The sequence below is a fragment of the Brachyistius frenatus genome, unplaced genomic scaffold, assembly GCF_029030835.1.
Source record: "Brachyistius frenatus isolate BFR_SWC_R1_liver_20210118 unplaced genomic scaffold, ASM2903083v1 Contig_51, whole genome shotgun sequence".
NCBI classification, from domain to species: domain Eukaryota; kingdom Metazoa; phylum Chordata; class Actinopteri; family Embiotocidae; genus Brachyistius; species Brachyistius frenatus.
In genome coordinates this window covers 835001-1360000 of record NW_027210650.1, presented here as the reverse complement: position 1 = coordinate 1360000, position 525000 = coordinate 835001, and the positions used below count along the sequence as shown (strand labels likewise).

Below are 525000 nucleotides of genomic sequence, written 5' to 3'. Positions count from 1 at the left end.
TCGATGCTGCTGGATGAAGCCCCGGTCTGCCTGTCAGGCCCCCGGTGTCCCGGCTCCTCCTAATGAGGCCACGGTGCCACAGTGACCACACATACTGCCTGTCTGCTGCCTAAATCTATTTCCCAGACCCCTGAAACACACACACACACACACACACACACACACACACACACACACACACACACGGACTAGACGCACTCAGCCAAGTTCCATCTTCAGACGGAGCTCCCACTGCAGCTCCGCAGACTTTTCCGACTCATCCTACACGCTTTGGCGATTTGCCGTTCTTTCAATCAGTCACGATGAAGCGGTGCATCTCGGAGACGGGGAGGACGCTCGGCGGGATGACGTGCAGAGGTCACACCAAACTTACCTCCAAACCACGAGCAGGTCGGACGACCGCAGAGATATATAGTCGAGACTTAAGTTTTGTGCAAAAAAAAAAAAAAAAAAAAAAAAAAAAAAAAACGACCCCGTGTCTTTTTACATGGTGGACGTCGGCACGAGGATAAAACAGGTTCTTTTTAATGAGGATAAATCATCCTTCTAATAACCTGCGTTTCTAAACCCTAGTTTGAAGCGAAGCAAAAAATACCTCAGAGCCACAACTGTTCCTTCACTGAAGTTTATTTGGCCTTCGTCCAACACACACAATCTCGGCCGTGAATTAATCCGCCGCTAAAAATGGTCTTTTAGCTTAAAACCTTCAGCGAACCAGACGTTTTTAGGGAACTGACGAAAATGAAACTACATATTAAATATTTCTGTCTTCAGGATACCACCTTCTCAAACAAACGTTCACCGTTGTTGTTGTTTTTTTTCTCTGTAATTTTCTGGAGTCTCAGAAAGCATGTGTGTGTGTTTTTTTTCTGCTATTTTTGGCCGGACACTTAAAACATGAGCTCATTCTCATTTTCAGAGCAGCGCCATGATACAGATGAGCACCGTCCTCACTGCGAGCGCAGTAAACTCACATCCTGTGTAGGCTGACTTCCTGAACAGTCGACCCCTTCTGACCCGGCCGTCCATCCGATACTCTCCGCCCGCGTTCGGAGGGATTTTTTTTGTATTTTTTTGAGCCCAAACTGAGCGCTTCGTACCGACGATTCATGCTCCTTGCGGAGGGCCAATTGCAGAATTTATATACTGTACCGGGAGATTTGTGGGGGATTATTTGTCCATTTTTTGTTTTTCTTTTGCTGACCGTGTTGTAAATTTTGCTAAAAATTGCAAAATGAAGAGAAAAACCACAGAGATCCTGTTACGAGTTCAAATATGGTGAAACATTCTGCACAGAGGTATCAAACACAGAATATGTACTTGTAGTATCACTTGTCCTGCACTGGTAGGACTAGATTTATTTTGTTTATTGATTCATTGGAAGGTTAATTTCTTAAATAATGGTCATATTCTCTAATTGTTTTCTGTCCAACCGGCTTCCCCCAAAACAAAAGATTGTCGGTTTATTATCAGAAAATGAGCAAAGCTTGACATGCGAGCGGCTGGAACCAGTGACGATGTGGCATTCTCGCTTAAAAACTCAATTTATGATCAACGGATATAATAATTAACAATTAATAAATACCTTTTCAATCAGTTCCTGAATCCTTTGATCAACTACATTGATCTTAAATTTACTGCCGCCTCGCTTATTTGTTCACATTCGTCAATGCGGATAACATTTCATAAATCTGCTCTCTTTATGAAAATCATAAATGCTAATCTAACGTTTCCTGTGTTTCTTCCCTGCAGGTCAAAGTTTGGTTTCAGAACAGGCGGATGAAGTGGAAGAGGGTGAAGGGAGGACAGTCGGCTTCGCCCAACGACCTGGAAAACGACGACATAGACTCAGCCGCCTCGCCCAGCTCTGAATAAAACCAGCGCTGTTTGAAAAAAAAAAAAAGAAAACACGTTGGGGTTTTTTACAGCCGGCCTCGGACAGCAGAAGAGGTCAGGGATCAACTGGACACAACCTTTCGCTTATTATTTTTGTGGAAAGTTGGCAACGGGAACCAAATAATTCCAGAGCCTCTTTTTTTTTTTTTTTTTTTTCCTTCTTCTTTATTTCTTTTGAATTCCCAGGAAGAAAACGCTGAGCATCCTTTCTGCTGTAAATAGTTGATTCATGTCCACAGTGAGCTGCATTTTGATAAATACTCCGCCCGAGAGAGGTCCGCTCTGTGTTTGAATATTAAAGATGATTCTCGTGGTCGTTGTAGACGAGCGACAAAGTCCATGCGAGTGATGACACATCGGCGATGTGATTTGGTTCCAGTATTGTAATCATGGACTTTGACGCTTGACTTCAACCACCTGGGAGAACTCAGCCTGCACAAGTGTTGCCAAGCCGTAAGTGCCTCCGAGTCACATGTTTGTTGTTGGTTGTTTTTCATTTTCATCTGTTTCTTTTTTTTCTCGAATATATATATATTTGTTTTCTGTCAAACATTTTTTTTTTTTTTTACTCTTCCTTTTTTTTATTATTTTTTTTATACTACTTGAATGTTATTGATTAAACACAGATGTTGACTGTTTCTGCAAATAGAATAAATCATCGTGTGCAAAATGTGGGAACGTATCTCGATAATTTCTTTCACCTGCAGCGGTCGAGTTACGACCGGACGGCAGGTGAAGTGCGTGCGTGTTATTGGCTGATGGTTTTATCACACGTGAACATTTAGGTGAGACATTATGGGAATGAAATTTCTAAAAACAAAACAATTACTGAGGAGTTTGTTGCTTGATGTTGGCAGGTAACATAATTAAATAAAAGTAATGAAGCCAGATTCCAGAGATATGCAGTATATCAGATTTTTATTATTATTATTATTATCTTATTTCAAGGGACTCAAAACAGGTCTTGGAGTTTGTGATCATTGATGGTTGTTTTCTCCAATTTGGAAAACAACTAACTAATAAGAGCATCTGTAAAGTGTGATTAAAAAAAAATTAAAAAATGGTGACATCATCAACCTGTACCAGATCCAGAGAAATCAACCTGCTCTCCTTACATGGACGACAAATACTCCACTTTTTTTTTTTTTTTTAAAGCTCGTTAGCGTCTCAAGAGATGCGGAAAAAAGGAACTTTTTAGTTTTGGCGCGCAAAACGAACTAGTTAGGTTTTGTAAGAAAACAACGCTATTCTTAGACCGCCGTCACAAACACACGCGCGTTGATCAGCTGACGGAAACCAGCTGGTGAACGTGGTGGGAAACACGGCAGCTCCACAGGCAGATATCAGCAGGTGCAACGAGTTTCCTGCCGGATGTGCCGACACGCGTTCATCGTGCGGGTGTCGTGTTTACGCGCTCCGTCAGCTGCTCCAAACAAACGCTTTCTGCTCCGACTAATCGTGACACCGGCAGGACCGGTCGCGTCGCTCGTTTCCGCTCGGCGAGAACGAGTTCAGAGAAAACTTCCTGTCGGGAGGATTTCTGCAAGAACACCGTCACCAGAGGGATTATGGGCTCCTAATCTCGGGGCCCTTCGAGAGCCCCCGCCGCGTACAAAATCCCGTCTCGTGATTATCTCCATTAACATCTCGCATGGAGGTCGGATATCCCCTCCCCTCTCTCCCTCCTCCCCCCCCCCCTTCTCCCCCCACCGAGGTCAGATCAGAATCAGCTCTCATCAACGCCCACACAGAATCCCGTCTGCAGCGCCGTAATCCTTCAGGATGTTTTCCTGGCGATCGCTCTTGATTGGTCCGAAGGTGACGTGAGGAGCGCTGACAGAACCAGACGGAGTAGACGTGAGTTGGGTTTTTTTGGGGGTTTTTTTTAAGCTCGCCTCGCGAAGAGCCGTCGACCTGGCGAGGTGGAGTCGGGGCTCCCAAAGCCCGAAGCATTTGGCCCCTCGCGCTGTGTTTTCGACGGAAGCATCTGGATGGGGCCAATTTGATCTCAACCTGAGTGGAACCGAGACAAACCCACGCCGCCCTCCCCCCTCTCTCCCCCCCTCCCCTCTCCCAGGACCAGAGAAAAAAAGAAAAAGCTTGCTGGCTGACCACTTGTGTATGATGGAAAAGGGAAATAATAGGTGGGTATGGGTGAAAAGACGGCTTCTCAAGTACAGGATGTTGTTGTAGCAGGTAGCCAGTCATCCAATTTCCTGCTTCCCAAAGAAAACAAGAGCCTGAGCAGAGTATAGGAGTACCCCCCACCACCCACCACCGCCCCCACCGACTTACAATGGTGGGCCTATGCTCAGAGTCCGGCCAACCAAACAAAGCCTTCAGAGGTTACTGCCCTTTCTGTGCTGGTCTGCAGGGACCGGGAGCTGCTGGCGGACACACACACACACACACACACACACACACACACACACACACACACACACACACACACACACACACACACACACACACACACGTAGTGGAGGTCAAGTGTTACTGTACGTCTGACCCCTCCGGGCCCCCGCTGCAGCTGCCGGTGGGTGGAGTGACTCCAAGTCGATCCTGTGCCCCCCACCACTCCCCACTCAGCCTCTATTAGGGCCTATTATTGTATTAGCGGTAATAGTAGTAAAAATAAACCATGTCCAATTGTAATGATAGTATTAATATCAGCAGTGTAAACTAATGAAACTGGAATGTTGTTCTTGCACCATAGAGGTTCTTTTTAAAAGCACCTCGGGTGGCCAAATTTATGGATTAGATTTGATTTGGCGGTGTTGTGATTGTGGGGACGTTCAACGTTGCCAAAACACCCGAGTCGGGCAAAAAATGTGGGTTTTCCTTTTCACTTATCAGTCGGAAAGTACTGTGTTGAACATTATTTTCCTACCTTTTGCCAGAAGTCTCGTACACCTTGTTCTACTTTTGTTTATATTAAAAAAAAAAAAACTGACTTTGTCATCGCCGCTCCGTCCAGTTGGCCGTCACGCCCAGATCGAAAGGCTGCGGCAGCCACCAGAAATAATAATGGACGCCGTCCCGGCAATATCTCCTCAGCGGTGATTATAAAAGCAGATTCAGGCTGCAGGGAAACATTCTTGAAATAACTCCCTCTTCTTTGAAATACGTCCTTCTCTGTGGGCAAAGACCAATAAGAAAACATTCGTCAGAGTTTCGAGGCAGTCGCTGACTTCAAACTGCAGCCCTCAACAGGAATATCCTTTAAAACAAGGCTTTTCACCGTATGGAAGGTATTGCCACTAAAAGCAAAGATTTACCAGAGAATTGCAGCCAAATGCTTGATTTTTTTTTTTTTGAAGCGATCCGCCTTCTTAAATTAGAGCACGTCACCGGCACAAAGAGCTAAAAATGTCGTATTTGTGTGGACGAATCCAGCCTGCGGTTGCACGAGCAGCTGCACGGCACCGTTTCCATTTCAGAACATTTCCAGTTGTGACTCATTCAGCTGGATTAAACGGTATTGACGAAAAGTGGGGCACGCACCTCAATGCCTTCAGAAAATATGAAGCCGTCCTCCAAAGAAATAAAGCCGAGACAGGTCTTTCAGGCCAGCAGCTTTTTTTGCGACACACGGTGAAGCTTTGAAGTTGAGCGACCTCTAGTGGTCGTAGAAATAACGATCTGGTACAGATGACGTCTGCACAACGTGTTTTTCCTTAATAGGAGGTTGGGTGGAAGTTTCAAGAAGACAATAGACTTGGTTGCAGGACACTATTCGTCAACACAATTTTTTTTTTTAAACCACATTTACTGTTGCCATGACAATAATGGTCGCAAAACTTTCGGGACGAACTAATTTTAACACCCAACGCAGTCCGAGTCATCCCTTTATAACCCGAGCAATTTTCTTTCTCGCAGCCGGACTCTGAGGTTTTTTTGTGCCTGAACCAAACTGCGGGCGCTAATTTAAGAAACACGACTGTTGACATGCTGTTCTTGGTTTTCCGTATTTGGCTAACGCTTCAGTAGCGGCTGAAAGCAGAAAGACGCAAGACGGTAAGATTGCTTCGTGGTGAACGCCAGCGCACGTGTTCAGAGAATATTACAGTGTTTTCATCGTGTTTAATGAACTTTAGCTGCCAATATTATGTGTTAAACTTTATGCACTGTGTACATGTGTTTCAGGTCTTTCACTCTTTGCGGAGTCTGTTTGAACCTCACAGTGTCCGAAGGAACGTTTTATCCACCCGCAGTACGAAGCGCGTCCAACGATGGAGAGACGGGTGCGGTGAGAAGAGACGACCTATGTGCTCATATTAGTTGGAGGACATGTTGAAAAGTGTAGATACTGGATTAAACCATAATTAATTGTACATCATGAAAATGCATCTTTAGCAAAAGCATGACTTGAAAATTTGTATTTTTGTCATTTGGTTACAACAAACATCGACTCTATTTTTGTGTGGTTTTATATCAGTAAATGGGCTGATTTGATCATTATGACACAGAGGAGACAAAATTATAAGTTACATTACAGCTACTGAAATTTACTTTCTCCAACTGTTTTTGTTTGTTTTCTTGTAAAAAAAAAACTCTAAATCTAATCTCTCTAAAATGTATTGATTACCAAAACAAAAGTTTGGTTAGATATCAAACACAGAACCATTTCAGAACTTATAATCGTGGTTTGAAATTGTAATTTACTTTTATAAGTTTACTCAACTATTGTGGAAATATAGAAGTCTTTTTTTTTTTTTTTTTGGTGCATCTCAAACTTCTTTTTTTTTTTAACCAGACAAATAGGTTATTAAAACTAAATATTGGACGACAGAACTTACTTTTATCATGACTCCAAACTTTAAAAGTTAAATTCTTTTGGTTTCAACATTGTAAGAAAGGAAAATTAAGTAGAAAAAGCAACTTTCAACTGATGTCATGAGCTCCACTTGATTGTCTGAAGTTGTGCTCCGTGCAGGAAAACGTTTTATTTTGAAAAACCCGGCACTGCGATTCGGCCTCTTGGAGGGGAAAGATCTTGATGGATCGCTGGAAGTGTGAAGGTCAGATCTACAAGAGGTGGCCTTAGAAATTAAAGCATGTCCTCCTCCTACCGGGTCCTGCGCTCCGCTCCATCTGCACGCTGTTATTGTGTCCTGAGACGGCAGCTCGCATCAAAGGGTCCTTCTGCTGAATCTGACAGGCTGATAGGAGACGAACGCTGCTGGGAAAACGTGAGGCGGTGAGAGTCAAGATAACATCATAATGGAATGATATTGCAGGGCGGCGTGTCTGAAGGAGGACCGAGACGGTTTGTGTGTGAACGTAACTTAGTAAGGGAATATTTTTGGTTTTATTTTGGACACGCCGCCTGACAGACGTATCCGACGTGACCTTGGGAACGCTCAACCGAAACGAGTCAGCTGTTTTTCTGCCTCTTGTTAATTCTCATCTTTTAAATCTGACAGTAAAGACTCCGTGCCAGACATGTCCGCCTCACCTTGCGCCGGCCCGCAAAAGACCGCAGTACGCTGGGTTTTGTCAAAAGAAAACGGACCCAGGAGAAGCTCCGTGTAACAAGGCTGTTCTCCTTTTTCTTTCCTGGCCTCTTTCTGCTGATCTCTGCGATCCCTCATCCACTTTTACGTTTCCTCTCTTTCTTTTCATCCTCATTGTTAGTTTTTGGCCACCTGCAAATCTATTCCTCCGTTTTCTCCAGCCTCTCCGTTTTGTGTGTGTGTGTGTGTGTGTGTGTGTGTGTGTGTGTGTGTGTGTGTGTGTGTGTGTGTGTGTGTGTGTGTGTGTGTGTGTGTGTGTGTGTGTGTGTGTGTGTGTGTGTGTGTGTGTGTGTGTGTGTGCGTGTCGTCCTCTCGGCATCTTGACACGTGTTGGACAAGAAACGGTAAGAAAAAGTGAGGAGGAAACGCAAAGTCTTCCGCACTTCCTCCCGAGACGGCTGTCGTGTTGAATGAAGCATCCAAGCAGCGTGCGTTTGTACCTTTGGGTAAAAGATGCTGGTTGGACATTAGTCGACGGTGGACACTGATGGTGGACCCCCACCGCCCTTAACCCCCCTCCTTTCCCGCCTGCCCCCCCCCTCCAAAAAAATAGCCTCTTGTCTCCGGTGATTAGCGACTCCTGCAGGAGTTATAAATCTTCCATTTCCATTGCACAATCAGTCAAGACGGGCCAAAGTTGAGGAGCTGCACAACATTAAATTATCTGAGACTTCCTGCGATGGCTCCTTTGGATGTTGCGTCTTGGACAGAGTGGATACCGGAGCCTCAGGCCATGGGACTCTTCTGCTTGGTACTTGTTGACCCGCTGCGTCCTGCCCGGTGTGCAACCAGGAAGTCCAGAAGCAGTTTAACTCTGAAAATCATCACACAGAGGAGCACTCAATCACAGTGTTTGCTGAGCAAAGTGAACATAGAAGGCCTTGTTCACGCAGTAAGGACACCCAGCGTGACGGTTGGAGAACGAGGCTTCGCTGTTTAGCGCCGAGACATCTGCAAAACCAGTGAAAACAAAACAAGACAAATTTCAGATGAACGTTTCTGACACTGTAGGACAGATTCAAGCCTTTTTAAAAATCTCCTTCAAGCCCTAATGCCTTATTAATTTGTTATCAAAAGCGTCTTCCGAACAAATCCATCACACCAAACTTTGCGTTTACTGATCTCACTTCCTGTGGTTGAGATATCTTATACGTTTAGGGAAAGTTCGCCTTCATTAGACCCAAACTAAAGTTTTCAGTTGTTGTCTGTAAATGTGTTCAGACCACAGACTGTTTATAAAAGTGTTGGTAGCTTCCGGGTCTGTAAAATGAGGCCGATGAGGAAGTGCCTTAAGATGTAATACCACCGAGTGCCACTAGAGGTCGGCTCCAAAAGACCTCCGGCTCCGTAGACTCCTATTAAACTTCACGAATGAAATACGAAATCAATGAATTTTTTTCCACAAGTTGTTATGGTGTTTTTAGCTAAAGTTGCTCCTTCTTATTAGTTTTCTGGCGATCCATCTGAAAATAATCCCGTTATTCATTAGAAAAGGAGATGCAAAAACAATATGTTTTTGTGTGTTTGATTGACAGGTCTGTGGTGCTGTCAGGTTTCCGCTATCGGTTGGCGGGGCATGGTGTCCGCGGGTCTCCATCCAGATGGAGTCAGATCCACCGCTCGCTCGTCACCAGCTCGTCCAAATACGGTCACTTCCTTCTCCAAACCGCTCCGAACCAGCAAGATGGCGACGGCCAAAATCCGAACTCGAGGCTTCACAACGGCCGTTCACAAACCAACGGGTGACGTTGCAAACTTATTTTTCAGGTGGCTGAATTACACATCTGGTCTTCTGGTGGACAAATTTCCCCTGAGTGTAGTTAACTGAATGAAACATGAGCAATATGTTTTAATTAAAGAAACCACTTCAAATGCCACTTTTTATGCCAACTTTTATGACTTTTTGTAAATGTTCAAAGACAAAATAAAAGGAAGGTTAACATTTCAAATCAGCTTCTTGGGACGTAGAAGCATCATAAACCTCATTTCCAATGTATCTTACTGGTGTCACAGTTTTGTCCTCACCTGAGTCTCCATGTCAGGAAAACTCACTGGAAAAACAGGAAAACATCATAAAACGCACACCAGCCCATAAAAGGACGGAGGTCCATAGAAAAACACGTCAATCACACACATCAACAGCTTCTCGCTCTCTCTGCGGAACAGTCGACGTTGTCTTCACTGTAAACCAATCTCGCATCTCGAAACCTCCGACGTCTCCATCGCACACAGGACCTCATTCAGCCATCGTGACCACGAGGTCGCCATTCATCCTCCGACCTCGCAGGTCCGCTGTCCGAACGGCCGGGACACGAGGCTCGCTGCAGCAGAGGAATCGTCCATCAACGCGAGAGCTCCCAGAGTGCACTGGGATCAGATCATAAAGGTGTCACGGCTGCCAGACAGCCCAAAACTGTACGACAACTGTGAGGATCCAGCGGGAACCTGGTTTCTGGAGTCTGGTCTCACATCTGAGGATGACGACCACAAGAAGTCCAAATATCTCTGTTAAGACTTGGTGGAGACGAAAAACAGAGCCAAGAATAAAAGGAAGTACGAGATGCAAATCGAAACGTTCCGAGATCGTAGTAACGTGCATGCAGCAGGGCGAAGCTGTGACTTCCTGTGAATAAGTGTTTCATTCAAGTCGCTTGATCGTCATCGTCTCCGTTACAAAGAGTGAGAAAAGTAACGGTAGAACCAAAAACGGTCCGTTGCTCAACCGTCACTTCACCGAACATTAAAGAAATTAAACACAGGAACCAGAAGCCACAAAACTCTTGAGCGCCATCTTGACCATCTTAACTATCGGAAATGATTAGATGAACCAAAGCTAATATCATATAAACTTGAATTTGAGTTTGTGACTGCTTTTTCAACAACAACAACAACAACATGTGAAGTGTGGACTAAACATTTGGATTTGTTTAATATTGGAAACTTTTTTACTATTTATCTGAAATAATGTGAAAAGGTTTTAATATATCTGCTCTAGTTTTACAATATATACTAAACACACATGCAATACAGATGATCAATAAGAAACTGAAGGACCTGCGTACTTATTTTAAGTTAAATTCGATCTTCATTACGTCAGAAGCAGGACTTTACTTCCAGAGAGCCTTCTGGGTTCGTCATGAAAAGTTAGAAATTTTTAACGCTCACTGGCTGATCAATAAATTGCGCCGTTATTGAGTATCAGCTGCACGTTTTACTGCCTCCTGTAAATTCCAGGGAGTTGGGTTTCCACACAAAGTCTCAGACGCACGACAGAGGAGGTTTTCAACTACAGGTGTTGTCGTAAAAAAAAAAAAAAAAAAGAGATGACCACGAATTTCGACGACGGGGAGCTCAGATGAGGTCACGCAGCCCGCGAGGGCGCGGTGGCGTTGGCACCACCACCAGACGGTCCCAGTTTGTGTTTAGTGTCGTTTCGAGGTGGAAGGCTTGTTTCTGGATAAATAACAGTGCTGTGAAATGTAAAAAAAAAAAAAAAAAAAGAGAAAGAAATGCTGAAGCTAAACCTGGTCTAAAGTTTCAGGAAACATCTGTTAGCATCAGTCACCACATGTTTATCCCACATAAATTTTCAAATTGTGTAAAATTTTCCCCCAAACATCTGCAGGATCTCTGCTAATATTTGCAAACAGTTTTTTTTTTTTTTCTTTCTTCATACGGGGGCTGCAGATGACATCAATAAATGTAAACGCAGCCGGCCAATGAGCGCGGCTCCGCTTGAAGATATACAGACCTCCCCCTTCGTCCCCCCTTTTCTGTCTTCTCTGTGCTCTAATGATCTGTGGAGGCACCGCGAGCCAAGAGTGTGACTGTGTTCACCTGTGCCAGCACACTCCGCCTGGCCGCCGGCCAAAACCGGCTCTGAGCAGAACCAGAATTCAGCTCGGACCGTCGTGAACCAGGATTTGTTAAACCTCCTCATCCATCCCGTCCACCACCAAACCATCCATCTCTGCTGCTGCCCATCTCTCCACTCACCCCCTCTGCCCCCCTCTCACTCCGGCTCCCATTGGCCCCCTTCAGTCTGGGCTGTATGAGCCTCTTGCGTGACAAAAGTGTGTATGTGTTTGTGCGTATGGATATCTGTGTGTGTGTGTGTGTGTGTGTGTGTGTGTGTGTGTGTGTGTGTGTGTGTGTGTGTGTGTGTGTGTGTGTGTGTGTGTGTGTGTGTGTGTGTGTGTGTGTGTGTCTGCAGGTATGTGTGTGTGGAGTGTACGGTGTCTAGGAGCCTGGCGTTTGTTATTCTCTCTGCAGTCACACTGTCTTTCATCAGGGCCCGTCCTGCGGCCCACAGACTCTCAGTATACGGTTTCACAGTCTTTGGGCCCCTGTCTGCTGCAGCACGTGGGTGGATGATTTCTAACACATGGGAACCTTGGGAGCCCACGCAACGCTGGAACAATAGAGGACCTGTCAGTATCGGGGCAGTGGAAGAGGACGAGACGGCGGGCGGTGATGATGTCAGAATCATTCGCACCCACCCACACTTCATCCGCCCCTCCTTGGCTCCCGGTCGCAGAGATGCACGCACGCATACAGGAGTGCAAAAAAAATAAAAGAAATATGATCGTGATGGTGCAGATAAAACTCCCTGAATATCATCCCGTGCTTGTACCGTACACGTGCACGCAAATATTCACAAAAATACCCACGAATACCCATGAATACTCGCTTGGTAAAAGGAAAATTCCAGTTTTATTACAAATTGGGTTTTATTTTTCTACTAGTGTGGTTTTAGGAATTTTAATGGCAGCATATATAACATATAACACTGCGGTCGGTGTATCATATTTTGGGGTCTATGAATTGCTGATTTTCTTTCAGGTGTTTTCTTTTCCTTTTGGCCAAAGAGGCACAAATTTTAAAGGGATAGTCCGAACTCTCCTTGTTATTCACGAGCAATAACACAACCTGCATCTCTGTTCAGGAAAAAAAAACAATGTGATTGGATGTGTGACTTGTGCCACCAGTGGGATTGTGCAACAAAAAGGCAGGTAGCAAACCAGGTGATACAGATGATTGCTTGATTACTGAATGATGTAATTATCCAATAGGAGACCTTGGTTGGTGCTTGAAAATGTATATAAGGTGATTTTCAACCCATTGTTCTTGTTTGGACCCGGATGAAGGCGTAACCTGAAACTTTAGGCTTTGAATCGGATGGATGAAGAAGTTTATGAAGTCTGTTTGGCTCTAAACACGCCAGGAGTTCAGCCTGATCATTTAGACCACTTTGTTTGAAGGAGTTCACCCAGAATATCAGTAATTATCTCCCGCTGCACAGGAGAACGGTGCGTGTGCACGACTACGGCGTTCACAGTCGGTCAAAGTCGAACGAGGAAGTCGTCTGTAAACCGTGATGAGTGTTTACTCCATCAAACTTCATTTTAATGTGTTCCTAGATGTCGGTAAATAACTCGCTGAGCGTTGATGCAACTGCTGGTGGAAATCAGATCCACGGTGTAAAAATACGATCCTGGTTGTATGATGCCAAATTTCCCCTTTAAATCGTATTTCCAGGGTCCTTCAGTCTCACTTGTGAGCATGTCTGTATAACGGCCTAAGTGTTTGCACTTGTATGTCTGGGTGTGTGTGTGTGTGTGTGTGTGTGTGTGTGTGTGTGTGTGTGTGTGTGTGTGTGTGTGTGTGTGTGTGTGTGTGTGTGTGTGTGTGTGTGTGTGTGTGTCCACCCTGTGTGTACAAAATCCCACTTAAATCCCGGAGGATTAGGCCTCTCAGGGCAGCCGTTCTCCAGCTGCAGACCTCTTGCACGCCCGGGTGGATTGCAATCTGACTTCCCGTGACACCCTCCGCCTTCCCTGAGGGCGAGAACCGACACTTCATCCCTTACGTGGGCAGCGGACCGTCTGGATGGCCGGCATGTTAGCGAGTTGGCAGAATAAGCATCTCGATAGCCTGGCAGATGTCCACGGGATTATGCGGGTTTCAATCTGAACATTATTTTGGCTGTGTGTTTGTGTGGCGTTCAGGTGCACGCGTACGATGTGTGTGCTGAAATTTAGAAAGCGGAACAAATAGCTAGTTATCGTCTCGCTTCACTTCTTGAACTGGAAACAAAAGGATCGACTCTCGGTCAATTTCTCTGGAAGTTGGTTCAGGCGCGAGAGCAGAATCCATCCTGCTTATCTGCAAGTAAAAAAAAAAAAAAAAAAAAAAAAAGCAACACGGTTCAAAAAAGAAAAGAAAAAAAGGGAGGGCTGAAGGTCGGGTAGCTCGGATAATGAGTCGAGTTGCTGACTGTTCGGTGGTTTGGAGTCAGGGAGAAGGAAAACAGGGCAGTTCCCAACGGCCGGCTGGAGTCCGGCGAGGCCGCAGCACACGCCAAGCAACCGAGAGTGAGGAAAGCAATCCATCACTGGAGGTGTGGTGGAGGAGGAGAAAGAGGGGAGGCGAGGGGAGGGAGGGGGAGAATGGGGACCCGACACTGGGCCCAAAACATAACAATATGTTGGTGCTCATTGTTAGCTAACCAGGGTCATTGTGTGTTGCTGTTAGCCTCCACACCCTCTGGTTTCAGACAGTCCCAGGAGGGGGGCAGTAAGGGGATCTGTGGGAATGTGCAGAGGAGAAACCTTTTTCCATTCACACACAAACATGCCCCGGCAATGGGAATGCCCTACTTTGAGCGTTTTATTTTAACAGTTGTGAATAATGAGCGTAATACTGATGCCGAACATTTCCTGTCTTTGTCTTTCAGAAGTAAGAGCTGCCTCTGAACCCCCGAAACGGTGAGCTGTCATCTTGAAAAGTGACCAAGCTCCTGTGTGTAAGTTCGCCCACTAATCGGTTTTCTTCTGCTCGTTCTGTCTGTTGATAGATGATCACAACTGTGTTTATATACAGTACCAATCTAAACAATAGGTTCTTTCCGAGCGGCAACCAACGGTGGTTTGTGAACGGCCGTTATGAAGCCTCGAGTTTGGATTTTGGTCGTCGCCATCTTACTAGTTCTGAGCGCCTCGTTGCCACCCGTCACCATATTTGGACGAGCTGGGGGGCGGAGCAAGCGGTGGATCTGACTCCGCTGCACCACGGGCCTGTCAATCAAACAGACATGCCCCCAAAAACTCGTCTTTTTGAGGTTTATTTTCGAATTAATGACGGGATTATATTTAGATGGAACGCCAGCAAACGAATAAGAAGGAGCGACTTTAGCTAACAACACCAAAATAACTGGTGGAAAACATTTATAGACTTAATATTTCATGAGAAGTTGAATGGAGCTGGAAGATTTTTGCAGCCAACCTCTACTGGCCTTCAGTGGTATTGCAGCTTAAGGCACTTCCAAATTGGCATTATTTTTTAGACCTGGAAGCTACGAACACTTTTACATACAGTCTATGGTTCTTTCACAGTTTCAGTGCTGTTTTAAAATGTGGAAAATAATAAACAATGAGTTTCATACTGTAGATGTAAATTTTGGAGTTCCTCAAGGCAGCGTCCTGGGCCCCTTTCTCTTTCCCCTCATACTTAAACTCGATTAATATTGACTGACACATTGATTACTGTTTTTCCAATCCAGTTGTTTTGCATTCAATCCTGCCCACAACATAGTCTTCATTTTATTGAGTTGTTTTGAAGATATATGGAGGTCATTAAAAGAACCAGATCGGTCAAGTAAAGCCACAGAAGGTGATTCGCAGCCTCGTCTCCGTGAACTGACAGCTTGTTATGGCGATCAGCGGGCTATCTGGGCCCAACCTAAACAACCGTGGGGTTACCCCTGTGTTTGTTTGACTGTTTACTCTGGGCCGGGTTAGCTCCCCTCCCCTCTGACAGCACCACCAGCCATTACTGCCGACCATCTGTGGACACGGGTCAACGTTGACTCACCGCTCTCTCCAAACACCGCGCAGCTTCACCCATGTGGGGATCAGTCGGACGTGCAGCGACGCAGATCAGGTCAACAAGGAAATACTGTATTTGTGTTAATTATTCAGGTTTAAAGTAAAGTTTTAAGAAGGGATAATACTACATTGCTAGTGTTTAATTGATAATTTAAACATCTAATGGTCTCATGATCTTTAAAAGGTGAAAGTTTGTTTTGTGTGTAATTATGAGACAATGAAATAAGTTTGAGTAACAGTTTTTTCAGTGTTTTTGTCTGTCTGAACGCAGCCAAAGATTCTGGTCTAGAAGAATAAATTCCTTCTTCGGACATGCCTGCACTTCAGCTCCTGATCCTTTTTTTTTTTTTTTTTAAAGAAATCCAGCACTACACAATCAGAACTTTGAAAAAAAAAAAAAATCTGTTGGTGATGTGAGAACTGTAAAATAAGAAATGTATCCGAGGAAGTCTTCGGAAAAGTATTTAGATTTTGTAGTTACGGCTTGAACGTAATCTCTTCAGGTCTCAACACTTCCTACTGTCAGACTGCCTCGATTGTTACGGCCATTTAACACCACATCAGAAACAGCGGTAAATAAACCAAATACATGCTCGAAATCTCAGGCACCAGCTGGTGTGAAAAACCGGCGGCCTGGATCCTATTTCTTAATCCCGTCCCACAGAGGACAGGAACTCTCACAGATGCCGAAGAAACGCCCTCTCGCCTTTTTCTGCAAAACACCTGGTGGAGCCGACGGGCCAAAAAAAATGAGAAAAAAAAAATGCCACCTCTGCGCTATTCATCATCATCACCAGCTTTCATAACCCTCGTATTCGGTCTTCATCACTCTGTCCTCCTCCATCATCTCGGTTTCCATCGCTCGACCCGCCGCAGGTCTCCACACACAAACATTCAGAGGCAGGAAAAGCTACCCTTACAGCGATTACATTTAAGTTCGCCTCCGTCTGAAGGGGAAGTCGAGCAGTGTCGACTGCCTTGGCCGTAAACCAATTCCTGCCAGGCTATCACCTTTCAGCCCCCCCGGTCCCTGAGTTATTACAGTGCGGCTGTTCACAGCAGCGCGTAGCCCAGCGTGGTCTGGTCTGGTCCGGTCCAGCGCTGAGCCTCTTCAGCCTCTCCCATCCCTCCCTCCTCCCTCCCCCCCCACCCCCTCCTCCCCCATCCCCTCCAACACGTCTCTAACCAAACAGCTTCCGCCACAGGTGTCTGAGACTTTCTTCTCCTCCTGCTGTCAATCCCTCTCCTCTTTGACGAGAGCTTTAATTCCCCCGTCCTCTCACTTTCTCTCCCCCCTGCTCCTCACCCAACGCTCCTTCTCTCCTTCTTTTCTGGGTTTCTCTCCCAGGGAGTCCAGATTGTTCTCATTTAGTCGACCCGAGTTCAGGGCCTCGCTATCTCGCTTGCTTCAGCGCTTGCTCGCTGTCCATCTCTCTGTCACACACTCGCACATAAACACACACACACACATGTTCCTTTCTTCATCAATCCTTCTCCGGGCTTTTACAAGTCGGAGCAGCTGGTTTGACCACTAAACCTCTGGGGATTTGGGATAGTTAAAAAAGATAAAGCCTGAGGAAGGTGACGGAGGGAAAGTTCAAGGCTCGACACCAAAGGCGCCTTCCAGAGGTTGGTTTTGGAGTATGTATGTGTTGTCGGTTAAAGGTTTATAGGAAAGTGGGACCTTTTCCCACCTCCTGCGCTCCGAGTGCCCCCCCCCTTTTCCTTCCTTTAAAACTCAGTCCATGCTGAAGTGGCTAATTTTGAAAAGCCGTCCGTCCACATAAAAAAATTTCAAACGCTATCTGGATACTGAAGCCGTGTTTGAACAACAAACTGTGAAGAACTGCACGCAGACGGCTCTGGCATTAAACCTCTACCTGGTCTTGCCGCAATGCAATGCAACATCCTCTGGCAAACGCAGAGGCTGCCAATCAAATGTGAGCTAGCGCATATTTTTTCTATTACTTTGCAATACGAATGGCGTAATTCCACATCTAATCTTGCAATCGGTGCTCTCATAGTTTTATGAACCACAGAAGCATCTGATAAACCTTAAAACTGAACAACTGGATCGCATTTCGTAATTTAACAGGTGGCTGGAGCAACATGCTTCTAACAACACGGGTCATTGCTTTTTATTTTTTAATGAAGTGCTGGTTTTAGTCTGAAAGGCTAGTCGTCCTCCGTCCTCCATGCTTTTTAATATGAACAAACTGAATTAGTTGTTCTTATTTTAAGAGATAAGATATAATAAGACTTTATTAATCCCACTGCGGGAAAATTCAGTCGTCACAGCAGCAGAAAAAAGGTGAGTAAAAAAGGATGCAAATGCAATATAACAGAATAAAAGAAATGTAAAAAATATAAGGCTCATAAATAAACACACACACAAGCAATATACACTGAATATACATGGATTTGTTGTATGAGTATATATGAGTAATAAAGTATATATTGTATAAATATATATATATTCATAGGATATATATACAGTATGCAATATAGTATAAAATGTATAAACAAATATAAGACATGAATCACAGCATATATGTGTAAGTAATACATGTGCTATTAAATATGATATATCATATAACGTGTATATAATGTCAATATAAGTACCTGAGATTAAAAAAACAACAAAAATTGTACAAAGAAGCTGTGATGTGATCTTTCAATGTGATATAAAACTACTTAAAAAGGATTAAATGGTGATTTGAAAGCAACTTATTCATGCTACATGTTAACCAGGTAAACAGTAAATCCTCTGCTGTTTGTCAATCAAACATCTGACAAAACAAAATACATATACGTTTTTCACTCCAATATCTGAAGCTGGTGTTTTTAGACTCATTCAGCCTGCAGACTTAAACTCAGGTAAGAAAAAAATCAGACTTATTATGAACCAAAATAAATGAGTTTATAAAATTCAGCTTGCTTTGTGCAGACGTACCAGCGCGGTGTCCGAGGAATTACATACATAGTTGATGATTTCACAGCACATGATTCACCTTCAGTGCAAATTGCAGGGAGTCCAGAGTGTCCTGATGTAAGAAGAAGGAAAGGAGGGGGGTGAAGCTCGGGGTGGTGGGTGAGGAGCATATTCTTCTTTCATGCGGGAGTCCAGTGTTTGCATCATGCAATGGACCCAACAATTAATATGCTCCTTTTTTCTTTTCTTTTTTTTTTTTACTTTAAATGCAATCATTTCCAAACCAAAGCAAGAATTTCAGTGTCCTGATCTTCACCAGGCTTTTTCAGAAAGAAATCAACACTATGGTTTCAAACCACAGACTGTATACGTGGACGTAGCTTTAAACGAGGCCGATGCAGATGTGCCTTAGGCTGCAATACCACCGAGGGCCACTAGAGGTCGGCTCCAAAAAGCTTCCGTCTGAACAGACTCCCATTCAACTTCTCAAGTTATTTCGGTGTTGTTAGCTAAAGTCACTCCTTATTCATTTTCTGGAGGTCCATCTGAAAATAATCCGTCATTAATTAGAAAATAAGCATCAAAATTACATCTTTTGGGGGGGTGTCTGTTTGATTGACAGGCCCGTGGTGCGATGCGGTTGCAGCTATCAGTTGGCAGGACGTAGTATCGTCAGGTTTCCAATCATATCGGTCAGATCCACTGCTGGCTCCTCCCCCCACCTCGTCCAAATATGGTCACTTCCTGCTCCAAGCCACTCCGAACTAGCGAGAAGCCGACGACCAAAATCCGAACTCGAGGTTTTAAAACGGCCGTTCACAAACGGACGGGTGACGTCACTGCTGGTTGCCGCTTTGGTTTGAAACCTTAAAGAACATTGGGTAGAGTCAGGTCATGCTCTCAGCTCGACAGCGAGGCTCTTGTCTTCGTCACAGTTAGGAACTTTCGGGGCACGCTGCTTTGAAAAACGCAAGACTAACAGACAAAGTTCATAAAATACCTAAAACTGTCAGATTTTTTTTTATTATTATTTCCTAAACACCAGCTGCGGCACCGCGAACGGCCATAAAGTCACTTAAGCTCTGTGTAATTGTCCCTCTGACACAATCGGCCGAAAGCGAGACAGCACGAAGCCGTCCAACACGGTAGCGCCACCCCCTTCCTCGCCTCCTCGGCCCCCCTGCTGAGTGGGAAGCCATGTTGTTTGTGTTGTGTTACTACCGCTGGTGAACCGAGAGCGCCGGCGGTAATAAAGTCCACACAGATCACAACCTCGGGTTGAATATTTACCTTCGACTAATCTGACCGTGGTTTATATCATCCGAGCTCTCTGTGAGTGGATGGAAACAGACATGACTGAGGAGGAGGAGGGGGGGCTGCAGTCGCCTCCCCACCCCGCAACCCCCCCACCCGGCACCTCATCATGACCCTTTGTAAAAACCAGTAGACACTTTTGAGGAAACCTGATCAGCAACGAAAACAAGTATGAAGTCAGGTCTTTATTTAAGGTAGTCAGCAGGAGCGCAGATCTGTGATATCCAGAGGAGAGGAGACAAGAGGCGAGTGGGAGGGGGGGGGAGGAGGGGGAGTGCTGCTACCCCCCCCACACCCCTTCCCCACACACTCCCCCACTCCCCCTCCTCCACTCCTCCATCTTTCTCTCTTCTGAGTTGTTTTCTGAATTCCTGCCAGGAAAGTTTAATGGCTATGGAATTTGGACAGGAAAAAAGCGGCGCTGGAAGTTTCAGAGGAAGTGGGGATTTGTGCCTCACGAAGGCAGCACCTCTGTTTGTGTTCTGCTCCCCCCCCCCACCACCACCACCACCACCACCACCTCGGCCTCGGCGAACGACAGACAGAGGAAGAGCGTCACAGAGAGCGTTTCCAACCAACGGCAGCAGGTCTCTCGGGGAGGCCGACCTCAGACAGACAGGCCGTGATCATTTAACCTCCCAGATACATGACACAGAACAATACACACACACACACACACACAAAACCAAGCTGCAAAATACATGCACATGCACACTGCAAACATCCACGTAACCACACACACATCACACCATCACACACCATTTACATCTCTTGAATTGAAACATGATCTTCGGCTCAGCACACTCAAGTCTGACTTCAGCCCAGCTGTTTCTCACTGCCACCTCACACACACATCACACACACACATCACACACACACACACACACACATCACAGATACTGAAAAGATATTTACAAAAAAACAACTGCACAATAGGAAGAATTGAAAGTTGTGTTGTTGAGGAAGTTTGTGTCCATGTTTTTGGGGAATGAATTTGATGTTTAAAGGGTCAGTTCCCCCAAATAACACTTACTTCACACAGTGGTACTGAAGTTTTAGTTGTTGAGGTACAATTTTTTGGGGGAGGCATTTTGACAATAAATTTGGAGGAAAAAGTTTAAATTAAATTTTATGAGTAAAGTCAAAATGTTGAGAACTAGAGGAAGCATGTTTGGACCTCTGTTGCTGTAATAACTGCACCTCAGACACACAGCGGCCGGCTGAGCTCCACACCTTCAGGATCGAACAACTCGATCAATTGTCCAATCGTGTCTTGCGTATCCTCTTTGTATTGCGAGCAGGTGTAACCATGGATACCCTTACATCTGTCCATTTCCAGCTATTCCGGTCCGCACGAACGCAGCCAGTTCCTCGAAGTTCGTGTTGTTTCTCCTTCTGAACAGACAAAAATCAAAATCGTAAATCAGACTTCAATCTTCAAATATAATTTTACTGTAGAAATATAGAATTTCAACTTTATTCTTGTCAATTTGACTTTCTTCTCGAGAGCAAATCTTTTAAAAGAAACCCTCCTTCTCTTATATATATATTTTTTTTTTGCGTAATGTGGCCCTTATATTCATCGGATATTTGAGATATCACTTGAGAGGCTTTCACCATATTTTCCCTTAATCTCTTGTCAGTTAGTTGGTGGTTGTTCGGTAGTTTTTAGATATCTGCTTCTCGCATTTCCCTCTGAAACCCAACACAGTGACGATGAGTGGAATTCTGCTTGTGCTGCAAATAAAAGTAAAAAATTCAACTCTTTCCAAAATCAACTTCCCGGCTGCTCTGGATGATCCACAACCCTTTTACTGTTGACAGTTTTCCCTGGAACTACTGACGAAAACTGAGTGTTATCTGGATTTGTATGATTTGACTGCAACCTTTGTTTTCAACAAATATAATATCCATAAATATTTCAACGTTGGTGTCCACCAGGTTTACTACCCCTCTGTAATCTGTGGCTCTCTCTTCCCACAGGCTCTCAGAACCACGACTCTCACCCATGTCACCACTTAATGGCCGTACATCTGCCCGGCTCCCCATCCTTCAGCCCACACCTCTCCGAGCCGAGCCCAGAGACAGATGGGTAGACATGGGGACAGACAGGCCGGGCGCCCCCCAGCCAGCCCGCCAAACAGCCAGCCAGTCCGTCATTCAGTCCTGGATAGAAGGCCCCGATACTGGAGACCATGGTATCCATTACACACACACACACACACACACACACACACACACACACACACACACACACACACACACACACACACACACACACACACACACACACACACACTGCCTTGATCCCACACCATGGTACCAGCTACCAGGGGATTCCTTAGCACTCACATGGATGCACAGATGCACACACAAACACATGCTCACACATGTGCATCACATCCTCCGAACACTCACAGAGCAGCAGAAGAGCTGATGGGGACGCATCCACCTCTCATCACTCAAGGACATCTTTCTAAAGCCAGTCAGCGAAAACCCATTATCAGCAAATAAACTGAAGCACATGAAAAGTTTTTTTTTTTTTTTTTTTTTTTAATGATGAGCCACATTCGTTCTATTCAATAAGAATCTGTATTTAATCATCTACGGTTCATAATATCATTCAAAGATTCAGAGAAACTGGAGAAATCTCTGTACGCAAGGTAAAAGGCCAAAACCAATACTGGATGGCCTCACTGCATTAAAAACAGACACAATTCTGTTGCGGAAATCACTGCACGGGCTCAGAAACACTTCTGAAAAACATTATCTGTGAACTCCGTTCATCGCTGCATTCGGTTTTTATTTACATTTAACACAGCGTCCCAAATGTTTTGGGAAACAGGATTGTAAATCCAGTTTAGTTGTAACTAATAGAGATAATGGTGGTTGCTCTTTTCCACAAGTTATGTGGTCTGTCTCTCTCTCTTTCAGTTAAGTAAAGATACAGACACAAAGGCAGTGGAGTACAATTATGGAATCAAGTGCTGTCAAAAGGTGTCATAAACTGCCATCAGATCGCCCTGCAGGGTGCCGGGTGTCACGTTCAACACTTCCAAAGACAAACACACCCTAAAAGAGGAAATGCCTGTTGACAAATGGCACCAAAAGTGAGGTGAGCGCTGCATACCGTGTGTGAACCGTCACATCACCTGTGAAGGAGGGGATGATGGCGGGCGTTAAAGAGCAGTTAAATCCAGCTCGGGACTGTTAGTGCAGAAAGCCCCCCTGCCGGGTCTGGAACATAACATTTGACACCGCAGCTTGACATGAGAAACAAACTTTTGGCACCGAGCTCGGCTCTAAAACAAACGTGGCTGGACGCGAGTAGCGGCAAATCTCGATGAGTAATAGAAGCAGTAAGACGAGTCGGTAGAAATTTGTCATGATCAGAGCTCATGGTTGACACACGGTATTCCTCGGCGTGGAAACTATTTTGTTTTCTTGTGTTCTGGTGGTTCTGGGAGCAGCTACGGCCCAAACAAAGCTGTTTTAAATTCCATATGCTGCTGGAAATTATGTTGTTTTCTGCCCACAAGTAATGCCTTTGTCGTCTAGGTATCTGTTTTGATTAGCCGTCCTGTCAGAGCGCGCAGATCAACAGATCAATCCCCAAACCTGCAGCCAAAAGAAAAACTTTTGTGAGAATCTGGCATTACTCACGGTGGATATATCTGCAAATAAGCAGACAGTATTCATCCCCCAAATATTCATATGGTTTATATAAACCTCCTCTAGAATTTTATGGGATTTAAAGAATATTTTTAAGAGAAAGTACCGGTTATTTATGGTCAGTGCTCATTACTTCTAATTACAAAATCCTTTTGTCTGAATAGGATATATTTTTATGATTGCACTAAAATGTGGGTTGAAACCAGGCATGTTTATATAATTAATTACTTCAAACTGCTATCATCGGACTGCATTTATCTGCTTTGTAATGATGTAACGTGCTCTCAGCAGGTCTCAGAAAGCCACAGACTCGTTTTGAAAGAACATGTAAGAAAGTCATAAATCTGCAGCCTCAGCGTGGGCTTTTTCCAAAGAAAAATGGAGTCTCTCATGAACTGCTCGACCAGAAGGAGCCAACATGTGTGTGCCACACATGTTCGGGGGAGAAACGACTTTTGAGGAGGTTTGTGCGTGAAGGCACACGGGGGGGATGTTTTTCCTCGCACCTTCACCCACTGACACCCTGATTGCTTTTTGCTGGATCTCGTGATGTATCTGGACTTTCAGTGATTCAGGCAGCGCCGCAAAATGTTTTTGACAGATCTCGTGAGTCGCTACCTGTAGCAGGGGGGTTCCCCGTCGTCCCACCTTCAGACCCGGGACCGCGGTAGCACAGTCGGAGCAGCGGCTGGGCCCCTGTTTACTCAGCTGTGGGGCTCCCCGGGTCCAGGGGAAAGAGAGGATGTGTTCAGGGCCTCATTAATCATGGCCACTTCGGAAGAGATAAACAGGCAAGGCCCAGCAGGGATGCTGCAGCTCCTGCCGCTGGTGAGGGGGGAGGAGGGGAGAGGTGGACAGCATGGAAGGAAAAAGGGAAGGGGGTGCGCTGGGGTAGGTGGAGGGCCAGAAGGCGTGTGTGGATGTGGGACGAGGAGAGGAGACGGTGGACTCTCACACTGGGGGATACACAATAACACTTGCACTTGGTTCCACATCTGCACGGCTGCGCAGGCTTGTAAATCTACATTCCTCGTCTGGCCGGATGCAAACACACAGCGGCCCGACGCAAGTGCATGAACCCGAGGCCGTTTCTTCACACAGAGTGGCTTTGTTTGTGCATTTTGCGTATGTTGCCAGGTTTGCGTATGTTGCCAGGTTTGCGTATGTTGCCAGGTTTGCGTGTGCACGCGTGAACATGGATCTCACGTTAAACTGTGTGTATACCAAGAAATGAAAGACACCAGCCAGGTATCGCGTCAAAGCCTGCAATACAGTGAACCCTGGTTTTTCGCGGGGGTTACGTTCCAAATAGAAACCGTGATAGGCGAAATCCGTGAAGTAGTAACCTTTATTTTACAATTGAAATAGATAGAACTGGACATTAAATATATCTACGTTACATATAGTCCAATGTGATTTCAATGCACGATGCAAATCCATGAAGCAGCGAGACCGTGAAAGGTGAACCGCGTTATAGCGAGGGTTCACTGTACACCCGTCCGTCCACTAGAGGACACCGTGTCAATGTTGTTCTCCTTCCAGCTGGTTTTGAGGAAGTTGTGAGCGATTGGATGGAACAAACACAAAACTTTCACCTGGAGTGTGTTTGAGTCGACCAGGAAGTAAAGGGCCACACGGATTTCTTTTAGGTAACGTAAGCAAACTACTTGTTAACGTCATGGTTTTTTTTACTTCTGTAAGGTACGTTAAGTAACATTAGTTATATAAAATGAGTTATTCTAACAGAAACCTTGATCTTTTTATAAATCTAACCGTGTGGTTTTTGATACATAAACCTGAGGCATTTTACTTATCACACTTAAATTCTTTTCAATTCACATACTTTTTCTGATTACTTTTAGTGCATACTGCAGTTACAGTTACAAAGTATGTACTGTTGCATGCAGTATGTATACAATTGGGACATACTACTTCATCGTAAAAATGTGTCTTGAACTTTTGACCCTCTCGGTCATATTTTAATGCTGCTTCTTCTTCTTCTTCTTCTACTTCTTCTTCTTCGACTTCTTCTTTTTCAACTTCTTCTTCTTCTTAAAAATAGTTTCTTTTTGTCACTTTTCTTACAATTTCTATTCTTTTTCAATTAACTTAAATCAGAAAAATTCCAAATTTGAACTATTTTATGGTAAGAAGTGAACAAAACCCTGAATCTAACCAGACATGTGATGCAGCTTTTAGTACCTGTCTATTTTCAAAACTTCTCTCTGTCCCACAGCCCTGTTGAGGTTTGGCTCCTGCCGCCCTACTGGGACCACAGATACTCAGATATGCTTTTGCATATTAATATGTTTACATGAATCAGTCTGCTATAGCAGTGACTGCTGTGATACAAACGCATGAGGTCTGTTTTATTTATTAATGGGAACATCTGGGCTCCAAAAGTCCAACCGCACAAATATCAGGCTTATTTGATATGAATAGAACGTTCTCTCCAGCGTTCCCAGTTAACTCGACTCCGCTGGCCTCGATCCGACCAGATCTCTCCTTGTCTGTATCCCTTTCAAACTTCTCCACTTTCTCATTAAGAGCAAAAAGGAATACTTGAGAGATTTGCATTCAGCTGTAAGGGAAAAAAAAAAAAAAAAAAAAAAAAGACAGAGAAATAGTGTTTCTGTCAATCTGTCACGAGGACGAGACACAGGGTCACGGCGCTGTGTTATTCTACACCCACGGACTTTGAGCAGGGGAAAAAGAGGACCTTGATGAAACCTGCTCCACAAAATAAAAAAACACTATTACCTGCTTCTCCTCTCGTTGGGCTGCACGCTTCCCTCCAGACCTCATTCTAACAACCTCTGTTTATCAGAGCAGGCAAGATTTCACTCATCTCCTGCACAATATTTCATCAGCCTGAAGGGGAAAAAAAATAAAAGGAAGTCTGAGAGAAGGAGAGAGAGAGACAGACCAATCAGTTTGAGACCTGACAAATGCAATAAGCCCAAGGTTTATTTCAGTGCTCCCTCTAAATGGGTTTTAAGATATTGTATTACTCTGTTTATGTAAGTCTATTTCTTAATTATAGCGTGTGTGTGCTCGTGTGTGCGCGCGCGCGTATTTGTGTGCGTCTGTCTGCGCCCGCGTGCACGCGTCCTTGTGCCGAACACTAATTGTTCTTGATAGGCTCGGAAAAGTGACATCATTACCAGATTGTCTGGATTCCCCCACCAGAGGTCAAACAAGTAGGCAAGTTTGAAATAGTGCTCCCGGATGAGTGAGGCAGATGTATGGAGCTCTGCACTGCCACCATCATAACTTCATCAGCTGTAAGTGGGTCAGACACAGAACATTTCAGCAGGTTTAATCTCGAGCTTTGACACAGTTTGATGGATCTTTTCAAGGTAATATCTTCCCCCTCAGAGCAGTCTAAAATAAAAATAAAAAATGTTATCTGAAACATCTGAAAGACAAGAAACAGAGAGAAAGAGAGAGAGAGAAAGAGAGAGAGAGGACTAATCTAGACGCTACGCAACCTCAGCTTCTGTTTCTGATCTGCTCCGAGCGAAATCTCAAGACATCATCTTGATATGGTATCATTAGAGGATATTATATGTCACATACAGTGATGGAAAGTGACTAAGTACATTTACTCAAGTACTGCACTCCTATAGTTTAGAGGTACTCTGACTTTACTTGAGTATTTCTCATTTATGCTTTTTTTTTTATTGTACTTTTCTGCTCTTCTACATTCATGTAGCAGCCTTAGTTTTGACACAGTGGATTCCTGTAGATGTTTTTCTTCTTTTATTTTGATTTAAAAAAAATACTGTAATGTAAAAAGCAAGCAAAGATACAAAGTACAGTTTTCATGGACATTTACTTTACTTGAGTATTTCGTAACTTAATAAAGTTACTTTATACTTTTACTCCAATTTCAGAACTAAATATTGTTCTTTCTACATTAACTTGACGGCTTCAGTTACTTTTCAGAGGAAGATTTGACACAATGGATAATTGAACAAGCTTTTAAAATCCAACATATTGGTAAATATCAAACTGGTGGTCTTCAACCTGTTTGACTACTGATGTCTTACCAAAAGCAGTGGGAGGTCAGGGTTACGTTTCAGATGTCTCTGAGTAAGTTAACAGCTCCACAAAAAGGGATTTTTACCTCTAAACTTTTCACATGATTTCATGAAATAACTGTTCAAGTTATCCAATATTTCACCAAAAATCAAAGATTAGAGAAAATAAATAAATAACTGAAAACAGATCAGTGAATCAGAACTTTGTTTTCTTCTTCTTCTTTTCTCTCCCAGTAATCATCTGACGACCCCTCACATTTATCGGCTGTCCCTGAATATAAAACTATATATAAAGTATTTCAAACAACCTCCACTTGCAGCAGCTACAACAGCAACATGACGTTTACACACTGACACCCCAGTATTAATAATCTGATGATGTCATATATAATAATAGATCAATCGGAAGGACCAAACTATGACAATAATATGTGTATCTTTTTTACTTTTAATGCAAACATCTAGTCCAACTATGAATTCAGTGGTGACAGTTTCAAGGTAAAACTGGAGTTTGTTGTGTCAGTTGTTTTGTTTACTCCTGGCTGTGAAATGTTTTAGCTTTACTGTAATATTCGTACCGAGTTATCCCAGTATACTCTCCTGCTTTCGGACTGCCTGAAAAATATAATAGTTCACTGCCGCCACCTAGTGCTCAGATACAGAACAGCCTCTGTTTATTTGCCTGGATTACACTGTCCCATGATGAAAAGAAAAAAAATACACTTTCCTTATATTTCTTTGTGTGATGGATTCAAATATATTCTAAGAATTTCTAATATATTTTTGTCCCAGTTACATGGACACGAAAAAGCGGTACCAAGGAAAGTGGAGCCCCTCAGTGTTGGTAAACTTCAGCTAAACGCTACAGAGGGATGTTCCTGAGGCCAAGAATTATAGACTTGCACATTAAAGAGTTTGGACATATTTTCAGATATCACAGCATCCCTATTTATTAAAATATGTCATTTTACATTCTGTCCCTTAAAAACCATGCTGAGAGAAAAAAAATTAATGAAAAGCAGATTTAAATTCAATGTGAAAAGTGCAATAATGTTTTTTGTGCCAGTTTGTGGGACAAAAAAGTTAAAAATTTTGTTGCCGTTATGTAAATCAGTAGTTTTACTTACTGAACTAATTTGTTGGTAATTTGAGTAAAAAACATGAAAAACGATTCTACACTTCTAAAACAGCACATAACATGAGTCACCATAAAATACTCACCAATCTGTTCATCACTGAGAAGGAACTTCTCATAGTTCTGCTTATATAATTACATGAAAATGTTCCCTAAAATGTTCATTCCTTTAGTCTGGACAGCTCTTTTTTTTTCCCCCGTTTTTGTTGTTGTTGTTTTTTTTTTAAACCGGCAGCGACAATAACACATGACATTTGTTTGTTTTTGCTGCTCAGTCACAGAAATACAAACAGAAAAACATACCAGCAAAGAGTAATACACAAACGGGCATCTTTATATCTGTGACTCACTTTTCTGCAGCCCCAAAGCAGCCTGAGTGACAGTTTTGTTCCCCACCTATGAGACTGTTGTCAAGCGCTTTCAAAGCCATGTTCCACATGAAACAAAAGTCTTTTGTTGTGTGTTAATTCCCCCGTCGTTTTGGATTTAATTACATGTAAAGTTTCCTGCCTTTTTCCTCGCGCAGCTGCAAACGGTTTGAACGTTACTCCGCACAAAAGAGTCATTCTCTTACTTTCGTTAAAGATGTTCTATTTCTGCTTCATTTCAACCTGTGAGCTGCTCACCGACTGATCTTTGAGACAAATATGTGCCAAATATTGCATCCATGCGGGCTTGCGGAGAAGCCCACGCTCTACCAGGAGTGAGCTCAAGGTGGCGTCTGTGTCTACAATATGACCAGTGTTGACTGAATCAGATTTCAGGTCATAAACCCCTGTTTCCTTTTGAGAGATTATTACTGGAAACAGGCAGCAAACAATAACCCGACTAACGCCGCACAGATACTGAATAAATAACTTTTTTTTTTTTTTTTTTTTTTTTTTTTCCTGGCCCTCCTCAATCATTAACAGTGGCGGCGAATATGACAGAGCTGTCACGCAGTTACCACCAACCATCCTCCAGAAATATTTACTCAAACCAAACACGACACCAGCAGTTTATCTCACACACACACCGTGTTGCCCGGGGACGTCGCCATAAACCTTATCGTCTTCTCTCACCTGATCACCTCTGCCATCTGCTCTCACTTACATTTTGCATTACCAGACACTCGCTCAGGTAGATTCATGGTGACAGAGTGGATTTAAGTAATCACAGTTGTTTTACTCCCATTTATTTCTTTTTCTCTCTCTCGATGAAGCCAGACTGATAAACAACTGAAGCTGTAGGCCGCATGTCCCCAGGATGTATTTTTATTATCCTGCTCATTTAAAAAAAAAAATATATATATTTTTGAGAACACTTGACATCGAGGAAAATATTTCTTACAAAATCTGGGAGTTTTATTATACATATTTGTAGGCTATATATATATATATTTTATCTTATTTGTATATATTTTATCTTATTTGTATTTATATATATATATATTATATATATTTATATTGCTGTCCCTTCTTCTTGTTGTTAGCACACAAAAAAACAATATGTGACATGTTTGGGCCACTAGGAGGCACATTTTAGGCTGATATGACGAACTTGTCAGAAAACAATCTTACCGCTATAATTAGTAAAACTTACTTTTGCATTTAGCCGTTTTTATCTTGGCAAACATAAGGCCAGTATTCAATCTCTTTTATCTCTGTTTTTGGCCTCCATGGAAAATCTCTGGCTCTTACGTTGCTATAAATGCTGAACGAGGTTTTTTTAACAGCTGGAGGCTAACTGTGTACGTCATCATGACCACTAGAGGTCGCAACAAATGTAAAAGTGGGTCATATTAAGCAGGTAACACAGGTGACGAAGTACAGTCTGCTTTTGATGCATCGTTATTATAAAACTATAGAATTTAACTACTTTTTAAATTTAGGTGGGTTTGCCATTTCAGCTTTTTATTTGTGAGAAAACGAACGTGTTCCTTTTTTTTTAAATTACGTTGTCGTACATTAATCCATTTCGAAATGCTGAATATTACAGGAGTTTGCTTTACAGTTCATAGAAGGTCGATTTTCTTTTTGAAGTGTTAACGTTCACGTTCAACATTATATACATTACACTCAAAATGATTTGCAACTTCTATCTAAATTAATTTAGATTAAAGATAACAAAATGGAGCTCCTCCTTCGATTTTCAGTACCAGTTTTATATAAAGAATAATGTCTAAAGTGCCATTAGTTCTCTGTGGTCGTCTGTTTAATACATTGCTTCCTGAAGTCAATCAGTCATTCTATCTTTATCACACAATCAATTCCCACGTGAAACTGGACTCCGAGCCAGATCAATCAGCGTGACTGTCAAAACAGGTCCTCCAAAGATCTTAAATAACAAGTGCCTGAATGACCCATTTAGAATCACTTGTGATTATGCAATAGTATGTGTAACAGAATAGCAAAGGGAAAATGTTTTCACTGAACCGGACCCACCCATATCAGATGTGCTCTGTGGCATTATTAGTTTCAGGGATATGAAGAGGTTTTTTTTGTTGTTTTTTTTTAACACATGCTGGTAGTTCAGCGAGGAAGGTCACTTCACAGCTGTAAAGATATCTGACCGGCCACATGGCTTTGATTGTTGTCATAGGCTTTCACATTGTGGAACAGGCTTCTGTGTGTTTAAGGGACAATGTCCAGCTCATGGTGGCCCTACAGGAAATCACCAAAGTCAATAGGATTCATCCTCTGGGGACTGTGAATATCAATACAAAATGTCAAGATGATAAATCCAATAGTTGAGTTATTTCATGTCTGGACCAAAGCAGTGGAAGGACATTACCATCCATGGAGCCACGCAGGCAGTATGGTTAAATATCAAATCAGAGTTCAGTGAAACTAAGAGTTGAGAATAATCGTTTGTCTTTCCTTTATCTCCTTCTACATATCAACCACATTTCCCATGAGAAAGTAACACGAAGGTCACACGATCCACCTGTTAGCAGCGCCGGGAAAAAAATGCTCTCGTATAATAATAAGTATATGACAGGAATGTGTGGGAAACATGTTAACAAAGCACACAGCAACCAAAGCTGCGAACAGTACAGCAATGAAATGTGTGGATCACCTGCCAAGAAAAGAACTGGTTTCGAAGAAGACAAATTGAATCAATAAATTCTGACTTACAAGCTTAAGAGATGGTGCATCTCCTCCGGCATAATTAAGCTACAGGTTCAATTAGGTTCTATTCTGCAACTATGTGTGAGATCCCTGTGCATTCCTTCCCCAGCGTTGCCAGTAAGGTGATTACGGAGTATCATTTCCTCTTGCTGTGGAAACCCATTTTCTGGGTCAGTGGACCCCACCAAAGGACTGATTGAGTCTTAAAAGGGGCTCCCTCAAGCATACGTTTGCTCTCCTTGTACCCGAGACAATGAGCCCAGCGCACCAGCAGCCGCAGCAACGCCCTCGTGACATTACTGGGAAATGGTGTAACATCAGAAGAACGGGGCACTTAAAGTCAACAACATGTCCATCGCAAACGGCGATTGGATTTCACGTCCAAACGTTTGAAGAATTACCGCAACGTTCGTTAAAGGAATAAATAAAATAAAGTAGATTAAAAAAACAAAACTATTTCATGCCTAGCTTTTGGTAACTTCTTGCTGAAACGATAACAAATGTTAGCCTTGCGGTGGCATTACAGGAGAGATGATTGCAAAGGCATAATGATATATCATCAGGGAACCATGAATATCAATATAAAGTTTGGAGTTCAATCTTAGATGAAAGTTGGAGCTGTTGGGGGCACTAGAGGAGAAATCAGGGGATCGCCGGAGTGAGTAGGGTTCATCCTCAGTGAACCTTGAATATCAGTACAAAATTTCATTGTAATCCATCCAATACTTATAGACAAAATGGGGGGACAGAAAACAAACCAATCTTGCCACTCCTGGTGTCAAGCAATCGTTAAAGGAAGGTGTCAAAGTAATTTACTGTCAACTTTATCTCTTATCCACCTTAAATCTAAACCGGAAGTAATCAGATTCACCACAGTCGTCTGGTGTTTATGTGTGTTTGTTTGCTTTTTAGATTTCCTTAATACTTGTTTTTCTTTTTATCTACCCATCATTTGGCCTCAGAATCACTCACGCATGGCATGAGCGGTGGAGGAGAGAGGAGGAGGAGGAGGAGGAAGAAGGAGGGAGGGAGGGATCCGTTGCTCCCTGTGTAACGAGATTCCCAGCTAATCAGTGACTTTCCTACCTTATCTCTGCTATCAGGACACTCGGGAGGCCGAGTAACCCAGGATGAGCTGATGTCATGCTGAGATGGGTAAACGGGGGGGAGGAGGAGAGAAGTGTGTGTGTGTGTGTGTGTGTGTGTGTGTGTGTGTGTGTGTGTGTGTGTGTGTGTGTGTGTGTGTGTGTGTGTGCGCGCGCGCACGTGCGTGTGTGTGATTGTGATTAGAGTGTGTTTTTTGTCTCTGTGTACGCATTATAATGTCCTTAGAGATGCAGAGATGAGGTTAAGTCATATGAGGATGTCTAACTGTGCCCATGGACCATATGATGTAACACAGACATGCCTGGTGAAATGTCTGTTTGTGTGTGTGTGTGTGTGTGTGTGTGTGTGTGTGTGTGTGTGTGTGTGTGTGTGTGTGTGTGTGTGTGTGTGTGTGTGTGTGTGTGTGTGTGTGTGTGTTTCAAACCACTATGGGGACATTGCTGCATTGTCAGGACACTTCGGTCGATCTGCACGACTTCAAAGGGTCTTTTAAGGTGAAGACCTGGTCTCAGGGTCCAGGTTAGAATCAGGTGAGAGACAATGGGCTGCATTATGTCCGTAAGTGTCCTCAGAAATATAGAGAAACCAGTGTGCGTGTGCGTGTGCGTGTGTGTGTGTGTGTGTGTGTGTGTGTGTGTAGTCCTGTGTGTTTGTGGGCATCTGTGTAAGTGTTTTGTTTCATGCTGTTTGTTACAGTGTACTCTCAGAGGTGCAAATGTGCCAACGAATAGGACCTGTGTGCTCCCATTAGCGTATGTCAGTAACAATATACAGTATGCGTGTGCATCACTACGAATGTGTGCGTGAGAAACAGAGAGACAAGAAAGACAATGAATGCACTCATCTGTGCGTAAAGAGGAGGAAGAGGAGGCAACCTCTGCAGTAGATGTCAGCACGACTGTAATATATCGCGATGTACACTTAAATCCACGGATTTCTTTAGTTGGAGGTTAAATGATAAAATATTCTTTTCTAACAGTTTGGAGATTTAAAGGGGCAAACACAAAGTTCCCAGAATGATCAACATCCGTAACTGAGTTGCACATGTTTCTGTGACACACATGTGTGTATGTGCACACTTGCAATTTCACCAATCGACTTGAGCAAAGAAACATCAAATTTGAATCAAACTTGAAATCATCAAATGAAGACCCTTGAAATGTTTCAGAAAGTCTACGGCGATGAAGCGACGAGCCGGGCGAGGTGCTCTGAGTGACGTTCAAGTTTCAAGAGTCAAGAAGTGAGTAGCTTAACTGAGCTTTGAACCAGCAGGAAAAAGCTTTCCTGGCATTTTTTGCTAGAGTTAAGAAATCGTAGGTAAGTTTTAGCATTTAACATGTTGTATCTGGTTTGTTTAACCTGTCGCCAGACAGAAATATTGTAAATATTTTTTTTAAATATTCACAAACTAGTTTTAGAAGCAGAAATAAACAAGTTATCTGAATGTTGATACCTGATTCTTTATTTATTTTTTGGAGGCCAAATGCTACGTTTGTGTGTGTATCAGTTATTTTTCTTTGTGGATTTGTCTATGTTACACATCCAGTGCATACTTGGATGTAAGTCTTACATTCATACCAATACAATGTCTTACATTGTACGACATTGTATTGGTATGAATTAGGTCTACACTGTATATGTTGAATGATACACCCATGAAGCCCAAACTGGAAAAAAAAAAAAAAGAAAAGAAAAGTAAACCAGGACCAGCCTCAGTTCTTTGTCTTTGGATGGCATGTAAGGAAGCTTCTATCAGACAGACAGCCAAGCACACAGAGAGACAGGCAGGTGAGCATAAGAGCAGGTAGACAGGCAGGTCGATAGAGAGACAAACAGGCGGAGCAGCATCATCTCCCTGATTGCCACGAGGTGTCCTTTACACTGCCCCACTCTGCAGCCCATGGAAAAATGATCTCACTCCTTCAAACACCACTGACTTCATACCCTGATGTTGCGCCGAGAGGAGGGCTGACATCAGTGCAGCTTCACCTGAGCAGAGTAAACACAGCATGACATGAGAAGGGAGTGGTCACTTTAATACGGGGCCCCGAGTTCTCTCCGTGGAGTTTTGTTTTTATTATGTCATGCTGCATGGCGCGATACCCTCCTTACATGGACGGAGAGAGAAGGAGAAAACAAGGCGGCATATTACATGAAAGTCCTCACGCCCTGTTTCTACTTTAACAGACAGGCAGAGCAAGGGTGTTATTTGGGTCTCATTTGCTTAGTTTTGGAGATAATTTATTATGTTTACATTGTAGTCACGAAGGAATTGCTGAAATTTTGGCAGGCAACAACATCGTGAGACAAGAAACATAAGTGCTCAGGTTATCAGAGAGGTTGTAAAGAAGCCAACAGCTGAACCATATTGAACCACTTTGTTTGGAGATAGAATTTTAAGTAAGTGCACCTGCAAAGCCAGTAAAATTAGTATTGTGTAAGAAACACAGTTTCAGGAAGTACAGCAGGTCAAAGCTGAACTAAGGATTTGGTCTGCATACTTTGATTTTAGATTTTAATTGACTTTTGATCAATAGTTTTACTATTTACTTGGCATTTGACTATGCAGCTATCATTTGGCAATGGTTATTATTTATTAGGCTATTTTCAGGGTAATTTCAACACCTTCACTTTTAAGCTCATAACTTCATTTTTAGGGGCGAGTTGTTCATGCTATATCTTGTTTTTTTTGCAGAACAGTCTAGGCTATCTAAATATCCCACAATTTGTTTTCATAACACTTACAGATTCTTTTTTTTTTTTTTATCAGTCTCTTTATCAAGGAAAAAAAAATCATTTTATGAAATTTTTATGTATTACATATATCTAATCTCACCATGAAATGCAAGCAGTAAAGATATCTCTGATCAATACAATCTGCGCAGGTCAACCAAGAAGAAGAAAGAAAAAGTGAGAATTTGGAGGCAATTTGCGTCTGTTCTGTTTCTAAGGGTTAACCGGTCTGACTACCTGTCTACTTGTACAATTCACAAGAGATACAAGTACAATGTTAGATATAGGAATTAAAAAGAGGGTTTGATCACATCAGTTCATACTGTATATGCTGATAGATGGCAAACCCTGAGCAAATGAGCACATGTGCGTAATGTCTCATCCAGCCAATCTTTGTAAATCTCTTTACAAGTAGGATGCATTTTTCCAGGCACAAACTGTTTAATTACTCTGAGGTTGTTGTATCGGGAAACCCAGTAAGTACACAGCACATGTTTATTGGTTAGATTAAGTGAGCACAGTATAATCTCAGTATTAGGTCAGAGTCCACCTGTCAATTTGTCAAAGGTTACCGTTCATTGGGGCAACAGCACAGAGTCCCACTGGCATTTCCCAAGGTCACAGCTTTGGGTACTGGCCCTTAAATAATGTCCTCACCGCTCCCATATTAAATTCATGCACCTCCATCAAGGGCAGTCATTTACATTCCTTCCCCGGTGAAGGCCCAGATGGTACAGGATGGCGCGAGTGCTGGTTCCACATACTCGGTTCGCTCACTTCAAAGGCAGCGTGGAGCCCCAGGCATTTTGAACATGTTGGGCATTAGCTGGTTCTTACAGGTGCAAAAGGTCACCTTGTATGCTTTGATTTAATGTGACAGTTATGAGTAGGGTGTTTGTGGTTGAATAGGAGCTTCTGTATTGTGGTGATAACATGATATGTAAGTATGTCAGTCTTGAATGATTTATGTTTTGCACAAGAATAACATCTGACATCTTTAAAACCATTTGATGTTTAATGGCAATGTGATCAAAGCAGGACTTCCCCTCTCATATGGGTGTTTCTAGGGATACCAACATCAGTTCATTAGGTGGGTCTACCAGCTTTATCCAGAGTGAAATATCTGAACTATGGCCAGGAAACTTTGTGCAGATATTCATGGTCCCCAGACAATAAATTGGGTCAGATTGGGTGAACACACTGATATTGAAATTTCTTTGCAACTACTTGATGGATTGGCATGAAATTTGGTAAAGCCATTCATGATGACCAAAGGATGAATCCCCTGACTCACTTTTTATTGGATAAGTTTTAAAAATATGTCCATACTTACTCGTATGATTGGCAAAAAGTTTGGCTTAACACTCGTGGTTTTAAGAGGATAAATTGTAATCAACAAAGTCATCCACAACATTTTACACCTTGTTCAGTTTCTTAGTTTATAACTTACCTGCAAAACCAACATCCCCAATGTTACTGACATTGTACTTTATAGTTAGTGCTTAACTGTTTGTCACCACAGTGAACTTTGTACATGCTAGCATACAGAATATTGCTACCATTATTCCATTTTCTTTTAATTGTATTTACAATAAACATGACAGCATCACAGAGTTGCTTCACAGGCTTTGGACTCCTTTTTTCTGTTGCTATTGGAGGATCACAAATATATCGAAAAAAAATTACTTCTCAACAGCACTAGATAAAAAGCAAACACTACAATAAAGCAGCACATACAGTAAAAGATTATAGAGAAATCTCCAGAAAATTCTTAAGGTTAGGTTTTCTAAACCCCTTCACATCCTATTAGATTGGCCATCACCCATGGTTGGACATCTGTGGTCAAGCTGAGTGACCTTGTGTTATCAGGTCTCCCAGTACCGGATAAACCCAAACTAAACACAACCGCCCACTTGTTTCAGGCCTCCAAACATGCTCGTGTGTTGTTTTGGTGGAAAGATCTGGAGGCATTGTTTACACCACAGAGTTTACAAGGATTGAGAGTCATTACAAGCAGGAATCCAACAAAATTAGAGAGGCTCCCTTGTGAAAACAGTACAATACAGGCTCGCAAAAACCATGAAACCCCAACAGAATATGTGGGGCAGAGCTCCGAAAAGCTCAAATAACTTGCTATTAATATGTTTTTCTGTTTTTTTTCCAACTCAATGCTGAGCATGCCTTTATGTTAAACTCATGAAAGACATCTTTAACGTCAGTATGCCAAACACTCCAGCTCCATGTCCTGCCTTTGATTCAAAAGAGGCAGTTTTGATGAAGAGGAGGCCATGCCCCAAGGCCAGCCCCATTGGTTTTCCCCTTGTGTGGATAGATAAACCAGCTGCATCACTATAAATGACATAACATGAGTTTTTTTGTTGTTTTTTTTGTCCCTCCCAAATTAGCATGGAAATGAAGCGGAAAATAGGATATAAATGGAAATGTGGGTGAAGAGGGGCCTGGTGGCAACAATAGGAGGGTTTACTCCAAACCAGCGCTATGTGAGCAGCGAGACAGTGAGGGAGACATTAACAAGGCTCCTCTGTGACTTCTTAAAGCCATCCTGCTTTTAGAAACAAAGCTGAGTCTCCCCCAACAGCCTTTGGTCTCCACAGTGTGCCCCTAGCCAGTAACAGAGGGCCGGTTTTATAGTGTGTGAATATGTGAACACAAATACATGCAAATTTAACTCACTTTAACAATGTTAACCACTTTAGAATATATAATTGGATGGAAGACCAAGAGTTCGAAATTCCTTCCAAAAAATAAGTAAAATTTTATTTTTTTATTTTTTTATTTTTTTTTAAAGGACAATGAGTAGCGATATTGTATGTTTGTTATTTTCTCGATATAGAATAATGATCATGTTGAAAAGACCAAAATCAATAAGCAATTGATCTCATTAAAAAATGTTCTGCTGTTGCGTTGTTGCATACACTTTAGTTCATTTTGACTTGATCCCACAGACACAATGCTACTTCTTAAAATACTTGCTTGAGCACCAAATGTGTATTAATATCCAGGTAAAAATAGTCCCCCAAATGCAATTATGAGAGGCAAATGGATGTATTGTTTGGTTTTGGTCATACCATGGTAATACTGATAAAAGTTAAAGGATATAACCCTTTAAAACGGTTTGTGGAGCTCTGTTAGCTTCTGTTGTGAAGAAATTTCCCCTCGGGGATTAATAAAGTGTATAAAATAAAAAAAAATCAAATAAAAAATGATTTAGTTATCACAATTTTAGGTGTATCCTGATGGAGTTCCTGTCAGTAGAAAGATCAACAGCAAATCAACTTACTGCATGTCAAAAATATGATAGTTTGATAAAGGGTTCAAATTGTGATAAAAGTCAAGGCAGTACATGTTAAAATTGCTGAAAAACATAAAAAACATAAACACAAGCAGTGCAAACCTCAACCAGAATGGATATGAATGGATTTTTATGATGGATTTTCTCCCATTTCAAACTCTTAAAATGGATATTTTGCTGTGTGTGTGTGTGTGTGTGTGTGTGTGTGTGTGTGTGTGTGTGTGTGTGTGTGTGTGTGTGTGTGTGTGTGTGTGTGTGTGTGTGTGTGTGTGTGTGTGTGTGTGTGTGTGTGTTTTCTGTGGGGGCGACTTTAGAGTCAGCTTTGTGTTTGTGTTTCTGGCAGCTCAGCTGGGCCGGTGCAGCTGCATGGCAGCCACTCCTCTACAGGGCTACCAGTCAAAAACACCCCTATAAATGCTATTGTGCTCACCTGATTGATCTTTCACAGGCCCAGGGCCGGCCAGACTGGCTGACTTTGGAGGGGAACGGCGAGGAATGGTCGGCGAACAAACAAGCGAGCCAGTGTCTGCAGCGGAGGAGGCCGGGCCGCAGGTGGCGAGGAGGCACGCTTGGGTTGGCGCACTAGCCCCCGTCAGATGCCAACAGTGACATTTCCTGAATATGGCTATACACAAGCAGGCATCCCAGCAACGGTGCCGCGTCGTGGGGGAATGAAGAAAAGGACCTTGGGTGGATTTTACAACACATGGTCGGAGGAAGGGGCTGGGAGACATTGGGTAGTACACATATATGAAACAGACACTTTCTCATAAACGCGCCAATAAAGATCTCTTTCTGCTTCGTCCCTTTTCTTTTCACGGGCAGACACACACCTCCGCTGAAGCTCATCTGTTCAGCTGAAGCTCGACTGAGGCGAGTGGAGCCCGTCTGGGGTTGGTGACTGAACGTCACTGCCAGGAATTCCACAGGGTGGTGCGCGGGTGGGAAATCACTCGACATGTGTCTGTGGTTGGAGGCAGTGATGGTCCCTCCCGCAGCAGCCTTAGCACATCGCCAGGAGGTGTATATAAAAAAATTTAAAAACCTGCAACCATCTCCAGGCTAACAAACCAATCAGAGGCGACTCGCAACTTTATAGCTTTCTTGTGTAGGCCCAGGTTGAAATACAGTATGTTCACTGTTTAGGTACTCTTTCATAATCACAGCAGTAACATGAGATGGAGCACTTTAACGCCCCTAAACAATGGGATCTTTTCAGGAAGGTTGCAAGTTCAAATAATCCAGCTTGACCTTCACAGGAAGGGCCCTTTGCGTTTATTAAGAATCAAGCTCCAAACATAGCTGGCTCTGTTTTGTCTTGAGTTATTTTCAGGTACGTATTGTTTGTTAAGGAAACGCTCTCCTGGATGTAAATCAGGCACCTTTTGGTTTCACACGGGCAGGACACGGGGCAGGCCCGCGGGGCTTCACATTTGGCAGCATGGCACAGTGAGGATGTGAGAGAGTTGGGAACTTGCGTGGAGTTCATATTATTTTTGGTCACCTTGGAAGAGACGCTGGAAAAGGGTTGTTTTCTGGTGCTCGGACACACTCGCGAGTTACGAGCGGCATGTGAAACACACACACACACACACACACACACACACACACACACACACACACACACACACACACACACACACACACACACACAGACTGCCCTGTGTTTCACACAATACGTGTTTGCATTAGCAATCATTTTCCAGTTGGCGTGGCACGTGAGAGAGGCTGCTCTTCCCCGCGAGCCTCATTCCCCACTCCAAACAAACCAGGCTCCCTGACGGCCTCTGGCCTGAGAGTAAGTCCTGTTTGTTTTGATGGTGCTGCGATGTCTAATGTCCACGATGAGAAAGCTGATGTGCACAGAATGTCATATGATAAAGGCAGTTTGATATGTGAAGAAAGTTTGAACTGTTCAGAATATCAGACTATCTAAGTCAACAGATAACGTATGAGCTGCCGTGCAAAGAAACAGTCAAAGTAAAACTGAAAGCATTGATTGGATTTTTAAATTATCGGCTTGATTTATATTGACAGTTGTAAAAATCTAGAAATACAATGTTTGAATTTCCAAGTCTGCTCTTGACATTGGAAAGAAAAGCCATGGAGGAGTTTTTCTGTCGGTTACTGTACTGATTGTTGGCTTTACTCAACTTTTACGCATAAAAAAAAAAAGTAAATGAAAACTTGCACATCAGCGTTTAATTAGTAAAGATTATGTGATACGATTGAAAAGTCCAGAACAACAACTGAGCTTGTTTTGTACATTTTTCGATCATTGTCAGTTTCCTCATTATTTCCTGTGTTTGAAACAGGGCGTGTGAAGTTTACATAAAAAGTATATACATTTGTTAGTACTTTTATACAGGTAATAAACCCCTGAAAAAAAAAAAACCTCTTTAGTTTGGGTGTATAATAGTTTTGATCACTGATCGTGTTTCCAGTAAATCCCTGTGATGTCCTTCTTTTATCGAAGATCTTCATTTGTTTATCAGTCACCATCAAGGCTTATCAGGAGCGAGGGAGGAGGAGGGAGGACGAGAGAGAGGAAGACTAAAAGCTCCAGAGAGGAAAGACAGAGAGGTGTTGTCGACGAGCCATCCACACAACACCCTCCCCCACAGATGCCTTGACCTCTTCTGTCTTTCTTCTGTCCACATCCTCTTTTTCTCTCTCTCTCTCTCTCTCTCTCTCACTCCTTACCTACATGCTGCTGGTTCCCCTCGTTGCATTCGTTCTTAAATTTTTCAATTTAATCTGTCATTTTCATCCTTTCTGGAATATTCTTCTCCATTTTTTTTTCTTTTTTTTCCCCCCTCCATTTCAACACACGTCGCAGTCACGTCTCTCCATATAACTACAACAGCTGAAGCTATAATAACATTTCATCCATCCATCCATCAAGCACAAGCCAGCTTTGATCAATAAGCACTTTGAGTCCACTCCACAGCACCACACTGGACTTAAAATGTCTCCCCTCTGTCTCTCTTAGTACTTATCTCCCTGCTGACAAAGCTATATTAGACTCAGGGGTGGATGACTATTACAATAGATTTCACAATGCTTTTCAGCACCGCGTTGTGTGTGTGCGCTCTGTAAATGAAATACACGGGAAGTGATCTACAGCTGCTGCCAGTGTTCTTCATTTTTTTCGATTCATCTTAAAGGATCTAAAGAAGTTGTAAATCTTGCCCTAAGCTGTAACAACATGACTGTATTAGTGCTGTGGTAGGCTAAATGTAGGTGTATCCCTGTGTAGGTATTAAACACTGCATCTTTCTGTGTTTTTTTTTTTTTTTTTTTCAATTTAGAGAATTCAACCACGTGAATTAAAAACACATGTTCTCGTCAAACACGTGCCACATTTCAAAGGTCAATGTTTTTTTTTTCCTCACCCCGTATCCGGTCTGAAGTCACACACATCTCACTTCAGATGTAAAAAAAAAAGAAAAAGAATGACAGTGAGCCAACGAGACGGACGTTTATTTGATTCGCTTGAAAGCCTTAACAGTATTTTTCACATCTGATAAGTCCATCTCACGCAGAGAGGGACGTTCTCAGATGCAAAGTTATTTTTTAAATGGAAAAATAGGGGATTTTATGTCCTAAAAGCTCACATGCCTTGATGTCACATGTAAACTTTTTTTTCCCCCTTGGACAGGAATTTGTCAGTTCTAGTGGTCACAACTCAATAATGTTGAGTCATGCTTTAATTTGTGGCGTAACATTAGGCTGTGAAATTAAATATAAGGCAATTTCACGATCAGCACAAACTAAACTTTTCCTCCAATTCGTGAAAGAGGGAGGCCTTTGTGTTGCAAACCCCAAACCTTGTTAGCCTGTGACCCATCTTAACATGTTATGTCTTTAATTAAAAAAAAAAAAGCAAGCAGTAAGATAGTTATTCCGTTTTAAACAAAAAATACAAGCTGAAAAGACAAGCTAAAAAAATGACACATTAATTCTAACAATATAGACACACAAAAAGTTGTGTCTATAAAACACTTGTCAAAATGTTGTAGGACAAATACCATATAGGCTAACTAACATTTTTCTTCTTCAAATATTAAAATATTTTAAACATATTAAATATTAAAAACATGAAAGACCAAATACAAAAAAAAACATTAAACCGATTTTTTTTTTTTAAATATATATATTTTAATTATGAGAACACCAGATTTTCAGTGAGGCAGGAGTACCAGACTTGGCGGTTTTTTTTAAATTTATTTATTTTTTTACGAAAACTATTTTAGCATAACTATTTAAAGGTACGAGATCTCACCGAAGCTCGCGAGATCAAACAAACGTGATTTCAGAGCAAAACAAATATGGAGGCGGGACCGTGGTCGCTGGTTGTTAGTTGTTAGCACTCGTGTGTGTTTGTGTGCAATGTTTGTTACAAGACAGGAGATAAAAAAACAACAACAACAACAACAACAACAACCTGTGGGACGAAGTAATGGCTTTAGAGGACAGAATCAGCACGGCTAAGCGAGCATGAGGTGAGTTGGTTTGTTAGTCTCTAACGATGCTAATGCTACGAGCTAACCCCAGGTGAAGAGAGTGAGTTTGATTACGTCAAAAATCAACCTATTAATCAATAAATAGATGAATAAACTCAAATTAAAAAAATTGTTTATTCATCTATCTCTAAAAAAAAGGGCAAATAACATAATGATTACTAAAAAAAATTAAAAAAAATCAACCTATTAATCAATAAATAGATGAATAAACTAAAAAAAATTGTTTATAAACTAAAAAAAATTGTTTATAAACTAAAAAAAATTGTTTATTCATCTATTTATTGATTAATAGGTTGATTTTTTTTTTAATTTTTTTTTTTAGTAATCATTCTGTTTTTGCCCTTTTTTTTTTTAACCCACTATTTCCACTGACTTTAGACTTTTTGTTGGTTGATGATTAAAGTGTCTGCCCAGCTGTCTAATATTAATACCACTGTACTCTGGACTGGTGGAGGTTGGGGGTCGCTGAGATGTGGTTTCTGCTTCACTGTTCACTTTCACAAGACGAGATTTCAAGTCTGTAACTTTTAACAACGTGTCTCTGAAGACCCTAAGAGATCACACAGAGGTTGTAAAAATATACACACAAAAGAAGAAGAAGAAGAAGAAGAAGAAACATCCTCGTGACCCCTCTTTGATTCATCTCCAGGCCCTTTGAGGATACCAAAACCCAAGCTTGAGCCCCAGCGTCTCAGCCTATGTGGTAAAATAGATGTTTATAGAGTGACCTCAATTTGTACAATTCGATAAAACAACTAGTAAACAACCATGATGTTTACTTTAATTTCCTTGAGCCTGTCCTGCTCCGCTGTGAAACCGGCTGCACCGGGCAGAGCCGATGTAATATTTATGGCCCGTTGTGTACATCTAAATGTGCATCTAGATATCATTAAGCAGGAAGTAACATGTGCAGTGTCCTCTGTTATGGAGACTGAGTATCAACAGAATGAGAAAGGAGGAGGAGGAGGAGGAGGAGGAGGGTGCACATGCAAGCTTGTAAAATGCTTATTGTTATATCTCTAAATCTCACTCACCACCGAGAAGAAACACACAAATCCCGTCTGAACTTTTGTTTCCTGCCAACTCTTCTTTAGTTTTGGCAAAATGGGTTTCAAGGAGCAGCGAGTTTCATCATTCTGTTGGTGTTGTGGACTAAAGCGTCTTGAAGAGCTTTAAGTCCTGTGGTTTTTCACGTGGCGTGGAGCCTGAAACCACAAGAATGCAAGTGTGCATATTCCTGGACAGATTTACGTCAGTTTTAATGCTCGTTTTGACGTACACGACTCCTGCAGGGCTCACTGCCACTTTTTTTTTTTTACATTTTTTTCTTCCTCCCTGGCTGCGAAGCGCTGTGGGTCATAAGTAGAAAGGGGGGGGGGGTAGAAGACATGAAGTGAAGTAAACAAAACTGTGAGGTTCTTTTGAGTTTCTTTGGAAGAAGAGAAAAACATGTCAGGACTTTTCGTGCCAGGGCAGGTTTTTATGAATGGAGGTTTTTTCCCTCTCGCTCTGTTTTTTTGTGAATGAAAAACAACTGGAAAATCCAGTATAAAAAGCCCGCAGTCTGCCGGGAGCGGATTGGCTGCTTGTGGCGCAAGCCCCGCCTACGGTTGCTAGGAGCCCGAGTACCGGGTCTCCGATTGGCTCGCGGAGGGAACCGAGACTTCATTCATAAGTCAGTGTATTCATGCGGACAAAGGCAAGAAATTCGAGCCCTTGAAAGAGGAAATGCGCCAATCACGAGCCTCTTCTGGTTCGAGCTAGAAAAGCAAGTCTCCATATTATTCCCCAAATCATGTCTGTAGCAGAAATGACAGCACAGCTGGCGTTCAAAAGTCACCACACTTTAATACGATCAAACTTAGCCCCAACTACACGTGTCAATCATTTTAGGGAGTTTGGTTTTGTTGCTGTGACTCGACAAAAAAAAAAAAAAAAAAAAAATCGGAACATCTGTTTCCCCCACTCACAGCTTTCATGAAGAAAGTGGTGAACTAAGCAGACGTGGCAAACAGCCCGAAGAAAGAGAAATACAACTCACAGGCTCTTTATGAACCGTCTGTCGTGTTTATTTTTTTTTTTTTTTTTTTTTTTTTAAATCACAAAACGCGACTTGTGACGCAAAAAAAAAAAAAAAAAAAAAAAAAGAGAGCAGCAAAACCGCATCATTCTCCAAAATAAAAGCGGAGAAGTGGGTTGTTTGCGCAGGAAAACTACTTTTACCTGAAACTTTGGAGGTAAAGTGACGAGCTGTCTGTCACACACGCACACACGCATTAAAAAAAAAAAAAGAGAGAGATTTGTAAAGCGGGCCGCAGCCCGCTGGGTAATCACTCGCCATCACTTCCCCTCGGCATTTTTTGTGAATGGAGCTCATTATGCATGCAGCCTCCACGCAGCTCCATTCACAAGCAGCGCTCCCTCCTCTCCCTGTAAGGCTGCGTGGATCGCACTCCACTCAGCCTAAATGACCACAAACGGTTAACGGATGGATTATAAGATGGATGGATATTTGGACCAGCAAGTGCCTTACACTTTAGCAAATGTACGTATGGATGAACTTTGCAGTTACTACTTTTTTTTTGTTTGTTCTCAATGCCTTAAACAGTGACTCGAGCTACCGGGCTTTTTTATTTCTCTCTCTCTCTCTCTCACACACACACTCTCTCTCTCTCTCTCTCCGCGTCGCGTCTGCACGAGTTTTGCCTGAAAGCAGCTGTGTGTGTGTGTGTGTGTGTGTGTGCGCGGTAGAAAAAAAAAAAAATGTTTGTCACCCCGCTTAAAACTACCAGAAGAAAAAAAAACGTCCGCAAAGTAAAGCGTAGCATGTAACGCATTTTGATAGATGTTTTGGCGGCGGGTTTCTTCTGAGCTACTTCGGTGGAGGAGCGTGTCAATGTGTGCCAAATGGGCACTTTGCTCGGACGCAAACAGCGCGTTTGTTTTTTCCTCAAGATTGCCTCCACAACTGAGAAATGTGATGTTTTTTTTCTTTGGGGCTTGCACTTCACCCAATGCAGTAGGCTTAAAATCATACTCCATTAAATATTATTGTTGTTTTTGTTACTACTGCTTGTTTTTGTTGGTGAAATGTGCATCACTTCATGTTTTTTGTTTTTGTTTCCTGCTCTTAGTAAAAGACTCCTCAACTATTCTGACACTGATGTGCTGGAAATGCCCTGTTGGACTCTGTCTAACACTTCTCCTCTGTTAACATCTATGGGTTTTGCAGAAGTCGCAAGGAAATGGGCCCCTTAATAGACTGTTGATGGCAGCGAAAAGGAAATACATGGACACAGAATTACCCCCTCAGGAATCCGAAGGTAAAGTAGTTCACAGTTTTGGCCTATCGTGTCTTTACATGACGTATGTTTACATCATGGTCTATCAATACCCGGGGCAATGCCTGTCAGTATCTTAGCCGTTGCATTTTGGGATATTATTGGGATTAGACTAATATCAGTGAGAAGTGGTCGAACTGGTGCTGACTTTTTCTCGTTCTATGTGTTTTGCTCAGACCTCTTCCAGGATTTAATCCAGCTCCAAGAGACGTGGCTCACAGAAGGTGAGACTTGCCTGAAGGCTGCTTTTCCTCTCTGTGCTTTTCTGTGCTGATTACAACAAGTTGATGCTGTGTCTGTCTAGACAAGAGTAGTGAACACAGGAAAAAAAATACCTGAATTAATCTGTCTTCCAAAAGTCAGAATAGTGTCACAAATGCTGATAATGTCTCATTAATTCACTTTTTTATTGGAGCACTTTCATAAAACTTTTGTAAAAAGAAGATTGAAAAAGATGAGCTCTTTAGTTTTGCTGCCTTGTTGTGGAGCCCACATTTTGTTCATGCAACACACATGCTCAAAACTATAAAACACCCCATCTTAAAAAAAAAAAGAAAAAAAAAAGTGGCCAGAGTGAACACAGACGGGACGTTATTAGCTTTGAGCATATCCTATTTTGGCCATGTTGGCATGTAGCGTGCGTGCCAGCCAGCCAGCGAGCAGCCAGTGCAAACAAACAGGCTATTTGGCTTGTGTCACTCAAAAACCACATAGCGATGAAATGAGGCCCAGTCAGAGGCAATTGTCAGCTAGTAGACTTAATAAGTGCACTGATGACGTGAGCCCTAATAGAGTAATTATACTGTATGTCAAGGGGGTGGGGGGGGCACAAGCAGTGAGTCATTGAGTGTTTTTTGATGGTAACCTGGAGCCCAGTGGTGGCAGGACAGTGGCTCTGTGTGCTCTGAAGCTGCCAGTAAAAATGGGAACTGCACCACGAGGTGTGAATTTTGTTATGTCAGTTGCTTTGATGTGCTTTGATGTGAAAGTTTAAAGGGAATTAGCACTTATTTTTGTACATTTACATTCTTATGTGACACATCAACACGATAGGTCCCGTTTAAAGTCCTTCTCTGACCCTCGTTTTCTTATTGTTGCTTGAATGGTTGAGTTTAAATGTGCAGAGTTTGACACTGGAAGGATTTTTTTTTTTAAACTGTTTCTTGGTGCTCACCTTAAATCTGAGTTTAAAGTACATGAACAGTGATTTTTTTTTTTTACCATTTTAAGGCTTCGGCGCAGCACCCACCACCCATTTTGGGCGCCAACTAAGCCAATTGAATGTAAAACCATTGTGAAGAGCATCAAAACTAACCGAATGACTTCGTAGCACGTTTTGTCTGTTTTTGTGTTGTCGGCTCTGGCTTTTCAACATTTTTGGAAGATTTCACCCACATCTGGTGAGAAGATCGGTTTAAAAACTAGAAGAAATAGCATATTTTTAATTGGAAAAACCTAAAGTTTTGGGGAGATGACAACCCCCAAACCACGTACACAAAATATGTGGGCCTAAGTCTTCCACAAACTTTGTGATGACACAATTAGTTTGGAAAGCGACAGTGTGCAACTTACACAAGTAAAAAAAAGTTGGAGCCTGTTGTGCATATATACTGTAAAAGTTGAAGACATGTTGTGTCCTATTGTTAAACTTTTGAAATGGCAAATAATTACACGTTCATAGTTTTTAAATGGTTAAAAAACAGTTTTTAACCAGGTTATTGAGCATTGAACTTTTTTTTTTCCTTTTTTTAATTTTTTATCAGACACAGCTTCTTGAGTGCTGATTTTATGTCTTTAAACATGTCTGGAGGGAATCTGAAATTTATGGCAGGAGTGTGTTTTCTTCATAAATGCTGTTCTCCTTCAGCTCGGTGTATCGTTGCTGTTTAGTGAAAGGCAAAGTGGAATTTAATGCTTCCAAGTATGAGAAGTTGCTTATGTCACCTCAAAACGGTGAATCAGGGAAGTGAAACAATTGCAGCCGGAGACACTTTGTAGACAGTTGCATGAAGAGAAGACAGACATTTAAGCCCGCTCTCTGCCCAGCTACTCTTTATGGCAAACAATGCCGCTTCCATGTTAGCTTTCGCACCTTCTCTCATGCAGCGTCAAAAACCAGCAAGTTCACTTCACACCTGCGTCTCCCGCGGACAAAGACGAAAGCCAGAACCAATAAAAACCCCAAAACAATGGGTGTCGCTTCAAAGTTGGAGTCTTATTTGTTTTCACAGATTTAGCCAGTAAAGACCACACTTAAAGGTTTAGTTCACTGAAAATTAGCTTTTCATCTCACCACTAGTTGTAGAGGGTTTTTTTGTTTTTTTTTTTTTCCCAGTTTGTTGTCACCCATGTTAAGATATCCTTGCCACCACCTCACTACAATGGCGGTGAGTTAAGATTAGTTTGTGTTGCTTAGAGCTTTGGGAAAAAAAACACATTTTAAAATAATCTAAAACGTGTTGTTCCTGGTTAGTTTGAATAGAAGTATTATTGGAAATACTTTCTACCAAACGAATAGATCCCTGATGTCAGCAAGCAAAACGTACTCATTAAGCTCACCAAAAATCTACATGGTGCACGAGACAAGATCAGTGATATTAAGATGAAATACTAATCTCTCGTTGAATATTATTTAATTTAATTTAAATGCTTTTTGTACTTCAAAATGAAGATATTCATCTTTCAATGCAAAAGCATGAATCTGGTTCTGTTGAATGAGGTCATTTAAACAGCCCTGTTTCAAATCAGCTCATAACAACACACTTTAGTAAAAATGATGGTTTATTAAAAAAAAAAAATAATAATATAATACTTAGAAATGATTGAAAAAAGTTTGATCTAAAAGCAAAAAGTCAATAAAAAAAATACCAAACAATTATAATCAGATCAACTCAATGTCATTCAGACTTATTGTGTCATGTAGCCTTTGGACTAGAAAGAGATTATGTTCTTAAATAATATAATTTATATTTTTCAAACTTTAAATTAACGTAAACTACATTCCATTCACCTCTCTTACCAGGAGGTAAATGAAGATGTAGTTATTTTCTATAGTTGGATAAACCAGCCTTTTAAAGGAGACTTTATATGATGTCCTTTTATAAACCGTGTGGTCGCTCATTGTTGAGTCACACAGACGGAACAAGGTAAAAATAAAGAAAAAAATAAGCAGGACAGAAAGATGGAAGTGTAACTTTATCAAAGCGTTATTTAACCTTAAGTACTGGCTTGTTTTCAGCTTCCCCGGCTAAGACCTCTCCTTTCCTGTTGCATTAATTAAAGACCTGATCATGACTGATTGCAGTTGTGAGGGATTCACCGAGGTTGTAAAAGCCGGTTAGCTGGAGGGAGTTTTTTTCTTCTTCTTCTTCTTCTTCTTCTTCTTCTTCTTGCAAAAGGAGAGCGGAAACAAGAGCGAGACAGAAAGGGTGAAGCAGTGAATGGCAAGAGTTCAGGAGCTTGTCACATCTTGTCTCATTTTGGCCTTTAGGTTTATATGACTGCGGCTGCTTAGCTCCGCCCAGGATCTCCCACTGGGAGAAAAAAAAAAGTCATTCAAGGTGCCTGGAAGCATCGGGGAGAACATACGTCTCCGCTCGTATAAACACACTTTCCTTCTTGTGCTGACTTGCATTGCAAAGCCCCTGACGAAGGTGTTCCTGGAAACAAATCAGATGCACAGGAAAGCATGCGTACACGCACACGCCAGGGTCGCGATAATGTCTGATGCTCATCGTTGGTGTTTCTTCTCTCCTTGTGTCTTTATGAGGTCGAGCATGTTCTGTTTTGGACAACCAGTGGACATGATTGATCGTTGGATCTACAGAACTAAATAGTCGCCCCTGCTCTGTCTCATGGAGCCAGCTTTACCCCCCCTCCTTTCCCCCCTCCCTCCCCCTCATCCCTCCCTCCCTCCCCCTCCCCGAGGGCAAAAGACAGAAAAGTTAAAAGGGGGTAATATTATTATGGTATAGTAAACCACAGGATGCGGCGTTATATAAGAAATCGATGTCATTTATCAGAACATGCTCCGAAACGGAGTCATCCGGTTTCCTCTGCACAGGAAGGAGGAGTGTGACGACAAGAAAGTGGATTTGAATTTCTTATTTCCTCTTTTTGTCCTCTGTCTCTGCTGCTCTGTCTCTCTCTCGCTCTCTCTGTGTGTCTGGAAACAGTCGATGAGGTGAGAGAGATGAGGCCGCGGAGGTCAGATTTTGGTTTCTTGGGTGAGGTTACAATCAAAGGTGGTGTTGCCGAGTCATGGTGCGCTCTGCAAATGTTTTTTTTTTTTTTTAATACAGGGATTCATTTACAAGGCAGCTCTTTATCCCTCCTGTAAGCGTGCTGCTCAAGTACCTGCGGTGTGTTTTTGGGTTCATGATATTTAACGATAGCCATCAAGTTTTCCTCACCGGTCCGGTTTAACAGTGACGCAAGTGTGAGTGAAAACACTTTTAAAGAAAAAAAAAAATACAAAAAACGTAGAAAGTCGTGCAGCTGGAGCGTTGCCAGAATAAAAAGGTTGCTAGCTCTCGGATCGGGGGTTAGGTCATTAATTCACGAGTGGGCAAACACAGTGCCAGTGGCTGAATTTGACCTCCTCACCCTCTGGCAGGGTGTTGGCAGTTAAATGATTTTGGCTTTTGCTCTAATGTGTTTGTGCGACTCTAAAGTCCAAAGCTTCAAAAGGACAATTGTGAATGGGTTTGGATTCCTAAAAAAAAAAAAGAAAAAGAAGAGAGACAGAGTGGTACAATGGCGTCTGTCTAGCCCGGCTGCACCTGGGCTCAGCCTCACCGGCTTCTGCTTATTCAGTTAAATGAGTTTCATCATGAGGGGCCGATGTAACTGTACACCGCTGCAAGTAATTACAGATCAGATGGAGATATCACACATACTAGACCCTCGCATTGACTTAGACACTTACATCTACGTGTCGCTGAGACGTAACTGAATATGACGTCGGTTGGAAGACGGTGATATCGAGTCTTAATGTTGCTTTAAAAACAAACAAACATTCATTCACAGCACAACAAATACATCTGCCTTCTCTCTTGCTTTTAGTCCCGTTTCCTTGTTTTCCATCCGCTGTGGCTCTAAGCGATTCCTCGTCCACTCGCAGCAGATGAAGTCCAGACTGCTGCTTTTAAGAGAGTCTCCAGACACTTTGGGGACGAAGACAAAAGTGGAATCCAGACAGATGGTTTGTCACCAGTGGCTGACAGATTCTCGTTCAGCAAGAACAGCCCGTTTCGTCTCTTCTCCGGGAAATACGCAGAAAAGCTGCAGGTCACACGACTGATGAGTTATTGTAGAAAATAAGAAGTTTAGTCATCCTGTCATACAGATTAAAGCAACAGTCGGCCACATGAGAGGATCTGCCCTGTTTGATTTGACTGACGGACAAAAGAAGTGGCATTTTGAAGTGGAAAAAAACATTTTAAAGTGAACAAACTAGTGGAATTAAATTAAAATGACCTTCAATAAACTTTTAAAGGCTGAAAAAACTTCGCCTTTATGTGGTTGTTTTCTGCTACGTGGTGAATTTTAAAATACAAATATTTTCCCTTCCACAAAGGTTTTGCTGTTATCTTTGTGTTTATGCTCGACGTACGTGCTGAGAAATGTTAAATTCATGAAAGCAGGTCGGCAGGTTACCGTCTATTCGGCGGCTCCGTGTTCTCGTGAATTGATCTCTGGGTGAGGAAAGTGCTGGCACGCTGCAAAAAATAAATAAATCACAAAGTGAAGGTCAACTGAACGAACCCTGCCTGGCTCTGACTCCGATTTCAAGGAAGACCGAACGAAGGGTGAAAGAAGAGACGGCGAAAGGTCTAAGTTTTGTTATAATAATAATAATACAAATCTGATTGCGTCTCTTTTTTTTTTTTTTTTTTTTTTTTTTGTCTTCTAATTTCAGCTCAGGTTCCCGACAGTGATGAGCAGTTTGTTCCTGATTTCCACTCCGAGAACTGTGAGTACTTTCATTTTCGGTCTTCCTGAATGTACGCGTGTAGATGTGCCCGGTGTGTGTTTGAGTCCCAAAAACATCCGATTTTTCTGACCAGATTGGATCTTTCCACTGTTTATTTAATCAGTTATTGATCCGTGCACGGACAGACTCGGTCCAGATGTCCCGTTCGCGTGATTCCAGTTAAAGCGTGAGTGTCATGAGGACGAGCGAGGACGAGAGCAGCGGTCAGGTCAGCCGCCGGAGGCTCAGACGGGGATACTGTAACTCGCTGATGTTACAGTAATCTCTTTGGCAGGCAAAGCTATGCAGAAACCGAAGGCCTAATGACCCCGGTCATCACGACGTGAATTTGGATGCCAGCATTGTGCGCCGCCGTTGCATTTGCATGCCTTTGAAAAGCTGAATAGGTGCAACGCAGGAAACCAGTAGAAAATGATTCAAGGGCTGCAGGTACAAAGATTTTTTTTTTTTCCTTTGTGCACGTCGGAAGGTGGAAAATAGAAAAGCAAATTCCTGGGCTGCACAACTGAGCGGCTATTTGAATAAGTTTCCCTTTTCTTGTTGTGTTGTCTTAACAATGGCGATTCAGGATCTAGGTGGGAGGACGTGTCGCTCGACAAACACTTTTTTTTTTTTTCTGTCCCATTCAAAACACTGCAGGCTTCTCCTTCTGTTGCAGTGACACTGAAATGGTTACCAAGCTAAAGACTTCAAGAATAGTCCCCCATCCCCAAAGTATAACTGGCAGCTTTCAGTCGCAGCTCAAAGGCACTTCCTCCGATTGAAAACCGTTGCTTCTTTTTGTCGGGCAGACATCGTGTGAGTTAACCAGTCACGACTGCTCAGCGCCCACCGGTGACCCCCACCCCCCACTCACCCCCCCCCCCCGGTGACACATCGGCCCCTGCGCGACATTGTCGCTGTCCGTCGGCCAACAATGCGGCGGAGGAAGTGCAGATGAACCCCGGGGCATGCAGAGGTCATGTCTACTTAACCCCCTTCGGCCTGTCAGCCAATCAGCTGTCAGGCCTCCGCTAACGGTTGACCTGGGTATGATTTGCAGGGTCAGGGGGGCTCGGGTTTGACGGGCAGCTCACTTATACGCGGCAGAGACTGTCCCGCGTTGACAGACGGTGTCCCCGCTGATCGCAGTCAATGGCCGCAGAGTGCAGTCGGAGCAGCTCTATTCAGCTTTGACTGATGGAAAATTGAAGCTGACAAGCGACTATAAATATATTCATCTTTTGTGTTTGTTCTCTGTCTTGTATGTGTCTATTAAAAGCCGCAACAACAACAACAAAGAAGGCGTATATCTTTTCCCATACTGAATGGCATTCTCAGTGTCTGGCATTAAAAAAACAAAACAGGTGAGTCACCTGTTTTGGAAACTCCAAAACATACAAAAAAAGAAAAGAGCAAATAGCAAAACCTTAATCCCAGGTGACCGGACTATAATTGAGGCTTTCATTGAAAGCGGCGCCCTGTTAAAATTAAACAATGTTGTTTACCGAGTCAAGTTGTTACCTGCTCGGGTGTGGTGTTGCCAGGGAGAGAGAGAGAGAGAGAGAGGGGGCTAGAGGGGGAGAGGAGGGAGCCAGCGAAAGAAAAGGGGCGAGAAAACAGTGCGAGATGTTGGGAATGCTTAGATTAGAGGGGGCGGAGGCTTGGAGGGGGGGGGGGGGGGAGATTGTGCAATACCTGCACATCTGGTAAATCTATCTCATCTGGCCCGTTCTCCCTCAGCTCGCAACTAACAAGCGTGCTCTGTCTGCAGGCTGCCACCGAGGGAAGGTTACGCAAACATGTAGCTTTTATGTACTTGCTGACCCGTGTGTGTGTGTGTGTGTGTGTGTGTGTGTGTGTGTGTGTGTGTGTGTGTGTGTGTGTGTTTAAATGGTATAATTGAGTTATCGGTGATAATCATATTTTTCCCATTGACCTAATGTGATTGGCTCTTAGGGAGATTTATGTGATTTTTTTTTAATTTTTTTTTTTTTTAATCTCATCAAGAGAAGAGAAGGATTCATGTTTGTTTTGCTTTAGAGGAGGAGGGGGGGGGGGTTACCCTCGCCTGACGCTCCGCTTCCTTTTGTCTGTTTACCGCCTGTGGGGAAGAAACACATGGAGGTGTCAGTCAAATTTATAGCGCACGTACTTAATTAAAAAAAAAAAAAATTGTTTGGACACGTTGATACTTTTCGTTTTTTGAGAGCCCATTTTTTTTTTTTTTTTTTAAATGGAGCGCCGAGAGCTTGTTCTTCTTTGTCCAAGTATGTTGTTTACACTCGGAGCAGCTCGAGAGATGTGACCCATTCATAAATTTTCTTCCCCGTGTGCGTAAAAGGAAGTGTGCCTCTCCCTCCCCCCCCCCCTCTCTCGCTTTCTCTCTCCTTCTCCCTCTCAGTCCTCTGCTGCTCTCTCCTTCAGTCTTCATTCATAAAAAAGCCCTACAGTACTAACCCCCCCTCCCCCCAGCCCCCCCACCTCAACCCCATCGCCCTCCCTCCCTGCTCTCCAAGTGGACACTCCAAACCCCTCCCTCCCTTCCTGTGTCTGTACAAACTAAGTCAAATTTAAAAATCTGGACCCCTCTGCCTCCCTCTTTGCCTCCCCTTTCCCTTTTCTCTCTGTCTCTCCTCTGAGCACACACACACACACACACACACACACACACACACACACACACACACACACACACACACACACACACACACACACACACACACACACACACACACATTGAGCGTTCCAAGATGTGAACTAATCCAGTGATTTTAGACTTGTGTGGGACGATTGTTTAGTTTTGTGCCTTGCAGTAATTATATAGGAAGTTGTGGCCGTTACAGTTGCTTCTCAGAGAGCGAGTTTACGGCGAGTGGAGAAAAGTCAAGTGAGAGCAGAGGAAGAAGAAGAAGAAGGAAGATATGAAACTGAATTGAACTCCTTCAAATCAATGTTGCATGCAACGACTATTAAAACAATTAACGATTTAAACGACATCTCGTATTTTATGGCTTTTGTTTGTTTTGTTCTTTTATGTTTTTCAAGAATTTTTTGCAAAATCTTCTTTTGTTTTAATATATCTGACTGCGTGATTAACTTCTTGATTGTCTGGTTTACAAAATGTCCAAAAAGTGTACAAAGTCCAACATGGCATTATCAGATTGCCTGAAAAACAGTCCAGAAAACCCAGTTATACAAGTTATAATTTCCTATCTGACAAAAAAAAAAAAAAAAAAAACCTGCAAATTCTCACAAATTAAAAACTGGATTTTGATTTATTTGACATATTTCCCTGAAAACTGACTGGCTCAAAACAGAAAGAAGAAGAAGAAAAATAAAAAAAAAGTGGTTCTAGTAACCCAGCTCCAACCAAATCCTCCCAGCAGTGTGTCTCTCTGGCTCTGTGTGTTCTGCTTTGTCATGAATTCACAGCCTTCCTCTTGTTTGCGCTGTTTTTCTGGATCAGAACTGGCCCAATCAGGCCCTGTTTTGGAGCGTGGGGCGATGGGGGGGGGGAGCGACCCTCCCCCCCACCTCCCCACCAACTCCCTCTCTTCCCCAAAAGAGAAACATGCAGCTCTGTGTTCTCCGCTTTCCAAAATACAGCTGCTATGCAACAAAGTGTGCAAAAAAAAAAAAAAAAGCAATAGCAGCCAGGTGCCTGCCAGACGTCTGCAGATCCTCTCGCTCCTCCGAGGAGGCGAGGCCTCTTCAACGGCCGCGTTTGTTGCGGCATTTCTGTTTTTGTTTATGAGTGAAATGGCTGATTTCTCTTACGTGAACAGATGATTTCCTTTGACAGCCCTCTCATCCACTTATACATACATATACACACACACGCACATAAACACACACATAAACACACTCGACCTGTTGCGCACACGCTCTTTTTTTTTTTTTTGTACACACAAACTTCAGCCCCACAGTTTTATGAATGGGCTGGTTGTGAGAGACTGGCTGAGGCAGCACTTTGAGTTAAGGGGAGTAAACCTTCATTCATGACATTGACATGAGTTATTCCACCACTAGCAACACCTCGGAGACGCGCAGGCCTATTTTACTGTCAGTCTTTCATTAAAATGTGCAGGATTTTTTTTTTTTTTTTCCACGATTTTGTTAATCCCACGCAACTCCTCTTGTATAGTGAAGAAAGGTGTTTTTGACTTGGTGCAGTTGTAAACACATCTTTGGTTGCCCCAAATATGAACTTTTAAAATAGATGCAGCAACTTTCTCTTTTACGACGTTATCTATCTAGTCGACCTTTAAGTCAATCAAATTCTCTGAAAATGCGTTGGTGGTGGTCAGGCGTGCAGCGTAACAGGCGTTTAACGGCTTCCAGAGGGGAAGTAAAAGCTGAACTTCTCCGTGTTGATTCAGAGCAGCTCTGTCAAAGCCGGGGTGGGATGGGGATGGGGATGGGGATGGGGGGTGAGCCGGGCAGCGCAGCCCGAGTGTCGGCAGCGGCGCTTTGTGAATGGACAGCAGTGTGTGTTTTATTACAGGAGAGGTGTGTGTGTGTGTGTGTGTGTGTGTGCGTGTGTGCGTGTGTGCGTGTGTGTGTGTGTGTGTGTGTGTGTGTGTGTGTGTGTGTGTGCGTGTGTGCACACGTGCATCGCTGTGATGCTCACGTCGCTGCGTTTTTCTCGGACGGCAATGCTTTCTGCAGCTGGAATGTTTTCTCTTTTAAAATTCGAGCGCAGCCATAAGACGGGAACAGATGCTGCACAAAGAGAAAAAAGGGCGAGGCCGTAAAAATAACAGTAGCTGAACTTGGAGTGATCTCCAATAGATACATGGGACTGTGTCAGCAGGACACACGCAGCAAGTCTTTTGTCCAGTTTTGACCTTTTTAGGATAATCGCAGTTTATTCCAGCTTTTGGTCTTGGTCAATTCCTCTTTTTTTGGGGGGAGGGGGGACCTTTTGCATCATTGTAAGAACAAAATCATATCCAGAAAGTTAATTTGCGAGATCCGAGAAGCCAGCGAGGGGTCATAAGAAACACATTTTCAAATCTCCAGAAGATCCAAACTTCTTTGGAAAATTATTTCCCAAACTGTAAACACCTACTATTCCAATTTTGACTTTCGTTGGATGTCGAGCTGATATATTATAATTATATCTTCGTCACTTAGATAATAGCCTACGTCTGAGGAAAATGTTGATCTTCATAACGGCCTCATCTTTTCCCTACGTGCCTTTTATTACGTTACCCCCGTGTTAGCTTGCTAAATTGTTAGCCTATTTGGCTCCTAGACGCTGTCCATGTTGCCGTTACCTAGCAACAGTTTTTTTGTTGTTGTTTTTTTTTTTTTTTTTTTTACAATTTAACCGCTTGAACAACAAGTTTGCTGCCAGAAACCAGTTTGATTCAAGAATTGAATTGTGTTGTGTTGCTTTTCCTCTCAAAGAAGAAGAAATGAAGGTATCGTTTCTTGGCCACCAGGACAGTTGAACACACACACACACACACACACACACACACACACACACACACACACACACACACACACACACACACACACACACACACACACACACACACACACACATTAAACACACTCTGCACGTGAGTGTAAGAGGTGGCTGCAGGGGTGAGCGTGCAGCAACCTGCTGACACAGACCAGGAGGTGTGCAGAGCGAGCTGAGAGCCAGCGCGTACGGCGATATCGATCCTCGCTCATGCAGGAGAGCAGCAGGAGGAGATGGAGAGGCTCGATAGATGACTTGATAAAGATAAAGCGCAGATAAATCAGCTCGGAGGCAGGGAGAGGGGTAAGAGCGGGTCAAACGCGCCGAGTAGCCCTTACGGTCGAGATCCCAATCGAGGAACTGGAGGAGGGAGGGGTGGGGTGGGGGGAGAAGGGGAGGGAGGAGGGGGTGCGAGAAGCCCAGGGAGAACTGTGGATGTGGCTCGTTCGCTGATAATTTCAGGTGTCCCGGACGTTTTTCTGTGCGTTATCTCTTCCCGATAAGAAAGATTTCACCTCGAAAACGCCGGCTAAAAAAAAAAACCACGTAGAGACACCGATGAAGAAGTCCACGTTACACACACACACACACACACACACACACACACACACCCATCCATCTCCCCTCACGTCCACGGTACCCCCCGGATGGGCGGCTCATTATATCATTTCAGTAACCGTGTGGAGGGGGATCGATCGCTACGTTAAGAGGGGACAGCTATATTGGGGGCCGAGGAATAGAGAGTGAGGAGTCAATATTGTGCCAGATTAATTACATCCACCCCTCGCCTGTGACGGGACGTCCCCCTCGCTGCACATGTCCCGAGACAGGGATGTATTGTATCGGATCCACTAAAGACGCTACTGGGCGGCCAGATTTATGACTGGTCAATGGCCATTTATAAAAGGCCAACGCTGCACAATTGAAAGTGAAGTGGACAGTAGGGAAAACATGTTGGGACGTTTCCAATTAGATTGAGATCCCTTGATGCTTCAGAGAAAGTATAAAATATGAAGTTTATCATTGTATGAATTTCTATTTTCCATCCATGTTCTCCACTTTGGGTATTTTTTTTTTTTTATGCAAGTCATTCATCGAGATTGATTTTTGGAAATTTATTTGGACAAATACCGTGATCTATTTCCAGTTTATTAAAAGGGAAGTGAAACTAGGATGTCTGCAAAATTCACTGCCTTTCCCATGATTGGAGTCGTTGAGATGCACTTCCTCTTTGGCAACACGACACGACGCACCGAAGTCGTTTTAACGGCCGACAAAAAAAAGAAAGAAAAAAAAAGAAAAGAGATTTGTGAGAAGGGGGCTGTGGAGCTGTCCGGGCCAATCATCTGTCTCGCTGATACCATTGTACTTTCCATCAATCTCGTTAGGCTTGTTTGGCAGGTATCTGACAACCGTTCTTTAAATATTCAAGGAGCCCTGAACCATTATCAGATGAGAGAGGACGACCTGTAAATCAGATAGAGCCGACACTAATGGATCCAACACTCCTGGGCTCCCCGAGCAGACAGATACTGAAGCCACTCTCGGGCCCGCTGGCGAGAGAGAGAGAGAGAGAGAGAGAGGACGAGTTTGAGCTGCTTCTCTCTCTCTCTGCATCTCTGTCTCTTCCTGATTGTGCAGTGACCTGAGAAGCATGCACACATGTCCAGCACATGTTTCCATGCACCAGTGGAATGACTGGATAGCCTCTCTGCAGTCGCAGCGGTCTGGATCGTATTGTATCGCCTCGCTTCCCTTCCCTCCCTCGCTCTCCGGTTCGCTCTGTGGCTCTGAATTTTTTTCCACTGAGCAACGAGGCCAAAAAAACGCTCTAAATACACGTTTGGTTTAAAACGGAGACATCACCAGATTGTCGCAGATTCTTTTGGCATTTGTTTTAACTTGTGAACCGTCCGTTGAAGCTGTGGACATTTATAAGCTGCACTGGGTGAAGACGAGGAGCTGTAGATTGTCTCCGGTGATTGAAGTGCCCACATTTTAATTGCATTTGTTAGATCTGTCTTTGTCCTCTTGACACTACATTTCCCTAATAAGGCCAAGCTTCAGCTCCCAGGAGCTACAGGTGCATGAATCCCACCGTACTCGCCTCATGCTGTGAAAGAATTCAAACCATAGACGATGTAATCTAAGAGATCTGCTCGGGTTTAATGCAGTTTTAGTTGAGGTTCAGCTTCTGAGTGATTGAATTTAACTTGCATGATGTGGCAACCTACATCTGAGTCTTTGTAGATTTACTTATTATATCAATCACATAGCTACTCCAGTATTAAAACGGACGCAAACTCAGAAACTAACACAAAAAGTTGGTCTGAGAAAGTAAGCCGTACGACCGTGTGCAGAACTTTTAAAAGTCACGTTGAACGCAGAATGCATGTACTGACAGTCAAGTTATTTTCAATTACACCGTTGCTCTTCCCTATGCTGCCTCCACCACAATGGAGCGATGTATCAGCTGAGCAAATACGGCCATTTAAATCAAATTGAGTGAGTTAAGAGCTTTTTCAACCTTTTAAAAACTATTGTCGGCCCAACTGGCCTCGTACGTCGGCAGCAGCGGAGGAACCAGGTGTGGCGCCTGCAGGTCCGGGTTTCTGTCGGCGTGCGTCCACGCGCCGTTCGCTCGCCGCTACATATCATGCGAGATGAGAACCAGATCTCCTGAATGTGCGACTCGAGTCCTATTTGTTAGATCGGACCCATTAAGTGCGTATTTACGTTAACGCTCGCGTGTTCTTCGCTCTGGCGAGATCCAGTCACCCTGTTTGACACTCGGGCCGATGTCCAGTGAGTTATTGTGAGCGAGGCGGTCGTGTGCTGCAGACTTCCAGAGGCTTAAGACTTGGCCAAGCCGCATATAAACATTCAACGTGTAAGACTCTCCAGATGCACTCCTGTCCTCGGATTGGATTTCCCTCCACCAGGGCCTTTAATGGTAGGAAATAATCTGTCCGAAATAAGATGGAGGAGTTCATAGCCGGGTCTCATCGACTGCACGAAGCGACTTGTTCAAAATATTTTTACAGATATAGTTCTTCCTATTTAGGGGCTATTTTGTGTGCAATCTGTTTCTCTATCAGTTCTTCTTGTGTTTTGTTTTTTTTACCTCCCGTAGGAATCCAATAACGTTTCCCAACACATTCACACCACCTCCGTATAGCTCGGCTGACGGGCCCATTGTGTGGAAAAGTGTGTGTGTGTGTGTGTGTGGGGGGGGGGGGGGGGTGCCATCCATGCGATTTGTTTGCGGTGGGTGTCTGTTGAATGGGCCCCTCCTCCCCCAATGTAATGATCCCCCTACTTCCTAAAGCACTCAACCATGACCATCACCTTTCACCCCCGCATCCTCCCCCTCTAAAGAGCCAACATTTACATATGTAAAAGTCCACCAGCACCCTGCCTTAAAGGCCGGGGGGGGGGGGGGTCATCCCTTTACAGAGCACTCCAAAAAAAAAAGGGTGCAAAGGGCGAAGAATACCACAAAATTACCGAGGAGGAGATAAGACGAGTTTTGAAGTGAGGAAAGAACCCTTTGACCCGGTCGGTTTTGGGAGGCGGTGGGAACCCGCCACGTTCCTCCGCCCGGTGTTGAAGGACAAAGTGCATACTCATCATCCACAGGAACATAAATACTCCCGTATATACATATACTTTAATGTACACACTCCTGCGTTATCTCAAGGCTTACATTGCGTACTTTATCTGTCCGCTCACTTCCAAACACCTTCCAGGTTCTTCACGCTTTAAGTTCACAAACTGAGATTTAAGTCCCGTACCCCACCCCCCCCCCCATCCCCACCCCCTCTTCCCCCTCGCTGTTGAAGAGAAACCCTGAAACACGAGGATCTCTGTGAACGGGTGATGTAACATTTAACAAAGCAGTTAAAGGAGGTCATATTGCCCCAAATAAAAGCAGGAAGAGACGGGAACCTGAAGAACATAACTCTCCCCGGATCCGTTTACAAGACCGCCAGCACCTTATAAATTTTAGCAGAAGAATTTGACATCATTTGGACAGCGAGATTTACTGTAATATGCCGAGAGAGTTTGTGATAGTTGGTGGAGGCCAGGGTTTTTTAAATCGAGGACTATTTTTGGATCCGGATGTTAGATTAATCCCCAAATTATGTTATTTTTTTTTTAGACGCGCAAAAGGAAGACGATGTCCTGATGTCCTGAGTGAAATATCTCACCACGATCTCCTGAAGAGAAATCAGAGCAGCTTTAGTGATCTCTGACTTTTCCCGTGGCGCCACCGTCAGACCAAACTTTAGCTTATCTCGACAACATGCATGTTGAAGTGCAGCTCCACGTCTTGGGGGAGTACGACTGCATACGTGGAAGAGAAGTTGTACGAAGCTTCTTCTGGCCTCAGAGAGAGCCGCGTGAAATCGGATGAATTTTTCTCCAGTGACGGCGATGAAAGATTTATTACCTGCTCCGAGCCAAAGCACACCTGAATCTAACAATTAGTGAAGTGCAAAGCGTCCCGAATCACTAAAAGCAGTTAAAAGATTAATCACCGAATGGTTTAGTTCTTGACCGGAGTTTCCGAGTGCGCGGCGCGATTCACCGAACCGAAAACACCAAACGGTGTACATCCCTCATGTTCTCCAGCTTCCAGACAAACACACCAAACTCTTGGTACTTTAGAAGTTCACTCGTTGAATCTCTGTTTCTTTTTCAATAATATTTTAAGTCTTGGAAAAAAAAAGAAAGAATCATTTGCAAACAGCGCAACAATAACCTAAATGTAGACACCGAGCTTTATTTTATTTATTTATTTTTTATTTATTTATTTTATACACTTTATTAATGAATCATTCTCAGCAAACACTAGCGCGGCGCCAGGTAACCTGACCTGATATGTTTTTGGATGATGGGAGGAAGCCTAGAATGTCCGCACAGAAAGGCCCAGGACCGGATTCGAACCCGGAACCTTTTTTTTTTGTTGCTGTGAGGTGACAGTGCTAAACACTGCACCAAAAGGAAGATATCCTCGGATTCTGATCGATTTCTTTTGCCTTCTAGTCCTAATTAGCATCGTTGGCATGTTGACGCGCAAAACAAAGAGGGGTAAACATTATACCGGCTAAACGTCAGCACACTAGTATCGTCGGTGTGGGTACGATAGCATGCTGCTTCTTAATATTTTGTGTAAATTACCACCGTACAAGTGTCAGAAACTGGTTTATCCACATGTTGGAGAGTTTGTTAAACAGAACATCAAACAGCTCCGTTTAATTGGAAAAAGGCTCGCAACAGCAATCTCCCGGTCACAGGCAAATAAACAAACACAAAAAGCTGATCTGATGCTCGTTCACCAGATTAATTAATATTCCAGAAAGGTCACACACCCACAAATAGCTTCAAACGCACACACAGCCAGACCCTCCTCTGAAGCGCAGCTGACGGCGTTCCCGGGCCGGAACATCCTCGTAAACCGAGAGCCACATCAAGAGCGGTGTTCCTGCCGGTCGCATTAGCGGCTCCACTTGGCCACGCCGTCGGGCGGACTTGTGCACACCCTCTGAGGATCGTTTGCAGTTCACGACCATGGCGGAGAAAAGAGGAGGAGGGGGGGGGGAATGGCAATAGACCAACACGCTTGTATTATTAGAGCGGCATGTCATGTGCCACCGTGCCGTGTACCAGCAGACGAGCTGTCGGAGACTTAGAGGAGGCTGGAATCCCATCGCGTCTGTCTGGGAAATCTGGGTAAATGCTCTCTAATCCCGTTGATCCTCCGCTAAAGCCAACACTTCCTCACCTGCCCGCCTGCCATGGGAGAGTGAGTACAGACTAAAAATAGGAAGGTTATGAGGATGAGGAGCGCCGTTTGATGATTGTCTGACTCAGTTTGTCGGTTTTTATTTTTTTGTTTTTTTTTATATATTCATGTTGGCAAGCTCAGTCCGAATGCAAACAGGTTTAAAGTGAGATGAACTTCTGAACGCCGGTCTTGAAGGAATTCCAACTTTTTTCAAAGCAAACCAAAAAAAAAAAAACCCTCTCAAAATGACTCATTGCACTATTAGAACTTAATCCATTCAGTCTGGTAATGTTTGGAAAGTCTTGAACTGCGGCACGGTGGTGCAGTGGTTAGCATTGTCGCCTCACAGCAAAAAGGTTCCGGGTTTGAATCCGGTCCTGGGCCTTTCTGTGCGGAGTTTGCATGTTCTCCCTGTGCTTGCGTGGGATCTCTCCGGGTTCTCCGGCTTCCTCCCATCACCCAAAAACATGCACCTCAGGTTAGTTGGCGCCGCGGTCGTGGCAGCCTGTTGCAGCAGCTCCCCCTCGGGATGCTGCTGTAGCGAAAGAATTTCCCCTCGGGGATTAATAGAGTACAATAAAATAAAAAAATTAAAAATTAAAACTGTTTCAAGTTAGCGTGGAGCTAAATCGGAGGTCAGCCGGTGGAAGTCTCCGGTGCTCGGCCATCGGCTACTCCATCGCTGCTGGAAAACGGTGGATAAATGAAATAAAAAAGCATCAGAACTCCTGCGAAATGACTCATTTTTTAACCATCAGAATTTGATCCAAATGGTCCCATATCTTTTGGAAAGAGTCTAAAAGACAAAGGCATTGTTGAACAGTTTTCGGTTAGCCGATCTCCGCCTTTGAATGTCCCACACTTTAGCTTTAATGTACAATGATGGCCTTTAAGTCCGAAAAAACAACAAATCCTCGTATTTGAAAAGCAAGAATCAGGTGAATGTTTGGTATTTGTAGCTATATGTAAAGATGTTTAGTGATGCTTGTTTTTGTTGTTGTTAATGATTGACTCATTGACTCATTGAGACATCATCTTTAATCTTGACTCTGTACTTACAGGCAATTTTGAGAGTTCAGGAAAAAGTGCCGGCCTAACAGCAGATCCTTGAGGCTCTTTGTGGTTTTATGTCACTATAATCTTTTCTCACTTTTCATTCACACCATTGTTGTTTTTTTTTCACTTTCTATCTCTTGCCTCGGTGGAAGAGTCATTTTGGGCTTTACTCAGTCTGCCAGACTTTTTTTTTTTCTCCTCTTTTTGTGAATGGACGACACTATGTAATTACCTGGGCTGAGCTTTCAGTGTGGCCTGCTCCGTCAGCTACACACGCGCACACACACGCACGCACACGCACACGTTTATGCACACACATTCATGAGCACACTTAGATAGACTAGCCTAGAGTACTAATACACAACACGCTCCTGCACACGTGCACACACATAAATACATGCCTTCCCAGCTGGAAGTGCACAGCTGCTGCTGTTTACCCTGCCGGGACCAGAAAAACATCCTGTACAGTTCTCCGGGTGAAAACCTCCCCTCACATAATAAACACGAGCCCTCAGCACAGTTTGAAGCTCCACTTTGGGTGGTTTCTGTGGCCATTAAGGCAAAGGTCCCCTCCAGCAGTCCAGCTTGATCGACAGTTAGAGATTGAGAGGATGCCGTTGGGGGAAACATCAAATGGAAGAACAAAAAAAAAAATTCCCATTTCTTTCGAAACATGTAGCATTATCAGGTTATCTCTTTTTCTTTTTCTTTTTTAAATCTTGGACTCTTTACGTCAAGAAAAAAAAATAACAAAGCGCACAAGCGATGGCAAACATCTGGATGCCGATAGGAAAGAATGCTGCGACAGAATCTGTGTATATGTCGTCGTAGCAGAGGTGTGACGTTCACTTTCATCAGTCCACAGACATCTCTCTGGCCCGTACGGTTGTTTAGCTTTAAGCCCTACTTTGACATGAGGAAGTTTTGGCTGCTGTTGTGTCTGGAACGGTGAAGAAAAAAAAAGAAAAGTGGGCGAGGACACTTCAGGCTTCCAAATAACTGCTGGAATGCAGTGTGTGTGTGTGTGTGTGTGTGTGTGTGTGTGTGTGTGTGTGTGTGTGTGTGTGTGTGTGTGTGTGTGTGTGTTCGCCTGTTCCTCTCTGGTGTTTATGTCCGTGTGTGTGTGTGTGTGTGTGTGTGTGTGTGTTTATACACGTCTGTCTGCTGCCCTTTGTTTTGCAGTTGACAGTCGCTTAAGCATTTTGGCTGGCATGTAAAACAAAAAGCGATTCCTGTGCAGATAGAAGAATTTGCTTTTGGCCTTTGAGCTCAAAGGCTGTAGTATCGGGGCAGGGCCAATTCACAAAGGAGCACACAAAGCCCTGCGGTGTGTGTCTGTGTGTGTGTGTGTGTGTGTGTGTGTGTGTGTGTGTGTGTGTGTGTGTGTGTGTGTGTGTGTGTGTGTGTGTGTGTCAGTGCGTGCCAATCCTCACCTGTTTTCTGTTTACTGTCTCTCCTAGCGGTGGCATTTCACAGCCCTCCTGTCACTATCAAGAAGGAACCACAGAGCCCGGGCTCCGACCCCAGCCAGTCCTGTAGCCACAAGCAGAGCTTCAGCTACCCCGGCGGAGAGCAGTGCCTTTATGCCAGGTACTTGATGAAACTGCAGTAGTAGGCTGTATGTCACCATGTAGTAGTGTTACATTCAAGGATCCCTTTCAACCAGAAACAAACAGATATTCTTGTTGTTGTTTTTTTTAAATCATCTCTGGGAGTAACTTCCTAGTTTCTCTGAATAATCAAGAAGAGACACATGCTTTGTTCCAGGTGGCTACTTACATACAAACACTCAACATTTTGAGTGCACACATTCTGACAAGTCTGCAAACATGCAGCACACTGAGTACCCGGAACGGCGTCTTAAGAAAGGTGCAGCTGTTGCACAACACAACACTAAAGTGTTTTTTGTTTTTGTTAGTACCACTAAACGACTGTTGGACAGAAGCCATCGGTGTATTTATTGTTAAACAGAGCGCAAAAACAGTAATTAAATCCAGCAGTAATGTTGGCAGGTGAGGCATTCAAATGTTACGGTTATTTCCAAATAGCGATACTAAAATGAAAGAGAACTATAGGTGAATGTATGAAGGGAAGTACGACATCAGGAACGACTTCTTCATTGGCAATCAACCATGTAGAAGTTACGAAGTCATCAATAATTACCCAGGATATTACGTCTGGAAAGAGATGATGCTGTTTTTATGCTTTGATCACTGATAATTGCAATTCCATTTACCTCCACTGCTTTTAAATGGGAGGCAGAAATCTCAAGGGACAGAAAAGGGATGATACACTCTTATTTACAGACGTCTTTTCTTACCTAAAATGAAACAATCCCTTTCAACAACAACAGTTATCTGCGCACAGCGACCCGGCACTGGTCAGCTGTCATGCAAAAGTCAACGCAGCTAAAACTCTGACCGAACAGTTATCGACTGAACCCCGATGAAAGAACTCCCATTAGCTCTGTTTGTTGTATTGACTGGAAGAAAAAAAAATAACACCTCTCTGCAGTTCGACCCTGTTCTGATGTGTGTATTCATGCATGATTGGATCCTCGTGTGTTCATGTATTGTTTTTGTTTTTTTGTTACAGTGCCTATGAGCAGAAAAGGGCTACAGGAGGAGCTAAGAGCTCCTGCCCAGGGACCCCCATGTCTCCCATGCAGCAGCACTACTCCCCAAAACCTGCCACGGCCGGACGGCCCGATGCGGGCTACATGAACCCAGCCGCCGCCTCTCAGCCGCTCCCCAGCAACAGTTACCCCATCAACACCAGGTGACACAGCATGGACGTCTCTCCAGCAGGGACTTTTGAGTTGCATTTTTAAAAAAATTTTTTATTGATGATTATATGAATGAGATCCTGAACTGAACTGAGCTTCTGCATCTCATGTCTCAGTTCCAGGTTTCAGGGCCCTTCAGGAGACCCCATGTGCCCCCAGTTCCCCCCACCAGGGCAGGCCTTCCAGCGCATGCCATCTGCCCCGGCTGGACATGGCAGCGGTATAGCTGGTGTAGGAGGAGGAGGAGGAGGAGGGGGCGGTGGAGGAGGACCAGGGGGTGGTGGTGGTGGTGGTGGTGGGGGGGTATCACCGGCAGCACTCTGACCCCTGCATGCCGTACCTGCAGCAAAGCTTTAAGCAAGAGTACCTGGACCCGCTGTACGAGCGGGCAGCTCACATGGCCGGCCCGGGGCACGGCAACGGGCAGGGACACGGGCACGGGCCTCACCCCCACCCGCACCCCCACCCGCACCCACACCCACATTCACACTCACACCGGTTCCCACCAGCCCACATGATGGTCAAACAGGAGCCCACAGACTACACCTACGAACCTGGTGAGTGATACAGACCGTTGTCACCGGATTTAAAAGAGGATGTCGTCAGTGTCAGCTTTTCTATGTCTGTAGTTTTAATTCAAGCAAACTGAATATGATTATGATTAATCAATTCTTCTTTGAGTCTCTGAAATATAAAAAATATCACATCAAAATCTCCCTGGCTGAAGGTGAATTGCTTATTTTGTCCAAACAATGGAGTGCTTATAGGATAATCAGTGATCTAAATCATTTTTCAGGGTCAAACTCGTAAACGTCTGGCATTGTTCCTTGTTAGCAAAGTTTTCTGTTGACTAAAAAGACAATTTAGTGACTTAATATTTTTAAGTAATAAATATCTCTCAAGGTTCCTGAAGGTCTTAAAAAAAAGTCAACCTCGTGGCAATTTTTATGTTTTGGGTTGTAATGGAAAAGCCTATAAATGTAGATGTATGGACAAAATATGGATTTGAACATCAGTTAAATCTGGTGAGCACACCTGTGAAGTGACTCCAAAACATCAGTTGGCCTCGTCTTTAAAAAAAGAAAAAAAAAAGTCCCTTTGTTGAAAAGAAACTTCCCCAGTGTGCACAGTTTACTCTAGAACAAAATGTCCAAAAGGCAAACAAACTTCTCCGCTGTATCTCGACTCCCTCTCCGCCTCCAAAACTCCTCCTTTCAACTCTCTGACACTTTGCAATGAAAAGAGGAAAAAAAAAAAACAACAGTATTTTTTTTTCTGCTGCTGCAACACTCCTCCCTCCTTCCTTCTCCCACTCCCTCCCTCCCTCCCTCCTCCTCCTTCCCTCCTTCCCTCCCTCCACTGCTCTCAGAGAGAGAGAGGCAGAGGAATTTCATTGAGAAAATGGAGGGCACTGGAAAGACTAGAGTCCCTGGTGGAGTGCTCCAGGGTTTCAGGTTGCACCAGCAGCTTCCTTTTTCTGCAGGCAGATGAACTCATAATGGAAAAATGAGCGTGGCCGCAGTAACTCGAACCTCTCACTGGCTGGGCTCTGGGAGAAAGGGTGAGGGGAGGGAGTCGAAAGGAGTGGAGGGTAATGGTGTGGGGAGGGTGCAGTGTGTGTGTGTGGGTGAGGGGGGGGGGGCTGAGTGCGGGGCGGGGTAGCCAGCTCGGGCGCTTTAACAACAAGCTTTACCAGCCGTGAGGTAGAAAGCAGCTCCTCTGCTCGCTCCTGTTTGAGGGAGAAATGTAACACTTCCAGCTCACCGTGTCCTCCTTCACCTGCTTTTTGTTGAGATTCCCACAGGTCACAGGCACACCAGCATTAGCGGACGGCTACTAAAGCACCGCCTCGCGGTGCAGAAACCAGCAGACCTAATGCAAATAATAAAAAAAAAAAACAAGGAAACATGACCGAATTCTTTTCACTCCTACTGTTTTTACAGCAACACTGTAAAAGGAACCTTTGAGAAAGAAGAACAAAAACAAGGGGCAGGGAAAGTACAAAAGGATGTTTTTTCTGTGGATAAGTGCTCGGAGAAGGAGAAATGTTGAACTTGGTGCGGTTTCCTCCGACGTGTCTCTGATACGAGTTCGACCGCCTGCGGAGGCCGACGTCGAGACAGAAGATCAGAGTTTATCATTCGGTTTGTTGGCAGTTAAAGCAACGATCTTCTGGGGACGAATACGTTGTGGCAGGAGCCTTCGATTTGGAGATCCTGTTGCCAAATTCAATCAATAAAATCAAATTTCATGATTGCTGGTAGATCTCCTTTAGCGCAGCTTCTCCATGTACAGTGTGGAAAGCCTAAAGTAAGAAGAACGCCTCAATGAAAACTCAAATTTGAAGAATTATTCATTGAATTCAAGGTCTAAAATTTCTGCAAGCCGTTATTCTGTTGTTGGCTAAAGTCGCTCCTTATTAGTTTTCTGGCGGTCCATCCGAAAATATTCCCGTCATTAATTAGATATTAGGCCTCAAAAAGTGGTATGATTGGGGGCGCTCAGGTTTCTGCTATAGGTGGGCGGGGCTTAGTGTCCTCGGGTTTCCCAATCAAATCGAGTGACTGATGTAAAATGACTTCTTTTCGCCGAAAAATCTTTTCCTGAACTTGAACCACCTGGTTTTTGTCAACCTAATTACGTGTTTTTGTTTGTGCCTGAGCTTTTTTACGCCTGGCCAAGACAAGACGAGACAACACCAGACTCTGACACGGTATCCTGTTGTGAACCGATGTCTTACAGGCTTTGGTGAAATGCCCGTGCATCATTACACTATGATGCACCCTGTAAATAAATCATCCGCATTAATATGGTTTCAAAAGACAGCTTGACTTCAGTAATTGTTGTTTATTGGCTGCTAGTTTACAGCGTCATCCATTTCTACGGTCATTGAACTGAAATAAATCACATCCCAACATCATAGGTGTGTCATGAGAATAATGATAATGGGGCAGATAAAAAAAACCACTTATTGAAGTAAATAGCATGTAAAGACAAAACGCTACCAGTGTTTTCCTTTTAATGCGAACAATGACGACCAAATGCCACAAAGTCTCCAGCTTTTAAAAGCCGGGTAGAGAAACGAGACTACCGAGTTTCACATACAAATTAGCGCTCCGTCGCTTAATCGCCGCTATTGTGTCGCATGAAAAGACCCAAAATGGTAACGCCACTCGGTATACAATTAACCCGGGTGCTCTCACACCCAATCTGCCCATCGCTCCCCGGTGGCAGCCTCGCCATCGCTGGCAGACATATTATTTACAGTATGATCGAGTGCTGCTGCCCCGTAATGGAGGGTTTGATTTTCCCCAGTGGCGTCTTTATCGCAGTCGCAGCGCTGCAGCTGCATTCCCCGGGAGTGAGTCACGGTCGGAGCCAGAGGCAACGAGCTGCACCTTTCAGGGGTTTTTACATTTTTATGCTGGCCTCATTGATACAGTTGACAGACGGATTAAAAACAGACAAACATAAAATAGTCGGTGACTCACTTTTTTTTATTATTATTATTATTATTATTACAAACGACCAAAAGAAAAGAGAGCACATACTCTCACCGACACACAAAGGTGAGCAGGGCAGTCGCAGGAAACCGAGCACAATAGTGTTGCCGAACGGCTGGCAACACGTTCAATGAGCGTTTCAAGTGTTCCAACTTGCAGAGAATTTAAGCCCGGAGGCTCGCTCGGACCGATATGAAATCTATATGAGCGAAAGCGGCTATTTGAGCCAGCCGGTGATGTGCCCAGACGAAGTGCAGACGCCGTGTACTGTACCACTTTTCAGGTCTGGTGAAGGTGCTTGCTCACGGCCTAAAAATACCAGCAGAGAGAGAGTGAGACAAGGGAAGCGATATGATGAATGCGGAGTTTGTCCTTGCGGGCGATCGCGCCAAATATCCGTATTGTGGGAAAGCATAAACTTTCACAAACTTGAGACCTGCGTGGCGCCCAGTCGACCCTTTGTGATCGGTGTCCATGACCTTTTCAGTGATGATACATCATTTATAAAAGAATATTTTGGCCTGTGCAAACTAGGCTTTTCTCTCTGAAACGGTGTTTAATTTTTTAATTTTTTTTTTAATCAATAAATACATATTTTAATGTGAAGCCGTTTGTGTTACAGATGTGCCTGGATGTCCCTCCATGTACCACCACAACGAGAGCTACCCGAACCCTCAGCACAGCAATGAAGGTAATACCAGTTTTTTGCTGTTGTATTTCACCCGTTTTTTTTTTTTTTTAAAGACATCTGCCAATTTATTGTTCTGGAGCGGAAGGTGTCGTAGTGATGTCGGTGTACTGCACCCGATGTACTCCACTCTCCTCCGTCTCCATGGTTTTATCTACGATGAGCCCTCTCTGGTGAGAGCTCTGCGGTCATTGGCTAACCGGCATAGTGTCCGTGTTTCCATTGGCAGAGGCCCTCTCGCCTCACCCCTGCCTCAAGAATCCCTGAATAAACACAACTCCCGGAGAAAGAAAAAAATAAATAAAGTGCCGTGTTTCCCCTGCAAAAAGGGGAAAAACAATCCCTGCCTTCACTCCTATTGTTTTTTAGACCATTTTCGGGTAATTCGGATTCTGATTTAATGATAATAAAGAGGCGGTCAAACGACTCGGAGGACGTGAAGGAAGACGCTCCACAAGTCCTGGGAGCAGATATTCACATGTCTCCACGATGAAACCCGTCTCCCTGTTGGCGGAGCGGAGCGTACGCCCGCCGGCCCGATGTTATTCATGTGTGAATGGATCCTTCTATGTTTGGTGGAACGGTATTCAAAGCTCTGGCGCCGTTCCCGAAGGAACAAACCTCGTTGTGCTCCAGATCAAGGCCACTTGAAACTCTTAACACAATCCCCCTCCTTGTCTCTCTCTCTCAGGCTATCTGTTTGAAAACGACTCCCGTGTGGTTCCAGAGAAGTTCGAAGGTGAACCTGCTGCCGGCCGACTCTGCGTTTTCACACACACACACACACACACACACACACACACACACACACACACACACACACACACACACACACACACACACACACACACACACACAGAGCTCATCGCTTGCCACACAATCACCCCGTCCAATCTGTACATCCCGGACTATCACCTTCTGCAGACGTCAGAGATCTTCGTGCGAGACGCTCCTCCAGAAGCTCTTGTCGTCGGAGGCTTCGGTTTCTTCGCGCCTCCTCTGTCACGCGGCGACGCGCCGCCGGTCGGTTTGTTGACGCTAAGTGAGACGGAAGGCGAAAGAGCCCGACGGGGGCGTCGGCACGGGTTGAACCCGGTGGAGCGCGCGACTTCTTCTACCGAGTTGCGACGGCGGTAACTTAGCCGCGCTTCTCGTGTTCCAGCACTTGTGTACGACGTATCCGGTGACCGGTAAACAACGAAGGAGCGAACACGAATCAGTGTCCGTTTACCCGCCGATTGCTGCACCCTGCGTCGTTTTCATTTCTAGCCTGATTAGTATGAAGCTCCCTGTTGATTTTTATCTACATGCAACTGCGCTACCTTCGATAATTAATCTCCCTTCAAGCGCCTTTATTTATTTATTTATTTTAAGCAGTGAACCGTCAATAATAAAGATTCGATTGAGCGCTCGTCGGTGTGCAAACATGGAGAGTAGACGAGCTGCGGATGTTCTGGTCCCACGAGAATTCGTTTTCAGCTGTCGCGGGTCAAACTTTTTCTTGTTTGTAATGTAAGAAGCACTTTAGAGCGTAATTTACTGATTGAATCTTAATGGTCTGATGCATTAATGTGCAGAAAACAGATCAAATATCAGTAAGTTGGCAGACGGAGGGTGAACCACGGCGAGGCAACCAAGATGTCCGACTCAGGAACTCGGAGGCCGTTTGTGATAACGCGCCCGTTCCCCGTTAACGGTGCTGACCGTCTCTCTGTGCCGCTCATCCAGGTGAGGTGAAGCAGGAAGGCGGCGGCGGCGGTGTTTTTCGTGAGGGGACACCGTACCAGCGCCGCGGCTCTTTGCAGCTCTGGCAGTTCCTGGTGGCCCTGCTGGACGACCCGGGCAACGCCCACTTCATCGCCTGGACCGGCCGCGGCATGGAGTTCAAGCTCATTGAACCCGAAGAGGTACGACTCCACTCTCAACCTCTGAATATTTCATTAAATAGGATGTTTCTTTTTCTTTCTTTCTTTTTGTCGGTCTTAAACCGGTTCTTTGCTTCATCGCCGAAGACTTTCTGAAGCATCTCAACCGTCTCTGTTGGGGATTTCCAGCTAAATTTAACGTCTGCTTTCTGCTGATGTTTCAGGTATAAATTGTAAACAACCACAAAATAAACAACCTGTTAACACATAATCAGATGTTGATCAAGCCACTAACACTAACATACTCACAAACATGTTCCCAACCGGTCGATGCAGTTGGTTTCTTCCTGTTAAAAGGGAGTTTTTCCTTCCATCTGTTGGAGGTTTTTTTTCCTCCTAGTTTACGTGGGAACTGCTGAATTGTCGGGTTCCTCTGTATAATGCAGTAAAGTCTTTTATTTGGCGCTATATCAATCAAAACTGAATTGAACATGTATGATGACTGTGTTGCTCAGTCCTGGTGAAGATCTCTGGGCCTTTATCTCTGTAGTGACGTCACTTTAAATGTTTGGATGAAGGATCCATAATTTAAAAGGCATTAGCATTGTTTTGAGCCTCCTTACAGTACGGCCTCGTCCTCTGACAGCGTTGATGGAGATTGTTGCGTTCATCTAAAACCTGACAAGAGCGGCGCCGGAGTTATTCTTGGACTGAATTTACGTTCGCCGGGTTTTGAAGGCGCTCCGTAGATTACAGCCACTCAAAGTGGGATTTGGCCACTTTGCTCACGCCTCTATTCTCTGATCCATCTACCATTAGTCGTAGACCCCCCTCCCCCCACCACCACCCTCCCATTCATTATTCAGCACGTGAAACGCTGGATTGATAAATGAAGGACGAGCGCCATCGCAGAAAACATCTCTCTCTCTCTCTCCTCACGTTTCCTCGGTCGAGACGTTTTCACGATGTTTAAGTCTGCAGAGTTTGATTGGCCGCATCAGACGGCGTCCATTTAGGTGCGTCCTAATACGGGAGAGGCCCCACATTGTGTTTTCCATTATCTTTTTTAATTTTTTTTTTTTACTATACATTAAAAATGAATGGGGTAAGAGTTTTACAGGAGCAATTAGGGGCTGAGAGCACACTCAGAGATCAAACAGGGCTGCTGCTGCTGCTGCGGGACACGACCCGTCTTCCTGAGTCATGAATCTCAGACACCCCCCCACCCTCACACACACACACACACACACACACACACACACACACACACACACACACACACACACACACACACATACACACGGACACACCGCCGAGATGTTTGTTAACATAAATTTCATCCACTCTTTTAAAATGATTTTTTTTGTGTGTGTGTGTTGGGGTTTTGTATAATTTTTCTATCGGAGGTGGCGGTTCCTTATGGAGAGTTGAGTTTTGGGCCGCGGCTGTATTTCACGGCCTGACGAGCAGCCGTGACTCCTATTTCACTGCAAACACAGTGGGACTCTGGTTGCATTCAAGTGGTAATGGGTTACATAAAAAGGAAGTGAATCCACATGTGGGGACTCGCCCTGCTCTTGGCTTGTTGACACAGTTGAATTTGAAAGCAGCGGGGGGAGTTTGCTTTGCCGCCGAGGACCCCTAGTGGTCACCGTGTGGCGTTACAGACACCTGTGTCTTGAGTTTGGGGAAAACATATATTTTAAGGAAGACATTGTTCTAACTAACCCGAAGCTTGATATATATATCTATGTCTATATATATATATATATATATATACCAGAGGAGTGACTACATCTTCCTCCTCAGGTTGCCAGGCTGTGGGGCATGCAGAAGAACCGTCCAGCCATGAACTACGACAAGCTCAGTCGCTCTCTGCGCTATTACTACGAGAAGGGAATCATGCAGAAGGTGAATAACGCACAACCCACTGACACGGAGAGCTCGGAGAGTTTATTGTTTAAAATGCCTTTTTTGTTTTTCTTTTCTTTTTTTAAGTCTGCAGATTTTGAAGGGAAAACAACTTTTCAACAATGCTTCACTTCTACCGTTTTGAATTGTTTTATTATTATTTAGGAAAGCTGCGATGCTGAAGGTAAATTTAGCAAACAGGAGGACAAATTTTAAACAAGACATTCTCCGAGCTTTATAAGTTACTTCTTATTGGAGAGGGCTTCTTATTTGATTTCATATTGTTGGGCCTCAAGTGTCTTCAGTTTGTTCAGCAGATCAAACCTCTTTCCCCCGAAAGTCGCCAAGTCTGACAGCGTAATATCTGTACTGCACACATATGTGTTTTATAGAAAAGAGTCCAATGTGTTTTTTCATCGTCCTCTCTCTCTCTCTCTCTCTGTTCAGGTGGCGGGGGAGCGCTATGTTTACAAGTTCGTGTGTGAGCCCGAGGCCCTCATCTCCCTGGCCTTCCCCGACAATCAGCGGCCCAGCCTGAAGGCCGAGTTCGAGCGCTACGTCAACGAGGAGGACACGGTGCCGCTGTCGCACCTGGACGAGGGCTTGCCCTACACCCCGGAGCAGGTGCCCCAAAACATGGGCCCTCAGCCCTACTCCAAAGGCTACATGTACTAAAGCCAGCCCACCCCACCCGCTCCGCCCCACCTTCTACCCCCCCCCCCTTACCTCCCTTCCCACCCCACCTCCCTTCAGAAATGTTCCTGTTGTTACCAACCCATCATCATACACATCCCCGAAACCCCCATGCACCTCTTGCACATGCCCACCCCATCCACTTGTATATAAGGCTATGGTGTTTTTTTGTTTTTAAATTAATCTCATTAGGGATTTTTGTTTTTGTTTTTTTTGTTCCGTTTTGTTTTTAAGAGCTGCATTCCTCTCAAATCTGAGGCCGATTCAATCCATAAACATGACTGTGGTTGAAAAGATTGCTTAATAAATACCCGTAATAATACCCAAACTGTCCAGACTGTTCTTTCATGGTTTTTTTTTTGTTATGAATCAAATTGTTCTTTCGCTCAATCTCAGTTTTTACAACAAAGAGGATTGCGATGGAAACGGAGAGCAGCTTGTCTGGCTCGCTGGACTAAACAAGAACAGTGACTCTAAATTAAATGAAGTATTACTGAGCTTTGGTAAGAAGGCTTAAATATGGTGCAGAGCATTTTTAACAAGACAACTAAGGTTGAATTTCCATTTTCCATAATCTGTCTGTATTTCTCAGAATATGGAGATTTAATGTTCTCATGCTGGCCACACGACTTTTTTGACATTTTGGACGACATACTATAGTATGACATTTTTATCATTTATGTCGTCCAAAATATGGAAATAATGTCATACTATAGCAAACTACGGCCCGCGGGCCACGTCCGGCCCGTTGGTCTTTTTAATCCGGCCCGCCGAAGATTGGTACAGAATTGCCCAAATCAAATCATATCATAATTATGACTGCATTCATTTGACCTTGTCCTGTAATACCTGGCGGTCCACCAGGTGGCGCACTAGGCGCAGTGACGCGTTGACTTGATTTTGCGGAGGCCGGGCTGCTCCCTGTCGTTACTCTGCTGCTGCTCTGAACACATCTGCAACAATGAACGGACCAAAGAAAAGAAAAGTCGACGGCGAGCGCCGAGTGTTGAATAAGGAACGGACGACTAAATCCTTTTCCACCGAAGTCCGGTCGAAGGCCGTGTGTCTGATTCACCAAGAAACCGTCGCGGTTTTAAAGCCGTCACTTTTCCACCAAGCACGCTCATGGCGCCAACAAGCAGTCAAGGCGGGAACGGACGGCGACCGCTCGGAGGTCGGCAGATCGTTTGCAGGCTCAGCAAAACACCTTCATCTGACAAACTGCCATCCAAGAATCAAGCACGAAGACAAGCCTGTCTCCGAAGGGGAGTTCCTCAAAGAGACAGCAGGTGTCTTGTGTCCTGAGAGAAGAACAAAGGACGGTGACTCGCCGTGTTGAGCTGATTGACGAAGACTAAACAAAGCAGGCTAAACAAAAGAATCCATGAGAGGGTGAAAGAGGACAACCCTGAGCAGGAGGACATTTTCTTACGCTGTGTAAATCCGTCCTGCAGCTCGACCACGTGGTGAAGCCGGTTGTAGAAGTGGTGAACTTTATTGGAGCGAGGGGACTTCACCGTCGTCAGGTTATTAAGTTCCTTGAAGAAACTGACTCTGATCACCAGGACTTGCTTCACCACTCCAACGTCCGCTGGTTGAGTTTGGGGAAAGTACGTCAACGAGTGTTGGAGCTCAAACGAGAGATTATCTCATTTTTGGAGCTACTTGAGAAAGCTGACGGTTTTCCTGAGCTGAGCGACACAGATCGTCTTTGTGATTTGTCTTTTGCTGAGGACGTACTGACACACATGAATGAGCTGAACGTGAAGCTACGAGGGAAAGACCAGTTTGTCCATGAAATGTACACAAACGTCAGAGCCTTCAAAACCAGGCTAGCTTTATTCTCAAAGCAAATGTCAAACAAGTCATTCGCTCATTTCCCCACGCTGGCTACGCTGAAAGACGCCCTGGACATGAAGACAGACAGGAAATCACTGGACGACCTGCACAGAGTTCTGCCATTGGTTCTCTGATTTTGGAAAAATTGACATGTCCCTTCAGCTGGTGTCCTGTCCCTTCAGCTCCCTCCTTCACGTCTCCTGGGCATCTCCTTCGCATCTCCCGGGCGTCTCCCGGGCGTCTCCTTCTTCTGTTCAATTAAGATGAACTGCCGAGATAATTAACGTCCAAACCAGATTTTTTTTTGTATCGAACGATGAGTCAGAGGTGGAAGGAACTGGTAGAAACCTGCAGGCTACAGATGACCGAGTCACCGTCTGTGTGCCAGTTAAAACAGGAAACCCTGATAACCATCTCCATCTGCAACATGCTCACAGTGGAGGAGGCCAGATACAAACATTTGATTAACCATCAGGGTTGCTGTGATTTTGGAGAAGTGAAGCTTTTTTAATGGACTCAATCATGAGCTCAATCATGAGCTCTGGACATCTTGAACAACTCCCGATCTTCTGTCTGTTTAACACTACGAGCATAACTTAAAATGCTTTAAAAGCTAACATTAATATCCACTTTTATATTATTGTACATATCTGGTGGAATTAAAAACGTTTAACACTGGTTGTTGTTCGCCTGCTTTTACTGTTAAATCTGTAGCAGCTGTTTATTTTCTTTGCTTATTAACGGTGACAACAATATTTTTTTTTATATATATAATAAAGTTTCAATCTGCACGTATAAACTTCTGTAGTTAATATATTTTCCCTCTGCAATAGATGACACAAATATTTAGTACAAAGCTTTTTAGAGTCAGTATTCACCTTCGTTATTTAAAATGTGTCATTTCTTTGCAAGCAGATGAATCTCTATTGTTTTTTATTATCTGTAGAGGGACTAGAGGGACAATCTTATCCTGCAGTGCAACTTCCATTTTGCTAAATATTGAGAATAAAATGGAAACAATTTTCCTTCATCTGCTTTTTTTTGATGGATTTCTGCCTCATCAGTTGTGGAAAGTTTTTTTCTTTAACTGCATTTTTCCAACACAAGATAAAAGTTGAAATGAAAAGGAAGATGACACCTACCTTTCCCAAGACCAGTGATCTTGTCCAGCTGTCTCCTGAAAGACATAAATGTGGGTTTAGAGATAAAACCCAAAGACACAACGAATAACCAGATGAGAAATGAAAGGCGTTTTGAGTTATTTACACTTACTGTAAAATCAGCTCCGTTTTCTGACAGAAAACTTTGTATTCTTCAAACGTCGGATGTTTTTCTTGATAAAACCGACAACAACTTCAGTCAGTTGTCGCCATCAGATTTCAAATTAACATAATATTATTCTTCCTCCACACTAGATTTTAAAGTTTCAGTCAGTTGAGTTCAGAGTCTCCATTGTTTGTTTGTACCTGAGATTTACTTCAAACAGGCTGGAGATGTGTTTATTATTATTATTATGAAAAGCATACAAAGTGATGCTTTCTTAATCCGTTGATGAATGACATTATTAAGCTACATTTCCACTGCCAGGATTGTTCATGTTTTTACAAGTGTCTGTATTTTCTTTTCTTTCAAATGTTTTTCCAGCGTTAGTTCCTTATTTTCTTCCTCTGTTGTTTCTCATGTGACTTCCCATCAAAAACCAAATCTAAGACTTAAGAAAACGTAGCATTTAATGAGGACACATTTCAGAGTTTCACTATAAGTCGGAGTTACACTGAAAAAGCCTTTCTGTACAAAATATATCGAAGACGTTGTTTCCATCCAACGACTGACAAAGCAGAACATAAAAGCCCCTTTAGGATTCAATCAGGTCCTTATTCAGGCGTAACACGGTGCGATTACAATTTACACATGAAATAAATAGTCCAAGGTGTTTATAGATTTTCCAAAATAACGCCACTAAAAAAAAACGCAGACAGATCTACGATGATTGAGGAACTGTTGGGGAAGAGGGGGGAGGGGAGGGGGGAACGGACCCTGCAGCTTGAAACTGAATTATAATGCAAACTTTTAAACCGGCGCTTGGTCTACGTCGGTCCGAACATCGGCGTGGTGCATCAGCGGCGTCTGAAGGCGCGGGAGATTCTCCAGGCGTTGGGCTCCTCGTAGCGGTTGTACAGCGGCTCCAGGCGCTGCTGCTTCTTCTGCTTGCTGAGGCGGGTCGGGTCGGACACCTTGAAGAAGGCCGGGGAGAACTCCACCAGCCAGCGGGGGTCGATGGTGGTCACCTCCCGCATGTATTCCTTGGTGGTCAGCACCAGCTCGTGGTACACGACCCTGCGGGGCCAAGAGAGGGAAGGTTTTAAGATACGGACCGCTTTAAGATGGACTTCCTCGTTTACCGCGGCGGGCGGAGTCTTACCACTCGGGCTGCCGGTTGAACAGAGCGCTGGACGGGTGGATGTACACCACCTGCTGGTCGATGAGGGTTCTGTAGCCCTCCTGAGGATCCTTTTTGGCTGCGTTCCTGAAGAAACCGCTGCAGATGGCTTTCTGGACTCGAACTGTGGCTTTACCACAAGATACCACATCCAGTTTATGTCTGGAAAAAACAAAACAAAGGAAGCACAGAAATATGGGTTCAGAAAAGACTTCCATGGGATTTCCCGTTGTGTTGGTAACATTTCGCCGCGGGTCGGTCGTACCTGTCCATGATACCCAGCATCTGCTTGCGGATGTCCTGGGCTCTGCGCAGGGAGCGAGCCTGGATGAAGTTCTCGTAGCACCAGGGGTTGGAGAACTTGTTGTTCTTCCAGGAGTTGTAGACGGCCAGCAGCGTCAGGTGATCGCCCTCCGGCTGGTGGAACTTGGCCTTCTTCTGGTCAGCGAGGGCCTGCTTGTCCTTTAAAACGGGAAGAAAGAAACATATTAAGAAATGAGAACCAAAAAGTAAAACCAAAGAAGTGTATGATCGGATCGTAAAGTCACAACATAATAAACAGTGAAGCAGAATTTTTAAAAGGAGAAAGAAAGAAATCCAAACTGCTGGGACGTTTTTTTTTTTTTGTTTTTACTTGGGAAGAAAAATGTAAACCGACAGATGAAATCTTAAAATGCGAGTTCTCATCGGGAGACAAATTGATTCTTCTTTGTCCAAAAATGTTGTCACTTCTATAAGAAGCTGTTGTTTTCCGTGCTCACCTTCGGCCTGTAGAAGACGTTCTGCACAGACAGCATGGACACGATGGTGAGCATCTCTTCGCTGCAGCCCAGATGGACGGACATGATCAACATCTTACACAGCATGGGCTCCAGAGGAAACTCCGCCATCTGCACGACAGCGTCACACAGAAAAGTCACGTGTTACTGGAAGTTAGAAAACTAACGGCAGCACATTTCATTTCATCTTCAAAGTGCACTGATGCGTATTTAAATCGATCCTCTTCGGTTTGGTAAAGCTGAAGGGGAAGCTGCTCACCCTTCGACCCAGTCGTGTGAGTAAGCCCTCGTCGTCCAGAGCTCCCAGAGTGTAGAGCTGCTCCATGGCGGTGATCAGAGTCTCCATGGGAGGAGCGTCCATGAAGTCGAACGACAGCAGGTCGTTGATGCCCATCGCCTGGAAGGAGCGAAGACAAACGTCAGAAGAAAGTCAGTCCCGATGTGTCGTGTTAGCGATCTGATTTCAGACCCGCCGTACCTTCAGAGAGAGCACGGTGCTCGCCAAGTTGGTTCTCTGGATCTCCGGCACGTTGGTGGTCAGCATCTCGTCTCTGTAGGCTCTCTCGGTGTACAGCCGGTAACACTTCCCGGGGCCCGTTCTGCCGGCGCGCCCCGCCCTCTGCTTGGCCTGAGCCTGACATCACAAGGGAGAAAAGACACGTGGAATATTTCAAACCAAGTCTTAAACAAAACCGCCGAGTGTGCTTTTGCTGTAATACAGACGGGCGTACCTGTGAGATGGGCGTCACCACCAGCTGATCGATGCCCGTCTTAGAGTTGTACACTTTCTGCTTGACAAAGCCGGGATCGACGACGTAGTAGATCCCATCGATGGTCAGAGAGGTCTCGGCGATGTTCGTAGCGATGACAACCTGAAGGAAAACAACAAAAGAAATGATATATTTAATCTGAAGCGTCACTGGATCAAAGAAAAAAAGTGTCCTGGATGATGCTGCTGAAATGATGTGATCATTAAAAACACACTAAAGTTGTGCAGAAAGTTAACAACAAAGATCCAGAATTGCTGCTTCAAACATGGATATAAATAATGTAGTGTGATGTTTAATTCAACCTTTCTGCTGCCGGGGGGCGCCGGGTCAAAGATCCTGGTCTGCATCTCGCTGGGCAGAGCAGAATAAACCGGCAGAATAATCAGCTCGGGAACGTCAGGTCCGAGTGACTTCATCCTCTCGTACAGGATCTCGCAGGCCGTGTCGATCTCCTCCTGACCCGTTAAAAACACCAGGATGTCACCTGAGCGGAGAGACGAGGCCGGAGGAGTCAGCTGGTGTAAAGAACAACCGTGCGTTATCTCAACGTTTTAAGAAACCAAATCAAATCAAATACCCGGCGGCTCTGTGAGATGGATCTGCATGACGGTGATGAGGCTGGCGTCCAGGTAGTCCGTCTCGGGTTCTTTGGTGTACAGAACCTCCACCGGATACGTTCGGCCCGGGATGGTGAAGATGGGCGCTTCGTAGAAGTACTGGGAGAACTTCACGGCGTCCAGCGTGGCCGACGTTACGATCAGCTTCATGTCCGTGCGCTTCTGCACGGTCTAGAGAAAAAAAATTATTTATAAATATATATACATATATATATATATATATATATATATATATATATATATATATATACACACACACACTCAGCATCTCTTTAAACTCTTCCTCTCTCGTTAGCGTGACAGGAAGCGATTTCCTCTTTCTTACCTTCTTGAGGAGACCGAACAGGACGTCGGTGTGGATGGTCCTCTCGTGGGCTTCGTCCAGCATGATGATGGCGTACTGGCCCAGTTCAGAGTCGATCAAACACTCTCTCAGCAGCATGCCGTCCGTCATGTACTTGATCACCGTCTCGGGGCTGGTGCAGTCCTCGAAACGGATGGTGTAACCCACCTGGAAACGCACGCAAGGCGAGTCCGCTTCAGACGATATACAGCGAGAACGATTCTCACACACACACACACACACACACACACACACACACGTCTAAATACTCCTGCTGTTAGTTTCTGTTGGGATCGCTCACCTCTTGTCCCAGACAACAACCGTACTCCTCAGACACTCTCTTGGCCACCGACATGGCGGCGACACGACGGGGCTGCGTGCAGCCGATCTTCCCTCTGGTGGTGTAACCGGCCTCCGCCAGGTACTGAGTGATCTGCGTGGTCTTACCCGACCCGGTCTCTCCGATGACGATCAGAATCTGGTTGTCGTGAACGGCCTGTGACGGGTTACCACGGAGACAACGAATGTTACATTTTATCCTCACTTGGATGAGAATATAGTTAAAATAAGTTTTAATTTAAAGAAGAAGAAGAAGAAGAAAAAAAAAAAGGGCCGACAGGAGAGAGATACGATAAACAGAACCGCCTGCATTTCTGCAGGGATTACTTGATATCACACTTGATTAACACCACAGGAAAGATAAAAAACAACAACAACAAAAAAAACAACAGGTGAAACCGAGTTGTTTATTTGACAGATGTTCCAAATCTGTAAATTAACTTAAGCAACGACACCTGCGCGTTAAAGAGATAATCACATTTTCAAAATCAGAAACTCCCACGAGAAACATGCAACTACATCCCAGAGAAGTCTCCCTGCCGCGGTGTGAAGCCGTGATCAACCTGAATGAGCTGCTCCTTCAGCTTGTAGATGGGCAGACTCTCCCTCTGCTCCAGGATGGACATCTGCGTCTTCTTTCCGTACGAGGCCTTGTTCCCTCCAAAAGCGTGCTTCTTCCACTCGGGGATGTCGTTGGGCATCATGCCAATGCCTCTCATGTTGGCTGCGATCTGCCTGCCGTCGACTGGAGAAACAAAAAGCAGAGTTGCATTTGATAATGAAGAAGAAAAAAAGACTTCTATCGTCACGGTCGGTTCTGCAGGGGGAGTGATGGCGGTTCATTTCCCACCCGTGGAAACGGTCTAGACCACCTCGGAGCCCGATGGAGAGCAACGCAGGCACACGGAAGCATGACAAGAGTCTTCCATCCGGCCAGATGGGGGGAAGCCAGATAACCATCACCAGCCCTGGCAGGCCGGACGGGTGCTGTCTGCCAGCAGGGAGGAAGTCGGACTCAAAGTGGGCTGTGTATTTTTTTTCCTTCTTTTTTTAAAGGCATGTCCAACACACAGACTACGCCGCGACATTAATTCTAACGTGAGCCAAAGGCAAAACTCAACTCTCTTCTCAGTTGAAGACGATCGATGTGCAAATTTCAAGACGGCAGATGTTTTTAATGGTTAAGTCGCAGATGTTGACTCCTCGTTCTTCGGCGGCGTCAACATCTGCGGCTCGACAACGACTTAATGAGCCGATGTACTAGATTTCTAACCGTCTGGCAGCGGGTCGACCCAGTGTTTGTTCAGCCCCATGGGGATGGAGTCCATCTCCGCCTCGCGCGCCGCCTGCTTCAGCTCTCGTCTCTCCTTGGCCAGAGCGCTCTGCATCATGGCGGCCTGCGACAGAGAGCCATCTGGGTTCTGTGGAAACAGCAGCGGACAGGTTATTAAATCAAATCCTAATAAAACGGCATGCCGCACTTGCTCTGAATACAAAGATCACAACCCATAATGCAACATTCTGAAGGAGATTGTGTTACACTGGTGGTCTCTGCGTTCAAATCAAATATCGGTTGCGAATACTTCTAATGTCTAATCTTGTAATATAATCTCTGGCTTTCTCAAATGTAATTACCAGTTTGGTCGTATACAGTCTGTTCTGTATCTACTTAAATAAAATATAACATACACAGAAATATATTTTACCTTGACAATCTTGACGGGGCTCATGTCCATGCTTTGCTTGGTGTGTCCCCTCAGGAACGGCGGTTCCTCTTCAACCAGCTCGATTTCCAAGTCTTCATCTGTGTGAACACAAACAGTTCAAACTCAGTCATGGTTCACACGAACAACGACAAACACGGTGCAGCTTCGATCTTGTTCAGCTACTTGGATAAACACGATATCTGGGAAGGTGTCAAATCAAACCAGCAGCATTGTGTGAAACTTCAGGATGGGAACGTAAAACAAGTTCTTACCCTCTTCATCGTCGACTTTAGGAAGGATCCCGGTCTCATCATCAAAATCAGGGAATTCTTCTTTGGACAGCACGTTGGCAGCGATCATCTGCAGGCAGACAAACGGGGAATACGAGTGTCGTGATGGTTTTAAAGAGGATTCGGTGTGAAAGACTCAACTGGAGCTGCAGCCACTCTGAACGCGTGCCCACCTGTTTGATTTCCCACTTCTCCGGGTCGGAGATCTTGGTGAGCCTCTTGCGCTCCAGGGTGTCGTCCTGCTCCAGCTCGGGGGCGTGGCCCAGGTTCAGGTTGCTCGGCCGGTCGGGGTTCCTCATGGTGATCTCCTCTCCTCCGTCCGGGCCCACGTTCCTCCTCCTGTTGGGGTTCAGGTCTTCTCCCGTCTCCTGGTCCACATCCTGGCAAAGCAACGGAGGAATAGATCCATTTACATCCTGGTAACTTGGAGCAGAACTTCCTACCCTGAGGTGAGATGCAGTGCTGATGAAATCTAGCTTTCCTGAATCTTTTTAATCGGAAAGTAATAAGTGGCTTAATCCCATTGAGTTAATCCTGATTTATATTAATAAAAGTTCTTCTCCACACAGTCAAACTTCAAATAATTGGGATTATGTATGTCTGCATGTGTTCGTACCTTCATACTGAGGCTGGTCTTGGATCCGGTGAACGACAGCACTTTGATCTTGACTCTTTGGCCTTTGCTGACGACATCAGCCACGTTGGCCACGCGGCCTTCTCTGCGCAGCTCGGAGATGTGGACCAAACCCTCCCATCGTTTCCTAAAAACCGGAGGAGGACATCGTGGTTGAGTTTATGAACTTAAATAACAGCCGGGAGAAAAAGAGCCGATACAGACGAGTCCATTTCATCAGGGACGTCACACTGACCTCAGTCCCTCCAGCTGAACGAAGCAACCGAACTGCATGATGCTGGTAACTTTCCCGTTGTAGATGTCGCCGACAGAAGGCTCCTCTGGTGGCGGGCGGTCCACGTGTTTGTCCTTCCAGCGGTCGGACTCTCTGTCTTGGTCTTTTTTGGGGCTCGGCGAGCGATCGGTCCAGCGGGACGACTTTTCTCTCCTCTTGCCACGATCTCCGTCTCGGTCTCTTTCTCTTTCTCGGTCTCTTTCTCGGTGCCGATCTCGGTTTCGGTCTCTGGAGTGAGACCTGGATCTGGAGTGCGATCGAGAGCGACGCCGTCTCTTCCGGTCTCGGTCTCGCTCCCTGTGTCGGTCCCTTTCTCTGCTTCTGCTGCGACTTCGGCTGTGACGTCTATTTTTTTCTGACCTGTAAGAACAAGTGAAAAAAAAAAACAACAACAACAACCATCGTTGACATCATCAAGATAAGTTGCTTTCACAGGAGTTTGCTAAAATGTTACAGTTTCCTTTTCAAGAACACAAATAAAATAAAGTTGACGGGATGAAATGTCGTCGTCTTACTTGCTCTTGCTTCCTTTGGTCTCAGACCCGCTGACGCTGGGCATAAACATTTCCAGCTCCTTCATGGCATCAGCTGCCACTTTCACATCATCCTCATCCAGCAGTTTCTACGAAGTTCAGCGAAGAAGAAGAAAAGACACACAGTCAAGTTTTAACTGGTCAACATATTCATTTGCAGATTCACAAAAGCAGAAAAACTGTCTTTATTATTATTATTATTATAACTGTTTCATAAACAAATATTTTCTATATCAGAGCTAATAAAAAATAAAAAGTAGTAATTATTCGTCTATCTGTCAGGATTTTGTTCCACAGTGATGAAGACGGTTAAAACCAGATAACAACTACAAACATACTGCACGTTGTACCTTCGGCACCGGATCATCTGCTCGACACAGTGCAGGAAACAGCTCCTTCAACTTTTCCTTTTCGGACTTCATCTTGGGAGGAAGCTCAGCGGCTTTAAAGGAAGGAAATAAATAAATAAATAAATAAAGGGGGGGGGGGGGGGTTCATTTATTGAGGGTCAAACACCAAATGATCAACACGTAGTTTCACCTTTACTCATCGACTCTTTGGACGGAGGTCGCATCGTCTGGATGAGCCGGAGCAGGTTACCGATGAGAGAGTCCTGGAAGACAAGAGAAAGCGGGTTACCGGAGCGAACCGGTCCCCCTCCGGTGTCTCCCTCCGGTGTCTCCCTCCGGTGTCTCACTTCACGTCCACACACGAACTTACTGTGAATTCGGCTCCATTTTGCAGCAGAAGAGCTTTGAACCCGTCGAAGCTCGGTTGTTTCTCAGCGAGGCTGATGACGAACTCGGCTGGAGGAGAGCAAACGGACAAAACAACAAAACAACACACGAGCGACACGGACACGTTATTTAGAGCTTAAAGTGACATTTTAGGGTTAAAAAGACTTTTAAATAAGACTCGGATCTGGAGGTAGCTAGCCACCTAGCTCGTTAGCACGAGCTAGGTGGCTAGCCGAAGAGTTCCCGTTGACTTTCCTGCGCCGCAGAATACACATACACACAGGTGTGTACCTAAATCTTTGTCGCTGAGTCCCAGATGGTTGTCGAGCTCCGTGCAGACTTTGGACACCAAAGATAAATACTCGAGCTGCGAGAGCTCGTCGACTCCGCCGTCCGCCATCCTCAACGCACGAGTCTTGTTTTTGTTCGACTTGCGCCCGGAAGTCAAATGGGGTTGTGGGATATACGCATGCGCAACCTCCGCTTCCGGTTCTTTGACGGAAATACGTGGATGGCGCCCGTCTTTATTATTATTATTTTGGTTACGCCCGCCGCGCGATGGCGCTAAAGCTCCTAACGGTGAATTGGAATGAGTTGCCCGCGTGTTTAGTTTACAGCTACTGTGACAGATCAATTAGTCATTTAGGATTTGGCAGCAGACAAAAGAAAGAAAAAAAAAAAAAGTATTTATGTCACAAAAGCGATCTATTAATTTAAAAGGCTTTCAGCCCACATGCTTTTTCTCCTTATTCGGCCTCAGGTTCTTGTTTTATGAAGTGAATATGGCTTGTGTGAATGTTTTAAAGCACATTTAAGCTGATTTTTTTTTTTTTTACCGAAGATATAAATATATGCACAACTGAGCTCATTTAAAAGTTCATGTTTTATTTTCTGTCTAAGGTACAGATTGAGCAACGGCCTTTGGACGCACGGCAAGAACTAGTACATCATGGTACCCTGCGAAGAATGAAGAATTTATCAACACTGACGGGTCTATGGTGCTTTAAATGTACAAAACAACAACAACAACATGCTGTTCCTTCCATTTTGCTCCGTACATCCCCGTACATATGGACAGACAGGCGTACACGCGGTCTCGACTTCTGGGGATTGAAGCTCCTGTAAGCAAAGGAGATGTTAACAAAAATGTTTAGGACAATTAACATGCTTCCATAAATATGTGGTGACATTTTGGTGACGGCGCTTTTCTGTTTCCAGGGAGGGACGATGTGCAGGAGATCAGAGAGGCAGAGTGAAAATACATAAACAGACAGGAGAGTGTGTGCTAGAGGAGTTTAAGTTGTGCAGGGAGGTATATGTAGGGTCATCCCAGGACGAGAGGGGGGGGGCGGGACGTCTCCTGCGGGCTGCATACCAGCATGTACTCCCAACATAAACACAGCACGCCTCGCCATGACCCTGACAGCGCACATAAAGTCATACAATATGCAGCCTTGATATACTTGGACCGCACTTCTCCCTTGGTAAAACGCTCAGTACGACGCCAAGAGAGATAAACCTGCTGGAGAGTGCAAAACCATGAATCACGGGGCTTTACACTGGGACGCTCAGTGTGTACCGGGCCAAGTTGAAAACAGGGGTAAAGTCGTCATGGGAACCAGAGCTAAGTGTTCACGATTGCACAAAGTGATTCATGACTAAATAGTTTATTTGTTGTGTTTAACTGACTCCTTCTTTACAGTCCGATATACACAACACGGCCTAAAGAATGTAAACATGACATAAGTGGATTTGTTGGTAATCCATTCATTTGCGTCCATAACAGCCTCCACCTTCCTCTCGCTTGAATGCTGAGACTCCCCACGGAGAACCGCTCCCACAAGCTCACAATTCATGCAAATGTGCTGGACGGGGTCGAGGTCGAGGGCTGCTGGCTTGTTAAGCAGCGAAACCCCGAATGGACTCGACTTTTGTGCGTGTTGAAACAGACTGTGGTGAAAAGTACTGTCCTGCTTGAGTATTCCCACTTTATGCAGCTTTATACTTCCACTCCACAACATGTAAGAGGCAAATATTGTACTTTTTACTCCACATTTGTCTGACAGCTTTAGTTACTTTTAACATTACCGTTTCTTACACCCATCGTGTCCAGTGAAAAGCACGAATCTCCAAATTTGGTGATTTTGAATTTGAATTTTTCTTGGTAAACTGAAGGAAAAGGAGGTAAAATGATTTAAAACCCACTTGGATTACATTATTTTTATGAGCTAGTTGACTTTTTTAAAGAGTCTTTTAGAACAGAAACAAGTATGATGATCTTATAGAACATATTCCATTACTTTAGATTAATCTAACCAACAGACAACCTTAAATGATTGCAGCTCTAAAAGGCACATTAATGCAGCAGTAATATTATTTTAAAAACATTGTGTTTAACAATAAATTACTGCATATTGTGTACTTTTACTTTTGAAACGTAAAGTGCATTTTTGCTGATAATACTTAAATACTTTTTAGGCTACTTAGATTCAATCCTCATTTGAGGACATTATGTCTGCATGTGTCCGACCTTGTTACACCGGCACTGAACTTCTGCAATGGTCGATAATTGCTCTTGCCTCACTTGGCATTTCAAAAATTTCTACTCTTGTCTTCCTTAAAAGCATGCATTTTTCATTTCCATGTCTCCCTACAGTATGTTGACTTAGGCAGTAATGGATTGTCGCGGAGAGCCTTGCATCCCACGAGGTCACCATCCTCAGAAATCCCACGTGATCTCGTCCGAATCAGCGTGCTTCTTTTCTTTTTTTCTTCTGTCTTTCCTCCAAGTATTTCTCCCCAACTCGCGCTGTTTGAAAACACAATCTGGAAGTTATTTCGGTGTTTGTCTTTTGGATCATTTCTCGGGGAAAGAAAATACAGTTCTGCTATCTATCTGCTGAAAAAGTTCAACGCACGTACGCCGCACGGCCAAAAGTGTGCGGACACCGGATCGTTACATCCACATGGGATTGTTGAACGTCTCCATCAACAAAAACTATGGGAACCAATCGGCTGCTGTCAGAGCCGCTGCGCTCGGGTGTGAAGACGTTCCCCTAGAAAATCTGGCTGCAGGGATCTGCTCTCATTCTGCTACGAGAGCGTTAGCGAGGCTCGATTTGGATGCTGGATGATGAAGCCTGGCTCGTTGTTGGTGCGCTGATTCATCCCAAGGGTGTTGGATGGGTTTGAGATCAGGAAATGTGAGCCAGGCTTCGCGTACTGGGGCTGTCGTGTTGGACATAAACTATCGACATAAAGTTGGAAGCTTGTCGAGTCCTTCTGAGAAAATAGGCTTGTCGAAAGTCCGTTGGTTAAGTATGAAATAGACCAAATGAGACAGTTAGTTTAGCTCATAAAAAACGGACGTCACCCGCAGGTTGACTCAAAGCAGCCTCACCCTTAATTATTCTTGACTTTAGGCCCTTACACAATTTAAACGGGTGAGTTATATAAAAATTCACCAACGCTACAGTTGTCATGAACGGGGAAATTAACCAATATGTTTTTTTTTTACAAGGCTGTAAACGTGTTTATTTCTGCTGTAAAGTTGGACATTTTAACAACGAGGTCAATGTCCATAGACTGTGTATAAGACCGGACGTAGCTTTCAAGTTCAAAATAAATGAGGCTGATGCAGAAGTGCCTTAAGGTGCAATACCACCGAGTGCCACTAGAGGTCGGCTCCAAAAAGCCTCCGGCTCCATAGACTCCCATTCAACTTCTCTCATCAAATTTAAAGTCAATTAATTTCTTTCACGAGTTATTTCAGTGTTGTTAGCTAAAGTCACTCCTTCTTATTAATTCTCTGGCGCACATCTGAAAACAAAGGCCTTAAAAAGTTGTGTTTTTGGGGGCGTGTCTGTTTGATTGACAAGCCTGTGGTGCAGTGGGCGGAGTTAAGTGTTGACAGACAGGTGCAGTGACTTCCTGAAGTCCCATTTTCACAGTAATAAAAAAAACAGGAATGAATAAATTGTAAGAAGTGTTGTCAGGAGATGGACTAGCTGTTCCCATCCTGTCCTCCTGCCCTTTGTCGAGGTGATCGCCTCCAGGCCTGGTATTTAACAAACACATGAGAGTGATATCAATCTTCTCATCTAAGTTTCAGAAAGACAGCAGCTTTTCCTTAAATGTCAAACTATTTCCCATGATGCCCTTCAGCTCGAGGATACGCTCGGTCAACGTATTATTCTTTAACTCAGATCGGGGCTTTTCAAGATTTATGGAAACGTTGATTTTTGTTTTTCTTACTCTGTCCGTTTACGCACATTACTTAGGAAGCACAGCCAATATTTATATTAACAAAAAAAAACATCTCATGTCTTCTCGAGGTCCCGGGAGATTATGTATATATTTATGTATATGTTTCCATTGACGGGGGCCGTTTGAGTTGACCTGACCTGATTTGAGAGGAAGCAGGGAAACGTATGGGCGACGACGTGGGGGATGAAGTGGGAGAAGTGGGTGGGCTCACTCACACTTACATAACATGGCCTCTAATGTATACATGCCGCATGCACAGTGGAGGCAGCTCTTATGAATGTTTTCTAACGGCGAGTGTTGATGACAACAAAGTGAGGAGGGAGAGACTGCGAGGATTAGACAGACTGAGAACCAGAGAGATGTTGGAGAAAAACAACAACAACAATAACAACAACAACAACAACAACAACAGAGCTACTGCTAGATCTGATCCATGAAAGAGAGGAGACGAGAGACAGGAAGGGAGACGTAGTAGTAGTAGGTCACCCCGTCTCCTGATATAGCTGCAGCTCTTTGCTCCGCTGTCCCACTAAACAATGAATATATATTCGTGCTTGCAGACATTTTTGCAGTCCTGCATGTTTGTGTGTGTGTGTGTGTGTGTGTGTAGCTACAGCTGTGTGCATGCCTGTGAGAGGAAAGCCAGGAAAAAAGAAAAAAAACAACATGAAAAAAGCAGGTTGGAACAAAAAGAGGGTCTGCAAACAGTCTGTGAGATCTGAGCATGGACTGCAATTGACAGCACAGCTGGCCTCAATGCTCTCTGGCTGCCGAGTGGAAAATTCCTGCTATGACGGAGCACGAAAGTGTGTATGTGAGAGGGAGGTAGAGAGAGAGTGTGTGTATGTGCAAGTGTATGAGAGAGAGGAGGGCGATCTAAAGGAGGCTGGGCTACCATCCAAACAGCTAGTGAGGGGATTGGTTGGCGGAAAAGCTGCCTTTGTGAGCTCACAGCCCCCACAACAGCTTCCACCCACACGTGGACTTCATGTGAAAAGAGCCAATTTAATTAGGGAGGGGGAAAAAAAAAAAGTAAGAAAGTGAAACCTTCAAGTCATTCACACTTTCCAGCTACACACTGAAAGACCCAATTACACTTTTTTTTTTTTTTTTTTTTTTTTTCTAGATAAAGCAGAATGTACTTTTCACCGGCAAACTGTGGGGCCGTTCCTAATGGAAAGTAGAGCAGCATGAAATACAGTCTGTTCCTTCATACACATGCAGTTATACCTCCCAAGTAAGTGTCAGAATCAAACTAATTTGAAGTCTATATACTGACCCCGTTGTTAAATACAGTCTTATCTTACAGGCTGCTGTCCCGAAAAGAGAGGAAAGGCTCAGGTTAGCTATTTACTATCTGCTCTAATCAATATTTGTATGGTATTAATAGATCAAATGTCTATATATATATATATATAACAGAACATAATCAGAAAACTCGGCTACAAATATTAACCATCTGCTCTATAAGGTGTTTGTGTTTGCAGCTATGATTTGTTGCATGTCTATATTTATGAGAAAAGGTGATAACTTTGGTTGGTAGATATTTAATGTTATATATTATATTTAATCTTGCATGCTCTAAAATTGGATATTCGTCAAGTTTAAAACAAACCCCCTTTTTTCTAATGTGATATTTACTTTTTCAAAGGTTGAAATGAATGCAATAACATGAAGTCTTTATACTGCTTCTCTTTGGTCTACTGTCGTCTGGTCAAACCAGAGATCCACAGATTCAAGAGGTTTCTATTTATAGGATCTATTTAATTTTTTTTTAACCCATTTAATGGCAATTCTTTTCTGCAAAACATGAATTTTCTCCTCAGATTTTCCAAACACACAAACTTTAAACTCTTTTTGAAGTTGTGTTGGTGAAATATTCAGTGTCATAACAATTGTGAAACACTTTGGCACTTCTTATACGTATGCTGGAGTATAATTCTCAACATAAAGCAGTAGTAAAACCTTTAAAGAATTTGTGGACAAAACAGGATCGTTCTATCTGTTAATTAAGGTCATTTACTAACATTATTTAGTAAGTTTGAGAAGGACGTCTTCCTCCAGGGGTTCGAGCAGGTTCCTATGGTCACATGACATTGATGGATTTTAGTCCATTTTTTTTTTATTTTAACAGTTGAATTTCTCACAAGAAGCCAACAACAACAACACTTTCAGAGCTTCAAGAAAACAAAGTCACAACTGTGACCGTTGGGATTAAACAGCTTTTTAATTAACCTCTCCAGAACATAAATGAATTGAAATAATCTTTTTATTTAGTCCTATTTCTCTCACCATTTAATATTTACTTCACCAGCATGTTATGGGTTTAGAAAAACCTGTTTTGCTGAAAAAGCAGGTTGACGTTTAGTTTTTCAGAAGACAGCATCAGCATGCTCTTTATAATTTGACCACCAGATGGTGATATATTGTCAGACTGCACATGTCACCGCTGAGTGACCTCACATGACCTGGCCCCTTCTCCGCAGACCTTTACCCCACATAACGTTTACATTTCCTTCGACCTGGATCCCTGTCTGTACAAGAAAAGCCACAAATCTTCCACCTTAAATCCCACGTCAGGTGGAAACTTCCTGACTCAAGGGATTTTTTTGGGAAAGTCATATTAGTCCACATTTACTGTGTGAGTTTAAGGTGTTAAGGAGACAGGCATTTTACAATTTGCTGAGCTGTTGGTCTGCCAACTCTAATCCTAATTGCCCCAAATTACAGTAAGGATGGATCATCAAGTCATGTCATCAGGATTAAGGTGGAGTACTGTTAATTTAATTCAGATTTACAGTAAAAAACAGAACAGACTGAAGCTCGCTGAGGGCCGACAACACTTCAGCCGAGATCCACTAAATTAACTTTTTAACAAATTTGCCGAGCGGCAGCGTTCCCATCTGTGACCACAAAGAGACTCCAAATTGGAGAATTAGCAGTCATAACCTTGCGACTTGCTGTCTTCTCAGCGGGGTGCAACCTCGCAGACACATCTGAGCCGATCTGTCAATACGTCAGACAGGATGCGCGGCGACATGATGAACTGAGCAGTGCTGCCAGCGCTCGTCTCTCAGCGCTGACACTGATTTGACCAGACAAATCTCGTTTACTCCTCATTTAGCCATCATTTCAGCCCACTGAGTTGCAGCAAAGAACATTGTTTTTTTAAATTATGCAAATATATTTCACCGAAAGGGAGGTGTGCACTCACTGCTGGCAAACACGGCCGTCCTTAATCTAAGTCGGATTAAGTGCTCATCTTGGATTATGGTACATGGGGACATTTACATTTTCATCTATTATTACTGAAGCCTGCATCAGAAATGCAGGGAATGCTGGAATGTGGATTCTGGCAGTATTTACATTTTGCTGGACAAATTTATACAGTAAATTTATTTGTCGGGATTATAGATAAATTCTTCAGTTTTACTAATCTAGAATATAAAAGTGGACGTATCTTCTGGGTCTGAATAATGACGCCAATGTGGAAGCGCCTTCGGCTGCGATACCACCGACCACCACTAGAGGATCATCTTGTTTCCAATTCGATCTAGTGAGGTCCATCGCTAGCTCCACCCCCAGCTCGTCCAAATATGGTCACTTCCCGCTCCGAACTATCGACACGGCGATGGACAAAATCCGTCGAGGCTTCATAACGGCCGTTCGCAAACCGACGGGTGACGTCACTGATTCATTGTGAGTAGATTGGTCAACAAAAACAACAAGAAAGAGACAATGAGGTGATAACAAGAACGTTTTTTTGTTGATGTTGTGGGTTTAATTTATTAGTCCATTAATTTAAACCTTCCAGCACATGACTTCACTGGCTGGAGAACTGAGAGCCAATAACAGACCAAAGAGCCAATGAGATGTAAATTTAGTCACATATTTATTACATAAATATATAGTAAAATAGACCAGCGACAATTACCATAAAAATATCTTCCTTTAAAACCCTGACCACAAACAAAGATTTGAAAATCACACATTGACATTTACAAACACGCTGATTGTCCAGACCTGTCAATAAGCAGCCCACCATATAAACCTGACATCACACCACCCACTGGACTGGAGGAGGAGGAGGAGGAGGAGGAGGTAAGAAGAGGGGTGGTGGGTGCCCAGGAACAGCAGGGGATTGGGTAGTTGCGGGGGAGGACAGGTCCAGGTGGTGAGGAGGAGGAGGAGAAGGAAGAGGAGGAGGAGGAGGGGGGGCGTGGTGTGATGAAGGTGTGGGTGGTGTGAGAGGAGATCACAGTAGATATTCGGAGGTTTTTCCTGCGTATGTGTGTGTTTATTAGAAAGACAAGACAGTGTGTACTTATTGAGCCCAGAGCGTCGCCTAAAGCTTGACGGTACGTCGTTGCATGTTCGTTTACAGCTGTGCTTCGTGGGAATGAATCCTGAATATTGTTCCTTTGCTTTTGCATGCCAGTGACTGTGACGTCAACTGAGAGGTAAAAGATAATAACAATTAAATTAAAAAAAAAATTAAAAAAAAAAAATGAAAAGAAGAAAACCTGGATTTAATCATATATATATTTTTTTGTTTGTTTTTTGAAGTTATTATTACGGTGTGGTTCAACCTGCAACAGATACCGGGAGGCCGGGGGGGGAAATGCTAAATGCTACTCTATGTATTACCCTGAAAATATGTACGGCTATGTGGCACCTGTGGATCGAGACTGAAGGATCTCTGCTGTTAGTACAGTGAATGGCCGTGTGTGTGTGTGTGTGTGTGTGTGTGTGTGTGTGTGTGTGTGTGTGTGTGTGTGTGTGTCCCTCCGTCGCCCCGGTTTGCAGCAGATTGAGGCCTCGGATGCTCCTGCAACTTATATATAACTCTCGTTATGTGCCGCGAGTGCTGCGTTTTCATTCGTTCTGCAGATTTCCATCCATATATGTTTGTTATCCTTTGGCTTCTTAATCTCTCTCTTCCCTTTTCAGCGTGCGGCGGTCGAGTCCTGATCCAGGAACAGCGATGCACACAAATATTTCAGTCAATCAGTGGCTCCCCAAAAAATCCAAACTCTTTCAAAAGGGAGGATACTGAATACTTTGATCTGCTTCTGACTTTGGAGACATTTTCTTGGTCATTATTTAAGTTCCTTAGCATCAATATCGCATCTTATCTGCCAACTTTATCACAAGTAATTTGCTGTTTTTGCTATTTCGTGCCAAAAGAAGCACAATGAATTTTATGAGCCGCTGAGTTGATGAAATCGAACATATTCACGCGTGGAACGACGTTCCTGGATCGAGGCGAGCGACCGCTCTGCTGCGATCTCCCGCTTGAGATAAAAGGACGACAGCAGTTTGACACAACGGCAACGCAACTAACACAAACCCTCCGGACATCCCGTCTTTGGCACCTTCCAACTATCCCTGACCCCCCACTCCCCCCGCCCCGACAGGTTGACCCCTGAGCGTTGCAGTTCTCCCAGCAGCCTATGCAAAGTCACAGTGAAGCAATGAACTCTTTGAAAGGTACAAAAGTAAGAAAAGTGGTTGGTTTTCCGTGTGTTGGTGGTTGGTGGTGACATTTAGCTCATTTTGCATGGTTCACTTTGTCGTGACGTTTTTGTTAAAATGTCTACTGCTGGTTTGAAGTCTTTTAAGTTAGAGCATGTATTATTATTATTATTTTTTTTTTTTCCAGAGTCACAAATACACTGAGCAGGCTGAACAGGGTCCTTGAGGAAAAATCAGAGGAAAACAACAACAAAAAAAAATCAACAAAAGAAAAGACAATAGAAAAAATAGAAAAGAAATCAAATCTTAACCCGGAGAGAGCTTCGACTCCTCCGACTGTGAGGTGAGTCTCGGGAGGCGTCTATTGGTTGGTGGTTAAATGCACCGTCTAGACATTGAAACTGTTATTTCCATGTTAAATCAAGAAAAAGTAAATGTATTTTTTTCAAACTCCTCTCATTCAGATCTTCATTTACTTTTTTCTTGATTTAGCACGCGGTCTCTCGTGCACCAGTCGTCTCCGTCTGTCTCGGTGCACAAAGATTCCTCAGCGGATGGTAAAATAGTGAATACAGACACGCAAAGTTCATAAGACATTTGTACAACATAAAAACCCCATCTAGAAATCTGACAATTAAAAAAAACATCGAACTCACTCGAAGTCACTGAGTCCACCACGAATCTGCTGAGTAGTGAAACAGTGGTCCTGCAGCTGAAGAGAAAACCGCCTCTTCGAAGCATAGCGTTGTTTTTAAGAACATCCTAGAAGCATGCTAAGCTTTTCTGTACATGCAACACCGAGACCTTGATCTGCTTTATAAACCACGTGAGCAAAAAACAACAAACAAAAAAAACAAAAAACAAAAGGGCGGTGGAGTGACGAAGTTCCCAGTGGACACGATGCCTTGAAAAGAAGAGGTTGTTGGTGATTCGCTGGTGCTGTAAAAAAATAAATAAATAAAAACAAACTAGAAGTGTCTCTGACCTCCTACGGAGTGGAAAAAACATAAACAACAGTTCGGATCCCTTTTCGTCAGGTTTTTAAAAAGTTAGCTGAGCGGAGAGTGTTTTTTGTTGTTGTTGTACTTTATGTGCCGAAGGGAGTCTATGGTTTAACAGCGAGGACAGAGGACAAGGGAGACATGTTGGACCGAGGGGGAGGGGGAGGGGGAAAGGGATGGGACGGAAAGCACCCTTTGAGGCCAGTTTTTTTTTTTTTTTTTAATCAAACCTGAGCAGTTCAATTCAAAACCTTTCGTTTTTTTTCAACCTGACAAACATTGCATATTTGATCTCATAAGCTCCTCCCACCACCTCCGACATATAATACACCACATATCACCTGTCTGATCTCCGCCGTACATCTCGGATCGATAAGACCATTACAGACGAGTTCATTTGTGTACATTCTTATCTGTCTAGGCATGCGATGTCCCACCCGTTTACAAAAATACCTCCGTGAATCTCCTCGTAGGTTCCGGCCTACGACACCGCCCGCACGCCTCCTTCGTGGAAAGCGCCCACGCTCGCCGGTGACCGTCGAGCGGCCGGACGGACGGACAGCCGGACGGGGGTTTTCTCACCGTCGACACGACTCTATTTACGCGACGTCTCCTCCTCAGCTGCGCGTTCAACGGTCGGTCACAAGTTGGATCAGTCGTTGCAGCGTTTGTAACAGTGCTGCGCCTCATAAATAACATTTTAGCGCGTTGATTAAATTGTGCAGCACGTGGGGCGCCGATATTCTCCGTTGACTTTCGTTTCTCGCTGCACTAATGTGGCCGCCGAGGGAGCGCCGGGCTTAGATTTAGTCATTTAATATAGTGTGCAGCGATAACCTAAAAAAAAATCCCTCTCGGGAGCGCTCAGTTCCTCCCACCCAGCCGCACTAATTCACTCTTTTCCCCGAGAAGCAGCTCTGCAGCCGGTGGGTTTTTTTTTTTTTCTAAGTGCAGGCCTTACTAATAAATCCTCCACTGCCCTCTGGAAACACGCAGGAGAACAATGCCACGGCGCAGCAGGGATACAAAAGCAATCAATAAGGCCATCATCTGAAAAGACAAACAAAACTGCAAAGTCTTGAAGTGCAGCCGAGGCAGTAATCAGCTCTACTCTGCTGCGACCATCCTTTTTGTTGTTGTTGTTGTTGAGTTGTTGCAGCTCTACTTTTGAAATATTACCCACTCTTGCAATTCAGTTATCACCCCCCCCCCCTCCGCCTCCTCCCTCGGCCACCCCCACCAACCCCTTGAGTAGAAACGGTTCCCCGAGTCGCGCCGCTGCTTCTTTGCTCTCCGTCGTCCTGCTGATCACAGCGTCAGTTACATTCTTCAAAGGAAATAATGAAAGTCTACGACAGGAGGGTTTTTTTGTTTTTTACAGACTTCTGTCAGCAAACCGCGGCCTGAAAAGGTGCTTTAAAAAAAATATATATAAATGCTATTTTGGGAGATGTGGAGGGGGGGGGGGGGGGGGGGGGGAACGAAAGCAGGTCGATCAGAAATGAGCGACACGGACGCCGACGCTCGCATGCACACACCTGCTGCAAGACGCATGCGCAGCCTCGGCTCGAGCCATGCCGGCTTCTCAGTGCATCACAAACTTAAACAGCACAGATACGGAAATAGAACAGGTGTGTGGATGGAGGAACAAAGCCAGTTCCTGTGACCCCCCTCCCCCACGCTGAGAGGGTGGGGGGGGGGTGCCCAGCTTGGATGGGAGCCACGTACACCTTTCGCCAACTGGGTGAGGGAGAGCTGGAGATCGCCGCCGGCGCTTTGACCGTGACTTTGAAAAGGAGAAAGTGCAAAGACTCGACTGTTTCTGCGCCAGCTGGCACGTCCACGACGGGAAAGTCAATTATTTTAGGATCAAAATGGTCAAGATGGAAATAAACTTGAATAAAATCGAAATTTGGTGGTTTTTTTTTACCGTGATGTGGCAACCCATTTCTGCCAGGAAAAAGAAAATAAATAACCGACGCAAAGTTAGGAACAGTAAAAGTAAAACGACTCATCGGGAGTCAAAATTTGGACTTAAGTTACAATTACGACTTTGTAATTTATGATTTTGAAATACATTTTTACAATTTGGAAAATATGACGCAACATTGTAATTTTGACCATTTTTAACACTGTAAATCCAAAATATGACCTTTAAAGTCAATTCGTAATTTTTTTTAAAAATATCACATCGTATTCTAACTTTGTCAATTTTAACACTGTAAATCTAAAATTTAACCTTTAAAATAAAAAAAATTATGTCATTCTAATTAATGATTTAGAAAAATGACAAAATGAGGGGATGATAAAAATAAATAAATGTGGTAAAATCTAAATTTTTAGTCTTTTGAAGTGAATGTGAGGTAACAAATAGCATTTTTAATTTAAACTTTCCTATGTATCTCAGCATTTGCTGCTTTTCCTTTTATTTCCGTCATTCCTAACATTTCAGCTATTTTATCTCTTTATTTCCTCGACAGGAAACGTCACGCCGCTCTCCCACCAAACACATGAACACATTTCTTTAGAAAGCAGTGAGGGTCTGATTATTTGTGGCTACGGTCCAAACACAGAACAGAAAAAAAAAATGAACATTTGGTGGTTGTGAATTGTGAAGACAAAAAAAAGATGAGCTAACAATGGGGGTCTTTTTTCATCTAAGATTCATCATCATTTATTAGAAAATGTTCTTTTACCTGAGAGAATCCTTCAACAGCTTCCTTTACCCAGTCACAAAAAGTGGTCTGTGTGTGTGTGTGTGTGTGTGTGTGTGTGTGTGTGTGTGTGTGTGTGTGTGTGTGTGTGTGTGTGTGTGTGTGTGTGTGTGTGTGTCTTGCCGATGCTCTCATGGAAAGGTGCTTCATCCCCATAAATTCTACAACAGGGATCTGATTGGACAACGAATCTCCCCCATTCACTCACTTTCTAAAAAACTAAGTAAAAATAAACTTTATCATTAAATGGCTTCGACTAAAGACCTCAGTTTGTTTTGGGGTTAAACTCATAAAAAAAACTAAAACATGAAATGGTGCAAAAAGCAATGTTTGGGCCGTTCAAAGTGCTTTTTAGTCAAGTGCTTTCATTAAATTGGTGGTCAGCAGGTTTTGTAAGTTCACCTCAAAGGGGGGGGGGGGCTATTTAATTTTTAAATTTTTGTGATATGCCTCACGTCAAAAAAGCTTGAGTTTGGGTTACGCAAACTCTCTCCAACGACCCTTTAACGTTTCTTTCATTGCTTTCTTTACATGAACTTCCTCACAGGATACAAAGATTAAAGCTTCACGCATATTTAGGAGGAACTGAATTTCGGGGGCTTTTTCTATTTCTTGGAATTTGAAGCTCAGCGGCTTTGAGACACCAAATAATGAGAGCATCGCATTATAATTAGTTCCCCAAACGACACACATATACACACCGACACACACACACACACACACAAACCACTTTCTGAGCAGTTTACAAAACAACAGCACATCTCGTAGAATCTTTGTTCTCCACAACCTCCCCGGCACCCCGCCGACTTCTCCGGGACCCGGACCACCGCGAGGACTCGCTTGAGCCTCGGGACGAAGGGTCAGCTCACCCGAGCGGTGCCGGCCCGCTCCCACGCGAAGTAGCAAGGGTCATTTGGGGGTCATGCAAAGAACCTCTGGAATTCAAGCCGGGGGCCGAATCGGCCTTTTCGGGAGGTTTTTTTTTTCGTTTTTGGAGGGAAATTGCATAGACGTCTTGCTACTTCTTGCATGTCTCGACAAACTCTACATTTGGCATAAGGAGGAGGGGAAGGAGGGGGGGTGTGATGGGGGGTTGTGGTGGTGGGGGGAGGGGGGGAGGACCCAACACAACCATGAAACAATAAAAAAAAAAAAAAGGCAAAAAAAAGACAATGTCCACCCTTGTCCAATGTGTCAACAAGTGAGAATAAAACCAGGGTCAGTGGAGGGAGGGGCTTAAAACCAGCCTGGTGGTGGTGGTGGGGGTGAGGGTGGGGGTAGTGGTGGTGGTCTGGGAAAATGTCATCTGTTGGAGTTGAGCTTTAAGCTTTCACCCGCCAATTACGGTACTCGGCCCGAGCTGTTGTCGTCATCTTTAAAAACCTCATTTACACAAAAAAAAAGCCAGATATCGAAAAGCACTATAAATACGTCCTCGTCTCCGGGACGCATACGTAACCCCCCCCTCCCCCTCCCACCACCACCCTCTCCCCCCGAGTGCAACCACGTCGGTAAATGACCCGCAGAAGTAGCTGCTTAATAAACATGTGAAGCAACTCGTGTAAATGAGGCCGCGAGTACTCGTCGTAAACACGTTTCCCAGACGACCTCGATGCAAGATTTGGGTTTTAGTCACATCTCCCACTTCCCACTTGACTCGGTAAAACAAGGGGACCCACTCACACACACACACACACACACACACACACACAGACACACACACACACACACACACACACACACACGAAACCGGTGATTCATGTGTAGGTGCCGCGTTGTCGTGACGATACGAGGGGGGGGGGGATGCATCTATCTCTTTGCAAACAAGAGGAGGCACAGGGTTTATGATTAATGTCATGGGGCACTTTTGAATATGTATCTGCATGCACGTGTGAGGGTGCACACATTAAAAAAAATAAAAAACTGAACAAGCATTACACATTTCTTTGCTTTTTTTTTTTCCACTTGCATGACAGTGGGATGGAGCGGTTCAATTTGCTTTCTTATTTTTTTTATTTTCCTTTTTTTTTTTTTACAATGAATCTTGTTGAGTGTTGTATGTTTTGTTTTTGTATTTACATCCTTGGTTATGGCCAAAAAATAAAACAACAAAAAAAGTAAATGAAAATAAAATCAAAACAGAAAAAAAAAAACATACAAAAATACACAACATAGTATTGCACCTTGCAGATGGGCAATATATATATATGTATATATATATATGTACATATATATATATATCTTCTCAGTTTTTGTTGGTTTGTTTTGTAACGTCTATGTGACACCACTATCCGTTCTGCTGGTGTGTGGAAGTTAGGTTGTGGGTGGCGGGCTCAGGTCCAGCCCCCCTCCTGTCAGCTACATTCAATTCCATAAAACACTCAGCCATTACAGAAGTCGACATCCCTCAGTCTCTGGGCCATTCACATTTTAAAGTTACTGTCTGCAGACTGTGGAAATTATTTCCGGTTATTTAAAAATAAATAACTCGTTAAGAGATCGTGGAGATCTCTTAACGAGTTATTTATTTTTTTTGTTTCTCATGCTCGCTTCGCATCTCTCGTCATCCGAGAACCAAATTGATAAGGTAGGAGGGCGCCAAAGCTTGAGGGAAGAATCCTTTTGTAACTTATACTGATTGCGTACACACAAGCACATATTTATCTTAACATGTACATTTCTATTTTTTTTTTATAATTTTTTTAAATCTATATATGCATCTCTGAACTTTCACATGTGCCTGCAAAATAGGACTCCTCCCAAGTTCCATTGAGTTTTGTGTTGTGTGAGGTATGACAAGATTGTGTTGGTTTTTTTTTTGTTGGTTTTTTTCAGTTTTATGTTGCATTATTTTTTTCTATTTGTGTTTTTTTTTTTCTCCAAAGTTGTATTTCATTAAAAAAGAAAAAAAAAAAAGAAAAAAAAAAGAAGGAAACAAAACATAAAAAAAAGAAATTCCTGTTTTGTTGGTTGTAAATTCCTCCTGATAAAAGGGGACGGACAACTGGACAGACAGACAAACAGATCAGTTGGCTTATAAACACAAAACTATAGATGTGAAAAAGAAGTGAAATATTTTCTATGTTACACTGCACGCATGGTCAAAAAGTGACTACAGCTGTTTTTTTTTTCTCTTTTACACAGAGCAGTTTAAGCGTCCAAAAAAAACAAAACAGAAATATAAGAAAAAAACAATGATAAAATGAAAACAAATCTCCAAGAATTTTTTTTTTGTTCAGGAGTCTTTTTAAAAGTCATCTCTTTTCATTTTAGTTTTATGGATTTATAATCATTTCATATATCTTTTTTTTTTTCTTCTTCTTTTCTTAATCTAAATCCGACTCAGGTAAAGCAGCATTATAACCCCTACTGTCACACACACATACCCGGTCAGCTCACGAGAACAAAGGACATCGATTATTTCTTTTTTTCTTTTTCAGTTCTTTGAACGAAGGTGTGTCGTCGGCGCTACGGACCATCTGGAATCTGGGGATCTCGTTTTCTGGGATCCTCAACATGTGAAAGTTGGAGGTCATCCTGTTTGAGTTTTTTTTTTTTTTGGAGGGAGCTGAGGTGTGTGTGTTTGTGTGGGAGGGGCGGGGGGGCGGGGAGGGGGGGGTTAACATTTTGAGGTTGTCAGCTAGCATGGGAGGAGGGAGGAGGGGTGGAGGGGGGAGCGGGGGGGTCCATGTGGGGCTGCCCGGGACCCGAAGGGGAGACCGTACATATCCCTGCGTCGCCGCCTCCCCTTCCTCCCTGCGTTTGTTAGCATAGTCTCTGCAACCGGGCCACATCAACCCCCCCACCACCCCCCCCCCCCCCAATCCCATGGCGGTGATGGCGGCGGTATAGGGGGGTTGAGGCCCCGCCGTCCCCCTCCCTCCCCCCCGTGCGCTTCGCTTCTCTCGCACTCAAGTCTCTCGTTTCCTGTCGCTGCTGCTTTGCCGTTCACATTCAATCGGTGGCGCCGCTCTAAAGGGCGGTTATGGCCAGCCTTGTCTCACAAGGGAGAGGCCTTCAATCCTGTTTGGTGGTGGAGGTGGAGGTGGTGGTGGTGGGGGGGGGGGGTAGCCCAGAGAAGAGGAGAGGGGAAGACTGTGGCGGTGAGAGCGAGGATGTTTGGAGGAGGACGATGACAGGGGGGAGGAGGAAGGGGGCGGGGGGGGGAGTAAGTGCTAGCAGGGATCTCTCTCCACCGACTAGGGTGAGGTGGGGAGGGGGGGTCGAATACTAACACCAGGACAGGTTTGGGACTGAGCCCACTGCGACTGCCAGCCTCTGTTACACAGAGAAGCTCGAGGGTATCCGTTCGGGGTGAGTTTTAGTCGGGGGAAACGAATCCAACGAGGGGCGGGGGGGGGGGGGGGGGTGAATAGGGAGGACTGCTGCAGTAGTGCAAAAGCTCCCACCAGCCTGGCTGAGTGGGGTCTGGTGTAATGGTGGTTGATGGGGGAGGTGGAGGGGGGAGGACGACTCAGTCTGAGCTAAGCTCCAGAAGAGGGGAGGGGGAGAGGGGAGGGGGGGGGCAGATGTCACGGGGCGAGAGGAGATCTCTGGAAGTGGTGATGTGCTTGATGAAGGGACTCTTCTGAGACCGGATGGCGTTCCAGCTCCTCTCTCCTCCCCGGCGCTGCTCCGACCTCCGGAGCTCGGCGAGGCTCCGCCCACCCGAGACGCTCCGCCCCCACGACGCTCCACCACGACGCCGCGCAGGCGAACCCGTCCCGTACGAAGCGCTCAGCGTCGACTACCGCTTGGCGTCGAAATGTGAAATAGATATACTTATTTTCTTGGTCTCTGATTTCGTTTCGTTCTCAGTTCGATTTTCTTTTTCTTTTTTTTTTTGTGGCTCCGCCCGACAGAATGGGAACGAACGGAGCGGGCTTTGATGATCGAATCGACATTCTTGAAGGGTCGTTTTGGCCGGCACACTAATGACATCTGCCGCGGAGACGTTACCGTTATAGTGGTGAGCACCAGGAAAGTGCACGAGTGTCGCCTGTGAAGAGGCTTCGTAGAAACATCTCAAATCCGCTGCACGTGAACGAGAACCAGCTTATTTCCAAGAACGTATCCGTCGAAGCTCCGGCGGCGGATACCTGACCCCCTTTTATCTGCGCACGCTAATTCAAAAAGGGGGCGTGGCCACACCGCGGGTGGGGTGGGGGTGGGGTGGGGTGGGGGGGGGTCTCCGGTTCCTTCCGTGTTTATCTGTCCTCTCGGGCTGAACATCCACACTTGTCCTTCGTCGCTTTCCGTGAGACGTTTTTTTTTTTTTTTTCTGTCTTTACAGAAACGCGTAAAATCCAAATTAAAAAAAAAGATGACACTTGGTCCCATGTAACGAAAAAAAAAAGAAGAAAAAAAAGAAGCGATAACCCGAACGTGATGGGTACCATCACCCGGAGCGGGTCGACGCTCGCGGGGCGGATGGTCGGCCCTCCTGTCTTCAGTGGTATTTCATTTGAACCAAGTGATAGCACTGAGGGTGTGTGTGTGTGTGTGTGTGTGTGTGTGTGTGTGTTCCTGCGAGTGTTGCCGTGACTACAAGTGTGCACCTGTTAAAAACGATGCACATTTGTGTGTTACTCTAGACATGCGCCAGCTCGAATGGTGTGTGTCTGTGTGTAGGCTGTGGGCAGCCGCCCTGTGTCCACAGAGGTGAGGTAGTACCTGACACCACGGGGGCCGTGTCGCCGCCCCCCCCAGCCTTGGGGTATATGTCCAACTTTGAGGTAAATGGTAGCCTTCTTGGCAATTTGCCTGCTCTCAGTGACGCCCATTGGTGTTAAAAAAAAAAATAAAAAAAATAATACAAATAAAAAGGCATGTGTGTGTGTGTGTATGGAAGCCTGTCGGGGCCACACTGAGCTGAGTCCGGTGAGGAGAGGACTCAGGTACAGACCCTGCAGGTCCGGGCTGTATGTCCACACTGCCGCGCAGTGCATACAATAAAAATGAGGCATTCACGTTACTCTGAGGTGATGTGTGTGTGTTTTCATGTCGATGTGTGTGTGTGTGTGTGTGTGTGTGTGTGTGTGTGTGTGTGTGTGTGTGTGTGTGTGTGTGTAAGAGGAGCTTTGCTGCCTTGCTGCTGCTTGCTGCTATTGGAAACCTCCTTGGAGACTGGGTGTGGGAGATTTACTTCTGACCCCCGGTCTTGAATCTACAGTCCAGCTATTACATGGTGCGTTTCCGCTCTCTATCTCTGCTCCACCTTTCTCTCCCCGCGCTAAGTGCACCCCTCCCTCCTCTCCCTCCTCTCTTTAATTTTCCTTTCCTTCCTTCGACGCAATAACTCCTCGGGGAGAGAAGGGCTTAGTTGTCATTCATTAGACGGTAGGCTGCTGGCGCAAAGCAGCGCCGGCAATGACAAGGCAAGTCTGCTCGTGTGTGTGTGTGTGTGTGTGTGTGTGTGTGTGTGTGTGTGTGTGTGTGTGTGTGTGTGTGTGTGTGTGTGTGTGTGCACTGTATGTCACAGGAGCCGGTCCAATGACAAAAAACAAAAAAAACTGAAGGTAGATATGGAGCCATGGTCTGCACGTTTCTCAAAAGGTAGACAACACAATTTCATAAAAGTGGAGTAGCCTTGTATAAATATAGCACCGGTGTTTCACTGGGATCTAAGAAGTAGCAGAAGAAGAAGTAGCAGCTCCACAAACAGTTACGACGGCTCAGATTGAGTTGAGTTAACTGATAACGAGGTCTGGTAGCTCTGCTTTACTACAGCCGCCGTCCACCAGGGTAAAAAAAACAACAAAAAAAACAAAAACAACCAAACATCTGCGGAAATATTTCACTGTGGAGCGTGTTCGCCGATTCGCCCGCACGACGTAGGAGCGGTAACGTGTCGCTATTGTCCATATTTTTTCAGAATTAACGCTCACTCGGAAATTAATACTGACAGGAAACACGGGCCTGAAAACACGCGTGTAAATCTGTGACCGCTACGAAGAACCAAAGGAGGAGGAAAAAAAAACCTCCTCCTCCTCCGAAGTGCTGCTCTGAAGAACTGAGGTGGAAACAGGCCGTGAGCGTGTGTGTGTGTGTGCGCGTGTGTGTGTGTGTGTGTGTGTGTGTGTGTGTGTGTGTGTGTGTGTGTGTGTGTGTTTACGTGTCTTGGCAAATGGCTACAACTCTTAACGAGATAAGACATCGTGCTCAGACAGAAGGGCCCCCACTCGGATTTTTAAAACAAGGGGTGAGCAGGAGGTGGAGGAGGTGGAGGAGGAGAAAGCGGTTGGAGAAGTTCACAAAGGACAAAAGGGAAAAAAAAAAAAAAAAAAAAAGAACTCCTGTGTTTGTTTCACTCTCCGGTTGCTGGTGTGTCGCTGTTGTTGTTGTTGTTGTTGTCGTCGTTTCCAGTTTTAGAACCGCAAACTGTGAGTGTGATGTCGGGGAGAAAAAAAAAAAAATGCAGACCCCCCTCCCTCCCTTCTCCCCCCCCACCTCACAAAAAGACGACGGCCTTAAAACCCATCTCCCGGGTTTCGCCCCTCCGACTTGCCTCTTTCCCTTTTTTTTTTTTTTTTTTTTTTTGCGCGGTGGCAACAAGACGTTTTTTTTTGTGTTTTTTTTTTAATTAATTTTTTTTTTGTAAATCACACCTCCTGGTCCTCGAAGACCTCCAGGAAGAGCGGCGGGAAGAGTTCGTTGGGACACTCCACCTTCATGTGAAGGAAGCGACTGGCGTGGCACGCCCCGATCATCCGCAGGTCCGTCACCTTCATCAGGAGCTTCGGCCAGAAGTGGGGAATGTTGTGCTTGCGGTAGTTGATGTAGTGCTCGAACGCCAGCAGGTACGTCTCCTGGCACTTCTCGATCTTGTCCACGCAGGTGAGGCCGGAGCGATCTGCGGGAGGAAGAGGAGGAGAGAGGTGAAGGTGACGGGAAGAGGCGGTCCGGCCTCCTTCTCCGCCTCCTTTCGCTCGGTTTCCGTATCGATCCGTTCTCTCGTCGGTAATCAAGTTTTATCTCCGACTTCATGAATTTAATTGACTTCCAAACTTTCTAATAATTTGTGGATACACGGACTTCCTCCGTGTTCTTGAGCGTATCATGCGACTCTTTCCTCCATCCGAGGGAGTCTCGGCCTCGTTTAATCACATTCGGGACGAGCTTCAGATTTCCTGCTTTCAACACTGAATATATAAGTGAACTTTTATCTTCAGACCGTAATTACATTTGGATTCACAAAAGGCTACAATATATACAGTGCATATGTCCAGCAGTGAGTAATGACGGAGAATATGTCTCCAAGGGCAACGACGACAAAATTTGCATTTAAATTACATCAAGCTAAAACTGATTTACTACCGATGTTACGTGCCGCCTGTAAGAGAGCGAAGATTTTAGTTTTATAAATGCCGCACGTATGAATCAAAGGTTTTATAAATCAACAACCACCTGAGCTCATGAGAAGCACGGCCTGCAGCAGCGCCACCTCCGTGTCGTCCAGGTGGAACTGCGCCAGGCTCCTGCCCAAATCGAAGATGGCGTCCGACACCACGCCCAGCCCGCCGTTCTTCAGCTGCTCGCACTTCACGGCCATCTCGCCGCTCAGCGTCAGCGTCTCGCTGTCCGGGTCGTAGCGTATGGCCGCCCGCAGCGACATGATCTCCATGCAGCAGCCCTTCAACAGGATGATCTGGTCTTCACAAGGCAGCTGGGGAACACCAGAGAGATGTTTTACTATTCCAATAATAAAGAAAAAAAAGGCAGTTAGGAAGTTAAGGTCAGAGATGGGAAAAAAAAAAAAAAAAAAAAAAAAAAACACACAAGAAAATGGGAGATTAGAAAACTTCACCGATAACCAAAAAGTTCAGAGACTCTTCCTGTGAAATGGACGGAGCAGCGGGAGCGATAACTGGTTTTGGAGAAAGTATTGCAAATCGCGTCTCTCGATCAACATCTGAGTTCAACGCGTTTCTTCTGTGACGCGAACATTTGTGATTTCACCGCGGAAGCTGAAACTTCAACCAGACAAACGTCAAGTTTGGCGTTAAACTGTGGAAATCAGCAACAGATGCTCTGGAAATGCTTCAGTGCAACCGTGAATTTGTCCCCCCGGGGTCAGACCGTCAACACAGAGTTCCACTGGGACCTTCTGAGGGAAAAAAATAAAAATATAAAAAAAAAATCGCTGAAAACTACCTGAACTGTGGCGCCATGGCAACAGGGTTCTCCAACATGTCAAACACGCCAGCTCGCAGCGTGTTCGACAACGTGTGAAATTCTGGCCGACAACAACACAACCGCCGTCATTTGTAAAAATGATGAGATATTTGAATTCCTTTTGGTCCATTTATGAATATATTTACATGTTTTTCCATCTCTTTTGAATGTTTGGTGACAAATTGTTTATTATGTTCTGGTCGTTTTTAAACATTTTAGTGTTACAACAGAAGGATTTGGCTTTCCCATTTAGTGAGGACAGTCTCCTCTTTTATTTAGTAAAACAAACATTAGCAGAGAGGAATCAGAAAAAGAAAAAAAAAAGAGAGATGAAGACAGATGTGTCAAAGACGAAGTGATGGGGGGAAGAAAAATACGAAGACGGGTTGAAAAGAGGCGGATATTTCTTTCCAGTGATGCACACAGATTATGACTAATTCACCCTGATTTACATGGATATTAAGACTCTCCGAGTTAAAACCGGTTTGAATAAATCTGCTGAATGAATCTCACCTTGATGTAAGCTTGTTTCTTACTTCAACGCTCTCGACTGCTGAGCAGATTAATTGGCACTCATTGGCTTGTAAATTTGTAACTGGGGGGCATGCTGAAAGTAAATGCTTAAAATGCATTTAAGGCTGCATCAATTTGTGGAAAAGCACCAGATTCATTTCTAGTGGCTAAATGAGTGCTGGCTTTGTTTCCGTGCATTCTTATCAGTAATCCGCTGCAGCGGCACGAACAGATCTCATGCAAGCTAAACAGGTTTGCCCCCCCCCCTTCTCCTGCCTCTTTCATCAGATTAAAAGGGCTTTTTTCATAATGCAATCTATTATATTGTGAATAAAAGATAACACATTAAACATTACTGATTATCTGCTCCAGTGTCTGGAATACTAAAACTCCTTATCTGCTACGGTTGAACTTCTACGTCTCTAAAATGAATAGAGCAGCACTGGGAGGTTTTTTTTAAATTTTTTTTATCCAAGTTTACGATTTGAATAGTAGTATCCATCATAATAGAAACATTTGTATAATAACGGCACGATCCGAATTAATTTCACTCTAAAGTATGCTGATTAAAAAAAAGAAAGAAAGAAAGAGAGACGACCTCTACTTTCAAAAGAATCTGTGATTTATGCTCACCAAAAAGTGTAATGGATTACAGTTACAACTCTTCCTCCTGTGTAATTCATTACGCCCGCAGACTCCCACTCACGCAGCTGTCTCGCTGCCGCTGCCCCACGAGAGAATAACTCAGCCACCCCGATGATTATCCAATCACACACCGTCTCATTACGAGCAGCGGAGACGAGAAACATGATTACATGCTGCTAATTGAAGCCGGCCAAACGGGAAACTGCTGCAGGAGTGCTGCTCTGATCGTCACCGGCAACAAAGGCGCCCTCTGGGTCCCCCCCCCCCCCGCCCCTCCACCGCATATATACTTGTATACTCACTCCTAGAGAAAAGAAAATGTAAACGATCAGCTGATTTATCTGAGTAGGACCTTTACTGGGATGCAGGAAGGATCTCGAAATCTTGGTCGTAACTCTGGTATCAAACTGCTAATTCTTCAAGACAACCCGACCTCCGAGGTCAGACATGTCTTGGATCTCTATGCTGATCTTTTCTCTCTCTGCTTGAAGAATAGACGGCCACCTGGTGAGCCTGGTTGTGTCGATTTCTTCCTGTTAAAAGGGAGTTTTTCCTTCCATCTGTCGGAGGTTTTTCTCCCTTAAAGAGGAGTTTTTTTTCTGCAAGAATTCAGGAAGCGTCTGCTTCCGTTGTCTCCTGAAGACGATGAAGTCCTACTCACCTCCGAGAACATGGGCAGTTTTTTGGCAAAGTCGACGACACGGGTGATGGCAGGAGTGATTATCTTGGTGAACTCGCTGAAGGCCTCCAGGTCCACCTTGTCTCCGTCTGACGTCGGGGCAACCGGAGACTGGCCGATTTTGTCTGGCTGCACGGGGAAAAAAACAAGACGTGGGACGGTGATTAGTCGGAGATGAAATTAGAGATGAGCCGCAGGAGCACAAAATCAAATCAAATCTTCAAATTCAAACCGGCATAAAAAGATCAAAACCATCAATGTTAAGTGTCGTTTAAAGCCGAATACATCCGTCACAGAGCTTCGATGTTCAGAAACATATTACTGCTGCAATGGTCACACGTTCCTTCATTGCCTCGAACTCCCACTGTAGTTTAATTTGACCCTTTGACTCAGTCCCACATACAGTACACAGACCTGCTGCTGTCTTTTCTTTGAAGTAATACACATAAAACTGGCAGCTTTATTGGTTAAATGAAACATAAGCAGGTCACGTACAGTGATAGCAGAGGAGAGGAGAGGACATTGGAGTTGAGGATTGAATAATAAACAATAAACAGTAGAACAAGCTGCGGTTGATAGTGCGGCTGTGTTGTTAGAGTTAAAGCACCGCCAACAGAAATAAAATCGATAAGTTTTGTGTGGGCGCTTCGAGTGAAATATAGTGGAAAAAAAACAAGCCGGTTTTAAATGGTTTTATGGCGTCTTTGCTTCCCTCCACAAAGTGCTCACAAATTAAAAAGCAATTTATCAGATAAGGACGGTAGATTTCGCCCCGTGAAAGCGAACGGGACGCATGGGCAGATGGATAGCGCTCGCTCAGAGGAGGGCCGCGGCGGGGAGCTGCAGCTCGGTAATACGCATGTTGACGGAGCTGCGCGAATCGAGGCCATGACGATGAAAAATATTGTTTCACGCTCGGCTGAATAAAGCATGTGTCGAGGCCGGAGTCATTTATTCAGGCTGGGCCTCGGCTATAAATGAGATGAGATGGAAATTAAAAAAAAAAAAATACAGGAATAATCACCTCGGGCAAAGATTCATCAATCACAATACAGAGAGGAGTGGGACTGCATAGAAATCTGTGCAAACTGAGTCAATCTTCTGCCGTCCGCCTGAGAGCTGAGTATTCATGGAAAATTTTAATTATTGGATTAATAACTTTGATGGACTGCAACTGTTGTCATGCAAGACCCAAAACAAAGCACGGGGCTTTCATTGGTGGAGTTCAGGGGCATTTCTCATCACAGTGGTGGGAAAATGACTGTCTGGAGGGAGACACTGGAGACACTTGGCAGCAGGTCACAGGTCTGGGTCACTTCAGCCATGTGTCATGATTGAGGCCTGACAGAGATGACAAGAAACATAATCTTTAACTCAGATTGAAACTCTTTGAAGGGTTTTGTTTGTCCGGATCTCTTCCGTGACCTCAATCAACCCCAAAGCCAAAGCCTGTAATACACCGATCAGTCCACTAGAGGAAAACGGGTCAGTGTCCCGCTTTGCTTGGAGGAGTCTTAAGTTTATGCACCAAAATCTACTTAGTTAAGGTTTGGAAAAGGATCAAATAAGTGTTGTACTTAAGTTACTTTATATACTTTACGTAAGTCAATACGTTACGTTATGTACAGAACCTATTTACGTTACTGTAAAGATATCGATTTTTGCTTTCTCTCGGACCCAACCTCCGGTCTCCCAGGTGAAAGTCCTGGGACTCTTTTTACAGAATAATGTTGCCCCAAAGAAATGGGGGACATTTCAAAAATAGCTTCTACGGCTTAAAGTGTTGCTTGTATCTTTAGCTTTGATTCTTCTACAGATTAGTCATACACAGTATCAATAGCCTGAGTGTCTGCTGAGCTTTTATCAGATGCATCGCGTGTCTGTTTGTGTTCGTAAACATCTTGAGGTCTGTGGAAGCTTCATTCGGGCTTTCTTGTGGACTAATGGGATTTTCCTGCACCTGTCTTGGTTTGCTCATTAACTAAATGACCATCTGGGTGACAGCGAGGAGGAAAAGCATCTGGTTAAACCCCGCAGATCTGGAGAAGGATTACATGTTTGCTGTTGAACAAAGAAGTTGGTTAAGATCTCCTCACAGAAAATATCGCATGTCGAAAAGAAAACGGCCCAAAAGAAGCACAAGACACTTGAACATGAACCAACGCAGGGAATTGGCAAAAAGAGAAAGGTGGAGGGGAAACGCTTCACTGCAGTCTCATCATTTATGTAGGAAGCTTCAACTGCTGACCTTTTATCAGATGCATTAGTTCTGGAAAGTTTGTTCCTGCAGAGCTGGAGAACATAAATTAGTTCCACACATTATTTTGTTTTTTAAAAGCTGAAAAAAAAAAGGATGCTTTCACCTACGTGCTACGAAATATACATTTGGCTCATTCTTAATGAGATTAAAATACATTTCAAACACATCTCGTTTGTTATTAAGGCGTTTTTGAAGAGTCGTGAGTTATTGATCGATTGCAGAGACTCAGAAGATGCTTTGCAAGGACATACTTGACTTTCCCAATGATATAGACACCTGACCATTATTCTGGTTTTTTTTTCAAATCTTTTGATGCGACTATGTTCAAGTACTCTGGAGTGTACGATGAGCTGCCCTACAAGATAATAAGGTCGCCTCGCGAGTGAAAAACTGCAGGTACGTAGTTCAAAAACAGCGTTCAACCAAAACCAGATGTCCACCGAGTCTGGATCGCTCCTTCACTGAGTTCCTGATAAGCCGAGGGGGAACATTTTAAGAAAGCCCTATTTGATCCATCCTGTTTGGCTGATGCTGCTGAGGCCCACAGCTTCAAGGTCGCGAGTTCAGGACCGATCGAAAAGAGGAGATTTGCGTGAGTTGGAGGGCTGCCAGTAGGATTTATGCATCACTCGCCCTGGAAAACGGAAAAAAAAACCAACAACCTGACCTTTACTCGCACGGTAGTAAGAAACTCTTGGATGGTTACTTTGGCATCCTGCGTATTAGTGAATACGAATGAGCAATTCTGCATTCATGCTTGACAGTTTGTATGATTGCGTGTATTGTAGTTCTGTCACAAAGAAACACATGTCTGACATATTTTACATACTTTCATGTCGACATGGATTGAACTGATTCTTCTTGCTAATGGACACCGTCTGTGTGCGGCACTTATATTCCGCGAAATGGATTCCAGACCGCGATCATTCAGACGTTATTACATTCACAGACACATGCAGACAAACCCGTCCGTGCATTTTATGAGCATTATGTTTCGCAATCCTGTTTGTGATTGCTTTTTTATTTATTTATTATTATTTCATACGAATGACACGCGGGACGCCATCTGCCACCAGGTTGTTGCGTCAAAAAGGGCAAGAATTTGTAATATATTTTCAATAGAAATGTCTGTCACTTCATTAGGACGCCTACGACCTCCTGACAGACGTACACGCACGCACGCACGCACGCACGCACGCACGCACGCACGCACACACACACACACACACACGCACACACACACACAACACAGCTGCTGCACACATCCGAACTGGATCTGCTCTGGTGAAAAGCTTGCTTCCAGATGCCCGACCTCCGACAGAGAGAGAAAGAACACGGTGTGACTGCTGGTCAGATCTCCGTGTTAACATGCAGGTCTGATAGCAGCCGGCGGGACGCATGAGTGAAGCGCGTTCAGTTGTTTGTTCGAGGTTGGTTTCCTCGCACTAATAAAAACATCTGGAACACAATAATTCAGGAATCAATATTATCCTTTAAATTGCTGCCGAGCAGGTGGTTTCCTTCACAGGTCGTTCTAACCTGAGTACTTCCAGAATATGTCACGAGACAAAAACAAACACGATTTTATTTCCCACTAAATAGTCCACTATATAGTGCATCAGTCATCTTGTGACATTCAATTTTATTCACTATATACAATTAGATCTGGTTCTGAATAGATCGAACAACATGCAGCAGAGGTTAAGCTCCGCCCCGCATGCGTGTGACGCGCAGAGATCAGAGGACGTAAACTGTGCAACCTGCAACGCGCCTGCAAAACGCTGCAGACTCTCAAGAAACGGGTGCTCATAAAGTAGGTCAATAACATAATCGATAGCTGATATCTAAATGCGTTTGGATCAAAGTGTCGGTAAAGATGCTCCTTACGTTTGAAGGACTGTATTCACATCTTCTCATGGAGTCCCAGTAGTTTTATTTGTTAATCACAAAGTGGTTCGCTCGTGAGTTTCTTTTCCGTTAGCAACCTTTATCTGTACGTATTTTATATTTACCGACATACACGTACAGCTGAATTTCTTTTTCCTCTCTGCAGCGTTCACTCTGACCTAAAAGGAGCTCATTCGGGTGCATTATTTATCCGAGCCGTCCTTCAGTGGGTAGGCATCGTTTGCGTGCCAAAGTACGGCGTATGAGAAGCCGTGTCACTGCTGCTGTTTTATAGCAGCAGTCCCCATCGGGCTGAAGAGGCTCACGCTGGTTGGCTTAGCATGCAAATTAAGATATTCAGGGTTGAGTGACTGCAGCCTCCAGAGCCCTGTTAGTGGTTGAAGCCTGTGTGAAATGAAACTGTTAATCCTCTCAGATGAACCGAGCTCAGGGCCGTACAGCGTGCTAATCACTCTTTAAAAATCGGTTTGTTGCGAGCTCTTTCCTACAGCGGGACCTGCTCCGATTAAACGTGTGGAGAAATTTCTTAACCCCTTCATTTAACCACAACCTTCCACCTACTCACCGGTCGCCTTGATCCTCAGAGAAGTCTTGATTCACGAGGAAGTGGAAAATAATTTCACTGCAACATCAATGATAAACACGCTTCGAATGTATCGTCCCCTTTAAGGAAATTCTCACACTTTTCCACCGCTGGAAGTTTTCTCAGCTATGTAATGCACATGTGGTACCCTTCCCTTCCCACCCGGCCATTTCCCTCCACAGTACATGAACCACAAATGCTTGCAAACTCTCTCCAGATGAACGGCCACCTATTCTCCATCAGACCGCTGCTCAAGAGCTGCAAACATGTCTGCTCGGACCACTCGGCGACCAGTGGGGGTGATTAAGTGCGATGCTGTTGACCTCAAAGGCGGCACCAATAGTTTCAAAACTCGAAGCCCATTTCGATGCAACAACATCCACACTATTCAGTATGCCAGAAAAAGATTCAGGATGACAAAAGTACCAGGATGTACCACTACATCCGGCTCGTATTTTGCAGTCTGCAGGCCAGCCTGCTACTCCGGCTGTTCTGACCCACAATCCCTTGTGTGGCGATCCCTCACACCTCCTTCTAACAGATGTTTTTTATTAAATTCAGTTCCTTGTTTTGGCCTCGATCTCCGGTATACATCTATTATAAAATTGTTAACAAGTGCTCAAAACCTGCGTCAGCATCTCAGATAATCCGGGGCCAAAACATGCGGTCTTGTGTGTGTGTGTGTGTGTGTGTGTGTGTGTGTGTGTGTGTGTGTGTGTGTGTGTGTGTGTGTGTGTGTGTGTGTGTGTGTGTGTGTGTGTGTGTGGCAGGGGAAGCTTGATACAAGACAGGGACACCCTGACAACCCCGTCCAGGATGAATCAGAGCACCAGCGCAGCAGGAGCACGCTGAGTGAGCAGCGGGTGGTCGGAGAAGGAGGGGGAGAGGAGGGGAGGGAGAGGGAGAGGAGGGGAGGGGGGGGGGGGGTGTCAGGAACTCTCCCTGCAAGATGCAGACGAGCGCTCGTGACGGAGGATTTGCCTCAGCTGAGATAAGGAGGGAGCTTACGGAGAGCAGATGGGCGAAATAGAAGGAGAAAGCAAGGTGAGACACCGCGGGACAGGGGGGACAGGAGACAACGAAACGAAGACGGGGGGGGACGATAACAGTGAAAATAGAGAGTTGAGGTGTAAATGAAAAACTATGAAGGGAATTAGGTCTGGTTTAAGAGCCCAGGAGGATTAGGAGAGAGAGGGAGAGAGCGAGCGGCGGAATAAAGACACAGGCTGAGAAAAAAAAAGACAGCAGGGAATACGGCCACGAGTGGAGGGACGGAGCTCACCCAGATAAAACGTCAGCGTGCATCTTCGTTTGAAACACTCGAGGGGCACGAGAGAATTTAAGAGCGTGAAATTACTCGAAACAAGGACACGCAGACGTAGATTTAATGTGCTTCACGTTGGACGCGACTTCGGTAGCTCGCTTCAATCTTATGCTAATTAAAGACTAATAATACTAAATTAGTACCAAAACACTAAAAATATTCGTCCTCTTACCAGGAATTTGCGCTTCTGTTTCCACAGTGCGCCCTGAGCGTTGGTGTGTCGATGGGCCTCCGTCACCATGCGGATCAGGTCCCACTCGGCCCCGTCGGGCTCTGGACGGGTCTGGAGGGTTTTCACCATCTCCTCCTTCTTGCGTCGCTCCCTGTTCTCCTCGATCAGACGGCGTTTAGCCACCCGCTTCGAGTCATCCAGCACCACTGGGAGGAGGGAGGGAGGAGGAGGAGGAGGAGGAGGAAAACGAAGAGAGGGCCGAAGAAAAGAAGACGAAAAAAAAAAGGAGGTTTACGATTAGTTTGAGTTTCTATGAAAACCTGTTTTATCTCCCCAGAATTGCTACTATTCCTTCAAAAGATAGTACAGATAGTTTATATTTTCTCGTTCCTCTGTGTGTGTGTGAGCTCGTTTGCCTTCGTGTTTCGGTATGTAAGTACATCACTCACAGTCCATGGCCATGCCCACTGCGATGCACTTCTTGAAGCGGCACAGCTGACACTGGTTGCGGGTGATCTTGTCGATGATGCAGCAGCCATCGTACTTACAGGAGTAGGCGGGGTGGAGGTTCTTTTGAATGGTCCTACGAAAGAAACCCTGCGAGCAGACGGGGAACGGGAGAGACGTGAGTGGACGTCACGGTCGGAGAGACGTTTGGAGACAAAAGAGGGAAATATGGAGGAAGACGAGGAGGCTAAAAGACAGCTGTTGTGTGCCTGACTTTCTACCAAAAGTGAGGAACTTTGAATAAACCTCAACAAAACGTATAATTGCTGGAAGGTAACAGGTGTATTATGACCGTGAGTATTATTAGATTAAAAGTATTATCTTATTAAGTGAAGATACCTGCAAATAACCATGAATCATTTCGCATAAATCAGATGTGTGCACATAAAAATGCACATTTTTGTATGGCCTTTGAATGTGTGCGGATGTACAGAGTGTGTGTGTGTGTGTGTGTGTGTGTGTGTGTGTGTGTGTGTGTGTGTGTGTGTGTGTGTGTGTGTGTGTGTGTGTGTGTGTGTGTGTGAGAGTGTGTGCACGACTGTGTGTGTCGAAGCGGTTGACCTCAGAGGCCTCATAAATTTTTGTGGCACATATCGTGGATTATGAACCTGGTGTGTGTGTGTGTGTGTGTGTGTGTGTGTGTGTGTGTGTGTGTGTGTGTGTGTGTGCGTGTGTGTGTGTACCTTGCAGCCCTCGCAGGTAATGCAGCGGTAGTGGTAACCTGTGGCCTTGTCGCCACACACCACACATGGCTCATCCTTTTCGAGGTAGCTGGGGATGTACCCTGGAGGAGGGACGAGCAGAGGAGGAAGGTCGTTAAGGACGCGGCAGACAAACCTTCACATAAGAGCGGTAAACAACAACAACAACAACAACAACAACGTGAAGATCATCCACCTCGTTGGCCAACACGGCACACTCCGATGAGTGTAAACCTCTAAAGTAAAGAGATAACAAAAAAAAAAAACATGAATAGGAACTCGGGGGCGAGTCGCTTGTCTTCAGCTCAGCTCATCCGAAGATAAATAAAGGAGAGCGACTTCCAGCTCCCCCTTAATTATGTCCTTCCAATTATTAGACCACCCATTTGTAATTACCTCCCTAATTGACAGGCCTGTTAATAGACCGGCGAACACCGGAGAGGTCTTGAAGAGGTTTATTACATAAGTTAGGTCGGTAAACTTTGGCAGAAGTCAAACATTTTTTGGCCCGTTGAGGACGATAAAGTAAAATCTTCACTTCTGCGGTGTTAACGTGCAGGAACCCAAATCTGTGAGGTCACACCGACACAAGCACCTTCAAACCAAACTGAATCTGGAACAGTTATCGTAAGGCAGGTAACTCGTATAAACCGCATCGCCGGCTGCTCTAACTTAACAACATTTGGATCGCGCTCCCTCCGTAACCTTTCTCTTCCTGCAGTGCTTCCTCTGCTGTAAAACTCAGGGAACAGAACAATTTGTTCTTTTTCCATTTTGCCTGCAAAGACTGGCGAGGCTGTGAGGGTGTGAGTGGCGAAACACAGGAAGTAGCAGATTTCCAGGCCTTTGGTGTGATGTATGGCAAAAGAAGCTGCGAGAGGAGAGAGGAGAGAGGAGAGAGGAGAGAGGAGAGAGGAGAGAGAGAGAGGAGAGGGAGGAGAAGGTGCGCCGCAAAGTCACAAATTGGGCATTTAAGTTCTCCGAAGATCGTTAGAAGAACTGACTGGGCGAGGGAAAAAAAAAAAAACCCAGTGTGAAAGAGAATTGTTGCTCTTTTAAATGGTGGTCACACTAAATACAGATTTGATTGCGTTGGCGGCGGCGGCAGCAGCAGGCGGCTCCCCGAGCCACTCTGCTGTGGATTTGTTGGGAAGCCGAGCCCAAAATCAATACCGCTGCAGCTCTTTGACTGCGGCTACCCGCCCCCTCCCATAACGAGCCCTGCAACACCTCCACAAACACAACCCACGGGCGGCCTCATCAAAATATATATATATATATTTTTTACAACTTTCCCAACATTACATCTGCCATCTGCTTTTATCGGAGCGTGCGGATTAGCGCGGTATGAACCGGGTCCCCGAAGGAGGCTCAGGGTTTGTCTCTCTGAGGTCGTTACATGACAACAGCTCAGCGAGGTGATATTCGAGACTGTAAACACAGAGGACGTTAGGGGACGACACGAACCACACACGGAAGCCGGAGTCGAAACGGAAGCAGCGGCACAAAATCGAGCACGACGACCGCTGCTTTGTTTTCACGTCTATAAAAAGGGTTAAATACATGTCGAGTCTGATGTGTTTAATGTTCATAAAGCTGGGAAGTGGGAAAGTTCTCCTTTCTGGGATATCCTCTGGGATAGTCCCAGTTCGACTGAGTTTATTTTCCCACTCGGAGGATGAATCTTTCATTTCACTCCTTCTTTAGTCTGATCTTCACAGTTAAATGGTTTCCCGGTTAAAGGTCGCTAACTCTATGAAAATAAAATAATAACCTTGTGGGGAAAGAAAACCAAAACAATAAACTAAACCACTGGTTTGTCGATACATCACATCTAATCATTTGCCGCGTTTAAACTTTATAAAGTTGTTCATTAACTTCCTGTTGCTCCACCGATCGACTCGCTGTATGAAATCAACGCATATGTTCGGACCTGAAAGCGCTCTTCGAATGACATCCACCGTCTGGGTGAGGGTCCACCCTCCCACAGGGAAAACGCAGACACATGACGGTGTATATAATTCAATCGCAGACAGCCGTGCCCCAGAGACAGAAAGCAGCGTCATACTTTCCCCGGCGCAAATGAACCGCGGCAGGTAGAATATGGAGACTCCGGCGGCGAGGCGGCCAAATAAACCTGCTGAGAGGACAAACATGTGGAAAGGATTTGGCTTTGGGAGATAATTCTATTAAATCAACTATCCTGTGGACTTCAATTTTCATGTCCATCTCCCCCAATCTCTCCGTCTTCCCTCCTTTAGCTTGCTCCTCTCAGCTCGGGGGATTTGGAGAAACCTTGAACCGCGTATCGCTCGGCGGCTCGCCTTTAGCAGACTGAGAGGCTTTCTTACAAAGAATCAAAAAATATATCAGACGTCCCTCGACTGAAAAGCCATTTTTAAAATAAACGGTTACCTACATTTGAAGAGTATTCAGTGTAGACGTGAGTTTCTGAGGAGCCTTCAAATTCACGCTTCAGATCATTTGTCTTCATTAAAACCTCGTTCATGAGACACTCACCAGTCATACTCTTCACCGAACATTGGCTGTTCTTCCTCTTCCTCTTCGGGCCATTGAGCCACCTGAGACGGAAAAAAGTGAGAGGAAAGAAAAAGAAAGAGAAATCAGTTTCCTGCAAATATACTGCACCTTTCTGTATATATGTGCAGAACTGGGAAAAATAAAAAACACATGTTAAGGGATACTAAACACACCACAATCTGGACTGGATCAGCCAGATCATATGTGGAGGAGGTCTGGCTCACAATCGTATGGCAGCAGCCTGGTCGTTTAAGAACTTGCAAGGTCACCTAATTCTGTGTCTTCCTGCCATCTCAAATTACACAGCAAAATGGCTACATGTGCTTTTTCTGCAAAGGGAACATAAACAGACCTCATAGAACAGGATTACCTGCCTCAACCTGGTGTACAAGTCTGTCCGCTTCAAAATCAAGTTAACTCTCAAACCCTTCTTCTCCGTTGAAATGCACAGACGAAGATCCCCCTCCTTTAATATAAAGGCTAATATTTAAAAAAAACTGAGTGTTATAAATTTTAATGATTGAGGACTGGGATAGTCTAGATTGTTCTGAAAAAAAAACCAAGATATAGCGTGAGTGGCTAGCACCGATAATAACAGATATGAGTGAAGCTGGTGAAATGAACCTGAAAATTGGCGAAGGTTCAAAGAGGAAGCTTCTTAATACAAAATGTCAGTAAAGGCTAGATTAAATACCGTTTCCCCAAAGTAAAGGCAGCATGTTACTGGCAGTGAGACCGTACGTAAACAAAAGATGGAGCAGTTATGTAATGCATCAGTGCAATTCAGACCACGCCATACAAGGATACGAAAAGCATACTTTTAGAAACTTTTCTGTATTTGTGTAAACCTTGCGCAGCCAAACATCTGCTACTCGGATCAGGTACAGGGATGATTCGCCTGCACACATTTTCATTTCCAACACAGCTCTTTGGACCAAAAGTGAAGTCATAAAGTATATGTCAGAGGAAGAAAAAAAGAAAAGGAAAAGGGGGGAACTTTTTCTTGCAACAAGTGATTGCATTTTGGCAGTAAAATAGCTTGACGGCGCTCCCAAACTCCAAAATCCAAACAGTGGGACACAAAAAAAAAAAAAAAAAAAAAAAAAATCACTTTGTGGGGAAATACAATTAAAACCTCCAAAAAAAAAAAAAAAAAACAGTCCAATTAGAAGAGTACACACGGGAAAACCTCAGAATAACAGAGGCAAGACAGAGACTGCAGCTCTGCATGTATCAAATATACCCGGAGCAACACGCATTCACAACAAGGACACAGCAGGAGACACACACACACACACACACACACACACACACACACACACACACACACACACACACACACACACACACACACACACACACACACACACACACACACACACACACCTGCAGCCACACTGACACAGTATGAAAGGCATGTAAAGTAGAGATGGGAAACTGGCTGCTCAGAGGGGGGAAATATGAAAGCATCAGTAGAGGAGGAGGGAGAGCGTCGGTGGAGGAGGAGGTGGGTGGGGGTGGTAGTAGTGGTGGTGGTGGTGGGGGGGGGAAAGTAGAGTATGGGACAGAGGCAGTGAGTGCTCCTCGTGAGTGTTGGATGAGGTTGGAGTCCCAGGAGCCCTGCTCTCTGCTCTCAGACAGCCTCCAGCCTCCCCCCCACCCACCCCTCCCACACCACCCGCCCTTCAACACTGGCTCCAGGAGAGGGAGCAGGACTCCATTAGCACCGTGCAATAAGACGCAGTGCACGGGGCCTTTAGGTTACATCTGTGTTCGTTGTCCTGCTCCTTCTGAACGTACGTACTGCACCTCTTTGTCCAGTCAAAGTTTTTTTTTATTTTTGGGAGATTTTGACCGTGATGCTTTGACAGTCAAGATTTTGGGTTATGTGCACGAATAAAGGCTGATATCACCGTCGCCATCTTTCTAGTTCGGAGCCAGATGTGACCATATTTGGACGAGCTGGGGAGGAGCGAGTGGTGGATCTGACAATGCCCCGCCCTTCGATACCGGACACCTGACAGGCCTGTCAATCAAACAGACAAGCACCCACAAATATAAAAAAATTTCAGAGCAGGAAGCTACGTCCCCTTTTTTCTATACAGTTATGGTCCCAACTAGGACCGGATATCATTAAATATTTTGTGATACCGGTAGTGGACCTCACCCTATCTTTGGACAGATCATTTTGATACACACAAAGAAAAAGATTTCCCTTATATATACTGTCCAAAGATGCAATAACATACACATATATTATATATATATATATATAATATTGCTACAGGCTACTTTATTTCCACTGAGCTCTGCGTAGCGGGACAACAGTGTCCTTCGACACAAATATTTTCCTTTTTTCAGCGTGACCTCACTACACACTTAAAAGCAAGAGTAGGTACAGTGAGTATTTAGTAAAGAGATGGAACACAGTAATGGATTTGTTCCTTTTTAGTGCTTGATTTCTTTCTTTAAATCATGAGATTTCAAAATAAAAGCACTTATTTTTGCTCCACTTATTACTTTCATATATCAGGATACTGTGTGGAGTATTTCTGGTTCACACAGAGACACAAGAGAAAAGACTTCTTCCAAAGTATGGGCTCCAGTCCAGCTACTCAGTGTGTGAAAACATATTCTCCTTCTGCAACTTTATAATACACAGATTATATGCAAAGTGACTACAAATGGTCAAAAGGTCAAATAAACAACATTCAACTTCTTCCGTCCCTCCTTCCAAATGAACCACAGTTTTGTATTCTTCTCCTCTCTGATGAGCCAGCATTTTTTTTTTATATTCCAGTCCGGTAACACTGTTTGCCCCCCTGGGAAACAGAACCATACACAGTATTTGCCTGTTAAATTGCTCTAATTGAGCATAAATGCTAACTCAAACTGCCCTTCACATTTTACCTTGGCTTTAATTATAGCAGCGCCTTGTTCTCAGCTATGGTTCCCTTTGCCCTTTTCAGAATACACCGGATGGATTAACAGAGCATTAAATTAAGCTCTTAAACAGCCTATTGAGTCAAAGCTTCATTTATCATGCTCTGCCGCGGTTCGTAGCGCCTCATTAAGACTCTTTTCTGTGGATATAATGTTGTCCTGTGATGGTGATGTAGGAGCAGACGGCAGGAGGAGTCGGGATGCTCACCTGTGAAGCAACACATGTTGTCTCGCGGCGGCAGCACATGTTGCAATGTGCATATTTCACAATGCAATAAGTTATTTCAGATAAATAAAACAAGCCGTGGTTGACAGATGTTTTTCATTTACTCTGTGGGCAGAACTGACAGTAAGAGTGTCAGTGAGCTGTCGGCGGGTAACAAAAAAAGAATTAGAGCTGGCACAGCTGGAGAAAGATGAAGTGGGGTTTTTCACTGTCTGCCACTCAAAGGTAAACATCTCTCTCTCTGCTGACTGCTCACTGCACATCACTCCGTAGAGCCGCTGCAGGCGACAAGCATCGGATTGTCAGCCGTGTGACAGCTCGGTCGTCAGTGCGGCTGCATGTTGGCGCAGATGGAAACACCGGCTCAACAGAAAAACAACAGATCGTCTCTAGTCAGGTGTCTGTCACTCCTGCAGCGACTGTGTCTTCTCCGCATCCCAACAACAGGTCTTAACCTGAAGAAGCCACAACTTTGGTTTTCCAGCATCTGAGCCAGCACACCTCATGTTGTTAATGCACACATTTCATACATGATGGCACGACAGCGCAGCGATGACACGGTTATGACACGATAATACGAAATCTCCTGCCCAGTGAGCTGCTCCGGCTCTAACCCTCTCTCAGAGACCTGATCGACTCCCAAAAATAGCACCCGTAAAACTATATCAGCAACCTTGCAGCTAAAAAAAAAAGAAAGAAGAGGCTTAGCAGTCTTGGCAGCGCTTTAGAAGTGTTTTGCATTGCTTCAAGAACTGTCATTGAGGAGGGTGGAGAGAAATAGGGACAAGTAGTTATGTAAAAACAAACTAAATTAAAATTTAACCACAGAACAATACCAATGAACTTCTTCTCAAACGTGCTGATTTGTAGCAGTGCTGAAAACAAAGCAGGAAGATCTGAAACTGTACCCAGCAGCAGGTGAGCCTGTGGCCACTTAGCACATACAAGTCCGACTGCTCCTGATTATAAACAATATGCATAATTGACTATTTTTGATGGAGTTTTGCAGGTCGAGGCACGACCCCGTTCGCCGCCGAGTTCTCGGCTGCGACGCGCTCGTCAAGAGACGCAGATCGCAGCACACCTCTGAATATGCAGCGTCCCTGCACAACGCGCCCCTCGGCAACCTGAGCCAACCGAGCACAAACATGCACACACTGTACTTTCTCCACAGCACGGACCGTATCAAACTTCTCGAGCGGCCCGGGGTGGGGGGGGGTAGGGGGGCACGTACGGCTCTTTTTTTTTTTTTTTTTTTTTTCTTTGCTCAAACGAGCTCCCGAAAAACAAAACCGCAACAGAGGAATCATCAACGAGACCAACGAACTTACAGCAACTGACCTGATGATGCAGTGGGACTGTAAAATATGCATGGCACCGGCGGTTCTGGTCAAAGTTGCAGCTGTAGCTGGTGCGTAGCCCTCATGTATCGACCCCCTGTCTATCTGTGTTTGTCACCCTCCTACACTCTGATGTCTCCACCGCTTGTGCTATGTTTAGTCTGCTGACCCAGTCACAAATACACTCTGCCTCTCCCTCCCTCCCTCCCTCCCTCTCTCTTTTTCCTTGACTCTGCTGCCGGTACCACCCAGCCGTCCCCGGCTTGGATCGCAGCCAGCTCCTCCGCCTGTGACTTTGACAGCAACTGGGAAGCGCCTCCAACAGGTAGTGCTGCTCTGTCAAGTAACCGAGCACTCTTCGGAGATCATATGGAGATACTGCAGGTTTCATTAAGGCTCCGAACACATGTCTGCAAAAACAGAGAACATGTCCTGACAGATACTCGAATTCCTTACAGTTGAAGGGTTATTTTGCATCCCAACCAACCACCTCGATATACTTTTAGCTTGGAGAATTAAAATTCAACTCATTTCGAGCGCCAAATCACAACACAGTAAAGTCCTTACAACAGACTTTACAGCATTAAACAGAGGAACCCAACAATTCTGCAATTCCCATGTAAGGTAGGAGGGAAAAAAAAAGTCCACTTTAAAGGAGAAAAAACTCTGACAGATGGAAGGAGAAACTCCTTTTTAACAGAAGACAGAAGCAGGCCCAGAGGTGGGCGCCTATACATTTAATTCTCTAGATTTGATGTCCATGGAAGGAACATGTCCCCCAGTACACCCAGTGTGGCGACATAATGTTGTTTGGACAACAACGAAGCCTTATGGCACGCAGGAATACTACCATACATGACATGAAGCCTCTTGGACAGATGGAGCAATGTAAAGAAACTTGGAGCAGTGCACAAAACTATATCCACAACAGCGCCTGAATGAGGCCCCTGTCCTATGTTTAGAGTACTACAGTCACCTATTGTTGTGCCCACATGATGCAGGCCTACAGCTGGGTCTGTGCTGTCCTACGCATCCAGCGCTAATGAACACTTTGTTCTCTCATGTGTCCCGCCGCTGTCTAAATTACAGGCTGAGCTGGAAGAAGCATGTCGAATGCCACAGAGTGAAATCAAGACAACTCCCTCTGTCTAAACACGTAAATATACACTAACCCCTCCAGAACCGATAATAAACAGGGCTCTAAATGCTCAAACATACACTGCAGGGTGCAGCGTGTACTCCAGTGCTACATTTAGCATGCTTTTGGCTGAGTTTGGTTTACATCTGTGTGCATATGGTGATTATGTTTCATGTAAAAAAAAAATCTTGTTCTGAGCAAATATAATAAACAACTTAAAAAAAAAAAAGTTACTGTGAAAAAGCTGCAGTTGAAATAACAACTTCTAGTCTGTAAAAATGAAAGTTCATTCAGCCAATTTCACACAAAAAAAAAAGAAAAAAAAGAGTCAAGCTTTGCAAATAAACTAAAAATACCTTCTTTGACAGCGTGTTCTGTCCTTTAAATTGCTGCATCTGAAGTTGCAGAACGAGATCTCAGGATTGTCCTCTTCTAAAATCGAATCATGACGCACTGATGAACGTGATGATTTTGCAGCTTTTTAAAAAAATTTTTTATTCTGGCTTGAAAATGTCACATTGCATGAGAACTCCTACTTTACAAAGCAAAGACCGATAATCAGACGATCAATTAGTGTGATCAACGCAGGCGGTGACCGACCGACCGATTCACCCCCGATTAACCCATCTCTGTGTCTGCAGACGGCTGCTTTCTTCTCACATTACTGGTAATTCTGAAATTCATTTTTTGGTTTCAGGGCTTTTAAACAGGGTAGATCGCCATGGTAACAAGCGTTGCAGTGGTCTCAGGCAGGTGAGGATGAGGTCAAAAAAGCATAAACGAATCCTCTCCAAGGAGGATTTAAACAGACACAACTGATTCAGAAATCACTGCCGAGCTCCATCAACACAACCCGGACACAGTTTATTGATTATTATTTTATTGCTCTCTCCCTCAGAAACTCCAAACTCTTACTTTTTATGATGTTAGTATTTTTCAAAAATATGTGTTTTTATTTTTAAGACAGACACAAAAGAAGGAATTCAAGAGTTACTTTAAAGTTAATTCACAGGTACATTTTTACTTGTCAATGTTCAGATCTTTAAATTTCTCACCTGCAGAGGTAGATTTTCGATAACGATATGTGGTACAAAATCATGGAATACATTTTGTGTCTATTTACATAGAGCAATTTTCTTGCCGAGAGGCAACAGGTCTAACCACTGCACCTCCAATCTTTCCAGGAGATGATCTGCATTGTGACAAATCTTTGGCTCACTGCAACCTATAACTCCACCGTCCACAAATATTCATTCGAATGCGACCAAAATTGCCGCAGACATTCTTTGGATCGTAGATATACGTGTTTTCAAGGGGGTCTGCAGTAATATTAAATATCTTCCTGTAATGTGTAGCGGATGCAAAACTTTTTCAATTTCTCCAAAAGTTTCAACTTCACTAAAAGTTGAATCACCATCAACAAATGGAATCTGAACCATTAATAGCAACCTTGGTGAAGTTGAATCTTTTACCTGTTGAGTTAACCAGACTGTCGGCTGAGTCACATATCACATATCATGTGCTTGCAGTTTTTAATTCTCATATTATTTCTATATGTAAAAATATGTGTTTTCTATAACTTTGTGAACTTTTAACATGATTAAATTTCGGGTTTATATTCTCAACATCTAAATCCTGAACCAAACAAAGGTCTGCTGAAGTTATAAGTTGCTAAATCCATACGGTTCAGATCCAGTAAGCTGCTCTCCAAGTGTGTAAAGATATAAATATTTCCCTTTCATGCGAAGACGGGTCTCACCTTATTTATCCTTACATGTGTAAATGAGAGTATGTCAGCTTAATGTTCCTCTCTCGGGATGCACAAATAAGGTTTGTGCGCGTTCCCCGGCGCGGATTCAAGCAGCACAACAGTTTATACTTGAAATTCAGACAGTGAAGCTGCTATTTAACCGAGAACTGAGATGTTCTGGAGGATCTGGAGGGACGACAAACCACACATAACGATGGTGCAAGCCTTCGCTGCTGTCAATGCAACACAGTGCAAGCAGTGTTGCATCAGCAGTGCTGACATGTAAGGAGAAGTGATGCAAAGCAGAAGATCCAACATGATGTGAAGCACATTATGCGTCTCGATGTGGCGGAGAGTCGGAGAGTCGGAGTGGCTCGAACGTTTGATTATCAGGCATATCAATGGATCTTCGGCACGTGGGAGCAGGGTGTACTGTTCCCTGTGTGCATGCTGGTAACCATAGCATCGCTTTAAAGAGCCCGGAGGAGGTTCAAAACAACAGGCTGACAGTATGCAGGAGGGGAGGTGGGGGAAGGAGGGGGGGGGAGTTAATAAAACCCGCTGTCATGCCGGACACATCGCTGATATCCACTCTATCTAGCAATCACTCCCGAAAGCCCGACAGATGAATCCTCTCGGTACAGAAACACAGAATTCCTGCAAACAAGCAGGTCAAATGAAGCCCAAAAAAACAACAACAACAAAAAAGTCTGGTGCCTTCACCCCCCTACTTCCCCCCTCCAGCAGCAGAGCTGTTAATCTCCTGACAGGTGTCCACATTAGTTGAGGACTCTATCTCGGCTTCACGATGCTGCGTTACAGGCGATGCAGCCCGACCCTCCACACGCCGGAGAAAAACACGACCTCATATTGTTATTTTTATCACATAAATCTAACGGTGAGGACGGGGGAAAACAAAAAATGGATTGAAGAGAAGAAAAAAGTTCAGGAGTTAAATTTACATGTTAATGAGTTTGTGTCCTCAGCAGTTCCAGGCATATATTAAATAGTATGTTCTGCTTTAAATGCACCTCCCTTATTCCCAGACAAAACTTAATAATGCACCTGTTTAATCTAAAAGACATAATTCAACCCAAAGTGATCACAGCGGTCTGTGAATGAAGAACTTCATTCTCACAGCGCCAAGCAGACCGATACGGAGCGATAACCCTTCCCTTCACCTAGAGGCCTCCTTCACCCAGAGGCCTCCTTCACCCGGAGTCCTCCTTCACCCAGAGGCCTCCTTCACCCAGAGGCCTCCTTCACCCAGAGGCCCACTTCCTCTGAACACGATGAGAACGGCTCCATTCCACTAATATTATGTTTTCATTAATGAGAAGGGGGCTTAAACAGTGCCGTGTTTGTTTGCGTTCAGGCCAGCCTGACTGGCTCTGTTTCTCAAGAACCGGGAGCGAGGGCAGGAATGTCGGGCTCAGAGGCAGCTATAAGCTACAAGCTCTCTGAAAACAATTCAAACGAGGGTGGTGTGTGTGTGTGTGAGAGGGGGGGGGGGGTAGTCATGTTATTTAGCTCATTTGGAGGGAAAAAAAAATGGCCTGCAGACGTAAAAACAGAAAGCGACCATGAGAAAGATGCAGGGCAATAAAAAACAGACTGAAAAATAAAGATTCCCCCTTTTTGGGTGTCCTCAGAAAACCTGAAACCAGAAACCATGACGCCGTTACTCAGTGACAGGAAGCCTTGCCCACTTCAGTTAACACCGGGAGAGACGGGGTAAGGGAGGACAGGATGAAAAGGAAGGAGGTTTGGTATGACTAATAACTCCATTAAAAAAAAAAAAAAAAAAAAAGGTTTTGAATACAAATCAGTGCCCAAGAAAGGACAACAATGTTTGAAATATTATAAAAAAAAGTGGGACTCACTGTTTCTCTTCTCCCTCTGATGGGTTAGAGTCCTGCTCCTTGGGCATGTGTTCCATTCACCTTAATTCCATCCAGCAGCCAATCATGAGAGACTGAGGCAAGCCCCACCCTCGGATGCACGCTTGTCATTCGCCGGTTGGAAGGGGGTCAGTCAGGCTAACATGACAGGGTCCCGCCCCTGGGGGTTCCTGGGAGCGGGAGGGGGGCGAGGGGAAGGGAGTGGGAAGGGGGCGGGAGGGGTCTCCGAAAAAAAAAAAAAAAGGAGTCGACCCCCCTTAGTGAGGTTGAGTGCGTTGTAGCTCGGCGTGAAGCTGCAGGACACGGAAGAGGTGGGAGGCTCGGCGGGGGTCAGATGAGCCGGCCCCGAGGCCAGGGCTGGAGGTAGATGTCGGTCTCAGGGATACGGAGGGAGGAGCGGGGTCCAGTCTGGAAGAGGACAGAGGACACAGTCGGGTTTATACGGTAACGAGAGCTGAAACAACACGCTTATCAGCAGATTTGTGAATTTTGTGTAGTCACTGGTCAACAATGTGTGTTTGCACGGTTTCTTCTTCTGGTTTGATGGACAGCTGAAAGTCTCGGAGTTTAAGTCTGTCAGACAAAACAAGCGGTGGATCTGACTCGATCTGATTGGAAACCTGACGGTACTACGTCCCGCCCATCGATAGCTGTAACCTGACGGCACCACGGGCCTGTCAATCAAACAGACACGCCCCCCAAAAACACGGCTTTTGGAAGCTTATTTTCTAATGAATGAGGGATTATTTTCAGATGGACCTCCAGAAAACTAATAAGAAGGAGTGACTTTAGCTAACAACACCGAGATAACTGATGCACACATTTTATTCACTTTATATTCAATGAGAGAAGTTGAATGGGAGTCTATGGAGCCGGAGGCTTTTTGAAGCCGACCTCTGGTGGCACTCGGTGGTATTGCAGCTTCAGGCGCTTCCCCATCGGCCTCCTTTTTCAGACCCGGAAGCTACGAACGCTTTTATATCCAGTCTGTGAATCAGACCTCAAAACCCGAGACCCAAAACTTCATCCAAGATGCGACATGTTGCTTTGAAGTGAAATGAACTTCTACCCAACGAGCTTTAAATTATCCCGTCATTCACCCCCTTCAAACACACACACACACACACACACACACACACACACACACACACACACACACACACACACACACACACACACACACACACACACACACACACACACACACACACAGTTAATACTGGATCCGGCGGTCCGAAGGTTAAAGACTCTCACCTTTGACCTCCACTGCTACAACCGACTAATTCCTGGAAAAAAACAAAAACAAAAAAAAAAACACTCGTCACCTTTCGCACGGGTTTAAGTAGTTTTTAAGACGAGGAGCTGAATCTGTGCGTGTTTGCATGCGTAAGTGCTCAGAGGGTCTTAATCCATTAGCCCCTGCCTCCCCCTCCTCCGATGTCCAGGGAAGGCTTTATTCTCTCCTCCGCTAATCCTCCGGTTCAATGCCTTTCTAATCTGGAACAGTGGGATACGGTGCTATGAGAATACCCTCCAACAGGATTGATATTACCATTGCTCTTGTTGCTAATAGAGAGATTATGCCGTGTTGTTTCAAAACAACCTCTCTTCAGAGGCAAATGAGCCGTTCATCACCAAATATGTTATTCTGCACAGACTCATTCTGAACCTTTAATCCGCCGCTGAAAAACATCACGCCACGTAATGAAGCAGATTAAACAAGACTGAACGGGTAATGTGAGATTATGACTTCGAATCTGGCGTTTAGTGTGAAATTAATGCCGAAGTAATAACTCAGTCAATCAATTAGTCGCGTACAGAAAAAAAAATTAAATCTCCTGGTTTTGGTTTGTAAGATTGGGGATTTTTTTTTTTTTTTTTTTTTTACTGTGTAATTTATTAAAAAATATTAACATTGGTCAAATATACTTTTTTAAAAGGCATCACCTTAATTTCATACAAATCTTTTAGTACAAATGAAAAGGAACAAAAAAAAAAGATCTATTACATTATCGATCATATATTTATGGTAAAAAATGACTTCGGACTGACTGAACGCATTTTTGTTTTCTTTAATTAAGTCTTTAATGACTGAACTTGTGAAGAAATGGCACAAAATTTGGTGCATTTGCAGAATAATTGCGGAAAAATATACACGCAAAGTTTAAAACATGGTGCAACTTTCGCTGAGTTAAAAACGTCTATCATGTATTTATGACTAATGACAGATATTAAGAGAAGAATTGTAGACACTATCTGAGGAAGGTGAGCGCACTCAAACCACTACCAGCCACTTGTTCCTTCATGATACAAAGAGCTGCATGCAGAGAAATAAAATTACAGATTTTCCTGAATGTTGCAACTTCAGTATCAGCTAATTACCATCTCAAGAACTGCATGAACCTCCACTTACGCAACTGCAAAACCATTCCCATTCACTATGTTTTCTATTGAAAAGAAAGTAACCACAACACACAGCAAACCCTGTTCCTCAAGTCTGCACTCGAACACTCGCAACAACCCGCTGACAGCGACCAACAAGAGTCCGAGCTGTCTGCCAGTCCGACGCTGGCAGGGCTGAATGGAGCCGTAACAACATAAACCCTGGAGGCCTATACCGACTAATGGAGTGTGCTTTATCAAAGCGCTTCTCTCTATCACCATCAACTGTCGCTACGAGTGCCACTAGCTCCAGTTTGTGTTTGTAGCACACACAATTAGTTGTTTATCGCGCTGGGACAATGAAGGAAGCGGAGAAAACGGGGCCCATTGTTTGATTAGCGACTGAAAATTGCACCCGAGCGGCAGGAAATAAGCGAACAAAATGGCCTCGATGCGTTTCGGAGGAACTGTAGGTAGCTGTAGGGAGGAAAAACAACAAACATCTGAGGGTTTCGGCTCTTCGAATTATTTTGTCCAAATCCAGAAAAGAGGCAGGCTGTAAGGAAACGTGAAGGACAGCGATACCGCAAGGTGTATTTTCACGGACGAGTTTCAAGCTGAGTGTTTCTACGGGAGCAGCTTACTGAACTCTGCACAATCAGCTATTGTTGTCCAGCACCATCTGGAGCACATCAAAGCCCCGCGTGGTTTCTACTTTTTTTTTTTTTTTTTTTTTTAGCTCGCAGTTCACATCAGGGCCGGTCGATACGAGACAGAATCAAATATCGCAATACGTTGGACCGAGCGCCCAGAATTTGATATTGCGTCAATACTGCCAATGACTACCGGGGGGCTTTCACCAAATATTTACACAATGAGATTTTTGATAAATAATCATCAGTAATACGTATATAATGACAAAGCGGGAAAAGAGAAATAACAGAACAGCTCGGGGAGTCTGATAAGTTCAGAAAAACAAGGTTTTTAACCCTTTAAACCTGAGGAGAACCTTCACTTTTAAAGCTAATATCGTGGTCATTACAGAGGCTAACCATTCATGCTGTATCTTCTTTTTTTCAGAACAATCTTGGCTATCCAGATCTTTCATCGTTTAATTTGATACTACCAAGAGATTGTGTATGTTAGCCTTTATATCTCGGAAAGAATCCTCCCGCTCCACAAGGTATATATATATCCTTCCCCTCTTTCATCTCAAGTAGCGTGTCCTTGTATGTTCTCGCGCCACCCCGGGACGTTATGCTTATACAGTATTAATATCCCATATATTCAAGGTCAGGGCATGAAAATGCAGTTCGTCATGCGGTGCGGGGGTCAGAAAGGAGTGCGTGGCGTACTTAAAAAGCCGAGGAGAGACGCAGCAGTGAAAGAGAGTGGGAGCGATAAGGAGGGAAAGGGATGAAAGAAGGAAAATAAGATTGGGATAATATATACATATAGAGAGCATTGTGGAGGCTCGGAGGTTAAGTTGATGAAAGGTGTGGGGGGAGGGGGGGGACTTGATTTAGATCTCTGTTGGTATGAAGACCAAGTAAATGCACTTTATCAGAGCTGGACGAGGATAAAAGGAAGATGTGGGGCGTGTCGGGAGGAAAATCCAGCTGCTTTAAAGCACCGATGTACATGAAAACATGCACAAATACCTCCGACTTTAAATGTAGAAATCAGATACAGATGTATAATAAAACTATCTGTGACCTATGTGCATCAACAGCAATAATATGTGATTTGTGAGTATCATTCCCCTCACTCCACAGAGGATGAACTTTTGCACTATGGACCTGTATTTGCACTACGTTGTACATGTACTGTATATATTGCAGTTAAGCGTCACTGTGGTTGTTGTCTGTTTTTATTGTCTGTTTACTTGCTTTATCTTTGTATTTTACACACCGTGGGACTGTGAGAAGCAATATTTCGATCTCTCCGTATGTCTTGCACATATGGTGGATTGACAATACAGTTGACTTTGATTCTGGGATTGCATTAGCGGGGATATTGTGTAATAAATGATAAATGATAAATAATAATTGTGTTATAAATGCTTTGAGTAGAAGGGGTTCTTAATTAATCTTTCAATGTCAGCCATATTTAAGTTTGTATTTTGCCTTTATCTTTATTTTGCCTATCCACCCTCCACCTGTAACACACTCTATAGCTTTCAAATGATGTTTATTGATTTACCAACAGAGATTTAAGCTTTGAAGCTCCGACGGTGGCAGAAGTGTCCGACTGAAGCAGCGTATTTAGCCGAGTTTCATTGTAGTGAAAGAAAACATTTATAACGTCCTCAGGAGTCGCAACAACAGACGCATTAAGATCACTGCACGCAATAAATTAGGAGTTCATAACCAAATATTGATGCGATGACATTTCATTTTCTGTGGGAATATTTTCACGCACACCGCAGCTCACGTGTCTCAGCCGCATGCATCCTCTTCCTTTCCTCAGAAATGTTTTAATTGGACCAGCAAAAAAAAAGAAGCTGCCATTTCCCCCTCAAACAGGCTTCACCTTTAATTGCATGCTTTAAAAAATGCATCAAAAGAATAACTTGTTGATGCCTGGAGAAGCAGAGAATAAATTAAACATGACCTGCTCTCTTTCTCCTGTTTCAGGCCAAAGAGCAACGAGATCAATGTGAGCGTTCTTCAAAACCAGCAGAGAGAACAAAAGGTGGGTGGTGTTGATGATGATGATGATGATGATGATGGAGCCGGGAGAAATTGTTAGGTTCAGGGATGTTTGGGTTTTAATAGAGAGAAATCAATCGAAAGGATTATGAAAGAAGCGGGGAAGTGAAATAATGATACTTCAGGTACGTTTCATCAGAAGAGAGTAAAGTACGTCTCTGATAGTCTGCGAGCTGCAGTCGGAGATCTGACGGAGGACTTTCACATGCCGACAACGTCTCCGCTCATCACCGTACCGAACGCTCCCGTTCCCGACATGTAAACCGTGTCGCCGTCAAATATAGCCGAAGGAAATCACAAATGAGAAACTTTACTGGAGCATGACGACGTGGACGTGTCATTTAAAAAAAAAGTCTTGGAGTGCATTCACATCTGCCCCATCAGAAAAGAGCCTCAAAGCCACAGTTTGGACCAAAGCACCAAAATTTAGTCCAATCAAAAGAGGTGGTCTCGGCTGGGACTCAAACTCAAGCAGAGTTCGGCCCGTTTGCAGTGAAAACATTTTTTTTTTGTGGACATTTTGGACTTTTAGACCAACTACAGGAAGTTGAAGGAGGCTAACGTCAGCCATTAAACAACAGAAGAAGAAATAGAGGTAGACGTCAGACGTACACTTGTGGAACAGCAACACGAACATCCAGACCTTCAGGTGCAAAGACGCCCGTAGCCTCTTTGACTAATGAACAGACTGGTGGACTTTAAGGATTAAGTCCACACGAGACCGTCGGCGGCGCTACACGCTTCAGGCTTTAATTTAAGAAAAAAATACAACAATAATTACGTTAAAATAACCCCCATAAATCCACGTTTCACTTCTTTTCCCCACAGATGCAGCAGGTAGAACGTAAACCTCAGTGTTTTGTGTGATGACCGATGATGATGATGATGATGATGATGATGATGATAGTGGACGCTCGACCGCAGAAAGCAAATTTCGGCTCCTCCTGAGAAGAACCCTTGGACCGGGAGGTCAGCGCTCCCCCCCCCCCAAGTCCCGGGGGTGGCCCGGGCAATTAGCGGTTAAGTAATGGAGGGTGGGAGAGGAGGATAAGGGGGGATGGGTGTGTGTGTGTGTGTGTGTGTGTGGGGGGGGGGGGTTGTTGTTGATGTGGCGCACGTAGGTCTGGACACAGAGGAAATGGCGGTGGGAGCAAGTTCAGGAGGGTGTTAGTACAAGACCAGCCAAAGGGGCGGAGGTCGTGTTTCAATCTCTTCGGGCTAATTACTGAATTACTGTCGGGGAATTATTAATAGGTGCTAATAGGTCATGGAAAAACTGTGCAGCCATATTTTTTTATTTTATTTTTTATTTTTTATTAACATGACCTTGTGGGATTTTTTTGCACAAACACAGACGTCTACATACATAGAAAAAACCTTTAATGTTTAACTTGTGTCTACACGAGCGAAGGAGGGAGGGGGAGATGGGGGGGGGGGGGTTGTCAGATAAATATGCAAACTACTCTGAAACTGCACACATTCCTGTATTTACCAGGCTGGAAGCGATAACGCTCGAATCGCCCGATGTGGGAAGCTCCCCGAGAAAAGAAAATGCCAAAGACGTTCATCTCCGGTTTCAAACTGTTTGAACTTTGACCTACTTTGACAGCGAGCTGCTATTATTATTATTATTATTATTATTAATATTATTATTAATATTATTATTATTATTATCTAAAATATCTCAAACTTAGATGTCAAACAGGCAAACAATGGATTCTTTACTATTTCACACGTTTCTTTCATAACACCGTGTGTGTGTGTGTGTGTGTGTGTGTGTGTGTGTGTGTGTGTGTGTGTGTGTGTGTGTGTGTGTGTGTGTGTGTGTGTGTGTGTGTGTGTGTATATCTGAATGCCTTCACATAACACACATGCCAAATCCCTCAGTTTGCCCGGCTGAAAATGGGAACACGGTGTCCTCTCCTGTCTCGGCCAGTTACAGTATGTTTCTTATTCTGTATATATGTGTGTGTATGTGTGTGTGTGTGTGTGTGTGTGTGTGTAGATCTGGTCTGCAGACCAAGGACAAGTAGCAGCAAAATTCCTGCATCATACCGCAGTTTTTTTTTGTTTTGTTTTTTTCTTTCTTCAGCTCCTCCATTTTTCTTTCAAACTTTATTTCCTTCATTTTTTTTTTTCCTGCAGATTTTGTCCAGTAGCGCTTTCTCCTTTACCTCACTCCTTTTGGCTCTAATCAACTCTTCGCGTGTCACTTTTCAAATCTAATAACGAGAACGACAACAGTAATGCTCGTATAACAGAACCTCCCCCCCACCCCCCTCCGCCCCCTTCCCCCGGGGGGGAGAAAGCAGAGCCCCTTGTTAGTTTTGCTCCCCGATTAACAATCTGCCAAAACTACTCATGCTACATCAAGAGTCCGGCTACGGATGGATTACCGAACACGCCTCAACGCCGGGCAGAGAGCCGCCGAAAGGATGAAGTTTGTAGAAAATCAAAGAAACAGTTATGAAAAAAAAAAAAAAAACCACAAAACACAAAACAGATCCACTACAAAAAGATGCAAAAATGACCGCAGAGATGTAAAATGACCCAGAAGAGGCTGTCGGACCGCAGCGTGTTCGAACCCCCCCCCCCAGAGGAGTTACGGGTCAGCTGCCTTGCTAAGTGGCACGTCAGCAGTAGCTGTTTAAGACGGAGCGGGCCCGGCGCCTGGCACCGAAACCCGACCAGCTTTCGAGGACTTGCGTCCTCGCGGAGGCCACGGAGAAACACCCCCCCCCCCCCACCCCACCAGCGATGCCGGCTCGTCTCCGCCAGCAGCACAAAGTCTGTCATTCTTAACATGTAACATGTCAGCGTCCCGTTATGGCCGACGACATGCACATGTTTACGACGGGCTGATGTCAACGCTCTGTGTGCGTGCGTCCTTTGTGTGTGTGTGGTTTTTTTTTTACTGCGTTTGTCTCGATGTCTTTTAAACAATATGACACATACGGACGATACAGAAAGCTTGTTTTTAGTGTCAATTAGTGCGTCAAGTTTAATAGGTGAATCAATTAGCCTTTTGAAATGTCAGGAACTGTTAAAAAAAAAAAAAAAGAAGCTCAAAGTCACAATCTTGAGGGGTTTTGTTCAACCGATCATCCAAAATCCCCCAAAATATTCAGCTTACAATAAATATAAAGCTGTGAAAAGCCTACGTAGAGGAAGATTAAACAACGTGTGGATTAGAGATGATGCGAGAGGCCAAAGAATTAAAGGAAGAAAGAAAAACAAAAAACAACAGGAATCTATATGCCGGCAGCGTCCGACTGTTGCTCACAGCTTCAGGTCTCTCAAGGGCAGCCAAATCTGCCACCACTGAAGGGGGGGAGGGGGATGGGGAGGGGATGGGGGTAACGTTGAAGTGGTTCCAACAAGGATTTGGTGCACAACATATGGTATACGGTGGTCAATGCCGATTGGTTGAATGCCGCTCCGATACGTTCACCGGAGGTCGGCACCCATCAGGACCCAACGACTGGAAACAATCCTCCACGGAGCGAGGCCAGAACCGGCAATACTCCCGCCGTCAATTTGAAATGGAGGAAAAAAAAACAGGAGTCCTGCAACAGACGGTCCGAAACCCCACAGAGCCCTGAACTCGGCGTCCGTTCAGACTGCAGGTAGATCGACAGGCTGTCTGCACCGTTGCACGCGAGTCAAAAAGGTCAGAATCTGGCGTGCCCCCTGTTCGCTTTGCATGGGTTGCCGCGGTAACGACGTACGTGCAGCCACGCCGGCGACGCGGCTTTTTAACAACGGAAGTGGAGGCTAACAGTTTATTCCCGGATTCTGTACGCGAAGTTGTTGTCGTGCCAAAATCTTTCTGATAGCTTCGATCTGCTGGCGGCAGCGTCGATGCTGTTTGTCGCCGAGTGTCTGGTTGCTAAGCGACGCAAGAAAGCCAATCTGAGTCCGGACGACTCTGTAAAAATTGTAGACGGGAGTCACATTTCAAACCACCTCCAAATGTGGTTTGGATCTGGATTTCATGTATGTTTTTTTTTTGTTTAACTGTCCAGACTTTCAAAAATCAATCTGGATACAATCTGGATTTGAAAATAAATCAGATCTGGCGGTCTGCACATGCTTTTGAAGCAATCTTGAGAATCTGTGTGTACGCATGCATCACAATAGAAGACGAGGACTAAAAACTGACCGCCACTTTGTTGTTGAAAGCATCCTCAATAAAGCACTACACATCTACAGATATAATGTTAACACGTTAACTTTTAATGCACTACAAAGTGAGAGGGGGGGGAAAAAAGCAGGGGGAGGGGGGAGGTGGGGGAGGGATGGGGGTAAGAAAAACAATCTGCTCTTTCTCTTTCTCTCTCCCACTTCCACTCTCTCTCTCTCACATCACTCCTCTTCCCACCCTCCTCTGGCAAGGACAAGTTAAGGTGCTGCCAAGAATGTGACTGCATTTGGAAAACAAATCCAGCTCACTTCTTTTTCCTTTTTTTTTTTTTTTTTTTTCACTTTTCCTCTACTTGCAGTTTTGCTTCTTTTTTCCTTTTTCTTCTTAAGGTGGACCGATGAGTTCTGCAGAGATCCAAAATGTCCTGTTTTTTTTGTTTTTTTTTTAAAGGGATGGAGCTCCCTGCAGGATCAGTGCTCAGTGTTTTGTTTTTTTTAAAATCTCTTTCCACCCAAACTCTCCCGAACACTCAGCTGTTTCCTCCTGCTTTGTTTCCTTCTACCCTCAGTCCACCTTAAGAGAAGCTGCCCTCTGTGTGAAACCCCCTCGGACGTGGTGTGCATGTGTATTCTCCTCAATACTTTTTTCCCGGACACGTCCACTTCCCCACACTTGTTCAATTTCCCTCACAGCTAATGAAGAGTCCAATTGTAACGAGACAACGTTGGGATGAAGGGGGGACGTTTTGAGATCGGCTGCCGAATGTTTAAGGGGAGGTTTAAGATTTAAAGGGAATTAAAGGGACAATTTCCATCAGCAGACAGCCGCTGCGTGTTTGTGTCTGTCTGCACATGAAGGAAGCCTTCGTTAAGGGAATCCAAGACAGGCCGTGTTGATTTAAAGGTCAGAGAAGAGTTTCCCTGCAAAGTTAACACAAGCAACACATGTAGGTATGGATGTTGTGTTGCCGTGGTGACGGACAGTCATGCAAAATGTCATCCTACAAAAGAGGGAAAGGTGAGTGTGTGTTGCATAAGTAGATGGCCTAGCAGAGTAGGAAATTCCATTTTCAATGTGCGCGAGTGTGTGTGTGTGTGTGTGTGTGTGTGTGTGTGTGTGTGTGTGTGTGTGTGTGTGTGTGTGTGTGTGTGTATGAGTTTACACTTGAGTGTGTGTCCAACATTTGCCAGATTGAGCTGGCAATGGATGGCAGTGGTTGTGTGTCTGTGGTGTGACTGGGCACCGACCCTAACCTGCAGCACCACTGTGTGTGTGTGTGTGTGTGTGTGTGTGTGTGTGTGTGTGTGTGTGTGTGTGTGTGTGTGTGTGTGTGTGTGTGTGTGTGTGTGTCTGTGTGTGGCTGACTGCACGGGTAACTTTCTCCAACTGTGCCAGCAATCTGGGCAATCACCGCGCTCCCGTTTCCAATCGCTCCATCTCCCCGCTGCACTCACACAGGTGCCGTTGCCATGCCAACAGCCCAAGGAGAAGTCTCCTTGTTCCCAAATTAGCGACGGAGCTGCAGGCGGAAAAAACCTCCCAAAAGGGCCACGGTGAGGCCATCTTTATTAATAAAATATAATTCACCATATGTTTCCTGCAGAACGAGTCAGAAAAGAAACATGTTTTGGGATTTGACTTGTCATATTTATGACGTGTAAATCTTCTGGTTATTTAGGGGTTCGGTGTTAACCTCTATTATGGAGTCAATAAAAGACTGAGCTGTTTCCTCTCAAGAATAAAAAAAATAAATTAAAAAAAAAAAAAAACGTCCAAAAGACTAATGAAACATTAATTAAGCATTAAAGTCAGCATGGATATTTCAACTTTTTAAAAATTGCGTATTCTGGCAACGGGAAGTCCAGTTAAAGCTCAATCAACGTATCGCATATGTTTAATTAAACTGTTTAATTAAATGGGCTCAGTGTCAGCGCAGCTTTCCGGGGCCAGCCCCGTTAGCATGCAAATACCAAACAGCTGGTGCACGGCCAAAATGTTTCAGAAGGAAAATCCCGCAACAGAATCTTTTACTCCGGGAGGATTTGTTTGGCTCGCAGGCCAAGAATCAAACTTTCATCTGGCTATTTCATGTCTCAACTTGTTTTCACGTGTTAAATTTTTCTTGCTTTATCTACGTACACAAAACTGAATGTATACGTCAACTGAGGAGCCTTTATGATGCGTCAGTACACACGAGCATTCAACTGAGACAAGCTGAATGTCGCTTGTTCTCCATAAAAGAACATTCAGACAGATTCCCAGATCCTCATCTGTCCACAGCGGTTGTGACACAGCAGCAATTGTGTGCACATGTGTGTGCGTGTTTCAGTGTGTGCATTGTGTTTCCCGGTGTTCACACACACACACACACACACACACACACACACACACACACACACACACACACACACACACACACACACACACACACACACACACACACACAGGGCCGGGATCCAGGCACCACCCGCGGTACAAGTAAAACAAACCAGATGTCAGGCACGTAAACAAAGACGTGAATAAAATGACATAAATAAATATATGCAAATGGTCGAGCGGGGAGGAGGGAGGTGGTGGTGAGTGGTGGTGGGCGATGGGAGGGGGTGAGTTAAGCTGCAGCTCACTTTACTAAAAGAGGTCTGTCGTGTGTTCGGGTCTGAAAAAAACAGTGCTAGTAACCAACGAGTTATGGATTTCACGCTGCTCAGCGCGCGGCGACGTCATCAGCTGTCTGGCCTACATGCGGCCGGTCCGGTAGACACCGTCTGCCTCCAAGCTGCAGGAGCTGCAGGAGCTGCAGGAGCTGCAGAATCAAACACTTAATCGAGGAGGTTTTAACGTGATTTACGGATATTGTTGAAAGCAAATCTTGACTCCATTGTGAAACCAACCAGTTTCTCACATGGACTCACAATGTACATACACACAGGTGTCTTTATAACACAGACCTGACTTGCACACAACCACACACACACACACACCATGACACCTTCCCCCATCCACCACCACCCCCTCCATTCATCTCCACATCTCAGCCACCTCTGTAATGAGCAATAAAACACATACCGTAAAGAGAGAGAGAGACACACACACACACACACACACACACACACACACACACACACACACACACACACACACACACACACACACACACACACACACACACACACACACACACACACACACTAAGGACCAACATGGTCATTTCTTACATGTGCACCAATCCCTCCCACCCACGGGTGTAATGAAGCCCGCGAGGCCTGGTGAGGCCCACTGGGCGCCAAAAAGCCATAACTACACCCACCTCACACTATAATCTCCCTTTCTTTTAGTTTCCTGGCTGGATTGCAGCAGGTTCTGTGAAAGAGGAGAAGGTGGTGCGGGGGAGGGGATGGGGATGGGGATGGGGGGGGGTGGGATTGGGTCAGAAAAAGGTAGAGCCAGCAGGCTGGAAGGTGATTTTCTTGGCAGAGAGTCTTATTGGGGTACCGAAGGGCGAAGGGGCCCCACCGATTCCCACCAGCTCCCCTGAGAGCCTGTGTGGTCCTGCATCTGATCAGCAGCAAACCCTCGCTTGTCACACACACACACACACACACACACACACACACACACACACACACACACACACACACACACACACACACACACACACACACACACACACACACACACACACGGCGCAGATGCCCACATGTGTGCGTTAACAGAGACTCGTAGATACTTCCGTTATACACTCAATCAGGAAGTGTACACATGCGGCGCACATGTGACTCATCTTGCATTTTTTTTTTTTTTTTTTTTTACAGCAAACATCACAGAGGAATAAAATAAATAATAATAAAAACCTTTTATTCCATCATTTCCATGCATTCTCATCGTTTTCTTTTCATGGATGCGTGTCCTCCACATAAACACACAGATAGAGTCCATGCAGATCCCGTCCTGAGGCAACGCAGCGCCGTGCACGAGGGAGAGAGATGCTTTATTTTTTCCCTGTGAGAGTTCACCCGGAGTTTGCCACCAGTTTATGTGCTAATTTGCTTAAAAGGGAGAAAATAAAATGCGACCGTGTGGCGGCCTATAATAAGATGTTCTCACAGCGTGTGACTAAGTATACCGTATGTTAAAGATAAAGACGTGTTGGTACATGAATACATGAGGTTTTCTTGCCATTAAAAATCAGTGAAGGGAGCAGAGTGTGCTGTTCTTATACGCCGAGTGTTCAGACCGGCTCCACCTGTCTCACCGACGCCCCGGGAGAAGCTCCACGTGTGCTGATAATTTATTATTTGTCAGCACGGCAGTCGTTTCTCCCGAAATGTACAACATCTGTTTCCACACGCAGCTCTCTGGGGGTCTTGTTCCTTTGAGTTGTGCACATGGTGTCGAGGGAGTCGTCCAACAATCCAGGACGCTCGTTTGACTCGACTGCGGCGAAACAAAATCATCACCGTCGCCCCGGATCTATTATCTTCCCGAAATGAAAGACGTGGTGAATGTTCATTAAACGTTTTTTTTTTTTTTTTTTTTTTTAACTGGGATGGGGGGGGGGGGGAAAAAAGAAAGAAAAGGAGGACAAAGGGCAGGGCGAACTGTCAGCAGCCCGTCACCGCCACCTCCGCTTTGTGTTTCTGCTTTGGTGGGTTGGAATGTGCGTAATGATCTGGTTGGCTCCATTAAACGCTGCAGCTATAGTGACCTGCAAAAAGTGTGGCCACCCCTGGTTTAAGATTTCTGTTAATGGTGAACGGCTAACGACGGGCAGAGATCCGAAAAGACATGACGTTAAAGACGAGATTAAAAATTAATCTTTTACAGTTTTTGTTTTTTTTAAATGGGTAAAAAAAAAAGGGGCCTGAAGCAGAAGTTTGGGAGCCCTGCATGGCCACAACTTAACCTCATCTGGCAACGAGCACAGCTTGTAAACACTTTTTGTAGCCAGCTATGAGTCTTTCAGTTTTTGTTTTGGAGACTTTTGTCCATCATTTCTTGCAAAAAAAAGGCTTCTGGCTCGGTCAGATTCTTGAAAACACTTCCTTCTCTTTTGAGGTGCATCCACAGATTCCTCGATGACGTTAAGGTCGTCCACGGGAGAACCTTCAGCTTGCTTCTCTTGACCCGGTCCACTTTTGCGGTGTGTTTCAGGATCATTATCCTGTTGTAGAAGTCAATATCTTTTGTGACAGACGGGCTGATGTTTGCCTCCAGAATTTAATGGTAGTTAATGGAAATTAAAGTGCAGTGAAGGTTTCCAGTTTCCATATTTAAGGAAATAAATAGCTCCAGTTTACTTTCTCTGTCTCTGCTCGTCTCACCTGTAGGGCCGGATGATACGACTAAAATAACTATCGCAGCGGGTACGATTTTCCAATATTTATAATACGTTGTTTAAAAATACGGCATCAAACGAGCACAATCCTATTTACTGTAATGAAACTGATGTTCAAAGGAAGGAACAATGATCCGTATGTATGGGATATGATACCGAATTCTTCTTAGGGGCCCAACAAAAACTTTTTTTAATTACAGCTCGCTCTAAATTATTGAAGTGGGACTCTGTAACTTTGAAGAAGTATCACAATCTTCCTACAAATAAAAAGTTGAATTCATAAACAATTAAAACACACTCCTAAAACACACTCAGGTTTTTGTTACGTACGCAAACGCGGTCAAATTATCCCATCGTATTAGCAGGCGAACGCCGACAAGCACGCCTTCTAGAAATACACCCCGTGCATACTGTCCCGACGATGCGTGCGCGTGACGAGGGTCAGAGAGGCTGTCCGGGGCCCTTTAAGTTCACCGCTCCGCTGCCCAAGTAGCACATCAGACACTTTCGCCTCTTCCCCTGCTCAAAGAACAAAACAAAACAACAACAAAAATCCACTGTTGAGCACTGCGTCACTTTGGCAGGCTGACCCCGACATGCTCTTTACCCACAGGCTGCTCTTCAATCAAAGAGAAGGTGGAGACAAAGACGGGGACGGCTATGTAAGGAACAGAGATGGAGGACAGGTGGGGCGGAGGGTGGGGGGGTGGCCAGAGGACACAATCGTAGATGACGGAGATGGAGCGGGCTGCTCGGTCGACTTCACGCCGCTATCCGTGTTGGATTTACACTACACATATGTGGGCGCATGCATGCAGGAACATGCCGTCTATCACAACACGGGAGTGGCGCAGCTCAACAGGTGCGAGCAATAATTCACCCTGCGTCTTCGGGCCATGTGAATGTTGTTTTTTTTTTTGGATGGATGTGAAACCATTATTTATTTTTTTCTTCCCTCATATGTTTGTTTTCTTACGAGCTGAAGAAGCTTCGTCGCTCGTTTGGTTCAGAGCCGTTTGCCCTCAAACGGGGACGTTGTGACAGGTTGTGATTGACGGCTGCAGTCGGGATTCATCTGTATTTATAGACGGATTGTCGTTTTCTTCTTCTGGTTTGACCTATAAACTGCCATCGCTGTCTACTGCAGCTAAAAAAAAAAAAAAAACACACACACACATGGTACACACATGTAGCGCTGAAATAATCAAGTCAATTCATCATTTAGTCAATTAAGATACAATAATTCAAAGATGATGTCATTTATGATGAAAAAAGCCTCTAAAATGTAATAATTTGAAACCTTTTCTGATTTATGGGATTGTGAATTCAACATCTTTGCGTTTTGTGTTGTTAGCTTGACAAAGTATGATGGATATTTCACATCATTTAATTTAGAGGGACAAAACGATTCGTCGGCGACCTGACAAAACAGAATCAAAAGATAAATGGATCCTGAAGAAAATCTTTAGATGCAACGCTAACTGAGGTTTTAGAGATTAATCGGTGTAAACATGTTTATTTTTTACACATGTGGGAAGTATGAAATCAAATCCAATGCTGTCACAATCATTAACGATTAAGGGCAGACATGACATGTGATATGATAACAATATAAATATAGACGGCCTGTTATGTAAATATAAAGACTGACAATAATCACAATGAACTGTACTTCGGCGGTAGTAAAACTAAACCCGTGTGCCATAAAAACAAGGCAGGAGGCAAAACAGCAACGAGGTCATGGAGAGAGCAGGGAAACCTCAGACGGTGGAAAACCACATTTCTCTTTTTATACAAATGAATGGAAACGGTTATGCAAAGCGATCGCGGTCAGCTCAAATAATCACGATCGGGCGGTGATGTAATAATTGTGACAGGCCGAGGAACTATGAGGAGGGAAACTGAAGATTTCAAAAGCAGACAGCCGGAAAGACCAACCAGAGATGGTTTCCTAACACGGAGGGAGATGGAGGAGACAGAGGACCCGATGGACGGTCGGGATTTGATTTTACTCCACGAATACGGCAAGCTGAGTTAATCAAATCAAGGTACCATCATTCAAATCTTACAATATTTAAGTGCAGATTTTTGATTTTCCTTGGATGTTTTTTCTAACTGAGGGGAGGAGGGACAGTCACACCAAAAAAAAAAAAAAAAAAATCAAATTGATCTTTCTAACATTAATTTCAGATAAACTTGGAATTTATTTGTGTAGATTTTGACCTCCTTCACTGAAAGAGCATTAAAAATAGATCTTGTATTGTCCACTTCTGGACATGTGGCATATTGATTTAACCCAGTTTTGATAAATCTGTGAACCTATCTATTTATATCTGACCTATATTCAACCGTGATGGTCGTCTGAGATGATTCCTGACATCGTTACGTTACACAAACCAACCAAGAACCCAGCTTTCAAAGAAGGAAGATGAAGCAAAAACAATTAAACATAAGCAACGCAAAGTTTTACCCAAAGATAGCTGGCTGGGCTGCATCGGGATGATTGAAGTCAAAATAACTCCTTAATTAATCAAATCTGACCTCTCCAACACAAACAAGCTGTTGTGACTCGGAGACGATCAATTAACTACAGTAACCGACTCACTGGGCCGATTCAGGATCCAGCACACGGCCAGCAGCTCTCATTAGTCGAGAGGGACTCGGCCATAATGACTTCAAAACCAGAGAAAACCTGAGGGGGGCTGGATGTGTGTCGTGTGTAACTTCCTGTGTTCGGGCAACTGCTCGATGTAACGCGCGAACGAGGATCCAGGCGATATAATATTTACGTAGGATTACTGTCGCTAATTGTGTGGACTGGGCCCAAAGTAAAAATTCAACATTCAGCGAAGTGAGCAGACAAGAAAATAGTACATTATGCTGCAAAACATGATTTAACTATATCTTTTTTTTAAAGGAATATCTATACGGCCACTAGAGGGCAGCAGAAACAAGCTGTTAGCGCAACATTGACATAGCGTCACCCTTCAAAAAGGTGAAATTGTTGCACATTGACGCATCCAGCAGCTACAAAGAAACATTAGGATTTTTTTAGGAGTCGTGTTTCTGACCACCTGGTGGATGCACGTCTAATATTTACTCTCTTTTAGCTCTGTTTTGGTCTCGACCGAGTCCTATTTGTTAGAAGTGAACCATATTTAGATGAGCTGGGGAGGAGCAAGCGGTGGATCGGACTCTGATCCTCCTGTAGCCCGCCCCCTGGTGGCCCGCGGTGGTATTGCAGCCTCATTTCTCAGACCCGGAAGCTACGTCCACTTTTATGTGTCACTATGAGAGCAAAGCAAAGCGAACGAAGCAAAACGAGCTAAAACTCCTTTTGACGTTGCTTTCCACTTCTGCTAAATCCTGAACGCTACATATGCTAAATGGTGAAATATAATTTTAATAGGCAGTATCACACCGGGAATCTATTTCTGACCTGTGTTTTTCCAGTCCAAATAGCTGACTCGGCATCCAATCAACACAGAGAGAGATAAGAAATGAAGGCATGGAAAGATGGGGGAGGGGAGATGGTGGCGGGGGGGGGGGCAGAGGGAGGAGACAAGATTGACCGTGATAGGAGCGTATTCAAAGAGGTCGGGACATGTGTACATTCTGTACCATCACAAGGCCTCATGATAAACATCTTGTGCTAACATGTACGTGACGGCAAACATGCAGTGAGGACCAAAAGTCTGAGACTATAAGTGAAAATGCTTCCGTTTTGTGTTTGTTTTGAATTCATTTAAAAAAAGAAAAAAAAAAGTCATTCCAAATGTTTACTTCAGTATCTATGACCCCCTTTTGCTTTAGCCGGCACGCCACATGTAATCCCAGCATGATCTTCATGTTATTCTACTGGGTTTTAATTGAAAACTTCTGTTATCTCGAGCAAGAATTGCCTGCTTTGCCCTGCCTTGTTTTTTCCCCCCTACCATTTTACTGTCTTCCGTGATTCAGTATCCTCCACAATACCGTATCATTTTAGCCCTCATGGAGCGCTCAATAAAAACCGCTTCAATACAATCTGAAACCATTTAAGTGCCACCAAAATAGGTCAAAAATAAGTAACTCTTAAGAAGCCATAAAGCAACTTGCAAGTGTTCTCGTGTCTGTTGCATGGAGCCATGCTTTTCCCCCGTGTCCGTTTAGATGGAGATACTAAAAGCGCCCATTATGCTGCAGCCACAGCCCCTCCGCCAACAGCTGCACATGAAGACAAACAGCCCGCTTCAGCAGCCTTATCACTACCAGCAGGCCTATGCCAGCTGCCCGTAGCTCATGTGACCAATCATTAGACTAATGGGCGGTCGATTAATGTTAACATGCCAGCAGAGCTCATATCGGTGAGATCTACAGGTCAGTGCAGAATCATTAATAATATAGCTGACTGGCAGGCGGGTTTTTTTTTTTCTTTTTCCTGTCTATCTTTTAATTACGCAACGATCCGTCTCTGTTTTTTCTTTATTTCTCTAAATGTAAATGTCAGTCACATTTACACTGCATGAATAAAACTGACACAACCCCGGGTGAATATCTTTTTATTTTCATCTTTCTTAACAGGGACCGTCTCAAATGTCTGCGTCGTTTCACGTTTCCGTCACTCCTCCCTGATGCTGAGAACTAGAAACAAGATATTCACCAAAAACAACAAAACAAAACAAAAAAAAAGTAGCCGGAGGAGAAATCAAAAGTGTAACGCACCCTTTTATTTAGTCCGTATAAATTGATCACATTAGGTCTACATCGGACTACAGCGGTGCCGTGTAAAACAAGACAAGACTGAAAGATACTGGCCGAAGACTTGATACCAAGACCTGTTATTAAGAGCAGCAGTTATTAAGATTAATTTAATCCACAGGAGCTTTGAGAAAGAAAAAGAAAGAAAACGCGGAGCACGGCTCTCCAGGTTGAACAAAGCCACTAGATTAGTACCGGATTAACAAAACGTTATTGTGCTGAGTGATTCGATGAAATGATATTCTGCATTTGTTTTGACAGTCGTGGAAAGAGTCAAAATAAACTGAAAATTCAAATATAACAAATAGGTTGTTGAGAATTATCGAGATGCAGCTCGAGGAGAGTGTCTGCGGAAATGTAAAGAAAGAAATCCAGAACAACTTCTGGCCATGAAAGTTGGTAGAAATGGTGGAAATTTGGTCGACAAATTCACGTTTTTTATTGCATCATCTGGTCAAAAATCTTTGTAGAGAAATTCATGTTCCTTTCGGGATAAGTTTGGGTGTCCCGACTTTTCCGTCGCATCATCTGGTCCAAATCTGAAATAACTTTTGTTTACCTTGTAAACTTCACGAGCCTTAGCTGGACTTTGTGCGTGGCGCTAATAGCAGGCTAGCACGCTAGACTAAGATGACAACGATAAACACAATACCTGCTACACACCGTCATCGTAAAGTTGTTAGTATCCTTCAAATAATTCCCATCTGGCTGAAAGCACGGTACCTCAGTGTTTATATACACTGTAAAAAAAAAAAAAAACTTTTCCACTGGAAAGTACTCCTTTATTATTATTACACTATTGATTTCAACCACATTGCCCGACTCCATCTTTTCGTTTCTCGGCTTTGTATGTGGTGGTTTGAGGTTTCACTGGCAGAGGACGAAAGAAAAGCCCGTACGTCCTCGGGGATCCTGAAAACACTCCCAGGCCGCATCGGTTATATACAGTTTAATCCTTTTGTTTTCCGAGTCTTGAGTCGGGAGCGTCTCCAAGACTTTTCCGCGGGACGGCGGCTGAAACAGATGGCCGAGCCGCCTGAAACCGTCTCCGAGCGACTCCAAACCGTCTCCGAGCGACTCCAAACCGTCTCCGAGCGACTCCAAACCGTCTCCGAGCGACTCGCCGTCCGAGACCGTCTGCGCGGGCTTCGCGGCGTAAATCCCGACAGTTCAAGTGCAATCGTCACGGAAACAGCCACTCGTGAAGATCCCAAAGTGCTTGAACTCCTTCACTCAGACGCTATCCTCCAATGCAACTCCTTATAAACCCTCTGACTTGTATCTCGTGCACCGGACACCGCCTGCCAATCACACACACACTTCGAAAAGCTCTGCAGTAATCTCCGGCGTGGCGCTCGGCCGGGAAAAGCGGCCAGCGATACGTTATGACTGTTATTATCACTTTTTCTTTTTTTTTTGCTTCTTCTTCTTTCCCCCAATCGTGATACAGGTTTCTCCACACCTCCACGTGGAAGCCGAGTGACCAAAAATACATACAACAACCTGGCATCGGTGGAGGAGATTCACTTCTCCGCCGCTGCTGCCGAGAAGGCAAAAACTAAAAAGAAGCTCCCTGCTGTGGCCGATATCCGCGCTTGAGAGGATTGGGGATTCATACCGGGGCAGTTTCCGCTGAATAAAATATCTCCGCTCAAGGCGGCTTGATGCTGGTCGAATGCTTAAGTCCTTGCAGAGGTGTGGTGGGTGGTGGTGGGTGGTGGTGGGGGGAGGCATTGCACTCGCTTTTTGATGTTAGCGAGCGAGAGGTCGGCGGGTGAAAACGACAAGAAAGAGAGACGGAGGGTGAACAACAACTATCTGGAGATTTAATCGTCGACATGAACAGTTTCACCCACGTCGAGGTGGAAAAACTCACACGGGCGTTTTTGTTTTATCTTTTCAGCAGTCTGGAGATGTTCAGGGAAACGAGAGAGAGCGAGGTCTGATTCCAGCTGATGCTACGAGACAACAAAAACTGTTTGAAGTACGACGCCTTTTTTTGTTGTTGCTCGAGTTGACTTTCACCGAAGTGAATTTGGAGCACCGAAAACAAGAAGTAAACCACAGAACAGAGTGTAAAAACAGCAGCCACACATCACAGGTTGTTTTTTTTTCTTTCTATAAAGGAGGGTTAAGTCAACATTTAGTCAACAAGAATCACATTAGAGAAACCCTCTTTCATGTTTTAGATCTGGGTTGCGCTCTTCCGTGCCAACTCAAACAGATTGCATGGTATTTTAATGTCAATAAAATTGCCTTTGGCAGCGGCGTTATGTTTTCTCCGTCTATTGGAAACGAACGACTTCCTGGTTGTTTCCGTGCCAACGGGGGAGACGGTTAAATGACACCTTCACTGTCAAATTGAGCTTGAAAATGCTCCTCTGTTCTGGCTCACGAGGAAAATGCTCTAAAAAAATGACAGAAATATGGCGATGGAATTTCTAAACCAGTATTTTTTTTGTTTGTAAATTGTGGCATCTACCGATCCCTCGCACGGGAGGCATTTAGGGGACATCTGTAAACTGTAGCATCTAGCCATAGCTTGCACGTGAGGCATTTAGGGGACATCTGTAAACTGTAGCATCTGGCGATAGCTTGCACGTGAGGCATTGAGGGAACATCCGTAAATTGTAGCGTCTGGCGAAGGCTTGCACGTGGAAACATCTGTTAATTGTAGCTTCAGAAAACAACCTGGTTTGCACTCTCCCTCTGGAAAACTGCAGGACAACTAAAGATCTGTGACGTACGATTGTGGGATGTAACTGTAATTTTCTTAAAATAGATTTCATAAAACTGTTATCGAAAAACACAGTCAGGAACTGGTATTTTCAGCCACAGTTTTGAGGGAGTACAAACTGTAAAAACATCAAATTAGATCATTTATCTGATCATTTTCAAGCCTGAGGAAAAAACTGAATGACAGCAAATAGCTTCTTATTACGGTCAAACAAGGTAGTTAAACAACTCCTGCAGCACAGAGTGGGCAGCTGACAGGCTGCAGGCCATTAAGGGCAGCCCGCTAAATACAAGTTTTAAGTGGAGTTTGCCTTGTCATTGCCTAAAGAAAATATGTCTAACTTAGGATTGTTTGAGCATGTTTGAGGCAGCCGTTTTGTCTAACTGAACTTTAATTAATTTTTTTAAACATTCCCTTTTATGTTTGCACGACTCCTATTCGGCATCCCTCGACTTCTTTGTGAAAATGTGAAATATTTAAGTCTCCATGGACGTGCAGCAATAGACTGAATAAATCACAGAGAGCGAGTGTGTGTTGAAACACAATTATTAATGAAGTGCGACGTGACATATTTAGCTTATTTCACTTTTAGATTAAGCACCTGTATTGGCAGGCTGTTTGACCAATTTGGGATAAAGTGGATGCCATGAAAAAAAAAAAAAAAACTCCAATTATAAAGCAGCACAATTGGCATTACTTTTGTTGTTTGCCACGCATGTTTTTTCAGACATGTGGAAAGTTTTTATCTTTGCTGTGTAATTGGGCTGTAAAGCAAACCTGTGCCCTTTGATCCCAGTGAAGTTTCAGCTGGCGCTTTGACTGTAGTTCCCCTATGGGGACGTTACTTACTGAGCGTTTGAACATCTATGCATTATTTGTGAAGCTGATATAATGATGGCGGTTTATCCTCTGGGTGCCTCTATTGGCTAAGCAATGAACCAGAACCCATTAGCGGTATTAATCCAGGATTTTGAAATAAAAATCAGTAAACTGTGACTATTCAACGGCTCCACAGCTGAAACCGTTCAACTGCAATACGTCGATGAAGCCTGTCTGCCAAAAGGCCTCCATGCACTCTAATCCCTCCACCACAAAGAATATTTAGGACATCAGAAGATATAAAATTTCACACCAGGCACATTATTTGCAGTCGCAATGATGCGCATTCATAAAAAACCCTCAGGAAAGGTACAAATGCAAATATTACCGTAGACGAATACGTTCAAGGCTGCAAACCCGGCTCATCGACGCACAATTCAGCTGCTGCGAAACTGGAACACAGTTTCAACACCATATGACCCACAAAACAAGGCGAAGACGCAGCGCCGAGCGACTCAATCACAGCTCCTCGATGCTCCTCCAGTAACGTGCAGTCTAGAGAGATAACCTAGATAGGCTCACCGCAACCCCCCGCCCCCCATCCCCCTCACCCCTCTCATCTGTCACACTCAGGAACACACACCGGGGCCCATCCTGCCCCTCTCGCTCTCCGCTAACAGTCCCTCAGCAGCGGTGTAAGAAACACGTGTCCCCTCGCTGACCTCCCGCCCGTCGCGGCTAATCACGTTGTACGCGGCCACATAATCACCTTGCTCATTAGTCCAGAGCCGAGAGGTTATCGTTACCGACGCCGGCCGCTTCCTCGATTGGCCGCGTGTCGTCGTCGTCGTGGCGTCAGCGCGTAATCATTCGGACTGGATGTCGTCCGAAGGCTGTTCGATCGCCTCGTCGTCCGCCCCCCTAATAGGCGCGTAGGATAATTAATATGAGGGTTGTGTTTGCGGTGCTCGTTAGAAACATTAGAAAAGTCACAACGGCTTCACCGGCCTCAGCGTTTGCATGTTTATGTGCATTTTTTTTTTTTTTTTAAAGTGCAGATGCTCGCCACACATCTGTAAGTGAATTATAAAAATGTTAATTGATCAGAAAAGATATTGTCCTGTTCCTATTTTATTTTTTCGAGCATATAATTGCCGCATTTTTTTTCAGTTGTGGCATCGCAAAATGAATCATCATTTATTAATTCAATGATTTAAATGTTTGTTAGGCATGTCTGCTCTCTCCATGTTATATATTTGGAGGCATGTTTTATCCTCGCGAGGCCTCTGACCTGAATGTCGACTATCCGACTCCCACATCTCACGTATCTCTGGACGTCAGAACGAGGGACTCATTAAACTCAAAGCTCACATACATTCCTCATGTAGACACGTATACATACATATATATGTATATTTATATATAGAACTAGGGGTGTGCCATATCATATAGTCCAGGATGATATCTTTTTCTGGGGGAGGAGTTACTTCCAAAAAAGGGGGAGTGGCTTCAGTGGTGTGGAAGAAGTGTTTAAAAAAAGATCAGATTATATTGTTAAATTGAAGCTCAAAAATGAAACTATAACACTTATTTTATTGGTTATATATATATATTTTTTTTTTAAATTTATGATAGTATGATAAGTATTTTGTCTTATTGTCAAGAATATTGTTAGTTCAGAAACACCCCGAGATATTGTGATATTTTAATCGTCGTTTACTCACGAACAAGCCAGTTTTTGAAGTATTTAACCGAATAACTTTGATGATGCTCCTTTTTAATGTTTTAAATTTATTTTTCCCCTTTTCTTCCTCTGAACGAGTCTTTCTTTCCAGGATCAAGACCACGGACGGTTGTGTATTCTGGACCGCGGGTGGGGGTGTTAGTCGTCTTTGGAAACGCGAGCATCGACGTCCACGTGTACTGTACGTCCGGAACGGGCTGAACTTCGCCGGTTGTTCCATGGCACAACACCGCCGGCGTGTTTGTGTGCACCAGCTCGGGTTAATTGAACGCCCTGCTGGGCCCCGAGGCCGGAGGTGTCGGTTTACTGCCGCTATCGATCCCCAACTCTGCCTCTCTATTAAACCAAAAGACTCCCCATTCTTCTTCCGGATGTCCCTTTACAGTTAACGCCAAGTAAACAAAGGAAACGAGGCGCGGACGCGACGAGACGGGAAAACAAAGTGGAGAGGTGGCCAAAAAAAAAAAGAGAAAAAAGGCCGAGAAAAGGAGGTCTTCTGAGCCATTAAACCAAAGCCATTAAATCCATTTCCTCTAATCTGGACAGGGGCCATCCCAGAGCAGGAAATGCCAGGCAGCAATCTCCTCCGAGGAGCGCCGGGATGTTGTGCCTGCAAACAGAGCAGATCTCTCTTCTTCCTCTTCATTACAAAGACGTGTGCTTGATTTATACAGAAAGCTAATTAATAGAGAGCTGTCAGGTCGGGGAATTAGCAGCGTCATTTTGCAACATGCATTATGCTAATGTCGGGAAGTGTTTGCGTTTTATAATGAAACAAAAACCCAAAAGTCGACGTGAAATAAATGCTAAGAAAAATGATTTAGGTTTTCATCTGCAGCTCTTCAAAAGCGTGGCGTGTGTGTGCGTGTGTGTGTGTGTGTGTGTGTGTGTGTGTGTGTGCGTGCGTGCGTGTGTGTGTGTGTGTGTGTGTGTGTGTGTGTGTGTGTGTGCAGGTCTTCGTTCTGGCTACGGGAAGGTCTTTTTAAAGCAAAAAAGAAAAATACATAATGCAAAACCTTTCATAGAAATGAGACGCTGTGAAAAAAAAAGAAGAAAAACACTGAACTGACAAAAACCTTCGGCAAAAAAAAAAAAAAAAAAAAGACAGGAGGAGCAGGATGTAGAGTTTCGACTTAAAACGCGCTCGCCGCGCCGCGTGGGAGTGATGTTGTGTTTGATGAAGTGCCGGTCGGAGACGCCGCGGAGCAAAAGAACAACAGGAGACTTTTTACACTAGTTTAGATGTTTGCCGCTTTGTTTAAAGTCGGTGGGGGAAACTGACAGGAAAAAGAAATACAGAAAAAAATCACAAAAAACAAAAATCACAGGCCTGCGGTTTGATGGGCGAAGAAGAAGAAGCTGTGTAAGTTGGAATATTTTGTCACATTGGGGAAAGAGGTCTTCAGTACTAATTACTCCAACTTGGATTTATCTTCAAAAGGACAAAAGGTGGTGTTAAATTCTTCATTCAGAAGATGATGTGCGCAACCTCTCCTCCCTCCTCCCTCCCCGAGGTAAGAGGCTGCGTTTCACAAATTTCATTTCCCAAGATCTAATGTCACGCGGCCCCTCCCGGGGATCCTTGTTGTTGTTGTTGTTTTTTTATTATTCTTGTGTCATCCTCTTACTTCACCGCGCGGTAATAACGCGACACTATTCGTGTCATTCAATCTTCTGCCAGGATAACCGATGCGCGTTGGGTTTGGCTCGGGACGCCTTTTGTGCCTTTGTGTGTGTGTGTGTGTGTGTGTGTGTGTGTGTGTGTGTGTGTGTGTGTGTGTGTGTGTGTGTGTGTGTGTGTGTGTGTGTGCGCGTGTGCGTGTCGGCAGAGGAAGTGGCTTTATCCTGTCGGTCTATTAGCCGACAATGGGAGGAGTGTGGAGGGACTATTAGCAGAGAATTTGTTCACAGGCTGATGATACTCCGCTGAGGAAACTGGGATTAAATCTTTCCACCAAACGCTCAGATGGGTTTCCGTCTTTATTTCTGTCTGCTTTTTTTTTTTTTGCACGGTGGCATTATTTTCTAACGTTGCAAAACTCGTGCAAAAGTATCCGTCTATGTCATCGTATCTGTGGGAATCGTGATCGCTCTGGCGCTGCTTTTTATTTTTCTCCACCCCCCCCCCTCTCCTCCAGCACCCCGTCCCGGCTATGCAATCCTCTCGGCTCCCCTCGTTGCCACAACAACACGTGTTCCAAAACCACAACTTCCGGTTGCAAGCTCGCGAAGCCGATTGGCCGAGAGCGGTACACACCCCCGACACGCCCACTCTGAACCGCTTACTGAGGGGTTTTTTCTGGCAGCGGTTCCTGGCCGAGGCAATCGCAGGTTTTTGCGTCTCTCGGTTCTGCGACTGTACACCGACACCGACCCACACACACACACACACACAAGTACACACACTCGTATAAATAAAGAAGAAAAAAAAACACACACACTGGCGCTGGAGTCGGCACATTAGCGAACGTCAGACCTGGCCTGCGCTGCGGAGGACAGCTGCCAGGAGTGACCGGCTGTGTCCAAACACATCGCTCACACCTACGCACTATCTGGTTTTATTCCGCTGCTATTTCAGCGACGGACTCTCGGCGGGATACTTCATGAGATGAGGTGCTAGATGCAGAAGAAAGCTCCAGAGACGGGACCGTTACTGTGATTCGAAAGAAAAAGAAGAAGAAATACAAAAAAAGAAGCGGGGCCGGGGCCGGTGATACACCGATTGGAGGAGCAGGAAATTAACAATTCATTCCTACGGGTTGAAGACATTTTTTGTCAGTCAGTAGTTTTGTACTTTCTGTGGCTTTTCGCGCCCCCCCCCCATCTCCTCTCCCCCCCTCTTTAATCCGCTAAAAAAACTGAGCCCGGAGCCAACTTCATCACAGACCATCTATAAGAGAGATTTCCATCTACAGAGAGAGAGAGAGTCAAAATAAATATTTTCTTGATGATTGGCTAAATTTAGAAACCTAACAGTGCAGTGGACACGATCCAGCTTGTTCTGCTTCGTTCGTCTTTTATACAGACTCGAACTCTCCTAATGGCTCAGGTGGTGTTTCCTTTACATCTTAGAGTCACTTGATATAGGTTAAAGTTTAAGGCTATAATGCGCTGAGCGGAACACTAAGTCCCGACCGGGAACCGCTCCAGAGGTGGTAATGTGCCCGTCCGTCCCCATCCCCGTCCCCGTCCCCGTCCCCCCACTGAGTCAGGCAGAGCCATTTAGGCGGCAGTAAAGCAGAAAGCAGCAATGTGGGTAACGCGGTGGCAGGCCGGTCATCGGTTATGGTAATTAACGGAGAGGTAATGTGCCTCGTTTTTCTTTTTTTTGTCTCCAGCAGTCGCTTCTTCTTCTTAGTTTTCTGACCGATCACCTGAAAATAATCCCTGATTCATTGGAAAATAAGCTTCAAAAGATGCGTGTCTGTTTGATTGACAGACGTGCGGGACAGTCAGGTTACAGCTATCGGTGGGCGGGGCTTAGTGTTGTCTGGTTTCCAATCAGATCAAGTCGGTTCATCGCGGAGCGCACGCTGCGTTTTTTTGTGCCGCGCTCCGGGCTGATGCAAATTTGATAAAGTCGGGAGGCGGCTGTTTCTCAGAGCTCGTTTTATTTCTGGAAGTCATGACGAGCCGCGGCTGCTCTGAGAGCGAAGAAAAGAGCAGAAAGAGCCGAGGCCAAGTGGTTTGATCCAGTAAACCAGTCTCTTGGGTAGTGTGTGTGTGTGTGTGTGTGTGTGTGTGTGTGTGTGTGTGTGTGTGTGTGTGTGTGTGTGTGTGTGTGTGTGTGTGTGTGTGTGTGTGTGTGTGTGTGTGTGTGTAATGGTGGTAATTAGATGATCAAACAGATTGACAGTGGACTCGAGTGGTGCTGTGGGTGGGCTGGAATAATCCAGGCTGGCGTTTGTCACCGGGGGGTCGGTGTCGCCCTCCAGGGGGCTGTTCAGAGAACATTGAAGGGGGGAGGGGGGAGTAGGGGGGGTTGGTAAGTGGAAGAAATATTAATAAAAATGGGGGTGTTGAGGTGTTTTTTCAGACTTTTAAGGCTGCTTTTGTGTTCTGTTCTTGTTTTGGCAAACGGCGCCAAATTTACCAGCTTCTGATTGGCTGTTTGTGATCAATAATGAGACCTAATTAAGGTGGAAATGGTTCAGTGTGACGTTAAACTCTTGACAGCAGTCCTGGATACGTCAGCCGCCGCCTTCAAACCCATGTCATGCTAACTTTTAGCAGTTCAACTGTTTCCACTGCAAACAGGGAGCGTTTCATTTTGAATTATATTCACCTTTTCATCACCGCAACAGCCGATCAGGATACCAAACAGCATGCGCCAGAAGAAGTAAATCAATATATGCAGCTTTAGTGTTGGAAAATATTGGATTATTATATAAATTCTATACAATGTTTTCACTGAGGGGAAATATTCAAATCCATGACTGATTGTTTTTACACACATTTTCCAAAACAGAGTCACAACAAGTCACAGAGTTTAAAATAAAGTGCCGCTGGCTTGAACACAGTTTGGTGGCACAGCAATGCCTGAGAGAAAAAATACAAACTTATGTGGGGAAACAACAATGAAATGCCGTGATGTATCATAAGTACTTATATAATCTCACGTCCCTCTGAATTCCTGTCCCCCCCCTCCCCCTCCCAATTTCTAAAATTTGCTTAGAAAATGACACGTCTGTGATTCTGTATTTAAAAACCGAACTTAAATCGGGATCATAAGAGTTCACTTCGTAGAAAAAGTACATGTACTGTCTATTTTTTCAAATGTTATCTGCCAAAGATTGGGACACGACGGTCTCCAGAACAAACCCAGGAAGGAAAGGTCACGTTTTTTAAAAACACGGGTTACAAACTCACACTTGTCATGCGGCGACTGACCAGACGCCGTTCTGCAAACCCGACCGGGCCCCCCCAACGGCTAGTTAAAGAAAGCAGACTCTAACTTATAGGTAAAGCTGCACCCCCCACGGCACACCCCCCACACACTCTGCAGGATAAAAAAAAAGTACCTTTATAAAACGTGTTTCATCTGCCCACGTCCCACATCCTCCCGCTGACGTTTACGACCTGATTGATGGGACAATGGCCAGGCGGCCGCTCGTGTTGGCACTCCGTCGTTTTAACGGCTGAAGGCTCACCCTGTACGGGGGGGCGGGAGGCTGAGGGGGGGCGGGGGGATACACGTTGACGTGTCTGGAAAAAAAAAATCGTAGGAAGAAGTGCGACGTGATTTGGCAGCGTTATATGGATTTCTTTATGTCGTTACCCCGCAAATGTGTGTTGTTGGGTTTTTTTGGGTTGTTTTTTTTTGTACACGCATAATATTTATTCATGACGAAGCAGATACCGTTCTGGGATAAAATACAGTGTGTGAATGTTTACGGTCTGTCATACGTGGAAGTCCTGGGGGGGATTGTAAATTGTAGAAGGAGCGCACACACACACACACACACACACACACACACACACACACACACACACACACACACACACACACACACACAATGCAAACAGTGACTTTTGAGAGGGGTGTGTGGGGGGGGGGGGGGGGGACTTCCTAATAAGCAGGCAGCTGAACAGCATCAGTGTAAGTTCCTGCTCGCGAAGTGAGAAGATGGTGGAGCGGCGAGGAGGAGCCGAGACGAGCTGGCAGATCAGCGGCGAGAGGATGAGAACGAGTCATTACACTTGACACGGCCTCAGCAGGAGGCAGAGAAGGGGAGGAGGAGGAGGAGGAGGAGGAGGAGGAGGAGGGAGGAGGGGTGATTCGTTCTGGTTCATTATCTCAGAGAGTGAATTGACGACAGCCCGAGCCTCCGACCTCAGAGATTTTAGACGAGAAAAAAAAGCAGGAGAAAAAACAAACTGACGAATTATGAAGCCAAACAACACGAGGCCTCCTCGGTGACCTCTGACCTTTCTGCTGCTGCTGCTGCAGACAAATTGCTGTCCCATTAGCAGCTGAGATCGGCACGCTTCCTTCCTTCAGGCACGAGGAGGTGTGATGCAACATCCGCTCGCGGTGATTTATATTTTCCTGATAGGCGGAAAAAAAATCGTTACGCTAATACGAGTCGAGTAACCAGACCGTTATTCACGGAGGCTGCGAGCGACACGTCGGTGCAGCCGAGCTAACAGCGAGCAGCTGTTTCAGGAAGCAACCTGGCCTTTATAAGGAAATCAAATATTAATCAGCGTCCTATTTTTTACACATCTACATCTTCAGGAGGAGCTAACGGGGTTGAGTCTGAGCGCCACAGACAAACAAGAGAAGTTGGAAAATACTTGGAAGGAATTGAAGGATTTATTGACAACAAAAGAATCTCGTAAAACAGCAGCTTTACCCTTTAATGTTGGATCGAACACATCTCTCATAGTCGTCTGGATTTCAGCAGCAAGCGTGTAAAATGTGAAACCCTGAGCCCAGCTACATAGATTTATATATAGCTATATGGATATATGTATATTGACCTGATGCCAGAGCTGAAGCAACGCCGCCGGTGGCTAACATAACAGTTCATTAACCGGGTCTGGAAATAGAAGGATAAAAAAGATTCCCCCCCCTCCCCCCACCCCAAAAAAAAAAAAAAAACCTCTAAAAGTAGGGGCGCGGCCCGACGAGCTCGACGTCCGCAAATACAAATCAAAACGCCGCAGGGAAAATGACTGAGTCTGGTCTTCAGCTGCCACATAATAGGGCCTCGCTTGTGTGTGACAGCTGCAAATAACCGTGTTCACCGAAAAACAGCAGCAGCGAAGTGCGGCGGTCAGCCGCGAGGTCGGAGATGTGTAACTTTCTCCTGCTAATGTAGTCAATCTCTCGTCTAGCCTGTCAAGAGCCGGCCGGCCACACAGAACCTACTCTATCCCTGTCCGGAGCCCCTCTTGTTTGCCAGGAAACCGTCCCCCCCCCTCCCCCCGCAACTCTGATCCACAAGTAAACAGCCCCCACCCCCCCCACCTCCTCCCAACCCCCAGAGCGCCGGGAGAGCCGGTGATCAATGAGCTGTGGACAGGGTGGCAGCAGACGGCTAATGAGCTCAGTGGATAGAGCTCTGACAGAGACCAGCTAAGACACTTTGAGGATGAAACAGCTGATCCTCAGCGCCGTGCGTCCGTCAATCTGGGACAGCCGTTCTCCGTTGTTCACTGTTCATTTTGACTGGGCTTTAAAATAAAAGTTTTGTTCTTTAGGTAGTGTTGAGCTCTGATGAAAAAGGCGGGAACTGTGAGGGAATTTGTCGTCATCTTTGGGGTTTTTCTTGACAATAACAGGAGCTACCAGGTGAAGGGGCCAATACCTCTGAATACAACGTCTGGTACGGCAATGGAAGGATCGTGTACTGGATATTAAAGTGTTCGTAGCTTCCAGGTCGGAAAGATTAGCTGCGATACCGCCGAGTGCCACCAGAGGTCGGCTCCAAAAAAGCCTCCGGCTCCATAGACTCCCATTCAACTTCACTCATCAAATACGAAGTCAATAAATGTTTTCTGTGAGTTATCACGGTGTTGTTAGCTAAAGTCGCTCCTTCTTATTAGTTTTCTGGAGGTCCATCTGAAAATAATTCCGTTGTGAATTAGAAGTTAAGCCTCAAAAAGTTGTTGTTTTTAGGGGCTTGGGGGGGGCGTGTCTGTTTGATTGACAGTCCACCAGTCAGGTCACAGATATCGGTAGGCGGGACGTAGTTTCGTCTGGTTTCCAATCAGATCAGTCACCTCCACCGCTGGCTCCTCCCCCAGCTCGTCCAAATATGGTCACTTCCTGCTCCAAAACGGTCCGAACTAGCAAAGATGGCGACGGCCAAAATCCGAACTCGAGGCTTCGTAACGGCCGTTCAAAAAAAAAAAAAAAAAAAAAAGGAGGAGAGAAGCGGTAACTGTACTCTCAACACTTCTGCTGCAAGTGAGTGTGACGCTGAAAGAAAAGCCAGCGCTCCCGCCGCGGTGACACGACGACGCTCCAAAACAAACCACCGGTCACCGCTTAAAAACTAAAGAAACCTCTGTAGGCACCTGTTAAAATATTGGCATCGCATAGTGAGGAAAGTCAAGCTTTTTTTTTTTTTTTTTAATGTTTTATAGTGAATAAATAGTTTCTCTGTCAGAACTCAGCTGGCAGGATTAAAAGGGAAAAATGTTCCTGGGATCTCTCAGGTGGATATTTTTCCCTCTTTTTACCCGTCATACTTTTCCAAAAACAGATTCCACGGAAGCTGCTAATGTGGTCATTGAAGTTGTGTGTGTGTGTGTGTGTGTGTGTGTGTGTGTGTGTGTGTGTGTGTGTGTGTGTGTGTGTGTGTGTGTGTGTGTGTGTGTGCGGTAAAGTGTGGCATCAAGCTCAGGGTGGGCGATACGGCCTTAAAATAAATATCACCATGAACCTGTATTCTTGACGATATGACGAAATACGGAAAAATGTGTGATTATTAATTTTGCTAACATACAATTTCAACAAAAAAGTATTTGAGTTTTAGATTTCGGCATACAGAAACAGTTTGTCTTCAAATATTCGGAAAAAACAGATAAAAAAAATGATCTCAGTTCTGTAGTTTGTCAACAGCACCAATATCTTAGTGTGCCTAGTAACTTAGTTTGCTTTGCTCTGTTGTGGGTGGGGCTTAGTGTGGGCGGAGCTTCGAGATAACCTCGGTTACGCCCCCCCCCCCGAAAACAAAAGGTTAAAGTAAAATGTAATGTAATTCGGCGGTTTTAAGGCCACGTTGAAGGTTTTCTGGGAAAAAAACAACATACTGCAGTCTTTCCACGGGGAACTCATAAGGTCATGTGAGTCGACAGCTTGTTTGTGCACGCGTGCATTAAGTCACCTGTGGAGCTGCCCAGGAAAAACAACAACAACAACAACGTACAGTGTGTACAATATAATGAGCTCCAGCTATAATGCCTTCTATTCATTCTATACAGCGGGTCAGCGAGTGTCCTCGTCACATGCCGGTAATCGCTGTCTTCCGAGTGCAGTTATAACAGTAATTTCCTTTTCATTTGGAAATATTATTCGCGTAATTCACCTCATTATCGGGAGCACAGCATAGAGTTTTCTTTAACAGACGGAACATAAGAAAGCACACAAAAAATACAAAGTACAATTTCCAACTAATAGATGTTTTTTTTTTGTTTTTTTTAACAGAAGCAGAAAATGTGCTGAAGTCTTTAGGCCGGCGTTTACAGACACGTTATTCTGCCACGACAACTCGCAGTCCAAATCATCTAACTTTCTTTATATTTATTAAAATTACTGACGGGGGAAGAAGAAGAAGAAAAAAGTGTGAAGCTTAAGAAGACACATTTCCATTGTTGTCCATCAAAGTAATTCACTGAAACACCATGTGGCCAGTCAGCTCGACGCTCTTCCCACTTCTTCAATGACCAGTTGACAAGAATTCATCCTGACAGACTGTCACAACAGACCAAGACGTGATATTAAAACCCTCTGAAAAAAGGAGGCTATTGTTTTATGAAAAGCCTCGTGTGAAGACTTCAGACCGGGTTTTGGACTGTGACTGAAACCTATTACTAAAAAATTAAAACAGAAAAAAAAAATCAGTGAGAAGTCAGTGAATTACAATAAAGTATAGGACGAGTCGGACGGAGGGATTAGTTTTTAATTGGGCTACTCTGCTGCAGATTAATTATCCGGACTGGACTCAGTGTTTCTACGATGACGCCACAATGTCAAAAGAGTATTATATTCAGAAAACATCTTTCTGACATTAACGGTGAATTATTTTATCCGCTATCAAAAGTAGGGCATCCAAGTCTCACTCATTTCTCATCATTGGGCCGAGCGTTCTGACATTGGTCGGATAACATTATCAGCCTCAATGCATTTCAAAGTGGACACTTGTAACTCAGTTATTTTGCTTAAAGACATTAATGATTAAGATCTAGGAACGCAGCAGCGTCGCTTCTGCAGAAGTCTGACGAGCAATTAAAGACAGATGATCAAACAAGGTTTCAAACAGGGTCAAAGGTTACCTGGCGGAATGCCACAACTTCAAAATAAAAGCCTTCCTTTCAAATTAAAAGACATAGATGGGTCCAGGCGTGTTCTAGGTTTTGGCCTTGTCAGGTGTTTCTTTCAAAAGGCATTTAGGAAACGTGGTAAATTGTTACACTCTCCCTCTCTGAGCTGCATGAGTCTCTGCATGCACGTCATTCCCACACTGTGACACCCTGTCAGCAGCTAATACTGCAACACATTTGACAAAGAACCTCATTATGTCATTATGGACGATAAAAATAACGAAAAAAAAAAAAATCTGTGAAACTATAATCTACCACAAGGGGCTTTAGTTAGTAAAAACAAATATCTGTTACGTCTTCATTTATTTATTAATTTTTTTTTATAATAAGAGCTGCTCTGTTCCAACGCAGACTGCTGACACACAGATTATATATCACTTTATTTTTCCAATTTCACGTCTGCTGTTGACATGACCGACTCGCGGTCTGCACACAACACGCACTACAAAACGCCAACAGCAACACAGCTTTTGTGTGTGTGTGTGTGTGTGTGTGTGTGTGTACAAGGCGTGTGTGTGTGTGTGTGTGTGTGTGTGTGTGTGTGTGTGTGTGTGTGTGTGTGTGTGTGTGTGTGTGTGTGTGTGTGTGTGTGTGTGTGTGTGTGTGTAGCGTGGTGTGTGTGTGTGTGTGTGTGTGTGTGTGTGTGTGTGTGTGTGTGTGTGTGTGTGTGTGTGTGTGTGTGTGTGTGTGTGTGCTGCAGCGGGCTATGTCAGCAGCGGTCCTGTAGCAGCAGGTGAGATTTATGGGGTGTTAAGAATGCTAGCCTGGAGCTCAGAGATGGGAGTATGACCCTCCCCTACCCCCCCAACCCCCACCCCCACCCGCCCTGCCTGGCTCCTACTTAAAGACACACGGCTCCATATGTACACATACAGTACCCTACCCCTCCCTGCACACACACACACACACACACACACACACACACACACACACACACACACACACACACACACACACACACACACACACACACACACACACGTGCACATCAACCCCTGAACCTTATGGTGTGAGTGTAATGGCTGCACCCCCCCCCCCTCCTCAGACTCCAGCTCTGAAAGGCTAAACGTCCTGGGGCTAAACACACCTTCTAAAATGTCCCGCTTACCCTGTTCAACAATTTTCCTTCACCCCCCCCCCCCCCCCCCGCTGACTAAAGCCTCCGTCTCACCAGCGAGCACGACGACGGGCGGTGGGGATCGCTTTGATCGCTCTTGAGAAGGGCATTGAGAGGTCGCTGCCGCGGCCACTGACGAGCACGTTGTACGCGCCGCGAACCACGGAGTCTTTTTGCCCTTTACCGGATGACATTGAAGACGCTGTCGGTCCCTGACGGGGGAGTGTAGAGTTGCATTTTCTCTCGCAGTTGCTAAATATTTCATAGCTTAAGTGAGCGAGTAAACACATACGTACAGATCCTGTAAACAGTCCTTATATCGTACTGACTGCTCACTTACTGCTGGCGCAATTAAATTATGCTGTATTGTTTGATTTGAGCAGTTCAGGAATATATTTGTGCTCCAAAGACAGCAAAAACATGCCTTTGGTTAATATTATATAAATGTAGACGTAGGTTTGCCCGTGGAAAATCATGTGAAGTTTCAAATCAATAATCCAACTGATTTTTGTGCAATAAGAAACCCTCAGGCAAAGCAACTTTTACTCCGGTCAAACCAGGCCACTAATCTCTCTGACCTCGCAGGGGTCAAAGGTCAATGCCCCTCGATGTCAAATATTGACATCCGCATCATGACCAAGTACAACGTGGGCAAATATTTACAGTGCAGTACTCCATCGTAGCTGACCAAACCAAACCGGGATGTTGTGCTCTTTGCCATGGCGACGCACAAGAAAGGGTTTGCAAACATAAATCGCTAAATTAAATGGCTTCTGTCCTGAAATTACCTTTTTCTGCCCGGAGCAGCAGCTACGCATGCTGATGTCACATGAGTCCATTCCACCTGTGACTGACAGCAGCCCTCCTCTGGTGTGCCATGAGCTCGATGTCATTAAAGCCATTCTCAACAAACATCTGTCCAAGCAACTTTGTAGGTTATTCTGCCTCGCTCGGTCTGAGCTGCTCTGCATTATCTGCCTCCGCTGCTTCTCCAAAGCTGAAGGGACTTAGAGCGGGATTAAAGCGCAATTATACGCTTTCCCCCTTTCTCTCCAGCTGTGAGAGGAAAGGAAAGGAAAGGAAAGGAAAGGAAAGGAAAGGAAAGGAAAGGAAAGGAAAGGAAAGGAAAGGAAAGGAAAGGAAAGGAAAGGAAAGGAAAGGAAAGGAAAGGAAAGGAAAGGAAAGGAAAGGAAAGGAAAGGAAAGGAAAGGAAAGGAAAGGAAAGGAAAGGAAAGGGCGTCTAAATGAAGAAAATCTAAACGCTCTGCAGGAACTTTTTGGTATTCAGTTGTCGTCGGGCTGAGAAACAACTCACAGACAAAGATGATGACGGCTGCGTTCAATTTCCGAAGTAAATAAATCACCAGACAGGCGAGATTGCAGAACAAATGTCGCATCATCAGCTGCTCCTTCTCCCTCTGATAAATTAATATTTGAATGGAAACAATCTACAGTAATCAGTCGATCCGTGCACACTTGTCAATGCGCCGTTTTCACAGCTTTACGAGTGTTCAGTTTGACACCACGGCAATGCCAGATTTCTGATTTACGTTTTGGCCGAGAAGAAGCAGCAGCACATTTCACTGGAAACAAAAGCAACAAAGCTCCGGAAAAACATTGGATTTCTGGACACAGTCACTTATTGTTAGATATTACATCCAAATACATATATGCTTGATATCGAACAGTGGAAATTAGTTTTTGGACTTTTCATTAAAGTCTACAGATGTTTTCTCTGTACCGAGTTGACCTGATCAACTACAGATTTAAACCTACAATAACTTCTGTAAATGTGAACAAGAGCTGCAAGATTTGGGTAACAATTCTGTAGGTTTATCTCCACAATCGACCCCTTTTATAACCGAGCAAGTGGATCAAACAGAAACTCTCCTCATAGGGCATGTGGAGGTTCCTCAGCTGATCTGTAATCAGCTTATAGAGCAGAGAAATTGGCCATGTAACGTCAACATGCTGCATATGTGACACATCACTGCTGCAATTAGATAATGAACTGCGATGAAAGCAGCCCCGACTGCAAGCTAGCGGCTCGCTGTTCATGTACACACACGTACACACACACGCACGCACGCACGCACGCACGCACGCACGCACACACACACACACACACACACACACACACACACACACACACACACACACACACACACGCACACGCATACGCAACGAACATGGATTTATTAAAACAGGCGAGGAGACGGGCAGAATCACAACCTACCGGTCATGTTGTGTGCGTTTGTGTGCGGTTTAAGGATTTCCCCGGGCCTCCTGCGCTGCGTCGTCCGCCTCGTCTCCGTCCTGGAAGACATAGAAAGAGGATTGTTAGGGTGGGTGGGTGAAGACGGCGGTTGGAGGAAAGAGAGGGATGCAGCGTAAAGAAAAACAAACAAGGCTGTACAGTACAAAAGGCCAGTAAAGACACCTACCCCTCCTTCCCCTGAAATCCCGTCTGTCCTCATTCCTAAAAGCTCATTTTTCTCGCTGTTGTTTCTCCGTCTGTACTTTCCTCTGTTCGCTGCTTTCTCCTTCATCTTTCTCCTTGTCCCTCCACAGCTCGTATTCGTCCTCCCGTTTCCCCGCATGTGGTTTTTTAGAATTTTTTTTTTTTTGTCTCTCCTCCCACCTCCTGCTGTTCTATTCTTCACTCCTCTTTCTCTCCGTGTTTTTCCTTCCCTCTCTTCTTTTCTTTATTTAATTTTTTTTTTTTTTTAACCGTGGCCTCGGGGAGCCTTCGGCCTGTTTACCTCTCAGACAGATATGAAAGCCAAACATTTATCTACGGGCCTGTGTCACAGTCATGCTCTAATAGATGCAAAAACACCCTCCTACCGCGAGCGCGACTGGTTTTTAACATCAGCGGTGGAAGCTGAGACTTTGATACTCACATCAGGCAGATGTTAAAGACTTCTGCTGCAGGATCTGACTTTGAAGTTTACCTGCTCGCCGTCTCAGGTGAGAAACTAGCGCGGGGATGAGCGAGCTGCGCTGAACGACTACTTAAATGTCAATCTCCTGTTCACACATGACGTACAGAGCTGGATGTGTTTCGCAGAAGGACCGGAAGAATGGAAAAAAAACAGCTTTGATTGGTCCAAAGTTAAAAAACAGTAACTAGCTCAGTTAGTTACACGGTTTACCCAATAAATGAAATGAAAGTCAATCCCAGTGCATTCAGTGTTTGACTTTTGCTTGTTTTTGTTTTCACTTGTCTCAGTGATGCTGATGAGATTTATTGCTTAACGAAGCAAAACTTAAACATTTCAAAATGAAGATGTATTAGTTTGGATGTAGCCTCGGTATCTAAATTTTGTATTTTTTGGGGGATATCAAACCCTACACATGCTGCTTTTTCACGAGAGAAAAAAAGAGAGACCGAATGAGGGAGAATATCCAGAAAAATGTGAGAAAAAAAATCTGTGAAACTGCGAATGAGGAAGGACGGAGAAAAGAAAAGTGCTTTAAGACGGTAAGGGAAGGAGGAAGCTGAAATGACAGAAGGTATGCATCCGTGTGTGTGTATGTGTTTCCTTCTAAATATTGATCTAAGAGCCCTGTGTAATTCAGAAAGCGTTGACATCTTGTGTTGTAATAATTTCTCATCTGACATCTGAGGTATTTAAATTGCTAAAATAACAAAATGTATCCTTAAACACTTTTTAATTTAACACTAAATTCATCCACCAGGTTTTTTTGGAACTTCCAACAGAGACGAGTCAATCTGTTGATGAAGATGGAAAAGTTCTGGAAAGTTCCCTTTTGGCAATTTAGTCCAAAAAAACAGTTTGACAAATGCCTTCTAACTCAAGGTCCACTTACTGCCTTCCTCCAGAGTTTTCCACCAAAAGTCCACCTGCTGCCGTTGCCAAGGCCAACAACCAACTTTCACAATCCATTTTCTCAAGTGGTAAATCAGAAATTGAACTGTACACCGTGGTAGAGTTATATCCATATTGCCCACTCCTAATGACGTGCCTGTACGTGAAGGAAAACACATTAAGTTGGTTTCACCACCGAGTGCCAAAAAGACTCCGGTTCCATTGACTCCCATTCAACTAGTCTCCTAAAATTCTTCGTCAATAAAACTTCTCCACGAGTTATCTCGGTGTTGTCAGCTAAAGTCGCTCCTTCTTATTAGTTTTCTGGCGGTCCATCTGAAAATAATCCCGTCGTTAATTAGAGAATAAGCAGCGTTTTTTTGGGGGGTGGGGAGGGCGTGTCTGTTTGATTGACAGACCATTCAACAAACCGACGGGGCGACGTCGCTGTTGGTTCCCCTCTCGGTCTGGGTTGAAAAGTGCATTGAAAGAATACGGACGTGCCACAGAGACAACAGATCAACTCAGTCAAGATGGGAGGTCAACTATTTCGCCCCCCGCGCTGACAGTGTGTGACAGGCGCCGAGTCCGATCCGGCCTCCCACACGACAGAGCAGAAGATGATAGACGGCTCCGAAGGCAAGAGAATTGAGTCGAGCAGCTTGGGTGTCTCAATGAGAGGACGAGCTTCAAAGCGAAGCCTCTTCATTTTTTTTTTTTTGCTAACTCCCCAGCAATGCTATCACTGCTGCCAGCGCAGCCTTTTCACCATCCTGCCGACATGAATGCCTCCTTTTGTGGCAGTGAAATTCCACTGGCAAGTCTCTAATTAGCTGGAGGGCTCTTCCCCTGCAGGGCCGTGTGGGCCAAAAAATAAAAAATAAAAAGAGAGATTAGAGAGGGAGGTAGCTCCGTGAGAAGGAAACTGTGCAAACAATAAGGAAGCTGCATGGAGAAGCTGTCATGTGATGCTCTCCGGTTGGAACCGACCCATAATGAGCGGACTGAAAAGTGGGCGGTGTTGGTATTCAAACTCCGACAGGTGGTTAACCGACGGGCGGTATTTACATCGACTTGCCGGGGGAGTTGCTCACCTGCAAAAACTGTTGGGCCCGTCGACAGCTGAAGATCAGCTAAACGCTAATCAGCGCTCATTAGTAATGTGACCGGTCGTCTCACTTCCTGAGATCAGATTTAAAGGGCACTCTGCTGGGTTCACACACAGTAGGTTTGTTTACCCCCCCGACAAAGAGCAGTTTATATATTTTATAGCCTCTTAAAAAAAACAAAAAAACTTTAAACGGAGGGCTTTCGAACATGCAGGGAAAGGTTTAATGAAAGACGTGACCGAGTCGGATTATGAGAAGCGTGGGAAAAAAAAATGTGCATCTTTTGGCTTTAACCATAATTTATAGGTTTGTGGTTGAGTGTCCTTTAAAATGGTAAACTTTTATTTGAAGAACACAACTATCCTGTTATATTATTATGTTATTAGGAAACGCCTTGCTGTTTGTTCTATGACACGTTGCCTCGGTGTTGTGAGCGTTTCAGTGCAAGCAACAGCTCCGGCCTTGTGTGCATTTTGACGGGTGACGGATTTCAGTCGCGCGAGTCACGTGCTCCTCCAATATTTGCACTGACTGGATAACTATCCTACACAGTGTTACCTAAATGACAGGTAACAGTGTGCCGTGTCTGAGGTGGGGCTGAACTTTATCTAATTACATTATCCTGCCTTCCAAAAAAAAAAAAAAAAAAAAACTAAAACTGCTGCTTTAAGGAAGTTTAGGAGCTCCAGATACATGACTTCCTGTTTCCTGTTACCTAAGCAACCATACGTTTCACAAGTAGGTGTAGGAGCCAGTATTTAGCATTTTTACAATAATTGATATCGGTATTTTTTTTTATATTTAATCGCACATTATTTATAAGAAATATTCTATAGTGACGTGAAGAGTGTGCAATAATTAGAGATACCATAGAAACCAACTACATCTCAAGCAGATCCGGATCCATAAAGAGGTTGATCAAAGCTGCAGGACGCATTCCTGAGATACGTTTGAAGTTGCCATTTGACCCGAAGGCACAGAGTATTAAAATAGCCTCCAAGCAGGAATATCTCATTATCTGATTCTTCTTAATTACCCTACAAGCCTGGACGTATGACAGAAAATCCAAGAGGGGACTCTTCGATAAGATCCATCCAGTCTTGTGTTCAGTGTGACTGATTGTTTAATGACCCGTCCGACCTCACCTGCCCTCCAATTCCCCCAACGGCGCTAACACGGCCTTACACTTCTCAAATGGAGGCTGTAAAAGCCTTGCCCTGTAAGTACAGTTTATGGTGTTTTAACGGCCTGACTGCATACTCTTGTTGAAGCAAATTATGAGATGTTATTTCAGAGACTGTTATAAAATAACAGTAATTGCCCTGCTACTACAAATCAAAAGGCAATGCTGTTTCTCCACAAGAGAGCAAAGGCGGTGGAGTTGTGGCGACTTAAAACGTTCTGCGTTTCCAGAAAAGTGACTTTGCAGAAGCTAGTTTTGGGGGATTTGTGTTTCCCCCGCCTAAAAAGAAAATACACAATAAATGGCAAAGTGCCGTCGATAAGATCTCACCAAATAAAATACCCACTGTGGGCTTCAGGAAGTCTAAAACAGAACCATAAAAATCCTCCCCGCTTCAGAGGGCATTCAACTGAAAACATCTTGAGGGTGAATTCTGTCAGCGGGCCCCAAGTTCACCGCTACACCCCCCTCTCGAGAGGCGAATGTAAGGCTTTGAACTTGCGGGCAGGGAGAGGCGTGGGGAATTCACTGGCCTGTCAGGACTGTGAATGATGGTGGATGGAAAAGATCAGATGCTGCCTCGCTGTTCTGCCCTCGGGGGGGGGAAGAAGATCCTCTGACACGACAGGCCGAGCCACGCAAAGCTTGAAAAAACATGGCAACTGATGAAGAGCTCAAACTCATATGAACACACAAAGGGCCCCAAATTACACCTTCGATTTCGAGCAAAAGACATCGTAATTAACGATGAAATTTGATAGGACGTTTTTCGACACGTCGGTTGCCTCCGGAAATACTTTTAAAGGAGTTCTCTTCTAAATGCTTCTGAAAGGAGACCCGATCGGAAGCAACGAGCACGGCGCAAGGGGTTTAATTCAATTGTTGATTTAAGTTGGGAACTTTCAGGCCAACATCCCACTGGTGTCACGTATTTATCAGCACATTGCATCAAGGATACTCTTGTCTGTGGGAAAGTGCTCAAAATCTGCAGTGGCTCGGTATGAAGCAGATCCTAAGTGGGACTTAATTTTCTAATGCCATGCATTACCACCTGCATACGATCTCCTCTTTCCACTGCAGTTAACCTTGACCCCTTCCCACTTATTCAAAACAAGTCTCCTTTTTATCTCGTTTGGGAAAGGAGCGTGTTGCCGACAACCCGCACAGACCAAACGGCACGAAGGCAAAATGCCATCGAACAATTGCCGTAATTGAAGAGTGTCGTTGCCAGCAGCCTGAGGGATCACAAACTTGTCTGGCAAAAAAAATCTCTGCTGCTGTTACGAAAGTGGTGCTGATTAGTACCGAGTGTATGCCCATGTTTATGTGTGGATTTGACATGTTTTCAACTATCTCATGATTAACCTCAGCCCGGCTCCGTTGGCCTGTTGCTCACAGTTTCAGTTGTTATTGGCAGGACTCTGAAAGGGCACTCAGTGACAAGGAGCTAGATATGAAACGATACGAGCAGATCTAGTCGTACCCGACCGTTTTGGTGAAGAAGGACCGGAGCTAGGTGGTAAAACTTTCGCTCTTTGCGTTGTAACTGCAAAGGTGAGATCGCAGATACAGGCAGCTGAAATGAGTTTCCTCTGTCGGCTGATCAGCTGTAGAGATAAAGGGAAGGAGCTCAGAGTCCAGCAGCCAGCAGCGAAAGAAGCCAGTTGAGGTGGTTTGGAAATGTGATTAGGACGCCTTCCTTCGAAGGTTTTCTGGGTAGGAGACCCCCCCGGTTAGACCCAGAAGGCATTGTGTAGACTGTATATCTCAACACCTTGGGCGATCCCAATATACCAATGTATGGACTCGCGCAAACCTGCTGCCAACGCGACTCGACCTTGAATAGCAGCAGGAAACGAATGGATGGCTGAACATATTTTACTCAATGGTGATTCTTTTAAAAGCTGCTCCTGTAGTCTCAAAAGAGACCCGAGGTCTACGCCCATTACAAAGCGTCGATTGTCAACGATTTACAATGAAGCTTAAGCGGATAAATTGTGAATTTAGGCGAAATGGCTCAAGCAGCCAGTTCAGGCAATATATAAAAGGACAACAACAATTTATACATTACAACAAGAATACAACAGCCAAATCTAATAAAACCTAAATGACTTTAAATGAGCACAGCTGAAAGCAATTAGTTTATATTTAAAAGGGGGGAATTACAGTTCTGTCTTTTGACCGTGGCTTACAGTACATGATAAATAATAATTAACTAGATGTAAATAATCATGCTGCATTATGTTTGTAATGTCACTGACATGAAAGCTAACAATGTTAAACGAACTGCACTTTCATTGTTGATCAAACTGGATCTCATTAGGAGCGTTTCGGCTACCAAAGAGACGCCGATATTTAGGGCCTTAACGATGTCATGTGTCTGCGGTCTGTAATGCCCATCAGCGAGCACACACACACACACACACACACACACACACACACACACACACACACACACACACACACACACACACACACACACACACACACACACACACACACACACACACACACAAACATTTCTTTTGGTGGGAATCTGTTTGTCATCTGGGATTGATGTAAATTCAGGATAAGAAACAATGTCTTCATGCTGTTTTAGCTGTTTTGTGCCATTCAAAAACACGGGTTTTGAGTCTGAATGTCAGCTGAAAAGCGTCAGATGCAGCCGACAACATGAGGAATCAATTCTAAAAACCCAACTGTGAATAACATAATTTATTCACACATGCGTGGATGTGCGCGGTCACACACACACACACACGCAAAGTACAGTACATGTCCTTCAGACCATCTGGGTGTCAATCTACTCAGGTTGTGGATGGTGGTGAGAGGAGGGGAGGGGGGGGGGGGTTGCAGTATGTTCGCAGTGTCACTCCAAGGGCGGACATTTTTTTTTTGTTCACTATATGAGCGGTCACAAAATTCACGGCGTTCAGGGGGATGAGGACTAAAGAGACGTGTGTGTGTGTGTGTGTGTGTGTGTGTGTGTGTGTGTGTGTGTGTGTGTGTGTGTGTGTGTGAGGGGCAATAAGGAGAGAGATCATGAAGAAAAAAAGGCAGCGAGGCCGAGGCACACAAGGCCTTGTTGATGAGAGCTCGCACAGCTGGATAGTACAGTGTCGACGGGGGGTGGGGGGGTTAGGGGGTCAGGGCAAAGGTCACGGCGAACAGGGATGGAGACAATGCAACAGGGCTTGTCAGGATGAAAATTTACTGTTTGGTCAAGCTGCAAATAGCTTTGCTCCAGTGCCCTCGGCGCTGTATCTGCATGAAGTATGTGTGGAGAAAAAAAAAGAAAAAAAGGGGGGTCAAAGAAAAGCTAGACCTCTGAAAATCGCTGTCTTTATATGGGTATGGCGAGGGGTTAAAGGGAGGAAAAAAATATAGCATGTAGCATCAAATAAAGTTAAACACTCAGTTAAAACATCCTAAAGATGGCTTATTTAATTGCTGTAAGAACTGTCGGTGTAATTAGATTTTAATTCAAGTTTAAAAAAATAAATGATTAGGATGATTCTCAAACCAAAAACCAAAGTACAGGTTTTGCAACAGTGTACAGTCAGTGCCATTTATGTGCTTGGACCTGATGCCTCGTAAAAAAAAAAAAAAAAAAATCTGGGTATTTTTGCAGCGCTGACCAAATACCACAACATTCTCATTAAAGTTTCATCCAACATAAACAAGGCCTTGACAGGCATTTAAAACAAAAAATGGCTCCCATGGATAATCAGGCAATGCTATGTTTACGTTGTAATTTTCTGTCTTCAGTGTTTTCTGTGCTACGTGCAGGACTTTGAACTGCTCGTGTGTGAAACATGTTAATGAAAGACCGTGTTTGTCCTCATGACACAGAGGCTCCAGAAGGTGGATCTGAGTCCAGATCAGTACCCTGACTTCATCCCAGAAACGCCCCAAAACATAGCTCACTTTGAGGCCTCATATCTAATTAATTATGCAATCATATTTAAAAGGACCACCAGAACTCTGATCAGAAGGAGTGATTTGAGCAAATGACACTATAAGAACTTGTGAAAAAGTTCTATTGACTTTGTATTTAATGAGCGAAATTGACGCTTTTTGACTGCGAATCTATGGAGCCAGCTTTTTGGAGCCCTGGTGTCCCTCAGTGGTATTGCACTTTAGCATTGGTTTCACTACATTAATTTTTACATGCAGTCTGAGGGCAGATTTTTGTTTTTGCTACCTTCAGGTATAGCCAGGCTAGCTGTTTCCCCCTGTTTCCAGTCTTTATGCTCAGCTACGCTAACCTCCTGCCAGTTGTCGCTTCGTATTTACTGTAAAGACATAAAATTGGGGGCGGATGATTTCCAGTAAGACAAGTGTCTCAAAAAGAACTTCAAACAATTCATGTTTACATGTCTGCAAGTGACACGGATATTTCTGAACTGCACACTCGTCTGCAGAGTCGTTTACTGAGTGACGGCTATGCAGGTCTGGTAAGTCTTCCACAGAGCGTGCGGTTATGTAAACAAACCGGACTCCCAAACATCGACGCAGACCTGAAATCTGTTGCTGAGGTCCGCACAATCCGGGAAGGAAAAAAAGGAAAGCACAACGGGTGAATGACAACAGCTGGGCCCGAACCAAAGCTCAAGACGAGCATTAAATCACCCCGCCGGCCTCGGCGGGCCGGCCCAGAACAGAAGCTATCATCGTGGAGCCTAAATGCGATTAGTGTCCGGTGGTAATCTAGGGCCTATTCATTCCTGCTTAGAGTAGGTGACACGTTTGATTCAGAGGATTAGTCCACCTCTCCTCACCGTTGCAAGGGAGGAGGAAATCAAAGGGTCCACGTTAGGCGGGGGAGGAGGAGGAGGAGGAAGGGAGAGCGGTATAAAAAAAAAAAATTAAAAAAAAAGGAAGGAAGGAACCCCCGCTAGGAAGGAGACGAAGGAATATCAAAGAAAACGGGGAGAGGAGCGAGAGCCATGAGCCCAACACTCTTCCATAATTCAGGCGGACAGTTCCCTTTGTGCAGCCGTGTCATTAACATAACGCGGCTGCACCGGCTTTCTTTTAGTTAGCGCCTTCACAACGTACACGACGAGAGCCCGAGAGACACCGGGACCCGTCTGAGGCTGCAGGTTCCTCCGCTCGACGGGTTCAACGGGGGAAAAACTCACTTGGCCCGTAACTCCACGCGTCTCGTTAACCTTCGCCAACATTGATTTAAACAGATGATGGAGAAAAAAAAAAGGATATATGCCTCTGCATCTCTGTATGACAACTTCTGTTGCTCAACTGTAAGTTTTCTCGACACCGGAGGCTGTGTCGCAACTCATCAGAGCAGAAGTAGAGCGAAACGGATGTTTCAAAGAGTAGCCAGGCATACAAACGCTCAGGCGGGCGGGGACTCAAACTGCTGAGTCATGCTACGAGGCTCAATCTTAAAACAGCCATCAGCAAGTATGTGTACAGGTTGGAAATACAAAAAAATAAATAAATAAAAAAAAACGCCCTAAAAATGGCTAAATTTACTGCAAAAATAAACAGCACGAACCAATGATTCTGTTTGTTGCTTTAATTTACTGCACAACGACGAGAGGACAGCCGACACTAAACACGAGATGAGTCTATAATCTATAAAGCACACACATCCGGTGAGCCTTAAAACACACAGAGCGACACCAGCAAATCAGCACCGTCATTTAAATGTCAAACAGACGTTAAATAGCTAGGTGTTTACAAGGCAAGACAAAAAAACAAAAACAAAAACAAAAAAAGTTATATGTCTATAAAGAAAAACAACAACAGCAAAGCACTTCACTGTAAATGTGCAGGAGATTATACTGTATCACATCCTGCACATTTAAACACACAAAAGACGCGAGGAGGCAGCCGAGCCTCCACCTCTCACACCGGACTGGAAACGGTTTTTTTTCTAAAAGTTAAGTTGATTTTTCTGACTGTAAAAAAACAACAACAAAGTGAAGTGACCATATTTGGACGAGCTCAAGGGAGGAGACGGCGGTGGATGTGAAGAACTTGAGAACCGATTGCGGAAACCTGACCGCAACACAGCGCTGTCAATCAAACAGACACGCCCCCAAAAGCACGGCATTTTGAGGCCTAATATCGAATTAATGACGGGATTATTTTCAACCGGACCCCCAGAAAATGTATAAGAAGGAGCGCCTTTATTGAATGACACCATAATGAATTATGGAAATAATTAATTGACTTTGTATTTGATGAGAGAAGTTGAATGGGAGTCTATGGAGCTGGAGGCTTTTTGGAGCCGACCTCTAGTGGCACTCGGTGGTATTGCAGCTTAAAGCACCTGCGTATCGGCCTCATTTTTCAGACCCGGAAGCTACGAACACTTTTAAATGACAAAGACACTTAATAGGTATCGTCGCCTGTCAGGAAATTCGATAAAAATATCAAACATTTAAACAATTTTTCTGAATTAAGTATGTTACATTGGACACATTGGTAAGGCTGCGTCACATCTACATTTTCTCTTTGTTTTAATCCAAATAGGTACATGAACTCTGGTTTCTTTAATCAAATGTAAAAAAAATAAAAATCTTATTTCTCAGAATATCAAAAACATTCTCGAATCAGTGGAAAAACATTGATTCTCGAGTCCATAGACGCATTAAAAGAAATATACTTTTTTTTTTAAATTTTTTAAAAGGCCACCAAGTAAATGCAAAGTGCTAGAGATATTGCAAGAGGGCCAGAAAAATACTTACGACATACGAAGCCTTCATTTCACAGAAAATCATAGGTTTGATATAGATATCACACTGTCACAGTGAATCCACACACACACGTACGTTGCGAAGCCTTTTCAAGCCTCTTCCTCCCTCTTCCTCCCTCTTCCTCACACGTCTGTAGCGCTGCGCTTCTTTTTCTGGGTTCTCGTTACTTCCCTCTGTGGATTTTCCCTTTTCCTCCACATTAAAGAGCGCAGCGGAGACGCACAGTATCATGGAAGTCCTAAAGGTTTTCTTTCTGTTTTTTAGGTTTTAGCATGCGCCTGCTACAGTACGGTCTCTGCAGATGCAATTACAGTGAGCCAAGAGACAGGAAAGAGGGAGACTGAATTAAGTGTGTCAAAAGTAACAGAGTGAAACTACAACAGAATAAAAATAAATAAATAAAAGTGACTGATGTAAAGTGAAGGGAAGGAGAGAGCCACTGAGTTCTAGCTCCACGAGCTGTTTTTAAATGTGAAAAGTATAATATCCGTACTGTATAACAACAGAGTTCAGAGTTCATCCTGCTGTCAATCACACCCTTTAAATCGAACATTTTTGTTTGGACTTTTTGTGGAAAGATTTTACAGAGATATGGTTTTAATAATGATCAGAAATTATGTGAATTGCATATTTTTTTTTATTTCAAAAAGGTCACATTTTCTCGGGGAAGGAGCTACGAAACATCCAACAGATTCAAGTCTTCCTCAAACGTAGGGGACAACACTGGAAATAAAACAAGTTTCTTTTGTTTTTCTTCCCAAAACTGCAGTAAATGTGAAACTACACAAATATGGTTATTTTATATTTGAAATACAACAGAAATATCTGCTTTATTTTTTATTTTTTAATAGTTTCTGCCAATAATGCCTGCTTTCACATTCACTGTCAAACAGACGGAAAGAAGCAACAGCAGTGGGGCGAGATTTACTTTACGCCGCTGCCAATGCAAACACATCTCACTTCAGATGTTTGCTGCAATCTTACAAAACTCCTAAAACAAATGTTAAAGCTATTTTTTACAACAGCAGTGGGTTTTTGTTGTTTCTTTCCAAAGAAAAATACATCTTTGTGGCTAAAAAGTTGGTCAAATTACTAGTAGAAAGTCAGAAACTTAAATACTAATTCTGGTTATCTGTCAATCACTGAAGTCATTTAAGCTTCTCTTTTTCTTTGTTTTATACAATATATTGTAAATATTAGACAAAATATTCATGTTTAATTTGTAAAGACAACACCCTGGGCTCACTTTTTCTGACATTTTATAGGCCAGACAGGATTTGAAAGTTAATTGAAAGACTAATCAGTAATTGTGAATTAAAGATAACCCTGCAGACAAAGACTGAAGTATAACTCAGCCATGAGTGAGACCCTGCAGAGACAAGCAGCTCTAACTGACAAGGTTAAGAGCCTTACCTAACACCGTGCACCCCCCCCCCCTCTACAGATAACACATTACACGGTGCGCCCCACCCACACCCGTGAATGTCAGAAGGGGACAAACTTTACGACAAAAGAGTTCGATTACACAGAAAATGCTGTGAAGGCCGAGATCTGCAGCGGGACTTAGACCGGACCCACCTGGCGTCCCGGCTCGCCCGCGAGGCCGCCCCGCCGGTACAACATGTACGGTACAACATGTACGGTACAACATGTGTAATGTGCAAAACATCATGTACTTAACCATGACACCACAGCACGCCGCGCCACAGCCCCATTAATCCTCTCTCGTATCTTTGTCGGGCTCAGCTCAACAGATAAGAAAGGTGTGTGCCTGGAGGGCTCGTTCGGCCGCCGAGCTCTGCTGTGAGACTTCATTGTCTCCGGCAGATCTACGGCGGGACAACGAGGAGGTTTTCATTAAGTCAGGACACAGATGTAGGCCTGTGCCGGGTCGGATGGTGTTACAGCACACTGAGGCCTTTCTCTTTTTTCTTTTCTTTTAAATAAAAAAAAAAAAGAAAAGAAAAGGGTGGTAGCTGGGGAAAACCTGAAGGACGATGAAAGTGACAGAATTCAGAAGTAAAAGGTCCTCTTTGACAACACAGAGGAGGTTTTAAAGGCCGGATCTGTATTCACTCCTGGTTTAAGAAGAAAAGAGGATGTAAAGGCAAATCAGAGGGCAGCAGTAGGTCAAAAAAAGTTCATCTTATTTAGAGACACTTAAAGGAACATTTCAGCATTTTAAAAGATACTTTTATTTACTTCATCTCCAAGAGCAATGTGATAAAGCTGCAGAGTTTTTGACTCGGCCCCATATAAATTGGACATATTAGTCGATATTAACTTATCACAGATACACCTGCATGTTCTGTATGTTGGATTACAAGTTACACGTAGACACGCTAGTTTTTACACTAAACAAGTTGATTTTTTTTTTAGCATAAGTACTAATCAAAAATAATAATCATATCTAAGGGAGCCTCACAATATGTTAATATAAAAAAAAAGGAAGATTTGACTGGAGTCTGTTTTTTATTTTTTTTTTATTTCAGTGAGGAATAAACACAGCGAGGCTAGCTGTTCCCTCATTACAGTATTTATACTAAACTCAGTTAAACACATCCTGTCTCCAGCTCTGTACTTAAAGATCCGGGTCACATTTTTCCAAGTGAGTCTGAACATAATATTTACATGCCTGCATGTACAATACACTAAAGCCTACTGCTCGCCTGCTTTACTTATTCCTCCCGTACACGCCGGCTGCAAACAAGCCCGCTCTCGAGAGCAATTTCCAAGGAAGCGCTGGGAGGCAAAATGAGCAAAGTTCAGTTCCAACTAATATGAGGCTGCAACAGTCTGACGCAGTCCAATCAAGTGGGGTATTTTTCCACCACTGGAAGGAACAGCGTTCCCAAACCGAGCTGGAGTGAAGTAACAAAAACGAGATTGTCACTTCTTGGAAAGAAACCGCGAGCTGAGGTTTCATCGCCTCTTCACGGCGCTGCTACTGTTGAATGTGATCCGGTCACCCGTCGAAGCGCAGAGATCTCCACGAGGAGGTCGAACGGGACGGCTGCCAGTCGCAGCGGGAAAAATTATTACCCCGGCATGAAGCCACGCGACCTCCAGTCCTACCTCGTCGATGGCGGGGTCACCGCCAATCCATAAACCTTTCTGAGAGACGAGAGGGAGGTTGGGGGGCGGGGGTGGGGCTCGGCGGGGGCTGACCCGAGGTCGGTCAAATCTTCGCCTAATGATTCTGGTTATGACGGGAGACGGCAGCGCCGACACAGATTAACAACATTATTCCTGCGCCTCCTGCAGTCCGTGACCTCTGACTGAGTCCTTCAGCAGCTCCCCCCCCCCCTCCCTCCCCATCCCACCCCCCCGGGAGCAACAACATGCTGCACAAGTCGGGAACAACATAAACCCAGCCGGCCAGCAGAACAGGCCCTTTCAACACAACACAAACAGAGACTAAACATGGAAACCAAGTCAAGTACAAATATCTGCTGTTGGACATCCGGTCAGATTTCTTCTTTGATTTGGAGGGTTTTTTTGGACCACACCCAACGGCCTGTCAATCAAACAGACAGTTTGATTGAAAATTGTAGCATAAACATTTTTCAACAGCTGTATTTGAATTTGAATTAAAGACTAAAAAAAAAAAAAAAAATCAGTGCTGGGAGGAATCAAAACAATCCCAGTAGAGTAAGTACACTCGGCAGTATTACACTCCGGTTTCACAGCGGCGAGGAGACGCTCAGCACGGCAGCCAAACGATCCCAGCTGATCCGGCCTGACTCTGACTTTGACACGAGTTCAAGACAAATCTCACCGCCTTCGTCTTCCCTCCTCTTCCTTCCTCTCTGCTGCTCACCAGATTAAACACAACAGGAGCAGCAGTGTGCCGGGGTAACGGACAGGCGTCTGACAGGCAGCAGGAGAAGTTGTCGGGACTGACAGCTTGGCGCTCTGACTGATCCCTCTGCCGGATCTGTAAATTGTGTAAATGTGTTTTTCTTCTCCCAAACAGGAGAAACAACAAAGCTGTCGGCCATCGTGCCACTTCCTGCCGAGATGTTGTCTGAGATGCTGTAACACCTGCAGCTGTCAGAGCACAATATTTGTTTGTTTTTTAAACGTCTCCCATTAGCCTGTGGATCATCGGGTTATTTTGGTTTAAATATAGCAGATCACGCAGCCTGGGAAGTTCAACTTTTTCTGCTGCTCTTTGAATAAATCACAACCTCCCGCTGTGTGATATCAACTAGAGAATAGCTCGTGTGCATCAGAGCATCTTCAACACCAGAACGGATATAAAGAACTTAAAAAAATTTTTTTTTTAAAAACTCTACAACCTCAAGTGATGTCCTCTTTTTACAGAAAGCGTGATGCCCCACAGGTGCTGCATAATTGATGGCTCAACATATGAGCTACCGTGTTTTGGCCGGATCAGGTGTCTCTCACAGAGAGACAATCCTCACGGCCGTAACCGTACGCTTATCTTTTTTGTGCCGGGAGAACCGGAGATGTGACAGCTATATGATCTGCGATCAAATCTGTGATAAAGTGAAAACACTTTCAGCGACGGACCGGCTCGACTGTACGTTCATCCGAGAGTGTCAGAGTCAGATTTATGATCAGTAGTTATTCTACCGCTGCCAGATGAATGAATGTCGGAGTGAGTCGGCCCCGTAATGTCTTCCAGACAATTTGAGAAGTCAAAGTGAGGCCTCTTAATTCAAAGACAAAAATGTCAACAACCACCGCAGCCCCGGAGGACTTTCTGTGGACGTTTGGCATGAAAACTCCAAGTGAGATTGCGCAACTTCTACTTGCCTGATGCAACAGCTTCCAGGGCTTTATAACGGGTCTTTGTAACGGGTCTTTGTAACGGGTCTTTGTCTTTGTAACGGGTCTTTGTAACGGGTCTTTGTGACGGGTCTTTGTAACGGGTCTTTGTAACGGGTCTTTGTAACGGGTCTTTGTAACGGGTCTTTGTAACGGGTCTTTGTAACGGGTCTTTGTAACGGGTCTTTGTAATGGGTCTTTGTAACGGGTCTTTGTAACGGGTCTTTGTGCCGCCTCGCGGTGAAGCGCGAACTCCATTCGCTCCGACATGTTGCGCAAGTCGGCCGGTTTGTTTTGTTTGCGCCTCGACCAATAAAGTGACGTTTCGTCACCATTTTCATTACGTTCGGTAAAACACGCCACTTACACCAACCTGGACAGTAACTGCAGTAGCTCGTGGCTAATGACGATCGAAATAAATATGTTGATATATTTGTTTGTAAACAACCTGTACATCGGCGTTGACCGTGGTCGCCATCTTTTCCCTCACAGGCTAAATTTGTTTGACGCTTTTTGTGGGACACCAAAGAACGCGCCTGGACCGGGCAATCATCAGCTCACCGCTTCTTGTTTTTTTTTTTTTTTTTTGGGCATTCGGGATAATTTGCCGACGTTATCTTTGAATGTTGATGAAAGCGCTGAGTGTTTACAGGTAAAAACGTGTGTTTAAAAAAAATAAAAATAAAAAAAAGGCACGAAAACTATTAGTCTCCGAAGTGTTCGGCGTGACAATGACAGCTGCCGAGATGTGGGGGGACGGAGGGCGACACATCCGCTCGCCACATGTGTTCCCTCCCACTGAGAAGCAAGTCAAACCGGGAATCTAAACCAGACTGAACACAATGGACGACCCAAAGACGGATGGACCAGCGGAGAGAGGTGAAGTGGGGGAGGAGGGAGGCTGGCGCCGCGGCCAAACTCACTAAATCACCGGACTAATGTGCAGCAGGCTTGTCATCCAAGCAACTCGCAAAGATGCAGAGGAAACAAAACACAGCGATGTCCACGGAGCCACATGGAAGCAGGAAGCAGCGCGTTGACGTCGGGGAAGACCGCACATAATCAGTCCGAGGGAGATCCGTTGACGGGAACAATCGGAGAGACGTACAAGAAACGGGAGTTGATGAGCAAGTGAGACGGGGTGGAGGGTGGGGGGGGGGGGCGGAGGGGAGGGGGGTCGCGCAGAGGTAAAGAGGGGAAGGCACACGAGTCACGGCGAGACTCGGAGGAAAAGGGAAGGAGGAGGAACATAATCCTCCGTTCGACTATGAGCTCCAGGAGAGACGACATCTGAAGAATAAATTTCTCCACTTTGACGGGTTTTTTTTTTTTTTTTTTTTTTTTTTTTTTTTTTTTTTTTTTTTTTTTTTTTTTTTGGGGGGGGGGGGGTTCTCTCTACCCTCACCAAAAAAAAAGAAAGAAAGAAAGGAAAAGCAGAGCGGGGAGATGAGCTCTGGAGGAAAAGCTAAATATATATATATAAAAACATTTTCACTGAGGCCTCCGTATTCCATTCACAATTTTTTTTTTTTTTTTTTTTTTTAAGTCTATCTAAAAGCACTGAAGCAGGTTTTTTCTCTCTGTGATGATTCCTCTGCCCATTAAGAGGTCTAATGCACTTCTAATGGGAGTGACGGGGTGGGTGGTGGTGGTGGTGGAGGGGCTGGGGGGGGGGTGCACACTCGTCCCGCTGCGCTGCAGTCGAGAATTTAATACTAAAAATGACTATAAAACATCGTCTTTATGGAATTAAGCCAGATTGGACAAATGGGTCTTTCTTTTTGAGACCGATTCAAAAACTGCCAACGTGTCCTTCGAAGATCTTTACTTAATTTCTGAATCTCTGAGTAGCACAAAAATGGAGAGTGCAATTTTTGTTTTTTTTAAAGAGAAAAGCTGGAGAAGAGGGAATACCTTCGCCTCGGTTTAGCTTTGAGAGCTCATGCACCAACGACAACAAAGAAAGGCTGGATTAACATTTGCCGCAAGTTTACGACGAATACTTTAAGTAGAGTACAGTATCGGATATTCTAATTGAAAAGTATTATAAAGATATAAGTTGCGCTGTCAATGATACACATACATGTACAAATTTGAAGCTCCCTGTTCGTGAGCGATGAAGCGATGATGTCGGGTCACGAAGGTTAGCTAAACGCTGACGGACGATTTCTCAGGTAGCGACAGAGAAGACAAACTGCACGTAGAAAGGTGATGAGGAGGAGGAGGAGCAGGAGGAGGAGGAGATGAAGGGGTCGATGAAAACCTTCCCGGGACGGGTTGTCAGACCTCTCTTCCACACACAAACACTCCCCCGGGGTCAACATGTGCGGCGAAGGACCCGGCTGCTGTAGTTGATTTAGGATTTTTGAACCCCGGCCAAAATTCCTGAAGGAACAGAGTAAGGAGGGAGGGGGGAGGATGGGGGGGAGGAGGGGGAGGGAGGCCATAAAAACAGGGCCAGAACTGGGGTCGTAAAAAAAATATGTGTGTGTGTGTGTGTGTGTGTGTGTGTGTGTGTGTGTGTGTGTGTGTGTGTGTGTGTGTGTGTGTGTGTGTGTGTGTGTGTGTGTGTGTGTGTGTGTGCGTGTGTGTGTGCGTGTTAGCTCAGAGGCACAAAGAAAATTTGAAGGAGTGTTAATGAGGTACAGCCAACAGTGACGTCGCCCGTCGGTTGGTGAAATTCGGATTTTGGTCGTTCGGAGCGGTTCGGAGCCGGAGGTGACCATATTTGGAGGAGCTGGAGGCGGGGGGGCGGAGCTACAATAATACCACGATAGTCGTAAACCAAGAAGGAGCGACTTTAACTAACAACACTAATAACTAATAACTGGTGGAAAAAAAATGTATTGACTTTCATGAGAGAAGTTGAATGGGAGTCAACGGAGCCAACCTCTAGTGGCTCTCGGTGGTATTGCAGCTCAAGGCACATCGGCCTTATTTTTCAGACCCGGAAGCTACGTCCTCTTTAGTTTAAGTTTTGTATATTATATATATATATATATATAGATACATACTGTACTGTATATACTGTGCATTTTATATTTTATATTTATATTTTTTACTGCTATTTTATTGCTTTTCTATTATTCTATTATTATCTTATTGCTTCTGTATGCTGCTGTAGCGAAAAAAATGTCCCCTCGGGGATTAATAAAGTAACTAACCTAACCTAACCTAACCTAACCTAAGAAGGTAAAAATAAAGTAAAGTAGAGAAGATGACAGTCGGGGATGATTGTGAGAGCAGTGACAGAAAAACTGGCAGCGACTTTGACTTTTCATTCATGCCTTTTCTTTTTAATAGTGGAGTTCATGGTGTTTCAAAAAAGGCAAATACATGGATCTAAAATCTACTGGTTTCTTGTACTGAAGGCCGAACATCATCCCAGTTCCCTTTTTCAGGCCGTAACAACAACAGAAATGACTCGAGATCCACCCGTAGGTTTTTTTCGCTTTTATCTCAGGCCAAGCGAACACTGTTCCCTTCCTTCATCCGTCCGTGGAAGCCCCATTATAACTTGCGGGATCAGAGGGCAAACAGTTTGTTTGAAAACCTACAAAAATGCCTTCTTCCTGAGATTGAGTCACTCACTGCGGGGTTTACGCTTCCACACCAGGAAACGTCTGGCCACTCCACTCTCGCCGCAGCATTTTTAGAAAAACATCTCTCAAGCGAAGAGCATCCTCTTCCTGCCAGATTTCACAGAGCCATTTTGTTGTTGTTGTGATTTGTTATGTATATATATATATGAAGTGCAGGAAGAAAATATTCTCAACTGCTGCCTGAGTCAGCGTATTTTTATTATCCTGCACAAATTCAACATGCATTCAATGAAGATGGATGTACTGGTCCAGATCCCACCATGCACTTGTAGTTTTTATGCAAGATTCATCATGTTTGAGATATTGATATTGAGTCCGTTGACCTCGGTTGACCTGGTCCCGGGACTAAAAGTTAAGCCGGGAGCTTCGGGTCTTTTATGGGTAAATTATGTGTAATAATAAAGTGACAGGACAGGAACCAAAAACAATCAACAACATGTGGCTTCAGAAGAGAGACGGAGAAAATGTTCTCATCTGTTCTGGTCGACCACGTTCGGATCAATTAAGATTAATAGCCCGCTCAGTTTTGGACTGAATGTCCTTCAATCCGTCTTGTGTGGTTTTCATTTTTAGAATATAATGAGATGTATTTTGGGTTCGGTTTAGGGGTTCTGTTTCAGATCAAATCCAAATCCCATTCCTGGTGCTGCCGTCTTCCAAATTAGGAAAGAAACCAAATTCGCTAAGAAAAATAAATAAAAAAAAAACATTTCACGCCAACATTCGTTAAGTCCTGTTCTTCTAGACACAGTTTTGCAGACGTGCAGCTCTGCGACGGACCTCCGTGCCGGCGTCAGATGCACACTTAACTTAGAAAACACACGGACTCCTGAAACGCGAACCCGCCACCTCGAACACGTAAATTGAAAGTGAATCTGGGAACACTGGTTGTTGTTGTTGTTGTTTTTATTTTATTCTGCTGGTGGGTGTCAGCTTAGACGGCATAATGCACCTCAGTGTTGGTTTCAGCTCGGCTCGGGCTTCCAGGGATCCTTAAGCTCCTGGCTGAGTGTTCAAACAGGAAGCGGCTCGGCGAGTACGTGTCTCTCTGAGCTCCCTCCCTCTATTTTTTTTTTTTTTTTTTTCATCCTCTTTATCAGCACCTTCTATTTATAGCAGCTTTACTGCAGCAGCACAGCTCAGTACAGTATGTTCCATAAAACACCAGCCCCCCTCCTGACCACATCCCCGGGCATGCCTCTGCAGTCGTCTCGCCCCGACGACGAGTGAGTGCACGACCGGCCAATGCTGGAGAGAGAGAGGAGAAGCGCTGGAGTTACCGAGACGACGGGGAGGAGGAGGAGGAAGAGGAGGAGGAAGAGGAGGAGATGCACCGGCACACGGCGAACGCTCACGGCCTCGGAGACGTCACACAAACACACACAGACAAGGCCGCACACACACATATATATATATATATATATATATATATATATATATATATATATATATGTATATGTATAATTAATGAGTCATCCCAAGGCTTGTATGCATCGCAGTAAAAGGAAAAAAATATTTTGGACATTTCGGACAATATTTAGTTACAAATGATGCTAATCAATGACTTTATGATATTTTTCTGCTTTATTGAAGCAATTCTTTTTTCTTTTTTTCTTTTTTTAAAAGCAAATTTGCTTGTTCCAGCCTCCCAAACGAAGGAAAATCAGACAGCTGAATGTCTCATTGGACTGTAAATTAGTCAAAACCAGCAACTTGTCAACAGTTCAGCATTAAAGTATTTTTTGTTGTTGTTGTTGTTTTTGTTTTTTTGCGCCACAAACACACAGCAGAATATTTCCAACACCAACACCCGAGCGCCTGCCGCTCTTTTGAGACGATATAAATTTGTATTGGTTTTATTGCAATCCAACGATCCAGCATCCTCGCAGCTGTTCGACCAAAGAAAATCTCCTCGGGTGCCGTGAAAGCGCCGAGTCGTTCCAATTACTCGCTGCTCGTGAGGCGGCGGCGGATTCGTCTCCAAACTCGTCTTGTTTTTTCTTCTTCGGCTTGAAGTCAAAGCGGTTGAAAATACTGTAACGCTAAACGGCACGGCGTTACAGCAACAGCCGCTTCTAGCTTTACCTCAAAGTGTACCGAAGGACAATAGTCGACCTTATCTGACATCCCCCTCGCCCCCTCCCACCTCCTCTCCCCTGCAGCCTTCCTCAGATTGTAGAGGGAGGTCAAAGGTCACAGGTTGTCTGAGTAAAGGAGCACACCGTGACGCTCGTTTCCCAGCAAATAAAGACAAACTAACTAAAAAGTCGACGCTCTTCATCGGCACACTTCTGCAAAAGCGTCTCCTCGCGTCCTGAAACCGGCTGCCGGTCCGGCAGAGGATTCATTTTAGACGCTTCCTTGCTTGTTTATGGGAGTTTAAGTGGAGCAGACGCAGCTTATCTGTTTGGCCTGCGGCACCCCGATACACCACAACGCCGGCTCAGGTCTCCTCCAGATCAACTTCCCTGAAAACATACTTATTCTCACTGGTATTTCCAGATTTCCACTTTTGCTCATGTGTTTGTTTTCTTTTGGGCTAAATATTGTTGTTACTTTGGTTTTAAATCCCTTCATCTTGTTCCAAAAATGCAAAAACCGTTTAGAAATATTCAAATAAAAAAAGAGCAAAGGAGGAAATTTGTGTCCTGTGTGCCTTGACTAACAGCCAAACCCTGAACAAAGTCTCTAAACAGCACCTACACGCACAGCGAGGGAGGTGTGTCAAACCACACTGGCACCGGTTCATCTAAACTAACCTTGACAGACTTGGACACGTTTCCCCAAAGGAGCTACTTTGCCAAAATGCCACGTGGGCAATTTATGTAATAGAGATAACACCTCAGCTGGCAGCGTAAAAGGAGACATCAAATAAAACAAAGCGGGAACAAACACCGGTGGAAAGAGAAAGCGTAAGAAAGCCAAAGAGACACAAAAGAAAAAGAAGAAAACGCGACTTTAACGGTTTAATAAAAAGAGAAATGGAACCGATAAGTGTGATAATACGAGTCATACGTCTGGGATTATTACCGGCTTCTGTATCGCTTTGATCTTATTAATGACAACACTCATGTCGCCCTCAGTTCAACCGACCGCCGAGTCAACTAATAAAAACAGGAAGGTGTGAATTTTGTTTTATCCCGCTTTTTATTGCGCTAATAAATTCCAAGGAACGACTCCTCTTCTGGCATCGGCTGCTACGGCGGGAAAATGTCCCAACGTGGCTTTAAGTAGTCGAAACCGACCCGCCGGCTCGTAGCAGCGCGTCTTTAATGAGAAGGTGCAGGACCCAGTTCACCGAGCCGGGCCCGGTGCATTCCTTCGCCTCCGCGGACGTACCCGCCGGACCGCCGAGGAGAAAGCAGGAGGGAATACACCTTCACCTGTCGGTACGGGGGGGCGGCGGGTTCCTTGTGCACGTTTGTACAAGAGCCGCTAAATAAATAAATAAAGAAAGAACCGTACAGACGTTTTAACGCTCTTCCCTCGTCGCCGGCTTTTTATTCGGTGTCCTCCAAAGTTCACTCATGATCGCGCGGGTGGGCGGGAGGAGGAGGAGTTGGAGGAGGAGGAGGAGGAGGAGAAGGAGGAGGAGGTCGGAGCGAGCCGGGAAAGACTGGAATATTTGTGGTGCGACAACAAAAGGCGCTGGAATGCACACGCACACACAAACACACAAACAAACGAAACTGGTTAACGCTGCCCACCAGTCTCAGACCACTTCTGCCCTCCACAAACAACTCTCTTCTTCTTCTTCTTCTTCTTTTTTTCTCCCTCCTTCAAGTTTCTGTCTCCGTGTCTTTGCCCCCTCCAGCAACACTCGGGTCTGGTCTCCATTATGGAAATGTTCTCCGTATCCAGAGCTTTTTTGCAACGCGTGTTTACAGAGATTCTGGACCTAATAAAACATGCTTTTGGGAAATTTTTTGGAGACCGCACAGAGAAAACATTCTCCCGTTTTTGTTTTTTTCCCCTCTCCAACTCATTACACCGGCACCACTAAATTAAGATTATCGCCCGGCGGATCAGATCTCACCTCACACACACACACACACACACACACACACACACACACACATGGCGTGTTCTCATGCGTGCCGCCTCGGAGCTTGCCGTAACACGCGAACACACTTTTCTCCGTCCTATCACCGGTTGACTTTACAGTTTCTTATCCGCGCTGAATGATTAGGCCCGCCGTGGTTTAGCCGTGTGTCCTCAGCTGGAGGTGACGGACGCTGTGAGGTCTGCAGCCACACATGGTGTCTTTATCTGTAATCCCATATAACTGAGCACTGACTGGGCAACAGTGAGAGCAAACACCGCCAGGAGGGCATTACAACAGGAACAAAACAAAAAAAAGGAGGTCTGTCTGGTGTGTGGTTGAGAACTTTGAAACCGGTTTTCTCTGGAAGATGGTATGTACAGTATATACAATATAATCTATAGGGGGTGGGGTGGGGTGGGGTGGGGCGTGGGTGTTATATCACTCCCTGCTGCACCTGTTCGAGGCCTCAACTGATACTGCCTCTGGGAAAATTAGGGCGGAGGTTGGGTGGAGGGGCGGGGGAGGAGGGGACACGGGGAGAGAACAATATGTTAAATGAAACATAGTTGAAATAAATGACGTACTTGGTTGATTTTTAAAGTGAAAAGAAGTGAGTGCAAGTTTTTGTTTTGTTTAGTTATTTTCCTGTTTTAATTTGACAATCGTACGACTGAGCTGCAAATAAGACACGACTTACAGTAAAGTCACTGTTTAAGGGGAGTAAACAGGAAGTGGGAGGTGAAGTTGTGTGTCGGTCAGCTGGTCTCATCTGTCAGAGATGATGTCACGAAACCTTTGACAAAAATAACAAAGCACTGGGACGACGCACGTCAAAAAAAACTGATCCAAAAAAGACACTTTCCACCCTAAACGGTCGCCATCTTGGCTGTGTAGAGGAAGGGGGCGGGGCTTCAGACGTAAGGACTTTTCAGAGTAGGGCGTCTGAAGAAGCTGCAGCTGTTCCTGCGCTACACAAAGAAGAAGACAGTACGAGGTTATTCTATTTATTAAATAAAAAAAATGTTTTATTCGTGAACGAAACCCCTCTTTGTTTACAGACCACGTCAAACATCTGTCTCTCTCGGATCGAGCTGCAGGTAAATAAAATATCTTCAGCGTTTTGTGTACGTACTCAACTTGCAAAAGCTCGAGGGCTGCACAAACTAATCATACCCTACCACAACGTCTGTCGGACCAGCTGTCGCCGCGGCGCCGGGCGAACAAGAGCTCCGAGTGAAACCTGTGAACTCGGAGAAATGTGCCGGGGCCCGGTTTTGCGAAAAGAAGTAAATCATTGTTGGTTTGAAAGCGGAGGCCGGATCATACAATCGTATCCGTTTCACGCCGTGAGGTGCAGCCGGGCTGACGGGAGCTGACACGCAACGCGGATGTAACGACGGCATCCGAGGCGCATTCGCGGGCCGCCGAGCGGCCGCGGGGCGCCAGAGAAATCAACGGGTGGAACGGGTCGACGTGAAACAAACATCAGCTGATTTACAACACAACTGCTTTTAAAATCCTTTTTTTCCTAAAGGCCTCTAAAATACACAAAATATGCTTCAGCGAAAAAACACTTAATATAAAAACAACTGTTTGTTTGCAAGGAAACTCCACAGAGTCCCTTTAAATCAGGGGTTAGGCACGTTTGTGTTGTTGTTCACCTTAAACCAGCTTCGTCAGCTGGTATTAGGTGGCGAGTAAATGTTCCTTAACACCGGTGGCGCTCGCATTTTGACGAAAAGGTTGGAAAACCCCCGATTTAAATACGAAGGCGATGAGACCGAGACGACCGGCGGCGCGTTAAAACACCGACTGTCGCCGCAGTAGCCCGATCTGACGTTAACAAGCGGCGCAAACGAGATCTCGATTGCGTCCCGGTGCGATTTAAAGGAACGCAATTAAAACCGATCCTGAGCTTTTTACCTTCGCGCCACGCGGCGCCGATCGGCTGCAGCCACCCGAGGAGGAGGAACGACTGAGCCCGAGCTAATACTACCAAACATTACGCAACACCTACACGCTCGGAGAATCTCTGCCAACATGCGGTTTTGCGTTTTTGTTTTTTTCCTGCTCTGACCCCGAACGCAACTATTAATACCGATATGATCGCATTAACAATGAATGAAATCACGGAGCGGCTGCGAAAACAGGAACATTTTGTGCTCTTGCTGCAACCGCTTCCGTTTTCGGTGAATGAGTCAGCTTGTCCGCGAAAACCACACAATCTCTGTGTGTGTGTGTGTGTGTGTGTGTGTGTGTGTGTGTGTGTGTGTGTGTGTGTGTGTGTGTGTGTGTGTGTGTGTGTGTGTGTGTGTGTGTGTGATGCTGGTGCACCTCATTTCACCCTGCATCGATGCAGCAACACGTCTCCTGACTGGAAACGTACTTTTACTCGTATGTTTCCTCTCAGTTCCCGGAAATGTCATTTATCAGCACGCTTCATAGTAATTGTCTTTTTTCTAAATGAATCCGCGGCTTCTGCGAAAAAAAAAAAGAAAAAAAGAAGAAGAGTGAAAGTAAATGGCCTCCTGTTCTGTTCTGTGTAGACACTACGAGGAGCTTCCAGCCATTATTAAGTTTATCGATCGCTAAAAGAAAATATTCTCATTCAAATGTCACCAGTAGACAGAAAAAAAACTAAAACAACAACAAAAAAAAGGACAGCGTTCACGAAGCGCCACATCCGTCCGGCCGCGACGGTTTAAATGTCACCGTCTCTCCTCCGCGTTCGCGTTCCTTAAATCCGACTTATTTCCAGTCGGCGCCGGCGAGCGGCTCGAACGGCCGTCTGAGAATTTCAATTCCCCTCAAATTACCGAGAGCTGTCTGAAAAAAAAAAGGCGTGCGCTTGGGATTCACCCGGCCAGGTGGCGAGTCAAAAATGTCGCAGAATAAAAAAAAAAAAGCAATTAAAAAAAAATCCTCTGGCTCTCGGCCCACTCGTATTTTTAAATGTTTTTTTGCTTTAACAGATCCTCAGTGATCCACCGGTTGGACATAAATGTCAGCGGAGCTCGTCCGCGAGCACGTGGATGTTTGTACATATTTGATTACGTGTGTGCATGTTTGTGGGCCTTGAAAGGGTGCCCAGGTGTGTGTGTGTGTGTGTGTGTGTGTGTGTGTGTGTGTGTGTGTGTGTGTGTGTGTGTGTGTGTGTGTGTGTGTGTGTGTGTGTGTGTGTGTGTGTGACAGAGTGGGACAGTGATTCCCTCTGATGGGCACGACAGATGGAGCGGGGGGAGCGGCCCGGCTCGTTTTCTCCGCCACCTGAGAAGTGCCAGGGAGGGTGTGTGTGTGTGTGTGTGTGTGTGTGTGTGTGTGTGTGTGTGTGTGTGTGTGTGTGTGTGTGTGTGTGTGTGTGTGTGTGTGTGTGTGTGTGTGTGTCAGCGCTGACTTCTTAGGCCAGTGTCAGGGGGAGGAGAGGGGGGGGGAGGGAGGTTTTTTTTCTACACTAACCTCTCTGCATGTGTGTTGTGGGTAATTGCAGGTCTCGCAGGCGCCTATAAAAACCTCACAAATGCAACGCTGCAAATCGGAGCATCAATCAGCTGATCCGGTCGATCCAGCAGCGAGAGGAAAAAGATCCCGTCGGAGGAGCAGCCGCCTCGAACGTCTCCCGAGCGTCACCTGGATTGCGCAGCCTTTGTTTGCAAACAATGCAGAAAAGCCAGCGGGCGCTCGCAGCCAACTTGTCACCGGGCCAAAAGTGAAAATTGGCTCGCCGGCAAACCGCCGACTTCACTCGTCCAAAGTTAATAGGTTTTAGAAACAAAGCGGCGACCTCCGACATCGCTGGCCGATCACGTTCGGACCGGGCGTTAACGGAGATGCAGGGAGCGGGAAGAGTCTGAGAAAATCATCCTAATCATGAAAATGTCAATTCTATTGTCGGTCATTGAAGCTCAAAGTTAAGGTTTTGATCGGGACCTTTGGGAGAAAGTAGCTCATGACTGTCACAACTGCGGGTCGGTAAGCTCGTGTGATGTTAGGCTGCTGTGCTGCCAGCAGACAAGAAGAAGAAGAAGAAGAAGAAGAAGAAGAAGAAGAAGAAGAAGAAGAAGAAGAAGAAGAAGAAGAAGAAGAAGAAGAAGAAGAAGAAGAAGAAGCAGAAGCAGAAGAAGAAGAAGCAGAAGAAGCAGAAGAAGAAGAGGCAGAAGCAGAAGAAGCAGAAGAAGAAGAAGAAGCAGAAGAAGCAGAAGAAGAAGAAGAAGAAGAAGAAGAAGCAGAAGCAGAAGAAGCAGAAGCAGAAGAAGAAGCAGAAGAAGAAGAAGAAGAAGAAGAAGAAGAAGAAGCAGAAGAAGAAGAAGAAGAAGAAGAAGAAGAAGAAGAAGAAGAAGAAGCAGAAGAAGAAGAAGCAGAAGCAGAAGAAGAAGCAGAAGAAGAAGAAGAAGAAGAAGAAGCAGAAGCAGAAGAAGAAGAAGAAGAAGAAGAAGAAGAAGAAGAAGAAGCAGAAGCAGAAGAAGAAGAAGAAGAAGAAGAAGAAGAAGAAGAAGAAGAAGAAGAAGAAGAAGAAGAAGAAGAACCGAGCGATTATTTTTCATTCTCAGTCCTGCACAGTAAAGAGCAGGGATGTGGACATGTTGATCCCCGCGGGAGGGAGTGGGAGGAGGAGGAAGAGGAAGAGGAGGAGGAGGAGGAAGAAGAGGGGTGGGGTGGGGAGGGCGCATCACGCAGTGCTGTTATTTTTACCCACAATTTAATGAGCGATTAGTCTCATCGGCCGCGATCGGAAATATGCACATAAAGGGGGTTTGTGATCGTTCCTAAGAAAGCACGACATGCAAAGTTTCCTGACGGGAAATTTGTGAACGAAGGCTCACGACGGTCGTCGACGCAAACACGCCAACTGGATCTGGATCTGTTTACCTGCGACCTCCATGTTGCATTTTTTTTGTTTACCACATTTATCTCGACAGGAAACATGCGCAGGAAGCTGACACGCACGTCACTGGTCTGGACGTGTGTGTGTGTGTGTGTGTGTGTGTGTGTGTGTGTGTGTGTGTGTGTGTGTGTGTGTGTGTGTGTGTGTGTGTGTGTGTGTGTGTGTGTGTGTGTGTGTGTGTGTGTGTGTGCAGCTCAGAGGTACTGTACATACACACACACAAAAGCCAAAATCTGATATCTGCACCTGTGGAAATGAGACACTGTGTTCCAGCCTGGAAAAATAATCCCGACCTCGCCTCTGTTGTCTTTCTCTGCAACCGGTCTTTTTTTGTTTTTCCCACTTTGTGACACCGACAACACAAACGCACATCCTCGTCCACGTCGCTTCACCGAGGAGCAGCGGGACCGAGTGAACTCACCAACAAAAAGCCCCTCTTACCTCGCCGGTTCGCTCGTCTTCGTCTCTTCACTTCGGGGTTGCTCCTTTACGTTTGATCCCGGCTTTCATCTCCAACGCAGCTGTCCCGGGAACTCTGCAATCACAACAACGGGAGGGGGGGGGGTATAAATGTGTGATTCCCTTCATGTCTTTGGCAACGAGAAGAAGAAATGGCGTCCAGCCGAAAGACCCTTGAAAAAAATTAAATAAATATTTAAAAAAAAATTAAAAAAACTCCAGAGAGTTAAAAAAAAAAATAAAAAGGGGGTCTTACAGGAGCGATCCTGTGGGACGGCAGCGAGGGCCGAAATCCAGCGCAAGGAAATCCACATGGCCACTGATGCATGCGATGTACTGCCAAGTCAGGGATGACATGGGAGGAGTCTCTGCGTTCAAAAGAGGAAAATCCCCGAATCCCCGAAGGAGGTGCAACGTTTTCTTGTCTACGAAAACCGATGTTAGATTTTCATGTGACCAGCTTACCACTAAAAGGCTTAGCGGTCTAATCCTTTAACCAAATGAAGTGTCTAACTTTAAGGCTTACGCCGGCCGGAGGAATCAGAGGGAGTTTATAGACTTTCAGTATCGGCATCGGCGAGGTTATTTACACCCGCAGGTAACGTGTGCTAACGTCGTCAAAAAAAAAAAAAAAAGAAGGAGAAGAGTGTAACGTCACCGTCGGGTGGACTTCAACTCCATCCGGGCAGTAAAAGTGAATAATTACCCAACAAACATCATCGAAGATAAAAAAAAAAATTAAAAAACGCACTCGTGAAATGTGTGAATCTGCAGAAAATGCTGTAAACGTACCTGCACACAAACCTCAAGCTCCATGCACCCCCTCTCCCCCTCCCCCCACACCCACCTAACTCCCCCTCTTTCTTTTTAAAAGGAACATAATAGCGTCTTCCTTGATCTACGACCATTAAAGTAAATCATAGTTCACGTTCAATCATTTTATACAGAGCAGGACCCAATCTGCTGCTTCGCATTAGATCGAATGAAGAAATCTGGCGGAGGGCAAATTGAATAATGCTTCACATCTGTGTCTTTTTCTGGGCTTCGCATAAAGACGTGCACTCAAAGAGTCGGACCGACGCGCTTCTGAAAAAGGATTTCTAACGACGTTCTGTGAATTACTTTCTTCTTTTTTTTTTTTAATTGTCGATCGTGAAGTGTTTTTTTGGGGGGTGATTGACACGTGGAGGGAAAAGCGACGCGGGCAGGCGTGGAAGTTATTTCATGGGGAGGTTCTCTTCAACGTTAGTTTAAAATGCACCTCAAAGCTAACGAGGTGCAAAAGTAATGCTTGCGCTAGCAGCTGATGCTACTTCCTGCCGACCCACTTAACTCCTCCTGGTTACCGAGGCGATGCGCTGATTTATTCATACGGGCGGTAGGAGCTGCACGTAGTTAATAATACGGCGCGCAAATCCATCGTTATCTCGCAATCTTCTTCCGTCTTTGACGAACCGGTTGCACTCAGCTCACAAACAAACAACAAGACGCGATCCCGCCCTCTCGGTCCTGACGGTGTTATTCGTGAATCGCGGATGGAGCTGCGGGCCTCACGTGGAATCGGTGAAAAGGCCGGACGGTCGCGAAGGACAGACTAAGATCCGACCGTCTCCGCGAATCCGTTCGGGGGTGGAAGCGCGACGTGTTGGTGCGTAAGCGACACGACTCGTTTGCTCCGCTGTTACCGGCTGCGGCGATCCGGTCTGGCCGTGCATCTGGTTCTCCGGATAATCCATACGCTAAGCCGGTCTCAGCCGCCGGCGCGGGGATAAATATGCATCGGCACAGGTGGGACAGATAAGAGCCGCTCGGGAGGGAAGGGGTTAAACCTCTGAAAGCACTCAAACCTGCAATACGTGCTCTGCCTTGGAGTTATCATAACCTTGATGCTGCAGGTTATGATAAAAAAAAAAAAAATTTAAAACGTGGCCGTCACCTGGACATACCTCGCTCACATTTGAGGAAAGAGAAGCTCCATTAGCGAGGTCACCGTGGTATCGAGTAGAGGACGTTATTTTAGGGGCTCGTTATTAAGACACGGTGCACGACGCGCATGCAGCAGACGTGCAAAAGATTAAAAATAAAAGGATTACCATGTCAAAGATTATTAATCTGCTCAATCTGCACACGAGTGCATTCGTTTCCTCTGCAGAGAAGCAGACTTTACGACCATCCGGCAAATCCGACTTTACAGCAGCCGTCCGCCGAGGTGCAGGAGCACCTGGCTTTTAACGTTACACCCAAAAACACAATTTATGATTATTCAAGAGACCAGAAGTCCAACATGTTGGAAATATGCGATTTTCGTTGTGCTCAAGATCATCCAACTTTAAAACCGGCAAGAGTGGATGTGGAAACGCCCGAAATGTTCCGTTGGGTTTTATTTAGAGAACAATCAGCATTAGATAACTTTTTTTTTTTAAATTCATTTACCACAATAAGGTTTGGGAAGATTGATTATTGTAGAGCAGGAACCTGCAGAGGATAACCGATTTAAACGACGCTCAGCACGATTCGGCTCCTGCGGCTACGTTGCACCATTTATCGCCGTGGTGACACAGATAGGAGCCGGCGTGCTCAAACACCAGACTTTAAATAATACCCTCGGTAAACATCATTATTTCACTCATTTGTTTGAGCAAATAAACGCTAAGCAGGGAACGGAGATTCCCACGAGACGCAACATTGGCTCCTTTTTATTATTCTTATTCCTGCCTTCAGGCGTCGACCAAGACGGCGCGCGACCGCGGACAAATAAGGAGGCCGACTCATTTTGTCAACAACGTAAAAAAGAAAAAAAGATTTTCAAAGCGATATCAGCTGATTTCTTTGAAGCCTGATCAAACAGTCTGAATATCAGGAAGGAGGAAGACACAAAGCCGTTATATCCTGGCCATGCAGTAGATTAGCTTCACTATAAACACAATGGATCCTTTTTTTCCCCTTCTTCTCTGCAGATGATGTTTGAGAGAGGCGGTTGCGTAGACATTAACATCCTCACAACAGATGTTCTCCATAAATAAAGCTCCAGTCCAGCTGTTACTTAAAGGAGTAGTGTGCATGATTTTGGGGGGAGAGAGGGGCTTTATTGGCAGAAAGGAAAGTGAGACAGAATTAAATATCCATCATTTTTATTAGTGTAAGCACTTGAAACAAAGAGCTGTTGTGTTTCTGCTGGCTGAAAACGAGCCCTTCGCTTTTGTACAGAGTTTTGCTTATGAAGCGTCTTTATTACGTCCAAAAAAAACAACGTTTTTAATTCATCAATCTTTGTCATCTCACTTTCTCCCCACAAAAACAGCTAATTATCACGTTTGAGTGTCAAGAGGATCAAACGTGCACGACTGAAAAAGATTATTTACCCGCCGCTCTCCAAACACTCTTCGATAAGTCAATCCAAGAAGGGTTGAACGGGTTTGTCTTTATTTAAACAAGCCTCGACGTCTGCTCTGCAATCATCTTCTCGACGGTGAGCGACGACAGCATTACGGAGTTGATTTGGACTAATACCCTGAGAAAACTTCCCCTCTATGTTTTGAATGTGAAAACCTGTTTGGTGATTAATGTGGCGTGGCCAAAGAATTGGTTATGTCGGTGCCGCGGATCATTTTTTTGAAGTGCAGACCGCGCTTCTTATTCATCACAATGAATCTCTCTTGCCAGATGACGAGCATCTCCCGAAACTAGCCGTTGTTAAGCAATTTACACAAATCTGACACTCGGGACAGTTTGTCAGAAAACTTACAATCATAAAAGACCAAATTTCACCAAAAGACCACATTTCAAAAGGAGAAAACGATTCTTTTCCATTAATGCGGTGACCTCTTCCATCTTTGTTCTGGTTATAATTAAAGCAGGTTTTTAACAAAAAAAATTATACTTTTAAGTTGCAAACACCTAAAATAAGCGCATCATCTCCTTTGGAAGCACGAGGATTAGTCGATTAGTTGAATAATAGACTGAAAGAAAAAGTGATCTATTTGATCAGAAGCTCGCAGCTGAACTCCTCAAGTAACCAGACGAGTTGCAGTTTACATGCGACGTGTACTATTTTTAGTCATTTTATAGGCTGAACTTATGAATCCATTGAATGAGAAAATAATCAATCCGAGTCTCTTCACAGTAAAACTACAAACAAGCAGCGTTGTTCCCTTCTGCTTCTGTAAATAATATTCTTGCTGCGGGGGGTTTTGCTGCTAAATGAATTTGAAAGGGGGGAGCCGCTCCGCTGCAGCTCTGAGAGTAAGACCTTCGACTGGCAGCAGGCTAAGTGCTCTCGAGGGCAGCGGGAAAAGCCTTAAAAAAACACACAAAAAAACCACCCGTCGAATCCCATCCATGTGTTTGCATATTATGCAAATCACCCCGAGTTACTTAAGTGCAAATTCAGAGCGTACAGATGTCCATCTGAGTTCCTGTGACGGCTCCTTTTCCAAATCAGCTTACACGCCGCTCCGACACATTAACATCACTCACGTCAGATGTGCCACCTGTGAGACGCCGGCGATACGATTTCGGACGCAGAATAAACTTCGTTTCCTTTGTTTTGACTTTGTTACACAAGAGTGCGAGCGTCAATGCCATTAATGCTCATTCCTGCTTTGATCCGATTCGCTGTTCCTCCGTGTTTCTTGTGTACAGAACAAGTCAGTTCCACATGGGATTAATCCAATGTGCTTTACTTTTAGAGCAGTCTGTTGGTTTGCATAGTTTAAAAGCTTAGCTGTTACGTGTGGACTTGGACACACAACTCTCACTCGCGCGCACGCACACACACACGCGCACACACACACACGCGCACATGCACACACACACGCACACGCACGACGCTGTAACCGAGCCAATGTGGAGATTGATCAACTGGGTTGTGTCCAAATTAAAACCCGTCCTCTGCAGACATGCCAAGCATAATAACTCTCCTGTCTTTGCACTTTTCTTTGGCAGGGAAAAGTGGCGAGTGGGGAAAGAAAAAAAGAAAGAAAGAAGAAGAAGAAGAAGAAGAAATGCACGCGTGAGAAAAAGAGAGATGCATTTGGATAATGTCTTGACACCCATTGCAGAAGGAGGAAGGCCTGCTTCTCAGATGTCTGACCCATTTTCTGCTCTCGCTCCCTGCCTCTCATCCTTTCTCTCTAATTTCCATCCTTCCTCTAAATCTACAGTGGAGAAAGCTCTGTGACTCAAGATTCATCGGAGCTGCAGTGAAACGCACCGCCACGTTACGCACACACACACACACACACACACACACACACACACACACACACACACACACACACACACACACACACACACTTTAATAGCATAACACGGGCAGCTACGCCGTCGGCTTCACGTCGCGCTCGTGTCCCGTACGCGTTGATCGGTATGCAGAACGAGAGGCCGGCGTTCCAACACACAGACGGTTCAATAATCAATTATTCACCGGCTGGAAATACACTGGCGCTCATTTCTAATAATAAAATCATCTGTGTGCACAGCTGTTAGATGCATAAACAAACAAACAAAAAAAGCAGTATTTATGGCCATTTCTGAAGGAATCCAACGGAGTCACGTTAAGGCCGCAATGATGAATGTATGTGTCATCGTGTACGTTAATGAGGAGAAATTTGAGGAGGAAAAAAAAAAAAAAAGGTGGGATGTTCGACCTTCTCTGAAGCTGAAGTAGAAATCTCAAAGATAAACGTACAGTTGTTGCAATTACACAAGTTACCAACTAAATAAAATATGTAAACTTTTTGTCGGTGCGATCTCCGTTTCCGTGGCAACACGTGGGGATATGACTAATAACAGTCACGTCACACGTTGTACGTTTACAACTCCAGCAAGTAGGCCGGCCCTTAGCAACGAGCCTTAGCAACGACCCTAGCAACGGAGACGATTTTGTACTCCGTTTTCAATGGGATTTCTCAAATCTGACAAAACATATCGCACACGGAAACACGAAACTGCTTAACTAGCCGTTTGCGACGGAGGTGTCGGAGTGATATTTTCTAGTGGTGAGCACGCCGTGCCGTCGTTACAAACGTTCAGCTGACCAATCAGATCTCTCGGTCAGAACCACATGGTACAGTCGCTGCATTGCTCGATGCCTCATTCTGCTCTGAATCCTTCCTGCATACGAGTTCAATCTGAATCCTGTGCGGGGGGGGGGGGGAATACATCCGGGAGGTCATTTATTACTGCGTATACACTGGACCGCTATTGCTGGAACAAAACGTGCACCACAAATTGAATCAGAAAAAGGTCAGATTCTCACTTTAAAGAAACCGAAACTGCAGGAAAAGTATCTGAGACAATATTTTCCTTGGAATTTGGATGAACTGGCACTTTAACAACGTCCAGAAACACCAAATTATAGGAAAACCGATGACAGCCTGGAAATCCTTTTAAAAACTTGGGACTCTGCCTTTAGGAAGTGATTGACAGGATTGGGGGAAAGCACACCAGGTATATTTAAATGAGGTGAGCTATGAAGAAGACAGCTGGTACGGACACTTAAACTTAATTTGCGATGCAGCAGAGAGGACCTCGGGTCGCCTTCAGTCAGAAACTCCCCCCCGCCCCCGCCCACCCACCGTGTCAGATAAGGGTCTGTTGACACACAGGAATAACAAGCGGAAGCAATGGAGTGTAAACGGTGCGTTTTCACGTGACACCCGCATAAACAGGAGCCCACAGAATAAATTAGCCCGTCGTCCCAACACATGATCTGCGTCCCGTCTCCCCCTTTATGGTAATTCATCACCGTGATGTCGTCCGTTTATAGCTTCTCTCTCTCCAGAAGGTCGGGAAGGTCATCGCTTGCCTGCTTTGGCACAGACGAGGACTACAGATGTGAAAGTAGGGACGTCTCGCTATGGGGACCAGCTGGACGCCGTCCAACCTGGACAAGGGTCAGGGACACGAGCGAGAGGACACAGCGAGCATTCGGGGGGCCTCGACTCCGACGGCCGCCAGCTCGTCACCCCCCCCGCCACCACCCTCTCCCCAAATCTTCTACGAGCGCTCCTTCAGCCAGCTTCATTATTTTGACAGTTTATCTTCACACCCTGAGTTTGTGGATTCTTATTGTGTAGGTGTCGTTAAACTTTACAGACCTGGCTGTTACATTAAATTACAGAAAGAAAAAAGAAGATACACACAGCTGCTGCTGCTGCTGTTTGTTGCTGCTATCGGCCCTTTAACTCCAGATTCTGCAAATATGTATCTGTGCCTTTAATTTGTACAACACACGAGATACTATGTTCGAGCTTTACAGTATCCAGAGGGTTGTTTTTTTTTGTGGTTGTTGCGATCAAAAAAGCTGATTTTGCGGCAGATTTTCTCAAAAATGGAACTGCCTTCAAAATAAGAGCTTTAAATATCACAAACCGCAAATGTTTCAGGTTGCTCGAATTTGCAGTAAAAAGATGACGATTTCCTGGAGGGGAATGATTCTCATGAAAACACATATTCCCCTCAAAGTCAAAGTAAATACACGAATATGACTGAAAATGAAACTTTCCCCGTCATTGATAACGGTAATACTCGACATACAACCGTCCGCATGCAGGAAGTTGTTGCAGTCATACAGGACTGTTGGCAACGTCTTGCGCCACTCAGTGTCATCTTGCAACGAACAAAAGCTGCACAGTTGTTGCCGGGTCCGGCATGAAACAGTCACCGAGTCGCCGCACACAAACAGGGAGCTGGATGACTGCAAAGTGAACCGCAAATACCTCCGTGTATATCACTATGTGCAAATAAAGACTTCGGAGGTGGGAAATGACCTGTAAAATCTAGAGTCCTTACCTAAGAATAGCTGCCTGCACGTTGCTTGTGAACACGGAGGCGCAGTGTTGATACGTGTGCATATCGTTCGTGTGTGTGTGTGTGTGTGTGTGTTGCTGCCAGGCCAAAGCGGCTGCAAGGCGGTGCGTAGCGCACACTAATCACACAGCGATTGCCTCACACTTTTGACTATTGAGTTTCCTGCTAACCGGGCCAGCGATGATGAGGAAAACATGAGCCACATGGAGATGGTGCAGATATGCAAGCACACACACACACACACACACACACACACACACACACACACACACACACACACACACACACACACACACACACACACACTACAAAAAACCCTACCACATACCACCCACATAAAAGTTCGTAAAAAAGAGAAAGGTGTTACTCTCGGCGCTGGCAGGAGGCTGAATGAGCTCGGACTCCTCCGCCGTCTACTGCACGCCAGCGTTTCTTCACTGGCTGCAGTTGAGACGACTCGGATGAGGAATGTGCAGCCATGCCAGATCAGCAAGTCCTGCAGTCCTCTCTCTCACACACACACACACACACACACACACACACACACACACACACACACACACACACACACACACACACACACACACACACACACACACACACGCGCCGCTTTGCATTCTGGACCTCCTGGTGCTCAGCTCCTCATCCTTCCAGTTGGCCAGCAGCACCAGCAGGTAGAGATGAAACGCCCTCGCTCGGCTTCTCCTCGCTGCTGAACTGTCCTCGGAGGTTGTTGCGCACCAGGCGAGGATAAAACGCCGAACAAATCCCCGCATCGTTGCAGCTGGTTAATAATATGGAGACGGTGATGAGAATGATGTTTAAAAAATAATTAAAATACAGTGCTTTGAGTTTTTAATTGGGTTCAATGAGCGTTCATAAAACAACAGCCGTCTTGAATAACGAGTTGGGTTTTTAGGAGGCACAGCGCCAACACACGATTACTGCTGGATGGTTTTTTTTGTTTGTTTGATTGTTTGCACATTTTCACACCTAAAGCTGAACAAATGTCCCTTTTAACAACCGCAGCGCACAGCTTTCAGGTGAATCACAGCCAGGACGTATTACAGTATCAAACTTCCAATGAGTAAAACAAAATGTGAAACCCAGTAGTATAAGAATATCAACCGCTGACTTATTGAATTACATGCTTGTTTTTTTCCGCCATTAATACTACGATCTTATTCCGCACAGTACGGTACAGTTCGGGCTTTGGAGTTTGATGACTGATTAATCGGACATTTAATTTCTTGATTAGCTGGTTTGGAGCGTCAAAGTGGAAGAACAAAAATGTGGGTTTTACTTGACGTTAGCCTAGTTTGTTGTAAAAGGTTGAAAGGTGTTAAATCCATGTGGACAGCGGGCGAAACCTGCAGAGTTTGGATTCATTAAAAGCCACAAAAGTCACGCTTTGATTCGACTTTGCAGGTGAACAAAGCCTCTAAAATCAATAACATGAAAATAAAATCTACTAAGCTATAAGGACAGAGTAACAAAACTAATATTGTCTGTTATTTAGAGCGAGGCCTGTCACAAATATTTCATATTCGCCTGACTGTGATTATCTGAGCCGACTGGATGAAACCGTGTTCAACGCCAACGAATGCCTCTTATTCTTCCACGGGATGTTTGTGCACATTAAAAAAAAACAGCATAACACTTTGTTTATCACAATTATTTGTATGGCAAATTATCATCAATTAAAATGTTATGATCGTGAAAGCCCTGATCAAAGTGTTATCTTGAAATAAATTGACATTAATGTTTTGAGTATTCAAAATGTTAATCACAGCGATCATCCCACATTATTAATCATCTCTCTTTTCTTTTTTTTTACATGTCTTTTCATCTTTATTATAAAACCTACTAGCAAAGTGTCAGACGACGAGTGCGTTGACGTGTCGTGTGATAATAATCAAGACAAAAAAAAGGAAGATGCATCGCAAGCAGTCATTGGCAGCGCAGCATCGACAAATTGTTGAGGAGGTGACTCATGTATTTCCTGTTACCAACAAACCTCGCAGAACAAATAACCACAGCGTAACCCACCTGCAGCTGTGAAATAAAAGACAGTCAATTTCAGCCTTTATTGTTCATGATATATCACAGGCCAACTGACAAAATGCTCCCAACGCAAACACAAAGGCAGGAACTCAGAACAAAACCGAGTTTCACTTTTCCGTCAAATGTAGCACACTTCACTTTAATCAGAGGAAGGAAAACAGGCAGCCGATGACTTTGGAAATGTGAAGTAAGAAGACGAAGAGTTTCCTCGAGCTGAAAGAGTGTAAACGGAGAGGCCCGGCGGGTCGCCGTCAGTCACACTTCAAAAGGACCCCGGCTAAAATCTGAGGTGAACTTTAACCTCGCAGACAGACATTACAAAAAAAAAAATAACAAACTAATTCTCCAGCCGGAGAATTTTGAGATATAATAAAAGGAGTAATAGCTAAAACAAATGGATAAGCAACCCTAACTTTTGTATTTCAGCCTCTAGTGGCACTCGGTGGTATTGCGCTTTATAGCACTTCCCCTTCAGCCTCATTTTTTCAGACTCGGAAACTGCGTCCACTTTTATATACAGTCTGTGGGATTGACTCACTTTTGGAGCCAGCCTCAAGAGGCCGTTCGAGGAACTGCAGTTCTTTGGGCTTCATTATCCGTCCTGGTGATTACCTCTCAGTTAAAACTAATGGATAACAGTTGAAATAGATGAGCAAGTTAAAAGTACTTGAAAACATGGCAGAAATATTTAGCTACAAATAATTTCAAGCTAAAAAACATTATTAATGGTGAATTGCAGTTGTAACCACATCACTTCACCAAATGGTCCTCAACACTGATTACACAATTCCTGAGTAAGAAAAAGAAAAAAGAAATAACGCTAAAATACCACCATTTATATTCTTTGCAGTTTAATGTCACAAATGTAAACAAATCAAATCAACACATCTGGAACAACTGGCCAGTGGTGTCGCTAAAGGGGGACTTCAGTTTGTCCAACAGGGTAATGGGAGAGTCTGACAAGGAGGACTGATGCTGCTGAACAAGCAAACTTGCAGCCTCCTTCACGCCTGACACCTAAAGGCCCGATTCCACCGCGTCCGAAGTGGAAAGCCGTGGTCCTAAATGAAAAGCTGCACGTTTCTATTCTGATCCGACTGTGCAACCAGAGGTCTTTATTTGGTCTTGTAATTGTAAATGTAGCTACTTCATAGCCAGCACAAACACTAAAAGGTGTCTGGCATAAGTAGAGGTCTTAGCCAGAAAAAAAAAAAAAAAAAAAAATTACAATAATCAAGAGGTGGATTCTCGAAGCTTTGCCAAACCATCAGGAGTTTGGAACGAGTCCATCCAAATTGCCTCAGGCATGACAGATTACAAAACAGGGAGCAATAAAACTTCCTTCTCCAAAGCCGACCATTAACTCAGCTCCTCATTCAGAGGGTTGGGGAGGAATTCAAGCAGAGGAAGCTTAATAGAGAAATCTAAATTCCCGTTTTCAAGAAGTAATCCTGGTAAAATCCATTCAACAGTGCAGTAAAACAGCAGCAGGCCAAAAAGCATTAAACACACTCGGATGGGATAAATAAAAAAAAAAAAGAAAAGAAGAAGGTCAAATTATCCTGTACTCATGGCTTTTTTTTTTTTCTTCCCACACTTGCAGTAATGAAATGCTGACCGATATACAGTGAAGAGCCGTGTCGCCATGACATGACTTGGGTCACGGCCAAAACTTCTAATTGTGGGGTTTTACAAGCGTCTCTTTTTAGTTATTCATTACCGCAGCAGATAATATGGTGCAGCGTGGAAAGTTTCCAAGTGGAGGCAGGAAGACTCGTAAAGCGTGCACTGCAACACGATTGACTTCATCAGTAAACGGTATCAGCCGCAAACAGCGGGAGGAGCTCGATGGGCGTTATATCCGTGTATTATTTATACGCTGCAAAAAATGTTGTTTTATTTTTCAAAACAAGTACAAACATTCTCTGGATTTCTCGGCTTTTCGCTGCAAAAATGTGTTTTATAGTTTATAGGTTCCCTTCAGAGGAACCTTTTCACCTCAAAAATAGACTTTGATTGAAATGAAAGTGTCCCGAGAGCCGCTCGTGTCTTAGGAACGTTCATTCACATAGCTGAGCTCCACCCAGACCAGCTGTGTAAGCTTCTTTTTTCTTTTTTTACATGGAGAATGTTTGTTCATTAATAATAATAGCATCGTTCTCTCAGACGGATTAAAAAATAATAAACAAATAAAAATGCTTAAATGGATGGCCACATGTTTATGTGTGTGTGTGTGGGGGGGGGGAGGCATTTTTTTTCTAACTCTCCTGGGAGCTACCGGTAGCTTCTCCTGCTCTCCAGTAAATCTCCAGTCATCTTTTATGACTTGTATTTTCTGGTGCCCTCGTCTGGCGTGGCCGCATACAAACAAGCTCCTAATCGCACACATTAATTCCTCTCAGGAACTCAAAATGCTACCGCAGGTCTTAATTTAACGGCGTCGGTGTTTACGACACACAAAAACAAAAGACGAGCCGCTTTATTGTCTCGTGAACCAAGTTGTCGAACACGTCTGCAGGCGTGCGGTGACTTCATTTCTACTCCACTGCATGAAACCGAGGCGGCTCTCCAAAGGGAGGGGAGTGAAAGCGGGTTCAGCGCCAGTAAATGTGGGATTGGACTCCTCTTCCCTCGCAAAGCGCTCCGCTTCACCCTGGCAAAAATAAAACCTCGCGGGCCTCGCTGCCAAATATTCCCGTTGATGAAAAGCCAGTTGTGAGTGGCCGGCAGCGCCAAGGCGGACTGGTGTTAATAAGAGAGAAGTGCGACTGTGTAAAACACTCTCGCAACTCTTTCTGGCCAATGAAAGCCGTTTTACAAGTTTATTATTTTCGTTGGTGATTTGGAGGCTGACGGAGAGGAACACAGAGCAGCAGAGGGTAATAACAGTTCGACGGCACGGGGGGGATAAAATAAATAAATAAATAAATAAAAATAAAAAGAGATAAGTGGGGGAGCTTTTAATAAACCATCTGCATGGAAAAACCACTGCTCAACAGAAACAAGTGAAGAAAACCGCCCAAAAGAATAAAATGAAACCTTAACCCACCGAGTGTGGACGAGAAGGGAGGAGCCACAAGACATCTCATGTAACGTACGCGCGCGTGTGTGTGTGTGTGTGTGTGTGTGTGTGTGTGTGTGTGTGTGTGTGTGTGTGTGTGTGTGTGTGTGTGTGTGTGTGTGTGTGTGTGTGCGCGCTACAGTATCTTGGAAGACAGCAGGACCCCCAGCAGTCAGCGTGAAGACCGGTGGTAAGCACACAGATAATCTTTTGTCGTGTTCACCATGACAGCATGCTTATCAGCAGCGCAACACAAACGTGCTTCACACTGGAAGAGTTGACCTGATGAGGTTTGTAGTGGCAGCTGCCATCACGGCCATTACACCATGAATACACAAATATTACAGCAGGGAAACAGCCACGGACACACATTACTTCTATTATTATTATTATTATTATTCTATACATATATATAACCGAAATGTTAATAGTTGCTGCTTCTCTCTGCTTTATGCCATTGTACAAAATGTATATTTGAGGTTTGGCGAGACAAAATAAACAAGACAAACATGTTGGTGTACAGCGAACATTACTTGATCAATCCAAGCGTAATCTTAACATTACTCAGTCATGGAAACCATAATAAAATTAAAAAATTTAAAAAAAAACATGAATACTGACCATAATTAAAACCACTGGAGGCAATATGACCTTTGACCTGTTGTCTTATCCGTTCTGTATCACATGGCACACCTACTTGTTGATGATATGGGCGTAGCAGTGATTTTCATTCAATATTTTAGTGATAGACTTGAATTACAAGGCGATCAATACCGTACTTATGCAGCTAGGGGGCGATATTTCGCTGGAAGGTGTTGGGATGAGTCACGATTTTTGAATAATCGTTCAAATATGAAATAAATTGATTCGTATACGCAACTATCGTTCTTCCGTATTTCCCCTGTTTTTAGCGGCGCCTGGTTGTAATACGTTACTCCCGTCAGAAGGTGGCGGTAACGCACCTAAAAGCTGAAGGAGAAGAACACGTAGCTACAAGCCTCCGAAACTTTTTGCAGGTAAAACCGAGCGGCGCAGTGATTTTAAAATAGCCGATGAACAACTGAACGGTTACGAGCTGATTTCGAAGGGTGTTATTTATTTATCTTTTGCTTGAAATGCTCGTCCCGAGCACGGCGGTCGATGTCAGGAATCCCACGAAAAGACAAAGCCAACCGGGACTCACTGACGAGTCCAAAACAATCCCCGGTATGTCATCCCATCAATCCCACAAACCCGTCGTTGTCCGATCATCCTAAGTGGTCGTGAAGCTCTCGAGTCTGTCGGTCATCACGATTTCATTCATGCTCGAACTCGTTCGCCGGCACGCAGGCGGATTCAGTGAAAGACGCCTGATGTTTCGATGAGTCATCTGAACACTCTCCTCACGCATGAGGCGTCCAGTTCGTCTGCTCAAATGAAAATAAGCTGAATGCAACGTTTCTGTTCCTGAAGGGGAGCTTTTTGTTGACGTGTAAACACAATCTATACCTCACACGGCCGCAAAATCTATTAGCCCGGCTTCGGTGCAGAAACCGGTGATGCTCAGATGACGTGTTGTGATTGGCTGAATTTGCTCCGGCTGAATAGATGGTGTGAACCAACCTACAAGTCTGTAGCATATGGGGGGGTGATGGGGGTGATGGGGTTTCGTCATCGGCGAAAACGCGGCAGAGCGCCTCGGGGAGCAGCATTCATCCGAGGTCAGACAGAAAAAGTGAAGACGAGGGAATAACAGGCGTGTCCCTTCTATTGTAGTCCAACACGGTAGGTAGAAAAAAAAAAAAAAGGCGACAGCGAACACGTCACACGCGACGCCAACCTCAGCTAATCCGCTAGAAATGTGCCGACCTGCAGCTTTGAACATCCTCCGAGGTCCGATAGATGATGCTTGAGGATCAGGATCAGGATCAGGATCAGGACCCTCCCCACCCACCCCCTCCCCCAGTTCAGGAATAGCTCTTGACATATTGGCCTACCCAGAATGCCCTCTGCCTCTCCAGACAGCTCTGACATCATTATACAGCAGATACAGACCAGGACATCAGCTGCACAGTGGAGGTTATATAAGTGAGCGCTCTATGTTTCTTAGCATTCAGCACTGCTGCCCCGCCGTGGGGGAATAGGAGGGGATGGGAGTGGATGACGAGAGAGAAGGAGGAGGAGGAGGAGGAGGAGGAGGAGGAAGGGAAGGAGAAGGAGAAGGAAAAAAAAAAAAAAAAAAAAAACAGAGCACAGAGGCCAAGAAGAAAGACAGACAGAAAGAGGGTCACAAAAAGAGAGGCCCGCTGGGGTGCTGGATGCCGGAAGAGAGTGAGGAAGGTCACCTCTGGCCCCCTGAAGGAGCCCCAGCCAAGAGGAGGAGGAGGAGGAAGAGGAAGAAGAGAAGAGAAGAGAAGAGAAGAGAAGAGAAGAGAAGAGAAGAGAAGAGAAGAGAAGAGAAGAGAAGAGAAGAGAAGAGAAGAGAAGAGAAGAGAAGAGAAGAGAAGAGAAGAGAAGAGAAGAGAAGAGAAGAGAAGAGAAGAGAAGAGAAGAGAAGAGAAGAGAAGAGAAGAGAAGAGGATAAAGATATAGACCAGGTCACATGAGGCTGCATCCATCCACCCTGCATGTGTTCATTTGTACAACCCTGTTACATCACTCATTCAAGGAAGCAAAGCCAGTTCTTTACAATATAGGAAATAAAAGAAAAGTACTTTTCTGTGATAAAAAAAAAACATCCCCTAAATGTCGAGGTTTATCTATTTGCTTCTGCAGGCCCTTCGCTTACACTTTGTGCATTTTTAAAGTCGCACCCGACAGAGAACAGAGCTAATAATCAACCCGGGAACAGAGCACGGCGATTTAAACTGATGGCTAATGATTAATGAACAGTGCCGGCCCATCTGACGTGAAGTAACTCGCGCTCTAGCTCCTCACACATTTAAATAACGATGACAGACGCCCTGACACCTTCGCAGTTGGCACAGCTTCATCACGCATTTACCCACGATGTCATAATAATCTATATTTTCCACTTTGATTTTATGACATGCCACTTTTGATAAATGCCCCTAAAAAGAGGTTGTTTTTTCCCCTTTTACTGCGTTCCCTCTGCAAATACCTTCACAGTCTTAATAACTCCAACATCCAACAGTCATCTTAACCTTGCGCGCAAAAAAGTAGGTTTCGGTGTGCCAGAGGAAGTGCTTCTGTTGCGAGCTTCGGGGATTTGGACTCGCAAGAGCATCCAGCTTCTAGATTGTCACTTTCTATCAGCGCAGTGAGAGATGCGAGAGCGCCGCCGAGGATCGGGAGAGCCTGAGAAGGGCTTTGAGCAGAGTGGCTGCACTGAGTGATTCAATTATTACGGCGATGAAGGCTCACACACACACACACACACACACACACACACACACACACACACACACACACACACACACACACACACACACACAAACAGCTGCAAACGCACCGAGCAAACTATCACCATTATAGTCGGGATCTGCAATCATGATGTTTGTTGTCTTTGAGGGAAAAGTACACTGCGAATTGTGTTGTATTCTGCAGGCATATTTATTTCAAACCAATCCTTGTTTTCTCTGTGTGTGTGTGTGTGTGTGTGTGTGTGTGTGTGTGTGTGTGTGTGTGTGTGTGTGTGTGTATGTGTTTTGAACTGAGTCACAGCGTCCGTGGGAATTAAATATCCACCGTGACAGCTTTAATGCAACACACACGGTGTCCCAACTACAACAGGAGATCTGATGTGGGATCATCTGCATGCAGACATGTAACTATAAAACTCCAAACAAGCGACTACGTTTGCAGAGATGCGTGAAATATTTAAACACCGATGACCTCGTGGGCATGCAAGCACATGCGACTGGACTTGAACTTGTTTTCCCATTCAGTACAACCTCCTCCGAGTTTATTCTAGGTCACTGTGATGCACAGATGTGTTATCAATTCTCTCGTATTGACCATATTGGATTGTCAGAGTCCCTTTCTGCAACACCTGAGGGGCAAGGTAACCAACTTAAAGTCTCCCTGCAGGAGTCCTGGGGGACACTTAAAGCTGCTGATCATTATCAGTTGGTCGAGCAGCCTCTTTCTGTGCGCGCGTGTGTGTGTGTGTGTGTGAGCGCACGTGTGATTGGACCATGCGCACGCCTGAGCGCAGCCGCAGCAGGCGTGAATCCAAGTCCGGGCCCAGAGAGCTGCACACACAGTACACAAGCACAAATAAATAAATAAATAAATGAATAAATAAATAAAAGAGGGCCCCCCCCCCCCCAAAAAAAAAAAAAAAAACCGGCACCATTTACCGGCTGTACGGTCACATCCGGCAGCGTTTCACCGCCAACCGGAGAGGGAGAGACGACGGTGGAGGAATGGCTGCACACGGACCGAGAGACGCTGCTTACTGTACGGGAACAACTGTACGGGAACACCGTGTGTATGTTTGGCTGTTGATCCGATCTGTCAAACCCAGCTACTGGAGGGCTAACACCGCCCCTGCACACCACGCCGCAAGGCGTCGGATTAAAAGGAGAAAAAAAAAAAAAAAAAAAAAAAGCCTCGATAACGACACTTACCGTCGGTTCGCCGCGGCGTGGACACCCACCGTCCGGGGCTGGATAATGAGAGGGGAGGGGGGGGACAGGCGGAAATGAAGCGGGAGAAAGTCAAGGCTGGCTCCTCCGGTTTCTGCACAAGTGTAAAGCGGCGGCGGCGGCGGGCGGCGCTGGATGGCTAACCGTCCCACCCCCCACCCACCACCACCCCCACCACCGTCTCCACCACCACCTCTCTCTTCACTCCGAGCCCCGGTCCTCCGCCGAGCTGCTTTTGCGCCTCGTACCGTCAAAAATGTTTACCTCCGCGTGCTCGCACAACGTGCCCCCTTTTTTTGTTGTTGTTGTTGTTGTTGTTGTTGTTTTTAGCCTCCTTCCTGCTCTCCTGCTTCTTCTTCTTCTTCTTCTTCCTCTTCTCTCTTTTTTGTTGTTGTTGTTGTTGTTGTTGCGTGAAAACGAGTCGTTAAATGTCCCCGTGCGTTGCCTTCCAGTAGTGTTTGGATGGAGCTGCAGCGACGAGAGGGGCGAAAAGAACCCCAAAAGAAATACTACACGGTCGCTCCTCCCTCCGCTCGTGTACAGTACAGTAAAGGCTGTGTCACCACTTCTTGAAACGATCTACCGCTCTCTGCAGGACCTCCTCTGTAAAGCACACTGTACACAGCAGCACGTGGCAACTGCGGAACATCCTCTGCTTTAACTCGCCTCTTGCTGTCCTTATTTATTGACTTCATCACCATCATCACTGCGCTCAAACACCCCCTCCTCTTCCTCCTCCTCCTCCTCCTCCTCTCTGAGACCACCTTGAACTAGGTGGAGGTTAAAAAAAATAAAAAGAACATGTTTAAATAGATCAGGTGAATGGAGGAAGACACAATTATCACAGCTGATTTTATATAAATAAATAAATGAAAATATAATTATAATTTCTAAATATCTTCTGATTGGATTTAGTTAATCCAGGCACAATAAAAATGGTTTATTGTTGAAACAATACAATTATTTACGTGAAATACATTTTTATATTTTGATAAATCATTTATGCAATTTATTGAGCGGATTATTCAACTAATTTATCGTCATAATAATATTGGAAATAATATTGATTTGTGTCAAAACAACTACTCTGCTTATTTATAATTATTGTGTTGTTCAATTTATCGTCAATCATCCACAAGTGAAACACTGGGCTCTCAAACGGGAGAATTTGCTCCTTTTCTTTGTTTTTTATTTGGCAATAAAATGAATATTTGAGGGTTTTGAAGGATGCGAGTCGAACAAAACAACAAATTAAGAAGGAAATTAGGAGCCAAAAAGCGATTATCAATCACTAAGCTGATTATCTTTAATGAATTCATCGTTTCGTCTCTAAAATGAATGAAATGCCCGAGATGACACGAGATTGCTTGTTTCAACGGACCGACAGTCCAGCGTCCGATAGATCCTTCCAGCTGTGAAGCATCAACCAGAAAATATCTGACAGAAATGACTTAAATGATTAGTTTTGTATTAGTTGACAAGTTTCTTCACATTTGGCACAAACGTTCACTCGGACTCAAGGACGAACTCGCAAAATTTTGGTCACGGTTACTGCGACCTTATAAGAAAACCACAGATGTGGACAAAAGATGAAATGACATTTTATATCCGAAAAGGTCAAATTCACGGCGACGTCACGATGTTTGGTGTGACACCGGGTTGTATGTTGTCTGAAGAGACATGGACGTAAACTGCAACTTTCCTGGTTGGCAGAAGTTTTCCATTTCTAAACTGTTTTTGTTGTTGTTTTTTTGTTTTTATTGCCATTTTAAAATGCTTTCGTTCCGTTATTAGTGCATCCATCTGCATCTATTTAACCTGGTGAACTTGTTTTTTAAGTCACGTGGTATAGAGTATTACTTTTATGATATATAGACACTATATTATATATTTTTTATATTCAAATGATAGATAATAAAAACAATACACAGCAGTGATAATCCCATTCTCCTCTAATTAATCCTTTAAATGCACAGCGTGCGTGTTGGAGTGTTTTTAAAGGGATTTCTCACATTAGCAGATGATAAATGCATAAATGCAGCGAGAGGCAACATGGCCGCTTCACTTTTATACCTCACCAGGTGAGCGTGTAACCTGTTGCCTGGAAAAACAACAACGAGGAAGAAGAAATTAAAGAGAAGAAAAGGAAAACTAAAATTAGGGAATAAGGAAAGGAAAGTTAAAATGGGAAATTTAAAGACAAGAAAGTGTAGAAAAGAAAAGGAAAACAATTGAAGACAAGAAAGTAAATGAAACAATAGTCCATACTCAGCACAACCATATGAAATCTGCCCACAGTTTGCCAAGATTTTATTGAAATGTAGTTCAGATTTCTAGTTTGTTTTTGTCGAACGTTGATTCAGACAAGCTCAAACGTAAACAAGAGCAAAAGGGAAATTAATCTGCAAATATTTTGGGAACAGATGAATCTGTGCCGTCCTTCGTGCCGGCAAAACCTCTCAAACATAAATACGTGCCGCTTTTCTTTGTCGTGCAGGACACACAGATGTGGTGATACGCCCCCAAAATATTACACTTTTCTTTATCTCGCGTGCACAAGATGCTCTCTTGCTTCCATACGGTCTCTATCCACCACGGGATGTTAGATCCGTGGCTCGATTAGCCTGTAAGCAGTAGTCTCTAACATGTTAATCAAATGATAACAAGCCCGTGAACATGAGGGTTCGGGAGGTCCCCGGGGGTCCGCAGCTCTGGGACAGTTGCTCATTTTGGCCTAATTTGGATTTTTTTATTTATTTTTTACACAAGATTAAAATGAATATCATCTCTCTGGACTCTCTGGAGACTCGCTGTAAAACGAGGATTTCGGTACATTCAGCCGACGTGCGGCAACATAAAGAGCAGGACCGAGCCGAACCTCAGCCTGTCAGCTGGTCCGAATGCCGGTCGATGTCACGGCACCGGATTCGAGCCCAAAACAAAACCTAAACCGAGCCGCACGTCGGCCGCATTCCTCACGTCATGTTTGATGTTAACTTGAATGGAAGAGTTCATTAAACATGTGAAAATAAAGTCCATATATATATACATATATGATTAATTTAATTCTCGAGGCCAAATCCCTGTTGACATATATTGTGTTTCTTTGATGCCATCAGTGCCGACTCGGATCAGTTTCACCCTGTTTGGACATTTCGCAGATTAAATCAAGAAAATAACCCGCAGATTGATTGATCATGAAACTAACTGCAAAGATAGTTTGGGGGGATATTGAGACCTGCACTGAAATACAATCTAAAAAGTGACTAAATCTAACCAACGACAGAGTGCAATCACATTAATCCTCCTCTATACGGCTCCATATACAGTACGGATGGACGTCTGATAAAAGGGAAGCATCACACCTCTCCCAAAGAAATAAATCCTGTCTGAAAGAGGCTTTTGTAGCACTGAGTATTGAGTCATAAAACGTTTTGGCAATGACAAAATGTACTCCATTATATCGAGTGGGGACGATTTTCAGCAGAAACCTTCAATCCTGGATTTCTGCCCATTTGTTGTGACTTTGGTTTCCCGTTCTGTGTTTTTTTCTTCGTACTCAAACGTAGGTGTGTTATCAGCACTAGCGGTGATTCAAAGCCTTGATAGTTTTCAGTCTCGGCATTTCCTTCAGCGATTGAGCATTTACAGCCTTAATCCCAACACTTTTTTTTCTTCTTTTTTTTAGCTTTGCGTCCATTTGGCTCAAGATATAAAACTGGATTAAAACGCAGTGAAAACACAATCTGTATGGGTGATTTACTTTGAGATTTCCTCTAAGTCTGCTCTATGGAGTCACTGGAGTGCCTGTATTTCATCAGTTTAAATTATATTTTAGTTTTCTATTGGTTCAATGTGTAGCGCCGTTAGTAGAAGTTGTTATGTGCCATTTAAATGGTTCGTTATTAAACAATTATGACTGTTATGTCCATCTTCAAATGGCTCAACTGTAATCCTTTCTTAAGACTATTTTCAATAATAAACTGAAAGTGCTCCTCTTTTAAAAATTTTTGCTTTTGGGGATCCATGTTGAGTGTCGATTTGTTTTAATTCCTACCTCAGAAAACCATAAATAAATCTATAAATAAATCCATAACAAACATCCCACTTAAATCCGATAAGTGAACATCGTCTGTTCGAGCCGGCAATTTTCACACTTGAAAGCACCAGAGCTTGAAACAAATGGTTCAGATTGATCACTAGTTCTTCTCCTGCCCTCAATTCACAGTAATACGCAGTAATTTTCTTTTTGTATTTTTATCTCCTTTCACTTTGTTGGTATAACAACAAGAGCTCCACTTTAACGACAGGATGCACCTGTGACATTTTTTCCCAGCAGGTCCTCCCACTTGAAAAAACAAACGAGCGCTTCAAACCTTCGATGAGTATATGAACGCAGAAGCCGAGCAGGCGGCGGCCGCCGTCGGGGCCTGAATGTGTACGCCTGGAGATGCGACACTTTCCGATTGGCTTACATACATTTTTCAGCATGAGTTCTTCCTTTTGTCCAAATGCAAACAGGAGTGAGAGTTAATCAAACAAATGGCTGTCAAAACCTGAAACCGGAGAGGCTCCGCTCTGAATAACGGGTCGCTTCATCTGCAGCTTGTCAAGTACCTTATCGGAGATCTCTGCTGACTAACGTCTTCTTCTCTGGTCTTTTATTTTTGAGGGTGTAATGTCTTACTTTAGTGAAAACATGACACTAGAATCTGGCAGTTTTTCTTCGATTCAGGTGAATCCGTCTGGTTTTAAGATAGTAAGCGTTTCAGAAAATTCTTCAAATGGAAAATATTTCGCTGAGTCATTATTTTTGAAAGATCTCTTCATCCGAGTCCTCTTCAGACCGTTTAAAGTACTGATGTCATTTTGCCCCTCCAGGGATCCATGAATCCATTTTTATCTTAAAATCGGTCTCCGAGGCTAAATGAGAATCAGTGACTTGTTATTGTTGTTAGTGTTAGCGTTATAAGGATTTTCATTTTCATACAGTACTAGAATACAACACAGTGTCTGGTCTATAGTAGTTTTGAGCCAGAACAGTTGCAGTTTTGTCATTTGCAGGATTTAAAATGCCGACATATCTATTTCTGTGATTTCACATGTATCATCTTCCTCCCTTCCCCATCCTGTCGCTGCTCTCCGAGCACAGAAAGTTATTCAGTGTTATTGTTTGTCGTCTCCGGTGTTTTCTGCAGAAATCCTTTTGCTTTCGCCGGCCCCTTTAGATTTTTCTTCTTCTTCTTCGTCGCACAGCAACAGACTGGAAGCTCCCAGGGCAAAGACAAACAGTTTGCTGAAGACTCCGCCGGGTTTAAGATGAATCCACCCCGACCAACTGTCCGGACCCGCGAGGAGGCTGCAGGCAGGATCTCCTCGTTCTGTGTGATACGCTCTAAATCCACGTCTGATTCTTTCGTCACATTTCTATCTTTTTGAATTGCAAAAATGACATTTACTTGCACAGAAACGATTAATGTCACACGAGTCTTAACGGTGCAGTAATGTGCCACTTCTCCGTTCGTTTGACCCAAACGAGCTCCTCATTAAGACTCAACGTGTCCCACTCGCAGCCCGAACGCTCCCGTAATGTCCCTTTAAACGCTCTATTTGTAATAATAGCGAGAAACGTAGAGCAGACTGCTGCTGAGAAAATGACCCATTAAGCTTTTACGTTCACGAATATTGAGATTTAAGTGTGTTTGTGCAGGCGGGACGTAGTGAGAGGGAGGAAAAGTTAGTCAGCGTGAGGACGGCTCAGGGATCAGAGAGGGAAACAGCAGAACGTGTCAGAAGTATAAAAAGACTGAAAACCGATATGACACCATTTCACACTTTTCTGAAGCAAACTGAAAACCGAGGTGAGACGAAGGGCCGAAAAATAAAACCGTTTGAGCTGCGAGACGATTTTCAGTGACGCTGATGCGGATTTTTAGTTTGGAAACTGAGCAGCTTTTCTAAACGGATTTCTGACTGTGAGAGACGGATTATATTTCTGTCAAATATGTCTTTTAATGCAAAGTTTAATCCAATAAAACTCTGTAATTAAAACCTCTGCAGCTCAGAAAACGATTGAGTCCCTTGACCTGTTGCACCGCTGTTAATCAAACTCATTTTGTATTCTGTGTACGGTGCGTTTAAAATCCTTTCACTGATTTGTAAAGCTCTAGTTGGTCCCGGTCCATCTTATTTATCTGATTTACTTCTTTTGTATGAGCCCTCGATGGCCCTCGGGTCCTCTGCCGCTGACCTTTTAATTACACCAGGAGTGGAAACCTAAACGTCGAGGCATCGTTTAGTTTTTATGGTCCACGTCTCCCCGAGGACTCGAAGGCCGCAGAAAATCTTCATATTTAAACTCAAGATCTGCTTTTTCTTAGTCTGCTCTTCAACTGAACTTCGTTCGTGTTATATACTTATTCAATTACTTATTTATACATTTTTGACTTGGTTTTACTAATTCATGTATCTATTTTAGTTCAATTCAAGATGAATTTTTATTTATTTCACTTCACACTTCATTCACTTTTTTTTATATATATATTGTGTCGCGGCTTCATGCTAACGTTGTTTAAATAAAAAATGTTCACCTCATCAATCTATATTTAATACACCAGTGATGACAAAACGAAACCGGAAATTTTGAATTCTTTGCCGATTTATTAATTGGTTGGTTAATTAATGAATAGTTGAGCACAACAAAATACAAATTTCTGAGAAGGAGGAACCCGGCGGGTGAATCACGGACGCAAACAAAATTGTTGGCGGACATGTTTCCACCTGAAAAGGCCGAGTGCTTCCTGCAGCCCTCTTCCTTACGAGCCATTCGACAGTTGTGCGCCTGAGTGACATGCGCGTTACCGTGGCAACAGAGCTCGGATTGAACTGACAAAGTGAGCGATGACCTCAAAGTTTGCCCACACAACCACAACCACAACAACAACAACAACAGCAGCAGCAGCTGGCCTGTGATCCTACTTCACTCTGCGGTGAGGTCGGTGATCAAAGCTCCATTCACTGCTCTTAAGAAGGAGTGAATGACACCTCTGGTGGAGTCATTGTGTTCCCCCACATTAACTCACTTACTTCGTGTGTTTGGTTTTATGTGTATTTCCCTCTTTTCTTCAGTAGTTTCGCGGTAAAACCAGCGAGCGTCGCGACGTGATTCGCCATCTGCACTCGGAGACAAAACAAGCTTATCTTTGAAACGCATCCGTGAACTCATTCTCCCCCCCCCCAAAAAAAAAACTTCTCAGCTGTCCGGGGCCTCGTCTCGTCTCTTTGTGCTCGGCTCCCGAGGAAGCTGACTCATGTTCATCAACGCAGCGGGACATTTGCATTTTGCAGGCCGATTTTTTTTTTTTTTTTTTTTTTTTCTCCATCTGATCTATTTTTCTCCTCAAAAGGAAAAAGGCACTTTGATGCCCCTCAAATCTCATTATGGCCGGGGCTCAGCGACGGCAAAGACCGATTCTCCTCTGGCGCTGCAGTGGCGGGGGAGGAAATGAGGGAGGCGAAATCCCCGTGGAGCAAAAATCCAAATGGATATGGCCGCTCACGAGGAGAAAATCCTTTGACCGGCAGCGCCCGGGCGTCTGGTCCCATCGCGGGGGCCGTACCTTGTTTAGCGGTGATTAGCGACGCCCAGCGTGACACACGGATGTAGAAGTTACCCGTGATCAGGACGTGCAGACTCAGACACAATAAATCTCCACTCGGTGACCCCGTCTCCTACCGGAGGACCCGTCACAGCACCTTTAACGCTGCTGTAATCAACAGTTCCTTACGGGCCGTGGCTCAGACGACCGCGGGGCTCAGCAGCAGTTGTACAATCCTCAACGCTTCCGGTGACTTGCAGACATTGTTTGGATTTTTCCAGCCTGCAAGCTGCACTGACACGGTTCTTTCTGACCGCTCTCATCAGCACCGCTTGGAGCCACAGCAGCACTTCACTGTGGGGAGGGGGGGGGGGGGGAATAAAACAACCCACATGTGGCAAAAACAGGCAACTGGTTTCTTTAAATGTCAGCGTGGAGTTTACGGCTTGTTTCAGCCCCCAAAAAAAGAAAAATCACTTACTGCAGGCTTTGGGTCTAAAATTTAGGACATTTTAATCAAAATAAGAACCCGTTGAGTCAAAAAAAAAAAGAAGCTAAAGTTATGACCGGAGATGAATTTGTAAAACGTCTTGAGGCTAAAAGTAGCTCAGAACTGACTCAGAAAAACTCCCCAAATCATTGGGAATGTAATTCTTAATCCTAAATTTAGCACTAAAATCTGCTGTTAAATCGGCAGGATCAACAGAAATTGTCCAGCCAGCTGCCAAAAGATGCACGTTTGAGGACAAATATGTATTCAGTGCATGAGTGGGGGTGGATGGGGGGGGGGGGTTCATAATAATCATAATTAATGTGCAGCTGAGCTCTAATGGCTCCAATATTTGGGCTTCTTGCATACTTTTTCTGAACGTTCTCTGAATCTACTTCTTTCTTTCTTTCTTTCTTTCACACAAACACTGAAACTAAGTGTGTGTGTGTGTGTGTGTGTGTGTGTGTGTGTGTGTGTGTGTGTGTGTGTGTGTGTGTGTGTGTGTGTGTGTGTGCCCTCTCTGTCCATTGTGCGCCACCTAATCTAAGACACACAAACAAAGTTCCCATTCGACGGCTCCTCGTCTGGACTCCGTCCCGGTGTGATCGGTCTGCGTTCGCTTTGACTGGCAGACCGATTCGCACAAAGGCTCTGTGATGGTTTCCAGTGAGCGACGTCAACACGTCGATACCCGCAACGAGGCAGCTCGGGGGGGGAACAGAAGAAAATGAAAGTGGAGAGGTTGAGGAGAAAAGTAGGTAAGTCTAAACCGAGCAGAGGAGGCTTGTGGGCAAAAAAATAAAAAATAAATCAAGAGCAAAGGGATAAAACGAATTGTGGCTGGGCAGAGAAGGTTTTGTTCAATATTAAGTTTTAAAAAAAAAGTCCCGGTGGCGATCACACTTAAAAAGAGCCTGCGTCTGTGCGTTTAGTTGATATTGTAAAACAGTAATGAGCGTTGCTTGTGTGGATAAAGAAAGCCTCTGGGTGGAGGATAAATGAGTAAGGCCACCGTTTTTCTTTCAGTGGAAGCTCCCAGCAGTCGATTATCAACCTAATGATGCTTTTCTCAGAGGTTTGGTTAGAAAAAACGGAATATTTCTGCAGCATACAACCTTTTATGTCCATAAAATGTGTGTCAGTATGAGAAATCTAATGTAGCGTGTTCAAGTTATTTTACTATTATGATTTTTTTTTTACTTCTTTTTAGCCATTTTAAAGGAAATACAGTCGCTAACAATTACAGAATGGTTCTGATTAGTTCTGATTCAGATTTTGAACGTTCGATATTAATTTAAAAGACAAAGGAGTGATATTAACACGAGAGAGAAATGCAAAAGCGTAATAACGAGCCTTTAAATGGTTCCGATTTGACTACACACTAAAATTGTGTTACACTGCAGCTTCTTTACTGGTACTGAAAAAGAAAAGAAACGTGTCTGCAAAAGAAACATACGAGGTTGTGAAAGGAGAAAAATGGCAGCTTTCAACTTTCATGGAAGAAAAACATAAAAAACACACGTGGGAGGGAAACAGTAACTGTGAAGATGAACTGAAGCAGCTTCAGGGACTCAGGAAGTGAGGTCATTGATTGAGCAAATTGGCATTTCCCAGCATGCCTTCTTACTTTTCTTTAACTTTTGAGAGAAAAAAAAAAAAAAAAGCTACCAAATTCAATAGCTAAAGGTCATGGGTAGAAATAACATTTATTTTTAATATCACAATGAATAAAAGAGGCAGTGACTCAGGTGGGGAAGTGGTTATATATATACTTATTTCTTTATCAGACGACGACAAGGACTCATCAGATGAGTCTGAACTACTAAACTCATCCAGGTGAAAGAATATTATAACCTATTATATTCATTTATTTTTCAAACAGGCTTTACTGCAGACTCTTTATCTGTTCATGAGACGGTGGCAGATGGTGGCAGATTTGTTACTTCTATCTTTCTTTCCTTACAGTATCCATGTTTTACGTGGAAGTTTGTGTTTGAGTGCGCCGAAGCGACCGAAATAAACATTGCGGTGACGTTATTTGCCTCCCACCTTGGCATTCGTGCATTATTCAATCAGCAGCTCCAACACATAAGAAAAAAAGCTGTTAGCGTAGCGACAGATTTAGCAGCGTGTCTCAACAGACTCTCGAAAACTTCCTTGTCTGCAACACTGGTAAGATCAGCTATTCTTGTAACCCCACATTCAAACTAGTAAAAGACAGGAAAGTGTGGCCCGTTTTCTGGGTTTTTTTCTTTGAATATGGTTCGACGAGCTCTCAGAGTGCAATCGGAGAAATTGATGTGTTGACACAGAGCTGGTAATGCAACCGTCATCAAAAAGTAAAGGAGAATTGCAAGCTGTGGAGATAATATTTCACACAGCATCTATCTGTAATCAAGATGCCAGAGAGAGAGAAATTGATGCCTTGAATGCACAGCGGGAACAACGATTTTCAAAGCCTGATAACGGCGGCGACCGTCGGACGCAGTTTGCTTCCCCACCTGTTTTTCCGTGATGCAGTCATGCGACGCCGCGCATACAAACAACGGGCGTAGTCGCCGGCCCGTCGTTTATCCTCATCCCCACCGAGGAGCGAGAGAGAAGACGCGAACACGGCACATTATTCCTCGGAGAACCGACCGCCAGATTAATACCTGAGACGTAAGCACGACGGCGTATTACAGGGGAAATCGGCTGAACGCCACAAAAAATGTCTTAATAATCTTTTTTTTTTTTTAGCTTTTCTTCGGTGAGAAGTTAGTTTGAAAAATTGAAGATATCAAACATGAAAAAAGTCCAAATCCCTCTGAGATAGCTGCACGAACTGTAAGAGGATAAACATTTACAGATTTGTCGAACAGAGGGAGCACTGAAAGGTAAAAGTTTTTTGAAAGTTGATGCGTGAGGCGACGGTGACGGTGACAGCCGAGTTACTTTGATTTATTGTCACTCTGTTGACACGATTTCTCTTTTGTTTGAGCACAAAAACACTGTGAAATATTAAAGATTACACTCGAGAGGGCGGGATGGAGGGGGGGGGGTGCTGTGTGATTCTCTACGAGGAGTTCGCTGTGACTATTGAGACGCCGTCCTTTCCAAGGAAATAAAAAGAATGTTTTGATCCGACAACAACAACAAATGATCCAAAAATAAATGTTCTAATATGTCAATTGATGAAAACATTTCCAGCAGATCTTTAAGCCGCTGTAAATTATGGGATGGCCTCTCCCGTCTGACAAAAAGCTGTTCCTCTGTTAAATGCACATTCACACTCTCATCCGTCGCCATACTCATATCTTTGTTTTTATATGGACTTTTTTGTTTTGTTGTTGTAACCTATATTCTGTTGTTATTTGTTTCCATTATTTTTATGTCGCAATATTATTATGTACACTTTGTATTTGTTTAACATTATCCAGGTGGAGGCTTCAAATAAGTCCACTGGTTGCTGTTTTCTGCCTCTCCCTGCACTGCACTGATTTTTTTGTTTTTGTTTTTAATTTGTGCAACATAAATCAAATCAAATCAAATGTGCTCATGTGTCCATGGTGACAGAGATCGTGGTAAACAGGACGAGAAACAAACAGTACAGGCTGTTTTGGGGTTTTTTTGTGGCGAGGGGACGCGCGGGAAAAAGAAATGTGCCGAATTGAGCCATTGTTTGAGTTGTTGTTTTTTTTGCAGCATCGACATTTTCTGCCTCCTCGCTGTGAATTTGTACCGTTGCTGTTGTGGTGCTGCTGTTTTAGCCTTGATCGTGTAGCGACAATAGAACTGCAAATACAAAGGCTCAGCTATAAAAAAAATTTAAAAAATGACCCCGAGGAATGTCTGACCATGAAGACAGATTCAGTTTTTATGTGTCCCATGTGCAGCTTTCGCTGAATGGAATTTAATTTGCGCAGCTATTGATAGTGAAAAACAACATTTGAAAAGTTCGGCTTCTGTAAACAAGGTCTCTGTTTTCCCTCTGTAGTCCGTAACAACTTGCTGTTTACTGTACTGAAAGAATGTTTCTTCACTATCAACCAGGAGCTAACCCACCCACTGGATTGTGAACTGCTGTTTTGAAGCCTCCAGTTGCCCCGCCCACCTACACCCGAAAGCATACCCTCAAATTTAGCTCTCTTTGAGGCCTGATATCAACTTAGTTATGGAAATATCTTCAGAAGCATCAACAGGAAATTGATCAGAAGGAATGAAAATAGCTAATGGCACCATGATGACCTGTCGAAAAAAATTCATTGACTTTGTATTTAATGAGAGAAGATGATGCTTTTTGAATGGGAGTCTATTGGAGGTTTTTTGGGGCCAGCCACTAGTGGCTCTCAGTGGTATTGCACTTAAAGGCAGTTTGACATTGGTCCATTTTTATATATCATTATATCTACACACTGTTTGAAACACTTCTACCTTAACTTCTACTCATCTAAATTTTGTAAAATGTAAGAATATAACCACCGTAATACTGTTCTGCCTGAAATTGTTATATAAAAATAAGTATGCACAGACTGGACTGTTAAAACCATCTCAATCAGTGAATTGCTTCAAGGACCCACTTAGTACTTCTTAATCCTAATCCAGTGATTCACTAATTCAGTGTTACAGGTTTTTCACATGCAGGATCAGAAAAACGTCAGTGATGTAGTAATTACAATAAATTGCAATTTTCTTTAAAGAGACTTTGCTGCAGAGATTTCAGTGCTTTGAGCGCAATTTGGGGCAATAATTGTCATCCACCTCCAATTATTTTGGAGTGGCGGAGACACCGATGCTTCAAAACATTCCCACGAAGAAAAACAAAATAAACGGCTTTAAGTGGTTCAGAAAAAAACAGAAAGAAAAAAAGAACACATAACGAGATGAACCGGTTGCCGTCCCTGTTTGGTTACTCAAATGTTTCAAATATGACATGTAAATGTGCCAAATAGCTTTTCAAGCCCAAAGAACACTTGGGATTGCATCCTATCGTACCTTTAAGTGGCCATCAGCTCTCTTCAAGCAGCTATAGAAGCCCCTTGATCGCCTGTGTTTTGGCTCCTGGGCTCCTCTGCATACTAATGTTGCCGTTTGATACAATGCACAGCCTCCAGATTCCCCCCGCTATCGCCTTTCTTCTTCTGCCAAGCAGTACGCCATCGAATACACCGAGTGCACGAGTGCGTGACTGACAAGTGAGAAGAGAGCATGATAACGGACCATCGTGAGCACGCATGTTCGTGTAATTTGTGTATATCCGTGCGAGCCCATGTCCGAGACTTGGTTTCCCCCCTCTGCAATGCGTCAGGAGCCCACATGCAAGCCCGGCTCCTGGCAGCACTTACAAGGCCTGTATGTTCTGCAAAATCGTGCCTCAAACGCATGCCAGCCATTTGCCTGGGAGCTGGCATGGTGCTGAAGCTCTTTCTGAATATTTTGGCGCATGCAGGAGTTTGTGTGTGTGTGAGAGGCAGAGAGACAAAGAGGGTCCGAGCTGGGTGGTGTTGTACTATCTCTGCATCTGTGCTGAAAAAGTGAAAAAATGTCCCCTTGGGGATTAATAAAGTAACTATCTATCTATCTGAACATAACAACAACAGATTTATCTACAAATATGTGCTCTGGAACGTTCTCCGCTAGCAGAAGTGTTTGCAAGCATGTATGAGGGTCCAAATACCGGCCGTCGCCACCTAGATAGTTCAGAGGTTGGGATCTGACTCCCGAAGACACAACATCCCGCTCACCGATAGCCGTAACTCTGTCAGTCAAACAGCCACCCCCCCCCCAAAAAAAAAAACCCAAAACAACACAGCTTTTTGAGGCTTATTTTCTAATTAATGACCGGAATATGTTTTTTAGATGGACAACCAGAAAACGAATAAGAAGGAGCGACTTTAGCTGGCAACAGTGAAATAACTTGTGGAAAATATTTATTGACTTTGTATTTGATGAGAGAAGTTGAATGGGAGTCTATGGAGCCGGACGCTTTTTGGAGCCGACCCCTAGTGGCACTCGGTGGTATTGCAGCTATTCTGCATCCGTCTCATAAGACACGTGTTTAAGGCCTCGGCTCTCCGCGGTGAGTATTTACTGTTTACATATACACAGCATAAACAGTAGCGCAGACAGAAAACGTCCTCACACACACACACACACACACACACAGTCTTTTCTACATGTAAATCACTCATCATATTCAGACCAACACTCGCAGAAACAAGGTCGCCGGCTGCACTGATTTGGCGGCACAGAAGATCAAAGCGTTGCTCAAGCGGAGAATGGCGCTGCAGGTGCAGAGGATTTACCACAGCGTGGAGGCTGATAAGTCCTGCTCGATATTCATGGCAAAGTAGAATAAAATGAGCACACGTCCTCCAAAGACAACTTCCTGTATCTGTGTTCACAGCGGCCGGGAAATGAATCTGAGAAATCCTCCGGTCGTCGCCCCGGCGCTGGTGTTTATGCGCTGCGGGCCGGCGGGCTCACTTCAGTGGGGAATCTGTTTGAATCCTTAAGATGTTTGTCTTCATGACATGTTGAGAAAATCTCATTATGCAAAGTTGACTGGAAGATGTTTTTTTCTGAGGATGGCGAGTTACAACTTCATCAATCAGCTTGCAGCTGTGCACAGTTGAGCATCAGGGGTATATACTCCTCTGGGTATATACGCATTGTTATATTAATAAAATGATTATAATAAAAACAAGAATCGATGCAATGTCATAACCAGGACCTGCCGCTTGCATAGACAGGTTCAGGTGGGAACAACGTAAGGTGAATCCCTGTAAGGCAACCACTAAAGAGACAGAACTTCACACCAAAATGCACAAATATACCTCTGATCCACCGGAAAGTGAAATCATTAGAGAGGCAAAAGCAGAAAACTTTCCCGTAACAACTCCTGTGAACTCTCGGCATGACATCGCACCGCTTTTAATCTCTCACGAAAACACCACAAGATACGCGACAAGATGATTACCTTGTTCCCCCCAGAGCGAGTCCGAACTCGCCACAAAATTGATGAAGTCGTGGTGTCACGTGATGGCTGTCGGTCGCCCACAAGAAGCCCGTAGAGGCGGGGGATAAAGGGAGATCTGCTGGCTGGGTGATTGCCGAGGAGCCGGGAGATGGACATGAAAGAGCCCTGGGAGAGATGGGCTACTTTACTCCGGAGTGGCCTTGATTGAAAAGTGTTTTCTGGAGCCGAAAGCATTATTCAGTACAAAAGGGTAACGCATCTCTCAACGCTTCAATCAATGCGTGTCAGACCACTCTGCTCACAGAAAAAGGGGGAAACTCCTGTATGAAAGGGAAAAGCAATAATCCCCGTAAACCTTTTGTTTTGTTCCCTCCTCCTTCATTTTTAACCACTTGAATCCGCTAAATAAAGATGAGGATACAATAACACTAGAGAATGCCTATCAAATTTGCATATAACTATGTCAGCTCCCATACACGTTGGTACTTTCTTAACACATTATGTAAATGATGGAAAGATTGAAAGAACATCCTGTTTCACCCTCCGTTTCTGACTGAAAAGCTCGGCGGCGCATTGATGCTCCTTGGAATAAATTGCAGCTCATTTGTGTCACCACAATCAGCAAAATGTATACAGCAAACCACAGGAACTGATTAACTCAAAACACCGTGACATTTATTTACATCGCAAAATGTGGACGATAAAATACACGAACGGCTTCACTCAGAGTTCCTACAAATAACTCAGGTGTCTGTCCGACCTGACGGCAGCGACGCGGCCGCTCCCTCACTCAGCTAGTTTAGCCTGTTCGCTGCGGTGAGTCGTCCACGCGATGATCTTTGACCTTTTCTGAAGGCCACATATCCTTTGCGTGAAAAGTAGAAAAAAAAACCCCGAATCAAATCTTTTTTTGATTAAGATCTTGTATAGTAAGACTCACGATAAAGCGGTCGTATTCTGTCTAATGTATTGGAATCGAAACCTACACGATTCCTTTTCATATCGCACGCCTCGGCTGTCGTGAAGCTCATTTCCAACCTGAAGCCAAAACAAACGCAGCCTCATCACAGGCTTCATCTCTCGGTTTGCCGTGCAGCCATTTCTGCGGTGCCGTCTCCTCATCCCACACAAACCTGAGAAAACACCACAGCCAAAGCAGAGGAGGGGAAAAAGCTGCAGAGGTATGTGAGCAGTGAAAAGACGCGAGCTCCGATTTCTCACGTGTGCGGCTGCCAAACCAAATGTCTTTGTTGTTGGGAAGTGCTCCCTTGTTTATCTCTCAGTGATTCCAACCCAGATTTAATTTATTATCATCAACTACACCGTGTAATGAACACTTTGGGCAAAAACAAACTTACAGTAGGGCGCGTGCCAAATGCAAGAACTCTACACAAAGGCGTGCAAAGCTCACTGGGACGATACGCTCACTTTATTATTTGTCAGGATGTCCACAGTGGAAGGACAACGCAGCAGCGTCTTATATTATTATAATTTGATTGGTTTTTTTTATTATTTTTTTTTATTTCCACACTTCTCACTTGGCACATCAATAATTAAACAAACCACAGGGAGTAAACTAATCAAATCGCTGTTGCGCTGATTAAAATCCCCCTTTTTTTGTGTGTGCGTGAGCGTGCTCGTTTTAAAGTGGAATCAGTGCTCGGAAACAAAAAGCAAAAAAGTTCCCGGATCGCACAAAATGTACAGTCCTCGCTGACGTTTTGCAAAGTCGGTGACTTTGGACCGTCCTCGGAGGACCGTCTCTTGTTTTTACCCACTGATCCAAAACTCTCATCTCACTTGCTCCCCCGTCCTTCGTGCCCTGATGTCCTTCTTCTCACCCGTTCTCATTCCTAAAGGTTATTTTCCCACCAAACAAACAAACAAACAAAAAAGGCGTCCTATCGGTAATTATTTGATATACTGTGATTGCCGTATCGGATAAATAGATTTTCGAGATTTGTACTTAAATTATGTGTTTATGAAAATGAGAATTTTTGTTGTTTTGTTTTTAATTAGTTAGCTCAAATTCTAGATTGATAACTGCATTTTGTTGGACCGGTGCAACGCTCATTCCTCGCCTTTTTTTTTAATTTAAGTTTAGTAATATTAATCGTGTTGTATGTCCAAATCGCACCAGATTTGCCAGTGTATAACGTCGGGTACCCGGCAAAACATTCACCAAGTGTAAATCAGACGGGACAAACGACTGTCGAGATATTCCACGGACAAACAAACAAACACACAAAGATTCCCAAAATTATATAAAGATAAGAAAACAAAGCAATGCAGAAAAAATAAAATAAATAAAAATAATGTTCTGTAAATCCAATTAAAGTAGTTCTGTGTATGGCCAGACTGAACCACAGATTGCTAACGGACTGTAAACCTCGGGTACGGAGATATGTGGACAGACAGTTTGTGTCTCTGCTGCAGCGTCTTGGCTCAGCTCGAGCCTCCATCACAAACTGGCCAATGCCTCCTTTCTTGGTGTCTCCTCCCTCTCCAATTACACAGATGAAATGTCAGTCTCCCAAAGGACAAAACAAGCGCACCCCCCCCTCCACACACACACACACACACACACACACAAACACACACACACACACACACACACACACACACACACACACATCTTTCAGCTTTCTGTCTCTTCTGCAATGCAGACATTTTCAAAGGCCGGTAGCATGCAGCACTTCTGCTCTGAAGCCGGTGGCTAAATGTCTGAGTTTAAATCATCTGGAGGAGACAGAGAGGGTCAAACAAAAAGGAGCAGATATTTACTGCGGATTAACGTAAGAGGTGGAACATTTTGGTTTAACCTTTTTTGTCCATTTTGCAGGATTTATTCAGACGACACACGCAAACGAGCGAGAGTTCGTCTGAGTTACATGATGCTTTTTTCTTTGTCTGACTTTGTAGTAAAACTAATCTTCCTTGGTTTTGGACCGACGGTCGGACGAAACGAGACGCGTGTTTTGTCTTGTGCGCTGCGTGTCAAGAAGACGGACATTAGTGTCCTCCCTGCTGGTGCCCTCAAGTGAAGCCTCGTACGGCAGTAACCCCCCCCCCCAAAAAAAAAAAAAGAAACAGACAGAAAATGCCATCTGTTGCAGAATAAAAGACATTTTACCTCTAAGCTCCGACGCCGGTGCTCCGTATGAAAGAATCAGACAGTTCATCAAAAAACACGGCATTATTCTCCTTCATCCTCCACCTTCAATATCTCTTCTTTCCTGAGCAAAGCCCACGCTGATATTTCCAGTGGTCTTTTATTGGTTTTGCTGGCCCGACTGGCTCTACAGATGATTCCAGATAGGGCAACGAGAGAAAATCCAAAGCTTCTCTGACCCGCAGTTCCACAGAAATCTTGTGTTTTTTACATTTTTTTTATTATTGCCTAATGTCACAGAGTGAAGATATCAGGGTCGGCTTTGGTCTGCGGATATTCTCTCAGAGAGTGTGTGTGTGTGTGTGTGTGTGTGTGTGTGTGTGTGTGTGTGTGTATGTGCGCCTGCCGTCTTCAAACCAACTTCAATGTGTTGTCAATTCAGCCGTGAGCCTTTCGTGTTAACCAGCGGTGACGACGTCACCCGTCGGTTTCTGAACCGCCGTTACGAAGCCTCGAGTTCAGATTTTGGCCGGCGCCATCTTTGCTGGTTTCGGAGCGGCTTGGAGCAGGAAGTGACCATATTTGGACGAGCTGGGGGAGGAGCCAGCGGTGGATCTGACTCGATCTGATTGGATACTACGTCCCGCCCACCGATAGCTGTAACCTGACTGCACCACAAGACCTGTCAATCAAACAGACACGCCCCCAAAAACAGGTCTTTTTGAGGCTTATTTTCACATTAATGAGCGATTCTTTTCAGATGGACCTCCAGGAAACTAATAAGGAGTGAATTTAGCTAACAAAACCAAAACGTGGAAAAATCTATTGACTTTGAATTTAATTTGAGAAGTTGAATGGGAGTCTATGGAGCCACTCAGTGGTATTGCAGTTTAAGGCACTTCTGCATCGGCCTCATTTTTCAGACACGGAAGTTTTTCAAACACTTTTTTTTATACAGTTTATGGTTTTAATGAAGAAAAATGAATGAACAGATTAATTTCGTTGCCACTGCACCAAAGTTTCAGCATTTCTAAAGATTTTTTTTTTCTGTCTAACCAAATCGATTTTAAATATGTTGTCTCCTCCTCTACCCATGTCCTACTGTGCCTTTATTTTTTTTATTTCTCTTCTGGTTCTTTTTCTTCTTCTATTGTTTAACTTCCTGTAATTGGTCCTAAAATCCCAGCCATCCAAACACTGTTTTCACACGGCAAACAAGCTGCAAACAAACGTAGCAGCAGGTAAGAAAAACATTTTGGCTCAAAACCCTCCAGTGCTTTATAAACAGCAGTATTTTGAAATCAATTCTTTAATAGACAGGAAGCCGGTGGAAACATGTAAGAACTGCTGGATTCGAGCAGCAGCGTCCTGAATCAGCTGCAGACATCTGATTGATTTTTTTTTTCAGAGACTCCTGTAAACACAGCATTACAGTGGTGGAGTCGACTGAAGATAAACACACAGGCAAGTTTTTACAAATCCTCGAAATAATCCTCGAAATGCTCTTAAAGTGATACCGGGTCGACTTTGTAACTGTCTTAATGTGGCAATTAGGCTATTTAATTGCCACATTAAAACAAGAGGCTTTATCTGGTTTCAATACTGTCTAATCTCAAGCTTTTCACTCCCCATTAGTGATGCACACAACAGGGATTGGGAATGTTTCTAACAAAAGGCTAAAAGGAAGTCTCTCTCTCTCTCCTCTTGTGCTTTTAGGCCCACAGGATGTATCTTTGAACCTAATATTTTCTAAAACGCAGCACAAACTCCCACGCCCCTTAAGTTTTCAACGCAAGCCGGAGAACCGGCCGAGATGGGTCGACTCGCCAGGACTCACCGTTGTCCTGTTCGACCGGGATCAATGCACTTGATCAATGTGGAACATCAAGTCATACGGTGCAAACTCCAAGTTGGACGAAATGGGTTCACTGGCTTGTTTAGTGCTAATTGAGTGGCTAAGTTGCTGAGTACATCCTGCCAAATCAGCACAAAGCACAGGAAAGAGGTCTGGCTCCGGGGACCAAGTGGCTACATTACCCTCCTCCTGCATATTAAATATTAAACATCCATCCACATTACTGTCGACGGAGAAAAAAAAAAGAAAAGAAATTACAGGAATGGACGTTAGATCAGGCAGCCAATGTTAGATCAATATGATCCATCATTTCAGCGAGGAAGGTGTAAACGCTCGCTTTAAAAATTACCGTTTGATCAACTCACAGAGGCAGACACCAAGAATTCACGCCGTAAGCACACACACGACTCGGTTTCCTTATTAGACATTTTAAATTACATGTCAGGCAACTGATCCACGAGGGAATTCCCAGGAATAGATATATAATTTTTCTCCTCCCTGTCGTTTTCGGTTCGCAGACATCCGCTTAAATTTGTCTTCAGACGCATCTGTTTCTCATGAATATCTAATATCGGTAAAAGTAAAAAGAAATCAGATTTACAAGCACCGTCTCCCAGCAACATGCAGCATTCAGAGCGAGCATCGATTAGACGGCTGATGTGTACTCATGTAGTGCATCATTTATGTGTCCGCCCACTCAGTCTAGAATTCAGCCTCTAAAGGTCACTTGGATAATGGTTTAGATTCCTGAAAACAGGCGTGGACTCCATACCAAACACAAAGTAAACTCCTTAAAAGAAATATAGTCAAACTTCTTTCTGCACGACTGCTGATTAAGATTAATCGCTTATAAAAGAACTCAGACAAACTCAAACTGACGGGGTTTAAGTGGCCGATTCTGGGGAAAGTGGATTTTATTAACTGTCAGTTAATTCAAGCTGTAATTTACCTTAAAAAAAAAAAAACACAAAAAAACATCTCTGGAAAGAAATTTACAACTTAAATGAAAAAGTTTTGTTCCTGGATTTCTCATAATGAAATGTTATTATTCACCTCTAGCTGGTATCTACTGTCAGACATTTACTCCACCCTGCATGCGACACTATAATTAACTGTCAAATAAATAGAGTAGAATAAAATGATGCATTACCAAAGTATTGTAGTTAAATTTATGTCTCTTAATTTCTTTAGCAGGTTGTTAAATTGATCAAGTAAGCTTTTGTTAAATCCACTGCAGAACTTGGTCAGTGTATAATTACACGAATTCAAATAATTGTCTGATATTGGCTGTTAGCCACTATTTTTTAAAAAGAAAGAATTAAACCTGTGCTAAATACGGTCAGAGAGGGCTGGAAGGAAAGTTTAAAAATTAAAGCTGAACAAAGTTATTAAAACCATCTAAAAAAAAATTTTGAATATTATCTTAACTGTTTTTACCTGGTTAAATAAAGGTTAGATCAAAAAAATAAACTAAAAATAACTGCGATTGTGTGTCATCTTCAAGCTTTAACGCAATTGTAGAAGCTCAAGCAAACATCACGTTAAGTACAGTGTTCATATAAAAATAATAGTGCATTGAAATGTGTATGAATTGAAGGATTATTCTAGTTTATGACGACTTTTTGTGTTTCTTGCCCATTTAGAGACCGAATGCTTCATGAGCTACTTCTACAACTTCACCGCCATTCACGACGATTTCTTTATCAACGAACAGGAAGTTTCCAAGCGAGAGAAACGTCACGCAACCATATCGCTGCTACAGGGCGCAGCAGGGAGCTTTCGGGTAAATCTGCCGAGGCGAAGCAAATACCAGGAAATGATTACTTGGAAATAAGCACCACTCATTTTGACGCGTCGACAAACACAGGAAAAACATATAAACCCGGACAGCACGTTGCATTGTGTGAACTTGGCGACGGCTCTCTTTGCTCGGAGCTTGCCGTATAGCTGAACAAACATGATAAGAGGAAGTACAAATGAGAAGACGTGACTCATTTTGCACGGCAATAAAAAAAACAAAAAAAAACAGTTACACAAATAAATCCACCTATATGTGCACCTGAACTCATGAATAATAAACGTATTCCCTCCCAGACTGCGTTAATCCCTCGAGACGGAGTTAAAATTATGGCCACAGTCTTCCTGCCTGTACAGTACATACCTCCGTGTATATTCACACTGAATCATTATTTACTGCTGCGGGGCTGTCAGCACAGCAGATAGCTGAAGATAAAGATTGCACAGTAGCAGTATATATGAGGTAGGCGGACTCCTGCACAGTCAAACACAATCCGGTAGCAAAACCTGCCATAAATACGAAGTTTGCAAAGCACTGATTTTAGAGCCGCGTGATGGGAGTACGAAAATGTGGCATTTACTGGGGGTTTTGTGCGTGAAGGAGTGTCAACATAAGTAATGGTACGCAGTATATAAGTCACCAAGTTTTAACTTTCACATGAGAAAGTGGTCAAATTCAGGGAGAATGACTGAAAACACCTGCGCGGGCTTCACCGGTTGGTCAGCCACTCAGAGGCCCGAGCGCTCCCACTTCCCAGCTGCTCATGAATGCACCATTAAGGCCTGATGCTCCTCTGATGAGCCTAGTATATACTATAGTTATGGAGATCCCCCCTCCCCCCCTCACACACACACACACACACACACACACACACACACACACACTATATGGCGCTCTGAAAAACTCTGAACACGCACTTCATCCCTCAGGGGAAATTAGGCAACAAATAAGCAAGCTAATCCATCTTCTGCGGCGTTTATGACTTCTTTACGCTAAAGTGTACACAGACACGACTGTATGGTTTGCAATTGCATCATACGACCACTTGTGTTGACGGGAGCCGCCGCCGCTGCTACCGGTGGTGGTGGTGGAGGGGGGGGGGGGGGGTCAATCTGTTCTGGCTGAATGAATGAGTGGTCGCGGCTTGGTGTGCCATGGGTGGCTGCACTCTCCAACCAGACCTCTCATTCACCAGACAGCCGCTATTAGTGCGTCGGCCGAGCCCTGAGGGGATGTTCCAACCCTCATCAGGCAGTAATGAGGAAGGGTGGTGGGGAGGGAGAGGGGGTGGGGGGGGTGAGAGGTACGTACAGGGTCGTGTCTTTGCTGCTGGTCTGCTCGCGATGAATAAAATATACGCAGAGATCTGTCTGAGATTACAAGGCGGGCGTATTTTTTTTTGTTTTTCTCAAGTTTCTACGCAGGTGATATGAAGTCCCGGTGCATGTGCAGCTCTGTGAAGTACAGCAGCATGTCAGATAGGAAGGATTACGCACATACAACGCTTTGAATTTGAAAGATGAATTATAGATACGCCGCTCCACAGCGTCCAGAGGACGTACAGATCTTAAATATTTGACCACACTGCAACGTATCAACCGTCTTCTTCTAATTTGTCCCGCCAAAGACGGTCTGTCGAGACACGTTCTCGTGTACCGCCGGTACATTTAGTCATACCGCTTCAATCTCAGTGACTTTGACAGGTGTGTGAATAAGCAATACTTCCATATGTAGGCCTAAATACTGGGTACATTATTCAGTGAGAGGACCAGCTGCACGTTAATGTTATTCATTTATTTAAATATATGTTTTTTGGGGGGGGGCATCAGAAAATGGTTTAACTTCACTGGACCTGCTGGTCGTACGTCATCTGTTACCAACAAGGCCACCTTCCTAAATGAAACGGCTCGGGTGGTGATAAATGTTCTTTGAAGTAGAAGTTCTCTTTCTTCCTCTGACTCAACAACTGATGAAAACTCGCTGGACGAAGATTCCTCGAGTCGAACTTTACGCTCGACGGATTCAACTCTAACGAGGACGAGAAGCCGGTCGGTGAACTGGTGCGAATCAAATCTACGAAGCATCGCAAGCAAACAAAAAGCCAAATAAAATCCCCCCCCCCCCAAAAAAAAGCATCTTTAGTTGAGATCATTCTGCGAGTGCGTGTCAACAACGACTCCACAACCAACGGAGTAACGACACCGTGGACACCGAGGATCGCCCGGTACAAACGAAGACATACGGCAAAGTGAAATCATGAAGCTGAAACTGTTCAGATCATTTTTACTGCAGCTGTTTCTGACCAAAACGATCGCCTTAATGGTTGAATGGCTCGAACGCTGTGATCCCTGATCCTCGCGGCGACAACGGCTCTCTCCGGGGTCACAGTGAAGAACAAGACGGATGGTCACGAAGGCAGCGTTCTTTTTTATTTTTAGGGCTAAAATGATCAAAAATGTTGTTTGCCATGGAGCCGTGTATAAAAAAATAATACACGAGAACAAAAAGGATGAAGGGGAAACTTGTATCACAGAAACTTGTATCTATGAAGGACATACCTGGGAAGAAACATCAAAGACAATGTATTCAAGTAAACTCATCGTGTGTCTCAATAAGATAATAAATAAAACAACAAACTTCAATGAAATGTCATCTGCAGATGTGGACATTAAAAACCTTTTTTTTTTTAAATTTTTTTAGATAGAATTGAAGCTTGATTAGCTGAAATAGCTTTTTATATTGTCACTCAAGATGTGTAGAAATAAAACGAGAAACATATCAGAGAAATTGATTTGTGGTTCAACGATCAAGCGGATAGGAAGTAAAGCAAAAAGTGACACAGCAAAAACAGACGTTGAATAACAATCCTGAGGATCACGCATAAAAAAACAGCAATTAAAATTAGAAGAGTTCAAACTAAACCAATTTAAAAGATAAAAATAAAAGATAAAACTTTATAATTCCACTTTACTAAACTGTGCTAGTACACAAATGCAGCAGGTACGATGGGTCATAACTGAAGCCGGAGGTGGAAGAATAAACCGTTGGTTGATCATTTTAGTGGTTTTCTTTTCTTTTCTTTTTATCTTCGAAATAAGATAACGTGATAATTTGTTTAAAATGACCTTTCAACCCAACTGAATGTGTTCATGATTCTTTCTCCGCCTCTTTCTATTTATTTTTTTATTAAAAATTGCCACGATCCCAGATCTCAATTAATCTTGTGAGTATAATGATTTTATTGCCAAATATATATATATATATATATATATATATATATATATATATATATATATTAAAAAAAAATGCAATAATCATTTTAAAAAAAAAAGGCTGGTTTCTTACTAAAACTGGTGCTTTTTGCTTCTTCTTTTTAAATAAACAATACATTTATTCTTTAGGAGCTCTCAGATTTCAATCTGTGTCCTTTCCAGTGTAGCAGCAGTCTTGGGTTTTACAGTGCGGCACACGACAGCGCGAGAAGGTCGACTCTGTTTACATTACTTCTCGACGTGGGCGGGGAGGAGCGACGGTTTCACATTTGTTTGATGTACTTCGATATCGCGGACTCGGTCGAGAGCCGGCGGAGCGACGGCGTACAGCTCCGTCGGGACGACGAGGTTTACCCGCACCCAATTAACCTGCGAAGCGTCGACGCCGCCCTTCATCTCAGAAACGGATGAGTCGCCACAGAGGGTTAAGTGTTGGGCAATTGACCCGAGCTGTAGCTGGTTTTCCTAGTCGGATATCTAATTATCAGTATTCTGCCGGCGTCCCAGCTGTAAATCAGCTTCTCATTAGGTTTTCTATATCAGATGGGCCACGAAGACACTGACTGTAGCGTTGCAGACGACCAGCCGCTGATTAGTACTCACGTACACACATCACACATCTCCATCCAAGAGTGTTCTGGTTTTATCCGCCTACGATGGAGATCGGAGGGTATGGTGGTTATTTCCTCGAATGGCAAGACGTTTCCCTGCAGCATCTCTTTGGGGGAATTATGTCACTTGTCAGCAACAGTTTTTTTTTTTTTTTATAGGGACTGTGTCTTTAGACAGAAATCTCAGTAGGGGTTTGGGAATCCTTCAAACTCATTTTGGATACCGGTAGTCAACGTCAAGGTATTCATACTTTCTTGCGATACCAATTTTTTTTAAAAATCCAATTTAAGAAAAAGAAAAATTAACTTACACATGACAGTACAAATCTTTTCATGCAGTTTATAGGGGGAGAGTGTAACTTTGTTTTCTGTTGCTGCAAATAACAGACGTCCCCTAACCTCATATGCAAGCTATCACCGGACGCTACAATTTACCAACGTTCCCTTAACGCCTCACATGGAAGCACTAGCGAGATGCTACAACTTACCGACGCTATCCGTAGACGCCAGCTCGCCCGACTGCACGCGAGCGACACGGTACACGGTCCTAACCAACGGTGTCGCATTATTGAACTCATTAATTATTATTATGCAACGATGTGCCACAAAAGGCAGGAAAGAAGAAAAATACTTGCTGATAAACCTGAATGTAAACAAGAAAAATCTGCTTTGCAAGTCTGGCTAAATCACTCGTGGAAAAAAAAATGTCCCTGCAGGAAATAAACTGCAACACGAAAGCACCTCGGAGTGCAAAACATATCATATATAACACGGCGTGATATGAACACTGCAGCAAACAACCCTCAGACGCCACATAATGGTCGTCTGGGGTGCCTTTCTATGCGGCACTTCATACATCACTGGAAATTCGTACATCAAACACGGGAGAACAATAAGAGCGAAAAAGCCCAGAGAGGAACACGTGAACAAGAGTTAAAGCAACAAGATGTAAGTTGAACCCGCTTCAAAAAGATCATGTCAACACAGGCTGATATACTGGGACTGATTAACTTGCTCAGTGTTCTCTTATCTTCCATTTTTTTTCCCTCTCCATATTACCATTGCATCGTGCACTACAGTATTGTCCGACAACATTTATCTTTTGGTTTGAGTAATTTCTACAATAAAACTGATGATAATCGCCGGAATATTAATGATAATAATATTGATGATTGCCACTAATCATCTTTGGCAGCTGGACGGTAACTCTGCTAGTTTGTCTACGCAACAGCCGTAAAGACTCGTTTAATATATTGGATATAAATGCTTAGCATTAAAAAAAAAAAAAATCCTTTTCATGTGAAATGTTTCCCATATTTGGTCTCTAGATCTCGAGATGGATTTCAATGCAACACGTGCCTCTCAGCTATAATCCCATTTTTTGTTTGTTTTCATGCGTTATACACGCGTGTGAAGTGTGAATGTGTTTGTAGATAAACGTATGGGCAGTCACATATGTTTGATTTTTTTTTTTCAAATTGGTCCACTTCAATCTCAGTCACAGCCTCAGCAGCTGGAATTTTCTTTAAATAAAAAAAAACCTGGAGATAATTTGCATAGATATGAAGTCCAGCTCGGCAAAAGAAAAAGAGGACTCTATTATCATATATTCATGAGGTGAAATCAACGGGATGCCGTAAGAAGCCCGAGACACACACACACACAAAAAAAAAGAAATCGATGGAAACGGTCCTCGCGGTCCCAAAAGACTCGGTCGGCTGCGACTTATTGAGTGAAGGCGGCTCAGCTTCATCATCTCCACTTGAGCGGCGCAAAACAGGCTTTTCCCGCTCGAGCTCGATGCCGTAATGAGGTCTGAAGCGTCCCATTCATTACCGCGCGTAATGCTCCGAAATTGAAAGAAGCAATCAATGAAGAGCATCGACGCTCCGATTCCAGCACGGCTAAAGAAAAGTCTCTCGATCGGCGAGTCTCTCGATTCGCATGTGTAAACAACCTTGTTAGAGCTTTTCATCGGTTGCCCGGACGGGCGGCAGCTCCGTGGAGTCGATGCTCTTTTCGCTTGACGTAACATCACGGGCAACGATCATTATTACATAAACAAATACTGACAATCATCGATTACATCTCCGCGCCGTCAGGCGTTTTAAAACGCCGGGAGCAGGTCGTCTTCAGACACGTTTGCCTTAACAAACTATGAACCGCAGCTGTGTAATGTAACAAAATGATATTATATTTACAGTACTTGGGTATTTTTTTGTGAGTATCTTTAGTTTGAGTTTTTATTATTTCTGTCATTTTTCACTGGTTTTAGCTTCACGCCAGGAGACCCTGTGTTGATCGCAGCTCGACCACAAAACTCCAAACAACCTAATAATCATCATCAAATAAATATGGGTGTACATTTTGACACTTTTTTTTTTTTAATACTGGCAAATTCACAAATCAATTATGGATCCAAAGAATCCACAAATTATTTGTTAAAAAAAACGTAACGCTGGACAACTGCATTGATCCAATCATTCATATTTTCCACCCTGTCTTTATAGGATATGTATGGTTTCCAAAACAATCCTGTTTTCTATGAGAAACGTAAAACAAACAACCATTTTTTTTTTTTCATTTAACAATGTCAAACCTGTTAAACGTTGCTTCAACACGAGCAGTCAAACAAGAACTTCACAACTTTTGCCGTAAAACAAATCGACTAAAACCAAAGAGCACGAATCTGGTCAGACTTCAATGTCAGCTTTAAGTTTTCAATATTTCCACGGCAGCACACCTAATTATTAATTGACTACGAATGTGTTAAACTATGTAATCGACACAAGAGAAATCAAAAGGAGCGAGATGGTATCGTAGATTAAGTTAGAGCAGCAGAATAAATACCCGCCAGCTGATGTACATTCATTTGCTTTAACTTGCAACATTTTTACTTGAATACTGATTTGCTGAAGATCGATTGAAGATTCTTCTTCTTCTTTTTTTAAAGACTGTCCAGTTTGCCAGAGGAGCAAAAAGGTTCGGAGCAGCAGAGGTCGTTGAAGGATCATCTGGAGGAAACCTCGCGGTTCGACACGTCCGCAGAAGACGATCGCATCCTTCTCGCCTAATTCGCTCGACGTAATAAAGAAAACCGAGCGGGAGGAGAAAAAAAAAAAAGAAAAGAAAAAGGAGAGCGACGGCCGACGGTTCTCGTGCTTCTGTTGACGGTGGGAGGATTAAAGGCTGCGAGAAGATGAGAGGAGAATGACAAGAGATCTGAACGAGGCCTTGCAGAAAAGGGGGCAGATTACTCGCGTCTGTGGTGTTCACACAGATTTCATGAAGCTAATATCAAAGCAACAGCTGGAGGAAAAGGCCAGGCGGAGACACACGAGGACAGCCGCGGAAAAAGGGAATGAGAAATGCAATCTCTGTAAAAAAAAAAAAAAAAAAAAGGGGGAGGAGCTCGCCAACGACTGTGTGTGTGTGTGTGTGTGTGTGTGTGTGTGTGTGTGTGTGTGTGTGTGTGTGTGTGTGTGTGTGTGTGTGTCCATGTATATATTCATACACAGCTCAGCGCCCGCCCGCTGCCTCTTTAACTTGAAAGGAAATGTTCCTGTGAAACTCGGTTGGCTAACTCTTCTGGGCTAATATTTTATACAGCAGCGAACTAAAACCTTGGGATGAAATCTGAGGCCCTCTGATTGAGAACATCTTAAAAAATGCAAACCCCATCAAAGAGCTGCACTCTGAATCCATATGAAGATGCAGCTGGCTTCCACGGAAACTTTCTTCTTCTTTTTCTTCTTTTTTCTCTTCCTCCTCTGAACAACTCCTTTTCTTCTCCGGCCTTGATGTAAGCCCTCTGGGTTTTGATTATTAAAAGCTCTTCCGAATTCTGAGAAAAAAAAAAAAGAAATGCTGTGCTTTGACCATTTGTCGCCAACTGGCTCGAAGTAAGCGACGAGTCCTCGTGAGACGTTAACACCGGCTGTTTAACGTGAAACAGATGATTCATGCCAGGTGGACAAGAGAGAGAGAGAGAGAGAGAGAGAGAGAGAGAGAGAGAGAGAGAGAGAGAGAGAGAGAGACATGTGGCAGGTTTTATGGCCTCGAACGCCCCCAGTGAGCTGCATTTGATGAACCTCCCGTGTCGGCCGACTGCCCACCGAGGTGGGCTAGGACCGCCTCCGAGCCAGTGGGAGGAGCCTCACCTTGGAAATCAGGACATTATTTGTTCATTCTGTATCTCAGCAGCTTATATTTCATCCTGAAGCTGATTTAATTTCCTGTGGAAGATGATCTTCAAAATAAAAAAAAACGCCGGGGGAAGACAGTTCACATCGGGGCTCATTTGTTTCTTTCTTTATCATATTAGAAGATGTTTGATTGTAAATATTCAATATCTATTTTTAAGGTTAACTTATCAGTACTTTGACAAAATAAAAGTGTCCGAGAGCTACTCGTGTTCAGCAACATTTATTCACATGACTGAGCTCCACCCAAAACCGGCTGAATGAGCTTCTTTCATGTGAACAACCAAAAATGTATACTCTCTGCTGCGTTTCTGTCCTCTGACCTCTGTGTGTCAGTCAGCTCGGTGCCGAGCGGACACGGCAGGAGGAGAACGGGGGTTGAGGTCGTCCGCTCGTCGTGTTAACGGCGTTATTCTCTCAGACAGGTTACAAAATAATACGCGGGTAGCAGTCGATATACCCGACAGCCCGCCCGACTGTGTCTCTATAAAGGAAGAGAAATCGACTGGTAGATGACGATCTACGGGTCGGACCGCCCCGCCGTAGAGCCTTAACAATAACAGATGTTTTCACAGGAGACATTTTAACTTGTCGCAGTAGGGAACGAGCAGGTGGAAATAATAAAGGTTCATTTCTATTAAGTGTTCCAGTAAACCGGCATGCACACAAACAAGACCTCCTCTAAGTGGGGGCGCATCCATCTTTCAATACCGTGACAAGTCAAACAAGTTCGCTGTGGAAAAAGGTCGATCTCACGTAATCAACAAAGAAGGATTATTTATGTGTCCGAGGGCAACCTGTGTGGGACATGTGAACAAACACGATGCAGCTGGTGAGAAACCACAGAAGAAGAAGAAGAAGAAGAAGAAGAAGAAGAAGAAGAAGAAGAAGAAGAAGAAGAAGAAGAAGAAGAAGAAGAAGAAGAAGAAGAAGAAGAAGCATGCTGCTCTGGAGCCGCTTCAATTACAACAAATGGAGCAGGAACTCTGTGGAGTTTTTCAGCTGAAATTTGACGTTCAAATGAGCTTCATAAATTCTAATTAGGGCCGCAATTATTGAAATTATGAATACATGTGACAGCTATTAATCAATTAGGTCAATGATGTGTACAGCAGATTGACTGTAAACAATCTGCCAGTGTAATAAAGTGTATTAATCACGACCTTTAAGTGAAATATATCTGACTACAGTTCAGCACCTTTCATAGAAAATAAGACGCCGCAGTCAGACCACTTCTATCATTATAATTACCAATGCTGGGGTTTTTTTTTCAGTTAAAAGCAAAATGCTTTTATCATTTAATTAATACATAATTAAAACAATCTGTATTTGTGTGGAGGGTTGTGAGGGGCGGAGCTGGGGGGGGATTAGTGTCTGTTTTAAGATGCACAGATGAACAAACAGTAAACACTAAAGAATGAGGGGAAACACCAGCATCTAAACTAACAAACTAATAGCTGATCATTAGTACTGAATGCAAACACAGTTAAGAGGTAAACAACAGGAAGCAGAGGGCTTGTTGACTCCATTCAAATGTGCAAAACCTTCATCATCCCGTCATGCAGCTCAGTTGCAGGGATTATTTTCACTGCAACTACTTTTCTGCTCCCTCACAATAAGTTTCATGTGACCGTGCGATATAAAGGTACCAGTTTAGCTGTTAATGCTTTTAAAAAAAAAAAATGTAACTGCTGTTTTGTAACTGTAACACACACATCACATGTACACACACACTCTCATCCATCATCATAACATGATACATAACAATACATGGTAATCCGGAGCAGCTTTTCTCTGTGAATCAGAGCGACTGCAACCATTGGAGGCTCCATAAAAAATCAACTGCAGCCTTGCTCGTATAGCTTGAACCCTCCAGAGCGCTCACTGTGAAGCCAAAAGACATTATTATGTCTGAGCAGCTGACTTTTGGGGCAAAGGTGGTGCGAGCTGTAATATAGTGAAAACCCAGCAGGGAGCAGAACGTAGGAAGTTCCAGAAGTGAGCAGCCGACAGACGTGATGGCAGGAACTGTAAAGAAATGTTCAGGGAATCAGAAAGGAAGAAGGAGGACACGGGAAGAAACCGCCGTGATGACCGTCGCTCACTTCTTTCAAAGACTTTGACATTTTGTCTCGTTGCAGATTTTCCACCGAGAGGCTTTACCATTATTTTAAGTGCAAAATCACCGTGTAGCACGGTCCAGAAAAATGTAGGCAAATTTAGAACAGAAAAGGTGCAACAACAAAAGAAAACATATGTTTTAAGTTGAGTCTTGAAGATAAAGACGGTCATTAATTTCTCAATTTGAAATTATCAAGGAAATTATCAGATGAATAACTGCTAAAAACACACACACACACACACACACACACACACACACACACACACCATGGATTATTGATTTAGTTGCAGCTCTGTGACTAATGAGTCCAACTGGTGCAGCAATATTGATCTGAGAGTTAAAGAACCTGATACAGCAGCTGATGTTTCTTTTAACGTGAAGATGAATTTATTAAAAGTGACATTAATGAACAGTGTGTACTGAGTGCAACCTTTTACAGTCAGTGTGTTAAATGTACCCACAGATGTAGGTGACTATAACTATGCAGGCCACGTTGTGATCACACCCACCTTCTCTTTTAATTTTGTGGTTCCTGAAGTAATATTAAAGACTCTATTAGGGTCAAATATTAAATTCCCCGACTTTCAATGAGCTGAAAAAAAAAAAAGTAACCTTTAAACAGACAAGAAACAGCAACAATTCTGTTAAAAACGGGCGATATTGTAAGAAATTAAAATGTCTAAATACTGATTGCTGAGGTAAAGAATTTATCTAACAATAACGATTATTAGCTTGAAACCCAATGAACTAAATTTTGTTATTACTATTTCTTTCTTGACAATAACTTGCAAACTAACATTACAGCTACATACATGGAAAATATCACATTTTAATAAATGGTCATTTAAAATTTAAACATGCAGATCAAATTCTCTTAAAATTCAATGACCTGGGTCGATAAAATAATACAAATTCCCCAAATTTTCCTGTATGGAAAAGAGTTTTTAAAATTCCCTGACACACGGGAACCCATGAACGGTCACTTTTTTAAATTAAGCAATAATTCCAAATATTCATTCTGTAACTGAGACAAATGAACGCAGTCTCATTTCAATCTCATGTAAAATGCAGAGAATTGCACTTTTGTCGGCAGCTGTGAAACTGCAGCTTGTGGATATTTCATGAAACCCCGTCAACATGCTTTTGTTTCCCCTCCATGCTGTACAGGACACAAACGTGATTTATTAATTCATTTTTGCTTGATATATGTGCACGTAGTCTCCTGCAGATTTGGCCGGCGTCTCACTCTCAAACCTTTACTGATTTACTGATATTTACCCGGGCGCGCGCGCGCGCACACACACACACACACACACACACACACACACACACACACACACACACACACACACACACACACACACACACACACACACACACACACACACACACACACACACACACACACACACACACACACACACACACACGGAGAGCATGCTCAGAGGCTCCACCGAGCTGCCAGCCTCCTTCTCTGTTAGCGTCAGTGGTCTGGGTTAAAAGCCTTTAATATGAAAGATGGCAACTACGGTGGCACATAAAAAAAAATAATAGCACAGGTCCAAGACGACGGGATGATAAAATATGTAGAGAAAGAGAGGACAAGAGGAAGGGGGGCAAAAGGGGAGATGGGGGAGGGAGGGGGTCTCCATCTATCTGGTGGGGTTGTAACTAATGATTATTTGCATTGACATTTAATCTCCTGATTATCATTATCTTGTGATTAAAGGGACACTCCAGCAATTAAGCATTGCACTTCCATTAGGTTTGGAGATAGATTACAAAAATAAATGGTTAAAAATCGCAGGAGAGGAGCTTCAGACTTCCTGACTTCGGTTTGAGTCAAACCCTCCATTTCCCACAATGCTGAAACCTCATTTTGTCGGCCTGTCAAAGCTTCGGCGAATTGTGTGACTGTGCCTGCAGGCTCCGTCACCCTCCCTCTGACAAGTAAACTGACCTTTCTGTGTATATAATTGGTAGAGATGCCATTTAATTAATGAAATTTTTGGTGATAACGAGTAAAAATAAAAGTCACATTTTCTCACTCTGGGTGACATCAAATGCTTCTTTGGATCAACCAGCAGTTTCCAATGACACACAACGGAAAGAAAATAGGAGCAAACTGGGAGGTGGAAACAGCAATGGAGACGCGAAGCGTTTCTCAAAATGTCTTCCGATGACTCACAGTAGTCCTGCAAGTTATTTCTGACACGCCCATCTTCGTGACGTGCGTGTAAGTTTCACGATTACAAAAAAATGTGAAGCTGTTACGCCTTGAGAGAGGCCAAAGCGTGGCTATTTCACGTTTTGCTGTAGCGGACGGGGGCGTGTCTATTTCACGCTTTTGTCAAAGCTCACGAAGGTGGAGGCACACGAGGTTTCCTGGCCTTGCTGGGATTCCACTGTCTGGAGCTATACGGCCAATAAAACATTAAACGCCAGAGTAAAGATAATACTGTACATTCGTCACTCTGTTAACTCCATTTCTCCGACTCCTCCTCTTCAGACATTTTTTTTTTTTTTTAAACAAATGGCTAATCTCAAAGGAAAACGTGCAAATGGCACAAAATAGGACCGAGTGGGCTGTGATGATGGTGCAGTGTACCTGTCCGTGTGGAATTTTAACAGGCAGCCACCACATTTCTGTACACACACACACACACACACACACACACACACACACACACACACACACACACACACACACACACACACACACACACACACACACACACACATTTCAGGGAACAAAATGCTCTGCCTGAAATGAATTTACTGTCCCACGTCAGCCCGAGGAAAATATTATCTCCAGCAAACCAAAACCAATTTGAAACAGAATAAACGATGTACCTGCCCCATCGACGGGCACTGAAACCTCTGATCCCCCCTCGTTATCTGCTTCATTTCTTTTCTTCTGACACCGAGATAACTGATTGCGCGGTAGCATCGCACTCCGTCGGTTCCCGAGGAGCATCGTTTCCATGCAAATAAGCGGAGCGGATCGGGGAGACGGCGCCGAGATATGAGGCCCCGCGGCCAATCAATAAACAACTTGTGGAAGTGACTCATCGGCTGTGCGCTCATCCGCCTCGTTCCCTCCGGCGAAGTGCCGAGGCGAGGCTCGGATCGTGGACTACACTCCAGACACAAGTGGCCCGCTTGGCCACGACTCCATCTCATTTCATTGATCTTCTCATCCAGCATCTAAGAAATATGACGGGGAGCTGATTCTCTAATGGGACCGCAAATGCGAGCAGCAGGGCCGCAGCCCGTCCGACTGACGGATGGGACGCAGATGGACGCGGCCACTCGTCATCTCATTGTCAGCTAATCGGCCGTCCGCCGCGCCTCGTGTCTCGGTCAGGCCATGGCTAATAGCCAGCAGTCCCCCCCCCTCCTCTCCACCTCCCCCACACCACACCAAATCATCCCGCTGTGGATCAATGTCATACATACATGTATAGAGTCCCTCTTCTCTCCCGTGTCCCACCGCGGCTGCCGTCCCTCAGGGGACAAGGTTAAGTGTTGCATTTATGACGATGCACATGTATAATTGAACTCGCGTCCGCCTTTTTAAAGCATCTTGGCATCCCCACGGCTGCACGATTCACATTCACACAACTTTATATGATCTGCATCTGCACAGGCTTTCGGGGGAAAAAAATGCATCGACTTTAAAAGTCGAAGTAATATTGGGACGCGGTCGAGAAGTAATCAAAGAGAAAAAGCGCGCCGCTCCATCAGTCTGCCGATGATATCGCCAGACGATATTGAAAAGGCAGCTGATAAGATCGGCCCGATCAATCATTTAGACGGGTAATATTTTCCTCACAGTACACCAAGGTAGCATGAGTTAATCTGGGGAACTAATCAGAGAAACTATATTAAAGACGAGTTATTAAAGCAAACTTATGCAACCAAAAAGGTTTTAACTGATTGGAAAACAATGACTCTGAACCCGTTTCTGTCTCTTGTTCTTCTCTAGAATTTATAACCAGTTTTGAGGATTGGTATCAAACTCTGCCTGAAATGTGTCGCAGCAGCATTGAAAACTTTCAAGCACCAAAAGTTGACAGACGATGTCGGCTGAAATTTATAATGTTTACTTGTTTTCCAGATTTAGAACAACATTTTGACATTAAACAAGTAGTTTTTGCAAAAGATTCAACCGTATATGTTTATATTTCCTCAAAAAGAGAAAAGAAACGTGTGTTTTAGGATTCTTTCTGACCTCAGATTGACTGTATCAGCACTAGTAATCATTTTTAAATGATACCCAACCTTAATTAGGTTTTATGTTCCTCCGGTCTGGCATTTTTCCCAGTTGCCATCTTGGTTTTTATAGCCTGAATTTACCATATTGGACGAGGTGGGGGGGAGCATTTTATTAATCCCCCGCGCATATATCTCTCTTTTAATATCGAATTAATTATGGGAATATTTTCAGACAGACCACCAGAACAGAAGGAGTGAATTTAAATAATGACACCATACTGAATTGAATGGGAGTCTGTTGGAGGTTCTTTTGTTCCAGCCCCTAGTGGCCCCTCAGTGGTATTGCACTTGAAATCACATCCGCTTTGTCTTTATTTTTCCGACTACATCGATCTGTCTATGTTCCTACTTGAGCCGACTTACGACACCTTAAAACAAAGCTGGATCCACAACTGAACCATTTTAAGTTAACTGAGACATCCGACGAGTGGAATTAACCAGTAATTGACGTAAAAACGATGAACTTGTGAAGAAATAAATACCATTTTGTGTAGGATAAATGTTTCCTGTCCTGCTAATCGTCTGGCGACCTCTCAGTTAGGTGACATGTTGATGGTGGGAACCTGCAGGACATTTCTGTCTGTCACACCTCCGCCGGTTCCCGGAGGTACGAGATTAATCATTATGTGACCCCTCATATTTATTATTATAGTTTCCATACCTGCTGTCTGTCTTTCTGAACAGACAGTCGGTGTTAAAAACTGTAATTGGCAGCTTGTATTGCCAGAGAGGGCCAAGAGAAATTCAGCTGTATGCACTGTAAAAAAAAAAAAAAAAGATGGCAAAATATGGATGCAAAACAAAGAAAAATAACGAGGTATATTCTTAGACGGTCCACAGCCAGCGGGAAATTCACGACCTATCAGGGAATCCAGGGTCAGTTTCTCTGCATCGTTCATGACAGGGTGGCCTTTCTGATCTCACCACTCCTTTAAGACTTTTAAAAACTAATCTATATTTAAAAAAAGTAATTGTTAATTGTAAATATTGCCATGTTTCACAATATCACATTTATACTGTATTTCATAGCGGTTTGTTCAAAATTGATCGACTAGAAGTTATTATGATCCAATTAATTAATTGCAAAATGCTAAATATGTTCCAGCTTATTACATATGAATATTTGAGGCTTTTCTTGGTTACACGTGAGAGAACAACGTTAAGGTTTTTCCTTTATTGTGTTTTAAAGCCAAATTAAATAATAGTCAGAAGAAGAAGACAGTCAGGGGAAAACTGCCTTTGTAAAAGACCCCAACACGTTTATTAATATACAGGCTATTTTTTAGGGTTAATTGTTTGTTTTTTTAATGATCAAAAAACATGATTTAGACTGTATCCATGTCTAATTAACATGTAGTATCTTCGCAGAGGAGCTATAACGTTATGGAAAAACTGGCCAATTATGGGTTCAAAGTTTGATGGCTGTGTTTCTCGTGGGGAGCAGAAGCAGGACATCTACATACAAGGATGTATTGAGGAGGAGGTACAGTAGCAGTGCAGCCGACCACGGTGCTCTACACAAATCAGCCGAGCACTCAGCCGAGGTCAGGCAGGGGAAGGAAAAAATAAAATATCACTGTGGATAATTTGTAAATGCTTTCAAAGAGTAACAACGAGGAAGGGTGAAAGAAAGAGGTCAGGGAGAGAGAAAGAAAGATCTCGGAGAGAGAAGAGGAAGACAGAGACGAAGTGAATAGTTGAAGAGCGAGACAGAGAGCAAATAAAAATGGTGACAAAGAGGAAAAGAAGCGTGATGATACATAAAGTCGGAGTAAAAAAAAGGAGGAACGGGTGAAAGATGGTGGCAGGGAGGGAGGGAGGGAGGGAGGGCTGCGTCCAGTGTCCTGGGATCCTGCTGCAGTCTACATTATTCATCAGCAGCACCAGATTCATCCAGGGTGACTTACATCGCTCATCATTTACATCGCTATAAACCATGAATTATTAAAATAATGAGTTGCGGCTCTGATGATCCACAAAGTACAGGGTGAGCTTCCCGGAGGGGAAACATCGACTTAGAGGTCAGACGCATGCAGCGAAAAGTACATCCAGAATAAACAAGACTGTAGAGATTCATAATTGTAATTTTTTTTTTTTTTTAAAAGCCAGAGGAGAAATGTTTCATTAGCATTAACTGTGGAAAATGTAGCGTATATGGCTCGCAACGTGGGAACAAATAAAAATGGAGAAAATGAAGTGTGGCGTAATCGAGGTTGGAGTCGGTGTCGTATTGGTACTAATGACTTCCTGAAACATTACAGAGCAGATAGCAGCTTTCATTCATCTGTGCTTAACAGTAGATAAATGAGTGAGCATTAAACTCACTGCCAACAGTGCTAACTGGCCTAGATACGGTATCTCTATCATCATATCCACCAACAATTTCATATCCAACATGTGGGCGGGGTGAAAGAACCCGAGACGACCGCAGCAGCTTTTACCATCTGTTACTATCATTTGTGGACCGGAGTTTTTCTGATGCGCTCACTGATGGCTTCTGGAGGTATTTTAGACTTTTAAGTTTCTCACGGAACCAAAATGAACCAAACAGCACTGGACGACAAAGCAGGTTCAGCAAAACCAGGATATTTTTCAGTTTTCTGGCTTAACTAAACCTAACAAACGTAAGCACATTAAACGGTCACGCGAAGGTGGTTATAAAGTCGCTAAGTCACACAGTTTCCCCAATAAAAGGGGGCGGGGGCATGCCGCATCTGACCAATCACAAACATGGACTGGCTATACAAGCTATAAACAAACAAATACAAAGACATTAAAGACATATTCCAGAGCATCACAGCTGCAGCTGCCAGATGAAACAAAAGGACGTCATTTGAACGTGTAAGTTAAAAGCCTATCATTACAGCACGAGCAATAATAATAAACAGTATTATTATTATTATTACAGCACAAGTGGATCTGACAACATTTACATTTGTGTATTCCATTACAGTAATGTGTTGCTTCGATAGATCCTCATGGTGCGTTTACTTCTAAGTCTGTTTGACACGGATAAAAGATTCAGGCTAAAATTGTCAAAGAAGAAATAAAACATATTGCAACACGGTTTTATATCTTATACACAAGTAGCACAACAAGTACAAGACATTATGGATTTCCTCTGAGAGTCTCTCAGGAGCTCAGCTCGTACAATTGATTGATCAGTAGGCAGTGCTTTTATATGCTCTGATTTGTGACCGTGAACGTCGCCTGTTCCACAGCAGGCTGGGTCTGCAGTATACAGGTTACCATGGCGATGCGTCTCGGTGCAAGAACGAAGCGAAAATCCTGCCTGAAACCCCGAAGTTATCTCGCTAACCACAAATCCTGCTTTGTAAGCACGAGCTACACCGGTCGGTTCCCACCACGATCATTCAACCAATCAGAGCGAAGCAGCGTTCAATCCGGCCTGAAATCTCGCCAGCTTTGGAGTGCACGTAAGGTAATGTCAGCCGGGAGGTTGAGGAAGCAACCGAGGGGGTCGCCGGTTATTGAATCCCTCGACCGGCAGGTGTGTTTGCTGACAGCTCACCGATGGGGGTTAGCCGGCGCTAGATTGGATCAGCGGGAGGGATGTTCCGCCTGTCGTTGGTCGTTACGCCGTGGGAGGATTAAAGTGGGTGATCAGTTGATTAACAAGTTGATCCAATTTGGCACCGACCACATGTGAAATGCAGAGGTGGACTTCCTGTACGTCATAACCACATGCTGTATTTGACGTGCGTCACATTCGAGGACATGTTCGAGACAATTTCTTTCAGATACGATTACACAGGAGCTCGTCGTTGTAAATTAGACTCGAGGTGTGAAACATGAGGGGCTCCTCCGAAGCCCGGAGGGTTCGGCGGTAGCCGAGCCAAATTCTAATCTCGTTTAATGAACTGTTACATCACGGTCACGGGTTTCATCTCTCCCGTCTACCTCTTTGAGTGCCGTCCTCTGAGCTGTGAGCTGCTTTGAGAAACGTGGTGTTAAAGTTTGCTTTAGGAATGGGCAGACGTAAAAATGGTGTACTCTGTACATGACATCAGGATAAATGTCTGGACACCAGATGTAAGTTTTAAGAGATGCCCTGCTAAAATGGGAACATCATGTAAACATGTTTTACCAGATATTGTTTTAGTTCTGTCCCAAACGAAAAATGAAAGGAGGTGAGAAATGACTTTTAGGTCAAATCCCTGCAGAGTCAGTCAGAAAGTTGGCATGATTTTATCAACCCTATCGAGGATTAAATTCCTTAATTAATGGCTTGAATCAGCGATCGTCTCCGCAAATATCCTCTTGAAGCAACATCGGGCTTTCATGGAGGCAGATTCGTCGTGAAATTGCAAATAAACCACAGAGGATGCATGTGGAGAGATGGAGTGGGCGAGGCGGACCCAATTTACACACTTTCAATTGAGCGCCCGACTGAGCTTGATGCGCGGTGCAGCGAGTTCACTATGTCACCTGTCAGCATGTCAGCACGCTGAACGCAAAGCGAAGGAAACGGAGGATCGAGCCGCTCACAACTGGAACACATTCACAAATCTGCAGTGTCGAAATCAGTCGAGGGTAAATATTCTCCTACAAAATGCATGTATATGTAAAACAATGTTTTCAATACTTTTATTTCTAAGCCAAAGAGAAGTTATTTTCCCACCGAGCGGACAGAATTGATTGTAATGATGATAAGGTCAGTTCGGGGCTCCACCTGAACTGTTTTCGTTTTTCTATTTGTGGCCATAAAAACCTCCAGAAGAGACTGTAGAGTCACTTTTACTTCGACCTTTGGGGAGAGTTCAAGTCCAAAGTGCAGATTCGTGTAGTTTTATCGCCCAGTCTTTGAAGTCCTAACTTTTTATTTTTTTTAGCCGAATCTCTTTAAATGGACATTTTCCTGGTATGTTTGCATTCCTAAGCAGCTACAAGAAAAAAAAAGATGACAGATCAAATGATTAATACTCATCACGACCACCTAATGGAGAGGCAGCTTTGTGAAACGTTTGTTGTCACTGAATGCAAAAAGGGGGAAGTTAACTTTGCACACGAAGAGTAATCGCTCTGACTGATGCCACGTTGTTAAGAAGGATTAAGGTTAAATAATTTAAATTCAAAGCCACAGTCTGTTCTTTAGAAAAATGCAGACCCCGCCCATCAGCTGGCACGCCGAAGCTCAGTGCAGAGATAAGATGTGGTGACGCTCCGAGGGTTGAAGCCTTTCAAGCATTAAGGCGCTCAAACGCAGACGCACGCAGTTCTGTACGATCAGAAATGCTAATCGTGAATTACTGTTCATCGTCGTAGTGGGCCGAGTTTAAAACCGTCTCTTTTGTCTGCGCACAGAGTCCAATCGGATCATTAAGACTTCAAGTTCTGGCACTACAATAAAGATGACTTGTAAGAAGGTTTTTGTTTTGTTTTTCTCCCGGTGCGTTTGATTCTGCTCTCAACCCGGACCACTTAAGCAGATAAAAAGAAACTATGGTCAGGTGGAGACAAGGCATGTCAGTGAGAGGGACACGTATGCAACCCGGCACACGTGATACGTTTTCTCCCTGGAGAGAGGCTTTCAGTGGGAGAGCTTCTTTTTGCTCATATAATGGCGGCAGAATAATGTAATTGTGGCCCACTATGAATTATGAAGGGACTCGTGATGAGAGTGGAGCGTGTCAGCTGGAGTAAAAACTCAAGCGTTTGAATGACACTCGCATTTTCAGTGAGCGGTACGTAGTCGAGTCAGAAATAGTGACATCATGAAATTAAATATTGTTTCGGAGACGTTTCTCTGCGGGGATTTATTTCTAAAGGGGCTAAAATATATAATATTTGCTTTTGTCTGGAAAACTAACATTTGAAGATATTTTATAAAAACAACAACAAAAATACCAAGCTGGCCTTGTACTTCAAGGCAACGACGGGCTCGTGGTGTGTTTGTGCTGGAGACTTGCAGAACCTTCTGCAATGTGGCATGTGAAGACATCAAACAACCTGCCAGCCAGAGCTGCTAAGCTGCAGTATGTGCGGTGAATCGCTGTTTGTGGGAGGGTTTAATGAACAGTTGCTTGCAGATTGTAAAGCTGTCTTCACTGACGGTTTGTTTTCCTCCCGTCAGTCGGAGGCACCGCGTTCTTACAGATCAGCAAGCACAGACTCCAACCTGATGTCACAATAAAGCGTGTAATACACCCGGCGGTAGCGACAGAAGACAGCGTGCCAGTGTCACGTTTGAGCACAAAAAATAAAACAAAGTGGTTAGTGTTAGAAAAAGATCAGGATTTGGGTTCAAATAAGTCATTTTATAATGTGAACTCTCGGGTATTTTTGGGGTGATTTCACCTCCTTCACCTGCCAGTAGAGATATTGTTTCATAGTTCTGTAGAAGAGATCATCCAGAATCAGAACAACGGCTCGGAAAGCTCCAATCGTGACATCAAACATGTTGAATTTTTATCTGTGTTTATTTTTTTATTTGCTTCTTATATTTTTTTTTTGAATAACATTTTAACACGTTCTTATATTCCTTTAAATCTGTATTTATGTGAAACACTGCATGTCGTTCTCTTATTTTAAAGGCACTTCGAGCTGCATTTTCTCGTATGAAAGTTGTTACACAGATAAAGTTCATTATTATTATTATTATTATTATGACAACAAAAATGGGTGTAAATATGACGCACTTTGGGTGAAAGTCCCGTGTTTGTCATATGACCTCATTCTGCGTGCGTATACTTTTCACGCCTCGGCGAAGGCAAAACGTGACACCGACACGATGTACTTCAGTGGACTGACTGAATATTTCGTTTCTCTAAATTGCGGCTTCAGGAAATAATGATTGCATCATGGAGGCAGAATTATGTTGTTTCCCGTTGCCATCACACTTCATCTTTGCTAAACCCAAAGGAATGCACTTTACATGTGAAGAAGACGGCTATAAACGTCTCCGCCTCCGGGTCTTGGCTCGAGCCCCCCTCCCCCTTGTTCCTCTCAGCATCTTCTTTTCAGTTCATTGTATTCCTCCTGCCTCTCTCTTTACTCTCTGCACTCACGCAAAATGAGATAATGAGACCCCCGCAGAAGCTAGCACACCCACAGAAAAACAACAGGGCCGACCGTCCTTGAAGAGGCAAAAATAAAAGTATAAAAAGAAATAACAAAGCCAGCTCAAGATGCTCAGTAAGCCCTAGGTAATTAATTAAGAATGTTCAGATTTAGTCATGGCTTAATACCCAGCCGTGCAGTGCTAAATTGCGGCGAAGTGAAAGCTAATTAGGCCTGTCTCTAAAGCCAGCGTGTGTTTTATTTATGACAGCATTTCTGGAGCGTCTTCTCAATTTATAACGGCACTACCATAGTGACCGGCAAATTTCACACCGCCGCTTTGAAACTCTGGGTGTCACGGAGGAATCGTAAATCTTATTATTTGGTGGGGTGGTGGGGAGGGGGGGAGCGTGTTAATAATGTACAACAAGAACAGTTTATGAATATTCATACCTTCCCGTGATAGATCTGGGCGAGGCTTTATGAGTTGCCCCCCCCCACCCCCGGGCAGGCGCCTGCTTCTCAGCAGCTATGGATCATTGGAAGGTGTCACTCGTTGGACCGTCTCCTCTTTAAAAGCACTAAAGTGTTTTTTTGTTTTTTTTCTGTCCGCGCCGGAACAGTTTTGTACTCGTGTCGTTCTCATTTCTTTCCCTACTGAGACACTCGAGGACAAATTACCTCCAGCAGCCGAGAGTCGGTGACATCGCTGAGTGCGTTGCCATGGATACGAGCGTCCCGTTTGTGAGGCTTATCCTGTGTTTCATCACATTCAGGATATGATGTTCATACGGAACATACAGAAATCGAGTTATGTACATCCTCCAGAGTTTCTGCAGGATCCACCAAGACTTCATAAGAGCTTTATAATGCAGTTTAATACTTTTTCTTTTACTAATGTACCGGTCGAAGCACAATAAGCCCTACAATTAATTATCATGCACATATATTTATTGGCATTTATATCACATTTATCGGTACTGTATATAACTATAAATCCATTGTAAAATACAGGAATTACTCACTTAACATGGCCTGGACTCAGGAAAGGGCTAAACAAAAAACCTTCTTCATAAATAATAAATATAAAACATCAAGACTGTGTCTAATTTAAAGAGCCATATTTATTGTAACGAAGACAACCACAATATTTTAAACAGATTTTTGAAAGTCTTTAAACAATGACATCTTTATTTGATCCACTGGGCTGAAAGGTTTTCCTGTGATTTTAAATTCATAACTTCCAGATGTTGAACCTTTGGCCCACATGAGTTTGTGCTCCATAGACTCCCATTCAACTTCTCTCATAAAATGGGAAGCCGTGAGTTATCTCGGTGTTAAAGTTACTTCTTATTAGTTTTCCGGCGGTCCATCTGAAAATAATCCCATCGTTAATGGGAGCGTGTCTGTTTGATTGACAGGCCTGTGGTGCAGACAGGTTACGGCTACCGGTGGGCGGGATGTAGTACCGGCGGATCCACCGTTGCTCCTCCCCCCAGCTCGTCCAAATATGGTCACTTCCTGCTCCCAACCACTTCGAACTAGCAAAGATGTCAACGGACAAAATCCGATCTTGAGGCTTCATAACGGCCGTCCACAAACCAACGGGTGACGTCTCCGTTTGTTGCCGCTTCTATCTACCGGTATGAGTTTTTTTTGTTGTTGTTGTTGTTGTTTAAATTGAAGAATCCTTTATCCCTTTTTCATTTCTGAAATAAAACCTACTTGCTTTTCTGAAAACTCCACAAACTAATGAACAATTTCTTTGCAAGTAGAATAAAAGCTTTGATTTTGTTTTGTGCATTGAAAAAAATGGACAACGTTCCACGCAGTGATGACTTCAGCCACAGAAAAAGAAATGTTGATTTCATATCCCTATTTAGGTTTTGGGGTTGTGCCGAGAGAAGCCTGACGTATATATATATATATATATATATATATATATATATATATATATATATATATAATATATAAATTCATACCACGCTGCCAGGGACAAACACATAATCAACATACAGTAATGTACTGTTCTGCTTCACACCACAGCTATTTCAACTTTTTACCATATTTACGCAGCGCCTGATTTGACTCCGTGTGACAGAACGGTCGTCGAGCTGCAGACTGACCTTAAGAAAGTGCGGAGACGCGCTCTGGAAGCCCCACGGTGCGTTTCACTGGCATCGCAGCAGCTTCAAGGGGACTCTCTCCTGTCGCCGGTCCTGCTCTCGGCTTCCTCGGTTAGTTCAAAGACCCTGCGGGGGGACCCAGAGCTCATAATTAATTGATCCAATTCTTGTTTGATTCTATTTATAGCTCACCGCTTCAACACGGTGGCAACACGTCCCCTCTTCCCCTCCTCCGTGTAGCCGGTGACACTTTTGATCGACACATCTGGCCGAACTCCTGTTGGTGTCACAGCAGGGCAGGTGGAAGAAATGAATTCAGGATGTCTTATGTTTCATCACCCCCCCCCCCCCCCCAACACTGTCACATCCACACAGAAAACCAAGCCCACACAACATGGAGCATGCATATTTCAAATGCTCCATTTGAGTAGATGGCACTGCCACGTGCTCCCTCGGTTGCTAAGGGCTTCATGGGGGGGGTGCTGCGTTGCTTTTGGGGCAGGGGGGTGGGCGGGGGGGGGGGGGCCATCCATACTGAAGGAATGCTGTTGGTCGTGCGGCGGCCATGTGACTTTGTTGTCGAGTCGCGATAAAAGACAGTTGGATATGCAATCAGAATTAAGGCTCTTGTGTTATTGATTTTTTTTTTTTTCCAACCGTTTTTTTTTTTCTTCTTCTTTAGTTTCTGCAGCAGAAGAAATAAAACAGGCATCAGGACTAAAATAATGAGTACTTTAGATTCTCCCTGCTCTCAGTACTGTGATACACACAACTGTGATGACGGCTGTGGGACCAGCGGTGGAAGAAGTACTCAAATCATAAGTAAAAGTACAACTACAAAAATGGAAGGAAAAGGCCAGTTCATATGTAAAGCACATCTCAATAAGTTAATTACAAGTGCTTTACTTTAAAACATAGAAGACCAAATTAAAAAGTAAGAAAAAAGATTTAAGAGAAAAGTTAAATAGAAAATAAACCCCCCCAAAAAATACAAGCGTAAAAATTCCATCTTAGTGTAAGAAGTGAGTTATTATTGGGTTTAATATGAAAGGCTGTAGAAAACAGAAAAGGCTTCAGCCTTGATTTAATAGAAGTCAGAGACCTGCAGTTTACTGAGTTTGTTCCAGACGTGTGAAGCATGAAAGATGAACGCTGCTTCTCCGTGTTTAGTTTTGACTGTCAAAGTCATCAATTCCATCAAATCTAACTCATCATAAATTTTTTTTTTTTTTTTTAAATCTGATTTTGAGTTGTTTGAACAAAGTATAGTCAGTTAATGGAAGACATTGATGCATGCTGTAGGTAATGGGGTTGAGACAGGAGGAACCAATCAGTCAGCGAGGTACAAATGACACATTAACATTGACCCACACAGAAATTGCGTCAGAGGCTCGGCCGCCAATGCAAACTGTGAATAATGCAGCTGCAATGTTAAAAGCAAACCCTGCTGGAGGTGTCCAGTATGTGACATGCAGCATTTAGCAGAAAACACACCGTGTCGCTGCAGCGCAAGGTCAAACGGATTATTAATATACGAGCCTCTCTGTGCGCGTTTTGACGAGATATCATTTATCAGCTGGAATTACATGCTTGTGGGTCGCCGGCACCGGACAAAAAGGCTAGAAATGAGTGTGGACGCCGAGGTTCTGCAGAGTACCGTGTTCGTGTCAGACCGTGCAGCAAATGTTAAAGTCACAAACAAAAAAATTTTTTTTAAAAAAGATGTTTTTTTTTTAATCTTTTGCTCCTGCATCTTGCAGAGATGAATATACAACGCCAACACTTGTACTGCACATTCCTGCACGAAACACACTCGATATTATTAGTCTCAGAGGAAAGAGCATTTCCTGCCTGTTGCGAGACTTTTTTTTTTTTTTTTTTTTCGGATTTCACGTTTCACACAGTCACGTGACTCGGCAAATTTTCTACTTCTATAGGTCACGTGTTTTACCGTCACAGAAAAATGTAAGGAAAGCAAAGGAGGAGAAATCGTCACATTTCCACGAGTTATTAAATCAGCATGTGCATGTTTGGGTAAATGAGCAGAGAGGAGAGGGGAAAAACCTCTGGACCAAAAGACCGGAGAAAAAAAAAGACCAATAATCTCTCCCCGGCGGCGTTTCTATTTATAGGGGCTGAATGTCGCTTCGGATTAAGGTCAGTGACGGAAATCTGCTGCCCTCTGCTGGAGGAATGTCGTATTTTTTTATTATTTTTTTCCCCCCAGGTGTTTAAACATAATTCTTATTAACAGCTCTAATGTAACTAACTCCAAAACACTCACACCGTTAACTTTCACCGAAAGCAACGAACGGTACATCTGTATTACAAACACATCACCGCGCAGCATGTGCCTCCAATTTTAATCACACAGCGCAGGACGTGGTGAAACTAATTGGACCACGAGTCTCCATCACACGTTCACATGGAGAAGAGCCCCAGGCGTTGGTCTGTAGAAGCTCGCATCACTTAAAAAGAAGAATTAAATGTTGAAAGGCTGAGCATCCTCAAAAGGGAAGGCTATAATCAGACTCAAAATCTATTCATTTACTGAATCTGATCAAATATGGGTCCAATTTGTTGCATCGCATTGTAAACAAAGGAAATGTCAGACTTCAGTGATAATACACCTCTCGTGTCTGTAGAAGTTATCGTCCACATTCAATCTGTTTCGAATCCTCTGCCTCAAAGTGAAATAAACGACAACAACATCGACACCCGGCGTGCTGCAGATTTCTTTCTTCTTTCTTTTTATGCGAGGCATGAATATTGAAATGGATGGCCTTAATGGAAAACATATAATAGTGATGAAAGGGATGAATTAGTCAACACCGCTGGATGAACAAGATTCATATTATAGTATGTATAACATAAAAACACTGCATAAAAGCAGCAAACACTCGTGAACATACTGTCAGTGTGTGATGTAGAACTGGGACGTCGACAACAGACAGAAAGACATTTAATAACACAATATATCGGTTAACTTATTCCTATTAATTTACTTTCTTAGATTGAATATTGATCGTCTTTTTTTTAAATTAAGAGGTTGCTCAACGAAGAATCCACCCTGTGAGACCCCTCGTTGAAGTCCCTCTTATGCTTTCACTTAATCAATGTTTAAAAAGCCTCCGGTGTTGTCTGACAGCGCGAGCGCTGTACGGCACCTGGATCAGCTTACGATGTTGAAATAAAGACCCGAGGATTAAATTGTTGAACTGAAGCAGCGGTTTGCCGTCAGGGAGGTTTGACAGCGGTGGTTTGAGTCGTATGTCAAACTCACCGACTAAAAAGCTCCAATTCAGACACATTTCTGTAAAACAAAACAAACAAAAACGAGCCGAAACGTTAAACGTGCAAACAAAATTGGCCCCCAACAGAAATTCCCAAAAGAGCTTTAAAAATTCCCTGAAACAGTGGGAGACCAGTTGTGTGTATTTGTATGAGATAATATGTTATTTTTGTGACGTATGAACCGACACGTCTGCAAAGAACAAACAATTCAATGTCCATGAAGCATCTCTGACTGCTGTCGTGGAGAAAAATCACCGGACAAGCGTTGAAAGAGGACTCTTCTACTTTTTATTGTACATCGCTTCATTATCACTGTTGTGCAAACGGCACAGTACTCGAAGTACTAAAACTTTGCCTCTATACGAGCAGACTACTGCGAGACGTAAAGTAAAAGTAATCAAAACCTCTGAACTGAAATCTCTTCCAGGTCCAAACACGTCCTCACGCCGTGAACGGTGTCCTAAATACGGCGACTCATCCCCACACCTCAAATCTATTTTCAGGATTTAATGCTCGACCTTCTTTACCATCCTGAAATGTGCAGACAGCAGTTAATTAAAGCAGAATTTTACATCACGTCGTACCAAATATCCAACAATGTAAAAAAAAAAAAAAAAGAGTTCACGTGTTCTTCACGTCGCCGCCGTCTCGTCCGGTTCAATCGAACACCGACAAACTCACAAAAATACTGTATTTGGTGGCCGAGCGCTCTCAGAAGATGGCTTAGACATGTCCTTCAAAAAAAACAAAAAGAAAACGAAACAGGTACACTCGATGAGCAACGCTTCTTCACATTTAGTCGACATTCAGTTCAACTTTTCTTAAACGGTCCAAGACGAAGAAAAGAAAAGAAAAAACATGAAGAAAAAACGTACGGTTGCATGGTGCTCTGAAAATCGTTAGCGTGTCTTTGAATGAAGCCCTTTATGGAAATGATCATTTGAAATATGTCACGATGAAAAAAAACAAAAAACGAAAGCTGCTGCTGCAGATCATATTTTACATTTCAGGATTTGTTTTCAATTTTGCCAATTCAATACATTATTAAAGTGGAATTCAGCGGTAATTCATATGATAGAGCGAGAAGGAAGGAAAACTCGTCTGCCTCTTATTGCAGCATAATGTCAAAAACATCCTTCTGCAGTTATGCTGTAGTTCTTTCTTATTTCTTTATAGTAGTTTTGACTAATCATTACGAAAGTAAATTGTGGTTTCAAGTCAACCATAAAAAAAATAAAAAAAAACACAACACACTGGGTTGAATCAAACCACCGTTCAGCCGGTGAGTCACACCCTCCTATTTCATATTATTACTCACGGATGTTCGCTATTCAAGACGAGGTGTGTCTTAGCGACATTTTTCACCGACACGTCAGACTTCCATCGCCGAGAGCTATTAAAAAAATACAAATAAAAAAATCCTACGCATGCGTTAGACTGGAAATATGTTAAACTTTAAAAGACTAATTGGTCGCTGTCTTTTTTTTTTTCCAATGAATTGTGACCTTATTATTGATACTTTTACAATGTTCTCACTGTAATAACGAAGAAGCCCTTTATGTTCTTGATAGATCTGAGATTGGATCTTCGTTTAGTCGTGGATGAGCAGACCAACATCTCTCGCTTCGTTTTGGTAAAAATATCGAACCTTAAAGCTGCACTGATCAATATTTTTCACATTCCCAAGGGATCAAATGACTGTTGAATGTGAGTGGAGGTTGTTCTTAATGATAAGATCATAATCCCATGTTGAAGTTCCTCTCAGCTATATGGAGTTTTTCGTATCTTTCAGCTAATTGTTTTGGTTTTCCAGTCCACAAACTGTTCTCATTAGTCTTGTTTGCAGCACCGGTAGGCAGCTATGTTATTTTATTATATTATATTATATTATATTATATTATATTATATTATGTACTACCTGCTCAGCACCAAAGTCAGCTAAAAGCAGAAAAAGAAAGTGTAGCTGGAATAACTAAAGGGACTGATGTGTTTTAAAGAGTTGGAGCAAACCAACACAAAGTCAAATGAAAACTGAACTTCGGGTGGCTCGAAACATTTGAAAGCTAAATTAGGTAATAAATCAGTTCTGTTTAAAGAAATGTCAGGTGGCCCCAGCTGGCATAAATAATGCAAACAATGCTGCTTAAAATAATGTTATTTTCTTTCTATATCGTGGGTGAATGTTTTCTTCGTTACATTATTGGGAGGAATTTTCTAATATTCTGCTTCCTTCTTTTGTGTGAATGTAGGTGAACACGATAAAAGAAATTATTAGCATTTCAAGACTAACTGCGTGGCTAACGTATTTGATTTCACAAGCGTACCTATTAAACTGGTAAGTCCATATGTGATCTACCTACAGGTGACCAGCTCATGCTAATGGGTCCTGAGTAGTCGCAAGTATCTGTCCTCATAGTTAGTGCCGGGACAGAAGTACTGCAGGACTTTTGGTTGGACTCGAGTGCTCTTTGTTCATACATTCTGTTCATTGGCCAGACGGTTCTGCAGACAGACTCAAACTGGGACGAGAGGTGTCCAAATATGGAAACGGTCAGACAAAAATAAGAGTTGCTTAACTTCCCAATCTCTGGCCCTGAGCGGAGCAGCGAGGGGCTAAAAATAAACCCCTTGTGGTTTCTGGTGTCTCGCCTCTGCAGCAGCTCCCAGGTCTCTCACCGTTTCATTAATAGTATTGCTGCTGTCCTCCGAAGGCCCAGAAACCTCGAAGAAAAGAGGAAAGCTACACGTGAGAGTGGAGCTGAATAAATACAGCAGTGTATCATTACACACAAAATAACTCTTGATTGCTGCCTCGGTGTGCCAATAAGGTTTTACAGTGTCGACTTCCCTCCGAGAACGCGTCACATCCACAAAACTCTCACTTCTACGGACACGATAATCCAACTTTAAAAAAAAATAAACGCTTTCTAAGTGTTCCTGGCAAACCTGCGACTCGAAAGAAGCCAGGCGATGAGTAATCACGACAGAACACGTTCCCCTTTGTGCTCTCTCTTTAGTGTTTCGTGCGTGTCTCTCTGCGGTGGTGCGGTACCGTGGCGGTTATCCTCGGTAGGCTTCGTTCAGAGCGCCGCGCCGCTCCGCAGAGCCCGCCGCCAAAAGGGCTCCGGACCCTCGTGGGGACCCTCCCCCCTCCAAAAAATTTAAAAAAATCAAGAGGCCTGATACTCTGCGTGCTCTCAGCAGTCCGCGGGGACTTCAGGGAAGGAGGTGTCCTCTTCTGCCTCGTCAGTACTTGTTAATCCCGAAGATCCTCACGCCGTGCAGCTGCGGCAGCTTGGGGATGAGCACGGTGAGCAGGGAGACGGTGTTCACCACAAAATGGACCCGGTCGTATTTGGTGTAGAAGCTGGTTAATATATACCTGAATTGAGGGGGAGAGATGAATAAGAGAAGTAAGGATTACAGAGGTGGAAAGCGAATTGCTCATTAAATTTCACATCTGTCACCATTGAAAGTCGTTTTGTTTACAAGCACAACAAACGCTTTAGTAGAAGGACAAAAAAAATGCAAAAACCTTTCACTTAGTTTTCTTCAGATAATCACAACATGTTTTTCCAACTCGAAAAACTGTGCCGACACTCGAACGTGTGAAACGACGTCATCGTTATCAGATGAACTGTGATGTGCTGCAAAGCCAATTTACATTTCTATCACAGCGACTCCCTCGGCAGACGGCCAGAGTGACACGTGATCAACATTCAAATGCATCTAAAATAAGTTCACAGGACTTCCTATATAAAGGCTGACGGTGCGCTGGCTACATGAAGAGATGTGGGTTATCACGGTGGAACAGTGGAGTCAATTAGAAACTACCCTGCTTTGATATAAACAGCACTTTTGGGTGGGACTCCACACACCACAAGGGATTTTTTTTTTTTGGTGAGCTGAGAATGAGGAACTGCACATCCTGTTCTCTGCTGAGCAAGTAAGGGCATGTTTAAAAAAAAGAAAAAGAAAAAAAAGGCTCTTCGAGTACTTTTGCAGATGTGTAGTTCCCCCATCTGGAGCCCAAACACTGACCGCTTGATTCTTCCTGCTGTCGGCGCTTTGCATAAAAACATGTCCTTTTGAAATTAGTGTGAAAACAACGCGTGCACCTGCAGAACTGCTTTCACTACAATGTTCGGGCCGAGCTGGCAAATCCACCCCGAGGGACCCGGAGAGCTTTCTCCGTGAACCGAACTCCGGCGGTTAATAAGCACAGAAAAGGCCGAGGAAACAGCGAGGGGTGCTCCTGCTGAACACTGAGGCCCAGAACAATTTGTTGGGCTGGGCTAATAAGGGAGCAGCAGGGGGATGCTAATCAATCCGTACTCTCTGTGAGGACAACACAAGAGAAGTACATTTCATAATGAAAAGTTCAGTCCGAACTAAAAGGCACAAATATGAAGTCCTGTATTTTACTACGAGCTTCCATGAGTTACTTGAGTTCATATACGCGGCTGAAGGCGGAGCGTCGCTTTTTAGAGGGCCACTTACAGGACAATGGGTGTGATGGTGAGGAACTTGCGTGAAGCGGTGAACTGCACGCCGTAGTCCATCTGCTCCCAGTGCGTCAGGAGGCGAGCTTTGCCCTGATCGGGGGTCTCGAAGGGGGTCCCCTTCACCGTGTGAAGCAGGAGGTACATGCACTGCAGTAAACAAAATACACAGTCGAGAGTCGACAAGAGGAGCGCTGTTGTAACATATAAGCAACATAATGCCACGCCTGTGATCAGATCTCGCCTCCGTGCTCTATATGCAAATTATGAGCACATCCAGGAACGAGAGTAGAGGTGTCGAAGCAACGGGCAGTTAAACACAAGAAGACGTCCTCCACCACTGCAGCCTCATTTTAACGTGCTGCGTAGTCAAACTTTCTTGCATATTTCACTTTTGCAAATACTTTGAATATTTAGAGTTCGTAATTCACGACGTGAACCGTCGGGACTCGACCCGATCACACGTCAAGTTCAGGCTCGAAATCAACGAACGAGCTGGACGGACGCTCTTCCGTTTATGATGCAGGACTGAGGAATACTTCAACTCTGGACATGAAGCAGCAGGTTCCACTGACCAGATTGTGAATGAGGTTGGTGAGGGTCCAGACCACGGGCACGCTGGCGAAGGGGATGCTGAGCAGGATGACGTGCAGGAGGCCGATGCCCAGGATGTACGACAGCCACATCCCCCGGCTGTTCATCACTCGGGTGTTGGGGTTCACCTCGCTGTGCGCCGTGCCCACGTTCATGGCGGCGGCGCCGTGACAACTTCCGAGCCGCTCCGCCGGCTGGTTTAGAAGTTCGAGCGCTCAGTGATCTCGGTGCGAAACCAAACTCCTGAAACGTAAACGCAGAGAAGTTTACGCCTCGTTTTTTGTTGTTGTTGTTGTTATTTTTGCAAACTGCATCTGTAAAAGATCACGTGGGTCGTCTTTTCTACAGACGTATGTTAATGAGCTTCACTATACATGAAAAAACACTGAGCTTGCCCCAAACTTACGTTGTATAACACAGACAATCACTTCTACGTAGGACTGGGCAAAGAATTCGGTATTATCTTACATCAACTATCGTGTTATCTGTGTTTTTCTTTTAAAGACCGCTGCTAGCTGCTGTTGCAACAACTCATGTTCACATACCTCCAGAGGTATGTGAACATTATATTTCTTCCACAAAACTTTTAAACCAAAATTTGAACCATGTGGCCCAGTCCTACCTGGCGAAGCATATCCAAAGGAGCTACTGTTTTACTCGGCACAAATTGCACAAATATAAAAAGCTAAAACAATATGATGATTTTAAGGGACACCTGGCAGCCAATCAGAACCCAGCATTTTCTATCTGCCGTGGTACACATCGGGGCTAAACTGAGGCTCATTTTAAGAAGTAACATTTGGCTTGAAGAAAAACTGCTGAGCAAGCCCACTATCTGCCTGGTCAACAGCCACTGATTGAGTAAACAGTGTGGCAAGAGCCTGGTCCTTCCAGCGGGCTGTTTCCTAAGTTATCAGACCCCCCCCCCCCAAAAAAAAAAAAAAAATCTGACTGAAAGCTAAATTATCAATAACAAAGGAGCTTGAAGTGGACTACCTAACACAGCTGGAGTTCAGAGCAGGCTAATACAGGTCTGTTATAACGGAGAAAATAAATCATTACACTCACTGCGGAGAAAAACGGCTTCAACTCCGACCTGTCTGGGCACTAGAGTCCGTTATCACGGTTGTTGTTGTTGTTGTTGTTGTTGTTGTGTTATCGATGCCTCCAGTTATGTAACTGATACTATCACTGGGAGACTGGCGGGACTCCGGCGCTTCCATCAGTCATCCGGAACCATCTTTCAACTCCAGACGTGGTTGTAAAGCGCAACGGTCGCGCTCGCGGACACGCAGTCCGCCGACGCACGTCCACTTTTTCCTTCGTCTTCTCGCCAACAGCTGGTGACAACACGGCAGAGTCCACGGTGTCGCGTCATCGCTATTCGGTTTCACGGCCGCACGCTTTCGCCCGAGTTTTTCTGCTCTTCGCGTGCCCCCGCGATTGGTCGCTTCGTGTCACGTGGCTCGACGCCGGCCTACCACGGCTTCGTGCGTTGAAAGAACGTGGGCGACGCCCCCCCCCCGACGTCAGAGCGGAGGAGGGGCTAACGGAAACGAGCACGATTGGCACTTCGGGGGGGGGGGGGGTCACAATTTAATAACGGTACAAATTAAAACATTTATAAAGCAGGACATATAAATAATGTAATTAAACAGGGTTATATAAAAAAATAAAAAATAAAAATATGTAGTTTTAATTTTTAAAAGTGCATTTGCTTCATAACAAAAGTTATTTATTGAAATTAACCAGCTTTTGAAAAAAATAATGTCGTGGTAATATCGTAACGTATTTAATTTATTTACTGTACGCTGTGATTATTTTTCATCTTTTAAATGACAGAATTTGTCTGATAATAATCTTGGTGTCTGTAATAAGATAAAAAAAGATCTCAGATGATGATTTCTTTCGTAGGCAAAGCCGTATGATATAATCACAAGCAAGCGTTCTGTTACGCAAATTTGGTATGTGCACAGACGTAGTGAGGAAGAAGCATGTGGAACTGCAGACGTGATCATTAATCTCTTGTATAAATTCATTTGTTGGCTAAATGACTCCATCTTCTATGTTTTTACTACTATAGTCCAAAACATCCCCACAGCAGTGCTTTTGAGTTAAATGGTAAACACCAGCATGCTCTCAATGCTTCTCTTCAGCAGATATCATAATTACCTGCATCACCAACTTATTAAGCTATTATGTTATTATAATATTAGCATATATGCTAATATGATGCTAATTATATCTAATAACCAATAAACATTGAGTAGAGCACAGCTTGTGGTAACATTTGGTATCAAACAAATATTGGAAAAATACAAATATGCAGCTGATAATGGTGCTACATTGAAAACGTTTGTTACAGTTCATCCTCAGGGGAGCATGAATGTTTGTAGCAAATCCGCAAAAACATCCATCCAAGACACACGTCAAACAAACGTCAACGTTATGATGCCACCAGAGCAGAAGTAGACCATCCAAGTCAATAGGATTCATCTTTTGGAGACCATGAATTTCGATGTGAACTTCAATGCCAATAACTGCTCAAATATTTCATGCTGGACAGAAACGTTGCGACTCGACCAACCCTTCACGTACCAATCGTAGCTATCGCTAAAGCCACGAGCCAAGCTAAAATTAAAGTAGCTCCCACATTCACCCGACAACATAACGGTACAACAGATAAGGCCAAGTGTGTATCATAGTTCTCCAGACGTCCTTTTCACTTTAGTTAGAGCTGGTCTCTTTTCTTTAATTAAAACAGATGCAGCGCTTCACGCCTGCATACAAAGGGAGGCCCTCGACGCCTCACGTAGCCGAGGTGAGAGGAGACCTTCGCTGGAGGCGATAAAGATGACTGACGTGGCCGAAGCTCCCCCCCCCCCCCCCCCCAAAAAAAAAAATTAAAAAAAATCAAAAGATCAACAGTGTCATGTTCGAGATCCCAAGATAAGCCCAAATACTAATTTAGGCCCACAGTAGCCCGAGGCTCGAGGGGTCAACAGTGTTCGCCTTGAATACCGATGTTACGCGACACCCGATGTTTCAAAGGGGCGCCCCGGCGATGAGTGGCATCAAACGGGTTCGGCCGGCTGACGGCGGACAATGTCATACGCTCGCGGTCTAACCGTGTTAGCTCTGTAAACCTAGAGCTCTGCTCCAACTGCGAACTATGGATGACAGAGCCGTGAGATCATTTCTGGCACCCGCAACAATGGACAAATACATGACACTGATAAAATACACCTGAGGGGGGCGGTGGGGGGGGGGGGGATAATGACATCAACAAGTCCTCATCTGTACACATTTGACATTAATAGACAGAACATAAATAAACCTACCACATTTTCCTCACTGTGGGATTAATAAAGTCTAAAGTGACTTCTAAATAATATTTCATTCAAAATCATGAAATGTCTTAAACTTGAGCTATTAAATCAGAATTTGAGTGTCAATTACATACGATAATAAAAAATAAAATAACATTTTTTAAAAAGCCAACATGTTTGAAATTATTAGTTTGTTTTAACGTTTTATTTTACGGCGCACATCTGAAAAAAAAAAAAAAAAAAAAAAAAACCGTAAACCAAGCGGGAGTGGATATCGGATCTTTGCTTGGAAGATGATAAAATCAAAGCTTGGAAATCCTGCGGCTGCATGCACTTCTTCACAAACCACAAATTGAACAGATGTTTAGATATGTTCCTCTGTGATCTACATTTCTCTACACTTTAGCTGTTGCCCTACAGGTGTTGTAGACGAGCCTTTCAGACGTAATGTGATCCCGTTACTAGGACTCACGCCAGTAACAAGAGCTTTTAATGGCGAGATGTATTTCATATTTCAGTAGCTGCCTTTAGCTGCGAGACAAGTATGCACAACAAACAATTCATAAATCTGTATCTAACTTCAGGCTTTATTGCTGTACCTAACATGCTTGTATTTGGTGGCGACCATTGAAATTCCTAAGAAGAAAAAGACCAGGATAGAAATCTAAAGTGCATTTTTTTGCTTCTATTTTATGTTTCATTTCAAATATTGAATGCTCCTTTGTTTTTCCTAAATCATCTACGAGCTATTGAAGCATACGTAGTCCTTACACTACTTCAGCAAAAACAATCCCTGGAGAGAAATCCTACTAATATTAAACTAATGCACTTTTGTTTCACGTCGAGAATGTTTTTTTTTTTCTTCTTTCAAATTGAGCTCCATTCATCACTTTAGATTATTTATTAACCGGCATCGTGTTGACAGATTTCCCTCTTCGGGCTCGTGACATCAGGATTGAATGAGAAGCCAGTGACTGCGGGAGACCAGCAGATGTCACCGTCAACACACTCTGAACTGGTTTGCCTCCATCCTGAAAGTCTGGACGTCGAGTAACTTTAATACACGGCCGTAGGAGCACAGTGGTGTCGTCATGATTAGGAGGTATAACATCCAGGTCCACCTGGTCTTTACACGCGTCGCCACCGATCAGCCTCGTTAGCCGCAAACAAATACTTTGTCTTTTTACGGTGGTTATAATGGGACAAAGATTTCGTTTTTTTGAGTACGATGAATTAAAAGTTCTCATTTTCAACAGGGATAACTAAATGAAATGGTGGTGGTTGTAGTGTAAACGATAATTGCTTGATACTTTATTAATTTATGTCATTGTGCCAATTTAGTTATTCTCGCGCTAAGGTTAAAAGCTGTGACGATGCGTCGGCATACTGAGAGGAATTTCTAATATTTTGCACACCCCATTTATGTAAATACCATTTTATACATTAAAATGGACAAGAAAACTTTAAAAAAAAATATAGCGTGTAACCTGTATTCATTATTGTTTCCAGAAGTTTTGCGACTAATTCGTCAGCATTTCATATTTCCACCACTTTTCCAGGCTCACTGTGAGGCAAACGTGATGACGGCTGGGTATCTGTGTGAGTTCCTGAATTTAAATGGTGTACATATGAACTGTCAGGCAGCGCAGCCAAAAGAATTTTTACATTTTAAAAAGCTGCAAACAATAAAATCAACAGAAAAGTCAATAAATCAACGGGTTAATAGAGGAAAGGCATCTTTGCAAATGAGTGTGATGCTTTTAATTATCAGACTGAACCGAGCGATGCTGCGCAGAGGGGTTAGATGGATATATAGAGAGAGCTTTGTGGCTCTTAATACAAATATGTTCTTAAGGTCAATGGCGCCGGGACTTGAACGGCCTTGTGGGGTGAGCTGGTTGTGACAGGAATGACACTGCCGGGGCGGTTTATCTCCAATAGGAGGGGTGGACTTGTGACCCGGGCAGGCTTGGATGATAGCCTCGCTGGAAAAGGCTGACGCAGGGAGTCCATTATTGCCCCTGGAGGAAGCTGAGGATTAGAACACCAAAGAATTTCAATAAAAGAAGTGTCTGTTTGGGGGTCGGGGAGGGGCAGAGGGATGGTGAAGGTGGTAGTGTGTGTGTGTGTGTGTGTGTGTGTGTGTGTGTGTGTGTGTGTGTGTGTGTGTGTGTGTGTGGGGTGGAGAGAGGGGGTTAAGGGGGGGGGGGGGTCCCCTCATTGTCCCAATAGTGATTGAGAGCAAGAGGAGGGGAGTGGGATGGCATTGTGTTCGCAGCTTCTCTGAAGAAGGTGGTTATTAGGGGGGATGGCTAAGGAGGGGTGAGGGATGGGGAGGCTGTTGACTCTTCATCTTGTGTGAACAAAGTCTCTGGCACATAGCCCTCTTCTGTCCCCTCTGTCCCGGACCTTTTTTTTTTTTTTTTTACGAGTGCCATGAATTCTGTCCCTCTCTGGCGGGGGGGCGCGGGGGACCCCCACCAACTCCAACCTGCACCGCAGCACATTGTGGGGCTTAAGTGCCCTTTAATTAGGCCGCCTCAGTGTCCGGCTGAAGACCGCTGAGGGGTTTCAGGCTCTTCTCTGTGGGACCTTGCTGAGCGGCACACACACACACACACACACACACACACACACACACACACACACACACACACACACACACACACACACACACACACACACACACACACACAGCCGAGGGATGAAGTGTTTGCTGCTCTAATGAAAAAGATTTATTTAAGGGAAGAGTTCTTGTCCTCTTTGTCCCTTGTCTTAAAAAAAAAAAGTCCCCGACAGAGGCGCTGATATTATCTCTAACACCGCTCCACTTCCAGGACACATTAGCGAGGACTCCGAAATGAGGCAGCAGCCTCTCAGCCCACCGAGTGGCATAACACTGCCAAAAGTCTCCAGACGCATCGCGAAGTAAACACAACTAACTTCCTGCAGAAAGAACACGCTGCACACCGGGGCCCTCATTATCATCGGGCATTAATTAAATCGGGCTATTACTTCACATGTGGAGGCAGCGAAGAAAATCTGTTTCGCGGTCATAAAATATGGAGTGGAAGGGGTTTCCATCTTTGCACATGATGCCGTGCGAATCCACTCGAGAAATATGTAAAGGAGCGTGAGTTCACATAAATTCTCACAACACATGCACGAGCTTTTGTCTTTGGGATGGAGCACATTTCATTATGATAATAGCACCCAAAAAAACAACAACAAAAAAAAGTATAAGGAGGGAGGTGGGCATAAGAGGCATCTGGAATTTGCCGAACTACTCCAACAAAATGAGTAATTTCTGGATGCCCCATTGTGTGAAGAGCTTACAGGGCTGAGGTGCTCTGAAAGGACGAGGGCAAAGGAAGGATATAAACACGGGAGCAAGTGAACTAAAGTGGAAGATGGAAGCAACGAGAGACGGAGAAGAATGATGAAAAGGAGTTTGTGAAGGGAGCGGGGCGGGATTGGGCGTGTTCAGAAACTTTTTTGCTACAAGCCCAGTGTGTGTAGATACCCTCCTAATCCTGGTTTTATTGGCTGCCTGTGTCCAGCCATGCCGGTCGGATTGACTAGGGGAGGGTAGGAGAGGTGGGGAGGGGATGGGGATGGAGGGGTGTGGTGGTGGTGTGTGGGGGGGGGGGAGGAGGAGCTGAACACATGTCCTTCTTTGTGGTAATGCGCTGATTAGGCCTGAGAAAGAGCCGGACCTGGTTACGGCCTTTCTCAGGTCACCGTAGAAACCAGCCCGGTAGGGGACCCTCTGTGTGCGCCTCCCCCTCCCGTGCACCTACTGATGCAGACACGTCTTCCTTTGCACATATCGGTACAAAAAAAAACAAAAAAACACCACCACCACCACCACATTTCAACATCAGCCTCCAGCGTTTCTGACCCCGATCGCTTGTTTGCCTCTTCCAGACGGTTCGCGATGTACTTGTGGCCTCAACCTGGGAAACGTGGTTTCAATGTTGTTCAGATGCGGACCGCAGACTGATTCCACTGCCTGCGCTCATAAATTAGGCCGCTGTCAAAATTCCCCTAATCCAACCCTGGCCCCGCTCGCGCTGTCTATCGCTCCCGCACAGCAAGTGTCATCCAAATCCCAGCGCTGAGCTCGGCACATTTCTGACGATGCCGTAACGCACGACAATGTTCATAATCGAAAACAGACCCGCCTCATTGTGAGCGCCGGCGCTGACACACCGCATCTCCAACTCCAGGCTGGGAGAAGTCATCTTTATTGGTATCATGTCGAAGACTCCACCACCACAGAGGACACGTCATACAAGTTGCACCGAGATATCTATCAGTTATCGTCATATTTAACTCTCCCCCTCCTCCCCCCCCCTTCCTCTACTCTCCAACGGGGGCGGTAGGTCGAGTGCTGCTCAGTCACTGCCCGTTTCCCCATCTTCTTTGTTAAAGGGGAATAAAACACAGAAGGGGCGGGTGGAGGTGGCGAAGGTGGAGGGAGGGGATGGGGGGTGGGGGGGCACTCCGCTACTGACCTCCTGACTGTGGTCACTGGGCACTCGGCCGCCTCAATGCAAAGTGCGCTCCCAGCCCCTGCTGAGCAACCTCACAGCCCCCTTCAGTCCACCCAGCTCACTCATGCCCCGGAGGTCCCCCCCCCCCACCCACACACACACACCCTCCCACAACCCCCCCTCCCCCCCTCCTCCAGGCAGCACACATCAGAGGATATTTGGATGAAGTATAAACGCTGCCATAACATGCAAAATTTACTTTTTACGACTGTTAAGGTGTTTATGTTGACATCGTGGCAAACTTTGTATTTAACAAGTTGTTTTTTTTATGGAAGATTTATATAAGATATTTAAAACACAATACGGCACAGGTACGAGCATTAATAAAAATGCATCATCCCTCTAATTATGTCAGTCAGAGTTCACTAAACTATTTGCCCGTTTCACGCTGCTTAGGTGCCACAACGTGTCATTTAAGATTGGTATAATTTTTCAAATGATAACGGCAATATTCAGACTTGTCGACATAACGACATCATACCATCACGCGGGGTTAAAAATATTACAAACTTCACGTGCGCAAGTTTTTGCACGCTGACGAGCACGATGGAGCGGTTCGTTCCCGATAAGCAAACTCTTGTTTCGTTGCAGCTTCTCGTTTTTGAAATTAAAATAGTTTTCAGTATTTTTGTTGTATCACCAAGAACATAGGAAATATTAGCTACAGGTAATCCATTCGGACTCGTGCGTGATGTTTTTAATAAATGTCGTCAAATCACATCTGAAAAAATGTTCAGTTCAAAATTCAGCAAGAACCAATGTCAAAAAATGATTTTTGTGCCTATCGACACTCAATTAGAGGACTTTGAATATCATGTCGCGCACACACACACGCACATATACATATATATAAATAAATATATATATATTGAATAAATAAACTACTGTATGTATGACAACGTGGTACCAATGACAGCATCAGCAGGTAAAATGATCGAGACACTTCACAGCTTCTCTATTTATAAGAAACAAATCTAGATCTCCTGTGAAATTTACACCAAAGATCTCCAAGTGTCCTCGGCAGCAGCCACGTCGTTTTGGTTGTCGTCGTCGTCTCCGTGACGACCGACGGAGACAAAACTCCTAACGAGATGGTTATCGTTTGATCTCCGCCGCGGTATCTTGTTTGCATTCGTCCTGATCAGTTTTCCTGTATGCGAATCGAATGCGTTTCTTCAGGCTAAGTCCATCGCAAGTGTCCCACCCTCCTCCTTCTCCTCCTCCTTCTTCCTTCACCCCCCCCCTCCCTCCCTCCTCCTCTCCTCCTCCTGTCCCACGGCTGCTCGCCCCACAGCCCATCAGAATGACAATAGTATTGATGTAAAATGTGTCGCCTTTGGGCCGCTGAAGCATATAACCCCTTCGCATGCCTGGCCCAGCCACCGCCGCAGTTTATGGCTTTATTGTGTTTGCCTTTTATGTCCTCCCCTGTTGGGACGGGCGGACCACAATTTAGAAAATTCACTGTATATGAGCCACCGCGAGTGGGGTTCGAGATTATGCGTGTGTTGACGTGTGTGCGCACTGTATGCACTTATATCCGGATCAATTAGTCAGGGCGCAACACCTAAAAAAAATGATATATATCAATGTGTCAACGTGCATGTCGCCGTGTGTGAACTGAGGAGTCTCCTGTGGATTAAAAAAAAAGTTGTCCTGCATCACCTCCACCTCCAGACACTTTGTGGAATTTTTTTGTTTGTTGTTTTTCTTCCCCTCCGACGATCGCGGATTAAAACAAGTTGAGTAACGACTCCGCTCTACCTTTTTCTTTCGCGCGTCCCTCCCTTTTTTTTTTTTTTGTGTGTTTTTTTTTTTTTTTACCTCCCTCTCTCGTTTCCCTCCCTCCCTCCCTCCTTTTTTCACTCTTTCCTTTCTTTTCCACATTACCAGGGGGTGGCGTGTGATTGACAGATGGGAACGAATAATAATTTTTTTTCGTAACCTAAGGCCATCTTCTGTGATTGGCTTGCCAGCTGACATCTCCAAAAAAAACTCACTCTCTCTCTCCCCCCCCCCACCACCACCACCACCACCACCACCCCACCCCGTCCGCCTCTTCCTCCTCAAACTCCCCCCCACCCCCCTCACCACCACCACCACCACCACCCCCCACTTTAATATTGGGCCTGTGGATGAGGCATCCTCAGGGAGAAAAAAGTAGAGAGAGAGAGAGAGAAAAAGATATCTACCTTAGGGAAGAACCTCAGAGAGAGGGAGGGAAGGAGAGGACGGGTAGGAGCGTGTGCATGTGTGAGAGACACTTATTCTCTTAACTACTAGGAGACAGACACACTTTCCTGGCCGACGCAAAGAAAGGGGGGAAAACAGGAGGAAGAATTTTTTTTTTTTTTTTTTTTTTTTGCAATATCATTTTAATTTTCCCCCCTCGTTCAACAACAATCAAGCTGCCCTCGAAAAAGCCGCTCTTCCTGGAAACTCTTCTTCACTGCCTACTGGAAGTTTTTTCTATGTATTGATCCAATTTTGCCCTCTCACACACTTACAAGGCTTACCTCATGGATTTGTATCTGATTGGATATTGGATGTGTGTGTGGTTGTCCGGCTCGCGGGTGCTTGGAGGCTATCCCATCTGGTGGTGAGTACGAATCCACACTTTCAGCATCAGAGCCTATAGCTGCAGAAAAAAAAAAAAAAAAAAAAAAAAAGACAGACAGAGAGAGAGAGCGAGAGAGAGAGAGAGTGAGTGAGTGAGAGAGAGCGAGCGAGAGAGAGAGAGCGAGAGAGAGAGCGAGAGGGAGTCTTTTGGTCAAATGATCATTTTCTGGGAGGGCAGAAATGTGCACTTTCAGTCGACTGCGTGGAAAAATGTTCTCCGGCCCAGTCCAAAGAATCTTAACCTCAAGTACGAGTGTAACGGAAAAGCCTCGCTGTTCTTTTCCCCTCCACATTCAGGTCCATTTATCACATTGGAGTATGTTGTGATGCAAAGAGGAGGATGTTTTTGTTTTTTTTGTTTTTTGTTTGGGAACCTTGAAAATGTTGTTTTTGAATTTAAGAGAGAAAAAAAAAAAATTGACACCAGCAAAGTGATCACCATTTAGATTTGAAATTGTCAACACACACCGGAGGGACTTTTTAAGGTATTTTTCCCACAACAGTTAAAGTCGGTAAAATCGTTTAAAAAAAGAAAGAAAGAAATCACATAAATTGTTCCTTTTCGTTCAGGGACAATAACAAGACCGACGTTGCCAAAGAAAACTCAAAGCGTAAAAAACTAAACAAAAAAAAACCTCACCTTTAAAAAAAAAAAACCATTATCTATTTATTTTCTGAAATACGAGCATATAATTTTAGTGTCGCAGGAAGTACAACAATCATGACTTAGAAGATCAGCATCATTTTGTTTTGTTTGCTATTGTGCGTCACTGTTCGACATTCAGGCCGCCGGCCCCCCAAAACATGCCGTGAAGTGCATCTGAAATGTTCAACACTGACAAACTTCAACACTATTTTTTTTTTTTTTTTTTTTTTTAATATTACAAATTTGTGGTCTGTGATGGTGCATCAGCTGTACTTTAATCAAATTTTAAAAAAAATTATATATATATATAAATAAATCAGTGAAGCATATCATTTTGCTTTTCAATTGTAGCACAATTCACCCCCTCCACTACGGATTTGTCAGGAGACAATATGTTTAGGTGCCGCAGGGTTTTACTCTTTGTTAAATTATCCCAGATCGCTTTTGGCACCAGCAACTGAAATTTAGAGGTTTATCTCATTACGGATTCAGCTACATGCAGCTGACCTCATAGCTCCTGATCTCCTTTTGTAACATAAAGCTTCTATTTTGGAGATATTTTTGCGTGGGCGTATGACAAAGCTCTTTTGGCTCGCGGCACAATACTTGTCAGAGCTACTGCACTTTGGTAGCCCAACTAGCATGTGGTCCGACCGTAAGCGCTGTCCAAACCGCGAGCATCTTCTGGTTTCATTTACAGAGCAGGCAGCTGCCAAGCACACAGGCCACAGGGCTGAAGTGTTAATGGCAAAGAGGACTTTACACCCACTTCTGGCTGCGGCGAGAGGCGTAAGACAACAGTGACAAAGAGCTCGGGAGTCTCTCTGGGTGAATTACCTGCAGCTGTTCTGTTCAGGGAGCTTACATGACACCGGTATAATGTTCGAAACCTTAACAATGCGCGCTACCTTTTGATTTTTTTTTTGATTTTTTTTTTGGTGGGGGGAGTGGGGGGGGGGGAGATGAGGGTGCGGGGGGCAACGTTTTGAAGCGCAGGGCCGGGCATAGAAGGGGGTCGGTGGGCGGCGTGGAGATGAAACGCGGAGCCGTGGCTTCAGGTGACTGGGCAGGTGCTGAGGAATGGGTGTCAAACAGCGCCGTCAGCGGCATCACCTCCGCGGTATCGAGCGTGTCCAAGAGTGAGACAAAACGAGGTGGCGCGTCAAACGAGAGGGTGCCGAGTTTCAGAAAAAAAAAAAAAAAAAAAAAAAGGGAACCCGGGCAGGCTCAGCTTCTGTCTCAGGGGCGATGACTCGGCCATAAATTCTCCAGCCAAGGTGGGATGGGTTGGGAAGGAAAAGAGCACTTTTTTTTTTTTTTTTTTTTTTTTTTTGACTGCTTTATGCCTTGCAGCCTTTTGCTTTTACAAGATGGGGTGTTGAAAACAAAACAGAGCATAAATAACTCGACTGATATGCACATATGCATGGTCAAAGATGAGGTGTAGGAGAAAGAAAAAGGCAGAGCGAACTAATGAGGTGGGTTTGGCGGAGGAGAGACGGGGCCGTAAATTGCCTTCTTGAAATGCAAGAATGTTGGAGGGGGGTGATGGTGGTGGCGGGAGGAGGGGAGGGGGGCAGTTAGGTTTGTACAATCAAGGTTCGAGGGGAATCCATGACAGCTTAAAGCGATGATGTGACCCCACATAATCCACAGGTCCCACGGTGTCTCCGTCCAATTATCTGACAACGCCAGCTCTCTCTGTGTGGTTTTAAAAATGAAAAAAGAGAAAAAAAGAAAAAGATCTGTTCTTGGACGACTCGCTGCGCTTCGGTTTCACCTTTTAACCTGTACATAATAATCGAGGAATATCCAATTTAAGAACTTGAGACTGACATAACACGCTGCTCTTAATAACACTCAGCCCCCCGTCTCCCCCCCGTCCCTGCTTTTGCATTAAGCCGGCGTGGCTTTAACGTCTCGTCGTCCTACTTTCGTTGCGGCAGCCAGCAGCGTGTTTGTGTTCTTTTGCGTAAACCGTGATGCTTGTTAAGTGAATGATGACAGTCACTTTCAGCGAGAGGAATTACCTCAGCTGATTACTCTGCCCGTACGGCAGCCATCGAGCAGCGGCGGTGATTATCGGTTTAACGCTGTCATATCACACCGCGCAGCCACGAAGATGTATGAACCCAATAACTGTTATTTTCTTAATCCTCTGTTATCATCGCTGCTGTTAAAGCCGCATGAGAAAGCGGGGACGTCGTGAATTTCATCGCCGCTCGTTGTCATTACGAGATTACTTGAAATTTACATAGTTGCTGTTATGAACGGGGCTGAAATCAAATAAGAGCACAGTGAGGACGGAGCAGGGAGATGACAGGGGAGGGGGGGGGGACCTCTTTTAAAACGACAACGCTGAACTCACCGTCGGCTTTAAGGAACAATCAATGCAGTCCTTGTATCTCTGAAGGAGTACACCCAGACGGGGCTTTGATTTGCTGCCGTTTGCTGCTACAAATGCAGACGGGAGTTACAGAAATCTGCAGAATTAACCCCCAAAAAATTACAAATACGTTTCGTTAAAAGTGCCGAAAAACACATTTTAAGGTGTTTAGGCCAACGTGATGGAGCGCTTTCTTTTTTTTTTTTTTTTTAAAGGTTTCAGACTTTCTGTAAGAACCGTTGAGGCCTCAGTAATAATATCACCTCTCGGCAGATCCCAGTACACACACACACGCACGCACGCACACACGCACACACACACGCACACACACACACACACACACACACACACACACACACACACACACACACACACACACACACACACACACACACACACACACACACAGACCTTTCCAGTTCAACCTGAGCGGCTTAAATGGGTCTCCACAGCCCATCTCTGGGTCTCAGGAATGTCATTATCTGACTGTGACACCCCCCCCCCACCACCACCACCACCCCCCCACCCCTTTTTACTTCCAATCCTCAATCCAATCTTCGACCCCTAAAACCCCTACCGCTGGCGAAAGGGGGTCACTTAAATGATTCTTACGACGAGAAAATCCTCCGTCAGCCGCCTTGTGTGAAAAGATCAAGGATGTTTCGGGGGTATTATTCTCGACAGGGCAGGGGAAGGTGGAGAAAAGAGCAGGAAGGTGATTCATAAGAAATGTTAGGGGGTTTCATTATGAGGGCCGGGGGTCAAAGGCAATTTGGGGCTAAAGCCTAAAAGAAATGTCTCCAAAAAGACAAACATCCAAAAGAGGTACTGGGAACATTATGGAAGTAAATTAATAATAAAAAAATAATAATAAAAAAAAAAAAGCAGTTGTATTGCCAGTTCGGAGGTATTAAAGCTACACTGAGTCAATATTGCTCAAAACAATTTGATGAAACCACATGTGAGTCAGACGCATTTTTATGTGCTGATCTCAGAAAAAAAACTTCAAGACATTACTTCACCTAACATGACGAGAACAGTCCGTCAGCCAAACCAACCCGTGGGATGACATTATCCAGCCGAACCCAGGCTAGGTGAGAGGTTCAAAGGAGAGTGGTATTTCAAAGCGGTGAAGGCGAGTCCTAATCTTCACCCACCATCAAAGGACATGCAATGTGCTCTTGTAGGAAATGACAAAGTCCCGCGGTGCACGGCTATTAGCGGCACTAAAACACAGGCCGGGACGGTTCCTCAAAGGGAGGACGGCAACGGCCGGGGGGCGAAGACATCATTAGGGGACAGACGCACGTATTATTTAAAGTCTTCATTACCTGGCTGATCTCACCTGTACGGCTCGTCACAAGAGGCTAATTATTAGCAGAGAGCAATTTCTCTGACACACGAGGGGTCGGTGACGAAGACGTGCCGAGCGCACCTGTACGGGCCGAGCCCTCGGGTCACCGACCGGGTCAAACAAACAACCGACGGATGCAGCGCAGAGAGGAGGAGAAGGACCGTCATTCAGTATCTCCCAATGAGACGGGATCAAGTTTACATGCTTGACGATGCAGGTGCTGTAAATAACTTCAAATAGAAGGTGTCGTGTATACCTTTTTTTTTTTTTCTTCAATACTTTAAATTGAAATATAACCACATTTCTGCAGAAAGCTGCAATACCACCGAGCGCCACTAGAGGTCGGCTCCAAAAAGCCTCCATAGACTCCCATTCAACTTCTCATAAAATCTCATAAAAATCGAGTTATTTCAGTGTTGTTAGCTAAAGTCGCTCCTTGTTAGTTTTCTGGAGGTCCATCTGAAAATAATCCCTCATTAATTAGAAAATAAACTTCAAAAAGACGTGTTTTTTTTTTTTTTTGGGGGGGGGGTGTTGATTGGCAGGCCTGTGATGCAATCAGCTTACAGCTATCGGTGGGCGGGGTGTAGTATCGTCAGGTTTCCAATCAGATCCACCGCTTTCTCCTGCCACAGCTCGTCCAAATATGGTCACTTCCTGCTCCAAACCGCTCCGAACTAGCAAAGATGGCGACCGACAAAGTCCGAACTCGAGGCTTCTTAACGGCCGTTTCACAAACCGACGGGTGACGTCACTGCTGGTTGCACGTTACAATACAACATATAAAAGCCAAAAATCATTAAAGGTTCAAATACTACGTCAAGACAGGAATCTGAACTTTTTTCTAAATATAATATATATATATATATATATATATATATATATATATATATATATATATATATATATTTTATCTCAGTAGGGATTTATCACAACAAAGAATACATGAAAAAGACCACAAATCTACCAGGATGATGCCAATTTTGGGAAATTGCAGAAAATCGAATGACACCCAGCCCTACCGAGGGATCCAAAACATGTCTGATGGTTGGTTGTATAAATATGGTGATGGTTAGTGTGTCCTACCTCTGGGGTTGACGTATGTGCAACCTTGCCCATCTTTTTTTTGTTGTTTTTAACCAGGTTTAAGTCCCAGAATGTAGTTTCACACCCTTTTTTTTTTTTTTTTTTTTTTTTATCCTGCAAATCAGCCAACCATGAGAAAGTCAACAGTAATTAGTTTTTTTTTAATTACTTTTAAAGACAGTTTGCCGCGTTTGAAATTACCACAAAGGAAATTCCAGACATACAAGTGAAAGATTCCAAACAATCCGTTACGAGTTATGATTTGCATAGGACACGTTACCGCTGACGATTCGAGCGGCGGTGCCAACAAGCTGCCCCCCCCGCCTCCCTCTTTTATGAACATGGAGGAGGAGGAGGGGGGGGGGACAATGCACTGTTTGAGTTGTGGTTCGTTCACACAGTCCCCTCGAGACTCGAGACTCCGTCTCGTCCACCTACAGACTGACAAAGACGCCACGGTCTTGACGTGCGTTCGTCAAGAGCCTCGTACTCTCCGGCGCGCGACTCTCTTCCCCGACAGGCAGGTTCACAAGTTTACACCCTGTTCAGTTTCCCTCCTCACGTCTCCATACTTTGTGACTGCAGGGGCTCCTTGTCCCAACTCCACACTCTCTGCAGCAGGCTGCAGAGACAGGGGGGGGGGGAGGCACACAAAAAAAAAAAGGAGGTAGAGAGAAAGAACAGGTTGGAACATTTTTCAGGGGTCCTGTCATTTTTTATCTGATCAGCCAGGAGCTGTTGGACTACAAATCAAAAGTGTGCCAAAGTAAAAAAAAAGAAAAAAGAGAGAAGACAACAAAACACAGAGGAGCAGCTTTTGCATTCCAGCCTCCACCAGGAAAAAGTCCCATCCTCGGGCGAAGCCGGCAACTTTCCTTGGCCCACTTACTCTCTTCCGAGTGTCTTTATCTCTCGGCGGATTCTGCTGTGGGATTTAGACGCGCCGATTCTGACGCCAGTGTTTTGTTTTGTTTTTTTCAGCGCGCTGCTAGGGCCTCGTTTTAGCGACGCGACGTCCTCCGGGCGCAAAAAAAAAAAAAAGACAAGTTGAGCTGCGGCGTCAACATGTAGAGGTAAAATTGGGAGGTAGATTTTAAGAGTTTTAATGCAAACAATATTGCTGCAGTGTGTCGCTGCAGAGAGCAGTTCAGGAGCCGGGATCTCACAGACGAAGCGACAGAAGAAGCCGCTCGGCACTCGGCGCTTCGGGCACAAAACGCGGCGGCATAAGCTAACGTTATTAATTTCTCTATAATGAAATAAGTTAACTCACTCAGACATGAACAAGAAAATACCCATCATCGCCCCACACGGCATTTATCAAATCCGAAGCCAGCATCAATTCTGTTTGCAAAGTCTGAATCCTTTCAAATTCCTTTTGGAGCCCGCAGCTAAACCTGTAATCTAAATAATATATATTCCTCTTTCCTTAATAAATAAAAGAGAATCCTGTTATTATACTAACGTGATCCAAAATACAAAAAAAAAAAAAAAAAGCAGAAGAGTACATCATTCGTTTCTACTTGCACTCTTGACCAGGAAGTAACAAGCTTGAAAAGTGTCCCATTATGCGTCGGCCGTTTCCAGCGTCCTGCAGCGGGGACACGAGTCCAGTAAAACTCTGTTTGCGGAGACTGGACAGCACAAATAAAACATTACACCCGCTCGCCATCATCTTAACAAAGACTGTGCTGGAAGCAGGAAACTACAAAGAAGGAGACGCAAGTTTACAAGTATTTTAATCTGTGTTTGAGGACCAATGCACACAAGGGAGGGGTTGTTTCGGGCTTTCTCATGCCTCTCTTTTGCTTTTTGATTCGTTCTTATATATTTTTTTTTTTATTGTAATATACAACTTTTGAATTAGGCTACACGGTTAATCTAAACAACTGTCAGTGACTCCAGAGGTGGAAACTCAAAACATTACGACACATACATATTGAATTCACTTTACTTGAATATTTCAAAACTTATGCAACGTTTAAACTTCTACACTCCTCTGGACTTTTAAATGGAAATATTGTGCTTTTTGGCTCCAATGCATGAAACCAACCTTAATATTTAAGGTCAACTGTGCAGTTTACAAGTCTTATGATCAGTGTGAGGACTAATGCACACGGGGAGGGATCGTTACGGGCTTTTCTCTTTTGCCACTCTGGTACGAGTTATAACTTTTGAACTGACATATTGAATCAAAACAATCTGAATGCAAAACACGTGGATTTGTGTTTACTAGTGACACCAGTGGTAGAAACTAACAAAATATGCAAACATATATATCCAATATACAGATAAGGATTCCCCCCACCCCCCAAGTCTAACTTTTAGGTATTTTGCACTTTACTTGTGAAATATTGTGCTTTTTATTTATGTTTTTGCTCTAATGAATTTATATTTAACCTCAACAGGAACTTTCCAGATGTTACAACACAAAATACGAGCTTATAAACAAAATTAAAAAAAAATGCATGTTATCAATATAAATAAACTCCACAAAGCTGGATTTAATAAGCATGTTTAGTTCTGTAAAACTTTAAATGCAGGAATCGTCTCGTGTTTGAAACGTTTATTTATTTTTTTTTACACGTAAAACGACAAAATGTTAAGACCGGAAACGCGGAGCTAACGTTCAGCTAGCCCGCCGCTAAAGGCTAAACACGCAAAACAAACAACGGCAGCTCGTTTGAGAACACTCACCCACTGGTTCGTTTCCACATTCCTTGAAGAAAAACAACAACAACAACAACAACAAAAATCTTCCACCGTTACAAACACTCGAGCTTTGGCGAATGATTTAGAAAGAAAGAAGTAATACGATCGAGCCAAGTTTACGTCCGCGTCCAAAACATGGCAGCCGGAAGTGACGTCGTAACGGCGGCATTTGTTTGATACGCAATATTTTTAGAACAAAAATGAATGAGATTTATTGTGTATGAAAATATATATATATATATATATATATATATATATAAATGCATGAACGTAATAGCGACATGTTTAAATTTTGGTGATGTGACAAGATGTCGACGTAATTATCAATGCAAAACCTTTAAAACTGAGAAACACACTTATTCTTCGTTCCCCAACAGTGAGGCCATTTCATTTTATTTTATTACAGACAGGAGTTTTTACAAATACACATCACAATTCAAAATTGGTTGTTTCTCATTTAAATATTTTGGAAGTAATATCTGCATATGCGTCTGATGATGCGGTCGTATTCGGACTTCTCGGCGGTTGATTTTAGAAAGAGGAATAAGTGGAAATCTAAAATGTCTACAAGGTCCACAAAATAACAGGCGGTGAAAGACGACGCCAGACGAACGTGTCGATGCTAATTAGGAGTCAAAGTCGTCAGTCGACCTGCTTCGTTGCACTTCTTTCTTACGAGAGATGTAAATACGTTCTTTGATTTTGCAAACATTTGCCTTGTTGTTGTTGCTTCTGAGGCTATTGCATGGTCAAATCAGTGAATTTTATTTTTACTTGGTAAAATACGGTTCGGTGCATTGTCGTACAATGGTTCGAAAGATTCAGGAACCTTTGCCCTGAAAGCAATATAAACCTTTTTGGGGGCCATCACAGGTCCAAAATAACAGCGTGCTTTTTGTGGCAGTGCCGTCTGTATTTGTGAAGCAATGTTATTTTTCTTTATCCGGAATTATCACACCAAAGTTACGGCCGAGACACAAAACAGTGCCAGCAGTGGGTAAATTAACTTGACGCTTCAGATAAGCTGCAGCTCTGACACCTATACTGAAGTGAGGTTCAGTGACACACACACATCACTGAAAGGCACTGACTCATAATGACCTTCTATTTGCTTAATGAGGCAAACGGGCCTGAGATCAACACTCCCGGGCTACTTGGATACGTGCAATCTGGGCGCTGGTCATGAACTTATTTCGGGCCATCGGGTTGAAGGAGGCCAATGTCAAACGTCATGTTGGTGCTCAACAGGTACTGAAGGGTCACCTGGTACGTTTTTTTTTGTGTGTGCCTCTAGACATGGCAGGCTGTCACACATAGAAACCTCATCTGTGCAGACGTGCTTACACGCTGACCCCTGTGATGCGGACCTCCCACAATAGCAGCTGCAGCATATTTCTGACAGTACGAGACTCCTTCACTCACCTTTGGACTTAAAACTGACAAAATAAGAGCTAGGGAGATGCAGCGGAGAAGTATCCCCCAGCCAACTCCCATTTTTTTCTTGTTATTTTTATTGCACTGGGAGTGTCTGAGTCACACGTTTTTTTGTTGTTGACAGTGCCGCAGTCCTGATTGCGTGCATTTCCACTCCTCAGCGAGGTGTGTGGTGGAATCCCTTTGTTTCCTCTGCTTCATGTCTGTGGTTTTTGCAGTGGCGCATCATACGTTCAAATCAACCCAGTTTAGATACTGACTGAGAAAACCCCCAACCAAGCTGTAAACACCCCCCCCCCCCCCCGAGGCCAGCAGAGGCCCCACACCGACGTGTCCGGGCATGCACCTGCCAAGCCCTGCAGTTCGCTGCTGCTCTGCTGCTCTGTCTCGTCCCCTGCAGCGGATTCCCCCGGCGCTCTGCCTCTCTGGAGGTCTCTGCGTCTGCTGCTCGCTCGCTCGGTTGAGACACGTCGCTCGTATAGCTTCCGAGAAGTGAGGCAAAGCGGGGCCGGATCAGCGCCGCGCACATGTTGGTCTACGTGCTCGGCAGTCTGCTATGTGTGTGTGTGTGTGTGTGTGTGTGTCTGTCTTGTGACTCTTCGAAGGGTTAAGACTCTCATTAGCACCTGGGCCAAAACAAAACAAAAAAAAGATATCCCTTCCATCTCATCTGTCCGTGCGGATCAAGTGAGACACATCCTCTACAAACAGGCAAATAGGCTTCTGGATCCACAAGGCTGCCATCTAAACATGCTATGTCCACCACAAAGTCCTGTGTGGTTTTGCTAATTGATTCCATCAGAAGTCCTGAATTCAGTAGTTAAGCCAGTTTTGTCAGCGAGCAATTTAGCTGTCCTGAACGGATCCCAAAATGTAGCAAAGGTTGGCACAGCGGTCTGAACGCAGAGATGTCTCACTCGAGAGATTTTCTCTTTGAGTTCACTGACTGATGTTGTTGGGGAGCGTGCGACACCGAAGCATTCAACTACTGGCTCTTGAGCAGAAAAAGCATCATCCCAACCCCGGTCCATCCCATGACTGGGAGATTAATGGGCAGTAACGGAGCGAGCAGACAGTGTAATTAAGGTCCTTAGTCACTCAGTCACCAGACGGAGTGAAGTCAGCAACACTTGAACTCTGTGATGTTGGTGGGATCGGGACTGGCAGATGAGCTAATGTGCCTGCCTTCGCTTGGGTAAACTCATGGCAAGAACATGAATGGAGATTGATGAGCTCGATCAAATTACTGACTCTGAAATGAGGGGAAAAAAACAGCCTTTTAAGTCTGTTTTCAGTCGGTTATAAAAAAAAAAAAGAGAAGAGACTCCAGAAGATAGTTGTTCTTACTTTTTTTTTTCCTTGAGGAACTGTTGTACAAGGTTTCCCCGCTGAAACACAAGAACTGTTTGTTGTGTATCAGTGTCAGTCAGGAGCCTCGTGCCAAGAACACAAGTGGGATCGTCGTATTCCATCAGACCAGCTGTAAAACCAAAACAACCTCATGGTCTCGGTGTGGGAGCTACCTGGGAGCGACCTCAGATTATAACTGGTATGGGGGGGGGGGTTTTTGGAGGGCAGCTATATGTAGAAAGCAAAAGCGCACATGAGCCGTGAACGTATCTGAGAGGGGGATTTTTCTTTCCCCCGTGACTTCAATGGCTTGACTTTTGTGTTGGGGTGGGGCGCTGCACCGCACTCATCTGTCAGAGTCAGACGCTGCTGTGATTGGGTTGCGCCCCGCGGGGGTCCTGAGGTCATCCCGAGTGGCGCTCTGATCTGATCAGCGTCAATTGTTCCTCCCCGCTGTCATCCTCATGGCCTCCAGCGCCGCGTCGTCCACCCCAGACTCTCGGCCGAGCGGCTGGAGAGTCTGCTCGTGCAGGAGTCTGGTGAACTCACGTCCACGACCCTGTAAACGTGCAGATCACACACAGTTGGCGTTCAGGCTCAGAAACACACGTGTTTCTTCAGGTGATACACTGTTTCGCGTAAAAATGAATAAACAAGAAATGTGTGTCGCCTGACATCCTGCAGTAAAATACAGGAGCTTCTGCAGCGAACCGTACAGTTTTGTTTGAGCTTGTCATCACAAAAAGCATGTTAAAACACGGGCACGGCAAACATGTTTTCTCTTTTTCTTTCTTTTTTATTTCAAGAGAAACAGAAAGCAATTAAAATTAATTACCTGAATGAAACTATAATGGTTTCTGGCATCACAAGCTGATCTCGGCTGTCTCGTTGCAAGTGATTAATCCCTGCTTATAGGCACATCTGCAGCAGCCTTCTGGTGAGGCGCGGAGCTTCAGATATGCTGTTTTTTTTTGTCCATCGGCTGCACACATGATCATTCTTAAAACATCAGCTACAGAGGAAAACCACAAATGAACGATTGAACTGCCAGGGCAGGTGTTTTCATACATTTGGAAATCATACGAGGGGGCTTTTCCCAAAACGAAGCAGACAGGTTCTCGTGCGTTATCTGTTAGATCGGCAGATCTGTGCATACTAACAAGTGGGAACACTTTGAAAAGTCAACTACTAATAGCTTGTATCCCTGCCCTGAAGTAGGCCCATTAGTACCCCCCGCCCTCCCCTTCCCAGTGAAAAAACAAGGAGACAAAATAAACAGGAGCTCTTAGTATAAACTACATTAAGCAGATAAGTCAATAAGACACTCCAGTATGAATCAGTGTGCTGTCACAGAGCTGCGCTTACAGTGTAAAAGAGATGAATGAATACAGAAGGGATCTCCTCTTGTGGAGCGTGGTGCCTCTCACAGAGGCCTCCCTGGCAGGTCACCATCGCGGCTATTGTTGGACCGAGTTCATGGAGGGCACATGGTTGTGCTGTGAGGCCAGCGGCTTCCCTTCCCGCATCCAATAAAACTAAGAATAAAAGGAGGCGCTCGGGTTCGATAGGTGAGTTTTGGGACAGACACGCATGTGATTTTCTACTTTTTGTTTAAAGAAGCCAACGTTTTTCAGTGTTAAATGTGGAAACAAAAAGCCGAAGTACAAGACTTTGCTCTGAATAAAACTGTCTAAAACTGGGAGGATATTGACATAAATCAGAATTTACACAGTTAAAAAGTGAGCCAACAAGATAATCACTGATCTGAGCAGATATCTTTCAGTATTTGTCAGGTTTTGTGCGACAGATACTGCTCTACAATGCCAAAAATGTATCTGGGTTCAATATAAACCCTCAGAAACCTGCAAAAAAAAACTAATACATTCAGATCATTTTTCCTTTGCAATGATGCCTGTAAGGTGTTTTTCTGCAGAGACGATTTCCCTGCCGCAGATCTCACCTCATGACGCTCCTCCCTCTCCCTGTGACGCAGGTCCCTGGCCCTGGGGCAGCAGTACTCGTCTCTGGGCTCCCAACCCATCCTGTGCGGCTCCATCCCCGGCCTGGTGCCCAAGCAGCTGCGCTTCTGTCGCAACTACATTGAGATCATGCCCAGCGTGGCCGAAGGCGTTAAGCTGGGGATCCAGGAGTGCCAGCACCAGTTCAGGGGCCGCCGATGGAACTGCACCACCATCAAGGACAACCTGGCCATCTTTGGCCCGGTGCTGGATAAAGGTAGAGGCTTTTTTTTTTTTTTTTTACAAGCATCTAAAGCTTGCCGTACATCTATCTTGCTGTTTTAATGATGATCTGAAGAAATCTAATTGCCCTGCTGCAAAAAGTCAGCTACCGCTACTGCAAGCTCGTACAAAACGTAGCGTCTAACAGCTTCCGCCCTCGGGCTCAGCACTGGCTGTTCTCTGGGCTTTTTGCTGACAAACGACTAACTAGGGCAATTACAATAATATACACCTTTCCTGGCTGCAGTGAGAAATGAGCGCAGGTACAAGCACTGACACATTATTCAACTTCCATCCGTCTTTACCTTCGATATCCCATTAGTTTTCAGAGTTCAGTGGCTTTTTATTTTTTTGGGTTTTCCCAACGGTGTTTACACTCTCGTACATGAAAGGGGGTTAGCGCGGTAAATCTATCACCGAAACCCTGACAAGTACAGCTGATATACTGGAGACATCCATCAGGCGCTTCACACGCAGGATGCTTAAACGTAAGACGTCCCCGCAAACACTTCACCGAAGCAAAACCTGACAGCGGCAGACAATAGACGCAGGTGTCCCGCTCAAGGCCGCACTCCCTAATTATAAAGGTAGAAGTTTTACTGTGTAGCAAGCGCTGATTGGAAATGAATTGGCCTGTGTGTCAGAGGGGAAGGAATCTGGGCAGAAATGGGCAGTGTGAGCAGTCCAAGCTCCTCAGTCAAATAAAAGGGAGAGGGGAGACCAAATGAGATTACAGGCAATAGAAAAGGGCCGGGGGGCTCCGCTCAACCCCTACTGTGCATGAAGACCAGTGCGCGCCTCACACAGTCCAGCTCCCACGGACGCCCCATTCACACGCCCTTTTGACTCTGTCATGAAAACAGGCTGAAAGGGGATCTCTCCCAAACCTAGCCCGGGTGTGCACTTTGGGATGGGGAAGCAAAGGGAAGGAGGGAAGGAGGGAAGGAAGGAAGAGTGTGTCACTTTTAGGAGTGATGAATGGAAAAAGTTGGAGTTAGGCAAAGGGAGGACAACCAACCACCAGCCCGAGCCACCTTAAACTGGCCGCGGTGGTGCCGTTGGTGGATGCCTGGAGGAAGTGGGGAGGGGGGAGAAGGGGGGTGGAGGTGCTGCGGTGGGTGGTGGTGTATGGGATTTCAGCTAGCTCAGGGTGTTGGCGGAGGGGTGGCTGGAGGAAGAGGAGCGGGGGGGCGGGGGGGAGTTTAGGGAGTTTAGGGAATGCCAGCTCTGGGCAGAGCGGGGCTGTGGGGGCGCGAGTCGCTGGGCCCTTTGTGAGGATAATACAGTGTGACACAAGGGAAACAAAGGCGGATTGATGGGCCCAGCAGGTAGCAGGAGCAGCGCTAGCCTTGGCTAACAGCCAGAGCTCCAGGGGCCCAGGGCTCACAGGCCCCTGCTTTGGAGGGCCCAGCGAGGCTTGCCAGGGTGAGCGGGGATGCCCAACCTGAGGACTGTATGTCATCCGGGTTCATTGGGGGATTTGGACAGAAACTGTTTCCTTTTACAAAGAATTAACAGTGAAAATACATTGACAGATGCACAGCCAGGGTGTCATTGTTCAGACCGGTGTTATGATTGTTTTTGTTATAGTTTAAATAGCAATAAACACATCTGGGATTTATTTGCTGCGTTCAAAAGGAACTAGTGAGCTCGTGGTTGCAACGCGGGACGTCGTGTGCGCCGCATGCTTGGCGTTCAAAGTGGTTAAGTCGTAAAAACCCTGTTGCTAGGCAACGTGGACGGCGTCTAGAAGCCACAGAGGCTAACAATTTAGCGCACTATCAGGCGGGTAACATAATGCAGGAAATGCAAAGACGAGGTCGTCAACATTTTCCTCAAACATAAATACGACCCCATTTGAACGCAGCAATTGTACTTCGAATATCTTCTACACGTTTTCCCATCAAAAGCCTTCATTGGATAATGCATCTTATCTTTCACCCCGTAAACTATTAGCATACACTCTCTCAGAAATGTTAGAAAAATATAAATAAAAAAACAACAACATACAAATATGTACCCATGTGGAATCACATTAACACAACAGGCCAAAAAAACGCCACCTCACATAAAAAGGTGTTTTTGTTTTGTCACATCGAGGGAGGGAAAATATGGCCAAACACGAGTCCACTGTGCCTGTGGCTTGTAAAGTGGTCCAATTGGGTCTTGAGAGAGTCTTCGTGAGTTGGACCCGCCAGGAACTTCTGGCTTTAGTAGCCTTTGCGGTCTGCGAAATAATTCTCTGGTCGTGTTTGTACCAATTTTTAAATAAAACGTGATTGTGTGCATGAGAAATTCAGGCCAGTTAAAGCTCCTGAGAAGTCCGTTTCAGTGCACATCTCCATACAAGTGTGTGTGTGTGTGTGTGTGTGTGTGTGTGTGTGTGTGTGTGTGTGTGTGTGTGTGTGTGTGTGTGTGTGTGTGTGTGTGTGTGTGTGTGTGTGTGTGTGTGTGTGTGTGAGCTAGCAGAGTGTAATGGTTGAGGCTCGGCAAGTGTGCTGTGATTGTGAAACAATGGTGTCTGCTTACATAATAAGCTGTTGCCTTCAAAGGAGGCGTAACTCCATCCCTCGGCGTAAAAAAAGAAACGGGCCGACACGCCGCTCGGTTTCACCAGAGGGCCTTTGGGCTCTGAACAGGGGGACGGGTGGAGGGACGGAGGGAGTGAAGGTGGTGGTGGTGGTGGTGGTTTGGGGGGGAGGAAGGGGTGACAACATTCCTGAAACACTATCCAGATGCAAAGCAGCACACCTCGGGGATGACAGGAGGTCACCGAGATCCCACTGAGCGTTCGGCCCTCCTGACACGACCACAATGGGCTGACGTCACTGCAGGGACTCTTTCAGGCTCCTTCGTGCGCTTCCTCGTCTCTAATACTGTAAAACCGCGTACAAATTAAACGAGAGATCGGAGGTACGTCGGCGTGATTCACTTCTTGTTTTCGTCTGTGGCGAATGCCGGTACGTAAATATGCCCTCTGAAAGATGAAATGTGGTGTTAAAAGGTTGTTGCCTGGAGGTATCCCTTTCATTACATCTGTCTGGATGTTGGCAGCAGTGAAGGTCGCCTTGTCCGTGTTCAACACAAGATTGACACCTACTTACCCCGCCCCCCCCGTCCCCCCACCTTCCTGTCTTTCTCTCTGTCTGTCTTCATCTGTCTCTTTCAGCAACCAGAGAGTCGGCGTTCGTCCACGCCATCGCTTCGGCAGGCGTTGCGTTTGCAGTGACGCGCTCCTGCGCCGAAGGCACGTCCACTATGTGCGGCTGCGACTCCCACCACAAGGGGCCCCCCGGGGAGGGCTGGAAGTGGGGCGGCTGCAGCGAGGACGCCGAGTTCGGGGTGCTGGTGTCCCGGGAGTTTGCCGACGCCAGGGAGAACCGACCGGACGCTCGCTCGGCGATGAACCGGCACAACAACGAGGCCGGACGCACGGTAAACAAGAAACCGTTTCACGCTGAAACTACCACTACTTGGCCAAAAGTATGTGGACACCCGAACCTCGCTGCGACGGGTTCCACTCTTCTCGGAAAAGCCAGATTTGGGAACCTGGTTTTGCACATCCAAAATATCCCTGTAGGTTGTAGCATTGAATACCTGCAGGACAGGAACAGGTTCTGTTGTTGAGCACATTTTGTGTTCAGGATCACATACTGGATATAAAAGTGTTCGTAGCTTCCGGCTGTGAAAAATGAGGCCGATGCAGAAGTGTCTTCAGCTGCAATACCACCGAGTCTCACTAGAGGTCGGCTCCAAAAAGCCTCCAGCTCCATAGACTCCCATTCAACTTCTCTCATCAGATCCAAAGTGAATAAAATGTGTCCATCAGTTATCTCGGTGTTGTTAGCTAAAGTCACTCCTTCTTCTTAGTTTTCTGGAGGTCCATCTGAAAATAATCCCTCATTCATTAGAAAAGAAGATTCAAGAAGACCTGTTTTGGGGGGGCGTGTCTTGTTTGATTGACAGGTCTGCGGTGCAGTCAGGTTACAGCTATCGGTGGGCGGGACGAAATATCATCTGGTTTCCAATCAGATTGAGTCAGATCCACAGCTCGCCCAAATATGGTCACTTCCTGCTCCAAACCGCTCCGGACTAGCAAAGATGGCGAAACTCCGAACACGAGGCTTCGTAACGGCCGTTCACAAACCAACGGGATGATATTTGGCAAACTCAGCACACCTATCAATAAAATGTGGAAAGCAATAAACAACAGATGTGAGTTGTGTTGCTGCATCAGAGGATTCATCCAGCAAGCGTCGCTGCTTCGTTACTAATCGTTCATGTGAACGTTCATGGCAGAGATTCGGTATCTTGACTTGTCCGCATATTTCTCAGTTAAAATAAAAATAAATAAGCACTTGACTTTGAACGACCGGTTAATTACTCATCGAAGCAGCAACCCCCCCCCCCCCCCACACACACACACACACACACTTCGCATGCCTTGCATCCCAATGAAAAAAATGAAAGAAAGGGAGAAGAGAAGGAAATCAGCTCCGACTTAAAACATCACCGGCTTGCTGTCACTGCCGGGAGAGAAAAACAGGCTCGCTGAGGGGCAAACAGAGGGACCACACGGCAACAAGGCGGCCCTTTGATCCGAAGCACACAGGAGCAGTGTGAAGCGGCCACGGGAGCTCGCTAACCGAGCAGCCGTCCCTGCCGAGGACTCCCCCGTCCCCCGTCCTCCCCCCCCGCCCCCCATCCCCGTCCTCTCCACCTGGCCCTCTCACGCTCCAGTATTTAGCCCCGAGGGCCCCGGGTACTTGATGTTTGGCATGACAAGCTCACACTGTGATGTCACCAGTCCAACCCCCTTTCTTCTTCTTCTTCTTCTTCTTCTTCTTCTTCTTCTTCTTCTTCTTCTTGTTCTTCTTGTTCTTCTTCTTCTTCTTCTTGTTCTTCTTCTTCACCCAGAGGTGCCACGGCCCACCTGCCTTCCGCTGCAGCTGGGGGGAATTCTGCGGCTAAATATAGCCGTTGAATTAAAAGCACAACAAAAAAAACAAAAAAATCTGAACACAAAGGTAAAACGTGCCCCGCGGGGGAGCAGCGCTCACCGGGTGAGCCAGTGACTTCAGAGGGAATTAGCAGCAGCTCTGAGCCTCAGTGCTTCACAGCTGCATGACACTTCAATAAACTGCAGCCAGTGGCACATTGTTTTTCTTGGCCCGCTCCGAGAGTCTTTAGTGGTTTCGTTCGTCTGCGTTACTGAATTCCCTTTAAAATTTTCTGACCGTAAAATTTCCACCAGACCTTTCGTGGAAGTGACGGCTCTCGGAGGACTGAGTCAGTTAATCAAAGTAAGACCAGTGGCATTTTATTTAAAGGATTATTCCACCCCCCCCGCCCAAAAAAAAAATCTACCTTTTTGAGCATCAAAGTGTAAACTGCATGCCCGTAGGCAGGTGGCTGTAAAAAAAAAAAAAAAAAACAACGTCCCAAAGGACAACAGCTGTAATCAAACTCTCACAGCTGCAACGCTCGGCATAAGGAAACGCATTTTTCACTTTATGCAATAAGTCTGCTATTAGAAACTGTTCTCAATCCAAGCGGATGCAGCAAGTTTCCTCTCGTAAGGAACACTTAAAAGATCATTTAGTCAGGAAAAAATAGTTATGAAAGTTTAAACATGTTGGACTTTTGCCATGCTGCTTTTTTTTTTACATTTAATTTTTTTTTTTTTTAAGCTCGTATGAACTTCAAATATGCTTTTATTTGTGTGTTTAAACCTTCCTGACGAGCGTTCCTCCGTGTTTTCTCAGACCATCCTCGACCACATGCACCTGCGCTGTAAATGCCACGGCCTGTCGGGGAGCTGCGAGGTGAAGACGTGCTGGTGGGCGCAGCCGGACTTCCGCATGCTGGGCGACTACCTGAAGGACAAGTACGACAGCGCCTCGGAGATGGTGGTGGAGAAGCACCGGGAGTCGCGGGGCTGGGTGGAGACCCTGCGGGTCAAGTACGCCTTCTTCAAGCACCCCACCGAGCGCGACCTGGTCTACTACGAGGGCTCGCCCAACTTCTGCGAGCCCAACGCGGAGACCGGCTCGTTCGGGACGCGCGACCGCGTCTGCAACGTGTCGTCGCACGGCATCGAGGGCTGCGACCTGCTGTGCTGCGGCCGCGGCCACAACACCCGGACTGAGAAGCGCAAGGAGAAGTGCCACTGCATCTTCCACTGGTGCTGCTACGTCAGCTGTCAGGAGTGCGTGCGCGTCTACGACGTGCACACGTGCAAGTGAGAAGACAAAAAAAAAAAAAAAAACTGACTGACTGCTGGACCTTTAACTCTCTCCCCCCTCCCTCCCTCCCCCCCCCCCTAAAAAAAACAACTCCTGCACGACTTCCCTCAGAAACACCAACTCTCTCTCACACACACACACACACACACACACACACACACACACACACACACACACAGGCCCGAACGGGTAAACGGCACATCTGTCATGGACACCTTCCTTTTTGTACAAACCCTGCACTAGAATCCGTCTTCCAACCACCGCTCATCATCTCAGTCCTCTCCGACCACAACGTGTCCCGCGTCCACCATCACGGGAAGAAGCTAAGAGTTGTGCCACGACCACGACCCCCCCCCCCACACACCTCCCTCCCCCTTATCCACTCCTTATCCCCCCCCCACCCCCGCTTCCCCTCTTGTCTTTATTTATTTCCCCCTCCTCCATGCCAGCACAACGTTCGAGGCATGTACAGTAACACTTCTTACCTGTGAGATTAATGCAGTAAAGTTAAAACAAAAAAAGTTAAAAAGAAAAAAAAAAAAAGACTCTCTTTGCTTTTTGAATTAAAAAAAAATAATTAAAAAAAGCATCTTTTAACTAACACCTCACTTCTCCGGCCAGTCGGGCTGGTTGACCTTTTTTTTTTTTTTTTTTAAACTAAACCAACCTCTACATCATCACTTAAAAGTCTTATCAGTGACACTGAACGCGTCGGCGGCCTTCAGGGGGGGAAACCATCACTGGAACTACTGAACTGAACTGAAAACAGCAGGCGGGCGTCCCGTCTTCGCTGTAAACTACTGAGCTGATCACATCCTCAGTGTTGCTACTCCCTGCTGACTGACTCGACTGCACCGGTGGACCGGAGGGGAGGGGGGGGAGGGGAGGGGAGGGGAGGGAGAGGTGTGAGGGTGTGTGTGTGTGTGGGGAAGGGGTGAGGGGGGGGGGGCTGGAAGATATATGCTACAGTGTGATTTTTATAGCCCCACATTTCTGAAATATTACCATTGGGCTGGGACTGGAGGTATGCAGGAGGGGGCATGTGTGAGGGAGCGAGCGAACAACCCGACACATGTACATGTATGCACTACTCATAAAATCCAGGTGGTACAAATTTTGAGCATTGTTTACGCGAGCAAATTCTTCCTCGTTGTTGCAAGCTAGCAGTTTTTTTTGTTTTTTTTTCTCATGAATGACGGCTTTGTTTTCATGCGTTTCGTAAAAAAAAAAAAAAAACTGTTCATGAGTGTGAAGCAACGAGGCGGTTTTACAGTCAACGACTTCGGGAGTCTGGGGGTTTAAAAAAAACAAAACAAAACAACAAAAAAACCCAGAGGAAAAGATAGCTGTTCGCACTGGAAGATCATTTACGTGGCTTGTTTCAGTTATGCATCCAACTCGAGTCAAGCTTTAGCATGTTTAATATTCAATTCTGGTCTTCTGAGCAAAAGCGATCTTTATATCTAACCCTCCATCAGGTCCTGTCTTAGAGACTAAAGGAAAACTTTCTTTTAATTCTGTTTAAAAAAAAAAAAAAAAAAATAAAAAAAAATAAAAAGGAAAAAGGGGGACATGTGACGACATGTGGAAACCACGGGGGGGATGTGGGGCGGAGGGGGCGGGGGCAGAGAAGGCTTCTGATTGGCTGTTGCATCCTTCCTTCCTATCTCTCCATGTTTTGGAGTGTTTTTAAGAAGTCTGATTTATGAACTTGTAATCTTGTCAGTACACCCGGAAAAATACAGAAAAAACACTCCTCGCTTTGCTGTTTGGGGTTTTTGGAGAAACTCTTTGATTTAATTACAAGTATTTTTTTGTTTTTTTTTGTTAGCGGTACTTGTGATTCTGAACAGCTGTGATTTGTAGGGCGGGCAGAAAAAGACTTCTTAAATTCAGACTTCAGGGGAAACTTCAAAAGAGCTGTGAGGATTTATGTGTGCGAGATATGTGTGTGTGTGTGTGTGTGTGTGTGTGTGTGTGTGTGTGTGTGTGTGTGTGTGTGTGTGTGTGTGTGTGTTTGTGTGTGTGTGGTGGCCTGCCTGTGACAAACAGAAGAGGATGGATGGACGGATGGACGGACGGATGGACGGCTGGCTCTTCACAAGCAGTGGAATACAAATTGTGAGAGGTTTCCACACGACATGTTCCGACAGTCCCGCCTGCTTCCTGTTAATTATATTCAACAACAAAAAACACGAGTTACCCCGTAGCGTAGCGGCTGTCCTCTCTTTGTGACATAGCTTAGCATTTGTGTCATCTTCTACACTGCCCCACCCTACCTGGGCCTACCTTTCTGTGTTCAGTCCCCCTCCCTCCCCGCCCCTCACCCGCTATATCCAAAGTTTTGTACAAAATGTTTTAAAGTGAATAATTCCCTTTTTATTTTATAATCGTAAATGTTATGTTTTTATAAATATTATTTATTATACAATGTATATATCTGTACGACTGAACTAAGATTATATATTTGAAGAACACAACTTGTCTCGTCGCTTCTTGCTGCTGAGCCGGAGGTGCGCGCACACACGCACACGCACACACACACACACACACACACACACGTGTTAATAATCTCAGTTCTCTGAGTGAAGTTACGGCGCTGCAGGCTCTGACAGGAAGTCCTGCGTCTCTACATACGTGACACACAGCACAGGGGCCGCCGATTGACAACTTTCATTCTAAAAAAAAAAAAGATATCAGCCGTTTAAAAGTTCTCCAAACAAACAACGACTATATGCGATTGTGCGCGTACTATTACATTAATATAAACACTGTAGTTATTTTTGTATTAATCCGCAGCTGAAAATAGTCCCAGACAGAGGCAACATTTAATCCCTGTTTACATCACGTTTGTTAAAAAACAACAACCTGCAATCTTCAGCAGTTTTTGGGGAAATTATGGAGTCTTTTTAAAAAATAAAAATAAAATAGAAATCCATAGTTTTGGCCTGTTATTTAGATTTTTTTTTTTTTTATGTTTAGTATGAACCAAAGCAAGTTAGGGAGGTGGGAAACAACTTGCTTTGTTGGTTGTGGTCTTTTCATGGGATTAATTCATAATAATTAAAAAAAAAAAAAAAATCCAGCCAATACAACCTAACGTGCAATTAAAAGCATCAACTTGCAACATAAAGGAGTTTTTCATCATTGCAACTTGCTCTTATTTATGATGAGGTGACATAATCACCTCGTAATAAAAGGCATACACAGCTAATAATTCACCAATCATTTATTTTAATAAGACTTACAGATATATAAAAAGAAAAGAAGAAAAGAAAAGATCACGAGGACGAGTTAGTGACACCTGAAATGATATTTCTCTGCTGAGGAGGGCGGGGTCGTGAAATCAGCAGCCGATGCATTTTACCGTCACCGCAGCTTCCACAAGACGCGCTGCAGCAGCTGCTCGGAGAAACGCCGAGTTTTCTCAGAGCTGACGAGGTTAACCGCAAGTGTCTGAAAAGACTGGTTTCATTATAAGATGCCAAATCTTTGGTAATTAGGGAAGTAATTATGCCAAGTCATAATTATGACAAACTTTTTTTTTTTTTTTTCTGATTTCAACATGTCACAGGCGGGAGGAGAACACTTGTAGTAGCAGAAGGGATTTCTGGGAAAGTTTTTTTTTTTTTTTGGGACAAACTGAACTGAAACGAAATCCCCAACGTTTGCATGGAAAATGATCCGTAGCAGCAGGAACCCCCTTCGTAACTTCCCTTTAAAAAAAAAAAAATTGAAAAATGTAAATTTCAGATACGTACAGAGGGTCTTATTAGTAGTAGAATTGATTTATTTATGAAATAAAAAAAAGGTCAAACACAAGCAAGAAAACAACATCATAAGTGAAGATTTGAAGTGGTGGAATGATCAGTTTACACGTCCGTGTGTGTGAATAAAGCCGATATAAACAAACAGTATCATAATTAGTGTTTGTGCATGCTCATCTATTTGTCATGTCTTTTGCCCTGACTCCTTTATACTGTGGGTGGGAAGGGGGGGGGGGCATTACAGCATTAGTCTTGAGGAAAATGCAACACGGTGCACCGCAAACACTGCAAGTACCGCTTCTTCTTGTTTGTTTTTTTTACACGTTCACAGAGTGCCCTAGACGAAGGAGGCGGCCTGTTTTTTTTTGTTTGTTTGTTTGTTTTTGTGGCGTCTGCCGCAGAGCGAGCGAACGCTGCAGTGCAGAGAGGGAAGGGCTCTCGAGAGCTTCAGGGACGAGGAGGGAGGGAAGGAAGGAAGGAAGGAAGCAAGGAAGGAAGGAAGGAAGGACGCAGAGGGATGAGAGACAGGTCGGAGACTGTCTCTCTTTCGCTTTTCCTCCTGCCGTCATCCTCCTCTCTCGGGCTTCCGTTTCCTCAGCAACTGAGCGGAGAGAGAGAGAGAGAAATAAAAAGTGAGAAGAGACAGGCAGGCGAAGGAGACGTGTTGCCACAAGAGAGCACCTGTCGAGTCGACCTATTTTTAGTCGCCGCCGACGATACCGTAAGTCTCCGAGGCTGCGAAGAGAAGCGACACTCCTGCTGCAAGTTGAATAAGTTGTTTTCGTTGTTGTTGTTGTTGTTGTCACCCTGGGCGGCACGATACCTTTCTGAAACCTTTCCGCCCTTCGTTGGCCGCCAGAAAACATCACGGCTAATAAATATTTCCCGCTGAGCAACAGAGACTCGGTACAGCGCAAATTATTTCACGGTTAACTGCGGCGTTTTGTAGCTTATTTTTGAAAAATTAAAGATTAAAGGAAGAGATCAGCATTTTGGGAAACACGATATTTGCCTAGTTAAGCCGTAAATACTGTGAATTAGATGAGTAAAATGGTTTCCGCACTAACGTTTTTTTTTATAAACCTGCCATTGGCCGACTTCAAAATCCTGGTTGCTACGGAAACCACCTGGAAAAACCTCAGAGCAGCGTCCTACACGCTGAAAAGTTAGGCGAAGGCTTGGATCGTGTAGATCAGTTGAAGTTCAAGTTAAAAGGAGAGTTGTTTTTTTTTTACACGTATATTATTTCGTACATTTTATTTGAAGATTTTTGTCTTACTGGCACATTTTATAAGAGGCTTACATTCTTTGATGTCCTCAGAGCTATAACCCTCGTGAGTTCAAGTAGTTCAAGTTATGTTACTTGATCAGCACCTGAGTTTCACACGTGTTTGTGACCACTGGTACGTGTGCGTAGAGGGGGGGGCGGAGCTTCACTGTCCAACACCGCTGAAGGCGGAGTCAGGTCAGGAGACACCAGGTTGGTTTTTCTGTGACGTTGGTGGGAGTTGCGTCACCGTTGAATTCGTCCCCCACAGGGTCAGACTGTCAACACCGAGTTCTACTGGGAACCTTCTGAGGCGTCTGAAGGGGGAAACATTCGCTTGCAAACCACCTGAACTGTGGCGCCATGGCAACAGGGTTCTCCAACGTCTGCAGATCAGACGCTGATGTCACTTACTAATGAAGTTCATAGCTTCCCTCTGCTCCGTGATCATCACAGTGTTGCGCGACAGGAGCGGGTCTCGTCTCTTTTTGACCCCCCCCCCCCCCAACAAATTGTACGATGAAGGAACTCAAATGACTAAAGTGAACTCTCAGTTCGGTCTTCTCCATCAGCTCCTCTCGCCTCCTCGGCAAGGGAATGACGGCAAGAAAATTTAACCCATTTGAGCTTCAACGCAGGCTTTTCGGTCTTACCGTTGACGGATGCTTCTGTTTCACCGTGCGGCTCCACTGAGTCTAGAATGGCACAAACTTATCAGAACCGCGTCTGCAGGAGAAAAGAAAGGACAGAAAAAAAAAAAAAAAAAAAGACAAAATGTGTATTATTAATCACACTTGATGCGATGATGAAAATGTAAACGCTTTGCGCCTCTGACTAACTTTTTCCTCTCTCTGCCACGTTTCTAAATGAAGACTGGTAGAAGTGACAGATGTGTGTGTGTGTGTGTGTGTGTGTGTGTGTGTGTGTGTGTGTGTGTGTGTGTGTGTGTGTGTGTGTGTGTGTGTGTGTGTGTGTGTGTGTGTGTGTGTGTGTGTGTGAGAGTGTTCAGTGTCACCGGTGGTCCCGTTTCGGAGTCACGGCAAGAAACAGGAAAAGAATACTTACGCTCTTTGGTCCCTCAGTAGACTCAGGAACTTGCTAACTCTGTAGTCGGGATCCATCTGAAAGACAAGACGCATTATCTCTTACAGAAAAAATACAGACGGTAAAAAAAAACAAAAAAAACAACAACTTCACATTTCGTTAAAACGTCAGATTATCTCGGTGTAAATAGCGGCAGGTCCTGGAGTTCAGCGCCTCGGGAGGAGGGAGGGGGCGAGGGGGGAGGAAGTCAAATTAATGGCCGCCTATACAATAACTTACAGTATGTCTGGAATCGCCTGTAGCAACGAGCGCTGAGACACGAGAGCCGTCACAAACGTTGGAATGAGAGAAGAACAAGATAAAGAAACCGCTGTGAACACTTTGAATGCGAGTGCAGCCACGCGGCTGTTTGCAGCATGTCTCGGCAAACAGGTTCATACTTCTGCAGGCTCGGAACGGGGTGTGTGTGTGTGTGTGTGTGTGTGTGTGTGTGTGTGTGTGTGTGTGTGTGTGTGTGTGTGTGTGTGTGTGTGTGTGTGTGTGTGTGTGTGTGTGTGTGTGTGTGTGTGTGTGTGTGTGTGTGTGTGTGTGCAGAACATGGCTGCATTTGTGCATACCACAGCAATTACACAGCATCCAGCCTCAACAAACAGGCCGTGTACACATCATCAACACCAGGCAGACACACACAGTCACGAGGAGAAATTAACACCAGCCGCTCGCTGCTCCCGTTTCCCTTCTAGTTCTGCTCACGCTGCAACCTATTTGTATTTTGTGTATTGTTTTTTTTTTCTTCAGGTAAACACACCACAAAAAAGAAAGAAAGAAAATGAAACAAACATTATTTGTAAGCTGGAATAAAAAAATTAAAAAAATAATAATAAAAAAAAAAAATCATCTCTTAAGTTCAAACTGTCTCCCGACATTTCCGTTGTAACTTCCTCGGACTGTCCGGAGTCGAGGTCCGACGCGAACGTGTGTTTTAAAAAAACAAATTCGTATTCGACGAGTTATGGTTTAAAAGTTCACGTGGAGATTTGCAGGAAACAAGAAAAAAACCCATCAGCGCAGCAGAGACTGAGATACAGACTGCGGTCAAACTCATTCATCGCTGGATCCTACACTTCCCATGATGCAACTTGATAGCATCTTTTATTGTTTTCCCTCCAAGGTCACACAGGAGAGTCTACCACCACCACCACACACATTTAAAGGTCACATATTGTAGAAAACTGACATTAACCAAGCTGCCCGACAACATCTCAGGGAACGATCTGTAATTAAACCTTTTTTTTTTTTTTTTTTTTTTTTACCGATTCAGAAAAGCTGATTGTCCTCGTGTTTCGACAGGATCGATTCCACAACAGGTTTTGCGTGCAAATCATTTGGCTACAAGGCGAACAGAAATACCGACACCAGTTTCAACACCAAGGCCACAAAATCTGTTAAAAAGGTGAGTAGAGCTTCTACTTATCTATAGTAACACAAGTTGTGCAATGAAAGGAAGCCAAGAATCCTGCTCGGACCGGTGCTCTAATGTTTTTACTGTTTCAGCTGGATGATTTTTTTTTCTTTTTTTTTTTAAACCTGCTCCGTCGTGTCGACCTCGAAGACTCTTAAATTCGTACCAAACCATGAAGTGCGCGAGGCTCTTGGTCACGTCTCTCTGATTCACAACACGTGAGAGTAACTTGGAAAAGCTGCGCAGAACACGGTTTCACAACTACGAAACGTATTGGATGTGCAGCGGCGTGAGAACGGTTTCGTGGAAGGAGAAAATGAACTGGATCCCTCTGCTCAACAAATCATCGGCGAAGCCACACAGTTGTTGTTTTTTTTTCCTCTCCAGCTGATGGATGACAGTTTTTTGTGCCTGACAGACAGATTCTGTTGATGGTTGGAGAATGCCGGGGCCAGATGTTGAGGAAAAGGAGGGACAGGCTGCTCAGGCTCAGACCACACTAATAGAAAAAAAAAAAACATAATAATAACGCAGAGCCGGAGCCAGTTTGAAAATTGTTTTGAATAAAGAACTGAGGTGATGAGTGACTTACTGAAGGCTTCGCAACGTACCTGCAGTACGTCGAAGTCTACTTGACCTCTCTGTCGTCTAATAACAAACCAGTGAATCTGTTTTTATTTGGATGTCAGAGAGAATGTGAGGCTGTAACCAGGCAGAAACCACACATTGGTTGGGGAAATGCTGTTGTGAAGACCTTTGCTCGACACCAAAAACCTGACTGCATCTCAGGCACGTCAATCAAACCAGGCATACTTCTCTTTGAGGACCTGATATCTAATCAATGATGGAATTATTTTCAGAAGGACCACCTCGAGTCTGATCAGAAGGAGTGACTTCAGATAATGACACCATCGTGACTTGTGGAAAACATGTATTGACTTTGTATTTCATGTGAGAAGTTGACGCTTTTTGAATGGGAGTCTATTGGAGCCGGAGGATTTCTGGAACCAGGCCCCCTGTGGCCCTCAAAGGTATTACACTCAGACACGGAGGAGAGATCATAAAAAAAGAAAATGGGAAAACAAAGATATCATCTCTTTCTTACCTGTGCAGCCATTTCAATCAGCATCAGCAGCTTTTTTATGCCGATCGACAGCGGTTGTCCCTTCACGGCTTTGGCGATGCTTGCCCGCTCTTTCTCCTGGAAACTGCCCAGCAGCTGGGGGGGGGGGGAGAGAGAGAGAGAGAGAGAGAGAGAGAGAGAGAGAGAGAGAGAGAGAGAGAGAGAGAGAGAGAGCATTGTGTGATTAAAACAGGTAAATTCATCGATTCATATTAAATGTAAGGCAAAAAAAAAGAAGTTGTTTTGGCCTTAAAGGTGCTGCTGCATTTAGCATAATATGAATGTGTGTGTCAGTGTGTGTGTGTGTGTGTGTGTGTGTGTGTGTGTGTGTGTGTGTGTGTGTGTGTGTGTGTGTGTGTGTGTGTGTGTGTGTGTGTTTTACCTCCAGGGCCTCAACCAGCTGCTCTCCCGTCATGATGTTAGGAATGTGGATGGTGGTGCTGAACGCGTCGAGCATCTCCATCTCCTGGAGGACGTCTTTACGACTCGTGGTGCCGATGATCAGCAGCTTACGACCCTGAAAAAGGGGAAGAAGCCGACGTCACTTCGGTTCATTTGGTCACTCGACCGTTTGAAACCGTTCGTCGGGCTGCTTTCCTCTTAACGGTCAGCAAAGAGAGCTATAATCTCTGGAGAGGAAAGAGGGGAAATACTGCAGAGTCAGGACTCCAAATAAAACACCCAAAATCATCCGAGAAATCTGTCTCGGACGGTCACGTTTATCGGTTTTAAGGCAAATCGTGTGTTATAAAGGTAAATCAAAGCACTAGGATGACGATACACCAAAAAAAACATCCACCTGGATCAAAAAAATACATCGTGAACACTACGATCAGGTTTTGGATGGTTGTTTCACGTCGTTCGTCTTCTCTGCCTCCTCGTTTCCCGCCATTCTTCCTCATTTCCTGCCATTTCCGTCCTGCTGACTTCCGAGTGAAGGCGAGACAGCAGCTTACAACGCAGCATCACCCAAAACGTCCTGCAGCACTTCGTGTTCTGTTCCCATCGGTTCGGTTTTACGGTCTCACAATTTATGATGCAGGTTGTCTCTCGATTGTCAAAGCTCTTATTGGACATTGACGGATGTGTCCCACGGTGCCATCTAGGACCTCCGTGTTGGATTTGCGATTTCGGCGTGTTTCTTTCATAACTGTGTGATTTGCGGCCGTCCCCAGACGAAGGGCTGACGTCGCACAGGGGCTCTAAGTCACAACAAGAGCATAAAGAACAGGAAACAACAATAGCAAAAGGAGAAGACAGACAAAAGACGGGAGCATAATGGGACAGAAAACGACAGAAGACAACAGCAGAGGAGACAAGAAGAAGAAAGGAGAGAAGCCGGAGAATTGTGGCTCCGCTAAGCCGACGAGTTGGAGGAGGACCAGGAGAAGACGACGGAGCAGGAGAGGCAGAGGAGTGGCGAGTAGACAGGGGGATTATGGCTGCCGGCTGCCCCCCCATGGCGTGGGGGGTTGCGATGCTGCATGCAGATGAGGTGCCACACAGGCGGCAGTGCTGCCAGGTCCTGGCTCTCTCACAGAGCCCATTCTCCTCCGTGTCCCCCTGGCCTCCCCCGGCCCCAGGCACCCCGCTGGGCCCAGCGCTTTACAACCCCAGAGGAGCACTGCAAGCCAGGCATTCAGCACCAGGCCCCGCGCCACTTCTCATGCACATGCAGCCATATAGTGGGCTATACCCTCATTCACAAACCCATCAACAACAGACAAACTACAACCAAAGAAACTATGAGAAATGGGTCTCTACCACCACCATTCACTGCGAGCACAACGGGCCGGGGCCAAAACACTCGCTAATAACCATAAACTCACACACACAGCCGCTCACACATGCCAGCCGCAGCCAAGGACCTCCAACAATTCCTCCGCAAGACTTTTTTTTTTTTGGGGGGGGGGGTTGGCATCCGTAAGATCTGCTGCCCTCTTTCTGCCACCTCGGGACTAGCAAGAAGAAATAAATATCACAACAAATGTTTTTGTTACCTTCGGAGGGGATTTCTTCAGCAGCACCAGCAACGCCTGCAGCACCAGGTTGGAGAAACGAGGGCCGATCGGAACGAAGTCTGAGGAGACGGATCGTTTATTATTATTATGATCTTATTTCATAAAGACACAACTTCACGGGCTAGTATACAATTCATTGATATTAGTAGGGGAATTGTTTCTAAGCTGTTTTGTTGTCAACCGGTCTCTTACCCAGCAAGCGCTCAATGTCATCCACGACCACGCAGCTCAGCTGGGATTTGTAAGCATCTTCAAATATCTGTTACAGGGAAACGCAAAAAAAAAAAAGGAAAACCAGATCTGCGTCAAAGCAAAAAAACAAAACAAACATCTGGCAGAGAAATTATTGGATTTCATCTTGTGGCCATTTTCAAACTCTTTCAACTTCAATTTCTTTCTGTAAATCTTGATTCAAATTGAATACTTAGGTCTGCATTCAATTTCACATGTTTTGTGGCAATAATGACATTTTTACAGCCAGTGAGATTAATCTGAGCAAGCAGGAAACAACAGCTGGTCCAACACTGGTGCTGGAGATACATTTTCAACAGCTTCACACTCTCTTTGCCTCCTGGACTTCGAAATGACCTGTTTTATTTTCAGACGTACCTTTTTGATAGCTTGGCATTTGGCGATCTCAGAGTGTCCGATCATCTTGTCGGGGGAGCAGATCTTGATGAAGGGGAACTGGGAATCTTCAGCGATCTTAGCTGCCAGCGCGGTTTTGCCGCTGTTAGGTGGACCTGAGGGTGAAGACCGATCACAAGTCGCTCATTTTGTAGCGATCAGACACCGACAGGTCGTGACAATGTTTACGGTGTGTGCGAGTCCCACCTTCCAGGAGGACCGACACCAGCGGCGTGCGGTCGCTGTTCTTCGTCTGCTGCACCAGCAGCTCCCCGTCCTCCAGGACCGCCGACACCGGGTCGCCCCACCGGATGATACCGTTCATGATGTAGCTGGCGTAATCCTCCTGGTTGGTTCCAAACGCCTGCAGGAGAGGAAGAGGGAGAGACGGACAGAGAGAGAGCGACTCTTTCAGGTTTTGTTTTTGACTGCATGTGGTCCGTGAATGTCTCTTCTACTCTAAACTTGAAGTCAGAACTTCATCTGACAGGAAGCTAAAACAGAAACAAAAAAAGAGAGGGAGTGAGCGATGCGCGGCAACTTACGGGTTTGATGTCGTTATTCAGCGAGGCCATGAAGTCAAGTCTGCTGACCTGCAGCTTCTCTGCCGTCTCGATGTTTACCTCCACCGTGTTGCTGGCCTACAACAACAATAACAAAGAAATGAGATGATGAACTCCCCCCCACCCCTCTGACCCACGTTTAGATTGCGCAATGTGTCGGGAGACAATGTGCTCCTCTCAGAGCAGGAAGGTCAGACAGCGAGAGCGAGGGAGGGAAGAATAAGTGCTCAGAGGAGTGAAGAGCAACGTCAAAGCCGTCAGACATGTGTGCGAGCCTTGTCCGTCATTTATCATCACCTTCTAATATCTGCAGCTCTGTGTGTGTGTGTGTGTGTGTGTGTGTGTGTGTGTGTGTGTGTGTGTGTGTGTGTCTGCGGGGGCAGAGCACTTAACAGATGAGAACTTCACCTTATCTGTGGGTCCGACTGAGCTGTGCAGATTTGAGCCAATGCACCTGATAAAACACTTAAGTTAGGACGCGTGCGCACACACGCGCGCGCGCACACACACACACACACACACACACACACACACACACACACACACACACACACACACACACACACACACACACACACACACACACACACACGGGTTCTGTTCCTGACCTAGGTGGCTTGTTAAACTGGCACTGTAGAGACGTGTACTATACCCACCAGGTGTGTAGCCTACAACTAAAACCCAGTAACACGTAACAGTACTACTGTCAGCGCTTTTGAAAAACTATTTATGAATGTTATCTTAGTAAGTTTTTAGATATATAGTTAGACTTTCAAAAAAAAAAAAAAAAAAAAAAAAATCCCTTTTGAATGAATTATGTAAATTGGACTGAAAAGGTGTTAATTAATGAAATTGGAATGTAAGAATGAATCAGTGAGTCAGTTAACTGATTGGTCAATCAAAAATGTAATAAATCAAAAATAATTTGCATAAATCATAAATTCTTTGTAATTCATCAAGCAAATCTGATCGATTTCTTACTTTTAGTTTAAACAGTTTAAATTCTTTTTTTTTGTTTTTTTGTTTTTTGTCGCCTTTTTATATATTTGAATTATTTTCTGGCATTGTACAAACAAGAAAATGTACACAGACACATGAATAAATGTGCAATACATGCGAGTTAATACGCATATTGTTCCGTCTGACCTTGATGTGCCTGTTCATGGCCGTGGACTGTGCGGCTCTGACCAGACCCTCCAGCTCGGCACCGCTGTAGTTCTTCGTCTCCACGGCCAGCTCCTTCATGTCCACGTCTCCGGACAGCAGCTTGTACTGACGCATCTTCGTCGTGTGGATGTTGAGGATCTGAACACGTCCCTTTTCATCCGGTAACCCTGACAGAAGAGACGAAGGGGTTGGAGGGGGGGGGGATAAAGACACTTAATGTTTCAGAAGAAGAATACTTTTGACGAGCAGCCTTGTGGTCTCTGGAGGGCTGTTTAACACATTTTGTTCAAACTTTTTGATCACACCTCGAATTATTTAAACATTTGCTTCAATTTTTACAGGCTCCAGGAAGAAGATCTTCACGTCAACATTAATACGGGCTTTAACTGCCTTTTCCAGTTCACCGAGATAAACTGCGCGGAGTTTGACATCTCGGCTGCGTGTTCTTCACTTCTTACCGATCTCCATCTTCACCTCCAGTCTTCCCGGCCTCAACAAGGCCTCGTCGATCAGGTCGGGTCTGTTGGTCATTCCTGGAGGAGAGCCGGGACAAACGATGGAAAGGAGAGACGGCAGAGGAACAAAAAAAAATGAATGCGAGAGAGAGAGAGAGAGAGAGAGAGAGAGAGAGAGAGAGAGAGAGAGAGGCATGTGTTAGTTTACGAAGAGAAAACATATGTGTGTGTGGTGTGTGTGTGTGTGTGTGTGTGTGTGTGTGTGTGTGTGTGTGTGTGTGTGTGTGTGTGTGTGTGTGTGTGTGTGTGTGTGTCTGCACCTATGACCAGGATGTTGTTGAGCTGCTCTACTCCGTCGATCTTGGACAACAGCTGGTTGACCACGGTGTCGTGGACTCCCGTGCTGCCGGCCATGCTGCCGCGCTGCTTGCAGATCGCATCAATTTCGTCGAATATGATGATGTGGAGGCCGCTGTTGGCTCCGAGCTGTTCACCAGAGAGAGACAGATTCATGTGGGAGCTGTAAATCAGTGCTGCCTGCTGTTATCTCGGTCTGTTTCCTCACACCAGCAGGGAGGTCCGCTGGTCTTACATGTGGAGTAAATCCAGCTTTATATACGTGTCGTGCTCGAAAAAGTGTTTTTTTTGGGTTTTTTTTTTGTGCACTTGATGGTGATGTACAAGTTCGTTATTTTCTTTAAACTACATCATTTATATGACTTTCTATAGCACATCCCTTCTTCTCTGTCAAACAGTTCAGGAAGTATTTATCACAGCGAGGTGCAGCAGATATCGAATGAAACGGCACGACTTGACCTTTCCAACGAGTTAAAACAGGCTTTCTGAAAATACAGTCAAATATATACAACACTTGCCTCAAAGCACTGTAAGATATATTTGTATACATGCCGTCACACGGCACAACAACACGGCCGCTGCCAAAGCTCTTCTTTCATCCTGACTTAAAAAAAATCTGAATTGACCCTCAACCGACAGATGGAAAAAGTAAGAGAGAGCAGCAGGCTGGGGGGTTATCCCTCCATCTGAAGACCCGTCAGCCTCTGACGTAGCATTTAAAGCAGGTGTGGAGCTGTCCGTGCTGCACACTGGACGGTGTGTGTGTGTGTGTGTGTGTGTGTGTGTGTGTGTGTGTGTGTGTGTGTGTGTGTGTGTGTGTGTGTGTGTGTGTGTGTGTGTGTGTGTGTGTGTGTGTGTGTGTGTGTGTGTGTGTGTGTTTGTAGGGAGGTCTAAAAGGAGGTCAAAGAGAACCCAGCCCCTCATTAAGTGGTGCAGAGTGAGGCTTAGTGCCGGTGTCACACCGTCCAAACAGAGGAGTGCCACTGCTGGGTTTTTAATGCATAACTGCCCCTCCACACACACACACACACACACACACACACACACACACACACACACACACACACACACACACACACACCAGAACATTAGAAAGTTATTACAGCTATGTCTGGCTAAAGGGCAGATCTCTCCACTCCTGCAGAAATTAGTTTTTTTTTTTTTTTTTCTGTTCAGACAGATGAAATGCTTATCTGGGTTTAACGGGAGAACACCGATACACACTGAAACCACGAAAACTTCTGATGTCCAGATAATAAGTTCAGCACAGTTTGTAGTACGGCAGCTGATATATCTGGAAGTTGTAATAAAACGAGGCTCAGGCAGCAGATTTTCATATTCGTTCTGCTTCGGTATCTCCGCTGTGCTTTAAAACAAAAACAAACAAAAAAGTGATTTTTTTTTGTTGTTGTTGTTGTTTTTTTTGTTTTTAGAAAAACAACAGGAAGCGTCCGTGTACAAGTCGTGTCCTTGCCTCACCCTCTTCTGCTCGTCCTCTGCGTCTGCAAACAGCTTCCTGACGTTCGCCTCCGACTCTCCGACGTACTTGTTGAGGATCTCGGGGCCGTTGACGATCTTCGGCTCCCGGGCGTTGAGCATCTTGCCGATCTGTCGCGCCATCAGGGTCTTACCGCAGCCCGGGGGTCCGTACAGCAGGATCCCCTTCACGTGCTTACAGCCTGGAGACACGAGGAACGGGTGTTCAACTCTGCACAGGTTATTCAATTTTAACGGTGAGAAAAATGACACACGGAAAAGTTGTACTACTCATAAAGCTCACATCTTTGTGAGGTCAAAACATCCACTACAGGTACATACTGGTATGCCTGTATGAAAATGAACGGTTATTATACCCTGCTCAGGAGCTTATTACTGGTATTGACAACAAAAAAATACAAACAATTACAGCAGCAGAGAAAACAAAACTAATCATAACTTAATCTCCAACCCCCGAAAAGTCATGAAAAAGAATACTTTGGATGTCTTAAAAATGAAGGTGAGGTTGTCTTCGAGGACGGATATCCATTTTTTTTTTTTTTTTTTTTTAAATGGACGCAGAGTGTCTTTAAAGGTGGAAAGCACATAAAAACTTAGAAGATCGAGTGTGCAAACCGAGAGCTCTCCACTCCACCGTGTTTACAGTGCAGATCCTTTTAATGGCCTTTTGCACCTGCTTAATGACATTTAGCCCAGACTAATTGAGAGGCCCCCCGTCAGATAACCATCTGAGCTGCCATTTGGGCCCGCTGAGGGAAGAGCGGCCGGGCTGACAGGTGGGGGGGTGGAGAGAAGAAGAAGGGCCGTCCTCTCTCCCTCCGGGCGGCAGGGGTGGGGGTGGGGGGTGGGGGGGTTGTTTTTGGGAGAGAAAGCACTGAGGCTTATGTCTGTCTGCTGCAGCTCTCTGTGGCAGCAGAGGGCAGACCAGGTGAAGCTTTCAGACTTCTGCTCCGACACACACACACTCTCTCACACACACACACACACACACACACACACACACACACACACACACACACACACACACACACACACACACACACACACACACACACACACACACACACACACACTGTGTCTCTGTCAGCACCTGCGCTGCCTGCTCCCCACGCCTGCCAATTACAGTGTTACCTTTAGCTTGGATGCTCTATCAGGACGTGCCATCTCATTACGACAGCCAGCTGGCCGCAGCCAAAAGGCCGACTCCTGCACACGACCCCCCCCCCCCCCCCCGGCTAAAAGGTCAGCTCGCGAGCCCCGGGCTGCCGTTGGCCCTAAAGCATCGTGGGTTACGGAGCGTCTGTGAGCACACGCAGGTCGAAGTGAAGCGTGTCTTCGCTGAGCTCGAAAGGTGCTCACGACAGGTTTTCACAAGACTTCTGGTTCGGGGTGGGGTGGGGGGTGGGGGGGGGGGGGATTAGGACCGATTGGCATTGTGCGCAGATGTGTGCGAGTGCGTGCGGGACGGTTTGTGTGGGTTCGGTGTGTGAGTCACAGAGACGGACTACCTGATGGCTTTCATTAGAACGAGCTGCTGTCCTTTTTTTTTTTTGCAGAGTGAATCATCATTGTAATCTGACAGCTGTTGGAGATTTATTAATGAGTGTGTGCAGAGGTTTCTGTCAGGAGGGGGGGGGGGCAATGCGGAGACTTTAGTCAGCGTCCAGACACCCATGAAGGACACTTGTTTCAACTGTTCACTTGGTGTGTGCGTGTTTGTGTTTTTGCTGACTCAGGCGATGCTGCATTTCTCAAAGGAATTAATCAACGTTTTGTTTGCCATTATGTGGAGTCGAGGATTTAACCCAAGCTGAATGTAATGACTGAAAACAGTGATTATATTTAGCAGGTATTACTAATCTCTTCAGCCTGATGAGCGCCGGAGGAAATGTTCTCAGACAGAAACGCAGCGATTCCCAGGAACAACTGAGTTCTTTCTGCTTATTACAGACGTTCGATAAGTTCAAAAAAAGGCCGTGAAATCTTCAGTTAAATGAAAATCATCACGTTGACTTGCAGCGAGACACATAAGATGTGGAAGAGGAGGCACAAATGAATGAATGAATAAGTGATGTCAGAACAGAAAGAGACAAAGAAGGGGACTCACCCATCTGTTCAACCATGTCTGAAGGGAAGACTCGGGAGGCGAAGGCTCTACGGAAGATGTCAGAAAACTCCTTGTCGAGGCCGCCGATACCCATCCTCTCGAAGTTCCAGTCGGGGCAGATGATGGACTGGCGAGACTCTCGGGTCTTTGATTTCCCTGGAGACACACGCAGACTAAACGTGTCATTCGTGAGAACATTTCCTACCTTCTGCCGTGTATGATACCTTTTCCCTCCTTATTCTCTATCATGGTTGAATGCTGCAAGCATTATATTGAGTCCCAAATTAAATGCAAATAAATTATTTTTATGGAGTTGATGTGAGTGCTTCAAACTGTCCTTTTTTTTTTCCATGAAGGGAGTGCAAGATATTAAGATATTTATATCGGGAAGAAAATATTGAAATAATGACATGAAGGCAAACTGCATGTTATGTGTCTGGTGAACTTTATTCTTCTACTGCTGCCAACAAAAGGTGACAGAGAACACAAGCCAAGCTAAATGAGTGTAGTGTGCCCCCTTGTGGTGATTATAGAGAATTACTTCAGACCGTATATCGGGTAAAACCACTTTTCTCTCATTGCAAACAAGTGTGAAGTGTTAAATACATTCAAGTGCTACAACCACCGCATATTTCAGACCACAAAACATTCAACTAAGGTAATGAACTAGCAAAGAAAAGGAGCCATGGCTGCTGTTAACACTCACCGATCAGGGTCATGGATGAGGTGTCTGCCTTCTCAAAAATCACCTGACTGTTTCCCAGCAACAAACCAATCTCAATCTGAGGGCAGAGGGAGAAAGGATGAAAGAAACGAGCAGCCATGTTTACTCTGCTACAAGAGAAGTATTGTACATTTATATATAGGGAATATACATATACAAAAAAGGGTGAAAATCTTTTAATTAATTACTTCTTTAGTATATATTAAAGCCTCTAAAGACAATGACGGTAGATGTGTGAGAGAGAACAGTTATCCCCCGGATACCTTGGGTTTCTTCCCTGAAGCATGTTCTCCCTTTAGGATGCTGGGGTCCATGGCCTCCATGTCTTTTATCACCAAGCCGAACAGCTTTTCACAGAAACTAAGCACCAGCTTGGAATGAGATAAAAGATAGGCACGGGGAAAAAAAGAAAAGAAATGTCTTTATGGACACATTTAAAAAAGGAACTGAATTTTATAATACACTCAAGACATTATTTGGTGCTTGTGAGAATTTGGATCACCTGCTGGCCGATGCTGAAGGCCTGGTTGTTGAAGTGCTGGATGAACTCGCTGGCCATCTTGTCCGAGTCGTACGGGTTGCTGTCCACGTTCTTCTTCTGCAGGAAGTCGATTTCCACCATCATGGTGCTTATACACTGTTTGGACTTGTCAAACGTGTAGTTTGTTACTACAGCGGGGGGTGGGGGGGGAGAAACAAAAAGGATCTCTCACTGACTTGAATCATTTCTTATAGGACAGTTTATGCTTCTCTCAGTCTGGGTAAATCACACCCTTCGTACTGCTGTCTAACTGAAATTAAAGCTGACTTTATTGGGTAGGTGCCACTTCAGCACAACAGTAGAACAAACTTAGCGCGCTGTTAAAAATCAAACGGTAGTTCCTTCAGCCTTTAATGTTGAAAATCCAACTGTGAAACACAGCAGGCAGCTCCTGGGTTGAATATGATCTGAAGTTCCCTTTTTACTATTGAAATTGAATGTTTTCAAACTGCTGCTCGTGGCTCATTTTGGAAACGAGATGTAGCTTCCTTTCAGATTGTGCTGATGTTTCCGCCGCTTCCAGGTAATTAGGAAAGTTACACCCACGATAGTGCTTATTAATTATATCACCGTTACCAGGAGACACTGCCAACACAGTACCCATTATAGGAATGGTTTTAATGGTTAAATATAGAGTGGGTGTAAAGAGAAAAAGGGAGATTATACCTTTGATCAAATACTAAAGAGTCATGGCCTTTTTTTTTTTTTTTTTTTTGCTTTTCAAAGTGATGTCAAAGTACGATGAAGCTTATTCATTTTTTCAATCAGTGGATTATATTTGCATTCCTCCTTTTCATTCCTGAAATGAAGACAGTATTATAGTAGGGCGCATCACTTTGGCCTGAGGCCAGCTAAGAGACATATTTATCAAAGACGAGGCCTGCTCTTCCTCTGGATGCTGGCCAGCCTCTGACACAGATGTGCACACATTGTCAGACTGTCTCTCCATCATATAATTAGAAATCTGCATGATATGGCCATCAGAAGATTTTTTTTTTTTTTTTTTTGTCCTGCTCCTTTCAAAGTCAGTCACATGTAAGTGTGACGCCGGAGGCGCCGACGGTGGCGAGGTGTCTGTGACTCAAAAGGCTTTCAGTTATAGGAGAAAGATGGCGAAGCCCTGCTAATCAATAGATGACAAATTACTGGCAGCCATCACAAAAAAGAATAAAAGAAAGAAAGAAACGTCCTGGAACAATCAGTAGCCTGAGCAGCCGGTGCATGTAAGGCACCGTTACCAACAGGCAACGTGAATCCACTTTTTATCTGAATTTTTCTTGGTTTTGTGTTTATTCGCTGAAGAAGAAGAAAAAAAATTTAAAAAAAATAAAAAGGATTGTACACTATTAGTTTAGCTGCATTATGTTATCAAAATGTTATGCTTATTCAGCACTTTTTTTTGTACAGGGCGGTCGTGTTTATATTGTTGCTGTTTGTTTTAAGCATCTTTTCCTGCATTATGCTCTGGGAAAAAATAAGTTTTCATATTGGCACATACTTACATTGGACAACATATACACCGATACCCGACATATCGGCCATGACCGACATATAAATAATTTGGGCTTTGAGTTTTAGAGGTTTTGTTTTCAATTTGTTTCTGCTGCCACCAAGTGGCCCAAACAAATGCATCTCCACATAAAAATGCATGAAGGCGTTTCTCACCTTGGACTTCTTGTCCAATCGACAGCCCCGCCCATTTTCTCTGTAAACAAAAAAAGAGCGAGTGGTTGATTTAGTTCCACGTCTTGTCATTTTTTTTGTAACAGGACACAATATGGAGAAACAGGAAAAAAAAAAAGACAAAGAAACAGCCATCAATAAGGCAATGACATTTTCCACAAAGTTACCAGACAGAAGACAACTACACTTCAAATGAACTTCACTACACGTTTCACAGTGCAACTTTCCTCTGGAACATCCGGTCTTATTTCACAGCACTTCTTCATAATACAAATACATGACTCAGATCTATATGTCACATATGTTTGATGATCTGTTGACCGATTCGCTACGACTCGGTCGATTACTGTATGAACTCTTGGTGGTGAAATAAGACCGTCTTGAGGAGGTTACGTTAGTACCTGTGTGCGGCTCGCGGCTGCCGAGTTTACAGGCGGAGGAAGAGCAGGCAGAGACGGGAGAGGAAAAAAAACAACAACAAAAAAAAGCAGTAACAGACAGATTGAGACAAACAAAGAAGGTCCATGCAAAAGAGCCCACGGAGAACCACGCGGGACGGCTCAGAGCTGGTGCTTTGTAAATAAGAAGCGTAGTAACTCCTACATTAAATGTGTGGCGGTTTCTTTTTACTGGGAAAATCAAGAGTTTAAGAAATAACGGCCTCAGAATATCTTCGATGACCTCTGCAGGGACACGAGGCCGAACGGAAATCAACAGAAGAGCGTTGAGAAGATGTGACGAGGGGACCGTCGGCGCCTCCCAAACATGCGAGCCTACCTGCGGCAGGCTGAAGCCGATGGTCCCGCAGTTCATGGCGGGATGCGTCTTCAAGGTGAACACATACTTGTGGGCTAAATTGCGCACGGTCACGTGTCTGCAGTGAGATGACAAATGAGAAAGAATTAGGTGAGCAACTGCCAACCTAAATGTTGTTATTGTTGTCGTTCTCCACCGACTCAAAAGTTTCGCACAGTTGTGGTGCAAAACTGAGGCGGGTAATATGAAGCATATTCTGCACGGTCACATGTACGAGAAGAAATCCCACTCACTGCTCAAACTGCGGATCCTTCTCGTTGATGACGGCACAGTTGGTCAACGACAGTTCGTCTGTGGGGCATCGAGCCGCTTGCATGAGCTGAAAGGAAACCCAGAAGACGGTAAAAAAAAAGAGAAAAAGATGCAGTGACTCCACTGAGGAAGTGTTTTATTATCGAAGAGTGATGTTTGCAACTTGTTTATCAAGCTTAAGATATTAATTTTAAGGTCAACACTCCGGAGGCGTCGCACTCTCCCACAAAACCACCATGACATGCATGTTGCTATGGCGATTTCTTTTACACCGACGAATCGGCGCTGGACTCGCCAGGAAGTGTAAAGTCAGCTTCCTCTGTTTTGTAACCATCATTAAAATAGTAATAGCTCTCGCGTTACAGAGTTCTGAGAATACATTTCTTGGTTACTTCCTGTTATTTATCTGGCATAATCGTACTCTGTTCCTATCTAATCCAAAAGCCCTGCGATAAATTTGACCATCGTGAATGTTCAGCTTTGTTCAAACTGTTTTACAGAGACGTTGAGTCGACTTTATGCTCAATTTAGATCCCGTTGAAACTTATTTAATCTACGCTTTTTGGTACAAATAGGTGCAAAACAACGACATGGTGTAACACAGTTCAACAGCAGGAAGCCGTCAACACTGAATAAATAAAACCTTTTTCTAAATCCTTGTTTAAAATGCAGCTGATCTTGTTTGACGGAAAAATATTTATCACCCACTTACTATTATAATCAGAAAATACAATTATCTGCACTTCAAAGCTCTTGAAATAATCATATTTTTGTCCAGCTCCCTCAAACTGAAGATTCTCACTTTTGAAGATGTCCTATATTTGATAAATATCTAATATTATATCTATGAAGCAAAAATGCCCTCTAAAACATCAATATTAAATCTCGTGGTAACCCTTTTTATCGATATTTGGGCATTACGCCAGCGGTGACACCCCACAACCAAAAGATTTGTCAATTTACTATCACAAAGGATGAAAGGAACTACAAAATATTGACATTTAAGATGCAATAATCACAGAAATTGACCCTTTTTTCATTAAAAAAAAAAAAAAAAGGGTCAAAAGAATGAATCGATAATCAAAACAGTTGGTGATTAATTTTCAGTTCATTTTAAGTAACTTACATTCACGTTTAGCTGTAATGTGTCTAATACTCGTAACACACAAGCAACTAACAAAACACAGAGGCTTTTGTTGACACTGCAGCTGCTTGAACATGATCCTTCGACCCATTTAGACTTCCTTTCTTTTCAGACCTCATTGATTTAGCATGTAGAAAACAGGAGGTCTATTTAAAGCCCTTTGCAGCTCTTCTCTCTCTTTTTTTTTTTTATATCGAAGTTAATAACACTGTCGATGAGACAAGTCAACATGTCTGGCGGTTAAAAGCAGCCTGGCAGTTTACACTTTAACGTACAGACACAACAACAACAACAACAACAGTAGCAGCTCAACGCCAGCAGTCATAAGATCGACTTCCGGGAAGTTTTGAATGACAAGTGATTCTGCCACACAGGCTCGCGCTGCGCTGGCTCACTTAAAAAAAAAAAAAAAGTCCGCGCATAACGTTTGGTATTTCGTCGTGTAGTCGATTTTTTTGTAACTTCGCTGAAATGTGAACTCACCCGAGCGGTCATCTTTGTGCGTGTGTTTCTTTTTTTCGCCGCTGTTCAAAGTGTAATTCAGCGTCAGAGCTTCCGCTGACAGAACAACTGCCCGCACGAGCCGGAGTGACGCGGCAAAAGAGGCGGGCTCGCTTGGCGTAACGTGACGTCATCACGCACAAGAGGAAGTGAGTTGTTTTTTTTTTTTTTTTAATTTATTTTAAATTACTGAAAATACTGACGAAATATTTAAGTTAGTTTTTTTTTTTGGAGAATAGGAGAATGTTTGGTCTCCAGGAAAATTATGAACAAAAACGTGATAATTATTGTCATTATGGCCAAATTCCATTTCTATAAATGTACATTTACAGGTAAAGAAAACCTGCTTTATTGCCTTCAGCAGAGTTTTCAAACAATTCAGCAATTTCTGCAATTAAAACCACAACAGCTTTCACTACAAGTAAAACTAAACTGTGTAAAGGAATAAAAGTTCTCTTTCTCTCGCTATTATTTTATATTATTATTATTATTATATGCCCATTGATGTGAGGTTACTAAATGTAGTTACAGATAGCAGCAGCAGGAAGAGACTCTCTTCTGTAGCATGTAGTTCAACATCTGTAACATGTAGTTCAACATCTGTACCTCTGTGGACAAATTTTACAAATCATGTGTGGCTGCCTAAACACCTCACATGCTTCCTCCTGACTAATCTATATATTCTCTAGGTCGCACTACCATCCTTAAATGCCTTTCATGGATACTTCAGCAACATGAAAAACATCGGTCTAACCTGCTTAGTGGACAGTTTTCAGACCAAACAACCGTCAGCAATTTTTTTTTTTTTTTTTTTTTTTGCAAGACACGAGACGAAACTCCTTAAAATACAAAATATTTATTTTTTTGAAAATGTCTTTTGTAAGAGAAAAAACAAAAACCAAGAACGAAAAAAAAAATCAAAACCAAATCAAAACCATACAAATTGTTTGGTTACTAGCATACCACACTAGTGCTAGGAACTAACAATGGAGAATTGTTCACTCAGGATAACTCACAGACGCTCGGAGGCAATGAATACATCTCCACCTCGACCCTGCGGATTCGCAATGCGCCCAAAAACGCTGAGGCAAACTGAAGCGCCGAACAAGTGGCACTAGTGGTGAAATGGCATCCTGTCTGTTCTATAAACTTAACAATAGCAGGAGGGGCAGACATGTGGCAAACATCTGATTTTTCTTTTCTTTTTTTTCTTTTCTTTTTTTAAACAGAAACACAAAAAACCAAAAAACAAATAAAGTGAGTTTAATACATTTCTGAAATACAGTGGGGACTTCAACTGTTGGCATTGATATGGTGAGGAGGGTGGCGGGGTGAGAAAAAAAAAAAAAGAGCTAGAGGGAGCTCTTGGACCAAAATTTTGCATCCCGACCTTCCAAAAACTGAACCGTGTGCTTCTGAAAGATATGAACGAGGAGGAGGAGGACGAGGAGGAGGAGGAGAAGGAGGAGGAGGAGGACGAAGCCTCGTTTCTGCAGGCGTGGGCGGCGGCGGAGCCCCGAGGCCACGGAGGTCGATCCTTTTGAGGTTTTTGTAGTGGAGTCAGCTTAAAAGGCTCTGGTAGGGCCCAACTTTACTGCAGATATAAACATCTATGTATTCCTAAACCTTTTTTCATCTGTTTATTGTGGTTGTACAATATTCCCTGATGGCCTGATTTGGCCGCTGAGTGTTACACAGAATCCTGAAGAGATATCAAAATCAAAGACGAAAAAAAAAAAAAGAAAAACGAAAAAGAGAGAAGTGATGAAATTGTCCTTTGAGGAGGGGGGGAGGGAGGGGAGTTTGATTAGGGTGGGGGGGGAGGGGAGGGGAGGTGGATCCTGTTTGTGGGACTTTCCGTTTCTCTCCCGTGTCCCCCGTCTTTAAAATGTTACACACGCTGGTCAAACACACACAGTTCCTCCATCTCATCGCCGTGGCGATCTGAATGGCGGAAAAAACAAAACACAACAGAAACATTCAGAGGAGGCGAGGGAGGAAGGACGAGCGCGAATTCGTGTCACCTCTATTTATTTATTTATTTTTTAACGATGCCCTCACCTATGTCAGCTTCTTGGCTTTGTTGTAAAGCGAGTCCACGACTTTGCTCATGTTCTGAATAGTTTCCAAGGCTGCTTCGTACGTTTTGTCCACAGGCGGCTCTTCGAATATGATCAAAACACCTTCACCCTGGTCGAGGATTCCTGGAGCCGTGTTATTAAAACAAACAAACAAACAAACAAAAAAAAAAAACACATCATGGCACACAGAAGAGCGATTCTCTGCCTGTGAAGTTAATATATGTGAGTTTTTTTTTTTAATCTGAAGAAGCATTTCCTATTACCGTGAAACTTTTCATCCAGAATCATCTGTGATAATTTCCTCTCAACATCGCCCTGCAAGCAATAAACAAGAAAAATAAATCAATCAAAAAGCCTTTCGAAATTACAGATGACAATGATTTTAACTGAAAACAAAAATGCTACAACACGTACCTTTGATAGTTTCATTAGACCTGATATGTGTTCTATCTGAATGCAGAAGGAAAGTCCGATTAAATACAAGTTTATTCATTTAATTTCTTTATTAAAATGATGAGGAACAACAACAACAGTCGTAAACACTGAGGTCAAGCTGGAGTACGGAAAGAATGTCGCCGCGGAGACAGACTGATTAAAATAAAGCCTCAATACATTATTGCAGAAATATTATCAATAGCTGCTCAGAGATAACTTATGAATGTGGGATATCATATTTATATACTGTGGTAACAGCTCCATTTTAAGATATCCAGCCTTATGACAGAGTCTGTTCAAGGTTATAAGAAAATAAAGACAATATTGAGGTACATGAAAATATAAAAAGTCAGAATCTGCTTTATTTGTCTTAATGTGGAGTTTCCTTTCTAACGCTGGTTCTTACTTGTACTCTGGAAAAGGGTTCAATGACTCGGATGAGGTTCTGTTCCAGCAGGTTGTCGTACAGCTTGGCCAGGTGAGTGTTGATGATGGGATCGTCCCTCAGCTCGGCTCTGTACTCCGTGAGGGCCTGAAGACACAAAGCACGGACTTAAAAAAGAAAAGAAAAACTCAAACAGCGAGGCAACACGTCTGCAGGCTTCCTGCACAGCTTCATCAAAATGTGCAATAAATTGTGAGAACGTTTTGGCTGTTAAAATGATCTGCAGGTATTTTCAGATGCTTCAAAGTGAAAGCGAAGGAGCAAAAGTTGATCAGTGCGTCGCCTTGCTGACGGCAGGAGCAGCAGCTGAACAGAAGAAAAGAAGGGAAGTTTGTTTGATTGTTATCAGAAAGGATTCTCACCTTTTCAAAGTCTGCTAATGATCTGTTCTTGCTGGCCTGGGCGACACATTTCAGTGCATCTGTCTGAACGGATGAAGAGGAAAAAAATACAATTTTAGCCAAATGACATCATTTACAAGAGAAGAAACGTCTAAAAGTTTCAGGGAAGGTTATTTTATTTGGAAACAAACAGATTTCTTTTTTTTTTTTATAGGAGTTTCAAAACTTTGATTTAAATTTAAAAAAAACGCTCACAAATCCCGAGTACTACATTTGACAATTCAACAAAAACAGATTTTCTGTGTTTATAAATGCACGTAACGATGAAAACACTCAGGAACTACCAATCATCTGCTGCAGGTACAAAGTGACGGGTACTCGCCTGTCGGCCGGCGTGTCGCAGCCCCAGTTTACCGCTGATCAGGGATTGGACCTCCTCTGGTCTGAAAGAGGAACGCAAAGAGATACGTGATCAGATCAAGAGTTACCGCGCGGTCGCCAGGACAACGGTGCCGCGTGGGCACGACGGAAAGTTCGAAACGCCGCACTCACAGGTTGAGCACGATTTTGCACAGGAGCATGTATTTGAGCGCCGTGATGGCTCTGGGACTGTCGATGGAGTCGTAACCCTCGAACGCCTCGAAGAAGTAGGAGTAGGCCGTCTTCCAGTCCTTCTCCTCCGCGGCGTGGATGATCCCTGGGACACGGACGGGATGGTTACCGTTCATGAGCAAAACTAAACCGCCTCATTACTAACAATAAGTGTGCGACTTGGAGACATTTATCAGCGTAAAATTATCCGAGTCACTAAAGAGAACTTGAAATTGAATTTCTTTCATGCAATTTGATACCTTAGATTAATTATAATGTTTAAAATATAACATTTCTAACTTGATTAAAGGTTAAACTTCCTCATGGATCACATGACTTCAAATGTTTTTTTTGAGACTCTAAAACCATCAAATTGTTGTTCAGTTTCACATCGGATTCATTAAGAAATCGGCCGTTTAGAAATGCAACAGTCACACTTTTTTAGCTTTAGGATAGAGTAGTAGGGGGTTAAGGATGGGCTGCGATGGCCGACAGTCCTCACGATGAAGCAGGCGGACTTCCAGGTAACGCGCTCAATAAAATCACTTCAGAAGCGACGGCGCAAAAAAACAAAAAAAAACCCGTCTGACCTGACTGCATGTCCAGCGCCGCCTGGAGCTTCGGAGGACAGTAGATGGCGTTGGCGGTGGTTCTGGCGGAGGTGAGGGCTGCGCGGGCCTTGGGCAGGTTGCTCAGAGCGTGGTACGTCTTGCTTTCCAGCAGCTGCACCTCCACCAGCAGAGCTTTGTCATCCATCTTTTTCAGCTCCTGGAGCAGCTGGGTGCCTGAAGGGAGAAGAGAGAGCGAACTCGGTGGTAACTGTCGGGATGACTTCGTACGTGACTATCGACGCTTGCCTTTGTGAAGTTTCTGATACAGCAGGATGGATTTGGCCGTTTAAGGAAATAAAAGTCTCGACTAAGAACTCACCAAGAGCCAAGGCCTCCTGGTATCTTTTGGTGTCAAAGTAGAGGGAGATCAGTCGGGCCTGAAAGAAGAGAAAGTGTTCCAGGAAATGAAGGAGCTGGAGCTATAATAATAATAATAATAATATAATAATAATAATAATATAGAAATGTTGACCAAAAAGAAGAACAAATTAAGAAATATTGTGGAAATGTGATTAATAAATGATCCACAAAAAAAAAGGTCTGTTTATATTCCCGACAATATGGTGAAGTTGAGTCAGCGGATGCAGGTGCATTACAGTCAGTGACACCTCTGATGGAGAATCACCGTTCGGCTCGTAACGTGATCTTTCGCAGTGTCAATCATGACCGAGCAACGCATGGAAAATAACAAGGCGTTGCAACGCCTCGACCTATTTCTCTGAATATTACGCTGCATTCCAGCTCCTTCATTTCCTAGAAGAACTTTTAGCAGCGCATGACAGACACTAACGCATCCGAGAGATGAATCACTTTACTTGAAATAAAGCGTCGAGAAGCTTAAAAGTCTGTTTTTAGCACGAAGTGCATGAATCGAAGCTGCTGGTGCACTCGCAGTATCGTTAGCGTCTGTGTGGAGGAGCCCTTCTTCTCAGCTGTCACTCAAACATGGTGCCACAGTGTCTTGACATAGTTTTCAGAGTTAAGACACAAAACCCTTGTTGAGCCTGTAGTTTGTAATTCAGCCAAACGCTCCAGATACTCCTGGCTGCAAGTGTGAAGCTGCTGCCGCCCCCCCACTGTTTGGCCTGAAAGCCCAGTTTGGACGTTCAGCAGGGTGACGTCAGCACACATGGCAGCGTGCAGCCGAGCTGTTGGCACCTCGGCCGAAGGGTACAACTTGATTTTACGGCGTTCATCGGGTTTCCTGTCATAATTCGGTTTAAACGCCACGATAGAAGTGTTGCATATCCACTGACAACCGAATGCTGCAAAATCATCTGTCTGAAATAACAGCGTCTCCCACTCCTCCGGTCAGAACAAGTTAAATCTGATCCCTCCCACGGCTTCTATTTATGTTTGTGAATATCAATTCTTTTTCCACTATCAGTCCTAAAACTGCGTTGCATGTCGGCTCTGAGTACGATTGGGCTGAGGGGACAAAAATATCTGCTGACGAGAGACGTAATCTATGAAAAATTAACAGTATCTTTGGGGTAAATTAAAAAAAAAAAAACAACTTTATACTCCTGGACAATCAGCAATCAAAGCATCAAGTGGAATGCAATAATTAATCTCTAATGGCACAAATATTGCTTTCCAAGTTGCTGAAGACAGCTTTGATTGGCAGGTGGTCTTTGCTGTCAAACTTGTCTCCAAAAAAATATCACAGCTGTTTATGTCTCTTCTCCTGTGGTTTCTTCCTCTTACAGTAAACGTGCTACTTCCGGTTGAAAGGTGATGAGACATACTCATATTTCAGTGTTTCTCTGAAATCACTCGTATCAAATCAGACGTGTGATATGTGATAAAAAGTTTTAAATAAAGTTACGGAGCGGGCTCGCACACGTTATACCGTTGCGATAGCCTAACGTAGACCTCCTCACCTCCAGAGCCTGTCGTAGGAAGGTCCTTTTTTCGGTCTTGGCCCACTCGATGCACTCGAGACACAGCTCGACCTCCTGCCCCGTCGCCGCCTCCATGTCGAGGAAGAGGTCGAGCAGGGAGCGGACGAGCCGGGCCGCCTTGGCCTTGCTGATGGAGATCAAGAAAGGCCTCACAAATTTCAGCAGCCCCCCGAGTTCTGGGGACGGAAAATATCTCGTTAATAGACACGAAAGTGAATGCGTTTAATGACACAACGCCACCCGGGAAGAAAAAAAAGGTTTCATTAACTGCAAAACAAAAATAGGCGTTAAATGAGCGACATCACCTGCCGCCTGTCCCGTCTTTGCCAGGAGTGTCCCGAGCTCCAGGATGCTCTGTTCTTTAACCCGGACAGCTTCCTCATCGTTCTCTTGAATATCTCTTCTCACTGTTGGAAACAGACATCCAGTTAATAGTAGAAAAAAAAAAAAAACAAGCTTTTAAACACCAACATTATGCAATTCAAATTTTTTTTATTTTTTTAAACTATGAGACCTATTAGACCTTGAGGCCTTATTTATTCTTTTGGTCTTAAATGGCTCCTAGGGCCTCCAATTAAGGATTATTTTTATTACAAATCAATCATATTGTTTAGTATCTCTACTAGTGCTGGATGACATCACTGTTTTTGAACAAATGCCTCGAAAGATCTTGCAGAGATGAAGATTAGTGCTTCACAAAATATCTACATAAGGAAATGTATGATAAATAATCATCAGTGAGGTGAATATAACGACTAAATGGGTACAAACAGCTAAAACAGCCTGGTGAGTGCAGAAAACGACATGACTGTAACACAACCAGGAAATGACAAGTTATGTCATATTATTATATAACAATAGTCATAATCTGACGATGTTTAGTCTCATAACACAATACCAACAAATATCCATAAATCTGTCAGAATAGTACCAAAAAAAAAAAAAGTCAATCACATTTTCCTAAAGGCCAAATTATTCTCTTCTATTTACTTATTTTTAACTCTATTTGTGTTTAATTTTATATATGTTCTTATAAGATCTTGCTGTAAGTCACTTTGAGCTGCATTTATTGTATGAAAGGTGCTATACAAATAAAGTTTATTATTATTATCATCATTATTATTCAATTTACTTATTCTGTAAGACAAAAATCTGTCCAAAATCCAAAAACACGTCTTCAATTTATCTGTTAAAACTGAGAAGTGGCTCGAAGAAGTTTGGCTTTCTGAACCGAGACGTCATCATTTTCACGACAGATCAAACACATCCAACCAATTAATCATCTCGTTGACGATGTCAAAGTCGTAAGGTCAGAGTCAACAGGACACGAGGGACACGAGGGACAAGAGGGACAAGTTGACAGCTGGTGTGACAAGGCAGTTTAAAGTCAGCTGTTCACGGCGGCAGTAACGGATCAAACGCACACAAATACACTTCGAACAATCGTAAATAAATGTCAGCCGTAATCATAACATAATCAGCGGGTGTTTTGTTTTGTTGTTGTTGTTGTTGTTGTTGTTTTTCTTTCCCCACCGTGATGGGGGAGAAGCTTGTGACAACAGGCTAAAGTCGTTAGCCGCGACGGGAATCACGCTAACAACGACCCGCTAACAGAAAGTGGAATCAGCGACGAGCACCGTAAAACAAACAAAAACAACAAACAAACAAACAAACAAACATTCCTGACAACTACTAACTGACACATTTCACACGCCAAAAAAAAAAAAAAAAAAAAAAAAAAAAAAAAGGGGGCCTTCGAGTTAGCGGAGATGCTAACGAGCTTAGCAGTGAGTCAGCACGGAGCACCGGCTCGGCTACAAAGCCGCTAGCCAGCATGCTAACCACCGACTGAGGAGAAGTCTTTACAGCGGGAGGAGGAGGGGGGAGGAGAGGGGGAGGAGAGGAGGAAGAGTCCGTCCAAACGCCAGTTTAAACACTCACCTATTGAATGGAGGATGTCGATAGAAGCGTTGCGATCCGTGCTGATGAGAGACTGAGCTCTCTGAAACTCAACCACTGCTGCAGCCGCCATCTTCCTTATTCAAATGCTGCTTGAATGAAAGTTACGTGTGTGGGGAGGAGCTACGTTACGTCAAGCGCGACATGCATGCTGGGATTTATTTGTAAAATAATTGGGAAATGTAGTTTTGTTTTTTTTGTTTTTTGTTTTTTTAAAGAAAAAGAAAAAAAGGTGGTCATCTGCTTCTCGCCACCCGTACAAATGTAATTATTTTATTTTTATAAATATATTTATATTTTTATAATATATAATTATTTTTAACACCTGAAATTGGACAAATTAAACAGTTGGATTTAGGACAAAGAAAAACTCACGTGTGAAATGTGAAAACTGAACTATATTCAAGAAGTTAAAAAAGTTGTTAAAAAAAAGGGGGTATCAATATAGAGCTATCAAAAGCACAAAAAAAAATGCATTTAATCTGCATGTGTGCTTATACTATGTCAGTTAAACTATATTGAAGTTAATCTGTCGTCTGTTGCCTATTCAGTGCGTCATTCTAGGTATTGGCTAAACTGAAATTTCCCTATTAAATTAGGCTATTTATTTCTTTAGGAATATGTAATTTTGTAAAAAAAAAAGAATCGTTTGGTCCAAAAGGTTATATTAACAACACTCGTAGTTGACTTTGTTCAATATTAAAATATGTAATTTCGTTTTTCTCCATGATGCAGTTTCTGAGAAACCAATGGCTGCCTCTGACTAAAGTGCTTCCAGATGACTGCTGTTGATTAGTTTAGGCTGCAGCTATAGGAATCCTCTCGGGAGTTCGCCGGGTTTCGGATTTACATTGCCGGAGTGGCTGAAGGCGGAGTTAGTTGTTCGCCGGTAGAAAACAGCACCGCGCGCAGAGAGCGCAGAGCGGCGCCCCACCACCACCTTTGCGTCAACCGTCCTCGCGCAGTCAATGACACAACACAACATCAGCCCTCGCAGCATCCGCATCTCACGGCCAAGAGAGGACCAGGAGCACATCTTCATCCGAGCATCCATTCCACAACTGCCTCCCATCGTCTGCGCACCGCCGACACCGAGGCGTGTTTCATCCACGGCTTGCTTCTTCCTCCTCTTCTTCTTCTTTTTTTGGGGGGCCTCGACTCGGATTATTTTCTTTGTTGCATTGATATTCTCCGGGATGGTTTCGTGTTTTATTCGCGCCTTATAAGGAAACGAGAGACTCGAGACTCGGTGCACCACCTTCACAGCGCAATTATTTTCTCATTGAGCTGGAGATCTGGTGAGTTTGTTTTGATTCTGGCACATATCGGTGCTAAAAAGGTGCGTTTTTTTTTTTTGTTTGTTTTTTTGATAGGCTTGTACAGATTCGTTATATTTGATAAAAAAGTAATACGCAGCAATTTCTAATTAGGAAAACGTGATGCTAAATCGAATGGTATGTGGATATGAAGCTGAGGACAGCGACATATTGTGACATTTTATCGGACAGTGCGGGGAAAGATGAGGATTTATTCTTCATTTTTTTGAGCCACCGCCTATCACGGCCAGCATCCTCGTTTCGTTTTCGACGCAGCGCTCAGCTTCAGCACCATGGAGAGCACTCGATGGACACAAAGTCCTCATCGCAGCGAGGAGGACAATAAACAATAAATCCGGTTTTATTTCAGCCCGTTGAAGTCACGGTCAAAGCTGATGTTTTGGTATTTCATGAAGCGGAGGGATCAGATTGATAAGGCGGTGATGGAATGAAGGATCGAGCAGCCTGGATCCTGCGCAAGCGAGCAAAAGTCGATCTATCGACTGTCTCTCATAGGTGCTGCAGAGAGAGAGAGAGAGAGAGAGAGAGAGAGAGAGAGTAAAATATGTCGTGCAGTGAAGTAATCATTCAACTCTTTTGTTGATTTGATTTCCACGCAGATAAATTGCGTGACCTTGGGTTTGTGCTTTAACGTGCTGAATCCTATTTGCATGCACGGCGACCTTCACCTGTTATTATGGTGTTTACGTTTCTGTCTTCCATTTTAGCGAGAGGGGTGGGCGCGTGCTTCCATCTGATTCGTCGGGCCAATGCCTGTAAAATATGAATCTCACTTTAGAAGACGTTTATGGATTAACCACAGGACTAATTTTCAGTGCAGCTCAATTCCGTCCATATTTTTATATTAAAATGTTTCATGCAGCTCTGCAGATGAATATGAGCTCTATAGCAGTTGTGTGGATGATTCACCTGATTATTACCTCCATCATTTGCAGCAAAGGGGGATCCACACTGTTTGACTTAATTAATATGAGCTAGCAGCTGATCCATTCCACCACTTACCAAGTCAAATCAATAATCCTGAGCAATTGTCAGATAAAGCACTCGGCCACACATCCATGAGAGCAGATAACTGGGATATTATCTGACACGAGCTGAATAATTAGAGCTCTGCTATGAGACAGAAAAGAACAGTGTGCTGTTGGTAAATATCAATGGATAATTTAAACGTTATCGATCCTTCCCCAATTATTTTTCTGATTTTTGATCTTTTCTGCTTTCAGCAGCGGCTATCCTGAGAGCTGAAAGCCAGCAGACACAGCTCCAGTCGGGGTGATTCTTTACAGGACGATCTCCAACGCTGTCGATGCCCAGCGGCAGTCTGTAGCCCGGGACTCCCAGAAGCATCGAGGCTCTGAGACCCTCAGGATCTCCCCCGGCAGACGCTCCTCTCACCCAGTGCGGCTGAAGCCCCTGGACGCCTCCCCACAGTTACCATGGGAACCGTGCTGTCTTTGTCACCTAGCTACCGAAAGGCGGCCCTCTTCGAGGATGGCCCGGCCACCGTGGGCCACTACACGGCCGTCCAGAACAGCAAGAACGCCAAAGACAAGAACCTGAAGCGCCACTCGCTCATCAACGTGCTCCCGTGGAAGCGGATCGTAGCGGTGTCGGCCAAGAAGAAAGGCTCCAAGAAGGTGCAGCCCAACGGCACCTACCAGAACAATGTCAGCCACCTGAACAACGAGAACCTGAAGAAGTCGCAGTCCTGCGCCAACCTGTCCACCTTCACCCAGGACCAGAGCACTCCGGCTCTCACCAAGAGCTCCAACAACACAGTGTCTTCGGTGAAGAAGGCCCCGCTGACCAACTCCAATGTGGCCCCCGGCACCCCGAAGAGAGTGATAGTCCAGGCCTCCACCAGCGAGCTGCTGCGCTGCCTGGGCGAGTTTCTGTGCCGGCGTTGCTACCGGCTCAAACACCTGTCCCCCACCGACCCGGTGCTGTGGCTGCGCAGCGTGGACCGCTCCCTGCTGCTGCAGGGCTGGCAGGACCAGGGATTCATCACCCCCGCCAACGTGGTCTTCGTCTACATGCTGTGCCGCGACGTGGTCTCCTCCGAGGTGGCCACGGAGCACGAGCTGCAGGCCGTGTTGCTCACCTGCCTCTACCTGTCTTACTCCTACATGGGCAACGAGATCTCCTACCCGCTCAAGCCTTTCCTGGTGGAGAGCTCCAAGGAGACCTTCTGGGACCGCTGCCTGTCCATCATCAACCTGATGAGCGCCAAGATGCTCCAGATCAACTCCGACCCGCACTACTTCACTCAGGTGTTCGCCGACCTGAAGAACGAGAGCCAGAAGGAGGAGGAGAGGAGCCGCCTGCTCATCGGCCTGGACCGGTGAGGGGATGCGGGGGGGGAGGGGAGGACTTGAGGGGTCAGGGGAGGTGGGGCATACTCCAGTCTGGCATTTGAAAGATTATTTGTCATGCTATTTATTTATTGTTGTCCAAACTGCAAGGAGACGACACCAATTAGGAAATGTTTGACATTTACAGCAACTTTGTATCAAGCAGGACTGAAATCAGTCAACTTTGGAGGGATGTTTTTTTTTTTTGTTTTTTTTTAAACGTTCCCATTATATCTGAGGGATAACAGCTACAATGGTCGCCAAAAATAGGGCACAGGGGTTTGAAAAGCAAGAGCGCTCTTTTTCTGCTTGAAATGATCAGGGCCAAAATTCTATTTTCGAACGAGCAAAGGATGGATTACCTGAAAACCCGAGAACGACAGACGGTTTTGTTTTTTTTGGTTTGTTTTTTGACAATGATATATAAAGAAAGAAAAATGCCAGACTTGGGTAAATCCTTTGCTACGATATAATATATCTATATGAAACACTGAAAATCATGAAAAATAAAGACTTCAGACAAAAAAAAAGACAAAAAGACAAAAAGAACGTTAGAAAAGGAAGCATTACATCTACAGCAATGAATGTGAACGGGACTGAAGGCTGCAGCAGCCGCCCGCTGACCTTCTGACTGTTTGACGATGTGATGTGCACTGCCTACTGCAGGAGGGTGAGGGCCATCGCCTGACTGGCTTTCTTCATGCATTACGGATGAGCAGGCATCCCCGGCTGCAAAACCCCCGGCTCTCTGGAACGGCATCACCCACGTTCCCCCTCCTCCCCCTCCCTCCATCCCTCCCTCCCTCCTCCATTAACACAGATACGACTGGACATTTTTTTGTTTTTTGTTTCGCTGCGATGCATATCTTGCCGTCTGACGACAGAACAGAAATGGGGGGGGTGATGGGGAGGGGGGTGCACATCAGTGCTGGATCCATATTTTTTTGGTGGGTTTTCTCTTTGTGGCTCCACAACAGGACTTATGGGATGGACAAGAAGCACTGCATTGTGGGACTTTTGATAAACAAAAGACGACAGCCGGTGGACGTATGGTCGATGACGTTGCGTGTGTTTGGAAAGACCTCCTTTATTTTCATCTAGAAAAAAAATTAAACCAGTTAATGGATGTTTTACTCCCCAGAGGTTTACACCTATTGGAGGCTTATTTATTGCTTTTCTGAAACAAGTTTTCTTTGATTTCTTTTTCTTTGGTTTCTCTTTTTTTTTACTTAGAAATGTAATGTTTTGCACGTGTGCCATGCGATTTTACAGAGTTTTTTCCGGGAGGGCAGGAGAGCAAATATTCCTTTTTCTTCTTTTTACTTGATTTGTAAACCAACTGCATCTGCATTAGAGAATGCTGTGAACAAAGTGACACTAGTTTATTTAGCTCTGCTTGCTAAAATAGGCTATTTGTTTACCAGGGAAAATTCTTTTTGTACTTTTTGTCGGTAGGTTGTGTTGCAACCACTTTGGAATGACGTTTTGATTTTATGCTCATGATTCAGCATAGAAAATGTTTAAAACAGTGCCATATCTTTGATGAAAATCCCACAGGTCTGAGAAAACTCCAATAATGTACTGTTTGTCGAGCTGTTGAATGATGAGGTGGATTTTCATCTACTAATAACTACTTACTGACACCTAATTTATTGCCATTCATGTATTTATTATTTAGGCACATTCAATGTAAAGGAAAGATCATGATGAGGGACTTTGTGAAGGGGAAGGACATGAAGAGGGGGGAGGGGGGTACAGCAGGTGTGCTTATCTTTGGTGGGAATGAAGATTGATCTGGTTTATGCAAATGAATGTTGCAGGGATCTATCGATGAATATCTAATTAAAGAACAGCCCTTAGATCAGAACCACTGTTAAATCTGACCGTCACCAATGAGACATCCTCAAGGACACCTCGACAGAAACGACACGTCGTCGACCTTTTACTTGAGAAAACTGCCCTGAAAACATCTTCTTTTCGCCACCGATCTGAATTCGAAGCCCGAAACCAGCTGTCCCACATATCAGCACCAGAAAGCACACACATTCTTCCAGGGGGATAAATTATTCAAACCACAATGACTCCTTCATCGTCACTGCGGAGAAGCACAGCGCAATCTTGAGGATAATCCATCAGCATCACCTCTGTGTAAATCAGCGTGAGGCGACATCACAAACAACCGTCTCGAGGCCGGAAGGGAGACGAGGAACGATCACGGTTTTAATTCAGAGAAACCAGCAGAGCAAACCGACACGCCTGCAGTGTGAAACCAAACAGCTGCAGCTTCTTAACTGTCTTCATGAAGACTTTAATTACAGGACGAGCTGCAGTACTTTCTCTCAGTATTGTATTGTATTTCCTGGTTTTCACAGGTGGTTTCTTTGCCGTGTTCCAGAAAAAAGGCTTCTGCCTCGTTTTAAAGTTGTTTCTCGAGAACGAAAGGCTTCTCTGCTGCCGTGTTTGTTTGTGCTGCGTCAGTCGCTCTGCTGTGGAGAGAAGGAGTTACAGACACTTTATTTTGGAGGGACCTCACCGGCACAACCAGGGAACACGCACTTCAGACGGGCTTTCTGCTCTGGCGAAAAAGAAAAGAAAAATGCAGGGCACTGGGATAAAAGGGCCTCAAACAGTTACCCCCAAATCTTTTTTCTCTCTGTCCACTCGCCCCGATTCACTCGAAATGTGCCATGTTTCTTCACTTGCATCATTGAGTAGTCGTTTGAGAAAAATACTTTCCGAAGCTTATAAAATATGAAAAAAGACTCAAGTGATAGTTAAAAGATTTCTGTCAAATTCTTTTCTGTATCTTGTTCCGTACTTTGTAGATAAAAAAATAAAAACGAAACAGTGATTAAAAACTTCAAAAAGAGAGGCATTCGAGGGCTGCATGTGTGTGTGAATGAACGAGTGAGTGTGAGTGTGTGTGTGTTTGTGTGTGGGTGGGTGGATGGCAGCATTTTATTTGTACAGAAGAATGTGTGACATGTTTTCTTATGAACAAGAAGCATAAACCAACCACACTGGTACTTGGACTTGGTTTTCCCATGGTGGGGGAGGGGGGCTGTTGAAGCTGTTCAATACTTCTTTTTTTGTTTTTTAAAAAGACAAAAAAGCTGTTGCTGTAATCTAAACTTTTTTTTGAGTTTGTTTCTTGCTTACTTTAATTTATTTTTGTACTGTGATGGAAAAATAAAATGCACTGATCGTTCAAGGTCGTCACCTTTTGTCTTTTTGTGCTTTAATGTCTCACATTTGTAAGAATGGGACAGATGTGAGGTAACAGTGACCTTTGACCCCCCGAAAATGGAATCAGTTCATCTGTGGAACCAAGTGATTGGTTGTGCCAAATTTGAAGAAAGTTCCTCAAGGTAATTCTGAGATATTGCGCTGACAAGATTGGGACAGATGTGAGGTCCCAGTGACCTTTGACCCCCAAAATCTAATCAGTGTAATCTAGGACCAAGTAATAGTCGAAGTCTGAAGTTGGTAATGAACCAGCGCTGCGTACCGGACGCTCCCTCAGATCAATGGAGGTTAACTCACTCCCTCACGTCACTCGGTCCGAGTCCGTCTCCGTCGCTGTCCTCGCAGAGCGGACCGAGGTCGTCCCACCCTCCGCAGCAGACGAGTGGATTACCAACCAACCCCCCGCTGAGGCACAGCTGACGACGGCTACTGACACACAGTGGCAGTGGGAAGTGGTGTTGTCATGCCGACTGCAGTTGTTTTTTTTAAAGCCGTCTCCACGTCACCCGGTGAAACAGCTGTTAGTGGGCGGATTAACGTTGAGCTCGTACCCGGCCACGACCACATCACGCCTCGGGGAACATCGGAGTCAACACAGCATCACATATCGGCTAATGACTTCCAACAGGTTTGAATCTGTTTATTGAAGCAAATAAATTGATTAATAAACTGATTAATGAAGTATTTTTCATTATGGAACATCATAGAATGCATTCGTACAGAATACACACAACAACAAAAAAACAACTATTACAGCATTTCCCTTTAGACTCATTCTGGATATTACAGTATATTTATGGAATGCAATAATGAAATATTACACAAATATGCAAAATATAAACTTAATATATATAAAATTAGGCACATACGGAATGAACGGTGCATACGTACAGGTTTCTGCTTAAAGCTACGGAGTACAGAATAAATTATGGAAAAAGAAAAACGGGCCCTTTGGCTGAAATGGACGGGCTTCATAAGAGACGTGAATGCGACAGAAACACTGAAACTACAGGAAATGTACTTCTCACTGTCTCATTGAATAAAACAGGAAAGGGAAGAACACAATGGCACGAATGTCCAAGTGTTAACATTCATTTTAGACATTCTTTTATACCCATTCATAAAAAGGGTAATTCGACCAAAGCAACTCGGTAAAGCTGAAAATCAATACAATGGAAAAGTAATAATCACTGATTGGGTTTGAACAGCGAAAACAAATCATTAAATGGATAAATCTGATGATAATCTACGTCTTTCTGATCCTCCCCCCCCCCAAAAAAACCCCTCAAAAATACCAGCATCAGGGTGAGCTGATGGCCGAGTGGTTCCGGTGGGCGCCGGACACCTTCACTGTCACTCCACTGCTCTCTTTCAACATATTTCCAGTCTGTCTCTACTGCATTTATTTAATACAGTCAAAAATAGAAAAAAAATAATCTTGTTTGTTCCACAATGTGTTTCCACAGACAGATCTATCTTTTTCTGCGATCCAACAGAGCTGCATTCGTCATCCAAAAACAAATAAAAAAAAAAGACATGAGTTGGCCACGTTGACGTACTAGATGACAACGTTCCTTCATTAACATGAACACGCACTCTGAGAAACTTAGGAGTTCAATCCAAATTCACTGTCCTGCTCTGAAAAGACTGTAGCACCGGAGTGTATTAATACGCAGCTGAAAATAGTTCCTAACAAAATCACTACTTACTTGTGTTTAAGTAACATTTGCTAGAAAACAAACAAGTGTCCAGCTGTTTTAGAAAAACTACACGTGATGTAAAAAATGAAACTCCATCTTTATTTTGAAGATGTCTGTTTTCAGAAGAAACCAAAGCCCTTTAAAAAAGTTCTTTGTGTGCTGCATGATATTTCTGTTATTGTTTGACACATCTTGTTTGCTGGTGAGCTTTTTAAAATATTTTTTTATTTGCACGCCTCTTTGGCCACAGGGCGGCTGAGGGTAAAAAACAAACATAAACACAAACAGGAAAACCTTCGGTGCCCCACAGGACGGCACAGTCAGCCGAGCCGGGCGACGAGCCAAGTGATTTGACAGTGGAAAAGGAAGGAGGGAGGGAGGGAGGAGAGGGAGTGGGGGGGGGGGGTCAGGGAGAGAGGAGGAAAGAAAAAAATCAGAGAAGTAGAGGAGAAGAGGCCAAGCGAGGCTTTGTTCACTGAGAAGTGACACAGAGTCCATCCTAATGATGAGGAGGAGAAGAGGAAGAGGAAGAGGAAGAGGAAGAGGAGAGGAGAGGAAGAGGAAGAGGAGAGGAGAGGAGAGGAGAGGAGAGGAGAGGAGAGGAGAGGAGAGGAGAGGAGAGGAGAGGAGAGGAGAGGAGAGGAGAGGAGAGGAGAGGAGAGGAGAGGAGAGGAGAGGAGAGGAGGCCCTGTGGGATAGAGAGCTGAAGAGCTGCAGTGTTACAGTCCACACACACACACACACACACACACACACACACACACACACACACACACACACACACACACACACACACACACACACACACACACACACACACACACACAGTCTATTGCTGCTACCAATGTCACTTCCCTTCATGCACACTACGAATGCACCAATTTCCGCCCCAAACAACCGTGTCCGTCTTCGTCCTATCGAGCAGCAGGACGAGGTCGTCCTGCAGAGCGCTGCGAGGTGGAACGCAGATTTACTTCCTCAAAAGGCCGCGGCGGTCGCAAACTAATTAAGATAAACGCCTCGTTGGCAGTTAAAGGACCGAGACGCTGTGTGCGAACCAGTTCACAGGAGAGCCTCGTCCTCTTCTCGTCCACTTTATTAGGCTACCGACCACCAGTCTTATTTTTGCACAACACATATCCTTAAAAAGAAGGAAAACTCCATCTGCTGATGAAGATTGTGCCACTTTATGGAAAGCTCCAGAACATCGCCTGAACTGACCTCCTGCGTGAGATTGTTTATCATCAACAGCCGGGATGAAGAATGAACTTTAAAACTCTCACTATAATTAGGTCATAAAACAAATTTAAACAAACAAGAAACAACAAAGATTTGACGCTTTGTGTACTCAATCTGTGGATATTAATATCACGGCTGGCCGAGGAGGAGCGTCTGCTGGCTCCACAACAAATGTCACTTTACAGCCATCTGTGTTTGCAAGTCAAGATTTGCTCTGCAGCTGAAAACCTCCACTGGAAGCTCCGTCTGATTCACTCTTATCGGATATTAATCTCCTGACCTTCTGCACAGCCATACATTTTTTATTTTTTTCTTGTGCAAATGTTGGCGAGAGCGAGAGCATACAGTTTAGCGCCAACACTCGGAGACGGAGTGAAAACTTTCCAGCTTGCGAGGAGACTCGGAGCGCTGATGATTTGATTGGTGTGATTTCCACACTTTGGAGGACTGTGATGGAATTCTTTTTTTTTTTTTTTTTTTTTTTGCGAGATAAGATGAAAATCAAGTCTGCAAATAGTCTGCTGTTAATAATAATAAAAAATAATTTAAAAAAAAGTGACAGGGACAGCAGTCTGATTAGAGACTTCACACTCGTCTGTCTGCGCTCCTTCAGCGTGGCCACCGGCCAGACTCTCCAGTCTCCAAGCCAAGAAGACGACACACACACACACACACACACACACACACACACACACACACACACACACACACACACACACACACACACACACACACACACACACACACACACACACACACACACACTCTTTCTCTGCGATGAAGGGGATGTTTGTCGAGTGGACGCCGATTTCAAAGAACTAAAGAACCACTACAAGTCGTCGCATAGAGAGTATAAGATTTAAATAAAAAGATCTGAAGGTGGAGCAGGTTGCAGTGTTCAGGAGGAAATGCTCAGCACGTCCCGCTCAACATCCTGCCACTAAAAACAAAAAGATCAAACATCCAATCACGTCTCCTGACTCGCTGCTCCCTCATGTGATCGTAAATGAACTAAAACTAAGACGCTGCAGCTGCTTCCGTTTACAACATTAGAATTCTTTAGAATATAAATTCCCCCAAAAAGTGTTTTCTTCCATTTTAAAGCAAACAGAACTAATCAAAGTCCTCCATTAACATCATTTGACTTCATTTTCTCACTTGTGATCTGGCTCCTGCTCACGGAGCGGCGAGGATTATAAATTCCTGCAAAGCCTTTTGATTTTTTTTTTTTTTTTTTAATTCCTATTACGCAACATCAGCTCGGTTCTGAGGACAGTTGCTGCGTAATCTCCTCTCACCTCGACTCACAATAATCAATCTGACAAAAAACAAAATATTGCACAAAGCAAATCAATTGAAATTTGGATATTAAAAAGAAAAAGAAAGAACACCACTTTGGTGGATAATCATGTTAGTGCATGTTTCTAAGTCTGTTGAACTAATAATGTTGTGCACATAGAAGTATTGTGCACTTAGTTTGTTTTTGTACTCAAATTATCTAGAAGTTACAAAACAAAATGTAAAATTTTGGCATAGTTTTGGAAATTGAGGATTCATTCACTCTGATCCCGCTGGCGCTGCTTTCTACATTTTGACACGTTATCAGCAGAAAACACAAGAAGTGACTCATCATCATCATCATCGTCGTGGTCGTCGTCGTGGTGACAGCCCCAGCCTGCTTTGAAATCAGCTGTCACTGTTTTTTTTTTTTTTGCCTTTGGCCCACTTTTAGTTGCCAGGAACGGCCAGGATGTAACCGGATCGGCTCTTGGTGAAGTCCGGCTGTGATTGGTTGATCTTGGGCTCGACAATGACCGTGCACTTCCTGCCGTTCATGCTGCACTGGATGGGACTGGCGATGTTCACCTGCAGCTTCCTCTTCTCGCTGCAGAGACACAAAAACAACAGAAAACATCAGGAAAATGAACATTTACGGCCATAATATAAGATCATTCACACACTCGTTCACTCCGATTACAGTCCTGACAGACGCAGCGCTTCCCTCAGTGGCTCCATCTTCTATTCACTCAGTTTATTGCACAGAAATAAAGTGTGAAGATCCATTAGTGACCAGAGTTTGAGTGTGAGAGCACGAGGGCCATAAATCATACTTACACTCACACACAGCATCATAATCTGGAAATAAAACGACAACAGCCCACTCACCACACACACACACACACACACACACACACACACACACACACACACACACACACACACACACACACACACACACACACACACACCTAAACACACTCTTATTTAATATACACGGTCACACACACATTGTTTTGGGGCCATAAATCTTGTTCTCATACACAAAACCGTACGTTCATACAAACACAATCATTCTCACTCGTGCATACCATCACATATATAATTATACCCTTTACTCAAATACTGTTGTGCATGATAATGTATGGAGAGAGAGGATAGGAAATATATCTACAAAAAACACACGCAGACGAGGATAAATACAGTCAAATATTCCACTAAATGAAAACCAGGATCAGTGAAGATAAACCGTATTTTTTTTTAATGAAAGTTCTGGAGTCTGTTAACGTCTCGGGAAGATTATTCCAGAGGGCCACTTCAAACACGCCTTTTTTTTAGTTTTGACCTCAGAAAGAGGATTACACCACAGGATTTATTTCAATTAGTATTTTACTTATATGGCACAAAACCACAACATCCGTCATGTCAGGTCAGTTTACACGTTAAGGTGGAGATCTTCCCGTGTCCACGGTCCACGTTGCGTCTCTCCGGCCTGCTGCTGCAGCTTCGACATTAAATCTCCGTCAGCCGAGAATCAAACAGCGGCCGGTCGAGGAGACGCTGCGGTGCACTCAAATTTCATCTTTTTATAGCTGAAGTGTCGGCAGACACGGTTACCAGCCTTTTCCATTCGGATTCAGCCGTCGAAAGGCTTCTGAATTATGTACATCAGTCTGTATTTATTACAATCGTAAACACAGTATTTTGTTGACATGCTGCACGCAGCGATTTAGATGCTATGTGGCACATTTTAATTTAAATAACGAATAAATAAATCCCTGGTGAGTTGAGGGACACTTCCTGTCTCACACATCCTATCAGGAGAGTCTACAATCTTCTCGCGTGTTTCCATGAGAACGTTCTGGAGATGCTCCGTACTACAGAGTACGATGGTTCGAGTGTGTGTGTGTGGGAGAGGATAATAGTGTAAGAGTTACGGTGCTGCATGTCCTGACACGACAGCAGAGAGAGAGAGAGAGTGTGTGTGTGTGTGTGTGTGTGTGTGTGTGTGTGTGTGTGTGTGTGTGTGTGTGTGTATACGTGCACACAGATTGGGGCCCAATTAAGATGGATAACAGCAGGAATGGTGCAGGAGTGCTGTTGAAGGAATGATCCATATGGTGCTGCTGGACTGGAGCGCAGCAGCCGATTGGCTCTTTAGTGCCTGTCACATCTCGTTAAGACCCCTTTTTTCTGGCTGAACGGCCGCTTCGCCTCGTTGGCTCTTCAACGGGATCGATGACGGGAAGCGGAGAGAGCGAGGATATAAAAAAAAAACCCCAAAAAATGGGATAAACTGCGAGGCCGGTGTGCGGGAGGAGAGAGGAGGTGATGTAAAATGTGAGGCGGGACACGAGAGGATGTAGATGAGATACATAAAACACGCATCTCGTTCTGTTCAGTCGCATTGACACACTTTCCTCGATGGCACGATTACTGTAAACAATTACTGTCGCCACGATCTGCGTCCTTGTGAATCTAAACTGGGACGATGACTCGTGAACACTTGTTGCACAACAACAGCAAGTCATAAACAAGCTCTCCCAGCTGCCCACGCTGCCCTCCTCTGCAGAGATGTGTGTGCAGCTCGCTCTCCATCTCAGTGGAAAAAAAAAAAAAAAGCTCCGGGTAAAGTGCTGATGCCGGTTTCCATGGCAACCAGCGCGAACCGAACGCCCCCATCTGTCATGGACGCCAGCCAGCCAACGGTGCCCGTTTTTGTGCGTCTTTCTCTCTCTCTTTCTCGCGCTCGTTACTTCTTCTTCCCGTTTCTCCTCGCTGCGTGCTGCTGCTGCCAGAGGGGGCGCTGCGCTGCGCTGCGCTGCGCTGCGCTGCGCTGCGCTGCGCTGCGCTGCGCTGCGCTGCGCTGCGCTGCGCTGCGCTGCGCTGCGCTGCGCTGCGCTGCGCTGCGCTGCGCTGCGCTGGAGCTCCTCGTGAAGGGCAAACAGGGTTACAGGCTCACACAAACAGAAACGCACGCTCACACACACTAAAATATAACACACCCCTTTTTGACACTTTCTCTGTTCCACCGGTGGCCAGAACTCGCTTCGGAATAAATCCCGTTCCAATAAAAAGCACTTCATCTCCGGTTGGAACGACGTGATCAGTCCCGGTGTAAAGGTCGCCGGCCGGCCGCTCCCATCAGGAGCTCGGCCCGAGCCGGGCAGAGTCAGAGTCAGAGTCAGAGTCAGAGTCAGAGGCCCCCGAGGGCAGACTTAGTCCTTCGCTGCCTCTCCGACCGGAAAATCAATTCTTTCCTTTCCTCCCAACTCCCGGCTCCCTTTGCGAGTCTTTGCCCTTCATGCCATGTGAGCCAAGGCCGGACTCCTTCCCATAAGTACCTCCTCCTCGGTTCGGGAGGATGGGAGGAAGGGAAAACTAAAAGTTGAGGACGAAATTTTCGGAGAGTTTAAGTGCGGCGAAGAGGAACTCAAATATAAAATGTGCTGAACGTACAGAGTGGAAAAAGTGTTGAGAAATGAGAAGTGGCAGAGGCTATTCTCAGGTCGAGGAGCCAGGATTTACCATGCAGTCCCACTTCTGACTCATCCACCCTCTAATAGTGAACCTGGCCGTCCCCCAAGCTCGCTGCTGAAAAATATATGAGCGCTGCAGGTGGGGGTTAGAGGGGTGGGGGGGGGGCATGCTCCACAAAGCTGACTCGCTCTAAAAGACTCAAGACCTTGAGGACGTGATCAAAGCGGGATTTTCCCTCACTTCTAAGATGACAGAGACATTTTGGAAAAGGGAAAATAAAAATGGCAGCACGTTACACCATCAAGGGGCTTAAACAGCGACTGTGATGGATTTCAAATGACCTCCTTTTTTTTTTTTGTTGTTCCTTCAAATTCAGTGAAGCTGAAAAAAAATAATCTGCAAAATAAACCCGCATAAACAGACCTTCAATGTCCGAACTCTCTCGGTCGTATAATTGGAAGTGTGATATTCCTTACATCTTTTTTGTTGTTGTTTTTAACGGACTCTGAAGGAGGCGGTCGTGTAGCAGGTCCGTGTTTGCGTCAGTAAATACTTCACGTCAGATCTGACTGACTGACGGTCGGACGGTCGGGCTTCTCCACGGGCCTCGTGTGCACATTTACAGCAACAACTACACATTTTCTCACCAGGCAAAACACGTTTTAAAAGCAAATCACGCTCCCTTGGTTTTACGGTGTGAAGGTTTGCTCTTCCAAAGATGGACTCCGTGTTTAAACTCCACATTTCCTTCCTTTCTCTGTACGTTTCTCTCCCGCTGCTTTGCTGCCCGCTCAACAACATGGAGGTCTGCATGTCGCAGCACACCTGACGCGGCGTTTCCCTTCCTCTCGCCCTCATGTGCCACATTCCCACCGGAGAGGAAGCGGAAAGACGCTGCGCCAAACGCTCGAGAGACACACGCCTCCGTCAGCGGGAAAAGAAATCCAGCGCTCGTTCTATTTTGTCGTCACAAAAAACCCAACAGTGACTGTGACACGAGGCCGCTTCGCTGGTCCGGAGGGATGAAACTGCAGCGGCCTTATCTGCCCCAGTTTGAAGCTGCCGCGGTTTGGACCGCTTCAGAGCGAGAACTGCCCGAGAGGCTTTTCGGGAGTGCAGTTCTTTAATTAGCACGACTCTGGCCGAGTTGTACGGTCTGAGCAGAACCGCTGCAGATGTTCTGAATGAATAATAGAGAAACGCAGAGATCTGATGGCATCGTGGGCGTGTTGGTGTTTCTGAGAAGGTCGTGGTGGGATACAGACGCTTCAGCTCGCTTCTTAAAAAGAACGCCGCGAGAGTGCACATGTTATATCAGAGAAGTCGGGGGTTCACAAGTCAGAACCAGAACCAGAACCAGAACCGGCCTCCCCTGTGGATCTTTCCTGCAATCTTCTACCCGATTCAAACTTCCCTTCTCTCATCATTTCCTCCACACCTCCATACTTCCCATTTCACTTCTCGTTTGGCTTCTTATTCTTTGTTGCAGACAACCGCAAACTACAGAGACGAAAATGTTTAGAGGCGAAGAAAAACCCAAAAGACAAGATAAAAAAAAAACATCCTGCAACAACCGCCTCCTCGGCAGGTTGAAGTGTATCACACTTTTACCATAAGACCGCTTTTGCTTGCAGGATTCACTAAGCTGTGAAAATGCAGCAAATCCGTGCAGAGGATATCTCCTTTTATGTTCTATTTCTTTCTTCATCCTTTTCCTTCCTCAGTTGTTATCTTTTCTTCTCGCTACAGTTAAAAAAAACAAAAAAGACTCAAAACGGGAGAGATTACTAAGTAGGTCATTTCTAAAAAAAAAACAAAAAAAGGGGTGAAAATGCACCGGCAGCAAAAAACATAAAAATAGTATTGATTAAATAGTGTATGGAGGGGAAGAAAGGAGAAGAAAGAAGTGGAGTTCAGAGGTGTAGCTGCACCGAGAGGCTCGCATCGGGCCCGCGGCGCTCTGGGCTGTAAACGAGACGAAGAGGAGGAGGGTCGGGAGCTCCTGGAGGACCGGGCACCGGATTACACCGCAAACTCACTCGCTCGTCTCAAAGCGTGCGAGCCGATGTCCCGTTCTTCCACCAGAAGTCCCAGAGGACGCACAAGACTTCACAACACCGTCTCCAGGACTCCCGTTTAAAGCGCGATCAAACATGAACAGCAACGACGCGCTGAAGAGACGTCCTCTCGTTAATATGCGTCTTTATGCACGGTAAGCGAGATCCGGGGAACAGAGATGCTGACTATCGAGAGCTGCCGAGGGGCCTCTGAAGTGTCTTGAATAAAGTGCCTTTTTGTGATCCATAAGTATGAAGTTATAAATATTTGTGTGTTCCCCGCTTCTCCGGTTTGAAATTGTCAAGACTTAAAACAAATATAACGTAAATTGAAAAAAAAAAAAAAAAAAAAAAGTGATTCAGCAGCTGCTGTGTTGTCTGATGGAAACAGGAAGCAGCAGTTTGTCTTCATTTTCTGAGGACAGGACGAGAAAATGTATGTTTTGAAGTTGAGTATCATTTAACGAGGTTATATTCGAAGCTTTAAAAGGGCATTTCAGCAAACTTGTATTTCACTTTCTCACTATTAACTTGAGGGACTTCACAAATGTTGTGATTTTCTGAATTTGGGCCGTTCAGAAGTGTCTGATGCAGTTGGTCATTTTCCCATCCAGCACCCACGTTGTTTAAATAGCAAACACACGTTCCCACGAGCACGTGGGTCTTACAAATTAGGTTGTTGGTGCGATCTCGAGACATCAAAAAAAGAAACTGACCAACATTTGACTGTAAAATGCACATATGGACATTTTCTCAGTAAATCCACATCTTCCAAACACTGTATCACAGATGTTCTGTTAATGCAGATAACCTGGGTGGTATCAACATCTGTTTACACATCTGTTAACACTCTGTGACGAGTAAATGGACTTTTACATTCAAAGACTTTGTCCCTTTAACAACAAGGTGAGATCAACTTTATGGATCCCAGACAGGAAGAGTGTGAACACAGCATCCGAGATGAACAAAAAAAAAAAAAGGAAGGATGTTTTACCTAAACGGTAAAAGTGCTCTCCACTTATTCACCTACACACACACTTACACACACAGATGGTGGCAGAGCCCCAGGCATCCCACTGGGAGTAATTTGGGGGTTGAGTACCTTGCTCAAGGACACTTTAACATAAATGACCAACCGGCTCAGTGTACTTTACGATACAACCGTCTATTTTACAATTTCAACTTTGGCTGCTATAAAAAAAAACCTGGTGGGGCTGGACCAAAACAAATAAAACAAAAACAGAAGCCATAATTCCTTGCAACACCCTCCTGATGAGAGCAGAAGGTGAAGAAGACGGCAGCCTGCGTGCTGGACAGCCGCTCGCTTCTCCACATGACATCCGGAGACACACGCCCTGTCCGTCCTCCCACAGGACAGCAGGTGAGTGGTGGCCGTCAATAACAGCTACACTCGTGCAAGCTGTTGTGAGCGTGGTCGCTTCACAGATGCAACTAAAAAGGGGGCCACGCCTCTCACCTCCACCGTTCAACAGATCAGTGGGAGAGAAAACACAACCGGAAACGTACAAAGAGAAAACAGGGCTCCGTGTCTCGAGGGGAAACTGTAGCTGCTCCACAGATGGTGGAGGCTGACACACACTGCAGAGTCATTATGGCCTCACAGCAGGGGGCTTAAACAAGCAGGAGTGAGTGAGTGTGTGTGTGTGTGAGTGTGTGTGTGCAGGAGGTCGACTCTGTGCTGGATCCTGTCATTCTCATTGTGCCGTGAAAGCAGCGAGTTAAAACTTTAAGCACCAATCAGCCGCGCCGCCGGTCTTTCATACGGACACTCCTCCATCTGAGGGCGCACAGAAGGTGACTGAAAACACATCAGGTTGGATCAATACACACACACACACACACACACACACACACACACACACACACACACACACACACACACACACACACAGAAGACAGACTGGCAGCCTCAATTAGTTGCTCATTACTGAAGGGAGACCGCTCACTTCTGAAGTGGTTTCGCCTGCAGTTGTGTTCATTAAAGCCGATCAATGTATCAATCAAAGGTTCATCTGTTTCCATCTACCGACACGTCACCGCTTTCTCTTTTTCCAGCGGTCAGAAAAAGTTAGAAAGAACGGATCAGCGTCGGGGACGAGGCGATCTTCAGAGCGACGCGAGTCTCACTTCTGCTTCTGGACGAGTTTAAATCAAAACAGCATCCTCTGAAAACACGAGCAATCAGTTTTCATCCATGACGTGCTGCCGTTAGTCAACAAGTTGGCAAAAATATATGATAAAGGCAACGATAGATTAGACAAATCAAACTGCTGTCTTTTTCTTTTTTTTTCTTTTAAAGACTCACAACAGAGTTCATGACTGAAACTTTAAAAGCATCGTTTTTCCCAGGCTGTTAAAAGATTCATTTCACTTCCATAAGTCTTGCCACCGCACCCTAAAATCATCTCACAACAAATAACAATCAATAGCAAAAGATATTTGGCTAAAACTGCTGCTCAGCAGGCAACAGAAGGAATTTTTAAGTCTTGTATTTTCTCGGTTTCTATTATTCATAGTTTTGCTTTGAAAAAGTCCGAGTAGATGTTTTTTTAAATTCAGCTTCACTAAACACTGTTGAATACCTTCAACCAGTCGCTCTTTTCATCCACAATAAACACAGCATTATATCTACTGACAGCTCGGTACAGTCAGTTAACTTTAATTACATTTATCGTATTTATTCCTATTTTGCGAAAATCCAATATAAATCTTGAAGTTAGTTTCAGACAAAACTATTGCTGAGCGTCTTCCTAAAGGACCATTTTCTTCTTTAATGGATGTCGACGTTACACACGGTGAGGGAAAGTTCAGACTGCCAGCACAGATCCAATTCTTGTCATATCCAGATTGTATAAAGATTGATTTTTTTTTTTTTAAGTCTGCTGCGCTCGGATCGGATTTCTTGACGATGATGACGTCACTTTCTGAGAGACAGAGCGAGCAGAATCGAAGCCACCGCGAGCAGGGCGATCAGTGGAGGACAACGATAACAACGGTACGTCACTAGTAGATCAGTGGAGGACAACGATAACAACGGTACGTCACTAGTAGATCAGTGGAGGACAACGATAACAACGGTACGTCACTAGTAGATCAGTGGAGGACAACGATAACAACGGTACGTCACTAGTAGATCAGTGGAGGACAACGATAACAACGGTACGTCACTAGTAGATCAGTGGAGGACAACGATAACAACGGTACGTCACTAGTGTAGCTACACGTACGCCGCTACCATAGCAACCCATGAAGATAAGGTCGGTGACGTCCGGATGCACGAAATCCGGTTTACGCGTGGACAGTTTGTCCTAAAAATCTGATTTCCCTGCAGTCTGAACAAAGACTTCGATTAACAGCTTGGTCAGGTGTACAAATATGAAAGTTCAGAGGGAGCAGTGAACAGAGAGCACACGTGGGGAAATTACTGTGAGAAAGCAGAGATGGAAATTGTAACGAATGAATGACGTGAAGGAAATGAAAGTACGGGAGCAAAGAGAGGATAAATTGCAGAGAGAAGACGATAGACGACGGAGAGATTAATGCTCAGGTGGGGAATGAAGACGAAAAAGGGAGGAGGCCTGACTGTGAGGAGGGAGGACGGGGGAAGGGAACAAAAAAGGAGTAGGGAGGAGGAGAGACCGGCGCTGAGGCTAATCATAATGGGCCATGACAGCGGGAGATGGTATGGTGCTGTTGCTGGGTGGAACATGTGTGTTTAAGGTGTGTGTGTGTGTGTGTGTGTGTGTGTGTGTGTGTGTGTGTGTGTGTGTGTGTGTGTGTGTGTGTGTGTGTGTGTGTGTGTGGAGGGGGTTAATGTGGAGGTCACTGAAGAAATGGAGTGCATGAAACATCCAGGCTGTTACTGCATCATATCGGCTGTGGAGCACTTAACCGGAGCTTTTACATTACAGACGTCCGCATGTGTGAGCGGGAGAAAAGCTCCTGTCGGGATGCAGAAGCAGCAACTCAGCCAGAGAGACAGAGAGAGATTAAATATAGCTCACAGCAGCAGATGAACATATATCCTGTACGCACACTGTATAGAAGAGAGTTTAAAGGTTGGGCGCGGCGTCGGTTCCTAAATCTGCACCTTAAAAGGACAAAAAACTGCAGATGTTGCACCTGAAATCCGCTGGAGACTCCCTCCATGTTTGGAGGTGTCGTCACAGCTTCCTAAAACCACAAGACATTCAGTTCAGGGCTCTTTTTTAATAATAAAAGTAGACGGTGGATAAAGAACTCTTCTCTGCTCAGGTGCAGATCGATCACATCGATGAACACGATAATCATTTCAACGATGGTACTCTCATTATTTGGCATGTTTGCTGTGTGTCCCTGTTTGTAACACGCAGAGTGCACATTTTGTTAGCGTGTCACACTTGCTGCTTTAAGATAGCGATGCACCAACACTGCTCCTGAACGCACCTCATTTAAAGAGCAACACAACAAGTATGTTTCTAATTTAAACAAAAGGAAAATTACTTATTTTGTTGATCTGAAACTAGAAGTAAAATAAAGACACGCTTAGCGCCGGGTGGAAGAAAGAGTCCTCAGTGTGACAGAAAAACCAAGAAAACAGCAATTCATCAATATAAAAACAAAAATCAATAAGGTCCTCAATATCTGGAACTTTTGATATTCTTGTATGAAACACCGTAAAGCTTTTTAGCCAAATAGTTGCAGATTAATTTTTAGTTTCAGCTCTGATTCCAGTTCTACATACTGATGGTCGTCATCTAGAAACACATCATCCTTCCTCCTCCAGTTACAACGAGCCCAGAAAACAGTTCTACTCAATGCGTATATATTTATTTCTTTATCTATTTTTCAATACAAATACACTTTTTTTTTTTTTACACTGCCACGTGGAACTATTTATGCAAAATAAAGTCGATATTAAATCAAAACCTTCCCATAAATACAACTATAAAATTCCCGGCTACTTGAAACAACGAGTGCACAAAACCAATTTTTCACAGAGGATTTCATTTCATTTGCGGTCGTGATCTGTTTGTAATTAATGTCTGATTTCCTAAATCTGAGACCAATTACGCAATCAATGACTGGAGCGGCGCTCAGACGCGTTTTGCATCTGAAGTGGAGCCAAAAAAAGGCAAAAGTTCAGAGTCGGGATTTGTCCCGAGATCAAGAGGCTCGGAGCCCAAACGAATAGAAAACGTTCGATAGTGAAGCAACAACATTTACAGACGCTGCAATTAAACTTCAGAGGCGCAGAATCTTCCACGCAAAACTGATCCTCGCAAATACAACATGAACTTTGGCAAATCCAGCGACACTTATCTCGGCACATTAGAAGCCGTTTGAAATGAGTTGATAAATCTGAGGCTGTCAGAGGGTCGCGGCTAATTACATCCACATGGATCACGTGAGAGTTGGTGCGTTATTGTAACGTTGGAGGGCTGCGCTCACACGAGGGCTGAAAATATGAGTTATCATCATTGATTTATGTGTCAATGACTTATTAGGATTCATTAAAGAACTGTTTAGTCTTTCAAATGCTGGGAAATGCTCAAAATAAAATCCCCAGAGGCAGAAATGATGTTTTAAAATTGCTCAGTTTCTCATATTAAAAGTCCGAAATAAAAATATATTGAATTTATAATCATATATTTTCACATTTGGAGAGTTTCAAGCAGCAAAATAGATTCGACAAATCTAGTAAATATTTCAGGGCTAGTTCACTCTAAAGATTCATATTTGATCGAGTCACCTGCTGTGAGCACAACCTGGTATAAACATGTGTCAACACACTGGACTTTGTGTGTGTGTGTGTGTGTGTGTGTGTGTGTGTGTGTGTGTGTGTGTGTGTGTGTGTGTGTGTGTGTGTGTGTGTGTGTGTGTGACTGAAGCAGGAGTGCAGGGAGAGACAGAGTGGTTGGCTGCCAGTGATTCGGGGCTCTCTGCAGTGGAAAAGTAGGTCATTATCAACTCCCATATTCACACGCGTCCTTTTTCATTCATGCACCAACTCTGATGCGCCGCGCAGCCTCACACCTGGAAGTATCATCTCTAACGCACACTTACACACCTCTAATTCACACCTCTAATACACACCTACCTCCTGGAAAAAAAAACAACAACAAAAAACCCATTCTGGCCACTCGCCACTCACTATCCATCACCCACCCTCCCCAGGCTCCAGTCAGATGAGCAGGACTCCCCACCGGCCCACATAACAACAGCTACTGAGAGTGTGTGTGTGTGTGTGTGTGTGTGTGTGTGTGTGTGTGTGTGTGTGTGTGTGTGTGTGTGTGTGTGTGTGTATGTGTCTGTGTCGCCTTCAATTTGAGAGTTATATAATGACTGTGCAGTTACATTATCCTTGAAGTTCCTTTTCGCCGAAGTTTGACACAAAAAAATGACAGCAAAGTCAATAAAAACAACAGTTGTTTACATTGTAATTTGAGAAATATCAATATATTTGTCAACACAAAAAAAAGCAAAAGTACTCAAATATGAATTTTTGCCTGAGAACAAGCAGCTGCACCTTTCCCCCCAATAAAATAAGTCCAAAACTAAATTTAAATCAGGAACTATTTGACAAATTAAAGATGATTGCAGACATTCTGGGTCAGTAGCGTATCGATATTTAATAAAGGACACGCTACAGTAGCAGATGTTGAGGACTCGTACGCAGCCCTCACCGTCTGGAGAGTGAAGCTAAATTTAAAGCTCGTTCTGGTTTTTCTCCCTGACACACATTTCACCTCCGTCTCTTTCCGTGTTTCCGTCTCATCTTTACATTCTGCTCTCTTCCATACCGTTTATTTTTTTTTTTTTTTTTTTTAGTTCAGCACGTGTCTCCGCTCTCCCGTCTGCGGTCGAGGGATGAGATGCGCCGCGATTATCTGCAGCCAGCGGGGTTATTAATGGAACCGTATCAGACAAACATGGATCCTGATGGTTGCCATGGGAACTGCATCCGCAGCGCCCCAGAAAGGAGGGGAGGAGAGGGAGAGAGACCGAGAGGGAGGAGGAGGAGAAGTGGAATGTGAAGTGAAAAACAAGAGGGGGGAGGGGGGAGAGGGGAGGAGGGAAGGAGCAGCAGCAGCAGCAGCGGGTGGGTGATGGATGGAGAAGGAGGAAATAGGGAGGGAGGGAGGGAGGGAGGGAGAGAGAGAAGCCCACTTCTATCAGTCTGAAATATTTGATTCAGCAGAAAGGGTGACCTTGGTGAGGAAGACAAAGGCAGCTTGGCTTCCTCCCTCCTCTCCGCCCTCCCCCCCCCCCCTCCATCCTGCTCTCATCTCACTGCTATAAGTGAAGTCGGTGGCGTCTTCAGATAAAACACAAAATGCACTTTGGCACATTTATTGAGCGTCAGTTGTTTTTTGTTGTTGTTGCTGTTGTTGTTCTTTAATATTCATTCGTCTCTGCAGTGAAAACACTCAACGACAGATCTGATTCCTCCAGAAAGGGAACAACGTTTTAACGACAGCATGTTTCACTAGAAATCTCATGTATTTTATGATGATTTTTGAGAACCATTTTTGCTTCTCTGTTCCTGTTTTTGTCCATGAAGCGATGTGCCGCTCTGAGGCGCTCTGGCCCTGAAATCCAGATTTAAATGCACTTTTCTCCGCCTTTTATCGCTGTGAAATGCTGCGTTTCCTCGATCAGTTACAACCATTCGGTCACGCCGGATTTCATTCTTCAGAGTCACGGCGGTCTTTGGGCTCCAGTTACCTTTTTAGAAAAGTTCAAATGCTGTAATATGTACAGATTTTAAATATGGGAAAAAGATCGTGTAGTCGATCCCCTGAATTCAAGGATCTTAATCAGAGCAGAAAGTATTGGGATGTGTGAATCTCGACTTCCAGGCAGTGCTGGTTACCATCGATCCGTTCATCTCCATGTTGTAATACTATTGCTTCCGACTTCACTCTCAGTCTTGTGATCTCTTTTCAAGTTACAGCCCTGCAGCGAATTCTGGATGACAGCAGGAGAAAGTATGACATATTTCTACAACCTGCGACAGTCAGGACTTCCTCTTTGATTTCATATGACTTGATAGGAAGCCGCTGCACAGATCTCAGCGAACATGACGTTGACTTTAACCTCGGGGGGGAGGGGGGCACAAAAGACAAGACTTTTTTTTTGGTGAGGCAGAAAGACAGAATCCCTGACTGCACCACAGGCCTGTCAATCAAACACCCCCCACTCCTCCCAAAGACAAAAACAACACAGCTTTTTAAGGCCTAATATCTAAATAATAAAAACACATCAAATTGTACTGATTGTAAATTGTAAAGTTATTTGCACTGCAGGATGTAAAACCTTGGAAAAAAAAAATCTCTCGAATGTCACAAAAGAGGAAGATGATGAGGCCTTGAAGAGATAGTACGACTAATAAATACTTCTGAGCTAAAAGGAAATGAATGAAAAGCCCACTGACGCCGACTCGTCTGCAGCGAGTCTGATGACAACGCGGCGCTGCTGTAATTCCTGATCGTTACCTGAACCGAGAACACGCCAAGGAAATCAGATCGATGCGAGTGCATTTCTATTTTCATGAGCAGCGTCCTCTACATCTTTTCCTCCTTCTCCACCCGTTACTTTTCATTTGATCCACTTTGCAGACTCCCTCCCTCTTCCTAACACTCTCACTTTCTTGGCCCTCCCCCTCCCCTCCCTCCCTCTGTTCTCCATCCACTTCTCTCTCTTTTTTTTTTTTTTTTTTACCCCGCGAATGGTCCAACTTCACACCTCCCCTAAATCCCTCCTGGGGTGTCAGAGGCAGACAGCGGGAGGATAAATGTTGATGTCTTTGGGGGGAAAGAAACAGAATAGGACCACATCAGTCTGACGGATCAATGAAGGGCCTTGTGTGTGCTGCACTCTGCTGCTGACTCATACTGTAGGATGGGTGGGATGGGGGGGGGGGGGTGAAGGAGAGGAAGAAAGTGAGAGCGAGTGGGAGGGAGGGGAGACAGAAGGACAAAGGGGGGGGGGGGTTAGAGAGGCGAGTGAGAGAAGTATGAATGGATGGATGAAGCACTCGGAGACCATTTGGAGGAAAACCTGCACACATCTGTCACGGAGACAAACTGGGACAGTTTACAGAGGAGGAAGAGGAGGAGGAGGAGGAGAAGGAGGAGGAAGCATGTCTTTATTCTTAGTGTAGGCTTTAATCTGTAGGAATAAATCATCAAGAGCTGGAAGAAACAAATATTTTAATCCAATTAATCCGGTCGTCCAAAAATCTACAAAACTATTTTTATTTCATTTTTTCCAGATTTTAAAGATGTTTTTTTTGTTCCATACTAAAATATCGCCACAATCATTGTTTACATCACATGTTGGTATCGTTATGGCGCACATGTTAGCATTTTGACATTAGCATTTAGCTCAAGGCACCACTGTTCAGTCTCTTGTTTTTTGTAAAATACAGCTGTTTTACCCCATCCAGCCTTTAAAGTTACTTTTTCTTAGACAGGGAAATGACAGAAAACTTAGAAAAATATCCAGAGTCCAAGGTGAAATCTTTAAACTGCCTCTTTTATCGGACAAAAATCCCAAAATATCTCATTTAGTATCGTCATAAAGAGAAAATCAGCGAGAGAAACTGGAACCTGAAGGACTTTAACTCAACAATGATGCTCCAGTCGCATAATTGAAGTATTAGTAGTTGTCATGTCCAGTGAGATTTTTTATGTTGTTGATTTACTCTTTGATAAGATTTAAAAGTTGGATCGTGAAGCTGCAGAGCTTCTGGTAATGCAATTACAGAATTCATTTTCTTTTTAATGAAATAAGGTTGCCAATAAAGAGTTTTTTTTTTGGGGGGGGACATTTTAGTATTAAACATCAGGCTTTGTATCCGCACTAAAAGTGAAAAATGTTAACTTATTATCAGCCTCTATCAAAATTGTTTTCAATAAATTTTCTGTGTCTTCACTAATCCGCTAATTTCTTCAGCAATAAAACTATAAATCTTCTTGCTGCATTAAAATGTACTCAGAGGACAGACAGCAGGCTGGAGTTAATGAACTCCTATCAATGACTCTTTCCCTCACACACACACACACACACACACACACACACACACACACACACACACACACACACACACACACACACACACACACAGTGGACACAATACACACACACAATCAATCTACTGCCCTGAGAGTTTTCATTAGTCACTGTGGACGGTGGTGGAAGCTGAACCAAGCTGTTGCTACAGAAACGATCCGACGGTGCTTTTCCAAGAAACCAATTCCAGCTGCTTACACAACAAACAAACTACAATGACAGCAAGACAGCCGAGATTACGCAAACCGAGGATTTAGAAGAAGAGTCGGTCATGAGGAGAGAAAAATGTGCCACCTCGCTCTAAAACGACGTGTCATTAACACGATCCAAAACACTTCCACCTGTCACAACGCTGCACTTTAACCACTCGGATGATTTTTTTTTTTTAAAAGAACTTTTACCCACCTGTGAGAATTGCGGGTGAGGATGAATAATTCAATGCAAAGCTATTTTCTGCGCGGGGCTCTCGGAGGGGAAGTGTGTGATACAGCGACAAATTGAGAGAAATGTCAAGAAGCTGAATGAGGAGAAATAAAGACGACAAGTGAAGTCAAACACATTTACGGATCAAACGGAAAGTTATGAGCCACGAAAAAACTATTGTGTGTAATAACATCGTGTAACACTTATTATCTAAACAAGCTCACAGCATTAATAGGTGGACGAGTCTCTTGTTATAGAGCAAACAAGTTGAGAGTGTATAAAAAAGTGGACTGAAAAATGAGACCTTCAGCTGCAATACCACCGAGTGCCACTAGAGGTCGGCTACAAAAATCCTCCAGCTCCATTGACCCCCATTCAACTTCGCTCATGAAATTCAAAGTCAATACATTTTCTTCCAGAAGTTACCTCGGTGTTGTTAGCTGAAGTCGATCCTTCTTATTAGTTTTCTGGAGGTCCATCTGAAAATAATCCCTCATTCATTAGAAAATAAGATAAAAAAAAAAAAGAGTCTGTTTGATTGACAGGCTTGTGGTGCAGTCAGGTTACGGCGATTTGTTCATCCTCATTATGATAAACAGTGTTCCTTAACTTGGCCTACAGTATTTAAGGCATCAAGTATAACAGAGATCCTCCCCAAAATGTTTACTATTCAACAAACCTCAGAAAAAAAGAAGCTGACATCTGTCAGTAGAAGGGAGGCTGTTCTTTCCATGTACTCTGCTTTTAAAGCACTTTGTAAATTTGAATAAAACTTGACATACTTTCTTGCTGTACTTCAGGACTTACTGTAAGATTAATATACAAGTGTGTGTCTGAACATGAGAAAATGGAAAATGGATTTAGGATGAGAGACAAATGGGGAGAAAACTGGAAAAACTGCCGTAAATTCACAAACAACAACCTGATTCCAAATCATTTCTGAAGCACGAATGCGTCTAAAAATCCAGAGACAAGGCATGAGGTGAGGTCGGGTAAAAACACGAGGGGAAAGATTTACCCAAAAAATGAAGCACAACGTACATTTCTACAGCTCTTCTCCCAGTCGTATATTAAACTCACCAATCTGAAGCTCTGCTCTTTTTCGTTTTAATCCCTCAATTAACTCAAATCTCTTCTACTTTCACCTCATTTCTCTCAGTGTTGAGCCGCCGTCAGTGATGACACATCCTGCACATATTACACGTTAATGGAAAAAGTCTGACAGCAGCTTCAGAGCAGAATGAAGTAGTGAATCAAAACAGCATCTTTGACAGAGAGGATCTGGAGATAATTAGAGGGAGAACACTGAGACTGAAGTGCTGCTGTTAGATTTAGTGCCACAGAAACAGTATGAATGTAAAACATGGAGGAAGAGTTGGGTTTCCTGATTCAAACATATCCATTAAAACTACTTCTAAAAATCAGAGACAAGCAGTCTGCCTGTTGCAAATAAAAGTGTGCCTCCCCATTCTTCTTCTGTTTGAGAATTTATGGTAATGATAGAAGAAGGTGGAACCGAAGGTCCTCCGGGTGATTCTGCAGAGTTGATGTGTGACAGATGCAGGGTGTCGACTCTGCGGGTGTGCTGCAGCCAACACACACACACACACACACACACACACACACACACACACACACACACACACACACACACACACACACACACACACACACACACACACACACACACACACACACACACACACACACACAGAGAGAGAGAGAGAGAGAGAAAAGGGGCTGGATGTCTGGTCTAAATATAGGCCTCAACAGCAGCACAGTCTTAAATATTTCATGGCCTCCTCTCCAGAAATGAAGAAGAGGAGGGTAGGGGGGGGAGCCAGGGGAGGAAGAGGTGAAGATTGAGGGAGGGGGGGGGGAGAGAGAGAGAGAGCGAGAGAGAGAGAGAGAGAGAGAGAGAGAGAGAGAGAGAGAGAGAGAGAGAGATGAGGATGTGGAGGGAGGCTGCAAGGGAGTTCAGGAGAGACTGATATCAGCACAAAGAGGGATAGAGTCCAAAACAGGAGACATAAAAGAGGGAGAGGAGAAAAAAGGAGGAGGATAGAGGGAGAGGAGGGAGGCTGAAGGCATGGGAATCTACCCCTCCCTCCCCCCTTTCCTACCCGTTTTTATGCAAAATAAGAGTGAAATATTTCTGAATTTCTGCAGACAACAGATGATAAGAGGTTTATCTTCTTATGGACGCGCTGCAGAAATCTCCGAATCACTTCAGTTTGAGGCAGCTTGACGCTATCTCCAAAAAATAAAAAAAATAAAACCACTTCGATCAAAACTTGAAAACATAAATCCGATTAACGACAGGAAAGTGTCAGAAACCAAACGACGCCACGTGGAAACTCGGAGGATGCGGCGACAGGAAGACGGTTTTATTCCCGTCGGCGGTGTCGTTCGGTTCTGGCCGCGCTGTCACTCGGAGCAGGATGAAGTGTTGCTTTGTTGCTGCTGTAAGCTGCCCCCTTCTCCCTTCCCTGCCATTGTGCGCATTGTGCACTGTGCAGCATGCTGAAGGAGAGATAAAGGTTAAAGCCACGTCTACGGGGAGCCGCAGCGGCGCACAAAAAAAGATCATACGGTACGGACGACACGCCGACGCCAGCCGAGTCACATGCAGACGGCCTCGCAGGAGTTCCTCCTCGTGCACACGCACAAACGCAGAAAGAAGAAGAAAAAAACACACACACGTATATGTCGCCACATGCTCTTTGTTCTGTCGGTGTTTGGCGGTGATGGATGAGTCGGACTGAGCGGCACACGGAGGGTCATTACCGGAGGCCCGGCGGAGGCCTTTCACAGCCCGACACCGACGGAGGGAACGGGCTCCACGTTACAACGAGATACCGTCACAGAGCGGCAGTGATGGAGCATGTACACACACACACACACACACACACACACACACACACACACACACACACACACACACACACACACACACACACACACACACACACACACACACACACACACACACACACACACACACACACACACACACACGTAGATAAGCAGATGCATGCCCACCCCCCACCCCCACACGACTCACACACACAAAGGCAGACGAACATGAACACAATCAATGCCGCGGACTATATTGTGAGCAGTCAATTCAACAATTAGTGAAGTGAGCGACGTCACAGACGTAAAGACATGATTTATCAAACCATTAATCACAGCAGCACGAGTGTCAATATCAATTACAAATCAGCAGAAAAGAACAACAAGCAGCACTAATTATATGTTGTTGTTTTTTTACTCTTTTGATTTTATTTTCATTCATGTTTTAGCGAGCCGTCTTTCAGGGAGTTTGGGAGCATTAACGTGTTCTTTTACTGATGTTTAATACAAACCATAGACAATGAGGATGCAGCAAATGCAACATCCCCTGTACATTTTAGTTTATTGTGAAAGTTAGATGGACTTTATATCTTCGTGTTGCTGGAGCCAGAAAATGTCAATTTTGTCAGAGACGGGTTGAGATGAGGAGACTCCCGTCTACTGAAGAACACACTCTCCCAAACACTTCTCATTATAATGGAGCTATAAGCTCTTTTAGCTGTTTGGTCCAGAAAGACACATCTCAACAATTATTGGATGGATTGCAATCGTATTTTTTTTTTTAATGTAACTTTCTTTCTTTTTCTTTTTTATTTCTCAGATATTCACGGTGGACTGAGAATGAATCTTAAAGACCTCCTATTTCTTCCAAACCCACCGTGATGCTGACATTTGGATGCATTGCCGTGAAATCTGGTGAATGCACTCACATCTGAATTTGTTTTAATGCATTTTCATGACCAACATTCCTCCTCATCTTCATCTGTACTTTGTGTTCAGTGCCGATTATCTACTTCCTGCCATAAAGTCGTCAGCAACATCAGCTGTAACATTAGAACCGCATTAGAAACAGTGAAATCAGATCCAGAGAGCGACGAGAGATGGAGATTATTTCAGTACATTAATGCTGCAGCGGCAGCATCAAGCAGGCATCGTAGAGGAGCTGCTGTTTAGTCTGCAGCGACTTCAGCATTGAACTACGTTGGTGAAGCAAACGCAGTTCAAAGCTGCAGGTTTGCGTTCTTGGAGTTTTTTTTTTCACTATTATTTACTGTTTGTGTTGTTTGGCTTCGTATCGTTTTCATTTCTTTTCATTTTAATGATTTGTTTTAGTCTTTCTTAAGTTGGTGCATCAACGGATGTTGTGCCTGAATGAGCTACATAAATAAAATGACATGACCCACAATGCATCAGTGAGAATAACCCAGTCATAACGTCTAAATAACATAATACACGGCCCGCAGGACAAATCACTGAATGAAACCACACCTACATCTCATTATTTATGGTAGTCCTGCTGGATTTAATGACAAATCCAGTGTAATGAGGCAGGTTAAAATACACTCGGATTAACTAGGGACAAGAAATATGAAATGACCTGTGTTGTGATTTGCCGTATGTTTTTGTGCGCATATGCTACTGTTAGCATAAACTCCAGGAAGTGAAAAAGAGAGTAGATGAATGAAATTACTTAATTTACATACTTATGTGGGAGAGACGCTTTAAATAATTTCTTTAAAAGGTTACAAGAAGAAAAAAGCATTCAAGAAAAGCTTGAAAATGATGAGAAAGTATACTGGTATAAAGGTGCTTTTTCTTAATATGTGGCAGCATCTTACTTAGGTGATAATATTATATACTGATATAATACTGGACTGATCCGAGTTGAGTGTGATGTAACAGGAAGTGGACGGGCTCCTGATGTTCACCCTCTGCAGTCTGACTAACCTCAAGTGAACTCTTTGAAGTCTCAGCACTTCATTCGGAGGTTTTTGTGATGAACAGAACATAACAGGCCGCGCTCGCTCACTTCACTGGGCTGAAAAGTGGTTTCATATAAAAAAAATTAAAAAAAAGTGTCTCTACATTAGAAGTGGATTTAACAACTTGTTATCGCTGCCTATTCTTCAGTGTCCTGAAGTGACAAAGGTACTCTGGATTTACTCTTCTGCGCAGCACGTATTGTGGTTTTAGAGAGAAACATCAAAGGAGGCTGACCTGAAGTGAACTCCAGTTAATCTGAAGGTAAAAAAAAAAAAAAAGCAGCTGCATTATTCAGGGATTTAATTTAAGCACGGAATTTTATCTTCTCTGCATCGGGGTCGGGACTCAAAAATAATGCCAGCTTTTATAGTATCATGTTCATAAGAGAGCTCAGATTAAGGGAGGATAGCTGCCACAGGTCAATACCACACATATGGGACAATACTACCGGATTTGACACAGCAAACAGAGAATGTTAATACTTTGTCAATTTAAACTGCTTTCTGCTCCTGTAGTAAAGCTGCTCACACGAAGGTTTAAATGGGGACAAGATGCTGATTGACGGAAAGCTATTTTCTCTGCGCAGTAAAAAAAAAAAAAACATTGGAGAAACCATCACTTAATGTCACTCACAATTATTTGAAATATACAAACTGAACTCTGTATTTTTTTTTTTAGGCATTCAGGGTAGTGTAACGGAGGAGAAACACATGAAACACAGAGATCAGAGGACATAAACACAGCCGAGACTCTCACAGTGAGATGTAAAGAAACGGGTGCTCACAAATTAGGTAAATAACAAACACAATTACCTCTTGAAATGGCTGAGCAGGGTACCGACGAGTTCCCCGATGCGGCTCTCGTTTGCAGGCACCAAACCCTGCAGGCACACCACCAGGTCCCTGCTGTCCTTGGTGTGGAACACGACCAGCTGGTCCTTCCCAGGGGACACGCTCACTCCTGTCACCTGGGACGGACGGGCGGAGAGGACACACACAGTTAGACACAGATAAACATGTGCACAGAGGCCCGGTGGAGAAATACAAACAGGCAGGAATGTAAGCGGGGAAACATGTCGCATAACCAACTGTAAGTGGAGGTAAAACAGGACTCAATCAGGGGGGGCGGGTGGGATTATCTGGTGCCCTCCCTCTCAGCGACAGGAAACAACAATAACAACAATGATAATCTGAGAAGCAACCTGTGTTGTGACAGATTCGGACCTGCTTCATTCTTCTCAGTCCTCCAGCAGAGATTTTAACACCAGGACTCGCCTCACCGTGTGCAAATGTTCCCGTTTTTCCTAAAACTATTTTGCAAATGCCCCGTCGCTTCACCTTGAGCTCAGAGCTGCCCAAAAGCGACCGTGACACGTTGGAAGAAATACAAACAACGTGAGAGCATTTGTTTTACCAGAATGATACGTTGGTGCAGCCAGACTTTGTTTGGCACGGCTCGGCGCAGATAGGTGCGGCTTAGTGAGGAATAACACGCCGCGATTTAAAACTCAAACTAAAAACTCGCTGGTGAAAAAGACAGACCACGCAGTCTGCATGTCCCACCTGCGGCTCAGTTTTTCTTTCCATTCACGGTGGAATTGAACAAAGAATTGCTGCCCGTTTCTCTGTTGGTCAACACAGCTGAAGACGCAGTTGGAATAAAGTCTATTGAGATTAAAACATGTAGGAAGAGCGTCTTGACGTCGGACTCTCGACCTCATCATCCACAGCTGCTGTTGTAATGTATGTTCAATTTAAAGTAGCAGTGAAGGATTGTTTTTTCATGTTGTTTGTGTAGAAGTAATTTACAGGGAAATTGGTTATTGATTGACAGCGTTGGATGAATTTGACTGTAATCCCTACAAAAGATCAACAGCTGGTATGCGGTGTCTATTAGTGGATCCAGTCAAGGACAACAATCAGCACTCGCAGTAATGATTTATTGGACAGCATCCCGAAGGACCAAAACTAATTTTTCCAATTAGAGGCCCCCAAACGGCATCGGAGCCGAGAGCAGCCGGGTTAAAAGAGGAATCACAGTCCTGCGGTTGGATTGTTTACCTCTACAGGTCGACAGAACCAATATCTTCACAGGTAAACACATCTCAGGAGGAAAAGGAGTTTAACTCTCCATTTATTTCTCCTGTAATCCCCCGGGTTTTTCTTCCCTCCTTTATGCCATTATCTGTCCTCTTTCTAGCCTTTGTCGTTCCCTCCCGGAGGTCTTTAGCCATTTATTTCTCTCTTAATTTGCCTTTTCTAAAGTTGAACTGCAGGCAGTGAGCGTTGAGGAAACAGCCGCGGGCAGCCAGCCAGTTAATAGCTATCGCCGGAGAGCGCGAGAGACGAAATCCTCCATCAGCAGAAGAAGACGGGCGGAGACAGGTCGCCCGCCGGCGGCTAAAACAACCTGCCGGCTCGTTTAGCTTCGACGTGACGCCACGTGACTCCCGAAACAAACACTTCACGTAATCACCACGAATTAAAAAAGCCTAAAGCCAACGCCTCTCTTTCCAGCAATTCCCCCCGCAGTTAATTACAAGGAGCCGATTACATTTACATTTATATTAAAGGCTTAATTGATTGGAACGACAGTCGGTGTCCTAATGAGTCGGGTAATGATACATTCGGATTCGTTTCCTTGTCTCATTTTCGACAAATCAGGTTGTTTTGGTTTTTTTTGTACCCCGAGTGTGAGCCGTCTATCTGCCCGGCCATCTGTTCCCGCTGCTCGTCCGCCCGACACACACAGATCCCACAAAACTTTGGGGATGTCGACACATTTTCCGCTGCTGCTGCCGCCGCACTCCAAAATTGGCAAAGAGAGAGTGAAAGAGTTCGTGCTGCTACGCCGTGAAACAAGTCGTGACTTCATTTGCACTCGTTTCTGCACGCGGAGATAATATCGATCTTTCAAGTTCACCGTCTCCACAGCGAGCGGGGCGGTTCTGATGGAATCAAATCTGGGTTACAAACTGTACAAACCTGATGAGTCACAACTATCTGATGATCATTAACGGCTTTTCGAGCGGGAAAAAAAACACTCAACAGAGAAGATTTGCTGCTTTTCTTTGTGTCATCGGAGGGAAAAAAATTCAAATCTTTGGATTTCGGCCGATGAAACCGAGTCTGATTTTCACTATTTTATCGATTATCAACCTTGTTAACGTGTCCGTGTGGTGTTTTTCACACGTTGGAAGACATGCAATGAGCAAAGTAAACAATCAATTCTAGCAGAGGAAGGAACTATGAGGACTGTTGTGTATTCATAGATCTGCAAGAACTGAACATAAGCAAAGGTGTAGAGTTACCGTAGAGCCACTTTGAGGCATTAGTGGATTTTTTTTTGGGGTGGATTAGCAGGATTAACATGCGATGAGTTTTTCGCGGTTTAATCAACGCCAGGAGACTTTAAACGATTCATGAATTGATGGATATTCTGCAGATGGTCCAAATAAGAGATGCAAACAATCATTCAGCTTCATTGGTTTTGGTTTTTAAAACAGAAATATTCCAGCGAGCTGTTTACGTTCAAGTTCGCTGTCGTTTGTACGGGAATCACAAACATGTGCAAAATCAGTAATTGAACAGCAGCTGCACTGTGTGTGTGTGTGTGTGTGTGTGTGTGTGTGTGTGTGTGTGTGTGTGTGTGTGTGTGTGTGTGTGTGTGTGTGTGTGTGTGTGTGTGTGTGTGTGTGTGTGTGCTCCTGCTCCGAGGCGGTTTGTAGACGTTTATTAGCAGCAGACACGTTTGATCAGTCACGCTTTAAACTGACATCGATGGATTTGTGTCACTGTGACATTTCACCACATAACTCATTTATGTCAGTTTTCATCGAGGAGAGCCCAAATTTACACGACGTATAGGAGCTTTTAGACACAAATAAATATCAGAAGAAACGTCAGTGTCAGATTACTTACTGTATTTTTTTTTTAAAGGTTGAGTGTGTGGTACGTTTATACAAGTAAATGTTTGAAATGTTTTTGGAATATTTTGCATCTTGCAGCTCTGGTAAGTCTTTTTCTTTTAAAGTCACACTGACTGAAGGTCTGAGCATTTTTTTTTTAATTTTTTTACTCCAAATGAATTATCACATTTTCTTTTCCACCTGCGGCAAGCCGGGTGTTATTTTAGTACTACTGAGCAAAACTCCTGTAATAAGTCTGATCTGTGAAACAAGCAGCCAGGACTGCCATGAGGACATCAGGTTCTCCCCGTGTATTCTTCAGGGCAACTTATTGGTTATATAACAGACCCCAGGAGCCTCGTGAAGACGGAGAGGGGAACACAAAGCACGGAGGTGGGAGCCGCTTGATTAAATGAATCGAATATGATGAGCTAAGCTGTGCAGCACCTCACGTTGTGAAGCTGCGAGGGCAACAGCGGGACGGCCAGCGACGAATGTGCAAAACTTATTCCTCGTGATACGATCTCGGTTTTAACAGATCTGCATAAACGCGAGCGCGGCCGCGTGTTTTGTTCCATTTTTTGGGGTTTTTCTTTGCGCCGCACGGCCGCAAACGTGCCCCGTTTATTTGAGTCTTTCTGGTAAAAAAAAAAATCCCGACTGAAGATCAACAGGCGATTGAAAAAAAAAAAAAAAAAGAATAAAATAGAGGTGAGAAGGAGCACGAGGAGGTGCAGGGATCACCAATAAGAAAAATAAATAAAAGGGAGGAAGAGGAGCGCACATACAGGAGACCGATTTGTGCACATGCCTGAACGACACCAGACATCAGCTGATCTGCCCTGCCGCTCGGTATCCATGACAACACTGTCTCCTGGGGAGTTGGCATGACAACAACAATGGGGGGAGGAGAGAAGCGGCGTCGGCAGAGAGAGAGAGAGAGAGAGAGAGAGAAAGTCAGCGTTAGATGAGGAGGGGATGAGAGGAGGAAGAAAAGATGGAAAATCTAAGAGGTGAGAAAAGATGGTGAGAAGCAGAAGCAGCGATTCCAGAGTTGATGTTTTTCACCACTTCCTTCAACGGTGTGCGTTTGATGTCGATGACAGTGTAATGAGCTCACTTTTTGCAGCTCCGCCATTAATTGGCATATAACTCCTCTGGCAGAGCTGTTGGCTCCCCACTGCTTCAGGCCTCCATCTATCAGCCTGCAGCCGCTCGCTACACCAGCAGCAGCAAACACAGCGCACGGGGCAGCCAAGAGGACGCCGCGGTGTTAGCCTATCAGCGCTAATCAACCATGAGCTAACTGGGAAATGGAAAAAAATCAATATATGTATATTTCCTTTTTAAAGATTTACAGATTCAGACAGGAAAAAATGGACACGAAAAAGTTTGTTGGATGGGCTGTAATTGTCTGTAAGCCTCGAGTACATCTTTGATTACAGTGTGTGTGTGTGTGTGTGTGTGTACTGTACCAGTCTGGTGTCACTGTCAGTGTGCCAACCATCTACCCCCCTCCCCCTCTCTCTCCCCTCTCTCCCTCCCCTCCCTCCCTCCCCTCTCTCTCTCTCTCCCTCCCCCTCCCTCTCTCTCCCTCCCCTCCCTCTCTCCCTCTCTCCTTCCCTCTCTCTCTCCTCCCTCCCTCTCTCTCTCTCCCTCCCCTTCCCTCTCTCTCCCTCTCTCCTTCCCTCTCTCTCTCCCTCTCTCTCTCTCCCTCTCTCCCTCTCTCTCCTCTCTCTCTCTTCCCTCTCTCTCTCCTCTCCCCTCTCTCTCTCTCTCCCTCCCTCTCTCTCTCTCTCTCTCTCTCTCTCTCCCTCTCTCTCTCCCTCTCTCTCTCTCTCTCTCTCTCTCTCCTTCCTCTCTCTCCCTCCCCTCTCCCTCTCTCTCTCTCTCTCTCCTTCCCTCTCTCTCTCCTCTCTCTCTCCCTCCCCTCTCCCTCTCTCTCTCTCTCCCTTCCCTCTCTCTCCTCTCCCTCTCCCTCTCCCCTCCCTCTCTCTCCTCTCTCCTTCCCTCTCTCTCTCTCTCCCCCTCTCCCTCTCTCTCTCTCTCTCCTCTCCCTCCCCTCCTCTCTTCCCTCTCCCTCCCCCTCCCCTTCCCTCTCTCTCCCTCCCTCTCACTTCGAGATGCGGCGGTGCCGGCTTTCCGGGTGTCCGTCATCATGCTCTCTAATTCCTTCTTGTCATTTGTGTCATACCGAACACCGGGTCGTGTTGTCACACTCGTCCCCGCCTCGTAGCTCACTCATTCCTCCAGGCGGCCGCGGCGTTACAAGCCTCGGAGATTAACGTGCCACACCTTCACTTCCTGTCTCATTTCTGCCTCACCGTCAAGGTCGGTGGTGCAAATAAACCGTGTAAGCAATTCTTGTGTCACAGCAGAGCTCCGAAATTTGAACTGTTTGTTTTCTCTCCTCTGAGTTTTGGTCGTCAATAGTTTGTGTATGCTGATTGAGGTTTGATTTTTCTACCGTAAGAGTGAGGTCATATCGGCTGGTTTCAGGCGTTTCAGATTTAAGGATATATTTTAATTGAATGAATGAATGTTGGTGCCCTTTCACATACAATATGTCCTCTTGGAAACAGCTCAGTTTCAGAAAAACTTCAGCTGTAAAAAGTTAATAAAATCCTCTGACCAGCAGTTCAACAGCTTAGTAATTAATACATTTTATCCTTTTTGTTTAATCCATGCAAAAAACCCAAAAGTGAAAAAGACAAGTTGTAGTTTCACGGGGCAGTTATGTGCAGAAAAAGACCAAGAGGTCTTTTTAGAGTTATTAACTCTAGAAGAAGTTCTTTCCCAATAAGTCGAACCTTGAGGTTGAGACTTAGATGTTGTTGAAAGCATCATGTGAATGAGTGGAGAAGTAAAGAAGGACAAACTGAAATAAAAAATGTTGTGGTAAGGTCTCAAAATAATAACTAAATCATATCTGCAGCCTGTAGAGTAGATTAAAATCATGCAAACAGATATAGGAGGAGAAATCAAAATAAATAAACGCCACTGATTTTATCTGTGAAAAAAACCCAACTTGTATGAAACACACAGGACACGTTTGCCATGGAAACAGCCTCCTGTGCTGTGTGCATGTAGCAGCATTAATGGGCCTATCACAGTGGCAATGTGAATTAAAAGCAGCCAATTGCAGAGCTGAAAGAGATTTTTGCATATTGACATGTTGCCACAGGATGACAGGCTGGTGGGAAATCAAAGACAATACTGTCACCTCTGCCACGGCCTCCGGGAGCCGCTCTGATCGCTCCACTGTTGTGTGTTGGTTGTCACATACAGCATACCGTGTAAAGAGGGAGAGCAACTGCAGGTTTAACAAAAACAAAAACGGGCCTGCAACTCATCTGTTGATTACATTTCTAATAAATCAAATGTTTTCGTCGATAAAATATCAAGAAACTAGAATTACCACTCAAGTTGTAGTTTATACGTATATCTGTCCAAACCCATATAGATGTTGAACTCGCAGTAACCTTGACCTTTGACCTACAAAATTGGGAAAAAAAACAACTATCCTTGCTGAGCCAAACTTCGAACCAGTTCGTCCTTGAGTCCGAGTGAACGATTGTGCCACATTTAAAGAAATTCCATGCTGCCGTTCCTGAGATATCATGTTCACGGGACTGTGTGGAATTCGGGTCACGGCGACCCTCACCTTTGACCTTTGACCGCCAAAATGTAATCAGTACATCCTCGGTATCAAGTGAATGTTTTTGCCAAGTTTAACTAAATTCCTTTCAGCTGTTCTTGGGATATCGTGGCTGGACGGACGGATGTAAAATGACATCTTTGACAATGACAATCTTTACATTTGAGAAGCAGGAAGCAGCAAATATTTGCTATTTTTAAACTGTTCGATCGGTTATTAAACTCAATAAATATTCTGTGGACTGACGGATCGTTTAATCGACGCGAGAGAGCTCTTATCTGGCGATTTCTGTCATCATTCATAATTCAAATGAAATGAGCTTCTTCATGAACGAGAAGATTAAATATGGTCAGCCATTATGGAGACACGTTTCCTCGATCCTCTCAATCTAGAAAAAAGATATTAGACATTTTATGATCTGAGCGAAGCCAGCGCATACGACTCTTTAACTAAACAGCGCACATACAAGCTCAGATTAATGTACAGTGTGAGAAGAATGTTAATTCAATCACTCGGTCTTCAGTAATTAAACAGGAAATTCATTTAATTCATTCCATTGGCTGCTACTGATGGAGCCACTGTCATTTAACCTGGCCAGAAATAGTGTCGTATATATCAAATACAGAGTAGAGTTCACACTGCAGCTATATATGGAGTATTTTAGATTTTAATTTGGCCTCATGTTCTGTTTAATTATATTTCTGAGATGTTTCACTGGATGAAAATCAGCCTTCATTCAGAAGTGCTCTTTCGGTCTCGGTGCTTCGGTGACGGTTCTTTCATATGAACCTCCACAGCCGTGACATTTGGTCTGCTCAACGTTGGAGCACAATAACCTTCAAATACAGCTTTAAATGGAGATATTCTCAACTATCTGACCGAACTTTGATTTTCTATTTTGACTTATTGTGTCGTTTCTCTCAGTTTTTGCCATTTCAAGTCATTTTACGATGGTCCCAATCCTGTTTTATTTCAGGCTTAAATTCCCATCAGGCTACACGCTGATTGAACCAACAGCTAAAACAAAAGACTTCGCTTTCGCCAGCATCTTCCTGAAGTATCACGAATGATCGCGTTTCAGCTTGAAACATGCAGCTGAGCGATTCAGGACGAACTCAAACTCAAACACGCGTTCTGTTTACGAGTGTGTGACCGCAGCGAAGGAAGCGGTGAAAGGAAGGAGGCGTGTCTCACGTTGTAGAGGGGGGTGCTCTTCATGGGCTTGTACTGCTTCAGGGGGTCCATCTTGTACAGGTGGCGGTCGGTGAGGAGCACAGCTCGGTCCTCCGCCTTGTGGAAGCGGTTGATCTGGGGAACACAGAGCTGCTCGTTAGTCACCCGGCAGGACACACACACACACACACACACACACACACACACACACACACACACACACACACACACACACACACACACACACACACACACACACACACACACACACACACACACACACACAAAGTCCAGTGTGTTGACACATATGTTAATACCAGGTTGTGCTCACAGCAGGTGACTCGATCAAATATGAATCTTTAGAGTGAACTAGCCCTGAAATATTTACTAGATTTGTCGAATCTATTTTGCCGCTTGAAACTCTCCAAATGTGAAAATATATGATTGTAAATTCAATATATTTTTATTTCAGACTTTTAATATGAGAAACTGAGCAATTTTAAAACATCATTTCTGCCTCTGGGGATTTTATTTTGAGCATTTCCCAGCATTTGAAAGACTAAACAGTTCTTTAATGAATCCTAATAAGTCATTGACACATAAATCAATGATGATAACTCATATTTTCAGCCCTTGTGTGAGCGCAGCCCTCCACACACACACACACACGCACGCATGTTGTAAAAAAAAAAAAAAAAAAAAAAAAATCTTCTACCTTGCGCACGTTGCAGGAGAACAGGACTCTCATGAATTTGTCTTTCCGCTGCAGCTCGCTGGATACCAGAGTGAAGGATGCAGCCGTGTCTGGGCTGTCCCGCTTCTGGAGGACACAGAAATAATAATAAAAAAACAACATGATAAAACGCCCCAGTTCAGATCAAACAAATCACACAACTGACCATGTTCAAATGGGGTTGATGAAAAAAAGCCTTATTATAATTTTATTTGTAAATATTTACTGTTATTTTCCGTTTAAAAAAAAATCTTAAAATCCCATATAATTAACCTGAGGATGACCAAATCATCCACTGACCTTCGACCCTTGTTTCACCGACCTTAGTTCGATACACATGACCGGTCACACTGCGCACTAATTGGTCATATTTATTGGCGAAATAACTGTGCCAACATTATGTTTGTTGACATTATTTATCGCATGAAGTTTACATGCCAGATGAGGCCTAGAAATATATATATATATATATATATATATATTTTTTTTTTTTTTTTTTAACAGCATTCAATAGCTTTATTTTTGTGTCTACTGTTATTGTTTGTTTGTTTCTTGTAACTGTTTACATCAACCTGCTCAAATATTGCAGTTGGAAATGAACCAGAGACATGTCGTGTGCCAGATAAATGAAAGTGTAAACTAAGGAAATTCATGACTGTATATAAAATTTGATCTGGAGTTATCCAGAGTTATCTGGATAAACATGACAAAATATTTCATTATTCCCAATAAGTTAGTTGGGTAGCATTTGAAAACTTTTATATAACAACTCTGATCTCAGTGCCGATTAGAGATGAGGAACATAAACATGTTTTTTTAATAAATTTTTTAGCACTTTTTTTTTCTTCGTGCAAACACGTTTTTTATTGATCAAAAGAAGCCGAGACTTCTCAAATGTTAAAAGTTGTCTGAACATGAGACGCAATACAAGAACTTAAATGATAAACTTTAAGGGAAATCAGGAAGTAACTGATCAAAGGATGAATGAACAAGACTATGAACTCCTCCAGACATTTGACAGCAGCTTTTATAGCTTTCATCACCAGACGCTGCAGACTCAGAGCCGTTGGTACCATGAAAGTATTGAGGTTCAAAATAACTCTTATGTGGATCTTGAGACACACAACCAGCTGATGCAGTCGTACAGACGCAGCTGCAGGACACCAAAAACACAAACAAAGCTCACAGTGTTTCAGTCTGTGCGATACGTGCCACCTACTCACCAGGTAGTTTCCTTCCCAGGCTCTCTGCAGCCCCAGGTCGACCCTCTGACCCTTCAGGGCCTCCAGGCAGGCTACCTTGGCCTTCACCTGCAGGGCCTCCTCTGGAGAGAGGCCTTTGATCAGCGTCCATGCCCACCACCTGGAGGTACACACATCCAAAAACACACACATGAAGAGCAGACCGAGACTCCCTCCATCCAGGAAGCTGCGCGAAGCCCTGACGGCAGCGGACCCCAGCTGGACTCTACTGTACCTCCTCCTGCCCTTTCACTCACACATCCTGACAGCTGACATAATCCTCCAGGAGGGCTATTTTCTAGCTGTGCCCAGAAAAAAAGAAGAAGAAAAAAGCCAAACAAACAGACGTGGAGATGAAAGGCAGTGATGAGTCTTTGATGGAGGAGGAAAAATCAATGCCCAGTGCGAGCCCAAGGCAGAAGGAAACATGTGGAAGTGTCTTCAAACGAGACTCATCTGGATATAAAACAACACTGGAGGCCGTGTGTGTTGTTTCAGACGGTTGGAGGTCAGACTCACTTTCAGTTGAGCCAATTCAGGAAAGCCATTTTCTTCAAAACAAAGCAATTTAAAAACATTTTATTTGAGAAATGTTCCTCCTCTACCTCTGAATGAGTTATAAAAGAGGAGCTCGTTAAAAAATTTAAACACAGTTTCACTTTATGTTTGAAGTTTTTTCGAGGACGTGTGAATTGACCCGAAACCTTCCCACATTTCAAAATAAAAGTTCTGCCGTCTGGACTCGCGTGGTGTTTGTTGGCTTACCTGTTGTAGATGCTCCTGAGCGCCTCCTCAAACTTGCGCAGGACTTTGGGAGGCGTGGGCCACTTCACGTGTCTCCCGTGATCCTTCATGGCTCGAACGTTTTTGAAGCGCCGGTTGACCTCACGGATGTAGGACTTGACCTTGTAGCGCCGGTAGGCCCGCAGGATGATCAGGGCGGCTCGCATCCGCCGGTACCGCATCCGGGCGATGGTTCCCCTCCACACCTGGAGACGAGGGACGAAAACAACGAAAACGTTTTGAGTGCTTACATATCAAAAGGACTCTTCTCTTCTGAAAATGAAATATTTTTGATGACTTGTCTGAAAACAAGTAGAAACATGTAGAAATCAAATCAAATCAACAAAGGTAGAAATATTCGGACTTTAGTGCATGGTACATATGTGTCCATCCTAAATTTCCCATAATGCAACATGGAACGTCCTTTTGTCAGACACCTCCGTGCCCGTTGATCTGTTAAAAATGTGTTGGCTCTGACCCACCGGACCAAACACCGACCAGGTAAACGTTTGGACAGAGACCTCAGTCGGGTCCCTGGGTCAAACCTCTTGGTTACCAACAACTGAAGGTGACTCATGAAGGCCTTCGTTAGGAGATCAGAGGACCTTCAGAACGACTGCATCTACATCTGATTTATTAAGAAGATCCTCCACTCACAGGCTTATTTTTAGACCTTATACATCAGAGAGAAAAAGCTGACCATAAAAAAAAGGTACAGGACGCCCTCTGCACTTAAATCAAAATCACGAGGGGCACTTATAGTGTGCCTATAAATAGAGCTGAATATCGCTGCGGCAGCAGATATATAGACACACATTTAACTGTCATGCGGACATTTTTTTTTTACGATTTACAAGTCATTACACGTTGCTATACGTTTGTTTGTTGTGCAATACTGAAGACTCTGTTTGAACAGCATGTATTGGGACTAAAAGAGGGGCTAAAATAAGGACCTGCCTGTAACCAAACATAGCAAACACCCTCTACAACATGAATAATAGATGCAAGTGGGACCCCAGGGAGCCATAACTCCTAATCCTGCCTCACTCTGATCACCACCATATGCTCTGCTTTTACTGTATTCACACACACACACACACACACACACACACACACACACACACACACACACACACACACACACACACACACACACACACACACACACACACACACACACACTTCTCCACTATTTTCCACATTTTTTGTGACTGCATTGTGCCTGAATAATCCTCATTAATCAGTGAATCCAGTGTCACAGAATCCAGCGCACCACTGCAGACGGCACCGGAGGATCAATCCTGGATATAATATAAGTGTGATGCACAGTAATCATGGAGATCATGAATATTTAATCTTTCAGAGTGTGGGGGAGGCCGACGGCAAAGAAAAGGAATTTCTTATATTTGCATATTAAAACTGTGGAGGAGGCGGTTTCCACCCGATGAGACCGGCGGTGTCGTGTAATTGGCTGAGACGAATAGAAAAAGTCACACACTGCTGAATTATGACAGCAGCAGATTAATTACCAACTTCAGCTGCAGATATGCGTGTTTAGGACGGACTCCGGCACCGTTTTCTAATATTAAATATCACTTTTTACACTAAAGGAATGCATCACAGAGCTACGAATGTGCAATCAGGCTCAGAGCAGCGACTCGTCCACAACACCGAGTCGACTCGTCTCATCAGAGCAGCAGTGAGACGTGGACCAAAGGGACGAAAACATCAGAGGCATCAATCCTGTCAGGTAGAAAACGTGCATCTCCAAATGTACTGACTTCCATTTTTTAAAGATAAAAACTGAAGCAAACGAAGCCATCTATAAATCCATGTGATCATCTGAAACATGCATCGTCTTCCAGCTGAAAACACAACTGTTTTTCTGACAGAAGTTTATAAAAAGTTGATAAAAAGCCTGATATGAATAAAAAAAAGAGAACACAGGGTTCATTATGCCTCAATACTGACTTTTATCAGATTTATTTATGCTAATGCAAAAAGAGCGTCTATTCAGGGACAAAAATAGTTGTTGTGTGGTTGTTGTTCGTGTCACGTGGTGCGTCTCCGGCTAAATGTTAGCCGACGACCTTCTGCTCTGTTTCCTGATACATAATGCATCAGAGTGAGAGAGGAAGAGCGGCTTCATATTCATCACTAATCGACCCGTGAGATAACTCTGTCCCATGTGCTCGGGGTGCCGGGGATGAACGGCTTCCTCTCCGAACGAGGTTCAACAGTCGCTACGGGAAATTAGGCAAAGTTTTACGCTTTAAGTTTTACGGTGAGGGTCAAACTTGACGGTCGAAACGTCCCCCGGGACGTACGAGAATAAAACAGACTCTGTAAAGTGCATTTAAATCGGAGAATATTTCATCCTTTTACTAACTTTCCACTCACCCCGACATGTTGGATCTCAGTTTTACACTCATATCAAGGAGATTCTTTAACTCTTTTTGTATTGTGGAGAACTTGTGCCAACAATTTATTTATATAATTGGAAAAATAATAATGTATTTTTCATGCCATGACTCAGAAAAAAAAAGTTAATGACCTTCAGAGCATGTTTTAAAATCAACAAAACGACCATTTGTGTAGCGCGTGCGCACACACACACACACACATAATACACTAAGTAACAAAGTAAAAAGTGGCCAAATTGGACTTCCAGCCGAAAGCTCAGTTAAGATGTCGCCTGCCTGACATCCACATGGTGCATCCGTCCGTGTGCCAGAACAACAACCGTGTTCATCCGAGTCACTAATTACTCTGTAAAAAGACCGGCGGCTGAAGGTGAAGAAGCAACGCAGCAGAAAAAAAAACATGAAGCAACAATGAATCAAAACACAACAGACATTAACTGTCTCCATCGTCTTTGGAGCCTCGTTAAGGTGTGACTGGGTGCGAGGTGTTAGAATTATGATGGGGCCGTCTAGCCACCCCCACACCGCACACACACACACACACACACACACACACACACACACACACACACACACACACACACACACACACACACACACACACACACACACACACACTTTCTGCTTGTCGAACAGTGCAGCAGACCGGCTGCGATGACGGTGGCCGGCTGATGAAGATGACACTCGGGGGGATTGTGGATAAATCAGGCCAATAACAAGGCCCCTGACGGTCTGCCCCCTCACTCTGTTGGCCAATAAAGCCATCTGATCATCCTTTCAGAGACTCTGCCATCACGGAGCCGCCCTCGCCGCGCTCCGGAGGCCCTGGATTTACAAGCTCATCAAAGCCAGATTGGGGATCTTTCGTCGCAACAAAGCGGGACAGATTGCCGGGGCTTTACTGGAGGGGCCGGCTGCTTTGAAACAAACACCGGGTAAAAGCACTCGCAAATCACAGGGCGACTGGAGAGAGGTGGAGGGTTTCTGTGGAGAGGCGTGAGAGTATCATACAGTTACAATGGTAAAGAAACGAACGCCAAGTCGAGCAAATGTTTATCCGCAATATTTGCGGGAACTTGGAATTTTGTTTTTAATTCCTCTCGTTTTTTTCTGCAGAAATTGTCGTCAAGTTGAAGCGGTGCTGAAAGTATGACGACATAAAGTAAGTCTTGTCAAACAAAACTCGCTTTATTAACAAAAAATAACCTCCTAAATTAACAATCAGAAAGGTTCGGCTCCCGTTTCCTAATCACCAAATAAAACTCTTGAGCACCGGGAAGAAACCGCAACGAGCAGAAAACCAGGAAGTGACGGGGTTTGTGGGAAATGTGGTCTTCACATAAAAAACTTTGAATTAAATGGTTATTATCAATGAAGGTGATTACATAATACTGCATGCTTACATTTTTTTAATATATAAATACGTCAAGTTGTAAGAGACTGCACTTTGTTGTTGTGCATACAGTTGGTAGATGTGTTGAACCATTTTGACAGCTGATGTAGTCGTTGTTTCTATATCAGTCACAGACCGTCTGTTCTGTGAAGCTACGGCACTTTTATGATTTTTTTGTTTCACTTTTAGCCCCATGGTTTCAATAAATAAATAAAACAAGATTAAGACTAAAATATTTCTGATGTGCAGCATTATTGTTATCACAGGAAGTCATTATATGTTTATTCCTTTATCAGGTAGCACTTAAAAAAAAAAAAAAATCAAAATCTTCCTGCAATTTTGCATCAAATCTTTTTTGAAAATCCGCCATGAAAATCAAATACTTTTTATTGCAACAATCACAAAACAACAACGCTAAATCCTGGAGGGACTGATCCTAGTCTACAGCTCTAATAAAGGGCCTTTAGCTGAACACAACTGAAGTCTTGGTGATCTGAAATTTAATAAAAACAACCAGCCACCTTCTTGTCACCTGGAGGGAAATAATAAAAAAGAAAAGGACCAAACTCCACCGTGCAAAGACAAGATCGGCCGCTCTGCACCATCGACGCACACGACTGCAGTCGGCCGCCGAACGGCCGAGTTTCCACGTCCTCTGGGGTTATCGAGCCGGTTTTCCAGTGAAGCGCTCGATGCACACGTAGGGCGGGGAAGGCCAAAAAAATCAAGAGAGTGTGACACAATTTAGTGAAGCTGCAACGTTGGAGGGAGGAGGGGGGTGAGAGGGGTGGGGGTGGAGGGCTCAGGTTAGCAAGTCATTATCATAAATCAAAAAAGGGCTCGGGTGAGCGGCACACTCACCGGCGGCATCAACACCTCCTCGTTCCTTCTATCAGGATCGTGTCGTTTTAAAAAAAAAATATCCTACCTCTGGACAAATGTTCTCTAATGATGTGAAACAAATGTGTTGAAACTGATTGTGAACATTACGCTCTTCATCGGGAGGGACGGCGCTGAGGAGGGAACTGAATGGCTCTGGATGAGCTATCCATCAATTAGATAGGTCCGGACAGAGATTAGATTGGAGCAATATCGCGAACGGTCAGCAGTGTGGCTTTAAAATAACACACATTAGTCAAATGTGTTCGGAGGACGCACAATGAAATCGACATATTGATGCGGCCACTGAAAGCATAAAGGCCAAAAAAAAATAAAAAATCATTACAGCATCCGTACAAAGCTTTTACGTGGTATTACCGGATGTATGCACACGTGGTTTTAAAGCATCTCGGCACAACGGGTTTGTTGTTTATCATGAAAAAAAAAAAAAAAAAAAAAAAAAAAAAAAAAAAAAAAAAAAAAAAAAAAAAAAAAAAAAAAAAAAAAAAAAAAAAAAAAAAAAAAAAAAAAAAAAAAAAAAAAAAAAAAAAAAAAAAAAAAAAAAAAAAAAAAAAAAAAAAAAAAAAAAAAAAAAAAAAAAAAAAAAAAAAAAAAAAAAAAAAAAAAAAAAAAAAAAAAAAAAAAAAAAAAAAAAAAAAAAAAAAAAAAAAAAAAAAAAAAAAAAAAAAAAAAAAAAAAAAAAAAAAAAAAAAAAAAAAAAAAAAAAAAAAAAAAAAAGTTTTATACAATGACATTCATATTTAGTGAACACAAATGGACTTTACGGGGTTTTCACCGAGAATGACAGCAATGATGGAAACTGGGCGGGACGACTTTTAATCTTAGTATCAATCTTATCAAAATAAAATGATTTCAGTGTGGATTGGAGAGTGCCAAGTGGAAGTTAAATCTGTCAGTTGCTATGGAGAATGGCCCTTGGTAACCAGTTTTTATAGTAGCCAAAGGTATTGCGAGGCTACAAAACTAAAAGGAAACAAAAAGTCCATCAGTCCTATAGAAGTTATAAGATCAGAAATCATGGAAGTCTGCAAATAATGCTTCGTTTCTTATGTTCAAATAGCTCCCTTAAAGCTCTACAATAAACTGAAAATCCTTCAGTGACAGAATCAATAGTACCAGATGAAGAGGAAATAGAAAAAAATAACATTTTTCTGAGAACAGAAGAAACACGTTTTCTTTTCCTCGAAATCAAGCGGTGCGATTGTAAAAAAAAAAAAAAAAGAAGAAAAAAAGAAGTGAAATCATCGTGCTTTGATCTGCGACGGCGTTCTCGCCCGCTGAAGTTTCCACGGAGGTGTGAGGAGCTTCTGGATGATAACTCCTAAACACTGCAGGTTCAGAAGGGGGATCAGAGGATTAGAGGTGGCGTTTGTGCTGAGGTCTGGCGGGCCTCCGATCAGTTCTGGACAGCTCACCTCGCACTAATGCAGCATGCAAACTAACAAGAGGGCCGCCGGGCGATCCGCAGATCAGCCTCTCTCTCCACGTCAGTCAGAGTCTCCGTAAACGAGATGGAAATTATGATTTATTGCCTTCGGCCACGGCTCACCCGCCGGGAATACAGTGCAAAAAATAATAAAATAAAGCTCTTTATCCTTTATAGACATTTTCATTTTGCCACCCCCCCTCCTCCTGCGGCCTACCCGAGATGCAACATTCGGCACATCGATAAACCTGCCGCTACACAGAGCCTATGTAAAGCTTTGGAAAGCAATTAAGGGCTCCGAATGCACGGGGGGGGGGGGATCTCTGTTCTCGTCAGCATCCCTGCTCTGACAAGCGCCGACAGCCACTGTGATGTGGATGGCTGAGCTCCAATTTATGAAATATTCATTTACACACAGAAGGAAAAGGGGGTGGGGGGAGGGTGGGGGCTATGTTTAATTTATAACACGTGTATTTATGGTAGACTGTGTTTTTTTTTGGGGGGGGGGGGGTGGGGGGGGGGGGGTCCGTTCTCTTCCCGTTTCTTAAAGTGGTAATGACTGGATGGCTCCGTAAATGTGGGGCAATCGCTGTTAACGCACCCAGACCCTCGGCCGCAATGAATATCAGGCAGGACCGTGAGAGCGGTGAGACGAGGCGAGCGCATGGTGACAGGACTGAAGGATGGAGGATTAAATGGAGCTGTGGAGGAGCCCCCCCGCCCCCCGAAGGAGGAGGCATTATGTCAATATAAAGGGGATAAAAACGATAGCACGTCCGTTTTGGACGGGCGACGGCACAGCGGGGGGGGGAGGGAGGGGGGCATTCTTTAGGAAGTGAGCTGATTCACAGATTGTGTTTTTTTTTGTTGTTGTTGTTTGATGGGGCAGGCGAAGTGGTATTATTATAAATCCACGAGGCAAACGGAGGGACAGGGAGAGCGAGTCTGAGCCTCAGTCATAGGCTGACAGTCCTGGCACCGCGGTGCCGGCTGGCATAAGGCAGCGTGGTGTGCCAGGTGCTGATAAGGGGATTGCCTGGCGCGGCGGATCCGACTCAGGCCGCGGATGTTTGTTTGAGTAGCAGCATGATGGGAGTCAATTCTGCCGTCACACCACTATTTGATTTCTGTGCGTCGGTGAGTGCGCGTCGCATGAGTGAGCATGAAGCACTGACACGGGGGCCAAATTAGACTCCCCTCCTCTGACACCGCGGCCACGCCGTCATGTTTGTTTTGTTGGGGGGGAAAAAAAAAAAAAGAAGCTGAAATTCCTCCGGGCCCCCCCCCCCCCTCCCCTTCACTGTCAAACCCAGCTCATGCTGCGAGATACAAGATAGGACCCTCCTCAGGGAGAGGTGGGAGGAACACCCCGTCTGGAGCGTCTGCGGGAACAAGCCCGCACGGGGTCACGCGGATCAATACGGAGGTCAAGCAATCAATCCACCAGAGAAGTTAATTTGGCTCGGATAACCCTTTCATGTCGGGGAGATCGGAGATAGTCCTTGAGAAAGGACGACGCGAGAGCAACATGGTGTGGAGGAATCTGTGAGTCTAACAGGATGGAGAATGAGTTCTTTTTTTCCGCATGCTGAGTCGACACTTGTCAGCGAGCGCAATATAATCACACCCGGATGCTGCCGTTCCTGCCCTGAAGGACCGATGCATGACGAGATAAACAGACTCACACGGCGATCAATATTCAAACGGGAAAATTGATGTACTGCTTCCAGATCAATAACACAAATATATTCTGTCGTCCCTTCTGGCCACATGTTTAAATCTCTCAGAGCAAAACACGGAAAGCGATGTTATCCCGAACCAAACTCACTGATGAAAGTCCATCGATGGTGAAGTCAGAGTGGTTAAATTCATGAGCTCAAAAATATCTATATGTAGGCGACTGTGAGAAATAAATCTGCAGTATAACAGCAGCTCTGTTCCATCTTAAAACATCTGAAAACTATAAATCAGAGATCTGCTCATTTCATCACCTTATAAAAGCTGTGTGGCTGAAAACTCAGGCCGAGGGAGACAGAGGGGAGGCAGAGAGACATTCACTCTGAGATGGAGAATCACGCTAAGAATACAGGATTATATCAGATCTCAAAATATCTCAACGCTCATATAACTGAATTTTTCTCGTCTCGGAGGTTATTCATATGCAGAACAAAGGGTTGGTGAATTTTCCACGTGACCCCAAAGATCTCGTGTGAAGGTTGTAATCAGATAATAGTGGTCGACGACAGCTCATCGGAGGTATTTACAAGGACGGGTGAAAGGAACTCTTTCATTACCATCACACACTATAAAAGCGATTCAGTTCGCTGGTTCAAATTCAATGAAAATGAAATTGAAGGAAAGGAAAAATGAAGATTAAACAATATTTAAATAGCTTTTCCGTTTCTATCAGGTAGTGCAAAGTCTCAAATTTCCGAATTTCTCACGGCTTCGCAGTTATAACGCTTCGGTTTCTCACCTTCTGCAGGAAGAGGACGATCCTCTGCACCATCTCCACTCGCTGCTCCTCCAGGCTGAAGAGGGTCCGCGGCGTGCGGATGAACACCTTGGTTTTGCCGTAGGCCACGTCGTGGTCAAACCCGCAACCCTGCATGAGCCTCTTCACCGCATCCTTGTCCGACGGCAAGTCGTGGTTCGGCCACGTGAACTCCGAGATCATCTTGTACCTGGAGGACGCACCAAGCAACGGGGACTTCAATTAATCTCATTTATTTATTTCAAAATATTTAAAATCCGGACTGCCGCCAGGTGGAATTAAATAAGATCGTCGCCACAAATATACTTAAATTATGGCTCTTCGTGTCCCGCGATAGGTTTCTGTGTCTGGTTTTAATTAAGTCGACTTGAATTCACTTTGCGATGCTGAAATAGTTCAACTTACCAACTTGACTTTTACATTTTTTTTTAAGGTAGGGCAGCCTTTGCTCTGATTTAATTCTTTTGCCTGACTATCATACTATATCTTCAGATCATATTATATTTGAGGCCGTGGTTCATTTTATTGCACTGTTCAGATCTTAATTACAAAGAAACGGTGCAACTTTTCTTCTGGCATGTTGCCATGGAAATCATATCATGTAATTCATGAAAAGGGGGATTAATTATGCGACAGTGCACCGACACCCCAGCGCAGGAGGGTAAGCGGTCAAATTATGCTCTTAAGTGTCTGTTCAGTGGCATCGTTTGTTTGAAGAGTGAGAACTTATAAAACAAAGCTTTTAAGGGCTTTAAAAAAAAATTATGTCAACTTTATTTTTGAAGGATTTGTAAAAAATAATTTAATATCTATCATTTATTATTGTACACAGGTTTTTATGAATGGTTGGGAGCTCAAGAGGCTGAGATCCACAGATTCCTGTGTATTGGGTCATTTCACCACCGACCCAGTGGCAAGATGGTGATGTAAGTCCATCTGTGTGTGTGTGTGTGTGTGTGTGTGTGTGTGTGTGTGTGTGTGTGTGTGTGTGTGTGTGTGTGTGTGTGTGTGTGTGTGTGTGTGTGTGTGTGTGTGTGGGGTAGGGGGTGGGGGGTAACCGGAGGACTTGTTAGCATGTTATGCAAAAGTTTCATTACCTAATCCTCCGTCCTCCACAGTTTCTACGAGGGCAGTGGGTGAATGTGACAGCTGCAGGATTAAGGACAGGGCAGCTAGAGTGTGTGTACGATTCACAAGTGTTAGTTAATATCACATGTATGAGTGTGAGATTGTGAGATGGTGTGTATGAGACTGTAGTGATATTTGGCTTGTTGACCAAAATGATGTTTACTGTTTGACCTGTTGATCTTTAACCGAGGTCAAATATGACAAATGTCAGGCTAATCATTTATATATTATGTATTTACATTGATTCAACATAGATTTTCCTCCTTTTTGAATTCCAGCGTTGGTATCAGCCTGAGAGGTGCATTAATGCGACTCCGCTTGCAAACCAATTCGTGCTACTTAGGTTGTAAACAGGTTTGTAATGTCAGATATTTGAGCATGAATAAAACATCAGCTATGAACACAGGTCACTGACTTGTGTTTGTTTGCTACTATGCTACATTAAAACAGTGGGAACCGTTCAGCATATTAAGATATTTTTTATCAACATCCTTCTCTAGTAATTAAAATCAAATCTGTGTGGGTTTTTTTTTTAGGCAGTTTTTAAATCAGACGAAATATTCTGCTTGTGGGAAAATGACGTAACTATTAAAAAACCCCAGTTTATTTTGTAATAGCTGCTGGACATGCGTCTGATTAGCTGCGAGATTAGATCAGATGGAAGACGATGAGGTTACACAACACAAATCTGCACCCCACAGTCAGGACTTGCTGAGTCATCGTTCAGGGATGAACACTGCACAGCTTCAGGGGTTCAGTTCTGACATGTGGAGCTAAAAAAAAAAAAAGCTTTATTCAGTCACTTATTCTACCAGCATTTTAAAGCCGGTCCGGTGAACAAAGATTTCATATTCAAATATCAACACCGCTCTGCTGACCTTCAGTCAACCAAACCGCCGAGTCAGCAGTTCAAAATCTAACGTGATGTGACGATATATCAAATTACAAATTATAATTATGGTAATTTTTGGTCAGGAATAATCCACTCAACCAAATAAATTACTGTCCAAAAAAATGAAAAGAAAAAAAACAACTCGTATTGGTGCAATTAAATCAGGAGCAGCTCATTTTTATTGAATGAGTCGGTGTGTTGTTGTTCTAAGGCCGCGTTCACAAGTGACATTGTTAGAGGGCGATGTTTATAGCCTTCGAACTGAGCCCCTCTGGGGGTAAATAAACGACTGAGTCAACATATTTTTTTACTATAAGGTCTGCTGATTGTGCAAATTCTTTTAAAAGTCAGTTAAAGACTTCCCCGTTCAAACGTATGTTTTTATCTTGTATTGGTGTTTGTTGTCTTGTTGCTCTGATCCCCATCAAATCTTTGTAACTTCTATTTGATATGTTGTTTGCGGTGTTTTATAACTGCCACTTTTTTTTTACTATTATTTTATATTTTACAGACAAAACGAAACCATTAGAAAAATGATCGGCACGTCGATCTATAAATGAACAAATAAAAACATTTAAGGTGACCAAGATATAATTATAAGTACTATCACGTGGCCGTGTGATGGTCGTCCTGGTGTGGTACCTCTGCAGGAAGCGAGGATACGTCTGTCTGTAGGCGAAGCCGGCACGACGCACTCGGACGTTCTCCAGCAGCCCGAGGTACTCCACCTGGTGGCGGCAGCGCTCCTGCTCGAACAGCAGAGGCGACTTGACGTCGTTGGGCTTGATGCAGCGAACGTAGTAGGGCTCCTGTAGAGGGCGACAGAGGGACAACGACGACCGTGTGAGCGGTTGATCTGTATTCGGTGCTGCTCTGATAACAGACTGATAAATCAATTGTTTTGGTCATTTTTTTAATTATTATTATAATTAAAACAAGTAAACTGTCAACAGAACAATCAATTAACAGAGAGAATAGTCATTAGTTGCAGTCATTTCTTTGCACCTGACTTGCAGATCGACGCACTACTTCCTCACAAATACTTATTTCTGATACTACGAGCTGCATCAGAGTTAGAAACCTTTTTTCTTTTACACAGTAAATTTAAGTCTGGCCTTTTATCTTATGTGGTTTTGAGTAACACATATGGTAAGGCTAATACTAATTTTGCAACACTATATCAGTGATCAATAAGTCCTCTAATAAAGATATTTGTTGCCAAGATAAACACAAGCACGCAACTTTGAACTTAATGTAATTTAACATCATGCAGTCTGAATTTTTCATATTCAGTTTCCAGGAACACGAGTGTAGCGATGGAACGATGTGGGCTTTAATCCGCAGCCTCAGTATGAAAATTGGATGTAACACTTCTGAGATGGTTTATTAATGGTGACTCGTCACCTTGCAGGCGAGGTTCTCCACCAGCGAGATCATGGAGTTTTTGAAGAGAGTTGCGGCTGTCAGCGGCCGTTTGGTGACCTCGGTGATGCTCAGTTTGCCTTCGGGCCACATCGCCTTCAGAACAGAGTTGGAACTGAACACAGAAAAAGAAAAACATGAAAAGTTATTTTTAAGTTATGTTACAAAAAAAAAAAAAAAACTGAATTCAAATGCAGAACTTTTTTCTTCTTCCCCCCCATTGAAGTTAACAAAGGCTAAACCAGAAGTTAGCCATCTCCTGCATTGTTTACTTCTTCCTTTGCTTTGTTGTCGGCCTGCCGGTTGCGTATCTTAAAAGATCAGAGACGTGTAAAACCGTTGCGTAACGGATCGCCTGTATTGCATGAGCGTCTCGGTGCGTCTGCATGACGTAAACAAATCTCAGAGAAAAAAAACAGCCGTGTTAAAAATCACGGTTTTAAACTGTGCAACAATTACTAGATCTCGCATGTATCTTCATCAGAAGAAAAGCTCCAGAGGATTGGAGGACGAGGAGGAGGAGAGGGAGGGGTAGGGGGAGGGGGAGGGGGAGGGGGACGAGGAGGATTTGGTGCACTACTCCTCTGCTATTATTGTTAGAGGGGTTGTAATCAAAGCGCAGCAAGGAATACTTTGAAGAGTGTGTGGAGGTGATTGGGACTGTGTGTAGTGCTCAGTGTGTGTGTGTGTGTGTGTGTGTGTGTGTGTGTGTGTGTGTGTGTGTGTGTGTGTGTGTGTGTCTCACCTGTTGTACAGGAGTCTCTTGAAATCCTGGAACAGAGTGTCTTTGTTCTTATCAATGAAACCCACCACTGAGTACCTGTGAAGAGGGAGAGGCAGGTGAATGTATGAGCGGCCACGCTACACACACAAACTTTTGTCTTGTTCGTACCGAGCGTCCTGCCCACCGTCCTAAACGATATAATTACATAATTACTGCGACATTTTCCTGAATCCGAATCATCCTGAAAACAGTTTCATGTAAATATGAATGAATCCTTTTCAGAGTGTTGCCGTGTTAATCCACACTGTAAATTAATGTACTCCGTTAGCGATGAAGCTGCTGGTCTGAGTGGCTCGGGAATCAATCAAAGCCGACGGTCGGGCCTTGCTCCTCCGCCTGAGTCGTCCCCTGGGCGGCGGACACTTAGCCCCTCACAAATGGGCTCACCGCGGCTCCCTGAGAGCACTTTTGGGAGGTTTAGCGCATGTGATTTATTCATTTGAATGTCGTCCAAGTGCTTTGGGAACCGGGAAGTGGTCCTGTCATTTCTGAGGGGGACGCCTTGCAATTAAGATGTCATTTAAATGTTTGGGTCTGTGCACCAGTGTGTGTGTGTGTGTGTGTGTGTGTGTGTGTGTGTGTGTGTGTGTGTGTGTGTGTGTGTGTGTGTGTGTGTGTGTGTGTGTGTGTGTAAAGTAGGAGTAAATTATTAGATGTTACAAACAGGTCTTTTGTTTTTACGTGACTACAGACTACAATGGACTTTTTTGTGTGTGTCTGGTTTAACACGTGTGCACTCGTTGTAGCAGAACGCGCTGCTTAAATTAGCGTCCATTCTCAGTAAAAATGTCCTGCAGTCTGGGAAGTTTATTGGAAGATTCTGTATGCATAAAATCCGACCATTAAAATGGTTGCTGAAACCTGCAGCCAACTGTCACACCCACCTGTCACTCAAGGAAGCCCCGCCCTTAATTAAGCATAACTTTTAGCCTTAAAACAATTCTATTTATAGTTATATATATATATATATATCAAAATTCTAAATGCAAAATGCATAGCTTTTTGAGAAAGCCTAAAGTGGCCACTCGAGGAACTGCCGTTTTTTGGCAATTCCTTGTTGGCTTAATTTTTCAGCCCCAGAAGTTGCCGCTTGATTCAACATGAAATGATCAAAGGAAGTCATTTAGGGTCATCGGATTTCTTGTATTCAGGCAAAGACGGCCTTTTTCCTTCAATTTTGTTTGGCAGGATTAAAAATGCAGACAGTGTAAATGTTGCAGTACACCGGATTAAAACGGAGTATTTTATTTTGATGAGTTGAGACTGCATCATTTCTCTCAGGCTCTAAGATGTGAAAATATTCCTTGTAAACAAAGTTTTGATTGCGTGTCAAGTTTCTCTTTATGTACGTAAAAATCCACGAGAAAGTGTGTTTTCGAAGACATTGCTGTAAATAAATCATGTCCTGTGCTCTTGACTGATGTGACGGATATTGGTCTTATAGATGTTGCATAAAAATTACATAAATAATAAAGAACACAATAAATACAGTAAAGTATCAAAGGAATTCTGCATCCCAGCAAATAAAGTAAACGTATTGTGGCAAATATTTAAATATACAGTATTTAAATAAACTAAGGAGTTACGATAAGAATATGTGATTAAAATGTAATTATAAAGTGTTTATGAGTGTTGCTCCCACATCACCATGAAAAACAAACAAGTTTCTTTTAAGATCCTGACGTGGCCCCGAGTACGAGACGGCGGCTTCAGTCGGCAGCTCGCAGGCATGAATATGTAAAACTGAACAAATCTGGAAAAGAGGATGAATCATCGGTAAAAGCTTTCCCTGAATAAATCAAACTTTAAGATACTTACACCACATCTCCTGCGTAGTGCCTGATGCGAAAGTCTCTGTCAAACTCCAAACTCTTGTCGGTCGGTGAGAGCTGCAGAGAGACGGAGAGAGCAGCGAGTCAGCGACGACGCTGCAGAGCCTCTCGGAGCGAAGAGAGAAGCCTTCAGGCAACCGAAAGGACGTTCGCCATTTCTGCGAGTTACATCAGTCGCTATTACTGTACAGACCATTACCCAAACTGTATGAGCTCACAGGTCTTCATCAGCAGTTCAAAGCCCTCTGAATGCAAAACCATTAAAATGACACTGCATGTGAATACGCCGTATTAACTGTGATGACGTCTCTTCCATGGACAGGGCTAACGTTAGAGGTGGTGGCGTGCTGAAGGCAGATGATCATGACATTTTAGTTTACAATAAATTGTCATACAAATAAGTGCATTTAATAACATGATTGTCCTTTTCTGCTTGTTTTATACCATTCGTGGAAAATGTCATCAGAAGAAGAAGAAGAGAAATTTACTGTCGGTGGTGTTTGGATTTGCAACGACATCCACGACATCTTAATGTCCAGAGATGCTCGTTGAAATGCGGTCAGTCAAAAATTACAAGTTAAGCGCCTCGAGTTGAACAGTCGGTGGCGCTAATTCTCCTCCTAATGTGTCATCAAACCACCGAAGAAGAGGGTGTAACGTGATGATGTCATTGAAATAGCGCCAGTCGAAACCCCGTACGGTGGAAAATGATGGATATCAGAAACAACCTGCGTTGATTAAGATGATTGTTTTTGGCTCTAATAATCGCGACCAGGTGAAACTTTTGAATCAAAGTAACTAAAAGATAAATTCAGACCAAAGATTTCGCTGCAGAAAAAGATGCAGCAGTGTGAACTGACCCGTTTTAGCACGACTCAAACCGGCTAACGGTGTCGTCTTCAAGTTTCAGAATGAGAGGCGCGTCATCTCTTTCAACAGCCAATCAGCTCGTAGCAAAGTCAAGCTGGTCACGGCGGTTACAAACTGCCAGCAGATTGAAACGGAAAAGTTTTGGACGGAACAAAGAGACCTCGTGAACTCAATTAAGGAACAGACACGGTTTGACACGAGCGCTGCAAGTAACTCACGGCCACCGTTCTCTCATCCGTGTTTAAAATCCCTACAAATAATATCCAGCTGTGAAAAAGACAGAAAAGCTGTCAGTTAAAAAAATAGGAATTACAGAGGAAATGTTACACCGTCTCGTGTGTCAAATCATCTTGTTTGTTTTTTGTTTTAACCTCCCCAACAATTGCAGATGTCATTTATTTATTTATTTATTTTTTACTCTTCTGTAATCCTTTTAACTCCATACAAGCGAAACCGTGAAGGTTAAACCGAGCGCTCGGAACGATTCGCTGAACTGTTCGCTGCAATCGTAGACGCATCGCAGCGGAAAACACCAAGACTGTCGGGTTTGATCAAGTCGTACAGAGAAAGAGCGGAGAGGAACGAGAGAGGGACGGTGAGACGACGACTGAGCAAGAGGAAGAGGGACAGGAATAAATGTGGTGTGATGGCAAGAGACAGCGCCAGCAAAAAAAAAAAAAAAGTGTGTGTGAGGCTGATGCTTGTATGTAGGTCAGTTAGCAGGAGAGCAGGGAGGCAGGAAGTGTGAATGAAAACGCAGAGAGGTCTGCCTTCGAACAGCTGCTGATGCGACGCGTCTCGTTTCATCCATAAAACGGCGTACGAGTGTGTCGGAGCGGGCGAGTCGCTGGGAAAAAGTATAACGCTGACATCAGAGATCAAGAGAGAGACAAAAAGTGGAGAGCGGAGCGATTAGCATGTAAAAGCAGGAGGCCGGAGGTCTAGGAAGCAGCGAGATTAAAGCCACGGATAACAAGGAGGGAGAAATAAAAAACTCCCCATGCGACAGGTCGTCTGAACAGTAATACAGATCCACAACTAAAGCGCTGACGGATACACAACGAGGACAAAAGTGTGCGGACACCTCTGTAAACTTCGCTCTGGCCTTTTTAAACGGCTCTTTGTTCCAGTTAAGGAGTAGTTCGACTTCTCCAGCATAAAGAGTAGAGATGCAGAGACGAGTTAGTAAATCAACGGGTTCTGATAACTGATTCATTAATTCATAGCCATTCTGTCATGGATTTATAAGAAAATGTGCCCAAATATGAACTTGTTTTGGCCTCTCGACTGTGAGATATAATGTGCAGCCAGACATAAAGTCCCTGCCTGTAAATTAGGTCCGGGTACGCTCCAGGGATCCGTTCACGGTGGTTCCATCCTACTGGGCGTGGACATCGCTTTAATTTGAACCAATCACAGAAACCTGCCAACGTGTCCACCAAAGTGTTCTTCCCTGAGCAAAACGTCATTTTTAAATAGTTATTGATGTTGGCGCCGTGTTTTTTTTTTTTACAAACGTTGAATGTTCTGCGTTTCTTTCTGGCAACCAAGAGTTGAAAAATGTTCAACTTTGCTGAAGCACTGCGCTCATCACTGTCATTTTCTACCCAGCCGTCCAATCACAGTGGAGGAGAGGCGGGACAAACGCACTGCGTACATTGAGAAAACCATTTATGTTTTTATTTCTTTCTTCTGTTTAGTGTGGAAGAACCCGACAGCGAGTCCGATCTCATCAGCCACCGACGCTCTTGTGGCTGAATCGGCGCAAATCTCTGCAACCGGGCTCCAAAAGTCTGACATCAGAGGAGTGCAGCCTTTTGAACGAGGTGCTCAGAAATCACATCCAGGTGTAACATTAGGGTCTTCACATCTAAGTGCCCTTCAGTCCTGCATCCAAACCAGGCAGCAAGGCGGAAAGTAAACAAGAGAGAGAAAAACACCGGCAGTAGATGAAACTTTTACAGACAAATTGACTTCTGCCTCGATGCTATTTCTGTCAAGCCGAGCCAATACAGTATGTTCCTTTACTTTATGAAGACGTTGAATGACTCATCCGAGGGCTCAGTGCTCTCAGACTCGATCCCCCATCCCTCCTTACACACACACACACACACACACACACACACACACACACACACACACACACACACACACACACACACACACACACACACACACAGACAGACAGACAGACAAAAGGGAGAAGGAACAGTCCCATATGAGAGGAAATATTGCAAACAGTAACAACCTCACAGACGCAGGAAGATTTGCATCAGAGAGCTCAATGAATCAGTCAGCCTTGAATCGGGTCCAAATCCCGAATCAAAAAACCTCAAAGGGGCCCCGCAGTAAATCTCTAAATGTGAAATTTCCTCCCGGAAATCACAGAAGTATTTACCTCCCTGACACTTCAGACATCCGCTGGAGCACTGAAGTGCTTCCAACAACGCTCTGTGAAGTTTTCAACACCAACAGTGATGTGCTCGGCAAACAAAGGAAAGAAAACAGTATTAAAGAAGCTCATTTTAAGCACACAGCAGCACCACACTGTGTTATTGTGTGTGCCCCCCTCCCCCACCCCGGATGCCTCTACATTATGCCCAAAAAAAAAAAAAAAAAAAAAAAAGATATCAGTGATCTACATCTTAATTTTAAGCCTGTTCGGATGCAGCAAAAACAAATTCTTCTGATTGTCTCAAGTCTCACAGATAATCTGTTTGGAAATGGGGGGGGAAGAAGAAAAAAATAAAAATAAATTCAGGGCGTAAATACACACCGGCAGGAAACAAACACACACAACAACAACACGGAGCAGACAGACAAACAGATGCTCTGTCAGACAGACAGCCTGCATCTGCTGGAAGCCACACTGCCCCTCATCCATCACAATCAGTCACACCCTATCACACGCACACGCACACGCACACACACACACACACACACACACACATAAACTAAACACAAATCTTGGCAGATTTATTATTAGCACATCCTCTGTGTTTGGGATTCAGCCTAACGTGAAGACCGAGGTTGTTGCAGTGTGCATGCGTGTGTGTGTGTGTGTGTGTGTGTGTGTGTGTGTGTGTGTGTGTGTGTGTGTGTGTGTGTGTGTGTGTGTGTGTGTGTGTGTGTGTGCAATTGGACAATTTAATTTTAGAAGAGATAATTAACATCAGGAATAGATTCCATAATTATCAGGCCTAATGATATTTCAGCAATTATTCTCATTAATATTTTCAGAAATGATATAATCTGCAGCCTGAATAACTGATCCAAGACTCACTGGCAGTTGTTTATTATTTAATTGCTACTTTCGATAATTAATTGTTTTAATCACTTATGAGCAAGAAATGTCAAACATTTGCAGTTAAGCAGCTTTTTTTTTGTTTATATCATAGCAAACTGAATGTCTTTGAACTTTGGTGGTATAATTTTTTTAGCTATAAAACTATGATGAAATATTTCCATATTTTTGCATATTTTAAAGACAAATACGTGATTAATAACATGCTAATAAGCTGCAGTCTAATTTGTTTTTACAGTTGTTTCTGACAGCATTCGAGCACATTTTTTTGGAAGAGAAAGTTCCAACAAGTTGAGTTCCTACTCATCATTTTAATTAATGTGTATTTTTCTCCTAATCATGTACAAAAGAATTAATGTAATGAAACATTTTCAAATATAAAGTAAATGTAGTCTTTTGCTCAAATTTTCTATTCTAAATGTTCAGTGTTTTTGTTGTCATGGAGATAAGTCAGTGGTAGTTTTAGGTTTAAAGAGGGAGATTGAAAATGACAACAACACCGCCTGCTAAAGTCACAAAAAATATGACACTGCTCTGCTTTAAAAATAACTAGAGAGCAAAATACACTTAACCCTGCTTAAAGATGCTAATTCAGGCAGGAAACCAGTGATTATGCTGAGAGGCTTCAGGTGCAACACTTCAGGGTCTGTGCATAAAATACACATTTTTAAAAAAGAGTTGAATTCAGAGAGGTTTTCCAGGACCAACGAAGGTTACAACATTACCAGTAATACGTGCAGTAAACGCGCTACAGACTCCGACGACAACAGGAAAAGGGAAAGTGGAAAATGCTGCAGTTCATTTCCTTAAATTAAAGGTGATCGTGCTCAGTTTTATCCGACTTTACAGCAACGTGAGCTGGAGACAACAGAACATAACCCAACGTATCGTAATGTAATAACATATCGTAACATAACCCAACGTATCCTACCGTAGCGTATCATTTTATTTGAAAGACTCCAAGTCAACAAAAGGAATCTTTTTAGGTGTAAATAGTTGTTTAGATGTAATAGCAGCATAATAATTTAACCATCTGCAGCTATTTTCGCCTTTATTTCGCCTGATTTGAGAGGATAGTAGAAATTACAGATAGCCCCGAAACACGAATCAACAGATGGATGAGTCAGAAAGACGCTTCAGGCAGCAGCTGAAACTCTGTAACTGGTTGTAAAGTTGAAGGGATGCAAGTTTTCAGTTTTTAATAAACACAATAAATGGGACAAACAAAGAAGAGAACAGGAAAGGGGAGAGAGAGGAGGATATAAATTAGAGGCAGCTGGGGAAAATAACCAGACAGGAAAACTGTGAACAAAGGGGGGAGCTGAAGCTGAGGTGAGAACGCGACAGACAGAGAGAGAGAGAAAACAACAGGAACAGCAGACTGACTGTCTCAGGAACATGTTGGATAACCTGCCGGTGTTACAGCGACAGGAAGAGGAGAGAAGACGCTTTCACCTTTAGCTTTTATTACCGGGACATCTGTCAACATTGGTTTGAGGAGAAAGGTTTCCTGCAAAATATCACCGACGTAACTATAGAAACTGAAGTGGAGGATGTCCCCCCCCCCGAAGCCAAAACTTCAAAAGGCCTCAGCGCCATTCACATAACTGGACAGACTAACGTAAAGAGTACGAGCGATGCGGTGCTCGGGCAAGAGTCAGAAAACCAGGAGCAAAAGCAGATTGTGGAAAAATAACTTCATTTGACAGGTAATTCAATTATTGGAATAAAATTGGTCATTTTATCTACCGAGTTCTCAACTTTTACACAAATGAAACATGTCACTGTTGCATTCTACTACCAATCTGTTCATTGAAAGTAAATTGACCCTTAAATACAACATGAATGTTCCACTATCTTATACATTTTTCCAGCATAAGTTCTTCACAGCATTTATAAGAGCGTTGTTTAATGTAACCGGCAATTTATGAGCCCGAAAACTGAGTGGAAATCTTCACAAAAGGCCTCAAACAGCCTCTGACACATCAGACAAAAACTAAATGAGTTGGTTGGATCTGATTCTTGGAGACCAAACCGTTCACAACAATCACGTTTTCTTGTCACACTGCAGAGAAGAAAGAAAAAAAAAAGTCATAAATCTGAACCTCCCTGTCACCTTCTGCCCTCCGGCACCTCCTGCGATCACTTGTCCACCGACCCTGTTCGCCACCTGCGTCCTCCTGCTCTGTGGCCCCTGGACTAGAGAAGCCCGTCCATGAGGGCCGGAGCCAGACCTCCCGACGAGCAGCATCTGACTTTCTCCGGACCCGTCAGGACCTCACGGTGGGTCCAGCAGCAGCCAAATGCAGGCGTCAGATGAGGAGATGGATTTTTTTTTTTTTTTTTTTTTTTGCGTTTCATGTACGGTGCACTGAGTGGCAACTGTCGGGGGCGGGGGTGGTGGGGGGGCGGGGGGGCTGAACCGCCCGTCAAACTGTCCTGGTGCTGAGCATCAGTTACGCCTCCTCCCCGTGTCCTTCCTGCTCCTGCTGACCTTGTGCCTCCCTGCAGCTAATGACCAGCCTGTCTCAGTGATTAGCATCAGCAACACATGGCTGGTGAAAGCTTTACCACGTAGCACCCCCCCCCCCCTGACATGCATTCATACATGTGGCAGCAGGTGGGGGGGACCCGCATACGCAAATACACGCATTAGTATGCAGCTGTACATGCCTCATGCTGAGACGCTAGTGAAAGGGGAGGGGGGGAAAAAACAAAAAAACAGTGGAGGCACATGAGGAAAATTAAAACTAAAATAAAGACCAGTAAAGGAAGTGAAGACAACAGAGAGCTGCTGAGGGACGTGATGGAGATGAAACTGAGAGCGTATTGGACGAGGCAGGAAATGAAGCTGTCATGATGGCTACTGTGTCAGAGACTAATGTGTCAGCATATGATTAGGAGCAAAAATAAAACAACAACGTACAGTGAATGCAGCACACAGCGAGCTTTTACTTTAACCTGCAGAGAAATGTCTTGCTGCTTTAGCCAAGTTTGAATTAAAGAATAATATTTGACATTTTGCCACATAAAGAAATAAGCAGAACCAGCAGTGCAGTGTGCCACACTTCAGTACTTTCTGGCTTTCCTATACGGTCCGTGGCACGCAGCCCACAGCACATCGCTTCCTACAGAAAACAGAAATCTTTAAACTTGCAGTAGCACTTTTTTTTTTTTTTTTTTGTACCATATGGGAGAAGTGGAAACAAGCTGCAAACACAACAACAACAACAAATGAAATATTCACTCTTCTTTAATCGTGTTCCAGTCTCCACCACCTCCTGATGGAAATATCTGACTTTTTAGCTACTAAACGCTCCTTTGTGTTCAGCAGCAGTGTAGTGTGTACGGAGGGTTTATTAAAGCTGCTGAAAATGAAGCTGTTCAGAGCAGAGAGATTGAAGCAAAGCGGTTGAGCTGCAAGCAGGAAAACCAAAACAATCAGATAAAAGATGTGAGGACTGCAATTGAGGATTATTTTCTCAAATATTAAAATTAAATGTCAGAAAGTGGTGAAGAATGTTGAAAGATGTTTCCCAAAGCCCAAAGTAAAGCCTAAAACATCTCGTTTTATTCTCATGGAGGACTAAAGGAGCCAGAAAATATCCACTTTTAAAAAGCTGTAATTATACAGTTTTCTGAAAACACTCATCTGCCGGCAGCTGCTGGAAATCAGGTGGATGAGCGAGGGCTTAGTGGAAAAGCAAAAACAATGAATGAAGTAGACGTGACCTCAAACATCATGCATTGTTCATCCAGCTCTGCTTTTCATACAACCTTCCCACATGCTTCTTTCTCTCCTTTCGGTTTACACCTCTCACCTCCCCTCACATTTAAAATCTCAGTCTCTCCCTGTGCGCTCGTCTTCCAGTTCCCCCTCCCTCTCTCACACTTCTTTTTTTTTTCTCCGCCAACCTTCACACTTTTATCCCTGCATGCAGGCTGGAGGAGATGTGAGCTGCGAGGCTCGAGAGCCACGGTGAGTCTTTAAAGGCTGCAGAGCTCGTGCGCACTTTGTACCGAGAGCCTTGAAATGTTCTGAACCTTCCAAACAGCTCATTTGCATCATGAGTGGGTTACAGGAAGTCTATTTTAAAAATTACAGTTGTTTTTTTCAAAGAATAAAAAAAAAAATCATATCACTACCAAAACCAAAGTGCAAGCTCATGTATGTAAATACAAGAGTCCACTGTATCGTTCTCCATCGCCTCTGACAGGACTACATTTCCCGTGGTTTGTTTTGATAATGACAGATTAAAGAGCTTTGCTGACTGTAGATGAGGAGTTAGTTTTGTTGATAGAGACAGTTTTGTGCCATAATTCCATCAGCAGAGCTTTTATTGATGCTTTTACTGCAGAGAAATCGTGGGAATTTTTCAAAATTACAAATCCCTGCATGTCTTAAGAGATGAATTATGTGATGATCAGTGTCAACTATTGCAATCACGAGGTTGTGTCATCCTGGACAGACTGACCTATTGGCAATATATGGCTTCATATACTTATGTATGATGTTAACAAACACACTTAAAATGTCTTAAATCTGCCTAAATCTACATTACGATGTGTTATATAGCATTTATCAGCGTTTATAAAGTAGGAGAGGTTACACCATTTTAGCTGACCCATTTCAGAAATGTGCAATTGAAATTAGCAGCACATTTAATTTAACAGCTGGTTTTTATTTCAGTTAAATCACAATATTGTAGAAGATAATCGATTGTGCATTAAATGTTTTGAGAAAAGCTCGTCTCTGATGCACTCTGGACAAATGAAATTTCTAAACTGTTCGTCTAAATGCTAATCTTCACTGTCTACCCCCCCCCCCAAAAAAAAGGCCCCCTGGAGATCTACTAACCCCCCCCCTCCCACCCAACAAATCACACTACTTCCTGAGAAAAAGTCCATCTTGTTGATGTTGCCTGGCAACAGAACACCAGACAGTACACGGAAAAAAAAGGAAAAAGATCTGTTGCTAATATTGACTCATGCCAATACTGGTTCCAGGAGGTAACAGCTGGATCACTAAGTTCAGACCCTCCTTTTCACACGTTTTTTTCAACTCTGCCAGAGGATCTTGGGGGAGTGGGGGAGGGGGGGGTTATCGACGCCAAGATGATAGGAAGGGCAGGGAAGCTTCACGGATCAATACGCCCTGCAGCACAGCTCCATCTTTACCTCATCTGGATTCAGCCTGGCTTTATTCACAGCTTCCTCTTCATTCTGCTCTTTATTCACTTTGAACTAAACTAAGCAACACGAGTCTGCAGGGTTCACGTCACATGGGAACATGTTTCTGACACACTGCCTCACTTTTGGACGCTGTTGCTTTAAGTATTTGGACGGCCCAGAAACGTATACAGATGTTCACCCGCCGCTTGTCATCATTCATTTTCCTCCGCATCACCGTCTCCCTCCCAGTTCCTCCGCATGCTTCTCCTCATAAATCTGTAAATACGTATATATACCCTCCGCTTCCCAAAGCGCCGCTCACTCTTAGCGCTCACCGGCTCCCATTGGCTGCCAGTGACATCACTTGTGGCAAAGTGTTGAGTCAGATCCACACTCGCTCTTTCTCTGACAGCTGACGCCCCCTTGTGCTTCACGGAGAAAACTGCACAGCTGTGCTTAAAGGGTCGACTTATCGACAACCTTTTTACATGTTAAACATGCAGAAAACCTGAAACGCCCGACAGGTGACGACGGTTGACCTTCACCTCGTCTAATCCAGCTGATCCCACACAGAAACCGCGGATGTTAGAAAATTAAATTGGCTTCTGTTTTGTCTGCACAGACCATCAGAGCGAATTAGACCGTGAGCTTTCCTGATTATTAAAACTAACAGGATCATGTTCAGTCGCTGCCTCGAGCACTGATCGCCACTTAGAGCACGGTGTAATCTGCCCGCTGCTGTTCTCAAGTTACAACAACCACAGCATCATCATCATCATCATCATCATCATCACATGCTGACAGTACTTCATCTTAAGGTGTTTTTCATACTGATTTACTGTTTTAGCTTCTGCCACTAATTACTGATAAAACTGCACAAATATTTCAGGTTGATATTTGAGGTGTCCCAAATCATATGCAGATATTCTATTTACAATAATATCGATATCATTTTTGATGTGATTTTTTTTTTGTGGTATAATTCTTGTCATGATAACGGCAATATGTCCACATGTCGACAAAAAAACTACAACACTTATTTTGTTGCAGTTGTATGTTCCTGAAATGCATAATGCAATATTTTCCAGTATTTTGTCATATCGTGAAGAAATACCCTAAAATACTGTGATATGACTTTGTCAAAAAATCTTGGAAAATGTTTATCACAAATGTTGTAACATGTTGTTATATGGTTTGTATTGTGTGACCAAAACATGACCTTCAGTTTATTAACACAGGAAACAGCAAATTCAATTCACCATATTTATTTGATAAATGAGAATGAATTAGGAAAATAATTGCTTTTTAATTTTCTGCCTATTGACTAATTGATGCAGCTGAATTTGAGACATTGATGTCCTCGTTTTTTTTTGTCTCAAGCATGAACCAAATATCACATAATGGCAAAATTAGCATCAGGGGACTAAGTGGAAGTGAAAGAGGATTATGTGAGATGCAGCTCCACAAACGAGATTCAAACCCGTTAAATAAGGCGGGAAAGCTCGGCGGCATTTTGACTTTCAACCCAAACTGTTCCGCGCACAGCCCGGTGCTGCAAAATAAAGTGAAGCAACACCTGCACCGAGTTGTTCCTACCTTGCGGCTGGTGTAGTGGGCGTGCTTGGCCAGCTTGCCGTTGAGTCCCTGGAGAAAAACCTCATCGGTGACTTTGCCCACGTTCATGCAGGCTTCGTCCAGCACGGAGAAGATGCCTTTATGCTGCTGCTCCACCAAGTCCACGATGATCTGGTTGTTGAAGTAATCAATCTGATAGAAAAAAAGAAAAGAAAAAGGACACGGAAGACAAAAGACAGCAAAATAAGATGACTTAATATACAAAGAAGTCCTATGAAACATTATATAAGCGTGCATGAGAGCAACTCTACGTACTTCTTCTAAAACAAAAAATATAATTCTGTGAATAAATTAAAGAGAGTAGGAACCAAAAAAAAACTGTCTCCATACATGTTTCCAGGGGATGCCTTCTCTCTGGTACTCTTCCTGTTCCTGCCTCAGCACCAGTTGGATGAACAGCTGCTGCAGCTTTTCATTACAGTAGTTGATGCAGAACTGTTCAAAGCTGCAAAACAAAAAAAACAGAGGCCAAATGTCCTTGTTGTGTCTTACAAATAATAAAAACAAATTCTAAAATAATACATATGGAGGCGAAAATATAAATATTTGATGTGAAAAGCAGATTTTCTCTTGAATTTTGTGGATCTCATTCGAACCTGTTGTTCTGGAAAATCTCAAACCCGTAGATGTCCAGCACCCCGATGACCGTGTTCTTCCCGTGGACTCTGGCGTCGTAGTTTTTCACCTCGATGATGTCGTTGATGCGGCCGACGATCCAGCAGAACAGACGCTCGTACATCGCCTGAGGACCACAAAGACGTTACAGAAAAGAGGTGAGTAACGAGGGGTGCCTTGCTCACGGGCTCAGAACAGTCCGACACGCCATCAATTATATCAGTTACCGGCTGGGAGGGAAAAGTCACACTGCCAGTGAGTCCGAGTTTAGTAAACAGCCCACAGTTACATACTTCTCTCCCTCCTCTGACTGGAGTCGTCACACTGTGACTCACGCTGGCGTGAATGGCGTTAAAAGCATCGCAGAGCGCAAGTGAACCGTCACGACCCCGATTGTTGTTTTGTGTGCAGTGACCTTGGCGAGCGCGTCGCGCCCGTAGCCGGCCTCCTGGGCCGTGTGCTGCTTCTCGATGACGTCCCGACCCGTGGCCACCGTCCGGTAGAGCAGCGCCTTCTCCACGTTCTCCTCCTTGGTGGACAGCAGCTCTCTGAACACCGACACCAGCTTGGTGCTCTCGATCAGGGTCACGTCGCCGTCCACCCCGAACGTCAGGTTTCCCTTCGAGGGGAAAGCGCAAAAAGAGACAGGCTCAGTTTTTAGAGCGCAACAAGCTGGCAGAAGAGACATTTTCCACATTTCTTACACAGGAAGTCCTCATATTGAATCTAAAAACGTGAGAGTGGTGTCGACCTTCTCATCTAACGGCACACAGAAACTCCTTTTAATCTTCTTATGACTAATTAAAAAGAATTCAGAAGATTTCGGGAAAGAAATTTATAACTAATCAAAACAGACAGTTCATTTTCTAAGCTTGCAAATAATTGGTCGAGTACAGTGAGTCATTCTTTTAAAGCCAAACTGTGACATTTATCTAAAGGAAAGCAGAAAAACTCAACCTATATGAAGAATAATATTTCCAAGAATAAATGCGACTTGACATGACTTAACCGTCTTCTCTATTTTACCAAATGAAATCGATATTCTTTCTTGGTATTAATAGAAACAGACTCACGAATGAAAGCGTGACTAACATCTTTGAAGGACTAAATACGAGCTCTTATCACTCCACTCGTGTGTGAGGAGCACGAACACAGAACCTCCACACTGGGACACGGCTGGCAGGAGAAACCAGCAGGGATTTTGGTTATTTTTGTGGGGGGTGGGAGGGTGGGGGTGGAGTGGGGGTGGAGTGGGGGTGGATTACCAGATGTAGGATGGTGGCCAGGATCTTGTAAACCGTGTGGATCTCATCCCCTGTGAAACCGATCACTTTCATGGCATCGGCTACAGCTTTGAAATCAGCGCTATCGTTGATGCTGGACTGGAGACAGAGGAGACATGTTGGAGGAGGATGAAACAAATCATCCAAGAACATCTTTATTTTTCCATCTAAAAATGTGTTTGTGAACAACATTTTTCAGAATCACAGCCCTTTCCCTTCCTCTTCTAATTAATCCATCCAGGAACGACAGCTAATTAAATTACAAAACTAGCGCTGAACTTTGATGTCGCCGGGGAGTCGCTGTGCGAACCGCCACCTCAGCTATTTGCTTGCATTATGTTTCCATGACGTCAGGCCAATTCGTTGCCGTCAAGTGGTTTTTGTGCCGACTCTTTTATTCCTGCTCATTAAGCTCACGTAAAGACGGCGTCGCTCGGCGGAGGTCTCCATTAAAGACCACACTCGGAGACGGTGATCGCTGAAATGCTTTTTCCTACACACTTTACACTCGTCCTCCAAGTGATTTGTTTCTCTTTCATGTGAATTGTAAACTGTGGTAAGAAAACACACATCTGTAAGTCGTGTGCTTGACTGTATTTACCGCTCTGCAAAACAAACTCTGCATCACACTCACATACTTTCAGGTTCTTCAAGTCCTCCAAACACAATAAATGGTGCAAACGGTTTCACGTTTTCAGCACAAAACTGCAGCAATGTTGAAATGTGAATTTGTGTGTTGAGGATACCTTAATCTGGCCTCCAACTTTGATGTAGTTGTAGGCCGTCGGGTCCTTCTGGATGTGAAGAGAGCGTAACAGGGAGTCTGGAGCTCCTCTGAGCAGCTGATGGAAGACCAAAAACAAACACCTTTATTCCAACACTTCACACAGTAACTCACCATGCACTGTTAATACTCCATAAGATGGCCCAGTTGTAATTTCCTGGCGTGTTTACTCATATAAAACATGCACGCTGCAGCCTGAGTCAATATTACGCTGGATTTCATGCATCTGTGAAAAAAAATTAATAATAATCTCTCCACTTTCTCTCACGCTCAACATCCAAAACAAACTGTGGCCGAAGCTTCAACTCACGATCCTCCCACATGTAGGAACAAAAGCTCCGCTGATGACTCAGCGACACTGCGAGGATTCATAATCCTGCCGGGGAGTTCAGTGTTTTGCAAATTAAACGGAGCTGTGTGGAGTTTTACTCAAAATATCCATGAAAACTGAATTTCCTTCCTCAGAAAACATTTGTATTGCTGATTTTTGTGCTTTTGCTCTTTTAAGCATTTGATTACATCTATGTTTGTTTTTATTTTTGTTGTTTTACATTTGAAATCTTATTTGTAATCCTTACTTTCTAGTCCAAGTACCAATATTTATTCTGGAGAGAATTTTTTGTTTTTGTTTTCTTTAATTTGATTTTGTTGAATTGTCTATAAGATATAAAGCAAAAACATAGAAAGATTTTTTTTTAAATAGTTTGAAAAAATTTGGAATTTGACTTTTGAATTTGTTGAAATAAAAACTAGGTTAAAAAAAACTTTGGCAGGGCTGACTATCAGATCACCTACATGTGTGTAGGCATGTATGCGTGTCCTTATGTGCGAGATCAACAGAACAAGGACCTACTCATTGAAAAACAGCAGCATGGCAATATCAAATATCTAAAACCTCAAACCATGATTGCATGCAAATACACGCATGCAAATACACACACACACACACACACACACACACACACACACACACACACACACACACACACACACACACACACACTTACTTGGTAGAAGGAGTGAAAGCTCCTCTCTCCTTCCTGCTGGAAAATCACCCTACACTGTTTGAGAAATAAACAACAACAACAACGTGTCACATCACAGCTGTCAGTCACTGCAAGATTCTGCTTTCTAAAAATGTATTTCAATGATTAGACAGGTCACAGTGCAACGATCTCAACATCATGGTCTGCAATTAAATGAGGAATCTGTGACCAAAACTACCAAAACTATAGGAGGACATTTGTTTGCAATCCAAATAAATGTATTCTCGCAAAACTGTTTGTTTCTTGCATGATAAAAATAAAAAAAAATACCTTCATAAGGAGAACAAAGAAAATACAACAGTCTAAAAAAAAGATGTGTGGAAAATTCCTCAAGACGCTCTGAACAACCTGCCAGGTATCATGTAAAAGCACCTGAGAGGATCTTTGTTTACACGAAATACTAGTTTGATTTAGGCTTTTCTGTTCATTGTGCTTTATTTCTAAAAGCGTCTTCACTTTTCTTTTAAACCCTGAAACTTTTGGACATCACTGGATGTACATGAAATGTTTGTTGTACTCATCAGTGACCAATGCATTGACCACATGGTTGCCCTCCTTTTCCTCACGCTCGCCGCCCGCTCACCTTCTCCAGCAGGTAGTTGCTGATGTGGCCTCCGATGGGATCGCCCTTGAAGTCAAAGTTGATGTCCATGTATTTGCCGAAGCGGCTGGAGTTGTCGTTGCGGTTGGTCTTGGCGTTCCCGAAGGCCTCCAAGACGCAGTTGGATTTCAGCAGCATGTTTTTTACTCTGTGGGACGGCAGGATGATAATAAAGTGTCAAACAGAGTGACTTAGTTTGAAGTGGTCTCATTAAGAAGCCAACATATAGACTCACATGGTGCCAATACAACGAGATCAAGATCTAATGAGGCTGTACAGACTGTGCAGCATGCATCCACACACAAAGTAACTTCATTAATTATCACCAAGTTAAGACAGTAGAAGACAAGGAATTGAATTTAAAACATCTGATAACTCAGGCATAAAAAAATAATCAATGTTTTATTATATAAAGAATTCAAACATATGCTACTTCCCACTGTGACGTGGAGACCAATTTATGATGCAATTAGGTCATAACATTTTATGGAATTACAGTCCACATGTCGACAATACGTCCTTCATGTTTGTATAGTGTGTGTGTGTGTGTGTGTGTGTGTGTGTGTGTGTGTGTGTGTGTGTGTGTGTTTGGCAGATAAGGAACTTGTGTGCAGTAGATTTGACATGTTCAAATGAATCGTTAGCTGTTTGTTCTCACCAACATTAAACCTTATCTTTGTCTCTGACGTACATTTTGCTTCCATCAAAGTCGATCTCCTGCTTTCGTCTCTGTATTTATCTACTGTAGGTGTTAAAACACTGATATATAATCATTCTGTAATATGATGCAACAAGGTCTTTATCTACAGGAACTTATCAGGGACACTGAGGAGGCCGAGTTGAGCTGTAACTACATATTACCGTGATCTGAGGAGCCTTTAACTACTGACAGTATTTATACCTGGAATATAATGAGCCACTTTAACTACAATAGCTATGACAAGATAATGAAAATGACCTCTGGCACTCGTCACTATCTGATACCAAATTTAATTAAAAAAGAACAAGGCCTCAAGTTCTTGCAACTTTCTCAAGCACAACAATGAGGTTCAAGTATTTTTTTCCTGCAATTTAGAGCACTTTTTTTTTCCCCCGGCATGAAATAAATGAATAGATGCAAAGTATAAAAGGATGTTTGTGATAGATTTTCAAGTGACAACTAACAAGTATAACAACCAAAATGAAAATAAAACCCTCTTTATCTGATAATGTTTTCTGTTTTGTCAGCGGTCCCAATCTGCAGATTATTCAGCTGCAATATCAACAACTCACCTTTCAACTTCAGCCCTCTGATTAGGATTGGTGATAGCAGCAATGTATTGCATTATATACTTGCTGGCCTCAGTTTTTCCTGCTCCACTTTCCCCTGCAAAAAAAAAAAAAAAAAAAAAAAAAATGCAAAACAGTACAATAAGGTTGTTTTTCTAAAAATAACTGAATAATTTGGGTTTCTGTAATTTTGGTGTGTTTTGCATGACGTGCTAATTAAACCACTGGTACACATTTGGTTTAAACAAATGAATATTTGAAACAGTTTAAACTTTTTCAATCAAAACTTAAAACACAAGTCAAACATTTTTATATAATTTTTTTGCAATTTAAAACATGGCAAACTGTCGACTAAAGTCTGATTAACAGTTTTTCAGTTTTATATTGATTTATTTTTAAATGTCTTCTGTGTAGAGGAAAAATATTTCGATCCACTGAACTGATTTTAAGATTTTATCGACAGTATTTATGGGAATTAAATCTTTGCTGTGATATCAGGATTTGTTTTCACTTCCTCCTCTGACCACTGAGTGGTGCTTCATCCTTGCTCCCTGCTGCCACACAGCTTGTGGCCACATTAAATATTTGTTTCAGAAAAAGGGATGATGAATTGTTTTGTATCATTTTCAGCTGCACTGAGGACAGAAAACATCTGAGAGGAAACAGTGTACGAAAACACTCATACTGTGTATGTAAAACGCTGTGAACCGTTTCTGTGCTTTTTGTCCAGCCCCTGCAGGGGGGCTTCCCGTGTTACCTGAGATGACAATACAAGTGTCTTTGTTCCTCCTCTTCATGGCTTTGTAAGCAGCGTCAGCGATGGCGAAGAGGTGTGGTGGCCTCTCGTACAGCTCGCGGCCTTTGTACTGCTCCACCGCGTCCCGGCCGTAGATGTTCATGGCCCGGTAAGGGTTGACCGACACCACCACCTCCCCGATGTAGGTGTAGATCCGCCCTTTCTCAAACCTGGAGACACACAAAAAGATGGCATTTAGAAATGCCACAAAAATGATGATTATTGTATTATCATTATGATGACCACCAAAGTGATTTTACTTATAAACGTGCAGGTTTCAAGATGGAAAGAACAAATAATCGCAGACAAAATAAATTCATGGTGTGGAAATAGCTTGAATGTCGTACTTTCAAAGATCAAAGTGAGCCTCTTTTAGAAGAAATTGTGACACAATTATCATTAAAATAGTTTTGACATTTGGCAGACATTTTTATTCTGGCAGAAAGTTAGAAGATAAGTATGTCTGTACTCCTTTATACAGCTAAAATATTCATCCAAAGTTCTGCATATTCCAATATTAACACAGCCTGTTTAACTTTTCTGCATGTTGTCAATATCATGTTGCTTTCTCGCTGACACAGCGAGGAAGTCTCTATTAGACATGAATGTCTCCAGGATAACATCCTGTTTCTGTGGACACCTTCGCCAATGTGTTTTTGTGTTGATGCTACAATAATATTTCAGACAATAGTGGGCTCTCAACTGCACGCCAGAACTTTGTGTTCGTCTTTTTCCTGTTTAAATGTAAGAATTTCCCGGTGCACAAAACATTGCTGTGGGAGAATTTGACCGGTCTGCAGAGAGCCTCGAATCAACACCGTCCTGCACAGCTGGAATAAACCGACCAAACACATGAATGCTCTTCTGGCTGAATGGGAGAAACTCCATGCAGTCGCTTTGGACTTGGACGTCCAGCATGTAGGTGTGACGTTTGGAGATATACTGTAACTCTCTTGCTCTCACACTTTCTGTGCCCTTTTCTTTCTCCCTCCCAGACAATCTTTCCATCTCTCTCTCAGCTTCTCTCTGCGCCCCGAGGCCGCCTGCCTCACTTCCTTCCTCTCCAAAGGAGAACTTGGATGCCAGTTTTTCTCCCCAGAAGAATGGTCTCTTTCTTCACAGCTGCCAAACCTCTGCTGCCGCCGCCTTGCAAACATGACCAGGAGCACATTCATCCAAAGCTAATAACGTCTGCATGAAGTATCTGTGACTGTGGGTTTGAAGGAATTGCCAGAAGAACTCAATCAAGCGCTCGTGTGTGTTTAAAGACTTGCCAGATTGTGATAACATTATTCAAGAATAAAATGACAACTCAAGGCACGGGGAAATGTTCTGCAGTCCTTCAGGTTTTTGATGTTGTTGCAAAGAGCACATTTGTTTTCCTAAAAGTTCCTTGAGCATCAAGCATAACATCATGGATGAAGCTGCTGACGGACGTCCATGACACTCTTCTTGTTTATCGCCGACTTTTTACATGAAGCCTCGGCCTTTTTATCGAAACAATCTCGGAATAACATTTGGGCTCAAGCTAAAGATACAAATAAAGTCTTTCCAGTACAGAAATACTTCAAATTTGAACAAGGTTTTCCATCAGATTACATCAAGTTAGATCCATCACTGGTTTATATTTACATCTTCCACACGGAGACTAAAAAACAGGGAGTAAGAAAACAGGAAACAACAGAGCAGGACATTGTAAGAGAATGTAAAGCAGCAGGGCTCATGCTGAGATTAGCTCATCCTTGTGTGTTCAGATTTGTGTGCGTCAGGCCGTGCAGTAACTGGGACGTTCATGTGTCGTGGACGGGGTGGGACAACCGGAGCACGGTGCTCAAGAGGCTTCTTTGTAAAACATTGCTAGTTTCTATCTGAAGATCAGATGGATGTCGTTCTAATCAATACAATTTAAACGGCAAAATAATAAAGTTTAGAGGATTCTGAATACTTGAAACTTTTGCATTAATGATTGAATTATCTGGAAGAGGATTTAAGTGCAGACTTTTTAGTTTCTAATTAAACCGCTCATGCAGATTGTATACATAAATGAACGTCCCTTACGTTCATGTTCTTGCCAAACACGTTCACATGATGCTGATTAAACGTAATACCACAAAATAAATCTCTCTGTATTTCACAGTATACAGAGTTTTCAAATCTGGTGTCTGGTGAGACATACGAGCCGTCTAACATCTAGTTTGGCCCTTTGCTAACTGGAATTTGGGATAAAATAATTAAATTCTTGCTCTTGTAGACTTTCCACATCTTATTGGACTGAATGGACCAAATTCTGATAGTGAAACGAGTTATTTCATGAGGGTTATGGGACTATTTTACATCTGCAACAGAAGCGATGGTGTTGGCTACGGAAGAGGCTAAGATATCTGTCAACTGGGTTTTTGTAATGATTCTCTCCTCAAGGACATAATGACTCCAAAAATATCCCCAAAAAAGTCTGTAGCAAGCATCCAAATATGGTCACCAAAAAAGTAAAGTATTGATAATCTAAATATCAAGTGGTGATTGGGTCCAAGATTACATTCTACGTTTTACATTATGCTAAATACATAAAAGTTAAGCAGTCATATGGTGATCGAGCAAAAATGACTTCCCATGCTAATGCTAATAATAGCAAAGGATGAGCAGGTTCACCATATTTTTTTGCAGGCAGCTAAGATAACATGCCAGCTCTTCCTCCCCTGGTGCTGCAGAAAAAGACCCATTGTGCCCCCCCACCACCCCACACCTCCCCCCGCCTCAGTCAGGAGGCTGCCGTGTGCCCGCTCCATTGTTCACATGTGAATTGGAGGTCTTTGTCTGAGACGGGCCCTCCGTCTCCCCCTGAAAGGGCCGAACCAGCGAGCTGCCCACTTAACTCTCATGTACAATGGCTTACATTGGCAATGCTTTACATCATGTACAGGGTTGAATGGAGGAGGGGGGGGGACAGGGTGCACCATTCATAACGAGAAGATGTGCAGGTATTTCATATACAGTTGTGGGCACTCAGCTGGTTACTACAACCAGGTAGTTTAATTATTTAATGATGCAGCGTGTGTGTGTGTGTGTGTGGTCGCAAAGAGGGTTGAGATGTTCGTCATGACAACAATGAGCAGCAAAAGCTGTCAAAACACCCAACAATCAGGATCTTGTGGATGTGTGTATTAATCTATAGGGCTGGGTATCGCCATCCAATTTCCCAAATTGATTCAATTCCGACTCGTATTGTCCCGATTCGATGCGATTTCCAATTCGATACCAATTCGTTATTTTTGAGAATTAAGAATGGACCTCAAAGCACAACAACGAGATACTCTCGCTTTCTGGTATAAGCCCCGCCCACATGAGCCGCACATACTCGTGTTTAGAATATCATTCGCTAAACAAAGTGTCAATCATCGCCAACGTGGCTTCCGATTGGCTGGATCTGACACTTCTGCTCAATGCAGACAATATGGTCGGCTATTGTAGGCTGGGAACAGGATATGGAAGCTGCTATTGGCTCAATTAGATGTCAATCAAAGCAGCAGTGTAAAGACCAAGGCGCTATCTGACTATACTGTGATTTAATTTTTTTTAATTTTTAAACCCGGCTTTATTAATTAATAATGATTGATAAATGATATCATTGGTGAAAAGGTTAATAAACCCTTTTTTTTTTTTTTTTTTTACAGCTGATAAGAGGTTTTATAAACATCTTAATAAAATTAGGCTCAAATTTGACCTGCCTACAATTTCATGTCACATAACAGCAATAAATAAAGGTTACTTGTGCACAGCTTGATTTGACTTTTCCCAACTGCATTGCAGAGATATCACTCAGTGGACTGCAGTTTTAACAAAGACGTAAGGTACAGGCAGAATAAACACTTAAGTCACGCAAATGTCAAGGGGATGTAAATATTATTCCTATTGGGAGTGTCAGTCTCACATTGTGGGTTTTCATTTTTCCACCCAATATCAAAACATTACACACGAGCCATAAGAGCTGCAATCGAATCGTCCAACGTCATGCATCATCCGCACAGTGGACACGGATTCAGAGGAAGGGATGGAAGCAGCGAAAGGCCCTCAGGAGCCTCGGTGTTTTCCTCTACCTCCGAGGATATAAATAGCATCTACAGGCCATGTTTGTGTCTGTCGTCCCTCCACGGGGAATTATAAGAGGAGTGGAGAGGAAGAGGAGTGGAGAGGAAGAGGAAGAGGAAGAGGAGAATAAAAAAATAAAAAAATCAATCAGTGGGAGCGTGTCAGCTGAGATCCGGGGTCAGCTGATCCATCTGTTCTACTCTCATTTAGGAGGATTTAAATGACAAACAGGACAGAGATTACAGAACCTTATGGCTGATAATAGTCTCCCAGAAATGCTATTTATAGGTGCAGGGAAACCAAATCAGATTTAAATTTGGCGACGCTCACATCTGTCCGTTTCTTTAATTTTCAGATCAGTGACCCGCAGTTCTCAGTAAAAGTTTTAGTAGAGTTATATTTGACAGTAACATAAATCTGATGTAACAGCGCAGCTCCCTTTCCATCATCTTCTCTTCTCTGTCCGTCTATTCAGCTGTGAAGGGAAGTGTGTCTAAACTGGTCCGACCTGCCGCCGTGTGATCTCCTTCCAGAAGGACCCCTCCCAAACCACTGCCAGGAAACGGGAGAGAATCAGAGATAAAAAAAAATAAAAAAAGAGAGAGGAGGAGGAGGAGGAGGGCCGGAGAGAAATGCCGTGTTCAAATGGGGTTGTATTTACCGCATTACACGAGGAGAGTCCGTATGAACTTTCTTAAAAGCCCCGTGTTTCACGGATTGTGACGTGTTTGCTGATCTTTACAGAAATGTTAGAGGCCATGAAAATGTATTGTTTGTTGGATGTTAAGCTAATATATTGTTGTTGTTTTTTTTTTATTGTCATTTTATTTTCTGAGAAAAACGGCTTCCTCTTTTCCCTCTGTGCCTTTTCTACATTTCCCCCTGTTAGCTTGCTGAATTATTAGCCTCAATGGCTTCTAGACGCCGTCCACATTGCCGTTGCCTAGTGACAGTTGCAACTTGAACGCCAAGCATACGGTGCACACGACTTCCCGTGTTGCAACCACAAGCTCACAAGTTGCATTTGAACGCAGCTAAAAAGAGAGGAAGTATGTATGGTCCGACTTCCACCTGAATGTTCATGCTTTGATTATTGTGGCCAAAAGATCACATAAAAAAAAAAAAAAAAAAAAAAAAAAAGGTTATTATGCGTCATAATAATTATCCAACGTTCCTGAAATACGACTGTTAGAGCTTTACCCGACTGACTTAATCAGTTAAATCGGATTTATCTGTTTAAGTCATCGAGCTCATGTCGGCATAGAAAATCATGGGCACAAGGAGGCTGGTTCTCTGGTCCTGGAGAGACTGCTGCTTCTCTTTCTGGCTGGTAAAGACGTTCCCTTGTTGCTAACCAAAGTAAAACTGGTAATAAATTCAGGTGCTGTGCTGCAGCAAAAGATTTCTCTGCAAATGACGCTAATGACATTATTGATTAATGTTAATGGGGAGAGTTGGCATCAGAATGTTTCACTACATTATGCAGTAAAAAGTGTGTTTAAAAAGTGACTTAAGCTGCATCTAATGTTCTTCTGTCCTCGAAATACCGGAGGAATGCTAATGACACACACACACACACACACACACACACACACACACACACACACACACACACACACACACACACACACACACACACACACACACACACACACACACACAGATGTGAATTACAGAGCAGAAGCCGAGCACAACCGCTGTCTCCAATCTTGTATGGGTGGGTCTTTTTTAATGGTTAACTCAGGGAGGAGCATGAACAACCCCTCCACATCTCCTCAGGAAGAAAATAAACAACTTGAGAAGAGAATTAAGAGGTAAATGTGTCTCAAATGACGATGTGAAAAGGCCACTTTCAGCACCTCGCCCCGAGGCCGCACACACTGCTGCAATTATAACACTTGCTGTGATTTTCTGTCTCTACTTAACACTCAAAGGGAAAATTACAATCTGTCGGCGAGACAATACGAGTCTAAACAAAAGCTGCACATGCTCGTATGTCAGGAAGCGTCGTAGAAAGCTTTAACAGCTCGTTAGCTTCTGCGTGTAAAGTTCGGTTTAAACAGGTGAGAATTTGTCCTAAAAAAAGGCAGCAGAGAAAGTTCATCCAGACTTAAATTCACTTGCATTTTAAAAGAAGCGTGTCTCTGAACTGCGTGCTGCATCCACACTGTCTCCTACAATCTGTGGCTTATCTTAGCGTGAGCCGAGTTAGCACGTGTTGCCATCAGTATGTGTGTGTGTGTGTGAACTTCAGGGTCACTCCAGGAATTATGAAGGGCAGAGAGATAATCTGTGTCTGTTCCACTTTTATCTGCGGGTTCATTACCATCACTGCTCTTGTTTGGAGTGAAAGCTGTTATTCTTTGGGGCTTATCTCCGTGGCTCCTGGGTAGAAGCAGGAAAGAAAACGGGCTTTTCTTATAAAGCCGCAGACACTTATTGCTATTGTTCATCTTATCTGGATGGCCGGAGTCGGTTCGTTTGGAAATGTTTAATGGAAAGCTGTGATATTGTTTTAGAAAAATGAATCGCTTGGCTATTTAAATTTATTTTATTTTTTTTATCTCCAAATAATTAGGTAAATATGCCAAACATTTGCCAGCTCAGCATCTGAAATGTGAGGATTTTTGGGCTTTCTTTCTCATATATGATCGTCCTGAACATCTGTGGGTTTTCAACTGTTGATTGGAGAAATTAAGACTTCTAAAGATTCAAAACATTTATGCAAAATCTTTCAGAGACGCAGTTCAAATGGTTATTTCACAATAAAATCCTTCTTTTACTCGTCTGTCAAGAGTTATTTAATTATTCACAATTCTCCGCTGTGAAGTGTTGATTGTTCAAACAGCAAATAAACTCACTGAAGCTACTGGATTAGACAACTTGACAGATGAGTGCACAGATAAAAGATGCTCGCTCTGAATGTACGGGAGGAAAACAACAGCAGTGATGAAGAATCGGTTCTCTGCAGTCATGTCATTGATTGAGGCTTTTACAGATGATAAACAGTGAAAAGGTAAACAGAACGTAGCTTTGAACTATTTCTACATATAATCCTGAGGTGATTTAACGCTGTCACTAATAATCCCACACATTTGAAAGTTATTACTATTTATATTTGTACCAAACTGCTCTTATTTGTCAAAAAAAACAAAAATGTTCCACTGAGATTTTTTTTGCCGTCCGATTGTTTAATTTGTGTATTTTTTAGAGATTTGAAGTATTCCCCTCAGGACAAAGAGGACAGATTAAACACATCTGCTTCTCTATCCTGCAAATATGATGTTTTCAAACAGTGAAGCGGCTCAGAGGGAGACATGAGGCGGGAGAGTTTACGCAACAAGTGCATACCGGTGCTCTGAAAACAAAGCAAAGTCGGTGTTTGTAGTTTGAGCTGCTGATCTGACCCGTTTACCGGTCGAGTCATAACTCGGTCAGATCTGGACAGACAGACATGGTTCACATATCTTCAGATTTTTACAGTTTGCCGAGGGTATTACTGTCTCTAATGTCAACCACAAATAAACGTCCATAAATTCACTTGAAAATTTCAGAAAAAAGACACTCCTTCCCTGAGAATCATCACATTTGAAAGTTTTCAGAGAAATCCAGTCCAGTGATGAATGTGTTTAAATCCATGGCAAACAGGAAGCGCTCATCACTTGCCAATTTCTAAACATTTAAGTTCCTGCTTACCTGTTTATCACCCTAAGTATTATGAATGGGTGTGTGATATTGCTCCTTAATGTCTATTTAAGAAAAGTTATGAAAATAACTTGTGTTCCCTGAAGGAGAGGAACGAGGTACGACACGTATAGTAAAGGACATCACTCTGTATGTGTTGTACCTCGTTCCTCTCCTTCAGAGAACACTAGTTATGGTCATAACATTTTCATTTAGGGACCCACTGGAAATAAGTCAAAGCTGTTGCTCCGCTCCACCTCTCTCTCTCTCTCTCTCTCTCTCGCCCTCTCTCTCCTCTACTCCACTCTTATGTACAGTGCGACAGAGGCCTTTCTTCACGGTCTGCACCATCAGACATCTGGGCTCTGCATTAGGGGATTTTCCGCTGCTTTGTAAAGCCTGCTTAGTGCTAAACAGCAGCTCCCAGTCTGTCTGTGGGAGACGCAGCCCATCAACACATAACCCATCCACTCTCCCGCAGACCCACATCACTCTTTTACCAAAAGAATCAGAGGAGGTAGGTTCCCTGCTACCGACACAGCTGTCTCGCCACAGGGCTGAAGCAGAGACTCTCAAACACCACTTTTCATTATCTTCATACTCCAGATCAAAAGAATACTGAATTCGCGTATGACAGGTAGATTATATTTTATGGCCTGATGACACAAGCTTGACTAAATCTTCTGAAACCAAAGCAAAATCAAAACACTGTCCCACTTTTCTGCCCTGTGATGATGCCATGTCTGTCTCAGAGTGTCAATTACGCAATGTTATTAAAGTAGGAAAAAGGAGGTGACCCATCTCTATGTAATAATTAAACCGTCTTTAACCTTGAAGACGACAGAGCTACAGATGTGATGGTGGAGCAACAATATATTTAATCCAGATTTCCACACACACTGTTGAATCTTCTCCCGAGATGAACAGTGGTATGTGATGCGTGTCTCCACAGGTACCACTGCATCTAATGCAACTACAGAGTTTGTTTTTCGTGCAAAACTTTGAGTAGATTGTGCCGGATATTACGAAATTTGAATATAGATTCTAGTCTCATGATCTTAAAGGTTTTGTTTCACACGAGATGTTATTTCACTGAGATCTAGATATAAGATGGTCTTGGTTATAAAACCGCCATGGACTTGTCATTCAGGCAACAGAAGCATTTCCACATCCGTCTCACCGCCTTTACTGTATAATAAAGCCTCGTCTTTTCCCTTCCTTGACACCGTTTCACAGATGTCCGTCCCAACAATCCTCTGCAAGCAGCAGCAACAGGCACACTCGGAGGCAAAGTTAAATGACGCCATGCTTCGACAGTGCTCGGCAGCGTGTGTTCCTCCTGTTCACAATAAAAGATGTTCCCATGAGGCTGGCAGGTCTGGATCCTGAGGAGGAAATGGGAGCCATGTGTAAACAGCCGGGCTGGAGATCAGGTGGCCGACCCTCCTTTTCTTTGTTGACTGAGATCACAGCGGTTCTCTACATGCCTTTACACACACGCACTAAAATCAGGCTGGTACGGCAGCACTCTTCTTGAGAAGAGGATTTCGCTCTGATTTAATGACCACATTTCGCTAAAAGGGCCTCCTGAAAGCAGGAGAAATGAAGCGAGGGGTGGTGCCGGTGGGGTTTTTTTTGGGACTTGGCCGCGAGCCTGACGCAGAACCTGTTTACGCTTTAACACACTGGTCAGCAGCGACTGATGTAAAAATCACAGCGGGCTTGGCATGGAAAAATAATGACTGGATGGATTTGAAGAAATAGAGAGCGAGAGAAAAAAACCAGAGCGAAATGATTAAATCCAAAAGAACCAGACATTACTTAACACGCTATTTTAGGAAAGTAGTATAGTTTCAATTAGGGCTAAAAGGACAGCAGGCAAGAACATAAAAACAGACAGATAAACATAGAATAACAGCATTAGGACAAAGACAAATAGTAGTTACTGGATGTAACTGCAGTTCATATTTAGTTTCTTTGGGGGCGGGCGGCCCGGCCCTCCCAAGACAATAGTAGGGGAAACACTGCACGTGTAACACAAGTACTGATGTTGATCAACCAATGTAACTTGGAATAATTATTTACAAAGGTTATTGCTTTTCTCTGCTATGTGCTGCTCTCCATTCTTGTACAGCAGGAAGAGTATTTAAACGTTTTAATCGCACATGAAACATAGTTCATTTCCAACGTACTGAAACAGAACTTCTCAAGAGGTAGTTCCTATAACTGTCCCTTATAGTGGGCATATAGCTGTCGTATATTTTCACTTGTCAGACCTTTTAAAAACAATCAATTACTTGACAAATTATGTGCAATACTAGTAGATAACAGCCGAACTAAAAAAGATTTTGAAAGAGAAAATTGTGCATTGAATAGTGACAGTAAACAATCCGGCCCGGTGTCCATGAGTCATGTGTCACTTAGAGGCTGTGAGGTGATGTGAGGAGCTGGCTGTGAAAGTGAGTAAGCCGTTCCACCCCCACGACGGCTCGGGGCACGGCTCCAACAGGTGGACAAGAGAACAATACCGCACTGAAGGAAGCGGAGGATGACATCACAGCTGCCGAGGACACACAAAATGTACACAAAGAAAAAGAAAACAAAAAACGTATGCTTAAACACACGTTGCAACTTTAGCCAGCTGAGTCACACGGATCATTAGGAAACGCACCGCCATGCCGGGTGACTCCTGACAAACACTTCAGTGACTGCATCGTGTGTGTGTGTGTGTGTGTGTGTGTGTGTGTGTGTGTGTGTGTGTGTGTGTGTGTGTGTGTGTGTGTGTGTGTGTGTGTGTGTGTGTGTGTGTGTGTGTGTGTGTGTGTGTGTGTGTGTGTGTGTGTGTGTGTGTGTGTGTGTGTGTGTGTGTGTGTGTAATTTAGAGAAAAAGGCTACCAGGAAGTTTTGTCTGGGGGTAATGTTGCAGACAAAGGATGTGGCTGCTTGTTAAATTATGAGCTAGACAGTTTACATGACAACATTAGTTCTGGTGAGACGGCACCAACGGTAACGGTGAAAAGTCCAGGGTGCCTTTAGATTAGATTAGATTAGATTTTATTAATCCCACAGTGGGGAAATTTAAAAGGAGGTTAAGGCCTTAATGGATTAATTTGCGTTTCTTAAAGTGAGCACATTATACACTGGCTACTAGAGATCCTCTCCTCATGCTATTCCAATGTTGCTCATGAGGGAAAAAACTAAATATTATTTGCAGCCAAAAGTTTAAAGATAGTCTGGAGCCTATCATTATTGCGTCTCCCTGTTTCTCCGCCCTGAGTCACTGACTCATAGCGATGCAGTGATTGGGCCGACTCACTCCGACCAATCGCTGGTCTGCAGTGATTTCATGCCACTTTTTAGTATCGGCTCAGCTCACTTTTAACCTCGCAGAAAGTGGTGCCAAAAATAGTATCAACAACTTTGTCCCTCCCCAAAAACAACAGTGGAGTCGAGCTGACATGTGGAAAAGAGGCATGTAATGTTGACATGGTTTCAACTGTTACATTTTAGATCATATTTATATTTAATATGTAATAATATAACCTAGGATTCGGTGCCAGTTAAAAGTTTTCAATCTTTGATGGTACAAAGAAATTAAAGTTTGATTCCCTGTCCTATAAACCTCATATTTAACTGAAAATGTAAGTGATGTAACAACGTGGCACACAAACAAGATATGCAAATCACTGACCATAATTAAATAGAAGTGTTGGAGAAAATTGTGGAAGGCAGTGGCCAGATGAAGTGGTGAGAAACTATGACACAAGTGCACTAAGAATAAGAAGAAAAAGTGGTTTTGGAAGCGCTGTGGGCTCGTGCTAAACGTCCTCCTCCTGACCCCCTCCTGCCAACTTAGGCAGTCCACAAATGAGACGTCTCTGGGAGCTGGTGAACTTATTTTAGAGGGGAATAAAGCTGCATGAGCACAGCCCCTGTTTATGTAAGGAGAGTAATGTGTTTCAGATTACAGACGGTCCTATGGAAATTCTTTGTGGCCAGACTGGACCGTTTGCTGCCGGGCTGCAGGGGAGCGGGCCTACGAGGCATTTCTCAAAGAGCCTTCTATGAATCCATCTGCTCAGGAGAGACTCATTTTCTCCATAATTAGGACAGAAATCCTCCCAGCAACGGCTGCCGGTCTGAGGCCCTGCAGCACCACGAGCATTAAGGAGTTCTTAACAGTTTTCTGCAGCATAAAAGAAACATGTTACTGACACGGCTCATGTACCCTGAAGCCTCTGATCGTAACTGACATCATCCTCCGTCGCTGCTGGTCTCGAGCAGGAAGTTGACATGAGAGAACACTTTCTATCTTTGCATTCATCTATAAATATTTCTCTTCCAGTCAGTGACCACCGCTAAGAGGGAAAAAAAAACTTTAATAAGCGGGTTGGGATTAAATATTCTTGGAGGCATCTGCTGCGCACTATCGCCGTTTTCATCTGTGCTGCAGAGTACGAACAGGACTGTGTGTTCTGCACATGGACTTTGGTTTTTATTGCGGGAGAAGAAACAAAGGCATGACAAGAGCAAATAAAGAAGGATCTAGCAGAGGAAAAGACCCAGAGCTGAATGTGTTTTCTATGCCAGATGCCAAAAGTTTGAAAGGGAACCTATGGAATATAGACACAAAGACAAAAAGCTACTTAACATGAGGTTTCCCTGTCTGGTGATCCTTTCTCGACCTGGGCACACACGGGGGATTTGATTTTGGTTAACTTTGCAGGAGTAAAAAGAGAGTTGGCTTGTCCTCTTTCTGCACCACACCTCTTTTTAGTCCACCTGCAGTTAAAACAGGAGAATCATTGTTCCTTTCATGGCAGATGAAAATAATTTGCCAGGTAACATGAGAAATAGAGTGACATCTATGAGAATAGTGAGTTATTTGACTTTTTAAGAGAATAAAATGCCACCAATTTCATTTGTCTCGTACTGCGTATGTGCCCGTCTGCACACGAGATTCCCTCCTGAGCTGGGAAGAGGCAGCAGGAAACAATGAAATGTGAGGAGCAGAGGCAGGGGAAATGCCAGCTTTCCTGCTCCTGGCCTGCTCCGTCTTATTGGAGGCTTCCTGTTCAAAGTCCTCTTTAACTCCTCGTAGACGGGTTCAAAGTTCAAATCACTCAACAAACAGGAGGATTTCTGCTCACCGTTTGATAATTATTATCATTTTTAGCCAAATGGGGAAGAAACACAAACCCGGCTCACTAATAAACCAAGAACATTTTGGACTGTGTTGTGTATGAAGCTGACTTACAAGTCGAGCACATATTTGGGCACTGGCAGCGTTCAGCTGTGGGACACGAGCCCCTCCCGTCACAAGATTAAAACAAACAGCAACCGAACCCTGCCGGGTTCCTCTGGTTCAATTTGTATTCATCTGTACATAAATAAATAAATAAATAAATAAATAAATAAATAAATAAATAAAACCACGGTGTCGTGATTGTCAGTTCTGTAATCTGGAATATTACACCGGCTCAGATGAGGAATTTAGAGAAAAAAAACATCTACTATAATTATTTGGGAAACACGCAGCAGTCTTTTTTTTCTCCTGGATTCCAGGGGACAGACAAAACAACGTGGCCTTATAAAGACATTTAGTGTCAGTAAAACTCTGCACACATACTATTCAGGAGGCTCACAGGATGTCAGATCTACAGCAGAGAGCCTCTACTCAGTCTTGTTGCTATTAAAGAGATCAATAATCTTTACTTTGTCCGTATCTATAGTAAAAATGTAACCAGGTTAAAGTAGAGTGTAATAGCTATATATATTGCTAAGTTTAATTGGGGTCGTATTTACAGTGTAACACGAGAAGAGTCCGTATGAACGGCGCCCTCTTGTGGTTATTCACAACGTCGGAACTCATTACGTCACCCGCCTGTTAGCTTGTTAAATTTTTAGCCTCCGTGGCTTCTAGACGCCCTCCCCGTCGTTTTTACGACTTAACTGCTCGAACGCTAATCATACGGTGCACACGGACTTCCCATGTTGTAACCACGATAACACTTGAACGCAGCATGTCTTCAGGCCATCATGCTGGAGAGCAAGACGATGGATCTCTGTCAACTCTTCTGTTGCTATAATCCCTAAGGGGCCATAAGTTAAACATCAATTTAGAGAATTAGATGCAATCACAGTTAAACATTTTTAGCTAAAACTGCCTTCGGCCCTCACCCTGCTGTATTTTCCTCTCACGAGTCATTTTCAATCATATCAGATGATTGTCCTCCATAAACATAAGTTTGTTCAGCGGGCTGTGCTGCACGGTTTCTATCCAAGTGTTATTTGATCACTGTTCATTTAGGCAAAATTCCCAAGACCCCTAGAGGAATTTGGCATGAACTTTTATCCCGTCAAGACATCTTTACAAAAAGAACGGGCAACTGCCAGGCTCTATTTAGAGAGCAGGAGGCTCTCTGGGACGGGCCACGCAGTTCAAGCTCAAGTCAAACAAGTAAATGTCAACGTGAACAACCATGTCTGGCCTCAGCGAGGGAACACAAGCCATGTTTTCCAAAAATCACGCCTCGCATGCAGCCACCGGGGGGAAACTCGATTACCGAGCCAACATGGCCGAGCAGAAACCCTCCGACAGAGCAGCGTAACTCGGTCGGCTGCGAGTACAACTCAGGCGATCGGAGAGTCACTGAACGAGGAGCCCCACACTTTTGACCCACTTCAAATAAAAACATTTGGGGATTTTTACAAGTTCTGGCGAAGAGAACAATCGGTGCTTCTCGATGAGCGAGCCCAATGAACCGCACACAAAATGCCTTCTTTTACTTTTCCAGTACTTGTTAAATTTGGGACTTAAATTGATGTTGTTGAGCGGGCCTATAAGCTGATCTGCAGTAAGTCTCTTTGTGCCAAACATGTAACCGTGAGGTCGAGTTCCCACACGCTACGTAAACAACACCCAGGAGAGACTTGCAGACTTGTTTTGAAGAACTGCACCGGGTCAGTTATTCCGCATCCCTCCTTCAAGTGTTCCACTCCCACCGAGGCAAACACACTTCTCGGACTACGGGAAAAGGAGCAAGAAAGGAGGAAGCCCTCCTGACTCGGTCACACCCTGGACAAATAACAATCTGCACACGCCACCTTCGGACCGAAGCCGTCTGGCTGGAGGGAAAACAAACAGACAGAAAATAGGAGAGAGTTTGGGAAAATGAGGGCCTTGGTTCTGTCTGGCTGCTCTCAGGTCCTCTTCGCCTGGCTGCCACGGCTACTGTTCACACCACAGAGGCTGATCTAATTTAAAAAGTATGGCTATAAAAACACTGTTAACCAGAGCTGCCATGTCCTCTATAAAACACACGTGCACCTGGTAGTCTCTCCTCTTAGATGTCTTGAGCTTCACACGCTCACAATCAAACTACACACCAAAACCAGAGATTCAAATGCATTTAATGCAACAAAAACAAATGTACATATAAGAAAAGTTAGTTCTGAAAACATGAAACGCGATAGTCAATCCTTAGTAATTATTGAACCTCTTCCTCAGATAATATTTACAGGGACTGTAAATGCAACATTAGAAATAGAGAACTAATATGTGAATAATTTTAATTCAAACTTATAATCGTCCATTTTTTAGGGTAATAGGATCATGTAATACTTCCTTTCCCAATCAGAAAAACTTTTTTACAAATATTATAAAACTAGTTAAAAAGACTGGCACACCTTTCTTTAAATGTTCTGCATTCCCAGAATGAATTTAAGCTCAAACGTTGGCGAACATGCTTTCAGCAGAATAAATTGAGAGGAATTTGGAAATGCTGACACACATATGGACAAGCAGAAGACAGACAGTTACACTTTCAGGGTTTCAACAGAGGTCAAGTGGCTCTTAGAAAATCACCAGGCTGCATTACACTTGCATGAAAAATCAAAGGAAAGAATAATGAATCCAGCTTGCGTTCCTTCCCAGGCTTTTAAGCCAAAGTTAGATCACTTTAAGCACATAAAAATGAGCTATTTCAAGTTTTTGACTAACAAACAGGACATTAGCTGTGGAAAGAGCTGAATCATCACTGATCATCTCCTTTTCCATCTCTCTGAACATCCAGAGCTGCTCAGAAACCCACTCAAAGCTCCTTCAGAACCGACATCAGGGATCGGTTTGCACATTCATCACAGATGGCAGTAACGTTAGCCCTCACCGGCTCTCTCTCCATTCACAGAGCATGCTTTGACATCATGCTTGACACCGAGCCACTGACAACACAGCTGATAGAAACCGGCGGAGTCGCTCGCGCAAGCACACTTCAAGCAGAACCAAATACCGGAACCAAATATCAGAGCGCATCAAAAGAAAAGCACAAAGCCCCCCAAAAAAGAACAACTTCAATACAAGTAGCTTATCGTTGCAGAGCTGCTCAAAACACGCGACATTTCACACGTGTGTTTCACACAGGTGTGTTTGAAACGTCAAACACAGGTGCAGCGGCGACGTTTGCGTAAATAATAGCCCCATGTTCTTTCATGTGTTTCAAGTAGGCACCAACGCAGAACAATACAGAAGGAAACTGCTCTCAGGAAAAGTTTGAAGCACCTGTTGCATGAAAATAGACTATTTTTGAAGCACATTTCCGGCTCAAATGTAACCAGACAGTCCATGTTCTCTGTCAACCTCCCGTCCCTGAGCAGGAGTGCTCGTTTCGTCACCCGGGGCGGATTTACAGGTGAATGGCCGCTGGTGCTCACCTGAGTTTGAGGTTAGCCATGAACTCCTCCAGAGACACGTTGTCCAAGAGCACAAAATCTGCCTTTCCAAACTCCAGGCTCTCGTGCTCTGCCATGCTGGTACCTTTTTTTTGGGTCGTTTTTTTTCCTCACTGACGCTCGCGGGGGGAAATAATACCTCAAAGAGTCGCTTTAAAGTGCCGACAAACGGTGAGTGTTGGCGGGCTTCACTGGACACCTCCTCTCCTCGAAGGACGGCTGTCCATGCGCATTTTAATCCGTGTGGGAAATCAAATTGTAATTTCAGTCATGTTTAATTAAGGTCACAAATTTGTTGTTTTTTTTGGTGTTTTTTTTTTTTTTTTTTTTAAAACATGCAGCTGGGAAGGTGTTTAAACGCTTTTCTCCCTCAGAAGTTGCACGTCTCTGTCAGAAAGGAAAAAAACATCCCCAGATATCCTCATGTCCATCCAAAGTTTCCTCCTCACGCCGAAACGTGTCCTCGTCCCGTTACACCGCGCGCCGCCGCCGCCGCCAGCTCCGTCCGTTTTCCTGGAGTTTCTCTCCTGTCGCCCACAAACCGACCGCCCACCAATAGGAGCGAGGCCTTACTCCCCTAAGCCCCGCCCCCGCCCTGTACAGAGATGTTGGTCAGGCCCTGCTGCTGTGTGTAAGTTGAAAAGCATTGCAAATATTTCTGACGACCACTGCTCCGACAGTTTCTGATACATATTTCAGCGGTGACGAGGCCGCCTCTGAGTTGTAAACCACAAGATGAAAAAAAAAATACAAAATGTTTTGGCTCAACTTTTATGATGCCCCTCTGTTACCATAAAAGGGAAAACCAGAGCTCATCACAATTTTCTCAATGGGATGTGAATGAAACGGACAGTTTTGTATATTGAGATCATTTTCCAGCATTGACACACATATGAGTAGATTTATTATGAGCTGAATTAGCACTTCTAAAGATGAACATCATTTAGTTGCTGGGTTTGTGCTTGTTGGGGCTCCTGTTTGGAAGCTCCTGTAGAGGGAGCTGAACACCAACAACACACAGCCACCAGCTGCCACTGAGGTTAGTACGCCACCTTGTGGAAAACAGACGCAAATGCATTATTCTTGATATTGATTATAAATAAGATACATTAGCTCCACTCTGAAAAAGTGGTTTGGATGGATGGATGGATGGATTAACATACTTTAATAAAGTATGGCTTTTGAATAAAAAAGGATTTGCACACCTGCCAGGCCAATGTGAATAAGTCTTCGGACAATACAATTGACAAAAAAATACAAGCTTAATTTTTTTTGAAGTTTTGTGAAGTCAAATGTTTGTTTTTGACCTGATGTGTATGATCAAATAAACCAGTTTCAATAAATGATTGAAATTCCATGTTCATCACTTCATTTTTCATTTTACTAAGGATTTTTAAACAAAATATCAATTACTCCAGCAATTGTTTTCTAAGTCAATTAATCTTTCTTCTATACAATAAAAAAAAAATTGTCAAAAAAGAAGATTCTGATTTACTAAAATCTAAAAAACAAAGATGTTAAGTTTCTTGTCTCATAAGAAGCACAACATTTTCCTGAAAAATGTTTGAAACAATTAAAAGTTGTCCATAGATTTTTGGTTAATTGGTAAATCAACTAACTGGGTAACAGGTAGAGTATATTTGATCACTTTTAACACAACGGCCAGTTGCAGAAGCAAAAGGTTGATGTTCCATGAGCCGAAGCTTCAGTTCAGTCTGGAACAAAAAAAAAAGAAAATGAAACTATGAGTCAAACAAAACTTGACTTTGTAAATACTTGATTTTAATACATTATAATGTTCTATTCTCTTTACAAGTTCAGCGTGACAAAAGTTGAGCCAAGTTCTGTCTGAAAAGGAAAAACGTTTGTTGCATAATTAATTATTTTTATGTTCCATCTGTCTTCGTAACATCAGCGAACGGAGCTCCTACTCAGAGAGTTTGTGTTCCCAGAGCAGCCGACTCCACAAGATGACAATGTCCCGAAGACCACCGCCACATAACGACAACCATCTGGGGACAACAACAGTTACACAATAGTTATGTAAAAGTTGACATTTGTATTCATATCTGCATTTATTGAAGGGACACACAGTTGGTGTCGAGATGCTTCAAGTTGTTTTGGTCGTTCAATACAATTATGGCAAGAGGTTTAAATTATTTAAAAAAAAAAAAAATTATAAAAGGTTTTTACTGAATGAGAAAAAAATATTTAGAAACTGGTTATAAACCACAAATCATTAAATAAGACAACAAGGAAAATAATGATATGAATAATGATATGAAAGAAATGTGGGATACATTTCATATTAAAGGGAAGAAATTTAGAATTTGAATCTGCACTGAAAGCAAAAAATAAATGGATCAGTGATTTGTATTTTGGGTTGCTGACTTGAAATCCAGGCATATTAATGTAACTTTATACAGATAAAATTTTATAGATGCAATTTATGAAATATTTAGATCATTTGCACCATTTTTTGACCATTTTAATACATTTTGATTCAGTCTCAGGCTCATCAATCCTTTTTACGCATGGACAACAATAATAGATGAGAAATATGTTAGAAAAAAGCAGATAATATCAGTAAGATAGTGATAAATGTGAATTTGAACTAGTTCACCAGAGCAGGCCGTTAAGCTGAAAGAATAATACATCATTAAAATGACACCAAATTTATGTTTGCGACTACAATTTTAAATCCTGGATGTCTGGAAGTGTAAAAAAAAGTTCTTGTTAACTCTTCATTTCATGCATTATGACAACATAACCTCATACTCATCCAGCAAGGCAGAAACAAGGGAGACAGACAGAATTAGGGTATTATTTTTCGCATGAAATTAGTGTGGTGTTGACAGCTTTTCAGTTTGTGTGCTCATCAGAGTGATAAAACTATAAACTCTTTACTTAGATAACATGTCAAAGCAAAAGTTCGCGTGAGGGCCGTGACGTACTGGAGGAAGAACGTGCAACCAAAAATAAACTTACAGGAGCAGAGGATGTGTTTTTGGGAAGTCTTGTTGTTAGTAGCTTTGCATGTCATTAGAAGCAGACTCAGCTTCTTTCATGTTCTCCACCACTTCGAGACAGCTTTGACCTTTACGACGTGAAACTCTGTTTACTGTTAATTAAATTGGAGTGATGTGATGGAGCCGGAGTTATAATGACTGGAAAATTACATTCCAGGAACAGAAAATGTGATTCTGCTGAACTGTGTTTCTTATTTTAATGAGCGTCTCTGTGAACTCCTGGATCAGAATTTATGCTGAGAACAGCAGCAAGGAGGACTTGCATTGAATCCACGAGCTACGTTTCCCTCACATGGATCAAAATCCAAATTATGCACATTTCTTTTGATTGACACCTGCATACATGGAGTGTGTGTTTCTATCAAGCAGACCAGTAGAGGGTGACAGCAGCAGTCGAACTCGAGCTCCATCGGCGTCTCTTTGCTAGAAAAGAAAATGGGACAGTCCTCGTGTTTCAGCGTGAACGTCATGACAGGAAGACTGACTGCAACTGGAGAAGAGGAAGACTGACTGAAACTGGAGAAGAGGGAAATTGTTGCAGCAGATCAGACATCATGTGCAGCACATTCAAAAAAAGAATTTCACTTTAACAACCTCTCGCTTACTGAAATCACAACCAGCTCTCCATGAAAATACCTGGCACGCGTCTGTGCTGGCAGTCACTGTGTTGACAGACCACCGTGGATGCTGCCAGTTGTAATGTCTTGTTTTGGAAATCTGGTCATGAGCGCAAAGGTCACCGAGAGATTGGACCGAGCAGAACCTGGATGTTCATCTTCTTACATCAGCGCACTTTTTTAATTTTCCATATTGTCCAGATCATCCCCCCCCCCCCAACTCTAACACACTTACCTGGATTTATTCTACCCATGATGTATTCAAATACAATTATAATAAAGTGGAACAAAACCAGTTAGGTTATTTATTCATTATTTTCGGGTCATCTCTGTCAACCATTTATCCTTTACTTTTAGTAAACTGTCTATTTTAAAAATGTTGTCTTACTTTTAACGGACTATTTCAATTATTTATCCATCACTTTTCAGTGTTTCATCACTTGTTTTAGCTATTTCAGTCTCTACTTTATCTAAATGCAACATATCTGTCACTTTAAGCCATTTAAATTCAAACATTTCCCATTACTTTTAGCTATTTTTACACATTTGTTACTTTTATTTCACCACTTCTTAAAGCTATTTCAGTCACTTCATGAACACAATTTTTTTGTCCACTCTGCTTTCTTACTATAGTTGCCAGTTTTAATTATATTGGAATATCTAATGTTCAAGTGTTACACGGGACTCAATATGTGGATGAATATCTGACTCACTCCTGGATGAGATTCACTGTTTTATGTTCCTTATATCTGTCGAACACCTTCTGTAGAGAATATCGTGCATGAGCTGACTTTCAGGATTCCTCCACACATCAACATACAGATATTGGACACGGTGTACTCTGGCAGTTCTCTCTGTTGCTATGGAGAGTTTAACAACCTTTTGTGAGTACAAGATAAAGACAAGGCCACCGTTGGATTCTTTCCACTCCATGATGTAGCTGCGATTGGCCTGGAGGTAAACATGCTCGCTTCATGGCCATATTTAGATCAGCTGCTGTTTGGCCTGTTGGTTCATAGAAAACCTGAGGCCGACCGACTGACTGTAAAACGAGCTTCGCTTGAAACCTGCCACCTGCAGGATCTTTCTTTCATCAACAGTATGATTTTCAATAGTATTATATTGAGCCATCTAATATTTTATTAGTTTATTATCATTTAATCATTCCCTTCAAGTATTTCAGTGGACATGGGGTAAATAAGGACTCTGAGACTTTACTTGAGTCAAATATTAAAAGAGCAAAACCATAATAAAAAAAAACACAAGACATGATGTGCAAAAGGTGCTTACGTATCTAAATGTTCTGCTTTTATTTTGATATATATTACAGTACTATATATCGTGAGAAACTCATTATTTCAGAATAATTAAGCAGAAGTTTAATTTTGGAGCTGTTTTTGGTGGAGCTCATCTACTGTAGAAGAGGGTTTTTTTAAACATTAACTTTTCAGGTACAATGATTAACTAGATTTAGAGCCTAGTGTTTTTATGCCTCTGTCACAAGCACATGTCTGTTTGTTCAGACCGATGCTTGGCTGGTAAATATTACTCAACTAAAAGGATAAGTTACAGCCATGACAGTAGATAAAGCTTCAAATATGGATGTTATGGCAAAGAAGCTACAAATTCTAAAAACCGATCCTTTGCACACATCTTCAACCCGACAGCACAGAAGCTCTACACTTCCTGAGCTACTGCGTCCATTAGAATGGAAGGACATGAAGTTGCTGTGACCTTTGACCCCCCCTCCCCCCCCGCCCCTGTCAAAATCAAATCAGTACATCCTTGGGACCAAGTAAATGTTTGTGCCAAATGTGATGAAATTCCCTGGAGGTGTTCCTGAGATATTAATCACTGGAATAAGAGGATGTGACATCACTGTCCCCTTGACTTCTGACTCCCCAAAATCTAATCACTTCATCTTTGGGCCCCAATGAATGGCTGTGCCAAGTTTGAAGTAATTCCCTCAAGCCGTTCCTGAGATATCGTGTTCACAAGCCTTGGACGGACGGACGGACAGATAATCTAAACAACAACAACAAAAAAACCACGGCCAGGACTGTTGGAGACACGGAGGCAAAAGAAAAGAAAACTGTGAAAGGTTCAGTATTTCCCTCTGGAATCGAGTGTAGGACACCGAGAACAGTAAAATTTCCCCACCATTACTAAGACGTTAAACGCATGCCGCCTCTCTCCTTTCATATGTTGAAAACATGTTGCACAAAAGTCCAACAGAGGCTATGCTATTTTTAGAACTCCCTTCAGGCTTTCACCCTTCAGCAGCGCGAGTCTCTCAGCCAGCCAGAGGAGCTCGTCTGTTTCCCCCGGATGACCTGTGTCTTACTGGGCTCCGGGCCACAAGTTGTTATGTATTTAAAAACAGCGTGACACACCTCATCATTTACTGGCGTAATAGCGGTATATAACCCTTTGTACCTACAGCCAGAAGAACACCAGCAGGGTGGAAACTTCTGCATACATAAATCTTTGCTTGGCCGTGTCAGATATAGATATATATATATATACATATATATCTAGATATACATATATATATATTAATTTTTGTAGTGCCTGAGGATCTGGTGCTCAAATGGCTGCAGGGCAGAGTTACTGAACTCAATAACATCACTTTCTTTGGAGTAGATGCGCTGACAGCGAGCTGCTAACCGCCTGCGCTGTTTCTTTCCCGTATCGTCCCACACAGCTGCCAACAGTTGACCCACGCGGACGTCATCACCTCTCTTCAGCTAATTAACTGCTGTTTTCAAGCATAAAACAACACAAGAGGCACATTCTGTACTTGTCGTGTTTCTGTTTTATTATTTATATTGCATTTACAATATTTACAATCATTTCAGTCACAAAAGGCGCAACTATAAAAAAATAACCTTTTACATACTATATGATTCACATCACTATGATACAAAAGAAAACTGTTCATTTCAGCACGGGTGGACCCCGGGGCATTTCTATATTCCTCGTTTGGCACACTGTAATAAAAATGAACTGAGACTGGCCTTGTTGGATCTCAAACTGGTAGAGAAACTCGAACATGACACCCGCTGGGGTATAATAACACTTGGCTCCACTGAACTTGTCTAAGAGCATTAAACCTCAGAGCGAGGCTGGCAAAAATGCTCTCTTGGCTGGCTGCGGTGCATCACAAAGAAACTTGGGCCCCATCGAGCTGTCGATTCTGTCATGTAACGCTCTATTCGTTTTGTGTGATTAATGCACAGAACAGAGTGGATTACATTCGGCCTGGTCCGGAGAACTGACGTTACGATAACAGTCAGTTTCAGTACTGCAATTACAATAATCCAAAGCGTAAATGAATATCCATGCACACAAAAAACAACACAAAAACCACTCAGTCATACATTTGTTCAAATGTACAGACCCAAATAGTATAACAGTACAGTTAGATTTAACAAGGTGCAACATGAGTATTAGTTTAAATAATTCAAGTATTTCAACAAAGTGGAGCCTTTGGGTGAAATTGCTATTATAAGGCTGAACAACAGGCTCTTCCTGTTAACCGAAGACCTCCAACATGTCCCTCAGAAAAATGCTCTAAAAACCTTCCTGGATGTGTTATTTTTTAAACTGGAATACTTCCTTTATTAATCTTCATCAGTCCACTCACATGCCAACTTCTTTTATTTTTTACACACCCAGATCTGTCTGGGTGCCGCCTCCCTACCTGGACCACACATGACGCTGTGTGTGTTTCACTGGAGCTACATCACCAAGCAGGTGATTGTGACAAGGATTTTGTTAGTAGCTGCTTCCTACTTGTCTATTTCTCATGAAAACAAACCCAAAAAAGGGATAACATGGACCGAACAAAACATGAACATGCTACTGCGAAAAAACAGGCTGAAATTGAAGAAGCCACTTTGTCTGCTCTCGTCTACAGAGGATCCTGTGGAGAAAAAAAGGTCCGCAGCCGGTCTGCCTTGGCAGATGATGGCATGGGAATATGGAGACATTTTCCTGGATGCTTCGCGCACTGCAGGCTCGAAGCACCCGGCCTCGGAGGACACGCTCACTTGGCCACCTTGTACTTTCTCATATCGAGGGGCTCTTTGCTGGGTATACACCAGTCGTCGGCCTCCTGGCTCACTTTGTAGTTCTTCAGAGCGGTTTTGTTGTACACTGGCAGCCTCTCGATGGAGTCCGTGGACAGAGCCTGCAGGGACGGGATGACAAGATGTAATTACACACGACCCCGTCTTACCTGGCTGCTCAGGTCTGCAGGTTTTGGCTTGTGTTCGACAAAAGGAATTTTACTCTCCCGCAGACTTTTCAAACTCTTTGTATCTTGCATGATCGCCGCCTCACCTTCAAGTAGATGACGGCGTCTGTGCCGTAGCCCTCCATTGAGTAGAGCTGCAGGTCCCCCTGGAAGTACTTGGCGTAGAGGCGGGAGATGGGCAGACCGTAACCGAAGCCAGCCTTCGTGGAGGGAGAGAGAGAGAAAGGAGGGAGATCAAGGGTTTAAGATGGGCTTTGTTCACCGTCGCACACTGCAAGCAGCTGAGCTCTTCTGCGGAACAAACGGGTCTTTTGTAGAGTTTGCCGTGTGTACTGTAAGTCAATCGCTTTTTGCGATCTTAAAATAGCAAAGAGAGTTTAAATAAAAGGCTAAAAGAGCTTGTTGATGCTGTGCCGAAATAACGGCATGTTGTTCGTATATGTAGGAGTTAATACAGGTGATCCCGCCTGTGACTGTACTCACCAGTGGAGGCCGCGTGTACTCTCCTATCTGTGGAGCCGGAGCAGTCGAGTACATGTAGCTGAAAAGGTTCTCAATCCTGCGAAACGGGACGCCACCGCCTTTATCACTCACCTACGAGCGAGGGCAGAAATAAAAGGGGGAAAGGAGTGAGACGGAGGAGGACGCGAGGTGGACGCGCTGCGCTGAGACACACAGAGGTAGAGGACGAGCCAGCAGCTGAGGGCCTGCCTGTCAGGAACACTTGGCCTCAGCACAAAGGTGGACCGGGATCTGTGTTTGTCAGACGCTGCCGCTGGTAGCAGAGATACAATACAGACATTATATAAGAGAAGAGTCTAATACCACGTGCAGGAAAAACATAAAAACTATTTTCACCTCTGAGGAATGTAAATAAACTAACACCAAAATCACAGCTAATATAAATATAGTAATGTTATATAAATTAGTTTCTGCCCCTTGTATCCAGGTAACAAGAAGAGGACTTGGTGATAAGTCCTGGTGCCACATTTATAGGCTCTATGAGTATGAAAGCAAACAGCCCATGTAGCTAATCTTATCAGAGCTGAGTAGCTTCGCTTCGCCAGGAGCCGCTGTGCTTAATCGAGGGCGAGGTCGTTGCATAACAGGTTCAGGGAACAAATGATTTGGGGTGCGCCAACCCAAAAGCGGTGGCTTTCAAGTGGAGAGCACACCACATCTTGTGTGCAACACGGTTGTGTAATTCTTGTATTATACCCTGAGATAATCTGAAATTTACGCAATTTGTAAGAAAAAGATGATGTTTACAGACTTCGTTGAACTCGTTGAATGTGCTGGTTCACACGCAGCTGACAAACATTCCCGTTCACTCCCGCAGGAAATTTCAAAAGCTGCTCGTAGTTTGTTAGAACAATATAGGATGAAACTCCTGGGAGCATCAATACAGACAGTCCAAAGCAAAGCTCACACCAACAAGGTTGTTTGATCTTCCTTTTTCTCCCCAATTAAATATTAAATCTGAACTAAGAGTTGAGGTGTAGACGTTGTCGTACGCTGTACAGATTTTAAAGCCTTTTGAAAACGAATTGAGCGCAGCACTTTAATGTGCACGGAGCAGGGGGAGGCTATAACCTGCATGAGGAAGTATTCCAAGTTACGCTGCTTAATGGACATCAGCACCCGAGTTTCCCACGTTGTCGTGACCGCTGCTACGTGAACATTTGTGATTCCACCACACACCTGAAACTGGAGCGGAGAAACATCCGATTTTGGGTCAATCGTCAACAGAGACCCTTGAAATGCTTCAGAAAGTCTACCGTGTGGAAATCTGTGGAAATCGCAAATGCACACATACCAGCGGTCACAAAAAGAGGTTTAACTCATGTTGATCTTGGAGTACTTTCTCCCCCTTCGTCACTCTCTAAAACGTCCATATTTACCAAAAATAAGCACATGGCATTTAGTCTATTTCAAGCTGCTGCACTTTGCAGTTTGCAGCTCACCTTGATTGACATGTCCTCGTTTCCAAGGGAGACCATGACTTGGATGGGTGGGAGGTTGTTGCTGCCCTCATGAGTCTCAATGGTAGCTCTCATTGCATTCTACAAAAAAGGAAAATACGATGTATTAAAACTGTAATATTACTTCATATTGATTTGAGTATGATGTCATTAAACTGTGTTTCCGTTCCAAACCAGAGTCTCGTACCTTGAAGAGCTCAAACAGCATGTGATAGAGGTGAGAGGGCACGTACACAATGCTGTTTGGATGATTCGTCTTCTCGTCTGTTGAAGAGAAAAACAAACAGAGTGTTTTGATTCGGTCCACTTTGTTTACGATTCATTATCCTCGCCACTCGTGGATGATTTCCATTAGTGGTAATTATTCTGCTTTTTTTTTTATTTAATTCTTTTACGCTCGGTGAGAACGGAGAGGGGAAAAGGTCTGTGTGTCAACATTGTCTGATGCAGCCAGCCGGGCTCACTTAGCCGTTACTTCAGCGCTATAATTAGAGGCCTCTCGGGTGCACCTGGCTGAACGTTTCATTTACATTCAAACGTACCGTACGTGCACACGGGAGGCTGGGATCTGTTTGTTCTTCATTGAAATCTCCTCAACACATTTCAATGACTTAAACTCTCTCCAGGTTTATTTTTTAAAAGGCAGGTAGGAATCTTTTTCAACAGAGAGACTTCAGTGTGAACTTACTGTTCCTCTCCTGCAGTATGAGATCAGGGGAGTTGAGGTAGTACTGGTCACACAGCATCTTGGCACTGTGGAAGGCATCTGACAGAGTGGACATCGAAAATAAAGTCAGAAATTATGATTATAAAACAGGAAGAGTGGGATCATATGCACAATTAAAGGCAAAGAAAATAAATCTACAACAACAAGATATATTTTGACACGGTGCATATTTACCCTGGACTACATCTCCAATGAAACAGTGAGGGTCGATGCTTCCGATGGTGTTCGGGTGGACTGGGTTGGTGGTGCCATCAAAAATAAGACCTGCAGAGAGCAGAGAGGAATTTAAAGTTGAGCAGAAGAGTCAGCACGGTCTGCACAATTCCATGCTCGAGTTTCTGTTCAAGTCTTTGAATCTTTTCAACACCTCACAGAGAAATGATCGACACAGCAACTATCACTCGTCACATGAGTCATTTAAAGATATTCATTTTGTGGATACTCTTGTCCAAATAAACTAAATTCTTAATGTGAATATAAACTGGAAGAAAGTTGGGCGACTTTGACGGCGGCAAAATACGAAGCTTGAACCACCGAATCTACGACTAGTAGACAACTCATTCAATAACCTAAACTTAATTAGTGCTGACTAAGGGAAGGATGAGTTCAGATCACATTTGATGTTTACGTCCCTTGATAAATTGTTGCACAGGATATAAACAGTTGTCTTCTTTTCATTATTTAATTTACGTATATATTCCACCTGGTGTCTAAGGAAAAACATCTCGCATAGAAAATGGTAATGAAAGTGTTTGTTTTAAATGGTTATTTCTGGAAAGAGACTTATTTCTCCTTCTGAGCAGCAAAAAAGTGACAATTAGACTAATAATAATAATTCCTGACACAATGCAGGAACAATAACATCAGGCAAACCCAGAATAACAAGACGAGCGACACCTTCTTGGAGCTGCATAAAATCTCTTAATACGTGTAAATGCAGCGACAGTGAATTGAGCGTCGGACATCACTCACTGTGCTGGTTGATGAGCATGCGGATAGAAATGCGGCTCATGTAGAAGCGGTCCAGGAAGTACTGTATGTTCTGGTTGGTGACCACGTCGTGGGGAAAGACCTCCTTGTACTCGATGATACCCTGGGCCATGGTCGACACCACGTCGTTGTGTCTGTTTCTGATGGTCACTAAGGCGTCTACAAACCTGGTGGTGGTGGTGGCGGGGGGGTGGGGGGTGAACACGAAAAAATGAAGACATCAAGACAAAACCCAAAGAGAGGCGAAAACACAAGGATCCAAAGAACCGACATCACTACCAAATCTAGAGACTGTGATGAAGCTAAACATCCTTTAGGTACAACTTCCTTTTCCAAAAATCAGGTGCAAGTATACAGTCTAAAAGGATTTAACAGTCTAAAAGGATTTAACAGTAAAGAGGGTCGCTGTGTCTCTAAAAATAAGCAGTTTGGAGCAAATGTCACATTATAAATGAGAAACTTACTCTCCAAGCACTCTGTGGTCATCAGGATTCTTGTCTAGGAATTCGAGGATCTCCATCAAACTCGTGATGTACCTGACAGAATCACACGTAAACACAAATAAAACATACTTAAACAGCTGAGTGAGTCTGCAAGGAGGGGAAATTCCTTGTGAGGTTATTCTGATCATGCTGCGGAAAAACAGCCCCTCCTGAAAACAAACTAGATCACGTGACGCTGGAGGAGTATCTAGGGGAAAGTTCAGAGCTCCCCCCCCCCCCACACCCTCACCACCACCCAGCCTTATCCAGTTGGAGGCACTACAAGTCGGTCAAAGGGTGCCTTTGCAATTCTGAGCATGACGTTACAAACCCCACTAACATGGTAATAAACAAGTTAGCAGCTGTGTGACAAGACGAAGGAAGAATCTGGCTCGTGCATAACAACACAGAGGCGGAGACACGGAAATGTGATTTAGTTTTTGGGATCATGCTTCTGCTGAATCAAGATTAAAAAGCCCCAGCTGAGACATTAGACACCCAGGATCCTATTAAAATCAATGAATGGGTTTGGTTTTTTTTTCCCCTCATGGTTTATACAGTTTGACTTACCAGCTCTGCACCATCTGCACAGACGGGGTCGTGAGCAGTTTGTCGGGCAGGACGTTAATTTCCTTCATGATGTTTGAGAGTCTGACAGGGAGCTCCTGCCTCAAAAAGACAAAGGATGTCTTCTCACAGGCGTTTATGGAACCTGAATCAACACAAAGTAAACAACCATCAGGGCTACATGGATGCATTGATGAGAGAAAATAAATAAATTTTACAAGGTCAAATGTGAAATCTTACTGATTTTCTGTCTTATACTGTACGTTGGTGAGTTTTAGACAAATGTAATATCAAAAAATTTGAGTTACAAGCAGTGCAAAGGAGAATTTCATTATTTTCTAGCACACTGACCACAATTTTAGTTGAATGATAAAACAAACAAATCAAAATCTCAAAATGATCATTAGCTCCAGGCCTAATCATCATCGCGTTGATATTTGCATTGTATTTCTCACTGCAAATGACATTTCTTTCGGAACAAACATCAGCACAAACTAAATGACAGTAAATCTGCAGACCAGAAAGACTTCAGTGATGAATTATCAGCAGAAAAACATCGCAATTCAGTGTCAACCTAACGGTGCAGCCTGCTACAGAGCTGATGCAACACTCGCTTTGAATACGACTACGGGCAAACCCTGCAGCACAGCAACCACCGAGCAGCTGCTCAGTCTGACATTACAAACATGCATTGCCACAGGATATTTTGTGCCTGAATTGTGGTGCATTTCTGATCAGATTTCACACAGCTGGGGCCGTTCAGATCCTCGCAGCTCCCTTACATAATCAACTCTCCCATCTGGACTCACCGAAATCCAGAAACTGCTTCATGGAGAGCGGCGACGGAGAGAACTTGGAGAAATGGTCGATGTGTTTGGGCACGCTGGCCAAAGCAGCATTTTTCATGATGAACCTAACGAACTTCATTATTGCTCTGTGCTGTCGCGGTTTCGCGTCTACGACGTCCGATGGTGGGACTGTCCGAACCTGTTTGCATATGCAGCAGAGGGAAAGCAAAGGAAGACAACCACGAGCGTAGGGGGATCCAGCCAATAGGAAGGCGGTATATGTATTTACGTTCCAGACTGGCCAATGGGAGCGTCCTGGGGGAGGGCTTAGTGGTGTTTGGGTGGAAACGACTCCTGCGATTCTCCTTCGATGAAATCTCGAAAACAACAACCTAACTGAACATACTGATTTCATCTAGACCCTTTTTTTTTTTTTTTTTTTTAGGACAGATACTAATGTAGACAGGAGACAACAGGGATAGTTTTATTCAAGTCTACACAAGACAGCAGATGGGCCTGTTAGAAGAGTAAACGTTTGAAAAATAAACTAATCAAAACAGCAGGTTTACCTCAATGCCTCCCTGACACATTTTGTTTGTATGTAAGCAAATGAAAGATTTTATTAATTATCTATCCAGTAACATCCTTCCCATTTGTGGTTGGAGCTTAAATCTGTACTGCTCATTCATATTCTAACCAGGGATTTTTCTATCCTAGCTGTAATTGTGATATCTTAAGTTTTAAGGCACCTTTAAAAATCAGTTAAAACTGACAGAAGCGTTGGGTCAGTGGTTGTTTTCATCGAATATCCCAAAAGTAATAAATAAATAACAATAATAGTGTTGTACGGTGAACTGGATCGGGGGAACCCTCGCTTTAACCAGTTTGTTTCTTGGTATCAATCTGTGAGAAAACCTCTGTTTGTTGTTCCTGTGAATGGGTGAACGCTACATGACTAAAAGGGATTTTACCAGTGTGTCTGACTAAAATGGGGGACATAAACCACTCTTCATTAAGTTGTATTATTTCATTATTAACTTATTAAACTACACAAGTCAAGTACAGGAAATGATGCTGCTCAAGAAAAGTATCTGGGCTCCTCCTGAAAGTCAGACTCACAATATTCATGTTGACTTTTATGCAGCAGTTTGAAGTTCATTATGAACTGATGAGAACACAATCAGCTCCTTGTTTACTTCCTCCTCTCTCCTGGTGGACAGACGTTCACCCTCTGTGAATGATTCCCTGGAACACCGCCACCAATAGTTTTGAATAGAAATGCCTTCGTCAGGGAACACAGTGTCCCGGTCAAATCTCCCGTTCCATAAACAGCGGGTGTGTCAGTACAGTTGGGATTGTCCTTATAAAAGCCTATCTGTCTGTCCTGCCATCTCACCCAAAACAGATGCAATAAAATTAAAAAAAAAAAAAAACCTGAAAGTAATAATATTGCAGGACGATGTCAGAAATCTGCACCTGTAAAATATCACGGCTCATTTCAGGTTTCATTGCTTCACTGCAGAAAAATAAGCCGACATTATCAAAACAAGTATTAGTCATACTGTTTTCAGGCGTCGCTTGTTTGGCCGTTTAGTTGTTGTTGTTGCTGCACTATGTCGGCTACGTTCATGCTCTAACAGGATGTCATCTCGTTTCATCTCAAAAGTATTTCAGGCTTTACTGAACACTGCATTTGTAATAGAAGCTGCCCGCTTAATAAACACAAAACAATACCAGCATTTTATCTTTTTAATATCCAAACTAGGTGGTTTTATGTTTTGCTGGCAGCATTGTCTGGATTTAAATACACCTGAGTCCATAAAAGTACTTTTCACTTGTCACGCAACACATTTAAATCTGTCATTTGCTGCAAAAGATGTTGTCCTTCAGTGTGATGTGTCCTTAGAAAGAGTACGGGAAGCCAAAACTGTACCAGAAGGAGCTCCTGGTAAAGAAAAGGCCTTGATCAGCAGTAGACTGATTACCCATGGAGATTAAGCTGGGTTTGAGGGTGGGAAATTGAGGGCAGCAAAGGCAAAAAAAAAAGAAAGAAAAGTGGCTTTTATTAGGTTGTTTTTTTACATGTGCTTAGAAGATCTTCCTTTTCACTGCCATTTATTCAATGCAAAAAGTAGGATTTGTAAAAGCTGCAAGTCAACCAGCAGTTTTTCAAATCATCCTTATTCTCAGCACCAGAAGGAGACTTGATTTCTGCTTCTTTCTCTCGATGCTTCAATCATTTTTATTTCAAGTGACCTTCTTAAGCTTCGAAGCAGTAACCTTTTCATTTTCGTGCCTTCATTTCTCTGAACTACTCGAGTACTTAAGTTGCACGTTGTGGTGTTTTGCATGCACTGCGATTTCCTGAGGTCTCATACAGTCCAGTCAGAACTGAAAAATATTTGTCCTTAGACACTCTGATGTTGATATTCAGGTTTTGATGTCCCTCTTTTTCTTCCAGTTTATTCTTTCTTCTGTCACATTAAAAGGTATTAGTTCAGGTATTACTCTGACAAAGTGCTCAGGTACAATTTCAAGCTACTTAAGGTGATAGTATTTCCAGTTTATGCTACTTTAGTGCATTTCAGAAGAAAACATTTGACACTGAATTTGATGAGCTCACAAAATGTGATGCGTGATCATAGATTAAATATTACTCGCACATTAATGCACCTGAGCCATAAATATGTCAGATTGGTATCAGCGCCGATTCTGACCTTATTATGGACATCAGGCATCAATCAGAGGGGACTGATCAATATTAAATACATTTCCTTAACTGTATCTTAATAAATAATTAGTGTATAAAATTAATCAATTAAGGATGAGCTGCTCACTGATTCAGTATTTTTTCTCCACAATTCACACAGCAATGAGTTTCAGCAGTTAGAAAACGTGGGACGAACAGAGTCCTGTTATCGGATCAACACTTGAGATCAGCAGACGACTTATCAGAACTGGTATTGGGAAGGAAAAAAATAAAAATCGGGTCAGTACATAATGAGAGTCCCAAGATTTTCATCAACTGCCAATAACAAGCTATGACAAAAACAAAACCACCACTTCCAGTCCATACATTTCATTTTTAGCCTGCTGGTACCTGCAGCCCAACCTTGTTTATAACCGGGGACACATACAGTAGTGGAAAGTGCCTAAGTGGTCTGGGGTGGGGGGTGGGGGGCTGAGGGGGAGCCGTTGCTGGCTCATCCCGGTACTTTTCCGCTCTCCGTCAGGCCTGCGTTCCTGCCAGCAGTCAGCTCCTATTCCCCATCGTCAACAAACAGCGGAGCAGGCAGGCATGTTTGGGCATTCTGTCGGTGCCATGTCGGTTGACGGCTGAGCAACTGGACAACGACAACAACTCCAGTGGAAATTTCCTCTCGCCGGAGGCCAGGGGGAGCTGTTAATGGCCCGTTTGACCCCGGGGGTCACTTCAGTTAGAAACCACATTTTATTGCCAACGATTGTCTCCCTCCAACCAAAGGCTCCCCTCTAAAATACATCGGTTATAATACGTTCATGCTTAGAATCTGTTTTCAAAGGAAGTAAATCATTTAATGATTCATAAATCCATTGAATTTCAACATTTTGTCTGCCCGGTGCAATCATGACAACATTCACGCAGTGTTTAGTCCCCATTCACGAAACACACGATGATGGCAGCGCCACGTGAATACAGATGAGAGAAGCCGTCCTGCTAATCAAGCGGTTGAATGGAGGTTTTTACGTGGTCATTATAATCATTTTGAAAGGAGCGTCTGTCAGTGAACAATGAAGAGGGCAGGGGGTAGTGTCAATGAAAGGCAGAAAACTTGGGAGCGAATCAGCTTTTTTAATGTTACGTCTGCAAAGTTTAAACAAATGTTCAAATGATTTGTTCATGAAAGTTTTCATTGCCTGACCTTCTGAACAAGATGAATTATGTTGAGCTTCTGTGAGTCATTCAGTCAGGACGTCTGCACTGATTTAAAAATGCTGCTTCTACATACAAATATTGTGTCCGAGTGGAAAAGCCAAAACAAGACAATAACCACAAAACTCTTCCTCTTCCTCGGCTGGATATAAATTGTTTTAAGACAGATTTATCCAGAATTGAGTTCTTTTCAATTACAAATCATTCTCTTGAATTAAACTGTGATTTAATCACAGCTTTTAAAATGTCTTATTCCTTCAAATTTCAACATAGAAAACTGAGATGCAGAAGAAACACAGGTGAACAAAGATGAGGTCAGCAGACCAGCACAGTTCAGGACAGGGATTTAGGCAACACTGCCCCCTATCACTGAGGAGACAAATAAAAGAGAACAACTGAGAGTAAAAAGGGGCTTTTAACTCTTTTTGTTTTTGGATCCAATTTCATCAAATCATTTTTCACCTGTATCCTTCTTAAAGGGTTAAAAGTAATGAAGTATATTTACTTAAGTACTGTGTTTAAGTCCAGAATTTCCAATTACTGTATACAACTTCCCACTTCTATAATTTTTAAGACATGTCAAAAAGAGATATTATTCCTCAGGCACATTCATTTGACAACTATAGTTGGGAGCTACTATTCCAATTAAGATTTATTCATTAAAACAATAGAGCTTATGTAATACACAACATTAGCTTGTTTTCATTTTGTCACGGTGACATCTGTGAGAGGAAAGATTTCCTCTCTGATCTTCTCAGATAGTTTCATATAAACGACACTTTAAGGCTAAAAGATGCACAAATAAAAAAGTAAAAAAAACATCCTATTAAGACCTCAGATTGATCTTGTGACCCTTTGGAGAGGCCCGACTACTGGACCAGGAATCACTGGATGAAACGACCTAAAACAGAAACCAGAACCACGTCAATCAGCTACAGCAGTGAAATGCTGCTTAGACGTGTATAATTAAGTCAAGAAGAGAAATGGGAGGCTGTCGATGGGTCACGCTCCCCAAAACAGAACAGATGAAGACAAAAAGAAAACAGAACCTGTTCTGATGAATCGACATTTCTGCTGCAGCTGCAAATGATCGACTCAGAATTGAGCTCCACGGAGCCCAGTCCAACAGTCCATGGCTACCGCTGGTGTGACGGCACACTTCATGCCCCTTCATACCAATCAATCAATCAAGGTTTGAATGCCACGGTTTCTCTGCGTGTTCTCACTGATCATGTTTGTCCCTTGACGGCTCTTCTACCAGCTGCTTCCAGCAGAATAATGCACCGTGTCACAAAGCAAAGCTCATCACAAACCGGTCTGATGAACGTGACAGCGAGGACGTCGATGGACTCTAAAGTCAGCAGATCTGAGTCCAACAGAACACCTTGGAGATGTGGCAGAACGGGAGATTCCCAGCATGAATGAGCAGCTGACGAATGTGCAGAAAGCTTGCAAAACAATCAGCGAGCCGAATCTCAAAGGAACGTCTCCAACATTTTGTGGATTCCAATGACACGAAGAAGAACGAGAGGCCCCGCCCACTGCACAGATTCTTCAAGCAACTGGTGTTCAAACTTTAATATGAACCTGTTTCACAGCAGACATGATCATACCAATATAAACCATAAATACGTCACCAGATCCATAGGCTAGAATCATATCCTCTCTACATCTGCAGTCTGTCGTCTGTGTTTACACACACACACACACACACACACACACACACACACACACACACACACACACACACACACACACACACACACACACACACACACACACACACACACACACACACTGCAGGAGCATGAACCCTCATAATTGTGTCATCATATTCTCAGATGAGGCGGCTATATTGGTCTAAATGCACAAGAATAGCATCCTATCAGTGTAAGAGGGGAGAGAGTTGTGAAAATGGTGTCATAAGAACCATCTCAGGCTGAATGAACAAAAGATGGAGGGGACAGTTTTTGGATCCCCGAGGCGGGCGGGCCTGCGGTGTCGCATCATGAGTCCGTCAGTCACAGCTGATCCACGGGGGAACTTTGACAACACAGAAAACTGGGAGAGAATCAGTGAAGGCTGCATTTCCTACAGTGCAGCAGTGCTGTCCTAAAAAGCAAAATTAATATAATAGAAATATATAAGTAGACTGTTGTATGACTTGCAGATTAATAAATTAGTCAATCTATGGAATATTAACTGTTTTGATCATTAATTAAGTCATCTTTCAGAAAAGAAATGTTCCAATTTCAGCCTCTCAAATGTGAGAATTTGCTGCGTTTCCGTTGCTTTATGTGACTGCAAATTAAATATAAAATAAGTTTTACGATAGAACTTAAAAAATATGATTGACATTTTTCATTATTTTAGCATTTTAAGGACCAAACAATTCATTAAAAAAAAAAAGTAAAACTTGGAGCAGTTTTGCAAGTGAAACGTGGACATCAATTGCATTCTGTTTTTTTTTTCCCCAAAGCATCTATGAAATATTTAATGTTGAAACTCAAATAAGACATTGCAATGAGGCGGTTTCCCATCCTTGGCTCAGGTTGAGAGCCTCACAGAAGTGGGACACCGACCCACATTATTTTTATAAGGGTCAAGGCTGCTGTAAAACAGAGGGAATCATAATGCAGGCCTGGACTTTTAAAATGTGTTTCCAGTCCTTGACACTTTCTGTAGTTGGCGGCTGAGCCAACTGAAGCTACAACACACAGACATGTTTTCTTCACAGTCCTGAAAACAGAAGGCGTGAAGAAGAGTTTTCATGTATATAAAGAGGATATAGACATCCGTGGTGCCATGTGGCTTTAAATGTAAGCTGTTGAATTCTTTGCAAAAAAAACAAAAAAAACAGGCGTGCTGCTATAAATACACTCCAGTCCGGTTGTGTGCTGCTTTTGTCTCCTTCCCTCTGAACTCTGAGGCTTCACTTGGGTTCAGGATATTATTTGGGCGAATATCTTAAATATTACAAGAACACATTTTTCTTTTGACTCTCCCTCTGACATGCAGGGTGACTCAGGCGAGCGGACATGGATGTTCTCGTTAACAGGAGAGACTAACGCTCCTATTCCCGCGACATCATCATCCCACACGAGTGGAGCTCCACGGCGCGCGCTGTGATGCTCAGTCCTGCACAGTAGCAGCTACAGGAGGCGTGTTATCACTGCCACGGGAGCACAAGGAAGGAGGAGGAAGGCTGGAGCAGACGTTTTCTTTTTTACCGGACACGCCGGGAAACAGAGCACCTTTTTTTATTTTCTTTCTTTCTTTCTTCCTTTCTTTCTTTATTTAGGGGGGAGCTTTCACTGTCCCCCCCCCCCCCCACCACCACCACCACCACCTCCCACCCCTCCGGAGCGATGGCATCTACCCGTCGATCAACGGGAGCGCGTGAGTTATTTCCTCTTTTGTACGAGCGACGTCTTTTCATGTGACGGACACAATGTGAGCTGGAGAAGAAACACGGAACAAACTGGACGTCTACCAGCCATGTTGTAGTCATCGCAGCCTCGTTTTGAAACGGGCCAAACACGGAGATGTATACAATCACCAATCTTCTGTGTTTATTTATTGCACGCGCAATTTTATTCGCCGCCGCGCGCAGACATATACATCTCCTTAAAGGAGACGCGCGCGCGCTGCCCCCCCTCGCTTTGCCAACATCAGCATCACACGGAGCGATGATGCTCCGGCCGCAGGCAACCTTCAACTTCGGCTGCGCGCTGATGGGAAGCGGTCAGCAAAAGTAGACCACATCTGTCGGGTAGTTCTCCTCGAGCCTGCGTTTATCACTGAATACCAGCGAGTTCCAGCCAACAGAAAAATCAATCAATCAATCAAAAAACATCTCAGTGCAGCTTTCTATGGTGACACAACAGCTGGACTTGCATGGTTTATTATACTCTGGGAATATCAGATGAATTGTGATGATAGCCTGTGATAGTAGCAGCACGCCTGATAATGCGAATATAGGCTTTTCACAGCAGCTGAAACAGTCCTCTTAAAACCCTGCACGGATAGTCAGGAATTTTAGGCTAAAATTTAAAATGTGTCCACATTTCTTGCAAAGCTGGAGTCCTTTTCTCTTGTTGGTGAAAATAATCTTACTGAAGCGGGAGTGCGTACTGATTTGGAGGAACATTCTCTGAAGCATTTTTGGCTTGGAAATACAAACAGTGTGCAGCGGGCGAAGGAATGAAAGAGGAGAGAGGGGGAAAAATGGAAGACACCGTTTTGCCCTTTTTCTCTTCTGATAGTAAAGCTTGGATGGGGATGTAAGTTTACTGTAAAGCTTGTTAATGTTATTAAAATGGTAGAAGTCTCACAAAAAAAACTAAAAAAAACAGTCGGGCGTTGTTTAGAAAAATCTCACAGCTGAAATTCATCCTCTGTGAAAATCATGTGATTGTAAAATGGTTTGTGAACTGAAAAATCTGTCCCGGGTGGAGCATGAATATCTGTTCAGAATTTCATCCTCTGGGGAACATGAACGCCTGAACATTTATCAAGATTTCAATCTGAAGCAAAGTGGCGGACGGACGGGGGTTTCATTTTGTTGTTTTGTTGTTTTTTTCCTCCAAACCTAAACAAAACTGCGACCACGTCCTGTTAACCGTGTGTTTACTTCCGTTGCCATGACGACCAAGGTCCGGTGCACTTGTTGCTTTTCACATATGTGGTTGACAACAGCCTGCTGAATCCAATAGTGGGATTAGCAGGCCCGTAACTAACCCAAATATTTGGTAGATGAAACGATAACCATCCATTTTATAGTGTGGTAACAGTCTGAGGGAAACTGAAATATTTCTTGCTTGTAAATTACAAACTCAAGAGGAGCAGAACACAGAGCACGTTGCACACTCTTTTCCTGCACATGTGCTGATGTACTAGCACAGACTGTATCGTAGTGACGAGTCTCTCGTCCGTCCTCCATACCGAACATACAGCGTTTTTTGTATGAAAGGAGGCTTTAAAGGAAGCGATCCAGAGTGGACAGCGACGTGGTGCTGAAATGCAGCCGGGTTCCTCCTCTCACAGCAGCTGAGGGAAATGTGTGTGTGGGTATGAGGGGGAAGCTAACATTTAACCATGAGAGAGGAAGACTGTCTGTACCAAGAAAATCCTGAATGCTTACTCACTCTGTTGCCACTAAGATCTCTGATCCAAGTCATTATGCCACATGCTCAGACAGCCCTGATAATTAACTCCACGGCAAAGTCTGTCCGTCTCCGTCTCTGCAGCGGGGTCGATAGGTCACGTTAAGAACTCTTCATTTTAAGCTTCCCGTCCGTCTGCAGAGTGACTGGTCTTCAGTTGATTAACACCACTTAATTTAAAGTATTCAGCCTACCCTGCTCCCGGGGGGGCGGGGGGTCCCTTCTGAAGGAGCTAATTTTAGGAGCTGAATCATAACTTCACCTGCTAATCACCAATCACACGGCCACTGCACCGCTTTACCGTCTCTCCGGGGTCCCGGCTTGTTTTGCTGTTTTGTTTTTCTGCCCTCGTTAATAACGTTATTTTTTTTTTCTTTTAAATTGCAAACAGCAAGCTCCTCGGTGCTCGCAGCGGTTGTATAATGTACTTTGTTTACGTGCTGATGAGCGCCGTTGATGCCGTGTTATTTTGTTTATGTTTGTGACGCTCGGTGAAGTGAGGTTAGAGCGTGTCGGTGGTTTAGTTCTCACGAGGGGAAATGGCCTCGCGGTGCGATTTTGAAAATGATTCGATTTTCCACCAAGGACGTCGTCTCGGTCCGACACTACACGCTGCAGGTTTTGTCACAGTTTTGTTTTGTTGTTTTGGTTTACTTTTTATTTCATATTAAGAAGCGCTTTAGAGGAAAGCGTGGCCGGTTGAGTTCAGCTTCGTCATTATGGATGATTCATAAACACACACCCTTCAGGAGTGCGTTTCATTTGTGAGGATAATTAGAGCGTTTTTGGGCGGCGGTGGAGCGCCAGCTGACCTTGAGGAGGGCTGCTCCGGAGGAACTCCTGTAAAGTGTCTAAATAGAGTGTGTGAGTGAGTGTGAGTGTGTGTGTGTGTGTGTGTGTGTGTGTGTGTGTGTGTGTGTGTGTGTGTGTGTGTGTGTGTGTGTGTGTGTGTGTGTGTGTGTGAGGGGGAGGTTACTGACGCAATCAGACTGACAACACTGGCACCTTCGATTGAACAGATGAAGTGTTTTTCTCTGTTGAATGAATTAACTTGCGGGAGTGAAAGAGTGAAGGCTGAAACAGCTGCAGTTTGAACAATTTGTTCAACGTTCAGAACGAGACAACAACAAAAAAAACCTAAAAAAAAACGTTAAGTCCCGTAGATTTTATTTTCAGAAGAAAATGCACTGCAGACATCAGTCATGAAGCCTCACACGATCAAAACATCACTAAAATCTTTTAACGCTTACAAAAAGTCAATCAGGCAGCAGATTTTTTTAATCTATCCAAGTTTTTTTTTTTTTTTTGTCTTCAAATCATTCAAATCGCTTTTTCAGCGAACATGAACATTAAATTCTGACAAGTTATTTAATCTATATTTTGATGTTTTTATGAGCAGCTGAATTCTTGTTCCAGACACGATGGTGACGATGTCGATTAAATTATGCAATGCTGAAAGATATTCCTCTCATAAATAAATTGATGAATAAAGTAAAATGCAAGTATTTATAAGACTTCTGGGCTTTTCCATTACACACACACACACACACACACACACACACACACACACACACACACACACACACACACACACACACCATAAAGTATATAACACACATTACACAAAATGCAACTCCACCGCTGACAGTCTGCTTAGACATTTAGGTATGTTATGCGTGGAGCGGCTAATGTAGCATGACAGACTGCCGTAATCATTTTTAAAAAAGGTCGCTGTCATTAAATTCAAACATCTGCTGTTTGAGCTTTTTAACAAACAATTAACACTTCTATTTTTGTTGCACAGACAGCTGAGTGAGACAAATTAACTTCGACTTACTCTGATGTTTTCCTTCGTCGAACCTGCCGAACCTCCTCCACCTGAATCTGAGAGTCAGAGCTGAGAGCAGAGAGTGAAAACACGTCAGAACAGAACTTTACAGACCGTTACTGTCTTCGTCTTCTGTTGCTAACGAGGTCTTTTTTTAGAGGCAGCTATGACAAGATAGTACACTGAAATAGTTGAGAGTCGTCAGAGAAACTGAAGTCATTCAGGCAACTAAAGACAGAAAGTAACAGCAACCTTCAAGAGTCTCGTGTTCTTCTTTAAAAATAAAAAAAAAAAAGGTGAAAAGGATTCAACCAAAGAATATATTCTGGATTTCTTTTCATGTTGTCAAACTTTGGCCTTTCCAGCTCTGAAGAGTGACGAGCTGCTCGTGTTTAAGGGGTTGTGCTTCTCAGACTGGCGTCAAAAGCTGGTTTAGATTTGAACTCCAGTGGACTTCATTTCTTTTCTTAGCGGAGAGTTTGCTGTTCAACGGCACAAACAACGAGGACTGATTGCAATTGTTTTCTGTATTAATGTAGAAATTTGAACCCTCCACACTACTTTAAGTTGCTTTAGTAAAACCATCCTCTTCCAAATGTTTTATAATGTGCATATCCTGCTTCAAATCTTGTTGTTGATCCAACTCTAACTGAACAGACACTATTTTTCTCAGTTGCATGGCCGTAGAGATGGCAGTTAGTTGGTTCACCACTTTGGTTCAGACTGAAATACCTCAACAACTATTGGATAGATTGTTATAAAATTTGGTACAAACATTCATGGTGCCCAGAGGATGAACTTCACTGACTTTGGGGATTCCCTCGAGTTTCCCAGGAGCACCACCTGTAGGCCAAGTGTTGCATTTATCTTGTGAAATATCTGAACACCTACTCAAAGGATTGGAATGAAATGTTTAAAAAATGAGTGTTTAGTGATAATTAGCAAATGTTTTCATGCTATGATGCCTCAAACTCACAAACCTGCTCGCGTGGGTTTAAACAGTTGGTCTTGTTCATTTACAGCATTGTGTAGAAGAGTAATATCATTTCCAGTAGATTTTACACAAAATGGCGCACCTTGGTGTTCCATTGAAATGTACTGAAGAGCTTAATGCAGCTGTAGTTTCCATTGAGCACCTGAGAGTCGGGCTCAGCTACGAGAATATGAGGTCATTTATCTCACTCTGCAGTATCATCACCGGTGGGCAGCGCGTGCACACGCACACACACACACACACACACACACACACACACACACACACACACACACACACACACACACACACACACACACACACACACGGAGAGGAAGTGTCCTGCCTAGAGACACCGCTGACATAATTCACAGATAGCTAATTTATGCAAAACCTATTTCATTTCCCTCCAATGTCTTTGCCACTTCCCCAAACTCATTTCCCATGTTTCCTGCCGTTGGGTCAGCTCACCTCAACAAGCTACACGCTTATGGTATGATTGTGTTGAAACACATGAATATGGACGTTTATGTAAGCTACTTACAGACTGAATCACTAAATGAAGAGAGAGCAGAGGGCCTGCCGGCTGATGGAATATTCATAGATTGCTTTCAAGGGTCGCCAGGGGTAAAAGAAAAGGGGGAGACGGAGAGAGAGAGAGAGAGAGAGAGAGAGAGAAAGAGAGGTAATGATGCTCTGTAGCGCTCCTGTTGTCTGATGTATTGTAAATCTGAAGTTTCCATTTAGGCCCGGCTCTTGAATAAGTCAAAGGATTGCGATGCTCCACTGTGTCGGATGCTTTGTTGAGTAAGCCGCTGCAGCAGGTTTTCTCTGCTTGACATCTGCGACGTTCGACTTTTGTAAACATCATTGTCATTATTCTGGGTGACCGTTTCCAAAAAAGATGCTAATAGTCACGACTGGTGACTATAAGTGCTAATGTTTTTTTTATTTTTTTCCAATCAATACAACAAGCACCGAAATCCAATTAATCCCGATCCTCAGGCTCACCTGCACGAACGCAGAGATGAGAGGCTTGTTTTGAAGTGTGGTTGATAACCGTGATTTGGCTCCGGGGCACACAGAGTGTCTCTTCAATCCAAATAAAAGCAAAGAGCAAGCAGCGAGCTCACCGCCGCCTGAAGGTAACGTCCAGCCAGATTTCACCAATCAGATTTATGACAGCGACAAAACACCTGGAGGACGTCTGTGTGCCAAAGCTTTGATAATTTCAGGAAACAAAGCCTCCGAGCGACCGTCCTCGTCGCCCTCGGGAGATGACGAGGTCGGAAACCCCGGAGGCGGGAGCGCATCTCCACGCGCGCCTCATATGGCCGCCTCCCCTCACTGCTTCACTAATCTTTAATGTTGCTGCCGTTTAGTGACGACACCAGAAGTTAGAGTTTAAAATCTTTGTGGAACTACGGGTTCGATAGAAATAGAAATGTTGCTCTTGAAGTTTGGTTTCGAGATGTTTTTCGGTATTTTTTTTATGTTAAGAAACACGAGCAGTCAGATAATCCGCTTTTCTCAAAAATTGCAATTTAATTAAATTACCAATTAAGTGATTTTGTTTTTTTTCGGTAAAATTGCAGTAATCAGCAAAAATGGCAAGCTGTAGGGAAAAAAAAAAATTGCAATTTTTATTCTCACTGCTACCTAATAATGAGTCATTTGAATTCATGCATACCGCAGATCACAACGATATTTTATTTCTAATCTTTTATTCTTTTTTTTTTATATATATTTTTGAAATTTAAGAACAAGGGGCTTAAAATAATAAAGAACACAAAGGCTAAACATTCCGTTAAAATAAGGGATTTAAATGCATTGTACATAATATTAATTTAACACACAGGTCGTGTCTTGCAACTGAAATCTACCTCAACGTGCAGTATTCCTCATTCTCATGATAAAACCAGGTTTCCCACGAACACGGTCACTTCCATTTCTTCCAGTTGCTGGGGTTTGTCCGGTCAGCCAGCGTGTGGTTTGTTTTGATGATGACGGCAGGGGTCTGGATGAGAGGAGCAGCGGAGGAGCCCTGCAGACTGTAAATGAGGAGTTGTATTTGTTAATAAAAGCAGGTTGGTTTGGAAAAGCTTCTGTTGAGGAGCTTTCTTGCAGAATTCTTTTTTTTTTTTTTTTAAATCGCAGGAATTTTGCTGGATTGACTTATATTCACCTCTAAAAAATTATCTGTCACGCACATCATTTGGTTTCTCTCCTCTATCTTCTTTTATCTTTATGTTTTTTCGTAATTTTTTTTTTTTTTTTACATAACTGTGTTGTAATATCTGTGGGCCAAAGCCGCGAGCACCGATTCCCTCTTCTCTGCTGCTTCTGAAAAAGCCACGGGCGGCCCACCTGCGTCAAGGCTTCTCCTCTCCATCACAGTTCTGGCTTCAGATGAGTCACTTTGCCATATTCTTTCAGGGAAGAATAAGCCTCACCTCTTTCCAAACTCGTCTCTGCTGCTCTCAGAAAGCAAACAAACTCACACCTCCCACTGCCCCGTCCCGGCTGCTTTCATTGTGTTCGACAGCAACCCCACTGACTGCACCAAACACCAGCGAGCCTTCGCACCGCAGCGGAACGGCACCGTCACCGTCTGAAACACGCTTTTTCTTTTTTCTCCTTTAATAGGAAACCTTGAACACTGCGTGACAACTGCACGGTGACATAACGGGGTTGTGGTTGTGTTGCTTTTGTTGTTGGAGGACACCTGGTTGCTGAGGAGACTGAAGGAATGTGATGTAACAGCAGTGTAATGTGACCAATCACTCTCTCTGCCCACTCAAGGCGCCGTGCCGACCACGGAGGCACGGCGGTGTACGAGTGTACGGTACGGTATGTGTGTGTGTGTGTGTGTGTGTGTGTGTGTGTGTGTGTGTGTGTGTGTGTGTGTGTGTGTGTGTGTGTGTGAGAGAGAGAAACCGGAGCAGCTGAAAGTATGTGTGTGACAGAGAGGCTCTGAAGTGCCAGCAGAGAGTTGTAGTAGAAAACAAGCAGCAGAACGGATCTCGTGTGTGAGAGAGTGAAGGAGGTAAAAAGTCCGTTTCAGGCCCGGAGTCTTGGCGCTCGCTGGGGATTCACATTATTCTTTTTGTGTCTTGGAAAAACCAGGTTACCCACTTGCTTGTCACTTGTTCCTGGGCCGCCTTAAACTGCCTGTGGTGCACCTAAAAATATCGCCTCATACTCGGAGAATGCCCCATCAGTGCTTTGTAAGAAAATGTCTCCTTGTTGACGTTCTCCAAAAACTGTTGGGTATTTTAATGCTGCTGCCGGTCCTGCTGTGACATTATGCCTCCGCTTTTATTAAATGAAATATACACCCGTGAGTCAATACAACTTCATTTCAGTCCATGAAATGTTGGTACACACAAAAATAAACACAAAAACATGAGCAGTCGAGCGTATCGACGGCATCTTTCAGAACAAAGAAGTGTGCTTCTGTCTGGAGTCAGACCGAACTAACAACCTGTCATCAGACTGACTCTGAGGATACAAAGAATAATTCTATCTGCCGGATAATCTTCATGCTTCCAGCGGGAGCCCAGGCACAGCGCATAGATTTCCAATAAATAGCAGAAAAACAGCAGCTAGCATCGGAGTGAGTGACAGGCAGGCAGGCGACTGAGAGGAAGCACTCAGGATCTGTCCGTGCGCTGCAGCGTTTTATTTTGCTGAGCAGAGGGCGGACGGACTCATCGAGGTCTTTGCCTCATCGCCTATAAAAGTAGAGCAGCTGCTTTGTATTTACAACCTTATAGTCTTCGAGGTTTTTTTGTTTTTTTTTGGTCATCTAACCACAAAGGACAATCAGACAGAAAACTGTGTTTCAGCTTGCCAATGCCTGACAAAAAAAAAAAAATCAGGTTTAAGTTTAATTGCAGACGTCTTTAAGGGTACCGTCAGAGATTTCTGACCACAAGTGGCGCTGTGGAGCAATGTTTTGATGATGTTTGTTTTGATGATGAGGATGAAGCTCTACAGGTGTGAGAGTGCAGATGAAGAGACACAGCTGTCGGCCAACTGCAAAGACTGAAGCTGTGTGATCAATATGTGGTCGGAGCCAAGCTCAAGAAACGCAACAACGCATCAGTAAATAAGCAAGAAGGAAAAAAAAAAAGTCCCTGATGATGTTTATTTGAGGTATTTTCAAAAAATTTGAAGGAATTAAACACTCAAAACTTTAATTAGACCTCAATGACACGCAATCAGACGGGCTGAATATTGGGAACCTTTAACTTTCCTGTAAATCTGTGTTCAGGGAAGGAAAATTTCAGACACGAGGCGACAATTCGCTCCGCTCTCTGTCTGAGAACACCTCGACGGTGACAACGAAGAAACTGCCGATCAGATCAAAGCTCAGCATCGAATGTTCAACAGTGAACAGACCTCCGTGTTCATTGTTTTAAAGTGAATGTGATCACTCTCACACAAACCGTACCGTGCTAAAATATTAATGGATGCTGGTAGAGAGTGTTGCTGTGACTCAGTGCTAAAGAAATACTGTGTTGTTTCAGAAGGGAGGTTTTTTTTTTTTACATGTCGTCCTCTTCGTTGTTATGTTATTGGATATTTTAAAATCTGGCCAAGAAGTAACAGACGTAAATTTAGCTACTTGGGAAATACTGGCAGGTTTACAGGGATGGTTATCAGTGTCCATGTGAATATATAAATAAATGAGATGCCTTTGGTTGCATTGTGTATGCAGTTAGTTGCCTCTACAGACAGGTTTGTGTCGAGCATTCAGGACTGACCAGATTTCATTATGTTGTCAGAAAAACAATCCTTTTAATCTTTCAAACATATAGTAAAATTTCGAACTGAAAAAACAGCTCAGTCCATGCGTCCTGACTAATTTTCCTTTTCCTTTTCAACAGAACAGCAGTGCATCTATTCAGGCTCCCCGAATGTGAACAGGCACACACTGTGTTTCCCGTAGGAAGGCCCTGATAGTGCCGCTGGTTGTGTGGGCTGCTGTCCATGGTGCTGAAAGCCAATAACCAGATGAACTGTGCAGAAAGGACAGACGCAATGAATTCATGGTTACGAGTGCAAATCAATGCAACGGTATTGATCATTCAGGAGGATCCATCTTCATCCTCTCCTCATCGCACTCTCTCTCCATATTTGCCAAATCACAAACTCCTGACTCTGAGAAGCAGGTGAGAAATGAGGCAGGACGCGCTGCCTCCTTGTTATCCTGCGTGACTAAAGAAAACAGATCTATGTTGAAAACAATGCTGAGCAACACCTTTCTTTTTATTTCGAGCCAGAGAGGGTGTTATATTTGTACAGAGGCTTATGATATACAAAAGAACAACCTGGGAGCCTTTCCCTTTTGTGTGCGTATGGGCGGTGCTGCTCGTGTTCATGCCGGTCTATACGATGCGTGAGAGTGTGAACCGTGCAGAGACACGTGAACTGGAACATATGGGTTCAATGCCCTAACAAGTTGCCGTGCCCGCGTCTGTGTGTAATAATTGGCTGTTGAACGCAGCTCTTCTACCCGTCCCTCGCCACAGAAAACACGGCCTGTTCGGCCTCCCTGCCTCTGTTCCTCTCTCTCTGTACCTCCCCCCCCTTCCTTCATCTCTCCTGCTAGCTCTGCTGTACTCGACTCTATTTGTATGCTTCGTCCTCCTCAAGTGTCCTAAACTCCCCCAGGTCACTGTAAATTTCAATTCAGTTTTATTTATAGTGTAAAATCACCATAGAACAAGGTCCCAATAAACAACACAAAAAAACAACAATATAGGAAAGCTTTCAAGATGCAAACAAAAACAAAGAACAACCTCGTTAGCATATCAGTGTCAGAACAAGAGAAAGTCAACAGCAAAGGGACTTTGATTAAAATGTAAATACTAATAAAATGTCAATATTAGGGGACATTTTAAAACAACATTTCCGTTTCTCGTGGCGTGTGCAGAGAGAGATGCCCCCATTAATCATTGTGAACCATTCAATTCATCAGACATACAGTATACGGACTAATGCCTCTAAATTGCAGCAAAGCAAAAATATTTCTAAGTAATTTCATGTAATTTTTGCTTGCATTTAGGCTGAAACTGATTTAAAATTTTGGTTTTGATCCGCTCCATACTGTCATGTGCTCCGTACACGCGCTCAACCTCAATATGTTTTAAAAACAGTTTATCTGGCTGGGGGCTCCACGAACACATGGATGGCTTACACGGAACAAGCAAGATGAAAGTTTTGCCATTATGGCAGACGAAACAGTGGCAACTGCGTATGGTTTGGATTTGGGAAGAGTCTGCAGCTCAGAGGAGCAGATTTAGAGTCAGATTCCCTCAAACCACCTCAGGCACTTGTTAAGAGTACTTGGACTGCTGTCTATAAGAGTATTCAGATGTTGGCTCGTGTGATTATATAATCCACAGTCTGGAAAAGCAAATATTCACCATCAACAAGACTTTAAAACTATTTCATGACGTTTCTCTCTCTCAATCATCTAAAACACAAAAAGTATCTATATGTATTGTATATGATCATATAATGTATATAAAAGTGGACGAAGCTTAAAGGTCTGATAAGCAAGGCCAATGCGGAAGTGCCCTAAACTGCAATACCACAGAGGGCCACTAGGGGTTGGCTTTAAAAAAATAATAAAAAAAAAAAAAAACCTCCATAGACTCCCATTCAACTTCTCATGAAAAACAAAGTCGATAATTTTTTTTCCACAACTTCTTACGGTGTCATTCTCTAAAGTCACTCCTTATTATTCGTTTTCTGGCAGTCCATCTTAAAATAATCCCGTCATTAATTAGATATCCGGCCTCAAAAAGCGGTATGTCTGATTAAATTCATCATCTTGTTTATTGATTATTCGATCAAACAAATTCCTTATTTACTTCAAAATTTAGCCAGTTTTTTTCCGAAAGGTTCTCGTACAACTGCTCGTGTTTGGACAACATTTATCGCTGGCTTCATTAGCTGAATAAAACGGCTGGATTGTAAAGTTATACATCTGGATTGAATCTGAAACTTTGTTTTGTCTGATTATTGTCTCAGTTTGTGGGAGTTCATATGTTTCTGCCTGTGTATCTAAATATTTCTCCAACTGTTGCCGCTGCATCAACGTGACATTCAGATTAACTGTGGTCTCTCTCACACATGGCTGGATTAACCTTCCCCGGGACAGAAATTAGTGTCAGACTCCTATTGACCTCCACTGCCAGTTTCATTATAACCTCCGGCACGCAGAAACTGACCAGAGCTGAAATGATGAGTTGATTAACTCATTTGTTTGATGAGATCAAAATGTGAATACTTGCTGCAGTATTTTCCCTGGTTTAATGGCTGGTATAATAATTGTAACATCTTTTGGAGTTTTGGACTGTTGGTCAGACATCAATTTTAATATATAATATTGTTTTTCCAACTATTTTTGAGCTTTTGTACTATAAATAATAGACATATTGATAATAGAAATTGTTGGTTGCAGCCTTCAAAAGGTTTCCTGTGTTTTAGTAACTTCACAAATCCCCCCCCCCACTCCCCACCAATTTAAGCGATTATGTGGACTCGTAAAACATGAATAAAATCTGTCTTTTCGGGATGTGGGGCGTCTGACGTTTCCCACTTCGTAATGTGGCCGTGCCCTCTCACCATCCCACTCTCCCCTCAGACTTCAATAGAGTCGCCCTATGCACTTCCTCCTTCCTCCACCCCCTCACTGTCTTTTGATTCCCCCAACACACACAGACACACACGCACACGCACACGCCTTGATCCCATAACACTCCAGTCTCTCTGAGAAGATGAGCATCACCGGGCAGGGTTTAATGTGTGTGAGTGTAAATGTGTGCGTACTTGTCTGACTATCCTTGTGAGGACCAGTTTGAGGTTCTTCGAAGGGGTTGTTTGAGGTTTTAGACTTTTTACGGTCCAGGTTAGAATGAGGTTCAGGTTTCGAGAAAGACATGATGTTGATGAATGTCCCGGCAGAGAGACATGTCAGAAAGAAGCAGATGTGCAGCTGGAGCACGCACACGCACATTCAGAGGACACGCACACACACACACACACACACACACACACACACACACACACACACACACACACACACACACACACACACACACACACACACACACACACACACACCATCATGTCACCTGAATGAGCAGACCTGTATGGATGGTGTGACACACGTGCACCGTTTATGTGTACATCTGCTCCCACAATGCACCGCTCGTGTTTATCATGTATTCTTTCTGATCAGAGCCGTTTCCTTCCCCTCCCTCCCCCTCCCTCCCCCTCTCAGCCCCCTACCCCCCACCTCACCCCACCCCACCCACCCACATACACATCATCATCTCATCCAGCACGCACCAGCAGCATGCACCATTAATTAATCAGCAGCCCCAGATTGTCATATCAGCACTTGGAGCCAATTAAACACTTGATTATATTTCAGTCTTTAGCACGTTCTCATGGATCTTAATGTCTTTAAACGACGGAGGCCAGAGCTGGAATTAACCTCGCTTTTCCTGCAGCTCTGTGCAAATAGTTTAGATATTTTTTCTTGCATTTAATTGGATTGGAGTTTGTTATATAATGTAGATGTGCAAGAGGTTTTTGGCTCCTCGAGTGAACCCGTGTCTGCATATAAAGCCACGTTTCACCTGGTGTTTTATGGTGCATCTGCCTGTTTGGTGCGTTTTCTATGCATCTGGTGTCTTAAGATTCAAATCACCACACTGAAATTAAAATCCAAAAATGGTTTGCATTATTTTTCATTTCATGCCTCTTTTGCAAACCATAATTTTCAAAATGTTAGAAAGTTTTTTTTTGCATATTTATGCGTGTACGGTGTCAAACCATGCATGTCTAAGCATCAGTGTGTCTTGTAGTCAGAGCATGACAGCAGAACAGACACATTGGAGGAGGATGTGATGTTCTGTGAAGCGCACAAGCCTTTAGATGGCGGGGAAACAAGACAAAAGTGGGAGCCAAGTACGAGTCGGGGCCACTGGCACTGGAATGATCTGAGCTGATCCAGCTGTCAAGGTCTTTGGCTGGCATTAATGTATGTATGTATGCGCCTGTGTGTGTGTGTGTGTGTGTGTGTGTGTGTGTGTGTGTGTGTGTGTGTGTGTGTGTGTGTGTGTGTGTGTGTGTGTGTGTGTGTGTGTGTGTGAGATGGGATCTGGCAGATACTTGCTTTCCCCTTCAAGGTTGTGCAGTCACAGCATGCGGCACCGTTTTGCTTCCCAACATCTTGCTCAGCAGCTGGTCGCCTGCTTGCAGCAGGTTAGTCGACAAACTGCAGCATCACAAACCTACAACCACGCCGCCGCTACGGATCCTAACGACGACCCCCGTAATGAAATAAACTCTCGAGCTTCATCACATCCCACAGAGGACTGGACGGCGAACTGTCGGCTTCTTGTGACATCAGAACGTTTAAGTGCAAAATTCGGGCAGCGACTAATCCAACTGTTTTTATTATGAATAGATTAAAATAGTAGATTTGTTTTTCTCTTTTCATGATTAGATGTCAAAAAACTAACAATGCCCTTCCTAATCGTTGAATACAGCTAAGCTAGGCTCCAAACAGACGCAGGATACCCGAGACAGCCATCATGCAAACACGTAGTTTTAAAGCAAGAGTCTCTCCGGGAGAATATTTCCTTTCCTTTTTGCTCTGTTTTTGGTCTCCACCAGCTCCTGAGGAAAACATCTTGCTCTTTACACGATAAATGCTCCACATGTTCACCTGCTAGCCGCTGGTGCTGTATGTCGTTTGGTGCCGTTCAGGTTGCCATCAGTTGATTTATCAGAACGTTTTCAGTGAAAACTGCAGCTGGAAACGGCATCGTTGACGGAGGACCTTGGAGAGAACAAAAACAAAGGCTGGAAAAGAAGTAAAAAAAATGATCTGAAGACCTGCAGCGTCGCGATAACTCTCCGTCAGCGATGCATATTCTTTGGGTAACGCGTCTATTAGTGCAGATTTGAATATCTCTCCGTCTGACCTCGAGGCTAACTGAACCCACAGCTTCTTTTCATCATGTTGTGCATGTCTTCCCTACAGAGCGGCCATCTTTCACTCCAGCCTGCTGGCGTGCCAACTGTGCATCGAGAGAAAGCAGCTCGCGCTCCTCCTGAATGCGCTTTTCTTTTTCTTTTCTTTTTTCACCAGCTGAGACCAAATTACAGACTTTGTTTCACCGGGAAACTCGCTCGTGCTCGTGAGTCATTACTCACCACTCACGTGCGTGTGTGCACCACGTTGGTGACCGCGTGTGGCCATGGTTACTCGGGGAGGCTAAATGAAGTTCGTAGAGGGAAGGTTGACTTTAATTGCAATCAGTGAAAAAAAAAAAGTCATTCATATCTCGTCCTCTTTGTCTTTTTCTCTCTAGTCCTGCAGCTCAGCTCGACTTTGACTCAGATTTCAGAGTGAGGGAACCCGAGCATCGGGTCGGTTGTAGTAATAATGAGGAGATTAATGTCTTTTGTGGGGAAAGTTCTCATTCAAAGTCAAGTTTTTTTTTTACTGCGCTCGGGGCGGGGGCGGGGGGCGGGTGTGGGGGGGGCTGTGATGAACTTAATACCAAGACGGATGAATGACAGAGAGAAAAAGAGCGAGGGAGGAAGGAGAGAGGAGGGAAGGAGAGAGGGAGGAAGGTGGGGGAGGTGAAGGAATTGACGATTTGCTTTAGCTTTGGTGGAAAGAAAGATGAGCTGCAGCGGAGGAGAGAGAGAGAAAGCAGAGAGAGAGAGAGAGAGAGAGAGAGAGAGAGAGAGAGAGAGAGAGAAAGCAGAGAGAGAGAGAGAGAAAGAGAGAGAGAGAGAGAGAGAGAGAGAGAGAGAGAGAGAGAGAGAGAGAGAGAGAGAGAGAGAGAGACAGAGAGAGAGAGAGAGAGAAAGCACAGAGAGAGAGAGAGAGAAAGCACAGAGAGAGAGAGAGAGAGAGAAGGAAAAAATATCACAACACAACTTGCCCCGGCCATCAATCTCCCAAATGGCAGCTGCTGCCTTCCTTACTTACTCACTCACACACACACACACACACACACACACACACACACACACACACACACACACACACACACACACACACACACACACACACACACACACACACACACACACACAGAGAGAGAGAGAGAGAAGACACTATGTCCGCCTGCACACACGGCTGATTCCCCCGGTGATGAATCATAGAGCGGTATGGCATAGCACAGCACAGCATTTGTAAGAGTTGGTGTTTCTCTCCTGTACTGACAGGCTGTGTAAGCGCTTTGTGTTGTGTGTGTGTGTGTGTGTGTGTGTGTGTGTGTGTGTGTGTGTGTGTGTGTGTGTGTGTGTGTGTGTGTGTGAGTGCGTGGGTCTGTGTGGGAGTGTATTGTAGATGTAGACAGTCGTGGAAGATGTAGCAGTAGTGGAACGTAGTGTGTGTGTGTGTGTGTGTGTGTGTGTGTGTGTGTGTGTGTGTGTGTGTGTGTGTGTGTGTGTGTGTGTGTGTGTGTGTGTGTGTGTGTGTGTGTGTGTGTGTGTGTGTTTTAAGAGTACATGGAGTTCATCTGTCTTTAAGGTCTGAACGCCTCAGCAAAGACAGCTTCATCAGACAGACAGAGATGTTAGTCAGATAATAAAACAGAACAGGCCGGTTTGATTTTAGTAGTTTATCAAATTACTTTCTGTACTTTCATTTATTAAATTTATTTAGTTTATCATACCAGGGTCACAATTTACATTTCAGGCTGCTGCCTCAAACTGCATTCATTTGATTTGCTGTGAATGTGAGAGTAAAACAAATTAAACAGAGTTCTTGAAAGCAGATTTCTGCATACGATGCAGCATTTCGGAACATAAATCACGTGTTTAATTTAATTAACATTAATTCACTTGAGGGTAAAAATCTGGATTGCAGCTTTGTGTCTTTCTAGGTTTTTAGTAATTAGGGAGAAATTTACATCTTACAATAAATACAAAATTACAGACTGTTGTCCTGCAAAAACTGAAGGTGACTCAGGTGAGTGTGGAAACATTTTTATCAGCTGATGATCTCTTCTGTATTAAAGGACGGATGACAGAACGATATGCAGAGATTTACATTATCATTATTATTATTAGCAGCACTTTCTTTTGTTTTAAATAAATGTTGAATATGAGCTGACAAAGTATAGCATACTCCAATCACACCTTTTTATTTTGTATTGTTCCAATCTAAAACGAGTGCCGTGTTTTTCTTTCTTCAATTTAAAATGCATGCTCAGTGCACCTCAGTGCCGAGCTGAGGGGAGCGTTTCTCCGGGCTGAAACTAGGCCACGACAAGGAGACATTCATACATCAGTGTTCCCGTTCCGTTTGCGCAAATTATAATTATATTTGTCTGGATGTTTCAACACGTTCATGTTATTAACTGTTGGTTTTATAATCTCTGTAAGTAGGAGACGGAAAGTTTGGAAGCATCTCGTTTATTTGACCTCTCACGGTTAAAACAGCGAGCGGCACACAGTGAGGCAACAAGTATGAAACCGAGCAGATAACAGAAAAGGTGAAAAATAGCATTTTGCTACGTGTGCTCTTAAAACAAGCCATTAAATAAATAAACCATTGTTTGAATCAGGAGGTTTTGTGCTTTGAAATGATGCATATTTATCTTCAATGCCTTTCAAAATACAGCCGCAGGATTTTCACCTGTTCTGCATTCAGTCAGGTGAGGTTAATCGGTTATTATTAAGGTCACAGCGTCCATGCAGATCTGTACTCTGGACTACTTGGCCTCGCTGTGAATAACAGTCTGGGAACTCAGCTCGTATTAGCGTTTGTTCAGGCGCTCTGAAGTGCGGACCAATCGGCGACCAGTGTCGATGGTTAACCGCGTTTGTCCCGCCCCCTCCTTCACTCTGATCGGACGGCTGTTGACAGCGAGCGTTACGATTTTTGAACTCTAAACTGACGGGAAAGAAATTTTGGCGATCAATCGCAGAATAAACGTTCAGCGCCTCGTCAAACTTTGGTGGGCTCGAGCTGTTGGTAGTTGCAGCGGTGGCGGAGTGTCGGACAGTTTTGGCGCATGCTGATTGGTTCAAATTAACCCGAGGGTCCAACGTCCAGTCGGATGGAACAACTGCAAACGATTCTCTATGGAGGGCGGCCAGACCCGTATTCATGCGGTGAAATTAGATCTGGTTCGCACCAGCCTACCTTCTACCTGCTGCTGCCTCGTCCTTGTCCTGACACACAGTAAACACACACTCATTGATGTGCATGTCGACACACACACACACACACACACACACACACACACACACACACACACACACACACACACACACACACACACACACACACACACACACACAGTCAAACCCTAAATACCTGCCGGCATGTTAATCGCTTCTCTGTGTGTGCTGCTCTGGCCTTGTTGGAGGTGAAAGGAAGAGGAAACAGGTGCAGCGGACTGACGCTAGGCATTATGGGAGCATTTAGCAGATGATCGTTGGGAGGAGAGGGGGGGGGGGGCAGAAAGGCCTCACCACCTCTCTGCCCTGGACCGGACATACTGTCTGAGTCAGAGGTGCCAAACGTCCATGCCAGCAGGGATCAGAGGACGGCAGAGAGAGAGAGAGAGGAGCCAGGCTGTTTAACGCTACCAGACGGGGGAGACGGGGGGGGGGGGAGGGGCTCCCTCTTTCATCCTGGTTCTGTTATCTCCGGAGAACCCAGCCCTGACCGAGCCGGCACCATCTCCACCGCTCTCTTATGTATTTATGCCCTGACACAACAAGAGGCACAGAAACACAGAGAGAAGCTTTATGAAGACCAAAAACAGCTTATGATTTATATAGTAGGGTGTTTTATGTTCTTTAGTCAGATCGAAGCCACAGCAACAACCAGACCGCATTTAATCAGTATTAACATATCGATAGGAGAGATTTCCTTTTTTTTAAATGTATTTATTTATTTTTTTAAGTCGACTGAAATCTACAACAGATCTCCTGTTAAGAGAACAATCATTTGTTTTGCTCCGGTTCTCAGAGGAGCCCTAAAAATTCGATTTTACAGTATTTACAGAAGGCAGCAGCTCCAGGACTCGATCGGGGTACGAATGTTTGTAAATGGATGAAGGCTTCTTCCTTTTAACTCGGTGTTGGACTCCCTGCTGAGACGCCAGTCAAACTGCATGTTAAATAGAAAGATACGTCAGGTTCACTGTGATATACACAACATGGTGCTGGAAAACCCATACATTTTTTAAGATTGGAAAAACTGTATTTATTTTTCTGTTAATAATTGAAGTTTTTCAAACACCAACATGATGCTTTTGTGCCACAAAAACTCCTCCTCTATATGAAGTCAGAAAAAGAAAGCACAAGAGCTGCAGCTACTTAAATAAACAGTTTGAAAATCCAATCCGGGAATACTTCAGTAGATTAAAGACCCTTCTATCTGCTCAAGTAATAAGCTTTTTGGTATTCAAACATAGGTCTCCTTTCTATAAATGTTTTATAATGGTTCTATTTAAACGCGGTATAAGAGCTGCGATGCTAACACAGTGTTCGGTACGCGGTGTGATAGAGAGCTGTTGGAAAATAATGATATGAGAGAGAGAAAAGATGAATTTTAAAACTTGTTTTGCAGTTTAGTGACTTGTCATCTTGATGGTTTAATTATTGACCATCGTTCCCGGCTTTGTACTCGACTAACACGTCGCTTGATACATGTTCTAATTAATTGTGCTCTGTTGTCAACAAGTTAAAAGGAAGGAAAAATCTTGTGAATGTTACTCACAACTTCATGATGCTGTTGTGTCTCCTATTTCAAATTATTGTTCAGAGAAATAACAATTCAAAGACTGTAAAATGCACGTTGTTTGTTCATACGCTTCTACTTTAACTGTATCAATAATGTGAAAATATGAAATAAGAATTTAATTCTTTGCTTCATATGTCAGAAAACAGGGAAGTTAAGGAGGATTTTTTTTTTTTCTTCGGAGTAAATTGCACAATTCTCCCCAGGCTGCAGAGTCTCATGCTGTTTTTTGAGGAAACTGAATGAATAATTTATGATGCCGCATTAACGCAATTAGAAGAAAGTTACCTGACAGATTTGAAGAAAAATGGTGAAGGGATATCTTATTCAAAAGCAAAATGTCGTTTGTGAATGACAGTAATGTTGGACTCAATGCGAACGTGCTCACAATAACGATGGTCGTGTTGTTAATGTTGCAGGTATTTGATCAGAAACCACATTATTAGAAGAGTTTTGTGCCGATGAAGGCAGGAAATGAAAAGCCAGAAGATCACAGAGGTGATTACAACTCAGTCTGAGAGCAACGTGGAGAAATCGTCACTGCGATCCGTCAAAAGCCAAACATCAACCACAAGGGGGCGCTACAAGAGGAAAAAAAAAATCAGAGGATCAACAACATCTTTAGGATTCATCCTCTGAGCACAACGAATTATTTACACAGTAATTCATCTAATAGTTGTCGAGGGACGGTAGTTTGGATTTATTTCACGTTTGCTGGCAAGAATGAAATAATGTTTTACAGAGTGTGTGTTTGTAAGAAGTGAGAAGTTGAAGGTGGGTTCGATGAGCTCGATCTTTTCTATTCTTTTGAGGGGAAAAAACCCAGATGAAAACAAATTTTCGTTTAAATCGACCAGAGTTTTCACTGGAAATAAACCGTGAGGGGATCAAAAATAATCACAGATGATGTTTCCATATATATATGGGGGTGAGAAGCCCGGCAAATGAGCCAATGGTGGGCCGGGAGGTAGAGTGGATACTGTGAGACTGGATGATGCTGGATGAGGGATATTTTGGGTAGAGGAGCAGAGAGCGGGGGTGGATGGGGGAGGGAGGGGGGAACGGTTTAGCGGGAAGCTGTGGGAGTGTGTGTCTGTGATAAATGTCTCATTTCTGTGCTGCCAGCAGAGAGAGGAGCAGGAATGTCTCTGAGTCTCTGTCCTTTATTTGATCCCATCTGAAGACCGCTGCCGTCTTCCACCAGAGGAGCTGCAGAGCTCAGACGGGTCTGATTTTCAACCGTTTATTGCCCGAGAACGGATATTGTACAAAGAAAGATGAATCACAATTTAACATATTTTTGGTCTGCAAACAGTAATGATGTCCTCAAGCCTGAATGTGGGTGAGTTTCATGTGAATGTGGTCACTACAAACTGCACGCTGAAGGTCTGGTTGGATGAGAAGTTTGTGTTGCCTCCTGTTTTATTGTTATTTTGTTGTCCTCCCTGCAGCCGCGCGGTTGTTTTCTATGTATTGTGCCGCCTCGGCGCGGTCAGCGTTGGTAAAAGTTGTTCTCACCGAGTTACCAGGTTACAGAAAAGGGAACGAGTAGATAAGCAGCTCTGCCCGCGTTTTTACATGTCGTCGTTGTTATTTACCGATTCGTTCGAGATCGAGTGCGAAAACGGAGCGCGATTAAACTGAACTGCACTGATGGGTCGTTCGGCCGCCACGACGGATGTACGAGCTGTAATGGGATAAAGTCAGCAGCCCACCTGAGTTACCTGGACGTCATCCAAGGCCTCATATCTACATGAGAAAAGGGCCTTCCAAAAAAAAAGCTGTATAATCATTTCAAACATGGACAAATGTGTGACCACGGTTAAAAAAATGCACTAAATTTTTTGCCACTTGTGCAAAAAAAACCAAAAAGCAGAACTCGCCTGGTGTTCCCAGACTGTGAATACACGAGTCTGGCCTGGTCTGGCCTGGCCTGGCCCGGCCCGGTCTGGCCTGGTTTCCGGTTGTTCCATCCTAATGAGCATGGACATTGAATTCAGAGCAGCCTTTTCCCCAATCACCATTAACCACCATATAGGTGTGTGTGTGTGTGTGTGTGTGTGTGTGTGTGTGTGTGTGTGTGTGTGTGTGTGTGTGTGTGTGTGTGTGTGTGTGTGTGTGTGTGTGTGTGTGTATTTATTCATAGGTCTTACTTTTTCAAAAAAAATTTTGTATCTATCTTATTTTATTGTGCACGTATTTGTAATTTTTCCGAACTGTGTTTCTGTGCTGCTGTGGGATTAATAAAGTCGTATCTATACCGTATATTAAACACCAAAACTCGACCTTTGCCTTCATTGTTGGAACGGCAAATTAATCAAAGTTATCAGTCCGATCAACCGCTCGCGTGTCCAAATATGGTCACTTCTGGCACTTCCACTTTTCGGTTGCATTATGCAAGTAGGGTCGCTATACAGGAAATCCTGTCATTAATATGATCCATTGTTAATATGAAAATATTAATTAGTGGATATTCAGTGTCAAAAAACAAAATTCTGTCATGCTTGAAACATGAGCAGATCCACCTCGCTCAGAGAAGAGCGGAATAAACGGCCAAAAATCATCATCATAGTTGATGTTTTATGAAGCTGACATTGCTGTCATGTCACATATTTTTCTCGTCTGTTTTTAGTATTAGGTAAACGACACGCTGTATGATATTAGTGTTTGCCAGAGAAAAACTGCTCCACACTTGACGGCGTGAAGTCGCCACAGGTCACATGACGGGACCTTAATATCCTCCCGGAGTAAACAGCAGTCTTCAGGCAGCTGGCGGGAGACCGAACGTCCGTCTGTTGGATCGAACGGAGCCTCGTGTGTTTTAGCTGTGTGGGTTTTTCATTTATTTATTTTTTTGGGAGGGGGAGAGGGGGGGGGGCTTTTGTGCACGCCGGGCCGCTCGTGGGAGTGCTTTTGGATCATCCTGTTAGGCCAGCGAGGAAAATAAAAAAATAAAAAAAGAGCCATAGATTGGCTCGGCTGAAGGCTTTATTCCCCTCTTTCGTAAAACACAAGGAAAATAGCACCGTGGAGGAAGGGAGCTGATGAAAATAGCTCAGTAGGCAATCGCTGACTCACAAGGCGATGCTGGGAGTCAGGAAGGCCTCCATTCCTGTATACATCAAATCTACTGGGTGTTGTGTAACTCTTTCAGCACCCGTAAATCAAACCGCTCTCTCACTCGCTCGCTCTCTCTCTCTCTCTCTCTGTGTGTGTGTGTGTGTGTGTGTGTGTGACTTTGTGTGCACATGTCTCTTATGACTTTCTCTCCCTCTCTCTCCCTCCCTCCCTCCCTCTGTCTCTCTCTCTCTCTCTCTCTCTCTCTCTCTCTCTCATGGCTGAATTTCAAAGTGGGCCGTGACATCACAGGTGCCATTTATCACTTGTGACAGCGCTGCTCAGAGTCTGTGTGGTTGGGTGGGGGGAGGGAGGGAGGGAGGGAGGGAGGGGAGGCCTGTGATGCAGCGTGGTCAGCTAACTACCCGGCTCATTCATCACGCCACTCAGGGAGCGTAGGCTGTCAAAGCTCGTGGTTTTAAGCACTGTGAAATGGAACAAGGGTGCAAATACCCCCGAACTGAAACGTAAATCAGACGGAGATGATTAACGTATCAGCCAGAGAGCTCACGCAGCGGATTTGTTGCAAAAGCAAACGGGAGATGGTGGTTTTCTGAATATCAGCTGGAGAAACTGAATACGTTTACATGCACGCGAGCGTTCTGCTGATAAACCTCGGTAACGTCGTAACATCGTGTCCTTTAAACCTCACCGTGGGCTGTTTATCCTCAACTCAAGCTATTAAGTCCATAAAACAAACAAAAAAACATGTTATTCAAAGAAGACGATGTTGTTCGTTGATAATGTCAAAGATAAACTGTATTGCAGTCTTCCATTACTGATTATTACGCGGTGAAAATAAAGTCACCAAAGCGGTGAATACGACAGTGTTTCCACGCAGACAAAAAAAACAACAACTACTGAGATGTCTTAAACTGAAGAGACAAAAACGATGAGATCCTTAAAAGTTTTGTCTTCCTTTAGTGTGCACAGTTGTACTGACATCAAAAAAAAGAAAGAAAAGAAAGAAAGGAAAAGTTACTTTTACTATGTTTTCATATTAAGTTTCTCCTTGATATCAAAATGGAAGACATATGTGATAAACCCTGGTAAACATTAAGCTACCCTGAAGGTAACAACACAACGCGTCCCGCCAGGACGTCGCCACCATGTTTTTAAAGCACGCAACAGGACGAAGCAGACGTTCTTAAATGGAAGTGATGGAAAGATTTGCCACTTTAAAAAGACTTTAAAAGAGATGCCGATACATCTCAGGAGCCCTCAGGAGACAACTAGTCTGGATGAACACTAAAAGCTAAGTGCCATGAAAAAAAATAAAAATAAAACCTGAATGGAGGGGGGCGGCGGGTTAAAAATATTTGGAAACTGCAGTCTGTTGGGAAGTTTGTGTCTTTTAGAAACAACACACTGACCTTAAAAACTTTTAAAACCTTTAGCAACATATGCACCAAGTGTGTGTATGCAGCTGAATTGTGTGTGTGTGTGTGTGTGTGTGTGTGTGTGTGTGTGTGTGTGTGTGTGTTGTGTGTGTGTGTGTGTGTGTGTTTCTGCACTTCTCACATCTTTACCTTTCCCGAGAAAAATGTGCATTTCTAAGTTTGCGTCCACTGTTGTGCATCTTTGCAGCCGACTCGATCAGCGCTGCCTCCGAAGTTTGTTTCGCCGCCCGTCTGAACTTCTAAACTCTAAAAACGACGAGATGAATAATTAGCTTGTTGTTTTGTTTGTTGGAAATATTGAATCCCAAATATGATCCCGACCAGTTGTCTCGGATACTCGACGTGATAATGCAGCTAACTGGATAACTGCGCCTGCTGTACGTCTGAAGAAACAGCCATCTCTAAAATTCCCATGAAACAGCGGCGTCCCTTCGTCCTCCTCCGTCCTTTTCCGTCCTCCTCCGTCCTCCTCCCGTCTCTCTCACCCCACTTTGCTTTTGAATATTTTACATTGTGTGAGCCAGCAGTCCGACTGCTCTCAGTCAAAAACTGCTTTGTTCTTCTCTGTTTGTTGCGATGCTTGATGTTTTTAGAACCGTTGCGGTCGTGCCAAAAAAAAAAACCCATTTCTTTGCTAAAATCATGAAGTGGTGTTATTTTTGGTAGGTGCGTTTAATTGAATGGAAACAATCTGTCGATTTGAATAATTAAAAAGGAAAGTGACTGTTTTCGTCTGCCCCCAGGTTGAGGCTCTGAGTGATGCAGTCTCTGTTTGGCGGCGGGGAGCTGGGGCTGCTGGGAGGAGGCGGCGACGCCGGCGGCCTGAAGGAGGACGGCTGCGGCAGCGTGGCCTGGCGGTCCTCGCCCCTGCCTCCCGACGACGCCTACTCCGCCTCCCACTTCGCCCTCATCACCGCCTATCAGGACATCAAGACGAGGCTGGCCTGCCTGGAGCGAGAGAACACCAGCATCAAGAGGAAGCTGAAGATCTACGAGATCAAGGTGAAGCGTTTTCTCCTCGCAGACAAATATCACAATTGAAAACTAATCACGGCGCTTGTTGTTTGTCCTTGTTGGTATCAGACAGAAGGATCAGTGCAGACGAGGATGAGGCTGGTTTCTGGTTTTGATTTATGGGGAAATGTCCACTCATCCTTTGCATGTTCCATTTTTTCATTGAGGCGGTGAGATTGGACACAAAGATGAAAGGAGAGAAAGTTGTGGTGGGCTTTGATCCTGGACTGGCAGGGGAGTAAACATGAATGAAAAATGAGGGAATTATTCTGCTGTTTGTGGAGGGCAGAAGACTTAAGTTTTAACTCGTATGTAAATTAAAATAACACAAGTCACATTTGGAGAAAAAAAAAAACGTAAGGAAGCCGGAGCAACTGTGGAAAATTAGGGGGTTTGAAAATACACAAAGCTGTCGTTAAAAATTAATGAATAGCTCACATGGTCATCCCTGTTTTCTTTTTCATTTCTTTTCATTATTATCACAAAAGGAACTGAAATCTGAATTTATATAAAGCAGGTCTAGGTGTTAAAAAAGTACTGCAAAAGTGTCAAAATGCGGAGTTCAGTGAGACGGCCTGTATGGACTTCCGTAAGTTTGTGATGTCACAAACTCACACTCACATTGTATAGCCCCCCCCCACCACCTCAACACGGCCCACCGCTTAACCAACAAGAAAACACAGAGCGGCCATTCTGTCGTGGAGATAGCAATAAGGAGACCGAAGAAAACCTGTAGTTGGCTACTCAGAATAAAATCAGCCAATCAGAGGAGAGGGTCATTGATATCAATACACATTAAAGAGACAGACACAAAACAGCCTGTTCTTGGTAGAACTTTAGAGAGAAGCTCAAGAGAGGAGATGTTAAACTATATTAAGAAATAGTTCCTTATGGATATTAAGGTTGCAAATAAAAGACAGAAAAAGTATGAAATATGGGACCTTTAATTTAGATCCTTTGGTGGAGGAGCAGATTGGGGAATCGAGTTCCTCAAAAGTTTCCTGTTCCCAGAGGAAACAGCCCTAAAAGCTTCAAAGCAGGTGCTTGTTGAATTAGTGAACGCCGCCTGAACCCCCTCCGTTCTGTTATGACACCAGAAAAGGCAAACGGTGACCGACCAGGTCTGGAAGCGAGAAAGTAAGCAGGGTTTGAACTAGTCTTTTGTGCTCTCCCGTTTCATTATTCATGAAACTACTGCCAGCTATTTTCGTGTATTTAACTGAGTGCAACACCAGAAATTACTTTGAGGAGAGACACAAATTAAAAATTCATTCGGAGTCTGGCCACTCGAAACAGCCAAACCGCAAACACTCGTGCCTTTAGATGCTGTTGAGGTTTGTCTCAGGCATGTCTTCCTGGTCTTGAGGTGACCTTTTAACAGACTCCAGATAGGCAGGATATCCTTCAAGAGCCTTCACAGAGTCGGTTAAAGACAGCTAATCTGAATGAGATCATATGAAGGTAAATCCCAACCAAAGTCACCATATTGGCTTGAATATTTAAATCAATATACAATACAATTATTGGTGAAATCGAATGTTCATGTCAAAGGGCAGCACAGTTCAAAGGGGGGCGCATTACGAAACATCAGAATATCAGCTCCTCGCCTTAAGGTCAGTGACTCCGTGAAATATTTCTGCATAGCCGGACCTGTAAGTTTGTTGGTGGAAAAGCAAACGACTTTTCGGTTGGATAAGAAATTCCGGTGAAGCAGAAATCCACCTCCTGGCAGTGGCTGGACCCGCGCACAGATTTAACGGGGGGGATGTGGAGCAAATGAGCGTTAAGGAACAGCGTGGGAGGACAGAAAAAAAAAAAAGAAAAATGGAGGGAAAAAACAAATGGAAAGAGAGAGCTGTACATGGGCGGAGGGATGCACCGGCACACAGAGAACAGATGAGAAACAAGGGAGGGAAGGGAGGTAATGATGTTAAAGAGCAAGGGACAGATAAATAGCTCAAATTCAGAAGAAAGAGGATTAAAAACAACAAAAATCCATTCTTGGATATTATGAGTGTTGTTCTTCAAAGAATTATTATTCCAAGTTATTATTATTCTCTGTAAACAACTGCATTTTTTTGGGAAACTTTATCACATTCAAAAACTAATGAAAGTTTTTTTTTGTATATAGTATATAGTGTATAGTATATAGTATATAGTATATAGTACAGCCAGGGCGATGCAGCTGAGTTTGATGTTTTGCTGTGACACAGGAAGTTGATGTTTAAGGTCAAACGATGCTCCAAACCTCACGAAACTTTGCACATTCTCAGCCTCCGTCGCTTCGTTTTTCTTCAGGTACACGAAGGACTTTCAACAAGCGGGACTGTTTACCGAGCTGGAAATATGATCAACAACTTTTTTTTGTTGTTTCTGCGTGAGAGCAGAGGAACGCTTCCAGATGACAAAAGTTACAAAATACGCTGCTGAATTAAAAATGCTCAGAGAGACAATTTCAAATAAAAGCATTATGGTCGACGAGGGATGCTGTTGGTAGAAACTCTGAATCTTTAGTGATTATTAGAGCCGAGTGTGTGCAAACGTTGGCTCCAGAAAGCTTTGATTCTGCATGAGGAACTTCAAACCCGGATGATTACAGCTGATGGTTTTTGTAGTGTCAAATTTTTCCAGTAAAGAATGAGAATTGCTGCAAATTGACGTTGTGTTCTAAACAGCATACTTGCATACGAACACTCACTAATCAGTGCGTTCACATTGTCAAGTACAGAAACATGCAGCGCACTAACAAGTACCAGAAACAGGTCTTTTTCAATCTTCTTTTCTAATGAATGAGGGATTATTTTCAGATGGACCTCCAGAAAACGAATAAGAAGGAGCGACTTTAGCTAACAACACCGAGACATTTTATTGAACTTTATGAGACTAGTTTGAATGGGAGTCTATGGAGCCGACCTCTAGTGGCACTCGGTGGTATTGCAACCTTAACACACTTCTGCACCGGCCACTTTTATTTATTTTTTTCCAACTCAGAAGCTGCGTCTACTCTTGTATGCAGTCTGTGTTTGGAAGGCAGCATCCGTGTGACATGCGAGGAGAAGAAAAACAGAAATCCGCCATCCTGTGAGCTGAGCAGCTGCTATCGAAGGCTTCAGGCTGCCTCACTGCTGTTGACTCACTCCTGACTGCTGGTTTGTTCAGGGACGATTCCCAGAGAGACAGGTGTTGATTTTTGGGGGAGCAGTTGCAGATGTTGGCTGTTTGGAGTAGAAGTTGTCACACCTGTGTCTATTTAAATAGAGCATGGGGCCATTCTTTTTTTTTGGGTGGGGAGGGGGGAAAGGCGGGGGGGGGGTTCTGCATTCAAGACTACAGCTGCTGTAATGATGCAGATGGATGTGCTTCCTGCTGCTTTGAACGCGGATTGAAGGGAGGTGATTCTCCACTTTAGAGTTCCCTATGCTCCGCAGTGCGAGAACTCTCGGGGCCCCCGGGGGGGAATTGCCTATGTTGTGAACATTTACTGTTAAACTGAGCAGAGAGAGCTGTTCTTGCTAAATGGAAAAGGGTTGTTTGCTCCTCAAATAGACGTTGCATCAGCAATGCGACGACTTCACAGAAAAGGGGGAAAAAAAGAAGCTCTGCGTGCTTATGGTGGGCACTCTAAATGTAAATGTGTTCATTTAGGTCGAACAACGCCGTTATATAACTTGTATGTTTCTGTCGCAGTTCTCTGCTTACGACAACAGTTGAGTCGTATAACCAGACGAGCCGTGTTTGCCTCGTATGTAAAATAATAGTAAACGTGGTACAGCCCATTAGTTCATATTCTGCAATTATGATTCCATAATTAGTGAGATCAGCATAAATGTTGCTGCATATAATACAATTATTTCTGCATAATTTCAATTTTCCTGTTGCACCGCTGCTTCTCTTTATTATCAAATATATGTTTTCCCATATGAACGATGAGTTGCAATGAGCCAATAAGATGGAAATGGCAAGGGGAAAGCTAGCAAATTCTATATTTTTCTCATTGTCGCCTCATCTCATAAAAAGACAATTTAATGATGACTTGATCCGACTAACGTGTTTTGTATCCGAAGACGGATGAAGTTTGTTCCTCTGCAGAGCTCCATCGTTGTCAAAAACTATTACTGACACATCAGTGAGCCACACTGTTGCATTGGGTGACATCTTACTTCATTGTCATGGACGGGCACACGCACACGCACACACACACACACACACACACACACACACACACACACACACACACACACACACACACACACACACACACACACACACACACACACACACACACACACCGAAGTTTATTTTGAGTCATACTCAAAGACTCTGTCCTGCTGTTGGAAAGACTCATTTCGGCACTAAATATGTATTAATGCTCTGCTTGAATAACGTTTGCTAAAAAGTAGACATGAAATTACTCAGCCGTTTTTTTTAATTATTATTATTAATTAAGCTACATATTTGTATCTCATTTTTAAAGATTTCCATCTTCAGGAGAAATGAGTGAGCTCGCAGCTGAATGCTTCACGTAACTAAGAAAGCATCGGGACAAACTTTTCATGGGATTTGTTGGCAATCTCAAGAACACAGACTATTCCTTTATGTCCTTTAATTGTAAGAGAATGAGGAAGAAAGTGAGACATTCAGTCGTACTTGTGATACAAACTGCGCTGCAACTGTTTGCCCAGAAAACACAGTGAAGAGGCCATTGATTAGATTAAATTCATCTAAATGTAATCAGTGCATCCAATATATTGTAAACTGAAGAGTGTTCTCATAATGCCCAATTACAAGGTTCAGGAGAGATAATGTTGACTTGAACTGGTTACTCCTTCCTTAAAAGTTATGCAACCTTTGTCGTCATGGCAACAGTAAATTCAGACTCACGTTTTTTTCTGCACCCAAGTCCGCTGTCGTATCAAACCATCCAACCAATCCGCCTCCCTCACACAAGGAAAAACTCGCATTACATAGACGACATCTCAACTGCGTCACTTCTCCCAGACACCAGATTGTCATTATTCATACGACCACTAGAGGGCGCTTTATTCTAAAACATAACTGTGGGTCGTAATAAACTGATTGCACAAAAGACCTCTGGGGTTGTTTTTTGGAGGAGGAACATCTCTAACCAATTTATATATAATCTGCCTGACAAAGCTGAGTCACAGTCACTCCTCAGATTTCATTGTGTAGGATGAAATTAGAAAAATATAACTGAAACAACCTGCCATGGAAATTCACAAACTAATTTAGAAGCACTGAAAAATATAATCTAGTTCAAGCACAGAAAAACAAATACCCTTGATATTAGTTAAATCACCACAATCCTCTGAGTGATATCTGGGACAAACAGGAGCTGCAGTTGATGTAAGATGAATCTTTAATGATCACAGTGTGAAGTCATCAAAAATTTGCAGAGTACTGCACGAAAAATTGGAAAATAAGCAAACAAACATACAAAATTATAAATAAAGCAAAAGGCCTCACTCGCTGTACTATTTTACCAAATCTTGTTTTCTCCTCTGTCTTCGCTCGTTTCTATAATCTCTCGTTCCCGTTGTGTCTGCAGTTCCCGATGATCAGCGAGTTCGGGGACGACACCAACTCCTACTGCTCCTTCGAGAGCAAAGAGACGGCGCTGCTGCACTCCGAAAATGGCAACCTGCAGCAGAGAGTCAACGTCCTGACCCACGAGGTAAGACGAGCGACGAGGACACCGGGGAGGGAGGGAGGATGGAGATATGAGAGATGGCTGAGGCAATACTAAAAATAATACAAAATAAATAAACTGGATAATATAATACCCTTATCACACCGACGTTGTTTTTTTTTCTCTGAGCTTGAATTCTGCAGAAATCCCTCCATTCATGTGAATTAATTGAATTAAAAGTGAATTGAGGCCAACCCTGGTGGACATACGCTGAGAGACGTCCAGAACTAATTAAGCACTAAAGCTGCTGTCTGAGCAGAAATGATGACATGAGATTTTCATGGTGGTGCTCTATTTTTCAGACGCAGTATTAATTGGGACTGAACCTGGTTTTGTGCTGAATGTGGACGCATGAAAGGAAGTAAAAAGAAAAAAACACGAAGCTTTTAAAATGAATTGGTATTATTTAACACGCGAGTCTCGTGTGCACACGAGCAGCGTTTCATCAGCACGGAGAATCACTTTCTGCTCAAGTGTTTCTCTAAAAATGTCTGAAATGAGAATAAAGAGCGGCAGCGCCCCTCCACGTGCTCCGGCTACTCGCTTGTAACTCCGCTATTTGTCCCACTGCGTGAACGACAGCGAGGGGAGGGAACGGAAACGAGAGTTGCAGGAAGGTAAAACCGGTGAAAGCCGCGGCGGTAAGAAGGAAATGGTTTATGGGAGCTGCAGAAACGATTAGCGCGGGACACACAAGGTCGCGGGGCGCTCTGACACCGGCCGTCCAGAGTGATGAAACGTACCACGGCCGGCCGAGCGTGCTCTGCTGGGACGCGACCCGGACTTCCACCGCGTACACACACACACACACACACACACACACACACACACACACACACACACACACACACACACACACACACACACACACACACACACACACACAAACATTACCCCTCAAAGCGTTGGGTACAGCGGTGACCTCCAGTTATCAAGGAGAAGCAGGGACAGGTGACGTGTCAGCTGTCAGGCGTTGGAGGTATTTAAAGGAGACGATCCATAAAGACAAAAATGAGAGTTTTTAGTTTTAAGTCCACCTGTGCTGTCGGACGAGGTGCCGAACTGTTTTCCGAACATGAATTGAACCTGAATTTGAGCTTTAAAGGATCCTGCTCATATAACACGAAGTATCGACCATTCTTCCTTTTTTTTTTTTTTTTTTTACTCGATAATGAAGTCCTGGATCGTGCAGGTATTTAGAGAAAACGTCCTGTTTTCTCCCACTGCAGATGCAGTTAAGTCTCATCGTAACTGGAACTTTGCTCCTTACGATAAATTACTCGCGTAGCGTAATTTGAAGTGCCGTGAACTATTCAACACAACAACCCCGATCCCACCCACAGCATCCAGACAGGAGTGAAAATGTAAAAGGTGATAATGAGGATATCTTTCGATATTTTTACACATCTATTTGAATCCCGGGAACCTCGTCTCCTAACTGAAACGTAGCCGTGGAGTAATGCTGCTCTCCTCCGTCGCGGTGATGCTGCTGACGAGCCGTCCAAGTTCTCTACCGGCGTATGTTACAATAGACACGCCGAATGGGCTCCGAGAGCTCCAGCACACAGCGGCGAGACGCCCCTTTGTCCTTTATCTCCCTCCCGTTGCTGCTCACGCTCTCATTCAAGGCACCATAACCTTCAGTCAAAATTTAAAAATGAAATCCCTCTTTTCTGTGTCCTCTTCATTTCCCTCAATTCTGCTGCATGTCACCGCCCTCAGATCTGTCGGCTCCCCGTGACATTCACCCCCATTATTAGACCATCATTAGAAAGACATCAAGACATCTTTTCTTTTCTTTCTTTTTTTTTTTTAATGGTGTTGAACATCATTGTTGAAATGATTTACCCAATTATGGAGAAGGAGGAGGCGCTGCTCCACGCATGCGCACCAGGTGCCGGGATTTCAGTGCCCTAAATTTGCTTGGTTACACAACAGTTTCTTAAGAGACACATTTGATGACTCTCACAATGGAAGTTTTTTGTTTTTTTTACTTTTACTTTATGAGGAAGTTTGAAAACTGCCAGAGCAGGATGGAAAAAAAAAACAGGAAAACGTGTCAAGCTGTTTCTGTTTTTTTTTAAAAAAAAATTTATTTTATTTTCAGCTCCAAAAGAGGAAGGAGCGAGAGGAGCAGCTGGAGGATGTGATCCAAGCCTACGAGAAGATTCACATGGAGAAGAGCAACCTCCAGAGGGACCTCGACAAGATGGTCAGACACATTATTCAGTTCACTGCGCTGTGTTCGTTCTTTTACAGCAGCTCTACGCGTCAGCCATATGGCTCATTAATTAAGTCGTGCAGTTTCACATTCTGCTGATGGGGACCAAATGTAAAAAAGAAAAGAAGTATAAGTCGTAAATAGGAAATGATCATATTTAATTCACAAAGTACACTGTTAGAAACGTATGTGGATGCTGGAGCTCTCACTCATGAATACTTCCAGTGAAATCTTCACTGTATGGGAACGATTTGGCGCTTTAAATTTCAACATGTCAAAAGTTTGACAGAAGAGACAGAGATATCTGAGCTGTCACTGCTTACATCTTATTTTCCATGTGAGTCCAAGTTTCTTGCAGTGCATTAATGCATTAACATGATGGTAGTTTGAGTTAAGTTTATTTTGTTGTTTTTTTGGCCCTTCTTTTTGTTTACTTTATGTTTTTAACAGTGCGTGAGGTTATCGTTTTATTGCACTGTTTTTTGTCAAATATATTTGAATGGATGGAAGATTTTTTTTTTTATTATTATTTTTTTTTTAAATGGAGGTCAGGACTTTAGGTCTTGAGGGACCAAGTGAGAATAACTGCTTTAAAGGGTGGTCCGTCTATCTGTGTTTTATAATTTCTTTAAGTCTTACTTAAAAACAGCAATGAATATTTCTCCATCATTTTTGTCACAGGCATTTAAATGTGTAGTCTGATGTTGACTCAAACTGTCCTGTTCATCCATTGTTAATGAAGAGGAGAGTCAATGAAAATCTTTCTGTCAATCTAATCATATGAGCAACAAACAAAATGCATTGGATCACTATGGTTGCTCAGTTTAGTCTGCACTTCTCATTTCAAAGTAAACACCTGCAGAGAAAATTATTTTCATTAATTCTTATCCTGACTGAACCGTCCTCTGCAGATAAAAGTCACTTCAGGCCTTCGACTTCAGACTGCCAGCACAAATCTGTTTTTTGTCATATTCAGATTGTATCTGGATGGATTTTTAAAAGCCTGGACAGCAAAAAAACAAACAAAAAAAACACATGAAATGCCTGGAAGGAACAAAATATTCTTGCCAGATTTTCTTGGAAAGGTTTTAGTTTAATAAATCACTTTAATTGTTGTTATTTTCCCCCAAATAATGTGCAGAATTCTGCTACTCAAACCACTCAAAACTCTATTTTGTTCGTCATTTTGTTGGAAGATTTCAAACTGAATCTCATTTTCTGTAACTGCTTCAAAGTAAACAGATTGTCTGGCCGGTCTTCTCCCGATGCCCTCTGAGATAATAATCCATCTCATATGAGAGTGAAGTCTGTCAGACGGAGCGGCCTCAGCGGTTTTCCGTGGTCCAAGTGATTAAAGGAGATGTTTGGAAGTGCCACCTGCCAACGACCGGCGGCGCGTCAATGTCACCTGAGGCTTAATGTGGCTCCGTCCAACCTGCTGGGCCACGGTGACCTTTAACCTTTCGGCCTTTCACTCACTTCACTCATCTGCATAACACACAGGACTGTGCACAAGTTTTAGGCACTGAAAGTAAATTGAAGATGTCTATATTTATCATTTCATGTAAAGTAAACAGTAAAAAAAAAAGCTGCATTAAAGATCAATATTGGGTGCGACCAGCTTTTTCCTTTAACAGAGAATTCTCCGAGTTAAACTTCTACATTGTTTTTCAAGCCACTCGGCAGAGAGGTCGTTCCAGGCATCTTAGAGAACCTTATTGCTGAAGATAATTCTTTATGACTGATGGATGGATGTTTGGTCTCGCTGTCACGCTGCGGATTGAATTTGGGTTTGATCAGACGTCTCTTTGATGGACGAGAATCTAAATATTTAAAGTGCCTAAAACTTTTGCACAGTCCAAGAAGATGCAAAAATCAATTCTCAAACAGAAAAATATTCTTCCATATTTTCAGGACACAAACAAAGTCTTGCACCATCTTTAACTCTGATCTCCGTCACTCTGCCCTCCTTATTTCTAAACCAGTTTAGATAAATAGAAATCAAACACCGACATCATCACGTTCACATCGGCGCAGCAGACCAACAGTCAAACGAATCCCTTCTATCTTCTTGTGAGGCGCTTTTGTACGAGACGTGTTACTAAGATACGTAATTCTGAACAGACGTTCCCGCGTGACGCCACGATGGTTGAATATCTCCCCCGACCTGCTCCGTAACACCTCCAACGCCGTCGTTCTGGAGCCGAACGCTCAGACAAACCGTGTTTGTGACCTTTTGCATGGATTACGGGGTTTTTTTCTGATAAGGCTTCGAGTTCCTGGTTGCAAATATCACCGTGCAAGGATACAAACGCAGCTGAGTGATGCTGATATTTAGCAGCCTTTGATGTGTTCACAAAGTAGGTTACAACTGGCTCTCTAAAAAAATAAATAAAGAAGCCAACTTTTCTTCCATCTCAGCTGCATCAACACGCTGTGAGGACGCTCCAGGTGCTGTTTTTCTCTGTTCGTGCCGAAGAATGTATGTAACAAATTAAATATTGAAACCGTGTGTGATTTACAGACCAGCCTGGTGGAGAAGCATGTGGAGCGCGTCCTGAACCTGGAGTCAGCTCTGAGGCAGCGAGACAACTCCCTGCAGAAACTCAACATGCAGCTGCACAGCAAAGACATGCAGTATCTGCAGCTGCACGCCGGCCCGGACGCACACAGTGAGCGACTCCGGATCACACGCTGCATGTAAAAGTGTTCGTAGCTTCTGGGTCCCAAAAATGAAGCAGATTGGGGGGGGGGGCTTAAACTGCAATACCACCAAGTGCCACTAGAGGCTCGCTCCAAAAAGCCTCCAACTCACATTAAACTAGTCTCATAAAATTAAAGTAAATAATCCGTCATTAATTAGAAAATAAGCTTCAAAATGTTTTAATTTTTTTTTTTTTTGGGGGGGGGTCTTGATTGATTGATGATTTTATAACTGTAGAGTGAGATACATGCAGTAGGATAAGACATGTATAAATAAACCACAAGTGAATTTGAACTAAAAAAAGCCTCGGCATCAGTTCTCTCTCTTAATCAATGCTCATTATTTTATTTCACAATCTCTCATCAGATCCAACAATCTGTCTGACGAGCATGTTAAGTGAGGTCAGGTTAATCCTCGGCCTGTCGCAGACAACCAGCTTGGACAATTTGTTCCGACTACTCAGCCACTGTTGTAGAAAAATAAAAAAAATAGAGACCTGTAATCTATGCGGGTGCCAGTGATTGAAATTCAGTCATTCTGGCTTCAAAAACCATTTGGAGTGGAGCGACTGCTGCCGCGCGTTTGAGGATTTATCTGTATTATTCAGCCTGTTGCTTCCATCTGCACCAACTGAGCGATCTCCATTGTGACTCGTCTGCATTACCAAGTGCGAAAAAAAAACACCAAAAAAACCTTGCGAGTTAATTTGAATTTATTACGACGCAAATGAATTCTCGTGTTTGAAAATGCGTGACAGTTTCAAAAGATGCTTCAAACAGGGCCAGGTCACTTTAATGCTTGAGTGGGCTCACGAGAGGGAGGAAAAAAAAATACACGTAATAAACTTCTCCAGTTTTGCATTTTAGAGGCAAACAGTCAGAACAATCATTTTGAGTACGCAGCGCTGAATTGAAGACAGAACATGGAGTCCAGTGCTGTTAACTTTAGCTGCTGCAGAGCGAGTAGATGATGAACTCTGCCCTCCTTGACGATGTGGGTGGCTAAAAGTGGAAGAAATGCGTCACCGCCACCTCAACAGATGCCTCTACTGATAGTATACCTTGAAGAGGGGGAGGCATCATTTTGCATCGCCATCAATCTGTCATCTATATGTGAAAAAAAGAATAATAATGTGCTCGTTAGTTCGCGTATGGAGTTTGTAAAGTAAAACAAAAGTGGTGATTAATAGTCGTGGATGCATATGAATGAGGGGGAAAAAAAATAAGTGCGCACAGTATGTTTTGCACTTTGTGAGAGCACATATGAGCCGCTGTGCTGAAGGAGGCGGGAGGAGCCGGGATGAAGGACGTTATGTCTTCTGGCTCAATGGCTAAGTCTGTGTGAGCGGAGCTGAATCACTAGCATGCCCACACACATCACATCATCAGGTACCAACTGAAAGACTGCTGCCCTTGGAAGAAGTCACCTCTTTTGCTCTTTCGTACTCAGCTCTTGTACAACAAGACAGAAGAGCTTCTGCATTAGTCAGTGGAAGCAGATTGTTTTTGTTTCTTGTGCCTCACGTCTTTTCCGTCTCTCTTCTTCCCAGTGCTGGACTGTCCGGCCATGACCCTCCAGAGCTCCCGCAGCCTGGACGCCCTGTCCGACCTGAAGCTGCAGCGGCTGGAGGCGGAGCTAGAGGGGGCGCGGCACGAGGCCCAGGGGGCGTGTCAGCGGGAGGAGGAGCTGAAGAGGGAGTGCGAGCGACTGAAGGACGAGATGAGACAGCTGCAGAACAGCCAGAGGGAGAGGGTCAGTGTTGGCTTTGTTTCGGTGTGCGTGGGGAGTTTACTGCAGCGGGACGACGTGAACGATGTCAGAGGAGCAGCGGACAGTTTATATCATTGTGATGCATCCACTATAAATCAGGATTTCTGAGAAGTATTAGCAGAAATGTCAAATTTATCCCCAGATCACCTTCAAAGTCCATTTTTTTGTTTATATATAATTTAACACCAGTGTGTTTATGTACAGCTAAACAAGATATGATTAAAGTATCTTATATCTATTTTATAATAGTAATGTATTAACAGACAATGTGATGGGAACAGTATAATCATTTGAATGTTCAGTTCCTCTTGAATTTCTGAGCTTCTCAGTGAGTTTCTGCTCATTGTTTGGCTGCATCTTCCCTGTTCTGATTCACTCTCGCTGTTCTAAAGATTTTTGGCCACAGCAGCTAGTTGTTTTCAACAAAAACACTCAAAAGAAAAAACACGCTGTACACGACTAGCTCTGTGGAGCCTTTAACACCTCCGGAGCCAAATATTTTTCTCCAGGAGTTGGTAGAGACCAAAAACAAAGCTCAAAGAGAATATTGACCAGAAACAGAACTCGGCGTGAATGAGAGTTGATCCGTGCATCCAGGATGTACTGCGCTGGTCATCTGACAACAAAACCTCCCGGGTGATGAGGAGTGATGCTCAAACAGCTTGGCAGCACCTGGGGGCCACTTATTTCTGGCATGGGCGTCTCCAGTGGGAAACAAAACCCCCGACCTTGCCAGTTTAGTGTCACACTTTGAGCAATGAGCTGCACAAGGCCAAAAACAACTAAAAATCCCAACACAGCAGAGTCCGAGACAAACTCCACACAGGAGGCTACACAAGCCTGCAGACAAATTCCCTTTTTTTATTCTTTAGTACGGTATTTCCTATTGTAAGTAATAGTTTATTATTCAGAGAAATGTGTTTATTTACTGTGTTTCTTAGCGTTAGAAGATTTTAACACCTCTTCTACTTACGTATAGGACATTACAACCAGCCGCTAGTTAGCTTAGCTCAGGGGAAACAGCCAAGCTGTCTCTGTACAAAGATAACGATGAGAAACCACTTTGTTTTTTATGAATTGAACAAACAAGATATAAAGTGTTCATCAGGGAGTTTTCGAAGTGCTTGGGGATTTTAGTTCTACGATAACTGCAGTCTGGTGGCAGCGGATCGTCTTCTGATCCGACTTTCAGCACGTCAAACTAATCTTTCGGTTCTTTCACACTTGTTGCTGCTCAATGCAACATCGAAGCATCACACTCCACTTTCTAAACACACCAACTCCTCCCTGTGTTTCAACAATGATGCTAAGAAATAAGGCTCCTGCATGCAGAAAGACGCACACAGAGCACTTGAATAATAATGATGATCAATGACTGAAGGCCTGTTTCTACCTTTTTTCTGACAATGTTACCTTCAAACATGTCGTCTTGATGAGCTCTCTCTGTCAGATTTTGTCCAATATTCCACCGGCACCTGCATGCTAATCCAATTTCACGCTCTACTTCGGCAGGAAATGACTTCTCCGTGCAAGCAGTGCGATGTGGAGTGGATAAAGAAGGTGGGAGACGAGCAGTAAGTGACCACGACAGATCTCGGGTCGGCGAGGGGAGCGAGGGGAGGGGAGGGTGATGAAATAACATGGATGGAAAAGGAAGGAGAGATGTCGATGTCGAGGATCGGAGATGGTGAGAGCAAAAAAGGAGAAACGCTTCACCAGAAAGCTGCTGCTCATCTGCATCTTCGCTCTCCTGCTGTGATGAGCTCGGGCCGACCTCCAGGGGCCTCATTAGAAAACAGACGAGCTCTCCACCGCCGGCTAACTGGGTTCAAATCCAGCATTAATAAAGGAGCGTTATTTGTTCAGCACAAAGAACGCAGATGAAATATAAACTCCACTGTACGTGCACTCACTCCGTGGCTTCAACTACTTGGGCCAGATGTTCGCCTGAGCAGCAGGGGGCAGTGTGAGCACAGACTAGGACACCTTCCTGTCCACTTCCTCATGTCTGTGTATTCGTCGGACATCTCGTCCATCTACACGTTCTTTCTTTTATTCCCTCTCCACCTAAAACCAGCAGAATATAAGAGCAGTCGTGAGCTGCTGTGTTTTCCACTTGTTTTTACCAACGATGAGAAATGTGTTTCCAACATGGAGGAAACACAGCAGCTTATTTTCATAGCCTGCGTCGGAGTGCCCCGGGCGTTTTTGCGTTTACAAGGTGTCACAGGTAAAAAAAAAAAAATGTAAAAAAAAAAAGCAAGCCACAGCAGGTTGGGTAAATGACGCCCACACAATGAAACCCCAGAAATGTTTCGATGGGGAACAAACTGAAAGTGAATGCAGCACAGAGAGGCTGAGCTTTTTTGTTTTTCTTCTACCGTGCATTTGATGGAAGCCTACTGATTTTTTCCAGACCTTGGTCACCTTTTGGTTTTACTCACTGATAACACTTACTCCCACTGAAATGCTTCGACCCAGCTTCCTGGTGCTTTTTCTTGTAATTGGGCTGATTTAGTGTAAACTGCACAGATTGATAGAGAAGATTTTACATGTCCTGTGGAGAATATTAACACACCACCTTTGCCCTTATGATAAACCAGCACTTTAATAATATCACAAACTGTAATAAGGTGCCGATGTTTATTAATTAAAGCTTTGTGAATCGATAAATCGACAAGCACCTAAATGCAAGAAAGTTCTAAATTCTCCGTCCAATTAAGATCAATTTATGTTCTTTTAGTTAAAAAATGTTCTTCTGATGTTTGACTTCACTTCTACTTTTCACATTTTTCCACCCGTTGTATTTTTTTTAAGAGGCAGTGCAGTTTGTGGCGAATTCACCAGCCAGCGACGTGTTTCATGACTGAGTTTGTGGACTTTCGTTTGCCTCATTCAAGGCTGGTAATACGTGAACGGGCTACCCGAGCCGACCACAAGCCTCACTAGTGTCGATGCTGACAGGCACCTGGCTGTGCCCCTACTCATCACACACACACGCATACAAACACACACACACACACACACACACACACACACACACACACACACACACACACACACACACACACACACACACACACACACACACACACACACACACACACACACACTCAGAGACTGACTAATTCATCTTCATCTTTCAGAAAGGGAGAAGTGTTTCCAATAAATCACAACATCAAGTCCCATTTCCAGTTGGAAATTCAAACCGATAACCACTAATAAAATAATGACAGGTTAAATTCTGCATAAAGACTTTTAAGAAGAAACTTTTAGGAATATATTTTTTACAGTTTGATTGACAGTTATTATATTATAAGATGCCCGTTGTTAGCAGATTGGAAAGTTTTGCTCCGTTCAGTTGGAGCTCGTGGTTAAAACATGGGAAGTCGTGTGCACCGTATGCTTGGTGTTCAAGTAGTTAAGGCGTAAAAACACCGTTGCTCAGCAACGGCAACATGGACGGAGTCTAGAAGCCACAGAGGCAATCAATTTAACAAGCTAACAGGCAGGTAACGTAACGCAGGAAATGTAAAGGCACAGAGGGACAAGATGAGGGCGTTTCCTCAGACGTAGACTATTATACAAGTTATGAAGATAAACTCTACATGATTAGAATTACAACATTTTAGCTTAACATCCAACAAAGAAATGAACTTCCACAACCTCCGACGTTTATGTAAACATCAGCGAACTCGTGAACTCCAGGCTGACAGAAAAGTTTGAGTTCCGACGTCATGAATTCAACAAGAGGGCACTAAGGGCGTATGGACTCTCCTCGTTCACACGGTGTGTGTTTGGTGTGTGAAGACAGTTTGACACCTCTGGATGCACAACGCAGTGACACACTACGTCAACTGCAGGGCGTGAAAAGCCTCCACCACAATCTGATGTCTGTTCGACACCCGCCCCTTCTACTAAGCCCCATTCACTTCTTTTAAGTGACATGAAATTCATTTTTGTCCAACAAACCTCACAGCGACGAGTACAAAGAACATTACTGCCACCTCATGCCCACCCATGCGAGCGCCAGCTCCCCCCCCCCCAAGGCCGTGTCCTTAATGTGAGTGACTGAGCTCCAGTGGATCTGGAACACAACATTTATTATTGCTCTGAGAGTTAGCCAACAAAGAGGAGGGTCAGGTCCCATGACGCAGGTAAGGTGACGGTTCTTTGTTTCAAACATCAGATCTGATCAGAGGTCAGATTTCAGCCCACACTCTGGCACACACACACACACACACACACACATATATATATATATATATATAGCCAGTTTATACACTCCTGGACCTGATCGATTCACTTGCGCAAGTCTTTCATCAACGCTGCATTGGCATTATCACTCCCCTCCCACGTGCTGTACTGTACACTGTACAGCGCACAAGCGGAGAAAAAGGAAACAAACTGAAAAACGGTTGCAAAAAGAACATGCATGCTGGCAAATGTGCACAGTATGTCTTTTTTTTCTTTTTCTTTTTTAGACATGCAGCGACAGAAACAAACACTCAAACTCTCTGTGCACGACCTCGTGTGACAGAGGTGTTGCACTCTGGCCGGCCCTGTGAGACAAAGACTGTCAAAGCAGCACATGTAAAAAAAAAAAAAAAAAAAATTAAGGTGAGATGAGTGAAAAGGAAGCGGGGTGTCAATCTAAACCATCAAGAAATGCATTTTACATACGAGTTTAAAAATAAAGAGCCGGAGCTGAGAGTCGGCTGAGAGTACAGAGGAGAGGAAGCGAGCATGCTCTTAATATCAATATTATACTCCATGCGCCACCCACCATGCCAGTAAGTAACTGTAATGATTTTTATTTTCCTATTCGTGTGCTTGCAGCCATTTATTTTCAGCACTAATGACCCTGAATCATCTCAGTACTGGTACCAGGTTCCACAGAACTTGCACCACAAATAAAGAAGCACGTAGTTTGTTGTACGGTGGTGGCTGAAGAGGGGGTTTGATACCCCCACTCTGTGTGTGAGTCACAGCAGGCTAATGGAAAACATAATGGGCCACAAGGAAAACACTACTAACCAGGGGAAGTTATGACTTATTTTCAGATTGTTTTAAATTGAATTGGGGGCTTCTCTGAAATGGGGTCATTGATTTTATTTTCAAATATTTTGAGAGGGGGAAACTTGTGCAGCACGTGTTTCTGTACAGATGATGGACTGTAGTTCAAAGAAGCTGATATTAGTGTGAAAATATGCAGAGCTCCACTAATACGTAGTAGCGGGCTTACATACACAAGTGGGAAGACTGTATGAAGTTAGTGTGCTGGTGTGCCAGGAACATGCTTTTAATTTGCCAGGTTGTTTTATTTGCTGTGTAGGCTGTTTTTCTTCTTTTTTTTTTCGGTACTGGTTTTGCAGCTGAAGCTCATATCTATTCCTATTTATGCTAAAGAAATCCACAGGATATGCAGAAGTGTTTTGCACGTTTTCTTTTTTTTCTTTTTTTTTAATCTGCCACAATCTGGAGAAACAAGCTGAGTCAGATTCTCATCAGGCAGGTCGAGTTCAGTCGTTTGAGGTACTTTATCAGATCAGAGTCTGGCAGCAGTCTAGTTCTCATGCACGACGACCATCCTCATTCCTTCGGTGTCTTTTCAGTGGCAGGTCCTATGGGATAATATTTGCCCTCATGAGAGGTTGTATTTTCTTTCTTTGGGGGTAGAAGTGATGACTTGAAGGGAAGAAGTGCATGCGTGACATGGTTCTTTCACTTCTGAAACTCGAGATAACTCAACATTTTCTTGAAACGCACATCTACCATAGGAGAAATTACTCAAACTAAACTGATTATCTGAAGAGATTTGAAGGTTTCATGTCTCTCATTCTGTAATGAACATCCTAATCTACCGCTGTCAGTGATGGATTGAGTAAATTTCAGATCAAGACTGAAGTTTATAAAAAATTGGCCCGACATTTGAGATAAAACAGTCTTTAATCAGATCTTGAGGGCTGCTGGCAGCTGCGGTGACTAACTACTAAAAACAAAATCTTTTTATCAGCCTTCATCCCATCTGAGTAATCAGATAGATGCTTACAGATGCACAACGTGTTGAAGAGATTATTCCTTCAGTCTACTCGCCTCACATGAATTTATATTGTGGGATTCAGATCGGTTTCCAGCTAATGATTTGCGACAAAGTCAGCTTGTTGCCATGGTTTAAAAGACAGAGAAGCCGGTGAGCCAGCCATCCTTGTTTACGCTTCTCAAAATAGAGTTGCTCCGTCAGTGCGGCCCCTGAGAGAGTCATGACACATCTTGCATGAAATGGTGTGATTTTATGCACTTCAATTATGCGTCGTGACATGCAATCTAAAAATATAAGCCTATAAGCCTCTCAATTAGCCAGCCTGATGTGCGAGGCTGTGTCAGTGCTGCGGAGCTCATTCACTTTTAACGAGGGGATGAAGATGCTTTCGAGCTGTGGTTTCATCTCACGTTAGTTTAAATCACTGCTGTACATTTAACAAGTTACAGTGTTGTCACACATCAACGCTCTGCCTACACTGTGAAGTTTTGTAATAACAATGCTTGCGATAATTACATAATCGTCTCCCTTTCCTGTGTCCTCCTTCAGGGTGAATTTGGCTCTGGCCTACACAGAGTTAACCGAGGAGCTGGGACGCCTCCAGGCTCTGAGCTCCAAGCAGACGGAGATCCTGAGGAAAGCCACGCAGGAGCCGGCGAGTCCAGGTTAGCATCTGAAATACAGCACGTCAACAATGTGGAAAAACCTGAGTTAAGATCACCTCAGTGCCTCCGTGGCAGAGGAAGTATTTACTCCCTTTACTTAAGTAAAAGTTGCAAAAACACACTTTCAAAAATACTTCATTACATGTAAAAATCCTGCATTTATAATCCCATAAAAATAGCAAAAATGTACTTCACGTATCTTAAGTTAAAGCCCCCTGTGAGTGTTTTACATGCTGTTATTGAATTATTATCACTGATGCATTAAAGTACAGTTTTACTTATGTAGGTAGAGGAAGTAGACAAAACAATAACAGCTTTAATCTTGTTGTAGTTGAATCTATAATCCTGCCACATATTTAATATATTCATCACTGGTCCAAAAAATATCTTGTAACTTGTAAATATAGCTGTCAAGTAAATATATTGGAGAAAAATTGAATAAAATGTGGAAGCACTACAAAGTAGCATACAAATTTAAATTCTCCAAAAAAGTTCCTCAAATCTTTACTGTACTTGAATAAATGTCATTCCAGAAATTTAGAATACAACTTATTATTAACATGATTTAATAGAGCAGATTTTGTAAATTTAGATCAAATTGTTTGTTTTTTTTTAAGATAAATTTAAATAAAATATTGATCAATTTTTCTCTGTGCCGTTCCTACTATCATCAAAACCAACTTGTGGTTGTGAAATCTTGCTTCTGTTTTCTCACAAAGAAATCGACTAAAACGAACACGCTGTAGAGTAAAAGTTACGATAGACAGAAACACCTTTCTTTTCCTGCGGCACATCCTCACACGCAGCTAATTTCTCACAACTGTTCACCTACTACCCGCCACAAACCAATAAGCAACACAAACGTCGACTATATAGAGCAGTAGAAAATACAAACAATATGGACAATAATACTACATAAGTTGGAGAAGAAGTGAAACTTTTTGTGCAAGTGGGGGAAATACAGAATACCCCCCAAACTGCATGCGAGTTCTCCCCGAGGTCACGTCGCGTCACATTCATCTAAATAAAGAATTTATTTGTTTCGTGAATTGTTGAAGGGAATTTGATTGGAGCCATTAAAAATTCTCCCGGGTGTCGTGCTGAAGGAGCGAGCGTGAAATGAACACTTTCGTCCTCGTTGGGAGCGCGCTGAAGAGCACGAACACACACACACACACACACACACACACACACACACACACACACACACACACACACACACACACACACACACACACACACACACACATTCCCCTCCCTCCCTTTTAACACCTCAACCAAGCAGCCATGAACGATGTTTCCTCTTTGTAATGGGAAGTAGTGCTGAAGCGGTTCACTGACTCATCAGCATATCTTGCAGTTACAGGAAACACTACAACTGTACTTGTGTAGATAAATCTTTTTAGGAACATAAATAAAGTGAACTTCGATTAGCTGAACTGCTTAAGGAAGGTTTATTATCTGAAATCTGCCCTCTGATAAAATGCACATTCACGACAAATAACGAGTTGGATTGATACCCCAGTGGGAGCCGCAGTAATCCGTCATGAGAATGTCATAATGAAATCATTGAAGTGGTGGCGTTTTCTTCTCGGTGTGCCTGAAACTCTGCCAGACAAATTTGCGTAACCGACTGTTTTGGCTCAACAATGTTTCAGTCGTGTTGTACTACGAGGCCAAATGTGCGCGGAGTCCTCGACAAATGAAGCGGACACCCAAACACCACATCCACACATGAGAGTAGAGGCGCTCCAGCAGCCTCCGCTCCTCTGGGAGGACTCTCCACACCTGGCTGCAGCTTTTTACAGCTGTGAAGTGGGCGAGTGACGGCAGTTGATGATGTGGCCCGGCTCACAGTTAGTTGTTCACCTCCAAGGTGTCGGATGGAGTCCAGTTCAGGGGTCTGCACGGGCCTGTCAAGGTCTTTAATAAGCTGGCAAAACCAGAGGTGGTGTCCCCAAAGGTACCGGGATTGTCATGTCACAAGAAGGGAGAAAACTACTGCCACAAAAATAAAAGGACACTAATCCCCCACATTTTGTTGGATGCAGCATTTAGTATTCCCTTATTCAGCCCCTCCAGGAAATCGTGATCACAACATTTAACGCAAAGTCAAACAAACTCTATAATATTTGCCTGTGTTGAAATAACATGAATTAACATCTACAGCTCTTATTTTGACAGCTGATGTAGTCGTTGTTTCTACATTAGTCACAGACTGTCTGTGTTTTAAAACTACGTCACTTTTAGCCCCATGCTTAAAATTAATTTACTTTTTTTTTTTTTTTCTCAAATTCCCGCAATTTAATGCAAAAAAACGTACTTAAAACTCTGCAAATTACATCACAACTTTTGAGAAAATGCGCTGCAAAATCAAACATTACAACAATCACAAAAAAAGACTTAGCAAAATCCTGGAGTAACTGTTAATTGGAACAAATTGGCCTAAAAGTATCTGCAGAGGAGGGGACCACATACTGTGTAACACAGCAACAAGTTTCCAACATTTCTTTCCCTCTGTGTTCCCTCAGTCCAGCGTCACTCTCCCATCCACCACCAGCGCCACTCTCCGGTATCTCAGCGCCACTCGCCCATCTCCCAGCGCCACTCTCCGGTCCCGCCTCCGTCCCACCACTCCCCGATCCAGCAGCGGCGCTCCCCCGTGCTGCAGCGCCTCTCCCCCGACATGCACCGCCGCTCGCCCCTGTTGGACGTCAACAACGGGCCGGCCTCTTACTCCTGCCGGCCGCCCAGCCAGCACCTGAGGGCCAGCTTCCAGGGGCGCCGCAGTTACTCCGAGGTCGCCGACCCCTCGGCGTACCAGTGCCCGCCCCGCTTCTCCCTGGACCCGGTGTCCACCCTGCCGAAGCCGCGGCCCTACGTCGACGGCTACGCCAAACAGCAAGCCCAGCACATGGGCTCTCCTCACAGCGGACTGCAGCACAGAGGATCCCCGTCCCCCCATCAGGGCGGTGCAGGAGGAGACGGGGGCCTCGGGGAGAGCTCCATGCGCCTCTCCAGAGAGATGCCGTTCCCGCTGTCGGAGGTGGCCCACCTTCATTTCGAGCCTCCTCCTCCCTCCACGCCGGCCCCGCAGCCCCCTCAGTCCTCTGAGGATGAGGAGGAGTGGGCCTGTCCACATCCCATCAGCCCGCCGAGGACGCTGGGCGTGCTCTCCGCTGCGGTGCCCAGCGGTGCCATGAGGGGCCCGGCGTCCTGCTCGGCCTTCCCCATCCCCCAGAGGTCCAACACCCTCAGCTGCCACCCGCAGCCGGGGTACCTGTCGGCCGAGCACGCTCAGTCCTGGCCTTCAATCAATGTGAGTGAACCTAAACTTAATTACATCTGTTTAAGAGGGTTTTTTTACAGCTGCATGTTGGAGTTATTCTTTACAGAACGTATTATTGTTGCACTGTATTTCATTTCATTTCAGAGCACCTGACACTTTCCATTCATCCCAAGCTGTATTCATTTAATTTGTTTGTTTTGTGTGTATATAGTTTGTGTTTGTGTATTTATGCATTGCTCTTATTTTTTTGTAAAATAATAGTTTTTTTTATCTTGACAGTTTATGTATACGTATTTGCAAATTTTTTCTTATTGCGTGCACCTTTTTGTGTTTCCATGCTGCTGTGACGACTAAATTTCCCCACTGTGGGATTAACAAAGTCGAAGTCTTATTTCATCACAGTAACCGTAGCGATGAGGGCTGGTCTACCGAAAACAACTTGTTTTTTCACCCCTGAACTCTTTCCACTAAATGTGTCGCAATCATCTTTGTTTTAGTTCCTTTAAAGAATCACTCAGCACATTGAGAAACACACTTATTTGCTTTATTTCTGGGAGAGGAGAAGTTTGATATCAATCTCATGACTGTGCATTAAGTTCAGAGGAGGAGTCGAGATGTGTTTTTCGCCAAACTTGGCAAAAAGGAGGAAACAGCAAATACATCCACAACAACTCTGAATAAACTAATGGACACGTTGCAGTTCACTTGTTTAATGTGAACAGAAATAAACGTGAGAAAAATGTTGATTTATGGTTTTAGAGTGAACAAGTTGGAACTTATTCTAATAGTGTTGTCCAGGTTTGATGCCAAGACTAAAACTATCAACAAGCAACTCCAACATCCTTCATAACTCTTACTCTTATTATTTCTTCTCAACCTTGAGGTCTCAAAATGTCCTTGAATGATGTCATCCGAGTCAGCTTCCTCTCTGCTCCAGGCTATATTAGCTGCTTTTAGCTGACCGAACTGTCGGCAGTCGATTTGCATTGTGGGTCAATTTTGACACTGAGAAAGAATGCATGAACAAAAAAAAAGATTTCTCTGGTTCTGTTGCATCAGTTTTGATCTGGACGGACCAAAACAAACCTTAACTTTAAAATTAGATCACGGTTTTATTTTATTTTTGTAGCAACGATCTATAAAAGCCTTTGAAAGATCACGAAATGCTTACGCGTGTCGTTTTTCAGGCGTTTTCTGACATTCGCTTTGTGTTGAGCCAAGTGAGAGGAAACACATCCCGACTCAACGCTCGGGCGTGAAACTGATATCGATGTTCTCATCTTGCTCTCGGTAACAAAGCAAAAAAACAACAACCCGAAACTGTGCCTCTAGAATGATTCGCTTTTCTCTAAACTGAGCTGTATTACGCCGTGATTCAGTACTCGACCATGAGAGATGAGTCTGCACCTGGATTTACTACAACCCCGGTTGTGTAAGTGTAAATCAATCACTCACCATGCAGGGATGTAATACTGCTGCCTCCCACAGACTAACTAATACTACCCAGGGAAGTGAGCTGAGGAGCACATGTGATGTATCCCGATGATGATGATGATGATGATGATGTGTTGTGTCCCTGTGTGTCTGCAGCTCTGGATGGAGACGGAGGAGAGCGACATGAGGAGCTGCCCTCTCTGCCAGCTGATATTTCCCGTCGGTTACCCTGACGATGCCCTCATCAAGCACATCGACTCCCACCTGGAGAACAGCAAGATATGATCGCCATGGCAACCGGCCCGCACACATCTGCGCTCTCCTCTTATGGATTATGTAAGAGATTTTGGCAGATCCCCGGCCGAATGGAAAAAGTTTAGGGCGCGAAAACCTGTGCGACATAATCTGTGGGGGTTGGGATCCAAAATGGCGCAGGGGGGGGTTCGTTTTATTTTTTACTTAAAACACGGGTCCGTCTTGGATTTGTGAGACGACATGCAGAGTCCTTTACCGATCGCCCTGACGACAGACCTGCCCGTACAATCACCGGCTCTGGTTGCTGCTGTTTTGTTCTGAGTCTTGTCGCCGTGGTTTCAGACAGTTTCCGGTGTTGTGTTTTGTTTCTTTTCACTTCACGGTGTTGTAAACTTTGATTCAGCAAAGTAAGCCGAAGACGAGGTAGACGAGGGAGAGGGGGGAGGAGGGGGGGCACTGGCAGGTTCAGGGAGGGGGGGGGGGCTCTGCATGCCAGAAAAGTTAGAGCTCATCAGTGAATGATCAGGGAGATCTGAAGCGACTATTTTCACCACTTAGCTTTAAAACACTCCTGCTTGGAAATGTTCTCTCTCTCACACACACACACACACACACACACACACACACACACACACACACACACACACACACACACACACACACACACACACCAGTACATTTTGCCGAGGATCCTGTGCAGTCAGTGCCAAGCACAGTAGGAGCTGGTTTATTGAAACGATCTGACAGTCGTACAAAAGGATGTGGGAAGCCGATTAGTCATATGAGGACGAAAAGAAAAAGAAAAAAAAAAATGTACGTTATTTTCAGACGAGAATGACGCAGTGAAGGAATTCTGTCTGTCGATCAGGGTTTGAATTAAAAGTTTAGAAACTACGAAACATTCCAGTCTCGCATTTTCAATCCGTGGACGATCAAAGCTGGAGAGAACACGACTCGGAGAGGAGGTTCGGATGGATCGGCACGACAGGCGTTTTTATTTTAGCCAAACACTGTTTTGACGATGCCCTGCAGGGCGGGGCACCGACGTTCATACGTCTCCTCTTCAGTCGGAGGAACATTTTAGTCAGAATTTACCTTTATGCTTGCAGCCTGTTCAAAAAGTATCTTAGCACTTTAAGTTAGCATAGACTATACAATGCATCTGTTTTCAGTCCCTATATATATTTTCCATGTGTAATTTACTATTTATATTGTCGATCTGTAAGGCAAAAAAATTTAAAAAAAAAAAAGATATATTTTTGCAAAATGTTAACGCACCACATGTCTCATGTCGGTGCTCCTTCTCCCATGTGCTTGCACACTGATATATATATATATATATATATATGAATTAAATATATATATCTATATATCTATAGATATATAGATATATAGATATATATATAGAGGAGTCGAGGCTCAAAGACCCACAGAGCGGGACACTTTTCTGTACAAAGACTTTAAAATGACCAACTGGGATTCTCCTCGGTCTTCCTTTAGATCTGAAACTTCATAACAGTTTGATGTCACGACTGCCCAGACCACCCAACAAAAAAAAAGAAACAAGGAGAGGACCCCACACACACACACACACACACACACACACACACACACACACACACACACACACACACACACACACACACACACACACAGCTGGCTGCATGAGATCAAGACGTCTGGCCTACTTTGAGGAGGAAAAAAAAAAAAAAAAAAAAAGCGGCCGGCTTTTTTAGTGTACTGTATTTCTATCTCGGAGATCGTCGGATACCAGAACCATCGTCTCCAATCAGCAAAGTTATCTCTGCAGGGTTTACGCAAAGACGACGCTCTTCTTTTGATACATGGGTTTTAATTTTTATCACACGTGAATCTCAACCACGAGAATCTGCCTGTGGGACTTGAAACTTTTTGGAAAAAAAACCACAAAAAAAACCAAGATTTTTAAAAAGTTACAGTGATGTCGGCTAATCTGAAAGGCTTTTCTGTTACGTGTGCAGTTTTTCCTAACGCGGGGGACGTCTCCTCTCCCCCCACCCCCCCGCACGGCCACCCCATGCATTCACACTGGTTTGATGTTACCGGAGAGATGAGATGCGGCAGATTAGAGCACACGTGGGGCAGCGGGAGGACGAAGGACATGCAGGTTTTTAGGTGAAGCACTACGGAGCAACTCACTGACTCACTAAAAGCTCTGGAGGCTTCCGCTTTCCTGTGAAGGTTAAGAGAGAAGAAGTTTCCACTGTGGGGTGGGGGGGTCAAGAAGATTAAAGGATAATTCTGGTTTCGTATTTGAATGGGTCTGGACACTGATTTTATTGGTTGTTATAACTCTGTGCTCACCCAGTTAATTGGCGAGAAAACAACTACTATCACTGGGAAAAACAAACAAGCTAACTCGCTAGCCAGTCAGGTTTGTGCTATCTTTGTATTTTCTCTATATTGTGCTGACCTGCCATTTTATGTTTACCATTGTACACTTTTTGAATTCAGTAAAAAGTTATTAAAGAGAAAATCAAGTTGTCCATGTTGTTAGTAAGCTCATTACCTTAGCTCGGTCGCTAATGGGACAGCTTTGGACGTAGTCGCACCATCGGCTTGACTCATTACTGTCTGCAAACACTTGATCTTTGGTGGAGCTGCTTGTACTCCAACAGAGGAAGTTAAATAAAAAGTTCATGGTGCAAAACATCTACCGTTATTCTGCGCTCACGTCATGTCAACGTCACCTCGAGTTTTCCAGACTTGTAAATGACGTTCACGTGACTTTGACTGAGAAAGTCACATTTTTTTCAACAAATTCACAAACAATATGGAAGTGACGGCAAAAAAAACGAGCAAATATGGATGTCTCAAGTTAGCCAGAGTCCACCTTTAAGGACAGTACACTCAAAATGAAATAAGCATCGTGCTGCATCGAACATGAATGGTATTTTTGGAGGTGGGCAAAAGGTGGAATCGCACCTTTGCGCATCGAGCAGGGAATTTATTTCATTTGTTTGCCATTATTTGAAGAAGTCTAGCCAAGATTTCTGTCCTTCTTGTCCTTGATGTGTTTTTATTTATTGGTTAGGACAGCAGGCAACTTCAGTAATGAGTAAGAAGCAGCAGCACAAGAGGAACGTCGCCTTGAGTTGTTTGATGATGTAAACGCTCACGAGTGTACGTAGATATTAACTTCTATCCTACATGACGTGAGCGCATCATAAATAAAGATTTTCTGGGTCTCTGTTTCCCCAAAGATCAGCACTGATGAGATTTTTGTCCGTGGTACAAAACTGGGTCAAATTGTGATTTACTTTTCTTCTGCACTGTGTAATTGTGTGTTTTGCGACAATGAAAAGTTTTAAATGAACTTCTACAGAGTTCATTTAAAAGAAGAGGTTTGGCTGATCTGTGATATGACTATTGTTTGTGTTTTTCTTTTATGGAGGGGTGGTGGCGGGTGAGGAAATCAGCACTCACCACCTCTGCTAACCAGTTTCCTGAGGAAACCCCAACAATTCTTCAGAATTTCACATGAAGAAAAGCAAAATTCAAAGAAGTCTTAAAAATAAAGAAGTAAATGCTCGAGAATATTCTATCACGTCAGTTATAATCGTCTTCACGGACACTTTAAGGGCCTTGATGATCGTTTGAGTTTTTTTCCCCATCAGACTTGTTTTCAGCGATGTTGTTGCACTCAGATATTTAAGCAATCAACTTAAAGTTATTGTAAGTGATGGAAATAAACCAGAATTGTCCTTTAAAGAAACTGCATCCTGAGGTTTACAATAAAAAAAACTTCAAGGCAGTACTTGACCATTAACTGGAAGAGGGCTTTCATGACTTCCAAGTATTCTATACTGTATGTACAGTATGTTCCTATATCACTATGTGTACAAAAAAATTAATATATAAAGCTGTGTACAGACAGATATTTTGCAAGTGTGTGAGGCTAATGCAACGTATACTCTATTATTCAACAACTTCAAATTGGAGTGTCTGTAAATCAATATATAAATATATATATATAATCCTCGCCAACACCACAAAAAATATGAATTTTATCCGAGTTATACACAAGTACTACCCGACACCTTTCCTCTATTACTCGCTACGTAGTGGCAACGTCCTCTATAGGCAACTAATATTCAACTACAGTCGCATCCTGCAGACAAAGATGAATGTTTGTCTCTGGGTTTCAGTCATTGTCGAAACCTTTTTGATGCATTTTAAATGATCTGACCTGACTGACGACGCAGCAACAGCTCGGCAATCAAAGTGCGTTTCTTTGCCGATGATGACATCGTGTTGCATTCGGACTATTCGGTCACCGTTGGGAAATTCAACACTTGAATTTAAGTAGTAAGTTGATTCGTTTTGAAGCCTGACAGCAGTTGAATTTCTCTTTTTCCCCCTGAAAGGAAATGTTTGTGCAGCGGTTAAAGATTCTGAGAACAATCTGGGCATTTTGTTTTTCTTTCAATTAGGGGACCTTCGTTGGCTCTTAATAAAACACAGCAAATCATTTTCTGTACGTTGGAACGCAAACGACATGCGCGATGGGCTTGTTTCCTCACGTTAGAGTGTGGGAACATGCTGCATTGTGGTTAATGTTGCTTTGATGTTGACTAAAACCACAAGTTACTGGCCAGCAGCACTGACGCAACGGAAACACACCATATGAGCCCATAACATTGTTGCACACGGATGTTCACGCTGCAACACAGTCGCACACATACAAGCTGCTCTGAAGTCCGCGGAGGGAAGTTTTAGACCGCTAGTTGAAGATTAAGATTCTTATTTTCTAGTTTTTTTTTGTTTGTGTCCACCAACTGAAATCTGAACTCGTCGCATCCATTTCTCAATTTTTTTGGTGTCCTAACAGCAAACTGACTCCTTGGTTTACTCAGGAGACGAACACCGCAGTGGACAGTCAGATCTGCCGGGGTTAAATCAAGAAATTTGGTCTTTTTTTTTTTTTTTTTTTTGTCATAAAATTTCACAAAAAATTTCCCCTCGGATTCACTCAGGAGACAAACGGACAAGAAAGTCAGAGTTTTCATTATTGTATAGCTCCACTCTCCTTTAAGTAACCATACGAGTCAGGTTGTGTTTCTTTGGTAACCTTAAGCGCACACGGAGACCTCAGCACTAATGAACTCTCCCGCAACACTAATGAGAAGTAGTGTCTGTGTTTTAAGTAACGAGTGGTGGAGCAACACTGTTGGCAAACCAACGACTTAAAAAGAAAACAACCATGGAGGTATATAAAGAGTCACTTTTTCTTTCTTTCTCTGTCTGTCTGTAAATATTCTAATAAATAAACTGGAACTTGCACTGAAATAACAAACGATCTGGCTTCTTTATGCTGAACATTATGATGTAATTTCCTTTCGGCTGCATTCACGTCCTCTTCTTTTACCCGTGTTTATTTTACAGCTCAAGATGCACATGAAACTTGAATTGGATGTTGCAGTTAGACATCAGGCACTTTAATTTCTCAACTTTAGAAATTTTGTTTTACTTTATTATTTTAATAATGCACATCTTAAGATGCTTTAAAAACTAGAACAAAAAAAAAAATCATTTTAAGAGCCTTCGGTTTTTGCAAAAAAAAAAAAAAAAAAAAAAAAGAAACTCATATTTTACATGTGAAATCATCTGTAGTGAAATTCAAGCCTGAAATGTATTCGTACATCTCATTTTCAGGATGATGTGGGAATATAATGTTATTAAAAAACATCATTGACAACTTAGTGGGTGTTATTTGTAGAACACCGAAAGTAAACATTTGAATTAGGCTTGACACAAACTTCAATATCTTCTTTGCACATACATGAAAGAGGCACAAACACCGAAGCTGCGACACACGTCTTCGTGGCTGCAGGAACCAGCCGAGTCCTGCAGAGAAGTTGGTTTCAGTCAGAGGGCCGAGCTCGCTGCGAAAACATGTGTTATAGGTCTGATGCACTGCAACGTATCTGACCGGCCGTCCACTTCAACAAAGGAACTGGAGACAAGCTGTCAGCAGTTAACCTGCTAACAGCTAGTAAATAATCGATTCATGTTTCATAGGAGTCATTCAGATACATGAATAAAAGGTTTATTATGTCATTATAATTAAATCCAACATTATTAAATCTTCCCTCCCCAAATATACTTGAGAAAATATGTTAAATATTCTCTTCTTTTTCATTTATTTCTGGTTGTTAAAGAAAACATATGTGCAACAAAAAAAAGCCCCGCTGGCGTTGACTTTCCTGCACATATCTTAAAGTAGAACTGATGTTCACACAATTACAGTCCAGCAGCTCACGTTTTCTTTAAGGGCTGTTTTTTTTTAATGTTATCTGCACACCAAAGCGTGTCATGCGACATCATTTCAAAATAGATCAATCGATTTACTGGAAATGCTTCTGAGAAATCAAACGTTGTTTTGTATGAAGTCGAAGCCTCCATCCTTTAGCCGCCAGCCTTCATAGCAAGCTTGCCTCCTACGTCTTCAGCTCTGTGCCGCTAACCTCAATGCTAAAACTACCTCAGGAAAAAGAAAAATGTACCCACCCATCCGGGGCCACAAAACCACAAACTCATATATTTTCTTTTCTTTTTTTCTCTAAGTGAAGCTCCACACAACGAGGAAGAGAAGTAACAGAAAAAACACACAAACTCGGTGATGAAAAGCAGCACTTTCGGCTCACTGATCGAAAACAACAACCACTCCTCTGTGCTGACAATAACTCCCAAACATATTTCAAGATATTGTAAATACACACCAGCACGCAAATATACACACACTGCTCCACATGCACACTTCTTGGAAGTCTATTTTGGTTTTTAGTTTTGTCTCTTCTGTTTTTCCAAGAATCTTTCATGCCTGTTGCTTTTGACAAATAGGTTCCTGTTTAATAAATTGTAACTGAAATTGAGCATATTGAAGAGTAAATTGACTTCTGTCATCAAACTAGTTTTTATAAAACTTTTGCTTCATGTAAAATAACTCATTATCTCAGCATACCATGAATTATTAGAATAAAGCAAATTCTATATAAAAAAAAACAACTATTCAATGCATTAATTTGTAGTTATTCTAATTCACTGTATATGCTTTAGACTGAAGCAAAAAAAAAATCTGTTATGTTTCAGAATTTTTTTTTTTATACGAGACAAAAACATACTTGAGATTAACATTAGTTATTTTTAATGCAACATTGAAACACTATTAACACCTCATTTCACTAATAAAGAGCAACTACGGGACCCTTGAAATGCTTCTTTACTCATTATAATGTTGACACCTTCTTCACTCAACAATCCATTTTTCTAACTGCAACATGATCCCCGCTTTAAATCTGACAATATGAACTTTTAAAAAGATGCATGATGGTAAAAAAAAAATTCCTTTTTGCTACATTAATGCAAACTAACAGAAAGTAGCAGCATCGCAGGTTTTTCTACACCACATGAGAGAAGGAACTCAGAGTTTGAAGCAGCTCGAGCTGGGTGGATTCATTTTGAGGTTAATTACAAACACTGGAGTCATGTCGAAGTCAGAAACACTGACAGTCACTTCAGCGGTTTCATTCCGCTTCTTTTTTTGCATATTTAACCCAAAACCTGACGAGAAGCCTTATTCTGGTAAACACTGTACATTTACAGTAAATACAACACACACAGTAAAATCCAAGTAGAACTCTCTGCATTTATTTTCTAAAGAAAATAACTGTATATTTGTATTAACTTTTTAAATACTCCACATTAATGGATTTTCAACTTTTTCAATTGAACAGAAAGTGAAAATCATCTTGCTTGGAGTTTTTCAGAATTCTCACCTTCGATATGACTCACTGTAAATCATCAGTACAGGAGCGGTGTGTGTGTGTGTGTGTGTGTGTGTGTGTGTGTGTGTGTGTGTGTGTGTGTGTGTGTGTGTGTGTGTGTGTGTGTGTGTGTGTGTGTGTGTTTGCCCATTTGCAGATAAAGACCAAAGCTTTTTCCATCCATGTTTTAGTTTCCATGTGGGAAGTGTTTCACCGGCCCACTAGATGGCCACATAAACCACAGAACGTGTCACCGCAGCAGACTCCAGTCACCTCAAATTTACATGTTGAGCATCCTGACATCTTGGCAAAAGAAGAAGAAACCAGTGTTTCTATTAAATCTCATGTCCTTCAAAGCAATCAAAGACAGAAAGATGAGTACATTTAATTCAAAAGTGAAGAAAGTCAGAGGCCATCAGTTACAAGTCAAATTTAGTCAAATTTGTCACAAAAAAAAGGAAAGTGAAGAATTTTCTTCCCCCAAATTTATGTTAATCTATTTAGGTTTTTGCATTTTAAGTTTATAGAAATAAAGTATACATTTTATGTACTTGTGATTCAGGTCCAAATTTTCCAGTAGTATCAATAGTTTCAAAATGACAGCATCACTTTCAGAAAAGCATCACAACTTCCAAAAATTCCCTAACTAGCAATAACTATGTCATTGTGCAGACTATGTTCTCATCTTCTGAAAAAATTCCCCTTTGCAAAAATATCATCACTGTTCGAAAACCTTTTTCTTCCAAAAATGTCCTTATTTAGCAACGATGGCCCTCATTCATCAAAAAGTACCGTCACCGTCCAAAACTATAACCGCGTCCTTTCTTTGGAAAAGATGTCCCCAGCTTTCACAGAAACAATATTCTTCCAAAAGTGTTCTTACTTCCTGAAAAAAAGATGTCGTCGTTTTTAAAAAGGCTGTCAAATCTTTCAGTTTTTGCTTTTGGTTTCCTACATTTAAAGCTTTAGTCTTGTATCTGCTCAGGCCAGGTCCCTATAGCTAGTAGCTATATATGAACGTGTAAACCATCCAACAAAACAAACCTACAGCTAATCAGTCAAACATCCTGTTTTCTGTCTGTGAAGGTTCAATCAGGGTCAATCTAAGTTTTATCCAAAGGCAACTGGACTTCTTTTAGTTTCTTGAGGACGTTTCTCCTCCCATCTGAAAGAGGATCTTAAGTTGGTGTAGAACAACCTGTACAGCCGAGCCAATCTGTATTTTCATATTTTTTGGTGGAAAATAATCAAATATGCTCCACGCAAACAGATACTGATTGAAAAGCTGAGCAGTATGAATTATTACCACTGCATTAGTTGTCGTGACATTTTCCTCTCGGTGACAGATCCAGCTGATCGGACCCAGATTCACCACCTGCTGTTCAAGTTGGAGTCGGTGCCCCCCACGGCCCACTGACAACGTGTTCACCATGTCGGCTGGCAGAGAGCCCGGGACAGGGATCGAAACCCCTCAGCACCGCGGCCCACTGAGTAAACACGCAAGCCAAGAAATGCGTACAGTCCAAAGACACACAAACACACAAATAAGCATATTCCTGCAAGGACGAAGACGCGCCCTCACACACACACACACACACACACACACACACACACACACACATCGGCACACGCACACGCATACGCACACGCACACTTTACACGCTCCAACACTCCAAGACACGTAATCTGCATGGGTAGAGGCACAGCTAGTGTCGGCGTGAAGCGGTGAACTGCGTTTGAACCGCTGACCTCTGTAACTCACCCATATTGATGGCAGGCAGCGCACTCGCTCACCACACAGCGCTTCAGCAAGCACAGCGTGGCCTCAGGGACTGTAGGCATCAATGGGGAGGGGAAGGGAGGGATGGATGGAGGGATGGATGGAGGGATGGAGGGGGGGGGGGGGGGGGTTGACAGATGAGTAAAAATTATTGCCAGTCCAGTTTATTTGTCAAGGTGTCAAGAGACGGCGATGGAGATGTTACGCCCGGTAGGTCGGTTTAGTTAATGGTGTTGAAGCGATAACACACCGAGCGGTTTGTGTGTCTAATTATTTGCTCTTCATCCTCAGAGAAGAAGAGGACAGTCTCGTATAACTAACTGTCCAACATTTGGCCATCAACATAAACACTCCAAGGCCAATATAATGTCTCAGAACAAGTCTCAATCTAAATCCCTGGATGGTAATTTCCAGTTCAATACCACGGTGTTGGACGGGGTGGCGGTCGGAGGTTCTGTGCAGGACGGTCAAGTTCTTTCACACCAAAGAGGTGAAAACCATTTATCTGTGGAGCTGATTTTGTGCCAAAGCAGCCATATGTCAGGGTCGAAGAAGGAGGTCACGTGACGAAGTGATGAAGACGTACGGAGGAAGGTTGGTGTCGGTCCGACGGAACAAACACAAGAATTTACCAGATCTGTGTTCTGTAACGTATTGTGCGGTTTTGTTCACAAAGAGGTCCCGGAAAGTCACAAGAAGATAAAGATGCATAAACAATATTTCTGTTGTAAGACTTCCTTCTAATTTGTGGGAGACTTGCCCCGTACGATGTCGACAGTGTTGTCCACATACTGCATTACATCTGAACAGTGGCATTAAGAAAACACTATTCGTTCATGTAGCTTTAGTAAGTAAACTAAATACAGGAGAAGTACAGCGGTTCTGTCGAGGGTCACGTGACCGCTCTTGGACCCCCGATTGGTCCCGCCACAAACATTCGGGGTGACACAGAGGTGAGCCACCAGCTTCATAAATCATTGACTTCATTTTCATAAGTTTGCATTAGCACTGCGGCGTTAGGCCGAGGACACGCGCCACAATCCCGTATGAAACATTTAGCTTCTTGCAGTGTGTCTCTATACGGTGCACGCATTTGCGTTGGCATGTTCTTATCCACAGCACATTATCCATAATGGATGTTAGAAGGTAACTACAATCAGTTTTATAAGGGAGCTATCCTGCGAGGTAGCAGCTTTTACTGTCAGCGCCTCCCTCTGCTTTAATATTTGATCGAGAACAGGCCGCCGCTGACGTATCACAAGGGTCTCCACCGGGGTATCTACCTCCAGACACTTCATCTCAGTCCCGCTGACGTAGAAGAAACGACCTTTCTGAAGGCAGACTGGATGGAGTACAAACCTGCTGAGACCACTGGTACAAAAAAAAAAAAAAAAGTTTTTGAAATCCTTGTTGGATTATTGCAAAGGTTTACAAAAGGTTTCCAGGTAGGACTCAAACGTTCAAACCATACGTGATAGTTGAACATCTTTTTCCTGAATCATGGTGGTTCATCTGCTGCTGTAAAACCTCAACTCTTCTGGGAAGACTTTCAGCCACACAAAGAGTTCAGACTACTTGTAAGAAAAGTGTAGGGAATCCTTATGGAAAGAGTCAACGTTACATTTTGTACAAAATTTTAAAAACTAATAGTGAAAAGTCGATTAGGGAGCATTGATTTCATTGTTTTACACCGTGAGCTGTACAGAAATCGTCTTTTATGGGGTGAAGAGACATCGGTGATGATGAAGGAGTGAAGAACAAGACTAGATGAAGATTTGGATGGATGTGACCTGCATGTGAAGCTTTTAGGGAACACCTGGGTTACACTCTCCCCCTCTAAACTGCATGGAAACTAAACACTTGGCCTGTAATGTGTAATTTTAATGTTCTTAAAATGGTTTTGATGAAATTGGTATCGAAAAAAAAGTATCGCTAGGTAACCGGTATCAATGTCAGTGTATTGGCAGCTACAGCTATTTTACATTTTTTGTGCGATACCCTGCCCTCTTTAAGTTTGGCAAGCTTTCAAAATTAGGAGCGTTGCTGTAGCCTTAGTATTTTTTTTCAATGACAGAGCATGATTTTACGGTCCTATTTAAACGTGCTCCTTTTCGAAGCCGGACAGCCATTAACAGTTTGCTCTGACTGAAGCGGTAAACTGGAGTCACGTCCCGCCATCCTGCTACTCAAACACACCCGGTCCAAACTGTTCCAAATAATCTTTGAGGCAAACCAATGGAGGCAGGTGCTCGAGAAGCTGCCAAATCAACCATATGGCCCCTCAGGTGGAAGTAACAGGAGTGGGTGCACAGAAGCTCTCATTTCCTTTCCACGCTGAAGCACTCCCGCTCAGCAGAGTACATCCAAGCTGTGGGTTCTGGTAACAACTGTGACAAAGGTGTTGTGGCCCGGAGCAGCCCACTTGACCCCGGCCGCTTTGGGTGAGAACGTTGGCGTCTTCTTCGAAAAGTGTTGATCCCATTTCAACACTTGCAGCTTTTATTGTCAGTTACAATATGGAGGTGAGCATCACTGCTGAGCAGCGCGGGCCTCACTGCTCTCCGCTCTGTGACACGAGATGGAGATGCGTCCGTCTGCAGAGACGTCAGCTCGCTGATTGGTGGGCCGATTGCTTGACTCGAGGAGTTTTCATCATTAGGCGGCACTGTGTGGCAAACGGGCGGCGTGGCCCCCTTTTTTTTTTTTTCTTTCCTTACAGGCGGCAGTATCACAGCTCTGATCTGTCACCCTTCGCTTGCCTTAATGTGTGAAAGCAAGACGTGTTGCGCCTATTAGCACTTCTTGGCAAGGCTGGCATGCTGATCCCTCATCCCCGGGGAGCCCGGCAATATGGTGCCGCATGGTGACCGCCCGCCAGCCCTGGCTCCCGCTGTCACAACACATCACACATCCCCAGCAACCACCGCCACCACCTCCTCTTCCACCACACCTCCATCACTGGGGCTGGATGAGTGACAGCGGCGCCAAACAGCCGGAGCCGGGGGTCCTCCGGGTGGACTATAAAACAAAAAACTTTTAGAGAGAGGGGGGCAGCTCAAGAGGACTATTTTATTTCAGTTATGAAGACCAGGTTCAACAGAGAGAGTGTGGGTCAAATATGATTTAGATTGAGGACTGCAGATGAGATCTCATCCTCTTCAGGGTTACCAGATCCTTTGTTGTTACCAGTTTAAGATAAAGTAAAGATGGCAAGGAAGATTATCGGGGAACGTACGTACCACAAAGTTTCACTCGGTACGTCTTTAAAACGATCTATTTTTGTGTTCATTATCCAAAAGTAAATGAGGAAAGATAGAGATGTCAGACTAAAACCGGAGATGATGCGATTACAAGATCGACGTCTTAAAACACAGAAGCTGTCGGGCCGCCATGCGTTGAACTTTTTAAGTCCCTGTCTGTGTGGGATCCACCCACAATGTTTGTTTATGTGGTCGAGTAGATCATTTACAGTAAGAGGGAATTAGCTAGTTCTTAACTTTTAACAAAGGTAGTTTTCTTTTAATTTTGTGTGTTGGACAGAGATAACTTAAAATACAGATATTTTATAACGTCTTACTTTGTGTTGCGTGTGTGCAAATGCATGGACGGTACAGTATAGATAACAGATAACATGGTGTCAGTGCAGCGGAGTGAGACAGAGATCAGAGGACAGAAATGCAGCAGAGACTCTCACACTGACCTGGACAGAAACGGCTCCTTATAAATAACACAAATACAATATTTTCAGCTCCACCTAAAAAGAAAGTGTGTCACTGTCTGAGTGTGTGAGAGATCAAAGTAGCTGAATGCCACACCTTTTCAAAATAAAAGCCCTCCAGTTTCACTCAGGGTCCAGCCTTATATGGGGTTTTGACCTACACGGGTTTCTTTCAGGAGGGGCGGGGGGTCCTAATCAAAGGGGACGAGTTAAATCTTACATTAGAACGCTTTATTTGACTCTTTTCAAATCAGTTTGGCCAAGCAAGAGTTGTGTGCACTGCAGCAGGCATTTAGGGAACATGTGTAATTGTAGAAACAGAAAAAAACATACAAATGCTGTTGAATTTAAGCTGTTGCGCTAAAAAAACAAAATTGTGTGTTGAGTACAAATTTGTTATTGCTCTCAGACACCTATTTTGGAGACCTGCATTTAATATTAATAATGAAGTGGCTCTGATGGGGATTTTACTTTAAACAATAACACAGATTTCTTCAGATGCCCGTCACTCATCAGCTCACAATACAAACTCGCATTTAGCTTTTTCAGATTCGGCTGATACAAGATGTGACGGCTCCAACAGATGCGAGAGCTTTGCACCCATTTTGCTGCACTCGAAAGCTGCTGACACTCGTGGCGCCATATTTAGACAAAGTTCTATCTGTGAAAATCTCTTATTAGGGTGTAATCTGAGGTGTGCATCTGCTCATCTTTTCAAACATGTTCACGTGTGCAGCCCTACACAGTCTGAGCCACAAAGCCACAATGTCTGCTGCATACGTGGTGCTTTGCACATAGCGGTGTAAAGAAAAGGTCAGCTTAATGGAGGGGCGCGCTACACAGTGTGACAGCACTCGGGCATCCTACCTGCCTGTCAGAACCATCAGAGCCCCGTACTGCATCTATACCCGCCACACACGCGCTGCTGCAGGAGTTTGTGCCACAGGTTAAAGCTGCGGAGAGCCGCTGTGACACACTGGCTTTCAGCCACGAGTGTGACGCCTGTGAGGGTCCTGCTGCACACGGCTATCACCGCTGATCCTCTCTGCCAGCCCGCCAGCGCCCACCGGGCATCCGCTGGTGCCGCGATGCGTCGTAGCCCGAGCGCCAGAGACGGATGGGTTCTGACCTGAAATTTAATAAAAAAATTCCACGTGCCAGAGGTGACGCCTGGACAGTAAGGGATATTTAATCCGTGTGCTGAAGGCGGGGAGGCGGATGGGGTGAGGAGGGGTGTAGCAGGGGGGGTTCGTCTGCTGATCTGTCACGGCTCCACGCCTGGCTGGCCATGCTCACATTAACACTGACAAGACAAAGAGGTGACACATCTCGGCCTGCAGGGGCCTGGGTGTATGGACACATTCATGCACATGCACATGCAGGCATTTACTCAGATTCACATGTGCACACTTGCAATCACAGAATATGTCAGTGTGCAGCTGCAGGAGCAGGAAACTCTTTGTACAACAGAACTTTTTTTTTTTTAATTAAATGATAGTTTTTATGCAGAATTAATTTATGTCATCTGACGTCTGATGCAGCCTTCGTTTTTTTTTTTTTTTATCCCAACAGAATTGCTGCCATCACCAGCTTTTCTCTGAGAGTAATATGAAAAGCCAAAGAGCACTCGTACATCTGCAAACAGCTGTATTTACATGCACGAACGCTTTAAATACGAGCAGACACTCGAAGTACGAAGCACAGATCACACATGAGGACTCCATCATGGTTCACAAATGGTTTGGCTGACAGATGAGGGGTGGCAGAAAGCGATGCCAGAGCAGATTGAACTTTGGGACGTCTCTGCTTTGGACAGCTTCAACAAGCAGAGGGCACACGGCGGTCACTGGGGGCAGGGCTCCGGTCAATGGGGGCTGGCACAGCATCCCGAGGAGGGGAGGGGGGAGGGTGACGATGGTGAGTGGGGGGCCGGGGCACGCGAGGCGTTGTGGTGTCACCGTTATGTCAGCCCCGTGTCAAGTGCAATCATCGTTAGCTGTAATTTTCTGAGCAATTAGAGTGCTTATATTGAGAATGCTTGCCAGCTGACAAACACGAGGATTTGGCTGAAGGAGTTCCTCACGGCTACGCCGGACAGAGACACACACACACACACACACACACACACACACACACACACACACACACACACACACACACACACACACACACACACACACACACACAAACTGTCTCAAAGGGCTCCAGACAAACACTGAACAACAGCCAGCAATCAACACGTTCCTGCACTCTGGGTTTTCTTCACCATTTAGTTGACCGCCGTCTGTTTTTTTTCCTCCTTTGACATCAATATATTGATGTTAATAATTTGTCATGAAACAGATATTTAAAAAAAAGGTGTTTTTAAAGAGCACTCTCACTCTGAAGCATGAAATCTCGTCACCTTTGTATTCTGCAAATGCACTTCAGAAATTCACCTCCTTTTAGAGTTCTTTGGAATAATAAATACACTAATAAATCAAACACATGAATGCAAACAAAAAGGGGGCCTCATAAACAACCATCATAACCATGAATATTTTGTTGGAGTAAAAACTGGAGGTTCCTACATGGTGCAGCGCTGCTGCTGTGTGACAGCGATGATTTGGAGAGGCAACCTCAATCTGACACCGTTAAAAGAGGGGCATGTGGTCCCAGTCCTCTCACTCACAAACTGGGTGATGACTGACCCCCCCTAACCCTGCACACGCACACACACACACACACACACACACACACACACACACACACACACACACACACACACACACACACACACACACACACACACGATCACACACCTATAGCATGTGTGAAATGACCAATCCAGACAGCAAGTATGTGCACATCTGAAGAATAAATACACACGTGCACAACTACACCACATAACTGTACAAACTCTATGATGAGACATTACATTAAAAAAAAACCATCATATAAATTGGCCTTTGGTCAAATTCATATGATTCCACTTTAAAAATATGAGTGTGAAATAAAAGATAAAACTATAAAAAAAAAAATTAAAAAAAATCTAAAAAGAGAACAGATCTCAGTGAACTCAAGTTTTGAATTTCATCACATGATGAAGTGATGTTGAAGTATATTTAAAAAGGAGGGTGGAGTGTTTTTTTTTTTAGCACGAGTGGTGAAAAGGAAGAATAATAAAATGAGAAGAAATGCAAAGACGGACCGTTTGATAAGAGTCTGCTCATCATTCTAGTGAGCCGCGGGAAATTTGCAAGGCCGTAAAGCGTGCGAGTGTTTTCTGCAGAGCTGCCGTGGATTAAAACAGACATGTTTTCGGTCTCGCTTTCCGTCTCTTCCACGCACGCTCTCTCTCCTTCCAATACTTTCAGAAAGCTTTAGCATCTATCTCCCCGCCGCGTTGGGCATCCTCCCATGGCGTCCGCTGTTTTCACTGACACGCGTCTATCTGGCCCGCGTCGCTGCCCACATCCTGTCTGCTCACGTTGGCTGGTCCCTCGTCAATTTGGGGGACGCCCGAGCACCAGCGTCTGTCTCCACCGGCCCCCGGACGGCGAGAGGATCAGGATATGACACCAGGCTGAAAGTCAGGCAGAGTCACCAACCACCAGCACCCACTCCCCCCCCCCACCCCCCCGACCCCGACAGTTCAGAGAGTAAAGAGCAGCCTGAGATACAGCTGTGGTTTTAGACGACAGGAGATCAGCGGCGGTGCAAGCAGTAGCTAGAAACGGATCACACATCTGTCAGAAAACAGGGCTCTCATAAACTTAAATATACGTCTGTATCATAGAGTACAGAAAGCTCTTAAGTTTTGAAAAACATCTATATTCTTGTTGACCCCATAAAAGTAATAATTTTCTACATTTCAGATTGTATTATTTAGGTGGTTCGTGTGTGGCTTGTGTTTAAACACAAATTTAACATCTGGCTTCTTTTGTTTCATTTATATTTTTATAAATATAAAAAGAAAGAGGTATAAAAAAAATTACCAAAAAAGCGTGTTAAACTCCTCAAAATAGGGGAAAATTGTACAAAAGATGTCGAGTTATAAAACATTATATTTATTCAAAATGTGTTAAAAAGGTGGTGAATTGTGACTTTAACACTATAGTGTAAAAGGAAATCAAAAAACATGGAAAAATTATGTGGCCAAAAGTGGTAATTACAGGACGACCTGAAACACACACGTGTACACACACCATAGTTGTTTCCCCCGATCCTTAAAGGGGGCGGAGCAAGGGGTGGATCTGACACGCCCCCAAACATAGCGCTTATTTTTTAAAGGCCTAATATCTAATTAATGGCAGGATTATTGTCAGATATATCGGCGGAAAACTAATAAGAAAGAGCGACTTAAGCTAATAACCCCATAATGACTTGTGGAAAAAATGTATTGAAATAAATTTGACACTCAAAGCATGTTGGAGCACATAGTGGTTGTCGGTGGTATTGCACTTTAAGGCACTTCTGCTTTGGCTTCACTTTTCAGACTACATCCATTTTAATATTTAGTTTATGTTTACTGGTCATATCAGATGAAGTCAGGCTGCAGCAATAAAACCCCAGAGTGAATTGAAATGTGCAAATGCATGAATTAAAAAGTTCCATTTCTGAGAGCCGGACTCTGTTGTCTCCCCTTTCTAAAGTTACATCGTCTTGCTTGCATTTCCTCTAATCTGTGATTGTACATCCTTGTCCGATCGTGTATTTCTTGTTTTACTGTGACAACGCCGGGTGAGAACAAGCAAGACGGAGGCAGAAAGAGACAAATGGTGAGACGTGCCGGACAAAGACAGAGGAAGGTAAACAGAGAAAGGGAGAGGATGTACAACAGACAAGGAGAAAAGATTCATGGCTGCTGCTGCTCCTCCTCCTCCTCCTCCTCCTCCATCATCATGTGTAGGTGTATAAATACCCCTTTACCCCCTTGAGGGCCAACTCAGCCCAGCAGGACACTCACTGCCCCCCGCACACTTCTATCCTCCTTGTCCGGCTCCCTCTTTGCCCCCCCGCCCCTCATCTCCCCTCTTACATCGTCTAATTAGGATCTTGGGCCTCGTTAGGGCCAGCAGCCCCGGGGGCCCACTGATACAAAAGCTGATTCTATCTGACGTAACAAGTCAATGCCAAGGGGACAGATGCTAATTTTAATTAATTAAATAGAAGGGTCAGCTCATGACAAACAAGGGCCAGAGGGAGGGTCGGTCGTCGGTGTGCTCGGACCAGCCATAACTCCCCCACCCCCCCAACCCCTCCACCTCCGTTTCTCTGGAGGGGAAGATCAGCTCAGTTGTTGTTGTTCAGCTCATGATGCTGAATGCTGCGTTCCCAGATGAGAACTTTGCAGGCAAGTCATGGCTGGTAGGCAGCAGGTGATCGGAGGAGGAAGGAAGTCGGTGTTTCACCTTGTTAACACAATTTATAACACGCGTAACTCTTCTTTAAGGGGTTAAAATGTGTGTCTGGTGCTTTAATGTCCATTACTGATTTAGTTATAATAATGACTGTGAATATAGAGAAACATCTATGTTGCTGTATGACAAAAACAGCTGCAACCATGTATTATTTTATATCACTGATTAATCTGCCAAGTAGATGATGGATTAATAAATCAGTAAGTCCAAACATATCAGATTTAAAATCATATATTTCAGAGAAAAGTAGAAAATACTCACATTTGTGAGGCTGGAAACGTAATATTTCTTGAAAAATTACGAGCTAAATTGTTGATTATCAAAAATGTTGTCCATAAATGTTGTGTTCTTTTACCCTTTGATTGAAATGTTTTGTTTCCTCATGTCTAAAAGTATTAACGTGACATTTTCTGACACCAGTGCTGATGTTATAGCTGAATTTGAGTGCTGAGATGATACAGAAATTATAAAACCTTTTGATTCTTTAGTTATCTAAATATCAGCAGTAGAATAAAATCTTTGCCAACATAAACAACCATTGCCTCAAAATATACCACTAATTTGAAACATAAAATATTATGTGGTAGGCATATTATGTCATCCAGATTATGGTTGTAGTAAAGAGGAAATGTCAACATTTGCTTTGTTGTAACATGGTGAACAAATATTGTATTTTTTTTTTCCCATACACTAATGACTCTTGCAGTACAGTATTTGTATTATCTGAAGGCACTCAGTACTCTGTTAAAGTTTGGAAAAGATCATGCTCTTGATTTACTACTGAAAAAAAAATTAAAAGTTCACGTCTTTGAACTTCCATCATCTTCCTAAACCGTCTCCAGGAAAAAAACAAAACAAGGAAGCAGTTTAAAAACAGCTCTTCAGAAGAGACGCGGCTGAAATGGTCACAAGGAGGCTAAAGTTTGATTTCAATCAGGAACTATCTGAATAAAGAATATGTAAATACAATTTCTCTGTTGGAGCACATACAAAAAAATACAAAAAACAATTGAGGTTTGATATTCAGTCCTCGTGACAGCTCCTCCTCGTTATGACTATTTCGTCCGTTCATTCTGGAAAATGGCCGACGAAACATCTAAATGACGAAACTCTGCCTACGTCAGGATCAGCTGCCCTCCGCTCACGTGAGTGTGTAACAACCACAGGTGTCCGACCGCAACCCTAACCCCTAAACCCTTAAGCCTTAACCCTAACCCTAACCCTCTAACCCTAACACTAACCCTAACCTCCTAACCCTAACCTCCTAACCCTAACCCTAACCCTAACCCTAACCCCTAACCCTAACCCCCCTAACCCTAACCCTCTAACCCCTAACCCTAACCCCTAACCCTAACCCCTAACACTAACCTTAACTGCAATTTCACTGAAAACAGTATTGTAGTGTGTTTCCTGTGAAACTGTCAGAAATGTTTGACAGCAGCAGATGAGTGCGTGACAACGTCGGACGTGATCCACTGTACGGTCTGTTTCGGTCGAGGTGTTGAACACTAAAATAAACTGCCACAGTTTTTCTTAATATTTAGCCTCGCCCCCGCCCTGTCTCTCTCTCCCTCTCTTCCCCCTGACCTAGTTTTGGCATTTGATCCTGAGTGGGAGATCAACCCCTAGAGGGTGCACGGTGTCAGCCTTGTACCACATCAATTCCCACACAAAGGGCACCCTTTGTCACTTCATATTTTCAAGGCTCCAAAACCCCGCATTTTTTTCATTGTTGTTTCTGAGGCAGGGGTCATTTCCTGGTGGTGGCCCTGCCTCCCTGTTGTTCTTCCCGATGGTGCACCTGCTGCCGCTGTTGACCGTCACACGACGGGGAGCCAAATGTCTCCGTTCACAGATTTCAAATCGGAGCGCGATCCGAGAAACCTACAGAGCCGCTGAGAAAATCTGTCACATTACAGCGGCGCATATTAATTTAACATGTGATTTTAGCAGAGTCACTTAAACAGAATGTAACAAAAGGTTTACCTTTAAAAGAGTTTTAAATTAAAGGGTTAATCAGCTAATTAAATCGTGTTTTTAAGTTTGTTTTGTAGGTTTAGCTATCACGTCTCGATAAGGCTGAAATAAAAAGAGGCTTTATTCAAAAAGGGTAAAAGCAAAACTGAGTGCACGTGAGATGTGGATGCTCACAACTACAGAAAGGACAGCTAAACAAATGTGAACAAAGAATGTGGTCTGTTAACTTAAAACAGACTTTATGTATTATTTTCTCTTTCAGATAAATTAATCCAAGCTGAGGATTTGTTTCAGAACCATCTGGTCATTTGTGTTTCCTGTCCTGTTGAACAAATCTGCTGCATGTCCAGATGTTAGTGAACAACTGAACCTACTGGAACTGATTACAGAGGCGACTCAACCCACAAAAATTAGACCCAACTTCTAATCCATCATTTAATTCTCTTTTGAAAGCAGAGAAAGTTTTGTTCTGAATACTTTCCCCTCCACTCCCTCCCTCTCGTCCATCTCCTCGTTGGTTTATGACTCACACACACGGGGCATTTTAACAAAGTGTCCTTGATGAGGCCCAGCACAAATTACCCAAAGTGCCATCTTTGCCTTCGCCACTTACTCTCTGACAGCAGGAGAGTGAGGGCTGCTCCTGGCAGGAAGTGAGCCCGGGACCTGGCGTCGTTGGTGCCCGACACCGGCCGACCGCCGCGGCCAGCGCTGCGCCGGGGGTCAGCAGCCATCACACACGGCGGCCTAATGCTGCTGATGAGAGAGAGCCCGCCTCGCAGGCCTGCACACCCCCGAGGTGTGGCCACTCAGCGTCAGGTTAACCCGAGCTGACAGATAGTCCAGCAAGCTGCGCGCGCACGGGCGTGCACGACCTCACACATGCACCATATGCAACCATACACGGATATTAATACACACACAAATTCATAAAAATACCCACAGCCACACAAAACCGCCTGCTTTTCTACACAAAAGCACAGTTAAACACACACACACACACACACACACACACACACACACACACACACACACACACACACACACACACACGCGCGCGCAATCATTAAAAAGTACACTTTTTTTTAACAAAAATACTATAAGTAAGTATATTTTTGCAAACTAATAATCTGATATTACTTTTAGAAGAGATGTTTGTGCACCTAAAATTTAAAATTCGATTAGTTTACAAAAAAAAACGGTGATAACAAAATAACAACATTTGGATTCAAACAGCTCGGACAATGACGGCTGCCAGTTATTGTGAATGAGACTGAATTTGCAGCCCTGCATCATATTATCATATTATCATATTATCATATTATCTGAGACGTGATAAACCGTATAAATATGATGAACCACTTTTAGCAGGGATACATGACCACAACGCAAATCACACCTGATAACTTTTTGTAAAACAGTTTCAACTGCAACCACAGGGTTAAACAACAAAGACAGGAAATGAACTACCCTACAACACTCATGCAGTATGCAGTAGTGCTATATAGTACTATATAGTATGTAGCAGGTATGTCAGAAAACTGCAGTAAAGTTTGTAAATCACGTGTTTCAATGGAACAAAACTGTAGAAGTACAGATCCAGCAGAGTCCTCTGGCATCAGTGTACAGTCAGTATGTGCAGCGAGGCACAGCAGCGCTTCCAGCTAAATGCCAAATTTAGCATGACAACATGCTCACAGTGACAACGCTGACATGCAGGTACGATGTGTACCCTGCTCTACATCTTAGGTTACTGTGGTAGCATGCTAACATTCGCTAATTAGCACTAAATACAAATTACAGCTGAGGCTGATGAGAATATTTTGGCAGGTATTCGGTCGAACAATCGGAGTAAAGAACAAATTAACCCGATGGTGTCATCAGAGGAAGTTAAGAGATGATTTAAATGGATAGTCTGTCCCATAGATGAGCGAACATTTGAATCAAAACCGCAAAAGGTGGAAGAGGAGAGGACGGAGAGTCACTAAAACAAGTGGGATTCATCATCTCAGACTTTTTGGACAAAAGTTTTGAGACGACGCACGCAGAAGATGCTGAGATGTTTCAAAAGATTAGTAAAACTTTGACCTGCTGGTGTGGCTGAAGGAAAAGTCAACGGATTACCGATAATGGAAACGACATCCTCCGGGGAACATGAACGTAGGCGTGAAACTTTCCACCAATCAATCAAAACGTATTTCAGATAAATAAGAGGTCGAGTGATGATGTTGGCAGAGCTACGACACCAGCACGGCCACGTATACGTTTCTCTAGTCGACAAGTAAACTTAAATAGATCCGAGTATATAATAAACCTTCTCCATCTGTTGTCTGCTGATTTACATCAGCCGTTAAATGCTTGACACGTTCTCACATATAAAACCCAGACAGAGAAGTCTGAGGGGATGTGATGATTTCAACACCCAGCATGCTCATGTGAGCGTCATGTGGTTAGAAACACAGAGTGGAAAACGTTGTAGGTGAAACAACTCGACTGAAGCGCAGATTATTTTTAATCTGAGAATTTACGACTCCTCAAAGGTCAATATCGGTTTTTTCATGTGCAGTTTGGATAGTTTACTGGAGGTGTGATATCATTCTCTGCAGCAATTTTGTTGTATTTATTTTGGATATTAAGTTGACAGTAGATTTCCTTCCCCCTCTCCCAGTGCTTTGCTCAAGGGCACGTGCAGGCAGCAATGGTGGGAGGCTAAAGGTATAAGACTGGGGGCTGGAGTGGAGGATAACGTTCCCTCAAGTTTAATAAAATGTCACTTCAAAATGTCACATCAGATCTCAACATCTGACTCATTAGCAAACCGCGATGTGTCTGAAAATAAAACTTTGGTCATCGTTGGTGGATTTTCCTGCATGTCAGACTAGATAATGCTGCTCAGCCAACAGCTCGGTCATTGCAGCCAGTCAGGTTAAGTAGAAAAGATCAAGTTGTATGAATTCACTAATGCTGAACTGGTGAGTACTGCAGGCTGTGATGTCATCACTCACCACAAGTCAACACGAAGATCAGCCGTTTAGATATTAGATACCGAGCTGTGAAATCTACTACAGCTTTATGTCATCAAGTCATTTTATAGCTAGACTTGTCAAAATTTAAAAAAAAAAATTAAAAAAAAAAAAAAGCATTGGAGCAGAAATCATCAACCATGCCTTCAAAGCTTTGACATTTCCAAGAACCAAGCACAAAACAGAAGCACACATGTTCAAGCACAAAGACTGAATAGAAACGAGCATTTCAAAGTATAAACACTGAACAGAAGCGAGCTTTCAACTCATGCAAGCATGCTGAGGGAAAGAAAAAGAAAAAACAACTTACTTAGCTTGAAGGTGTGAAGCTGAAATGTTTCCTGGATGAATCTCCGTGGTCCCAAACAGCCATCAGCTGGTTCAGGAAACTCCAGCTTCAGGCTTCAGGTTTGGGTTTGAGGCCTACAAGTTCGTATCAGCAGCACAAACACTTTTATTTTCTCCATGCAGCCATCTCAGTGACATAGCCGGCCTGTTGTGTTGTCCTTGGTGTTGAGAAATACTACATGAGCACCAGTAGCAGTATGTGCTAAAGGCTGGCTAGCCAAGAGCAGCATGCAGCAGAGCCAGCAGGTTAAAGAGCCCGCCTGCAGCAGAGAGTGCACCTGACATGAACTACAGGGAGGAATGACATGTGATTACAGCAGCAATCATCCACTTGAACTCTGTGGGCTTCTCTTCATGTGCTTTTGCAAAATAATAATAATAATAATTTGAGGTACGCCCGAATAAGAAGACTTTTTATTTTAAGTTGCCACTTGGTATTGCAACCAAAAAAAAAAAACCAAAAAAAAAATCATCATTATTATTTTAATATGCCACCATTGTAAAAGCAACATGTGTTAAACTGACCTAAATGACTAAATGCAAACAAGGTCATTTATTTTACTCTTTTCTTGTGATTTTTTTCAAGCATAATGACTTTATATTTGTACGAATTTTATTTGCCTGATGTCATTACAATTTAAAATCTACAGACTGAGCGTGGATGCGAAGGCAACAGAAACTGACCACTGACCCTTTTTCAAGTCAGCAGTGAGACCCAACCAGAAGAAGTGCCAACCAACGAAGTAGGGGGAGAGGAAAAAAATGCAAGAGTTGAAACTGTTCCAGGTCCTTCTAAAGTCCTTCCAAACCAAATGTCAGTGACATTATTTATGTCGGAGGAATGATTAAGATCTTTCCATGACATGGTCTTGGATGAGTGAAAATCATCTGTTGATGTATTGATATGAAACCATCATCCTCCGTCAAGAAACTCAGCTCTCATCGCCCGACCGGGAGCCAGCGCTGTCGGCCAGCACTTCTCACACCAAACCAAACAATAGCTCAGTGAGTCAGGAAGATTCACGACGAGAGAAAATATGAATTTGTAAAGTATTATAGAGGTCCTTTTTATATATATATATATATATATAAAAATGCTCTTGTTACAGTAACCTTCATTTCACTAGAAACAAACCCCCTAAAAAAATCAATTAGCAGAGAATGCATGAAAAAAAAAAAAAGCATGTGAATGGCTGCAGTGACGAGAAGCTACTACTGCAGATGTAGCTGCAACAAATGACAGTTATGAGATGGTAAATGTTGGAATATGTTGTGAAACAGAAGCACAAGAACTGACAGGTCATAAATTCAAAGAACACACTCAGTAATATTAGTTTTAGCCATTAATCGACCTACATTTTGGCAAAGATTGGCCAACCAGACCAGTCATATCAGCAAAACTCCTGAGTGTGCTGATCGTGTTTTATTGCTCATCATTTCTATACTTTATTTGTAAGAGAAAATATTATTTTACAGTTTTACGTTAAAGGTCTTCTGTCTTTAATTTGACGAAGCTTGGGTGAATCTTAGTGCTCTATTAAAGGATTGAGAAATACAATATTTGGAGGATCATTTTACAATTTTGGAGGGTTTTCTTTTCTCTTTTATTAGCATGGTATTGTAAAAAAAAAAAAAAAAAAATGCTTCAGAGATTGTGGTGGTCTGCAGGGTGGTGGATGTGGGTTGGGGGTGAAAGGAAACACCGTGGTGTTGATCTCCTGGAATGCAGCATGCCAGAGAGCTGGCTCAACTGGCACCAAACCAAATGCCTACGGCCACCCCATCGACTCCTCCACCACCACCACCACCACCACCTCTCCCACTTTCCCCTCCCTCTTCTCTTTCTCTCTCTCTTCCACAACCCATGAAACAGGAGAGCGGTCATCTCCACTTCCTCCGACAGGATGAGCGTTCGCTCTGCCCAGGCCTCCGGACAGACGGCATTCCTTCCCCCGCTGCTGCTGCTGTTGCTGGCCGGCTGTTCCAGCGGGCATCGAGAATAGATCTGTGACGTCCGCCCGGTTACTAGAATACGCCGGTGTCCTGAGAATCAAAGGAACACGCAGCACCGACACACACACACGCTGTACCGACATACAACACAAGAACATCTCGTGTAGACCCACTGAACAGAGTCATCAGTGTTCAAGCCGTCATGACAACGTTCATGTCAGGCGGGTGAAACCAGTGCTGGGGGGAGGGAGAGAGGAGAGGTGGTAGTGCCCAGACTTTGACCCCATGTGCTAATTGTATACACCAATACAAATCAATATAAAATTTAAAAAAACAACACAACAAAAGCTGAACTATTACAGCCGAGGTCACCCACTGCTGTTAATTACATGTTTCTGATGTCTCCTGTAAAAATGTCCAAAACTCCAAAATGTATCAGTCACTCCTTCATTTAATGGAGGTTTTCTTGTGTTTGCTGCAATTAAAAATTGCTTAACTTTGTGGCGGCTTTTCTCTAAAATTGTGATGTAATTTAATGTAAAGTTTTAAGTGACTTTTTTTTTTCTTTGTGGTTGCAACATATTCCTAATTTCAGATCTCTGATAAAACCACATTTCCCATAAACCCCATTACTAGTTGTTCTGGTTTGTCCAGACAGCCTGATGACGAGAGATGAGGGTAAAGAGCCTTTCTGACTCTAAATGTTAGTTATTTTTGTTCATAGTTTGGAAAGACTAACTTTGTGTCGTAAAACCGCCAGCAGAGCTTCTCTTGAAAACCTTTTTTTGAAGAAAGAATCATGCGCCCAGAAATATTGCAGAGAAATGCTTAAATTTGCATTAATTATTGGGATTGCAAAATAAACCAAATGACCAAATTGTGAAAAAAGACATTCCCACCAACCTCAAATGTACTTATTCTCTTCTTTGTCTAAAAAATATCTTGAACAAGTTCAGAGCACAGTAAAAATGAAATGCTGACACAAGCATTTTGCAAAGAAATGTCATTTTACATGATCTCACGACAGGTGTGGTGTTTTCATGATTGTAAATTTCACATTATTAAATGCTTCATTGTTTGATTTATTAGAAATTAGTATGCAGGCCAAAGACACTTTTTATTTATCATACAAATAAAACAAAGGAGAGTACACATACTGCAATATGAAGTATTTTAGACAGTCTTTGTAAAAAAAAAAAAAAAAAAAAAAACTACATCACGTATCAAAAAGAAAATCAAAAAGAAGCTGTCTCTTTCATGGACAAACTTTTGAAAGTCCAGGGAGGAGACGAGCGAGGGGTTTGGTGCTGGATGGCACGGTTGTCACTTTAGCTGGCGCCCATTGGCATGATTCATGTTGACTGAAGCCCTGCGTTTGTCAGGGGAGGTGTCTGCAGTAAAAGTGCCACAGCCCTCCAGATTGACACTCATTAGTGAGGGACTCCGAGGCAGAGGGGGCCCGCGGGGTGCAAGAGGGCAGGGAGGAGGGCGAGAGGCCACATCCCACTAAAAATAAATGATTTCTAATGATTGATACAGATAGCAGTGGACTGATAGGGCCAGATGAATCGGAGGGGGCTGAGGTGGTGGCGGTGGCAGGCAAGACCTCTGGTTGGCAAGCTGTTGTCAGCTGAAAGGCCGCTTAAAGCCACCGTGTGCAGCTAAAACGTGTCTCATCTGAATCCCAACACACACATGCATGCACCACCTCAGTACCAGACCACATCCCCTTCCTCCTCCTCCTCCTCCTCCTTCACTTGTTGTGTTTGACCACCCCTAGCAGTGCCCCTTTGCCTCCTGCCACTCAGGCCATAGACACAAATACACGCACTCACATTACACACATTGCACACAAATGCCAGCGCTCGCCCAGAAGCAAGTGAAACAAACGGGGGCGACCCACACACACACACACACACACACACACACACACACACACACACACACACACACACACACTTGAGTCTTAGCCACTTGTGCTTTAACCCTGCTGCACTTTCCGCGGCTTCACATCCCCCAGAACAGCGTGTCCATCACTGTGTTTGTGCATTAAATCTGCAGCTCAGGTCATTCACGGCACATGTCTCCAGCTGCCAATCATTCAATCAATCCCGGCTTCATTACGCTGATTGTAATATCGAGGCCGCCAGCATCGAGATTGCAGGATGTTAAGGAGCAAAGGGGCAGGATTATTTTGATACAGCGTTCAGATCGTATCTCCTTCAAAAAGTAAATTTCCGCTGCACCTTCTGAGGCGGTGTTTTTCAAAGACTTGATTTAGGGTGCAAGAGGCATCAAAAGTTTTAAGTGGACCTCAAATTGGGAGGCAGAAAGTTGGGTACTTTTTTTCTTCAACCATGTGAGATTTAAATGCATTTTCCTCACATTTAAAGCCTCGAGTGACACATGTGCTCCATGACCTTTTGATAGTTTTATTTTGTTTTGATTGCACATTAAAAATAAGGTTAAAAAGTAAAGACCAGGAGACGGAAAAGAAGAAAATGTTCAAAAATAACGTGATCAAAACGTCACCCTACCGTCAACCTTGTCAGCAGAGCTGGACCGCGGTGACCTCGGCCCTTCAGAGCCCCTTTGAGCCAAACTCAACTGTCTGCAGGAGGAGAAGAAGAAAAATGGCGGGATAGGAAAGAAAACTGTGGACGCATACTTCTCTTTGCCCAGATAGCCATAAAGCACAATTTTCCAACAGTGTGGAAGACGGTGGGAAAGATGGGCAATATGAACGCAAGGAGTGTTTCAACTCACTTTTCACTGGCTGAGAAGGACAAAAGTATTTTTTTTGTATCGTTATGTTATTCTTATCTTACCTTATTTCACTAATCATCCCACTGCCAGACTTTGTCCTCTCCTGTTTTTCCGCTGGTGTCTTGTGAACATCCTGTAAATTCCACCAGTAAAGTTGCAGTATAACAGTGTCAGCGTGAGATTAAGAAAGCAGGGCAGAGATACGACCGTAAAACCACGTCGGGTGCCTACACGCCCCGACCCCGCACGAGGGCTGATCAATTATTAAATGAACACGCTGTGCCTTTGTCTGGGGAGGTGACACTGACCCGTGGAAATCCTTGGCTGAATTGACAGCACCTGACACCTAGTTCAGCAGGATTTATGGCCCCATAATTAGGCATTAGAAGGAGAGCCGGACCAGAGAGGCAGCTGATGTACAGCTGCCACTCTGGATAGACTGAAACAACAGAGCTTGTCACCGCAGGAAAATATACTGTATATCTGCGTGTCCTCATTAACGTTATTAGGTTAGATGGTCATAAAAATAAAGAAAAGTGGAACCTACGAGCCTATCGATGAGTTTTAGGCTTCGAAGTTTTAATCAAGGCTTTATCGGGGTTAATGTTTAATTAAATACGAAACATCTAACTTTCATAGGATTTTATTTAACATGTTCTTATGGTTTAAGCAAGACAAAAACATACTAAGAAATGCTCTCAATCAGCCAATTTATCTCATTTCTGTCGGCTAAGCATGAAGCTGTGGCAAGGAAATACTTAGTTTAGCATACAGACTGGAAACGGGAAAACAGCTTGCCTGGTTCAGTCCAAAATAAATATTAAATTAGATAAAAATAAAACAAATAGTCTATCAGCACCTGCAAAGGCCACTTATTAACACATTAAAGCTGTTAGTTTAATTTAAGATTTTAACATTTTTCTTCATTGCACTATTTCATGGTGAGCTGATTAATTGGATCGCCATGCTGCCATTAATGAAGTGAAGCTAAGATTCAGATTAACAAGATATAATGTCTTGATTAGTTGAATGTAGCAGTGCTTTCTGTTGGACTTTATCTTCTAAATTAGCTTTTTTTTTTTAGCTCCATATTTTTCACACAGATATGAACAGCATACGAGTTTATACTTTAGCAAATAAATCAGTTTTCAGCCGTATTTTTCTTTCGTAAACTATTTTAAATTCCAAACCGTTTAATCCAGGAGCTTCTGTTTGCTGAAGCGCTGCACAAACTCATGAAAACATCCAGTCTCCTCCATATTCTCCTGCTTATACTCACATTAAAGCATGATATCAGAGCTTGGCCACATGCCAGGTCCATCCTCTGGGCTGCTGGCCACCAGAGTCTCAACCACACAACCACAGCTACTCGCTCACAATTCCAGCCATTCACAGAAAATGTCCGGGTGAGGCATCTCAAACCTTTAACAGGCAGTATCTACACAGATGGGACAGTCATTGTCTATGTCAATATACTTTAGGAACTTATCTTTTGGCTGTAACTGAATCCCAAAACAGTAGCCTTGGACATGCCTGACCCTGGACCAGCTGACCCCGACAGTAGCACTTAGTATTACCCGGGTCAGCTTTGACCTGACAAGGGTGATGATTTCTTAATGTAGTCGCAGGGCGCGGCCGGTGGACGGTGGCGGAGGTTTGGGAGCCTGTCCGCCTACAAGGTGGGTGTGTGGGGTCGGGAGGTATGTTGTCTGTAAGAGAAGCCCAGCAATGTTTTTGGGGAGGTGCGGTGGTGGTGGTGGTGGTGGTGGTAGTGGTGGTGGTGGGGGGATGATCTGCATTCATGGAGCAGGCCAGAGGAATGCGGGGAAATGCACAGCTGCCCTGTTTTGTCATAGCTGTGCGCTGTGCTGTCTGTCTGAGTAACATAAAGCTGCCAGTGTTGTGTGTTCATGTGCGGGACCTCCCGTGGACCGGCGGGCCGGCCCAGATGCACGGCCCAGCATGAATGGGCCTACATGGGCAACCGGCTAGTAACAGCTAAGGCCGGGCCTGAAACCAACACTGGCCATCAGTCAGGTCATAGTTTATTATAGAAGAGGCTCATCACTCTGTCAAATCTATCACGTGCTTACAGTGAAACTAACGCAAACAGTAGGACGTGTTCTTGGTCTACGTTCCTCGTTCTCTTCCTTGGGTCAAAATAATCGAAGTAACACCAGAAAACTGAACTGATTTTTAAATGTCAGGTAGAAAATAATGTCTTCTGTGGCTCTACAAATATCTACAAGACTTCACTACCTCATTCATTTCCGTCTGTGTTGCATTATACGTTTTAAAGGCTCTGGTAAATTTGAAACAATGACATGTTGAAGCTGTCAACTCACCGTGACATCACCCGTTTGGTTTGTGAACTGAAGTTTTGAAGTCTCCATTGTGGTATTTTGGCCGTCGCCATCTTGTTTTTTTCGAGCCGGAAGGGACCATAACTGGACGAGCTGGGGAGGAACGAGGGGTGGATCTGACTGGGAATCCCAGGACACTGTGCCCTGTCCACTAATACCAGAAACCTGACTGCACCCAGCATGTCAATGAAACCAGACACGCCCCCAAACATCTCTCTTTTTGTGGCCTAATATCTTATAAAATATGGAATTATTTTCAGAAGGACCACCAGAATACTGATCAGGAGTATGACTTGTAAAATAAATGTATTAACTTTGTATTTCATGAGAGAAGTTGACGCTTTTTAAATGGGAGTCTATTGGAGCCTCAGGTTTGTTTAAGACAGCCCCTAGTGGCTCTCAGTGGTATTACAATTTAGCACTTCTGCATTGGCTTCACTTTATAGCCTTGGAGACTATGTCCATTTTTATATACAGTCTATGAAATATGTTTTTTGAGCTGAAAATCCTGTAAGGAGGCAAGCAGCTGGTTTAAGATTAATAACCAAGGATGTATAAATTAATTTATATACAATTTATATATACAATTTATAAAAAGTAGGACCTCAATATAGTATCTCAAACCAACATAATGTAACAGAACTGCCTGAATAACAGGTACAAAAGAGATTCCTCGATAATATCCAAGGATCACTGCAGCGTTAAGGTCAAGTAGAGTCAGCACAGGGAATGTGCAGCTGACAAAGAAATTTGTCAGTCAATCAATTTAAATTTCAACCAGTTGATTGGAGCTTAGTGATGAGGACGATGTGTTGAAAACAAAGATAATTTAAAGAATTTAAGTTCAGCGGCTGAGAAGTGCTCGCTCGTCACCTCGGGTTTACACACACACACACACACACACACACACACACACACACACACACACACACACACACACACACACACACACACACACACCCTCCCTGTGTTTATAAGGGTTAGTGAGGGTTCAGAGGTCGACCACAGAGTGTGCACCGTCCCATTACTTCTCACTTCTCCCTCTGAAACAAGCTCTTGGAGAAAGTGGTAAGTGTCTGAAGGCGTCACACAACGACGTGGCAATAGAGACGTTTACGAAGTCCACCGGCGACGTGGGGTCAGGGTTCGGAGATCTTTTTTTTTCTTTCAAGGTTTAGCAGAATATCCTCAAAAGGTCAGATAAGAAAATAAAGCTGCACAGCCATAATTCAGCTTGTGTGGGAAATATAAATTGCGCATCCCGTTTCCACGTTTTTTCAGACAGCTGTGATGCGGTTTCCAAAAACACAGCTTAATGAATTTAATGTGGGATTGTTATCTGAGAGCTGAAAGTACAGCTGCAGGTCTAGTGTTGCCCCACGATGGCTGGGGATGTCTGACAGGACAGAAACCCACACAGCATTGATTACCGGCTAATTATAGGCTAAGGAAGTGGCAGCTTGTTTGTTTCTGGGTTGCTGAGGA

General features: G+C 43.8%; 12 protein-coding genes across 21 annotated transcripts in view; 5 read left to right on the top strand and 7 right to left on the bottom strand.

Annotated features, from left to right (window-relative positions):
- Positions 1-2568, top strand: part of meox1 (mesenchyme homeobox 1) — an 8920-nt gene extending 6352 nt beyond the window's left edge. Inside the window, exon 3 of the mRNA XM_069704607.1 lies at positions 1753-2568. Coding sequence (XP_069560708.1) covers positions 1753-1875 — 123 coding nt within the window. The 3' untranslated portion in view covers positions 1876-2568. The remainder of the gene's footprint in view (positions 1-1752) is intronic.
- A 43030-nt stretch (positions 2569-45598) lies between these two features.
- etv4 (ETS variant transcription factor 4) lies at positions 45599-76588 on the top strand. Its single transcript, XM_069704596.1, is given in 13 exon segments — positions 45599-45728; positions 46416-46506; positions 46701-46748; positions 52445-52498; positions 66282-66411; positions 67417-67599; positions 67723-67903; positions 67905-68163; positions 71732-71800; positions 72489-72536; positions 73526-73704; positions 75472-75573; positions 76021-76588. Coding segments are annotated over 13 exon segments (1629 nt in total). The 5' UTR covers positions 45599-45671; the 3' UTR covers positions 76249-76588.
- A 3536-nt stretch (positions 76589-80124) lies between these two features.
- dhx8 (DEAH (Asp-Glu-Ala-His) box polypeptide 8) lies at positions 80125-88016 on the bottom strand. Its single transcript, XM_069704591.1, has 23 exons — positions 87859-88016; positions 87551-87636; positions 87371-87443; positions 87181-87272; positions 86813-86919; positions 86259-86657; positions 86006-86150; positions 85563-85769; positions 85372-85459; positions 85100-85197; positions 84667-84814; positions 83957-84138; positions 83356-83550; positions 83037-83222; positions 82672-82882; positions 82397-82578; positions 82056-82196; positions 81803-81958; positions 81584-81721; positions 81307-81435; positions 80811-81007; positions 80528-80707; positions 80125-80442 (listed from the first exon to the last, which is right to left on the bottom strand). The coding sequence occupies exons 1-23, from the start codon at positions 87965-87967 to the stop codon at positions 80223-80225; spliced, it is 3669 nt and encodes a 1222-aa protein (XP_069560692.1). The 5' UTR covers positions 87968-88016; the 3' UTR covers positions 80125-80222.
- Positions 88017-108461: 20445 nt separating this feature from the next.
- Positions 108462-260800, bottom strand: LOC138624407 (thyroid hormone receptor alpha-B). 4 transcript variants are annotated; one of them, XM_069704598.1, is made up of 12 exons: positions 215536-215902; positions 215254-215291; positions 197728-197821; positions 169347-169426; positions 131311-131736; positions 122010-122071; positions 119472-119572; positions 118731-118878; positions 118282-118487; positions 112017-112163; positions 109430-109688; positions 108462-108875 (listed from the first exon to the last, which is right to left on the bottom strand). In XM_069704598.1, exons 5-12 carry the CDS (start codon positions 131364-131366, stop codon positions 108625-108627), a joined length of 1230 nt encoding a protein of 409 aa, XP_069560699.1. In that variant the 5' UTR covers positions 131367-131736; positions 169347-169426; positions 197728-197821; positions 215254-215291; positions 215536-215902; the 3' UTR covers positions 108462-108624. The 4 variants fall into 4 exon arrangements, with proteins under 4 accessions (XP_069560699.1, XP_069560700.1, XP_069560701.1 ...); XM_069704599.1 differs by lacking the exons at positions 215254-215291; positions 215536-215902 and adding an exon at positions 260714-260800; XM_069704600.1 differs by lacking the exons at positions 197728-197821; positions 215254-215291; positions 215536-215902 and adding an exon at positions 169555-171251.
- Positions 222503-423174, bottom strand: myo1d (myosin 1D). Of its 2 annotated transcripts, XR_011311148.1 has the most exons (23): positions 422619-423174; positions 406098-406306; positions 405344-405437; positions 404054-404219; positions 403432-403485; positions 402387-402482; positions 401623-401739; positions 400773-400976; positions 400339-400484; positions 400073-400187; positions 399704-399874; positions 388748-388818; positions 386891-386965; positions 386128-386260; positions 385366-385532; positions 382686-382893; positions 374050-374273; positions 373267-373405; positions 372026-372130; positions 371332-371445; positions 363385-363539; positions 338762-342303; positions 222503-222522 (listed from the first exon to the last, which is right to left on the bottom strand). XR_011311148.1 is itself a non-coding variant. In XM_069704592.1 (22 exons), the coding sequence occupies exons 1-22, from the start codon at positions 422711-422713 to the stop codon at positions 342147-342149; spliced, it is 3015 nt and encodes a 1004-aa protein (XP_069560693.1). In that variant the 5' UTR covers positions 422714-423174; the 3' UTR covers positions 338111-342146. The 2 variants fall into 2 exon arrangements, 1 of the variants encoding a protein (XP_069560693.1); XM_069704592.1 differs by lacking the exon at positions 222503-222522 and having other exon boundaries at positions 338111-342303.
- ormdl3 (ORMDL sphingolipid biosynthesis regulator 3) lies at positions 267168-270517 on the bottom strand. Of its 2 annotated transcripts, none has more exons than XM_069704588.1 (4): positions 270168-270517; positions 269085-269343; positions 268508-268659; positions 267168-267389 (listed from the first exon to the last, which is right to left on the bottom strand). In XM_069704588.1, the coding sequence occupies exons 2-4, from the start codon at positions 269256-269258 to the stop codon at positions 267254-267256; spliced, it is 462 nt and encodes a 153-aa protein (XP_069560689.1). In that variant the 5' UTR covers positions 269259-269343; positions 270168-270517; the 3' UTR covers positions 267168-267253. The 2 variants fall into 2 exon arrangements, with proteins under 2 accessions (XP_069560689.1, XP_069560688.1); XM_069704587.1 differs by having other exon boundaries at positions 269085-269346; positions 270172-270517.
- On the top strand, positions 279217-299728 carry wnt3 (wingless-type MMTV integration site family, member 3). Its single transcript, XM_069704604.1, has 4 exons — positions 279217-279587; positions 292569-292810; positions 295985-296250; positions 298581-299728. Exons 1-4 carry the CDS (start codon positions 279508-279510, stop codon positions 299058-299060), a joined length of 1068 nt encoding a protein of 355 aa, XP_069560705.1. The 5' UTR covers positions 279217-279507; the 3' UTR covers positions 299061-299728.
- On the bottom strand, positions 302275-322263 carry LOC138624405 (vesicle-fusing ATPase-like). 3 transcript variants are annotated; one of them, XM_069704593.1, is made up of 22 exons: positions 322161-322263; positions 320515-320600; positions 320243-320339; positions 319448-319487; positions 317744-317910; positions 317505-317612; positions 317224-317299; positions 316518-316673; positions 314393-314592; positions 312877-313042; positions 312560-312634; positions 312081-312268; positions 310917-311012; positions 310579-310735; positions 310354-310487; positions 309937-310003; positions 309724-309803; positions 308106-308240; positions 307706-307819; positions 305160-305215; positions 304748-304820; positions 302275-303428 (listed from the first exon to the last, which is right to left on the bottom strand). In XM_069704593.1, the coding sequence occupies exons 1-21, from the start codon at positions 322170-322172 to the stop codon at positions 304790-304792; spliced, it is 2241 nt and encodes a 746-aa protein (XP_069560694.1). In that variant the 5' UTR covers positions 322173-322263; the 3' UTR covers positions 302275-303428; positions 304748-304789. The 3 variants fall into 3 exon arrangements, with proteins under 3 accessions (XP_069560694.1, XP_069560695.1, XP_069560696.1); XM_069704594.1 differs by lacking the exon at positions 322161-322263 and adding an exon at positions 321660-322042; XM_069704595.1 differs by lacking the exons at positions 320243-320339; positions 320515-320600; positions 322161-322263 and adding an exon at positions 319867-320016.
- psmd11b (proteasome 26S subunit, non-ATPase 11b) lies at positions 323019-330627 on the bottom strand. The gene is made up of 13 exons (XM_069704586.1): positions 330528-330627; positions 328892-328993; positions 328566-328762; positions 327002-327059; positions 326662-326856; positions 326033-326177; positions 325859-325923; positions 325502-325560; positions 325101-325226; positions 324674-324709; positions 324523-324574; positions 324240-324382; positions 323019-324122 (listed from the first exon to the last, which is right to left on the bottom strand). Exons 1-12 carry the CDS (start codon positions 330616-330618, stop codon positions 324240-324242), a joined length of 1269 nt encoding a protein of 422 aa, XP_069560687.1. The 5' UTR covers positions 330619-330627; the 3' UTR covers positions 323019-324122.
- On the top strand, positions 331450-337444 carry cdk5r1b (cyclin dependent kinase 5, regulatory subunit 1b (p35)). Of its 2 annotated transcripts, none has more exons than XM_069704606.1 (2): positions 331450-331843; positions 333109-337444. In XM_069704606.1, the coding sequence occupies exon 2, from the start codon at positions 333319-333321 to the stop codon at positions 334225-334227; it is 909 nt and encodes a 302-aa protein (XP_069560707.1). In that variant the 5' UTR covers positions 331450-331843; positions 333109-333318; the 3' UTR covers positions 334228-337444. The 2 variants fall into 2 exon arrangements, with proteins under 2 accessions (XP_069560707.1, XP_069560706.1); XM_069704605.1 differs by having other exon boundaries at positions 333106-337444.
- Positions 423175-429074: 5900 nt separating the features above from the next.
- pdk2a (pyruvate dehydrogenase kinase 2a) lies at positions 429075-436288 on the bottom strand. Its single transcript, XM_069704584.1, has 11 exons — positions 436098-436288; positions 435292-435433; positions 434704-434775; positions 434222-434406; positions 433424-433513; positions 433211-433288; positions 432710-432786; positions 432505-432603; positions 431024-431134; positions 430627-430740; positions 429075-430474 (listed from the first exon to the last, which is right to left on the bottom strand). The coding sequence occupies exons 1-11, from the start codon at positions 436213-436215 to the stop codon at positions 430331-430333; spliced, it is 1230 nt and encodes a 409-aa protein (XP_069560685.1). The 5' UTR covers positions 436216-436288; the 3' UTR covers positions 429075-430330.
- Positions 436289-443325: 7037 nt separating this feature from the next.
- LOC138624397 (TANK-binding kinase 1-binding protein 1-like) lies at positions 443326-492495 on the top strand. Of its 2 annotated transcripts, none has more exons than XM_069704582.1 (10): positions 443326-443388; positions 468022-468280; positions 473859-473984; positions 476107-476211; positions 478745-478892; positions 480474-480676; positions 482207-482268; positions 487287-487402; positions 489934-490721; positions 492282-492495. In XM_069704582.1, the coding sequence occupies exons 2-10, from the start codon at positions 468038-468040 to the stop codon at positions 492408-492410; spliced, it is 1920 nt and encodes a 639-aa protein (XP_069560683.1). In that variant the 5' UTR covers positions 443326-443388; positions 468022-468037; the 3' UTR covers positions 492411-492495. The 2 variants fall into 2 exon arrangements, with proteins under 2 accessions (XP_069560683.1, XP_069560684.1); XM_069704583.1 differs by lacking the exon at positions 443326-443388 and adding an exon at positions 464027-464103.
- Positions 492496-525000: the final 32505 nt, after the last annotated feature.

Excerpts from the sequence above, each read along its gene's own strand:
- LOC138624397 (XM_069704582.1), top strand. The coding sequence starts at position 468,038 with ATGCAGTCTCTGTTTGGCGGCGGGGAGCTGGGGCTGCTGGGAGGAGGC. Across the intron at positions 476,212-478,744 it reads AGAGGGACCTCGACAAGATG|ACCAGCCTGGTGGAGAAGCA; the intron begins GTCAGACACATT and ends TGTGATTTACAG. Across the intron at positions 487,403-489,933 it reads GCAGGAGCCGGCGAGTCCAG|TCCAGCGTCACTCTCCCATC; the intron begins GTTAGCATCTGA and ends GTGTTCCCTCAG.
- ormdl3 (XM_069704588.1), bottom strand. The coding sequence starts at position 269,258 with ATGAACGTGGGCACGGCGCACAGCGAGGTGAACCCCAACACCCGAGTG. Across the intron at positions 268,660-269,084 it reads CCAACCTCATTCACAATCTG|TGCATGTACCTCCTGCTTCA; the intron begins GTCAGTGGAACC and ends TGTTTACTGCAG. Across the intron at positions 267,390-268,507 it reads ACCATCACACCCATTGTCCT|GTATATATTAACCAGCTTCT; the intron begins GTAAGTGGCCCT and ends CCCTCAATTCAG.
- LOC138624405 (XM_069704593.1), bottom strand. Across the intron at positions 319,488-320,242 it reads TCGGCTTCAGCCTGCCGCAG|AGAAAATGGGCGGGGCTGTC; the intron begins GTAGGCTCGCAT and ends TTTTGTTTACAG. Across the intron at positions 312,269-312,559 it reads GGAGGTGAAGATGGAGATCG|GGTTACCGGATGAAAAGGGA; the intron begins GTAAGAAGTGAA and ends CTCTTCTGTCAG.
- dhx8 (XM_069704591.1), bottom strand. The coding sequence starts at position 87,967 with ATGGCGGACGGCGGAGTCGACGAGCTCTCGCAGCTCGAGTATTTATCT. Across the intron at positions 86,658-86,812 it reads ACCAAAGGAAGCAAGAGCAA|GTCAGAAAAAAATAGACGTC; the intron begins GTAAGACGACGA and ends TTGTTCTTACAG. Across the intron at positions 83,551-83,956 it reads TGAAGGAGCAGCTCATTCAG|GCCGTTCACGACAACCAGAT; the intron begins GTTGATCACGGC and ends AACCCGTCACAG.
- cdk5r1b (XM_069704606.1), top strand. The coding sequence starts at position 333,319 with ATGGGAACCGTGCTGTCTTTGTCACCTAGCTACCGAAAGGCGGCCCTC.
- pdk2a (XM_069704584.1), bottom strand. The coding sequence starts at position 436,215 with ATGAAGTTCGTTAGGTTCATCATGAAAAATGCTGCTTTGGCCAGCGTG. Across the intron at positions 434,776-435,291 it reads GTGCAGATGGTGCAGAGCTG|GTACATCACGAGTTTGATGG; the intron begins GTAAGTCAAACT and ends TGATTCTGTCAG. Across the intron at positions 432,787-433,210 it reads CATACTGCAGGAGAGGAACA|ACGAGAAGACGAATCATCCA; the intron begins GTAAGTTCACAC and ends TCTCTTCAACAG.
- myo1d (XM_069704592.1), bottom strand. The coding sequence starts at position 422,713 with ATGGCAGAGCACGAGAGCCTGGAGTTTGGAAAGGCAGATTTTGTGCTC. Across the intron at positions 404,220-405,343 it reads CAGAGGGCTGAAGTTGAAAG|AGTAAAAAACATGCTGCTGA; the intron begins GTGAGTTGTTGA and ends GCCGTCCCACAG. Across the intron at positions 401,740-402,386 it reads AAGTTGGAGGCCAGATTAAG|TCCAGCATCAACGATAGCGC; the intron begins GTATCCTCAACA and ends CTCTGTCTCCAG.
- wnt3 (XM_069704604.1), top strand. The coding sequence starts at position 279,508 with ATGGATTTGTATCTGATTGGATATTGGATGTGTGTGTGGTTGTCCGGC. Across the intron at positions 279,588-292,568 it reads GGAGGCTATCCCATCTGGTG|GTCCCTGGCCCTGGGGCAGC; the intron begins GTGAGTACGAAT and ends CCTGTGACGCAG. Across the intron at positions 292,811-295,984 it reads TGGCCCGGTGCTGGATAAAG|CAACCAGAGAGTCGGCGTTC; the intron begins GTAGAGGCTTTT and ends TGTCTCTTTCAG.
- LOC138624407 (XM_069704599.1), bottom strand. The coding sequence starts at position 131,366 with ATGGAACACATGCCCAAGGAGCAGGACTCTAACCCATCAGAGGGAGAA. Across the intron at positions 118,488-118,730 it reads AGTGGGCATGGCCATGGACT|TGGTGCTGGATGACTCGAAG; the intron begins GTGAGTGATGTA and ends CCCTCCTCCCAG. Across the intron at positions 109,689-112,016 it reads AACTGCCCATGTTCTCGGAG|CTGCCTTGTGAAGACCAGAT; the intron begins GTGAGTAGGACT and ends GGTGTTCCCCAG.
- psmd11b (XM_069704586.1), bottom strand. The coding sequence starts at position 330,618 with ATGGCGGCTGCAGCAGTGGTTGAGTTTCAGAGAGCTCAGTCTCTCATC. Across the intron at positions 326,178-326,661 it reads GGCGCTGGACATGCAGTCAG|GGATCATCCACGCCGCGGAG; the intron begins GTCAGACGGGTT and ends TCCGTGTCCCAG. Across the intron at positions 324,383-324,522 it reads TCTGGATGAAAAGTTTCACG|GAATCCTCGACCAGGGTGAA; the intron begins GTAATAGGAAAT and ends ACACGGCTCCAG.